Source organism: Gorilla gorilla, chromosome 8 (assembly GCF_029281585.2).
Source record: "Gorilla gorilla gorilla isolate KB3781 chromosome 8, NHGRI_mGorGor1-v2.1_pri, whole genome shotgun sequence".
In the NCBI taxonomy this organism is placed as follows: domain Eukaryota; kingdom Metazoa; phylum Chordata; class Mammalia; order Primates; family Hominidae; genus Gorilla; species Gorilla gorilla.
The window spans coordinates 33,089,803-33,666,518 of NC_073232.2; the positions used below are offsets into that span (position 1 = coordinate 33,089,803).

General features: G+C 41.4%; 2 protein-coding genes, 1 non-coding gene and 2 pseudogenes across 26 annotated transcripts in view; 2 read left to right on the forward strand and 3 right to left on the reverse strand.

The window, feature by feature from the left end:
• The first annotated feature begins 64,244 nt into the window (after positions 1-64,244).
• LOC109028617 (nucleoporin NUP35-like) lies at positions 64,245-65,195 on the forward strand (annotated as a pseudogene).
• Positions 65,196-115,230: 50,035 nt separating this feature from the next.
• Positions 115,231-457,358, forward strand: KIAA1217 (KIAA1217 ortholog). Of its 21 annotated transcripts, none has more exons than XM_004049166.5 (21): positions 115,231-115,717; positions 126,070-126,353; positions 290,382-290,580; positions 342,462-342,660; positions 347,837-347,930; positions 382,793-383,625; positions 404,068-404,172; positions 404,715-404,764; positions 410,738-410,904; positions 422,650-422,825; positions 429,542-429,672; positions 431,188-431,335; positions 433,729-434,170; positions 437,392-437,575; positions 441,301-441,464; positions 442,535-442,702; positions 446,234-446,353; positions 452,205-452,282; positions 452,395-453,993; positions 454,495-454,617; positions 455,341-457,358. In XM_004049166.5, the coding sequence occupies exons 1-21, from the start codon at positions 115,648-115,650 to the stop codon at positions 455,836-455,838; spliced, it is 5,832 nt and encodes a 1,943-aa protein (XP_004049214.2). In that variant the 5' UTR covers positions 115,231-115,647; the 3' UTR covers positions 455,839-457,358. The 21 variants fall into 21 exon arrangements, with proteins under 21 accessions (XP_004049214.2, XP_055207969.1, XP_055207971.1 ...); XM_055351994.2 differs by having other exon boundaries at positions 115,249-115,717; positions 441,304-441,464; XM_055351996.2 differs by lacking the exon at positions 446,234-446,353 and having other exon boundaries at positions 115,249-115,717.
• Positions 457,359-493,135: 35,777 nt separating this feature from the next.
• ARHGAP21 (Rho GTPase activating protein 21) overlaps positions 493,136-576,716 on the reverse strand; it is a 135,522-nt gene continuing 51,941 nt past the window's right edge. For 2 of the 4 annotated variants that reach the window (XM_031015314.2, XM_055352014.2), the window contains 24 exons: position 576,716; positions 573,481-573,505; positions 544,246-544,338; positions 542,649-542,727; positions 539,240-539,294; positions 532,163-532,192; positions 528,932-530,828; positions 517,184-517,342; positions 516,938-517,040; positions 513,737-513,773; positions 511,400-511,525; positions 510,072-510,356; positions 507,372-507,436; positions 506,874-507,010; positions 506,166-506,308; positions 505,324-505,479; positions 505,155-505,233; positions 504,537-504,610; positions 504,370-504,459; positions 501,309-501,434; positions 501,064-501,105; positions 500,643-500,748; positions 498,707-498,738; positions 493,136-495,629 (listed from right to left, as the gene is read on the reverse strand). The exon at position 576,716 is cut by the window's right edge and continues 179 nt beyond it. In XM_031015314.2, coding sequence (XP_030871174.2) covers positions 493,935-495,629; positions 498,707-498,738; positions 500,643-500,748; positions 501,064-501,105; positions 501,309-501,434; positions 504,370-504,459; positions 504,537-504,610; positions 505,155-505,233; positions 505,324-505,479; positions 506,166-506,308; positions 506,874-507,010; positions 507,372-507,436; positions 510,072-510,356; positions 511,400-511,525; positions 513,737-513,773; positions 516,938-517,040; positions 517,184-517,342; positions 528,932-530,828; positions 532,163-532,192; positions 539,240-539,294; positions 542,649-542,727; positions 544,246-544,338; positions 573,481-573,505; position 576,716 — 5,635 coding nt within the window. In that variant the 3' untranslated portion in view covers positions 493,136-493,934. Of the gene's footprint in view, positions 495,630-498,706; positions 498,739-499,640; positions 499,915-500,642; positions 500,749-501,063; positions 501,106-501,308; positions 501,435-504,369; positions 504,460-504,536; positions 504,611-505,154; positions 505,234-505,323; positions 505,480-506,165; positions 506,309-506,873; positions 507,011-507,371; positions 507,437-510,071; positions 510,357-511,399; positions 511,526-513,736; positions 513,774-516,937; positions 517,041-517,183; positions 517,343-528,931; positions 530,829-532,162; positions 532,193-539,239; positions 539,295-542,648; positions 542,728-544,245; positions 544,339-573,480; positions 573,506-576,715 lie in introns of all 4 variants that reach the window. The other 2 variants (XR_008668750.2, XM_055352013.1) reach the window with 2 other exon arrangements.
• Positions 544,347-570,578, reverse strand: LOC109028437 (coenzyme Q-binding protein COQ10 homolog B, mitochondrial-like; annotated as a pseudogene).
• Positions 556,628-556,747, reverse strand: LOC115936173 (U5 spliceosomal RNA). Its single transcript, XR_004071735.2, has one exon. It is a non-coding gene; the product is annotated as a U5 spliceosomal RNA (small nuclear RNA).

Here is a 576,716-nt window from a genome sequence, read left to right on the forward strand (position 1 = left end):
CTGTGTCCATGTGTTCTCATTGTTCAATTCCCACCTATGACTGAGAATATGCGGTGTTTGGTTTTTTGTTCTTGCAATAGTTTACTGAGAATGATGATTTCCAATGTCATCCATGTGCCTACAAAGGACATGAACTCATCATTTTTTATGGCTGCATAGTATTCCATGGTGTATATGTGCCACATTTTCTTAATCCAGTCTATCATTGTTGGACATTTGGGTTGGTTCCAAGTCTTTGTTATTGTGAATAGTGCCGCAATAAACATACGTGTGCATGTGTCTTTATAGCAGCATGATTTATAGTCCTTTGGGTATATACCCAGTAATGGGATGGCTGGGTCAAATGGTATTTCTAGTTCAAGATCCCTGAGGAATCACCACACTGACTTCCACAATGGTTGAACTAGTTTACAGTCCCACCAACAGTGTAAAAGTGTTCCTATTTCTCCACATCCTCTCCAGCACCTGTTGTTTCCTGACAGTTTTTCTGCTCTGTTTTTTCTCCATCTTTGTGGTTTTATCTACTTTTGGTCTTTGATGATGGTGATGTACAGATGGGTTTTTGGTGTGGATGTCCTTTCTGTTTGTTAGTTTTCCTTCTAACAGACAGGACCCTCGGCTGCAGGTCTGTTGGAGTTTGCTAGAGGTCCACTCCAGACCCTGTTTGCCTGGGTACCAGCAGCAGTGGCTGCAGAACAGCGGATTTTCGTGAACCGCGAATGCTGCTGTCTGATCGTTCCTCTGGAAGTTTTGTCTCAGAGGAGTACCCAGCCGTGTGAGGTGTCAGTCTGCCCCTACTGGGGGATGCCTCCCAGTTAGGCTGCTCGGGGGTCAGGGGTCGGGGACCCACTTGAGGAGGCAGTCTGCTGGTTCTCAGATCTCCAGCTGCGTGCTGGGAGAACCACTCACTGCTCTCTTCAAAGCTGTCAGACGGGGACATTTAAGTCTGCAGAGGTTACTGCTGTCTTTTTGTTTGTCTGTGCCCTGCCCCCAGAGGTGGAGCCTACGGAGGCAGGCAGGCCTTCTTGAGCTGTGGTGGGCTCCACCCAGTTCCATCTTCCCCCTGCTTTGTTTACCTAAGCAAGCCTGGGCAATGGCGGGCGCCCCTCCCCCAGCCTCGCTGCCGCCTTGCAGTTTGATCTCAGACTGCTGTGCTAGCAATCAGCGAGACTCGGTGGGCGTAGGACCCTCCGAGCCAGGTGTGGGATATATTCTTCTGAAGCGCCATTTCCTAAGCCCGTCGGAAAAGCGCAGTATTCACGTGGGAGTGGCCCGATTTTCCAGGTGCCGTCTGTCACCCCTTTCCTTGACCAGGAAAGGGAACTCCCTGACCCCTTGCGCTTCCCGAGTGAGGCAATGCCTCGCCCTGCTTCGGCTGGCGCACGGGTGCGCTGCACCCACTGTCCTGCGCCCACTGTCTGGCACTCCCTAGTGAGATGAACCTGGTACCTCAGATGGAAATGCAGAGATCACCCGTCTTCTGCGTCGCTCACGCTGGGAGCCATAGACCGGAGCTGTTCCTATTGGGCCGTCATGGCTTCAGCCCTCTAATGGTATTAATGGCCTCTATAGCTTCATGAGGACTTAATAGTCCATAGCTTACTGCATCCAATACTGTGACACCCCACTCCACTGAACACACCTTCTTCTCTTAATTTCCAGAAACCACCCTCTCCAGCCTTCCTCCCACTGCATTGGCTTCATTTTCTCAGACCCAAGTTCTTTCTTCTCTACTCAACCTTTCCATGATGCTGTTCTTTGATTCTCAGACCCAGGCCACTCTCTCTTCTCTCTCTACAAGTTATCCCTAGACAAACTCTATCACTCTTGTGGTCTCAACTACCAAATATGCCAGTACTCACAAATTTACCTCTCACACTGGCTCCTCTTCTGAACTCCAGACTGACCTATGTTTCTATTATACCTTTTAGATACCTCTTAGAGGTATCCAATGTGGACTAGATTGTCCAAAACTAAACTTGCACCTGGCATGGTGGTTCAAGCCAATAATCCCAGCACTTTGGGAGGCCAAGATGGTAGGATCGCTTGAGGTCAGGAATTTGAGGCCAGCCTGAAAAACATAATGAGACCTGTCTCCGAAAAACAAAAAGTTTTCATTAGCTCGGCATGGTGGTATGCACCTGTAGTCCCAGCTACTTAGAGGCTGAGACAGAAAGATCGCTTGAGACCAGGAATTCAAGCCTGCAGTCAGCTGTGATTGCACCACTGTATTCCAGCCTGGGTGACAGAGTGAGATCCTGTCTTGAAAACAAAATGAAACTAAACTATTCTAAACTCAGCATCAACCTCCACACCCATGCCTGCTTCTTTTTCTGGGTTCCCAACTCCTTAAAGATGACCATGGTTGTCTGTTGTTTGTGCTAAAAGCTTAGACATTATCCTTAATCTCCCTCTTTGTCACTTCCCTCCAGTCCGGATCCCCCACGGCTGATCACTCTCATTCTCTCTTGAATCCATGTATTTTCTCCTTTTCTACTAACTTCAGTGGCACTACCCTGGTCCAGGGTGCCACCACCTCTTATCTGCACTCCTCCTCCTATTTAGTCACCCGGTAGGCTCTTATGCAAACCTCCTTCACGCTGCAGCTGGGATAATCTTTTTGAAACACAATAAATTGTTGCATTCCTCTGCTTTAGGCCTGCCGCGATTTCCCATTGCTTTTATAATAAAGTCAAATTCCTGAGCACATCTTACCAGGCTCTGCAGGGTCTGGCCCCTGGTGACCTCCCCACCTTTATCCTCTGTGTACTTCCCCATCTCCCTCTGTCTCCTTCCAGACCTGCAGCAAATTTTTTTTACCGCAGGCCCTTTGCATGTGCTGTGTCCCTCACCTGCCCTTCAGTAATTCATCATTATTCACCCTCAGGCCTCCGCTGAAATGTCACTTCTGCCTCCCGTGACTCCAGATACTAGATTTGCTTCCCTCATTACATGCTTTCATAGTTTCTCTTTCTGAGCATTTATTTTTTCCTATCAACCCCTCTTCTCTAAAAGGCAAGAAAGAAGTGGGTCAGGCTTATTCACTGCTTTCTAGAGCCAAGGATGATGTATATACTCAATAAATATCTGCAGGTGCTCCATAAATATCTATTGGATGGAAATACAAGTTAAGGTAATCAGCTGAGTAACACACAGTACAATACATTGTATATAGGTAACGGTGGGCCACTGAAGGCATTCGTGCATGGAAAGACAGTGGGGATTGTGTTAAAAGCATTAACATGGCAATCATGTGCAAGAAAGATTGGGGAAACCAACAACGCTATTATAATGTAATAGTCCAGGCATGGAGGAATATAGCCTGGATTAGAATGGTTACAATAGGAAGAGGAAAAATTTATAGGATCTGATGACTAGTTGTACTTCAAAGGAATAAGGGAAAAAGTAGATTCAGAGATTAGCATCTGGCTGGACTCAGTGGTTCATGCCTATAATCCCAGTTACTCAGCAGGCTGAGGCAGGAAGATCCCTTGAGGCTGGGAGTTTAAGACTAGCCTGAACAACATAGCAAGATCCTATCTCTAAAAACACAAAAAAAATTAGCCAAGTGTGGTGGCTTATGCCTGTAGTCCCAGCTACTCAGGAGGCTGAGGAGGGAGGATCACTTGAGCCTAGGAGGTGGAGGCTGTAGTCACATCACTGCACTCCAGCCTGGGCAACAGGATGAGACCCCATCTCTAGAAAGAAAAAGAGAGAGAGAGAGAGGAAGGGGAAAAGAAAAGTAAAGAAGAGTCTGGAAATTTTTTAAATAGTAAGAAATTAAGAAGAAAAGAACTGGGTTTCAGAGGCAGCTAATGATTCCAGGCCAATAAATTGTCACGGTGATGGAGAGACTTGTGAAGAATTCCAAGTGGCCTAAAAAACAGAAGTCATATTTCAAAGACTGTCTGCATACCTCTTCCAAATCAGGACCATCTGCAAGGAAAGCTGAAGTGAAATCATTATTTATGCAGATAATTTTCTCGGCAGGTGGTCTCCTTTTCTTCAGGCAGAATTGTGCCAAGGCCAGGCCACATTTCATAGGCAGGAACAGCCACAGCACCAATGGGGAGGTACCTGCATTCCTCTAGGGAAACTGCCTGGAACTACAGGCCACGGATCTCTGTGTTCCAGGGGCAACACGCCTCCTCTTCTGCTTGCATGCCCTGGAGCTGCCGCTGATCTTTGGCAGAGGTGACCCAGAAAAAAGGCCAGTTAACCCACAGAACGTAAAGCAGTGCTTGTGAGCATGTGGGTTATGGACCTGATGACCTTTGGTTTTCTGAGGCAAAGGAGGAAAAGCAGCTCTCAGTAAAGCATATGGGATCTTATGGAAACAGAGAAGCTGCAAGGGCCCTAGGAGGTGTGGGACACGAGGAGAAATTCCAGAGACCTGCTGCTACTTTCACAGTTAGGTGTGAGCTGAGATTTGCACCTAACTGTGGAGGAGATACAACTGTTTTGCCCATCGTACACTTAGAGGAAAAATAAAGAATGGCTTTAGACTACAAAGTATAGAGAAAGCAGAGTGTCTGAAATATGGAACTGAAGTTTGCAAAACCCCAAATAGAAAAGAAACCAGGACTTTGGGGACACTAAAAGCTCACTGAGGCTCTGGATGGATTGCTTTGTTCTGTGATTGGAGAAGGGTCTACTCAGCTATATCTAGAGACCAAAGGCCAAAAGCTATAGCCTTGATACCCTCTGTGGGGCAGGGTCCATGCAAGCCACTTTCTGGCAGCTCAGGGACTAGACAAATTTCTCTGAGCTCTGTGGGGAGTTGGGGAATGGATTTAAGGTAAATTTCATAGGCTGTTAGTCTGCTCAGACTATCTGACTATCTCAAAGAGAGCAGCCTGTAACCCTTCCCTCTGAAGGGGAGCGTGTGTGTGTGTCTATGTGTGTGTGTGTGTGTGTGTGTTAGAGGAGAGACAGACACACAGGGAAAGAATGTGTATTGGAAGACCCTGTCTCTGAAAAAAAAAAGTTTTCATTAGCTAGGCATGGTGGTATGCACCTGTAGTCCCAGCTACTTGAGAGGCTGAGACAGAAAGATCGCTTGAAACCAGGAGTTCAAGGCTGCAGTGAGCTGTGATTGCACCTCTATATTCCAGCCTGGGTGACAGAGGGTTCAAGTTCAAGACCAGACTGCACCCACTTCAGTCCACTCACTAAACCACTGTAGAAAAAAACAACAGCAAGAAAAGCCATCAGGCTCCCTCTCTAATCTTGCCCAGGAGTCCCCACCCTTGTTTGGGCAAATCCATTTCCCAGCTCCCAGGAAGAAGATGGGAAGCCCCTTTTCTTTTTTTTTTCTTTTTCTTTTTATTTTTTTCTCCTGCAAAAACTTTTGTTGTTTTTTTTTTAAATACTTTAAGTTCTAGGGTACATGTGCACAACGTGCAGGTTTGTTACATACGTATACATGTGCCATGTTGGTTTGCTGCACCCATTAACTCGTCATTTACATTAGTTATTTCTCTTAATGCTATCCCTCCCCCATTCCCCTACCCCATGGCAGGTCCCAGTGAGTGATGTTCCCCTTCCTATGTCCAAGTGTTCTCATTGTTCAATTCCCACCTATGAGTGAGAACATGCAGTATTTGGTTTTCTGTCCTTGCGATAGTTTGCTCAGAATGATGGTTTCCGGCTTCATCTTTGTGGCTATGAAGGACATTAACTCATCCTTTTTTATGGCTGCATAGTATTCCATGGTGTATATGTGCCACATTTTCTTTATATATATATATATTTTATTATACTTTAAGTTCTAGGGTACAGGTGCACAATGTGCAGGTTTGTTACACATGTATACATGTGCCATGTTGGTGTGCTGCACCCATTAACTCGTCATTTACATTAGGTATATCTCCTAATGCTATCCCTCCCCCCTCCCCCCATCCCACAACAGTCCCTGGTGTGTGATGTTCCCCTTCCTGTGTCCAAGTGTTCTCATTGTTCAATTCCCACCTATGAGTGAGAACATGCAGTATTTGGTTTTCTGTCCTTGTGATAGTTTGCTGAGAATGATGGTTTCCAGCTTCATCCATGTGGCTATGAAGGACATTAACTCATCCTTTTTTATGGCTGCATAGTATTCCATGGTGTATATGTGCCACATTTTCTTTTATATATATATATATTTTTTTATTATTATACTTTAAGTTCTAGGGTACATGTGCACAACGTGCATGTTTGTTACATATGTATACATGTGCCATGTTGGTGTGCTGCACCCATTAACTCGTCATTTACATTAGGTGTATCTCCTAATGCTATCTCTCCCCCCTCCCCCCATCCCACAACAGTCCCCGGTGTGTGATGTTCCCCTTCCTGTGTCCAAGTGTTCTCATTGTTCAATTCCCACCTATGAGTGAGAACATGCGGTGTTTGGTTTTTTTGTCCTTGTGACACTGCAGGGGTAGATAGGTTACTAGTTTTGCCACTGCAGAGATGATTCCTACCTCAAATGCTGCCTCATTTCGCCTGCCTTGAAAGGAGACTTGATATGACTTCCTTGTCTTTTATTTGCCTGCCGATAATATTCCACCTGATAAGAAGTGGCTGCAGTTGCATTACTGGGACAGCCCTTTTCTTTATTTGTCTTCCTTCTCTCCTCCCTCTCCTGTCTTCACTATAGTAAAATAAGTCTTTGTGTCTCATTTCATTGGTCTTCGATCCTTTTAGAGTTTTTTGTTTGTTTGTTTTCATCACTCCACCAAGAAACAAGGGTCTGAGGCTACTATTATGTTAGTTAGGTTGGTAACAAGCTTGAAGTTGTTACTCTACTAGGTCAATAAAGTCTGAGCCCAGCAGGTTGCACATCTGTTTCATTAAGAATAAAAGGTTTCCGTGCAGACAGCGACCCACTGGGTGTATGCAGCTCCCAGAGAGGACACTCTGTGACTCGGTGTGAAGCCCAGGAGATAGCAATAGTGCACTTGTAACATACATTTAAATACATTAATTACTTTGGGTGTGAAAATTATCACAAAAGAGTGACAGTAAAATCAACATAACTAACCATCACCCTATCATAATAGGCCCTTTTTCAAGTCTGTCTGCTGATCCGCAAGGTTGACTGTAAATAGGGTGCTTTCTCACTCTGTGTCTTATGTAAGACAAGCACTTAATACTTAAAGTGAATGTTGCTTTTAGGAAGGCTGTCATTTAGTTTGTGTCCTGGCCCAGTTTAGACAGTTGCCTTCAAGGCAAGAAATATTATTAACTTTTCCCTTTTCTAACTATTTTACAAGGAAATCAATTCTCATACTATAGAATATATTTCTAGTATGACTGCAGTTTTTATTATTTAGATCTTAATTATCTTAGGTATTTTGCTTCTCTGTTTTCTTCCTTTTCATGTCAGCTTTAGAGAAATTGGATTTTGTTTGTTTGTTTTATATTTTCCTCATAAAATGAATTAGGAAAATAAAAATTCAGCAATATACTCCTATTATTAAATGCCCTAAAAATATATAGAAAAAATATGCCCAAGGGATCTGGAATAAATGTTTTGTATCAGAAATTTTGTGGCCACTTTGTGGCCCTGCTAACAAACATCCTTTAAGCTGCTTTTTATGGCGTTTCTTTTTCTCAACAAAACAAAACAAAACAAAAACAAACCAAAAAACAGTATTCCACATGTTACTATTGCTAAAAAGAACTAAAACAACAAACTGCAATTTTTGGAGTCAAATCACAAAAAGAGTCAAGGTCAAAATATAGCCACGGCTTGATGAAAAACGCACTCCTGTGTTAACAGCATACATTACTGCAGAAACCCGGCTGATGGGACATCTGAGAAGATCATTAGCAGTGGGCACACGATATTGGCACAAGTTTCATTTTTTTCCCTAATGGTTATTAGTGGAGTTTTATGATTCTAAATTATTCATAAAAATATCTAAGACATTTAAATAATGTAAAAAAAGTTTTAAAATTTGTTTTTAAGTATTTGGATTCCCTTTCTACGCATGCTTGGGAACCAGCAAGGACATCCATTCCTGTGAGGGTATGACAGCCCTGGTGGACGCTTAAATCAAGGATTTGAAAATGATTTTTTAATGTTTGCAGTTTTCATTTATTCATATTCTGTTTGCACATTATTATTGTTATACTTGGGAGCTAATAATGAATTACATTGAAAGCTATACTCGTCAAGGTATTCTGAAGAAATTCAATGATTTCGATATACTGATGCAAATATTAGATTGGACTATATGAAATTGACATCGTTACGTCGTTTTTGCCTGTAAAAATGATAATTTCATAATGTTTAGCCTAGTATTTTCATTTGAAAATTAGTCATCTTGTGCTTTTCATTGTGTTTTGGTTCTGGTTTTGCTTTTTGCTTTTTATACTTTTAAATTGTCTAAACAGTAGTTTATTGATCTTGGATGTTGGATTTTTAGTGTAAAATGTGACATATCCAGTGAGTGGAAGGGTGAAAAATAATTAATGGATATGGGATTTCTTTGGGAGGTTATGAAAATAGGCCAGAATTAGATAGTGGTGATAGTTGCAGAATTCTGTGACTATACCAAAAGCCACTAAATTGTACATTTTTAGAGGCTCAGCTTTATGGCACATGAATTATATCCCAATTTTAAAAAACCCAAAGGTGTAAAAATTGGGAAGGAAGAAATAAAACTGTCTTTGGTCACAGATGACATGATTATCTATGTAGAAAATCTGAAAGAACCAAAAAAAATGTCCTGGAATGAAGAAGCAATTATAGCAAGGTTGTAGGATAAAATGTTAATATACAAAAGTCAGTTGCTTTCCTATATACCAGCAATAAACAATTGAGACTTGAAATTAAAAACACAATGTCATTTACATTAGCACCAAAATTTGAAATATTTAAGTATAAAACTAACAAAATATGTATAAGATCTATATGAAGAAAACTCAAAACTCTGATGAAAGAAATCAAAGAACTACTAAATAAATAGAAATATATTACATGTTTGTGGATAGAAAGATTGAATATTGTTAAGATGTCAGTTCTTCCCAACTTGATCTGTAGATTCAATGAAATCCTAATCAAAATCCCTGAAAGTTATTTCATGAATATCAATAAACTGATTCTAACATTTATATGAAGAGGCAAATGACCCAGAATAGCCAACACCATATTGAAGGAGAAGAACAAAGTCGAAGGACTGACATTCCCCAACTTCAAGACTTACTTTAAAGCAACAGTAATCAAGATAATGTGGTATTAGTGAATGAATAGATAAATAGTTCAGCCAAAAGAATAAATTCCCTTCCCCTCAAGAAATAGACCAACACAAACATATTCAACTGATCTTTGAGGAAGGAGCAAAAGCAATACAATGGGTGATATGTTTGGCTGTGTCCCTACCCAAGTCTCATCCTGAATTTTAGTTCCCATAATCCCCATGTGTTGTGGGAAGGTCCTAGTGGGAGGTAATTGAATCATGGGAGCGGGTTTTTCCCGTACTGTGCTCAGGGCAGTGATTAAGTCTCATGAGATCTGATGGTTTTATAAATGGGAGATCCCCTGCACAAGCTCTCTCGCCTGCTGCCATGTGAGATGTGACTTTGCCCCTCATTCACCTTCCACCATGATTGTGAGTTCTCCCCAGCCGTGTGGAACTGTGAATCAATGAAGCCTCTTTCCTTTATAAATTTCCCAGTCTTGAGTATGTCTTTATTAGCAGTGTGAGAACAGACTCATACAATGGGGAAGATAGTCTTTTTAAAATAGGGTACTGGAACAACTAGACAACACATACAATAAAAAAAGAAAAGAATCTAGACACAGACTCACATCCTTCACAAAAACTAACTCAAAATGGATATAAATGCAAAACAATAAAGCTCCTGAAAGATGACACAGAAGAAAACCTAGATGACCTTAGATGTGGTAATGACTTATTAGATACAAGAAAAAAGCCACAATCCATGAAAGAAATAATTGATAAGCCAGCCTACATCAAAAATTTCTGCTCTCTGAAAGACAATGTCAAGAGAATGAGAAGGCAAGCCAATAACTGGGAGAATATATTTATATTTGGAAAAGACACATCTGAAAAAGGACTATTATATAAATTATGCAACGAACTCTTAAAACCCAACAATAATAAGACAACCCAATTTAAAAGTGGGCCAAAGGACTTAGCAGATATGTCCCCAAAGAATATATACAGATAGCAAAAAAGCATATGAAAAGATGTTCTACATTTCATTAGAGAAATGCGAATTAAAATGATGAGATACCACCACACACCTGTTAGAATGGACAAAATCCAGAACACTGACAACACCAGATGCTGACAAGGAAATGGAATAGCCAACACCATATTGAAGAAGAACAAAGTCAAGACATTCCCCAACTTCAAGACTTACTTTCAAGCAACAGTAATCAGGATAACATGGTATTGGTGAATGAATAGATAAATAGTTCAGCCAAAAGAATGAATTCTCTGTCCCCCAAAAATAGACCAACACAAACATATTCAACTGATCTTTGAGGAAGGAGCAAAGCCAATATAATGGGTGATATTTTTGGCTGTGTCCCCACCCAAATCTCATCTTGAATTGTAGTTCCCATGATCCCCACACATTGTGGGGATTCATTCATTACTGGTGGGAATGCAAAATGCTATAGCCACTTTGGAAGGCAGTTTGGCAGTTTCTTACAAAACTAAGCAGAAGTTTACCATGTGATCCAACAATCATGCTCCTTGGTATTTACCCAAAGAGAAGTTGAAAACTTCTATCCACATAAAACCTTTACACAGTTGTTTGTAGAAGTTTTATTCATGATTGTCCCATGATTGCTGCCAAAACTTGGGAGCAACAATGATGTCCTCCAGTAAGTGAATAGATAAATAAACCATGGTATATCCAGACAATGAACCATCACTCAGCACTAAAAAGAAATGAGCTATCAAGCCTTGAAAAGATATGAAAGAATCTTAAATGCATACTACTAAGAGAAACAAGCCACCAATTTGATTCCAAATATATGACACAGGTCTCTATACAACATTCTTGAAAAGGCAACTAGGGAGAAAGTAAAAAAAAAGATCAGTGGTTGTCAGGTTCTGGGAGGAAGGAGGGATGAATAGGGGGAGCACAGAGGATTTTCAGGGCAGTGAAAATACTTTGCATGATACTATAATGGTGAGTACAGGTAATGATACATTTGTCAAAACCTACAGCATGTGCCATGCCAAGAGAGCATCCTATGGACTTTGGGTGAAAATGAAGTGCCAATGTAAACTCGTTGATTGTAATAAATGTACCACTGTGATTCAGATATTGACAGTAGAGGAGGCTGTGCACATGTAGGGACAAAAAGTAGATGGTGACTTTCTGGATTTTCTGCTCACTTTTGCTATGAACCTAAAACTACTCTAAAAAGTAAAGTGTGATTTAAAAATGTTATCTGTACTTAGAAAAATGATGAAGGATGTTTTCTAAAGTTGGCAAAGCCACATTTTATTAAGGATGCTCTTCATCTGGTTTTACCTGGAATAATCAAAGTGGTTTCCCTCAAACACATTTCCTGTCTGTTTAGATTCTGTAATTTTCTACTTGGAATTTGGTGAAGATACCAAAGAAAATGTTCAAAATGATGAAACTTCCCACTGCAAGATGATGATGATGATGATGATGATGATGCATACTTAATAGTTATGTAACTGTAGAGATGCATGCCAACTAACTAGAATATAAGTATGGAGTCCTAGGTTTGGGTCCAGGTTGAAATTCTAGCGACTCACAGAGGCAAAAAAAGTAAGGAGCAAGAGAAAATTCAAGCATCCCAGAAAAACTGACTCAGGGAACACCTGAATAGCACAAAGCATCAAGTTGCAAAAATCTCAAGTCTGGTAGACAGCAAAAATATAAAGACTCAGCCATCAGGTTCAGCCAGACGGAGTGGGTGCAGGAGAAGGAAGAGCAGGTGGAAGCCAGGATGTACTGGGAGATATTCATGTATCAAAGGTAGTTAATGTCCCTCATTCAGCCCATCTCACAGGCGAGGATGAAATGCCCCTAACAGCAGTGAGCTGGGCCAGGCATAAATAAGCTTCTAGTTCTTCCTGCTCAAGAAACCAGTAGTATCTGTTCTCATCTAGAACTGAGATTCTTTTTATTCCTGGTCCACTGATCTCCATGGCCTGCAGGGGCTGCAGTTCTGCTGTCTCCCTTGGAGCTTAGTGGGTCATCTGTGAGGTTGCATTCCTTCTGAGCAGAATAGTTGCATCATTTCTCAGCAAATCTTTATTGAGTATCTACTATGTTGCAGCATTCTTCTAGGATGCAATGGTGAAGAAACAAATGAAAAGACCAGGTTACTGCCTTCATGGGGCTTTCGGCTTAGAATGGAAGCTATGGCAACCATCAATCCACAAGGCATGCATGCATGTGGAAACTTCCCCTGAGTGGAGCCTTGGGGGAGGAAAGTACTTGGGCTGTGCATTGTGGAAAGAGGGCCTTGATCAAGGCAGGGAAGGCCTTCCCAGGGAGTGGGGAGTCAGTGAGGCCTAAAAGAAGAGTAGAAGTTATTAGGAAGTTGGAGACCAATTCTAAGCACCGGGAACCTTGTGATGGAATGGGATTTTGTGCAGCTGGGATTTTGACAATGGGATTTTGACAATACCGCACCACGTATCAGATGGTGGCAGTGTATGTGATATGTTCTGTGTAATCATTTCCAGGACACAAGGGTGGCAGGGGCAGCTAGTTGTCTGCCATTGCCTCCTTGGTAACAGGACCCTGATGCTTGGCTGGGACAATGGCATCTAGAAAAGGATTGCATTTCTCAACTTCCCTTGCAATTAGGTGTAGCCATGTAATTATCTGGAGACTAACCAATGAGATATAAGTGATCAGTTGTACAGGACTTCAGGAAAATATCTTTAAAAAGAGAGGGTAAGAACATCTTCTTCCTGTTCTCTTTCCTCCTGCCTAGAATGTAGAGTAAATGGATGGTGCTGCAGCAGCCATTTTGAACCATAAGGTGACTTGGAGGCTGGAAGTTCACTCTAGCCTACTAGATTATAAAGCCTGTAGGGGACTTGGTCCCTGATTATATGAATTTCCCATTCAAGCTCTAACTGCCTAAGTTGACTTCATTTACATGACAGAAAAAAAACCCTTGTGTGTTTATGCCTCAGTGATGGGAGTTGGAATCTCAGTTACCTACAGCTGAATGACATGCCAGGAATCAGGAGGTCATTGAGTATCCCAGCTTATCCCACCTTACTGTTGTCAAGCATTCTATACCAGATGTACAGCAGAATGCATCTCAACTGTCTCATCCATTTTCATAATTTTTCTGCCTAAATATAAAAGACAGGACCAGATGCCTGTCCTTTGGAAAATCCCCGCCAGTTATTTCATCACCAATTCTTTTTTGTTGTTGTGTTGTTTGGTTGGTTGGTTGGTTGGTTGGTTTTGTTTTTTCTTTCCAACTTTTAGGTTCAGGGGTACATGTGCAGGTTTTTTACATGGCTAAATTGCATGTCATGGGGGTTTGGTGTACAGATTATTTTGTCATCCAGGTAATGACCATAGTACCCAATAAGTAGTTTTTCAATCCTCACCCTCCTCCCAGCCTCCACCCTCAAGTAAATCCCAATGTCTGTTGTTCCCTTGATTTTGTCCATGTGCACTCAGTGTTTAGCTCCCACTTATAAATGAGAACATGCAGTATTTGGTTTTCTGTTGCTGCGTTAATTCACTTAGGATAATGGCCTCTAGCTGCATCCATGTTGCTCCAAAGGACATTACCTCATTCTTTTTTATGGCTGCATAGTATTCCATGGTGTATCTGTACTGCATTTCTTTATCCAGTTCACTATTTATGGGCACCTAGATTGATTCCATGTCTTCACTATTGTGAGTAGTGCTGTGATGAACATAGGTGTGCATGTGTCTTTATGGTAGAATGATTTATACTCCTTTGAGTATGTGCCCAGTAATGGGGTTGCTGGGACAAATGGTAGATCTGTTGTGAATTCTTTGAGAAATCTGAAAACTGCTTTCCACAGTGCCTAAACTAGTTTACACTCCCACCAGCCGTGTTTAAGCATTCCCTTTTCTCTGCAATCTCACCAGCATCTGTTACTTTTTGACTTTCTAATCATAGCCATTCTGACTGGTGTCAGATGGTATCTCATTGTGGTTTTGATTTGCATTTCTCTAATGATTAGTGATTTTGAGCATTTTTTCATATGCTTGTTGGCCACACATATGTCTTCTTTTGAGAACATCACCGAGTCTAAAATTATCCATCTTGGAAGTGAATGTCTGGCTAAATCAAATCTTCTAACAATTTTTAACAACACTATCAGAATCTTTTAACAGACCCTTGTATTCACTCAAGGGATGAAGGTGTTGCTTAGTGCTGCAAAGGGGAAGAACAGTACTAACAAAATACTGTTTAGGTTATCAGCTTTAAGTCACTTTTATAGTTATAGAACTAGCAAGTGAAGCAGAAAAAAAATAAATGAAATATTAATGGTTTGATCACATTACTCTGTGACATTGTAGGTGGCAGGATGGGGTTGTCCAGCTAAAGGTAGGTCTGGGGGTTCATCTGAAGAGTCTACAGGCACACAACAAGCATCAGAGGTCAAAGCAAGGAAGAGGGAAGAAGTAGCCAAGAAGGTTCCAGAAGCCTGCACTTGTTAGATTTGACTTCTCATCCTAAGGAAGGCTATTTTATTTTATATACTAGGTGTGAGCAACTGTGTAACCATAGGAATTGTTTATAATGGAAAGAAATCACACATCTTCAGAAAAATGCTAACCTCCACTGAGGCAGAGGCAGAAACTCTAGGATTACTTCACAGCCAAAAATATTTCGGTAGCAAAAACAGATAAGAATGCCTGGTGACCATGTTATTAACTAGAATTCAATGATTGGGGGTTTCTTAAGATTGAAAAGACTTTTGAGGTTGGATAGTAAATAAGAGCTGGAGGGAAAATTTTTAAATGTGGTACTTGCAGTTTTAAAACATATTCACAAAATATATCTTGGAATTTACCGCCCAGAAAGTGTGGCTTGAGTCCTTTGTATAATAGTTAAATGAATAGCAAGACAAAAGAAACCTTGAAGTCAACTAAAGATTAGAAAAATGAGGATCAGGAGTCATCTTTTACTAACTCAATGGCTTTTTTATGGAATGATAAAATTAATGGATGAGGAGAATGCAATCGATGTAATATATCTGAACTTTCAAGAAGCAGCTATTATTGTCATGTCACAGAATGTTACTTGATAAGTCTATTCAAACATGCCAAGATCTAAATATGACCCCTCAATTGGAAAGTAGATGGGAATCTAGGCAACATAATAAATAATGAATGACTGGGGAGACAAGAGGAATCAACATGTTCTCAAAACTGTGTTTTGTTTTGTTTTGTTTTGAGACTATGTTTCACTCTGTTGCCCAGGCTGGAGTGCAATGGCTCAATATCGGCTCACTGCAACCTCCGCCTCCCAGGATCAAGCGATTCCCCTGCCTCAGCCTCCCAAGTAGCTGGGATTACAGGCATGTGGCACCACACCCAGCTGTTTTTTGTATTTTTAGTAGAGACGGGGTTTCCCCATGTTGGCCAGGCTGGTCTCAAACTCCTGACCTCAAGTGATCCAATGCCTCAGGCTCCCAAAGTGTTGGGATTACAGGCATGAGCTACCGTGCCTGGCCAAGACTGGGTATATTTGAATTTCACTTTATTTGTCACTCCTTTCACTAATGATCAGAGAGATGGATCAACACCATGAGTAACAACAAAACAAACAAACGATGCCACTACGGGTGCTTACATTATTTAATGTCACAGATGGAAAGACACTAACTCTTTTGTCTGTGTTCCCAGTTGCCTTTTTTTAAATTGGGATAACTATCTTGTTTTATATAGTTAATTGAGTTCATTAACTTTTTGGTTGAACTGTGGTCTCTTTTTTTTTGATTAACATGTTTGCAAGATAGATTACTGAGCAATGTTTACATTGAGCTATAGATTTATGATCTTTGTATGGCTCCTATCTTCTGTCAATTATTCTCTATGTGGATTAACTGCACTGGAGAAAACCAGGGGAAAATTGAACAGATGGAAACTGGAGGGTGGAGTAGGAAGTAAGTTCATGGGGATCTGAAATCAACAGAAATCCAGATGGACATTCAAGGGAAATTGAAGAGTGTTAAAAAAGAGGAAAAAAGTGCTTGAAAGTGAGAGGAAGAATGGTGAAAGGAAAGATAAGTCCAGGAATAAATGTAAAAAGAACCAGCAATAAGAAGTCAATGTTTGGGGGATATAAAAAATATATGAAGAATTCAGTAGCTGTCAACATGACAGTCATAAAGGATTTGGTTTGAGATGGATTTGGAATCGATCAAAACGGAAATAAAAATTCTATTAGATTGTTGTTGATGTCATGGTTTGTTTGTTGTTGTTTGAGACAACGTCTAGCTCTGTTGCCCAGGCAAGAGTGCAGTGGCACGATCACTGCTCACTGCAGCCTTGACCTGCTGGGTTCAAGGGTTTCTCCCAACTCAGCCTCCCAAGTAGTTGGGACTACAGGCACACCACTATGCGTAACTGATGTTGTTTTTGGTTAATAATTGTTTACAAACCTATCAAGTGCAAAGTGGCTCTGGTATAACTATAGATGAGAATGGACTTTGAGACAGTCTTAATTACTTGAGTTTGTATAAGAAAATGGTGGTTCCTAATTCACTTTCCGTGTTGGTAAATTAGTTCATCTCTGTCTTCATCCGAAGACAAACTAGTTGTACATTTGTATCCATTATAGCAAAGTAAAGTATCAGCACAGATCTTCAGAGTTCTCTCTTATCCATATGAGAGAAGTATTATTAAAATTAGTCTATTCTGTCACTTTATTCAGTGCTCGTGGGGAGCCAAAAATAGTAAAAAAATGAGGATTCATTTTTCAAAGGAGGCTGTGTGTACTATTATATGCATTATTAATGATTGTTATGATTAAACAATAAAAACATACAAATTTAAAGTATTTGGCATCCCTTGAGTGGTGAAATGAAATGTTGCAGTTATGTGGCTACAGAAGAAAAATGTATTCAGATTAAGGCACATTTATGCAAAATCCTGCCCAGTAATTTCTTTCCTGTCTTCCTGGCCTTGATTCCTTCTGTGGGCCTTAAAAAAAAAAAAAAAAAAAAAAAACTCAAAATGTATTTGTCTTAATTTCTCTACCTAAAACAAATGGATTAGAAACCTTTGTTGAACAGCCCTATGAGAAATAACTCATTAATAAATGTGAAATATTGCCCAATGGCAAAACGGCATAAGTTTTAGGTGCTCATTATGCCAGTAAATGTTTCTGCATTGTAAATTTGGATTTTAAGTTATATGGAGAAAAAATACTCAGGTTAGAGCAGAGCAGGTTTTAGTTTCCTCAAAGTGCATATTAAAACTGAGATAATTTGATAGCCAACCACCAAAATCTATTTTTAAGTTATTTTTTTCAGATATGACATATTTTTAGTAATTTTTTTCTTTATGCATTCTTATAACTTAAATATTCAGATTTTAGCTACAGAGGGCATTGTATTAATATTTTCAGTGACACATTAATGTACGCCAAGAATGATTGTATTGTGTGGTTTGTTTATACCAGTAGTTATATTTGATGTTAGCTATTTGGTACAAAATACAATTCTTATACATTATGGGAACATAAACTTTATTGCTGTCTCATTACCATGCAGAAGCCAAATATGAGCAAAAGAATAATATCCTGTATTAATCTTCCAAAGGTTGGCTATGGATAACCCAACTGATTGTGTTACAGTTTAATTAATGGAATAAAAAGGGAATAAATAGCTTCAATGCTGCCTAATAAAGGTAATTCTCCCATGGCAAGATATGTACACTGAAACATGATAAAAGAATTCTGATGGAATGGCTTTTTGTCTAGCTGAATACTGCAATATTCTCTTCTGTGCCCATAAAAAAAGATATCTCCGTCCTAAGGCTACATTTTGTAATGTCATTTTAGATATTCATTTTGGGGGAAAAAAATCCTTGCTTATTCAGCTTTAAGGAATTAGATCTCATTGAACTAGAAAAAACTATCTAAAATAGCTTAAATTGTTTTTTGATTTGTGAAATATAAAAAGTCCTCACTGTGGATAAGTGAAGCCACATTCATTTGAGCAACTTCACTGACCTTTTTCTCCTCTGCATAAACGCTTGTCCATTGCTGATGGTTCTGTGGAAATGTCTGCAGGCAGAAAAAAAAATCAGAGGGGTGTATTTTTGCAGCAAAAATTTCAGATGAAGGGGTTTGTATTTTTAGATGGCTTAGTTTTTTTGAGTTTTGTTTTTTTGCGACAGGGTCTTGCCCGTCGTTCAGGCTGGAATGCAGTGGTGTGAACACAGTTCACTGCAGCCTCGACCTCCTGGACTTAAAAGATCCTCCTTCTTCAGCCTCTCATGTAGCTGGCACCACAGGCACACACCACCATACTCAGCTAATTTGTTTTTGTTGTTGTTGTTGTTGTTTGTTTTGTTTTTGGTTTTTTGTAGAGACAGGGTCTCACTATGTTGCACGGGCTGGTTTTAGACTCCTGGGCTCACACGATCCTCCTGCCTTGGACTCCCAAAGTACTGAGATTAGAGGCGTGAGCCACTGCACCCCATCAAGATGCTTGATTTGAGTTAATTACAGACATTTTCCTGTAATTTTAAGATTTTCTGCCAACAAAAGCATTGGAAGAAAGTAAAACGTCACTACATATGTTGAGGTATCCTGAAGAGTAGGGCATATTTAAAGACAAAAGAAAATGCAACTAGCTTTACTTTCTTCCACAAAATTAAGGTTACCTCTAAGTCTTTCTAACTTCACACATCTGTAGCCAGTTGGTTCAACCACCCAGGAACAGACGGTCATGAGGCCAAGATGTTTTATTTCTGTGCAAACAGGATGGCTTTGTTTTATTCCATAGGCTCAAGTATATAGCCTGGTGTCATGGACTGAATAGTGTTCTGAAAAATTTATGTCCACCCAGGACTTCAGAATGTGATCTTATTTGGAAATTGAGCCTTGCAGATGTAAATTGGTTAAAATGAGATCATACTAAATTAGGGTTGGCCCTAACTCCAATGACTAGTGTTCTTTTTTTTTTTTTTTTTTTTTATTTATTTTTTTTGAGACAGAGTCTCGCTCTGTCACCCAGGCTGGAGTGCGGTGGCACAATCTCGGCTCACTGCAAGCTCCGACTCCTGGGTTCACGCCATTCTCCTGCCTCAGCCTCCCAAGTAGCTGGGACTACAGGCACTCGCCACCATGCCCGGCCAATTTTTTTTTTGTTTTTTTTAGTAGAGACGGGGTTTCACCGTGTTAGCCAGGACGGTCTCGATCTCCTGACCTCGTGATCCTCCCGCCTCAGGCTCCCAAAGTGCTGGGATTACAGGCGTAAGCCACCACACCTGGCCATGACTGGTGTTCTTATAAGAAGAAGGGCCACACAGAGACACAGGAGAATGCCATGTGAAAATAGAGGAGGCAGGGATTGGAGTGAGAAACCAAGGCCTGCTGGTAACCCCCAGAAGCAAGAGAGGAGCACAGAACAGATTCTCTCTCCAGCCTCCAGGAGGAACCTACCATGACACACCCTGATTCCAGGGTGAGAGAGTAAATTCTTACTGCTTTAAGCCACTCAGTTTGTGACAACTTGTTACAGTAGCCAGGGATAACCCCTAGACCTGGACATACAGCTTGATCATATTCTACTGGTCACACAGGCATTCAACGGAGACTGTAGACATCTAGGTCCACCAGTGGGAAATAATAGCTATTTTCTAAAAATAATACCTATTTTTAGAAAAGCATCTTCACAATTTAAGGTTATAACTAATGTGCCCAAGTCCATTCCTGGTAAGCAACAGCTCAGGCTCTTTACTTAACAAGGAGCATGTCCAGAACATGGAATCTCCAAAGTGCTACTAAATTCTGCCACCTCAACAACACCAAATCTGATGACAAAGCAGTAGAAAAGCTTTTTAAGGAAGCCGGTTTGTTCCTGCAAGAGTGTCTTTAATTAGGGATGAGTATTGTAGAAGATGACAGCATCCACTCTATTTTAAACAGAAAAGGAATTTTGCTCGCAAAATCACTGGAAAGGCTAGAAGATCAGGATCTAGGCTGGGATTCCAAAAGTGGCTTCCTAAAATGACACCACTGAGCAGAGCTGGCTCCTGGGGAACTGTGCCCTCTGTCAAGACCGGGAAGACGAGGACCGGGAAGCTGCTGTCCCAGATGACCACTCTTGTAACACCACCTGGTGCATTATCCAGGGAACTGGGAGCCCCTGCCATGCCTCCCGGCTTTTGGGAACACATCGCTTCAACTCTCTTCAGAATGAAAAAGCTGATAGCAGAACCGTTAGCAGAACCGTTAGCAGAACCAGCTACATATTCATGTGGCCAGTGCAAAATGAAAATGCAGACCCCCATGTTCACAATTATTAAGACCCAAGACAGCAGCAACAGAGCATTAAGCCAAGCATGGGGCCCTTCTAATCATGGGAGTCCTGTGTGACTGCTCTGGTCACCTCCCATAAAGCTGGCCCCAGCTGTTGGCTTCAGAGCCATGGTGGCCTGATAATCTACATCGGCAAAAGGGATCAACATGGATGCATCCTGTACTATAACTCTTCCTCACTTGAGTCAGCAGAAAGTTTAAGACTTTGAGACTCTGGAAGACTGGGAGGCAGGGCCCTGGCTGCAAGGGAGTCTGAGGAATGTCCTTGTTAGCTGTCCAGGCTCTACGGTGAAAGAAGAACTCCAGAAGGAGCTGCAAAAATGCTGACTGATGGGTGCAGCACACCAGCATGGCACATGTATACATATGTAACTAACCTGCACTTTGTGCACATGTACCCTAAAACTTAAAGTATAATAATAATAATAATAAAAAGAAACAGTTCCAAAAAAAAAATGCTGACTGAGTCTATCTACTGTATCCACCCAAGTGATAACTTTTTGCAGAGCAATTGATTCTCTTCTCACTTACAGACCCACCCTGTTGCAGCCAGCTAAGTGCTTTCTATACACAGCACTCAACAGACAGCTGACAGAATCATGTGTGTATCTTCTCTGCACCAGGTGTGTGTTAGAAGATCAGAATACAGTGCTGACCCAGGAAGACAAGGTCCCTGCCCTTTGATTTCCCTCAAGTGAACAGACACGAGAAATTAACAAGTGAACATTCTCACTCAGTCCCACCTTTCTTCCCTTCAATCCATTCTCAGCAGCACATCTGGAGAAATCCTTTGAAAAACACAAATCAGTTCACACACATTCCCCTGCTTAGATTATTTCCATAGTTTTGCCTTGCCCTTGGAAAAAAGCCAGACCTCCTCATCAATCCTGACAAGAGCCTCGCACCATCTGGTGCCTGCCTATCTCTGATGCTTCCCCACTTGCTAACTACGCCACATCAGTGTCCTCTCTGCTTTTTGGAGCATACCAAGTTCCATCCTATCTCTGTCTTTGATTTTGAGCTTTCCCAGCTCACTGCTCAACTGGTTCCTTCTCAGCTTCTGGCATGTGGCTAAAATGCTACCTTTTCAGGAAGGTTCTCTCTAATCCTAAGATAAAATCCCCACCTCAGCCCAGTTTTTCTACATCGTATCGCTTTGCTTATTTATCCCCACATCACAATCTGAAGTTAGCCTGTGTATACATTTGTGTGTTTCTCTTTCCTGTCCATGAGACCAGAGGCCTTGCCTACCTGGCTCAGTGCTTTACCCCAAACTCAGCACAGCACCTGCGTATAGCAGGAGCTCAAGAAATATTTGTTGAGGAGCTGTTACTGAGAGATTGGTACATTTTTTAAAAATAGCTACATTCATGGAAAGTCAGGTTTGCATTCATTATTTAGATGAAAGAAATTGAACCTAAAAATGAAGCATTATTTGGGATAGCTATGGAGTTTGGGAAAATTAAAGCAGAGAGTTCAAGGCAACTGGCAGTCATCAAATCATACAGGTCAGCTATTCTGGGAAAAAAATGTGGGCTGGCGTTGGGGTAAAAAGACCAGGCCAAAAACTGTCCAGTAATACACATGATCTCACACTTGTTTACAGGTTATTTTGAGGCTCTTCTCTTCCTGTTCCCAGTGAGTGATCTTCCTGCTCACAGTGAGATCACTTACTGAGAGCAGAGACCTCTGTCTTTCTGCAGTGGCCCCCAGTGCCCCCAGTAGCTCTAAGAGCAGCTTCCTGCTCCTTGTTTAAGTTCTCTAAGGATGGAAGATGCTAAGCACTGGGAAAGCTTGACTTTCATGCTTTTGCATGGCGCCACCAGGTAGGATGGCCAACCATCTGGATTCCTTGGAACTGGGGAGGTTCCTGGATACGGGGCCTTCAGTTTTGAAACTGGAACAGCCCAGGGAACAAATCAGGGTACAGTCATCTTTCCATGGGGGCACTAGAAAGAAGGTGGCCTCATTCTTATTTTTGCTGATGGTCTTAGTCCGACCAGCTTGCTTCAGCCCATGTCATACTCCATTTACTCACTTGTAACTAATCTTTGTTATTTTGCCCTCCCCTTGTGGCTTCATTGTGCTTCCCAATCCTCACTCTCAGCCCTGCTTCTCTGACTTCCCTCGTTGACAGTGTCTGGATTCTTTCTCTGATTGTGTCATCCTGCAACACTCTTACATCACCTGATCCATCTTGCCCCCTGGGATCTTGGGGGTTCTACCCCCACCCCAGGCCTCCAAGAAGCCCCGTTGTCACACTTGGCCCCATGAGTAGTGGTAGGACATTGAGTGATGAGAATTATCTATGAATACAATTATGGTGCTACACCTCTGACTGCACAGCTCAGAGAAAAAAGGCCAAAATATTCAGGAGTTATCATCTGGTGACCCTCTATCATACAGAGGAGGAGTCTGAAAACTTTCTCTGTAAAGGGACAGATGGCAAATAATTTGGGCTCTGCAGACCATGCAGTCTCTGTCATAAGTGTGCAACTCTGCCGTTGTGGCAGGAAAGCAGCTATAGACAATACGGCAACAGAGACTGCATGGCCTGCAAAGCCTAAAATATTTGCTATCTGTTCCTTTACAGAGGAATTTCTCAATTTTTATGTGTTCCAATAAAACTTTATTTACAAATATAGGCAATGGGCCTAATTTGTCCCATGGGCCATAGTTTGTGGATCCCTGATGTAGAACATCCTTCTAGATGATTTTTAAATTTTTTATTGGGTCTATAAAAGTTTTTTTTGTCCTCACCACTCATATGGATCAGCCATAGCTCCGCACACACAATTTACACATCTTCTTCCTAATAACCCTCCTTACCTCTCTTAATTTTTCATAGTCATTTTCCTATGCTTATGGAAACTTTTACTTCACAAAAATTAACTCTTTCACCAAGACACACGGAAAGAAAAACTGTGTGGTACTTATTTCTAGAAGGATGTTTAACACACATTTGTAATATGAAAGATAGTTAGGGAGTTAGAGTGAACTGTTAGGATAACTGAAATTAATACACGGTTACTGCTTTGTTAGATTAATAGGGCTCTGATGAGCAGGAGTATCCTTACTCTTGGAGATAAGGAAGGAAATAACTCCAAATAGTGCTTTTTTTTTTTTTTTTTTTTTTTTTTTGAGATGGAGTTTTGCTCTTGTTGCCCAGGCTGGAGTGCAGTGGCTCAATCTCGGCTCACCGCAACCTCCACCTCCCAGGTTCGAGCAATTCTCCTGCCTCAGCCTCCCTAGTAGCTGGGATTACAGGCATGCACCACCATGCCCGGCTAATTTTGTATTTTCAGTAGAGACAGGGTTTCTACATGTTGGTCAGGCTGGTCTCAATCTCCTGACCTCAGGTGATCCGCCCGCCTTGGCCTCCCAAAGTGCTGGAATTACAGCACTGTGCTCGGCCCTAATAATGCTTTTAAAGGTGAGTTTTGGGGCTGAGCATGGTGGCTCATGCCTGTAATCCCAGCACTTTGGAGAGTCAGTGTGGGAGGATTGCTTGAGCCCAGGAAGTCGAGACCAGCCTCGGCAACATGGTGATGCCCCATCTCTACAAAAATTAGTTGGGTGTGGTGAGTGTGCCTGTAGTCCCAGCTACTTGGGAGGTTGAGGTGAGGTGGGAAGATCACTTGAGCCCAGGAGGTTGAGGCTGCAGTGAGCTGAGATCATGCCACTGCACTCCAGCCTGGGCAACGGAGTGAGATCCTGTCTCAAAAATAAAAATTAAAAAAGTGAGTTTTGGGCTATTCACTATTTCTGGTTTTGTTTTTGTTTTAAAGTTAAAGAGTCTCAATCTGTGGTCAGGGCTCTGCAGTCGTGAGCAGCTTATGCAGAGTCCTGCTTTCTTCATATGTGTAATTTAATGTTCCTGAGCAAAGCAGTATCTTCATCACATATTTTGAAATGTGCTTTGCTGAAGTGTACTTTCATACGGAAAAGGGGTGGTAGGAGAAAGAAAATGCTGATAACATTTTAAATTAATCTTTGGGAATGCACTCACAAAATGCATGGAACTGGAAACTGCTTATATCAGATAAGAAACCTGGGAAATGAATGTGAAAAGCCAAGAAAGGGGAGGAGGGTGGGAGAAACGAGAGGAAGGAAAAATAACTATCAAGTACTTTGCTTAGTACCTGGGGTGACAAAATCATCTGTGTACCAAACCCTGACGTGAATTTACCTCTATAACAAACCTGCACATGTACCCCTGAGCCTCAAATAACGGTTAAAAAAAAAAAGAACGAAAGTCATGGGAAAGAAGACTGAATCTAGCAAAACGTCCTTACGTGCATTTCTCTGGTCCTGAGGTAAGATGTGGTTGCAATAGGGATGATGACAAACAGGGCCCTATAATGTTGTTGATCCGCCTCCGCCACTTGCTTTTGGTGGAGTTATTGCAGGATGACAGAGTTCTCTGTAGCGCAGAGACAGCATATATGGGCTCATTGCTGAGCTGATTCTGCTGAGCCTAGAAAACCGAGCGCCTTAGCAAGTCAATTCCACACCCCCTCGAATTTGTGCCTCGGTAGGGAGTCCTCAGCAGGAAATCCTCCATCTGTTTTCCTTTACTACAAGGGACTTCAGAGAATGAGTTCATTTCTCTTCAAACATCCTCACGTTGCTGTAAAACAGCACTGGGCTGAGTGATGAGAAATGTCACCAGGAATACAAGAGGACGCCTTCAAACGGAGATAGCGGAGACAGTTACACTCTGAATTAGAGTCTAGCTTTGGAGAGGATTTATTTTTCTTTTGTTACTTACATCCTGGATTTGCTTTTTTTTTTTTTAAAGGCAGCTTTGTTTTTTACTGTTTCTAGTAAAGCATGGACATTTGAAGAAATAAATATAAAAGGAAGATTTCTCAAAGATTTGTCCTGTTGAGTAACGAAGCATACCCTGAGGACCGAGGGATTAGGACTAGATCAGTCTTTCTTTTTGAGCAAAAAAGCCTAATTTGAAATTCAGGATTACTTTTAAAATATCACTCAAAGTAAGTACTTTGTCTTTGTTTTTTTTTTTCTCTTTTCTTCCTTCCTAACCCCCTAGTCAGCCTTTTTTGCATATTATAATCTCAATGAAGTTATCAGCTGTACTATAAATATGAGTAAAATGCTTTGCCAACTCATAAATTACTTACAAGATGAGATACTGAGTTTTCTGCTCTGAACACTGTTCAGTACTAGCAGGTAGCAGGCAATATTTATAGTAATGTTTATGTTTTTATGTCGAGACTCATTTGATTTCATTAACATTTCACGTGAATATCTTTTGCCTCATTTCCTCCAATAATATAAACGATATTTTAAATTGGAAAATGAGCAAGCAAAAGTCTCTTCTGAAAACAGCATTGTTGCCCTAGCAAGCAAACCAATTTATTTCAACTTTTGTCGACTTCTCTGGAATATTTAGGTACATTTGCCGAAAGATCTGTAAATCTAGAGAGTAAACTTAGCTAAAACAATAACTCTTGTGAACCCCTTTTGAAACTGCCATGAAATCATATTGCAAATGTGTAAAAAATTTTTTAAAAAAACAACTCTATAGCAAAAGGGTGTTGAAACATAAAAATATGTCAAACTGCTAATATCTTGGGTTGCACTATTAAGCTGAGCTACAGCTGTGTGTGTCTTGAAGCCTCCTCAGAACTCCAGGAATCCAGAGCTGTGAGGCTGATCTAGCTGTATGTGGTTAAAGGATATACAGGTAATCAGAGAGGTTATCTAGAAGGGCCCAGAATGTCCTGTTCCGTTAGGGGCTCCTAACATCTACCACCCATCCCTCTACCCTCTCGTCCTTATATAGTAGCTGTAAATCCTTAAAGTTTGCTATTGGAGGGGTCATGCTACCTCTCCCAGCAGTTATTTTGGGGAAGAGATGGCTGCTTCAATGTGCTGTCTGGCCAATGTCTGGGCAAGAAGGAACATTAAAATGATCTGTGCTTCCCACACATCCCAGGTCCCCTAAGTCACAAAAGCCATCACCTGTACCAAGGCTCTCTACGGACCAGCATGTCTGCAGGAGAAAGACAATGGGTGAAACCCACTTCCGTGGAAGTAGGGTGCTGCATTCTTCCTCCAGCTTTCCCTATTCTTTAGATGCTGTCTGCCTCGACCTCCAAGAAACATGATTCCTATGCGTCATCCGTTGCCATAGCCAAGTGCTCCCAGAACCGGCCTTGTTACTGTTTAGCCCTTCAGTTAAAGATCATTATCTGCCAGGCCATCTGTTATTTTCACTTAGGAGAGTGTATTATTTCAGATCTATAGATGTCCTTTAAATTTCCCCTACATGTTGTGTAGTAACTAGATGTAGTCCAAGGGTAAAGTCCCACTGTGAACAACAGGAATCAGAGTCCCACTTTTGAGAGCATTTGTGACAATGGTATAATCTTGGATGGCCATGAACCCACCCTTGGGAGAGGGGAAGGGGAATCTGAGAACAGTGAAAAATGAAATAAAATGAGAGTCTGGTTCTTGCCGTACAGAACAGTGGTTGCTTTCAGAGGGATTACTTGCTTTCTGGGGTAGCTATGCTTAAGAATTCGTGCTTCTTGCTATGGGGCATAATGTTGCCCCTATAGCCTCTTTTATGAGTGCTGGCTAGCTCCCATCAACTATGGTGATCTTGGCACGCCACCTTTACAAAAGGGAGCCATGAAGACTAGGAGTTTTCCTACCTCGCACATTCCTCCTTAACCAGTTAAGAAAATGCTCAGTAGACTTTGCCTTCTTTAACTGGCCTGTTTTCCACCTGCTAAATGAGAATGTGCCTTATGACTTCTTTTCCCCCAATGGAAATTGTATTGCTGAATTTCTAAAGGCATCAGGTCATCTCTGCAACCCTGGGGCAGCTGTCATTTGTAAAGAGAATGGTTTGCATTGAGTGGCTTTTTTATGAACCTATATTCCAGTCATATCTGAACTGCCACATCCTGTGGTACAAGGAGATGATGATGAGGAAGATGATGATGACATCTAGCAAGTATTGACTGACATCCTTTGCTAGGTGTGATATTAAATATTCTGTGACACTTATCACATTAAATCCTCCTTACTTTACCTGTGTAATGCAGGTAATAGAGGCAGCTCATTCACGTATTTCAATGGACAGGGGAGGAAAAAGATCCGAGAATGATCCTGTCAACTGGCATCCTGTATTCTTTTTGTTTGCTGTTGTTGTTTCTTTCATTTCGCTGTCTAGCTCCCAAGGCTGTGGGTTGTCCAGACTCCCTTCTCTATTACCTTCATTCATGGATAGTATTTCTAGGAGAAAACAGGTAGCCTAGCATAGGTAGCAGCCTAGGGTGGGGGTAAAGTGGAAACAGACATTGAGACTTCAGCAGTGAGTTTTTGCTACATGTGTTGGTAATTGATTTCAGTTGTCTCTCCCCTGTGTTAACCTCTATGTAAAGTATAACTTCACCCATGTCATGCTTTTCTGGGCTTCAGTTTCTGCAGGGTTATGGGAATAATTAAGCCCTTTTAGCTTAAAGCATGGACATTCTTGGGAGAAAATCACATGTTAGTGAACAAATGTGTTTTAGTTGTTTGTGTTGAACTAGATTTTCACTGGGAGCAAATAAGACACTTAGAAGACAGAATGAAGTCTTTCAAATTGCCAGAAATGAGGAGGGAGATGTTAAATTTTTTGCTCTCATAAAACATGTTTTAAGTAAAATTTACTATAACATCTACTGTCATGAAAATTTTATTAGTATACAACAAATAGTGGTTAGCTGATTTGTGGATGATTTTTTAGCAAAATGCCTTTTTCAACAAAAGGCATGTTAAATAATCAATGAACAAGTGAATAAAGAAGTAAGTTTGTAAATATGGGAAGGGAAGTCACTGGAGGTTAGTAACACTTTTCTTTGTTTTTATATTGTTTCTAACCTTGGTTATTGGGGCATTTTTAGGCTAATTTGCCACCTTTATTACATATTCAATGATTATTTACTGAATATCTCTTGGGGCATCACTAATGGGTATGGGGGTGGGTGTGTTAGATACAGACATACATGTAACTACATAACGTGTGGTTATCTTGATGCTTTGTTTTCAATTTTTAAAATTATTTTTTAATTTCAATTTTTATTTTAGATTGAGAGGGTACATGTGCATGTTTGTTACATAGGTATATTATGTGATACTCAGGTTTAGGCTTCTATTGATCCCATCACCCAGGTGTGAACATAGTACCCAATAGGAAGTTTTCAGCCCTTCCCCCCACCCTTTTGGAGTCCTTAGTGTCTCTTTTTCCTGTCTTTATGTCCATGTGTACCCAAGATTTAGCTCCTGCTTACAAGTGAGAACATGTAATATTTGGTTTTCTGTTTCTGCATTAATTCACTTAGGATAATGGCCTCCAGCTGCATCCATGTTGCTGCAAAGGACATGCTTTCATTCTTTTTTATGGTTGTATAGTATTCCCGGGTGTATATGTACCACATTTTCTTTATCCAGTCCACCATTAATGGGCATCTAGGTTGATTCCATGTCCTTGCTACTGTGAATAGTGCTGTGATGATATGTTCAAATATTAAACATATCAGAATAGTCCATGATTATATTGGAGAACAAATGTACTGCTACCAGGTGATTATGTGCTTGAAGATGGTATCCAACGAGACAGAAAAACCAAATTCAGAAATACTATCCTCTCACAATTTTAGATTTACACACATTGAAACTAGAATGGATTTGGGATCATCTTATCTGACTCCTCTTTATGAATAAGAAAACCAAGGCCAGCATAACAAAATGATCTACGAAACTCCACTAATTAGCTGCAGAGCTAGAATGAGAATTCTAGCCTCTGGCCTCCAAATATAATGCTTTTTTTGTTTACTTTTTAGTTTTTATGTTTTAAAAATACTATTTGTTTACAATAATTAAAAAATAATGAAGCTATGCCCCCATGGTCATGCCAATTTCATTGCTCTTTTGACTTTTAAATATTTTAATATAAAAATAATATAAAACATAATATAAAAATAGTATAATAGTCATCTGCAAACCCACCACCAGAAATATGTTATTTTGCATATATTAGTTCAGAAAACTTGTAAAATAAAATTGAGCCCATTATAAATACAGTGAAAGTACAATTCTTTTCTCTCCCCCTTCCTTTCCAAGATAATTATCGTCCTAAAATTGCTACATAACTTTCCCATGTGTATTTTGGTATCTTGGCATTTTTACTGTGTGTTTGTGTGTGTGTGTGTGTGTGTGGTGTGTGTGTGTGTGTGTGTGTGTGTGATAACAGGCATATTCATGTCTGTATGTTGTTGTTATCTATTTGTGGTTATACTACTGTTTATTTTAAAATTTTAAAATACATAAAGCATTGTCCATATTCTTTTGTAACTTTGTTTACATTCAACATTATTTTGGGCATGTATTTATATTGATACCTATATATAGGTCCATTTATTGTAATTGCAGGATAGTATCATGTTGCATAAATAATCCAGGGTTGATTTATCCATTTTTCTACTGAGGGAAGTGTAGGTTGTCCCTGCAGTTTTGCCATTACAACCATGCTGCAGTGTTCCTTGTACATGTCTTTTATGTATGTGCTAGAATTTCTTGAGGGAAATTTTCTAGAAGTTGATCATGGGGGACACATATCTTTGTTTTACTAGATGTTGTTAAATTGCTCTACAAACTATACTGCTTTATTTGATTATGGAGCAGTAGTTCTGAACTCTAGCTGCCGATGACAGTCACCTAAGGAGCTTTTAAAAATTACCAATGCTTAAGTCCCACCCCAGACCAATTAAATCAGAATCTGTGGAGACTCGAAAATGGTATTTGTGTAAAGCTCCCCAGGTGACTGTAACATACAATTAGGGTTAAGATCCACTGGTTTTGTATTTGTTTCCCCATATCTTTTCCAATACTTGGAATTATCAGATATTCTTCTTTGCTAATCTCTTAGATGTAAGGACTTTCTGATTACTGGTGAAGTTGAGTATATGTGTCTAACATTACTGAGCCTTGCATTGAGAACTGTGTTATATATTAGTATTCTGGGCAGTAATTTTGAAGGGGGTAATATATGATTTGCAAATATCAACCCCCAGTCAATGACTTTTTCCTTACTTTATTTAGGCTATCTTTTATCATATAGAAGTTAAAAGTTTTAATATAATTAAATGTCAGTATTTTATTTTATGGATAAAAAATACTTTGTACTTTGGAGAATCTTAAGAAACATTTCTCCACATAATTTAATGAAGTTCTTTTTCTATGCTTTATTTTAAATGTTTTACTTTTTCTAAATGAGATCTTTATCTAGGGTTTGTATTTCTATATGATGGCATGTATTGTCCTGATTTTTATCTCTTTAGGTATGAATAAGCAATTGCCCCAGTACAATTTATTAGTTTATCATGTCTCCAACCATGCTGGACAGCTTACTTGTTTTAGAAGTTTGTAAATTATTTTTGATTTTTAAATTAATCATTATATGTGCAAATAATGGCAGTTCTGCTCATTCTTTAGTAATATTTATATATTTTTATTATTTCTTTTTCTCTTATTGATATCATGATTAGGAACTCTTGTCCAATGTTGAATAGAAATGTTGATAACAGGCATCCTGTCTTGTTCCAGATTTAATATGAGACGCCTCTGACTTTAACCATTAAGTATGGTATTCTCTTAGCATATGGTATATTTTATCAGGTTAATAAATAGCTTCCCTCTATTCCTTGCTTGCTCAAAGTTCTTATCAAGAAAGTGTTTTTCATGTTATCAAATATTTTCTGTATTTATTGAGATGAACTTGTTTTTTCTCTTTTAATGCATTAACTGGTAAATTATACTAATAAATTTCCTAAAATTAAATCATTCTGCTATTCTGGGAAAAACTCTACTTGATCCCAGTTTTATAAAATATCCGTTCTAAATTTAGTTTGCTAACATTTCTTAGAATTTTTATATTCATAAATGAGACTTACTCATTTTATATTAACTTTATTCTGCCTCATAGGATGAGTTAGGAAAGATTATCTGGTTTGTTCTATTCTATGAGACTGTTTTTACAGCATTAGATTTACCTCCCGTTAGAAAGCTAGTAGATTTGTTGGCCGGGTGCAGTGGCTCATGTTTGTAATCCCAGCACTTTGCGAGGCTGAGGCAGGCGGATCACGAGGTCAGGAGTTTGAGACAAGCCTGGCCAATACGGCAAAACTCCGTCTCCACTAAAAATACAAAAATTAGCTGGATGTGGTGGCACACACCTGTAGTCCAAGCTACTTGGGAGGCTAAGGCAGGAGAATTGCTTGAACCCGGGAGATGGAGGTTACAGTGAGCTGAGATCGTGCCACTGCACTCCAGCCTGGGTGACAGAGCGAGACTCTGTCAAAAAGAAAAGAAAAGAAAAGAAAGTTAGCTGGTAAAGATTTGTCTGAAAGAATCCTATGCTGTGTGTGTGTGTGTGTGTGTGTGTGTGTGTGTGTGTGTGTGTGTGTGTGTGTGTGAGAATAGGCTTTAACTATAAATTCACTTCCTCTTATTATTGGTTAATTCAGACTTTGTATTGCTTCTCGTGTAATTGTAAGCTACATTTATAATGAATTGACCATTTTTGGCTAGATCTTCAAATGTATTGATATAAAGTTGTTTTTGATATTTTTTCTTTTTAAAAATCTCTACCTTCTCTGTGGTCATGTCACTTTTTTTACAGCTTTGTAATCAAATTCTGAGTATCAAAGTAGTCCAAGATTTTCACAATGCACTCCAGTTTTTCTTTCTACTACTCACCATAGGACCCCAGCAGCTAATATTAATGGTCATTTCTGGTTTCCCTTTCTCTCTATTTCTAATAGTGAAAATTGAGTCCATTAGGCTTATTTTTTCCAAAGAAACAGTTTTCAGTTTTCAAGGATATTAGTAACAAATACCCTCCATAGTCAGACATTAATTTAGTTGGACATATTCTTCTATATTGGCAGTTATTTTCCTTTATCCTTTTGGAGATATTTCGCTGATTTCTGTCATTTATTTTTGCTTTTGCAGAATCTGCTATTGTCTACTTGTTACCGCTTGGTAGCTAACTTATGTTTTCTCTCTGCCTGCTTTTAAGAACTCTTTTGTCTTTGTTTTGTTCTGCAGTTTCTGCTACAATGTAGCTCATTGTGGATCTATACTAATCTTCATTCCTCCTTATCTCAAAGTAACCATATATTTAATGAATTCTTGGTAATGTATAGGCATATATCATTAAATATTGCCAATTTATAATTCTATTCTCTTTCAGAAATTTATATTAAATGTGTTGAACTTTTTGTTTGTTTTATGCTTTCTGTTTCTTAACTTTATGCCTATCCTCTTATACAATTGCATTCTAAATTGTTTCCTTAAACCTGTCTTTCAGATCATTGATTATGCTTCAACTTTGTCTGAACAGCTGTTTCACCTATCCATGGAGTTTTTGGTTCAATTGTTATAGTTTTCATTTCTAGATAATGTATTGTTTTAATACCATATTTTTCTTTTCATATAGTATTTATGCCCTTTAGTCTTAGTCACTTAAAACATGTTAGATAATCTGTTCTTTTGTTCATTTATCCAAACTTCTTAGGATCCAAAGTCCCATATTTATTGTTTCTGGTGATGCAGTTCTTCTCATGACAGATTGTTTCTGCATGAAATTTGTAATTTGGGATTATGAGCTCATCTTCAATGGGGAATACTGTATACAAATATGTAGCCAGTGTGGATATAGCTAGCCCTTCAGAGACATTTTGAATTTGCTTTTAATTCATGTCCTAAGTGAATCCTTAGGCTAATTTCTTAATTCAGTTATTCCTGAACCACCCACATAGCCCTGGTTATAAATTCTGAGTGATACTGTCTCTTCCCTTCACTTGGCATCTAGATAGAAACAGATAGGCATCATTATGGTGCCCATTTATTTGGACACTTCACTGTCCTCTTATGTCCACTACATAAGAATCTAAACCTAAGCTTCTAGGTCACTGAGACCCATTAAGTCCCCTTAATGCAGATCAATATCAGTTTGTATTTTACCACACTGCTCTTAGATCTCTGTACCTTACACCTGGGTCTCTCTTTTTGTTTGCTCTCTCTCTTTCTCTTTTTGCAAGTCCAATAAAACACTTGAAAAAATGTCTTTTTGTCAGTTATTTCTAAGTGGTTATAGTAGGAAAGTTATCAGGTTCTTTAAGGAAAAGAAAAAGCAGAACAAGATGTTCTACTTTGACCTTTTGACCTAAAACAAATCATATTCTCCATGCAAAACTTTCCTGCTAGCTTCTGTCCAAATGTAGACTGTCCAAAAACCAGCTTGAAAAGTATTAAACTAATGTAACCCTGAATGCCTTACAATATAACCTTTGGGGATTTGTGTTCCTTTGGACTTTTAAAATAAATGCAGCCACAGCCTGATGTGTTGAGAAAAGATAGGGTGGGGTTAAGGAGGGTTTATATCCTACCTTGAAAAAATTTTCAGGGAGTATATTGCAGAGAAACAGAATATTTTCTGAAATCGTGCAAATGTCTTTTGCTTTTCCTTATTGAGAGACTAGAAGAGACTTTTTAAAAGTTGTAATAAAAATCCAAAGCCCTTTCTATCCCTGGAATCCTATGATTTTTCTACTGCCTTGAGACATGTTCCTGACAAATCCTTTTACAGCCGGTGTACAGCTTTGTAATCAAATTCTGAGTATCAAAGTAGTCCAAGATTTTCACAATGCGCTCCAGTTTTTCTTTCTGCTACCCACCATAGGACCCCAGCAGCTTTACAGATATGAAGGGGACTCTATTCTCTGCTGTTAATACTTCTCAGATCTCATTGTCCACATAATTTTTATGACATGTCAAAGAGTACATTAGCAAACAAAATAATTAGTTGATTAAAAAGAATGTAAGTTATCGAATATTGTATAACATGACATATTTCACAATACCCACCATTGGAAACTTTTATTACTTCCTTGGAACATCCTGTAATTTTGAGATGTTTTGCCCTAAAATTCTCTTTGGAAGCAACAAGTTAGTAATAAGTCAGCAATAAGACACAATTGGAATAAAAACAAAGAACTCACACACATACAAAAAGAACAATATTGCAAATATTCTTCTCATACTCAATACCCAAAGTTATTTCTGAAGCCTCACCAAATTATTTTAGATTAAGTATCTACAACAAATTATTTTTTAAAATCCATCCTTTGCTGAATTTTATTCTGTGTTTGGATTGAGGCGGAGTCTGTTGTTAGCTGCATGATGAGAGCGGAGACGCTGAATCTTTTTATTTTCTTAATTAAGAATTACCATCTCAGGCCCTGGTCAGTGGTTTACAATGGCAATAATCTCTTCCAAAACAGTTGTTAGTCTGGATCCTAAGGGATTTGCCAGAACATTAACCTCAGTTCGACCCCTCATGGTTGCAGGAGGAGGATGCAAGGGTCAATAATCATTTTTAGAAAATTATCAAGCCTGGGTTGCACCCTAGATTATGTAACTTGCTTTAAAAATAATGATAATGTGTTTGTCATTTTAAATAACCGGGATCAGCAAAGCTAATGAAAATGTTTAAATCCTTATCAGTTGGAATGAATAGGGCTGGCTCCAGAAAGTGCTGACTTCAACATTTTTGCGCTGCTTTTGTTGATCCTGTCTGCTGATGCACACGACCTATTGATGTGCAGCTTCGCATGCCATGGGGACTCATTCATCCATGTTAGAAGTGAAAGGGGCTTCCGGGCCTCTACATGTGCTGTGGCACATTCCTCTGGTTCTCTAACAAAGCTTTTAATTGGCGTCTGTGACTAATGAGCATGAAGTCCCAGGAGAAATGGAGCACAGTCTTCTACCACCCATTAAGACGAGCTGCAAGTTCATAGTTTATCAAGCTTGAACCGGGAGCAGGCAGGGCCAAAGACTTGAGATAAATAAGAATGAATAGTTTCATTTTCTACTTTCATAAACTGGCATTAATGATTCTTAGCTAAAGTACATTGCATTTTTAGTGTTATTACCTAAGCTCTCGTAGCCAAGGCCCTCAATGGCCCTGTTAAAGGCTGCATACCTCTTTTCAAGAGAATCAGAATTAACCCTACTTCAGCTAAAGTTTAGTCGGAGTGCATTTCCCTAACAAAGAAATATTTTCCCTCTTTGTATAGGGTAGTAATCCTTTCTCACCTGGAGTCATATGGGATGAAGTAAATGCTGGAAGTGGGCCATATTGAGCTAGGCAGAAAGGTACTAACCTCCTACTATGTACAGAAAATGCTGATGCAGATAGTTCTACCCGAAGGTTTTTGTTATCTTTGTCTTTTAATTTATACTTTCAATTATGTGCCTTACTGCAGTGTAATAGAGTCATTATGTGGATTAGAGGAGAGCCAGGATGAAAAACTTATAGTCATTACCTGTTATTTATTGTATCTACTCAAGGGCGTCAAAGAAATAACATCATTAGAATTAGTAAATTGCTAAAATCAGGGGTAGGAGTTATACTTACTCCCTAAGATCTTAGCATTAATGTTTGAAAGGGCACTTGTAGGTCTCATTTGGTCATTGGTATATTATAGACTTCATACTTCTAAGTGGCATAAGTAAGTATAAATATATATTCAATAAATAATTCAAATGTCTTTAAAGTATATAATCATTAATTTTTAACTCTAGAACAGTTATACTTCATAATCAATAGGACTCCTGCCACTCTTATGATTAATCTTGATTTTAAACAGCCTACCGAATGACTCTGCTACTGTATGACACCTCCCTACCATATGACTCTGTTATCTCTTGTCCTGTATCTCTGTATCTGATCATTTCAACTAATCTATTTCAGTTACTTTATAATTGCCTCTTACCCATTCCTAGAAACTTGATGTGAATTCCCTTTCCTCCCGTCCAGTGGACCATCCACTTCTCAGTTTTTCACAGAGTTCTTTTTTCTTTACTCTTTTTATGCCATTCCATTGGCTTATTATTATTTTGATTAAGATTCATGATCTTAGGCCTCATGTGTCTCTCATGATCAAGGGCCAGATTCATGATCATAGGCTGCATGTGTCTCTGCCCACATCCCCTGTCCCACATAACCTTTGACTTCCTGTGCCCCCTTCCTCCTTTCCTAATAAGACCTTCATCCTTAGTATATGCATATTCTTCAGAAACTTGTTCATCATTTGCTTCTGCCATCTCTCACAGAAAAACCTTTTTACTCACATCCTTTCCTCCTTCAGTGTACAAGTTATAACTCAACCTTTCAATGAAAACTTCCTAGATTGGGCTATTGGGTTATTATTATTATTATTAATTTAGAGACAGAGTTTCACTCTGTCTCCCAGGCTGGAGCGCAATGGCGCAATCATAGTTCACTGCAACCTCAAGCTCCTGGGCTGCTGGGTTATTTGAAGTGCTACTAGCTTCAAATGTATTATATAACTCGAGCATCACGATTTCCTATGTAAAAACATGTGTGATTGGCATGCATTGGGCATGCCATGTTTTATTATTTTCCTGGAACCAGATTATAGGCTATTTTAAGGCAGTTATGAAGTTTCATGTCCTGTAGCATCTTGTGTGCATCAATGAATCCTTACTTTGCATAATCCATATCAAAGCAGTTAATGATGATGGTAGTATCCAACTCCATATGTAAAATGAACTAGCAAATGTATGCCTGGAATATAGAGTTGATAGAGTACTATGGAGTTCCTGCATTCTTAATTGAAAAAATGTCAAGAAGTAAATATCCAGGAACTATCCCAAACAGATGTATTATTCAGCTGCTCATAAAAATCAGAATAATGCCGATTGGAATTACCTTTTCATGCACCTCATGACTCCCATATAGTAAGTTCTCAATAACTATCAAATTTACTGTGATTGGAATATGTGTTCAGTACCATATAATTCGTCACCATCATTAACTTTTCCAGCAACTTCTTTATAAAATCTCTGGCTATCTTATGGTTACCTCTAGATTTCAAAGGCCAATTGGTAGACATGACTTTAAACTGACGCCTTTTAATCTATGGGCACAAGCCTCTAACTTTCCTTGGTATACTTAAAAGATAAAAATTTAAAGTTTGTCAAGATTGGTGAGATAGTGATTACAGTTCTTCCTCCAGGGGGAATAAAAATACATATCTTTAGATTTCTACATAAATGATTTAGTTAAAACAAAGAATTATTACAGCTCAGCGTTATTGAATATTGAAACATACTTGTTGAAGATATGAAATCACTTTCCTTCTATTTTATTAAAAATAGCATTAACATACTGAGATCCAAGGTGGATTTGAAGACTATTTTAAACTCTTCAGACCTAGGATTTTACATTCATCCGTAATAGCTCTGCTGTTCTTCGATTACGTGGTGTTTCTTTCGAGGTATTTTTAACCTGGGAACACTGAAGCAAAGATGTTCAAATTCAACCTTGGAGCTTCATCTCTTTCACCAACAACATTTACCCATCCTGTGTTATTTAAAGGCCAAATGGAACCGTTATGTTGAAAATCTGAAAAGAATGTCAGAATGAACACAATATGGAGAAAACATTTCACAAAAATAGTGATTCCAAGTCTTGTAATTTAATACGCATGGTTGAATGAACTTATCTTTCTCCTACTCCACAAATACAGCCTACCATATCCTGAACTGCAGCCCTTTGGAAAAGAGACAAGTCTGTAAGTTAGCGTCCCATAATTATGCCTGCTGTACATCTTTATATCCCATAACAATTTTCTAATTAAAAATGAATTATTTGCCTACAGGCCCGAGAAAATGATAAAAAGAAGGAAATAATTGTTCTAAGTTTCTTTGAACTAAAAATGAAATCATTTAATCCAAAAAGAATGATGAAATGCATTTTAGTGGGGGCATGGAAACTATCATAGAAAGGAATAGATTGTGTACCTGGAAGCTGAGGAAATAAACTTTTGGCGTGTTCTCTGGGGAGTTAATAAAAAGTTCCTCGAAGAATTTCCTTAGCTTGATTTTAGAAGTGTATCGTTAGAATCTAGCCCTCTGTGTTAGTAGACATAATCACCATAAACAATCTCCACGTTTCAGTGACTTCTCACTATAAAAGTGTGGTTATTACACACAGCATGTGAACACACAGTTCAATGATGGTCAGATGAATACAGCATGAGGTTCTGCTCCATGCACTCATTCAGGGACCCAAGCTACTTATAACATATGGCTTTGCTATTTTGAGGGCCCCCACCTTCTCTGCCTGCAGTCCACCCATGGTAGAAAATCACGAAGGACTGCCTAGGAGGTCTTCTGGGTCTGGACTTGACAGTGATGTACCTCACTTCTGCCTTCATCCCATTGGCTGGAACTCAGTCACACAGTCCCACCTAACTGCAATGGAGGCTGAAAAATGTAACCCAGCTGGCTGAAAGACGAAAAGAAAATAGGATTTGATGAACACAGAGCAGTCTGTCACATCATCAATAATTTTGAGTTGGAGTTAATAAGGTGTGTGAAAAAATAGCCCTGTGGTTGGTCCTGAATGCCAGTCGCTGTAAGAAAATACAAAACCAAGTGTGTCCATTTCAGAGAGCTATAGCTACATATTGCCTATGAGAGAACATGCTCAATTTTAGAGGCTACGAGGAATATAAGATGAATCGGACATTGTCTCTGCCCTCCGGCAGGACCCAGTCTTCTAAAGGAGCAGTTTCTCTGTAAACTGTTTTCTAGCTGTGCACCGGGATGTTAAATTGAAAATTTCTACTGAGGCTCCCAGTTCTAATAGATAGGAAATTCCAAAGTGAGGTACCAGACCAAGGTGCCAATTTCCAGCGGAATATCAAGAATGGGTTCTATACATGAAACATTTGTCAGCATAAAGAGGATATGTGGCCCCCAAGAGTGAAGGTTAAGAGAGGATTTCGTGAGGATAATTTCTATTTTTAAAAAGACACCGGATGAGGCTGGGGGGCTGTCTGCCGCCTCACCTAAATGCTAAGAAGACTGACTTCAACAGTACCATTTTGAGAACTTGACACATACCTCCTGGAGCTGGAAGAGGGTAGATGTGGATTGATGACTCAAACATGAGAAATCTGGAGGAAGTTACACCCTAACTGGCTAGTTATTCAGATGGCAAGAGCAAAGGAAAGTTGTTGCTGGTTGAAATCAGCCAGCAGGAGCTTGTTTCTTAGAAGAATGAGGATGTATCTAATATGGCCACTGAGAGAAAAAAAAATGGAACTTCAGGAGAGAAAACCTTTAAGTGGAGCCTAGATCCCTAGGGGCTGAGAAAGAAGCAACCAGCTGAATTCAGACTGCTTGCTTAACAAGAATGAAAAGAGTAGGAGAATCTCTGAGGAACCCACACAAAGTAGTCTTAGAGAGAGGATCAGTGTTAAATATTGGTTAAGCTGTCATGATTCTATTAGTCAAAAAAGATCTTGGCTAGGCACGGTGTCTCATGCTATAATCCCAGCATTTTGGGAGGCCAAGACGGGTGGATCATTTGAGGTCAAGAGTTGGAGACCAACTTGGACAACATGGTGACACCCTGTTTCTATTAAAAATACAAAAATTAGCCAAGCAGAGTTGAGTGCACCTGTAATCCCAGCTACTGGGGAGGGCGAGGCAGAAGAATCACTTGAGCCCAGGAGGCAGAGGTTGCAGTGAGCCAAGACTGCACTATTACACTCCAGCCTGGGCGACAGAGCGAGACTCTGTCTCAAAAAAAAAAAAAAAAAAAAAAAAAAAAAAAAGTCTTGCCTATTCCTCTTATCTCTCTTCTTTACTTCAACCCTGGGGATGGAAGCTGATCAGAACAGCAACTAGTGAGTGAAGGAGAATGGACATAGACAGAAAGAGACAGCCAAACATATTCTTTATATTGAAGACACCCATTTGCCTGTGGGCAGCCATGGCTGTAAAATGATGAAATGTTAGCTTTCAGTGATGATTCAGGTGCTAATGAATATTGGGCTGGACATCCATCCTAATTTCTGAAATCAGACTGTGTTTTGTAACCTACTGTGAAAATAGAACTTTTTCTTAACTAGGAGTGGTCAGAAAATAGTAGTTTTCATCAGAGGCAGGAGAAAGAGCTAACCAACCCCTTGGATCAGGCTTAGAGGAACAATGACAGGCAAAAGCAACATTCTTTTATGACTCTTGCTGACACAGCTGATTTGTACAATATGATGTTTGCCTTTGAATTCTGGGAAAGTGCTCCAGGAGAAGTACAAATAAAGTACTCTGGGAGGTGAAATAGACGTCATTTGCTTCTAGCTAGAGTACGAGTGTGTTTAAGGAAGGGCTTCATGGAGATGAAGGTATATGCACCAGACCTTAAAGATAAAGGGAGTTAGATGTGCAGAGATTTGGGATGGGCTAGTGGAGGAGAGGTGGCTGATGGTGCATTGTTAAGGGCATTTTAGCAGAGCAAACATAAAAAGGTAAGGAGACAGAAAAACATAGCAGATGCAGGTAGGAGAGCAATTAGTTCCATTTGGTTGAAGCCAAGCATGGGGCAATAATTAAAATTAAGGTAGAAAGTGTTGGCTTCCAGCTTGGGCAAAAGCATAAGATATGCTTGAAACCTCAGCAGGTTGTCTGCACAAAAGGCAAGGTATCTGGGACTAGGTAATAAGGGCAAAAGGAGAACCTTGTAGTTGGGCTGACCTTCACAGTAGGTAGTCAGATGTCTAGTTTACAGTATCCACAGTGTCCATGGAGGTATTGGGTATTAATTAATTTATTTTTTAGAGGCAAAATCTCACTCTGTTCTCCAAGCTGGAGTGCAGTAGCATGATCAGAGCTCACTGCAGCCTCGAACCCCTGGGCTCAAGCGATCCTCCTATCTTAGCCTCCCAAGTAGCTGGGACTATAGGCACAAGCCACCACACCTAGCTAATCTTTTTTTATATATTTTGTAGAGACAGGGTCTCACTGTGTTGCCCAAGCTGATCTCGAACTCCTAACCTCAACCGATCCTCTGGCTTCAGCTTCCCAAAGCTCTGGGGTTACAGGTGTGAGCTACCATACCCAGCTGAGGCATTAATTTTTATCTAGTTGATATCCAAGCAGGCTGATGTGATAGGTTAGGTGTGAAAACAAGGAAGTGTAAAAGCAGTGGGATGATAAATTCAGTAAGTTGTGCTTGAAGGTAGTACCCTCAGCTTGGAGTAAGTTTGGGAGTCAAATTTCTATAGATAGGAGAAGTTCCTTTTCTGACAGGCAGCTCCTACATTCTGTGACTTCCAACAAGTAATTTGACTTCCCTGAACTCCTGTTTCTTCATCTGTAAAGTGGTAATAATAACATATAATAAAACAATCCACACACTCCCTTCTCTTTCCTCCAAGAGGAGAAGGAGGATGGAGATTCCAAGCAGCGGACTGCCACACAAGTGATGGTCCCCGTCTCAGCAAGGGATCTGGAGGAAAAATCAGGAAGATGAGACAGATGTTCTGTTTCATGAACAGAATGAGTGGAAGTTGGGGGAAGACTTTAAGTCAGTGAGTTTTAGCTCCCGTAAATACCAAGCTTACATCAAGAAGCACCCACCCTCTGCCAGTTCCGTCTCTGCTTGCCTCCGCTGGGATTGGCGTGGGGACTGGGCGGGGCTGAGTTTGCAGGTTCCCAGTCCTCTGTGTCTAAAGTGCTCAGGGAGGCAGAAATAAAATGGATAATGGGGAGGAGACATGCCAGCCAAAAGGGCTTGAATGTTATTCCGGTGTGATCACAGGTTTTTAAGGAGGACAGAGCTAGAGGAGGGGAGAGAGCTGACACCTGACATATCGGTCCATGCAGCGTGGAGAGGAGATGGCAAGGTGAGCAAGGGGTGGGACATTCAAGTTAGAGGAAACAGCACAGACCTAGGCCTGAAGGCAGAAAGGATTGGCAAGACGCAGGAGACAGGGACTGTAGTCCCAGCTCTGCTGCGAAGCTTTCTGAGTTGTGGTTTCTCCGTGTATCAAATAGGTTCTAAGTGACACCTCACTTATTTAGAGGCTGCAATTTGAAATCTCATCTATCCAAAATTCAGGCAGACATATAAGTAAGTAAAAACTGTCTCTGGGCATTCTGTATAGGTATTACAACTTTCATGCTGAAAACAGGAGACAGAACTTCTCTCCAGCTTCTTCTTCAATAGCTACATACCTAGTTTGGAGACAATTTTAACATTTGACATTCTAATTACTCTTCCCAGAGAAGTGAAGATTTTGCAAAGAAAGAGGGGTATTAGAGTATGAGATTCAGGCATGAGAGTAGGAACAAGCCAGAGTGAAGGGCCCACTCTAAGGAGGAGATAAAAGGAAGCAAAGGAATTCTTTTCAAAATAGCAATATAGATCCATTCGGCATCGGGACAAAGAAAATCCACATCTCTGTATGCTCTGGAGGTCTATGCATATTTGTGCTATAGTTTCTGGCATCTTCAAACATAATGAGTAATTGATGCTTGCAAAGATACTTCTGAGTCATCAAAAAATGGATAAATTATGTCCAGAAGTCTTGATTTCTAAAGAGGAAGGGGAGGGGAGTGGAATTTTTTAAGTTCTAGTTGAGATTATTAGATTTTTTAAACTAGGGATTTTTGAGAGGATAAATTTTCATTAAGTGAACATTTATTTATTCAGTGCTTATCTTTTATAAGTAATGTTATTCTTACTATGATAATAGGACTATAAAATATGAAGGCTACTTTAAAAGAGAGAGAGAGAGAGAGAGAGAGATACACCGGAACGCGGTCAAATGACTAGTCATCTTCGAGGGTAGAGACTTACACTGATGATCCCACCTTTGCTGAAAATATTTTTATGATTTGTATTGACTGTCTACATAACCTTTTTTGTGAGTTTATAGTCATGCAAAGCAACAGCCTCCTGACTTTAGAATCTCACCTGGATATTTACAAGGAAAACCTCCATCTCCAATAACAACATATTTTGAGTCTGGTTCTTCAGGGAAACACTGAGTGAGCATTTAACTAGCCCTTTGCAGTAAGAGGGAGGTTCTGCGTGGTCCTTGAAATTCACTCAGAGTGTAGCTGAATTGTCCACGTTATTCACAAGGCTTGTTCTTTTTAGCTGTTTGCAAAAGCATTAAGCCTACCCTAAAGGTCAAGATGTTGCTAACATTGAGAAGATTTTTGTTTAATATACAATATACTCTGCCGTCAGGGTCCAAAGTAGAGAATCGAAGGTGGCTTGAAAGACGACGGTGTCATTAAAATAAGGTAACTCTTTTGAAGGGATAGCACTCATTTAATATGTAAATTCTGACATATTCATGTAAAAACATGCATCATGTGGAATCACATTTGAGAGGACGTTGGCAACTATTAATCCCTGTACAAAAGTAAAAGAATTGTTGACATCATCATCATATTGGAGACTACCTACATGTCAAAAGGCTGCAGAAAGGCAGGTTTGCCTTCACTGCTGTTGGCAAGACCCATAGTTCCCCCTGCCCCAGGCAGCCACGTGTGGTGATGACTGAATCCTGCAGAGACCCAATGACTGCAAGTAGGCATGCTCTCACCTGCTCCAAGCCAAATGCCAGTTTTGCAGCACGGCATCCCTAGGCCCCCAGGAGATTGCTGTCTTTGTGGTGATCAGAGCAGAGATTGACACTTCGCAGGCATTTTCTGCTGCTGCACCAACACTCTTTGGAAGTTCTCACATTTGAGCAAAACTGCTATTCTTGAGATGTCTAGCACCACTAATGTGGGCCAAGAATCAAAACGTTTGCCCAGACTTTGTTTTAAATTGTTGACCTGAGTTCAATTTTTAAGCAAGGAGTTTTTAAAATAGAGTAGAATCATATTATTACATAAAATATGACATGCCATTTATAACTCTGCTAGGGTATATACCAAGCCTGAACTTGAAAACAATAAAGACACTGTGTTTTATTTGGAAGGTTTTATTATCAAAAATATCCTATTCATTCTAAAAAGTATGACGCGCTAATGCTTAGGTATCTGTTTATTCCCTTATTAAGCTGATGTCATGACATCTTAGTAAAAGCACTTCTTTTCTATGCATGCTCTTAAAAAACAGGGGTTTAGGTGGACATGTGAGTTCATATTTAATTCTTCCAAATGCACAAAAGAATTTTGTTGGGATATTTTTTGTTGCAAAGGATGGTTGTTTTTCTTTAACTTATTTTAAAATATAAAAATAATGTATTTTTAATGCAGATTTGAAAAATGCAGAAAAATAGAAATTAAGAAAAATGAAAGATAAACACTATGAACATATAGTAGCGTAAGGTTCTTTCCAACCTTAGTATTATGCGTAGTTTTCTTCTGGACTTTTGGTTTACAGTATTTGGTTGAATTTGGGAGGTTTTTGCTTTTTGGTTTTGTTTTAGAGACAGGGTCTTTCTCTGTCACTCAGGCTGGAGTGCCATGGTGCAGTCATGGCTAACTGCAACCTCGAACTGCCAGGCTCAAGCGATCCCCCTTATCTCAGCCTCCCAAGTAACTGGGACTACAGGTGCACACCACCACACCTGGGTGGTTTATGTTTTAGAGATGGAGTCTGACTGTGTTTCCCAGGCTGGTCTTGAACTCCTGGACTCAGCAATCCTCCTGTTTCAGCCTCCCAGGGTGCTGTGATTACAGGCGTGAGCCACTGAGCTGGCCTGTATATATTTTTTCACGTACTTGCAATTATTATGTATATGATTAGACTTTTTCCATTAGATTATATGTTTTTATGTTATTGTAAGCTATTTGTAGACACAGTTTTATTGATGATACAGTTTTCTATAAAATGGATATTATATAATCGACTTAGCTAATTTCCTGTGGTTTTAAATTTAGATTTCTTCCATTCATTAACCAAAAAAAAAACCACTCCAATGAACATTTATATATCACCACTTCCCCCTATCTGGAATTAATTTTTTGACATACAGTCTCAGAAATGTTATTGATCAAAATTGTAATTACACTTTTAAGAATCTTCACACACATCCTGAACCCAGTGTCTAAAATGTTTTTTGTTTTGTTTTTTAACCATTTTACAGTTTTATATCAAAGACTTCAGTGTCGTGAGATTTTATCACTTTTTAAAGCTCATGTGACATCATGGTGTAGCTTCAATGTGCTTTTTAAAATGTTGAATTTTTGTGTCTAATTTTTTAATAAGGAAAGAAGTATATGTATGTCTTTTACATAGGCTCTGAATGTTTTCTTAAAATTGATGTGATCACTGTATTAATAATAGTAAACCTTTGTCATATTTGGGTGTACATTTTTCCCAAAAGATTTTGGCTTTTTCATTTTATTTTAGTTTTCTGTATAATTATTTGTATCTTTTAAAGAGCAAAATGTATTGATTGCTGTTATCACTTTTAAGCTTAGGAAATCCTTTAGAGGTTTAATATTTACTTCTACTTCTCTAGTTTATTGAATGTTCCCATTTTTAATATATATATTTGGAATTTGGTTTAGGTTATAGCATATACCTAACTAGCTATACATACTCTAACTAGCTAAATAATTATTCCAAAACAATTTACTTTTGTCCATATTGGTGTGTGGTACTTTTTTTGAGTATATATTGATTTCTCGTATATTGTAGATTCTGTTTTGAAATTATCTATGTTGTCTCGATCATCTATATGTCTTTCTGTATCAGTGCCAAAATATTCTAGTTATTATACCTTTCTATTATATCTCAATATTTGTTAGAGTTTGCCTGCTTCATTCTTACTCTTTTCAATCATGTTTCCAATTGATCATCTTTGAGTAAGGGCACAAGTTTGACAGTCTACCCAGTCTAAGATACTGGGTCTTCCACAAATTGACTATGTGATATTGAACAACTTACATAATTTATTTTGGCCTTAATTTTCCTATCTGTGAAATGGAGATGGTCATAATAATATCCATTTTATAGGTTTATTATGAAGATCATCTGATTTAATATATACAGTAGTCCCCATTTATCCATGGGGAATACATTCTAAGACCCCCAGTGAATGCCTGAAACTACAGATAGTACCAAGTCCTATATATACTATGTTTTTTCCTATACTATGTTTTTATACCTATGATAAAGTTTAATTTTTAAATTTGGCACAGTAAGTGATTGATAACAATAACTAGTAGTAAAGTCAAGCAAATATAACAATATACTGTTCACAATTTTATGAATAGATTTGTTCTTCCCATAGATCTTGGCAACCTCAGCATACTTTTTTTTTTTTCCTTATCAAATTGAGAACTCTCGCCTTTTCACCTAAAGAAATCACTTTATGGCAATGGGCCGGGCACAGTGGCTCACACCTGTAATCCCAGCACTTTGGGAGGCCGAGGCGGGTGGATCACGAGGTCAGGAGATCGAGACCATCCTGGCTAACACAGTGAAACCCTGTCTCTAGTAAAAATACAAAAAAATTAGCTGGGCAAGGTGGCAGGCGCCTGTAGTCCCAGCTACTCAGGAGGCTGAGGCAGGAGAATGGCATGAACCCGGGAGGCGGAGGTTGCAGTGAGCCGAAATCATGCCACTGTACTCCAGCCTGGGTGACAGAGGAAGACTCCATCTCAAAAAAAAAAAAAAAAAAAGAAATCACTTTATGGCTTCTTTTTGGCATATCCAAATTGTCAGCAACACTTTTCCTGCCCTTTAGGGCCAGTATGAAGTAAAATAAGCTTGAACCCAAGCACTATGGTACCTATACCATGACAGTCGATCTGATAACCCAGACAGCTCCTAAGTGACTATGGGTGGGTAACTTAGGGTAGATCCTCTGGACAAAGGGATGATTCTTGTCCTGGGTGGAATGAAGCAGGACTGCATGAGATTTCATCACACCACTCAGAATGGCATGCACTTTAAAACTTAGGAATTGTTTATTTCTAGAATTTTCCATTTAATATTTTTGAACTGAGGTTAATTGAAACATCGGAAAGCAAAATTGCAGATAAGGAGGGGCTGCTGTATATAAATTATCTAAAGGCCATGCTTGACATACCTTTAGTAGTTGCGAACATTACCTCTTATTAGAATTTGCAAATAGTGATCCTATTGTCTCCTTTCCAATCATTATATCTCACTTCTGTGTCATGTCTTATTGCATTGTCAACAGTGTCTAAAACAATATTAAATAATAATTATGGTGCAAGTCCTGTTCTGGATAAGAGTAAAGGCACCGTGTCTCTCCCATTGAATGCAACTGAAAAGCCTGGACAGAATGCATGAAACAACTCTTTGAAGACTGAAAAGTCTTTTGGGGTAGAAGACTACAATTCAAACTACCATTGAAATGGCAATGAGTTTACTTTCTTTCCTCCAGCATCTCCCAGACTCAGCTCAAAAGGGCACTGGTGCCAATAGAGACACCCTAAGGAGAATCCCCTTATTTCTGGCTCAAGGAGCAAAAAGGAGTCTCTTAATGCTCAGAGAAAGAATAAAACCCCCCCATTTCTCTCTTCTTTCCTTTTCTCTGTTCTTTGAAGAAGGAGAACATTCCCCTCCAATCCTTCCATCAAAGGAACTGTGCTTCTAAGAACCTGGGGCAAGTGCCTGATGGTTTCATTTTCTTTCTCTCTCTCCATTTTCCTACCACTTGGACCCAGACACAGTGTAATCACAAGAAATATGCCATAGCAGCAGAATAAATAAAGTCTCAGATTCTTTGAAAGGCTCAGGGAACGAAAAAGGACTATGTTGCAGAGATATTGCAGAAAAGGAGGAGCTTAGGAAGGCAATCACTTAAAGTTGTGTATGAACTCCTGGGCCCACCCCTAAATTGTGTGTGCTTGGTTCTGACCCTAAGCAGCATGCATCAGTCCTTGAGAACTGAACTATGAGAATGGCCACCGGACGAAGGCCATTCCTGTGTCACACTGGACACAGGAAGGTGCAAACACAGGACAGACGCAAACAGCACTCCAAAGGCTTTGAAATCATAAACAATTAAATTCACATTGGAATCACAACCCGTAGATAAGGCTGGTCAGAACCAGCAGCCTGAACCCAACCAGGTCATATGTGAACACCTGCTGGCACCTTGATCTTGGACTTCCCAACCTCCAGAACTGTGAGACATAAATTTCTATTGTTTTTTTTTTTTAGTGTTTTTTATGTGTTTTGTGTTCTAAATTTTATTTTTCAGCCTCAATATATGACATTTTAAATTTTTGTTGTTTATAAGCTACTCAGTCTATGGAATTTGGTTATAGCAGCCCAAACAGGTAAAGACACCAATATATCCAAAATATTAGTTCATCATATAATCAATATTTTTAAATGTTAATGAGATTTTTTTGTTTTTTTTTCTTTCTATTAAGTCTTCAAAATCCAGTGTGCATTTTATACTTACAGCACAGTTCAATTCAGGCATTAGATTTTCATCAGGAATACCTGATATGTATTTAGATTTCATAAAATTTACAATTGAAAAAAAGTGGATTCCCATACTCAAGTTGTTCCAAACATACCTACGAGTTTTCCAGTTAGTGAATTGAGTATCAATTTAAGTTTATAAACTGAGGGGCCTACGTGATGTGTTCCTGATCTAATCATTTGTGGCTCTACTTTTTGTTAAATTATATTATTCATTGTTCTTAAGCATTATCTTCCTATAGGTAAGATAGTGCCAAGGCAGTGTCTTGGTGTAGATAAGATGGTTTCCTTGTGTCTAGAAAGATGAGAAGAGAATAGCTGGAGAAAGAAGGAAGATGGACCTGTTGGGTCCAATCCACACTATTCGAGTGATGAGTGCACTAAAATCCCAGACTTCATCACTACGCAATACATCCATGTAACAAAACTGTACTTATACCCCTTGAATCTATAAAAAAAATAAATAAACTTTTAATTTAAAAAAGGATAAAAATAGAAGATGCTGGGAGCTATTTTTAGAAAGACAGATGAAAGGAAAGAGAGTTGCTGTCAACCTTGAACATTGTCAAGAATTTGAGAAGGATAAACCAGCCTGGGCTCCCTTGGAGTCATGTGACCAAGAGCTGTTACTGAGAAACATCACTGTTGTCCCTGTAGGTTTAATACAAAAAGTGACTGAAAGACAAAATCTGAGTACTGTTCTTGATAATAAAAGACAGGCAGATATATCAGGAAGAGGAAAGGAATTTATTACCACTGTCAAAGACCAAGACTGCAATAATCCACAGCAGGGGGAAAAACATTAATCCATACCATGCTGAAATTGTTTTCGTATACCCTTAAAAAGCAGAAGGGCGGAGAGGACAAATAGCAGTGAGCAATTTACTGGTTGTCTCAGGTAGATTCTTTAAGGTTACAAGGAGCAGAGAGATGTGTAGTTTACCTTAGTTGAAAGTTAAAAGTGAAATAGAGAAAAGAGGAGGGACATGTCTCCATTTCTGCATAGAAATCTCATGGAACAGGAAAGCCATTCGGGTTGCAGCTGTAATTCCAGAGACCCTCTGGACACCACAGCTGCAGTGATCCACTCAAGTTGTTATCCCTTCAGCAAGCAATATCCATTTCTTCTTTTTTTTTTTTTTTTTTTTTTGAGATGGAGTCTCACTCCGTTGTCCAGGCTGGAGTCTGGAGTGGCACGATCTCAACTCACTGTAACCTCTGCCTCCCAGGTTCAAGCGATTCTCCTGCCTCAGCCTCCCGAGTAGCTAGGATTACAGGCATGTGCCACCACACCCAGCTAATTTTTGTGTATTTAGTAGAGACGGGGTTTCACCATGTTGGCCAGGCTTTGAACTCCTGACCTCAGGTGATCCACCCACCTCGGCCTCCCAAAGTGCTGGGATTACAGGCATGAGCCACCAGGCCTGACCTAGTATCCACTTTTTCTAAACCTATGCCCCACCATTTTGGGGCTAAGCTACATTCTGCTTCTGCTTCTACTTATTTGTGCTGCTATAACTTATTATCTAGCTAATCTGCCCACAGTCTCACTGAGAACCAGGGTGTGATTGGTTTTACTGGTCACCACTGAGACAGGGCAGCCTTATTGACATATCTGGCCTCCCCCTAGGCTAGCAGCAAATCTTTTGACTGGGGCTCATTCCTGATTAAAAAACAAAAACAAAAACAAAAAACCAGTTCTGACCAGGACAGCAGGATCATATGGTGCCAGGCATCTGACCTAGAGATCCATCAGTTTTATCAGAAGATAGTTGTGGGCATGGCAGACACTCAATGAATCATGGACTTCTCAGCGGATTTAGGGTTAAGTCTGTAACCCAATTCTGTAAAAATGAATGTGCATGTTTATCATCTGCAGTATTAGACTGGACTTAAATCTACAGAATCTAGATAGAAAAGTGAGAGGAAAAAGAATCCCAGTAATAAATAGGATAAATAGAATTAAGTTGATCAAAAAGTTTTATTACAAGAATGATTCTGTGTTTATTCATATGTTCATTCCAATCTTCAAAGCATTTTTCAATATTCAACGAGGGGCTACCTTCTCCATGTTTGAATCTCATTTAAAATTATCTAAGACACATTAGCAATTCGGAAGCTTTTCATTGATTAACATTTGGAAACTGAGCAAAAGAATATTTGCATGTCATCTTGTAGAGCAAAGGGCAGAGGGAAATAGAAGAGCAGATATTGAGCAAAAATTAGTGTAGAGTGAACTCTGCTAAGGAAAGAAGGGATGCATGTTTTAAAATGTGTTTATAAGGCACACACATCTGCTTTGCCCTCATGCTTTCATGGTTGATTGCAAAGACAAGAGGGGTAACTATTATTGACTTAATTTTGTGATTCCTGCAAATTCCCAAAGGGAAAGTAATCTAACATGACTAATTTTTTAAAGTAAGAAATTAGGGAATGCTGCTATAAGGACCACCGGCTTGAAGCAGGATGCGCAATCAGTACCTTTGCTGAACAGATAGGAAGGAGATGATACGTGTCTAAAACATGCCTTTTTATAGATCTGAACTTGAAATGGCAGGATCTGGAGTACAATGGCAGATCAAATATCTTTAGGTCAATTTCCTATGCTTCTGCTATTTTTAGGCGTTCTACCCTGGCTTCTTCCTTAAGTCCCCCTAGCCTGCCTTTTATTGTTCTCCAAGTTACTCAGTATCTCTGCTTTTCTCTTGTTAGCCCCACCTTTCTCCCTCCCCTCACATTCTTGATAATTTGTATATCCTGCTTCTCTGTCCAGTTTTCCAATCCTAGACAAAGAGTTATTTACAACTGCCAAATGGTCACAATGGTTTTGTAAACAGGGCATTTATTTGAGTTAATGATTATCATCTTATTTGGGTTTTCATTGTAGATCAAAGAATACTTTGGAATTTGATTTAGGATGAGATTGAAATTCTTAAAGGTCCTGTTTCAGGGTTGCATAGAGAGAAGAATGCAAACAAAGTCTTCCTTGGCAGGGGCCAGCTCTTATAAGACACCTTCTCTGTGGTTCATACTTGTTATTCCTCTGACCCATTTCCCGCGGTCACACAAACAGGTCTTGAATTGCTCAAAAATCGGGATAACAATTTTAAGCAATCTGGTCAAGGACAACTTGTTCTGTTCCTTATTGTCTGTTTCACTCTGACTTGGAGGCTTTGCTCACAAACACATCCAGGTGTTGATTATTGGAGATTAGTCAGAAGCTTAAATTATGACTAAGTATTGTACACACCTGTGCATATGGACCTCTTACAAGAGCTAGTCTGGCAGTTAATTGTTGTCAAAGAATCATATAAATCAAACTTCAAGAAAGGCAAAGCCAGAAAATAAGTGTTTACTGAGCGTATCAGTCAGGGTTCTCTAGAGGGACAGAACTAATAGGATAGATGTATATATGAAGGGGAGTTTATTACGGAGTATTGACTCACATGATCACAAGGTGAAGTCCCATAACAGGCCATCTCCAAGCTGAGGAGCAGAGAAGCCAGTCTGAGTCCCAAAACCTCAAAAGTAGGGAAGCCAACAGTGCAGCCTTCAGTCTGTGGCCGAAGGCCCGAGAGCCCCTGGCAAACCACTGGTGTTAAGTCCAAGAGTCCAAAAGCTGAAAAACTTGGAGTCTGATGTTTGAGGGCAGGAAGCATTGAGCACGGAAGAAAGATGAAGGCCAGAAGACTCAACAATCAAGTCCTTCTAGTCTCTTCTGCCTGCTTTATTCTAGCCATGCTGCCAGCTGATTAGATGTGCCCATCCAGATTGAGGGTGGTTCTGCCTCTCCCAAGTCCATTGACTCAACTGTTAATCTCCTTTGGCAACACTCACAGACACACTCAGGAACAGTACTTTGCATCCTTCAATCCAATCAAGTTGACACTCAATATTAACCATCACGCTGAGTAACCAGCCAAATAATTTCTTTTTTGGCTTTGTAAGAAACTTTAGGTGTACCTGATAAAAGGGAAAAAAGAACCTACTTGTAGTAAGGATCAACCGTTTCATACTGAATTAATCACATTTGCTCAGAAAGATACAAAAGGGTTACATAAATAATCTCCCTGCATGTTTTTCTTCGTATTTTTTTAGTTTCCCTCAAAGCATTTGGTCACCTGAAGAAACTTCAGAAGTTGCCCATTCTAAGTTTTTAAGTTATATGAAGCATATGAAGAAATATTCTCTTGATAAAGTTATTTTTACTATTTAATATCTGGAAGAGAATCCAGGCACCAGAGCCATCAATTTGATCTGCAGAGAAACTGAGTCCTTAACTGGACACAATTTAATTATCATCAAGCATTTGTTAAGACCCTGATTGAAATGTCCAGCAAGCCAGCCTGGGCAACATGACGAAACCCCAGCTCTACAAAAAATACAAAAGTTAGCCAGGTATGGTGGAACACACCTGCAGTCCCAGCTCAGGAGAAGGAGGTGGGAGGATCACTTGAGCCCAGAAGGTCAAGGCTGCAGTGAGCGGTGGTCGCACCACTGCACACCAGCCGAAACGACACAGAGAGACCCTGTCTCAAAAAGAAAAAAAAAAAAGAAAAAAGAAATGTCCAAGGAGAATGCAATAGGCCCAGCCTTTGTCTGCTGTGCTGATGGAAGGAGACAGGATAGGATAATCCACCTTTCCACCTCCCAAATATCCCTCTACCCCATCTCCCAAAGATGGAGAGATAAAGCAGTCACAAAACAGGAGAGGAAGAGAAAGTCAAAGAGAAAGTGTCTTGGAAAATATTTGGTCCTTCCAGAGAGGTTTGAGCATTGCTCATATCTTCAACATCATGCTCTGTTACTCGCACATTTCCGTGTTCCTAAGAATCACTTAAGGAACATGTTTTTGTTTTTGTTTTTGTTAAAAAAAAAAAAAAAGTTCCCAGAGATTCTGATTCCAGTTCAAAATTCAAATGATTTGGTGAGGCCCCAGGATTTGCAGTTTTAATTACCCTTTCTCTGTGAATCTAGAATGGTTTGGGTAATAGCTTCTGCTGGTTGATAAATACAGAACACATTGCTCTTTTCTACCATGTTTTCATTGCAGACATCAAAGAAGTCTTCTTATTTTCTTTTGACAGTTTGAAAATGTAATATTTTTATTTGCAGTTCAGTGGGGACAAGGGAGAGTGAAGAGTAGATTGTCTTTATTTCCCTAAACACATTTTGTTTCATAGGAAAGAAAACCTCTTTTAAAGTGATCTATATTGTCAGTGTTTAGAGAGCCTTTCCTAACCTTGAACGCACCACTTTGAGAATTCTTTGAAGAGGCCAGTTAATATATCTGAGTTTTAGAGAGTAGATTGTCCAACAGATGTGCTATGTCTAAATTGTGGTAAAATAGCCACAATGTCAGAAATGTGTGCTGAGTAAAATCATTAGTTATTTGAAAAATGAACTTTTGGCCAGGCACGGTGGCTCATGCCTCCCAACACTTTGGGAGGCCGAGGCGGGCGGATCATCTGAGGTCAGGGGTTTGAGACCAGCCTGGCCAACATGACAAAACCCAGTCTCCACTAAATTAGCCAGGTGTGGTGGCACGTGCCTGTAATCCCAACTACTCAGGAGGCTGATGCAGGAGAATGGCTTGAACCTGGGAGGCAGAGGTTGCAGTGACCCAAGACCATGTCACTGCACTCCAGCCTGGGCAACAAAGTGATACTCTGTCTCAAAAAAAAAAAAAAAAAAAAAAAAAGAGAAAAGAAAAGAAAAATGAACTTTCTACTCTGTATCTAGATTCACATTTTCAATTATGTACTTTGCAAGATTCAAAATAAAAGCTATTACACTTAGTGCATGTATTACCAAACCACTGCTTTTTAAAATATAAGGTTAGAATATTGTTTTAAGTATGGTCACTTTTGAGCATATAAGTCCAAAAGAGGCAAAAGGTTTTTTCTCCTGTTTTCTAAAAATAAGTTGCCTTTGAATAAAAGCCATATATGGATATTTATCCCTAAAGGAGACTTTTTTTCTTGGTTTTAAATTACTGAAACTATTTTGCATTCTTAACTACTGCATTCATTACTATGAATAGATTTAAAATTTTTCTTGCACAAATCAAACCGAGTTTTATAGAACACTTATGTAGAATTATGTAGAAGAATTGCTACTTCTGATGCTCATCTTTTACATGTAAATAGAAAGATACAGTTTTGTAAAGCTAAAAAAAAAAACCTAAAGTTAAGCTTAGTGTTTTTTTTTCCATTTACTTATTGATACTCTTTGAATGTTTGTTCCCTCCAAATCTCATGTTGAAATGTAATTCCCAGGGTTGGAGGTGGGGCCTGGTGGGAGGTGACTGGGTCGTGGGAGTGGATCCCTCATGAATAGTTTGGCGCTATTCCCATGGTAATGATTGATTGAGTTCTCGCTGTAAGTTCCCGCAAGAGTTGGTTGTTTAAGGGAGCTTGACACTGCCTCCTCACTCTCTTCTTGCTCCCTCTCTCATCATGTGATATGCCGGCTTCCCCTGTGCCTTCCGCCTTGATTGTAAGCTTCCTGAGGCCTCACCAGAAGCCTCACAGATGCTGGTGCCATGCTTGTACAGCTTGCAGAACTATGACCCAAATAAGCCCTCTGTTTTTTTACAAATTACCCAGTCTCAAGTATTCCTTTATAGCAATGCAAAATGGACTAACACACATCATTAATTGTTTTGGGGAAAGATAGATGTATATTATTTTTTAATCTGAATATATGTTTCTGTTTCTATACAATATTGATTCCTGATCCTCAGATCTTAATCCATGTTACATATCTTAAAATGATATGGAAACTTCTGTGAGTTTTTTACTTTTTGTTGACAACAGATAAGCTCATTCTGTGTTGAGGTGAGAATCTTGGTGTTGGCCTGACCTCTGCTTACTGCCTGACATCCCATTCCCTATGGAATCACAGTTAAAGTTTCCTGAATTTTACAGAAATATATGAATTATTTGATAGAACTGACAGTTTATAGAAGAGTATAATATAAACAACAATTTTTTTCCTTCTCAAGAATGGTTTTTTGTTTTTTGTTTTTTTAAAGACAGAGTCTCACTCTGTCACCCAGGCTGGAATGCAGTCACACAATCTCTGCTAACTGCAACCTCTGCCTCCTGGGTTTAAGCAATTCTCCTGCCTCAGCCTCCCAAGTAGCTGGGATTACAGGTGTTTGCCACCATGCCCGACTAATTTTTTTTTTTGTACTTTTAGTAGAGACGAGTTTCACCCATGTTGACCAGGCTGGTCTCGAACTCCTGACCTCGAGGGATCTGCCCACCTCGGCCTCCCAAAGTGTTGGGATTACAGTCATGAGCCTCCATGCCTGGCCCTATTTTTTTAATGTAAGAAAATAGAGGCAGCTTGTTCATAAACAGGCATCAGATGTTGTGTGTGTGCATCTGAAGTGGCTAGAAATAAGAAAAAAAAAATAGACAAATTTTTATTTTAAATAAAACTAAAAATGGGAGAAGGATGAAGGGAAGTTAAGGAGTACACAAATACAGTTAGCTAGAAGGAATATGATCTAGTACTCAATAGTACAGAAGAGAAGTTATAGCAAATAATTTATATTTCAAAATAGCTACAAGAAATATTTGTGATGTTCTCAACACAAAAGAGAGAAATATTTGAGGTGATGCATATCCCAGTTACCCTGATTTAATCATTACACATTGTATACATATATCAAAATGTCACAATACCCCCAAAATAAGAGCAACTATTATATAGCAAGTTTTTTTAAAAAACAAAAGGAGCAATAAGAACCAGAAGACAATAAAATGATGTAAAATTGAGCCAGATGTGAAAGGAAAAAAAATAAAGCTTAAAACAGAACTAAGAGATATTCTGTATTTTTCTTTTTTCTTTTTCTTTTTTTTGAGATGGAGTTAAACTTTTGTTGCCCAGCCTGGAGTGCAATGGTGCGATCTCAGCTCACTGCAACCTCTGTCTCCTGGGTTCAAGTGATTCTCCTGCCTCAGCCTTCTGAGTAGCTGGAAATACAGGCGCACGCCACCATGCCCGGATAATTTTGTATTTTTAGTAGAGATGAGGTTTCACCATGTTGGCCAGGCTGGTCTTGAACTCCTGACTTCATGATCCACCCACCTCAGCCTCCCAAAGCGCTGGGATTACAGGCATGAGCCACTGTGCCTAGCTTGTTAGAAGGCAGTAAGACCTTGTCAACCAGTGTGACCATATTTAAAAAGAGAACCATCATTGAGAATCCGTTTAGGAGAATGATCATCTTACCTTCATACCTCCAGAGACTAGTGTGATTCTGTCTCACTGTGGAGTATGGGCCAGACCAAAGAAGGTCTGCAGGAGCAGAAGGGTTTGTTTTGAAGCCATCCTGGAGGAGTCCTGATTTCCAAGCCTACCATTCCCTCCCTCCCTTCTTCTATTCTTTCAATTGTCCTGATAGAGTTTAAGTATTAGAGCTCTCACTTGTCAGGACAGAAATCAAAATAAATTGGCTTGGGGTAGGAGTTTATAGGTAATCAACTGGATATGCAGTAAAATAGCCAAGGACACATCAGCATCAGGCATGGCTGCATCTGGGATCCCTGAAGTCCTCATTAGGAATCTCCCCTCCTCCCACCATCTCTAGCTTCTGTGTGGCTTCCTTCTCAGTAGCTGAATTATCTGATAGAGCTGAAGTTCATTAAAGAGCATAATTTTCCCATGACAGTCTTGATCACTGGAACTGAAGAGGGTTAGTTATCTTTCCCCAGGGGGTACTGAGGCAGCATGCTCCTGGCTGTCATTCTTGAAAATTCCAGTTCACACCTGAAATGGATGGGAATGTTATCCTAAGTGGCCAGGAGTAGGATATGCCTGAGAGTGAGACTTAGGGGGCTAGAGAAGCTGAAATCTGACTCCCGTTCTGGGAGACAAAGCTGGAGGAACAGAGGCCAGGTGTGCTAGGAGCTGAGCAGGGAAGGATAGTAGAGTCAGGGGCAGGAGGCGCATCTGAGCCAATTGCTGCAAGTAAGTATAGGAATGTGCGCTTCTCCTGTCGTTCATTTACTTTTTGGTTGTAGAGGGTGGGGGAAGAACATATTAAAGCCAGACATCACATGCTTCATTTCACAATAGTCGGGCTGCTTGGACTGAATTTCACATATTTTATCTCATTGAATCTTTATTTTAAAAATTTAGAGTTAGCAACCGTCATGATTAAGGATAAGGAGACTGAGGATTTAAGAGACTAAGAAACTAACCCATGGGCACTTATGCTGGGCAGGTATAGAATCTGACCAGAGGAGAGATTTTCCTGGAGTTCATTCACTGAGTATCTAGTATGCATCGGGCATGGTTCAAGGTTCTGTGACAGGCGCTGGAGGAAGGATGTTCCAGCCACATCATACACGGCGTTGTAGGAATTAATGTACTCTAGGTGTGTGTGTGCTTCAGAGTTGATGCGTAAGAATTCAGAAGGACTTGAGGTCTCTCTGGAGAGAGAATGCTCTCTTAGCTCCAGAAAGAGTATGGCCGCCTTCTTCCCTGCTGAAATCCCTCCCTGAATTTTGCTGAGTGGTAACACGGAAGGCCCCTTGCTAGATGCACCACTGGCTCTTTGTGTTACTTTATTAGAGAATCATAGCCTTTTACAGCTACATAGACTTAGGGGGAGGATTTAACCAATCCTCTCATTTTACAGGTTAGAGAACTGAGGGCCAGATGGGATGAGTGGTTTACCCAAGATCACACAGCTGGTTAGTGGCAAAGCTATGATATGAATCTCATCTAATTCCAAATCCTTTCTGTGCTCTATCTGTACTCTTCCCAACCATTTAAGTTTCATGTTTGAATATCCAAAGGTAAGTTTCTTGTTGTTAACCAGAGTAGTTAAGTTTTGTGACCATAGGTCAGACCTAACATTCTAGTTTTCCTTCCTCCCTTGCCCCCTCCCTCCCTCCCTGCATGGCTCTCTCCTTCTTTTTAGCCTCCACTATCTTAAGAATGCTTTGGTTCTTAGATATGGGCAATAACCTCTCTCTTTTTCTGTAGCTCAGCATTTAGTATTCATGCAGCGAGCGTATGATTTTTTCCTGATGTAGTTTTATGTATTTTAAACTCTGGTTTGACTAGTCTACATTTGCTGTAAATGCCCAGATTGCAAATGGTAGCAATGTGCTATAAAAATAAAATGTTCTTATTGTAGTAAATATCCACAGATACGGAATGAGCGCCTGTTTTATCTCCATTTCCTTTCCTTCTCATTTACTGGCTAAGTACTTAGCCTTTTAAAAACCTTTCCATGTGAATCAGTATGTAAAATATTTGTCATGTGTCCAAACTGAAAGTTAATGAATTACAAAATATTCTTATTTTGTGAAATAGCATTTTATCTCTTTGTGCATGAAGTACACAGAAAGAGGCAGTGGCTTTAAGTGTGATGATGGTCTTCACAATGCAGAGATTATGTTACTTCTGTGAGATTTCTAAATCTCCCTCTGTATCCAGTAATTCTCTCTTTGGACTAAATAGGGCAGAACATATTACATCTTTTCTATCCATTGTCTAACACGTAAATAAACTTTACTATCTTGTACTTTCTATTCCCTTAAAAAAAAAAAACTCTTTGTAAAGAAAGATTGTGCTGATTTATTTTAAAAACAACACTAAATCTTTCACTATAAAGGGAAAATTCTAAGGTTGATTTTTTTTCTTACTAAAAACAATCTGCTCCTAGATATGGGGGAATTCTTGCTTTAATCAGGAATACATAAGTCTTAAATGACTAATATAGAAGAGCAACAAAATCCACTCATTCTGAAGTTAAGAATAAATGTAATAACCGTCTTGTATGCAACAAAATCCTAGAAAGTCTACAAGAAGAACCTATTCAGAACAGTGCCTGCTGGGTGCAAATCCTCTGTTCTCCAGCTTTAGAGCCTACTGTCAAATTCATGAACTGCTAGCCTTAGGTCAGTTTGCCCATCACAGAACTTCACTCCTTTTTACCATGAAGTCTGACTGTGGTGCTGTCTGTTTCGCTCCTGGGTTGATTGGCTACAGCTGGTCTTGGAAGCAAATAACTCTTCATATAACATTAAGGGTTGCAAATTCCTACACCCTAGGATTCACCAACAGCTGAGACAGCAGCCGGGAAGGGTTAGTTTATACTTTTGAGGGTAAGAACACCACTTGTGGTTATGTCTGTCTGGAATCTTATTCTGTGTTTTCGAGAGACATTTAACTCTAAACATTGGAAGTAATAAAAACATGTTCTGTGGTTACATGGTACCATATGTCTTTCAGAAGGCACTTGGAGCTTTACACATTTGATCTAACTCATTTTTATTTCACCTTAGTTTTAAGAAGGTACCTTGTGTAACTTCGTTCTTACTAATGTACACATACACATAATTTATAGAGAGCCGGAGACCGAGCTACTAAGGTTTTAAGCAGCCTATTATAATCCAGTCAAGGCTGAGAGTTGAATGAATTCCACTGACCTGTATATTGTTCTCAAACTTTTGTTATCTCTTTGCTAGATCACTGCTTTCTCATTAAATGCATTGTTATTGAATTACAGTAATGGAAGTTTCAGGGCTTTGGAAGCAGTTAACCCATGTGTCACTCCTGGGCCAGTGACTCTTAGTTGCATGATATACAGCTTCCCATCAAAGCCTTAGTTTGTTCATCTTTTTGGTATTTTTTAAAAAGATAATTCCCCCGGGCTTATGCCTGTAATCTCAGCACTTTGGGAGGGTGAGGCAGGAGGATCACTTGAGCCCAGGAGTTCAAGACCAACCTGGGCAACAGAGTAAGACTGTGTCTCTACAAAAAATAATTTTTTAAAAAAAGTAGCCAGACGTGGTGACACACGCCTGTGTCCCAGCTTCTCAGGAGGGTGAGGTATGAGGATTGCTTGAGCCTAGGATGTTGAGGCTGCAGTGAGCTGTGATCACGCCACTGCACTCCAGCCTGGCTGACAGAATGAGACTCTATCTACAAGAAAATAAAAATAAAAATAAAAATAATAATGAAGAGGATAATTCCTACTTCCTGACTTGTTGGAAGGATTAAATAAGATAATATAAAAGCACTTAGTGCATTGTGTGATGCTGCATACATGAAGCACCTGGAGTAGCCAAATTCATAGAGATAGAAAGTAGAGAGGAGAGGCCGAGCACAGTGACTCACACCTATAATCCCAGCACTTTGGGAGGCTGAGGCAAGTGGATCACCTTAGGTCAGGAGTTCGAGACCTTCCTGGCCAACATGGTGAAATTCTGTCTCTACTAAAAAATACAAAAATTAGCTGGGCATGATTGTGTGTGCCTGTAGTCCCAGCTACTTGGGGAATATTTTATTTCCCAGTCTCTGAAGTTGTCTAATCAGAATAGAGAATACTCCTTGAGGCAGGAGAATTGCTTTCACCTGGGAGGCAAAGGTTGCAGTGAGCCAAGATTGTGCCACTGCACTCCAGCCTGGGCAACAGAGTGAGACTCCATGTCAAAAAAAAAAAAAAAAAAAAAAGCAAAGTAGAGGAATGGTAGCCAGGTGTCTGGGGAAAAGGGAATGGGGAGTTAGTGTTTAATGCATACAGAGTTCCAGTGTTGCAAGATAAAAAGAGTTCTGGAGATAGGTGATGGCGATGGTTGCAAATGAGTGTGAAAGAACTTAAGGCACTGCACTGTACACTTAAAAATGATTACGATGATAAATGTTATGGTATATGTATTTTACCACAATAATTTTTTTTAAACACTTAGTGCACTCCCAAACAACTCCTGTTAACCTGCTCCTGCCTCCTTTCCTAGTCTTCCTTTTTGCCCTTGACAAATGGCTGTCCGTAACTGGAGATAGGATCAGGGGTTATCTGAAACTCTCTGAGCTGGGCAACTTGGATAGATCCACAGAACCCTAGTTAGTGGTGCTGGATCCACAGTTGAGAAATGACAAGTACTTAGAGAACATCTAAGTTCCACATATTCATATTATACACAAGAAAACTGAGGTCTGGAGGAATTGAATGATTTGCCTAAAATGACACAGCAAATCAATGGCATAGCTGGAACCAAAACCCAAGATTACTAATTTTTAGTCCAATTTGCTGCTCAAAAAATGTCGGGGGCCGGGTGCAGTGGCTCATGCCTATAATCCCAGCACTTTAGGAGGCCGAGGTGGGCGGATCACCTGAGGTCAGGAGTTCAAGACCAGCCTGGCCAACATGATGAAACCCTGTCTCTACTAAAAAACAAAAATGAGCTGGGCTCAGTGGCGGGCACCTGTAATCCCAGCTACTCAGGAGGCTGAGGCAGGGAGAATTGCTTGAACATGGGAGGTGGAAGTTGCAGTGAGCCAAGATCAAGCCACTGCACTCTAGCCTGGTGACACAGCGAGACTCTGACTTGGAATTAAAAAAAAAAAAAAATGTTAGGTTTGCAACTGTCTCTGGGGATCATTTGGGCCACTCTGTGACCTGAAGTTGAGCTAAGAGTTTTCTCTCTTCTGATTAGATAACTTCAGAGACTGGGAAATAAAATATTCCCTTGACAAGAAGTTGTTTTAAATAGCTTATTTGAAGTATAAATGCACACATTTATACCTTTAGTAACTGCACACATTTAAATTTTCCCGTTTGATAAACCTCTACATATGTATATACCATGAAACTATCACCACAATCAAAATAATGACAAGTCCATCACCCATTTTTAATGTTTTTCTCCATCATACCTCATCACCAGGCCATCAACTGATCTGTGTTCTGTCACTAGAAATTAGCTTGCATTTTCTAGAGTAAATGGTATCACACATACTCCGTTTTTGTCTCCCTTTTTCAACCAGCATAATTATTTTGAGATTCATCTACATTTTTGTGTGTATCAATAATTCATTTCTTTTTACTGTTGAGTAGTAGCCTATTGTTTGGATATGCCATGATCTGTTTATCCATTTAACTGTTGACATATATTTGGTTTGTTTCCAGTTTGGGGCTATTGCAGATAAAGCCAATATGAACATTCACATAGAGTTTCTATATAGAGATAGAATTCTGTATTAACCATGTGTTTCTGATATTTTGACATTTGAAACCTTGCTGATCTTAGAGACATTGCCTCTCCCAAGGTAAGCCAGTTCCTAAAGGTAACAAGACTCACCTGCCAACATCACTTTTATACGTGAACTAACCAGTCCAGAGCCTGGAATCCACCACTGCCTCTTTGATCAGACTCTTACACTCTGGGCCACTATCCACCTTCCCTAATCACCCCACGACTGAGTACCAGAAAACTAGGGGCAATCTCTACACCCTAGAGCCGGCTGAAACTATTCAAACTAGCCAGTCCTAAGCTCATTTATTCTTCTTATCCTGCCTCACACATTCCTTCCTGCAGAAACCACATAAAGGCTCATGTTTTCCCCTGGCTCTTCTTACTCAGGACTGACCTGGTGCTTGCTCATGTGGCCTCTTTGAGTGTCATGCCTCCCATTTCTAGGGAACTGTGAGTAAAACAACTTCCTTCACAACAGTCATTTCTGTGTCTGCATGTCTTAACATACCTGATTAAAGCACATCTCAAGTACACTTTTAAACACTCATTTTTCTTGAATAAATCCTAGGAGTGGAATTGCTGGATTATATAGTAAGTACGCGTTTCAGTTTTTAATAAACTACAAAACTGTTGCCCAAAGTGCTTGTCCATTTCACATTCTTAGCGATAGCATATGAAAGTACCAGTTATTCCACTTCCTTACCAGACTTTGGTATGATTAGTCTTTTTAATTTTAGCCATTCTAAGAACTACAGTCTCATTAATTTGCATGCCCTTAATGAACAATTTTGTTGAATATTTTTTGTGTGCGAATTTGCCATCCTTTTATCTTTCAGATGTATCCATAGAAATCCCTTGCATACTTCTTCTTTATTGGGTTGTTTATTTTCTTACTGTTGAAATTTGAAAGCTCTTTCTATATTCTAGATACAAGTCCTTTATCAGATGTGTGTTTTGCAAAGAATTTCCCCCAGTCTCTGGCTTGTCTTCTTGTTCTCTTAACAGTGTCTTTTAGAGAGCAGAAGTTTTACATTTTGATGAAGTCAATTTGTTCTTTTATGGATTTTGGTTTTGGCATCATATCTAGGAAATCTTTCCTTGACCCAAGGTCACAAAGATTTTCTCCCCTGTTTTCTTCTAGTATACCTGGGATTTGTAAAGATATATCTGAGAGAAGATACAAGGATGGCAAATTAGCACACGAAAAAAATTTTCAACATAATTGTTTAGTAAGGGAATGCAAATTAATGAGATTATAACTCTCAGTATAGCTAAAATTAAAAAGACTGATTATACCAAGTGTTGGTGATGAAGTAGAGCAACTGGTACTCTCATATGCTATTTCTAAGGATATAAAATAGAAGTTCCTGACGCAGTGGCAGCCTTTGCCATGGAACTCCAGGTGCCTGCGTTAGGATCTGAACCAATGATGCTGGCTTCATCTCCAAAGCCAGGAGTTAATGCCCAGTTCTTACCTGGATTTTGAATGTGGAATTTGCCAGCCCTGGTGACTCCACAATCTTGATCAATTAGTGGCCCTTCAGTAGGAGTAGTGGAAATGAGATCACCTTTACTTGCAGGTGGGTCACCACCACAACCAGTTGTACTAGCTCATAAAGATAAAAGTGGCGCTCCACAAGTTAGAAGTATATATGATGACATTTCTAGCCTGGGATTTGGATCAACACCTTTAACTTCAAGAAGACAGCCAAACATTTCATGATGCAGAGTCCTCTTACTGGAGTTACATCTACTCCTGGAACAGGGCAAAGTATGTTTAGTCCAGCAAATGTCGGTCAGTCATGAAAGATGACGTTTTCTCCTTCCCAGTTGGATCCTTTTTATACTCAAGGAGATTCTTTGACTTCAGAAGATCACCTTGATGACACTTGGGTGACTGTGTTTGGGTTTTCTCAAGCCTCTGCTTCCTACATATTATTACAATTTGCACAGTATGGGAATATCTTAAAACACATGATGTCTAACACAGGAAATTGAATGTATATTCATTATCAGTCTAAACCGCAGGCTCAGAAAGCCTTAACCAAAGATGGGAGGATTTTTAGAGAATTCATCATGATTGGTGTAAAACCCTGTATTGACTAAAGTGTAATGGGAAGCACTGACAGACGTGCTTTATCATCTCCATCTTTCGCCTTTACACCACCAATCAAAACTTTAGGTACACTAGCACAACCTGAAAGTACTCCTAGGACTTCTGCCATGAGACCTCTTGCTACAGCATACAAAGATTCTACTAGTGATTATCAGGTTATTTCTGACAGATGAAAATCTTGTATCCAAAGCAATGGAGTACATGTCTGGCTGGTAGTAGAAGACCAAGGAGGAGGTTGTTACACTAAAACAGAGTTAGCAGAGTGCTGCTGGTTCCTTCGGTTAGTTATATAACTGTTCCTGCAGTATTGGATAGTTATCTCATACTTCTTTTAGGAAGAAGCCTTTTTCATTAAGGATACAGCCTATTTGTAGCTCGCACTTTAAAAGATGCTTGAGATACATTTTAAAGAAAACTAAAAATCCCTGTAAATAGAATTTTGTGCTTTCTGTAACAGTGCATGCTTCAACACAGAAAACTCAGCATTGATTATTGTAAATTAAGTAACTGAAATTCTGGTGAGACTTCATAGTCTTCATGAGAAGGTGGGGGTGAATTTCATGAAAGGGGAGTATAGTTATTTCTACCAAGACACAAAGGTTATAATTAGCAATTTGAATTATGGTGTTTTAATTTAGATAGTATTTAATATTTTAATTATCGTTGTTTGTATATGTCCTGTCACAGAGTGTCCTCTTGGTGTATTCAAAAATCAACATTCTTTTAAAAAAACCTAGTACTGCAGTTTCTTCATAATAAACATTGTCAATGATTTAAAAAAGAATATAAAATGGGACACTTTGCACAACAGTTTGGTAGTTTCTTAAACACATAGGATCCAGCAATTCCACTCCTAGGATTCACTTAAGAAAAATAAGTGTATAAAAATATACCTAGGATTTGTTTTAACAGTTTTGAAGGCTTGGGGCGGTGACTCATGCCTGTAATCCCAGCACTTTGGTAGGCCGAGGCGGGCGGATCACGAGGTCAGGAGATCAAGACCATCCTGGCTAACACGGTGAAACCCCGTCTCAAAAAAAAAATGCAAAAAAATTAGCTGGGCGTGGTGGCAGGCCCCTGTAGTCCCAGCTGCTCAGGAGGCTGAAGCAGGAGAATGGTGTGAATCCGGGAGGCAGAGCTTGCAGTGAGCTGCGATCACACCACTGCACTCCAGCCTGGGCGACAGAGCTAGACTCCGTCTCAAAAAAAACAAAAAAATAGTTTTGAAGTTTTAGGTTTTACATTTAGTTCTATGATATATACAGTGTCTATGATACATATTTAGGTCTATGATATATATAGAGTTTTTATCTGGTGCAAGATACCCATTGAAGTTTGTTTCCTTCTTTGATATCTAATTGTTCTAGAACCACTTGTTGAAAAGCTTATTTTTTCCCCATAGAATTGCCTTTGTACCTTTGTCAAAAATCAGTTGTCTATATAATATTAGTGTGGGTATGTTTCTGGATTCTCTAGTCTGTCCCATTGATCTATTTGCCCATCTTTTCTCTGTTAATTCCATGCTGTCTGGATTACGATAAATGCATAAGGCATGACATCAGTTAGTGTTAGTTCTCTAACTTTGCTCTTCTTTTTCAAAATCGTTGTGGCTATTCTAGGTTCTCTCCAATTAATGAGCATTTTGATATCATTTAACAAGCATTTAATAATATCTTGTCAATTTCTACCAAAAAGCCTTCTGGAATGTTTATAGGAATACATCAATTTAGGCAAAAATGATATTTTAGCAATATTAATTTTTCCAACCTAAGAATGTGGCATATATCTCTCCATTTATTTAGGACTTCTTTAACTTTTTAAGCCATGTTTTATACTCTCGGTGTACATATAATACACATCTTTTGTGAAATTTATCCTTAAGTATTTCAAGTTTTGGATGCTATATGAATGGTATTTTTTTCTTAATTTCAATTTTCAATTGGAAAAAAACCTTGTTACTTCAAACTTGAATGCTGTGTTTCCATAGAGAACAGTAAAACAATAGTTTCCCTATTCTGTTTTGGCTCCTATCTCTCTAAAGAAGTTCTACAAATGGATTTTCCTCTCGGCCTTTCAAACTAAATGCCAAGAGTCCTATAATGAGGCTGAAAATGTGACCATATTGCCCAGAAGGAGCTAACTGTGCCGTCCTCTTTTGCAAAAGCAGCTGAATAAATTGAGTATATTAGAGACACAAATTTCTGGGACTTGTAAGGATTCTGTCAAAAATGTGTAACAGGGATGAATTACTCTTGCCCTGAGAACTTCAACTTTTGCACTTCCTGACTTTGCTATGGCTAAAATTGAAATACCAAAGTGGTATTCCCCAAAGTGTTTGAATTTAATAGCATTAATGACTAGGCCCCTACAAGTCTATAAATTCTTATTTGAAAATTCAGCTATTCTATTTGTACTTTCTGTGAGTGCTTGACTTTTAGTTTCCTACCTGTAAACTTTTCAAAAAGCAAATAACCTCACCTCAGACATCAAGTCCTTGTAAGGAGTGAGTGAGCAGCCCTACCTCCCTAAAGAAACAGCTATACTCAGGAGAAGTCTTGTGGTTTAAATTTAGCTGGGTCTTATCTCCTTCTATTCCATTTAACTATTATGCTCTCAGAGCCTTGGGGAAACATGTTCTGGGAAACTCCTTCGCCATAAAATGTTAAGAACAGAGAGCAAGTTAACACTTCTAAGACCATCCGCATTTCAAAAGACAGTAATTCTAATGTACAGGCATTCATGGCAATGGTGGGTTTCAGGCATTGTGGGAAGGAGAGACAGAACAGCAAGAGAGCCTTTCAGCATCCCCTGTGATGTCATCATTAGTCTTGCCTTTTAGATGATCTGGTCCAACCTTCACCTCTGACTTTGTGAATGCTGGGCTCTACCTCCTGAAATACACTATTAACACACACAAGACTTTTCTGTCCCTGTGTCTCCAACTATGTGACAATGGATCATGGATTTTGTTTTGTTTTGTTTTGTTTTACTTTCCACACAGGAAAGTTGAGAAGGTATAAAGATATAAAGTTATAAAGATATAAGTTGAGAACACAATACTCAAAGTCGCAATAAAGAAAGTTCAAGTCTAGGTTGAGTTGACGTTGTTACCATTATTCAACCCCTTCCTTACCACACCAGCCTCTCAGGCACTGGCATTATTTGGTGACATTGATTAAGCCTCCACTGTTAAAGCTTTGAATGTCCGTTATCTTTGAGATTCAATGTTGGGAGCCAGGAAGGACACCCATAGAGACAAGAGGAATGTAGAACCAAGCTCAGCTCTTCTCCTGAATGAGGCATAATGGTTCAAAGTAGATGGATAAGAAATGATACGATCTAGATAGAATCACTTTAGAAAAGCTTTATGAATCTGATGAGCTCAAACTTAACAGTGAAGAAGGAAACAGATGCAGTCTAGCAGAAAAGCAAAGGAGGTATATCTGAGGTGCTCAGTGATGCTTTCTAGACCCAAAGCACACACCAGCACAAATAAATCCCACTCCCTAAACTGCAAGTATTTTGAAGTGTCCACAGCCCTGGAACTGGTTAAGAAAATATCAAATTTGGGTTCAAAGGTACTTTCAAAAATCCTTTCTACAGAATCCAGAATAAACTTGTAACAGGGCAGGGAAAGAACAGCCTCTGGAAATTTCCAGTCCTCCGAAAGCATAAGACAGCAGCAGGAGACTGTGCATGTTTAAAGGAAGTCTGCCTAAAGCCATGCTTTGTATTCACTCCTCTCTGTGAACATCAAACTGCTGCCATGCCTTTGTTGCAGTTTTGCCAAGGGAAGTTGAGCACAGGCTAACAGCCTCCATGAATCGTCCTTGAGGAGGCGTTGTTGGCATTTGGCAGAAACATTCTCCAACCTCTTCATCCCTGTGGCAGAGCCTGAGCTCAGGCAGGCCCTGGAGCAAGCAGGTGCCTGTCTCTCCTCTGTGCAAGGAGTGAGAAGGTAGCATTGTCACTAAGTAATGCAGCCCATCACATGGTACCTAGGATGATTTCAAGGAATTAAAGCACAATGCCTATATTAGTTATCTGTTCTGCACAAAAAATTGCCCACCAGAATAGCAACATGAATCATAAATTTTTATTATCTCACAGTTTCTGGATGTTAGGAATCTGGGAGCAGCCTAGCTGGGTGGTTCAAGCTCAGGATCTCTTGTGAGATTGCAGTCAAGCTTTTGGCTAGGGCTATAGGTGTGTGAGGCTAAAAGATCTGTTTCCAAGCTCTCTTATGTGATTGTGGGCAAGACCCAGTTTCTTGCTGGCTGTTGGCTGAGTGTCTCACTTCCTTGCTATGTGGGCCTTTCCAAAGGCTGCCTGAGCAATTTCATGACATAGCAGCTAGCTTTCCCCTGAGGACATGATCCAAGAGAAAAAGACCAATATGGCAGCCACGGTCTTTTACAATCCATCTTGGAAATGACATGGAAAAAAATCACTTCTGTTATATTCTATTGGTCATACAGACCAACTCTGGAACAATGTAGAAGGGGAGTGTCAGGAAGCAGGCATCACTGGGGACCCTCTTGGAGGCTGCCTACCACACCTCTCATCTAACAGTGCTAAGAACACAGTTGGCCCCAGCCTTCGATATAATGTATATCAGGTAACACTTTTTAGAGGTACTGCAATGCAGTGGCAAGACTAGTAGACTGCTAGTAAAGAGATTTGGATTCAAGTTCAATTCTGACAATCAAAAATGCTCTGTGTCTTTGGAATGCTGCTTAACCTTTTTGCCCATCTGTTATCTCATCTGTAAAATGAGACTATTGTCATTAATGGCCTCAAGGTTGTCTCTCAACTCTCAAATTCCACCTCTTCATTCATATATCTTAATTGCCATTAAGAAATATGGCATTTCAGGCATGAAAGTTATGAAGGTGATTTTGTTTTACAAAATGGACAATTTTCCAATGAGTTTCCCTTGTTTTAAAGTAATAAACCAACTGGAGAAATGGCACCCTAGAGTTTTCTTGAAGCTTATTTCTTTTCCGTTCATTATTCAAACTTTAGTAAGTACGCCTCACAATAACATACTGTTATTTGCATGATGCTTTAAAGTGTAGTACACATATTTTACATATGCAAGTGAATTCATCTGTAAACCACATTAGGAAGGTATTAGGCTTGGAAAGCCTTCCAGCTTCATTCTCCCATTACCTAGTGGCTGATGTTTGCATGGGTGGCAATTTGGCCAGAACTACAATAGCCTTCTAATAAAGACACTCCAAGGCACATGGCCCAAATAGATGGGTGAAAAAGGCTTCCTCCTGTCTAAAATCTCTAAGTCTAAGTGAGGCACAGTGACACATACCTGTAGTCCCAGCTACTTGGGAGCCTGAGCTGGAAGGATCACTCACTATGTTGCCCAGAAGTTTGAGTCCAGCCGGGGCAACATAGTGAGACCCTGTCTCTAAAATTAATTAGTTTAATTAAATAAAAAATAAATTTCTAAGTCTAAAGAGACAGCTGCAGTGGCCTACCATATATAGAGTAGACTAGCAATGGAATGAACAGTGAACTCTTCATCTCCTGTACTAGCCTAGAGTGAGCTAAGGACAGGGGACAACCTCTTGGGAGACTGAACTTCTAAGATGAGAATAGGAAAGCCACCCAGTTGCTTATCGTTTAATTACTTGAACAAGATGAACAGGCTTCCGCCCCAGGACATTTGTACTTGCCCTGCCTGGGAATCACTTAGGTTCAGTTCAAGGGTCACATTTTCAGATTAGCCTTCTCTAGCCACTAATCTTAAGTGACATCCTCTCCCCTACAGGCATTCTCTACCACACCCTATTTTACTATCTTGGTAGCCCTATCTAAAATCATCTTACTGGTGTACCTGTTTCAAGAGTTCACCTCCAATAGAGTGTAAGCTGTCTGAGAGAGGTAACCCCATCTATCCTGGTTACTGCCAGATCTCCAGTCTGGAATAGTTCTTGGTGTAGAGTGGGCACACAATAAATATTTGTTAAATGGATGAATGGATAGGTCAGTCTGAAAAAGCTTGTAGTCTGATGGATGTGAGTTTCAGGAGACACTTAGATAGTAGTGGAAAAGAATATTAAATGGACCTATTTTCTGTTCCCTTGGAATGGGCAAGTAGGGGTGAAATCTGAGAACAAAGAGACTTGTGTATCCCACGTAATTAAGATAGCCCCCAACAATTGGGAGCAGACACCCCCCTCAGGGATTCTAGGTGGAAAGGCCCTGCTATCAGAACCAGTTGTGCCCCAGGAAGAAAAGAAGAAGAGAGAATAATATTTCTGAACTATTTGGGACCACTCAATGGATGCCATGCTCATTGTGACAGGGGATACTCTCCCCTGGGGACAGGAAGAGTACCTTCCCCTTCTTGAAGCCAAGGGAAGATTGCATTGAAGAGAAGAGTGCTGGCAAAAGTGGAAGACTGGTACCTCTTTGGCTGGGCAGATGTCTGCTTAGGGAGCAAACAAACAGTTCAGTTCCTCAGCTTTGTTAACCTGGGGAAAAGCGAATAAGAGAAAAATGGCAGAGTAAAGCAAAGAGAAGTGGCCAGGAAGCCAACTGTACTTACACTGCATGGAATGGCAAGGATGGCGGTGATTCCCACATAGACCATAGACAGGCTGGTGCCATCTTGAGAGTTCTCCACCAGCCCACAAGGCTCCCAAGTTTCTCAGAGGATCCACTGGTATGTGTAAGGGTGGAAGAGTATTGCTGGGAAAGGAAGAAGTTGAATAGGAGCCTGACCTCTCACCTCCAGGAACTGTCCGCACCCTGGTCTGGCACCCAAGATCCACATGTGGATGCCTGTCACACAAGAGATGCTAGGAATGTGTCAGTGTTAGTGCAAGATGCAAAAAACAGAAAACGAAAACCACGCAGAGAGGATTCGCCTAATCCCTCTCCGCTAACCCAGACCCACCAATGAGCAAGATTTTGAATGGAGGTGGAGGTGGAGGACCCAGAAGCAGAACATTTTCTGTACCCATGGGGTATACCCTGAGCCATTGCCCAGCCTGCACCAGAGAAAAAGAGATTCGATTTGAGGTGGATACAAAATTCGAGTTTTAAACTGGCCCAGACTTTTTGTAACTCCAAGTGACCAGAAGTTTATAGGATCTTGCTCAGGTATCATTAAGGAACAGGAAAATGGTATTTGACAGGGCATGGTTGAAGGCTGTAACTGGAAAAATTAAACAAATGAAACCATTTCATGTTTTCAACACTGAGTTCAAACTATCCAATCTCCTAACTAGAGCAGAAAAAAAGCAGTTTGCTGAACCTTTAGCAAGAGAGTTCTTCTGGCATTTGATTTATCTTTGGGTGAACTTTGCTGGCTTTTATCAGAGGCCGAGGTGACAAGACAGTTTATAAAAAGCAAGACTCAAGACACACCCTTGGTGCTGTAGACTCAGTTGCCTTTCTTCTTCCACGCTCCATCCTCCTCCCCACCTCCAATTTTTTAAGAGTCAAGAGAGAAAAGGATTAAAAACTTATTTTTTGAAAGTCATTTTTCTGCAGCTTCAAAGGACTTTTTAGACCTTTGGACAAATCGTTTTTAAAATTTCAAGGATACTTTTTAATAAAACTGAGTGACTGAAAAAAAAAAACACCACCCTCATTTCCTCCTTCCTTGATAAATAAATCACCTTAATAAAGAAATCACCTGTGAGATTGTTTCTGAGTGGGCGTACAACCTAGGAAGGCATTTCCTGTGGCTGTTGAAAACTAGATTAAAAGAAAATGCACTGAAATTCATGTTAAGAATAGTCTCAGTTGTTGATTAACGGGTACAAATATACACTTAGATTAAAAAAATAAGATCTGGTGTTCAATAGATCAGTAGGGTGACAATAGTCAACATTATCAATTGTATATTTCAAAATAGGGGCCAGTCGTGGTGGCTCACTCCTGTAATCCCAGCACTTTGGCAGGTCAAGGTGGGTGGATCACTTGAGGTAAGGAGTTCAAGACGAGCCTGACCAACAAAGTGAAACCCCATCTCTACTAAAAATACAACAATTAACTAGGCGTAATGGGGCATACCTGTAATTCCAGTTACTTGGGAGGCTGAGGCACAAGAATCACTTGAGCCTGGGAAGTGGAGGTTGCAGTGAACTGAGATCATGCCACTTCACTTCCAGCCTGACTCAGTCTCAAATTAAAAAATTAAAAAGTTTTAAAAAGCTAGAAGGGCATAATTCAGATGTTCCTAGCATATAGAAAACATAAATATTTAAGGTAATGGTCATCCCAATTACCCTGATTTGATTATATGGACGTATCAGATTATCACATGTGCTATAAAACTATGTACAGCTATTATGTATCAACAACAAAAAAATTAATCATTTTTTTAAAAAAGAATAATTTTGATCAGAAGAAACATATTTCAGGTGCTGATAGCTGGAGAAGAAAGCTGCTTTGGAAAGGGATGGCAGTGAATAAGTTAAAAATTAAGCATACAGCTTTAGGTTTCACATAATCTCTTTTTAAAAGGAAAATACATTTCCTGAATGATTAAAAAACAGGAAACACACTTACTTTTTTAAAAAATACATTGAATGACAGTCAACTGGTAAGATTCCTTTCTGCTTGGACTTCTCTAGTCTTTGTTTTAGGTTCTCTCCTTTTGCAAATTCCTTTCATCTTTCTGATAAAAAGCACTGAATAACAAAATAACACTTACTTAGAAATATTAGAAAGGTTTGGTGTGTATGTGCGTGTGTGTGTGTGTGTGTGTGTTACTTTAGATGTTACAAAAATATGAAGCAAACCAATGCCCTATATTTGTCCTCTCACAATATTGTAGGATTCAAAGGTGTCATAGCATTGGTGAAGTCATTTTTTGGTAACAGCGCAAACTCAGGATGTCTTTATCTTTCCTGTAGTTCTCTACAACATGTGCAAACTAGAGCCCAAGATGTAAAGGCCTCCTGTCCCTTTCTAGCAGCCAAGGGGTGATTATCTTGTAGAGGGACAGACCCAGGCCCTCTCGCTTCTGAGAGCTAAGTGTTTTTCCACCTTTACCCAACTTGGACAACTGTGAAGAACTCAGTAGCCTTCCATTATTATGTTTATATTCATGAACAAAACTCTTTCCTCACTGACACTACTCCCCTCCCTCACACAAACTCAGTGTTTTCTATTGATCATTTAGAACAATACAGGCATGTCTTAGTCTGTTTTGTGCTGCTGTAATGGTATGCCACAGAGAAATTTATTGGCTCATAATTCTAGAGGCTGGGAAGTCCAAGATCAAGGGGTTGGCATCTGGCAAAGTCCTTCATGTTATGTCATCCAGTGGTGGAAGGAGCAAGTGAGTGCAAGAAACCTCAAGATGGGAGCCAAACTCACTTTTATAACAAACCCAATCCTGAGATAATGTTACCCATCCATGAGAGCAGAGCCGTCACGAAAACATCTCTCATGAGGCCCCACCACCCAACAGTATTGCACTGGGGGGTTAGGTTTCCAACATATGAACCATGACCTCTGTTAATGGATAGAACATAAGGATTCTAATTCTGGCAGATTCTTCACTCTCCAGATATTACTGAACTTGAATCCTGGGGATTGCTAGGGGTATGTGACACAACGACCTAAAATTATAATATTTGAATTATTCATCACAATGATAAAAATTATGACCGTCAATTAAGTGCCTCTAGATGTCAGGTCATAGAGGTATAGGTGTATAATTTTTAATCCTAAAGCTTACTTATAAGGAGGGAATATTTTTTCAGACAAGAAAAACTGAGGCTCCATGAAAGTAGTAACTTGTCTAAGCATGCACAATTAGAAAACAGATGAACTGAGATTCAGTCCTGAGTTTGACTACAGCATGGCGTCTGTCCAAAGAAAACTCTTAAGCAGAAGCTGAAATCCAGCAGAACATTTCCTCTGTGCTATGGAGACCTTTGTGAAACAGTGGGGGTGTGGACCATTCTCTCCCTACATGGGACACCTACATTTTTCTTAAAAGAAACGTGACCAGCTGAATGGCTGATTATTTAAAAATTGGGTCCTTTTCTGTATGATAAAGTGAGGTGGGAAGAACGAGCAGACTGGCCAGTATATCAAAGGATTTCCTGACACTCCCCAGAAGCAGAAGACAGGCTGTCCCTGTTTCCTCTGTTCACTGAAGCCAGCCTCGGTTCTCTCCGGCCACTGTCTGACATTATCAGTGTTCACACACATTAGCCTCAAAGGCTGTCCTACATAGCAGAGCACTTTACCTCTCACTTCCTGGAGAAATTATTTTTCTTTTCTTAAGCAAAGGAAACTCCATAATCTAAAGAGGCCATTTTTCATCTGAATCATCAAGCAGTGGCTCTGAAGGTGTGCTTAAGTTCACTCTTAGGTGTGCTTGCCAAGCACACGATCTGGGTGCTGGCAGAGCACAGGGTCATTCAAGTTCATAATTCACAAGACTCTAGCTGCCAGCCAGTGGGACCTGGAGAACCAGGCAGGAAGCATAGTTGATATAATGAGCATAGTTAACCCTTCAGAAACATGAGATACAATAACATTTTCAAAAGTCTTCAACATGTCAAATGTTTGTGCTGTGCCCAATGTTGATCTTCATTTATTATTTATCTGCTATCTTTAAATTGCCTGGAGCATTAAAGCTCAGAACTTTAAGGATGCCAGTAAATGTACCATTGCTTCTCATCAAACTTGACATAAAAGTTTATGAGGCCTCAACGATTTGGCCCATGCCCGTTCTTCCTGACCCATGCTCCATTGCTCAATTCTCATTCTCTCCATTCTAGTCCCAATGGCTTTCTTACCCCCAATCACCCTCCCACCCACCCTCTGAATAAGATCGCCATCAGTCTCTAGCATATATTCTGCTTTATCTTTCTTCACTGCATTGACCACTCATTGTTTACCATTGTCTTCACCACCAGAAGGCTATCTCTGTGAGGATAGGGAATTCGTTTTGTTCCCTGCCATAACTGAATACCTAATAGTTATCCAATAAATTAAAAATTCATGATGAATTAATGAATGAAGTGTAGATCTGGAAAAGATGGTTGTATTCAATCGGCAAGTCCATCAAATTCTGCAGAGTATTTAACTTGTCCAATGTTTGCTGTGCCAGGGTCTGCACAGCCCTCAGGCATCCTAGGTTACCAGGACCCTTCCAAGGAAAAAGGTGCTTCTCTTAGACAAAGATGAGCTCCTCTCCCAGTCTGGGTCATCATCTGCTTTCCATGGCAACCCATATAAAGTGCCTCTGACCCTGAGCAATTTATAGGACATAAAGTATTCCACACTTATAAAACAGTAAACAACAACAAAAAGAAAATTTAAAAAACAGAAAAAACACCTAAGCTCCCTAAGTTACTATTTTGGAAGATAATTTATTAGTATTCAAAAAGCTTTAAGGGATACTTTTCATAAACAGGCTATATCTGATAGCAGTGGTTGATTGTGTTATGTAAGTGCAGCTCTCTGCTAGCCATGGAAAATGTAGATTTTATGCTAGTAAAGAGACTATTGGTTGTGATTATCTACATACATCCATGCTTTATACAAAAACCCATATTAAATTAAGGATAACATTTTCCAATGCTAGTTTCTGTCCTAAATACAGCAGTGTTGAAAAGACTTTATTCTACATTCAATATTTTGCAGCACTGGTTGCTTTTTGCCGGGTGGTAAGTTGGGGCTTCAGAACAAGGAAATAGACTCGCTCCTGAAAGGAGGAGAGGAAGGTGGGACTCCCAGGGGAAGCTGGCCTTTGTGTTTGATGAATGAGTCTTTTTCAAGTATCTCCGTTGTTCGGTTTTTCAAAGAAAACAGAGACACTCTCCAATCTGTTCCCAAGCTCATTGTGTGAAATTTGCCTCGTTTGGGAACTTCATTATTTTCCTGGCTGTGAAATATTGAGTCAGTGGGTTTCGCAGGAATGCACTGTCTGAGGGGAGGCTCTTTGACAACATCCCCACTACGAAGGCCAAGGATGGGTGCACAGTAAATAAGTCCAAAGTCAGTGATATAGAGAGGACAAAGGCAGTAGTGAATGAACATGATGGTCAAAAGACCCTCACTGCTTCTGACTCTATATAAATAATCTCCACTACCTCTGCTGCTTATAGAGCAAAAGATTTAAGTTGCTGCCATTCATTTCTATTCCGAGTTGACTAGAAGTTCCCAAATCCAAATAAGTGCCCTATAAACTTGAAGAAAAGTCTGCATGGATTGAAATTTAGAAACCTACAAAATAGTAGTGTGTAGCTGTGAGATATCCTCCCTGGAACTGTCTTATGAGTGAAGGGGGCCCACATCCTGTGGGTGCTCTGGCTGTGACATACCCTTGAACGCATGCCCAGTTGGGCCTGTTCTGTTCAGAGATGTGTTCTGCCTAATAATGCTGAGTAGAAAAGCAAATTCCAATGTTGTTTTCTAAACACTCTATTTTCTCTAAATGGCATCAGCAAAACTAAGACTTACTAACCCATTGGGGACCCCTAAAAGCTTAGATTGGTAGGATCAATCTGCCAAGAGCAAAGAAGGCATCAAGCACTTCATTCACTCAAAGACATAATCAGAATTATCTTCAGCCAAATTAGGTACTCCCAGAATGTGAGTGCTCAGAGCGAATGGGTTTGTGATGACATTGTTATCATGATCATCATCTTCTTCATCATCAGCTTACAACGAATTTATAACACCAAAATACATGGCTCTGATAAGAAAAGCAACAGGAAACATTTTTATTGAAAAACTCTCATAAATAGGGAATATAGCATGGCTAGAAGGGACTCCATTAGTCTAGATATTTACAAAGTCTTCATGAAATATTTTAAAATAAATGATCCTAATAAGAAGCATTGGAAGCACATAAAATTTTAAAAATTGAAAATGTTTAATTTCCAAATTACAATAAATGTTTTTAAAAGTTAATATTGTTTTTCCTTCAATAATAATGATGATCGGCTGGGCACGGTGGTTCACGCCTGTAATCCCAGCACTTTGGGAGGCTGAGGCGGATGGATCACCTGAGGCTGGGAGTTTGAGACCAGCCTGACTGACATGGAGAAACCCCGTCTCTACTAAAAACACAAAATTAGCCAGGTGTGGTGGTGCATACCAGGAGGATGAGGCAGGAGAATCACTTGAACCTGGGAGGCGGAGGTTGCAGTAAGCTAAGATTGCCCCATTGCACTCCAGACTGGACAACAAGAGCAAAACTCCATCTCAAAAAAGTAAATAAATAAATAAGCAAATAAATAAATGAATAAATAAATAAAAATAATGATGATCAACACCATAATCAAAAATCATAGCAAAAAGCTAGAAGTTATTGAAACCTTCCTGCAAGCTAGGAACCGTAGGGAGGAGTTTACACACATTGTCTTAATTTCATCCTCACAACATCCTCTGAGGTTGGGGCTATTATTATCCCCATTTAAACAGAGAAGAAACTGAGGCTTAGACATGGCAAATGGCTTGACAGAGATCATACAGTTGATATGTGATGAAACCAAAAATTAAGCCCCAAACTTTGGCTATTATACTGAGAGTATAATTCACACAGGGTAGTACAGAAAAGAAGAAAATAAATTTGAAATTCTTGGTTTCTATTGAGACAGCAACCATTTAAATGGGAACTATGGGCTTTTTCTGTCTTGCCCCATCATGGTGGAAAAAGAGAAGAGATTTACAGGAAACGCTGTCAAATAATTTGTCACTCCTGGAGGAACCATTTTCCTATGACCACTATGCCAAGAGGATATTCTTGCATGTCCAAACTCATAGAGACAAGATAGACTGCTCTGGGATTCTGAAGGGAGAAAGTATCTCAGTAACAATTTTGAGAAGCAGTTTGTGTAATCCCTAAGAGCACAAAAACCAGAGCCAAATTCTCTGGGTTCAGGTCTTGACCGCAGTGCATCCTAGCTGAGTTACCTTAGAAAAGTTGCTTAGCCTCTCTGTGACTCCATTTTCTAATCTGCAGAACAGAGACAATAACAGTACCTATTTTACTGAGCCATTGTAAGATTAAATGAGTTAACATCTGTCCAATGGTTAAACATGCTTAGCACATAATAAGACTGTAAAGGTGTTGGCCATCACCAGTACCAACATTGAAATAACCTGTTGAAGATCTGAAGGACACAGTTGACCAGAGACATTAACATTGTTCACAATTCCCTACCTGTGCACAAGTTCAAACTCAGGCACTCCATATATTTTGTTTTTACAGGTACTTGGAATCTGCTTTTCACTTCTGTTTTCTCTATTTGATGTGATACTTCAGACCTGCTCTTGACTGTCTGGCTCATTCCTAAGTGAACTGTGGACTGTTCCTTTGTTTTGTACCCAGAATTATAAGTTTCAATGAAGTTATTAACAAGACAATTCCCATAAGCATAGTACCCTAAGCAGGGGTCCCCAACCCCCAGGCCATGGACTGGTACTGGTTTGTGGCCTGTTAGGAACCAAGCTGCACAGCAGGGGTGAGTGGCAGGCCAGCAAGTGAAGTTTCATCTGTATTTGCAGCGGCTCCCTATCACTCGCATTACCTCCTGAGCTCCACCTCCTGTCAGATCACTGGTGATATTAGATTCTCATAGGAGCGTGAATCTGATTGTGAACTGAGCATGTGAGGGATGTAGGTTGCATGCCCCTTATGAGAATCTAATGCCTGATGATCTGTCACCGTCCCCTGTCACCCCCAAATGGGACTGTCTAGTTTCAGTAAAACAAGCTCATGGCTCCCACTGATTCTACATGACAGTGAGTTGTATAATTTTTCATTATATATTACAATGTAATAATAATAGAAATAAAGTGTAAAAATAATAGAAATAGAAATAATAGAAATAAAATAATAGAAATAAAGTGCATAATGCACTTAAATCATCCTCAAAACCACCCCCTGACCCTCGTCTGTGTAAAAATTGTCTCCCACAAAGCTGATCTCTGGTGCCAAAAAGGTTGGGGACCTCTGCTCTAAAGTTACCAAGACTACTTAGATGATATCATAATAGTTACAGAATCTAAGACTTCCAGTTCTAAAGAGATCATCTGGTTCAATACTCTACCTAAAAGATGGTTCAACTTTATATATTAAAATATTTCATAGACACTCAAAGTAGAAACTGATTCTAGAACTGGAATTGTTCCTCGATAATTCTAGAACTTCAAAAGCTTAAAATACTGCCTGATCCATAGGAAATGCTTAACAGTTATCAACTACCTTTTTAATAAGAGTGTTAGTATTAGTTTGAGTAACCCAAATCTTCTTCCTCCAAAGACTGTGACTTCAAAAGAAGTCACGTTGCCTTTTAAATGTCCAAATTGCAAAGTCCAAGCTGCATCTCTTTGCCATAAGTTTATCAATTTCCATGTGCCCCTCAGGCGTTTATGAATGTCCTATGGGGCTGTCTTGTACCCTCAGGAACATGTGCCTTGTGGCACCTGCCATGTTCTCTTCCATCATGGAAATGCACCATTCTAATTCTGGTTGATCTCTGTGATGACACTGTCAAGTCTACTGCCTCCTGACTTCCAGAGAAGGGTCTCAAGTCTCAGCAGGGGTAAGACAAGGGCTTCACTGTGCATGGAGACAAGCTTTTCTGGAAGTTTTATGGAACGGCAATAGGACATGGAGTATGAGTTATCATTATTACCCCTGCCCAGTATGACTCAGAGACCACAAGTGCAGGCCCTTCTATGTCTGTCTAGCTCTTGGCTTGCTGCCTTGCCACCTGGGCAGCTTGTCCTTCACCAAAAGGTGTGTCCCAGGTATCTCTGCACATCTCAGCATCCACACCAACCACACCAGACCCTAGGGGAGAGAAGAGTATTTTTCCCATCCAAACTATGTGCACATATGTGCATGCTTGTGGACACACACACACGAGTCTAAAGCTATACCTTGAAACCCCATTTCCTATCACAGAAGAGGATTAACCAAGAAAGGCTTTGGGCTACCAAAAACTGAAAGTGGCAAGGAAGGATCCCCACCTAGAGGCTTCAGAGGGAGCATGACCCTCTCAACAACTTACTTTCAGACTTCTAGCCTCCAGAACTATGAGAAAATAAATGTCTCTTGTTTTAAGCAACTCAGTTTATGGTATTTTGTTATGGCAGTCCTCAGGAAACTCATCGAGGAACTACAGACATTTTTTAAATTTTATTTATTCATTTCAATAGGTTGTGGGGGAGCAGGTGGTGTTTGGTTACATGAATAAGTTCTTTAGTGGTGATTTGTGATATTTTGGTGCACCCATCACTGGAACAGTGTATAATATACCCAACATGTAGTGTTTTTGTTGTTGTTGTTGTTGTTTTTGGAGATGAAGTCTCCCTCTGTCACCCAGGCTGGAGTGCAGGGGCATGAGCTCACCTCACTGCAACCTCTGCCTCCCGGGTTCAACTGATTCTCTTGCCTCAGCCTTCCAAGCAGATGGATTACAGGTGTGCACCACCATGCCTGCCTAATTTTTTTTTTTTATTTTCAGTAGAGACAGGGTCTCACTATGTTGGCCAGCGTGGTCTCAAACTCCTGACCTCAGGTGATTTGCCCACCTTGGCCTCCCGAAGTGCTGGGATTACAGGCGTGAGCCACCACACCGAGCCCAGTGTGTAGTCTTTTATCCTTCATGCCCCTTCCATCCTTTTCCCGAGTCTTCAAAGTCCATTGTATCATTCATATGCCTTTGCATCCCTACAGTTTAACTCCTTATAGTTTAGCATCCTTATAGCTTAGCTCCCACTTATTAGTGAGAACATACAATGTTCGGTTTTCCATTCCTGAGTTACTTCACTTAGAATAATGATCTCCAATTCCATCCAGGTAGCTGTGAATGCCATTATTTCACTCCTTTTTATGGCTGAATGGTATTCCATGGTGTATATATATATGTGTGTGTGTGTGTGTGTGTGTATGGTTTTTCATTCCTGAGTTACTTCAATTAGAATTATAGTCTTCAATCTTATCCAGGTTGCTGCAAATGCCATTAATTCATTCTTTTATTGAGTAATATTCCATTGTGTATGGAATTGGTGGGTTCTTGGTCTCACTGACTTCAAGAATGAAGCCATGGACCCTCGCGGTGAGCGTTACAGTCCTTAAAGATGGTGTGTCCAGAGTTTGTTCCTTCTGATATTCAGATGTGTTTGGAGTTTCTTCCTTCTGGTGGGTTCATGGTCTTGCTAGCTTCAGGAGTGAGGCTGCAGACCTTCACGGTGAGTGTTACAGTTCTTAAGGTGGCGCATCTGGAGTTGTTCGTTCCTCTTGTCCAGACTTGTTCATGCCTCCCAGTGGGTTCATTGCCTTGCTGGCCTCAGGAGTGAAGCCACAGACCTTCACAGTGAGTGTTACAGCTCATAAAGGCAGTGCGGACCCAAAGAGTGAGCAGCAGCAACATTTATTACAAAGAGAGAAAGAACAAAACTTCCACACTGGGGAAGGGGACCCAAGCAGGTTGCTGCTGCCAGCTCAGGCAACCTGCTTTTATTCCCTTATCTGGCCCCACCCACATGCTCCTGATTGGTCCATTTTACAGAGAGCTGATTGGTCCATTTCTCAGAAAGCTGATTGGTCTGTTTTGACAGGGTGTTGATTGGTGCTTTTACAATCTCTGAGCTAGACACAGAGTGCTGATTGGTGCATTTACAATCCTCTAGCTTAGATATAAAAGTTCTCCAAGTCTCCACTAGATTAGCTAGACACAAAGCACTGATTGGTGCGTTTACAAATCTTTAGCTAGACACAGAGTGCTGATTGGTGCATTTACAATCCTCTAGCTAGACATGAAAGTTCTCCAAGTCCCCACTAGATTAGCTAGGCACAGAGCACTGGTTGGTGCATTTACAAACCCTTGGCTAGACATAGAGTGCTGATTGGTGCATCCACGAACCACGAGCTAGACACAGAGTGCTGATTGGTGCATTTACAATCCTCCAGCTAGACATAAAAGTTCTCCAAGTCCCCACCCGACTCAGGAGCCCAGCTGGCTTTACCTAGTGGGTCCTACACCAGAGCTACGGGCAGAGCTGCCCGCCAGTCCTGTGCCGCGCACCCACACTCCTTGGCCTTTGGGTGATTGATAGGACTGGGCACCGCGGAGCGGGGGTGGTGCCCATTGGGGAGGCTGAAGCCATGCGGGAGCCCACAGGGCAGGGAGGCTCAGGCATGGCGAGCTGCAGGTCCTGAGCCCTGCCCCACGGGGAGGCAGCTGAGGCCTGGCAAGAATTTGAACACAGCACAGGTGGGCTGGCAGTGCTGGGTGACCCAGCACACCCTCCGCAGTTGCTGGCCTGGGTGCTAAGTCCCTCACTGCCCGGGGCCGGTGGTGCCAGCTGGCTGCTCCAAGTGCAGGGCCCGCTGAGCCTGTGCCCACCATGCACAGCCCCGATTCCCACCCGTGCCTCTCCCTCCACACCTCCCCACAAGCACAGGGAGCCAGCTTAGGCCTTGGCCAGCCCAGAGAGGGGCTCCCACAGTGCAGCGGTGGGCTAAAGGGCTCCTCAAGCATGGCCAGAGTGGACGCCAAGCCTGAGGAGGCACCGAAAGCGAGCGAGGGCTGCTAGCATGTTGTCACCTCTCACCATCATATATATATATATATATATATATATATATAACAATTTCTTTGTCATATATATCACATATATCTTTGTATCATATATATCTTTATCATATATATATATATATATATATATATATATGTCTCACAATTTCTTTATCCACTCATTGATCAGTGGGCATTTAGGCTGGTTCCATATTTTTGCAATTGTGAATTGTGTTGCTGTAAACATGCACACGCAAGTATCTTTTTCATATAATGACTTCTTTTCCCCTGGATACCCAGTAATGGGATTGCTGGATCAAATGATAGAACTACAGACATTTTTTGACCTGTGATATATGTAAATCTGTATAATAAAGATATTCTACTACTTTTACAAACGTCTACAAAGATGACAGTTTAAAAATCTCAACTCAGAAAAAAAGTACACAAAATTCCAATCAATGCCTATATTTATTTTTCCCCAAGCAATTAGACAAATTGAAGGTGGTGGGGGAGGCTAGCTTCACTTGATTTCCAGTGAATAGTGCTGATGAGTCAGGACCATTACATCTCTCAGAAAATGCCCTGTGAAAAGCAAAATCTGAGTGTTGTGTTTACTAAAGTGATACCATATGTTGGTTGATTAACAAGTTGTCAGAATATTAGAAGTTCTTGGCTGATTGCAAGAAGGAGCATCTGTTTGCTGGATCCTTTATCTAATGTGTGTACAGATAGCACCAGGTCTGGTGCTTTTCCTAAATATCAAATATAAATTCCTGTAGTATTTAGCTTTTAGAGAGTAACACCGATGTACAGCTAGAGTTGAAGATGTTTATTCTGAGGAGAGCAAATTAAGGCCAGACAAAAAGATAAGTGTGCATATAAGAGTATGTCATTTAGCATTGTTTTACCATTATCCCTGCATTGTGTACCACAGTGAATGTTTACATTAATGTCACTTGCATAGGGATTTAGGAAAAAGGAAAAGAAGAAAAATCTCTTTTAGAGCTGTTTATTGTATTATGTGTTGATGGAATTTAATAATACTTTATATGTATAAAGTGACTTACAGTTTAAAAATACGTTCACATTGAATTCTCACAACATTGTAAAAGATGGCAAGGAATCCTATCCCCATTTCACGGATGAAGAATCTGCAGTTGAGTTGGGATACATCCATCTGGCTTAAACATGGTGAAACCAGGACATAAAGCCAGGTCTTCTGAGGTGATATAATGGGATTTACTCAGGGTGAAATTCTGGACTTTTCCTTTGTAACTTCCTGCATCTGTTCTCCACCACCTTTGATAACAGCCAGCTACCATATATTAGATTGTACCATTTTAATTTCAGCCAGTAGATTCCTTTTCACTGCCCATCAAAGCAGACATAAAATAAGTAAAGGGAGGAAAAGGGACTCTTCTTATGTTAACTGAGTTCAAAGTTAGAATTAGATTTCAGTTGTTCCATTTCCTTTGAAGTTTCTCAGCACCCATGGTCTTAGAACTAAGTGGCTCTGTGATATGACGTACATTTCACCTTTTTCTTTAGCCTGAGTTTTTTTGTTCTATATTTTTACAACATACAGGAAGACTATGTTATGGAGAATTTTTTTAATGTTTCAGGGAAATGGGACATATGAGGAAAAACAGAGTAGTTTCTTTTAAGTATCCCAAATTTTAGTTATTTATTTAAATCATAAGTCAGATGTCACTTTTGAGCATTTCTTCCTATTATTCATTTGCTTAATGTAGTGGAGGAAAAAAATAACTGTTTCTTTACCCTCTTAGATTCAGTGGCTGGGGTCTGTGAATTAAACTGACGAAGGATAATTAACACGAGAAAGTGTTTATCTCCCATGTACACAGAGTGCCTCACAGAAAAGAAGTAAAAACCTTCAAAAAGTACTTAGGCATTGATGCTTATATACCATTTTAACAAAGAGCAATACATTGTGGATAAGTGACAAGACAAAGTAAAAGGCTTTTGGGCTTCTGATATGATTTGGATCTGTGTCCCCACCCAAATCTTGTCTTCAATTTTAATCCCTAATATTGGAGGTAGGGCCTGGTGGGAGGTGATTGGATCATGGGGGTGGTTTCTAATGATTTAGCACCGTCCCCCCAGTCCTGTCTCATGATAGACTTCTCATGAGATCTGTTTATTTAAAAGTGTGTGGTACCTCCCCCCTCACTTCCTCCTGCTCTGGCTATGTGAAGATGTGCCTGCTTCCCCTCCACCTTTTGCTATGATTGTAAGTTTCCTGAGGCCTCCCCAGCCATGCTTCCTGTATAGCCTGCAAAACCAGGAGCCAATTAAACCTCTTTTCCCTTTAAATTGCCCAGTTTCAGGAATTTCTTTCTTTCTTTTCTTTTTTTTTCTGAGATGGAGTCTCACTCTGTCACCCAGGCTGAGGTGCAGTAGTTGCATCTCAGCTCACTGCAACCTCCACCTCCCGGGTTCAAGTGATTCTTGTCCCTCAGCCACCCAAGTAGCTGGGACTACAGGCATGTGCCACCACATCCGGCTAATTTTTTGTATTTTTAGTGGATGGGGTTTTGCCATGTTGGCCAGGCTGGTCTTGAACTCCTGACCTCAAGTGATCCGCCTGTGTCAGCTTCCCAAAGTGCTGCGATTGCAGGCATGAGCCACCATGCCTGGTCTAGGAATTTCTTTATAGTAGTGCAAGAACAGACTAATACAGCTTCTATGTGCAACAAATTGTAGGAAAGTAAGTATATGGAGGAAACTAGTGGAAGATGTGGATTATTTAATTAGTTTTATTATGCAGACTCAAGTTATTACAATCTTCAGTGATAAGAGTTATCTCCTTTTCCTGGTATGAAATTTATCCCCTGCTTTTAGGCAAAAATAGGGGTGGCAGAGAGTTCCTTCTGTATCTGCTGTTTCTCTATTGCCTTTGACTCAGAAAAATCCTTATGCCAAAGTGGCCTCTTTTAAGGTGGCTTATTCTGCTCACCTTCATTAACTTTGAGGACCTCTACAGTCAGGTCCTTCCCTATCTTTCCAGCTATATCCTCAACTCCTCAACCTTCTTTTTTTTTTTTTTTTTTTTTTTTTTTGAGACAGGGTCTTGCTCTGTCACCCAGGCTAGAGTGCAGTGGCACAATCTCAGCTCACTGCAACCTCCACCTCCTGAGTTCAAGCAATTCTCCTGCCTCAGCCTCCTGAGTAGCTGGGATTAAAGGTGCATGCCACTATACCTGGCTAGTTTTTATATTTTTAATAGAGATGTGGTTTCACCATGTTGGCAAAATTCTGCCTGTCTTGCTCTACGATTTTCCTCCTCTGAACTCATATACTCATACTCATCTCTCTGTAATACCATTTCCTTTCCTCTTCTCCTTCCCAACTTTACCCATCCTTCAACTCAAGTTCAAATTTATTTTCCTATTTCAGTGTCTCCCCAGACCTCCAGCTATATCAAGTGGCTTTTCCTTCCAAATGTTTTGAAGACACATATCATTGTCTGAGGAATTAATTTGACAATCTGTCATTTAGTCCTGTGGTTGTGTTGTTTTAAGTTATGTGAGTCTTCTATTGTTATTTAACTTCTCACATTTTGCTCCCTTTTGTCTCTTTAACCTCAGTCTTGCTTCTCTCTCTTGCTCATGTCTGTAATCCTGGAGTATTGCTTTCCAAAGTGTGAGTCAAGAACAGTCTGAGTCAAAATTCATCCCCTATTGTTGTTGAAAAGGCAGGGTCCTGATACTGATTATGAATCAGCTAAATTGACTTCCCAAATAATTCCTCTGCATAGTGAAGTTTACGAATCATTGATATAGACAGTACATGTTACTCATTCATTTATCCATGCAACAACTATTTGAGCACACGTTAGGAGCTGGTTACCTGGGATACAGTAGTGAGTCTGGCAGACATGGTCCCGTTATCTTGGAATTTCTTATTTAGTTTGGAAGACAGACAATGAACAAGGACTTAAGATATGATGTGGGTTACAAAGGAGAGATGTAGAGACCTGTGGAAATATCTGGGAGGGGAACCTAATCTGGCAAGTGCACGTATCAGGGAATATTTCCCAGAGGATATGGAGTTGAGACCTAAAGAGAAGTAGGACCTGGCTAGATGAAGTGAGAGGGGAAAGGATGAAAGGCCAAAGGAATCACCTGTAGAAAGGCTCTGAGGTGGGAAAGAGCATGCCCTCTTCTTTGGAGGGACAGCGGACAAGATCAACCTAACTTGAGTCTCCAAGTCAAAGGAGAAAAGTAATAGGAAGAAGAGCTAGCAAGGTAATGCATGGCTGGATTATGGGGGGGCTTTGAGGCAGTGATAAGGAGTTTTGAACTTACCAAATGTAGTAGGAAACAACTGATGGAGAACAGCCTGATCAATTTTGTCATTCAGATTATTTCAGTTCTAGAAGGTAACAAGAATGTACCTGGAAAAATAATTAAGGGACATAATGTAATATTCCAGGAGAAAGGAGATGATAGTTTTGTCCAGGTTGGTGGTAGTAGGCTGGATTCAAATGATTCTTAGGAGATAGATTAGATGGAATTTAGTCATTAATTCCTTTTTGGGTGAGAGAAAGGGAAGTGTCAAGGATGTCTCTGATTTTTGTTTTAATAACATTTTGTGGAACCATATAACACTGAGGACCAGGTTTTAAGGACAAAAGTTCAGTTCTGGGTACACAGGTTTTGGAGTACCTACAGAGCATTCAGGTGGAACATGCCTGTTCTTTTTCATATTTCCCATGGAAAGGGGGAATTTTAAGTGGGGCTTTGAGAGAATTGTGGAATTTAGATGAGCACGAGTGGGATCCAGTTAAAGGACCACAAATGTGCTTATCTACCAAAAGGGTCCCTTTGTGTCTTTTTTCTTACTTGATGCTTAGTGATGCACTGAATTCATAGTTCCATATTTTTTAATCCATCTTCAAAAATGACTGTGTTGGCTGGAAGCAGTGGCTTATGCCTGTAATCCCAGCACTTTGGGAGGCTGAGGCAGGCGGATCACTTGAGGCCAGGAGTTTGACACCAGCCTGGCCAACATAGTGAAACTCCGTCTCTACTAAAAATACGAAAATTAGCTGGGCATGGTGGTGTGCACCTGTAGTGCCAGCTACTCGGGAGGCTAAGGCAGGAGTATCGCTTGAACCCGGGGAGGTGGGGGGAGGGCTGCAGTGAGCCAAGATCGCACCACTGCACTCCAACCTGGACGACAGAGCAAGACTCCATCACACACACACACACACACACACACACACACACACACACACACACACACACACACACACACAGAGACTGTGTTCTCCAAGGAGATTATGATGGCTTTGTTTGTTTGTTTGTCTTCATTTTGTTTTGTTATGAAGTGATTTGAGTCAATGAGTCTCTTTGCATGGATTGTATTTATGTTGGTCCTTTGGTTGGGGGTAAGCTAAGGGTAGGGGCATATGTTCTTTAAAGGTAATCTGTAAACACAATTTGTATTTTGCTTAATGTAGTATATTAATCAGTTCTGGGTGAGTTCAGACATACTTGAGGATATGAGAGAACTCCCATGAAGAGAATAAGTGAAAGCAGAACTATAACATTTTATACTAAAATTGTAGTGCTCCTGGTAAACATGTTTGGAGAGGGATTTTAGGAGATTATTTGCAAGAATAAGTTGGTCTTTGATAACAATACACTCTAGTTATGCAAGGGGCTATGGTTTCAACATGATTTGTTTCTCCCCACCAAAATGCATGTTAAAATGTGATCCCCAATGTGGTGGCGTTAGGAGATGGGATATAGTGAGAGGTGTTTAGGTCATAGATGCAGATCCCTTGTGAAAGGCTTAGTGCCATTCTTGTCGTAGTGAATGAATTCTTGTTCTGAAGGGACTGAATTAGTGCCCACAAGAGCGGGTTGCTATAAAGCTGGGACACCCCCCAGGTTTTCTCTTTTCACACATGTCTGCTTCACCTTTGACCTTCTCTACCATGTATGATGCAGCACAAAAGCCCTCGCCGGAAGTCAAGGTGATACCCTTGAACTTCCCAGCCTGCAGAATGATGAGCTAAATAAACCTCTTTTCTCTATAAATTACCCAGTTTCAGGTACTCTTTTATAGCAACACAAAATGGATGAAGACACATTTCATAGAACTATTCAGATATAGCCAAATTTCCAAAAAAGAGGAAATAATGGAAAGCTACAGATTCTCCTTCTACCTCTTTTCTTCTGATTGTCCTTCCCCTCTTTCTGTTAGTCATCTGCTTCTCATTCATCTTCAGAAAAGAGAATAATGAAAAAAAGACAGTGGGGCTAAGTTACTCTGTGTCCTAAAAATAATTCCCCCAAATCATTATTTGCTGCGTTTTGAAAATTATGCAAAAGGCTTTAAAACTAAGCATGAATGATAGAATGTAAAAGTGGGTCCTTTGGTTGTCCTCATGCATTCCAGTATGAGAAATCCTTCCACACAATTCCTGAGCAATCCTCAACTAGCCTCTTCTTGGTTATTCTTAGCAGCGGGGAACTCCCTCTCTATTTTAGGAAACAACCATTTATTCCCACTAAATCGGGTTAGACTGAATAACTTTCCTAAAAATGAATCAAAATTAGTCTACCTCGTGGAATGGTTCTGCACCTCACAGCAACACAGAAGGAATCTATTCTATATTCTATATGACAGCCTTTCAAATATATTAAGACAACCGCCAGGTCTCTTCAAATCTTCTCTTCTGCAAACTAAATATCCCCAATTCCCTCAAATACATTTCTTACAGAACACAGTGTCTGCATTCTTCACCATCTTTACAAAAACATATCTCCCCTGAGCCCTCCCAAAGGACAATCACCCCTTTCTCAGTGACACTCACACTTTAAACAGCACCATCTATAGTAGGACAGCTGCCTCTAGGTTATTCTTGTGTTTACTTTTAATGACAAACACTTTAGCTTTCAACAGAGCCAGTGAGTGAAGACTTAGGGATATGTGCTGTTTTTAAAGCTCAAGCTTTCCAGGGTGGGTGGAATGTGTAGGTATGGTTTAAAACAGAAGTGGTTTTTCATTTGTGGGACTTGAAATGGGCTGAATCCCAGTGGAATCACTGGGTAATAAATGGGAGGGGTTTTAAATTTCATCAGAGTAAAATGGGAAGATATTTCCCCTTTTGCACTTTTTATGTGGCAGTTGTACCTTAATCTGCTTTTAAGAACAGCTGTTGCAACAGATGTTCATTTTAGATAGTATCTATTTTTGAAAGTATACCCAGCCAATCCTTTTCGTAAGGAGATGTTTATGAAAGCCCAAAACTTTTTTCTAATGCAAATAAGCTATCATTTGTCCAGCACCTTCGGACTATCACCCACACAGACTAAGCACCTTCAAAGCGCACAGTCCTCAAGTGTATGTTATGGGAGATTTCCCATGAAGCCAAAGCCCCATTTTGGCCCCAAGAAACTCCCAATGCACTGATTGCTGTCCAGCAGCAGGATTCCAGCCCATGGGGAGGTCACTGGTTAACAGAGCAGGGCTAGGAGAAACAGAAAAGCTGGCTGCAATACTGGCAGTATTCAATTCCAAACCAGAAGCACATGATTGTCCCTTTTCCTAGTTTTCCTTTCCGCCAGATTTTTGGCTCTGGCCCCATAGGTGGTCATTCAAACCAGATGAGGTCTTTATACTTGGAAATCACAGACACACTGGAGAATTCTGCTCTTGGTTGGTACAGGGACAGAAAACTATATTATCTCAGAAAAAAATATGTATTTCTCTCATTACATATAGTATCTAATATAGGTATGTGTGACATTTATAAAATATATGTTTCTGTATGTAAAAAGAGAAAGAGATGCATAGGCTGAAATTTTTTTTAATCAATAAAAGTTCTATCTGAAATAAAACAGGATGCCCTTAAGAAGAGACTGCTCTTACTAGTCTTTATTCTCCACCAATCTCTCATCTAGAAGGGAAAATTCTTTGCTAAAGAGGGAACTCTCAGAGTCACCATTTACCCACCTGTCTCTGTTGTGGGAGTCTTCACACTTCTACTACATAAGTAGTAAAACCCACAGGTAACCTGCAGGATAAGGAATTCCAGTTGGGGTAGGTTACAGTTACATACAAGGACACCACTCAGTTCCACAGTTTGGTTGGTTAAGGCTTAATGAGAATCTCCTCCAAGACATTTGCTTCAGCATCTCCTTGCAAGTCCTCGAACTCTGCCTTTGTTGTAACTATCTGTTATTTTGTTACTTTTAATTTATTTGAATTAATCCATACCCATGATTTTAAAAATCAAAGACTACTAAATCATACTATTACCTAATTTACCAGCTTTAAAGAATCAACTCTTGGCCAGGTATGGTGGCTCATGCCTGTAATCCCAGCACTTTGGGAGGCTGAGGTGGACGGATTACTTGAGGTAAGGAGTGCGAGACCAGCCTGGCCAACATGGTGAAGACCCATCTCTACTAAAATTACAAAAATTAGCCAAGCATGGTGGCTTACACCCCTAATTGCAGCTACTCGGGAGGTTGAGGCAGGAGAATTGCTTGAACCCAAGAGGCAGAGGTTGAAGTGAGCTGAGATGGCGCCACTGCACCCTAGCCTGAGTGACAAGAGCAAAATTCCGTCTCAAAAAAAAAAATTGCAAAACTTAGCGGAATGTGGTGGCAGGTGCCTATAATCCCAGCTACTCAGAGGCTGAGACAGGAGAATCGCTGGAACCTGGGAGACAGAGGTTGCAGTGAGCTGAGATCCCACCACTACACTCCAGCCCTGGTGACAGAGCAAGGCTCTGTATTAAAAAAAAAAAAAAAAGATTCTGCATTTGAAAAATGAGGAAAATCAACATATTTACTCTAATTTCTGTCTTCCCTTCCCTTCCCCTTCCCAACGCATGTTAGCAATATTATTTTTAAATGGTCATTGCTCATAAAATTTAAGTTATGAAATCATCATTCTATGGTTGTCTTATTTTTAGTTTTAGTGCTAAGTGGGTTCGGTCCTAAAAGCAGCCCTTTTGCCCTGACTTTTTCAATTTTCTGTTGGATGACTGGGGTTTGGACTTCCAATATTTCCTCAAAAGGACTCATGGGAACTATTTTCCTGAGCATTTAAATTTGAAAATCCTCTGGCTTTATACTTGGATGACAGTGTTGAGAGTAAAATTCTTGAGTCATACTTTACATCTCTGAAGACTTTGTGTCTATTATCCACTGCCTTCCAGAGTTGACTTTTTTCTCACTTACTATTTGATCTGTACTCATTTTTTCTTAGCCTATATTTCCATGTGTCAACTCATGTCCTTTATTTCAATGAAACTTCTTGAATTATCTTTGGATATAATTATACCTTTTCCTCTTCCAATTACTTGGTTTTCTCCAGTGATAACTGTTACTTAGAAGGGGGATCTTTGTTGTATCTCCCATCTATACATTTTTAATCTGGCCAGGCGCAGTGGCTCACCCCTGTAATCCCACCACTTTGAGAGGCTGAGGCGGGCAGATCACCTGAGGTCAGGAGTTGAAGACCAGCCTGGCCAACATGGTGAAATCCCTTCTTTACTAAAAATGCAAAAATTAGCCAGCATGGTGGTGAGTGCCTGTAATCCCAGCTATCAAGGAGGCTGAAGCATAAGAATCACTTGAACCTGGAAAGCAGAGGCTGCAGTGGGCCAAGATGGTGGCACTGCACTCCAGCCTGGGTGACAGAGTGAGACTCCGTCTAAAAAAAACAAAACGAAAAAATTTTAATCTAGTATTTTTCATTCCCTTTTCTCTTCCCTGGTTCATTTTACTCAGTTTCCTCAAATGTACTCTCTGTGACTCAGGCTATGTTTTTCGGCATCATCTCTTCTGCTCTACTCCTCTTCCAACGGTGCCTCATTTTTACGATGGTTTTGTTGATCTGCCTTTGAGACTCTCCGTACAGCCCTGGTCTGCCAGTCTGACCATTGTCCGACAGATCTGTTCATAAACAATTGCAGAAAACCCTGATTATAGACCCCATCTTTGACTCAATTTTTCCTAACATGAGCTTCCTGTCTTGTCGCTTGTCACAGCATCCTGGGTCCACTGCCTCCCTTTCTCTCATTCTTTTCTCTTTTGTATTTGCTCATATAACCTTTGTAGCTGACTGGGCTAATGGTGATTAATCTGCTCAGAATTTCTCCCTCTTCGCTGCCTCCCAGGTCATTTATTTCCTTTCTCAGTTCAGAGGGTCCAGCTTCCAAAAAATGTCACTGCTCTATACTTCTCCATCTCCCTTCACTCATTAATATGTTCTGCACTTTTAATTCATTTCCACTTGGTTATAAAACATCATAACTATCAGCAGAGAAAGAGAGCCAGTATACTGGAAGATTCATCATGCAGTCCTGAGGGGGTGGGCCTCCTGCATTCAATTTCTTTGAAGTCCAGCATTTTATCTCAGAAAATAAGGCAATGGCCAGGCGCAGTGTCTCACGCCTGTAATCCCAGCACTTTGGGAGGCTGAGGCAGGTGGATCACCTGAGGTCAGGAGTTCGAGACCAGCCTGACCAACATGGAGACACCCCATCTCTACTGAAAAAACAAAATTAGCCAGGCACAGTGGCACATGCCTGTAATCCCAGCTACTCAGGAGGCTGAGGCAGGAGAATCGCTTGAACCTGGGAGGCGGAAGTTGCAGTGAGCCGAGATCGCACCATTGCATTCCAGCCTGGGCAACAAGAGCAAAACTCCATCTCAAAAAAAAAAAAAAGAAAAAAGGCAATAGGCCGGGTGCAGTGGCTGATGCCTGTAATCCCAGCACTTTGGGAGGCCAAGGCAGGCAGATCACTTGAGGTCAGGAGTTCGAGACCAGCTTGGCCAACATGGCAAAACTTCATCTCTACAAAAAATACAAAAATTAGCCAGGCATGGTGGCAGCGCCTGTAATCCAAGCTACTCAGGAGGCTGAGTCAGGAGAATTGCTGAAGCCTGGGAGGCAGAGTTTGCAGTGAGCCAAGAACCCACCACTGCACTCCAGCCCTGGTGACAGAGCAAAAAAAAAGAAAGAAAAGAAGGCAGTAATTTTATCCAACACCATAATATCTGTGTTTGTTTTAAATATGTTTATTTGTAGTGTTTTAAGTGACTTAGCTCTTCAATTAATTAACTCCTTTATTCCACCTCCAAACCTCAAGCAAAAGTGAAGCCTCAAAAACATAAGCCATAATACTAATGAGCTTTCCAATACTTTCTGTCATGCCCCTGGGAATTCTCAGGGGTAGAGGATCACAGCCAGGGATAAATCACATGTAAAAAAGGGTCCCTTATATCCATCTTCGAATCTCTAGCCTGTGGCACAGTACGAGGTACACACCTGATTCAGTGATTATTGTATGTGGAATTGACTGAAATTGAAATTGCAAGCATTCTCTGCAGTATTCAATAGGTTGCTGCCTATTTCAGTTTATTCTTGGTGTTGTTCTAACTAAAATGGAATATCTCTTCTGTAGGGAAAGAAAGATGGAGGTTGGGCCTTAAAGAATCAAGTGTAATGTGTTTGTCCTTTTTCAGGAGTCAGCTATTGAAATCGTCTTTGTTAGTTCATTCCTCCCAACATGGAGGAGACCGGACACTTTTCTCAAGCCTCATGTCCATGGGCTTGATGATTGATGAGTCAAAGCTTCATATTCCTCGGCCGGGTGCAGTGGCTCACGCCTGTAATCCCAGCACTTTGGGAGGCCGAGGCGGGCAGATCGCGGGGTCAAGAGATCGAGACCATCCTGGCTAACATGGGGAAACCCCGTCTCTATTAAAAATACAAGAAAATTAGCCGGGCGTGGTGGCAGGTGCCTGTAGTCCCAGCTACTCTGGTAGCTGAGGCAGGAGAATGGTGTGAACCCGGCAGGTGGAGCTTGCAGTGAGCCGAGATCACGCCACTGCACTCCAGCCTGGGTGACAGAGCGAGATTCTGTCTCAAAAAAAAAAAAAAAAAAGAAAAAGAAAGCTTCATATTCCTCACCTGGAATCTGAGGATGATGACAGTACCAGCCTCATCAGGTCATTGAGAGGAATAAATGATCCTACCATTGAAATCGCTTGACCTGCACCCTGACATAAAGTGTACACTCATTCATAATAGCTGTTGCTACTGTTAAGTGGTTGGCCGAAGGAGCACAGAGATCATAGGATGACCCCAAATCATTTTGGCTAAAAATACTTCGAAAATATGCCTCTGAAACTGAGGAGCAATTCTAGACAATGATTGATCGCCTTGGTATAGAACTCTACAATTCCCACAATTAATATAATAATTTTAAATATTTTTCTATCCCTTATCTTCCCCCCAAACACACATGTGCACACACTTTTACCCATGCAGAGGAGAAAGAGTAATACCTTTTTCTCACCCATCACAAGGGTCATGGCTGACACCCTATAACAAAAGACAGATTAACAAGAGAAAAGCAAACAAATTGATTTAATGTAAGTTTTACATGGCACAGGAGCCTTCAGAAATGGAGATCCAAAGACCTAGGGAAGACTGCGTGTTTTTATGTTTGGTTTGATGAAGAATGGACAGTCTTGTACAAGTATGATTGGAAGCTGAATGCAGTGGCTCACTCCTGTAATCCCAAGGACTTTGGGATGCCAAGGTGAGAGGATTGCTTGAGGCCGGGAGTTTGAGACCAGCCTGGGCAGCCTAGTGAGACCGCATCTCTACAAAACGAAAACTTTAAAAATTAGCTGGGCAGCCTAGTGAGACCGCATCTCTACAAAATGAAAACTTTAAAAATTAGCTGGGCAGCCTAGTGAGACCGCATCTCTACAAAATGAAAACTTTAAAAATTAGCTGGGTATGGTGGTGCATGCCTATAGTCCCAGATACTCAGGAGGCTGTGGCAGGAAGATTGATTGAGCCAAGGAGTTCAAGGCTGCAGTGAGCTGTGATCATACCACTGTGCTCCAGCCTGGGTGACAGAGTGAGACTCTGTCTCTATTTAAAAAAAAAAAAAAAGTATGATTGGACATACAAAGGGTATGATCTAATGATAATAAACCGAGGGGGAACTTAGCAAGGCCTGTTTGTTCAGATTCTTCTTGACCTCTCTTTGTGGCAGGCCTTTCCCCTTGGTATAAGGCAAGATACCTGTCACTTAGGGATCTTATGGCCAATTTTCAGAGGAGGTTGGTCAGAGAATTCCTTTATGGCTGGCTCTTAAACAGAAAGACTGGGGAAAGTCAAAGCTAGTGACCTGCAAGGTACCATATTTTGGGGTAACATGTTTTGCACCCCAATGCCCAGAAATAGTAAAACAGCAAGCAGGAGGAGGTTTTACCTACAGGTCCCATGCGGTAGCCATTTCTTATCCTTACTTCGAAGCCTGAACTTCCCCAAACAGCTTATTCTATGTGAGGGGCTGAACCCAAGCCTTCCTTGACTCAGAGCTCACCGTATGGTAGAATGGTCAGCAGCCCTAAATTCCCGTGGGCTTTAGAAGTTAGGGCTTTCCCACAGCAGGATTGCCCTGGTTGACAAACATAAGGAATCCAGAAGTTTCTCCTACCCACAGATTCCCCCATATTTCCTGGGAGAACCCAGTGCTATCTAGGAGTTCCAGAATTAGGACGAGCCACGGAGGATATCCTGTTTAAGGGAAGGCAGGCTGCTGACCAGTTATTTTCTTAACACCTTTCCATCCTTTGGCACCTACTCCAGGAAATGCCAGCCAGAGCTCTCCAATTAGCTACCATATGGATAGAGTCTATAAGAAGAAAATGTGTAGTCCATATCAGTTAAGTGCTCTGAAGAGCAGATGATTCCATGGAGAGAAAGGGATAACCAGGACATGGGTTTGTCATGCTTTAAAAAAAAAATGATCAGAGGCGGGGCTCGGTGGCTCACACTTGTAATCCCAGCACTTTGGGAGGCCAAGGCTGGCGAATCATTTGAGCCCAGGAGTTCAAGACCAGCCTGGTCAACATGGTGCAACCCCATCTGTATACAAAATACAAAAATTAGCTGGGCAAGGTGGTACACACCTATGGGAAGCTAAGGTAGGAGGATGACTTGAGCCCAGAAGGTTGCGGCTGCAGTGAACTGAGACTGTGGCACTGCACTTCATCCTGGGTGATAGAGTAAGACTCCTCTCAAAAAAAATAATAAAAAAAGATCAGTCACCTGGTACCACATTGTCTAATTTTTTCATAATGTAGTTTTACTCTATTTAATGTGATTTAAAGACCTGCATTCCTGACTATTAATCTGGTCAGGAATAAGAAACATTTAACAGGCACAATAGGAAAGTTCTCCATTCAGGAGAGTTATATAAGGTGTGGAAATACCTGCAAAAATCAGACATACTATTTGATAGTACAATAGGGTGACAATAGTCAGCAATAACTTAATTGTACATTTGTGTAACTGCATTGTTTGTAACACAAAGGATAATTGGTGCCCCCTTCTCCATTATGTGATTATTTCACACTGCATGCCTGTATCAACACATCTCATGTACCCACAAATATATATATATATATATACCTATTCTGTACCCACAAAAATTAAAAATTTAAAAATTTAAAAACAAAATTCTTGCAAAAGCAACCCAGAAGAGGATCAAGCCTGGAGGCAGTGAAACTGTAGTGGGTAACAGATTTCATTGCCAGCTTCATGGTTGAGGCATGTGTAACAAAGGACTTATTAGCAAGAGAAAAGTGTACAAATTTACTTTTTATTTTTTGAGACAGAGTCTCGCTCTGTTGCCCAGGCTGGAGTGCAATGGCACAACCTCAACTCACTGCAACCTCCACCTCCCAGGTTCAAGCAATTCTCATGCCTCAGTCTCCCAAGTAGCTGGGACTACAAGTGTGTGCCACCACACCTGGCTAATTTTTGTATTTTTAGTAGAGACAGAGTTTTGCTGTGTTGGTCTGGAACCCCTGACCTCAAGTGATCCCCCTCCTTGGCCTCCCAAAGTGTTGGGATTACAGGCATGAGCTACTGCTCCCAACCACAGATTTACTTAATGTAAGTTTGGGTTGACACAAGAGCTTTTGGGGGTTAACACAAAAGCCTTTGGAAAGGAAGATCCAAAGAAAGAGGTGAATGTATGTATGTTTGTGCGTACGTCTGGTGAAGAGTGGAACAGTCATGCAGAAGTATGGTTAGAAGATAAAAGGAAGTGATCTAATGGTAATGAACTTAGGGACTCAGCGATGATTCTTTGTTCAGATTCTTCTCTATGTCCCTGTGTCTTCAGAGACAAGGATGCTCCTTTCTTCCAGGTATAGGGAAGGCATCTCTCACATGAGGGTCTTGCCACCTGCTTCAGTGGGAAAGGATAAGGGGAACGTGCAAGAAACCTTCCTGCTTCTGCTGTTTTCTCAATGTCAAGGCATCATATTTGGGGGGTAGTGTGCTCTGGACCCCATCAAAGCAATCATTGTGACCTTATTTTCCAGTGTCATCCTCATAAGGTTAAGTTCATCACATCACATTTGTTCACGGCCCAGGCTTCTAAGAAAAGCACATTTGGGACAGAGGGCATGGGGCCCTGAGATGGCCCTCCAACCTCAGTTAGAGGTCACACCCAGACCAGGACTCTTGAGGTCCCTGAGGGGCTTGGAGAAATGCACAGGACCCAATTCACTCTGCATGTGTGACCAGAGGTGACATTTACAATGTCTGGGGTGGTGCTTACAGCAAGACCTTGGGAAGATTATGTTATTTGGTGTTTCTTTATTTATCTTTTTGAGACAGGATCTCACTCTGTCACCCAGGCTGGAATGCCTGGTAGTGCAATCATAGCTCACTGTGGCCTCAGACTCCTGGGCTCAAGCGATCTTCCTGCCTCAGCCTCCTGAGTAACTGGTACTACAGGCATGTGCCACCACACCCAGTTAATTTTAAATTTCTTTTTGGAGAGATGGAGTCTTGCTATGTTGCGCATGCTGGTCTTAAACTCCTGGGCTTAAGCAATCTTCCCGTCTCAGCCTCCTGAGTAACTGGGACTATGGGCATGTGCCACCATGCCCAGTTAATTAAAAAAATTTTTTTGAGTGACGGGGTCTTGCTATGTTGCCCAGGCTAGTCTTAAATTCCTGGGCTTGAGCGATCTTCCCACCGCGGCCTCCCCCTCCTGAAGTGCTGGGATAACAGGCATGAGCCACCACACCTAACCTAAGCTTACATTATTAATGGCTAAAAAGCTCTAGCTTCTTAAGGTTCCCTCAGTAAAGATACAAATCTTATAACTCTGATTTTATAGGAGTCCTGCGGACTTATCTGGAGAGAAAATTTGCTATGAAGCGACAGTCAGATACAAGATATTATACCAGTGTTCAATTTCAATGGCTGCTTTGGAAGGTGTTCCTCCCTGATCCAAATGTAGCCCTGTGTAGACAATGGGGTCTTTGCTGTCTTATCTCTGGCGATCTGTCCTGCTCAGCTATAAACACAGCGTTAGATGTTTCTTCATCTTCCCCATGGTCAGGTCAGATAATACTTATCTTCCTTTATCTGTGGGGGAGAACTCTCTAAATTGTTGCTATCTAACCTGAACATGAACAATGGCTTAAATTGTTTCTTCTTGAGGAAATAAATGAGCTGCCCCATGCAGAACTGCGCTAATCCAGGTAACTCCATCTGTGTCAACAGTAAATGAGGAAAGTGCTCAGTTCTTAACATTTGACAGTTAGAGCAGATCACAGTACTCAAGGATTTTTTTTTGTATGAACTCCATCTGCAGCGTTTTCTTCACACACACACACACACACACACACACAAAGCAGTCACGTGCATGTTCATGTACTTTGGTTTCTTCATTTGGAGATAATTTAAAATAGGCCAGGTGCGGTGGTTCACACCTGTAACCCCAGCACTTTGGAAGGTCTAGGTGGATGGATCACCTGTGGTCAGAAGTTTGAGACCAGCCTGGCCAACATGGCGAAACCCCATCTCTACTAAAAATACAAAACTTAGCCAGATGTGGTGCACACCTGTAATCCCAGCTACTCAGGAGGCTGAGGCATGAGAATCACTTGAACCCAGCAGGCAGAGGTTGCAGTGAGCTGAGATCACACCCCTGCACTCCAGCCTGGGTGACAGAGTGACACTCTGTCTTAAAAAATAAAAATAAAAAATAATCTCCAAGGAGCCTATAAATACATTGCCAAACCTATGAAACCTTTCCCACCAATCTTGGCCTTCATTTCCCTCCTCTCCCCTCCCCTTCCCTCCCCTCTCCTCCTCTCCTCTCCCCTCCCCTCCTCTCCCCTCCCCTCCTCTCCCCTCTCCTCCCCTCCCCTACCCCACCCCACCACTCCCCTTCCTTCATCCCTTCCTTCCTTCCCCTTGCTATGTTGCCCAGGCAGGCCTCAACCTCCTGGCCTCAAGCCATCCTCCCACCTTAGCCTCCTAAGTCACTGGGACTACGGACACTTGCCACTCCACCTGACCTCTGGCCTTTATTTTCACTCTGCTGAACTCCCGAACCAGGTGTGTCTACTGCTCACTTTGTCCTTAGCACAGGCAGCCTCTTTTCTTTGTTTTGGGGGTTGTTTTTGGAGACAGTCTCGCTCTGTCAACCAGACTGAAGTGGAATGACATGATCACAGCTCATTGCAGCCATGATCTTCCCATCTCATCCAGGCTCAAGCGATCCTCCTGCCTCAGCCTCTGCAGTGGCTGGGACTATAGGCATGCACCACCACACCCAGCCAATTAAATTTTTTTTTTTTTTTTTTTTTTTTTTTAGAGAGAAGAGTCTCAGTATGTTAGTCAGGCTGGTCTCTCAAGCTCCTGACCTCAAGTGATCCTCCAGCCTTGGCCTCCCAAAATACTGGGATTAGAGGCACGAGCCACAGTGTCCAGCCCGTGTCTTTATTTCTATTGTATGTGACTGTTCTTTCTCTGTACGAGGATGACAAGTCCCCAATCTTATCCCTCCATGCTCCTTCCAAGTGCTGGAGGCCAAGAGGAGAATGAGGCTGTCTTCCTCCTCTCCTGGTCCCCTCCCTGCCAGGCCACCCTGGGTGGGCTGTATTCCTCCAGGGAAGGCAGATTCCTCCAGGCAACCCTCCCCTTGACTCTCTCTCTGGGCTGGGGAATGTGCTTTCTCCTCTTGCTCCTTCAGGCCTAGGAGAAGTAAGAGTCCCTGTCCCTGGACTGCAGCATCCCTGGAAGTATGTTCAAAACCCTGTCCAGTCCCATGGAAACTCTGCAGTGCCTTTTATTAAGCTTCCTGTATTTCCAGCTACAAGGTGCCATGTCTTCTTACTCCAGACCCTGACCGAGAAAACCATTAGGAGATGGCTCAGGAGTATTTCTCCTTGTTCCAGCTGAAGCCCAAATCATCCTTCAATGATGGCTCTGACTCTGCAGGTTGCCCAAGACAAGGAACCCAGAAAACAGGGCTTTTGTGGACAAGGCAGCCATGAACCTGCCCTGTCTCGAAGGTTCTTTGGGGATTAATTGTTGGGATTGGGGATAAGCATTTCTGTTTCAGGACTTCTACCTCCAGAAAGAACAGAGGGAGGTTGGAATCAGAGGGCAACAGAGCCACTAAGATAATATGTGAAAATGCTCCCAGGAAAGTCAGAATATGGGAAAATCTGATGACAGCGAGATACTGAATGAGAATTGTTCTTAATCAGTCAGGAAAGGAAGTGACTCCGGGGAGAGCCACTGAGGAGCAAATCTTTTAGGTGAAATGTGCTAAGAAAGGGAACTTAGGAAAGGTTTTGCTTTGGTTTTTGTTAGTTTTTACAAAGAACTAGGGCTTTGCTGATTATATCATTTAAAAAATATGTATTGGCTGGGCGCAGTGGCTCACGCCTGTAATCCCAGCACTGTGGGAGGCTGAGGCAGGAGGATCGCTTGAGGCCGGCAGTTTGAGACTATTCTGGGCAGTGCAGCAAGATTCCATGTCTACAGAAATTTTTTTTTTTACATAATTAGCCAGGTGTGCACCTGTAGTTCCAGCTACTGGGAGGCTGAGGCAGGAGGACTGCTTGAACCCAGAAGTTCAAGGCTGCAGCAAGGTATGATTGCACCACTGCACTCCAGCTGGGGTGACAGAGTGAGACCCTGTCTCAAAACACACACACACACACACACACACACACACACACTGCCCTCACAAGTTGGAGCATACTTACATTAAAGGCTTTATTGTTACCTGAGATTTGAATTAATTAGGCATACTGTATTTTCCCTGGCAACCCCACCCAACGCGCAGTGTCTCTGGTCACAGTGCCTGGAAGGAGCACACTGGGGCCTCACAGCTTCCAGGCAATTGCATAGGAGGCAGCTCAAAACAGTAATCAATCTTGGGAAATTTTCCTGATTTCTGTTTTCATGTTTACATTTTTATTAGAAAACAAAAAGCATTGCCAAAAGTGGATGTTTACAATTGCTTGGGGGTATTATATTACTATGATTCCTGATTCTTGCTGTACCAAGTATCGGGGATGATTAGGGAGAAGAAATCCAAGAATGCTTTCATTGGAAATTCAGGAAAAAGTTTACACCTTGAAGAGGGCAAGGCTGACGTTCATATGCAGCCTTTTGACTCTCTCGCCCCCTAGTGGCCATATGCCTAAACAGGGGTTTGCGTTCCTGCTGGTGACAGTTGCATCCCCTTGGACTTCTCCATTGCACTAACTCTGCAGTAAGTGAAGTAATAACAAAATACATAGGAAGGTGAAGGTCCAGGCATATCTAAGCCCCAAAACCAGTCTGAGCGGTGCGTAGAGACAGGGCCGAGGTGCAGATGCTGCGCTGCTCCCCTGTGGCCTCCAGCTATTTTATGGGGCTCCTGGGCTAATAGGGGAAAATCTAGCTTCACACCCTGGGGATTGAATCTGCCTAGGGTTGGTTGCCTTTATTTACACTCACTTACCCAACAAATACTTCTGGAGTGCCATATGCCAGGCACCGTGCCAGGTGCTAAGCATCATTACACTTCACATCCTTCACTACGATTTGGAGTTAAACGAAAGAGTTTGCACAGAGTTCTAGAAATTGTACCCAAAGCAAACTGAACACACAGCTAGGCGCAGGCAGAAATTTTAGAACTGTGAGGGGATCTATACAACCAATGCCCTTTTAGTTAAACTAATATCCCTGCCACATCCTTTCTTTATAACTCATATATACACAGTTTCAGCATCTTTTTTGGTAAATGGTCATTAGACTTCTCGACAACTATTTATAATTCGGCACCCAGTAATCAATCAGAGTTGCGTATAGTACAAAATTAATGCCATGTGATGTGCCTGGAGCCATTTCTGACTTATGAAAAAAAGATGGTGTTGGCAGAATGTTGAATTTTCATCCCTGTTTCTAGAACGTGCAATGCTGACTTGCTGACATTGAAAGAATGTACCAACAGAAACCTATTAGAGCAGTGAACTTGTTTTGGAAATAGTTGGGTTGGGCCTATTTGTGGTAGCACTGACCAAAGCCAATCAGTGAAAAGAACTGAGGCGGAATGTTGAAACATAACCTGAGTTTGTTCAGCAGTCTGGAGCATCTCCCAACTTCCACTACCCTATGTTCAATTTAATTTCTACATCCTGCCAATTTTACTTCCTGAGTATTTCTCAAAGCTTTGCCTTCTTTTTATCTTTATAATTCCCTTAGTTTCAAATCTCACATATTTTTTCCTGAATTACTGTAACAGAAACTTTATTGTAATCTCTTTTCCTGCTTCTCTCAAATCCATTCTCCACACAGATTTATCTCAAACACAAATCTGGTCATGTCCTTAGTCTGCTATTGTCTTGTTCATGACTCCATGGTGCTTGCAGGACACAGTTCAAGCTTTTTGTGCATGAAATGCATGGACCTGACACCTGTCCTGGTGTGCAGAATGCGTGGGATGGATAGTTGTCCTGCCACATCCACCATCATTCCATCATCTTTCCTATCACATCCCCTCCTGGGGTTTTGCAGGTGCTCTGAATTGGTCTGTGAGCCTATTGAGTGAATATCCAAACATATGCATCCACCTCTGTGCTGTGTTGCTTATGAGTTTTCTCCTTGGTAAACCAGGTAACCCTGACGTGACCGAATGCCATTATTCAAAACATGTTATGAGTCTGTGTTGTTTTAAAGAGTCCCATTATCAGCGGGTAATATTTCTGTCCGATTCCAGAGGCTTACTGCCCTTCTCTTCCCCACTTCTCAGCTACAGAGAATTCTTCAGCTAATTCTCTTTGGTGTTCAGGGTTTCATTAATCGGATTCTGACCTCAACATAGAATGGAAATGTTTGGGATACTGGCTGGGCGTGGTGGCTCATGCCTGTAATCCCAGCATTCTGGGAGGCTGAGGCGAGTGGATCACCTGAGGTCAGGAGTTTGAAACCAGCCTGGCCAACATGGCAAAACTCCATCTGTACTAAAAATACAAAAATTAGCCAGGCGTGGTGGTGCAGGCCTATAATCCCAGCTATTTGGATGGCTGAGGCAGGAGAATTGCTTGAACCCCAGAGGCAGAGGTTGCAGTGAGCCAAGATCGTGCCACTGCACTTATCTCAAAAAAAAAAAAAAAAAAAGCATTTACTCAGGATCCGTGTGTGCCTAGGGCTGTGGTAGGAAATAGGGATTCAGAGACAATAAAGCTAGTCTTACTCCTTGGCGACCTCATAAATCTCATGAAAGAGGCTCACATATAAGCAAAGAAAGTGCGACAAATGTTCAAAAATCTACGGCTTCTCTGATCAATGTCAACATCCTTGGCCTCCACCACTGGCAAACTGGGTCTTAGTAGTTTTTTGAAAAACTGAAGGTGTGAGTGAGTGACGAGATGGATGAATTGATCATCTTTGGCCTAAAGCAGTACTCTCTGAACTACTAGGCCTTAGGAGGCAATGTTCAGTATTACATGAACAAGCCAGGTGTGGTGGCTCACGCCTGCAATCCCAGCACTATGGGAGGCTAAGGTGGAAAGACCAGGTGAGGCAAGGAATTCAAGACCAGTTTGGGCAATATAGTGAGGACCCATTTCTATAAAAAATTTGTAGAAAATTAGCCAGACATGGTGGTGTGCACCTGTAGTCCCAGATACTCAGGAGGCTGAGTTGGGAGGATCACTTGAGCCCAGGAGTTTGGAGGAGTTTGGGGCTGCAGTGAGCTGTGATTGCACCACTGCACCCCAGCCTGGGTGACAGAGAAAGGCCCTTTCTCAAAATAGAAAAGAATTAAAAAACAAAACATTTTACATTTTTAATAGTTATATATTTACTATACAGGATGTAAGAAAATATGTAACTTTTATCAAACCCAGAATCTAACAATAATATAGATGAGAAGAAGCTTAATATTTTAAGCAAGTCAGTATCAGGTTAATACTAATATAAATGGTAAGAATTTGACCCAATTACCTCTTAAAGACCCCACCTTTCCACATTGCCACACATTAGTGATTAAGTTTCAACATGAGCTGTGGCGGGGACAGACATTCAAACTATAGCCGAAGAGAAATTGTTGAAGTTTGGGAAACAAAGTAATTTTCACTGTTTCCTTTTCTTCAGGTTTTATTCTTTCCCCAAATTCAGCCTACAGTTGACTGTTTTATGTGCAACCAATGGCAATTTTTAACTATGGAATTGAAACCTTTGAAAAGATAAGACAAAGCTGTGTGTGTATGTGTCTGTTTTTAAAGATGAATCAAACTGTGTTTATTATTTATTTTATTTCATAAGTGATTCTGTAAACTGACCACGTGAATGTCCTGATTTTCATAGATTATGAATGGCTCAGGTGACAAGAAATAGACATACTAATAACCTAATAACCTTGGGTTATTATTTATATTTGGAAGTAAGGAAAAACAGGAAATGGCTTTCCCAAGCCTCCTGAGCAGCATTTAGGAGACATTTTGTATATTTTTAATTTATATATTTATATATATATTTTAGGATAACATTTAGGATACAGCAGTAGTGGCATCAGGCTGACAGAAACTCTGGGAAACCCACAGTACACTGTCCTTCCCCCCATGCACCCCTGCCCAGCCTTCAATGTCTCCACTCCTGCTTCCTTCTCTACCTCCTGCTGCTACGCGGTCTGCTCTGCTGATCTCTCTCTTTCTCCTTTTCTCTCTTTCTTTGGTTTGTGTTGCCTCATGGCTTTTGCTTGCTGTCACTTTTTTCATTATTTTTTAATTTTTTTTTTTTTTTTAAGAGACGGGGCCTCGCTGTTTCCTAGGCTAGAGTGCAGTGGAGCTATCAGCTCACTGCACTCTCAAACTCCCGGGCTTCCGGCTAATTTTCTGAAAATATTTTTGTAAAGATGAGGTCTCGCTGTGTTGCCTGGGCTGGCCTCAAACTTCTGGGCTGAAGTGATCCTCCCGCCTCAGCCTCCCATGTAGCTAAGACTACAGACACGAGTCACCAAGCCACCATGCCACTGAGCCACCATGCCACTGAGCCACTGTGCCACTGTACCACCTGGCTATGCTTGCTGTCTTTGTGCACCTCAGCTTTCGCCTGCCATACTGCCTGCATCTGGGGTGACCAACTCAACCCAGTTTTCCTGGGACTTTTCCAGTTTTAGCACCAGGCCACACCCAAAGTCATAGGTGAACTGGGATGTTTGGTGACGCCACCTGTATCCCTTCGCTATATATTTCATATTCGAATTCTGTAAAGGAGAAGAGGGGAAATCTGACTGGATCTCTTTGTCCCTTGTCCAGCCCGGGGAGCCTCTGAGCTCTTCCAGCTGAGCCTACTGATTGTACCAGTCAAGCTTGGGGGTGATGAAAGGAAGCATCCCCAGCTGCCTTTCTCAGGAGGGGCCTGTGAGCAGAGTGAGCCTGGGAATATCATCAGGTCCTGTAGTCCATTTTCCACACCAGTTTGTATCAGTGCTGCTGCTGAACATGTTGGGTGAAGGTATGTGCAGATGAGAGGTGGCAGTAGGGGGCAAGCAGAAACAATTTTAAAAATCATTGCAGCAGCTGGGTGCCATGGCTCACACCTGTAATTCTGGCACTTTAGGGGGCTGAGGTGGGTAGATCACCTGAGGTCAGGCGTTCGAGACCAGTCTGGCCAACGTAGTGAAACCCCATCTCTACCAAAAATACAAAAATTAGCCAGACGTGGCGGCACACACCTGTAATCCCAGCTACCATGGAGGATGAGGCAGGAGAATTGCTTGAACCCAGGAGGCGGAGGCTGCAGTGAGCCAAGTTCCCACAACCGTGCTCCAGCTTGGGTGACAGAGCAAAACTCCATCTCAAAAAACAAAAAAATTCGTTGCACCTTTTTTACTTTTATGAACTCAAGTGTTACACAAATTAGGCTCCTAAAATAGTGTTATGGAAACCCTGGCCCAACCAGTCATTAAATATTTTATCCCACTCAATATTGTCCAGTTCAGAGATTGTAAAGTTTGCAAAAGGGGGTGTTTACAAAGCAAAACGATGTCATCTGGGAAATGAAGAATGTTAAGCTCTAGCAGCCCTGGGGAGAAACACAAAATGCACTTTGGCTTAGGGCAGAGAAGCTTAGCCATCAATACTTTGTAAATCCTGGAGGGCTTCCTCTACCTCCTGCATTCCAGCAGCCCCTCTACCCACTTGGCTCCAGAAATTAGTCCTTCTGTATTAAAACTGTTTTTCCATCTGCAAGGAACAGAAGTCCCCACCCTGCCCTACCCCGCCTCCGCTTCCGCCCCACCTTCAATTCTGTGGACTGAGGTGGGGAGAGAAAAATAAAATCACTGTAAAAATACTTAACTTCTGAAGCACGTGACTGGCTTTCAAGAATTCTATAAACTCGAGGGTGAGGCACTTGAAGAAGTTGGAGGCATGGCTCAGGGCAAAGCAGGGGCTACAGTGAGCCCTTTGAGTCTCTGGACACCCCTCTCGAGCGCCCCCAACCTCCTGATCACCCCTGATCCTCCTATCCAGCACCCCATTCCCAATTCTTCCTGGTGTTCTGAGACCCCCGAGGGAGTGCAGGCTGCGCGCAGGCAGGCGGCCCAGCCCCGGGTGCTGGGTGACCCCCTCAGCTCCAGGTGTGGCTGCAGGACTGTCAGCCTCCTGGGGGTGACATGGAAGGGTGAATGCATTTGCACTGCGCCTTTCATTCTGTGACATCTGTGTCTCTGTTTCTCTTAAAGCCTATGGCCATCACTCAACCGGAGGCTGAGAACTGATGAAAAAGTGGAACAAAAACAAAACAAAACTAGCTGCGTTGTTGAAACAAAGTCAATTTCAGTGTTTATTTGGCAGAGAAGCCAGTAGAGGTGATCAAAGTGATCAGGGCAATTCACTTGTTTCGCTGGCCCTGGGAGGGAAGGTGAGGAGCTCTGAATTCCAAAGGTGGGGGGAGAGGAGAGCAAAGCTCAGGGGAGAGAGCGGTCAGGAAACTCCCTGGGCACAGGCAATCCCTGCCAGGACTCCAAGACACCAGTCACAGGCTTCTCCTTCTCCTGCATCAGGGTGACCTCCAGGGCCCTGTTCTCTGAGCCTCCACCCTCCACCCTGGGCTGCACCACGGCCCCCAAGCCTTCATGAGCACCGTTGCCCAAAGGCTATGCTCTGGTTGCACCCTTGCACCCAAGCTCCCCTCACAGGCACTTTCCCCTATCCTAGCAGCTCCACGCCTCCTCTGCTCTGAGGGTAGTTTCCATCTTTGGCCTCATCCTCCTGGAAGCCCTGCCCCCCAGGGAGGTCCCTGGCATCACAGTCTTAGCTTACAGACTAAAGGTCTCAGTGACTAGAGCAGGCGCCCAGCTGCAGGGAGACTTTGATAAATATCTGTGGCCGAACTGCATGATGCCTTAGGGCTCTTACAGCAATGCCCCCCAAATAATACCAGACCCAATTCTATAGTTGAAAGAAGAGGAATTTTAGAAAATAGGTATACCGGGCCAGGTGCAGTGGCTCATGACAGTAATCTCAACACTTTGTGAGGTCAGGGCTGGAGGATTGTTTGAGCCCAGGAGTTCAAGACCAGCCTGGGCAACATAGTGAGACCTAATGTCTACAAAAAAATATAAAATTAGCCAGGCATGGTGGAGTGTGCCTGTAGTCCCAGCTACTTGGGAGGCTGAGGGTAGAGGATTGATTGAGCCCAAGAGGTTGAAGCAGTGAGCTGTGATCATACCACTGCAATCTAGCCTGGGTGGTGGAGTAAAAACTTGTCAAAAAAAAAAAGAAGAAGAAGAAGAGAGATACTTCCCCTTTTATTCTTCATTTCCATCTAGCAAAATAATAAAAATAATATTAATGATTGAGGGGTCACCTTGGACAATTGCCTTGGACTTCAGTAGTGAAAAAAGAGGATAAAAGATCCTAAGGTATTCATCAAGTATAACAGAGCAAAGGCTGAACAGGACCCTGGAGACGAGAAAGATGGGAGAGATGAGAGCCGCACATTCGAGAATGCTCCAGGAGTCAGTTTGTTCAGCAGCAAAGTTGGGGGATGTTGGTGGGGGAAACAGGGAGAAGTGTACTCCATGATCCTAGTTTTGGCAACTTGATTGGTTCCCCTTCCTTCTTGCTCCCCCTACCCCCCAACCCCCACCTCCACAGGTCACTGCAGCTTTGAGAGATGGCAGGGGAGAAGCTCAAGGGCAGAAAATAAGCCAGGAGAGTCTCTTTCCCCCAAATACTCGATTGTGGCACTGTGGGTAAAGCAAGGTAGCAACCCAGGTGCTTGTATCTGTAGAAGCTCTCATATTCTCGTGGATTCCACCCTGGCCCTTCAGGAACTCTGGGAAATATGCCATGGTTTTGCTCCCTCTGGGATAAAAGGGGTGAGCAGATACATGTTACACTTTTCACTTATAAGTTGCCACCTGGAATCCAGACTTTGTCTGCAGTGACCAGAGGGCAGAGCTGAGCGGGGCTTTCAAGACGGTGTGCTGCACAGATGCCAGCTCTGGCCACAGTGCTGTGCACACGGGGTCTTTGCTGCCCAGCATCTATCTTCCAACTTAAAATAGATAAAAGAAACCATAATAAAAACCAACATCAATGGGTTCTCTTAAAAAGAAAGCAAATATGCTTAAAGTATTAACACATTGGATCTATGTGTAGTTTCACATTATATGACCACATGAGGAATTTGTGTGGAGTAGCCCGAGAGTTCCAAGACATTTCATAGGGAGACTTGAAGGTTGGTGGGTGGCGAGGGGCTCCTGGGCACCTCACTTATTGTCTGGCAGGATCTCCTTGGAGCCACTGGAATTTTAAGGACTTTAAGTAAGGGAAGATTGGTTACCCTCTGGAGAGAACGCTGGAGGTTATCTGGTGAAGTTGTTGCTCTTAACACAGAAGGGAAAATTCTGTTTTGATCTATGAGTCATATAGAAATGTATTATACTACGGAATTTGTGAAATTGTTAGTGGGGCTTGTGATACAGCCCGTGTGAGGCTCAAACCTTTGCTCTAATTATTGTTTAAGATTAATTTTTTTAAATTATTGTTTCAGATTCTTTTATAGGGTCTTTGTTGGGAAACTCAAACAGTATCATTATGTTCCCCTCACATTTGGAAACCTAAGGCGCCCAGAGGGCTTATCTTGGGATCACACATAGGTGGCCATCTGTGCTGGTTTGCCAGGGACAGTCGTGGTGTCTTATTGTCCAGTTGTAATTATTAATAGTGTCTACTTTCCCTCTCACAAATGCTGGTTTATACTAAGTATAAGGTCACCCTAACCACCTGACACATTGCTGTCAAGACTAGGATTGGAGATCCCACATTTCACATGCGCCAGATCATCCATTTAAGCAAATGTTATCCCAGTTGTTAAAAATCCTTTATTTCTGACAGGCCTCATACCATAGCAGCCTGTCTTTTAGAAACAGTTAATGTGGAACACATCAAACACGAGGCCTCTGGTTGAAACACTTTTGTTGACTTCTTTGTTTTTCACTTTGTTTTAATTGACTCTCACAGTTATGAATGCCTTTGAAAAGTACATTTTAAGGACTTCAGCAAGCATTAATTATTTCTTTTGTGTCCTGATGTCAAGTCGTTTTCAACTATCTGGTTCTTAATAGGATTTAAAGTGAAAAAATATTAAATATGTATCAGGGCAATTCCACTTACTCTTGGTTCTTGCAATGATTTCTCTGTTGAAAAACTTACATAGGCCAGGCACAGTGGCTCACACCTGTAATCCCAGCGTGATTACTTTGGGAAGCCGAGGTGGGCGAATTACCTGCGGTCAGGAGTTCGAGACCAGCCTGGCCAATGTGGTGAAACCCCGTCTCTACTAAAAATACAAAAAAAAAAAAAAAAGCCAGGCGTGGTGGCACGTGCCTGTAATCCCAGCTACTCAGGATGCTGAAGCGGGACAATTGCTTGAACCCTCGAGGCAGAGGTTGCAGTGAGCCAAGATCGCGCCATTGCACTCCAGCCTGGGCGACAAGAGCAAAACTCCGTCTCAAAAAAAAGGAAAAAATGCCGAGCGCAGTGGCTCACGCTTGTAGTCCCAGCACTTTGGGAGCCCGATGCGGGCAGATCACAATGTCAGGAGATCGAGACCATTCTGACTAACACAGTGAAACCCCATCTCTACTAAAAATACAAAAAATTAGCCGGGCATGGTGGCATGTGCCTGTAGTCCCAGCTACTCGGGAGGCTGAGGCAGGAGAATCACCTGAACCCAGAAGGTGGAGGTTGCAGTGAGCCGAGATCATGCCACTGCACTCCAGCCTGGATGACAGAGCAAGACGCTGTCTCAAAAAAAAAAAAAGAAAAGAAAAGAAAAAAAAGAAAGAAAGAAGGAAAAAAAGAAAAATTTACATGAAGGAAGTTGACATGCTTTCCAAAACCCTATAATTGGCCTGCTGAGAAATCATATGCAATTGTTTACAATTTTTGTGATTAATTCTCTTCATGGTGGATGCCATTTACGTTGCGTTATCAACACCAACAATGGTCCAGTTCTGTAACGGGTTAGCTATGACTGCAAAATCACCATTTGTCTTTACAGCACTCTTTTATCTCATCACTTGTCTTTCCTTTTAAATGACATTTGTTTTATGTGGTAGCTCATTTTGAGTCATGAATTGCAACATATGGAACCACTAACCAAGAAATAGTCTTGCACCTTTCCCTGTTAACAGAAACGGAGTTGAAAACTTAGCCTCCTGGTATTATTATTATTCTAGTTCTTTATATGACTGGAGGAAAATCAGATTTCAAGTTCTTCCCGCTTTCCTCATGCCTTTCACAGCAAATTTCAAAGTATAGCAGTAGGCAGATTGCAATGTAATAGCAATTTTTAAGCCCAGAAATTAAATTAAACCAGAAAGAAATACACCTACTTCTAGTTCAAATAGTATTTCTTCCAGAAAGAAGAACATCTCCACAGTAACAGCAGTGACAATAAGAGTATTTTCATGAAGATCGGAGTTACCAGGTTTATATAGATTGCAGAATACAGCTACTGTTTTCCAGAGACACTGACAATCAGTGCTAAATTGTTAGGAAGGTCTCTGTGCTTTGGAGAAAGATATGGAATAGTCGGTGCAAGGGCAAATAGAGTGCCTTCTCAAATTGTTTTCAGTTCCTCTTCTTAAGGAGGAACAAAAGGCCAGTAAGTAATCCAATAGAAGCTTTTCCCTATAGAATGGTCAGAAAGTTTGATCATTCAAAAGAACATTATTTTACCATAAATACATGTGTAGGTTTCATGATCCTTAATGATTCATGTTAATTCTCTTCCCCCAATGCCTTTTTCTGTTGTGCATATCACAGAGTTTTGTTTCCTGGAATATCAGCAGAGAGGGCAGTGGGCTTGGCCCATATGGGGGAGGGGAGGGTCCTAGCAGCTGGAACGCAAGGTCAGCTGACCAAGGGGGTTCCTTGGGCTGCCTGGAAAATGGTAGTTCAGACCTGGTGGGAGACATTTCCCTATTTTTGTCCATCTAGGGGTCAACAGAGGCCTGAAAGACTGCTCTGACACCTTCCAAACAGCCCCCAGGAAATCTTAATCAGCATCTGCCAATGGATCTTTTCTGCCTGGGTTGAGCTAGCCAGGAGGGCCCTGGGGCAGGGTGCTGTTTGTGGCTGCCAACTGCCGTGGCATCCCTCTGCTGCCTCCTTCATCCTGGGGTTTTTGCCTTTGTGCTACACCAAATGACAGGTAGGAGCTGTTAAGCACAGGCTCTCTGGACACCAGAGCAAGGGGATTGGGGTCACAACCAAAGGCTGCGGGACATGTGATTTGGGCTGCTGCATCTGCTGCTACAGTGTTTCTCTCTCTCTCTCTCTGTCTCACACACACACACACACACACACACACACACACACATACACACATACTTTTCTCCCGCCCTCCTCCCCACTCTTCCTAGCATTAATACTTTAAAGACAAATACACAACAGTATACAAGAATCAGGATGATCTGGAGCTGAAAGGCTGAACACAGCAGGGCCCTCCTTCATGAACATTTTGCACCTAAGGAAATAATAAGGTTAAAACTAGATTCATCTGGCCTTTGCCCAGGGGCCACCAGGACAGAACTGTGTAAGATTAGTTCCTCCTTAAAGCAAGATTGCCAGGTAATTCTGTTGCAAAGTCATAGAGACCTTAAGTTATCTGCCCTGCAAACCCCACTGCCTCTATTCAGGCTGCCGAGGCACTGCTTTAATTTTTTGAAAGATTCACCGCGTCTTCTTGGATTTCAAGAAAAATCCCATTAAGAATTGAGGGGCTCTCTTCTTACCCTCCTGATGTGAATGTAACTCACTTCCTGGTATGTCTCCTTTCCTTTTGGCCTACATCCTTTGTCTGTTAGGTGCTTCCACATCCTTATGTCTTAAATGGGCAAAATACGTCACCCCCACTGCCAAAACACACAGGTCACTCGAGGTCACAATCTGGAACATAGGCTGGCCATTGTTCTGCACACATTCTTGATCTAAATCAATCTCAAACCTTGCTGGAATGCCCTGTAAACTGGGGCAAGGTATGGTCACCAGACTAACCATTGTCCTTTTTTACCCCTCCTGTGACGGGGCTACTACAGGTTACAAAATCGCGCTCTTCCTCCTAGCTACTGTGTTACTCTGAGATATCTGACATCGCAGAGCTAATGTTGCCTAACTTATTTTCCCATCCTCTTTTTTTTTTTTTTTTTTTTTTTTTTTCGGACATCATGCCTCCTATTTTCACTCTCTGGGAACTCTGCCAGCTTTTCAAGGACTGGGTAAAGAACAAAATAAACATTTGTAGGTGGTTTAAAAGGAGAAGTATGTTGGTTGTAACTCTGCCCGTCCAAAGAAATGCATTTTCACTGTCTTTCAGATTTTTGGAGTCGTTAACTGGGAGAGCTTCAGAAGATTGACTTTACTAGTTTACCTTTCAGATTTGTGATTAAGGGCTGGGTGTGTGTGTGTGTGTGTGTGTGTGTGTGTGTGTAAGTGTGTTGGGGGAGGGAGGAGTCTGAGAAAATGAGGCAAGTAAGTAGAAACTTTTTTTTAAAAAAGTCCAGATTAAGTGATTGAAATCGACTGTGTGCAAATGACGCTATACCTCTTCATAGATGTTAATTGGGCCCTAAAAAGTTAGTGCCGGAAAGTGCTTGCTTACAACACCCAGCGTATACTCTTTCTTTCAAATTGTTTGGGATTTTTTTTTTAAGGGAGTTCACTGAAATTTGGGAGGTTCAACAGGTTGCTGTTTCTTAATATGTGGATCACCCGATTTGGGAGGCTCACTCTTCCTCTGAGATTAAAGAGATGAGGGCACTGGCTCCCAGCGAAGGCTCCCGGCCTTAATCATGTGTGAAATGTTTTCCTTCCTCGGCTGCAGAGCCTCGGTGGTTTGCAGCAGTGGAACCAGGCAGGCCCAGTTGTGGGTAGGAGAGGCCGTCACCTGTTGAGGCCTCCCCCCCACACCCCCGCATCGCCCTGCCCTGGCAGAGCCCAGCCCCCAGTCCCCGGAGAGCGCGCCTGCGGACGGACGGACGGACGGACGGACGGACCTAGGGACGGAGGGCCAGGGGCAGGGGAGATCCAAGAGGCCCCGCGCTGGAATGCAGTTTTCTCGGGCGAGGGAGACTTTGCACCGGAGTGGAAAATAGTTTGGGGTGGGGTTTCGCACCGTCCCCTCCTCCCCAGCCCCGGGCCCCCTCCCAGGCGCTTTCTGGGAGCTTTTAGAACTGCGCTCTGAAGTTTCCAGAGAGCGAGGAGCTTTTGGGGCAGGCAGAGACAATGGAAGAAAATGAAAGCCAGAAATGTGAGCCGTGCCTTCCTTACTCAGCAGACAGAAGACAGATGCAGGGTAAGTAACAGACCCATTCAAAGATGGAGTTACAGGGACGCGTGCCCCTTGCCGCTTGCTGCTTTTTATAAACTGCAGCTCTGGGACCCGGCAAAGGAAAAAAAAAAAAAAAGGCAATTTCTTGGGATGGTACATTTTCCAAACTGAGTAGAGCATAGAGAACTGTGATTTCTTAGGCTTGACTTATCTCTGGCACGATTTTCTTAAGCAGCAAAAGAGGTGGTGGGGTGATGTCACATTTGTAGTGCAGTGAGCCATCAGCATGAGCTGTATCTCTAAGCAATGACAAATAAATCACTAAGCAGCTTTTAATCATTTCCCCCTGGGGCTCCAGCCACGGGAGAAAGGAGCTGTTTTTGTGAAACTGTCTCTAGGACGGCAGCTTCCATTCATTGGTTGGGGGATTCCATGTGGCAGATGCATGCTGGCTGCAAAGTTTGTGCAGAATTTTAGAGTTAAATCACAGAAACCAGGCATGTTTTATTTTACAGATCCGAGCAGCAGGGGAGGGCTTGAGCATCTGGGTGATAGATAGAACTCTGGATCTTCTTTTATGTTTTAATTCAAAACTTGGGAGTTGTTGGACAATTTTGGTAAATTTTCTCCAGGCAGTTTTCCTTTAATTGTGTTTATAATAGACTTGTCTTTTCCGTAGGGAATTTCCAGAAGCTTATGTTGTTCCAAAGAAATTTCGCACCGGGTTGGGTGGCCAGAGGAGGTCCCTGCTCTCTGGCATCTGATGCCTGTGATGCCAAGAGCTGATTCTGTGGGATCCTATAGGCAGCATGTTCATAAACCACACAGCCCTGGACCACACGCCCCACCCTCCCTCAGGTTCATGCAGGGGCCAGTACACAACAAAAAGACGTGCGGGAGTGCAGTGCTGTGCGTGGGAGTAGGGATTATGCACAGGGGAAAAGGTGTGTGTTTTATGAAAATGTGAAAGGGAAGTAACACATGACTCATCCACGCTGAAAATGCAAAGCTAAGCCAGTCAGGAGAACTTACAATGACAAGAGATAGAAATCCCCCAGTGAAATGCAGAAAACTTGAAGTTTTGTAATGGCTGGAGAATCCCTGAGTCTGAACAGTCATCTGTCGAAGTGTCTGCCTTCGTGCTGCCAAAGCACAGCACTCTCCTTCAGGCTACTGGGGTCAGTGGCATCCAGTGGAAGATAAGGCTACCTCGTCCCCCTGACCCCCGCAACCCCCCACCCCCATTTTCTAGGACAGGATCCTACTTCAGGAATTCAACCTCTGGGCCTGTCCTGAAAGAGATGACTCAGATTCTAGAGGGGCCATTAGAAAGGGATCCATTTAAGAAATGACTTTCCAACAATCAGGGCAATTCAGAGGCTTCAGAGGCTAGGATGGTCAGGCTGAGACAGTGTGCTCCTTTGCTCACTAATTCATTCATTCAGTGAATATTGAGCATCTGTTATGTAGACGTCACTGTTTTAGCTGCCAGACATCCAGTGGTGAACAAAGCAGACTAAAAATACTTGCCTTCATTTAACTTCCAGTGTAAGGACCAAGTTTCAGGGGGTGGGGAGCTGGTAGAGACAGACAATGAACAAATAAATAAAATATATAGCATGTTAGATGGCACGGTTGCTGGATTTAGCAAATAAAAATACAGGAGGCCCAGCTAAATTTGAATTTCAGGTAAACGGTGAATTTTTTTTTTTTAGTATAAGTATATCCCATGCCATATTTGGGATATACTTATGCTAAAAATACTTCTCCATTATTTATGTAAAGTGCACATTTAACTGAGCAGTCCTGTATTTTATCTGGCAACCCTATTTGATGGAAATAAGGTTATGGAGAAAAATAAAGCAGGAAAAGGAATAAGGAGAGAAACTGTAAATAGGATTATTAGAAAGAGCTTCACTGAAGTGATATTTGAACAAAGACAGGAGAGGTAACAGCAGGAATGTAATGTTTTCAAAGAACAGCAAGAACATGGGAGAAGGATGGGAGGAAAAGAGATTGAGAGGTAATCCCAGGCCAGATCACCTAGGGCCCATGAAACCATTGTGAGGACTAGAGCTTTTATTTTGAAAGAGGTGGGAATCTCCTGGCAGGTGGGACTACTCTTTTACTCTTTTTTTTTTTTTTTTTTTTCATTAGAGAGGGTCTCATTTGTCACCCAGACTGGAGTGCAGTGGTGTGATCATAGCTCACTGCAGCCTTGAACTCTTGGGCTCAAGCAATCCTCTGGCCTTAGCTTCCAAATAGCTGGGACTACTGGGACATGCCACCATGCATGGTTGTATTTTATTTTATTTTATTTTATTTTATTTTATTTTATTTTATTTTATTTTATTTTAGAGAAGGGGTCTTGCTATGTTGCCCAGATGAGTTACAAAGGGATTTGTCTTTTTAAATGGGGTAATACTGGGTGCTGTATTGAGCACAACCCAAGTAGGGTTCAGGGAAGGGCAGGGAGGCCTTTAGGAAGCTTCTGCAGTCAAGGAGGCAAGAACCAGGGCTAGCTTGGACCAGGTGGTGATTAGCAGGCGGTGATAAGCCAGCAGATTCTAGGTGTGTATTGAAGGTAATGCCCAAAGCATTTCCTGTAGCCTGGGCAGCATAGTGAGACCCCATCTCTAGAAAAAAAATGTAGCTAGGCATAGTGCCCTGTAGTCCCAGCTACTTGGGAGGCTGAGGCAGGAGGATCACTTCAGCCAGGAGGTTGAGACTGCAGTTAGCCATGATTACACCACTGCACTCTAGCCTGGGTAACAGTGTAACATTCTGAAAGAAAGAGAGAGAGAAAGACAGAGAGAAAGAGAAGGAAGGGAAAAGAAAAAAGAAAAGAAAAGAAGAGAGGGGAGGGGAGGAGAGGAGAGGAAAAAAGAAAAGACAAACAAGACAAGACAAAAGCAATTGCTAAAGGATTCAACTTGGGATGTAAGAGAAAAAGAGGAGTCAGAGACAACTTCCAAAATTTTGGTGTAAGCTGCTGGGAGAACAGAGTTGCCATTTGCCTAAGTTGGGGAGTATTTACGAAGAACAGATGAGAGGGTGTTTATGGTTTGAGGTTCTGGGTAGCAATCTTTTGATAGATTAGGATTGAGAAGTTTATCAGGTATCCAAGTGGAGATGTTGACTACAATTTGGATATTAATCACTAGAGCTGAAGGAAGACTGAGAACTGAGAGATCCCCTAAGACTGAATCTGTGTGCAGAAGAAAAAGTCCAAAGGATGCCCCCCGAGGCAGTCCAGCATCTAGAGGTCAGGGAGATTGGAAGGAAGGGCTGGAAAAAATAGCAAAAGTGGAATAAAAATCCAAATTAGATTTTTAAAATCCTGTTCAGTTCTGGGTGAATATGATGCTGTAGAGAAGCATGGCTTCATTTTTAGTTCTCCCGGTGAGCACGAGTGCCGCAAGGGAGAGCAACATCTCTGATGCTAACATCACCCATAACGTTCATTTCTATCATTGCATTCTCTCTTGTGTCTGCCTGTGTATCTGTCTTACCCAATGACAATGTGATATTCCACAGCAAGGACCATGTTTTATTTATTCACGTTTGCATTTCCAGCACCTAACAGAGCACTGGGCAACCTAACAGAGCACTGGGCACTGTAGAAGGCACTCAATAATCATTTGTTGAATGAAAGGCTAATTGTACCACTTCGGGACTTTGAGTTTATTATCCTGCTGTAGATAAGGATCCCTAGGGTGATCATGTAACTTATTGTCCAAATGAGATCCTTTTGAAAGTGAAAGGGAACACTCAAATAATTTTACTGGGACAACAGTTGTAACCCAGAGCTGTTTTGGCAAACTGGGGTATATGATCACCCTAAGAATAGCTCTAATCAATGAAGCTTCCACGGCTGAACAGCCCGGCTACCAGGTAAATAACAATGGGGAAGTGTAGCGCATAGTGTGCTTTGCGGAGTAGGCACTCAACAATTATTGGTGGAACATGAATCTAACTGTATCATATTCTCTTTGAAGCCCATGGGCTCTTCATTGTGACCCTGGGGCACAGGCATTCCTTGGGATGACTCTGTCCACAGCAGTCCTGATGTGTGTGCTTTTGCTCTGGTTCCTAAGGTCTTGAAACCTCTATGCAAGTGAAGTGCTATCAGCCCACCTGCTTGCCTTCCCCACTGTCTGATTGGCAGCCTCCCATCGAGTGCAAGCCTGGGGAATCAGATATGCAGAAGCCTCCTCTAAAACAGCCCCCTCAGTCTCTGTACCCTTATCCCGTTTCATTCTTCAAAGCACTTACCGTTACATGACATTTAGAGTCTATATGATTTGTTTGTGGTTGGCCTCTCTATTTCAAATGTGGACTCCTCTATGAGGGCATTAAGTCTGACTTGATCTACTTCACACTGTATCTCCTAACTCCTTTCAGTGTGGGAGCAGGCAGTCAATAAATATTTGTATGAATGAACGAATCAATCAATCAGTGCTTGACACAGAATGCTTTTCTGGGAAGAGGAGCTCCTGTCTCTATTTTGTCTAAGATCTATACCAGAAATCCTCTTCATCACTGGTAAAATTTTAAGGTACTATAGAGGAATATAATGACCTGGTTTCAGCTGTAATTTCTGTGCTGATTTGTATATGTATTATGATAGTAACAAGGGAGCTAACCCCATCACTTTGGGATGCTGAGGCAGGAGGATCACTTGAGGCCAGGAGTTCTAGACCACCCTGGGCAGCATAGTGAGACCCCATCTCTACAAAAAAAATGTTTTTAAAGTAGCCATGCATGGTGGCTATGCACCTGTAGTCCCAGCCACTCCAGATTCTGAGGCAGGAGGATCACTTGAGCCCAGGAATTCGAGGCTGCAGTGAGCCATGATTGCATGACTGCATTCCAGCCTGGGTGACACAGCAAGACCCTGTTTCTAAAAACAAACAAAGAAAAAAAACAAGGGAGCTTGAAAACTGAGGGATGCTGTAGGATTCTGTGGCCTGCTAACCGATTATGTGTATTAATCAGATAGGCTAATTGTTGTGACCACCCTCTAATCTTGGTGGCTTTGCATGATTAAGGTTAATTGTTCACTCAGACACAGCACAGTGTGATTTCTGTGGCCAGGTGGATTTCCTGGGTGGCCGCTGAGGCTCCTCCTGCCTTGTCACTATGCCATCCCCCACGGCCTTGGAGGGTTCTGCTGGATCCTTTGTATTCAACTGGCCAAAGAGTAAAGAGAGAGAGAACATGGAAGGTTATTCGGGAGGTCCAGGGGCCCTAAGAAAAGGTGACCCACATGGCTTCTGCCCACAATACATTGACTGGAATTAGTACAAGGCCCCAGTGAGATGGAGATGGCTGGAAAATGTGGGCTTCCTCTGTGTGCAGCAGAAGAGCATTCTGGTCGAACACATAGGGCTGTCTCTGCCATGGTACACCCAGAGAGGTTGTACAACCAGACCAAACAGCAACTCTCTATGATGCTCCCTATGACAAGAGAGCTTCTCAGCACAATTGAGAAGGAGACAGCTAACCAGAAGCCACTAGAAAGAAGTGAGGGATGCCTTCCCTAAGAGTCTGTGGCCTACCTAATCTTGACCCAGGAATAGGATCTCAGGGAAGCCGTCAGCGCTGTTGCTGGCTCTGGAGCAGGTGTGGAATGCCTGAGTGGTGCAAGGCCCCAAATCCCTTGCTGCAGGTCAGCTGACCCAGCCAGAGTAACCCGAGTGGTGGCAAAGAAGCTGGCCTTGGCAGAGCCTGCAGTTGCCTGCCTGCTGGACTTGCAGTGCGGCTTTCTCCTTGAGGACGCCCCATCTTCCATGAGCCTCTGTGTGTTTGATGTCTGCCCCAGCCCCTACTTTCTATGCTTTCTTTCCAGAATGCCAAATCCTAGCCTGGGAGCCCCTTGGATTCCTGAAGAGTGTCCCTCTAGCATTTCTGCCTGCCTTGTCCTCACTTCTCCAGGGAATGTTCCAGGGATTTTGCTCGGCTTTAAGCTCCTATGTTGCTCTTTGCCCTGCTTGAAGTGAGCTCCCAGGAGGAGTTGCCCTGGGCTCTGCAGAGGCTGGGAGGGGCAGGAAAGGGAAACAGGACTGCCTTTCAGCAAGCCCAAGCCTTGCCTTCATGCTACAGCTTCATTATTTTGTTTGACAAGGATTCCCAGAATAGCGAACAGCTAGACACACCCATATTTAAATGTTAACACCAAAGCGCATTCCAAACAAGAAATCGAATTGTATTTCTGTTTTGATGGCTTGGATAATCCACACTTGAGCTTTTCTCTATTCATGTGGATAATGAGGAGTTGGCCAGGCTCAGACCTCTGACAACATGGCTGTGGAATTGTGACTAAATGTCCTCTGCCTGATCCCTCTCTAGTTTGTAATCATTCTTAGTTTTTCTCCGCTGAAAAGACCACATTCTCCTTAAATGGCTGGAATGGCAGAGTTGTTGCTTCTCCCTCAGGTGTGGGGCTTTACACTTCCAAGAGCTGAGCCTTGTCGAGGAAAAGGCTCAGGTGACAGATGTGGTGAAGTGCCTTTGTGTGGAAAGTGGCGTTAGGTGGCTCTGAGTGCTGGTGACAGGAGAGCAGGTGCCTCGAGGTAGGAGGGGAGGCAGACAGGATGATAGAGCATTGGGCATCGGGTGGAAGGCACAAGGCAGGAAATTGAGACAAAAGGAAGGAGTGAGCTCCAAAGGCAATCCGATGTTTGCCAAGTGGCTGCATTGAGCCTTCTAGCCTTGCTAGTGGTTGATGCTTTTCGTACCTTTCCTCTAAATCGCATCAATCCTTGTTAAGCAACTGGAGATATTTTGGAAAAATCCACAAGAAAGAGAAAAAACAGAAAAGCAACATGAGGTGAAAAGTGCTAGGAAAAAACCAGGGGTCTGATGAGTCTAGTCCAGTAAGTCAGGGCTGCTCAAAGATTAATGTGGACAGAAGATTGGCTCTGACCCCCAAAACTCTCCCCTTCCATCTCCCTTCCCAACTCATTTCAAAGAAGAAAGAGGGTTTATTGTCCCGGCTGTCTAGAACTCTCTTGATGCTCTTTGGATGAAATAGAATAGATCATATGAGCCTGTGCAGCATAGTAAGGCAGGATGTGACTTTCTGCCGTTATTGCCATTGGACATGCATGAATGTTTATCTGTATGGCTGTATGTGTGTATGTAGACAGATGTGTGTTATGCCTGCATAAGAAATCACCTTTCCAGAGGCTCAATCCTGTTAATTCATCTAGCTGTCCTGGATAACTTAAAATATATTTTCTTAATAATGTCAAAACTAATCTTCCAATTCCACTTAAAAGTCAATAGCGTTGCTGGGTGTGATGGCTCATACTTGTAATCCCGGCACTTTGGGAGGCTGAGGCGGGCGGATCACTTGAGGTCAGGGGTTCGAGACCAGCCTGGCCAACATGGTGAAACCCCATCTCTATTAGAAATACAAAAATTAGCCGGGCATGGTTGCACACGGCTGTAATCTCAGCTACTCGGGAGGCTGAGGTACAAGAATTGCTCGAACTCGGGAGGTAGAGGTTGCAGTGAGCTGAGATCGCACCACTGCACTCCAGCCTGAGTGATGAAGTGAGACTCTGTGTCCAAAAAAAATAAATAAATAAAGGTAAAAAATAAAATAAAATACATAAAAATAAAAATAAATAGCCAGATGTGGTGGCACACATCTGTGGTCCCAGCTAGTCAGGAGGCTGAGGCAAGAAGATTGCTTATGCCCAGGAGGTAAAGGCTGCAGTGAGCCATGATCATGCTACTGCATTCCAGCCTGGGTGACAGAGCAAGACCTTGTCTCAAAAAAAAAAAAAAAAAAAAAAAAAAAGGCAAGAGTGTTAGATCAAGTATACAACAATTTTGGCTGATATGAAATACATGCACAGCACTCAAAAGATAAAGCTAAACCTCTTCAGATTGCACAGGTATTTATCAACCTGAGAGATAGCATTTTTGGCATCTAGCTTTGTTCAGTAGATCCTGTTATTTCTCTATTATTAAGGAAGAGATCATTTTAAAGGTAGCCATATGTGAGTCTAAGTGTTGGAAGGGCAACCTAAATAAATGAAACGACAGTTTAGCCCCCAATATCTTTTACACCAATAGTTCCATCTTCTTCTCCTTGTAAACTTACTGCTGAAACTAATGAAAAGTAGAAGAATTGACTAATTTGGCTGTGTTTTTCCTCCGGTTCCCCATCAGTGTCTGATGGAGATGCTATAATTAGCAATGTAATGAGAATTGAAGGATAAACAAGAAGAATTATTCCCAGAACACACATCAAGGGTTAGAAGACTGGAAGAGGAAAAACAGCCTGAGATTAAAATATTTTCTCTGCCCAACCAACGGGCATCTATACCTAGAGTTCTATATACAGATCTTTCTAGGCAAAGACAAGGGAAAGAGTGGTGGTCACATTGCTTTCAGGAAACTGGTTTATGCCTAGACTCTTAACACCTGTTGCTTTGCAAAACTAGTGTGAAGGATTGGTTCTCTGTTTATCTGGGATTCAACTGAGCAGAACTCCCAAATATTAAATCTGTATTTCTCTGCACTTAACTTGTAAAGATAAATAATTGGCAAATATGCTTCTATTGGAAACTTATTTTAAAAAAATTAGAATAGTTTTAAAAGATTTAGAGGTAGAAGGCTCTTTGCATACCTAATGTTAGTTCAATCGTCTTCATTTTATTCATGAAGAGAATGACACTGAGAGAGGTCACATCATTTGTTCTAAATGTCGGATTAAACCCAAGATTCCTGAGATCCAGCCTAGCACTTTTTCCAGGGAATTCAGTGGACAAGGAAACATTATTCTGCCTATATCAGCAATACTGTATGACAAGAACTGTTCTTCGTGAAGAGCCTGACTTCATGAAGAGAGCCTGTCTAACTCCTGAAGTGCTTCTGAATGTTTTACTTTTTCTCCCTAATCTGTTTTTTTTTTTTAAAGTAACTCTCTTTTCTGAGCTAGCTGGAATATTCATACCTGACACCCCATCTCCCAACCATCGAGGATGAATGGAGATTCCCTTTACATGCTCCCCACTCTCAGCATTGACATCATATGGCTTGGTTGATCTGTTCTTAGCAGAAACCAACTTGTCCCTTCAAAGCCAGCTCAGAAGGCAGGATGTCTTAGGTCCAGGCTATCAGGATGTACCATTGCTCTTCCTTTTCACTGTGTTTTAGGTAAAGTCCACCTCCAGTAAAATTTGTCTAAGCCTTTACTTTATAACCCCTTGATTGTTACTTTTTTTTTTTTTTTTTTTTTGAGACGGAGTCTTGCTCTGTCTCCCAGGCTGGAGTGCAGTGGCGTGATCTCGGCTCACTGCAAGCTCCGCCTCCCAGGTTCACGCCATTCTCCCGCCTCAGCCTCCCGAGTAGCTGGGACTACAGGTGCCCACCACCACGCCCGGCTAATTTTTTTGTATTTTCAGTAGAGACGGGGTTTCACTGTGTTAGCCAGGATGGTCTCGATCTCCTGACCTCATGATTCACCCGCCTCGGCCTCCCAAAGTGCTGGGATTACAGGCATGAGCCACCGCGCCCAGCCCTCGATTGTTACTTCTGATGGTATTCTTATGCTTGCTTGGTTTATGCCAATATGAGAAAATAAAATTTTCAAATGGTTCACATGTGTCAATAATTACTTACGTACAGGACGATAGCTATTTTTGTTCTTGGTGATGAAGCAAATGTTTCAGAAACCTGACTGAGCTTATATAAGAATCCTGTTACCAGAATGCAACTGTTATTAAAAATACAGAAATAATCAGAATCACTGGAGTTAACTCTTTCTATAATTACAGACAAGGATAAGGAATAACCCTATTGCCTGCACACAAGTAACCTAACCAAGTGTTCTTGAGGGTTTTCTTGTTTTTGTGTTTTGAGACAGGGTCTCACAACTGTCACCTACCCAGGCTGGGAATGCAGTGGCACGATCATAGCTCACTGCAGCCTTGACCTCTTGGACTCAAGCAGTTGTCTTGCCTCAGCCTCCCAAGAAGCTGGGACCACAGGCGTGCACCACTACGCCTGGCTAATTTTAATTTTTTGTAGAGATAGGGGTCTACCATGTTACCCAGGCTGGTCTCGAACTCTTGGGCTCAAGCGATCCTCCCGCCTTAGCCTCCCAAAGTGCTGGGGTTACAGGCAGGAGTCGCCATGCCCAGTGAACATCTTTATTTCTAAAGTACGATTTTTCATATTTCTTTGATTGTGGATTTTCTCCCCTGACTGCTGCAAAGCAGAAAAAGAAAGAAAAAGAAAAAAGATTTGCGAAGTTAACATTCATACATTAACAACTGCTGCAAACCCTCTTGGTGTTCTGCAAATGAGACTTCTAGTGTGAAATCATTAATTGTGAACCGAATTTTTTTGACTTTCAGAACAAGGCAAAGGCAATCTGCATGTAACATCACCAGAAGATGCAGAATGCCGCAGAACCAAGGAACGCCTTTCTAATGGAAACAGTCGTGGTTCAGTTTCCAAGTCTTCCCGCAATATCCCAAGGAGACACACCCTAGGGGGGCCCCGAAGTTCCAAGGAAATACTGGGAATGCAAACATCTGAGATGGATCGGAAGAGAGAAGCGTTCCTAGAACATCTGAAGCAGAAGTACCCCCACCACGCCTCTGCAATCATGGGTCACCAAGAGAGGCTGAGAGACCAGGTACGAATATGCTCTCATTTCTCCTTGTGTAGCTCGCTCTCTAATGAACATCGAGGAAAGCAAACTTTCTTTGTAAAAGGTAAAGGATAGCTTAGTGGACTGTGCATACTATTTAGTTGTTCTGGATCTCTTTGAGGCCTTGGGAGGAGGAAGCCGGGTGTAGAAAACTTCTGCCTGCAAGCTCAGTCTTCTTTGCCAATACAGCAAGAGAACAGGAGGCCAGGCCAGAGAGGAAGGGCCTAGAGAGTATGCAGTTCCCCAAAAGAGTGTTCCCATGTTCAACCACAAACACATCTAAACACATCTAAAGTGCAGGGAATGAAGGAGTATTATTTACTGAGGAAAGCATGGCACCAACTACTGTGTACCCTGAAAGCACGGAGTGCTTAGCACTGTGAATGAATGAAGTAATGAATGAATGAATACACAAATACATAAATGTATTTTCAGGGTAAAATAGATCTTACAGATACAGACTTGTGGTAACTCCTTTTCCTTAAAAAGCTGACATTAGGGTTTTGTTTCTGCTCTTCTTTTTTTTTTTTTTTTTTTTGAGATGGAATCTTGCTCTGTCGCCCAGGCTGGAGTGCAGTGGTGCGATCTTGGTTCACTGCAAGCTCTGCCTCCCGGGTTCACGCCATTCTCCTGCCTCAGCCTCCTGAGTAGCTGGGACTACAGGCACTGGCCACCATGCCCAGCTAATTTTTTGTATTTTTAGTAGAGACGGTGTTTCATCGTGTTACCCAGGATGGTCTTGATCTCCTGATCTCGTGATCCACCCGCCTCAGCCTCCCAAAGTGCTGGGATTACAGGCGTAAGCCACCGCACCCTGGCCTTTTTTTTTTTTTTTTTTTTTTTTTTTTTTGGAGATGGGTTATTGCTGTATTACCCAGGCTGGAGTGCAGTAGTGCTATCATAGCTCACTGCAGCCTAGAAATCCTGCACTCAAGAGCCTCTCATCTCAGCCTCCTGACTATCTAGGACTACAGACATGCAGCACCATGCCTGGCTCATTTTTTATTTTTGGTAGTAGAGACGGGGTCTTGCTCTATTGACCAGGCTGGTCTTGAACTCCTGGCCTCAAGTGATCCTCCTGCCTCTGCCTCCCAAAGTACTAGAATTACAGGCATGAACCACTGTGCCTGGCATTTTTTTTCTTTTGAATCACAGATGTGCTCCTTCTGCATGCGTTGCTTTGTGCTAGCTTTCTGTCTTCACCTACCTGTTTCCTCTGGTTATTTTGACAGTCATATAGACATTACCCAACTGTGGCTAGGGATGTTTTTGTTTCTTGGCTGTGTGCAATTACTTTTAGCAGATAGAGCAGGTTTGGGGTCACAGGAGATATGAGGCCTCCTCTACCGACCTCACTGGCGAGTTACCAGATTGACCTTTGTGTATGGAGAATGTAGGGAAGGAAGCAGAAAGCACTTAACCATATATGTGATGGGTGGGGGTGGGAAGGAGGGCAGGATGATATTGATTTCCACACAAGGGAGAAAAGCTCAGTGTTTTAAGTCTGCTGTCTTCCCAGTTAGGTGCAAAAATTATATCTAACTCACTCAGCCTTTGATTATCCATGGAAATGGAGATTGGCATCAGCCCGAATAATTGAAATCTATACTTTATTCTCAATCTCATATTCTTCCTTAAATTCAATCTTCTCTTCTAGAAATCATTATCTGAGTGGCTAAAAATATGAAACATGCTTTATGGACTTCATGTTTGCTTTTTGTTCACACTTCCAACAGTCAGTAAACCCAGAAGAGGAGAAAAGAAAAAGAATCCTGGTTGCTATAAGGATGGGCTAATGATTAATTCTTTGATAATTTTAAAAAGAGTCTGGGCACAGTGGTTCATGCCTGTAATCCCAACACTTTGGGAGGCCAAGGCTAGAGGATCAGTTGAGGCCAGGAGCTTGAGACCAGCTGGGTAACATAGCGAGACCCCATCTCAACAAAAAAATTTAAAAAAATTAACTGGGTGTGGTGGCACACACCTGTAGTCCCAGCTTCTCAGGAGACTGAGGTGGGAAGATCACTGAAGCCCCAAAATGAGACCCCGTCTGTAAAACAAAAGTATCAATTTTGCTGAGAAATATAGAAATTGGCCTGTCAAAAATGGTATATTTTTCCATGTCAAAAATAAGGATTATTGTTACTCTTCTTATTTATAGTGTTATAATTATTGTTATTGCTGTAATAATGGTGGCTTTGGTTAAAACAATTACAAGGGAAGCCTAATTATAATTAAGGTTGAAAGGAGTAATGAATATATTTTGGTGTTCTCAAGCTCTGATCTGCTGTTACATACATTGCTAGTTTTGCCATGGCTGGCAAGCTGTCCCTTCTCTGATAATGAGGGATGAACAAGTCACATTCTATCTTTCTGCCTCTTTTGTACTCGAAGCTGACCCTCCAAAAGGAGAGAGTTTTTAATGCATGAATCTATGTATACATTTTTATTCTCTTATTAACAGGAAAGGGGTCCTGATCCAGACCCCAAGAGAGGGTTCTTGGGTCTCGCACAAGAAAGAATTCAGGGTGAGTTCATAAAGTGAAAGCAAGAATTTTGTTTGTTTGTTTTTGTTTTTGTTTTTTGAGATGGAGTCTCGCTCTGTTGCCCAGGCTGGAGTACAGTGGCGTGATCTCGGCTCACTGCAACCTCCACTCACTTCAACCTCCGCCTCTTAGGTTCAAGTAATTCTCTTGCCTCAGCCCCCCAGTAGCTGAGATTACAAGTATGCACCACCACACCCAGCTAATTTTTGTAGTTTTAGTAGAGACAGGGTTTTACCATGTTGGCCAGGCTGGTCTCGAACTCCTGACCTCAGGTGATCCACCTACCTCGGCCTCCCAAAGTGCTGGGATCACAGGTGTGAGCCACCATGCCGACAAAAGGAAGTTTATTAGCAAAGTAAAGAAATAAAAGAATGGCTACTCCATAGAGCAGCCCCGAGGGCTGCTGGTTGCCCATTTTTATGGTTATTTCTTGATGATATGCTAAACAAGGGGTGGATTATTCATGCCTCCCCTTTTTAGACCATATAGGATAATTTCCTGACATTGCCATGGCATTTGTAAACTGTCATGGCAGTGGTGGGAGTGTAGCAGTGAGGACCACCAGAGGTCACTCTTGTGGCCATGTTGGTTTCGTAGGTTTTGGCTGGTGTCTTTACTGTGACCTGTTGTATCAGCAGGGTCTTTATGATCTGTATCTTATGATGACCTCCTATCTCACCCTGTGACTTAGAATGTCTTAACCGTCTGGGAATGCAGCCCAGTAGGTCTCAGCCTCATTTTACCTAGCTCCTATTTAAGATGGAGTTGCTCTGGTTCAAACGCCCCTAACACTGTCATTGCCCTTCTGCAAGCAAACCCCAACTAGCATTGTAAACACCAGAGATCGGTGTAGACATGGCCTATGAAATTGCTGCAGACATCATCTTATATTCTGTCTTTTCCACTCTTTTTCTCCTACCACCCATTTCCCCTTTCCTGTCTTCCTCTCTGCAATGCCATTTGTTCCTCCTGGACCTTCTCAGTATGGACTATCCCAGGCTTCCTTTGCAGGAAGATTACACAGCCAGCTGTGAGAAGGAAGTCAGATAACACACATCTGATGCTCTCCTCCAGATACTGAGGCTCTTAATACCAGATGCTCTTCTGGCAGCTGTTTTTCTGACTTCCTCTCAGAGAAGTATCCTTGATAAGAAGACAGCCAATCAGCAAGATAGAGAATAAGATGTTGAAAGTGATGTATCTGCCGTCTAACATGAAATCTCTTAAAATCTAGGTTCTTTTTTTTTTTTTTTTTTTGGAAGACAGGGTCTTGCTCTGTTGCCCAGGCTAGAGTGCAGTGGCATGATCATGGCTCACTGCAGCCTCAACCTCCGCGGCTCAAGCAATCCTCCCACCCCAGCACCCACCACCCACCCCGCCCACCCCCAGATAACTGGGAGTCCAGGAGTGCTTCATCATACCCGACTGAAAATCTAGGTTCTAATTTCCTGCTATTAAACATAAGAAGAATGAGAGCATGCCTTATGTTTCCAAATCTGACTTCAAACACTGGAAGATTCACGGTTGCAAAACTTCTGTTTGTCTTTAAAAAATATGTTGGTCAAGAGTTTTCTTTAGTCTAAAATTATTGAAAGGCTAAGAGGTCACCTTAACTCCCTTCTACAGTCTTCAAAAAATGCGGGTGGCCCTTATTGCAACATAATGCTGGTCTGCATAATAGTAGCTGTGATCGTTAAGGACTCTTATCAGCATAACCTTAGTTGTGCAGGGCAGTCAGGCTGTATGTACAGCCTCATTGCCTGGCAGCTAAGGGCTTGGTTTGGATGCAGGCGGGACTCATCAGGATCCAGCCTTCACAATATGCTCATTCTATGATTTGGGCTAATAGCTTAATCTTTCTTTCTTTTTTCTTTCTTTTTTTTTGAGACAGAGTCTCACTCTTTCAGTCACCCAGGCTGGAGTGCAGTGGTGCGATATTGGCTCACTGCAACCTCCACCTCCTGGGTTAAGCCATTCTTGTGCCTCAAGCCTCCCGAGTAGCTGGGATTACAGGTGTGCACCACCATACACCATACCCAGCCAATTTTTGTATTTTTAGTAGAGATGGGGCTGGTCTGGAACTCAAGTGATCTGCGCGCCTCAGCCTCCCAAAGTGTTGGGATTACAGGTGTGAGCCACTGCACCCGACCTTAATGGCTTAATCTTTCTCTGTTTCAGTTTCTTCGTTTGTCAAAGGACAATAGTATCTACATCATGGAGCACTGAGAAACACAACGATGGAATCTTTTACTGTTTCACTGGCAGCTTTTAGCGTGATAATATTCTGGTTTTTAGTGTCCCAAAGAAGAGTCTCAGAGGCTCTTATTTTAAAATTAGTACTTAAAATCATTTGACTTTTTTTTTTTTTTTTTTTTTTTTGAGATGGAGTCTCACTCTGTCACCCAGGCTGGAGTGCAGTGGCGCAGTCTCGGCTTACTGCAAGCTCCGCCTCCCAGGTTCACGCCATTCTCCTGCCTCAGCCTCCCGAGTAGCTGGGACTACAGGCGCCCACCACCACGCCTAGCTAATATTTTGTATTTTTAGTAGAGACGGGGTTCACTGTGTTAGCCAGGATGGTCTCGATCTCCTGACATTGTGATCTGCCCGCCTTGGCCTCCCAAAGTGCTGGGATTACAGGAGTGAGCCACCATGCCTGGCCCAATCATTTGACTTTTTTATTTTTTCAAGACAAGATCTCACTCTTATTTAGAGTGCAGCGGCGTGATCACAGCTCACTGCAGCCTTGAACTCCTGGGCTCAAGTGATCCTCTCACCTTAGCCTCCTGAGTAGCAACTACAGGCACATGTCACCACTTCTGGCCAGTTTTAAAAATTATTTGTAGGGACAGGGTCTTGCTGTGTTGCCCAGACTGGTCTTCAAAGCCTGGCCTCAAGCGATCCTCTCGCTTCAACCTCCTAAAGTGCTGGGATCATGAGCCACTGCACCTGGCCTCACTTGACTTTTTTGTCAGCAAATATTTGAGCACCTGAAGAGGTTAATTTTTTCCATTGTTAAAGAATAACTTTATTACATTTCTGAAACTGGTATTTTTCTTTCATTCCGTGCTTAGTATTCATATTTCTTTTATTTATTTATCCCATATATATTTATTTGGCACCTACCATGGTAAAGGTATTTGAGAAGAATGCAAACCATTGGACTTAACCCTGTCTTCAATTCAGTAAAAGAAATAGGCATTCACATATAAAGAATAGTCTTTCAAGATCCAGCCCAGATGTCATGCCTTCTGAGATGGTCATAACATTGCAGTACTGCAGTACTTACATTGTATCATCTAATCAGGTTGCATTACATATATTTTTTACATTTCTTTTTCTCACCTAGAATAATCTTCTGGAGGTAGAAACCTTGTCTTACCACCCATTTCTTCTTTCGCCTCCGTAAACTCAGCATTTAAAGGAATACACAACCTAGATTAGGCTAGATCCAAAATTTCTGTTGCATGAAGGAATGAGCCACTATTTCTAATACAGTTAGAATGTGATAGATGGTACAGATAGAGAGGGGTACAGAGCCACAGAATTCAATGATTGATTGCAGTTTGAGCAGTCAGAAAGAAGAGATTTCTTAACTAAGAAGTTAGGAATGGCTAAGTAATTTTCCCCTAAGTTAAGAAGCCAACATTTGAACCAGGGCCAGAATTTCCTGTCCTCAGAGGAGGTCTTCAGGAAAAAAAAAAAAAGAATTTCCAGTTTATGGTCTTTTCATTCATTATGGGCCTATGGACCTTGGTTTTCTTAAAGGTTTTCTTCCACCTCTAATTTTTCCAAAGTTTGTTGACATCATGTACATCACATTGGGTCAAGCAATAGAGCCATAGACATGACTTCCATTGCCGTTTCTTTAAAAAGGCAAATCTGGCTGGGTGCGGTGGCTCACGCCTGCAGTCCCAACACTTTGGGAGGCTAAGGTGGGCAGATCACGAGGTCAGGAGATCGAGACCATCCTGGCTAACACGGTGAAACCCCGTCTCCACTAAAAAAAAAAAAATACAAAAATACAGAAAATTAGCTGGGCATGGTGGCACATGCCTGTAGTCCCAGCTACTCTGGAGGCTGAGGTGGGAGAATTGCTTGAATCCAGGAGGCAGAGGTTGCAGTGAGCCAAGATCACACCATTGCACTCCAGCCTGGGTGACAGAGCGAGACTCCATCTCAAAAATAATAATAATAATAATAAATAAATAAAGGCAAATCTTACTCCATTCCAGAGCATATTAAATAACCAATAACCATAGAAAATAGATTCCTATCTGTATTTTATATAAAAAGAAGGTTGCTTCTTTTAAAAACTCTGAGTTCAGAAAGATCTGCAGTCCAGCAATCCCTCACAGTTGTGGTCACTGTGTAACTGCACAGTTTGGAAATGCTATTTTTTATGTCTTCACTAATGAATAGATGTTGATGGCTTCTTACTTGCAGAAACCAACTTTCCACTCCTAGTCTCAGAAACCATTCTGAAATTAATTTTTCAATCTTTACTCCCAGTTATTCACAGAATTTCTACCTAACTTATTTGGTATATAGAATCTACTTTGCGGTTTCAGTTAGTCTGTGTGGATTCTTTTATCTGATGTGGTCACATCATAAAGGAAACTAATAATACATTTTAACCTAAAAATCTGACATGTCCAACAAAGAGTAAGAGAGATATAAATGGATTATTATTATTATTATTATTTTGAGGCAGAGTCTCGCTCTGTCACCCAGGCTGGAGTGCAATGGCGTGATCTTCTCTCACTGCAATCTCTGCCTCCTGGGTTCAAGCGATTCTCCTGCCTCAGCCTCCCAAGTAGCTGGGATTACAGGGGTCTGCCACCACACCCAGCTAATTTTTTGTATTTTTAATAGAGACGGGGTTTCACTATGTTGGCCAGGCTGGTCTCGAACTCCTGACCTCAGATGGTCCACCTGCCTCGGCCTCCCAAAATGTTGGGATTACAGGCGTGAGCCACCACACCCGGTTGGGATTATTCTTTAACATGAACATTACAGGGGGCAAAAATAAGGAGATAAGAAAATGAACACAATATGAGCACTTTTTTTTTTCTTTTTTTTGAGACAGAGTCTTGCTCTGTTGCCCAGGCTGGAGTGCAGTGGCGCAATCTTGGCTCACTGCAAGCTCCGCCTCCTGGGTTCAGGCCATTCTCTTGCTTCAGCCTCCCAAGTAGCTGGGACTACAGGTGGCTGCCACCACGCCCGGCTAATTTTTTGTATTTTTAGTAGAGACGGGGTTTCACCGTGTTAGTCAGGATGGTCTCGATCTCCTGGCCTCATGATCCACCCACCTCGGCTTCCCAAAGTGCTGGGATTACAGGCGTGAGCCACCACGCCCGGCCAATATGAGCATTTGAAACAGGGTCAATGAGGCCAAGAGGTCATTCTTCTGGTTTCTCCCATCAGACCAGGGCTTTGCTGCTGTCTGAGTGCCCCTCAGGCTTCCTTAGGGTCCCCTCCTCAACCATCCCCTCCTTTGAATGTGTTTGTATAAAAACTGCTCTGGAGACCAGGAGAGCTGGCTCACACCTATAATCTCAACACCTAGGGAGACTGAGGTGGATCACTTAAGTACAGGAATTTGAGACCAGCCTGGGCAACATGGGAAAGCCCCTATTCTACAAAAATACAAAAATTAGATGGGCATGATGACTCGTGCCAGTTAGGGGGCTGAGGTGGGAGGATCAATTGAGCCCGGGAGGTCGAGGCTACAGTGAGCTGTGATTGTACCACTGCACTTCACCCTGGGCAGCAGAACAAGACCCCTTCTTAAAACAACAACAAAAAATCAAATATAGGTTATCATAAGAAAGCTGCAAAGAGAAGTATGTCTTAAAGCTGAGGTATTAATCAGGAGTGTCTATTAGGTTGGTGCAAAAGTAATTGCGGTTTTTGAAATTACTTTTGCACCAACCTAATAGGTTATGCTACTTAACAAATTAACCCTGTGATTTATTAATATTTGTGGTATTTTCTGATATGACAGAGAAACATTTTATTTCTTACATACACAAATCTTATTCTCACAATGACTTAGGAATTCTGGCTACTTCCCTCTTGCGATCATGCCATCTCAACACATGGATTCCAGGTCACCATGACAGAGAGAGACAGAGCTGATGGGTTGTATACCCGCTCTTAAATATATTGGCCTGGAAGTGGCATATGTCACTTCACTTCATAGTAGCTTCTTGGTTCTAGTACCCACTGGGATATTTGTTGTATTCAGGTTTTGGCTGTGGAATCTAGCTTAAGACTAAAATCTTCCTGCTCTAGTTTGTTTCATCAGCTCTCCCAATGTAATTGATTATTTTATCAATTTTGTTATACCTAGCACTTTATCTGTACAATGACGTCATTGGCATTTATACAGAATATAAACATATTAACAGATATTCCTATCTGTAAGTAATGGCATCTATGTCTTTGTGACTTATTTTTGATGAATTTAATTGTATCAAATCAAATTGCAGAACTCCAGCATGGATTATGCTGTATGCTGTAGATCTCAGGGAGTCAGTTTATACCTCAGGGAATAAACGTACTACCCTCTGTTATGTGTGAAAAACTCCAAATTCATTAGATATGCATCTGTCATATTTGTCTTGGCTCTGATCTATATCTGTCTATTCAAAATTTACGTATATGCATCTATATTTATGAAGGTACCTGCCGGTGAAGGCTGAAAAGTAAGGCTAATTGAAACTAAAGACACATGTATACTATACACTGTTCAGTAAGTCGCAGCCTTTGGCCATGGTGAAGGTCTGGATACAAGGCTAATGTTGTAGAAAGTGTATGTTTTGAAAAACTAGGCATGTTTTGTAAATAAATAAATAAGTAAAAAGTTTAGAAATGGAACTAGACTCAGCTAAGAATTTCCTCTTCAGAGCTATTAATTTATTCTAATCCAATGGCGAAATGATGGGAGAATAGCCATGTGTAGTAGAAGCAGCTACTTAGTTGTGTGAGCTAATGACTGAATATGCGTTTACAGAGCTGTTTCTTTTTTATTTTTATTTTGTTTATTTAATTATTCTTTTGAGATAGAGTCTTGCACTGTCACGCAGGCTGGAGTGCAATGGCACAATCTCGGCTCACTGCAACCTCCGCCTCCCAGGTTCAAGCAAGTCTCCTGCCTCAGCCTCCCGAGTAGCTGGGATTACAGGTGCCCACCACCATGCCTGGCTAATATTTTGTATTTTTAGTAGAGACAAGGTTTCACCATATTGGCCAGGCTGGTCTCAAACTCCTGACCTTGTGATCTACCTGCCTCCCAAAGTGCTGGGATTACAGTCATGAGCCACTGCACCCAGCCTCAGAGCAGTTTTTTACCTAAACTTTTGGGAGGAAAGGACATAAATTTTTTAGCAATTAATAAATCTAGTATACTGTATGCACAGCAAATAATAATAGCACCCAAATCTCACAAATCACCAGTGAAGAACTTACTCATTTAACCAAATACTACCTATTCCTCAAAAATGTATAGCAATAAAAAAAAAAATAAAATATTAATAAGCCACAGTAGGAAGAGGGAAGAAATATCCTTATACAAACTATGAAGAACACAGAGAAAGCCAGTAACATGCTCAGTATTTTTTTTAGCACTGTTTTCTCAACAAATATTTTTAATGGTGGAAAAGACTGTAAGGAGAACGTATTATTTGCCATCAGCTAAAATTGCTGTGCTGTTTCTCTTTACATGTATTACAGGTTGAGTATCCTTTATCTGAAATGCTTGGGACCAGAAATATTTCAGATTTCAATCTTTTTGGGGGGTGGATTTTGAAATATCTGCATTATATACTTACTGGTTGAGCATCTCTAATTTGAAAATCTGAAATCCGAAATGCTCCAACATGGCCTTTGAGTGTCATGTTGGTACGCAAATATCTCAGATTTTGGAGCTTTTCAGATTTTGAATTTCAAGATTAGGGATGCCGAACCTGTAGTATAGTCCATCCTCTCTACAACTCTGTTGGGTAGGCACTACTATTTGTTTTGTTTTTTGTTTTTTTTGAGACAGAGTCTCACTCTTTCATCCAGGCTGGAATGCATCTTGGCAGGTGCAATCTTGGCTCACAGCAATCTCTGCCTCCTGGGTTCAAGCAGTTCTCCTGCCTCAGCCTCCCAAGTACCTGGGATTACAGGTGCCTGCAACCACTCCTGGCTAACTTTTGCATTTTTGGCTAACTTTTGCATTTTTAGTAGAAAGGTGGTTTCACCATGTTGCCCAGGCTGATCTTGAACTCCTGGCCTCAAGTGATCCACCCACCTTGGCCTCCCAAAGTGCTGGGATTACAGGTGTGGGGTAGTCACTACTATTAACTGTAGTTAACAGAATGGTAAACTGAGGCACAAAGCAGTTCAGGCTTGTCTGAGGAGACACAGCAAGTAAGTGGCAGCACCAGTATTTAAATCCAGTTATCTTCCTGTGGGAGCCTTGCTCTTAACTTCTAGATCAGACCACCTCTCTGATGGGGGATGAAACAGAAAGATGTTCTGAAATGCTAAGGAAGAGAAAGACTGGACTGGGGACCAGTCTGCCTCGTGTCAGTAAGTGTGAATGAGATTTAACGCTCATCCTGCAATGGATGAAGTGCCAGCATCCTGGTTGGATTTGCCTTTAATAATTTGAAGAAGAAAAGGAGTTTGGCACCGAAGAAGCAGTAGTGTGCCTGCCTGTAGTCCCAGCTACTTGGGAGGCTGAGCTGGGGGGATCATCCATGCCCAGAGTCAAGGCTGCTGTGAGCTGGGCAGTGATCGTACCACTGCACTCCAGCCTGGGTAACGGAGTGCGACTCTGTCTCAAAAATAAATAAGTAAATAATAAAGAAGCAGTTGCATACATAGTGGTGAGTACGCAGAAAGTGAAAACTGAGAAAAAACCATTTTCAGAGCAACCACTGCACGTGAAAGGAGTATGGTGTCATAACAGAATCACAAGCCATAGCTGGAGAATTTACAATATTGTATGTGTGAGTGTATATTTAATGGAATACTGGAGGCCCGTGAGCAAAGAATATGATAGGATCGAATTAGTAGAAAAACATCTCTTGTCCTCAGAGAAATTCCAGATAATCTTAGATATGTCTAAGGAAAATCAGGATGTGGTCAATGATCAGGAACAATAGTCATTTACATTTGGATATGATGAAAAACAAAAGTAAAAAAGAAAAAAAATGAACACAAAGAAGAGCCTAAGATCTAAGAGAGATGATGTTCCTCAAGGGATGAGATGAAGGAGCTAGCTTGGATGTGATACCTGGAGGACTGATTTATTTTTCACTCTTGGGTTTCTTTTTTTTTTTTTTTTTTGAGATGGAGTCCGGGTCTCTCACCCAGGCTGGAGTGCAGTGGCATGATCTCGGCTCACTGCAACCTCCACCTCCAGGGTTCAGCCTTCTGCCTCAGCCTCCCATATAGCTGGGACTACAGGCATGTGCCACCACGCCTGAGTAATTTTTGTATTCTTAGTAGAGATGGGGTTTCACCACGTTGGCCAAGGTGGTCTCAAACTCCTGACCTCAAGTGAATTCACCTGCCCTGGACTCCCAAAGTGTTGGGATTACAGGCGTGAGCCACTGCACGTGGCCGAGGACTGACACTTTGAGTTGTGACTCAAAGGTCGTTGAAGTACATCTCAGAAGATTTGGACCATTACATAGTAGGACATCTTGCGGCAGAGACTGAACAATTGAAAAGACTAAATTCAGGGGTTGTAGTTTTACTTGCAAAATTGACTTACAGTTGACGTTAATCACCCAGAATGCAGAAAAACAGCAAAGGGATCCTAAATGGGGATCATTCATAACACATCGCTTTTGATCCATGTTTAATTGGGTGCCACCAGCCTCAGCATTAGCTTTCATTTTAATTAGTGATATGGAAGAGCAAGAGAACATATCTTGAGAACAGTGCTATATTAAGGAAAGCTCTGCAAGAAATCAAAATAAGATTCTACTAGAAAACCTGCTAAGGAGTGCCCGGGGGTAGGTGGGGAAGTATGGAAAGGCAAGAACCGAAGTCTAGCTAGGCAGTGTCAGGAGACACCTGGAAAGTGGTAGTCAGCTAGAGGAAATTGCCACAAAATTAGATGGAAATTTTCAGTGTTGAGGGATCTAAAAAAGACCAGTGTGATTCAGTCCAGTGCATAGATGCAGAACTCATACTGCAAATGTCCAAATTGTCCTTCCTGTCTTTTCTTGTCAAACTTGAGCCTTTGCCATTTATTCATTCTTCCTGCAGTTATGTTCTTGGATTAATTCATTCAAATGCTTATTTATTTATTAGGGATCTACATTTTGAGGTTGGCATTGAACATTATATAAAAAGTACAAGGCCGGGCACAGTGGCTCATTAATCCCAGCACTTTGGGAGGCTGAGGCAGGTGGATTGCAGAGCTCAGGAGCAACATGGTAAAACCTTATCTCTACAAAAAAAAAAAAAAAAAAAAAGAATAAAGAAAAATTAGCCAGGCATAGTGGTGTACACCTACAGTCCCAGATACTTAGGAGGCTGAGATGGGAGGATCATTTGAGCCTGGGAAGTCAAGGCTGCAGTGAGTCATGATCATTCCACCATACTCCAGCCTGGGTGACAAAGCAAGACCCTGTCTCAATAAAATAAATAAATAAAAATAAAAAGTACAAAACCCAACATCTGCCCTCTCTTAGTCCATTTGTGATGCTTCCACTCATGACCAAAAGGGGAGCCTCTGTTTGCAGAGATCACATTGTCTGAGAGGATGCAAGAGTGTTGAAGAGGTGCCAGGCTCTTTTTAACAACCAGTTCTCATGGGAACTAATAAAGTGAGAACTCATTCACCCCTAAGGGAGAGCATTCATCCCATTCATGAGGGATCCACCAGCCTCCATAACTCAAACACCTCTCATTAGGCTCCTTCAACTTTGGGGATCAAAATTCAACATGAGATTTGGAGGGGACAAATATCCAAACCATAGCATGCACTGCCAAAGAGATATCTCTTTAGTGGAAACAGTGCAAACCTTTGGGTATGATTTGAGTGTGGGATGATCCAGGAATATTTAATTTAGTATTTAATTTGCAAGTAGTTGAGGCTATCATTATTCATTTATAATTTTGTTAGATGTGATCAGAGAGTGCAATCTCTAAAATTCTTACTTTTAAATTTCGCTTAAAGATTGGTTTACAAAGTTTTTCTTAAAATAAAATACACAATCAGTATTGCGTAGATATTCATGGACAATTATCTATTCTGTATTCTATGCACATACATACACACACATATATATTGGGTTTGTTGATTGTATTACTCATTTCTTCTCAGTCTTTATTTTTTAAGGTTGTTCACTTCTGAGCAAAGTATAACAAAGTCTCCCATATCATTGTATTTTTATCTTTTTCTCCCTGCGTTCCTAAGAATTTGTTTCTCAGGTTTTTAGTTATGATCACACCTTCTCTATAACATTACCAGATGACCTCTTCATTCTGTTTAGTGTCTGTTAACTTTTTAAAAATATTATCTCTCTTGATTTACATTTGTTTGCATCTGTCAGGTATGCCTTATCATTCATTTTCAACATTTTTGTATTAATACAGGTTGAGTATCCCTAATCTGAAAATCTAAAATGAAATGTTCCCAAATCTGAAACTTTTTGAGCACCAACATGATGCTCAAAGGTCATGCTCATGGAAGCATTTCAGATTTTGGATTTTTGGATTAGGGATGCTCAACTGGTAGCTATGTACTGCAAATATTCTAAAATCAAAAAAAAAAAAATCTGAAACCTGAAACACCTCTGGTCCCAAGCATTTTGGATAACAGTTACTCAACCTGTAATGAGCATGTTTATTAGAAACTACATACATATCGGCCGGGTGCGGTGGCTCATGCCTGTAATCCCAACACTTTGGGAGGCCAAGGCAGGCGGATCACCTGAGGTCAGGAGTTCGAGACCAGCCTGGCCAATATGGTGAAACCCTGTCTCTACTAAAAATGCAAAAGTTAGCTGGGTGTGGTGACGCATGCGTATAGTCCCAGCTACTCAGAGCTGAGGCAGGAGAATTGCTTGAACCCAGGAGGCAGAGGTTGCAGTGAGCCGAGATCATGCCGCTGCACTCCAGCCTGGGTGACAGAGCAAGACAGTCTCAAAAAAAAAAAAAAAAAAAGAAACTACATACAAAAAACTTGGCTTTGCTTTTTCAGCGTAATTCGTTAGTCTGTTTTTAATGGGAAATTCCGTCCACTAGCATTTAGTGTAACAACTGATGGACTTAATTATATTCCTCCATCTTAATTTGACAGCAAGTACTGTATGTCTATTCTTCTTCTCTCTTAAATGTGGCTCATGCTATTTAAATGCGAAACAATGGCTTGAGTTTAGGTCTTGACAAGCTGTATCTGAAATTACAGTGGTTGCTCCAAGTGAAAATGACTGTTAGACAATTGGAGATAAAATAGGACTGGACCCTATGCCAGAAAACAAGACTAGACAGATACATGTTGGAGGTATCAGCTGTATTAGTCACAGTTCTTCAGAATATCAGAACCAATAGCAGAATTCCTTTTTCTTCGGGGGACCTCAGTCTTTGCTTTTAAGGTCTTCAACTGATTAAATGAGGTCTACTCACATTATGGTGGGCAATCTGCCTTACTCAAAGTCTACTGATTTAAATGCTAATCACACCTAAAAAATACCTTTACAGCAACATCTACACTGGTGTTTGACCCAACAACTGGGCACCATAACCTGGCCAAGTTGAAACATGAAATTAACCATCCCCCTCTGCACCATAGCAACAGTTGACAGAATGTGAATGGATAATTTCTAAAAACAAGTAACAACTACAATGAAACACAGAGCCAAAGATCAAGGGTTTAGCATTAGAGAATTACCACAGTTGGGATCCATGTTTCATTAAAGAATCCAAGCATTCTTATATTTTGGTGATACTTGTAGTGTGGTCTTGACTTATGAAATGTATATGTGTTGTTTTCTACCTTTTTCATGTTTGACAGTTTTTCTTTAGACCAGAACTTCGGATTGCAGCTATTTCTTAAGAGTTGCTATTTCATTAGCCTTATCAACATCCTAGAGATCTGTTTGCCCTGGGGTTTTGAGGGCTATGCCCTGAGTTGTAATGCATTAACTCTGTTCTGTGCAGTCCTTCTAGGACTAAATACAGCCTGCAGCTAAATACATACTGCTTCTCCAAGGCTGCTGCCGTGCTGATGTTTCTGTCTGAACTACCCCAGACTCCAGTACCGTCTGTTAACTCCGTATCTCGGAGGATCTGCAGAAGGTCCGCGTTGACCCTTTGCAATCCAGTATGCACTTTCAGGCTCATCTACTAAATAAATCCTTTCAGCATGGCTTCATTTAGTTAGGCTCTTAGTATCCCAATTATGAGCAATTTTATTAAACTAGGAGTATCAGTGCCTGGTAGTTAAGTACAGGTGTTTTGGGTTTAAATCTCGGGTCAGCCTGAGTTCAAATCTCAGCTCCAACACTTAATAGCCATGTAAACTTACTGAAATGACCTATCCTCTCTAAAGCTCAGTTTCTCCATTTGTAAAATGGGAATAATGATTGTTCTTACATCATACTATTGCTGTGAGGCTTAAATGAGATAAGGGTTGGTTATTTGAATGATAAAAAAAATTGATATTTTGCTTGAAAGAAAGTATTCCTTTTCTACCTGACAACTTCCAATTCATATTTCTTTTCTCTTTTCTTTTCCATTCTTTTTCTTTTTCTTTTTCTTTTTTTCGGTGGGGTTTTGCTCTTGTTGCCCAGGCTGGAGTGCAATGGGCAGTCTCGGCTCACTGGAATCTCCGCCTCCCAGATTCAAGCAATTGTCCTGCCTCAGCCTCCCAAGTAGTTGGGAATAAAGGCATGTGCCACCACACTCAGCTAATTTTTTTGTATTTAGTAGGTTTCACCATGTTGGTCAGGCTGGTCTCAAACTCCTGGCCTCAGGTGATCCACCCTACTCAGCCTCCCAAAGTGCTTGGATTATAGGCGTGAGCCACTGCACTAGGCTCATGTTTCTTAAGAAACAAAAATTCAGGCCATAAATAGTTAAGTCTAACCTCTTTCACCAGCTGTTTGTGTTCTTTTATCTTTGTGAGCTTTTTCAGTGAGGAGTTTTTTTTGTTTGTTTGTTTTGAGGCATGTTCTTACTCAGTTGCCCAGGCTGGAATTCAGGGGTGCAAACATAGCTCACTGCAGCCTCAACCTTCTGGGCTCAGGCATTCCTCTCACCTCAACCTCCCAAGTAGCTGGGACTAGAGCCACACACCAGCACGCCGGGCTAATTTTTGCACTGTTTGTAGAGACGGGGTATTGCTATGTTGCCCAAGCTGGTCTCAAACTCCTGGGCTCAAAAGATCCTGCTACCTCAGCCTCCCAAAGTGCTAGGATTACAGGCATGAGCCACTGCTCCTGGCCCGTTTTCTACCTCTGCTATAAACAGGTTTGTTGAAGCGAATTCAAGACAGAGAATCTTATTTGCTCTCCAAGTCAATCATAGGTACCCATAATGTTGATAAATTTAGAAAAAATAGCTCATCTACATGCATTTATTGAGCTCTGATTTGATTAGTATGATGCTAAGGTTGCCATCAGGCAAATCACAATGTCATTAAGGCTTAGTGAGATGTTTTTCTCATTCAGGGATGGTAGGAAAAATCGTCACTGGACTGGCCACCTCTAATCAACTCTTGGCATTTCTGCCCAGCCTTCGTGTGTTGTCCTTATTGCTGGGATCCTTGTTGCCAAACACTTTCCCAGCTCTAAGTTGTTCAAGATCTCTCTGTCTTGATCATAATAATGTCAATGCTGGTTACAAATTTTTCTCTTGGGTTTACCTCTGCCTGTCCACTGAGGAAACGGTTAATGGAGTTGCTTTCCCATCTGAATTCTTTCTGGACTCTCTCCATTTGCCTTTACATTCTGACTCTTCTCGCTCTCTTTTCCAAGCCTCAATGCAATAAGCAAAAGCTGAGATACTGTAATTTCCTAAATAACCCAAAGGGAAGATCTGGCATAATTTATAACCACTCTGACTGCTGAATCAACTTGCACTTGCTCTTCTCTCTAATGGAACTTTGAAGAATAACTGTAATTGAATAATGCCTCCACCCCATCTTCAGATTTGACCGAATCAAGCCTAGATCTGGTTATATCTGGTTTTTGTTTGTTTCATGTTGTGTTTGTGCCCCACTGGGTATAAAGCCCAAGTGTGGGCTTCATCTGGATGTATTTTCATCTCACAGAGACATTAATTGAATCTCTGACAATAGTCTTGCCTCCGAGGATTGCTCCAACTCTGGCTGCGGTATTAAACCAGGGTAGTTTTTGGTTCCCTTCAAAGGTAACCTCCCATCTGTTGACCGTGAACTACGGCAATGCAACGCTTACAGAATCATTGGAGGAGAGGATCCAAAGCGTTTACAATTCCCTGCTATGCAAAGAGTCATTCTGAGTTTTGTTAACCTATGATTGCTCTCTGTAAATACCTGGGTGCACCCAGCAAGGTGTAGAGGTTAATGTTTGCTCTCTGACCTTTGAAGACAGATGCACTGAATATGTTGCAGTTTGCAATGGGATCCGTGGCAAGTTAACAGCAGACTGCTCATTCAGCTACTGCTGTTTCCAAAACTCTGCAGTGTCACGTCTTGCTCGCGGCTGCCTTAAAGTGCTTCTCAGCTTCCATTCAGCTCCCTGCTGAGTCCCTCTGAAGAACTTTGTACTGTGGCATATGACAGTGACCTGATAACATTATGATAAACTCCTATGGGTTTGAACTCAATCCTATTCAAATTTTCTGGTGCCTAGTGGTCAGCAGTCTTAGACCTGGGGAGTAAGAGGTGTGTCTGCAGTGAATTTAGAGGTGAGAAGAAAGAGGGCTGGACTCAGATATTGAGTATCTTAGAGCCTATGGACCATTTCCCAAAGCCTAGAATAGATTTCAGCGTAATTCTGGTAATTTACATAAACTGGGATAGACATGCAAAATATCTGGATATGTTAGGAAGGAGTTAAAAAGTTCTCCACACCTTTTCCTACCACCTCTGCAGCCATGGAAGCCGAGGGGAAATGCACACACACACACACACACACACTCTGGCAGGGAACCTGTTTTGCAAGTTTTGCTGGTAAAAAGTTCTAGGAAGGGGGCTGGTGGAGAACAGAGTGGAAAAGAAGTATCAATTGAAGGTTTTTCAAGACCTGAATTTTCAAGGTAACTTTATCCTGCAGAGAGAGACACGCATGGCCGCTGTAGGTTTTTCTTCCACCAATTAAGTGCATTGTTAGACAGGGAGGGGCAGATTAACGAACGCCTATAATTTTGATCATTGTTTTCTGCAAAACAGCTCAGGCTTTGAAAATGAAGCCATCGTTCCCGGCTAAGTTTCTGCCAACAGCACAAATTATACTGTGCAGAGATCCAAAGCCCCTAAAAAGGTTTCATTAATGAACAATTTCAGACGATTGTTTAAGTCTTTGCCTGACAGGTAATGTTGGCATGTCGGCAGGTGGGGTTAGGGTTTCCATGGAGATTTATGATGTCATGCTTGAAAGAGCATGTCAAGACAGCCGATTTAACAAGTAGCTACTCAAAAAGTCCTATAGGCTACAAGTAGGTTTTATGCAAATGACGAGAGTTTCACTGGGAAAAACTGCAAAAGAAAACAGCCCAGACATGGAGGGGGGTTTTACCTGACAGCTCCGAAGGAAGACCCTGGAGTCCATTCCAGACAAAAACTTCCAGAAGAATTAGATTTTCTGCTTTAACTGCCACCTCACCTGTGGAGCTCTGGGTACAGGTAAATATGCGGGGTTTTTTTCTCCCAAGTTTTTGCCAAAAATTATTTGGAAACATTTCGCTCTGTTTCTCGGCATTGTTCTCTTGGCAGGAAGAAGTGAATCAATAAGCCCAGCTTTCCCATAGCAATGTTCGTGCTAAAGGGCTGTTTTTAAGGGCTTTTTTTTTTATTATTGAATGAACTGAGATTTTTGAATAGAGCTGAAAACAAGCGATGCATTGTGCGTTCTGCTGATTGTGCCCAGTGAATACTGCTGTAAAAGTGCCACAGATAAGGGTTAGATGGACAGTCTGAAAATTGAGGTGCTCCATGTATTTCTTATTTATTCCCAGATGTGTGTGTGTGTGTGTGTGTGTGTGTGTGTGTGTTCTTTTACGACAAACCTGAAATTGAGACTATGGGTAGTTTTGTATTTTCACATTGTAAAAATGCCAAAAATAAAATCCATGGAATGTTGCAGAAATAGTCTTTGAATCAGGTTTATGAACATTGCACTTTTTTAAGAGTATGTATCTGATGCTTTTCTCACCGAGGCATTTTTCCCAGACTAGAAAAAAACAGTCCTGATAGAGACATCCAGTTTTTGAGCTTTTAGGGAAGCAGGATTTCTAAATTCCAAGAAGATAGATAAAGACTTCTTGGAGGAAGGTAGGGTGTGGGTGATAAAGGTAGTTTTTAAAGCATGGTTTAAAAGAAAATACTGGTCACTTGGGAGTATGAGGGTTTTTTTTGTTTGCTTCGGCTGCCAGTGAGGATAAGTAAACAGTCTTGCCAGCCATTTGGATGTGATAGCAATCACTGGATGCAGCCGTGGATCTGTGAGGTAGCTGAAAGGGGTTAGTTCAGAGGCATCAGTTGCCCTGTGAGTAGTTAGTTCCACCAAGCTTAAAAAGAACACAAAGAAAGCCTATTGTTTCTTCCACACAGTGCATGGCAGTGTGTGAGGTTAAAGCGCAGAGTTCAGAATCATCGAAAGATACCTGTGAAATGGGAATTTGGACTTTTGAAACTAAAACTACTTAGGAATAAGTGGATAGGCTTTCAAAATGTTTTAAGAACTGCCTCATGTGTGAGAATGAGACCTCCTGAAATTTTGCAGTTAGATAATGTGGATTAATGCCAGAACTCACATTCATATTAAATTGTTACCACAGTTATTGCAAAACAGTGAGTGACAAAGAACTGTGCCTCCAACATCGGAAGGTCTGGGCGTTGAGTTCTGGCTTCACCACTTAGTGGCTGTATAACTAGAGGAAAGTAAATTCATGTCCTTAGGCCTCAGTCATCATGTCCATAAAATGGGATGCCAGTAGCTAGCTGTGTTGTGAGGATTAAATAACAAAACAGACGTAGCACAGTTCTAAGCATTCATGTTCCAAATGTTAATGATTGTTTTTATTGACTGCTGAAATGGCATTGGATGTTTAGAAAGTGTTTTTATATTCTTTACTTCCTCTTATCATTACAAGTAATGACTAGCAGTCAAGTAAGGCTAGTAGTCTTTTTTTAAAAAAAAAAAAAAAAAGACAGGGTCTCACTCTGTCACCTAGGCTGAAATGCAGTGGCGTGATCTTGGCTCACTGCAACCTCTGCCTCCCCAGCTAAAGCAATCCTCCCACCTCAGCCTCCTGACTACTGGCACATGCCACTGTGCCAGGCTAATTTTTTGTATTTTTGGTAGAGATGGGGTTTCACCATGATGCCCAGGCTGGTCTCAAACTCCTGGGCTCAAGTGATCTACCCACCTTGGCGTCCCGAAATGCTGGGATTACAGGCTTGAGCCACTGCACCCGGCCTTGGCTAGCAGTCTATTTCCACTTTACAGATGCAGAAACTGTGGCTCAGAGAGTTACTGGGAAATACGACATAATAAACTAGCCTATACTGCCTGCACTTTTTCTCATTTTAGGCAGCATAGAAAAAAAATGAATGTATTATTGAAATAACTCCCAGCAGCAGCAATGATTCCGTAAAGTAATTAAAATACAAAATGTTAAGTATGTCAAAGGAGCCAGGGTATTTATATTTTTATATTAATTATGCTTTTGCCACTTTTTTCTAGACAGGCTACAGAACTGATATTAATTTACTTTTTACTGCTACCTACTGATAGGAGCTCAAGCACTGCACAGACTTAAAATTTTAAATTCTACCTGCCTGAAATTTTTCTTGGCCATAAAAGTAGAGTCGGATTTTGATGTTACAGGTATTTTCGGAGTGAGAACCCAAGTCACCAAGGGGCTGTGGTTGCTACAGGGTGTAGAAGGAGCCTAGGAGTGGAATGTACTGTCCTTTATTCCTTCTGTATTCTAGACGTTGGCACTTCCTCCCTTGCCTCTATCCCAACAGAAACACAGCCCATAATTATATTCTACATCCATTGCATGTAAGAGACAAATATGTTTTTCATTGTGCTATTTTTAGCCACAGTGTTTCTAGCTGGGGAAAACACTCTTTTCATTCCAGGGTTTTCTTAACAATTTTTCCAGTTTTTCCATGTCAGACTATTCAGAATTATTCAGGTTCCACACTCCTGGGAGAAGGCTCTTAATGAAGTACTGAGTAGGCTCATCGAGGGGGATTCTAGAGGGATTTTGGCATCTGAGCTGCTGAGCCTGAACTCATTCTATGACAGATGATGTCCGTGGTCCCATGAATTAGGCTGCATTGAGGACTCTCATTCCCAGCACTGTTTGGGGGCACTGGGAAGAGGTTGAGTTACCTTATCCCAAGGGTAGATCTATAAGGAGAAAAGCAAATATTTATTTATTTATTTTAAATTTCTGCTTTTATTTTTAGATACAGGAGGTACATGTACAGGATTGTTGCGTGGGTGTACTGGATCCAGATAATGAGCATAGTACCCAATGGGTAGTTTTTTAACCCACATCTCACCTCCATCCCCACTCTAGTAGTCCCCAGTGTATTTTGTTCCCATGTTTACATCCAAGTGTGCTCCATGTTTAGCCCCCACTTATAAGTGAGAACATGTGGTATTTGGTTTTCTATTTCTGCGTTAATTTGCCTAGGAAAATGGTATTCAGCTCCATCCATGTTGCTGCCAAAGAAATGTTTTCATTCTTTTTTATGGCTTTATGGAATTCCATGGTGTACATGTACCACATTTTCTTTATCCAGTCCACCATTGACGGACACCTAGGTTGATTCCATGTCTTTGTGGATAGCACGGTGATGAACATAGAAGTGCATGTGTCTTCTCGGTATAATGATCTATATTCCCTTGGGTATATACCCAATAATGGCATTACTGAGTCAAATGGTAGTTCTGTTTTAAGCTCTTTGAGAAATCTCCACACTGCCTTCCATGGTGGCTGAACTAATTTCACTCCCACCAGCAATGTATAAGCACTCCCTTTCCTCCACAGCCTCACCAGCATGTTATTTTTTGACTTTTTAATAACAACCATTCTGACCGGTGTGAGATGGTATCTCATTGTGGTTTTGATTTGCATATCTCTGATGATTAGTGATGTGGAGCATTTTTTCATATGTCTGTTGGCTTCTTGTATGTCTTCTTTTCAGAAGTGTCTGTTTATGTCTTTTGTCCACTTTTTAATGGGGTTGTTTTTTGCTTGTTGATTTAAGTTCTTTACATATTCTGGATATTAGACCTTTGTTGGATGCATTCTTTGTGAATATTTTTTCCCATTCTGTAGGTTGTTTGCTCTGTTGATGGTTTCTTTTGGTGTACAGAAGCTCTTCAGTTTAATTAGGTCCCACTTGACAATTTTTTTATTGTTGCAATTGAAAGCAAATATTTATTTCATTCAAAGTTTTAGTTTCAAATATGAATCACAAAGCTGCAATTTTAGGGTAGAAAGAGTTTTGAACTCAAACATGGTGCCAAAACTCCAGATAGGTTTTGAGTCACTGATGAAATGTTTCTTAAATTTTATTTTATTTTATTTTAGATTCAGGGGGTACATGTGCATGTTTGTTTCATGGGTATATTGCCTACTGGTGGGGATTGGGCTTCTAGTGTACCCATTATTCAAATAGTGAACATCATACCCCATAGGTAATTTTTCAACCCTCACCCCCTTCCCACCCTCCCTCCTTTTGCAGTCCCCAGGGTCCATTATTTCCATCTTTATGTTCATATATACCAATTGTTTAACTCCCGCTTAATAAGTGAGAATATGCAGTATTTGTTTTTTTTTGTTTCTGAGCTAGTTCACTTACGATAATGGCCTCCAGCTCCAACCTTGTTACTGCAAAAGACGTGTTTCATTCTTTTTTATGGCTGTGTAGAATATTCACATATATACAGGAATATATATATATACACATCTATGAATGTGTAGAATATTCAAATATATGAATACATATGAATGAATATATATGTGTGTTTGTGTGTATATATAGGACTATATATACACATCTATGAATGTATACAATATTCATATATATGAATATATATGAATGAATATATATGAGTTTGTGTATGTATATATACATATAGATCCTGTTTTAGAAGTCCAGTGAAGCTTTTTATTACACTTAATTGTTGTAGTGTTCAGAGATTATCTTTGATCAATAAGTAGTGATCGCATTGAGCAGAGCACTTTACACCTAGTGGGTTTTAGCAAAGGCTTGTTAAATCAGACAGGCAGCGTGCAGTGACTGAAGAAGACTACTGCCTGGATTCGGATCCTACCTTCATTACTTGCTCGTAGCACAGGCTTTCTACTGAAGAGCATATGAAGTTTTGTTCATATTCCAAATAAAATAGAGCACCTGAATTTCCAATGCCTCTTGATAAAGGAATTAGTGGTCTTTAAGTATTATGTTATTGTCTTTTAATGTCATTTTTGGAATTTTCACAGAAATGATTTCTTCAGAAAGAAAGGCACTGAAAATTTAACTGGAAGTTCCTCTCAGCTGGCTACCGGGGAGGTAGAGAGCAGAGAGTTCTCCTGGGTGGGAGGGATTTCTAGAAGCTCTTTACAGCTGAGGCCCTTTTCATCGCTATTTATTAATTTGACTTGATCAGAAGCAATCCAGTTTTGAAGGTGTAGTTTCTAAAATCTCTTTATTTCAAAGAAAGTCATCCTGAAAAATGGTGTCATCCCAGATGACCTTGCTTTTTCTTTTCAGATGTCTTGCCACAGAAGGGATCAGCAGGTAGAATGGGAAGGCTGTTTTCATCCTTGGGCATTAATTGGGCTTCCCTCTTTTCTTTCTTTCTTTTTTTTTTTTTTTTTTTTTTTTTTGAGACAGAGTCTTACTCTGTCACCCAGGTGGGAGTGCAGTGGCGAGATGTCCGCTCATTGCAACCTCCGCCTCCCGGATTCAAGTGATTCTCCTGCCTCAGCCTCCCGAGTAGCTGGGATTATAGGCATGTGCTACCACGCCCCGCTAATTTTTGTATTTTTAGTAGAGACAGGGTTTTGCCATGTTACCCAGGCTGGTCTCGAACTCCTGGCCTCAAGTGATCCGCCTGCCTCATCCTCTCAAAGTGCTGGGATGACAGACATGAGCCAGTGCTTCCGGCCAGCTTATCCTAATGGCAGGAAGCTTTGATACTTTTACTTCCTGACCACAGACTTAGTAGGCAGCAGGAACAGTCTTCAACTCCCTGGTTGTATAATTACGAGAGCCAATATGAAATATTATGCATTTGGAGAAACCGTTCTCTAGAGCTCTTATAGAAAAGGAATGTACAGCCAAGTTTATGGGAAGCATGAGGATGGTGAGTCCAAAGTCAAGGTAGGTGATAGCATTGGTGGCCCCTTGCAGCGCCGGCAGTCTATATGGCGGTGTAACTTCGCACCCCCTATTTGTCACTTCATAGCACTCTTCACTTTCACTCCGTTTCACTTGCTCATGATTAAGCAACAAACGTGGTAATGGTGTTTCCTACTCTGAGTTTCACTAGATTTAGTAAACGCACATGATCATGCTGGTCCCATCGAAGTGATGATAGGAGTCCTCGGAGCTGTGGTCTCCGCCCTGGCTGGTTGCACCTGCTCTGTGCTCTGCTTAGATCATACAAGATGGAGAGAGCAGAGACCCCATCAGAGAGAGGCTTCTGTTGGCTGCAGTGTGACACTGTAGACTTGCCAGAAAGGGCTCTCTTTGGACCTACTACTTGCCACTCAGAAGCAAATGGGCTGCAGCCTCATACGTTTTTGGAGTGAATAAGAGAACTAAGATTCTGATGGACCCTTGGTGATTTTCTCTCTTCAATATTATGAATGTTCATGAATGCCCCTCAGAGGGTCACAGGGATGTCAGATCTCATTTTCTCCCCTTGCCCTTCCCCTTCCCTTTCCTTTCTGAGACAAGGTCTCTCTTTATCACTCAGGCTGGAGTGTAGTGGTACAATCATGTCTCACTGCAGCCTCAACCTCCTGGGCTCAAGCAATCCTCCTGCCTCTGTCTCCCAAGTAGCTGGGACTGCAGGAATGCACCACCACGCCAACTAATTTTTTTTTTTTTTTTTAGGTAGAGCCAGGGTCTCACTTTGTTACTTAGGCTGGTCTCAAACTCCTGGGCTCAAACAATCCTCCCACTTTAGTCTCCCCAAAAGTTTAGATCAAAGGTGTCAACCACTGCACCTGGCCAGGTCTCATTTTCATAGCAGTCACTGGTAGTAAGGTCAATGTGCTGCAGATAATCGTTTGGCCTGTGTTTTGGAGGGACCTTTTTGTTTTTTAATTGTCTCTTTGAATTTTGCACAAAGAAGGGTTGCACAGGCTCCGTTCATCTTTAACTTATTATTTGCATTCTTTTTTATGATAAGTTTTAAGACTACTGAAGAAAGCAGCTCCAGTAAAGAGCCTCACAAAGGCCAATTTTCAATTTCTCCCTTGTGGGCTGTGTGTGTGTTTATGACGGTCAGAAGAAGACAGACTCTCATTTAAAACTATTCTCTCTTCAGAGCAATTATAAAGTGGCCCCATCATAGATGAACTTGACCCCTTTTAATTGCTGGTTAGATTGCTTCTTTTTTCTCTCCCTGTTGTGAACAGGACTGCAGTGACCATCCTTGTATCTGTGCATGTGGGAACGAATCTGAAGGACAAATTTCTAGAATGTCAAGTTGGATTGCTAGTTTTGGAGGGTATTGCCCAAACTTTTTCTCAAAAACACTCAGTTTATTCTGTCGATATGAATGTTGCAGGGGATATTATGGTACATTGAGAGAATACAGTTCACTACAGTGATGCCAATGTGTGAAATACACTTGACATGTGGGTAGGAACACATAACCAAGTTATATTTAGTAAACAATCTACCGAGCAGTATAGTTAATATGATCCCATTTATTATTTTATTTTCTAACAATTACTAGTGATACTTTAGTTTGGTTCTTGCTTTTCTAAACTGTTAACCGTGAACATATAACTATTTAAAACTTACGCTGGGTTTGGTGGGTCATGTCTGTAATCCCATCTTGGAAGCCAAGGCAGGAGGATCACTTGAGGCCAGGAGCTCAAGACCAGCCTGGCCAACATGGCGAAACCCGATCTCTACTAAAAATATAAAAATTAGCTGCACATGGTGGTACACATCTGTAATTCCAGCTACTTAGGAGGCTGAGGCAGGAGAATCACTGGAACCCGATGGCGGAGGCTGCAGTGAACGGAGATCACACCACTGCACTCCAGCCTAGGTGACAGAGCAAGGCTCTGTCTCAAAAAAAAAAAAAACCATATATTATTCACTAAATGCATGTTCATGCTTACTTAACCAACAGTATGGCCCTTTGGCTTAGTCTCATAGTCTCTCTGACCCTTATTTTCTTTTTGTTTTTTTTTTTTCAAATGCCCCTTTCATTATGAAACTCTTTTTTAACTGTTAATTTAAGTTCAGGGGTATGTGTGCAGATTTGTTACATAGGTAAACTTGTGTCATGGGGCTTTGTTGTACAGATTGTTTCATCACCCAGGTATTATTTTATTTCCATTTTAATTTTTTAAATTTCTTTTTAGAGGTGGGGTCTCACTGTGTTTTGCCCAGGCTGGTCTCGAACTCCTGGTCTCAAGCAATCCTCTCGCCTCTGCCTCCCCAGGTGTTGGGATTATAGGCATGAGCTACTGCACTCAGCCCACCATTTGTTTTAAAAAGGGTGGATCCTATTTGTATAAAAAGCCGTGTGCATTTTCTGTGTACTTGTCTACACATTAAAAATTTCCAGGCTGGGCGCGGTGGCTCACGCTTGTAATCCCAGCACTTTGGGAGGCCAAGGGGAGGCAGATCACGAGGTTAGGAGATCGAAACCATCCTGGCTAACAAGGTGAAACCCCGTCTCTACTAAAAATACAAAAACAAAATTAGCAGGGTGTTGTGGCGGGCGCCTGTAGTCCCAGCTACTCAGGAGGCTGAGGCAGGAGAATGGCATGAACCCGGGAGGGGGAGCTTGCAGTGAGGTGAGATTGCGCCACTGCACTCCAGCCTGGACGACAGAATGAGGCTCCGTCTTAAAGGAAAAAAATTTCTGGAATGATGTCCAATAAATCAGAGAGAGGGACTAGAAGACTAATGGGGACAGAAGCTTTTATTCTTAACGCCTATATTTTGCTACCATTTATATTTTCATCATATGCATATAACATTTTAACATTTAAAAACTAGTTTAAACAGAAATGGTGGCCCTGGAATGTGGCCTGTGTTCTTTCAAGGGAGGCCAGCAGTTTCTACAGTGGCTGAGATGGTACCTTCATCTCACACACCTACGCAGGAGTGCATTTGTGCTTTGATGTGGTTGTCCCTTGAAGAAGGAAGCAGTTCTCTTTTTCTTTTTTCCCTTTTCCATTATAGGATCAGTCACTTCTTGGGGCATTAGTAGTCTCATTTCCAGCGGCATCTTCCCTTGGCAAAAGGAATCCCAGATGGGACCTCATCTTTCTAAACAAATGCTGTTTTGGGTCCTAACCATCAGATGTTTGGTTCAAATATGTTTAAGTTGCCTGGAATTATCAACAAAAGAATTAAATTTATTGTAGGTCAGGGCATCTTTTGACTCATTGTATAAAACATTCACTTTAAATGTATACCGAAATGTCCTTTAGGCCGGGCGCAGTGGCTCATGCCTGTAATCCCAGCACTTTGGGAAGCCAAGGCAGGTGGATCACCTGAGGTCAGGAGTTCAAGACCAGCCTGGCCAACATGGTGAAATCCCGTCTCTACTAAAAATATAAAAATTAGCCGGGCATGGTGGCGGGTGCCTGTAATCCCAGCTACTGGAGGGGCTGAGACAGGAGAATCGCTTGAACTTGGGAGGTGGAGGTTGCAGTGAGCTGAGATTGCGCCACTGCCCTCCAGCCTGGGCAACAAAGCAAGACTCCATCTCAAAAAAAAAAAAAAAAAAAAAAAAAAATGTCCTTCATACCTAAATCTTACCTCTTGCTAATTTGCTGAGGGTTCATTTTAGATAAAAGGTGTTTAGGTTTTCATATTAAGTTTGTAACTGTATAGCTATGATTCAGTTTCCTAAATGAAAAAAAAAAAACTGTTTTAATGTACAGACTATTTAGATTTGAAAAGACTGTGAGAGCTTTTTCTTTTATAGCGAGACAAGTCAAGAATAGAAGGCACACTGCGAGAGGGATGTCTTTGGAAAGAAAAGAAACACTACTTTTTATATTCTCAAATCACTGAAGAAAGCTTTAGACATAATTTCAAACACTAGCTCCTGTTTAATTCAGATGCATAGAATGCATTAAAACCACGAGTGTAGTGGACGTGATTTATACATTCTCTTAGCACAAATCAGTACCTATCTTCACTGTAATTAGACTTTTCTTCCTTTCTCCTTCTCAAAAGCTACTTTTGAAACCTTATGTTTTCCCTGGACATATTTTCTGTACTTCATAAAATAGCTCAGTTCTGCAACTAACTGCAAATATTTGCAAAAGGGAACAAATGTAAAATAAACGTCCCCTAATGCAGTGTTTGGTGAAGAAACATATGTCTGACATTAGTTGGTTAACCTGAAAAATAATAAGAAACAACTCTACTTAGAGGAAAGGGGGTAGAATTGAGCCTGTACTGTGCAAATCAAGAGAAAGCTATAATTTACGCAATTTTTATTAAAGAGAATACAATTGCTGTAGGCTTGGGGTGGTGCTAGGTCATATTTAAGCCTAATTGAGCTTTTTCTATATCATTAGAAAAATGGGCCAAGTTTCCTATATTATAGGGTAAATACAACATTTTCTTCCTGCAAATATTAAATACCACTGGCTTTTTAAGACGTAAACATCCAAATCTCAAATGTCTTTATTCATGCCAATGCAATACAATAAAAATATTCCCTGTATACACTTAAATCACTGCAAGTAAGCCTTAGAATCCCCACAAGTATTATTACTTACTATATCTCAGAAACTTTCACACACATTATTTCAAATATAGTTCTCCCAAAAAAACGCTGCGGAGATACCTATAAACCAAGGCTGAGACTAGCCTAGACAGTTGATTCTTTAGACAACAGGAGTGGAGATTTGAACCCAGCTATTGTGACTCAAGCAAGCCTAGGGCATGTTTCTGAGATCTCTAAGGTGTGCGCTGTGAAACCGGTGGCTCATTTTATGGGTTGGATTTCCAAACACGACTATCACAATCATGCCAGGAATCAGTGACTGACTTCTTGCCTCCGTGGCCTGAAGTTCTCCTCTGCACCTCCTACCTTTTTGCCATTTCAGTGATGCCCCAAAGGGTGGAGTTGAAGAACATCAGTTTTGCTGCTTGTTGGCAATACTCTCAAAAAGGCGTGGGGAGGGAGAGGTGTAACTCACCCCTGAAGTCAAGCCTGGAGATTACTTGTCAGGAATGTCAAAAGCATTTGTTAAGCAACCTTCTTCCTGGCATTTTAAGAAGAAAGCCGCATACATAGATCAAATCCCTTCCTTCAGAAACCTGTACTCTCTGAACAGACCCTTGGAATTCAGCCGAGAGAAAGAATACTTGGTGGTTCATAGAACTTGGTTCACAAAAGAGTGCTTGCTGCCCATGCATTTTGCACAATGACTCCCAAACACACACAATGCACATTGGCAACAATTTTACGCGTGTTTCCAAAAGTGCTTACTGGAATTGAAGGGACACATTTGGCACTTTTTTTTTTGAAATGGGGTCTCTCTCTGTCACCCAGGCTGGAGTGCAGTGGCGCAATCTCGGCTCACTGCAACCTCCACCTCCCAGGTTCAAGCGATTCTCCTGCTTCAGCCTCCGGAGTAACTGGGACTACATGTGCCTGCCACCACGCCTGGCTAATTTTTTTTTTTTTTTTTTTTGAGTACAGACAGGGTTTCACCATATTGGTCAGGCTGGTCTTGAACTCCTGACCTCGTGATCTGCCCACCCCCCACCCCCCACCCCTCGGCCTCCAAAAGTGCTGGGATTACAGGCGTGAGCCACTGTGCCTGGCCACATTTGGCAACTTTCATTGGTCAATGATTGATGCAAGCCAGAATAAGAATAGATTGGGCCGGGTGCAGTGGCTCACACCTGTAATCCCAGCACTTAAGGAGGTCGAGAGAGCAGATTGCTTGAGACCAGCAATCTGAGATCAGCCTGAGCAACACAGGAAGACCCTGTCTTCACAAAACAATGAAAAAACTTAGGCCAGGTGCTATGGCTCACACCTGTAATCACAGCACTTTGGGAGGCTGAGGTGGGTGGATCACCTGAGGTCCGGGGTTTGAGACCAGCCTGGGCAACATGAGGAAACCTGTGTCTACTAAAAATACAAAAAATAGCTGGGCATGGTGGTGCACCCCTATAATCCTAGCTACTCAGGAGGCTGAGGCATGAGAATCACTGGAACCCAGGAGGCGGAGGTTGCAGTGAGCCGAGATCACACCACTGCACTCCAGCCTGGGCGACAGAGTGAGACTATGTCTCAAAAAAATTAAATTAAAATTAAAATTGAGCCTGATGTGGTGGCACATGCCTGTAGTTCCAGCTATGCAGGAAGTTAAGATGGGAGGATCCCTTGAGCTTGGGAGATCAAGGCTGCAGTGAGCTGTGATTGTACTACTGCATTCTAGCCTGAGAAACAGAAAGAGACACTGTCTCAAAAAAAGAAAAAAACAAGAAAAAAAAGGAAGAAAAAAAACAGATCAGAGGCCCTGGCCTGGGGTCAGTTTCTCCAGAAAGGCCTGCACAATGGAGTTTTCATGTAAAAAATTTCTTACATCCTGATTTTAAAAAATCAGATGATCAGGAAACATTGAGTTCCGATTCCTTTGTTACAACCTCCACTAAAGCTAAGTAACAGCTGCTGTATTAAGATGGGGCTCCCCCTCTCCATCCCACACCTGCCTCCCTTACATGCCTAACTCCTGTTGTAAATAGGGACCCTAATCTGATGTTTTTGTAGTCCCTTTCCTAGGGGCACTGTGGGGAGGTGGGAGGAATTTCACCTTTGTTGTTGGACAGACTTAGATTTGAGAACTGGTTCTACTACTTACTGTTTGTGTGGTCTGGGACAAGTCACTTGGTCCAAGTAAGCTTCTGCATCTGTTAAAAAAAAAAAAAAAGTGGCGGGGAGCTAAGAATTCCTGCCCAGCAAGGTGGTTTGCAGATCAGAGACAGTGTGTGAGAAGTACTTAACCCAGCACCTGGTATATAGTAGATGTTCAGGACATTGTAGCAACAATAAGGGAGACATCTCACAAAACATTTTGTGAGAAAGGATCAGTTTCTATCTGGTCAATGTCTTAAACATTCATAGGTTGTTCATGGTGGGAGCTGCTCCAGGAATCATCCTAGTTTTATGGAGGAGGAATCTGAAGCTGGAGGAATTGTCTGCTTCAAGATTACTTAGTTAAAGGCAAACAGGTTCATAGCCAGTGGCTCTTCACCAACCCACAAAAAGGCCTCAGATTATAATTTTGAAGATTAAGTATATGAAAGTGCTATTTGAGTGATTAAGTGTAAGCATCAGATCATTTTGAGCTGGTGAGATGGCTCACACCTGGAATTCCAGCACTTTGGGAGGCCCATGAGGGAGGATTGTTTGAGCCCAGGAGTTCAAGACCAACCTGGGCAACATTGTGAGAGCCTGTCCCTACAAAAAATAAAAAAAAATTAGCCAGGCATGCTGGCACACACCTGTGGTCCTAGCTACTCTAGAAGCCGAGGCCAAAGGATTGCTTGAGGCCAGAAGGTTGAGCCTGAAATGAGCTCTGATTGCGCCACTGTGCCACAAGCTGGGCGACAGCAAGAAGCTGTGTCCAAAAAAAAAGAGATAATTTTGATTAGCACAAAGATGGGACAGCTACATGTGATCAGATTTGGAAAAAAAAAAAAATAACCATTCATTCATTCATTCATTTACTCGACACTGATTGAGTCTGGTTTGGACAGGTATTGCCCTAGTCTCTGGGATGACAGCGAGAGGCAAAACACAGACACTCACTGCCTGCATAGAGCTCAGAATGTAATGGTGGGAAGGCAGAGGAGGAAACAGATATACAGATAATTTTAGATGGAGATACCTGCCATGAAGGAAGTAGAGGAAGGCCAGGTGCAGTGGCTCATGCTTGTAATCCCAGCACTTTGGGAGGCTGAGGCAGAAAGATCGATTGAGCCCGGGAGTTTCAGACTAGCCTGGGTAATATAGCCAGACCCCGCCTCTACAAATAATTAAAAAAAAAAAGAAAAAAGAAATAGGATTACATGAAAAGGAGCCAGTCTTGCAAACAGCTGGGCAAAGAGTGAGCAAGAGTTTTTTGGGAAGAGGTGCACACAGCAAGTGCTGAGACCCAGAGGAAGGAAGGGGCTTGTCTGCTGAAGGACCCAGGTGCCCTGGGAGAGGTAGCCAGAGGCGCTTAGTAAGCTTCAATCAGGATTTTAATCTTAATATAGTGCTGAGGGTTTTAAGCAGAAGAGTGATAGAAGAGAGTTAGCTTTTGTGCAAGCACTATTATTCATGGAAGTCCCCTTTCGATGGGGTAGTGGGGACTCCTAACTAAGCTGTCCTTCTATCTCTGTGGCTGTCTCAGAGAAGCACTGTGGAGCTCCAGGGTGCTACGTAGCTCACCACGGTGACCCCCAATCCAGGCCACTTACAGAAGCTTGAAGATCTGTGATTTGCTCACCCAGGCTCCCATGCCGAGTGTTCTTGTCATTAACTCAAAAGCCAAATGCTGGTATTTCTGTTCTTACTTGCTTGATTGTTTGTTTACCAGTTCTCAACATCTTCAGTGTCCACTTGGTTACTAAAATGTTTACTCCTTAGCCCGGTGTGTAGGCATGTGCCTGTAATCCCAGCTACTCAGGAGGCTGAGGCAGAAGAATCTCTTGAACCTGGGAGGTAGAGATTGAAGTGAGCCAAGATTGTGCCACTGCAATCCAGCCTGGGCAACACAGCGGGACTCTGTCTCCAAAAAAAAAAAAGAAAAGAAAAGAAAAGAAAAGAAAAGAAAAGAAAAGAAAAAATTATCCAGGCATAGTGGTACTCACCTGTAGTCCCAGCTGCTCGGGAGGTTGAAGCGGGAGGATCACCTGAGCCCAGGAGATTGAGGCTGCAGTGAGCCATGATCAGGCCACTGCACTCCAGCCTGGGTGACAGAGTGAGACTCTGTCTCAAAAAGAATATAAAAATAATAAAAATAAAATAAAATGTTTCCTCTTGATCACAAAAAAAAAGGATATAGTTCTATGCAATCATGTCTGAAACAGGATACGTGTGTCATGCATCCCTGAGTTCAGGTTACCTCAATGACATGACCATTTACCTAATCTTTGCTTTTTCATCTGCTCTCAATTGAAAAGAAAGAAACCATTAATTATATTGAAAGATGCTGACTTGTAAGCTTCTCCTCTCTCCTGGCTCAGGTCAGTTGCTCAGAATGCACCCAGCAAAGATTGGCTGAACAAAGACAGGGAGATGTTGTGAGTCCCACTGATGCCCTTAACACTGGGCATTGTTCAACTTGGGGTCATTTGTGAAAATGATGGGAATGCAACTTCCTCACTTTACAGATGAGAAAACAGCCTCAGAGAAATGCTGGGATATGGGATATGAGTTGGTCTCATAGCCTGTGAGTGCCAGAGCCAGCTGGAATCCAAGTTTCTGACTCACAGTGACTCTTATCCAGCAGGACGTATTCTTCAGAGGCTATGTGTTGAAAACAGTTAGGTGGGGTGGGGGCTGCAGGCCATACCATTAGGAAATGGGGGGCATGTCCTCTGGGTGGTTCCTAAGCGTTTGGATGTTACAGCCCTGCCTTTCTTTATTCTGTTGTTCTAGAAGCTCCAACCTGGTGTGCTTTTAAGGTAGATATGGCCACAAATGAAGCATATTCACATGACTGCACTGCCTTTCTGGATGAAACAATTTGACCAAACACTGGTGTTGAGACAGTTGGTGATTTGGGCTTTGCCACGTGGTGGGAATGACTTAATAAATATATTTTGATATGAATTAGGTAAAGATCTGTCTCTAATCTTGGGTTGTATGTGAACATTAACTGCCCAGTGGATACTGGGGAACTATAAATGTCTCCGTCCAACTCTGTTCAACTCTAATTTTTTTTTTTTTTTTTTTTTTTGAGACGGAGTCTTACTCTGTCACCCAGGCTGGAGTGCAATGACGTAATCTTGGCTCACAGCAACCTCTGCCTCCTGGGTTCAAGTGATTCTCCTGCCTCAGCCTCCCAAGTAGCTGGGATTACAGGAGCCCGCCACCATGCCCAGCTAATTTTTGTATTTTTTAGTAGAGACGGGGTTTCACCATGTTGGCCAGGCTGGTCTCGAACTCCTGACCTCAAGCCATCCACCTCCCTCGGCTTCCCAGAGTGCTGGGATTACAGGCATGAGCCATGACACCCGGCCTGTAATTTTCTTTAAAGACTGCCACTGGGTGGAACCCACTGGACCCAGTGAGAACTACGGAAAAGAGACCCATTCTTGCCCTCATTGTTAGTGTCCACATCCGGATTTACCTAAACCCCACCCAGGTGGCATTTGCATAGTAATGAAAAACCGGTATTTTCTAGCTGTGAATCACACTTAAAATCCTGAGCGGCTGACAGGGGTGCGTCAGGCCTGCTTGCTGGGAGAATGGACGAGCTGGTTGTGGAGCGGGCGGGTCCCACCACCCGTGGGCTCAGCACTCGACTGCTCCCAGAACATTAAAGGTCTGGCTGATGTTCCATGCCACATCTGGACATGAAGACCCATGTCTGCCCTTCTGTAGAAGGGCCAAAGAAGAAAGGAGGCATCACGTGTTTCTGCTGTGGGGGGCCCTTCCGAGCAGCAGACAGGAGCAAGGTACAGGAGTGGCCTGATTCTGGGGGTTCCCTGCCCCACCTGGGGTCCCTAAACTGCTGTGTGATATGTTTCTAACTATCTGGACAGCTCACCCAAGAGTCAGTTGTTCCCAGTCGCTTCTTGCTGAGGATAAGCCAAAAGAGGGCCGGGGGCCAATCTGGTTTCTTTCAAGTGAAATTATGCTTCTCAAGCAGAGAATGATTGCCCACAGCAGTTAAACCTTGTTTAATGGTAATTAAATTGCTTTTCTTCACTTTGAAAAATCTCTTAATTTTCTGTACAAAGGCAGGAAGCATTTTTCTTTGATTCTACAGGATGTTTCTAAGTATGGTGTAATCAGTTCATCTTACCTTGCCGGACTCTGAAAGAATGAGTGTGTGGGATCAGATTTAGAAATGCCTCAAAGGTTAGAAAGCCGAGTGCTGCCGATTAACTCAAGCTCAGATGACCAAAAAAAAAAAAAAAAAAAAAAAGGCTGCTTTTCCCCTCACTTCTCCCTCTGGTTCTGCCTCAGTACTTTGCTTAGGAGTTTCTTAAAGCAGGCACCAGCCTGCGGGGCTGGTGTGTGTCACCTTTGCAAAGTGCAGATGAGGTCTGGCATGTCCCATCTTGTTCCTGCCTGACTACAACTCTGCACACAGACAGTGTTGATCTGGCTTGGAGCCCACAGTGGCAATCCTTGGAGTGGAGGCAGCAGAGAACTCAGTTCTTCCTAGTGCTTGAGAAGTTAACTAACTGTCTTTCCCATGAGGAAAATGTTTTGAGACTGTAGAAGCAGAGAAGAGACTTCGCCGAAACCCATAGAAAATAAAAAGCAAACCCTCAAGCATGAAAATCCCTGGCCTTAGAATAAGTGCAGGTGATAAGGCTTGCTATCTGATGCCTCATTCCATGTCTCTGGCTTCCCATTGCCTAAATTAAGATGTCCTGAAAGAAACCTTGGGAAAAAAAAAAGCACAGTCCCCACATTTGAAGTAGAAATAGAATGAAGGAGAAAATGTGATTTTCCTGAAGGAACAGAACCAACTCTGGTTTTCAAAAGCCTTAGTTTTACATTTTAGTAGAAACTGTTAGCAGTAGGAGGATTTGCTTTGTGTGTGTGTGTGTCTGTCTGCTTTGCCTTATTTTGGTTCTGACCATACCACTGCTATCTCAATCTTAGAGGCTGATTTTGTGGCCCAGAGTGTTTTGTTCAGATATCTTTGTGTTGAGGTGATATTGAGCCAGCAGCCAAAGAAATGCATGGCCAAGATATGGAATATCTGGTCAACAGAGAATAACAACAAAGTGGGACGCATCATAAGGTCATAGGTCAGTGAAAACAGCTGCTAGCCATTTATATGCAGGAGAGAAAGAAGGCCCAGGGAGTTGGAAAGACTGAAGGTATTTTGGACTGAGCAGAGCAAAGGGATTTGGGGACATATAAATGTATGAAACAAGATGGTCAGGAAAACAATTTTTTTTCAAAGGTAGCATGAATAGAGTGAGGTAAGGAAACCCATGGCCATGGTACTGGTGGCCTAATGGGAAAAGGCAGTGTAATGACTTCTACATGGAGACTTCAGTTCTGCCCCTCGTACTGTTGAAGAATATTCTGTCCAGAGAGGCGCCTCAGTTTCTACCTGGTTTTCTAATGGCTTTAAAAAACTTTGGTGTATTGGGGGAATGGAAACAAAGATATTTACTAGAGAAGTGGTTGGCAAAAAGTGCCAAGCTTATTCCTGAGAAAGGATGGAACGGCGTGGGGGGTGGAGGGAGGGTTGGAACCACACTCCAAATTCCCCTGAGGCCCACACATGTTCACCAGACGTCTGTGGGAGCCCGGATGAGATGTGGGGCCCTTCCCCTTTCTCATTTTCTTTTTTACTTTTAGATCCTGGATCAAAATGAGTCCTTGATTCCCTCATCCCATCCCAAGACCCTTTTTTAGTTGCATTACCACCTAGTGAAGTCTACCAAGTCTTGATTTGAGAATCAAAACAAACTCAGATCAAAGTCAACCTCAGGGAATCAGAGAACACAGAAGCTGAAGGATGTATCCAGCCTTCCCTAAATGGCAGATGAGGACACTGAGGCCAGGAAGCTCAGGTGACTTATCCGGGAGCGTGCCAGTACTTAGCCAAAGATCTGGAACTGGGACTGATGCTTCCTGAAAACAGATTCCTGCCTGGAGTGCATGACCCTGCTTGAGAAAGTGCAGAGGGACAGTGACAAGGCGGGATAACGTAGCAGTCCCAGCAATTTGGGCACCCATCCTGACGCTTCCCCTAGGCCCCAATGTTTTATTTTCTGATAAGGCCAGACCTGAGTCAGGTCCTGCCTCCTAACTCCTTTCTCTTCCTTCAGTGGGCAACAAAGATGGCCACAGAAGCAGAGAGGGGTTCCTCCCACGTACATATTTACCAGTACTTGTACCTTGCTCTTTTAAAAACTCTTTAGCCAGGGATAGTGGTGCATACTTATAATCCCAGCTACTTGGGAGGCTGAGGTGGGAGGATCACTTGAGCTCAAGAGGTCAAGGCTGCCATGAGCCGTGATTATACCATTGCATTCCAGCCTGGGTGGCAGAATGAGACCCTGTCCCCTGAAAAAACCTAACTCTGATGAGGACTATATTACAAGTGTTATATACCAGATTCTGGATGGAGAAGGGAAAGTGATTGTAGACAAGAGAATATTATACTTGGTTGCTGTGTTCTCCAAACCCAAATGCATAGATACACAGAGACCCACAGACACACACACACAGACATGAGTGGGACATATTCAAAATCCTCACTGGCTTTGCAAATCTGAGGCTAATAGTTGGAGGAAGTGAGGGGTGACTGTGAGAGAACAAATGTGTAACAGATACACCCTGAGAATCAGGGCTCATAAATAAGGAGTAGAGTCTATTGCACCTAAGCCTTACTACTAGCCTAAGCCTTCATACTAGAGCAAAACCGTGGGCAGACAGACAGCACACAAAAGCAGCCCCTGTCACTCAGGGGCTTACTTTTTTTTTTTTTTTTCTTTTTTTGAGACGGAGTCTCGCTCTGTCACCCAGGCTGGAGTGCAGTGGCGCGATCTCGGCTCGTTGCAAGCTCCACCTCCCGGGTTCACGCCATTCTCCTGCCTCACCCTCTCAAGTAGCTGGCACTACAGGCGCCCATCACCAAGCCCGCCTAATTTTTTGTATTTTTTAGTAGAGACGGGGTTTCACCGTGTTAGCCAGGATGGTCTCGATCTCCTGACCTCGTAATCCGCCCACCTGGGCCTCCCAAAATGCTGGGATTACAGGCATGAGCCACCGCGCCCGGCCGGCTTACATCTTGATGAGCCCACAGCTGCCTGTTGACCTGGTGTCATCACGAGGGTGATTGCTATTTCCAGCAAGCTCTTTGTCCCTCAAAGCCCAGGGATCAGGGGCAGCCCATGGAAGACGAGCCACTGGTTCCAGTGAGGCACATGGAGAGAGGTTAAGCTGCTTCTACTCTGTTCAACTGTGATGAGATTCCAGCGAAAATCAGCACTGAGGGCCTCAGGTGTTTGCAGGGGGCTCTGGTATGTTAGAAAAACTAGAGGGAGGGGTCTGCCTTTGTGTCTCTTTGTGAGTGTGTCTACTCAAGTAGGAAAGGGGAGCACAGATTTTTACAAAATAGACGTGGGCGGTTTCTTGTAGTCTTGCCTAACTGAAACCACGTTTGCCAGAGATTACTTGGAATTACCCTAATAGGTGCTTTGTCAAAATACTTGGTGCTGGCCAGATGTGGTTCATACCTGTAACTTCAGTGCTTTGGGAGGCTGAGACGGGAGGATTGCTTGTGGCCAGGAGTGCAAAACCAGCCTAGGCAACATAGTGAGACCCTGTCTTTACAAAAACAACAACAAAATTACCTGGCTGTGGTGGTATGTGCTTGTGGTCCCCACTACTCCAGAGGCTAAGGTGGGAGGATTGCTTAAGCCCTGGTGGTTGCAGATGCGATGAGCTATGATTGCATCACTGCAGTCCAGCCAGGGCAACAGAGCAAAATCTTGTGTCTAAAAAAGAAAACAATACTTGACGGTGAAAGTGAGTCCTGCTCAGGGGTCCCTTCTGGAAAGTCCTGGAACCTGGAACTGAACTCCGTGATTCCCCTGTATCTTCCCCCTGGGAGCCTGAGCACCCTTGAAGGTGACAGACACGGGGGAACCTGTGTCCTGTGGGATCACTCCTCTCAGTCCTTCTCTACCACATAGAGAAAGGGATGGATGGGAAAGTAAAGCCAACAAACCTCCACTTCCTTCCTCCTCCCCACTGCCAGAGTGGAGATTCTTCTTTATTCTGTGAAACTGGATTCTGAAATGCCAAACCATTCCATCTGTTGTGTTTTGGCACAAGTGCTCAAAAGAGCTCAGGTGTCTCCCTTTGCAATTTCCCCATGGCTTAAAATTCAGTCCTGGAGATCTGTCTCTTGTAGGAAATGGAGGGGCTTTCCTTATGCTTGTTTTTCTCTGTAAAGAAGCATAAAGGTTTAAGTTTTCATTGGGAGGGCCTAAATTAGGAAGGAAAGATTATTTAAATCAAAGCACTCTCATTGTAGAGTCATAAGGTTGGATTTTGTGTGCATGCCATGCTAGCTCAAAAAACAAAGTTGAGAGTCAGAGCTCTTTGAAGGATGAGGAAGGGGACCCAGGAATGAGTGGCTCTGCTTCAGGAAGCATGTTTTAATGTATGTTCCTAAAAAAGCCTCTGGAAAAGTGGCTTAGGAAGCTTCTGGGCTAGGAGAGACACCATGAAAAACAAAACACAAAGTATGTGAGTCAGTTGTGATCAATTGTGCCATAATCAACATTTCAGTTGTATAGTAGTTACACTATGAAAAGCACAAACATATTTAAAAAGACAATTTTGAGGCCAGGCATGGTGGCTCATGCCTGTAATCCTAGCACTTTGGGAGGCTGAGTCAGAAGGATCAATTGAGTCCAGAAGTTCGAGACCATCCTGGGCAACTTTGTGAAACCTCATCTCTGCCAAAAAAAAAAAAAAAAAAAAAAAAAAAAAGCCAAGTATGCTGGCACATCCCAGCTCCTTGGGAAGCTGAGGTGGGAGGATCACTTGAGCCCAGGAGTTCGAGGCTGCAGTGAGCTATGATTGAGCCACTGCACTCCAGCCTGGGCAACAGAGTGAGATCATCTCTTAAAAAAAAAAAGGAGAAAGATAATTTTGAGATTCAACATAGCCCACTAACAGCTTCATTTAGACATCATACCTTTTGTCTAGACTTGACAGAATTTGTTAAATACTGGAAAGTTGTATTTTTTATCTTGTTTCCCCTGTTTGTCTGTGAATAGAGACATTTGTTCTTTACCTAGTTTATAGGACTGTCATGAGGAAAGGTAACATAATAATGGGTTCACAGTATTGGAAGGGGAAGGACAAAATGCCTGTTTACAAGAGACCCAGTTACAGAGCTATGTGAAGTAAATACTGAATGTCAATTCTAGGTAACGATCCTCAATGTCACAGGTACTTCACGTATTAATACCTCTTTGCCATTATACATATGTCCTTCTCCAAATGATGGCTCTTTGCTGTAAAAGTTTGTCTTCTAAGCTGGTTGTGTGGAATTTGGCCCCTACCTTCCACATTGTCTTATAGGAGTGCATTTAGGCCAGGTGTGGTGGCTCACGACTCTAATTACAGCACTCTGGGAGGCTGAGGCAGGTGGATTACTTGAGGTCAGGCGTTTGAGACCAGCCTGGCCAACATGGTGAAACCCCTTTTCTACAAAAATACAAAAATTAGCTGGACCTAGTGGTGGGCTTCTGTAATCTCAGCTACTCGGGAGGCTGAGGCAGGAGAATCGCTTGAACCTGGGAGGCAGAGGCTACAGTGAGCTGAGATTGCACCACTGCACTCCAGCCTGGGTGGTAGAGCAAGACTCTGTCTCAGACAAAAGAAAAAAAAGCATTTAATCTGGTGCTGAGCTGACCTCTTGTACTCTGATTTTTTCATTGTTTAGATTGGAAATAGGTCCTGAGTTCTAATTCTGTATTTGGGACTTGGTGACTGCTTCTATCCCAGGCTTTGATGGTGTAGACAGTGGAACCCTCCATGGGGCATGTGGGTGATCCTCTTGTCGGGGAAAAAAGAGGGTGAGTGACTAGGGGGTGGGCTACCATAACCAGGACTCTGAGGATAGGTGCAGGGTCACTGATGACTGGGAAGAGTTGCAGGTCCTGCCACCATCTATTTTGCATGGGAAGGACATTTGCCTGAGCTAAGCCATGGGAAAAATCTAAATTTAGATACCTGAGCTCTTCACAGCAACTAAGCCAAGACACAGTAGACAGAATGTTTTGACCTTTCAGAATCAGTATTTTACATACAAGGACTCGATTTCACAGAAAACCCTTCTCAACGCTTATGTGTATATGAAAAGAAAGTTTGACCTGCAGGAATCATTGTAATGTATCAGATCCATATCACAGCTCAATTATTCCCAAGGATTCAGGGAGGAAAAGCCAACAAAAATGAAAAAAGGAATAAAGGAATTGGGTTGTTATGGAAGAGAAAGCTAAAGGGGATTTATCTGAGGTCTGGAAGGCTACGACGGGTTGCATTCAGATGTCATCCACATGTCCACAGAGAACCGCACAAGGACTTCAAGGTGAGATAGTGGCTGATCAAGTCCTAGGAGTCTGAGCAATCAAACATTGGCATGTGTTACCAATTAAGTAGAGAGGTTGCTGCTGTTTTAGAGGCTTGATGATTGTCTGTCTTTAAGGGTCAATATTGGCCGGGCGTGGTGCCTCATGCCTGTAATCCCAGCACTTTGGGAGGCCGAGGTGGGTGGATCACAAGGTCAGGAGATAGAGACCATCCTGGCTAATACGGTGAAACTCCGTCTCTACTAAAAATACAAAAAATTAGCCGGGCGAGGTGGCGGGCGACTGTAATCCCAGCTATTCGGGAGGCTGAAGCAGGAGAATGGCGTGAACCCAGGAAGCTGAGCTTGCAGTGAGCCCAGATCACGCAACTGCACTCCAGCCTGGGTGACAGAGCGAGACTCCGTCTCAAAGAAAAAAAAAAAAGAGTCAATATTTGTGGGAGTCTCAATTTAAGGTGCTAGGTAAATTGGGAGTTCCATCTGAGGTTTCTTTCAAGATAAAATGCCTTATAAAAGTACTGTAAGTCCACCTGGCCAACATGGCGAAACCTCATCTCTGCTAAATATACAAAAAAATTAGCTGGGCACAATGGTGGCTCATACCTGTAATGAATGCCAGCTACTTGGGAGGCTGAGGTGGGAGGATTCTGTGAATCTGGGAGGTGGAGGCTGCAGTGAGCCAGTATCGCACCACTGCACTCCAGTCTGGGTAACAGCAAGACCCTGTCTCAAAAAAAAAAAAAAAAAAGAGAAAAGTATTGTAAGTCACTTCAGTATTAGGGATGGGGGCCAAAGTCCACTCACATATAAAAATATCCCTCAGAGGAAGACTTCTGTGTGTGTCTCATGCACCACTTTATGCTGTCTCTGAGGTTGTTCATTCCAGTTTTCCTGCTTTTCTGTTCCAGACTTGGGCTGATACCAGAGAGTGTGGATTGCCTGCAGGGCTTCATCCCCATTTCTCTGTGTATTTAAATACTCACGGAAGATTAGCAACTATGCATAAACTTTCCAGTTGTACTTCCTTAATAATGATTACTGCTACTCTTTGTTGGTAGCTAAGGGAAGCGTCTGCATGGAGGTGGCTTAGAATTGACAATGTGCAAAATTCTGGGTTGTTTCATGGGGGCTGGGGGAAGGCTTGGAAATAAAGGCTTGGGTCATTCCCTTGTGCTTAGCTCCTGCAGGAAACTCTTGCAACACCATACTGTTGTGTTATCATCTGCCTGGGTTTCATCCCCAGGACAGAACGGCATGAATGATATCTTTAGTGTCTCACAGAAGGAACACTGGGTTCTTGAGTGCCTGCCATCTCTGTCTCATCTTGACTCCAAGGACATTTTAACCTCTCAATGCCTTGTTCTGCAGCCAAAGGTATATTATCTATTTGTCTCCCATATGCATTCTGGGAGATAAACCACTGAGCATTTTGCTTTTCAGGTGTGAGGTGCTGTTTCCTTCTAAGACCGGTATTGTTTCTGACTAACTTTATCCAGTTGAGTGGGGTTGTGTCTCTATTTCATGTTATGAGATGCCTCTAACATTTTTATTATGAAAATAATGTTTATGTCCATTGAAAAGGTTTGGGAGGAGTATTTAAGTTTTGTAGGGTAATTATAGATACTCTATCAGTCATACATTCTATCTTTTTTTATTTTTTTTTGAGACAGAGTCTTGCTCTGTCACCCAGGCTGGAGTGCAGTGGTGCCATCTTGGCTTACTGCAACCTCTGCCTCCCAGGTTCAAGTGATTCCCCTGCCTTAGCCTCCTGAGTAGCTGGGACTACAGGCACGTGCCACCACACCAAGCTATTTTTTGTATTTTTTAGTAGAGATGGGGTTTCGCCATGTTGGCCAGGCTGGTATTGAATTCCTGTCCTCAGGTGATCCGCCCACCTCAGCCTCCCAAAGTGCTGGGATTACAGGTGTGAGCCACCGCTCCCAGCCCATCACACACTCTAAATCCATACAACGAGTACAGCGGGACTTTTCTTTCTGTGTTTTGTGGCAAATAAGTTGGTAGAACATATTATCAAATAAAGGTAAAAACTGTGTTCAGAGAGCTGGAAGTTCATTCTTTTCCTGGTTTTGTTGTATGTCTGAGACATGCAGAGGGACAGACAAGAAGATGCATTTAAAAAAGAGCTGCCAGGGAACACATCCCAAAATGGAAATTTGGGAAGGGGATGGACAAGATGAGACAAAGCAGACAGACACAGATTTTCTCAGGTCAACAAAGTTGTGTAAGCAGATGAAAGGGGAAGTCTATGATAATGTGTCAGACTAGTAAGACCAGCTTTAGAGTTTTAAAAAAAAGAAGAGGAAAAAGAAAAGAAAAAATACACACACAAACAGAGGTGCACAGAACATTCCAGGAAACCATTGAACTGTGAGTGATAACGTGTTTCCTTCTATTCCTTCAAAGATTTGTTTTAGAGGATAGCTGGGATAAGAACTTGTGCTGAAAAAACAATGCAAGGGATTTGTAAAGAAACAGGGAAATGAATGATCTGACAGGCCGTTTGTTACCATCAACATTTTTCTTAATTTAACCTGAACTTACTTGCTCTTGTGGTGGTTGGTCGGTCTTTCTTTCTCTCTCTCTCTCTCTCTCTCTCTCATTCTCTCTCTCCCTTTCTCTCTTTCTCTGTCTCTCTTTCTCTCTTTCTTTCTTGTCTCACTCTGTTGCCCTGGCTAGAGCACAATGGCACAATCCTAGCTCACTGCAGCCTCGACTTCCTGGGCTCAGGTGATCCTCCCACCTCAACCTCCTGAGTAGCTGGGACTACAAGTGTGTGCCACTACCCACCACACCCAGCTAAATTTTCGTTGTTGTTGTTTTGAGGAGACCAGGTTTTACCATGTTACCCAGGCTGGTCTCGAACTCCTGGGCTCAAGCAATCCGCCCACCTTGGCCACCCAAAGTGATGAGTGCTAAGATTACAGGCATGAGCCTCTGTGCGCAGCTTGGATATTTCAAAGACATTAGCCATGGCCTTCATGTTTATCTGGACTTGAGGGCTTCATACCTTCGACCATAGATGATGCTTAAGTTGGTCTTTCACATGGTTTCAGATCCACAAACATTTTAATTAGGTCAAATAACAATCATCTTCATAATGCCACCATGTATGTATGTAGTCCTTTGGAGACTATTTTGACATCCTTTAAAACTGACAGCACTGTGACTTTCATCCTCCTCTTAGCTCACATGCCTTAATCCCACAACAGCATGTACTGCCTGTAGAGAAATATTCCTCCTTCCTCTTGGCTTGCTTTCTTAGCTTTGTCTCTATCCCAAGACAATATCTGAACAAAGGCTCTTCACTCTTGGTGCAACTCAGAGTTGGAAGAGTCAAGGGTGAAGGGGCATTGGGCAGCCGGCCATAGCTGTCTTCTTCCTCTCTTAATGTCTTTGTCTCTCCCATCTTCATGTGGACATTTTCTCTCTCCTTCTTCTCTTTTTCCTCCCCTCGCTGAAAAAAATAGGATAACTGTTTTGAACCGGGCATTATGCTAGATGATAGATGTACAGGGGTCAGCAAGATGGGTAAGGTTTCCACCTTCATGTATATTAAAGTTTGGAGGGAATAAAACATTAAAATAAATAGTTACAAGGGTGGTGAGTAGTAAGAAAAGATAAGGAATGCTTAGCAAGGGGGACTGAAATAGTGTAGAGGTGGGATGAGGAGTCAGCGAAGTCTCAGTAAGTAAATTCAGAGAGAAACAAAAGAACTACACTCTAGATTTCCCTTTAGAGGAAAGGAAGGGGAAAGAAATAAAATTCCAAAGAGAAAAGGGCAGAAAGATACTTTGTTTTATACAGAACACTGGAGGCCCCAGTGTAATCAACATCAAGTTTGTGTATCTGCAAAGGCTGATCTTTTTTTTTTTTTTGAGACGGAGTCTCACCCTGTCGCCCAGGTTGGAGTGCAGTGGCGCAGTCTTAGCTCACTGCAACCTCTGCCTCCCGGGTTCAAGCAATTCTCCTGCCTCAGCCTCCTGAGTAGCTAGGATTACAGACATGCACTACCACACCTGGCTAATTTTTGTATTTTTAGTAGAGACAGGGTTTCACCATGTTGACCAGGCTGGTCTCGAGCTCCTGACCTCAGGTGATCCGCCAGCCTCAGCCTCCCAAAGTTCTGCAACTACAGGCGTGAGCCACCTTGCTCGACCTAAAGACTGATCATTTTTTATCAGTTGTCCAAATACTTCATCTTTTCTCCTTCCCGGATACCATTGCATTCAGCCATGGTGCTGAGAGGTGAAGCCAGCTAGACTTCCTGGGTCGAATGGGGACTTGGAGAGCTTTTCTGTCTTATAAGAGGATTGTAAAACACACCAATCAGCACTCTAGTTAGGAATGTAAAACGCACCAATCAGTGCTCTGTAGCTAGCAAGAGGATGGTAAAATGCACCAATTAGTGGTCTGTAAAACACACCAATCAGCGCTCTGTAAAATGCACTAATCAGCACTCTGTAAAACGCACCAATCAGCAGGAGTCTAAAAGTAGCCAGTTGCGGAGGATTAAAAAAAGGGCATTCTGATAGGACAGAAATCGAATTTGGGAGGGGACAAATAAGGGAATAAATGCTGGCCACCCCAGCCAGTAGTGACAACCCGCTCGGTCCCCTTCCACGATGTGGAAGCTTTGTCCTTTGCTTTTCGCAGTAAATCCTTGCTACCGCTCACGCTTTGGGTCGGTGCCATCTTTAAAAGCTGTAACACTCAGGACCGCGAAGGTCCACAGCTTCATTCTTGAAGTCAGCGAGACCACGAACCCACCAGAAGGAACCAGACACAGTGCCACCTACCCACATCTTCTCCTATGGCTAGATGGCAGGAATCCACAAACACCTGCCAAGATAGTACTGTGATCATGTTACCAGCTATAATTGGAGGTGAGGAGTTTGGAGTAGAAATTTGTCTGTTTTTATAATAACGAGGTTTAATTATTTATAGCTTTGTGTCTTTCCTCTTCTCCATAAGTATAATTAATTTTATTAGGCATCTATTCCTAAGAGCCAGGAATTCACATAGCTGCTGGGAAGATGAAGACTTATAAAGACCACTTGTGGTCTCTCAAGGAGTCTGTTGGCAGAGACTGGCATACATAAAACAAATGGAATAAATATTCTATCAGGAATATGGGTAAGGTCTTACAGAAACCCAGAAGAGGAAAGAGTTCTCCCAAGGTAAGGGAACCTAGAAATAGTTACAAAACAGAAAGAGCTATCCATCTATCTATATCTGTATCTATATCTATGTATCTATATCTATACGTATATCTGTAGAGATGGGATCTTGCCATGTTGCCCACGCTAGTCTTGAACTCCTGGCCTCAAATGATCTTCCTTTCTCAGCCTCCCAAAGAGCTGGGATTACAGGCATGAGCCACCATGCCTGGCCCCAAGAAGGGATATTTGAGTTGATCCTAAGAGAATGATAGACTGCTGATAAAGCTAAATAGACTTTTTTAGAGAGTTCCATTATTTTTGTATTTTGTAGTTAATGCTTAATATGAGTAATCATGCTTTAGAAAGAGAAAGCACCAATCAAAACAAGCCTATTTTCTTTTCACCTAGGCATAGTACTTGGTATGAGTTGGCCTAGAAACAACTTCATATTCTACTCACACTGCTGCATGGTTTGCCTAAGAGTACTCGATAGATGGAATATTGAAATTTGGGTGTGGGTTAAATTTTCATAAATCAAATGTCATTTCCCATTATCTTACACCTAATTAAAGAGATAATGTGCCTTCTGATGAACCTGTAATTGGCAGTGGTAACTGGCCCTTTAACTCTGTTTCCCTGCCCTGCAGCTCCTGTCTCCAGCAGTTAGTTCATCATCTGTACACTAACAGTAAGTTACGCGGGCAGGCACTATTTTAAAAAACACACACAAAGCTGTCTGTGAATGGCAAAGGAATCAGAGCAAGTCATTAGTCTCTAGTTCATTCGGCTAGAAAGGTCAGGTCGCCTATATTGACTTTTCATGAAAACTAGGCAGACTAGTAGTTTTCATGCACAATGTCAGCAACCTGTTATATTTGAAATTCTTTTTAAATTAGGTGGGTGAATGGTGTAAAACTTCACTATATTTTCTCCCTGCCTGTTAATTGACTTGCTAATCTCCTGCCAATATATGTCCATTTTAAAAAGGATTGTGGCCGGGCGCGGTGGTTCACACTTGTAATCTCAACAGTTTGGGAGGCCGAGGTGAGAAGACCACTGGAGGCCAGGAGTTTGAGACCACCCTGGGCAACAGAGCAAGATCCTTTCTCTACAAAAAAGTAAAACATATGAGGCGGCCTGTTGGCACACATTTGTAGTCCTAGCTACTTGGGAGGCTGAGGTGGAAGGATGGCTTGAGCCCTGGAGTTTGAGGCTACTGTGAGCCATGACCGTGCCATTGTACTCCAGCTTGGGCAACAGAGTGATTCCCTGACTTAAAAAACAAAAAGATTGCTTTAAACATTCATCAAAAAACAGAGCAAATTACACTTTGGCAGAAACATGAAGGCTAATACTTGAATCCAAGCACCCACTCCCTCTGGGCTTACCACACTGAAGGCAAAATGAGTGGGGTTGGTTTTTCTCCTCAAGAAATGTTGTTCTGGGACAGTGAGTCATTGGTTTTTGTTCTTGCAACCCTTCATCATAAAACAGGTTTGGTTAGTTCAAGAAGTTCTAGGAAATGTTCAAACACTGCAGATATTTATCAAGCGGCATTTTTAGGAGTAGCAGAGTGTCAAGAACTCAAATTGACATCTAGTGGCACCACTTCTAAAGATTGGGGCCCCGTACTATATACAACGCTAAATTTCCAATGCTGTGATTGGAAAAGACTATGAGAAGGCCTCTAGTCTCTTCCCACTGCCATCATCTGCAGCAGGCCCACACCACCCAAATCAACACAGGTATGGAAGAGTCGCCCCCTGCCACAGAAGTGGGCAGTAAGTGTTAGAACGCAGATTGCTGAGTTCTGGTTCTCAGTCCACCCAAGTCGGGTCTGTTTCCCTAACTGTAGAAGGAAGGTGTTAGAAATGGAAAATCCTTAATATATTCTTTGATTTTTTCAAAACAGAATAATTGATTTTTATCATCTTTCTTAGTATACCTTTCACGTTCTGCACAATTATTCTAGATTCAAACTGAAGATTGTGGTTCATGTCAAGAGTCAGTTTGGTCACTGGACACTGTCTCATCCAGCTGTGGGGCACTCATATGAGCTTGGTCATAGGTGGCTCATCTTCCCCCACTTACTGGGTTTCCATAACGCCATTCTCTTGGGCTGTTAGATAAAATATTTACAACCCATCCCTCCATCATCATCAAAGCAATTTATATGCACAAACTCCACTGTGACTAAATCACATGAATGCATCCATCTTTCTTATTTTCATCCTTTTGAAAATTAGCCAGCATGAAAAATAACGGCAATCGATTAAGCTATTGCATTGTGAAGAGTAGCTTAGATTTCTTTCTTTCTTTTTTTCACCCTGTTGCCCAGGCTGGAGAGCAGTGGTGCGATTTCAGCTCACTGCAACCTCTGCCTCCCAGGTTCAAGAGATTCTCCTGCCTCAGCCGCCTAAGTAACTGAGATTACAGGCGCCTGCCTCCACACCCAGCTAATTTTTGTTTTATTTTTTTAGTAGTGATGGGGTTTCACCATGTTACCCAGGCTGGTCTCGAACTCCTGACCTCAAGTAATCCACCTGCCTTGGCCTCCCAAAGTGATGGGATCATAGGCATGAGCCACTGCACCCAGCCAGATTTCTTTCTTTTGATGATATTTGGGAGTAACTGTGGAATGTGTCCCCCCACCTATATCATACAGCAATATTTTTTTGATCTACAAAGCACACCATATACTTCACTATTTATTCTGCTGAGGGGAAATGGGTGAGACTGCCAGATTTCTATGAGAATTACACGGTTTTCAAGTCATTATGGAGAAAATGATTGAGGTTCAGTGTCATTGGAAAAAGCATATTCTTAATTTGTCTATAATTTTTCCTTTAATTGGTAGTTTGGCTCCATTTTCAAAGTACTTTTGAAGCTTTCTTTTCCAGTTTGGCATCAAAGTTATTTTTCTAAGTGCCATTCAATTTGGGACTTATTTTCTATTTTGATTGACATAAAATATGTCATTCTGAAAGGAAAAATATCAACACAGTTTTTGAGTAAGAAACTCAGTAACATTGAACTTAGTAATCACCTCCCTAGGAGTGAAATTTCATGGTCATATATACTGAAAAAACCTCACAATATAACCAACATGCTATCTGAATCTTGATTGAGATTCCACATCATAAGTGCTAATTTCAGTTCTGACTATAACCAATTCGTTAGTTTATACTTCCTCTTTACTAAAGGAATGAAGAGTAGGAATAGGATGGTGCGGTGGCTCACACCTATAATTCTAGCACTTTGGGAGGCCGAGGTGGGTAGATCACATGAACCCAGGAGTTCAAGACCAGCCTGGGCAATGTGGCAAAACCCCATCTCTGCAAAAAATTATAATAATTAGCCAGGCGTGGTGGCATGTACTTGTAGTCCCAGGTATGGAGAGGCTGAGGTGGAAGGATCACCTGAGCCTGGGGAGGTTGAGGCTGCAGTGTGTCAAGATTGTGCCACTGCACTTCAGCCTGGGTGACAGAGTGAGACCCTGTCTTAAAAAAAAAAAAAAAAAAGAGTGAGAATAACGAAACTGTACACACGCAGGCCTTTTAATAAACTTTCCCCCTGTACACAGCCCATTCTAGCTATATATATTTCTTGGTCCCAGCCTCTTCAAATAAAAATTGTTTTATTCAAAAGTATGACCTAGCTTTATACAAGATAAGATAGCCCTCATTGCCACTTTTATGCATCTCCATTTTAGGTTGGTTACAAGAGGCACAGAGAGACCAAAGCCCATGGGGATGCTCGTGAGAGTGGGAAATTGGGTGGGAAGGGTGGACTCGGGCCACAACCTGACATCTCTCTGCTTGAAGCCTAGCAATAAGGTTCAAAGGTTCCTCATGCCTTCTTTTCCCTTCTCTCTACATGATTAAGATCCCATTCCTGTAACAGATAGCAATGTGTTTACGCAGTAAAATTAGATAAGGGAGATTACTAGGGAAGTCACTACTCAGGGATGTCAGTGGTGCTCACTGCAGATCCAGGTTAGTAATAAGAACTCTGGACTAGTAGCTAGGAGTGCTTGAATCTAGATTAGTTCTACTTTCTAACTCGAGGTGTGACATTTTTTCCACTTAATTTTTTTGGCCTTGGTTATCTTATTGGAAAAAATATTCAAGTTGCACAAATAACTGAATGATGCCTGAGTTTTCATTCAATTCTAAAACTTCTCAACTGAGCAATCTGTTGTTGAAAGGAGAATACGAGTTCCAAAAGCTACTCTAGGGAGCTCTGCATTCACCAAGCCGCTCCATCATTGTTGGGAATAAAATACTAAGGTTGACTCATTGTCAAAGCCACATTCTACTCAAACTGAATGTACATAACTCGAATTCTAGCCACATTCCAGCCAAATTGAGATAGCTGTTCAAATAGTCATGGATTTATTTAATAACTGACTTCAAAATTCTTTACTTCTTTCAAGGTGGCATTAACAAGTATCTCGGAATTTCAACAGAGATCGGTTTTCACGCGCTCTTCAATGATCCCTGTGAAATAAATCATATTCAAGGGTTTTTTTCCCCTTATGAGTTATTCGCCTGAAGGAAGAATTCTTCATTTCTTTTTCTTTTAAATGCATGTTAGAATAAAGTCTTCTTTGAAAAGTCTTAATGAAAAGAGCAAACGTGGAATAGCATCCACCCCAGTTCTTTCTCTGGTCCTTGCACTCTGAGAATGAAGTCTTAGACAGCAGAATGTCAGGGGACTCTCATTGCGTAAAAGTCTGTGCCCTTCTGCGCCTTGGACAGTTATGGACAGAAGCCTTTAAGAAGAAGAAAATTAAAACTAGTTAATTTTTTAGTTAATTTTAGCAACACTACATATATGAGAGAGAGAAAAGATGGCATTTTCTGAATGAAAGAGATGCCTCTGCATTTTGCCTAACTCATTGGAGACTCAGGATAGAGAAAAGGGAGAAATTATGTTTAGAGGCTGATAAATTTCCCTATGGTTACTATCAAGAGATCAGACTCTTATTAACGTTTGCAAAGTGTGAACAGAGAAGAGCATTTGAACAATAAGCGTAGATTAAGTACTCCTCTTTCCTTCATTCCCTTTTCTCTAGTCATATTCTCAGACAGTCCAGGCTAAGTATTAATGATCTTCTTTGAAGTTAAACATACCCTTGCTACTTTCATTACATTATTATTTTTATGTTCTTCCTTTTGGAGTACTCAAGGTAAATGACATGGCAGAATCTGTCCCAGTCCAGTGAGGGTGTCACATAAGAGGCCCTTGGCTTCCCTCTATGCATAACTGGCCCACATCACATCTTTAATTAGAAGTCCAAGTTATTGGCTGGGCACCATGGCTCATGCCTGTAATCCGAGCACTTTGAGAGGCCAAGGTGGGTGGATCACCTGAGGTCAGGAGTTCAAGACCAGCCTGGCCAACATAGTGAAACCCTGTCTCTACTAAAAATGCAAATATCAGCCGGGTGTGATGGCGCAGGCCTGTAATCACAGCTACTTGGGAGGCTTGAGGCTGGAGAATCGCCTGAGCACACGAGGCGGAGGTTGCAGTGAGCTGAGATTGTGCCACTGCGTTCTAGCCTGGGCAACAGAGCAAGACTCTGTCTCAAAAAAAAAAAAAAAAAAAAAGTCCAAGTTACTGTTGCAGGGATTGGGACATCTTGCCTTTCTCAAGTTGAGCAATATTCCCAAATATAAAAATGTAGGATCTTAGTCCAATCAGAGCAGATATTTGGTGTAGGGCATTTTCTGATGTAGTACCAATGAATTAGACGCATACCTCAACCAAAAAACAGCCCATATCCAGTAAGTAATAAGGCAATGATTTACATTTCACATATTACCAGAGTAATGACTAATAGCACACATGTATAAACTGAAAAGTGACTGATGCTTATTTTCAGATGGGTCCAAATTTATTGGATACTTACGGAGAATAATGAATGTTTTCTGAGAGTTGGTAGTAAGAAAATATTGCCATTGCTGGCCAGGCACAATGGGTCACACCTGTAATCCCAGCATTTTGGGAGACTTGAAGTCAGGAGTTCATGACCAGCCACCTCAGCCTCCCAAGTAACTAGAACTACTGGTGCATGCCACCAAGTCCAGCTAATTTTTTTTTTTTTTTTTTTGAGACGGAATATTGCTCTGTCACCCAGATTGGCTATGTTCTCCATTCTAAGTCAAGTGGTTAGAAATTGTCACGTTCTCACATCTGCAAAAAAAGTAAAAGAGATGAACCTGCTACATCTAAATATACTTTGTTGTTTTCCTACAAGTCCTATTTTACATACTTATGGCATTTTTACTGCAGTTTGAAAATACAGTCAATTCTTGTTATTCACAGTATTGATGTTCTATAAACTTGCCCTAAATACTGCGTTATGAGTCCTGAATTTATTAGTTAATACTGAATTTCCTAGGGGAAATACAGGGTTAGGTTCCTGTGAGCCTTTCGTTACCTTTTTATCAACCAATCAACAAAAATCCTTATTTTACCTGTGTTTTTGTTTGAAGACACCTTTTAAAATATATATTATTGATTCATTAGCATTGTACTAAGCTTATCTAATGCACTTATTTTTTGTGTAAGGTGTATCACAGCCTTCTTGAGCCTAGGAATGCCAAACAGTACTTCCACACCATACTTAAGGGCCATTTCATTTTATTTCTTATTTTTAAAATTTATTCTCTTTTCTTATTTAAAGAAAAAATTTGTAGATGCCGGGTCTCACCCTCTTTCCCAGGCTGGAGTGCAGTGACACAATCACAACTCACTGGAGCCTCAAACTCCTGGGCTCGAGTGATCTTCCCACCTCAGCCTCCCAAGTATCTGGGACTACAGGCACACGCCACCATGCCCAGCTAATTTTTTAATTTTATTTTTTTGTAGAGGCAGGGTCTGGCTATGTTTTTGAGGTCTTAATTCCCCAATGAACATGACTGGTATATTCCAGGCTGGTCTTGAACTCCTGTCACAAAGGAATTCTCTTGCCTTGGCCTCCCAAAGTGCTGGGATTTCAGGCATGAGCCACTGCACCTGGCTTGGACCATTTTAAATAGTGAAATCACTCACACACACATACACGCACGCAGGTGCACACACAGACACAAAAAGACACAAAAATGCGAAACTTGTGGCACTAAAAAGACTGTGGAAAGGGTGCTTCCTTACAGTATGAAAACTGAAACAAAAAGGCAGAGTGTTGTTTAGTTAGACGCCACCTGGGAACGTGCTTGTTGGGAAACTCCAGTTGTCCACTGTCCTGCCGTGTCCGTGATGGCTGCCAACATGTGGGAGTATTAATTTGAGGGTCACAAACAGATTTTAGGTGATGGGCATATTTACAAATACAGAATCTGCTAGTAATGAGGATTGACTGTATAATGCTTTAGTAGGCTCAAGTATGTTTCTTTTCTCATTAAGCCTTTGCTTAAGATGCAGGCAAGATTGATGCTGTTGGTTTGGTGCAAAAATAATTGCGGTGCTTCCCATTTAAAAGTAATGGCACACACTGCAATTACTTTTGCTCCAACTTAATACTTGGCTTTATTGACTTTTAGCATCAGTGCAGTTTGGTTAATGATGAAATTTTCCAAAGCAGTGTCTCATCTGCAGGAGCAAACTATAGCAAGGGCCCTGGCCATCAGTTCTCCCTTCTGGTCTTGATATTCCTATTTAAACTGTTTTTCCATACCCCTCCCTCCAGTGGGCTTGGCGATGTTGCATTAAATAGCAAAGAGAAGGAAACTCCTCTCCAGTCCTCACTGACCATTTCTCTTTCCACTCAGTTCTGCTCAGAATGTAGAAGAGAAGTTGAATTTAATTCATAAATTCAGCAGCTTGAGGACTGTCGGTTTTGTCGTTATTTAGTGAAATAGTAATTGAATTGGGCTACAAGGTCATTGGAATCTGCTGTTTCATTTCATATCATTTTACGTGTTATTATTCTAATAAGAATACAAATGGAGTTTGATGCCATTTGCTGATCATCCATCTTATTGATGCCATTGAACAGGACGCAGAAACACAAAGGGATTTATAAGGCATTTCAGTTTTGATGTCCTTTGACAAATGAAAGTCTTTTCAGAAATGCAAAAGACAAAATGACTTAGAATTCCATCTCGTTCTGCCTGGTTTGAGAGCATCCCTTCCTATTCCTTAGATAGCCGTTAATAAGAATCCTGAGGAAATCTGGGTTTGAATTTAAAAACAAAAAATTTTTAAGAGACAGGGTCTCGCTTTGTCACCCAGGCTGGAGTGCAGTGGCACAATCATAGCCCCTGTAACCTTGAAGTCCTAGACTCAAGTGATGCTGCCATCTCAGCCTCCCTAGTAGCTGGAACTACTGGCACATGCCATCAAGTCCAGCTATTTTTTTTTTTTTTTTGAGATGGAATCTCGCTTTGTCACCGAGGCCGTAGTGCAGTGGCGCGATCTCGGCTCACAGCAACCTCTGTCTCTCAAGTTCAAGTGATTCTCCTGCCTCAGCCTCCTGAGTAGCTGGGACTACAAGCATGTGCTACTACGCCCAGCTAATTTTTGTATTTTTAATAGAGGCAGGGTTTCACCATATTGGCCAGGCTGGTCTGGAACTCCTGACCTTGTGATCCGTCCGCCTCAGCCTCTCAAAGTGCTGGGATTACAGGCATGAGCCACCACACCCAGCCAAGTCCAGCTAATTAAAAAAAAAAAATTGTAGAGATGGGGTCTCCCCGTGTTGCCCAAGCTGGTGTCAAATTCCTGACCTCAAGCAATCCTCCCACCTCGGCCTCCCAAAGCTCTATGATTATAGATATGAGCTGCCATGCCTGGCCTTAAATTTTTCAAAAGCTTTTAAACCAATCTTAAAATGTTTTATCCTCTTAGAATCTTGTCCCTAGTTTTATAGCTTGGAAATTCTTGCTCTTTTCAAATTGCTCTTTAACTGTGGCCTGATTGGAAGGTGGCAGCTTTTCAAATACAGGTCATGGCAGCACTCAACCTGGATTCCTCAGTTGCAGAAGACTGCTTTTGCTAGACTGCTGAATTTACTGCCAACTTTTCAGATGTTTCTGAGGTTGACCCTGGTGTGGTTCCCACTCAAAGTGGAGCAAGCAGGTGGGTGGCAGGTCTCTTCTTAGAGGCTTCCTAGAGGGAAGCCTCGTGAGTGGGATGGGGGACAGGTTGCCCTAGGGGAGCCCAGGAATGGGGAGACAGAAGGCCACCTGCTATGCAGATGATATAGTTTGGCTGTGTACCCACCCACATCTCATCTTGAATTGTAGTTCCCATAATCCCCACATGTCGTGGGAGGGACCTGGTGGGAGGTAATTGAATCATGGGGGCAGTTTTCCCCATGCTATTTTCATAATATTGAGTGAGTTCTCATGAAAGCTGATGGTTTTATAAGGGGCTTCCCCTTTCACTGGGCACTCATTCTTCTCCTTGCTACCGCCATGTGAAGAAGGACGTGTTTGCTTCCCCTTCAACCATGATTGTAAGTTTCCTGAGGCCTCCCCAGCCCTGCAGAACTGTGAGTCAATTAAACCTCTTTCCTTTGTAAATTACCCAATCTCAGGTTTGTCCTAATCGCAGTGTGAGAATGGCCTAATACAATAGGTTTTCCTGAGTCCTCTCTCTGACGCACCCTCTGACGGGCAAAAGACAGTGGCAGCACTGCCAGCAATCAGCTGGGAACTTCTCTCCTGTGATAGAAAGCAGTGCTTGCTGGCTTCCCTTTGTGATGCTTTTGGACAGCAGGTCTATGGACTTATGCCTTTTGTCCTTTGAGGACGGACGCACAGTCTGTGCAGCTCGAGGACGCCGTCATGGGTGAGATGCTGTGGAGTGTGATGACGCCACCTCTTAGGCTGTGTGTGAAAGTAGCGAGGAGAGGCAGGGTCTGCATGAGCCACTTTGGAGCCGGCCAAAACACTGTGGAGAAGCACATTACAGCCACAGTGGGGGTATAAAGGGTCAGACTGACCACTGGCTTCTGGAAAGTCTTCATTTCTGAAAGACTGTCAGGTAGAAGATGGATGAGAGTTACTCTGTGAGGCCGGAAACCTAGAACTCGGACCATTGTGTGCAGACCAGGGAGAGGCAGTGTTTGGAGTGAGATAAGCAGGAATTTTGAAGTTACACAGACCCGGTTTTGAATTTACTCATGAGCTGTGTGGCTTAGAGAAAGCTATTTAATCCCACTGACCTTCATCTGTGAAGTGTCCAAAAATAATACAGAGCTTGCAGAGTTGTGTGGATAAGGGATAATCTATCCAAAGCATCTGGCAAGTGGCAGGCACAATGTGGGCACTAGGCAAGTGGCAAGTCCCTTGTATTGAGTCTTATTCGTCTATTCAGTGAATATTTGGATACCAACTCTGCTGTTCTGGGCATGATGTTAGCCACGGGGGAGACAGAAGGAATGAAAGAGACGGGTAACCTGATGTGTGCTGTCTAGTGGGGACTGCAAATAAATAGGTGGTTCACTAAAATAGCTGTGATAAGTTCTGTGATAAAAGAAGATGCTGATGACAAGAGAATACATAGAAGTGCCTCTTAACTCACACTTGTGGGGTCAGAAAACTTTTCCATGAGGAAGAAATATCTACATGGATCCTTGAAAGATGAGTTAGACAGACAAGGAAGTAGGCAAGGACTGGGTTTCCAGGTGTACAGAGGAACACACGCAAAGGCCTTAGGGGAGAAAATAGCATGGGGATCTTTAGTGGAAATCAACAAATTTCATGGCACCTGAGCACAGGTGTAACAGGATGTGTCAGACATCAGGGCATGGTTAGAAGGGAGTGGAGAGAGGACGAGCAGAATCAGGTGGCCATATCAGAGCCTAGAGTTTATGTTAAGGGAAACAGGTGTTAGACGCAGAGAGACATAACAAGAGCTGCTTTTAGAAAGGCTGCTGTCTACAGGGTGGAGATGGGATGGAAATATGGGGTTGGGGAGGCAGTGGTAAGAGAGCCAGGAGGGAAAATTAGTAGAAGATTAATCTGTAGAGATTAAGAGAGCCTGATTTAGGATAGAGGGAGGGACAAGCAGGATGGAGAGAAGCAGATTGGGTCAAGGGGTGTTCAGGATTCCCAGTCCTGGAACCAAACGGAACTTGGTGAATGGAGGAGAGGAAAGAAAAAGAAAGGGGAGGTGACAAAGACATCCGGCTAGATGATGGGATCTTTCACAAAATGAGGAAGCAGTTTGAGAGGTGGAGATAGATAAAGAGTTTGGTGTTGGCTGCTGTACTTGGGGTTATATAGGACACTCGACTGTCATTAGGCAGTTGAACAACATAGGTTACGGTCTAGGAGAGAGAAATAAGCTAGAGGGAGTGATTTGAGACTCACATGCATGTGGATTATTTGAAACCAAAGAGTAGATGAGATGACCAAGAGGAGTAGGCAGAACAAGAAGTTGGGGGCATAGGACAACCTTGTACACAGTGGTGCAGGCCTGAAACGTTGAGTTCATTCTCAGAGATCTCTTTGCATTTTACCAGATTTGATCAGTTATATCCATCAGCAACTAAGAGTAAACAGAAAGGCCAGATAATTGTCTACATTTTTCCACTGGGTAATAGCAAGAACAAAACTATTTTAACACAGCACATTCTAACAAGTTTAGGAAAGTGGCAAGAAGGACTTTAGAGAGACAAAGTATTCTGAGAAAGTGAGGCATTCACGAGAGAAGTTATTGACACAGATCAAGACCCAACAAGACCCTTACGATTAAATGATGTTCCTTAGAGGATTAAGAAATTTCTTGGCCGGGTGCAGTGGCTCACACCTGTAATCCCAGCACTTTGGGAGGCCGAGGCGGGTGCATCGCCTGAGGTCAGGAGTTCGAGATCAGCCTGGGCAACACGGTGAAACCCCGTCTCTACTAAAAATACAAAATTAGCTGGGTGTGGTGGCACATGCCTGTAATCCTAGCTACTTGGGAGACTGAGGCAGGAGAATCGCTTGAACCTGGGAGGTGGAGGATGCAGTGAGCCGAGATCACACCATTGCACTCCAGCCTGGGCAGCAAGAGTAAATGTCTCACCAAAAAAAAAAAAAAATTATCTCTCAGGATGTCCAATTTGAGCCCTTCTAGACATACATCACTTGTACCTTTTACTTTACAAGGAAAATAAAATAGAGTTCTATTCCACAGGTAAATGCAGTTATTTTTAAGTGTGTAACTCAGGGGTGTCCAATATTTTGGCTTCTTTGGGCCACACTGGAAGAAGAAGAATTGTCTTGGTCCACACGTAAAATACAGTGACACTAAGGATAGCTGATGAGCTTAAAATAAATAAATAAATAAAAAACTCTTTTTTTTTTTGATATAGAGTCTCACTCTGTTGCCCAAGCTGGAGTGCAGTGGTGTGATCTCAGCTCCTATAACCTCCACCCCCCAGCTTCAAGTGATTCTCCTGCCTCAGCCTCCCAAGTAGCTGGAGATTAGAGGTGCATGCCACCATGCCTGGCTAGTTTTTGTATTTTTTTAGTAGAGACAGGATTTCACCATGTTGTCCAGACTGGTCTTGAACTCCTGACCTCAGGTAATCTACCCACCTTGGCCTCCCAAAGTGCTGGGATTATAGGCGTGAGCCACTGCGCCTGGCCAAAAATCTCATAACATTTTAAGAAAACTTACAAATTTGTGTTGGGCTACATTCAAAGCTTTCCTGGGCCACATGTGGCCCGTGGGCTGCAGGTTGGACAAACTTGGAACTGTTCTCTTGAATAACATGGAAGATATTGTAATTTAAATATCTGAAGTTCTGTAAGTTAGCAGAAAGCATGTAGCAATCAAAATTAACATTTGGGATGCTTGGTATTTGTGTTCAACTGTCGGTCTTGTTAGGATTTCCTGTACAGTAGCAGTGGGGATAGATTCTCTGCGTTAGAAAGAGGATTTTTTAGCATTCACTGGTGTCTAGTTGGACCAAATTTTTAAAAGTCTGTGCCACAGCCCCTGGATCAAGAAAAGCCACACAAAATGACCTAAAATGCACACTGGGAAACCTTACTCTCATCTTATTTTGAAAAACTTACTCTCATTATCTCTAAATTGCATTTCTATTTGAGACACTTTATTTAAACTAGTATCTGCAGAGGAAATTGGCACAGAGTTAATGATCTAGATCTCACGGAAAGCTAAGAATATAAAATGAGTGCTGTGTCCCGCACACATTTTAATTTCTTAACAAGGTGACTCAGGCTAGAAGGGCCTGCCAGTACCCTGAGCCAAAGTCCCCAACTGTGCCTCAAGTTACAAGTTAATGGCATCATAGCATAAAGGGATTTAAAATATTGCTAATTTATAGTGAGTGCTTTGGTTATGTAATTAGAGACTAATAAGCAGGTTCAAGATGAAGTAGTGCTGCATACCTCATGTGTGTTTGAGTTTCTGTTCATTAGGAGGGACATGCAAACTCTTTCCTGAGCTATAGACATCTTCAGCCTTCCTCCCATGGAAACATAAGTTGTTTCAGCAGCTGCTTGGCCTTCTCCAAGAAATCTATGCTGACGGTCATTTTACACCATAGATGAAAGCAATTCCTGTGTTATGTCTGTTTGGGCAGAATACTGAAATTTCAAAGGTAATTGCTCTAAATCCCAAGATTCATTTTTGTTACGGTACACGTCATTGGGTTTTGGGAAGTGGCATCCATGCAAGTTTTTAACATTTTATTTATTCTGGATTAAAAAGTTGGAAAAGTATGAAAAATAGCCCTTCATAGTTCCATTCCCAAGAAGCAATCCCTGTTACCACTTTTATTTATAATGTTCAGTATTTTATCTATGCATAGATATTTTTAGACAAAAATAGGATCTTTTGGAACACTCTGATCTTTTAAATTTGTCAACATTTCCTGAGCTTGTTCTCAAGTCATCAAGCAATATAAATTTTTAATTTCTTTCATATCCTCTAAAAACTGAAAATTCATCCCACTTCAACTGTCCAATCCCTTTGCAGCTGTTCGGCAAACTCCAAATTGAGAGGCTGTCTTCAAGTGGTAAATGGAATACTACCTTGCCATAACACCTTTGGGAATATTTGTAATTCTTCTATCTATCTCACTTATACCGGAGATGTCAATTTAAACATGAGATGGACAACCAGAATCTATTATTTATCTCATTCCGTTATAGGAAGTCCCAGTTGGATATTCAACACATCATAACTGACACCATCTCCATCAGGAAGCATTAACTAAACATGTGATTTACAAAGTATCCCATAATCAACAGAAAAACTACACTGCTTAATCCCTACCTTCAAGAATTTACCACTGCAGGTGAATGAAGTGTTTTTTTACCCTCTCAAATACACAGTCTGGCACGTCAGGAGTCAAAATTGTTCTTAGCTCCATCACACATAGATGGTGGTCGGCTAATGTAAATCACTGATGCTAGCTCAAGCCATGAGGTATGTTCTAGAAAACAGGATTGAACCAAAGCACAGTGGTTTTTGAGTCTACTAATTCCAACAGCCAGATGCCCCTTGCAGAATGAGTTGGGTGTTACCACTAGCGTGCTCTACAGTGTTATGCTAGACAGAAATTTACTTCCTTTGGCCACCCACTTCCTTGTTTTTAAATAAGAACTGAGTTAAAGTTGCTAACTGTGAAGACTGAGTAGTTTGAATCTGCTGTTGGTGTACTCAGATTACTTTTTTTTTTCCCTTGGAGACAGAGTCTCACTCTGTTGCTCAGGCTGGAGTGCAGCGGCCCAATCTCAGCTCACTGCAACCTCCACCTCCCAGGCTCAAGCGATCCTCATGCCTCAGCCTCCCGAGTAGCTGGGGCCACCACGCCCAGCTAATTTTTGTATTTATAGTAGAGACAGGGTTTGCCAGGCTGGTCTTGAACTCCCAACCTCAGGTGATCCGCGCATCTTGGCCTCCCAAAGTGCTGGGATTGCAGGCGTGAGCCACCACACCCAGCTCAGATTACTTTTTACTCAAATTAATGGGGATGATTGAGGATGAAACAGTGCAGGGATTCCCCATTGTTTTGTTTTCTTCTTTGCATTTCTAGTGTCTGTTTTTTTGTTGTTGGTGGTGGTGGTGGTTTTTTGTTTTTTGTTTTTAAAAAAAAAAAGATCTGCAGAGGCTATTGTATCCTTTGTATAACCCAAGCCCAGTAGCATCCTTGACTTCAAAGTCTGTTGGCATTGATGGCATCTGACTCAGTCATAACTGTCTTTAATACATCATTATAAAATCTACAATATAGCTCAAGTGAAGATATTATCATGTAACTGGGAGATATTACTAATTAATGAGTATGTGGAAAATTTTCCCTAGAAAATGAAGTGTTTGTGAAAGGGACTGAAGGATTTTTGCAGAAGAGTCTATGAGAAAGATATTATAAACCAAAGGGTTATGAATTCTGCATATGAAACATAAATAGCTATTAAATATTTTATTTCAATCAAAAGTGTAATGAAATTAGAGCTTCTCATTAGGAATCTGGGATTTATATGGAAACTTATAAAACTAAAAGGTAATAAATTCAAAATAGAAGCACAGATTTACCAATTAACTGGAGTTAAAACTTTTTACTTCTCTGTACAGTGACAGGAGAAAAATACATCCTAAATATGTTATTATGGTAAAAAAATAATATTGCTAGTGGACAGAAAAAATAGTCGTTAAGAGGGTACAAGTTCATCTGATAGTTGCAACTAACGTTCTAAGGGGATTCTCTAAGTTTAGTGTTTGATTTTCTTAAAAACCGATTTGAAAATTCATGGTGCATGGAACTCAGTGAAGGCTCCTCTGTTGAAGAAATAACTCTCTGAAATAAAATGAACATATAGGCCCTTTATCTTTTTTAATGGGATGGCGTGCTTAGGCCCATGAGGATAGGTTTGGTAGAGGTTGACGTTCTTCCTTTATCCTTAATCATTGATGCCTCTCTAGAAAAGAAATGCTCATGTCTTTTAGGTGGAACCATAGGATATTGGTGATTACGTATGTCAAAAACAGTCAAATATCTGCAGTTTCATGTCATTCATGCTAATGAATTCTAAATTGGATGAAGACCTTGACTCACCAAATTTGGCAAGGAATAGGGGTCCATATTTTAAGGACAAAAGGCTAGAAACCTGTTTGCAAAACTCTAACAAACATTTTTGCTTTTCTAAGATTTCTGAAATAATCTGGAGTACACACAGGTGAATAATGTAAGTGAAGGAAAGTGAAAGGGTGCTATAAAGTAAAATGAAAAGATGCTGAATTTCAGCACTAATTTGAATATGCCTAGATTCTAGATTGAAAATGACCTTTTCCCCACAGGTAAATAAAATGTTTCCATAAAAGAATAAACCTGGCCGGGCGTGGTGACTCATGCCTGTAATCCCAGCACTTTGGGAGGCCGAGGCGGGTGGATTGCGAGGTCAGGAGATCGAGACCATCCTGGCTAACATGGTGAAACCCCATCTCTACTAAAAAACAAAAAATTAGCCAAGCATGGTCACAGGCGCCTGTAGTCCCAGCTACTCAGGAGGCTGAAGCAGGAGAATGCAGTGAACCTGGGAGGCGGAGCTTGCAGTGAGCAGAGATTGCGCCACTGCACTCCAGCCTGGGCAACAGAGCGAGACTCCGTCTCAAAAAAAAAAAAAAAAAAAAGAATAAACCTAATTCTACTTCTTCAACTTAAGATGGACATTTCTCTACCTAAGAATATAAAATTATCAAATACTCTAGAGAAAGTTGGGTTTATATTCAAATAGCACAATATCAACACATGTGAAGGTCAGTATTCCATAGATGGGGATGTTGATAGCTAATTTCAAATCAGTGTGTTTTGTTTATTAAAGCTAGACTGCTGATAGGCAATATTTGCTAGAAAATAATGTAATTTTTAAAACTTTGATGTGTATTTAAAATAAAGTTTTTATTTTAGAACAGTTTGAGATTTACAGAAAAATTGTGAAGATAGCACAGAGCTCCCACATACAACGTATGCAGTCTACCCTAGTATTAGCATCTTACATCAATATGGTACATTTGTTATGATTAATGAACCAATATTAACACAGTTATTATCTAAAGTTCATATTCATTTTTTTGCCATCGTTTTTACCTATGTGTGATGTAAGTAATCATTCCATTTCAGTATACATGAATTACAAGATCAGAATTGTTAACCCATGCCCTGTGGGAAAGAACTTTATCAATTAGGGTACAGTGTGTTTGGACAGTTTCTTTTGGCTTTTGTCTTACAGAAATAGTTTGTTTCCAACATTAATTAGGTCAGCATCTTCTCCCCATCACCTTTCCACATACACTTACCCTCAGTGAGACTGTTTCATATATTTATGATACAGTTAGATTGCTTGGTAAGATCTGTTCCTTAGGCTCTTGGCTATGACACTTTCTCAGACTCTCCTTGTTTTTAATGACCTTGACAATTTGGAGGAGTACTGGTGAGTTATTTTGTAGAATCTCCTTCAATTGAGACTTGTCTGATGATTTTATCATGAGTAGACTAGGGTTAATATGTTTTTGGAAGGAAGATCACAGAAATGAAAAGCCATTCTCATTATATCATTATATCATATCAAGAGTAACAATAATCAGCCAGGCTCGGTGGCTCATGCCTGTAATCCCAGCACTTTGGGAGACCCAGACAGGCAGATCATGAGGTCAGATCGAGACCAGCATGGCTAACACGGTGAAATCCCATCTCTACTAAAAATACAAAAAATTAGCCGGGCGTGGTGGCAGGAGGCTGAGGCAGGTGAATGGCGTGAACCTGGGAGGCGGAGCTTGCAGTGAGAGGAGATCGCACCACTGCACTCCAGCCTGGGCGACAGAGCGAGACTTCATCTCAAAAAAAAAAAAAAAAGTACCAATAATCTGGCCAGGCATGGTGGCTTATGCCTATAATCCCAGTACTTTGGGAGGCTAAGGCAGGAGGAGCTCTTGAAGCCAAGGGTTCGAGGCCAGCCTGGGCAACATAGAGACCTCACTTCTACAAAAAATTTTTTTTTCAAAAAAGAATACTAATAATCAATATGATTTATTGCTATAAATATTAGCTTTGATCACGAGGCTGAGGAGTCTTTTTCAGGTTTCTCCACTGTAAGGTCACACACACCCCCACCTCTTTTCTATATTGTCTTCTTTGGAAAGAAGTCACTACGTGTTATCCACACTTGAGGAGTGTGCTATGTTCCCCCTCCTTCAGGGTGGAGAATCTGCATAAATTATTTGGAATTCTCTGCATGAGAAATTTGTGTTTATTTATCTCCCTGGGTTTATTTATTCAATCATTCATTTATAACAGTATAGACTCATGGATATTTATTTTCACTTTGGGTTTGAATACAGTATTACTTGATTGTTGCTGACATTCATCCAGCTTTGGCCACTGGGAGCCCTTTCACTTGACCCCTGTGTTCCTTTGATATACCCTCTTCCCCTCTTCTTTGTGGTTTGTGGGTTCTTTGTTTTTTGTTGTTGTTTTGTGGCTCTTCTTTATGGCACCGAAAGATACTCCAGGCTCATCTTCTACATTTCCTGCCACAATCCTAAAATCAGCCATCTCTCTAAGGAGTTCTAAACCAAGATGTGTTCTTTGCTACTGAGGTGTTGCTTCTTTTTTTTTTTTTTTTTTCCCAGACGGAGTTTCATTCTTGTTGCCCAGGCTGGAGTGCAATGGCGCAATCTTGGCTCACTGCAACCTCCACCTTCCAGGTTCAAGCAATTCTCCTGCCTTAGCCTCCCGAGTAACTGGGATTACAGACGTGTGCCATGATGCCTGGATAATTTTGTATTTTTAGCAGAGACGGGGTTTCTCCATGTTGGTCTGGCTGGTCTTGAACTCCCAACCTCAGGTGATCTGCCCACCTCGGCCTCCCAAAGTGCTGGGATTACAGGCATGAGCCACCGCAACCAGCCTGAGGTGTTGCTACTTTTAGGGCCTTTCACTGATAGAGCAAAGAAATATATGTGTGGATACTAAACCATGCATAGACACATATCTATATTTCCTTCTTTCTTTTGCCTTTCCCAGAATGTCATATAATTAGAATTGTACAATATGTAGCCTTTTCAGAGTGGCTTCTTCCACTTGGCAATATGCATTTAAGATTCGTCCATGTCTTTTTGTTGCTTAAGAACTTTTCATTGCTTCATAAGAAACTGACAAACTGGCTGGGATGGTGGCTTACGCCTGTAATCCCAGCACTTTGGGAGGCCAAGGCGAGCTGATCACTTGAGGTCAGGAGTTCAGGAACAGCCTGGTCAACATGGCAAAATCCCATGTCTACTAAAAATTCAAAAATTAGCCAGAAGTGGTGGTGTATGCCTCTAGTCCCAGCTACTCAGGAGGCCGAGCATGAGAATCACTTGAACACAGGAGGTGGAGGTTGCAGTGAGCCAATGTTGTGCCACCGCACTTCAGCCTGAGGAACAAAGCGACACTCCACCTCAAAAAAATAATTAAAAAAAGAAAAGAAACTGATGAACTGTCCTCTAAATTTGCTGTACCATTTTTGCATTTCCATTATCAATGAATGAGAGTTCCTGTTGCTCTGCATCCTGGTCAGCATTTGATATTATCATTTTCTGGATTTTAGTCATTGTAGTAGTGTGTAGTAGTATCACATTGTTGTTTTAATTTGCAATTCCTTAATAACAAATGATATTGAGCATCTCTTCTTTTCTTTTCCTTTATTTTTTTTTTTTATGTTTTTGAGACGGAGTCGCACTCTGTCACCCAGGCTGGAGTGCATTGGTGCGATCTCAGCTCACTGCAGCCTCCACCTCCTGGGTTCAAGCAATTCTCCTGCCTCAGCCTCCCGAGTAGCAAGAACTACAGGCACAGGTGACCACACCTGGCTAATTTTTGTATTTTCAATAGAGACAGGGTTTCAGCATGTTGGCCAGGCTGGTCTCCATCTCCTGACTTCGAGATCCACCCACTTTGGCCTCCCAAAGTGCTGGGATTATAGGTGTGAGCTACCGTACCCAGCTGAGCATCTTTTCTTTTTTAAAAGAAATTTTAATTTTAGATTCAAGGGGTACATGTGCAGATTTGTTACAAGGGTATACTGTATGATGCTGAGGTTTGGGCTTCTATAAAACCTGTCACCCAGATAGTGAACACAGCACTCAATAGGAAGTTTTTCCGTCTTTGTTCCTCTCCCTCCGACCCTTCCCCCTTTTGGAGTCCCCAGTGTCTGTTGTTCCCATATTTATGTCCATGTGTTTATTAGCTCCTACTTATAAGTAAGAACATATGATATCTGATTTTATTTCTGTGCTAATTCACTTAGGATAATGGCCTCCAGCTGCATCCATGTTGCTGCAAAGGACACGATTTTGGTTTTTTAAAAATGACTGCATAGTATTCCATGGTGTAAATTTACCACATTTTCTCTATCCATTCCACCACTGATGGGCCCCTAGGTTGATTCCATGTCTTTGCTGAGTTCTGTGTCTTTGTGAATAGTGTTGCAATAAACATACAAGTGCAGGTGTCTTTTTGGTAGAATGATTTATTTTCTTTTGGGTATATACCCAATAATGAGATTGCTAGGTCAAATGGTAATTCTGTTTTTAGTTCTTTGTGAAATCTCTAAACTGCTTTCCACAGGGACTGAACTAATTTCCAATCCGACCAACAGTATATGAGTGTTCCCTTTTTTCCACAGCTTCGCCAACTTGTTATTTTTGCCTTTTTAGTAATAACCATTCTGACTGGTGTGAGATGGTTTCTCATTGTGGTTTTGATTTGCATTTAATGATCAATGATGATTAGCTTTTTTTCATATACTTGTTGGCCTTACGTATGTATTTTGAGAAGTGTCTGTTGACATCTTTTGCTTACTTTTTAATGGGGTGGTTTTATTCTTGTTGAATTGTTTAAGTTTCTTATAGATACTGGATATTAGTTCTTGTTAGAGGCATAGTTTGCAAATATTTTCTCTGATTCTGTAGGTTGTTCAGCCTGTTGATAGTATCCTTTGCTGTGCAGAAGCTCTTCAGTTTAATTAGGTTCTGCTTGTCAATTTTTGCCTTTGTTGCAATTGCTTTTGAAGACTTAATCATAAACTCTTTGCCTAGGCCAATGTCCAAGGGGTATTCCCTCGGTTTTCTTCTAGGATTTTTATAGTGTGAGGTCTTACACTTAAGTCTTTAATCCATCTTGGGGTAATTTTTGTATATGGTGATAAGTAGAGATCCAGTTTCATTCCTCCGCATATGGCTAGCCAGTTTCCCCAGCAGGGAGTCCTTTCCCCATGGCTTATTCTTATTGACTTTGTTGAAGATCAGTTGGTTGTTGCTGTGTGGCTTTATTTGTGGGTTTATTTCTTATTCTGTTGGTCTATGTGTCTATTTTTGTACCAGCACCATGCTATTTTGGTTACTGTAGCCTTGTAGTATAGTTTGAAGTCAGGTAATATGTTTGTTCTTTTTGTTTAAGGTTACTTTGGCTATTCATGCTCTTTTGTGGTTCCAGAATTTTAGAATACTTTTTCTTCTAATTCTATGAAAAATGACATTCACAATTTGATAGGAATAGCGTTGAATCTTTAGATTGCTTTGGGCAGTATGGACATTTTAATAATATTGATTCTTCCAATCCATGAGCATGGAATGTTTTTCCATTTGCTTGTGTTGTCTATGATTTCTTTCAGCAGTGTTTTATAGTTCCCTTACAGAGATCTTTCACCTCCTTGGTTAGATATATTAATATTTCTGGGTATTTTATTATCGTGTGTGTGTGTGGCTATTGTTAATGAAATAGCATTCTTCATTTGGCTCTCAGCTTGAATGTTGTTGCTATATAGAAATGCTACTGATTTTTGTATGTTGATTTCATATCCTGAAGCCTTAGTGAAGTTGTTTATCAGGTCTAGGAGCCTTTTGGCAAAGTCTAGGTTTTTCTAGGTGTAGAATTGCGTATCTTTTCATATGTTTATATGCATCTGTTTGTGTTCCTTGGTGAGGTGGTTGTTCAGATCTTTTGCCCATTTTTTTAATTGTTTTTTTTTAAATTGAATTTTAAGAGTTCTTTGTATAACTTTACTTATTTTTCACAACCAAAATATTCTAAGTATTTCGAGAGACCTTAAATGTGATCATCAACTTCTTAACTTCATAGATTTTAAAAGTTAGTTCAGAATAAAGTTTACCCTTCCTCATTAATACACTTAATAATGCTTAGTTTTAACAAATTATATATATACACACATACATACACACACACACACACATATATATATATATACACACACACACATACACATACACACACACATACACACAATCACTCCTTAAATGTGCAAGACCGGGACTTGACTTTGAGAAATTTCAATTCAGGAAGGAAAATTCAATGGGAGGTATTATTATAGATTTAATTTAATGGGAAACGAGGCAGAAAGTTTCAAGGACATTATCTCCTTTATATTCTCTTCATCCTTTGCTGATTCTGGCTTTAAAAGACTTCAGAAGTCTTCCAGAGACATTTATGCATTTTCTGAAGGAATGGTAAAAATCCTAATTCTGGGTAACTTTGTTTTACTCCAAACTCTTGGTGCTAAGATTCTGTTCTGTAGTTTCTCACCAAAGCATTCTGTCCCCTTCAGATAGTCAAACATATGACAAACAAAAATACCCACACCCTCTTGCCTTTCCTACCTGGTGCTAATTGGAAAGGGCACCTGGTCAGCGCATTTATTTCACTTTCAGTCATGGGGGAGCCTAATTATGTTTGATTTAACCAAATAATACAAAATTCCTCAGTTCTTGCTTATGGATTTGGACTTCAAAGCATCTTGCCTTTACCTCTCAGAAGCTGTTCTCACTTGTTTTTTGTTTTGTTTTGTTTTTGAGATGGAGTCTTGCTCTGTCGCCCAGGCTGGAGTACAGTTGGTGTGATCTGGGCTCACTGCAACCTCCACCTCCTGGGTTGAAGCAATTCTCTTGCCTCAGCCTCCCAAGTAACTGGGATTACAGGCGTGTGCCACACGCCAAGCTAATTTTTTGTATTTCTAGTAGAGACAGGGTTTCACCATGTTGGTCAGGCTGGTCTTGAACTCCTGACCTCAAGTGATCCACCCACCTCGGCCTCCCAAAGTGCTGGGGTTACAGGCGTGAGCCACCGTGCTTGGCCATCTCACTTGTTTTGAATCAGGATGCCTAGGTCAGTGAGAGCCTGTGTGAGCCAAAAACAGCCACGTTCATCTTTGAAAAAACTTAGGCCGACAAATCAAGTTTTTAATTACAGGAAATAATCACCAACTACTGGAGATGCAATTAAAGGCATTTTTCTCTGAGAGTAGCTTGTTTGTCTTTTATATTTTTCCCCAAAGCTCATTATAAAAAATACTATGTTCTTTCATACTTACAGTCTCAACTCTATCACTTCCTGCTGTGAGTATGGAAATGAATTTTGTTGAAATCAAAGAAATTAGTTAATAAGATTTTTTTTAGCCTGTTAGTAGAAGTGGCTTAACATTTGTAAAGAATATTTGCTTTGCTCATAATTTAACTGAACGAGACATCTGACCTCTGCTGTCTATCAAATTCATTACCTCTTTCTGGGACCCATGAACTGCCTTACATTGTGCCAGTTGAGAACTGATGAAATAAAACCATAATTCGATTCATCAGGCTGTTTAGAATTCAAATGTTGAGACATATCTCACTTAATAACATGAGGGTATTTTGTTTTTCTTTTTAAATTGTTCACTCTGGCCTTTAGTAGCCACCAGGGAGACATGTGAGTTTGGAAGGGCATCTCAGGTCAATCCTAAAAGCCTGCTTGAACTGAGCTGGCAGAATATAATCCTGCAGGTTGAAACTTAGCCAGCCTTTGAAATTATTTTCATCGGGAAAGTACTACAGGATTTTTTAAAATGGCATAGTAGACACCCTACTCAGAAGCCTACTCCCTAATTTTTTTTTATAGTTACTCATTTGCCAAGATGACTTGTTTATTTGAAAGTTGTTGTGATGGAAGTTGGATTATGTATATTATGATTGCTTTTCTTCCTGTGTATTATTTTCATTTGAAAATGTCAAAGTATCTCACCATTTTCCTATTTTATAGACTAGTAAACTGAGTTATATGATTTTGGTGAATTTAAGCTTCCAGGGCTAGATCTCCATTTAGCTTTCTCTTCTACTATTTAGTACAGTCCATACAAAGCTAGCTGCACCATAGAACATTTATCTGAATCCAATTCTTGTTCACCATGCCTTCAGCAAATACATTTTACAGAGCACCTACACGCCGGGCAATAGAACTGCAAGTGTGAGCAGTTCCATTAACCTGCCCTCAAGCCTTAGTGGGAGAGATGGCACAGAACTGCTATATAGGATGTGAATGCCCACTCAAGGGACAGAGCATACAAGGAGACCAGAGAAACAGACCATGGGAACACTGGAGGGAACAAAAGGGTAAGAGGCAATTTGGGTCAGGGAAGGCTGAGGCTTGAAGAGTGAGTTGGAGTTTGCCAGACATAGAAGAGACCCTTGGAAGCAAAGAGATCATGGTATGTCCTGTGCAGAGTTTAATGAGCACAGCTTGTGTAGGGGACATGCTTGGACATGAGACAGCTGGGGCTGAATCAATGAAATACCTGGTTAAGATGTTTGGACTTAATCCTGTAGACACTGGGAAGCAACTAAAAGGTAAATAGGGAAGTGACATATCAAATTTGCACTTTAGGCAAGTCCAATGAGAAGGGTTTGAGTTCCATCTTATGAAAAGCTGCTTCTAGATGCCCTGCAATTTATACAGCTGCCATATATTAATCTCCTACTGTGTGCCTGGGCATGCCCATACATGTTTTTCTATACTTTTTACGCTTTTTTCTCTACTGGCTCTTAACCTGCCTCATCCTATGCCAAGTTTATAAACATATTTCAATTTAATATTATAAATAAAATAATAATACAAAGCCATTAAGATGAAGAGATTGCCATTGCTGTTGCATTCAGCAACTGGGAGTCCCTGCAAATTTGGGAAGAGCTGGTTCAGTGGAGGGCACGGGCACTGGGGTGGTGACTGATTGAGAGGTAAGGAAGGGGAAGTGGGAATATAGATGCTCCTTCTGGAAGCTGGACTGTGAAAGGAAGGAGTTAACCAGTGAAGGCTATAAGATGTGTGGGCCCTACAGAAGCCTGAGAGGAGAGACCCTGAAGGCATGGAAAGAGTTGGTGGGTGGATTTGCTTTTAATAGGGGAAAGAGGAAGAGAAGGTGGAGGAGGAGGGATGGAAATATTTTTTCCACTGCCAATGATGGAAGATCGCAGTTGGGGCTGAATTGTCCTCGTGGAGGAGGAGGAGGAGGAGGAAGTTGTAGAAGGTTTACTGCTTGCCTTCGAATTTTCCAACAAAGATCTTCCACTGAAAATGGGAGAAGAGGTTGATGAGGAAGGAGACTGGAAGAGAAGGGACAAGCTTGAGGGAGTTTCCGTGTGGGAAGGAGAGGGGAATGTTGAGAAGGATTGTCACTAGGGCCCTGGCAAGGGTAGGGACCTCTAGTAGGTAGTCTCAGTAATGACCAGCAACACAGTGTGGGAACAGGAAAGGATGCTGGGACCCCCTGGGATTGAGATTGGGCTGTGTGGGGGTGGTAGGAGGGAAGGTAAGTGGTCAGAGGAGCTGAAGGCTTTGAGAAAAGTACGGGCAAGTGCTAGATCATGGCACCCAGTCTTTTTAATAGTAGACTGAAAGAAGATACAGATGGTCAAAGATTTGGGGATTGTGGGAGCCAACAGGTTGTGATCAAAAGCGAAGAGAATAGAGTTGAAGATTTCAGATGCAGAGCAACAGTTCCAAGTGATACTAAGCTCCAAGGTATGGCAGTTCATGTGCAGAGGCCAGGCAAGAGTCCTAGGAGATAAGGAGGCCAAAAAACCTGGAGACCAAAGAACCAGGAGGTCAAAGAACCTGGAGGTGCCAAGCCTTGTCCTAAGGGCCCTGAAACCCTCAGGGTGATGGCAAAAATTGGAGGGAAGAGAGAGTGGAAGTAGAACTCCCAAATCTTCAATGAACAGTGGGCTCATTATCTGCATAAGAGTGAGGATTCATGGGAAATGTGCTCCCCAGAAGAAAGCTTCTTACTTGCATTAAAAATATTAAGAGTAACTCTTAAAACATGATTTTAATCACAATTTCTCTCAATGGATTTTAGGGTTTTGGAAAAGGCCACAAGTGCCCTAAAGTAGAAATCTATTGAGATAATGAAAGTTTACTGAAAATTGTATCTGCAAACATTACCTGTCATTCATCTCTCAGGTGAGGTTGTATGAGTGTAAAAAAAAAAGTTCTTTCTTTTTTGCTAACTTTCACCTTATCACAATAATGCAACAGGAAGAGAGTTTCAACAAAGCATAATATAAACAGATGTCTCTTTTTTTTTTTTTTTTTCAGACAGAGTCTTGCTCTGTCACCCAGGCTAGAGTGTAGTGGTGTGATCTCGGCTCACTGCGACCTCCACCCCCAGATTCAAGCGATTCTCCTGCCTCAGCCTCCCAAGTAGCTGGGGTTACAGGTGCCCACCACCAGGCCTGGCTAATTTTTGTAATTTTAGTAGAGACAGGGTTTCACCATGTTGGCTAGGCTGGTCTCAAACTCCTGACCTCAGGTGCTCCACCTGCCTCGGCCTCCCAAAGTGCTGGGATTACAGGCATGATCCACCGTGCCTGGCCATGAAGTCTCTGTTAAGATCTTTTATTGTGTGTGGCAGGGGGTTGTTTAAAATAAATCCAGTGGGAATGGCAAATTGTGCCCTCTTTTCAAAGTTTGTTTTTCCTCCATCATCTATATTTGAATTGTTCTGTGTGAATAAGTTTTGGAATGCTTCCTCCTTCTTGTTGACCACAGTGTTTGTTGACATACACAGAGGTTGTTGGGATAGGAAGAGATCCCTGAGGTTGTCTTGTGGACAACAAAGACCCACGATAACTTTTCTTCCCATATAAGCATGGGCTGTCCTAGAGCCCAGTCCCCTGTGGGATATGACCAACAATTATCTTAGAAAATTTCACTCAATCAGCTGGGCACGGTGGCTCACGCCTGTAGTCCCAGCACTTTGAGAGGCTGAGGCGGGCGGATCACCTGAGGTCAGGAATTCCAGACCAGCCTGGCCAACATGGTGAAACCCTGTCTCCACTAAAAATACAAAAAAGTAGCCAGGCATGGTGGCAGGTGCCTGAAATCCCAGCTATTAGGGTGGCTGAAGCAAGAGAATCACTTGAACCTGGGAGGCGGAGGTTCTAGTGAGTCAAGATCGCACCATTGCACTACAGCCTGGGCAACAAGAGTGACACTCCATCTCAGAAAAAGAAAACTTCACTCAATCATTTCACTTCTACCTCTCTCAGTCCTCTTTGGAGCGTGAGGACACTTGTAAGGCAGTCTGTGGGGACAGTAACTTATAGGTTGTGTCCTGTCCGGTAGTGGGCTTTCATCAGAAGTATGCTTTTGGTCACACTACACCATTTTTTTATACAACCATAGAGTTGACAAACAGCATTCACCCATTTCATTTTGCTTTACTACTCCGATTTGGAGAAAAAAAAAATCTAAGGATTACATTTCTCTTGCAGATTTTTTAGATCAACAGCTATTATTTAAATACAGGGAATCCTGAAAGTCTAAGACTAAAAAATTTGGGTTCCTTTTGTATATGTTAAATTCTCCCATATACACATGGGTCTGTAAATAAAAATAAATAAGTGGCCCCTACCCTTGCAGTTGCATAGAGAAACTAGACCCTGAAATAAAATGAAACAACATTGGAGGATTTTTGTTTAGTGGATTAAAAATTCAATAATACTTGAAAACTTTGTCCAGCTCTTCAACAGAGATATTTGGATGAGTTTTCTGGCTTTTCTAATCAGGAAAGGCTTGTTGGAGAATTAAAGGAGATATGATTGAGGAAATAAAACACAATACAAGATTTTTCTGGATTAATATGAATAAAAAGGGACCCCAGAGGATTAAGTGGATGTAGTTTGCAGTTGAGGTTAAGTGGTCATGGCAGTTTACTGTGGACATTGTTTAACTGATGGAAAACTCCAAAAGACCGACCAAGGAATTGAAGTAGACCAATTTGGACCAATAACTTGGAGCTCAGAATTAACCACTGTATTTCTCTAGTCCAAATACCCATTCCTCTTCCCTGGAACCTCAGGCTGGCCACACAAACTTTCTTGAAAATTCCTGGGGTTCTGCCTTTACAGGAAGGCCATTTGCCTCACTCATCAGAAGTATTAGGGGTTTATTCTGCACAACCATGAAGAGGTTAAAGAGAAGGGCAGGGAGGCCATGAGGTTTCTTACATTCCATCTTGAGTCAAACATCTCCTGTTACCCTCTGAAAAGCGGCAGAATTTGTCCCAGACTTTTTTTGTTGCACTTCATATCTACTATGGAATTACATTTATAGCTAATGTATTAACTCCAAAAATGGAGAAACCCATTGCTCTGCTGTTTTCATGGTAAGGAAAAACTGCTGAGTCATGATTGACATGGGCTGTTTCAAGAGTTTCCAGGGAGTGAAGGTAAACGCTTAGGATATCGCAGCCTGAGTGAGAGGCACTGCAAAGTGTGGCCGCTACTTGAAGTTCTTCATGGTGAGTGGAGAGGGAATACTGAGCGCATCCTGGATTAGAAAAAAAAAAAAGAAGAAAGGTGGCCTGCAATATGATCTGAGTATATCTGGAAATACGCAGACATCTAGTACTTTAGTTGCAGCACTCTGTGAACCAGAAGGCCAATTGCTACATGCTACAAGCTGCACTTCGAGATGCACCCAAAATGCATGCTCGGGAAGTTGTTTTTTGTTTTTGTTTTGTTTTGTTTCTGAGACAGAGTCTCCCTCTGTCGCCCAGCCAGGAGTACAGTGGCGTAATCTTGGCTGGCTGCAACCTCTGCCTCCTGGGTTCAAGCAGTTCTCTTGCCTCAGCCTCCCGAGTAGCTGGGATTATAGGCATGTGCCACCATGCCCGGCTAATTTTGTTGTTGTTGTTTGTTTTGTTTGTTTTTGTTTTTAGTAGAGACAGGATTTCACCACATTGGCCAGCCTGGTCTTGAACTCCTGACCTCAAGTGATCTGCCAGTGTCGGCCTCCCAAAGTGCTGGGATTACAGGCGTGAGCCACTGCGCCCGGCTGGGAAGTCTTTTTTAATGGCAATAACCAAATGAACTCTCTTGACCTTGCTGCCTCTGCAGGCACTGCCCCGCCCCATCCCTTCCACTCTAGAGGAAAGCACCTGGCATTTAGCATCTTTACACCCAGGAAACAACAGATATGCTCAGGGACTTTTCCTCTAGCTTGTAACCAGGGATGGCTTTTGGGCTTGGCAGCCATCAGGCTGAGAGTGACTCAGCTTAAAAGCTTTCGTTGTTGATATCTGCCCTGAGCATTCCCCTTTGGACTTGGAGTTCCAGGATGTCTTGTGTCTGTGCTTCAGCATCTGAAGCCCCTTGTTACCTGTTCTTAAGGTAGACTGCATTATCAACGGTGTCTTAAATTAATAGCTTCTCTCTACTGACTATTCACTTGTCACAGCTGACATGAAGGTTCTCAATCCTGAGTGCCTATTAATGAAGCTCACAGATAGAGTGCAGAAACCCTTTGCAAGATCTGTTTCGCCAGCTTGCTGGTGTCCTGGCATGAAGGTCTCCGACCGACGTCTTTGAAATAGTTCCTGGCCGGGTGCGGTGGCTCATGCCTGTAATCCCAGCACTTTGGGAGGCCAAGGCGGGCGGATCACGAGGTCAGGAGATGGAGACCATCCTGGCTAAGGCGGTGAAACACCGTCTCTAATAAAAATAGAAAAAATAGCCGGGCGTGGTGGCGGGCGCCTGTAGTCCCAGCTAATGGGGAGGCTGAGGCGAATGGCATGAACCTGGGAGGCGGAGCTTGCAGTGGGCCGAGATAGCGCCACTGCACTCCAGCCTGGGTGACAGAGCGAGACTCCGTCTCAAAAAAAAAAAAAAAGAAAAAGAAATAGTTCCTTTCCACGTGGAGTGGACTGGCCACCTTGGGGCTCTACCTTTGCCTGCTTGGTTCAGGCAGTTCTGTCCCATTTCATGTACATTTCACTCTTTTCCCCTACTAGCTTCTCACAGTTTAAATTATCGATGTGACTGCCTACCCAGACATCTAATTCTTTTAACAGGTAGTGGTTTACAGACTCCAGTTTCTTTATGATCATCAAGACAGGGATTGAACAACTGGCACCTTCCCTGTCTGTCCATTGAGGGGCATGTGTTTCATGTGTGTGGATGCTACTTTCATTAGGCAAGTTAATGGCAGTTAGCTACGTTCACACTGAGGAGGAAATAGACCACCGTGTATGCATTTAGTAAACACCAGTGTAGTCAGTGGATCTGTTTCCTTAACAGAACATGGTTCTGCTGCACTGTACACTTCAACTGCTTCAGAGCAAGCTTTTTCCTTAGAAAAGTTTTCATTTAATTAGGATTTAGAAAGGAACATGGAAACTTTAAGATCTCCATTTAGTCTTCCGCATACTTCAGAGACTTCTCATGTCTCCTACAGGGACAGGAAAGGAGTCAGGGGTCTGAAACTCTAAGACCTGAAAGGCAAGTGCAATTCGGTCACTGTCCACATTGCCAGGGTGTCAAATCACACATACCCTGCCTGAAAGTCTGGGAATCGGAGAATTTAAAATAACAATATTTTCTACTGTGGAATACCTTGCATTCTCCCACTCTGTAAACTACTATTTTGGAGGCGGCCCCTCTCACTGTATTTCAAAACCAGATGCTTTTCTCTGGAAATACTAGAAATGTCTCTCTTCTGGGCTGACCTAAAACCAACATAGTATTGGGCATTGAAGTAAGGAGAAATATGGTCAGTGAGGCTAAGACCTCCTCTTCTGAGAATGAAAAATGACTGAGTATTTTGCGTTAGGGGGGACACTATTTGTTAATAGGGAACTTATATCTTAAGTCTCTTAAAATAATTATAGCATCTCTTAGTTATTTCCAGCATAATCCAGGAGTGAGCATTCCAAGAACATCATCTTACAACTTTTAATTAATATATCTTTCTCTAACCCTTAAAGAAATGCTGGTAACTGCTTGTCAGATGAGGAAAAGATGGATCATTATTCAAGTAAGATCCAATATGGGAAACTCAGATATAAATAGTTCAGCATTTTCGTTTCTTATCAAAGATTTATGACTGTGTCTATTTTAGGATTTATTTCTTCTGGACTATTTCAGGAGCCCCTTCACTGGTCTTTCAGCCTCTATTTCCTTTCCTCCGCCCCTTTGTTTGTTTCTCCCACTGCTCTGAGGACAGTTGTCATAAAGCTCAGTTCTAGACTTCTTGACTTGTGTCCCGGGTGCTTCCCCAGTTGTTCTCAGGCCAATTTCTCAGGCCCCTGTTTCACCATTTTATCCACACCTCCAAAAGGCATTCCCTCCTGGTGGAACTTCTCCCTCTTCATCTGAGGGTGAAGGGTCTCTTTGTTGACGCTGGTCCCTCTGCCGGGCATCCTCTCCCTTCTATACCTCCCTATTGCTACCAATCCTTCTTTCACTAAGAAATCAACCTAAATGCCACCTTCTTCATCCCAGACATGCTACCACTCCTGAGCCAGGAGTAATTAATTCTTTGACCTGTTGTATCACTCTTATGGCACATGGCTCTTCTGTTTGATTTGGAAAAACATATATCTCCTTATGCAAATTGTAAGTTCTTTGAAGGCAGGGTCCATGTTTAATTATTTTATTCTTTAATGTGCCTTAGTACTTAAAATGTCCTCTGCTGGCCAGCAGTAAGGGTGTCACCTGTGAGCTTGCTCAAAAAGCAGACTGTCAGCCCCCATCTCAGATATGTGGGATCAGAATTCACATTTTTTTTCTTTTTTTCTTTTTGGAGACAGGGGCTTGCTCTGTTGCCCAGGCTGGAGTGCAGCGGCACAATCATTGCTCACTGCAGCCTTGACCTCCTGGGCTCAAGCGATCTTCTCCCCTCAGCCTCCTGAATAGTTGGCCTTACAGGTGCACATCATCAAACCCAGTTAATTTTTAAGTTTTTTGTAGAGAGGTGTCTCCATGTTGCCAGGGCTGGTTGGTCTCAAACTCCTGGCCTCTCAAGCAGTCCTCCCGCCTAGGCTTTCCAAAGTGCTGGAATTACAGGAGTGAATCACTATGCCCGGCCAGGATCCACATTTTAACAAAGGGTCTCCAGGTGATTCCAATGCACCTGAGTTGGGAGCTCTGGCTTTGTACATTGCACAGAACCTTGTATAAAGCAGAGACTCCCTGGATAGCTATTGAACAACTAATGAATAAATCACATTAAAAGCTGAGTTTCTTCTCATTGACTTAGAGGGAGGTTACCTCATAATTCCTCAAACATAGAAAACGTAACCCAACATGTACCATTTTCCTATGACCATTTTGACTCTTAAAAACGTGGAAAACGCTTTCTTCTTTTAAAATCTTCGATTTGTTACTTCAGATCACCTATGGTAGTTTTTCTTTCTTTCATTTTTTGTTTACCCTCACTGGGTAGTGTTTGGCCTTCGCGAAGAAGGATAGAGAGAAAGCTTGCTAATTGGGTCTAAATACAGATTATGTGCAAAAAAAGAAATTGCTAGCATCTAAAAATAAGCACTCTACACGTGTATAGTTTTATAATCTTATCAGCTGTGATCTTCAGGACCAAGTAAGTGGCAACTACAGGAGGATGGTCTCTGTCGCTGTCAAAAGCTGAGTATTCCAACTCTCACTTACTTGATACCAACCACAGAAGGACATGAGACTGTAATACACTGGGATTTTCAAAATGCAAAAGAATTTGATATTAAAGGCTTGTTAGCTGTCTAGGAATAAAACAAGAATGGGGAGAAACATATAAAGTAAGGAAGATTATCTCTCTACAGCTAAAACCAGGCAAAAGGACCACCCACTATGGCATATTGTATAAATTTTGGGGGCTACTTTTGTTTGTCACAATAATTGGAGCAGTTGGTTGAAGGGTACAATGCAGCAGGGCCATGTTCTGTTAAGGAAACAGATCCACTGACTACATTTGTGTTTAATAAATGCATACTTAGTGGTCTGTTTCTCCTCAGTGTGACGTAAGTAACTACCATCAATTTGCCTAATGGAAGTAGCATCCACACACATCCAGCACATGCCCCTTGATGGACAGACAGGGAAGGTGCCAGTTGCTCAGTCCCCATCTCAATGATCATAAAGAAACTGGAGTCTTTAGGCTGGGTGCAGTGTCTCATGCCTGTAATCCCAGCACTTTGGGAGGCCAAGGCAGGCGGATCACCTGAGGTCAGGTCAGGAGTTCAAGATCATACTGGCCAAGATGGTAAAACCCCATCTCTACTAAAAATATAAAAATTAGCTGGGTGTATTGGCCCATGCCTGTAATCCCAGCTACTCAGGAGGCTGAGGCAGGAGAATCGCTTGAAGCTGGGAGGTGGAGTTTGCAGTGAGCTGAGATCATGCCACTGCATTCCAGCCTGGGCAACAGAACAAGACTCTGTCTCAAAAAATAAAAAATTTAAAAATTTAAAAAAAATTTTTAAAAAGAAAGAAACTGGAATCTTTAAATGACTGCCTGTTAAAGGAAGCAGATGTCTGAGTAGACAATCACATCAAGGATTTTAACTGAGAGAAGCTAGTAGGGGAACAAAGTGAAAGGTACGTGAAATAGGACAAAGGCCAGGGATACTAGATACCTTGCAAGGCATAGGATAGTCTCATACTGTGAAGAATTGTCACTTGAGGCCGTGACTTTAGAACATCCGGCCTGACATTTTGGTGGTGAAAAAGTGTTTTTATTACTAGACTCTAAAAATATTTTTATATAAACAAAAATTAAATATATGCTAAATTTTTCAGGAATGCAATTACCTTTTCAACTGAGAGGATACTGTTCTTTGTTTTGTTTAGAACTTTACTATACAGTAATGTCTCTGCTCATATCAGCCTCCATGTGTAACTATTGAATTCACACTGATTCTACTTAGAGGTAGCTCCTGATGTCATTGTACCTGAGCATTTGTATATTGAAATGTTCCTTATTTGTTTAGAAATTTTTCTTTTTTTCTCATTTATATAATAGGATATTGTATTGATTTTTTTAAATGTATGTGACTAAGCAAGTTTTAAAATAATTATATCTCAGGATATAAAAAGAGGCCTTGGGTCTGATGGGTTTGAGAATTGCTGGCATGGACAGCCTCATTAGTTCTTGTCTTAAGACAGAGGATAATAAAAGTTAAAGGCTCAGACTTAATCAAAGGGTTAGAAATAGGAGTAGCGAGCCGGGCGCAGTGGCTCACGTCTATCATCCCAGCACTTTGGGAGGCCGAAATGGGCGGATCACCTGAGGTCAGGAGTTTGAGACCAGCCTGGTCAACATGGCGAAACCTCGTCTCTACTAAATATACAAAAATTAGCCGGGCATGGTAGTACCTGCTTATAGTCTCAGCTACTCAGGAGGCTGAGGCAGGAGAATCACTTGAACTTGGAAGGCGGAGGCCATGGTGAGCCAAGATCGCACCACTGCACTCCAGCCTGGGTGACAGAGGAAGACTCCATCTCAAAAATAAAAATAAAATAAAATAAAATAACTAGCAAGAGCATATCCCACAGGAAAAGAAGCTGAGAGAAAATCTTGGAGGGAATTCATGTATGGGGCAACTTGTCAGAATGGACAGAGCTTGGGCTCAGGAATTAATGCACTGAGTTTGGTGCTCTTCTCTTCAACTTTCAGAATTCAACTATCCTGAATTCTGGCTTCTGGGGGTCCCGGCAGGGTCAGAATGAATATTAGAGATAATGACCTTAAAACACCTAGCACAGAGTTGCAAAAAATGTTACAAATTGTAAATACTATATATAATGACGCTAATGTCATCTGGCTCTTCAAAATGGAAAATGATGAAGCTATCTTACTGGCTTTTAGAGAAGTTGACCGAGTTTTCTACAATTGCCCATGGCTGGATTTTGGGTCCAGGCTCTAAAATCCAGGTTCTTTAGATTATTTTGAGCCTAACAACCAACTGTAGGTTTGACCTGACTTGAATCACTCTCTTCCTCTAAAATTCCCTGTACTCTTGCTTTGTCCATACAGAACCTTTCCGTCAAATTACACCAAATATCACAATCCTGTAGCTTCCTCATGGCAACATAAGTGCCTTTGATATGTGAGTTTTTTCCTTTTTTTCTGGAAACAGGGTCTTGCTCTGTTGCCCAGGCTCTGATCGTAGCTCACTGCAGCCTTGACCTCCCTGGCTCAAACAATCCTCCCACCTCAGCCTCCCAAGTAGCTGAGACCATAGGTGTGCACCACCATGCCTGGCTAATTTTTTAATTTTTTTGTAGAGACAGAATCTCCCTATGTTGCTCAGGCTGGTTTCAAACTCCTGAGTTAATGCGATCTTCTCACCTTGGCCTCCCAAAGCACTGGGATTACAGGCATGAGCCACTGACTCAGTCTAGTTTTTTCCTTTTCAGTAGTCACTTTACGCTTATCAGTAAACTACAATTTTATGAAGCCTGTGGATGCTGGAGTGATACTTACAGCCCTGGTGCGTCCTCTGTGGGTTCAGCCTGCCCTGTGAACTAATGAAATTTAACCAGTGTGGTGCCTCCCTCCCATTTAGACTTCTCTCTCTGACCAAACTGCCTCTGTTTTCCTTCCCTTTAGACCCCGAGAAGCTGTGCAAGCTCCACGTCCAGCAATAACTTTTCTCCTAGATTCTTTACTGCTTGTTCGATTCTAGATGCAAGAGATATAGCTTCACCCATGCTTCCTATCTTCCTATGATCTCTCTGTTGCCGCAGAGGGTAGTCACCAACCTTTAGCTCAAACACTGATGCCGAGGCTACGTACAGAGAGATGCTTTACCAGTTACTCACCTTCCTCACTGGGCATCTGCAGAGACTCCTAGAGAAATGTTTGTAAGACAACATGAGTCATAAATTTTGCATTCAAAATCTTTTAAATTGGTAACAAAATGAATCCCTGTCCCACAGTGCGAAGAGATCACTGCTTGGTCAGTTTCCTTTTGGGAGAATTATTTCCAATTTTTTTTTAAGTTAAATGCTAGTTATTAGAAAAGTGACCACATGGCCACCTGAGTCTGTTCAGATCTTTTGGTCCGTTTTCCTTCTCCTCTTCTGCACCCCTCGATTTGCTTGTCACATGTGTTCCAGAGATTCCTTCTGTTCTTGTCTTTGGCAGGATCATCTTGAATTGAGTAGTATAAATATATCCTGCCTCTGTTTCTACTATGAAAGCCCCTCTCTCTGCATTTCCTGCATGGTTTCCTTAGGCTGTTCTGTGCATTTTGGGTGGCGTCTGCATTCTTTTATTATTTTTTTGAGATGGAGCCTCCTTGTATCACCCAAGCTGGAGTGCAGTGGCACGATCTCGACTCACTGCAGCCTCCACCTCCTGGGCTCAAGCAATTCTCCTGCCTCAGCCTCCTGAGTAGCTGGGACTAGAGGCATGCACCACCACACCTGGCTAATTTTGTATTTTTAGTAGAGATGGGGTTTCACCATGTTGGCCAGGCTGGTCTCAAACCCCTCACCTGAAGTGAATTCGCCTGTTTGTTTGTTTATTGAGACAGAGTCTCACTCTGTTGCCCAGGCTGGAGTGCAGTGGTGTTATCTCGGCTCACTGCAACCTCTGCCTTCCGGGTTCAAGCAATTCTCATGCCTCAGCCTTCCGAATAGCTGGGATTACAGGCACCAGCCACCATGCCCGGCTAATTTTTGTATTTTTAGTAGGCACAGGGTTTCACCGTGTTGGCCAAGCCTGTGTTGAACTCCTGACCTCAAGTGATCCACCCGCCTCAGCCTCCCAAAGTGCTGGGATTACAGGTGTGAGCCTCCGCAACTGGCCAGGTCTGCATTCCTAATGCTACTTTTGAGCCTGGCAATCTCAGACAATAAAATTCAGTGCAGCTGGGGCAGATAAGCGCCCCCTGCTCTCACATTTCTCTTTAGTCTTGGCATCTTCAAGTTAGAACCAGGTCATTATTTTTGTATCAATGACATTTCATTATGCCATAAGTACTGAGGTGTTAAAAACACCAAAAAAGCCCTAAAAATGCCTAGAAAATTATCCGAAGCATTTACTATTAAGGATGATAAACTCTCTCTTCTCTTTTCAAATATAAATTGATTATAAAGCATATTGAGTGACTTCAAGCCTAAGGTTTTCAGTATCTGGAAAACTGAAATGTAATTGCAGCCTTCATGTCACCACAGTGCCATGTGCAGCATAGTGCTCAGGGCCCCACGCACCTTCTAACTTCCATTCCCAAACAGGTCTTCCCTCCTCTCCATTCCCCAAACCCCAACCGTCTCCACCTGCTGACACTGTAGCTTCATCCCCAGATGACTTCAGCTGAAAGTGGTTTTCCCTTTTCTGGATTCCAAGAAGGACTTTGCTTGCAAAAATGTTTATTTACTTATTTTTTTTTTAAGGCAACAGAAGTTCCACAATTAATCTTTTCTTGTAAGTAGACTTTATTTTTTAGAACGGGTTGGCCAGGTGCAGTGGCTCATGCCTAAAATCCCAGCACTTTGGGAGGCTGAGGCAGGCAGATCACCTGAGGTCAGGAGTTCGAGACCAGCCTGGTCAACGTGGTGAAACCCTGTATCTACGAAAAATACAAAAATTAGCTGAGCATGGTGGCGCCCGCCTGTAATCCCAGCTACTTGGGAGGCTGAGGCAGGAGAATCACTTGAACCAGGGAGGCGGAGGCTGCAGTGAGCCGAGATCATGCCACTGCACTCCAGCCTGGGCTACAGATTAAGACTCCACCTCAAAGAAAAGAAAAGACCTAGAGACAGCAAACGAGACATAGGGTTTATCAGGGGAACTTACATACAGGGATGGTCCAGTGGTGGCAGGTTGGACAGGAGAACCACTACCATTTGTAAAAAGCCTACAGTTTATATAGCATTTTCACTTAGCACCCTCCACCTAGCAACCTCCATTTAACCCAAAACAAAGGGACTTGATCCCCTGTATGACCTGCATTTCAAGAGACAGGCCAGGGGTTTGGATGTCCATCATGGGTAAGGAGTGAATCCCTGGGTTGGCCACTCCTGGATTCCTTAGCTCAGAACTCTGAATGCACATTCTTCTTGATCATAGTGTCATTCTCAGGGCATGCCTAGGTTAAGTTATTGCTGTCAGGTGCGTCTCTATACACTTCCTAATGTGTTGCTCTTTTATGAGTGAATTACCTTTAATTTGGCCTTACATTTTCTATGTCTATGTTGTGCTTCTCTTTTATTCTTATTTATTCAGTGTATATTTCTTAAGGGCATATTAGGCACTGCTGTGTAGGTCTGGAAAAACAGGGAACACACAAAGTACCTGCCTTATTAGTGCCAGGATTTCAGAGAAAAGAGGCAGGTGACAGACAAACCAATAGATGGCATGCGGTATAAGTGCTATGAAAAAAAAATAAGACAGTGTAAGGGAAATTGACACAGGAGACCTTAAAGAGAAGACCTTGTGGATGAAAGGACAATTCGAGCAGACACCAGGGAGCAGTGAGGGAGGAGGTGGCCATGTGGATATCTGTCTAGTGGAAGAGCCCAGAAGGCAGAGGAAACAACACAAGTTAGGCAGTTAAGACCAAGGCCTTAGGTGGGGTGGCAGGATGGCTACATGGGACTGAGGGACCATATGGGGGTGGGACATAGTCAAGGTCAAGGTCATGTAGGGTCTTACAGGCTGTAGTAAAGGCTTGAATTTTTACTCTGAGTAAGAGGGAAAGCCATTGGCTTTTTATTTTTCTAGAAATAGGGTCTTGCTCTGTCACCCAGGCTGGAGTGCAGTGGCTCAATCATAGTCCACTGCAGCCTCAAACTCCTGGGCTCCAGCGATCCTCCCATCTCAGCCTTCCTAGTAGCTGGGACTGCAGGTGCACACCACCAAGCCCAGTTAATTTTTAATTTTTTTTTTTAGAGACAGGATCTTGCTGTGATGCCCAGGCTGGTCTCAAACTCCTGGCCTCAAGCGATCTTCCTGCCTCGATCTCCCTAAGTGCTAGGATTACAGGCATGAGCCACCACACCTGGCCTCCATTGGAGGGTTTTAAAGACTTATATACTTAGTTAAAGCAGTCTGCAGGGGGATAAGGCAAGCCTGGAAGCAGGGAGACCCTTGAGGAGGCTCCTGGACAACGTAGGGACAACAGGCCATGACTAGGGTGGTGGCCATGAGAGGTGAGAATTAATCAGATCCCAGTTCACAGAGTTGATGGGATTTACTACTGGTCTGACTGGGAAGGACTGTAAAGAAAAGCAGGGAGTCAAGAATGATGAGAAACAAGGTTTGTGCCCTCAGCAACTGGAGGAGGATTCCTGATGTCATTTACAGAGAACGGGGAGGGGATCTGAGGTGAGATTAAGCTTGAGGAACAAACTCAAGTTGGGTTTTGGACAGACTACATTCGAAGTTCCTGTTGGACATTGAAGGCTGTTGGCTGTGAGTCTGCCTTCCAAATCCCTGAGTCCTTGAATTCAAGGTTGTGTGTTGGCCGTCTTTGTATTAGGACATCTAACTCTTGTGTTTGACTTAATGGGATTCAAATTTGCACGTGTGTGGTTTTCTGAATGTGGCCTACAGTTTCACTTGGATCTTCATATTCTTTTCCATCATAATCTGTAAAAGCAGAAAAAAAGACCATTGGAAAGAAATGCTGTATGAAACTTTCTGAAAATGGATAGAACCAGAAATGATGCTGACAGGAGTTTTAGAAATGAAAAATAGAGAGTATTCAGACCAAATATAAGTAAATTAGCATAAATCAGCATTCTCTGATTTCCACGCCTACTTACCCAAGTTGGTTGACTCAACAGCTGCTAAGACTACAGCTGTGTGAATCCTCCACAGTTTTTTTTTTTTTTTTTTTTGCATGGAAAAGTGTTTCAGTTTGTCATTGCTTCATCATTTCGAATTCCATATTAGGTTACCTTTTTTTTTTTTTTGCCTGACCATAGTACTTAAGAAAAATCTTGCAACTGTCCTTCATTCTGTTGAACCAACTATATCATATGTTTTCACTTGACGTTTTGTTTTAGATCTACTTGGGGCTTTATTTAAATTTTTTTAACATTTAAAAAATTTTTTTTACTTAAATAATGAGACAGTGTCTCATTATTACCCAGGCTGGACTGCATGGGGCATTCATAGCTCCTGGGCTCAAGCAATCTTCCTGTCTCAGCCTCCCAAGTAACTAGGACTAACAGCATGTACCACCACATCCAACTAGTTTTTTTAATTTTTTTATAGGGACGGGGTCTCGTTATGTTGCCCAGGCTGGTCTTGAACTCCTGGCCTCAAGTGCTCCTCCTACCTTTAAGTGCTGAGATTACAGGCATGAGCCAGCAGACCTGACCTTGGGGTTTTATTATTTGCCTTCGAGCCCCTTCAGACAGTTCTTCTTGGAGGTTTGGGGAAGGCTTCTGTAAAGAAAACTTCCTTATACCTGTTTGATGATGGTAAAAGGTCCAGGTGGAGAAAGACTTCCTAGGCAGAAGGAAAAGGAAGTGCAAAGCTATGTAGCCTCTACAAGAGCACATGTGTAGTTTAGGATGGCTGCATAGGACCTGGGAAGAGAGCTGGGTCATGAAGGGCAGATGACTGGCAGGTAATGAAGGTCCTTATGGGCTATGCTAAGGAGTATGGAAAATGGGGAGTATTCAAAATTTAGAGCCCAGGGTACAGTGATGGGATTGCATTTTTTGACAAAGCTACTTTGACTGCCATGTAAAGAACAAATGGGAGGTGAGGGAGCCTGATTAGAAGGTCCTTGATGATGCAGGCAAAAGATGATGAAGGTCTGAAAGTTCTTTGAGCCTTGACTGGAACACATTTAGTGTGACGCGTGTTTATAACATAAAATTAAATACGAAAGCAGAAACATTGGTGATGGAGAGGAGAGCACAAAATTGGGGAGATATTGTAGCCAGGTTGAAAGCTTGTACTGCTCACTGCACAACAGCCAGTAAGTCAAGAGACAAGGAGTTAGAGTAAGGAAGATGACTTTATTTGGAGAGCCAGCAAACCAAGAAGATGGTGGACTGGTGTCCTAAAGAACCATCTTAAAAGACATGAATCTCAGGCTTCTTTTTACGTTTGAGAAAGGGGAACAAGGAGAGGGTTGAGGTGACAGGTGACCACAGACATCTGAGCATTAGCAGGCGTCCGAGGGTGTTACATTGAATATTGCATTGTTACTTGTGTCTATGCCCTTTTTATTTCCTCACTGGTTAGTTTTGGGAAGGGACTATTATCATCCTTGCTTTAAACTGTAAACTGAATCCCCCCCATGGTTATCATGGCTTATGTGTGGGAATGAGCAAAGATAGTCAGCTTGAGCGGTTAGAAGCAAGATGGAGTTAGTTAGCTATGTTATGTTTCTGTAACTCTTACGTCTTACTTGTAGGATTACAATATCTACTTGGATGAATGGTGATGTCATTCTAGCATGAGGAGTAGGTGGGATTAGGTTGAGGTTGAATGGGACCATAGTTCTGTCAGGACGTGTCATCTTTGTGGAGCCCAGGGGTCATCCATTAAGCAGCTGGGAATACAGTTCTGGGGCTCAGCAGAGACCTCAGCCTGGAAGAACATGTTTAGAAGTCATCAACATCTCATTAGGAAAGAGAAAGAGATCGCCCAGGAGAGGAAATAGAGCAAGGAGAGAAAATGGTCAACAAGGGAAACCATGCTGGGACTGAGTCTCTGTGGTACCAATGCTCTTACTGTTGACGTCAGAGTTAAAAAAGAAGAGAGTTATATTCAAATTCTGGTTGAGTTAGTCTCTTATTAACATTTCCTGACTCACCAACTGGTAAATGTCCAAGAAAAATATATCTTTTTGTTTTATCAAAAAATATACATGCTATTTGATCACTCTTCAGGCATTAACAAATGGTGTCTATGAGAACATTTTAACAAAATGTCCTTTCTACTGTTAATACCCACAGCAACCAACTTGGAAATCAGTCATCATAGAAGATGACTGCAGGTTCTGGCTTTCCCAAATCACCAATAATTCACACCTTTGTACATGGTTCTGTACATGATCTGTTCCTAATATTATGCAACACTTGTGGAATCTTTAGGACTTTAAGTAGTTCATCGTTTTGCCCCAAACCTAGACACTACTATAAGAAACCCAACAGGCTACTCTTGCCAGCAATAGGGGTTCCTGAACGATATCACGGAACAATGAGAAATCCTGCACTCGTGAATTCTCTTTACAACCCCAGGTGCTTAAGCATGGTTTTTAAAGGTGACTCCCTGGCCACCTGGTAAGTCTGAGTGACTTGCGGGCAACTATCTTTCTGGAGCGGGAGTTATTCTCTGAAGCCATAGAAAGTGTCAGGGAAGGCTGGATACACATCACGTATGTGCATGAGATGTAATACTTTCAACAGCTGCAGCATCTTCCAAGTGATAAAAATAACTCAGCTTTAGTCAGTAGCCCAGAAGCCAAGTGTCCCCTTTCACTGCTTGTTCTCTGTTGGTATTCTTCAAAGGGACATCGTGTCTTTCACAGTTTGGAATGTGATGTTTCTGTTCTCACTGACATAGCTGTCTTAGTATCTGCTCCTCCTCTTGCCATATATTTGGAAGGTCTTCGCCTCTTGATCACTTGCATTTTACATTCTACTTGTCTATAGTTCATTCATACGGCTACCCGCCAGGCACTAGTTAGCAAAGCTGCTTTTACTCTGATTTCTATTGTTCTCCCAGTTTTTAGACTGTAGCCGTTTAATTACAATGCAGCAACTTTCACGTCAGTATTTCTCCTAAAGGTCTTAGTTTATTTTATTCCTCCATCACAGAAGGTTCCTTGAGGTCCTGTATTCTGAAAATAGATGCATTTCTTCCAAAATACTGGATAGCTTTTAGGTTTTTCAAAGTTCTTGGCAAGTCTCCTTTTGGAAACCTTGACTGACTTGCGAATATGATTTCTCCTTTTTTCTTAGCTCCGGGTTGAGCTCCTTCTCAAGAGCTCTTATGTTATAAAGCTTGTGTTCATGAGCAGAGAAGGACTGATAGTGGGTGTTATTAATCATTGAAAGATGTGGCTGTGACTGCTATTATTTCCTGTGTTAAGCTTCCCACCAGCAAACCTGGCCAAGTGCTTTGGCGCTGTGGAAACAGCCTTTGTGTACACACTGCTTGACCCTTCACTCCCTTCATGCCCTTCTTCCCATCAAGACTTAATGATTGGCTGGGCATGGTGGCTCATGCTTATAATCCCAGCGCTTTGGGAGGTCAAAGTGGAAGGATCACTTGAATCCAGGAGTTTGAGACCAGCCTGGACCACATAATGAGACCCCATCTCTCCAAAAAAAAAAAAAAAAATTAGCCAGGCATAGTGGCACATGCCTGTAGTCCCAGCTACACGAGAGGCTGAGGCTGGAGGATTGCTTGAGCATAAGAGGTCGGGGCTGCATTGAGCCGTGATTGTGCTGCTGCGGTTAGCCTTGGTGACAGAGTGAGACCTTGTCTCAAAAAAAAGAAAAGAAAAGGAAAAGAAAAAAGAATGGTGTTCATCTCCACCCAGAATGCTAGAGCAGGCATGCCATTCATTGTGGAGGCAAAACTCCCGCATAGCTGCCAAAATAACTCCTGAGTGCTTTGCGATGGACAGAAACAAAGGAATGTTGGGTCACTGCCCGAGTCATGGGGTCTCTGCTGAGCCATAGAAAGCTTTTGATTTCTGGAGCCACATTTAATGGACTGATTATGTTTAAAATTATAAAAGAAAAATATAGCCTAAGATAATTGAGTGCGATAAACCAATTTATCTTATTTGTTCTTACATGTAAAAATTGTTGAGTAGGTACCATGGTACCCACTCTATTGCTAAGCTGTGGAAGGAGCCTTGCTTTGGAATTCTCTCAGCTCCTCTTTCCCATCATTTCCTTAGCTGTGTCCCTTTTCAGCCTCCTGTGCTAACTGATAGCACATGCGTTTCAGAATGGAACCTGGAAAAGGAATGTGTGCAGCCCTCGTAAGGATATACCATTCCACATTCCATATGCTGTTAGATAATATGCTGGCTAGACCGTCAACAGTTACCCCAGGAAGGGGGAATTTGGATTGGAAAGGAATCAAAGGAATTGGAGGTAACATAATGGACTGCAGTTAAACAGTAATAGGGTGGTCTGGACAACTGGACGAAGGCCAGGTTCAAAATTGCAGGCAATCCCCTCTGCCCTTTTAGAACAAGGCAAAGTCCACTGAGTGGAGAAGAAGTCAGGCCATCAGCCTTCTTAGGGTTTAATTCAAACACGGGCTCTGAGCTTTGTCTTTTGTTCTCTTTAAAGGAACAAAGCCATTGAATCCAGCTAGAAAAACCTGTGCGTATCCATCATAAACATCCACAAACTCTTCTTTAATCTCCCTTGTTATTCTCCCTAAGAAGTAAGGCTCCAACATAAGTTCTTGGTTGCATCTGACAAGTGTCAGCTGATGTCCATGACCCCTTCGTTTCCTGTGTCCCTTCTACTTGATGCAATGACTGGCATAATGTATTTGTTAGAATGAATGAATGAATGGCATTGGTGGCTGGGCACAGTGGCTCATGCCTCTAATCCCAGCACTTTGGGAGTCCGAGGTGGCTAGATCAATTGAGGTCAGGAGTTTGAGACCAGCCTGGCCAACATGGTGAAATGCTGTCTCTACTAAAATTTCAAAAATTAGCTAGGCATGGTGCCTCATGCCTGTAATCCCAGCTACTTGGGAGGCTGAGGTCGGAGGATCACTTGAACCCAGGAGGCGGAGGTTGCAGTGAGCTGAGATCACACCACTGCACTGCAGCCTGGGTGACAGAGCAAGACTCTGTCAAAAAAAAAAAAAAAAAGGAGGGAAGGAAGGAGGGAGGGAGGGAGGGAAGGAGGGAGGGAGAGAGGAAGGGTGAGCGAGTGGAAGAAAACAATGAAATCCAGTTCTGAGGGTAAGGAGCATGCCATCAGTATGATGGGGGATGTGATATGGTATGAGGATGGGGGTCTTTCAAACTGTATTCTGTAGACCAGTAGACCATGACAAATAGGCGTGCGCACACACACACACACACACACACACACACACGGACTTCCATGTTCTTACAAATGTTGCACACTATATCTGACTGTGGGATCACAGTGTACGTTTGTATACCAAAGTCTCTGTAAAGACCTGCAATGAAGTGAACCTGGTTAACCTTTCTTTTACTCAGTGTTCCCCTATTGTATTTGACTGTGGAACCCTCTGCATCATACCCTTTTACATCCCAGAACCTACCGAACACAGTTTCTTCAACATTGGAAGAAATTTACAAAATCATCGTAGTCTTGAGTCCAGCTGACCTGAGTGTGAATCAAGGTTTACCGCATAGTATGTGATCCTGAGCCAAATTAAGTAACCTCTGGTTCCCTCCTTCCTCATCTATATGATGAGGATAATGTGCATCTCCTAACAGGAGAGAATGAAGGCAGATAATGCAGGTAATCCATCTTGCGTGCACCCAGCCCAGGGTGGCTCTTCCCTGGTTAATTTCCACCCTGATGTGTAGAATTTCTCTGCAACACTCTGCTACCACAAAGAGGGGCTTCTTAGGATATAACCTATTGTCCTTAAACTTTATGAGCAGTGCAATAATTGTTATTTGCACCTGTAAAATGTGAATAACTGGTCTTTCTTTTTAAAATACTTTCCCAAAGGAAAATTATGGCAAAGAGATCATGTCTTAAGTAGTTTCTCACATGTTGGTGCTATCACCTCCTGAGTTTTGGCAACATTATTTCTCTGCTTTTTTTCTTGACTCCCCCCCTAGTTCTTCTAAATTAGATATTAAGCAGGAGAAGTATTTTTAATATCCTGGAAATGTGTTTTATTAATCTACCAAACAAATGGCTGTCCAACAACTCCATGAAACAAGAAGAACGGCCACTAGCATTCATTTTGCTTTTACCAGGCACCAGGTAGCGCTGTAAACTCTTTATGTGTGTAATTCATTTCATCTTCACAAAAACTCGATGAGGTAAGTGCTATTATCTGCAGTTTGCAGAGAAGGAAACCGAAGCTGGTGGAGTAACATGCCTAAGGCCACCCTGCGAGGATAAGATGAATGACCATGACTCTGAGTGACTAAAGCCTTAGGAACAAAGATGAGTTGAAAATGGGAGAGCCACCTGGGGTAGAACCCCAGAGTTTTTATTTTCTTGCAAAGTTTTAGTAAAAATTTCTCAGTTTTCAGGAAACAAAAATTATATATTTTAAAGTTTGAAATCACAAATTACACACCACTCCCCCATCTCTAGCCTCTACATTTTTAAGCAAGATCAACAGAACCCAGTGGAGTTCCATGGAGTTCAGGGACCTTGTTCCAGGTGTGCCTCTAACACTCAGTCCCTTTTCCAAGGCAGGGCACATATAATTGAATATAGGCTGGGTGTGGTGTCTCATGCCTGTAATCCCAGCACTTTAGGTGGCCGAGGCTCGTGGATCACTTGAGCCCAGGAGTTGGAGACCAACCTGGGCAACTTGGTGAAAACCCATCTCTACAAAAAATGCAACAATTAGCCAAGTGTGGTGGTGCACACCTGTAGTCCTAGCTATTTGAGAGGCTGAGGTTGGAGGATCACGTGAGCCTGAAGAGGTTGAGGTTGCAGTGAGCCAAGATTGTACCGCTGCACTCCAACCTGGGCAAGAGAGTGAGACCCTGTCTCAAACAAAACAAAACAAAACAAAAAAATGAAGATTGCCAAATATTTAAATGTCAGTTACTATTAATTTAAATGTCCATCAGGATTCTCCTTGAAGTCAAAACTGCTGTTTTCCCCAATGCCAGAACTCCTAACAGTGGACGCCAGGCCATAGGAGGTGATCTAGAATTGCCCCTGAATTAAAGGCTTTGTGTTCTGCACACGTGATTCAACCTCAGGATCGGACATATGTTAGTTCCCAGACTGTGTCCTGTGACACCTTGGAGAACAATCGAGACTGGTTGATATTTGGAGGGTTAAGCAAAGGACCTTTCTTTTGCCAGCTACTCTGCCGTGGTTGAAGTGTCTTGAGGGTGGTGAACGGGTCCTCGCTGGGCTTGTCTCTGAGCTGCACACCTTGACTTGACACAGGAGTCAAGTAGTGAGTATTGGTTGAAGGAATCAGCGATGTTTGGCTACCCATTGTGTGCTCTCTAATATTTGCTAGGGATATGGTGATAAGGGAGAAAAAAGACCCAAGGAGTAATGACCGAGCAGCTATGTAAGTGAATCAATGATGTGACCACATTGCTTTTTCTTAGCCGATAGTTACATCTCTATGCAACTTTTTCTACTTATTGCTGGAGGTAATCACATTCCAACCCTGACGACTGGTCCCATGCTGGGCGGTACTGCAGTGACCTCTGCATTTGAGCTGGGGTTTCTTGTATCTCACGAGGGTCAGGGGCCTATGGGAACTTTTTGTCATCTGGGGGGACAAAGGCTTTCTTGGGAAAAAAAGTCTCCTTTTTATCCTCTGCGGGTGAAAAAGAAGTGCCATTAGAATAGGAAGGGGCTTCTTGTAGGCTTGAAAAGAGAAGGACTTGGCAGGTGGCACCTGGGCTTTGTTCAGCAGGACTGAGAGGGCAAGAGTATAGCTGGCTTTTTTGTAAGACTCACGAACTCTGTGGCCCATTGATGAGATGCTCTCTGCTCTACAAAGTGGACTTTCCTCAAGGTAGAATTTTATTTTCCTCCCTGTGCTGGTGTTAGATTCTCTGGCTACATAAGGTGACCCGAGGAGAAGCAGGCAATGTCATCACAGTTTATTTGTAGGATCTGGGCTTCCTCCTTCAGAGGAGGTGCCACTCACACCCGAGATGCCTGCTCTCTCCCTGAGCCTTTCAGCACAAGGGCAGGACGGAGAGGAGCCCAGCTAACAAGGGGCCAGCTCAAAGTCATTAAGGAAAAACAGATATACACAGACATGGCCGGAAGCCTCAATGTGTTTTTCTACTGCAGGAAGGTTAAAGTGGAACTTCATGTCATAGATTTAAAAAAAAAAAAAAAAAAAATGCTGGGGCCGGGCGCAGTGGCTCACGCCTATAATCCCAGCACTTTGGGAGGCCGAGGCGGGCGAATCACCTGAGGTCAGGAGTTTGAGATCAGCCTGGGCAAGATGGTAAAACCTCGTCTCTACGAAAAAAAATACAAAAATTAGCTGGGCGTGGTGGCGCATGCCTGTAATCAATCCCAGCTGTTAGGGAGGCTGAGGCAGGAGAATTCCTTGAACCTGGGAAACAGAGGTTGCAGTGAGCCAGGATTGTGCCACTGCACTCCAGCCTGGTGACAGAGTGAGACTCCATCTCAAAAACAAACAAAAAAAGATGGGCATGGTGGCTCATGTCTGTAATCCCAACATTTTGGGAGGATGAGAGGGAGGATTGCTTGAGTCCAGGAGTTCGAGACCAGCCTGGGCAATATAGTGGGACCCCATGTCTACAAAAAAATAAAAATAAAAATTAGCTGGGTGTAATGGTGCAGACCTGTGGTCCCAGCTACTCAGGAGGCTGAGGTGGGAGGATCACTTGAGCCTGAGGAGGTCTGGGCTGCAGGGAGCCTTGATTGTGCCACTGCACTCCAGCCTAGGTGACAGCGCACATCCTTGTCTCAAACAAACAAAACCCTACATATCTTAAGAGGTATTGGAAGGCCTTAATACATGCCAAGCACATAGGACTCAATGAGCAATTCTCTGTCTCAAAAATAAATAAATAATAGATATTTAAGAATATACTACCATTAAGCACCTCAGGTATGGAAGTTCATGAAAGATACTTTTATTTAATAAGACATGAAGGGAAATTTAGCGTCACTGATGGCATCCTTCTCTCTCCTCACCGTGATCTCTTCCAGTTAACTGCTGAATGCAAATCAACAGTAGAGAAGGACGTATTTTGCAGTTCAGTTATTGATTTTTAGGGAGCCTGGGTGGGTACCCTTATCTGTGTCTCTTTGAGGACAATGACAGGAGCCCTCACTGCCAACAGAGATAACGGTGAGATTGTATTTTTATTTGTTCACAAACACTGACGTGACAATGTGCTCTTACTGGTAGGCTTGAGGAGAGGAGCCTGGCGATTAAATGTTCTTATTTCGAGTGAGCAGCCGGGCTGTGTTCAGAAGAGCCCATTAGCAGAGCACAGGACCTATCAACAGTCCAATTAAGAGCAAAGAGATGTGACTGCGGAAATATTAATGGGCTGTGTTGGTAAAGCTGCCCGGGGTTAGCGCCAGATGGAGTTTTTCTGTATACAGTTGGTAGGAAACTCTTGTGTATTTTCACGCGGGATGTCCTTCTGCAGAGGGGGATGGTTTTAGATAATGACTGTTGTGCTTTATGGGGATACCACCTGCAGAGATGTGTTTATTTTGAGTGTTTATAGATTGCGGAAAGCTGGTGAAACCGCCTTGAGAGAGGTGATCCTTTGATTGAATTTTTTTTCATCCAACACCAAAAAATTACAGGCCATGATTGGATTTTGGAGCTGATTCTTGCTTTGTAAGACTGCATGGTTTTGGTGAACATCCATCTTTTTTTTTTTTTTTTTTTTTTTGAGTCTCACTCTATCACCCAGGCTGGAGTGCAGTGGTGCAATCTCGGCTCACTGCAACTTTCGCCTCCCAGGCTCAAGTGATTCTCCTGCCTCAGCCTCCCGAGTAGCTGGGATTACCAGTGCCCACCACCACGCCCAGCTAATTTTTGTATTTTTAGTAGAGATGGGGTTTCTCCATGTTGGTCAGGTTGGTCTTGAACTCCTGACTGAACATCCTTCTTGAATGATAAAGTCAACCTTATTTACCCTTGAAAGATGACTTAATCCTTACCAAGAGAGCTTCAAAAATACCTGTTATTCTGTACCTTCATTTAAAAAATAAGTCCTATTGCCTTGTTAACTCCTGTCCAATGCCTACTGTAGCTCTGTTTACATATTACAAAATAAATAGAACCAACCACATGTCTTTGAAGTACCAGCTCTGTTAGTCCATGGTAAGATTTCTGCCTAAAATTTAAGCATCTTGACAACATGCGGGAGACTTAGGGGCAGAGAAGGACCATTTCTCAGAAGAATAACCCCTCAGCTCAGCACAGTTGTGTCATCTGTCCAAGGTAGCACTTTAGCAGTTTCCTAAATGAGGGAGGGTATTCATGTGTGTATGCATGTATGGTGTCTGTGTGTGCACATGTGTACATGTGCTCACGCATGTTATAACTGTAGAAAACAGGCAGGGGAGCCTGTGATTTGCCTTGTGTTTCTATAAACCCCCCTACAGCTTTAACTAATTTCCGTGGTTGTTGATGGAGGTTCAGATGTGAAATGTAATGGTGTCTGTGATCCGCAAAATATACACATTGGCCGGGCGCAGTGGCTCACGCCTGTAATCCCAGCACTTTGGGAGGCCGAGGCAGGAGGATCATGATTGTCAGGAGATCGAGACCATCCTGGCTAACACAGTGAAACCCCATCTCTACTAAAAATACAAAAAAAAATCAGCCAGGCGTGGTGGCAGGCCCCTGTAGTCCCAGCTACTCAGGAGGCTGAGGCAGGAGAATGGCGTGAACCCAGGAGGCAGAGTTTGCAGTGAGCTGAGATAGCGCCGCTGCACTCCAGCCTGGGCGACAGAGCGAGACTGTCTCGAAAAAATAATAATAATAATAAAATAATAAAATAAACCCATTGTTCATCCAAGAACCTACCTATTTCTTTCGGGGGGCTTTCCATCTTATCTTGTCTTGGTTCAGAGAGTCTTCCATGGGACCCATTGATACCCTGGACCGTCTCTGGAAGGTTGAAGTGGAGGACAGAGGGGTCATGGAAAAGGTGTGGAGTAATACATAGGAAGCTTCCAAAGAGAAGTGGGTGCAAGACAGCACAGAAACATGTTCAGTTGCCTCAGCTGCTGATGTTCAAAATAACTGCAGAAAATCAATGCTGCTACACCCAAAAGAAAAGGAAGGTGGAACTGGGGGCCTAGAGTGAATTTTTTCAAAGGTGAAAAGGAGCCCAAATTTCGCAGAATGATCTCCCGCTTCAGAAAGGGAAACCCTCTAAGTACACTGTACACTTCCCTGCCTGTTTTCTGGAGAGTGATACTGAGTGTTGGCACTGTCTGCAAGGAAGGAAGCAGGACTTTGACTAATTGCACAAACAGCAATTTTGTGTTTTTGAAGTGCAAGGACTCAGTCCTATGTCCACGAAGCCTCCTTCAGGAGGTTACTTCTTGACATAGCCCATCAACCGGACCTCCTGTTGCTAGGTTCTGAGCCTTAGGGTGCTTTCAAATGCAATATCTAGGCCAGGAGTGGTGGCCCACACCTGTAATCCCAGCACTTTGGGAGGCTGAGGCAAGAGGATGGCTTGAGGCAGGAGGATCGAAGTCAAGCCTGCCATGAGCTGTGATCGTGCCACTGCATGCTAGCCTAGGCAACAGAGCAAGACCTTGTTTCAAAACAAAACAAGAAAAAAAAAATACATGCAGAATCCACTGATGGAAGTCATCATAAATTTGTTGCCAGAATGGGAATGTATCAGTTTATACTTCCTACATTTTGTTTTTTGTGATGACTTTAACTTTGGATCATTTTATCAGTGACTGGATGAAAGTTTATTTTATCTAATGGGGGGGAATCCAAGGAGCTTTTTAAAGACAGCCAGTATAATTGATTATAAAGGGTAGTTCCCTGCTAAGCTGAAAATGCTGTCTTCAAACACTTTAGGCATCTGTTTCTACCTAAGAGATGCGTTGTGGAGCCCAGTCTACAGCACCTGCCACTGGTCTTCGATGTGTTCAGTATGTATCCTGATAATATATGAAACACCAGGGTCCGCTCACCTGCTTCAGGTGCTGTGTGTACTCCAACAGGTATTCTACAATCTGAGCTGTTCATCAGTTGTTAAATTACTGTGATTTGAGTCCCTTCAAAGTGAGATCCATTGGCAGCAGGAACTGTTATATAGTATTATGTGTGTGTTTAAGGGCAGAGGGATGGTGTTATCTAACTGTCCGGTCCCAGTTTGCAGGCATGGAAGGAGTTCCTAGGATGTGTGACTTTCAATTTTAAAACTGAGAAAGTCCTGGACAAACCAGGATGAGTTGTCAACCTGCTTGGGGGCAATGGATTTGGCCATGAACTTCATCATTTCAAAGTATTAAGTTGTTGGCATTCTGAATGCCCCTGAACCTATTTTGCATTGTAGAGTGGACTTGTTCCCCAGTAAACCATGTCCACCCCTAGTGGACTCGATCAACTCCTGACACACCCCTACTAGGAACACGAAAATGGTTGTAGAATGTGTTTCATTGTCCTCATCCACAGATACAGACACTTTGGTGACTCTGTGTTCTATCTGAATGGGGGCTGAGACTACAGGATACCCCATCCCATTTCTGTCCCCTGTCCTTCATCCGAGGTGTCACCATTTGTATCTATCAGGAAGGAGGCTTTGCAGCTAAAATTTAAAATAATGATAAGAATATATTTCCGAGCCAGAGATTAGATGCCTACATCTCTTTTGGCCTCAGCATTCTGTGGTCTTCTATGGAGAAAGGCTAATTTTCTGAAGGCTTTGAATGGAATGAAAGCTGCCTGTTCAAATGGTTCTGAGGATACTGAGAGACGCTCAGTGTGTGGTCTTTTTATTTTTAGTAATAGTGTTGGAAAAAATCAGGTTATGTTTACGCTGAGTGTGTGGGGGGCGCTGGTGAGATTGTGTAGTCTAGAAAAGGCTAGAATTATAAATTATTATAAACGTTGGCCATGTGGGGAAATTCTTATACCAAAAATACTGCAATGTATGTCAGCCTATAGATTTTCATGTAGTTTCTTGTCCAAAACTGTATATGAGAGCAGAAATGATTGATTATATTATGTTCAATATATACCTAATATCTAGTGCTGATACATAAATAAACCCATCATTTGTGACAAGGGTCTTTTGTCCACATTTAATTTTATTTTGTTACTTTTTATTTATTTATTTATTTATTTTTCAGCCAGGGTCCTGCTATGTTGCCCAGGCTGCTCTCAAATTTCCGGACTCAAGCGATCCCCCCACCTCAGCCTCCTGAGTAGCTGGGACTGCAGGTGTGCACCACCACACCCAGCTTAATTTTATTTTTATGGCCAAATATGACACAGGTGAAAGCCATTACCCAGACCTTCAAGGGAGTGTCACGATGGGGTTGGCAATGAGGACAAGGGGTGATGAGGAAAATACATTGCCGGAAATCAAGTTGATAATAGGTTTGGTGGAAGATCTAAGAAATGTAGTGTGGAACCTCCGAGGCAGGGAAACTGGGAATTCTTTTCTTTAGAATATACATGTATACTGGCATGCATGTAGAATATGCATGTCTCGAACTCCAGAATACAATCTGGGCTGCAGCCATCAGTGTACAGGTTAAAGGTTCTTAGGCTTTCTCTGTTCATGGCATTCCTGTAGACCAAAAGAAACAGCTAACAGCTCCGTTTATTAAGTAGTAAAGCCCAAACAACTTAGTAATTATTTATGACCTAACAATTTAGTGGCCAATTGAAAATACAATCACATCAATTCAAAAGAAAAGATGTATTTTTTCATTTTTAGGTGATGGCTGGTTTTATGCATCAACGTGGGTAGGGCATGGGGCCTAGATATTTGGTCAAACCCCTGACTGGGTATTGCTGTGAAGGTTTGTTTTTTAGATGAGATTAACATTTAAATAGGTAAGCTTTCTGCGTGCAGTGGTTCATGCCTGCAATCCCAGCACTTTGGGAAGCGGAGGCAGGAAGATCACTTGAGGCTAGGAGTTTGAGACCACCCTGGGCAATATAGCAGAACCTGTCTCTAAATAATTAGATAGATAATTAGATAGAGATAGATTAGATTAGAGAGGTAGGTAGGTAGGTAGATGATAGATAGATGGATAGATAGATGGATAGATGGATGTATAGATAGATGAATAGGTAGGTAGATAGATAGATAGATAGATAGATAGATAGATAGATAGATAGATAGATAGGTAGACAGATAGACAGTCAGACTGATTGAGTAAAGCAGATTATCTTCTATACTGTGGAAGGCCTCATTCAATAAGTTGAAGGCCACAAGAGAAAACAGACTGAAACAGGCTGAGGTTTCCGTGAGGAGGAGGGAATTCTGCCTCTAGACCGTCCTTGAACTTGAGCTGCAGCATCAACTCTACCTTAGGTCTCCATCCTGCTGACCTTCCCAGCAGATTGTGGATTTGCCATCCCCCACAATCATGTCAGCCAGTTCCTTAAAATCATCACTCTCTCTCTTTCTGGTTTTCTCTTGAATACACACGTATACGCACACCTCCCCCTCTCTTATCTGGAGAACTCCGCCTTCTACACTTACCAGTGGGATGTGTGCACCTGTTGGGCACCGCACAACTCCCCTGACCTTGGAATCAGATTGAACAACATTTCCTATTCCTCTTTGATTTTTCTGCAGTACTTGCATTTTAATCCCAGCAACCTCTGAAAAGCTCATGTTGCAAAAATGACATCATCAAGAAGAATGCTGATGATCTAATGTTGAAACTGTGAACTACCTGAAGTGAATCATTAGCCCAGTGTGTAACAAGTATTGCTGTGTTTCCCTCAAAAAGTTAAAATATCCCTCAGTGCCTCTGTGAGTTCGCTGTGGCATCCCATCCAGGACACCTGGGTGCACGGTTTGGGAGCTGCAGGTAGAGTGGCAGCAGTAGTCATGGGAGTGGATGAGTTCAGGTGGAGGGCACAGGAGGTGGAGACAGCAGAGAAGAGCTTCGCAGAGAACATCTAGGAGGGACAGCTGAAGAAGCGCTTTGGGGCCGGGGGTGGTGGCTCACGCCTGTAATCCCAACACTTTGGGAGGCCGAGGCGGGCAGATCACCTGAGGTCAGGAGTTCGAGACCAGTGTGGCCAACATGGCGAAACACCGTCTCTACTAAAAATACAAAAATTAGCTGGGCGTGGTGGTACATGTCTAATCCCAGCTACTCGGGAGGCTGAAGCATGAGAATCCCTTGAACCCAGGAGGCAGAGGTTGCAGTGAGCTGAAATCATGCCACTGCACTCCAGCCTGGGTGACAGAGCGAGACGTTGTCTCAAAAAAAAAAAAAAAAAACAGGCAGGGGATGGCTTTGGAAAGGAGATTCTAAAGGGAGACTAGAGACACAGGGAAAAATTGATGTACTGTCTGTGAACAGCAAGGAAAATATGATTACACCTAAGAAATGAAATTGGCATAGGCGAGAAGTCAGAAAAATAATCTATACAGCTTGCATGGTTGGGGAGTTAGGAGAGGCCAAGGCCACATGCACGTAGAGCAAGAGGTAGAAGAGGCCCGGGGGCTAGAGCGCACCCTGGTGGATAGTGTGAGAATTTCACACTGGCTCAAGCCTTGAAGACCACCCCAGGGGTGCGCCTTAGCAAGGCATTTATGCAAGACCCCAACAACTAGCCCTTGAAAGGAGCTTTCAGTCATGGGGTGTGGCCCTGCTTGTATTCAGAGCCATAGTTTTAACAAGCCAGCATTAAATCCACAAGTCTTTGCCAAAGCACTTTAAGCCTCTTGACATTTATTGGAATTAATTTACCTGCAAGGAAGTTCATATATCTAGCTTTGTTAACCCTACATTCGGGAAAATGTTTCCATGAGATAACTAAAACCCGCATGAATGATACAATACTGTGACAAAACCCAAAGGTGGCATAATTAGCATATAAAACTCCCAAATTTTTTTTGCAGTTACCATCGTCTAGTAACTGGTTGTTTCATTAGGTAAAAGTGGATGGAATCAGTGGAATTATATGTATGATATGAAATGCTCTTTGGCATCTATTAAATTTTTATTTTGAAGAAAAAATAAAGGACAAGGAAAGCATCCTATTCCAAGACTCCAAGAAGGTTATATTTTTAATTCCACACCACAGAAAATGCAAACAAATTTCTAATTACACTTCATGCATGGAGATCTGTAGAGGAAAAATAAATTGGTACCCATCCACCCAAAAGCCACAAATCAGACATAGAATGGCTAATCACAAATATAATTTGTGTGCTTGATGCTGATTACTTTCTCCGCAGTCTGTTGTGAACAATTAAGAATTTAGATCTTGGGCTGGGAGTGCTGTTTTTAAAGTGTGACTCAAAAGCATAAAGTTCATTTAAATTTCTCCTAATCCTGGTTTGCAATTTCTATTCCTTTTTGGTTAGAGTATTATTTATCTTCAGGAGGCCCCTATTAAACTATAAATATTGCCTTGGGGCAGTGTTCATAGCACCACAGCACCTATCTATCCATTTATCAGAATAATCAGCACTTCCTGTTGGCTGAGAAAACACTATCATTTTTACTGTTTAAAAACAGAACAGCTTTCAGTAGCAATTGCCATTAATTGATTTCATGGCAGGAAGACAGAAAATTCTCCATTTTTTCATTCTCATAAGTCACCTAAGAACATCTTAAAAGCTACAGAGAGGCCGGGCTCAGTGGCTTACACTTGTAATCCCAGCACTTTGGGAGGCTGAGGCGGGCAGATCACGAGGTCAGGAGATCGAGACCATCCTATCTAACACAGTGAAAGCCTGTCTCTACTAAAAATACAAAACCAAAATTAGCCGGGTGTGGTGGTGGGTGCCTGTAGTCCCAGCTACTTGGGAAGCTGAGGCAGGAGAATGGCGTGAATCCAGGAGGTGGAGCTTGCAGTGAGCCAAGATCACACCACTGCGCTCCAGCCTGGGCAACAGAGTGAGACTCCATCTCAAAAAAAAAACAAAAAAAATGCTACAGAGAAAGGGGACAGCTGCCATGGAAAACAGTGGGGCGGTTCCTCAGAAAAAAATAAAAATAGAATTATCATATAACCCTGCAATTTCACTTCTCTGTACCCAAAAGAATTGAAAGCAGGAACTTGAGGTATTTGTACATCCACGTCCATAGCAGCATTATTCACAATTGCCAAGGGATAGGCTTGGCACAGTGGCTCACGCCTGTAATCCCAGCACTATGAGAGGCTAAGGTGGGCATAATGGATCACTTGAGGTCAAGAGTTCGAGACCAGCCTGACCAACATACCAAAATCCCATCTCTACTAAAAATACAAAACTTAACTGGGCGTAGTGGTGCATGCCTATAATCCCAGCTACTCAGGAGGTGGGAGAATTGCTTGAACCCAGGAGGCAGAGGTTGCAGTGAGCCAAGATCGCGCCACTGCACTCCGGCCTGGGTAACAGAGAGCAAGGCTTCGTCTCAAAGGAAAAAAAAGGAGCCAAAGGATGGACACAACCCAGGAAGAATGGATAAAATGTGAAGGAAATTCTGACACATGCTACAAAATGGATGAACCTTGAGGACATTATGCTCAGTGAACTAAGCCAGTCACCAAAAAGACAAATAGTATAGGACTCCACTTGTATGAAGTACTTAGGGTAGTCGAATTCAGAGACAGAAAGTAGAATGGTGATTGCCAGGGGCTGGGAGAGGGGAGATGGGGATTTACTGTTCAATGGGTATGCAGTTTCAGTTTTGCAAGGTGAAAAGTGTTCTGGAGATGGGTGGTGGTGATGATCACACAACAACATGAAAATACTTAGTGCCACTGAACCGGACGCTCAAAAATGGCTAGGTTGGTACATTTTGTGGTGTATTTTACTGACATTTTATTTTATTTTATTTTATTTTATGTTATTTTTTGAGACAGGGTCTCGCTCTGTCACCCAGGCTGGAGTACAGTGGCCCGATCTCGGCTCACTGCAGTCTCCACCTCCCAGGTTCATGCGATTCTCCCACCTCAGCCTCCTGAGTAGCTGGGATCACAGGTGCATGCTATCACTACTGACTAATTATTATTATTATCATTTGGCAGAGATGGTGTTTTACCATGTTGGCCAGGCTGGTCTTGAATTCCTGACCTCTAGTGATCCACCCGCCTCAGCCTCCCAAAGTGCTGGGATTACAGGTGTGAGCCACCATGTCTGGCCTGAAATTTATTTTAAAAAAAGCAAATCTACAGAGGAGTGGGCTCCACCATAGAAATTCAGTTCCAGTTAGTCAGCAGCAGCGGCCTGGGCAGCAGCAATTCTGGTCTAAGGTGCGGGGTAATCTCTGAAGTAGTTAAACGCAAGTGGTGTAACCAATGTGTCAGGATGGGAGAACTGGGCACTGGGAAAGAGAAAGACTAGTGTTGGGAGGAGCAGGGAAGCACCGCAAGGAGAAAGACCCTGTACATGAACTTGGCTAAGGAATTGTTTCAGTGATAGAAATACCAGACACTGTAAATGGTTGTGCACATGGGCCAGAGAGGTCTTTAAATTACATTTGAAACATATACACCTACTGTGTACCCATAAAAGTTAAAAACTATTTTAAAAAATAAATTCCGTTTGAGCCAGTCCTTCAAACCACCCAGAGTGGGTAGACGTCTTTCGTGCCTCTAAGAAGCCCCACCTCTGTTCTGCGTCTCACCTTGCAGGGCTGCTCATCTGAATCCTGAAGATGGTGAACACCCATCTGCTAGGACTGAAATGAATAGGACAGAGGGAGGTGCAGAGTGAATGGACCATACTACCTGTCATCTTGGCAACGTGTGATTGAGTAAAACAACTTCTTTAGAAGTTTGATAGAGTGATTTGATGATGTAATTTACAGGTGATCATTTCTTTTTATTTTCATTTTCAGTTGTTTTTTATAGACAAAGTCTCACTCTACCGGCTACCGGCTAGGCTAGAGTGCAGTGCCACACTCGTAGCTCACTACAGCCTCAAGTTCCTGGGCTCAGCAGTCTTCCCGCTTCAGCCTCCTGAGTAGCTGGGACTATAGGCATGAACTACCATGCCCAGCTAATTAAAAAAAAAAAAAAAAGTTTTTATAGAGATGAGTCTTGCTATGTTGCCCAGAATGGTCTTGAACTCCTGGCCTCAAGTGATTCTGTCACCTCAACCTCTCAGTCTTCCTTTTATTTGTGTACCTGGCTTCAGCCCTTTTGTTTCTTCAAGGGCCGGGACTTGTTGTTACTCCTGGCCCAGGAGTATGTTGTTAAACACTGGATTAATGGTGTGACCTATGCATCTATTTAATTTATACGTATGTACAGAGAGATTTTTGCGTGCCGTCAGTGGCTAACCAAATCAGGCAAACCACAGTTCATTTGAGTAAGTCCTCCCATGCCATGAGGCATCCCTGACAGGGATCCATTCTCCTTTTCCAGAGAATTTTCTAGGATCAGTAGCAAGGCCTGGTGTCCCTACTCATGCTCTTTATTGAGTACAATTCATTTTGAGTGACCTTTACTTCTCAGTAATAGTTCTTTATTTGTGAAGCGCAGTTTGCAAACAGCCTGATCGGCTTCTGGCTTCCGGTTACTAGTATTCCACCTGCTTTGTAATGCCATTGTAAAAACCAGCTGGGTAGGAAGGAAAAAGATATTGATTGAATCTTTTTCACTGGAAGAAAAATTTGTGTAGCAATGAGACTGCCCTAGATTCAAATGGAATTTGAAGACAATGCCCATGTTTTCTCTTCGTGTGTGTGTGTGTGTGTGTGTGTGTGTGTGTGTGTGTGTGTGTGTTTGACTAACTTAGGGTGTTTTTTTTTCATATTCTTAGTACCTGAGAGTTAATGTATCCTAGTTAATTAATGATAGTATGTTTCTAAAAATCAAAGGAAGAATAATAAGTATAATAAAATGTTATGAAGTTAAACATAAGATCTTAGGCTAAGGAACCACTGTAAATACACCTGTAATCCCAGCAATTTGGGAGGCCAAGGTGGGAGGATTGCTTGAGGTCATGAGTTTGAGACCAGCCTGGGCAGCATAGCGAGACCTCATCTCTACAAAAAAAAATTTAAATTAGCTAAACATGGTAACATGTGCCTGTAGTCCCAGCTACCACGGAGGCTGAGACAGGAGGATTGCTTGAGCCCAGGAGGTAAAGGCTGCATTAAGCCATGATCACACCACTGCACTCCAGCCTGGACAACAGATTGAGACCCTGTCTCAAAAAACAACAGCAACAGGCCAGGCACTGTGGCTCACGCCTGTAATCCCAGCACTTTGGGAGGCCAAGGTGGGTGGATCGCTTGAGGTCAGGAGTTTAAGACCAGCCTGTCTAACATGGTGAAACCCTGACTCCACTAAAAATACAAAAATTAGCCAGGCATGGTGGCATGCTCCTGTAATCCTAGCTACTGAGGAGGCTAAGGCAGGAGAATTGCTTGAACCCAGGAGGCAGAGGTTGCGGTGAGCCAAGATCCTGTCACTGCGCTCCATCCTGGGCAACAGAGCAAGACTTCATATCAAAACAAACAAACAAACAAAACAAAACCCACAGCAACAAAGAAACTATGGATAAATTGACCCAGGGTGAGAGTATTAGTAAGGACTCTTGGATTTTTCCCCCTAGACTATGGTTCATTAGTTATTTTATAGTCCTGCTTTTTCAGGAATCTTTGTATTATATCTTAGACCCTGTTTTGTTTTGTTTAAAAAAGGTGATGTTAATACTTGTCTGTGGGCTGGTCTTGTCAAGTCTTGCAAACTTGTACTGCTGTTGTGCTGATTTCTTGGATAGGAGCCTGAGGTTATCATGTTTCCCTAACAATGCTCAAACTTGCCCCTATTCAGCAACTGACTGTTTAGAAAAGCCTGGCCTTCTTGGGTTGCCCATGAACTTGACCCCTTTGATACTGGCAGTGAAGAGCTTGAGTTAAAAAAGGAGTTGAAAAAAAGCGTAAGCAGGTGACTCTCAAAGTGCCGGTCAGTTGCCACCTTCTCTACTTGAAATAATCCTAGAAACTCTCACTTCTACTTCTCAAAGAACAATCCATAGTCACCTAGAAACAAGCACTATATATACACAAAAACTCGGGTTTCTGACTTGTCTTCATTCCTTCAACATGTCCTTGTTACAAAAGTGTGGGACAGTGATTTGCAAGTTCTTTGACGGTAGTGGTTATACTGGGGATTTTCTTCTATCTTTCAGGTATGGAACTCAGCTCTTTGATTTCAAGGAGGGAAACTCAAGCAGGCTGCAGCAGTTCAGTGCTCTGCAGGTGTCAGTTCCTGGCATTATGGAGAAATTCAGAATTATTAGGGGGAATTGTGGAAGCAAGATGAAATGAGAAAGAAGGGTGTGTATGGCCCCTGAGCGGGCACCTAAGAGTAAGAGTGAGAAGGTCATCTTGGTTCCAGCCTGTCAACTCACAGATGAGGTCCAGAGAGAGTACAGAGCTTGCAAGCAAGGTCTCAGATAGTTAAGGCAGCTCTGCCACCAGCACCTTTTCAAATGCCTTTTGCACCACCTTCTGAATAGATTGTCTCAAACTTCTCAGACATGACTAATTACAAGTGGCCGGTTGATCCTATAATTCACCGATTTGTCTGGTCTGGCTATAAGATTAGAGAAAATTATGCTCTTAATGCAGAGTGTGGAAAAACAGAATGGTATGTAATGGGGTGGAAGTTTGGCTTTGCATGTGGATCTGTATGGACATGTATGAAATGCACATACATTTCAGAGGGGCAATAAGGGGAAGAAAATAAAGAAATAATTTGCCATTTTCTCTCCTAAGTTCAATTTCAGAATTCAGCAGGAAGCTCCTCTCTCTAAATGAATACTTCAATGACTTTGTAAGAAAAATTAGATAATTTAGAGAGTTACATTATTTTCATATTTATAGTGCTGTGAGTAACACTGAAATGAGCCCCAGCAACGGTCTTAAGTTTTAGGTATACCAGTTAACAGGACCTGCCCCGCTAAGGCCTAGTTGGAGTGATGTTTCCATCACTCCAGGACCGTCTAAAAGAAAGCAACACTATAAAGGCCTTGCATATCTGGGAAAGTAAAAGAACTTTACTTCATTTCCAGTTTTTACTTTGTTGTGTTTTTCATCAAGCTCGTTCATTATTACTACAGTATCTCTATTGATACTGTTAGATAAGTTGTAAAAGTTCCCATAGGCTACCATTTTAATCATCGTCTCTCCTAGAATTGTTTATTTCACGCAAGATGTTGATATTAACACCTTATAGAAAAAAAAGACTTAAATCATAAAACTTCCATTTGCTTCCTTGTCCCCCTCACCCTGGAAGAATGAAAAAAAACTTGCTATTTTTTTTAAAGTCGATGGCAAAATACTTTGGTTTAGCTCATGAAACATAAATATTTGTGGTAGCCTAGTTGGAGAATAAATGACAAAAGCGCTTTTATAAAATAGCTGTTGTAGTTATATAATTCGTTTTTTTCCAGTATGCTTTAACATTTCTTGAATCTAAAGGTGTGAAAGGCATGGTTATCAAAAGCAAATAGATGTGAATACTGCTGTTATTAAATGTCATGCTTTTCAATTTGTCAGTCATATATTATCTGAAAAATAAAATGGATTTTTCTGTTCTTATTTTTTTCTTTTATTTTCTCAACTGGGCTGTCCACAAAAGGTTTGTGGCATTCTTGTTTTTCCAGTGAAAAAATGGAACTTTAATTGCCTTTGGATACTTTCATAATTATATAAATTAATACTGACCCTCAAAACCCTTACATATAGGAAAGGTACAACTGAAAATAGGATGGCATTTTAATGATAATTAGGGAAGCGAATGATATGAAATTACTTATGATTTGTAAATGATGCTTAATAATTTAAGCAGAGAGAGGTGGTAAATTGTTGTCTACATTGAGAGTGTTTTATGCATACCTTTTGGTTATGCATAACTTTTGGTTTTCCTTTTGTTTGATTATTGCTTCTTAGTGTTTTCAAAACACAGCACAAAATATTTGAGTATGATTTGTTTTCTGAAAGATAAGATGTAAAGTGCAAACTCATTAGATTTATATTAGAATGGATGCAAGCTTGCTGCAGTCTTCTAAATTGGTATTGCTTATCCTTTGTTGAGAACTAGTTTGGGTATGGTCAGTGTTTTGGAAAGCCATTTCATGAGCACTGCCTTCACAAGGTAAGATGCCAAATACAGATGTTTCAGAAATATAAGTTCATTGGGTTACCATCGCTATGATACCCAGCCCAATTATGTTATCTAAGTGAAATGTTTAAGAATGTCTCCTAAAACATGGCTACCTATTTGACTTTAATGTGTTTTTGCTGTTTTATTAATTGATGTAAAGTCCCCTATAAGTATAAATTTAAGGGAATTTCTCATTGAGTGCTATGTGCCTGACATGTATTAATGTCTCTTCAATACTCTTTGACATATGTAGTTTTTTGTTTGTTTGTTTTTGAGACAGGGTCTTGTTCTGTTGCCCAGGCTAGAGTGCAGTGGAACAATCATAGCTCACTACAGCCTCAAACTCCTGGGTTGAAGCGATCCTCCCACTTCAGCCTCCCAAGTAGGTGCACACCACCATGCCTGGCTAATTTTTGTATTTGTGTAGAGATGGAGTCTCCCTATGTTGCCCCAGCTGGTCTCAAACTTCTGAACTCAAGGGATCCTCTCACCTTGGCCTCCCAAAGTGCTGGGATTAGAGGTGTGAGCCACTAGTTTTATTTTTATTTCCATTTTACTGACAAGAAAATGGAGACACAGAGGATTTAAGTAGCCTGACTGTGATCACAGCTAACAAATGGCAGAGCCAAGATTCAAACTCTAGTTCTAGAGAGCATTATCATTAACCCATTTTCTCCAGGCCGGGGATTCTGGGTCTGATGTTCTTCACCTCCTATATGCAGTCATGCTTCACCCTATCCCAGAGGCTAAATATTCATGTCATCTCTGTGTCTGACCTTGTAACTCCCTGATTGGGACCCAGGCTGAACTACTCAGCAGTGAAACTGTTATGAAACACCAGGGGTTTGGTCTAGGTCCTGCTGCTTACCTAACAGGAAGCCAATCACTGAGACAACAAGTATTGCCGGGGAAGAAAGCTTTGTTCAGGTGCTGCAGCCAAGGAGATGGGAGATCAGTCTCAAATTCATCTCCCTGTCTGACTAAAATTAGGGGGTTATGTAGCAGGGAAGAAATGTAACTATGTGTGAGAAAACAGGAATTAGGGAGAGGTAAGGGAGGGGAGTTTGTCAACAGGAAGCAGGGGGTCAATGAGGCATCATCATGGGTGAGGGGTCTGACAATTTATTGTTTAGATGCAGTGATCTGGTGAGTTTCAGCTTCTTGATGCTAACTGGGAGGCCTGATGGTTTCCTGAGAAAAGAACTCAGATAAGTCAAATGTAACCATCTCAAGTTTTAAGACTGGGGCGATCAGTTTTTATGTTTTTTTTTTTTTTCAAAAGAAACCATAAACATCGGCTCTATGGAACAAGTGAGTCAGTTGAAAAACAACTTTATTAACAGAGTTGATGATGTATTTTTTATTTACTAGGAATAAATGATCAATTGATATATTGTTTTCAAATTTTCAGGACTGGGTTCTTTCCTCCTCTCCTTTTTATAACCACAAAATATCCTCACAAACAACATAATTAATGTAAATTTTATCTCATACTTTTTGAGATACATTTACTTTTCTCTTTATAGCTTGTCTTAGCTTGATTCTATGCACTGAGCTGAATGCCATACATACTACCATTCTGCTGGAATCCCAGTTTTATTAAGTGAATTTGCAACACGTGATATGGAATCACCATCCTTCAGCATGTGTCTTCCCAATTTTCATAACTGATGACATAACTTTATAGGGTTTGCTAGTAGCATTGTTATGATTTATACCATATCACATTTGTAGTATATTGCATAGTATAAACATATGCTGTTTATATACATAGTATATAAGTAGCACATAGCATATACTATATACATAGTATATAAATAGTGTAAATATATAGTATATAAATAGTATAAATATATACTATGTAATTAGTATATAATTATACTAGAGTGTATATATATACTATAAATATATACATAGTTTATATTTATACATAGTACATAAATGGTGTATATACATAGTATATAAATAGTGTACCTAGTATATAAATAGTATAAATATATGCTATTTATATACATAGTATATAAATAGTACAAATATAAATAAGTTTATAAATATATTTTTTAAACAGAAGTATAAATATGTATACTATATTATACATAGTGTAAATATATACAATATACTTGCTGCTCAGTGGAAAATAAGAATTATTTGCTTATACTTAATTAATACAAAATCTTTTCTATAGTAAAACCATTATAAATTCCCCTTTCTTCAGAGCCAAAGGAGAAAAATAAATTGTCTTCAAATATAAGTGCATCACTCATTGCATGATCCACCCTTTACAGACCTAAAGGGGCAATGTACCCTCTCATGGAGTATGTCAATGGGAAGTTGAGCATGAACAGCCCTGCATTTAGTAAATCAGAAGTTATTTAACTACTCTGAACCTAGATGTTCCTATGTGTTAGATAGGAATGAAAATACCCATCTTTCCAGGTTTACTCACATTTAAATATGATCGTGTAATGTACTTAGCACTGTGCCTGGCTGCCTCCTAGTGTCGGCACTCAATAAGGAGTAGTTATCATTGGTTCTTCGTAGACTGCCATTGGGAACTTGAGCAGGTTTGGAGAAGTGGCCATTAGCAAAGAAATCATAATGGAAAGAGGCTAGGAATATACACAAAGCCAGCACTGTCTTATGGGGTTGCCTAAAATATAGGAAATTATGGAAAATGGAGGCAAGAAAATCTCTATTCTTGACTTAGAACTTGCTTAACTTGTCTAATGCATAATTTACCTAAGGATTCAAAAGTGTGGGTTGCTTAAGAATAAGCAGAAACGGCTGGGCGTGGTGGCTCGCACCTGTAATCCCAGCACTTTGGGAGGCCGAGGCAGGTTGATCACCTGAGGTCAGGAGTTGGAGACCAGCCTGGCCAACATGGTGAAATCCTGTCTCTACTAAAAATACAAAAATTAGCCAGGCGTGGTGGCGTACACCTGTAATCCCAGCTACTCAGAAGGCTGAGGCAGGAGAATCACTTGAACCCAGGAGGCAGAGGTTGCAGTGAGCCAAGACCACACCACTGCACTCCAGCCTAGGTAACTAGAGTGAAACTCCGTCTCAAAAAAAAAAAAAAAGAATACGTAGAAACTTGAAAAGCAAGGCTATGTTACCCTTTGGACATTTTTTGTTTGTTTGTTTGCCATTTAAGAGGACATAAAAGGAGATCATTAGACAGAAAGTTTGTAAGTTTTGGAAGTAAAATTTTAGAGCAAAAGGAACCTTTGCAAGCACTTTTGATATAGATCTGTCATTCCAGAGAATCCATACATAGGCTTCCAGAACATCTAACTAAGCCATAGACCTTGGAGGTATCAGGGGTCTTGCTGCCCTCTTCTGCCTTATAGAATCAAATAAATTCATAGAGAAACAGTAGGGGCATTTTTTATTTTTGAGACAGGGTCTAGCTCTGTCACCCAGGCTACAGCACAGTGGTGTGATCGTGGCTCACTGTAACCTCCTCCTACCAAGCTCAAGCAATCCTCCCACCTCAGCCCCCAAGTAGCTGGGACTACAGGTGCATGCCACCACACCAGACTAATTTTTTAATTTTTTGTAGAGATGGGTTTTTCCATGTTGCTCAGGCTGTTCTTGAACTCTTGGGCTCGAGCAATCTGCCCACCTTGGCCTCCTAAAGTACTGGGATTATATGTGTGAGCCACTGCGCCCAGCCAGAACATTTTATTTTTATTTTATATATATTTTTTATTTTTATTTTTTGAGACAGGGTCTCACTGTGTTGCCCAGGCTGGAGTGCATTGGCATGATCACAGCTCACTGCAGCCTTGAACTTCTGAACCCAAGTAATCCTCCCACCTCGACCTCCCAGGTAGCTGGGACCACAGGCAAGCACCATCACTCCTGGCTAATTTTTTATTTTTTGTAGAGACAAGGTCTCCCTGTGTTGCCTAGGCTGGACTTGAACTCCTGGCCTCCAGCAGTGCTCCCACCTCAGCCTCCCTAAGTACTAAGATTACAGGCATGAGCCACCATGCCCGGCCAGTGAGGACATTTTAAAGAAGGAAGCTGAAGAATCAACTAGACTGATTGCCCTCTCCAAAATTAAATATTGCAAACGCAGGAGTTGGATAAGCATTTGGTCATGAAAGATGTTAGGATGCCTTAGAATCTTCGAAGGCTAAAAAGCAGCAGCATTAATGAAGTTGAATGTATGAAAGCAGATTTCAGGTATTGAAGAGGAAGCAGCTATCAATGCAGAGATTAAATAGACGAAGTCACAAGGATCTAGCAGTAGTAATTATGACTTAATGAAATTCCAGTTAACGAAGCAATGGGGTAGAGAAGGTAGGAGAAAACCCATCAGGATGAACAAAGCGTGGCTTGAAGAGCTGGGTGGCCAATAAGAATGCTGCAATGAAGCGAAGAGCATGGCAGAGGGCCAAGGAGGAGGAGAAAGGACAAACAGCAGCTTCGAGCCAGGAAAGCTCAGGCAGGAAATGAGAAGCAAATTTCAAAACACCTCAAGGGAAACATTCTTTAAATATATCTGAAAGAACAGGACAGGGAAATGTCGTTTCTATTAGGTAGAGGACGGAGTTGGTTTTATTTATTTATTTGGAGAGGGAGTTTTGCTCTTGTTGCCCAGGCTGTAGTGCAATGGCGTGATCTCAGCTCACTGTCACCTCTGCCTCCCGGGTTCAAGCAATTCTCCTACCTCAGCCTCCTGAGTAGCTGGGATTACAGGCGCGTGCCACCATGCCCAGTTGATGTTTTGCATTTTTAGTAGAGACGAGGTTTCACCATGTTGGCCAGGCTGGTCTTGCACTCCTAACCTCAGGTGATCCACCCTCCTTGACCTCCCAAAGTGCTAGGATTACATGTGTGAGTCACGGCGCGTGATATCAGTAGTCAGGTTGTCTGTTTTGTTTTCCATGCAAAGCAAAACTTCTTTGTTTCAAGAGTCTGGTAATATTTACTGGAAGTTGGGAGAGTAAGAAAAGTGATGAGAAGAGCTGACAAAATGCCGTTATAGCAGACTTTAGATTAAAATCTGTAGACACCCATGTCCTGCCTATCAGGGGTACTGAAATATTTCTTTAGAATGATTGCCTCATGGAACACCCAGTGTAGAGAGAATATAGAACTAGAAAAGGTGCGAGATGTCATTTGTATGTAACAGGAGGTGAAGAATGGCCTTGAAATGACAAATCTGAAAGCTTTTATGACCTGGAAGAAAATTTGGGATGGGTTGGGGTAGCAGGTGTCATCACAACATCAATTTGGAAATGGCTTGTAAGCTGGAAGGTAGCAGGTATTAGCAATGTGGTTTTAAAAAGAGCAACTCCTGTCAGACTAATGCATCCTCTCTTGGTGACAGAGTAGATGGAGGAAAAGTGAAAGATGTAACCTAGATTGATTTTAGGAGAGTTGCTAATGCGTATCCATAAGTCACACCTGTGGGACCAGAAAGAAATGATTACTTTTTGCTATACAGCTCTTGGAGAGGCTACCTCATTGGAGCACATGTAAAGTGTGTTTAATTAGGAATTAAATGGTCATAGTGGACTGGGTAAGGAGGGTCATATTAAGAAATGTTCTAAAGTGATCAGTAATAGATCCAGTGCTCATTCAAAATGTTCCATAACCTGCAAGATGGCAGGAAACACAGAAAATGGCCAGGTTGGTGGCAGGGGTAGGAGGGAAGGAGGAATTTAGGATCAGAGGTTAAAATGATTATGATTATTTAGAGGCACAGTCAGAAATAATGTAGTAGAAGGTCACGTGAAAGGCAGAAGGGCAGGGCAGAGTATGTACTGTTTTGTGTGTGTGCTATTTTTTGAGACTAAGTCTTGCTCTGTTGCCCAGGCTGGAGTGGGGTGGTGTGATCTCGGCTCACTGCAACCTCTGCCTCCCAGGTTCAAGCAATTCTCCTGCCTCAGCCTCCTCCCTAGTAGCTGGGATTACAAGCGCCCACCACCACAGCCAGCTAATTTTTGTATTTTTAGTAAAAACGGGGTCTCGCCATATTGGACAGGCTGGTCTTGAACTCCTGACCTCAAGTGATCTGCCCACCTCAGCCTCCCAAAGTGCTGGGATTACAGGCATGAGCCACCACAGGGTACTTACTGTTTTATGGGTAAGGATTATGATGATGAATGGTTGCCTAGAAGGCCTACATGCTGAGTTTATCTGGGAGTGGCATTTATTCCTCAAAGCGTATCTTTTTCATAATTTCAATTTTTATTTGGGATTCAGGGGGTATGTGTGCAGGTTTGTTGCCTGGGCATATTGCATGATGCCAAGATTTGGATATGAGATCCCATCACTCAGGTAGTGAGCTAAAAGCAGTATAAAATGGGTTTCTTTCTTAGCCCTGTAAGTTGGTTCTTTCTTGACCAACTACCCTCTAAGGAGAGTTAAGAGAAGATCTTGTAGGTATAAAGCTAAAAATCAATAGGCTGGCCTACAAGGTCAAGTAACAAAGCACGTTGTTGTAAGCTCAGGGTCTTAGGCTTAGTGGAGCAGGGATCTGGTCTGATCCCTACAAGTAAAAGAATGATTAGAGACATTGAAAAAGCCATAAAGATGGTTAAAAGGTTGGGGAAAATAAGGCTTCCAGGCCAAACAAAACTTGAATTCAGTGTGGAAAAATGTTGAGAGATAAGTTATTAATGTTAAGTATGCAAAGAACTCCTAAAAGCACATGGATGTCAGCTGTTCTATATTTCTTTTGCTGACCAACTAAGAGGGCAAATTCTTAACTGAATGAAGCATTTGCCCTACATCAACTTGGAATAGATTTAAAAGAAGAGAGTATGACTATTACTAAACATGGAGATAAGTTAGTGGGGGAGGGTATGTGTCTCCTTCTAAGAGATCTTTAAAATTATGAGCAATTGTGGCTGGAGGATACATACATGTTATACATTTATAAAATATTTGAGTTTAGACTCAAAGTAGAAAATGAAGATGAGCCCTTTTGTCTCTTTCAACTATGCATCAAGATTAGTATTAGTTTTGGATGACTTAGTCTATTGCAAGAAAGTTCTCACTAGGGGTTGGGCATGGCGGAGCATGCCTATAGTTCCAGCTACTTGGGAAGCCAAGGCAGGAGGATTGCTTAAGCCCAGGATTTCAGATCTAACCTGGGCAACATAGTGAGACCCTGTGTCTTAGAAAAGAAAAAAAGATGAAGGAAGGAAGGAAAGATGGAGGGGTGGAGGAGGGAGGGAAGGATGGAAGGAAGGAAGGAAGGAAGGAAGGAAGGAAGGAAGGAAGGAAGGAAGGAACTTACTTGAATTGGCATTTTCCTTTTCCTATCACAACTATGCCTTCAGCTTTCTTCTAATTACCATCTAAGTCCTTATAATAAGGACTTATAAATCCTTACATCTAAGTGCCTTACAGTAGTGTTTATAAATTCTTACTGTATTTGCTCACCTAACAGTCTTCTTGGTGCCTCTCAGCTCTGTGAATGAACCATGTCTACCCTGCTCACTCACCATTGTAACTCTACTTCCAACAGTGTTTGGCACATAGTCATAATATCTGCAAAATGAATGATGGATGTTGGAAGAAGTACAGCACAGAAGGTTGCAGGCTTAGAAGGTTGTCATTTATAGAATGATTTGTGGAGGCTGGAATATCACTAAGAGGTATTTCCCGATCTTTTTCATATTGTTGAAGTTGTACTCCTGGAAACATGTGTCATTTGAATTAAAGAACTTCCTCTGTAAGCATCTTCTTTTTAAATGCAAATGGAATCCACACAAAAACTCATACATGAATGTTTACAGCATCACTATTAATAGTTGCCAAAAAGTAGAAACAACCCAAGTGTCCATCAACTGATGAGCTAATACATACAATGTGATCTATCTAAACAATGATACTAATACATGCTACAACATGGAGTAATCCTAAAAACATTATGCTATGGGAAAGAAGCCAGCCAGAGGACCACCTGTTACATGATTCCATGTATATGAAATGTCCCAAATAGGCAAACCCATAAAGATAGAGAAACTACACTAGTGGTTTCTTAGAGCTGGGGAGGTTAGGAGGAGATGGGGAATAACTGCTAATGGGCATGGAGGGTTTTTTTTTTTTTTTTTTTTTTTTGAGATGGAGTCTTGCTCTGTCACCCAGGCTGGGAGTGCAGTGGCACAATCTCAGCTCACTGCAACGTCCGTCTCCCTGGCTCAAGCAGTTCTCCTGCCTTAGCCTCCCTAGTAGCCGAGATTACAGGCAGGTACCACCACACCCGGCTAATGGGTATGGAGTTTTATTATGGGATGAAAAAGATGGTCTAAAATTATCTGCCATGATGGCACGAGACTGTGAATATGCTAAAAACCACTGGATTGTGTACTTTATTTTATTTATTTATTTATTTATTTATTTATTTATTTATTTGAGATGGATTCTCATTCTGTCGCCCAGGCTGGAGTGCAGTGGCAAAATCATAGCTCACTGCAGCCTCTGACTCCTGGGCTCAAGCAATCCTCCTGCTTCAGCCTCTCACGCAGCTGGGACTACAGGCATGTGCCACCACACCCAGCCACTGTAAAAAAATTTTGTAGACATAAGAGGTCTCCTAATGTCTAGGCTAGTCTCAAACTCCTGGGCTCAAGCAGTCCTCCCACCTGGACCTTCCAAGGTACTGGGATTATAGGCGTCAGCCACTGCACTCAGTTGAATTGTGCACTTTAAATGGGTACATTTGGCTGGGCGCAGTGGCTCAGGCCAGGCGCAGTGGCTCAGGCCAGGCGCAGTGGCTCACGCCTGTAATCCCAGCACTTTGGGAAGCCAAGGCAGGCAAATCACCTGAGGTCAGGTGTTCGAGACCAGCCTGGCCAACATGGTGAAACCCTGTCTCTACTAAAAATACAAACAATTAGCTGGGTGTAGTGGCAGGTGCCTGTAATCCCAGCTACTCAGGAGGGTGAGGCAGGAGAATCTCTTGAACATGGGAGGTGGAAGTTGCATGACCTGAGACCGGGCCATTGCACTCCAGCCTGGGCAACAAGAGCAAAACTCCATCTCTAATTAATTACTTAATTAATTAATTAATTTATGGGGCACTTGGCATCAAGGAGATTTCTCTAGCAAGAAAAAGAGCACAAAGAACATGTATGGTAGACAACACAAAATTCAAAATTTTTCCTACTTTTTAGTTTTGCCTTTTGCTAAGTGTGCTTAACAATTACACTTGAGAAATACCTTTTCTACAACATAAGCACTGTAGAGTGTTGCTGTTTTCCCTTAGAATGTGTGCAAACTCCTCATCTTGCACTCAGTATGTTGGGTCTGAAGTGTGGATGTCTGTGTGTGTCCTGCCCTTCACGATGTGAACCTAAGCACTATGATGCCATTCTGTTCAGCATTGTGTCTGTGTTTATTATCCCAGAACCCACGGTAGGAGGACCACAGATATTTGCTGAGCTATCTATACTTTGATATAAAGGATATAAAGACCTGGGGAGATTTTCTTTCAAGAAAGAGTGCAGACTCTATTATGAGCTTAACAGAGTTGCCTGCTTAGAATATAGTTTTTAAGAAAGTTAATACTCAAATTATTTTCAACAACAATGCCAAGATCATTCCATTGGGAAAGGAAAATCTTTTCAACAATTGCTGTTGGGAAAACCAGATATCCACATGCAAAAAAATAAATCTGAACGCTTACCTTATGCCGTATACAAAAATTAATTCAAAATGGATCAAACATCTAAATATAAGAGCTAAAACTATAAAATGCTTGGAAGAAAATGCAGGGTAAAAGTTTCATGACATTGAATTTGGCATTGATTTTATAGATATGACAACAAAACACAGGCGACAAAAGAAAAAATAAATTGGACCTCATCAAAATTTAAAACTTTTATGCGTCAAAGGACACTAACAACAGTGTGAAAAGGCAACTCACAGTGTGAGATTAAATATTTGCAAATCATACACCTGATAAGGGATTTACATTCAGAAGGTATTTTTAAAACTCTTTTAATTCAACTGTAACAAGTTTTTAAAACCCAATTTAAAAATTTGGTCTAGGACTTGAATAGATATTTCTCCAAAGATGTACAAATGTCCATTAAGCACTTGAAAAGACGGTTAATATCACTAGCCATTAGAGAAATGCAAATGCAAACTACGGTTAGATACATATCACACCCCATCTTAATGAGTATGAAGGAGTATCTCATTGTAGCCCTGAAAGGGGTGTGGGAAGTTGATGCTGTGCCCACATTATGTCTTCTGTGAGCTATGGCTTATATTGGGTTGGTCTGCCCATGCACATCACACTTCATGAGAATATGACAGATCGCATTTTCTTAATCTGCAGACTTAAATGTTTTTTTGCTTGCTTTGTTTTTGTTTTGTGTGGTTTTTTTCTTTTCTTTTTTTTTTTTTTTTTTTTTGAGACGAGTCTCATACTGTCGCCCAGGCTGGAGTACAGTGGCGCAATCTCCAATCACTGCAAACTCTGCCTCCTGGGTTCAAGTGATTTTCCTGCCTCAGCCTCCTGAGTAGCTGGGATTACAGGTGCCTGCCACCATGCCCAGCTAATTTTTTGTATTTTTTGTAGAGACAAGGTTTCACTATGTTGGCCAGGCAGGTCTTGAACTCCTGACCGCGTGATCTACCCGCCTTGGCCTCCCAAAGTGCTGGGATTCCAGGCATGAGCCACCGCGCCCAGCCCGTAAACATTTTTATGTTTGCCTTTCTCCTAGTCATTTTGCCAGTTTCAGCAGTACATGGGACATTGTAATCTCTCAAAGTGTTTTCTAAATTTAACTTGAATCTGTAATCTAGAAAGCAACCAACAAATGGCCAATGCAGCATGAGTCTCAATGTCCCACCAGCCTCACTCAATTCCCATTGAATCTTTTTGTCATCAGAAGTTCTGAGTAGTTTATGTCCCAATGTGAATGATTTTCTAGGTTCTGCCAATGCAGAGGATTATTCTAGGTTATTCAGGTTATTCTAAAGAGGCCCGAGACAGCTATCCTTTTCTGAGTCCTAAGGTTGAACCCATACATATATCTATGCAGGTGCATCCTTTGGTGTCTGAAGTGCAGCTTCTTAACATCCCATTATGGGGGATCAGAATCTTAAGCAATCTTCTTAGCCCTAGACCCCCAGTCCTGGAGGTTGATATGCAAGTGGCCTGAAAAAAAATGACATTGGCTGCCCCTTGCTTCTGAAGGACTTACAGATACTCTCTAAGTCCTATAGCATGTGCACAAGTCAGAAAGCACCTCATGAAATCATTCATGCATTCAAGCTGGACTGAATTTAATCCTTCAAAGAGAGACAGCTGTCAACTTCTTAAGAAGCTGAGCATGTTTTACAATTTTGACCTTGATACTCAAGAAATGTCTGTGTCTGACCTAAAACTTGTTTGAAATAGGTTTTCTTTTCACATAATGTAAACGTATTTGCTTTTTCCTCGTTCTAGAAGCAATACATGTTCCTTTTCAAATATTGTCAATTTGAGGCATTTTAAGGTTATTTCCTTTATTTATTTTTTTGTGGGCTAGGAAATCTAGACAGAATTGATTATTATTATATGGATAATTTTTAAGAAAGAATAATTTCATCTTAACAGAATCATGTTGAAACTATCTTATAGAAGGATATATAGAAAAATATAAACCAAGATTCATTTCAGAAATAAATTCCATTTACATGGAGAAGGAAAATTTCGAGTCAAAGTGACTTACATTGAAATCCTGGTTTATGCATGAACTAGCAAGTTTTTGAAGCTTGATTTCCTGATCTGTAAAACTGAAGATTCCATATTTTTCTCAGTGTTACTATGTGGATTGAATAAAATATTACATGTGAAAGAACCTGATAGGTATCTGGTATACATAGTAGCTCCCCCAAAAATGATCTCCCCCATTCTCACACTATTTTCCTTATCTCTGATTAACCTCGTTTTGTTTTTTAAATATCCCTTTTTGGATGTCTCTTTAGTAGCACAGAAAATATGTTTCTATTGGCTTGTAATCATTACAATTCAGTCATTGAGTATATACATATATTTCCCTTTTGGGCATTGTCACCCAATTTTTGGCTATTCAAATAGATCTTCATTAATAGTTCATTAGTTATTAATTTCAATATAAAGAAAAGTATACTTCTGAGTGGAAGGAAATCCCATGTCACCTCTTGTAAAGAATTTACTTTCTTAGTATCAAAGTAACATGTTTGAAGCTCAGAATCAATATTACATGGACCTATTGAATTACTAGGTTCAGAAGCCAGTAACTTCAAGGGTGAGGTGATAATCAGGAATTTTGGTGTTTGTCAAATATCCACTGTGAGCCAGGAACTAGAGCAGGTGTTGTACGTATGTTTCCACACCTAATTTCACAACTCTCTATTAGGTATCATTATCACTATTTTACAAGAGAGGAAATAAGGGCTGCAGAGGTTGGTTAACTCGATGAGGATAGCACATTAAGAAAGTTCTGGGCCAGTGTTGCACCCAGGTCTCTCTGAGACTTTTATTATTATCCACCATTTAATTGCATTTAGGGACCATGATTATGAGGAGACATATTTTACAATGAAGAACTTTAGTGTTCCCCCCAAAGCCAATGTTAGTCTGTCTCCCAAAACAGATTCTCCCCTTTTCTTTGACTCTGTCTTCTCTCCTACTCTTCCTTGCTTGTCAGAATAACAGGTTCATTGTCGAGAGTGAGTTAGTAAATACAGCGAATTCCAAGGATTTAGAGTGTTGCGATGTCAGGAAAGAAGATCTGCTGCAGGCTGTGTGGTTCTGTGGGGAAGGAAAAGGGTGTCTAACCATCCAACTGGGACCTGATCTCTTGGCCATTTGGGATTGGGTAGGAGAATGGCTAGACTGACAGCCCTGTGATTTGGCCCTTTTCCTTCGGAGGGGTGTGAATCTGATGCTGTAACAATTTCTGCCTTCTGTTGGTGGTACGGCTTGGCCGTGTCCCCACCAAAATCTCATTTTGAATTGTAGCTCCCACAGTTCCCATGTGTTGTGGGAAGAACCCGGTGTGAGATAATTGAATCATGGGGGCAGCTTCTCCCATACAGTTCTCCTAGTAGTGAATAGGTCTCATGAGATCTGATGGTCTGATAAAGGGTTAACCCTTTCACTTGCCTCTCATTCTCTCTTGCCTGCTGCCATGTAAGACATGCCTTTCACCTTCCACCATGATTGTGAGGCCTCCCCAACCACTTGGAACTATGAGTCCATTAAGCCTTTTTTTCTTTATAAATTACCCAGTCTTGGTATGTCTTTGTCAGCAGTGTGAAAACAAACTAATACAGCCGGTTAATATCCCTGCAGTTCCCTCCACCCGCATCTCTTCCCTCCACCCGCATCTCTTCCCTCCCTCCTCTGTAGCATCCATCACAGGACTAAAGCCAGACAAGGCTCCCCTGGCACAAGCAGAGCAATTCATTGTGAAGTTTACTCCTGAGAGTTTTCTTCTGCTTTAAATTGCCACAGAAAGAACCGTCTAGACAGCTACCTCATGTAATTGACTGCCCCACGTTTAATAGAATGATCTTTTCTTCTGAGATGTCAACCTCATAAGGAATCATAAAGTTCACTTGGAAATTATTTTCAAGTGAGCAGAAATGCCTCAGCATTTGATCCAGTTTTCTAGTGGATGGGAATATTCTTTGAATGTGTGTGAGCACGTGCACGCTTGTAAATGTGTCTGACACATGTTATGCGCCGATAGTTCTCCGTCATGTAATCCTGAGAAATGCGAATTTTTCCTCTCTGATTGCTTTGCTTTCCTTCCCTATAGATACTGTGTTGTACTCAGTAGGCTGCCAAGTCCATATGGATTAGATCTGCTTGTTATCCTTTTACTTCTCCTGTCAAAATAACCATCACAGTGCAAAAGGAAAACCAAGAAATGCATTCTCCCCGGGCTGAATGCAGTGCCCAGCTTGCAAATGAACTCTTCTTATTTTCTTTCTTTCTAGAGGCATTCCACAGTGGTATATGATAGGATTCCCTTTTCCATGTCTTCTATGTATAGGCAAAGTCGTGATTAAATCCTTCATTGGGATGGAAATCAGGAGGTCAGTTGGAAGATTGTCAAGCCAAGATGATTCTTTCTCTTCCAGTCCTAAAAAAAAAAAAAAAGACCTCATGAATTGTTTTTATTTAAATTGGATGTTTTGTTAATCTCTATCTGGAGTTGAATTCTCCTTTTGCCTTTCTTTTCATTGGAGACTTGATGTTCATTTCATTATTTCTACTTGTAGATACGTATAGTATCTCCTCTATCTGAGCCCAACATTCCTTGGAAAATTTTATGAAGGTGAATCAGGGAAACGAAGTGTGTTTCCTTTTATACTCTGCGTCATAGCCAAAGACTCCTTTAATACTTACTTTAATGAACTGAGGTTGTAATTTAGATTTCTTCAGTGTAGCTTTTAGAGCAAAGAGCATGAAACTGGTTTTCAGGAGATCTAGAATTTCCCACTGGCTTTCCAACTGCTAACTAATAGCCTTAGACAAGCCATTGAACTTTTATTAGTTCCAATCTCTTAAATGTAGGAGTTGAACTGGGTGGTTTCAAAGATTCCTTTCAGCTTCCAAATTCTGGAACTCTGAAAAACAAAAAAAAAGATAGCCACATAGACTTGGAATATCGTCATGTGTTCCTAAAGTATCATCTCTTATAATAATTGATGTTGTTTGAAAAGAGTGTTGATATACAGATCTTGGACAAATAATTAAAATTTAAGGAAGTCTACCACACTGTCCTTGCTAGCATGAAATTATGCTTGAAGACATGGCACTGTGGCCTTTGCAGCCAGAAGGCTTGTTTTAGAAGCACAGTACACTGTACACGTCCTAGTCACTGGGGAGCTCTGTGTACAAATACACACAAGGCCATGGTCACAGAGAGCAACAGCCACAAACATAAATTCAGATGTGGGAACAAGACAATTGAGAAGCAAATCATTGTCCTTTAAGCCTAAACTTTTAAATCAGAGAGACCTACCTCACATACTTGTCCAATTTAGTAGAAGACTGTGACAACAGAGAAAATGGCAGCTGACAGCAGAAACAGGACTGATTTTTTTAATTAAAAATTTCGAATTAAATGTAATATATGTACATGGAAAAACTTCATACGTTAAGCTGTGCACACAATCACAAAGTTAAAAGCTTCTACCTTCAATTCTCAATCCTCCTTTCTAAAATTAACCATTGTTATTCACTTTTTGTTAGATCCTTTCCTCAAATGGCATATGCATATCCCAGTAGATAGATGCATGGCTTATGTGAACATTTATAAAAATTATAATAATCTACAGTTACTCTGTACGTTGCTTCTCCACTTAGTGATGCATCTTCAAGGTACTTCACATTAGCTCATGCAGATACAACTCAATTTTTTTTTTTTTTTTTTGAAACAGAGTCTCACTCTGTCGCCCAGGCTGGAGTACAGTGGCGCAATCTCGGCTCACTGCAACCTCCACCTCCCAGGTTCAACCGATCCTCCTGCCTCAGCTTCCAGAGTAGCTGGGACTACAGGTGCATGCCACTACATCCGGCTGATTTTTTATTTTTAGTAGAGACAGGGTTTCACCATCTTGGCCAGGCTGGTCTCGAACTCCTAACCTCAGGGATCCGCCGACCTCTGCCTCCAAAAGTGCTGGGATTACAGGCGTGAGCCACTGCATCCGGCCGACTCAGTTTTTAATGATTACATTGTTTACCATCATATGAATTATCATTTACTAAATCAGTTCCCTATGCTAATTTAAATGATTATTTTTCTAGTTTCTGTCTTTCTCTAACTGCAACTCCTGCATTTCCATCTTTATCCAATTTCTTACGAAGGCAAAGCTGCGCTGGATGGTCTGTTCATATATCTGGGTATTTTTTTCCTCAGGATAACTTTCTAAAGGTAGAATTGATTGTTCAAAATGTTTACAAATCTTACCAGAAATCTTAGACCCATTTGGATATATATAATATTCTGCAACATATAAGAATGCTAGTTGATAGTTGCTATCCTGTATATTAACTTTTTAAAAGTTTTGCTAACCCAATGAGTAAAAAAAGCTCATTGTTTTGATTTGTATTTTTATAATCATTGATGTTAGAGTATATTTTCCTATATTAGTTAGTCAATTTTGTGTTTGTGCAAAGCTCCAGTTTGTGTTTTTACCCATTTTTAATTGGATGATAAGGTTTTTGGGGAGTATTTTTAGACCACTTCACAAATTAAGGAATTAACTTTCACACTTTATGCAAATATTTCTCCAGTTGTTAAAGTTTGCATGTATTTTTCCCATAGAAATTTAACATTTTCATGCAATCAACCTCAGAAATCTTTCCTCTCATATTTCCGCCTCTGGAATTGTATTTTTAGAAAGAACTTCCCTGTCCTAATATTACATATTAAACATTGTTTGTGTTTTATACTAGTGCTGTTAGAGTTTAGCTTCCTTAGGTTGTAATATTTGATCCTTCTAAAGTTTATTTTGAGGCAAGGAGTTTGATAGAGATCTAGCTTTCTTTCTTTTGCCAAGTGGCTAGTCAACAGTACCACTACCACGAACTGAATAATTAATCTTTTCCCTTGTTGATTTGAAATGCCACTTTGTGAGATCCAAATTTCTGCTTGTGTTTGGGTCTGTTTCTGAACTCTATGTTTCATTCCATTGAGCTGTTTTTCCGTCTCCAATTCTACGATGTTTGAGTGACTATATTTTTAGTTATGGGCCATGCAGTGGGAAGATTTGCAAAATTGGTTGCTCAGTTCACTGTTTTGAGACTGCTTAATGAAGAGGCCTCTTTGTTTCCATTTTCTCTATTAACACCAGAATTAGTGTTCACGATGACATTGTATCATCCAAAAAGAATTAATTTTGCCCTTTTATAATAAGCTTAACAAGATTGAATAGAAACAAAATTTAAAATAAATAAGATAATGTTAAAAATAGCATCTAGAAGGATATTTTTAAATGTCTTATCTGGAAATCTCACTTCTGGGACAGCGTTCAATAAATCTACTGTACCTACTCACACACACATTTGTAGACAATCAGACAGAAAACTGTTCGTATTTCTTGCGCTTTGTCTTTTAGAATGTGGCACATCGAATAGAGTTACCAGTTGCCCTGATCTGACTGATTTCATATAAATGTCTTTGCTTTGGCAACAGTTGAGACCTATTCCTTCTCTGAGGTAAATCTTCTTGCAGAGCAGGAAGTTGAGGTTTTGGGGTAGAGTCCAAGAGTCAGTTCTGACCTTATTATTGGGGAATGTGGAAACCTAAAGCCTTCCATGAGTTAATAATGTGCACAGTGAAGGATTTTTTTCCCTCCTGAACTGATTGGGTATTTTCTAAAAGAGGATGAGCTTTTAATAACAGGAATGTGACTTTTAATTTTAAACAGATCTGTGCTTAAACATGGTCAGGGAATAGCCCCTGCTCAAAAATCTCCTTATTTGTACATGTTACTGTTCAAGGGAGAGACCTTCCTATTTATATGGCGAGAAAATAAATGAGATTTCTTTCTATCTGTCTTCCATATGTTTAATGGTAGGAATGTGTCTTGGATCTTGAGTTAAAACAGACTGTGGATTCAGTTAGTTGATACAATTAAGAACTGTTCTTATCTCAGAATCAACTCTGCAGACTATCTCAGAGAATCCAATATCAACCATCCAGGTGGCTAATCCATCATCAACTGAATGGGCAATTTGGTTGCTTCTGTTCAATTGAACAAAGAGGCATAGGCACTCGTTAGTTCCACACGCCAGTCAGAGAAGCAATATGGGTGTGTGACAAAAGGGGTATATAGTCTGTTCTTTGGCTTCAGATATGAAAAAGCTTTTTTCAATCCAACTAATTCAAGACACCAAGCATACTGATTTCTTCACTGACAATTAGCATTGAAAATGAACTTCATTTTCCTCCTAACACACACAAAAAAGGGGCTGGTAGAAGCCATGGCAGATCATGGCAGATGGCACTTAGGGACAGCTGTAGTGCTTGGCTTGAGTTCCCCTCCGCATGGAGCACAGAGCTGCCCACTTCGTAGGAATACGGCAATATTTATCTACGCATAGGAGTCATTCCAAATAAAAAGGGTAACAGAAAGAAATTGCAGCCTACTGCTGTGAGCCTATCCAAAGGGTATCCATACATAGCCCAACATTTGAGGTAAGGGCATGGTTTAAGATCTCAAGGAATCAAAACATTATGGAAACACTAATGGGACCATTAGAATAAATGAATGAACCTAAGATCTTCAGTCCGACTTGATTGAGTGCAGATCCAGTCCCCTTTGGAGAGAGTTGTTAAGATAAGACTTAACTGTGACTAAATATAAAGGCAAGGAATTGTCTCTGCAACACAAATCAGAGGCTTAGAATAATTTGCCATTTGAACTTTCCTTATATAGTTAGATACTTTGTAGAGAAACCTAGGCTAGGTGTTGGTGATTTTTTTTTGGGGGGGGGGGTCGCTTTTTTCCCCGTTTCTCATTTTATTCATTTGACTATCGGCAACTTTACGATTTTTTAAATTGTAGTAAAATACACATAACGTAAAATTACCATCTTAACCATTTTAAAGCGTACAGTTCCGTGGTGTTAGGTATATTCACATTGTTATGCAACTAATCTTCAGAACTTTTTCATCTTGTAAAAGTGAAACTCTATCCATTCAACAACACCTCTCCATCCCCGCCGTCCTCCCAGCCCCTGGCAACCACCATTCTACTTTCTGTCTCTGTGAGTTTGACTATTCTAGACAACTCGTTTAGGTAAAATCATAAACCTACTGAAAGTGTTTGGGTTTTTCTATGTGACTGGTTTATTTCACTTAGCACAATGTCCTCAAGGTTCACGTATGTGGCAGCATGTGTCAGAATTTCCTTTTTAAGGCTTAATAATATTCTGGCTGGGCACCATGGCTCACACCTGTAATCCCAGCACTTTGGGAGGCTGAGGTGGGCGGATCACCAGGTCAGGAGATTGAGACCATCCTGGCTAACACAGTGAAACACTGTCTCTACTAAAAAACAAAATACAAAAAAATTTGCTGGGCATGGTGCCGGGCACCTGCAGTCCCAGCTACTTGGGAGGCTGAGGCAGGAGAATGGCATGAACCCAGGAGGCGGAGCTTGCAGTGAGCCGAGATCGTGCCACTGCACTCCAGCCTGGGGGACAGAGCGAGACTCCGTCTCAAAAAATAATAATAATCATATTTCTTTGTATGTCTATACATTTTGTTTATTCATTCATCTGTCAATGGACATTTGGTATTTTGGGTTTTGTTGGCCCTTTTTTTTTTTTTTTTTTTGAGACAGAGTCTTGCTCTGTCACCAGGCTGAAGTGCAGTGGTGTGATCTCAGCTCACTGCAACCTCCGCCTCCTGCATTCAAGCGATTCTTGTGCCTCAGCCTCCCAAGTAGCTGGGACCACCAGGTGTGCACCACCACACCCGGCTAATTTTTGTATTTTAGTGGAGTTGGGGTTTTGCAATGTTGGCCAGGCTGGTCTCGAACTCCTGGCCTCAAGTGATCCTCCCACCTTGGCCTCCCAAAGTGCTGGGACAACAGGCATGAGCCACTGCAACCAGCCAGGTTTAGTTGGCTTTTAATCAAGATAATATGCAAACACTACTTTTGTCCATCTGATGATGTCTCAACAAAGCCATTTTAGAATCTGAAGATACTTCCTCATTAAATTGTTACTATTGTTAATAACCGAGTGTTGGCTTAGCGAGTGTTAAGGTATATAAGAATAGTCCAAATAAATGGCATAGAAATAAATAACAGTGATCAATCACTCACTAGTCTGATACCTCATAGCTTCCTTACTTCAAGTTTAGGCAGGTGCAGGGGTCATGAAAAAAAGCCAAAAGATAAAGGTCGCAACCACTTGGTGAGGAATGTTTGCTTTCTTGAAATGATAGCCCTCTACCCAGCACCATGAAAAGTGTGTTTTTCATGGTCATTTTCAGGCCTCTAAGCTTGAGGTGTGGGTTTATATTCTGAGGGATGCAGTGCGTGATCTTTCTCAACAAACTCTCTCAAATACTCCACTGGATAAACACTCAAAGGACTGGAAAGTGGGACTGGAAGGAGCCATTGAGATTTTTTTTACATCCTCTTGTCCTGGAGTACTTTCCTTCCTCCACACTTTCCTCACACATTTCTCAGAGAAAAAAAGAAAAACTTGGTCATTTTTGTATTACAAACGTGCCAGCTTTGACTACCCTTGGCACTAGGTAAGTGGGAGATTAATTGTTGGGATTATACCCATGGAAAAAGCCATAAGGCTTACATCACAAGTTTTATTTTTTTAAATATTTTGTTTTCATAGCTGGGGATTACTCTGTTGGCATTCAGGGAGAGAGAATGAAAAAATATACTAGGATAAAAGAGGGAGTACTAATTAAAACCACAAAAGTAATGCAAACATACATTAAAAGATGCAACAAATTCCATGCCAGTTTCATGAAGAAATGCTTTGAGGTTCCCCCCCGCCCCCCCAGCTTTATTGAGTATAATTGACAAATAAAAACTGCATATATTTAAGGTGTATGACCTGACAATTTCATATACAAATATATTGTGAAATGGTTACCACAACCAAATCCATGAATATATCCATCACCACACATGGTTACCATCCTTTGAGTTTTAAGGTGAATTAATGGAATGCATGTCATTCATATGCATATTCATATGCATGTCATTTGCATACCATTCCTTGACTCAAGAAAGTTGCTATATAAGTGAAAGATAATTATTGATCATATGAACTTAAGATACAATTATTCTCATCTGGCCAGGTGCAGTGGCTCACGCCTGTAATCCCAGCACTTTGGGAGGCAGAGGCAGGTAGATCACTTGAGGTCAGAAGTTTGAGACCAGCCTGGCCAACTTGGTGAAACCCCATTACTGAAAATACAAAATTAGCCGGGCATGGTGGCACGTGCTTACTTGGGAGGCTGAGGCAGAATCGCTTGAACCTGGGAGGCAGAAGTTGCAGTGAGCCAAGATCACACCACTGCATTCTAGCCTGGGTGACAGAGTGAGACCCTGTCACAAAAATAAAATAAAATAAATAAAATAAAATAAAATAAAATAATTATCCTACAAGAATTACCAGTAAGAATACTTCTAAAATAGATCTTACTCTAGTTCATTCCAATACTCACATAATACAACTATACATTAAATGGTGAAAATATCATTGCAGATAAATTCTAAATGAAAATAAATCCTAATATGTAATCCATTAGGAAATAAAATTCTAAATTTAATTCTACAAATTACTTTGTGATTTTGATAAAATTTACCTAAAGATACAGGGAAGATTTTAAATTTGTTTAAAAATGGGAAGTTAGTAAAATCTTGAGGATGAAGAAGAAATGTATACATATCAGGCAAGCCCACCACTGCATGTTCCATAGAATCTTACAGATAATGGATCTCAAGAATAAGCAGGCCAAATTTTCACAGCCATCCCCCAAGTAGCTGAATCATTGGGGATTTTCTTTTGGAGAAATTTAGGGCCCTAGCAAAGAGTGGATAGTGTTCTGAGCAAGTTACTACTCCCAAGGGTTGGCCCAAGCATTCAAAAACAGCTGGGGGCTGGGCACAGTGGCTCCTGACTATAATCCCAGAGTTTTGGGAAGCCAAGGTAGGAAGATCATTTGAGACCAGGAGTTCAAGATTAGCCTGGGCAACATAGTGAGAATCCCATTTTTCTACAAAGAAATTTAAAAATTTGCCTATAGTTTCAGCTAGTTGGGAGGCTGAAGTGGGATCACTTGAGCCCAGGAAGTCAAGGCTGCAATGAGCCATGATCATGTCATGCCTCTGCACCCCAGCCAGGGCAACAGAATAAGACCCTGTCTCAAAAAAAAAAAAAAAAAAAGAGAGAGAGAGATTGAGATCTGAGATCTCATATTTTTGTAGAAGGTTACACTGAGTGTTAATGGATGCATGTTAACTTACTGATTTTGTTTGTGAAGAACATATAACCTGGTTATTTGAAAGAAAAAACCATGACTACCAGAATGAACCAATGTGTAATATAGAAACAATCCCTCTGGCTTTGATCCCCTAACATCTGTGTGTCCTCTGGCAGGATTTTTGAGTACAGGTTGGAGAATGAGCAAAGCAAAGGTATTTGTTGGACACCAACTAGGCATCAGACACCGAAGTTATTTTAGTTACTACTGACCACAACTCTGCATAAGCTACAGGGTGGTTTTCCCATTTTACAGACAGGAAGACTGAGCCTCAATCAGGCTGTTATTTGGCAGACAGTACATCTAGGACAGCCTGTTTCCAAGCCTGTGTCCTTTGCAAAACACCTTCTTTTGCCTGGCCAGCTTGATGGAGGCTCTTATAACCTGAGGCTATGGTGTGCTGGTGGGATTGTAAACATTAGAAAGTACATGCCAAGAACCGAAAGCCATTAAGGAAAATGAGTCACTTTCTGGATGCATTGAACATCTTTAGATTATGAGAGCTTCGTGAAGAAATAAAGTACAGAAATGATTTTTCTTCTTAAAAAGAAAGGAATATCTCTCTGGAGTAGAGATTGTTGGCAAGTTCATGTATAATCATGGTCAGCAGAAAAGAAATCTAAGCAGTAATGAAAAGCTTGTGTACTCAGAATGCCTTTAACCCAGTGAGCTGAAGAGCAGGCCTTTGGGGGAATGACGTTGGATGGAGGTGGAGTTGGGGCAGGAATAGAATCCTGGTCCTGGAGGGAAAGACAGGTAAAAGAAAGTGAGACCATTAAAAGGAGGCATGATGCATGGTTACTCTTCATCCCTGGGTAAGGTGGTATAAATTGCTTTTGTTTTGCCCCCGTCCCCCAAATCATTTTTTTAAAGAAAGAGAAGAAAATATTTTTGAGGGAACTCATTACCTTTTGGTTTGAGGCATAGAAGCCTCAGAAGCTGAAAGCAATGTTATATTTTTATATGCTGCAGATGCTTCCTGGTTTTAAAACAGTGACCTGGCTCCCCGACAATTACAGCATCAACATTGAAGGAGAACATTCTTGTGTATCGTGTAATTCCAGGAGCAGATGTGGGGTAGCCTTTACGAAATTAGGAGGAGGGGAGGCAGTCTGGTTTAGATCGTGAACTACCCACAGGAAAGTTACTTGGCATGACTTCGATTGTGTGTTAAGATAATTTTTATTGTGTTCTAGTTCTCAGACAATATCATAGATAACCTCTTTTGCCTGGGTGCATTTTGAAAGGTCTTTGTGTTGATTATCTGCTTTTGATGTGTTTTCATGATCCGTTCAGACTACCCAAGCCATAAAACATCAGTAATTAAGAAAAACTCTCCCTGTGGAGAAGAATCAAGAAGATTCTACTTCTTTTATTTAATTTTTAACATATCTAAAGGAATGCAGTAAACTCTTTTTACCCATTAGTAATTGACTTTGAAACAGGATATGCCTTTCCTCTGGAGTCTACAAGTAAGTCTCGAGAGAAACTTCATAAAACAGATTGATCCTAAACTTCCCTCCTGCATTCATGGGAGTTAGCTGACAGGAAATACACAGTGCGAGGAAGTGGTGAGTGAGAGAAAAAAAACAACAGCTAACTGATAAGATCTTAATTGCAAGGGTCATTTTCCTGGTGGATCATACCTAATAGGTCATGTATTTCAACGGTTTTTTTGGAAAAGTGATTATGCATCTTTTTTTTTTTTTTTTTTTTTTTTTTTTTTTTCTGAGACAGAGTCTCATTCCGTCACCAAGGTTGGAGTGCAAGTAGTGTGATCTCGGCTCACTGCAACCTCCGCCTCCTGGGTTCAAGCAATTCTCATGCCTCAGCCTCCCAAGTAGCTGGAATTACAGGCATGCGACCATACGCAGAGCTAATTTTTGTATTTTTAGTAGAGTTGGGGTTTCCCCATGTTGGCCAGGCTGGTCTAAAACTCCAGACCTCAAGTGATCCGCCCACCTCGGCCTCCCAAAGTGCTGGGATTACAGGTGCAAGCCACCATGCCTGGCCAGTGATTGTGCGTCTTGTAAACAAATTTTTGGGATCTAACTTTTCCAAAATTTCTATCTGGTTTTCTTTCTTCCCTTCTAAGAGTCTGTATCTTCTTCCCTGCCCTGGGCTTTATTCTTTGCTAGAGATCCTGGCAGTCATTATGACCATGCCCTTTATGGCACATCCGAGGTCAGTGTTCATGCGTGTCCTCCTTCGTTCATTCCCTAGTGTGGGTGGATATAGCCGTGTTACGTGCTGAATCCTGCTACCCACTGTGCAATGGAGGGGTCAGAGTCTTGTGGAAGAAGGAGAGCTGGAGAGCCAGGGAGAATACAGGACTTTTCTTCACCTTGGGTTGAGGCAGAACTCATGAAAAACAATGAAGCAAGGAATAATTTCGTTTTGCACCCATTTTTTCATTTATGGACCCCATTTCCTGCATCTTAGCAAAATCTCTCCTCAAAAAATGTTCTAGATTAGTAGTAGTAAATTGACCTATCTGATGGGGCTGCTGTTGGATCTCTCTGAGCCATGTTTGAACTTTTAATAATGAAGTCCACAGTCCCTGCATAGCTTACCAAGCAACTGTGGATTTGCAGGGTGCGGCCAGCAGGTTGCTGGAGCGAGATGGGCTCCCAGTTCCCCTAACATCACTCTCCACCCTCCACAGTCTATCCACAAGCCACCACCCTGCTGCTCACAGGTCTGACCCTCCCCTGTGGTTGATGGGCAGGACAGGACTCTACATATGCCGGTGTCTGTTAACACAACGGGGAACCCACCAGAGATCCCTCACACAGGATCACACAGGATCACTTTTCTGGCTGGGCTGTTTTTCCTCATCTTTCATCAGTGAGTGTTGGCCGTCAGCGTGGCGCTCTTCACACCCAAGTGAAGCCTGCCTTTCCCTTCTGCCACATTGCAGGCTCTGCTGTGGTGGAAAAGAGGTCAGCAAATGAACTCACAATAGTGCTAAGCATTGGATTAAGCTTTCACCATTAGTCTTTTCAGCTGACCCAAGAATTGCATTGTGAGTGGGGAGGTGGGGTGACTCACTGAGTAATCCTTTAAAGAGTCCATTGGAAGCCAATCTTCTTTCAAATGTTTCACATGGAATAATCGTGAATATTTTTGCATGGATGTACAATTAATTGCAAAGTATGTATGTATACTTTAGGTGGAAACTTAAAAACCTTCCTTTGCCCTTCTCATAAGTGGGCTTGCTGATCTGCCTATTATAGATTATGGTGGCCAAAGCACCACCCTTCTATTAAAAAGTATAATCTTTTTTGTTGTTGTTGTTGTTAACCAATCAAATGTTCCATCTGTTCAGACTCCGCTGTCTGCTCTGGATTTTAAAACAATGCAGTCAAGGTTATTCTTGCTCAGTAATCTTGCCTTGAAAGAGTGAGTTACTGTTCCCAGAGGCAAAGGCACTGCTTCTTGATGACAGGCAAGTGGGATTTATTAGCTTTGTGAAGGAGGTGGGAGGGCATCGTGATACTTGGTAAATTATGAGAGGGGCTGGGGAGACCATGTCAAAAAAGAAAGGGATTCCTTGCCAGATGTTCCTAAGAGTTGAATTACCATGGAGAAAATAATCTGAAAATCTGAGTGACCTTCTCGTCTTTGTCCTAAACCCCCATGGCTTAAAGTGCAAGCGAAAGGAGGGAATGTGGCTTTATAGGGGCTTGCAGGTAGATGGAGGGTGGGTGGGGGTGGTGTCAGGTCAGTTCCTTATGGGCTTCCCTAAGGCAGTGCTGGAGAGCAAAAAGAGTGTTGAGGCCTCCCGAGAACGCTAGAATGACCCCACATCCCTCTCCATCAGCTTCAGACCCACAGCAGCCTCCTGGGTCTTCTAGGTGGAGGCTGAGATAGAGATGTTCTATCCTGAATATGTTCAGACAAGCCAGGGGCACTCATAGGTGGTGCGGTTTCCTCTTTTGCAAAGGACAGGAGATAGAGCCACCCAAGCAGATGTCCCAGATGAAAATGGCTGTGAAACGACAGTGTCACCTGAATATCCATTTGGACCTCATTTATGGGAAAAGCCACCTTTCCCACACCACTGTATTTTGTTTGTTACAATCTCTGTTTTTCCTTCTCTTTGAAACATATTTCTCATTAGATTTATTCCATCGCATATTTTCAGCTTGTTTCTGTGAAGTTCCGACAGGAGGGGTGTTCCAGGAAGCTCCGCAGTACCTTTTATTTTATTTTACTTTATTTTTGCCCTTCTCCTGGAAGAGCACTTGGTAATCTTCTTAAATGCTTTTTGAAAGCCTTTTAATGAACCACTCAGTGCCCCGCTGATCATTCATGAACTGCAGTTGTACACCAGCTCCAAAAGTTCCATATTTATGATGATAAACAAGAGCTGTAAGATTTTTAATTTTGCTGAGGGGCTATTTTCTCTCTCTCTCTTGATGTGACTCAGTTTTTCAGTGTAGGGCCAGAGGCTGTTTGTGTACTCAGAGACGATGTTTTCAACTTTTTGCTCTTGATTTTTCCAGGCAATTAGCAAAGTCTGTTTAGAGTGGAATTGTTATGAGCATACATTCTATTTTAATTCATTGTAATTAGATGGATGAGCATTACACTACTTCAAGAACTCCTAGAAGTCAATGTTCTGATTTCCAAAGATCAAAATCTTATTTTATGAGCAAAAAATGTGACTAGATATGAAAAATGACAACCAGTATTATTCCTCCAGCTGGCAGAGTGTATGAACTCCACTTGTGATTTCAAAATCATGCTGCAGAGCTGTAGCTGGGTTTTCTGATTGTTTCTCCATGGATTATCTTTCTCAAATACAACGTTAAAAATAATAACTTGTCACTGTGGCCCTCAGTTTGGTTGTGTTTATTATAATGAAGATTGAACATATGAACTGCCAATGGATGATGGCCCATGTTCCTGGTCTGTTTAAGTAACATCAAGTCATCTTTGAATTTAAGAAATGGTAGCATTCTCTTATTTGATTGCTATTAGCCCTGAAATAGAACTGTCCAGAATAGTATTTGTGAAATGGCAGAGTTCCCGGACCCCCCTCACAGGATGTGAGACAGGGGTGTGGCTAGTCTATCTGGCCACCTAGCGAGCACTCAAACCCCTTACAGGAGGGGGAGCATGCAGATGGGCAGGTGCAGGAGCCGGGGCAAGTGCTTTTGGACTCTGGCCCCACAGTAGCATCTAGGGGTGGGTGCCTGCAACTCAAAGCTGCAGTGGGCATGTTACCATGCTCTTTTAGCTCTGCCATCTGCACACAGCTTAAGTGTTAACCAGCTCAGTGCCCTCTTGGTATCCAAGTCCTTGTCCTGCATCCAGGAAGAATCGGGTCACACAGACAAACTGAAGGATGGTAAATGCGGGGGATTTTATTGCCTCATCGAGGTGGCTCTCAGCAGGATGGAGTGGGAAGATGATCTTCCCCTGGAGTTCAGCCATCCTGAAGCCAATCTCCTCTCTCACCATTCCTAGCCAAACTCCTCTCAGCATTCAGATGTTCCTTCTCTTCTCTCCTCTGCTCCTCTGCTCTTCTGCTCATGGAGCCTGGGGCTTGGGGTTTATATGGGTACAGGATAGGGAGGCATGGCAGACCAAAAGGCAACATTTGGGCACAAAAACAGGAATGCCTGTTCCCATTTAGGGCCATGGGTTTCCAGACTTGAGGGTGGGGCTTTTGCCAAGGAACCACCTTCTTCTACCCAGTATTTCCCTGCCTCCTGTCCATGTCATTTGTACAAGAAAACATTTTTCTCCCAGTAAAGCTTATCAGTTTTCACAGAATAATTGTCAGCCCCTAAAGTATTTTTGGCTGTCTCCAGAGGTTAGTAGGTAAGAAGCTTGAAGATGAGGCCAGAGTTCAGCATTGAGCTGTCCCAGGTGACACAGACTGGTGAGGGCAGGCAGGTTGGCTGAGCTCAGTCCCTGGAGCTTGGGGCCAGAGGAGGTTGCAGCTGCATAGGCAGGTGGGCTTCAGCCCCTCAGGATAGCAAGTCTCACAGCCAGGGATGCAGATGCTAACATCTGTCACATTGTCTTCAGTGGTTTATTATCTTAGTTTCAGCTGCTGCAACCAATACCATCGACTTGGGGGCTTAAATGACAGGGATTTATTTCTCAAAGCTCTGGAGGCTAGAAGTCCAAGAGCAGGGTGCCAGCATGGTCAGGTTCTGGTGACAACCCTCTTTCTAGTTGGTAGACCTCTGTCTTCTTGCTGTGTCCTCACATGGCAGAAAGAAAACATCTGTCTCATGTCTCTTTTTAGAAGGACACTAATCCCATCACAAGGGTTCTACTCTTGTGACCAAATCACACCCCAAAGGCCTCACTTCCAAATACTATCACATTGGAGATTAGGGCTTCAACATGTAAATTTGGGGTTGAGGGGCACTCACATTCAGTTCATGGCACTTGTGAACTGAAGCCAAGTGTTGTAGGTCTTCTGTCGCCACAGCTGAGCAGGCTGAGATGAGCATAGCAAGTCCTCACTCTTTCTTTCTTTTTTTTTTTTTTTTTTTTTTGAGACAGAGTCTCACTCTGTCTCCCAGGCTGGAGTACAGTGGCCCGATCTCGGCTCACTGCAACCTCCACCTCCCGGGTTCAAGCCATTCTCCTGCTTCAGCCTCCCCACTAGCTGGGACTACAGGCGTCTGCCACCACGCCCGGCTAATTTTTATATTTTTAGTAGAGATGGGATTTCACTATATTGGTCAGGCTGGTCTCGAACTCCTGACTTTGTGATCCGCCCGCCTCGGCCTCCCAAAGTGCTGGGATTACAGGCTTGAGCCACCACACCTGGCCAGCAAGTCCTCATTCTTTAGTAGCAAGACATTTTAGGGTCTCTTCTCTTTCTTTTGTGCATAACTTAAGTTTCTTCTCCTTAATGATAACATCATTGCTTTATTATTTTTAGAGCTTTATAGTTAACAGTGCTTTCAACCAGTTTGCTTCATTTGTGCTTCCTGGAGACCATTGTGAGGTAGGTGGGATGATTATTGCCATTCTGCAGATGCAGAAATTGAGGGTCATGGTTTAGTTGCCCCAGTACAAAGCCTGATGCTGGGTTAAGTAATTTATTCAAAGTAAAACAGCATCGAATGCTGAATCTACGTCTTGAACCCAGGTCCTTCTGACCGCAGGTCCTTCCCATGGGTATTTAGAGATTTGCAAAAAGCACTTAGAGCTCCTGCCCATTAGTCTAGGCCTTCCTTGATAATAACCTTGTGGGGGAGACCTCTAGTGTGGCCAAGGATATTAGGAGGTTGCCGTGGTTTCAGTGTGTCCCCCAAAGTTCATGTGTTGGAAACTTAATCCCGAATGCAACAGTGTTGAGAGTTGGGACCTGTAAGAGGTGACTAGGTCATGAGGCACAGCCCACAGGAATGAATTAATTCTGTTATCTTGGAAGCACGTTCCTAAGAAAAGAATAAGTTTGGGCCCCCTCCTCTGTCACTCACACACATGCTCCCTTGCCCTTCCGCAATTCCACCATGGGATGACACAGCAAGAAGGCCCTCGCCAGATGCTGGCATCTTGATATTGGACTTCCAGCATCCAGAACCATGAGGAATGAATTTATTTTCTTTATAAATTACCCAGACTGTGGTATTCTGTTATAGCAACACGATACTGACTAAAACAGAGGCCATCTGTGTCTAAAGCAACTTAAAGCTAAAATTTGCCAAAAAGGTTTAATCCAAGTCTTCATTTTAATGCATAAGGAAATAAAGGGCCAGATAAATGCCTAAGTTACAATGAGTTTGAGGCAGGGCCTGGGCTAAGAATTGGTCTCAGACTCTCAGCCCAGTGCTCTCTAGATCATTGAGCCTTACCTCTCCCTCATAGAGTGGCAAGATAAGATGCCCCACTCGTACCACAGCCAGCCATTATGGAAACTTTCAGGGTAGACCTTGTATGAAGGCCAGCCCCTGCCCACTGTAGGTAGAGGAAGACAAGACACTCAGAAGCATCCCTCAGCTGGCTGCCTGGGCCTGGAGTAGTACGAATCACCCTGCTTTGGATGCAAGCTGGTCAGAATCTGTGAGTTTCTACACTCTGGGCCTGTTTCCTATGGAAGAAAAGGGAGAATCAGAAGTGCATTCTGGACTAGCTTCAATAAATCATCCTATGTCTTATCCCACCTCTTTTCCCTATTAAAATTCTTACCTTTGGCCCGGCCCAAGCTTGAGAAGGCCACTCCTAAAGCAAGGCCCCTTTGGACTAGGGCCTGGGCAAGAGTTAACTGGCACCTGCTATCCCAGCACAAAGCTGAATTCCTCTGCAGCAGCACACCCACAGGCAGCTATTGAAGCAAGGATGGAATGTCTTACAATACAAAGCCTTTGTAATAATGAGAGGGAAATAGAAACCAGAGGTTTGCAAGCTCTTTTTTTCTTGGGGGGTTCTGAGTATTTTTGTTTAACTTAAGTTTCGTGTTCCAAGGAAGGGGCGTTTTAGTGAAAACTGTGAAGGGAAACCCTGCCAAACAGAAATTCCTTATAGGATGAGTATTTTCCTCCTTTCAAGGTGTGAGAGCGGCCAAAAAGCAATAACGCATAGGGGAGTCGGGGTGATAGATTGGAATGCTCTTGGCTGGAGTGTGATTGGTGTCTGGAAGTGAGTCCCAGCAGGTTGGCTGGTGAGGCCATGTGAGCATTGGGCCTGTTCCAGGGCTGTGAAGTGTGCAGGCTTGCTTGAGGCTATAGGCACCACTGCCTGGGCCATGCACCTAAACTCCCCAGACCCTAAGAGTAGTTTACTGTCAGGGGGTAAGCCCCCAAATCAAGCAAGCTGCACAGAGCCAAGACTCCCAAGAACCAATGCCTTCTTCCAGCCTTTCATTCATTCATTCTGTAAGTGAAAACTCAGCGTGGATGTAGATGAAGATATTCATGCCTTTGTGATCATTACATTTCAGTGTGTGGGTGCAAGGGGAAGGAGACAGATAAGAAGTGAGCAAATAAGTAAAGTATCTAGTGTGTCTAGGGGTTTTAAATGTTATGGAGGCAAAAATAAGCAGAGTTCTCAAGGAACTGGTCATCCCGATGTCCATGGGCTGCACTTGGTTGGGGCAGTTCTAAGAGTATCTGTCACACTTGCAGAGACGACCTGGGTCAACTCTTCCCAGGCACTTTGTAGAACACCGGGCAGGGATACTTCAATTTCCCTCTTTGTTAACTGGGAATGTGGAGGCTTAGGAAAGAACTCTGAGATTTGTGAATGTGATACCAGTCCTCCTATAGTTAACCAATGTGTTTGTTCATTCTCATACAGTCTTGCATTTGTATGAGAATATTAACTATTTTAAAGCTCTCATAAATCTATTGCATCATTTTAGTCTTATATCAAAGTAGGAAGGGTGGATATTGAGACACAAAATTGAAGATCAGTGATTGTGCTGTGGCATGGGTTGTCCAGTCAGGACAGTGGCCATACACAGTGGTTGGCCATAGTGAAAACTGGCTGAATAGTCACCCTGTATATGACAGGTTTGCTTTGCAATTTGTTTTTTGTTTGTTTATTTTTTGCATTGCAATGGCAAGGTCATAGAAATAATCTTGTCACCCTTCAAACTCACTACTTTGAAAGCCAGCACTCCATTGTATGCATATATATACACATATACACACAAAGTGTACTTGTTTTGTTTTTTTAAAAATCAGTCTCCTTACTTTGACCCATGAGAACAGGAGCACACAGGAGTTCAGACATATCCATTGGCCACATAGTACCTGAGATCTGTGAATGAGATCACAGTCGTCCTATAAAGAGTTAACCAATGTGTTTGTTCATTCTAATACTATCTTTCTTTCTTTCCTTTTTTTTTCTTTTCTTTCTTTCTTTTTTTTTTTTTTTTTTTTGTTTTTTTGAGATAGAGTCTCACTCTATCACCCAGGCTGGAGTGCAGTGATGCTATCTTGGCTCAATGCAACCTCCACCTCCTAAGCTCAAGTGATTCTCGTGCCTCAGCCTCCCAAGTAGCTGGGACTACAGGAGTATGCCACAAAACCCAATTAATTTTTTGTGTGTTTTTTGTAAATACGGAGTCTCAGCATGTTGGCCAGGCTGGTCTCCAACTCCTGGCCTCAAGTGATCTGCCCGCCTCGGCCTCCCAAAGTGTCGGGATTACAGGCATGAGCCACCATGCCTGACTTACCTTTCATTTGATGAGAATATTAATTATTTCAAATTGCTCATAAATCTGCATTACTGTATGTCAGATGTTGGCTTTAGCATTTTTCTCAAGTTATTTCATACAACAAAGTATAATATAAACATCATTATTACTATGTCATGAATGAGGAAACTACATGAAACATGCCTAAGGTGATATGCCCAAAGTCTCACAGATAGTAAGTGTTGAAAATGAAGCTTACGCCCAGTTCTTTCTCTTTCCAGAAATTATGCTTTCAACCACTATCCTATATTCACTATAGGATTACTTTAGATTCTAGGATTTCTTAGGAAATTAGAAATTCTTAGAATTAGAAGCTGTTGGGATATCACCCTGAACTCTTTTTTGTTAAATGTTGCTGCTTTTTAGTTTATTTACCCTTGAAGGTCTTTGAGACTTTATATTTTATTATTGTTATATCAACTATAATTCTTAGTGTGACTTATAAAGTCTCACAAGGCTACGTAATTTTATTCCGTCTTTAAGTATTTTAAACAGTTAGAAAAGGAATTATATTACAATTAGATTTCTCAATTTAGTAACTCTTTTTTTTAACCCAAATAATCAGAAATTACTTTGCTCCCCCAGTTACTGATAGACTGTATATCTTTAGGATATAATTACTTCTTTTTTTTTTTTTTTTTTTTTTTTTTTTTTTTTGAGACAAACTCTTACTCTGTCGCCCAGGCCGGAGTACAGTGGCACAATCTGGGATCACTGCAACCTCTACCTCCCAGGTTCAAGCAATTCTTGTGCCTCAGCTTCCCGAGTAGCTGGGATTACAGGCACACGCCACCATACCCGGCTAATTCTTTGTGCTTTTAGTAGAGATGGGGTTTCACCATGTTGGCCAGGCTGGTCTTGAACTCCTGACCTCAAGTGATCCACCCACCTTTGCCTCCCAAAGTGCTGGGATCCCGTCACGCCCGGCCAAGATAGAATTACTTTCAAGACTATTTCCCAACATTTGGTCTTGTTATATTCTTTAGTTTTGTGTCATGAGGCTACTAATTTTTTATTCCTCAGTGGTAACTTTATGAAATCTCTTAGACTTGCAGCAATCAAGCCTCTCCCTTCTATCATGGGCTTTAACTATGCAAGCAGTCAGCCCATTACAGTTTTTTCACAGACTGGTTACATTCAGCCCGAGTTTGAACCAAGGCCATTTGGGGGCATTTGGAGAGGATGAAGATGGACCAAAAGCAATCAGTTGACCTGTGTCTTGTTTCCTCTTGAATTTGGGATTTCAGCTGCCTCCTTTGATTATGCTGGAGACTGTATCATACTCGCTAGGTTCAGGGCACCCCCTTGTGGTGCAACTCGAAACGTAATCAACGTGAGGAAACAGAATGATGGCCAAATGACGAGGAATGAAGAGGCCACGCATGTAGATATGATTTTATTGTTCTTCCCATTTTTAAAACTCTCAAATCAAATCTCCTGTTTTTCTCCTGTTGTTTCAAATTTATCAGTAGTTATTTCAATGCTAAGTGGTTTTTTTTTGGAGGTAGAAACAAATCAGAAAAGCAAGCACAAATAATTTAATGCTACATCTCAGGGGAGTTTTTTAAAAAATTTTATTACAAAAGTAACCATGGGTATTCTAGGAATGTTAGAAATAATAGACTAAGAGTAGGAGAATTATTTACAATCCCATGACCCACATAGAATACCTGTGTTAATATTTTGGTGTATATCCTTCTCCTATTTTTTTCTAGGCACATAGACTCAAAGGAAAGAAACCACATGCCACAGGCACATGCCATTTTTTTTCTTATTTATGTTATTTTATTTTTTGAGACAGGGTCTAACACTGTCACCCCGGGCTGGAGTGTAGTGGCGCAATCACAGGTCACTGAAGCCTCAACCTACCCAGGCTCAGGTAATCCTCCCACCTCAGCCTCCCAAGTAGTTGGTACTGCAGGCAGACGCCACCATGCCTGGTGAATTTTTGTATTATTTGTAGAGATGAGGTTGCAACATGTTGTGCAGGCTGGTCTTGAGCTCCTAGGCTCAAGCGATCCTCCCACCTTGGCCTCCCAAAGTGCTGAATTTACAGATGTGAGCCACAGCGCCCAGCCCATTTTTTTCTAATATGATTTTATCCACTTAATTATATGTGTGAACTTCTTTCCCTCCTGTTACATGATAGCTACTTCATCATTGCATGTGGTTGCCTGGTTTTGTTGGTTCCACTGTGTGTGGGCAAATACCATATCATGCAGGGCCTCCTTGTAGATAACTGTAGATTATTTTCTTGGGTTCTTTATTAGAAATAGAATGGCTGGGCCAGGGGCGGTGGCTCACGCCTGTAATCCCAGCCCTTTGGGAGGCCGAGGCGGGCAGATCACGAGGTCAGGAGATCGAGACCATCCCGGCTAACATGGTAAAACCCCGTCTCTACTAAAAATACAAAAAATTAGCCAGGCGTGGTGGCGGGCGCCTATAGTCCCAGCTACTCAGGAGGCTGAGGCAGGAGAATGGCGTGAACCTGGGAGGCGGAGCTTGCAGGTTCGGGCCACTGCAAGATCGGGCCACTGCACTCCAGCCTGGGCAACACAGCGAGACTCTGTCTCAAAAAAAAAAAAAAGAAAAAGAAAAAGAAACAGAATGGCTGTATCAAAAAGATATGCAAAATTGTCTTCTTGTTCATTTGTTAAAATAGAGCATCTTTTTGAGAATGCAATTTTTTTTAAATCTGCAAGTTCCTAACATTTGCATCCTTAGTCTGTGTTAGGAATTGTGTACAGTGTTTCACATGCCTGGATCTCACTTCATCCTCCCAGCAACCTATTATGATCCATTGCCACACCAACTTGCTGATGAGGAAAGTGGAGCTTAAGGAAATTAAAGAGCTGTTGTGGGACTTCCAAAGCAGAAGACAGTAGGCTTTCAGAAATTTGATAAAAATAGCACTTTGCATTTCTTGAATCTTGAGCTAAGTGGAAATTAATACTAAACATTCTCCACTGGTAGAATAGAGAATAAGGATGTTAACAGTAAAAGAAAAGAAGAAGAAAAGGAAATGTGCTTCCATAGATTTAGAAACATAAATAACAATCTAAGTTAAGGCTTTGGCGATTAGATCTTCATGTTGGAAGATATACTGGATGGCTCAGTGATTTGCTGTGCAATTACAAACCCGAGACAATTTGTAATACAAAGATCTTTTCATGAGATCTTACATTTTTTTATGAATATATTTTCGTTTACCACGGTTAGTCTCCTAACTGGTTAAATTGCTTCCAGAGAGTCAAAATTTGACTCTATGTAAAGTGACATCAGAAAGTCTCTAAGTTCTGGGCCGGGCACGGTGGCTCATGCCTATAATCCCAGCACTTTGAGAGGCCAAGGTAGGCAGATCACTTGAGGCCAGGAGTTCGATACCAGCTTGGCCAGCATGGCAAAACCTTATCTCTACTAAAAATACAAAAATTAGCCAGGCAGAGGTTGCAGTGAGCTGAGATCATGCCACTGCACTCCAGCCTGAGTGACAGAGTGAAACTGTCTCAAATTTAATTAAAAAAAAAAAAAGAAGAAAAGAAAGTCTTTAATTTGTGAACAAAAGTGGAACTTTGGGTGAGTGCTTAAATTTTAGCAGCCTCCAGAGTTTCCTGATGTTGCTCCCTAGAGATCAACAATTCACTTTTTCCCTCCTTTATTGATGCTTTTCTTTGTGCCTTGTTATAGAATTATATTTATTATAGAAAACCCTGAAATAGACATAGCAAAAGAAATAAAATAAATATCGCTTGTCATTCAGACCATTTGAAGTACTGTACGTGTGTCATTCATTTCTGGTTCTCTCCACTACATCTGCGCATTGTGTGTTTACCCAATATTTATTATTCTTGAGCAATTCTTCTCAGACTCATCAGCATTAGGAAAGAAACTCTGAACCCCTTTCCCTTCCTGCCACATTTAGCCTTTCAAAGAGATCTCAAGTGCCATTTAGTACAACAGCAATGTCTGAAGTTTCTTTTTGCCATTTTCTTATGATAGCTGATGAATCTATTAGGAGTCTCTGAAATAATAAATGCTCTTCTGTTTAATTTTTACAGTATTATTATTTTTGCCATTCCTTGAGGTAGTTGAGTCTTCCTGTTTTCTCAGTAACATTCCTTTAGTTTTTTGTGGGTTTTTTTGTTTGTTTGTTTTTTGTTTTTTGAAACAGGGTCTTACTCTGTTGACCAAGCTGGAGTTCAGTGTGCAGTGGCACAATCTCAGTTCACTGCAACCTCCATCTCCTGGGCTCAAGCAGTCCTCCCACCTTAGCCTCCCAAGTAGCTGAGACTTCAGGCGTGTGCCACTATGCCCAGCTAATTTTTGTATTTTTTGTAGAGATGGAGTCTCATTGTGTTGCCCAAGCTGGTTTTGCACTCCTGACCTCAAGCACTCAGCCCACCTTAGCCTCCCAAAATGCTAGGATTACAGGCATAGGCCACCGCACCAGGCCCATTCTTTTAATCTTGATCTAACCTCTTTATATGTGATAAACTACTGATTATCATTAGCATAGGTAATCCAGAAGTTCACTGAAAACACTCAACTCTGGTCTCACTCACTTTTTTTTTTTTTTTGAGACAGTGTTTTGCTCTTGTTGCCCAGGCTAGGGTGCAATGGCGCAGTCTTGGCTCACCGCAACCTCCGCCTCCCAGGTTCAAGTCATTCTTCTGCCTCAGCCTCCTGAGTAGCTGGGATTACAGGCGCCCACCACCATGCCCAGCTAATTTTTGTATTTTTAGTAAAGATGGGGTTTTGCCATGTTGGCCAGGCTGGTCTCGAGCTCCTGAGCTCAGGTGATGCACCCGCCTCAGCCTCCCAAAGTGCTGGGATTACAGGTGTGAGCCACCGCACCCAGCCACCCACTCTTATTTTTTAAGAACAATTTCCTATCGTATAGTCAAAGCCATAAATCAAGCTTGTAAATGCTACACGTTGATTTAGCAGGTATATGTGAGAGGCCTAATAAAATCCAGTTTTCTTTTTTATTGCTTATTGTTGGGCTCAAAACTTGTAGGGCTCCAAACTTTCCACACAGATGGAACCTACTGAGAAGCGAAAAAAGATTCTCAGTGAGGTTCATTTTGTAATCCTGAGAAAACTTATCTGTGATTATAGGATCCTGAGGCCTAAAGTTCGTGAGCTTATTCCATTGCATCTTCTGAGAAGGGCTTCCTACGTCTCCAGCATCCCGGGGCCTTCCCTGCTCTGATGCTGGGAGATTCTTCCAGCTTCTAGGTTTCCGTGACCTCAGTTAGCAAAGGCAGGAAAAGATGTAACGGGTAGACTTGGGGTTTGCTCCACAGTTTGGAGGCTTTGAGCAATTGTGTGTTTCTCTTGCCTGCCTGCCTTCCTTCCTTTCTTTCTTTTTTCTTCCTTTCTTTTTTTTTCTTTTTGTTTTGACAGTGTTTCTCTCTGTTGCCCAAGCTGGAGTACATTGGTGTGATCATAGCTCACTGTACTCACTGCACCCTCGACCTCCTGAGGTCAAGCAATCCTCCCCCCTCAGCCCCCTCAGTAGCTAGGACTACAGGCACTTGTCACCACATCCAGCTAAATTTTTTCTTTCATTTTTTGTGGTAATGGGAGTCTCCCTATGTTGGCCAGGCTGGTCTTGAACTCCTGGCCTCAAGCGATCCTCCTGTCTCAGCCTCCCAAAGTGCTGGGGTTACAGGAGTGAGCCACCTCACCCATCCTCCCCTACTTTCTTGACTTTCAGATGATATTTGTCTAAAGCAATGGCTGTAGCAACTTTCCTTGCCCCCGTTTCTCCATATTTCATTTTCTTTGTTGTAAGTTCCTCTGATGAGGGTCACCTAGCAGAGAGTGGTTGAGGTCTTTTTGTCCCTCCTGGCAGACTCACTGGGACTCTGGTCTCTTCCATTACCCCCTTCCATTCCTGGTCCTCTCTGAGGGGCTGTGGTTGTCCTGGTTCTCCTCCCGCAGCCGGTGTTACTTATCATCACTCTGTGATTTTCTGTGCTTTTTTTTCCCCCCTTTTCCCTGTCCATAGCAGCTCTTCAAATCTATCATCCTGTTTTTATCTTACACTTTTATTTACCATGTACCTGCAGGGCTTTATTATTTGTGGTCTAGGATATTTCTTTCACAGTTGATGAAGCCTGTAAACTTCAGAGCAGAGAATCAGAGGGCCCTAAGCAACCCTCACCTTTCTGGTGAGAATATATTCACCTAGAAAAGGGCTTTTATGAGGTCACTTTAGCTAATTGTTTTTCTAATAGTGTCGCTCCCTTTTTCTCTTAAAGGTCTCTTCAAGTTCTTTTATTTATTTATTTATATTTTTAACCCCTATGTGCATCTTGGGTAGAATATTTTAGTACAGTTTTTGTCTGGAGACCTGTTGTTTGGCTTTTTGGCTTTTGAGTGTAGCCATCTGTGTTCAAGTGTTCTTTTTCTTCTAGTGGAAATTTGTGTCTGATGTGTGGGACTAAGTTCTAAGTAATATACACACACGTATATAATCTATACACAATGGTGATATGGATCATGGATATTGTATAATTCAATCACGATGGTACTTAGAGGCTCCTATGTGTTAATAGTCCTTATGGATATGTGTATATGCGTGTGCAGTAAGATATGCAGCTATGGCACCCCACTGGCTGATATTGGGCACAAGAGGAAGTCACTCTTCTTGCATGAGGATTATAGAAATTTTCATTTTTTAAGCCCCAAAAAATATTTCACTGCCATGTTTTTTTTTAAAAGTTAAGTTGCTCAAAAATGAGTCGGATGCAGTGGCTCACAAATGTAATTCCAGCACTTTGGGAGGCCGAAGCAGGCAGATCACTTGAGGTTAGGAGTTTGAGACCAGCCTGGCCAACATGGTTAAACCCCATCTCTACTAAATATACAAAAATTAGCCAGCTGTGGTGGTGGGCGCCTGTAATCCCAGCTACTCCGGAGGCTGAGGCAGGAGAATTGCTTTAACTCGGGAAGCAGAGGGTGCAGTGAGCTGAGATCACGCCACTGCACTCCAGCCTGGGCGACAAAGTGAGATTCTGTGTCAAAAATAAAAATAAAAATAAAGTCAGTGGCATCAATGAGAATTAAAATATTTAAATACTTGCACAGTAAGCATTGTAAACCAAAGGCACACTCCAGGGTCCACCAGGTTCAAATATTAGAATTTGTGCCCTGAATTACAGTGTGGATCTTCTGTTCCTGTATGTATTCACCTTAGGTGTGCCCTCACTCATGGCAAAGCATGGGCAGAGAGCACTGCACTCACAGGCCTGCTTTCGTGGAGCAATCTAGTGGCCAGTGAGCCCGGGGCCAGTGACAATCAAGAAGGCAGCCTCAGACTGCATTCTGGCTAAGAAAGCTATTTCATTTGGGTTGTTGGGCAGGCTCTAGTAAGTCCCCTGCAGCTCTGGGACAACCTCAGGGACAGTGGGTCAATATGACACATTCTCCAATGATACAAGGTGAATTCAGAAGCGCCTATGGCAGGGTATTTTGGGGCAAACCCATTGCTAGTTAAGGCTTCAACATGTCTTTCTAAAATATAAGGATGGAACTGTCATCATTTTTCTTTCTTTTAGGGGAAGAGGAGTTAACCGTGCTACATTTTCATCATGAATAAATAGGTGGTCCATTTGGTCAACCTGTTCTTTTTCTCTTCATGTTTTCACCCCTTTTCTTTCCTATTTTTTTCTTGTTTTCTCCTGGTCCACAGGCTTTGAAGGGCATGCTGATCTCTCTTCAGGCAGAACTTGACATTCAAAGGTACTTGATGAAAATTGAATCGTCTCAGCGAGTTAGTACTCTACCTGTTCTTTTTCTGCATCGAGTTGCACCCTCATCCTGCACCTTTCCCTCACCTGCAAGTGCCATTCTAATCAGTGTCAGCGACTAATGCCTGCACTTTTCGCTGTTTACCCCAATCCCTGATTCAAAACTATCAGAGCCAAGTGCTTGTAGCATTCTGAAATATGTGCATTTCTAAAAATTATGAGAGTCAGTATTAAAATGAACACTAATTGCATGCTTGCTTCAAAATATTTAATTTGCTTTCCACAGATTGGATTGTGGAATCAGCAGTAATGCAACCGCAAGCTGGAGATCCTTGAAAAATTGTTTGAAAAGTGGGCATCTCTAAGCCGAGATCCTATCCTTGCCAGCTTGCTCCGGCAGAATACTCATGGCAGTAAAACAGAAGCCTGAATCATTCTGACAATCCCAAAGCTATGTCATTCTGCTTTGCTCAGTTCCAACGTGTCCAATGTTGGGTCCAGATCATTTTACTTATATACATTTTAATAATGATCATAATGAAAATAAACACATTTCTTTAGAACTTATATACACCAGGCACTGTTCTAAGTGCCTTACAAGTATTAACTTCTCACAGCAACCCTGTGGGGGAGGTATACTATGATCCCCATTTTACAAATGAGGTGATTGAGGCACAGAGAAGTTAAGTAACTTGCCCAAGGTCACACAGCTAGGTAATGGTTGTGCTTGGGAAATGTTCAGCCGTCTGGCTTTTGTACAAAAGTGACCTCCTTCCCATTGGTCAGTCTTCAGTGACCATGCTTATCTCTTTACCTTCCCCTTCTTAATAATCATTCTCATTGATCTCTTTTTAGGGTAACAAGCTCAATTTAGAAAGTTCCTGCCCAGAGAAATAAACATTAAAGTTCAAGTTTAGACACTAAAGAGAATTTTCATGTCACACATCATCCCAATTCTGATGGGTGTTTATCCTTAATTTTATTCTTAATCATTTTCACATTCCTAAAATTCATGCAAAATAGAGGCATCTTTATTATTTCCGTGTGCATGTATTGTGCACTAAGTTAAAATGCAGAAAGGGAAAAGAAGGGCATAGTGAGCTCTTCCCTACAACTTCACACCCTGCCATTAACCTTTATTCCTACTTTCAGAATAGAGATTTGACATTGCCCAGTGGGATTTTCCCATCATAAGTAATACTGAGTTTAGGATTCCCTCCCGCTATTCTTTTTTTCTTCTGCTTGAAACAAATAAATCTTCAGTACTGACTTTCCTTTTCTTTCTTTTTTTTTCCATATCAGCAAATAATTGGATACCTGAAATTTTTCTTGAAGTGCTTTTTTGGCATTTACAAGCATTTTAAATTATAATGCTGTTTTTCAGAGATGGAATAGGATGAAGGTTAAGGTTGGAAATCGAAGGTGATCTTCCCCCTTTAGTGAATGAGTAACTCTCAGATCCTCTCCAGATGTCAAATTCTGTTTTGAAATTGGATGTAACTATTTACCTGTCTCACAAGACCAAGATGAAGGCATGGTGGATCCATTAAAGGTTTGTTTGTACCCTTCTCCTCTCACATAGGATCCCAGAAGCTACGGGACTTCCCAAGAACAGTAGGAAGCTGAGCCATCTAGAATCACCCTACTGAGAGTAATACCAGCTTACTACCTAAGGAAAGCGAAATGGTTGGCATCTTTTATAATTTACCGATTGCTGTCCCATGCAACATTTTTCCAATTACTTCTTACTTTATCAAGTAGATATTCTGATTATTTTATAAAAGTGAGAACTGAGGTTCAGAAAGGTTTCATATGGAGTTGCACCGTGAGTTCATGGCAGGATTGGAGTCTGCTTTTCATAAAATAACCTGATAAAAACAGTAAGTTCTCTCATTATAAATTTTGTCTTCTGTCCATCTCTTCAAACACTGGTATACTTTCCTAGAGCAGGACTAGAGGAAAATCAGAATCTTTGGTGCAGAAAGCTGGTTAGAACTTTCACTATGTGTGTGTATGTGTGTGTGTGTGTGTGTTTTCATTTGAAAATCATTCCAGTTAAATTGGGCAGGTGGTAGTGGTGGTTGTTTTGGACTGGCGGGAGGGGGAAAGTGTTTGAAATTAATAGTGAACGCTATTCCCAGGATGTATGGGGAGGGTCTGGCCATAAGCTCTGAGCCTTGGTGACCCCAGAAACCCACAAGAGTCCCTCTTGCCCAGTTCCCTGTGGCCTTCTCCACTGTGGGGTGATGAGGACATCATAAGCTCTCCCATGGCACAGCCCATACCCTCACTGAGGGTGAGGGCCTTTGCTAGCAAGGAAAGCCTCTTTGGTTTGGCAACAATGCAATTAAGTTTTAGGGGTATGATTCCGTGGCTTGGGATCCCACATCGTCTCCATAAAGCACTGAAGCCTAGGTTGCAGAGATGAGCTTAAAAATGGCTTTTGTTCAGAAGGCCTTCTAAGATGTGTACTTAGCACCATGTTTTGCTGGTTGTATTTTACTTGAGATTTCAAAGGCTACAAGCAGGTTTCTTTCCTTTTATCAGTATAATAACAGCAATCCTCACACAGACACCTTTTATCCTATAGCCTTTTAAAGTGCATTCCTGACTTTCTGAATTACAAAAGCATCTGCAGTCTTGCTCAGACTTCAACCAATGAGGATTTTGGCAGCCAAAGCCTGTTCAACATTTTGCTTGTTGATAAGGCATTACTTTTCTTGTTTCAGAAAGAGAGGAGAGAAAGAATAAATTAATTGTTGTATTCAAGGCAACTTGCAATAAAAAGACATCTACCTGGCTGGCCAAGGTGGCTCACGCCTGTAATCCCAGCACTTTGGGAGGCCGAGGCGGGTAGATCACAAGGTCAGGAAATCGAGACCATCCTGGCTAACACGGTGAAACCCCATCTCTACTAAAAATATAAAAACTTAGCCAGGCGTGATGGCGGGCGCCTGTAGTCCCAGCTACTCGGGAGGCTGAGGCAGGAGAATGGTGTGAACCCAGGAGGCAGAGCTTGCAGTGAGCCAAGATCACGCCACTGCACTCCAGCCTGGGCAACAGAGCGAGACTGTCTCAAAAAAAAAAAAAAAAAAAAAAAAAGACATCTACCCTAAGGTAGATACACTGAAAATCAAAAGGCAAAATCTCGTAAGAAGAGGAAGCAAATTTTAAAATATAGGTACTATGATTAGCTTGGACATTAAATTTACTTTCAAGCTTCCTGACATACATGATATTTTACATATGACAAGGTAATACTTATTAATCCTTCAGGAAGCAAAATCATATTCTTTGTTTCAAATTCTAAAAGAAACATTGTTCATGCCTTTATAAAAGGTACACTGATCAGCATAGTAGGCAGGACCAACAAGTAAACAGCAGTATTCTTCATGTGGCTTTTGTTTTTTTTAGAGACAGGATCTTGCTGTGTGACGCAGGCTGGAGTACAGTGGCATGATCACTGCATAGCTCACTGCAGCCTTGAACTGCCAGGTTCAAGGGATCCTCCCACCTCAGCCTCACGAGTAGCTGGGACTACAGGTGTGCACCACGACTCCTGGCTAATTTTTATGTTTGTTTTTTGTAGAGATGGGATGTTGCCGAGGTTGGTCTCAAACTCCTGGCTTCATTTATCCTCCTGCCTCAGCCTCTCAGAGTGCTGCAATTATAGGTGTAAGCCACCACACCTAGTCCAGGCTTTTAATTTTGTATTGGCAAAACGAAAAGAAGAAAACACATCACTGAATAAAAATTGCATGAACGTATTTCTGAAAGGGGTGAAAGTCTGAGTTAATGAGATCCAGACTTGGAACTTACCGATGATCTAATTTTCTAACTTGGTAGAAGGATGCTAAATGGAGATCATAGTTGAGCTAGGCTTTATTTTCTTTAAATAGCTTTTGTCTCATTCTGGCTTTGGGGAGGAGTCAGAGAGCAGTCAATCTGAGGTGGTATTTCAGTAGAGTTTATGTCATGTTACAGGTAGGCCACAAGGCAGACAGGTGGCAGGTTGATGTCTAATCCTGGAGTTAAAAAGGCCACCCTGCCTTCTGATCTGATAAGAAACCCTGTCTCCTCTGCAAGGCAACAGATTTAGCAGCTCCTCTAGGTGGAACCAAACCTCTTCAAGGGGAAAAAAAAAGAATACTGTATCATCTACAAACTATGAAGGGTTGAAAGGTAGAAAATATCTCTGGGATCATAGAAAATTGCTAAAATTCCAAATTTACCTAGAATCAAATTTTAAGAGCCTTTAAATTAAATTACTATAATGGTATCAGAACTACAGATGTGGAAGTCTGTCTCTTTAAAAGGTGGAATGCAATCTGCATGTCTGAAATTGATTTGATGGCCTTGGCGCTTTTCTTAACTGTATCGTTTTGTAGAATTGGAAGTTCTTACAATTCTGGATTCTTGCCAAATATTGCATGGCATGAAAATGAAAACGCGTTTCCCTTCCCGTGTTTTCCCCGTGCATTTGTGTTGTCGTTTCAGGGGCCATCTCTAATGACAAGTTCTCAAACCTAGAATCCAATCATACAGAATACACAAGAGAAGACAGGAATGGGCATGAATACATTCAGGTCACCATAGACAGGAATCCTTCTGGATTCTAAATGTTTTATGGGAAAGTTCCCTTCCTCTGATCTATTCTTTAAAAATATCATGCCTATTTAGTAATTCTCTGATTTGTAAAAACAACATATTCTTATTTTGGAGAAATAAAGAAAGTGTGTCACTCTTATCCTAAGCAAACTAATGCAGAACAGAAAACCCAATGCAGCATGTTCTCGCTTAATAAGTGAGAGCTAAACCTTGGGTACACATGGGTATAAAGATGGCAACAATAGACACTGGGGACTCCTGGAGCGGGGAGGCAGGAGGAGAGCAAGGGTTGAAAACCCATTGGATACTACGCTTGTTACAAAAACACCGGGGGTTTGGTCTAGGTTCTGCTGCTCACCAAACAGAGAACCAATCACTGAGACAAGTATTGCCAAGGAAGAAGGCTTTGGTCGGGTGCTGCAGCCAAGGAGACAGAAGCTCAGTCTCACCTCCATCTCCTTGACTGACTAGAACTAGGGGTTTATATAGCAGGAAAGAAACGTTAAGAACACATAAGAAAACAACAACTGAGAAGGCGCAAGGAAACAATCATGATGAATGAGGGGTGTGGCATCTGGTGTGGTGATCTGGTGAGTTTCAGTTCTTTGATACTTTTTTGAGAGGCCTAAAGGTGTTTCCTGAGGAAGGAACTCAGATAAAACAAATACTAGTTTCCAGCTTTGAGACTAGAACAGTTTCTTTTTCAGTTTATCAAAAAAAAATAATCTATGGGACTGTTGGGTCAGTTTCATGCTCACTGCCTGGGTGACGGGATCAATTGTACCCCAGACCTCAGCATTTTGCAATATACCCATGTAACAAACCTGCACGCTAAAATAAATCTAAATCTAAAATAAAAGGTGAAATTATTTAAAAAGAATGTTTTATCAAAAGAAAACTAATGCTCGTATTTGGCTCTATTGTGTCCAATTACTAAATTATACCCCAAAATTCCATTAAAACACCTTTACTATGATTGTGTAGTACTCTAGAGTACACAGACATCGTAATTTGTTAACCAGACTTCCAAATTGTTTCAAGATTTACTTATTCTATTAAAGATGTAATATGTACAGATTTGCTTCCTGACACTCCAGTACAAGAACTACCACTTTTCTTAATTTTCCCAAATCAAGCTGATCTATCCCGGCTTCAGCAATTATTGAGAAATTCATCCTCATCATATTAAGGGGAAGCATTTTCCCCTCACTTGGAGTCATAAGGAAATCTTGAGGAGCTTGTCCAATCCAATAAAACCAGGCCAGGGCCTCTGAGTCTCCTGGGACTCATAGCGAATTGCTTTCCGTGCAGCCTGTTTGCATCCAGGTTTATGGGGACCTTTGCCAAGTATCCTAAGTGTGAGCACCTGATTCCACCCACTCTAAGCATGTCACACATCCATCCTCCCAGTTGTGGGTCACTTCTTGCAAATGGAATACAGGTCTTCCCAATTTGAAGAGCACCATCGCCACCACTGACACCAAAACTGCCACCCTCTTCTTGGCTCTGGGAAGTCATCCACTCCCCTCTTCCTGCGCAATTAGGAACTTCCTCCTTTCCCCTTCTGGAGGCAAGTCCAGACTTCTTTTCCAGATACCTTTACCTTCTAACCCCAATTTAGGGAGGGAGTCTTCAGAGTGGCCTCTGTAGCGTGGGGATACCATTAACAACCCTTCCCTGTGGGAAGACCTTGGAACTTAAAGGCTTGGAAGTTTCCCAGGAGGCGATGGCTAGCAATAGAAGTTCCATAAATTTTTTGTTGTTTCTGACAACCACAAGGACAAGGTAAATTAACAATACCTCAGAAGATGAATCTGACACACAGATAATACTCTATGGAGAGTATTTGCATAGTGTGGTGCTTCTTTAAACAATGAGGAAGAGCCCTTTTCTGCACAGAGGTGTCCTTGTCATTTGTTTGTTTGCAGCTGTAGGAGGGCAGGGGGCTTTGCATGGTGACAGTGGGTTGGCAGAGGGGTCCTGCCTGGCTCACTTCGCTCCACACAGTGGATGCCTCAGTGCAGGGATGACTGTGGCTGGCTCCATATGAGCTGCCCGTGGGCAGCGGGTAGTGGGTATCACTGCCCTTTCATCTTTCCAATCTGATAATGAAATAATACACACAGAGAAGGAAAATGTGGAAACAAAAGATGCAGTTGTACTTTGCCCAACTGCTGAATCGTCTGATTTCCATCCAGAACAAATGCCATTCTGTTTTCACAGGTGAAAATCATGAATAATGTCTGGGTACTCTTTGGATGGAAAAGGGAGAAAAGTGTTGAAATATTAGCGTTGAAGAAACAGGATATAAACTGAGTGTATCAAGGATATTTCATCAAAATAAATCCTAGAGAAATGCTTCCCCTTTGTCCAAGTCAGGGAAGAGAAATACTAATTATCAGACCTCAACTTAAGCTAGGAGAAACATGAGAATCTCAGATATGCACCGTTGGAAGTTGGCATTAAAATGTGGTTAGTGAATATAGATCTATCTTATTGTAAGGCCCAGAAGTTCCTGGTTACTAGTCATCCTGGCATGTATCCACAGACTGCTCACATCCAGCATCCAGATGTCCACTAAACACTCGATTTTGTGTGTGTGTATATTGTACTGTAGATTAACAGCAGGACCCTCTAGTGCCTGCACCCAAGGTTTCTGTTAAAAACAAAAGCTGCTGATTTATTCTCCTCTACCACCATTTCTCTGAGTCTTTAAATTCAGACCCACCCCAAAATTGCAAGATCATAATAAAACTAACTACAGTTCTCTTCTCCATTTGTGTTGCAGTTCTCACATCCACCCGTCGTATTTTAGAATCATGGGTGTCTCAGTCTATTACCCAGAGTGATCATAGTTGCAAGAATGGCACTGGGGAGATATCACTCAGATTTTGCTTTTCTGTCCATAAGCCACAGAAGCCGTGGGAAGTTGCCAAGAAGACATGCATAGCTAAGCCTTGCTGTTCTTTTTTTAAATTTTGTATTCTTCTGTTATTTTTTAGAGATGGGAGTCTTGTTCTTTCTCCCAGGCTGATGTGCAGTGGTGTCACCCTAGCTCACTGCAGCTTCAGCCTCGGGCTCAAGCCATCCTCCTGCCTCAGCCTCCCCAGTAGCTGGAACTACACGTGTGCAGCACCACACCTGGCTAATTTTTTAATTTTTTGTAGAGACAGAGTCTCACGAGGTTGCCCATGCTGGTCTCGAACTCCTGGGCTCAAGCAATCCACCTGCCTAGGCCTCCCAAAGTTCTGGGATTACAGGTGTGAGCCACTGTACCTGACCCCAGGGCTCGCTGTTCGAAATATACACCTGGCTGTTGGTCACAGGACTCACCAGAGAATGGCAGGTGGCCAACTGAAGGAAGAAGACCTCAGCTGATGCTGTCACCAGGGATGGGTTTATGTAAGGATGGGAGGTAAGATAGAAGCCAGGTGTGCCCGATGGAGCTCCCTGTCTTCCTTCCCACCGTTAGTCCTCAACCCAGCATGGACATTAAAGACAGGAAACTAGAAGGAGAGCAGAAAATGGGAAAAAGGCAACTGCACTGTGGCTTGTAAAAAGGACTCTGTAAGCAAATTTAGAAGCGTAGAGCTTCCATAGTGAGAGTTTATTAATTTTCCTTTGGAGTACCGTGAAGCAGGAATGGTAGAGAAAACCTAAATTCTGTGGATGATTTATTTGTTAATTTAATATTTTGTTCCTGGAATTTTTAAGAAGAGTACCTAGCAACTAGAATGTTCTCTTCAACTGAAATCAGAATTTTGACTGGGTTTGAGTTGAAAGTTTCACAAGTGAAAGAAATGGGGCTAAAGTGTCTGAATGTCATGATTAAATTAACCATGTCCTTTAATGAGTGCTAGGAATGAGTCATTCCAAATACATTTGCATGTGGAAAACTTCATTGTATTTTCAAATACCCTGTGGCAAATTGGGCATTAATTAGGATGAAGTAAAACTTCATCACGGCAATGTTGATTTTTCTTTTCACGATAGAACGTAATCTGAAGCAAAGTGAATGCCTTGGCTAGCCAGACACCCCACTGTTCCTGGCAATTAACATATTATGTAAAGCTACATTTGCAGGTTCGTTTTCTGGACCTCGGCATTTCAATTTAGGGTTTAAGGGTCTGAAAACGGGAATGAAAAATACATCATCAATACCTCTAGCTCTAACTTTCTTTTATCTTTCTTGTTATCTCCAAATCCAATAGCATTGCAAAGAATATGAATAAATCTGATCTCCCTCGCAGAACAGTGCACTTGGTGAACATTTCAGCAAATATTTGTTCATGATGTTAAAATGAAATCATGACCGTCTTTTAAAAATTAATGCTGTTCAACTATGTTGCATACACTTGAGGACATAAATGCGGAAAGCCAGATCTTAGCACTACCTAGCTACATATATCTATGGAGCAGGTGCTATAGGATAAATAATTCGAAGGAAATCTCAGTAAACTGTTTTTCTGGGTGACATGATCTTTTCTTCTTATATGATGTGTACTTAGAGTTAGAAAGTTTTGGTCCTGCAAGGGATCTGAGACACCAACTAGCTCAACCTCTGGCCTTACAGATGAGATAGCTGTGACTCAACGAGGTTATATGTGGACCAGTTTTTGGCAGGAGCTGAACTAGAACTAGCATTCCCAGACTCCTGGTTAAATAAAAATTTTAGGCAGGGTGCAGTGGCTCACACCTGTAATCCTAGCACTTTGGGAGACTGAGATGAAAGGATCGCTTAAGCTTAGGAGTTTGAGACCAGCCTGGTCAACAAAGTGAAACCTCGTCTGCTGCAAATTAAAACAATTAGCTGGGCACGATGGTACACACCTGTAGTCCCAGCTACTCAGGAGGCTGAGGTGGGAGGATCGCTTGAGCCTGGGAGATCAAGGCTGCAGTGAGCCATAATCTTACCACTGCACTCCAGCCTGGGCAATAGAGACCCTGTCTGACTGACTGAATGAATGAATGAATGACCAACCAACCAATCTTACCACTGGTGTCAACTCTGGAGTGTGCCACACGTGATCTTTCCTCCTTTCATTTGGTAGAGTTTCAGGGCAAGCTGCTTTTTCTATTTTCTCAGTGGTAATCAGTAGTGTGAGGTTACAGGGAAGATTAAATAAGATTACCACATGACAGTTACTTGATACAGAGCAGCAGGCACCTGATATGTTGCATCCTTTATTTCTTCCCTCATCCTTTCATTAGGAAGAGAATATTTCTATAGGGTCAATCACAGATGCAGAAGAGGAGAGAGCTGCATTGAGCCAATGACACCAGCATGTCTTGGTGACAGAGAGACCCCTTTGAAGAAGAGTAGAAAGGACAAGTGGGGTTCAGGTGGCCTGACTATACAGACCACCCCCTTCATGCATGACCCCAAAGGGCTTACCACTTGGGTTTGCGGGTTTGGGGTTGCCTAATGATTTGGGGAAGTCTTTACAAGGTTGTGATGGAAACAGAGGGAGATTGGTGTCATGGATCTCCATGGAGCAAGGAGGAAAATCCAGTCTTACAGACCCTTCAGTCCTGCTCACGTGGCTCAGAGAATATTCCCACCATCTCCTGCTTCCTCCTCAGTTAGGCATAGCTCTCCACTCAGCAGCTTAGGGTAGCAGCTTCAAACACCAAGCTGTAGGCCATGCATGACTGAGAAAAGTTTTCACCAGAGGCAAAATGAGAACACTAACTCCAACATAAAGAATTTTTCACTAGATCAAACCTGAAATTGTGTTTGCTTCCCCTTTTTTTGGTATTAAAGTATCTTTCCTTTCTTATGGTAAAAAAAATGATACCACAGAGAGTAAGATTTCTTTAATGCCTCTTACTTTGCAAAATAAAATCAACATCCTTGTATTGTAACCCCTTATAAATTTGGGGGGAATATTTTTTTAGAAATTTTCATCTATGAAATATAAAATAATGGGAACTATGATTATGGAAATAAGCTCCAGAGAGTTTAGCTTTCTCCATGGTTCTTACTAATATGAATATGTGAGCATCCTAGCAGCTTAGCCAGGAGGAACCATTAGAATTGGTGTTGGTCAGTGGTGGTTTGCTTGCAAGGCACAGTTATCCCAAACTAGTGCAAGAACAAAAATTGAATTAATTGAAGGAATTCATTGGAAGGACCCCACAGTGTACTGGAAACAGAAAGTGGGAAGCCCAGGAGACCCCAGATGGCTGCTGTCTTATCTTTTGTGCTCTCTGAAGATCGTGGGGGTCTCACATCTCTGGTTTTTAATACAGATCCGGGCTTTATTTTTTTTCTCTGCACTTTTTTCTGTTTCACTTTTCCTGCCCACGTTAACCACAGCTTCAAGTTGAAAACTAAGTTGTTTCAAGTTCTCCGTAGACATTGACTAATAGATCCTCTGTCCCAGATCTAAATTTACAATTGAGAGAATTTAATTGGACCAGCTAAGTTCAGGTAGCTACTTCTTGACCCAATCAGGAAAGACATTTCCAGGGGTGAGAATTTGATTGATCCAGCTAAGATCAGGTGACTACTGTTCAGTCCAATCAGGAAAGACCAGGCTGGGAGTGGGTGGCCCTGCACTTTATTGCCCAGTTCAGAGCAACCCTCCCACCTCCCTCACCTACACTCTTCCTCCTACCCCGATGCCCCTTTAAACTCAGCAGTTACTGCCCCAAACTCCTTCTGCACCCAGGGTGATGTGCCTCTTCATTCTTCCTGTCCATCTATTGCATATATATTATCTTTTGCCCCCATGTAGACCTTACATGCTTGACGAGCTCAAGAACTTTTATCTCTGGTCCACTTTTACCCATGGTGCCTAGCACTGTTCCAAAATGCTATTTTGACTTTTTTTTTTTTCTAGCATATCAGATCACAGGGTATCTGGCACAAGTGTCAGCGATTTCCATTGTCTTTTCTCTGAACTAAATGATGTCTCAGCAGCAAGCTGGCATCAGAGGGGAGGGTACTGTGTGTGAGGAGACTGCTAATATGTAGTGATCGTTTTCAGTGAGAACGTGAATAACAACAGAAAGAGGAGTTTACATTTGGAGCTAAATAGCTATGTTTAGGAAGTGAGGGGAGAAAAAATATATAGCCCTGCATCTCTGATCTTTCTACTTACCTGCCACTACGATGACCCTGAACAAGAAACAGAGATTTGATTTTGATTTTCTTCAAGGATTATTACCTTCTGCAATGGAAAATGACAACTCATCAAATGTATGGTTTCTGCCATGAGCTATAAAGATGACCAAACCGCAGAGGTTATAAATGTAGCCATGTTGCTTAAAGCAATATTATTTCTTGGCTATCTTGCTAAACTGAATCTACCTTCTTTAAAAAAAAATGTCAGGAATGAGGACAGCATACCTTGATATTCTGCTGAGCACAGTAAGGAGGAAGCTACTTCACTGAGGACCACGTGAATTTGTCTAAATCTTGGTGAACTGGGCAGTGATTTAGGGATAATTTTCCTGGTCAAATACTTGTAATGTGTGTCAAAGCCAGATCCCTATAACAGAAGCAGACTTTGTAAAAAATAAATCTAGGAATGCACCACTTTGGGGACTTGCACAGAAAAATTAACCAAAGGAGACAATTTCACTGTTAATGCATGTCCTTTCTGGTCATGATATTGGCATGTAATCTTTGCTGAGTTTCCTGTAGAACACCCAGTCATCTCCTTGAAGCCACATCCCTTAAGAAACACAGGGCGGAAGGTACTGACCTTATCCCTGCTTTCCTCTATGGGAAGGTCCTGAGAGGCATGTAGGAAGGTGTGATTGTCTGGATAATGCAATTGGTTCTGTTGAGAGGGGTCGTCTTGTACTTTTAGCAAGAAGCTGCTCGTCCCATTCTCAAAGGGTACCGCTAGAGTATCAGGCACAACTTGGGCATCCTTGAAACAAATCTGTAGCCCAAACCTCAAGGCAGGACTGGCTAAAGAATTGTCAGGGTACCTTGTTCAAAAATCATTAATAAGGCCAGGCATGGTAGCTCGCACCTTGGAATCCCAGCACTTTGGGAGGCTGAGGCAGGTGCATCACCTGAAGTCAGGAGTTTGAGACCACCCTAGCCAACGTGGCAAAACCCCATCTCTACTAAAAATACAAAAATTAGCTGGGCATGGTGGCACATGCCTGTAATCCCAGCTACTCGGGAGGTTGAGGCAGGAGAATTGCTTGAACCCAGGAGGCAGAGGTTGCAGTGAGCCAAGATGGCGCCATTGCACTCCAGTCTGAGCAACAAGAATGAAACGCCACCTCAGAAAAAATAAAATAAAATAAAAATCTCCCTTGCAATGTGAGTTTACTGATTGTGGAAACAGACTTGGTATGAGACTCTGAAGGACCAGTTGTGTTCAATTTACTCTGGTATGAGTAGCTCATCCATCTAGGGTGCGTAGAAGAGTATACAGTCCCATCTGTTGTGAAAGCACTGTTAGAATTTGTCGGGCAAAAGGAATTGTTTTGCTATCACTTTCTTATAATGTGGCTTGTCCTCAACTCCCTGTTCAAAATGCACCACATAAGTCAAACAATAAAAATCTTAATGGAGACCAGGTGCAGCGGGTCACGCCTATAATCCTAGCACTTTGGGACGCCGAGGCAGGCGGATCACCTGAGGTCAGGAGTTCAAGAGTACTCAAAGTACTCAAAGCCTGGTCATCATGGTGAAACCCCATCTCTGCTAAAAAATACAAAAACTAGCCGGGCATGTTGGGGCACACCTGTAGTCCCAGTTATTCAGGAGGCTGAGGCACAAGAATTGCTTGAACACCGGAGGTGGAGGTTGTAGTGAGCCGAGATCATGCCACTGCACTCTGGCAATAAATAAATAAATAAATAAATACAATGGAACACTTAAGGGCAATGTTATTTTCCGGTAATTTTCACAACTGATACTTTGACCCACTGGGTCGTTAGTTTTCTCTATCTAACCCTTGTGATGGACTGTTCCCCCTTGCCATATTATTTTTCCAGATTAATAGAAATGGCATTGGACATATTTTCCACATGATTAATAATAGTCTATTTTCCCACTTTCTTTAAAATGCATTTTGCAGACAAGGAGCCCCAAACTGTCTCACAGTCCTCAACCACCCAGTCTGGGTGACCCGGTCGAGCATTTATCAGAGGCGTCCGCTGATTCTTTGGAAGCCATGTCTGAGGGGGATGCTCCAACCCCTTTTTCCAGAGGCAGCCGGACTCGCGCGAGCCTTCCCGTGGTGAGGTCAACCAACCAGACGAAAGAAAGATCTCTGGGTAAGCTTTAGAAGGCAGTTTCTGATGCCCCTTTCTTACTGAATGCGTTTCTTGTTATACTACTGAACCTATACCCTTTCATTCAACATTAATTTGATCTTGATTTGCAAATATTCTAGTACTGGGAAACTTCATTGATTTAATATCAAGCATTGAGGATTTGCCTGCTGGGTAATCAGGTCAAGTGCAAGCTGATTTTGAGGCTGGGCACATTCAGAAGTGGTTGGGATTAGCAATTCAAGCCAAGAGGCTAGTAGTATTTTACCTATGTTCCTGCTACTATACAGCAGGAGTCCCCAGTCCCCAGGCTATGGACCAGTGCCAGTCTGTGGCCTGTTAGGAACCAGACCACACAGCAAGAGGTGAGCAGAGGATGAGCGAGCATTACCGCCTGAGCTCCGCCTCCTGTCAGATCAGCTGTGGCATCAGCTTCTCATAGGAGCTGAACCCTATTGTGAACTGCATGAGGGAGGGATCTAGGTTGCATGCTCCTTATGAGAATCTAACTAATGCATGATGATCTGAGATGGAGCAGTTTCATTCCGAAACCATCTGCCATCCATGGAAAAACTGTCTTTCATGAAACCAGTCCCTGGTGCCAAAAAAAATTGGGGACCAGTGCTCTATAGGAAATTGTGAGGAACTGACCGTAGAATGATCCTCTTCTCACCTTGCAACCCTCCTCTCCAGTCCCAGAAGCCAGGACAGTTGGCATTTTTACCCAGTGGTGTGGGTTTCCACCAGCCCTGCTGCACCTGTCTGGTAGTCCAGTGGAGGAGATGACAAAAAGGGACAATGTGGCTAACATCTGCATGACTGTTCACAAGAACCATAAACACGAGGCTGTTCCCACTACTGCGTGAAAGGATAGAGGGGCTTGGTGTGTGTAGGGCACAGCTTTTCTGAAAGGCAGAAGGATTCTTTTTATGATTTTACCACGTATCATTTCCTTTTTTTTTTTTTTGTATTGGAAGTTCACTTTCTATCTTGCTTTGCTTTTTTAATTGCTTTTTTTTTGGCGCTTTAACAAAATGGACAAGTCGTGGGGATTTGGACCTCTCTGTCAAGGGGGCAGATGTTTCTTATGCTTCATTGCCATGTTAAGGTTCTGATTTGGGTACTTGTGTTTGCAAACAGATGGGCTTGGGGATAAGAGGGGACAGGAAAAGAGTCAACATGCAAAAGCCTTCAGAGTCTAGCACGTGCAAAAGACAGCTGAACTCTGCCATGTAAAATTGAGCAAATGCCTTGCTGGGAGAAGAAAGAAAAAGATTGATGTGAGAGAAGGTACCCTGATTTTATTTCCTTTGCTGCAGATAATGACCCGAGCAGACTGAATTCAGACATTGTCCTAGCTGTCCTAAAAAAAAAAACCCTACAACTTTGTTATTATTTGTATTATCAATATTAATATTTAACATTAAATTTTGTGTCAAATTAAATTTTGATCAAATTAAGATCAAATTAAAATTTGATCTTAGGTTAGTAATCTAGGATCCTCATTGTATAAATGAGAGAAGACCACAGAAAATGTGCTTTTTGTTTATGTGTGTGTTTGCTTGTTTGAGCTCACACAGTTAATTAAATGGCAGCAGTGGGAAGTCCAGGGCTCCAGTTCCCATTAACATGATCTTACAAATGAAGGGACAAGGACACACAGGGGAGGGACACACCCAAGAAGCATCATGGGCCAAGACAGTGTCAAGATGACACAGGCTTCCACACCGTCACCAGGCTGGGGCTTTCTTTGTGGATTCAAGGAATTTGTGGTTTTTCTTTCTTTTTTTTTTTTTTTTTTCTTGAGACAGAGTTTTGCTCTGTCACCCAGGCTGGAGTGCAATGGCATGATCATGATTCACTACAGCCTCGACTTCCCAGGTTCAAGGGATCCTCCCATCTCAGCCTTCAGAGTAGATGGGACTACAGGCACGCACCCAGGCGCCTGGCTAATTTTTTATTTTTTGTAGAGATGGGGTCTCACTATGTTGCCCAGGCTGGTCTGGAATTCCTGGACTCAAGTAATCCTCCCACCTTAACCTTACAAAATGCTGGGATTATAGGCATAAGCCAGCATGTCTGGCCTGAAACTTGTGCTTTCTGAACTCCACTCACACTTAGGAGCCAGGCAAGGAATGGGATTTCTCCTTTGTGCTTGGAGGAAATGAGCTCAGGTCTCTGTAAAGATAACCTCAGCTCTGCAAACCAAAACGAAGATAAGAATAAATGCCTGTCCGCCTTCCCCCATACCTGGGGGAACTTTGACTGTCGCATAATGGATCTTTTGTCTTAAAGGAAGGAATTTCCTCTGCAGCCAAGAATGGTTGGCAGTGCAGGTTGAGACTTGCTGGGTTCAGGAACCAAACCTTGGGGCAGAGAGGCTGCAGGAGCTGGGGCCGGCTTGCCCAAGGAATGGCTGAGGGTGGCGGGTGTTTTCGCATGGTGTGGCCACGCTTCTGCAAATTGCTCCATTTTACTCAGCATCCTTTGCTGTAGAGTGCCGGTGTGCTGTCACAGCAGGCTGAAAAATGCATCTGACCTGTTTATTCTGCCCTCCCTGTGAGGGGCTTTTTGGCCTGCCATTTTTCACTACTCCTGGATAGAAACAAAGGGACACAGTAAGAGGAGAGGAGAGAAATGAGAAGTTTCTTGGCAAAGCCAAGGGAAGCTCTGGTTCCAGAAAATGAGGCTGGCACTGGGCCAGCTGGGTTGATGTTGCCCTTGACCGCCTCTTTGTGGCCGATTGGGGAATGTCCCCCCAGCCGCACCTGGCCCTTATGGCGTAATCCAGTTGAGCCTGGACGGGAAATAAAAAGGAAAATGTGACTCACAGCAAGTGCAAATGCAGTCTCCCTCCCAGGGGCCTTGCTCAGCTTAGTCTTTGGGAAACTCCCCGCCTGCCTGGCCTTATTTAACACACAGACGCACGGGTTCCTGGGATAAACAGTGCTCCTCAGAGAGCCCCGGCCATGAGCAGGGTGTCTACCAGCACCTGGGTGTCCCAGAAGCACAGCTGCAACTCCATGGGGCCTCAGATATGCCGACTGGATACTTTGAGCTGTAACCGCCCTGGAAACCCGCTGTTGATGCCATCTGGAAGCCCTGGGTGTCCTTTGGCATCTGTATGTTGTCACTTTATCTCAATCCACAGAGTTTTAAGTTCTCTCATGACGCTCTGTTGATCTTGCCTTTATTTAAAATTTTGATGGTTTATCATGAATTTTTTTTATCATTTTATTTTTTAAGAGCAATGTTTTAGGTTTGTAACAAGATCGAGCAGAAAGTACAGACAGTTCCCATACACCCTTGGCCTCCATGCATGAACAGCCTCCCCCATGATCAGCATACCCTACTAGAGTGGTACGTTTGTTACGATCAATGAAATGAGACCGACACATTGATATCACCCAGAGTCCATAGTTTACACTGGGGTTCACTCTTGGTGTTGTACGTTCCATGGATTTGGACAAAGAGGCTGTCAAGGGCAACATCAACCCAGCTGGCCCAGTGTCGCCCAGGCTGGAGTGCAGTGGAACGATCTCGGCTCACTGCAATCTCCGCCTCCCGGGTTCACGCCATTCTCCTGCCTCAGCCTCCTGAGTAGCTGGGACTGCAGGCACCTGCCACCAGGCCTGGCTAATTTTTTAGTATTTTTAGTAGAGACCAGGTTTCACCGTGTTAGCCAGGATGGTCTCGATCTCCTGACCTCGTGATCCGCCCGCCTCGGCCTCCCAAAGTGCTGGGATTACTGGCGTGAGCCACCACACCCACCTGCTTTTTAAAAGTATTGCACAAAGACATTATTTATCATGATCACTGAGCTTTTGGGAGACCCTTAAATTTTGCACTGGAGGTATGTGTCTTGTTGACCTCACCCCAGTGCTGGCCCCTCATGTAACCCCAGGAGCATCAGATACTGTTACTGCCAGCCCCCAGCCACGGGGCCTGGAGTAAGGAGAGTGAGGAAAGCCCAGTTCCTGCCCTGTACACTGGCACGTGGTGCCACAGTTTGTCACTGGAGTCCTTCCCCAGCTCAGGCAGCACAGAAAGGGGAGGGCTAGGCAACTTGAGGGTGGAGCCAGGACAAGATGGAATCCTCACACCACTCCGGCTCCTGAGAGGGGAGGAAACCTTCCCTCACTTCAGTCTGCCTGTGCCTGGAGATAAACCTGCCTGCCTCTTAGTTTCTCCACTTGAATAAGTCCTCATTTCTATTGCTTCAGTGTATTTGGGGGCTGGGAGAAATGCAGGAAGGCTGAGCATGGTGCATTTCACAAATGGTGTTAAAAGACATGCAAGAGAAAGTGTGGGGAACAGTAGCTGTGTTTTGGACCCGTCTTAGACATCACTGGTGTCTGTGTAATGGTCTCCCTCGGGTGCTGTCCTGGGATGGAAGGTGTCTACTTCTCATTTGGGAGAAGCATTTTGACATTCAGACAGAGCCAAGTGACAGCAACCCACAAGTCCTTTCTGAGGCTTAGAGCCTAGAAATTTACAAAGAAGAAAGGTAAAGAAAGAAATTGATGGGTTCAGCAGCACTGACTTATCCCAACGCCAGGTTCCAACAACCTATCGTGTCTAAATCTGTACTTCCACAGAGTGGTGGGTTCCCTGCCCTTTCCTCTCATCCAGAGCCCAGCTGAAATTCTTTTCAGTGGAATTTATGCCATTTCTCCTTTACTCTCTCTTCAGTGAAAATAGAGAAGACCAGGAGAAAGGAAGACTAAAAAGTAAAGTGAAAACCGCCTTCCAATAGAATTTGGTTGCAGAAATAATTTCCATGAAAAATGGTCCTGCTGATATTAGGTCTGGAGTCTTAATGATGGAGCAGTTTCCTTTTAATCATGGTGCTGTCTTAGAAATGCCTGTCTGGAATGTGACCATGGGCGGGGGTTGGTGTCTGGCCACTGCATAGTCGGCCTTCGGGGAAAGGGTAGCCACAAGATGTTCCCACTCTTCTGTGAGCCCTCAGGAATTTGAAAATAAGACTCATGTGAAAACAGGAACAACAGCAGCAACTTCTTGATGCAGGCAGATTCCTTTGTTGACCATATTCTGAATTCATAGCTTTGGAAAAGAGACCTCACTGACCAGCCCGGCAGCCAGAGGAGTTCCCATTTCTGCAACAAACTGCCTCTGAAACACTCAGACTGAAAAAGCAAAAATGATCTTAAGTGGCATAGGAGGATTTTACACTGGTTAGGGGGGGAAGTTCCTCAGGGGGACGAATTATTGAATATCTATGTGGCTGTTCTTTTATTCCAACATGATTAACTTTGATGCTTATCATTCCCTATGGGAATTTAAGGAAAAGAAGGCTCATAATTGCCAGAATCTTCCATCCTGTGTACATGCAAGGCTGAGTAGGAAATCAGGGCAAAGGGATTGAGGAATTGTCTATCTCTAAAGATGAAAACAAAGAGGGGGCAACAACTGTAAGACTAATGTGAGACTGTCTGAATGTGAACAGTTATTTCTTGAATATTCAAAAATAAATCTATTTTATTTATTTATTTATTTATTTATTTATTTATTTATTTAGAGACAGGGTCTTTCTCTGTTGCCCAGGCTGGAGTGCAGTGGCACAAACATAGCTCACTGCAGCCTTGAAGTCCCTGACTCAAGCAATCCTCCCACCTCATCCTCCTGAGTAGCTGGGACTACAGGTGCACACCACCATGCCCAGCTAATTTGCCTGTTTTTATTTTTTTTTAGAAATGGGGTCTTGCTGTGTTTTCTGCTGGTCTCAAACTCCTGGCCTCAAGTGATCCTCCCACATTGGCCTCTTAAAATGTTGGGATTACAAGCATGGGCCACTGCACCTGGCCCAAAAGATAAAAGAATTTTAAACAAATGAAAAGAAGTATTGCTCTGTAGAGTAAGTGAAACATTTATGAAATTTGTTTTTTCTAAGACCTTGTAGTTGTTGAAAAGTAATACTGTAAAAACAAAAATTCACAGAAGAGAGTTTCATAGCAGGTCAATAAGTTCATGGTCAGGCTCTCAGGCTGCTAGCATAGAAAATGTCAGAGCAGGCAGCCACACAACAAAAAAAGAGAATTTTAGACCAATATCCCTGATGAACATTGATGCAAAAGTTCTCAGTAAAATACTGGCAAACTGAATCCAGTAGCACATCAAAAGGCTTATCCACCAAAATCAAGTTGGCTTCATCCCTGGGATGCAAGGCTGGTTCAACTTACGCAAATCAATAAACATAATCCATCATATAAACAGAACCAAAGACAAAAACCACATGATTATCTCAATAGATGCAGAAAAGGCCTTTGACAAGATTCAACAGCCTTCATGCTAAAAACTTTCAATAAACTAGGTATTGATGGGACATATCTCAAAATAATAAGAGCTATTTATGACAAACCCACAGCCAATATCATACTGAATGGGCAAAAACTGGAAGCATTCCCTTTGAAAACAGGTAGAAGACAGGGATGCCCTTTCTCACTACTCCTATTCAACATAGTGTTGGAAGTTCTGGCCAGGGCAATCAGGCAAGAGAAAGAAATAAAGGGTATTCAATTAGGAAAAGAGGAAGTCAAATTCTCCTTGTTTGCAGGTGACATGACTGTATATTTAGAAACTCCTGTTGTCTCAGCCCAAAATCTCCTTAAGCTGATAAGCAACTTCAGCGAAGTCTCAGGATACAGAATCAATATGCAAAAATCACAAGCATTCCTATACACCAATAACAGACAAACAGAGAGCCAAATCCCATTCATAATTGCTTCAAAGAGAATAAAATACCTAGGAATCCAACTTACAAGGGATGTGAAGGACCTCTTCAAGGAGAACTACAAACCACTGCTCAACGAAATAAAAGAGGACACAAACAAATGGACTAACATTCCATGCTCATGGATAGGAAGAGTCAATATTGTGAAAATGGCCATACTGCCCAAGGTAATTTATAGATTCAATGCCATCCCCATCAAGCTACCATGACTTTCTTCACAGAATTGGAAAAAACTACTTTAAAGTTCATATGGAACCAAAAAAGAGGCTGTATAGCCAAGACAATCCTAAGCCAAAAGAACAAAGCTGGAGGCATCACACTACCTGACTTCAAACTATACTACAAGGCTACAGTAACCAGAACAGCATGGTACTGGTACCAAAACAGAGATACAGACCAATGGAACAGAACAGAGCCCTCAGAAATAATACCACACATCTACAACTGTCTGATCTTTGACAAACCTGACAAAAACAAGCAATGGGGAAAGGATTCCCTATTTAATAAATAGTGCTGGGAAAACTGGCTAGCCATATGTAGAAAGCTGAAACTGGATCCCTTCCTTACAGCTTATACAAAAATTAATTCAAGATGAATTAAAGACTTAAACGTTAGACCTAAAACTGCAAAAACCCTAGAAGAAAACCTAGGCAATACCATTCAGGACAGAGGCATGGGCAAGGACTTCATGACTAAAACACCAAAAGCAATGGCAACAAAAGCCAAAATTGACAAATGGGATCTAACTCAACTAAAGAGCTTCTGTACAGCAAAAGAAACTACCATCAGAGTGAACAGGCAACCTACAGAATGGGAGAAAATTTTTACAATCTGCCCACCTGACAAAGGGCTAATATCCAGAATCTACAAAGAACTTAAACAAATTTACAAGAAAAAATCAAACTCATCAACAAGTGGGCGAAGGATATGAACAGACACTTCTCAAAAGAAGACATTTATGCAGCCAACAGACACATGAAAAAATGCTCATCATCACTGGCCATCAGAGAAATGCAAATCAAAACCACAATGAGATACCATCTCACACCATTTAGAATGGCGATCATTAAAAAGTCAGGAAACGACATGTGCTGGAGAGGATGTGGAGAAATAGGAACACTTTTACACTGTTGGTGGGACTGTAAACTAGTTCAACCATTGTGGAAGACAGTGTGGTGATTCCTCAAAGATCTAGAACTAGAAATACCATTTGACCCAACCATCCCATTACTGGGCATATATCCAAAGGATTATAAATCATGCTGCTATAAACACACACACGTATGTTTATTGCAGCACTATTCACAATAGCAAAGACTTGGAACCAGCCCAGACGTCCATCAATGATAGACTGGATTAAGAAAATGTGGCACATATACACCATGTAATACTATGTAGCCATAAAAAAGGATGAGTTCATGTCCTTTGTAGGGACATGGATGAAGCTGAAACCATCATTCTGAGCAAACTATCGCAAGGACAGAAAACCAAACACCACATGTTCTCACTCATAGGTGGGAATTGAACAATGAGAACACTTGGACACAGGGTGGGGAATATCACACACTGGGGCCTGTGGTGGGGTGGGGGAATGGGGGAGGGATAGCATTAGGAGATATACCTAATGTAAATGATGAGTTAATGGGTGTAGCACACCAACATGGCACATGTATACATATGTAACAAATCTGCACGTTGTGTACATGTACCCTAGAACTTAAAGTATAATAAAAAAAAAAAAAAGAAAGAAAATACAACAACAACCACAACAGCAAAATGTCAGAGCATTCTCTCTAGCATCAGAACCAGCCCCCTGGCCTAAGTAGCTGGGAATGGGTGGTTAGGGTGTCTGGCTGGAATCACCCATACCAGTCTCTTCCTAGTGCACCTGCTGCTACCACTGAGGCTGGAAAGCAGAATCTTTCTGCAATGTCCAATTTGCTGGGTTCTGGAAGGTGAGAAGCAAGGCAGTTGTGGAGGCTGGGGTTTTTTGTTTTGTTTTTTTCAGCATCATTTGCCAAGCTCCCAGGGCACAGCCACCAGCTTGATCGGGTTGAGACTGCTGGGGCAGGCATCCATCTCTCTAGTACTGAAGTGAAGGTGAGGCCCAACTCTGCATCAGTGCTGGCAGCTTCCAATCAAGGCAGCATGGCTTTGGAATCACACCTGACCAGAGTTTAAGGAAGCTTCCTCTTTACCAAACAAGGTCTATAGTCACCCAGTTTTACTGTGAAGACTCAGCCCAGTGATTCTGCAAGCCATTTAATAAATCCATTTTTTTTAACTGGCTGAACCAGTTCAGTTCTCTGCAACTGATCTCTGACTGCACAGGGGCCTAACTTATTATATTTGTAGATATTGTAGTGCTGCCTGTTCTGTGTGTTTCAGGAAATAGGACAAGTGCTGGAGGGTATATAGGTTGATGACTTCTGGAGGCTTGGCAGGGAGCTGTAAGTGTGGTTTTCAAACTATGTTCTAGAGAACATGGAAGTTCTATATTATAAATACTGCAATTTCATGTAAGATCTCATTTGAAAAATGAGCTGATGCTAAACTGGTAAAAGATACAATAAAATAAAACCCATACACACAATAAAAATTAAATAGGCCAGTAGTATGGGGGAAAAAGGAGGGAGGGAGGGAGGGAGGGAAGGAAGGAAGGAAGGAAGGAAGGAAGGAAGGAAGGAAGGAAGGAAGGAAGGAAAATTATAAGGAAATTTCAAAAGAAAGAGAGGGAGAAAGAGAGAGAGGGAGAGAGGGAGAGAGGGAGGGAAGGAAATGAATAAATGTCCTTTATACTCAGCAGGAGTCTTTAAATACTTTAATTTGCCAAAACATTATGTCTTAGTTTTCTCGCACTTGATGTAATGAATGTCCTGAGAGGTAGTTTTTTAAAAACCGAGTCAATCTTTAAGTAAAACATTTCAGGCTAAGAATTAACCGTTGTAAGGAATATGTCAAAAATTTATTCAGTATAGTGAAACATGCTTTTCTGATACAAGCATCCCCCCAGTTTGTCCTTTATCAACTAGGATTTTCATATATGAGGCTTGCTGAAAAAAGGCAGCGTTGTCCAGGTTTCCTCACTTGGCTCCCAATTCACCCATAAGAAAGAATGTTCTTGTAAAAGATCATGTGGATTCATGATGCATTTGTGCTTACTTTAAAAAACAAAGTTGGTCAGATATCCTTAGGAATCTCTTGTGATTAAAATTCCTGGGTTGAAACTCTAGAAGAGATTTCTCAAACTTTGAAGCAATTGTTTAGTTAATATGGACCTGAGAGATTCTATGCCTTTTACCAAAAAAAAAATATATCTTCTAGGATTACTTTGCAGATGGGACATAGGTAAAAAAGCATGGCCTGAAGTGAGGAGAAGATGTGATGAATGACAAGGGTGTGAACCCTCAGGCACCATTATTTTAGAGGGACTTTCAGTGATCAGGGACTGTGAGGAGGAAACAGTCTTAGCAGTGAGAGAGGTCTTAGAGAAGATTTAGGTTCTCCTGTTTCTTTCTTTCTTTCTTTTTTTTTTTTTGTGAGACGGAGTTTTGCTCTTGTCACCCAGGTTGGAGTGCAGTGGCGTGATCTTGACTCACTGCAACCTCCACCTCTGGGGTTCAGTGATTCTTGTGCTTCAGCCTCCTAAGTAGCTGGGATTACAGGCAACCGCCAACACACCTAGTTAATTTTTGTATTTTTAATAAAGACAAGGTTTCACTATGTTGGCCAATCTGGTCTCGAACTCCTGACCTCAGGTGATCCACCCACCTCGGCCTCCCAAAGTGATGGGATTACAGGTGTGAGCCACCACACTCGGCCTAGGTTCTCCTGTTTCTCTTTCTTCCTTTGCAGCCAGGCTGTTGTTAAACCTGGAGTATAAGTCACCTTTTTATAAAGTTAACCTAAGACTTTTCAGTGCTGAAGATGGAGCTATAGGGTTAAGTAACTGGAAAGGTAACATATTTCCAAAGCCATTTCAGAAAATCAGTCTTGGCATAAGTTAGAGTGAACTATTCCATTCTCTCTCTGCTATACCCATTGATACCCCATCCTAACCCAGACACCTAGCTGATTTTGTTTTCCTGATGTGAAAAATACTCTAATTCAAAAATGAACCCTCCATCAAGTTTCAAAGACAACATAGAAGAAAGTAGGCAAGTTTTATCTATTATTTATACCTTTCTAAATCCAAATTAGATTTGATCTGGCTTCATCAAAACCAATAAAAATATCAAAAAACCATTAAAATAAGAATTAGTACAAGTAGCTGTTGGGTAAAATATGTGTTCCAGAAAAATTAAGATAAAGATGATGGCTGTAATTGCAATTAATATTAGAATATAAGACAAAAGGAGAAATGTAAGGCATTATTATGTGGATTGCATTGTTTAAGACGAGGTTTATACCAGCTCATTAGAAAAAAAAAAAGTTTTAAGGCACTATCTTCCAACAACTCTTGTATCTTAATGTTTTTGACATCTGATTATCTACTAAGCAGTTATATATCACAGTTGTTTTATGAAATATTTTCCATATGGCTATATCTTTACCATAAAACTTCAAAATCCAACAACACAGTATTAAGTCGTGCAGTGAGAAGGCCATAACTTAGAATCTATAGATTTCCAGGGATCTAATTTAATACATGGAAAAAGTTGATGTAGTCTTGATAATTACTTTAGCCCTCAGATGGTTGGTCCTTGGCTATTAGTTGTCTTAGCAGGTTGGGTAACTTCAGCTGAAGAGGAATATTTGAGAGGCAAGGTCATTGTTGAAGACTTGAATGGCAAAAGAGAGTTAGAAAAGTCATTTCTCCCACAGTGATAAAATTCCAAAATTTTTAATATGTTCCAATAATACCAGCTACTACTCTACACTTTCCCCGGGAATGACATTGGAAATTTATGGATTCAGATGCTGTACTTTTAGATGTTCTGCAATGGTTTGGTTGGAACAAGAGATGAGACATTAGGAAATGTTACCTGAACTGTGTATGAGGGAAAAGATTTTGTTTATCAGTCTCTTTTGTTTCCCTTTGCCATGAAAACTCTATCTAAAATCTGTTCACCATGCCTTACTGTTTTCATAAATGCATAATATATTACACACATTATTTTTTTTTAATTAAAAGTTTCTGGCTGAGTCAATTTTTTTTGAAAGCTAATTTTCAGATATGATCCTTTAGGTTTATTTAACTCGATACAAGTTCCCCACATTTTTAGCACCGGCTTTTAAAGAACAGTCTAAAAAATGTTAGAAATAAAATTAAGACGCAAGCCAGTTTTATGGCATACACCCAAGTAGAACTTCATCCTTGGTGTTCTCATCCTAGCAGTGGCCTCCAGAAGGCTGCCCGCTGATGTCCAGAAACTGAGATTTAGGGCAGTTTCTCATATTTCTGGCTCAGTCGAGGAACATGGGAAGGTACACGTTCTGCATTGCTGGAGGGTAGATTATGTCTTCTTAGGCAGAGGAGTTAGTGAAAGGTCCTGGTCTACTGGCATCCAGATTTCACAAGTTAGCTCTGTGGTATGGATTTGAAACTAAACAGGCCCCTGTCTGGAGATGAGGTTCTGTCTGGAGCAGGGAGGAGCCGGACTTTCCATCCAGGAAAGCTGCTTTCATGCAGGACAGCAGGCGAGAGCCCCCAGGCACCACCATGACGCTCTTCGGTTTCTTGTGATTCTGAGTCACTCTCTTAGGGGCTGTTAAGGGAGGAATTGTGCCTACCCTCTCCCAAATTCATATGTTGAAGTCCTAACTCCTAATACTTCAGCATGTGGCTGTATTTGGAGGTAGGAACTTTGGAGAGGTGATTTTGTTAAAATGAGGTCATAAGTGTAGGTCTTAATCCGATATGACTGGTGTCCTTACAAGAAGAACAGATTTGGATATAGACGTGTACAGAGAGAAGACCATGTGAAGACATAAGAAAAAGACAGCTATCTACAAGCCAGGGAGAGAGGCTTCAGAAGGAACCCACACAGCTGACACCTTGATCAAAATAACTCTGTTGTTTAAGCCCCTTAGCACAGCCCCACGTACTTAATTGTGGCAGCCTGAACAAATGAGTACAGGGACTCCTGTCTTCTTCTTTCGTCCTGTCTCCTTTGAGGGGAATGTCAGGCTTATGACAGTTGTCACAAACATATTGTGTGTCTTTCTTCAAGACATTAAAATTGTGTTTGTCAAGCTTTCCATTCACTTTAATTTGTTTTTATTTCAGCACATCCACTTGGTTTCTTAGCATTCCAAGGGGAAAATTTAAAACCTTTTTGCATGTAGACTCCATTTGCACGGCTACTTTTCTTTTCGGCGATTCTCAAGCCCCATCCTCAAATTCAGCACGTGGAAGTTGTTTGACATCTAACTGAGTTAACTGCATCCTATCAAGCGAAGCTCGTATTTTCAGCCTGCTGAGTTTGGCTACTCAAAAGTTGGTTAATGTCATTAAAAATGATATTCCCACCAACTTTTCATTTGCAGAATTTGCTAAGGTGTTAATTGGCTTTCAGACATCCCTGGCTAAACATCTCCCTGTAATATAAAGCTAAACATGATAAAAATAAATTACTTGTTTTCCCCTCTCTTTCTGCCCCAAGTTTTGCCCACTCTCGGGTTTTGTTTTGTTTTTTTCTAATCTCCATTCATGTGTTTATTAAGAATCGATCTGGTTTCTGGCACTGCTAAAGGTGCCATGATGAGTTATTTTAAAAACATATACAATCTGGTTCTTGTATTTAAGGAATTTTCAGTATAACTAAAGACACATGGTAACTATGTAAGGACTGACTTTAAAATAGCCATAAATCAAAGACTTCCCGGATGAAGCTCTGATTACACCCAGCCACCCCGGACTCCTGGCTGTTCCAGCAGTCTCGCCCAGCACCTACATCCCTGCCGCTCTCTGCTTTGATTCACCCCACAAACGCCAGTTTCCCATACCCACATCTAGACCTCTGCCCATCAGAGAGCCCTCCGCTGGGTAAAATATTAATAGCACCCCTGCTGCCAGTCTCTGTCTCCTTACCTGCTGCATTCTAGTTTCATGATGCTTCTTTAACAGAACAGTGATTCTCAGACTTTAGCAGGAGACTTGTTAAAGCACAGGTTTCTAGCCCTCCCTCCTGAGTTTCTGATTCAGTAGGTCTAGGGTGGGACCTCATAATTTGCATTTCTCACAAGTTCCCAGGTGACATGGATGCTGCAGGTCAGGGGACCACTGATTGAGGGTGAGACATGCCCTCAGAAAGAATGAAATGGTTATTTCAGTGACCACCATCACCACATAAGGGCATGTGAATCAGTCCCCAGTGGAGAATAGAAAGTTGTCATTTTACATTGGCAGGAAAATATAGAGGCCCTTGCAGGGAGGACCTCTCCCCCATTCTTTGCTGTTCTTATTTTTGATCCCTACTTGATCTCTGAATCACCTCATCTGCCACCTCTTTCCCCCGCTGGACACCCTTAGACTCAACATCTCACCTCCGCCCTGTTGCTCCGGTCTTGGAGGGTAATCTTTTCTTATGCCTTTGTGCCACTCTGCACATACTTCATTCAAGGATTTCCCACACCAGTGTCCTGCCCTTCTCCTGCCCCAGGGACACTCTGGCTCCAACCATGGTCAGTTTAGCAACCAGATGTTGATATCATTCATGGTGTGGACGAGGCAAAGGACCAGTGCTTAAGGCCAGTGCACCTGAGAATGTCCCTGGAAAAGAAAGTTCCCTTGGAACAAGATGCTCTATGCTTTGATTCAGTAATTGGCCTTTCTTGATTCTAGGGCTAGGCACGTTCTTGTGCTTTCATTTGGTTCATAAAAGGAACCACATAATGTAGGAGCCTTTTTTTAAGAGACAGAGTCCTGCTCTGTCACCCAGGCTGGAGTTCAGTGGTGCAGTCATAGTTCTACAGCCTCAATCTCCTGGGCTCAAGCAAGCCTCCCACCTCAGCCTCTCGAGTAGCTAGGACTACAGGTGTGTACTATCAATTACACTTGGCTATTTTGTTGTTGTTAATTTTGTAGGGACGGGGGTCTCACTATGTAGCCCAGGCTGGTCTCAAGCTTCAGGTAGTCATCTACCTCAGCCTCCAAAACTGCTGGAATTACAGGCATGAACCACCAAGCCCAGCCTATAGGAGTCTTCTTAAGAGTAAAAACTCAATTAGAACTACATACCAATGCCAGCAATGATTCTTTTAAGAAACGCTCACCGGCCAGGCATGGTGGCTCACGCCTGTAATCACAGCACTTTGGGAGACTGAGGTGGGTGGATCACCTGAGGTCAGGAGTTCGAGACCAGCCTGGCCAACATGGTGAACCCCTCTCTCTACTAAAAATACAAAAATTAGCCAGGTGTTGTGGCAGGCACCTGTAATCCCAACTAGTCGGGAGGCTGTGGCAGGAGAATCACTTGAGCCCGGGAAGCAGAAGTTGCAGTGAGCAGAGATTGCGCCATTGCACTCCAGCCTGGGTGACAGAGCGAGACTCTGTCTCAAAAAAAAGAGAAAAAAGAAAAAAAATGCTCACCAAGTATCTACCAGGCACTCTTAATAAAGGAGCCACAAACCTCTGGCTTCTGGAGCTTCTGTTCTGTTGGAGGAGGCAGCTGATAAAGAAATAAAATATATAATAGATGGTATAAGTGCTATGGAGAAAAATAAAGCAGGAGAAGGGATACAGAGAACACTGAAGACATGAAGATGGGAGAGTTGTAATTTTATGAAAGATGGACGGGGGAGCCTCACTGAGAAGGCAGCCTTCGAGCCATGACCTGGAGCATGTGAAGATGTAAGCCATGCAGATATCTGGGGGAAGAGAGTTCCAGGCAGAGGAACAGTCAATGCAAAAGCCCGAGAAAGAGCATGCCTGGAGCATTCAAGGAACAGCAAAAAGGCCACTGTGATCGGAATGATGTCAGAAAGGTAACAGGCCAAATATTGGATGGCTTTTGCAAAACAAACACTCTGGCTCCAATGGCAACATTGGAAAGAGAATGTCTGCTTCATTGCAGAGGTAGGATCAGTGGCGCCACTTCAGATTTAAAGACTATTCTGGCTACTGGGTTTGGAACAGACTAAAGGCAGTGTGGACAGGAGCTGGGAGACCAGTTAGGAGTCTTGAAATAATCCAGGAAGATGGGAGTGTTAGCAGAGTGAGCAGGGAAAAGAATCTGGGTTCTGTAGATGCTTTGAAATGAGACTAAGGTTGGTTTCTGCCATCCAGGAGTTTGTGTTCTAATGGAGAAGGCATAGATGTAAGAAACTCTTTTTTTTTTTTTTTTTGAGACGGAGTCTCACTCTGTCACCCAGGCTGGAGTGCAATGGTGCCATCTTGGCTCACTGCAACCTCATACCTCCTGGGTTCAAGCAGTTCTCCTGCCTACAGGCATGCACCACCACACCCGGCTAATTTTTGTATTTTTAGTAGAGACAGGATTTCACTATGTTGGCCAGGCTGGTCTCGAACTCCTGACCTCGCGATCCACCCGGCTTGGCCTCCCAAAGTACTGGGATTACAGGTGTGAACCACTGTGCCTGGCTGATGTAAGAAACTCTTAACCCAGGATATGATGCAAACATCACCATAGTAGCTAACATTTGCCAAGCACTCACTCTATGCTAGGCGGTATCTAACACACCAACCAGCAAAGCCAAGACTGGAACCCAAGCAGCCTTGTCTGTAGAACCTACATACTTAACCACTACAATGTACGAAAAAGTAAAAACGACAAAGATCTTATTTGGATAACTGGGAGAGTTTTTAATGAAAAGTAGCATTTGATTTGGGTTTTGAAGGATGACTAGAAATTGACAGTTTGAAAAGGGGGAAGGTCTCTTATGAGAGCAGTGACTATAATAAGATTCCACTAATAACCATGTAGTGATCACTTGAACATTCCAGCAATGAAGCTGGAGCCACAGAGGCGTATTTCTCTCTACAGCAGTTATTCCATCCTATCCTGTGCCATTCCTACCTGTAGCTACAGCTGCTCCCACAACCCCACCCCCAATAAAGAGGGCACTGAGTGTACCCGGAAGCAGCCAGTAGAGTAATCAGGATCATCTCTTCTGGGTTCCATTACTTACCTTGTTTGTGACATTGGGCAAGTTAATCAATCTCTGAGCCATTTCTGTAAATATCTACCTCATAGAGTACAGTTGACCCTTGAACAACACAGGGATTAGGGGCGCTGACTCCCCATGCAGTTGGAAATTCACATATAGCTTTTGACTCCCCCAAAACTTAACTACGAATAGCCTACCATTGAGCAGAAGGCTTGCCAATAACATAAGTAGTCAATTAACACATATTCGTATGTTCTAGGTATTCTATACTGTATTTTTACCATAAAGTAAGCTATAGAAAAGAAAATCTTCTTAAGACAGTCATTAAGAGAAACTACTATTTATTTAGTGGAAGTGGGTCATCATTAAGCTCTTCATCCCCACCATCTTCACATTGAATGAAGCTGAAGAAGAGGAGGAGGGGTTGGTCTTGCTGTCTGAGGGGTAGCAGAAGCAAAAGGAAATCCACATACTGTTAAGAATGGCAAATATCCGACTTATTGGTGGCAAATATGTACAGGTCTGCAGCAATCTCAATTCTTGCCTCCTCAGAAGAAACAATTTGACTGAGGGGCCTAAGGCAGAAAAAGAAACCAAGGCAAGTTTCAGGGCAGGAGTGGAAGTTTGTCAGAAAGCTTTAGAACAGGAAAGAAAGGAAAGTACACTTGGAAGAGACCCAAGCAGGCACCTTGGAGGTCAAGTGTGGCATTTTTATATATCGACATATTTCAGGGGTCTTGTGTCCCTTTTCCCATGATTCTCTCCTCTGGGTGGGCCGCCCGCATGCACAGTGACCTGCTAACACTTAAGAGTTGAGCGTGCACAGTGTGTTTACTGCAGTTGTACACAGGCTCACCTGAGGCATTCTTCCCTTTTCCAGTGGCATGCCCCCAGAAGATCATGCTTTGCCATTTTGTCTCTAAATGTGCAAACCAAAGTCTAGTGGCCCAATTTCTGAGCTGCCAATTCCCAATTTCAAGTGTTTTTATTTATAGGGAAACTGCCTTTCCCTGGTACTGGCTGCGACCAATTATTATTTTAGAGAGACCATTAACAACTACCTGACCATCACCTGATGGTTGCCTGACATTCCTGGTGGGGTTGGAGGGAGCCCTCTCCTGCCCCACTCATGCCTGACTAGCTGCCTACCATAATAATAGAAGTGGACCCACACAGCTCAAACTGTACTGTTCACGGGTCAACTGTAGTTGTACATAGCCAGCGAGATCATATAGGTTGTGTTCTTAATACACTGCCCGATATATAGTAAGTACTCTGTAAATTAGCTGATGGTCATAGCGATGAACTGAGGTTTTTTTTCTTAATGTCTAGTACATTCTAAGGTAGGACATTACAAATTTCATTTAGAAATATTTACATCATAATGCTTAAAATTAAGACATTTCTCATTTGTGACGTAGTCACTTTTAACTTATTCTTTTTACCGATGATGTTAACTCAAACCTCATCTCTTTCCCAATTCAAAAAAATGCTCTATCATTGTCCTTTCACATCGTGTTTCATTTGCTAAGTTCATGAGTTATTTTATAATAATTAACATTTTAGATCGGTCGGCTAAATTCTGATGGTCTTTATTCTCATTGGTAACATGTCATTGAGTTATATTTTAGGTTATCTTAGATCCCATCTCTAAATTCTGATGGCCACTCTATGTTGCACTGTTCTTTTCAATTCTGTCTTTCAGTTCCTGGGTCCATCAGATCTAAGAATGTGACTGAGGTATTCCAGCATGGAGAGAGTTAATGTGAGGTTGAATGTGGATAATGCTTCAGAAAGAGTCCAAAAAATATAGAAATTATGCTAATAGGAAAGAATGAGTATCAGAAGATTTCTAGCAATATAGCAGCATGAGGGATCTTAGATGCTAACTGTACCCTTTGTCACCACAAACACGTAGCGACCCAGGATGAAATATAATAATAACAAAAAAAAAATACATGGCAAGTTTGAAAGCAATGAAAGGAAATCTCCAGATTCCAAAAGTGAAGAAGAATATCAAAGTGGAAATAACCATGGACATGGATATTTCAGAGATGGGTACCATGTCTTTGAACTAGGACTTTGCTACTTAACATAGCAACAGGAAAATGAACAGATAGATGGACTAATCGCCCCTGCGTAAATAGCCTAGAGGTTCAAATAACTGATCATTTATTTTTTAAAAATAGGTAGATAGAACTCTAATCACATCCCAGGAAAGCAGCAAAGAGGTTTGCCTCTGACCTGAGAATTGGGGCAGAAAAAAAAATTATCTGGGAGAAACAAAAACCCTAGACAGGAACCGTGCACAGGGATGAAGCCTGGACTTATACTACCTGACCTGCATTTTGGGGACTTCCCACAGTATATCAGTCAGGATAGGCTAGTTAATGCTGCAGTAACAATTCCCAAATCTCAACAGCGCTTATCACAACCACTGTTTTATTTCTTGCTTAAGTTGCTTGCCCAGTGCAGCTTGGCAAGAGGTCCTGCCTGTCATAGCCACCCAAGGTCCCCATGCTTATGGAAGCCCCATCTCAACATGTCACAGAAGCAGGATAAAGGGAGCATAACAAATCTTGGCTCTTAAAGCTTCTGCAAGAAGTGATGCTTTGGTTAAAAGAAGTCACAGATCCATGCTTACCTCCAAAGGGGACAAGGAAGTGCAGTCCAACAATGGGCCTGGAATATTTGTGAACAATACTAGAGACAATCACACCAAGCCTATACATTAACATAAAAATAATCAGGATCATTGAAATCCCTAGTCCAGAGTATTCAGCTGAAGAGAGAAATAGTCAACCAGAATATAAATATGAGGAAACCTCACAATCTGAGGAGAGAAAACATGAAAGACCAACTTAGAGACAGGATCAAGCAACCAGGGCCACCTATGTCTGAGAGGAATTCTGGAAGATAAGGCTAGAAAAAAATTGGGGAAAGACAATAGTGGATGAGAGAATAGATGAGAATTTTTCTAGAATTGAAGACAAACCTGAGGCTTAAGATTGAAAAATAACACAAAATTCCAAGCAAGAAACATACACACACACACACACACACACACACACACACACACACACACACACACACACACACACACAGGCCCACTTTGGAGAAACTGCAAAACATCAAAGATCAAAAGAAAATTTTAAAAGCAGCTGGAGAGAAATGACAGGTTACTTACAAAGAAAAGAAAACTTAATACCAGCATGCTTTTATAAGCCAAGAAGTCAGAAAGCAAGAGTAACAGCTTCAAAATCCAAGGGAAAAAAGTTACCATCAACCAATATATATATATATATTTTTTTTTTATCCAGCAAAATTCTTTATTTGAGAGTGAGGGCAAAAAGAGCCTACTTTAAGATAAACAAGATTAGGAGTATTTACCATTCACAGACTCACTGAAAGTACTATTACCATATGTATTTCACACAAAAATCCTTAATACATTATAAGCAAATCAGATTCATCAAGGCGTAAAAGCAATAATACATCACAACCAAGTGAGGTTTATTCCAGGTATGCACGGCTGGTTCAATATTTGAAAATTTATAAAGTAATCCACCATATGAACAGGGAGAATCATATGATCATGTTAATTGACAGTTAAAAATATTTGATAAAATCTAACAACAATTCATGATTAAAAAAACACAAAACTCCCAGCAAACTAGGAATAGAGGTGAACTTTCTCACTTCATAAAGAGCATCTACCAGAAACCTACAGCCAACATCATACTTTCCCTCTAAGATAGGGAACAGCCAGGAGTGTCTGATCTTACCACTCTTAACATAATTCTGGACATGGTAGCCACTGCAATAGGCAGGAAAAAGAAAAGGCATGTAGTTTGGAAAGTAAGAAATAAAACTGTCTCTGTTTGCAGATGACATTATCTACATAGGAAATCCAATGAATGCACCAAAACAAAACTCTCCTAGAAGTAATGAGTGAGTTCAAGATCAACATACAAAATCTATTGCATTTCTATATACTAAGAATGAGCAAATGGAAGCCAAAATAAAAAACACAGTACCATTTACAGTTGCTCCAGAGAACATGAAATACTTAGGTATACATAAAACAAAACATGTATATGATCTGTATGTTGAAAATTACAATATGCTGTTGAAAGAAGTCAAAGACCTAATAACTGAAGAGACTATTTTCATAGATAGGAAGATTCAGCCAAATGAAGATGTCACTCCTCTCCCAAAAGATCTATAGGTTTAAAAATATTCCTATAAAAACCACAGCAAGTTTTTTTTGTAAACATAAACAAGCTTGTTCTAAAATGTATATAAAAAGGCAAAGGAGTGGTCAGGCGCAGTGACTCACGCCTGTAATCCCAGCATTTTGGGAGGCCAAGGCGGGCGGATCACGAGGTCAGGAGATCGAGACCAACCTGGCTAACACGGCGAAACCCTGTCTCTACTAAAACATACACAAAAAATTAGCCGGGCGTGTTGGCGGGCGCCTGTAGTCCCAGCTACTCAGGAGGCTGAGGCAGTAGAATGGCGAGAACCCAGGAGGCGGAGCTTGCAGTGAGCCGAGATCGCGCCACTGCACTCCAGCCTGGGTGACAAGGCAAGACTCCCTCTCAAAAAAAAAAAAAAAAAAAAAAAGGCAAAGGAGTTTGGATAGCTAAAACTATTTTGACAAAGAGAAATGAAGCGGGAGGAATTATTCCACCAGATTTTTAGGCTGCTTATAGAGCTACAACAATCAGGACTGTGTAGTATTGGCAGACACATAGGTCAATGAAACAGAATAAAGGACCCAAAATAGAACCACCCAAATACGCCCACCTGATCTTTTACAAAATTTAAGAGTTCTTTATATATTCTAGATACTGGTCCTTCCTCAAATGTGGTTTACAAATATTTCCTTTCAGTCTGTAGCTTGTCTTTTCATCCTCTTAAGGAGATCCAGTCTGGGCATGATAGCTCATGCCTGTAATCCCAGCACTTTGGGAGGCTGATGTGGGAGGATCACTTGAGGTCAGGAGTTCGAGACCAGCCTGGCCAAGTGAAAAAGCAATTCAATGGAGGAACGATAGCTTTTTTAGCATATGGTACTGAAGAAATGGGATCTCCCCCCAAAAACTTCAACCTGAGTCTCACACTTAATACAAAAAAAAACTCAAAATAGATCATAAACTTGAATGTAAAATGGAAAACCATACAACTTTTAGATAAAAAGCAGAAGGTATTATTCAGGAACTGTAGCATTGTGAAGATTTCTTAGACATGACAACAGAAACACGTTCCATAAAAGGAAAAGTTGATAATTGGATCTTATTCTATTTATTTATTATTATTATTATTTTGTTTTGACACGAAGTTTTGCTCTTGTTGCCCAGGCTGGAGTGCAATGGTGCAATCTCAGCTCACTGCAAACTCCGCCTCCCGGGTTCAAGTAATTCTCCTGCCTCAGCCTCCTGAATAGTTGGGATTACAGACATGTGCCACCACACCTTGCTAATTTTTGTATTTTTAGTAGAGACGGGGTTTCACCATCTTGGCCAGGCTGTTCTCGAACTCCTGACCTCAAGTGATCCTCCCGCCTCAGCCTCCCAAAGTGCAGGGATTACAGGCATGAGCCATCTTGCTCAGCCTGGATCTCCTTAACAGGATGGAAAGACAAGCTACAGACTGAGAGGAAATATTTGTAAACCACATCTGATGAAGGACCAGTATCTAGAATATATAAAGAACTCTTAAAACTCAATAGTGAAAAATCAAGCAATCCAATTAGAAATTGGATGAACTACAGAAAGAGACATTTCACTAAAGAGGATGTACAGATGGTAAATAAGCACATGAAAAGATGTTCAACATCATTAGCCTTTAGAAAAATGCAAATTAAAACCACAATGAGGTAGCACTACACATGCATCAGTATAGTTCAATTTAAAAAAATAGAGATAACACCCAATGCGGGCAGAGATTCAGAGAAACTGGATCACTTATACATTGCTGGTGGAAATGTAAAATGGAATAGCCACACTAGAAAGTAGTTTTGCAGTTCCTTTTATTCATTTTTTATTTTTTGAGACAGGGTCTCCCTCTGTTGCCCAGGTTGGAGTACAGTGGTGTAATCACAGTTCTACCGCTGTCTCGATCTCCCAGGCTCAGGTGATCCTCCCACCTCAGCTTCCTGACTAGCTGGGACTAAAGGTGCACGCCACCATGCCCAGCTAATTTTTTGTGTTTATTTTAGACACAGGGTTTCACCATGCTACGCAGGCTGGTCTCGAACTCTGAGGTCAAGCGAGGAGCCTCCCGCTTTGGCCTCCCAAAGTGCTGAGATTAAGGCGTGAGCCACTGAGCCCACCCCTACAGTTCCTTTTAAAACTAAAAGTGGGCCAGGTGCGGTGGCTTATGCCTGTAATCTCAGCACTTTGGGAGGCCAAGGTGGGCACATCACAAGGTCGGGAGATGGAGACCATCCTGGCCAACATGTTGAAACCCTGTCTCTACTAAAAATACAAAAATTAGCCAGGCATGGTGGTGTGTGCCTATAATCCCAGCTACTCGGGAGGCTGAGACAGGAGAATCTCTTGAACCCGGGAGGCAGAGGTTGCAGTGAGCTGAGATCACACCACTGCACTCCAGGGTGGGCAACAGAATGAGACTCTGTCTCAAAAAAAAAAAAAAAACAAAAAAAAACTGAAAATGGACTTGCCATGGGACCCAGCAATTGCAGTCTTTTGCATTTATCTCAGACAAATGGAAACTGTTTTCACCCAGAAACTTGTACATGAATATTACTAGCAGCTTTGTTTGTAAGAGCCAAAAGCTAGAAACTACCCACATGTCTGTCCTTCAGTGGGTGAATAAACTATGATACATGCCTACCATGGAATACTACTCTGCAACAAGGGACAAACTGTCGATACACAATGACTTGGATTTATGCTCAGTGAGGAAAAAAAAAAAAGCCAGTCTCTAAAGTTTACATACTGTACCATTCCACTGATACAAGACATTGTTGAGATAAAATTATAGAGATGCAGAACAGATTAGTAGATGCCAGGGACTGGGGATATAGGTGGGAGAGAGGAGTTTGAATACAGAGGGGTAGCACTTGGGGGCCTGGTTATGATGGTACAATTATCTTAATTGTGTTAGTAGTTACACACAGCTATACATGTGATAAAATCGTATAGAGCAACATAAAATTAATAACAAATACATACACACGTACAAATACATGTGTATGTGTATCAACCTGAATAAGCTCTGTGGGTTGCAGCAATGCCAGTGACCCAGTTTTGTTATTGCCCTATAGTTATATAATTGAGGGAGGGAGGGTAAAGAGTGCCTGCGACCTCCCTGTGCATTTCTTTGCAACTTTCTTATTATAATTTTTTTCAAAATAAAAATACATATACTTCTCTAAGAAGGATAATAAACCTAGAAGGAAAAACTGAAATGTGAGAAGTAGTGGTGAGAAAATAAATTAGTAAACATGTTTTTGGAAAACCTAAATGAGCATAAATCCTAATAAATCATGTAAGGAGGTTAAAAGTAAGACAAAATAAAAATACCTGGCAGAAACAATAAAAGACCAGAGAGAGTGATCAGAATGAAATCATCCTAAAAGTCCTCCTATTTTCTAGAAGGAGACTGATGGCCATATACTTGAAATATTTTTATGATTAAAAGGCAGAATGGTATCTAAACCTACAATGCTGTTTTGATATGAGGTGTCATTTACTGAGCATCTGCCCTGTGTCTGGAAACCTGCTAACATCACAGTCTCTATTATAATTCTGAAAGGAAGTAGCTTTTTCCTCTTTTTATTGAAGAGAAACAAATGCCAAACAGGGGGTGAATAAAGTACAAGTTAGAGCAGTAAGTGGTAAAGTCAGTATTTGAACCCAGGGCTCTCTATCTCCTAAACATATGTGCTTTTAACCTCCCTGTCCCCCCCTGAGCATAATGAATATGGAAATAATGCATTTTCTAAAAGGAATGCTGCAGTGTTTTGAAGGTGAAGTAGTCTTACCTTTTATAGAATGAAATATGAAATCATCTCCAAACTATGGGCACAACAGAAAGCTTTCCTGTCTTCCCTTTTCATTTGATTTCATTGACCAAAGTGTGGACAAAACTGATTACAAAATAGAAGGCTTTCACATCTTCCCTTTCCTTTCCTATCAGCTCCAAACAGTCATTGTGAAGCCATGTGTCCCAGGAACCCATCATTCAATGCGTTGTGCTACTTGGAAGAATGACGAGCAACAATTCACATTCAGATTTGGTGTTTTCTTCATCAAGCTATAAGCATAGAAATGAAATTTTTGACATTGTCCCATATGGGTGAGAAAAGAAAAAGTGGTATTTTGAAGATCAAAGAAAACCACAGATCTATGGATGTCCTATATGTAAATCTTGTTTCTGTTTCTCCTGATGCTAAAATGTTGAATTCTAAATATGCAAAGGTACATTCACACACAAACACACACATACACACACACACACACACACCATACAGGAAGAACACACACATTGCTAATGGGTCCTAGAAAAAGGTGCTAGGGCTTAGTTGCACATGTTTGTTGACAGGTTAAAATAAAAGAAACCTGAACACTCCCCTCTGGGTCTATCAGTCTTTTTCTCCTTTTAGCTAAAGCTCTCCAGTTTATACAATTGAAAAGAGGGAGTACTTTTATCTTACCTGAAACATTATGCAGCCAAAGCTTCTATTTACTGACTCATAAAGGATTTTATGCCTCATCTGTTGTACTTAAGATGACTATAGAGAATATACCAGAAAAAAGATTTGAAATGTGTTACCTTCTGAAGTTAGAATTATAATCAGGTGTATTATTGAACAATCCTACTTTCCTTAATGTGTACAGATTTCAGCACTGGCAGGAAGTATTGAAGTAAACCCAAACACAGCATTAAGCAAAATGTAGCCTCAAACTCTAAAAATATGTACGATTGCCACTCCTCTGTGTGAAGCCTTCAGAATGATTTTGCCCAACTCTTTCATAATAGTTTCATCTGATGAAACAACAAAAGCACCTGTCACTGGGTGAGCTCAGAGCCTTCTATAAAAACATCAGGAACATTCTGATCCCAGAACTACCATTGCAGCTTTGTCGTGGAATAAGCCAGAGAGACCCTGGGCAAATCTCTTCTCCTTTCTAGACCTTAATTTTCTCCATCTATAAAATCCTGACACATTTCCCAAGAAGTTTGAGAGGAAGATTGGCTTTATAGAAATGGTTCTGAACAGCAGGATGTCTCGTAGCAATGTTTAATCATTAGTGATGATAACATGGGAGACTATTTACTTTGTGCCCTTGATGAAGATAGCTGTGTGTGTGCGTGTGTGCGTGTGTGTGTGTGTGTGTGCGCGCGTGTGCATGTGATGAAGTCTCACTCTGTTGCCCCGGCTGGAGTACAATAGTACCATCATAGCTCACTGAAGCTTCAAACTCCTGGGCTCAAGCAATCCTCCTGCCTCAGCCTCCCAAGTAGCTGGGACCAGAGATTCACACCATCAAGCTCAACTGATTGTTTAATTTCTGTTTTTATTTTTTGTAGAGATGGGTTCTGATTTTGTCGCCCAGGCTGGTTTCAAACTCCTGGCCTCAAGTGATCCCCCCACCTCAGCCTCCTAAAATCTTAGAATGATAGGGTGTGAGCCCCCACGCCCAGCCAACAGCTATTCTTTCACCAAGATAAAACCAAAGGCAAAGTATCAGAAAGAAGAAACTCATCAAAACGAAGGCAGACATGGCCATAATATTCTAAAGTGTTCATGTCCAATTCCATTTTAGAGTCAGTGTTTTCGAAAGCGTGACCTTGATGGCAGTCCTTAACTGCCATTCCTATGGCCATAGTCATGAAGGGTGGCCTGGTAGCCCTACCTTATCCAGGCGGACCCATGAAAAGCGTCCACTTGTATATTGGTTTGTCGTGTTCTTAACAAAAAAATAAAGAGGTTTCTGAATTTTTTGGTTTAAGACCCTAAGTTTTAAATGAATGGCCAATATAACATATTTCTCAATTTTGTTATTGGTCTAGGTTCATCTTGAGCAAAATATTATTTATATATTAATTTTGAGAGGTCATATAGCATGTGGTTAACAGCATAGACTCTGAAGCCAGACTGCCTGGGATCATGTCCCAGCTCCATCATCTGCCATTGTGTGATGCTGGTCAAATCATCCAACTACTCTTCACTCCAGTTTCCTCATCAGTAAATGGATATAAAAATAGGACCTACTTCATAGTATTGCTGTGAGGATTACATTAGTTAATTGTTCAGTATAGTGCCTGAACCATAACAAACACTTCATAAGTTGGGGGTATTTTTGTTTTTAAGCATTTCATAAAACCAATGTGGGAAAATAAATCATGAGCTCTCAACCCACCCTCCGAATGTTTATAGACCCTGACCACTTCTTACATCCCCTACTCCTAATCCACCACCACCTCTTGCTGGGACTTGTGCAGTAGCCACCTAACTGGTTCCCCTCTTATCATGAGCAGTCTCCACAGGGCAACCCAAGTAGTTGTTCCAAATCCTAAGTCACATCACACCTTTCGTCTATTCAATATACTGCGTGGCCCATCATTTCATTCAGAATAAAAGAGTACAAGCCTCGGCTCATCCCCTGCCACCCTCCTCTCACCTCTCTGCTCCAATTCCTGGCATCTTGACAGCTTCTTTAATAGCCTAGTTTATTGGCAACAACCTCAAGGCCTTTGTACTTTCTGTTCTTTTTTGCCTAATATGTTCTTCTCCTAGATGTCTGTGGGAGAGTGGCTTCTCCCTCATTCAATCTTTATTCAAACTCCATCTTATCTGAAGAAGGGCTCTCTGGCCACAATCTCTGAAATATCCTTTCCTTCCCTGTTAAATTTATCTCTAACCTGCCTTATTTCCCTATAGAGGACTAATAGCCACCTGATATAGTATATGCTCATTCTTAAACTGACATATGACCTGTCTCTTGCTAACCAGCATCGGTGGTCCATGACAGCAACTATCTTGTTTTGTTCACTGCTGTTTTACAAGCCCCTAGTATGGTGCCTGCACATAGTAGATGCTCAATAAATATGTGTTGCATTAGTTAATGAACTGGCGTGGATGATACAGTAGTTTATATTGGACTTTCGAAGCACTTTTACATATACAGTCTTATTTGATCCTTGGAAATAAGAATCACAGGGGGACAGATTTTTTTTCTTGCCCCTACACCTACAAAGATTGGCTCAGATCCCAAAGGGGCTTCCACTTTTTCCAAAACCAAGTACCCTGACACCACTTTACTTTCGTACTTATGTCAAGTATTACTATTTTATTTGACTGAGTTTAAGTTGCATCATTTAATGTACTCTTGAGATAAGCAACAGCATGGATATATCTCAAGATAATGATGCAGAATGAAAGAAACCAGACCAAAAGAGTATATACTGTCTGATTTCATTTCTTCAAAATTCTAGGAAATGCAAATTAATTTATAGTGACAGAAAGCAGATCAGTAATTGCTCAGGGGCTGGAGGAAGGGATTACAAATGGCCCAAAGGAACATTTTAGGGTGATGCAGATGTTCATTATCTTCATTTTGGTGATCGTTTCATAAGTATATCCATATATCAAAACTTACCAAATTGTACACCTTAGATGTATGCAGTTTTTAAAAATTTTTTATTTCCATAGGTTTCTGGGGAACAGGTAGTATTTGGTTACATGAGTAAGTTCTTTAATGGTGACTTGTGAGATTTTCGTGCACCCATCACCTGAGCCATTTCACTGAACCCAATTTGTAGTCTTTTATTCCCTCACCCCTCTCCCACCCTTTCCCCTGAGTCCCCAGAGTCCACTGTATCATTCTTATGCCTTTAAGTCCTCATAGCTCAGCTCCCATTTATGAGTGAGAGCATACGATGTTTGGTTTTCCATTCCTGAGTTACTTCACTTAGAATAATAGTATCCAGTGCCATCCAGGTTGCTGCAAATGTCATTAATTTCTTCCTTTTTATATGATATTCCATCATATATATATCACAATTTCTTTTCTTTTCTTTTTTCTTTTTTTTTTTTTTTTTTTTTTTTTTTTGAGACAGGGTCTCATTCTGTTGCCCAGGCGGGAGTACAGTGGTGTGATCTTGACTCACTGCAACCTCCGCCTCCCGGGTTCAAGTGATTCTCCTGCCTCAGCCTCCTGAGTAGCTGGGATTACAGGCACCCGCCACCACGCCCAGCTAATTCTGTATTTTTAGTAGAGACAGGGTTTCACCATTTTGGCCAGGCTGGTCTTGAACTCCCAACCTCAGGCAATCCGCCCACCTTGGCCTCCCAAAGTGCTGGGATTACAGGTGTGAGTCACCATGCCCGGCCTATACCACAGTTTCTTTATCCATTCATTGATTGATGGGCATTTATGTAATTTATTGTACATTATTTTGCTTAATAAAAGTGTTTTGAAAACAAAGAGATACCTTGCCCAAGGTCACACACATTTTTCTGCAAATCTTGACTGCAGTCCATGTCTGTGGATTCCTGGTATGTCCTTCTGCTTCCTGTGTTGCTTACCAGATTGGTAATGAGGCTCAGGGTTTTAACAGTAATGATACCCATTTGCAATAACATTTATTTTTGTATTGCTCTGTGCTGAAAGGAGAACTTTGATTTTACAGTTTGAAGGTGTTCTCTATCACTTTTATAAGGCTCTATCCCTTAAATTTAGTGAAAATCAAGTAGCCAACATTGATTGGATAGTATTTGAGGAACTGCAGGTTAATAGCACTTTTATATGAACAAATTGAGAGAATTAAATGATTTGACCAAGGTCATCAAGAACAGCAGCTTTGGCACAGGAATTAGAAACCGGATCGCCCTTGCATTTTGTTTTTCAGCATAAAAGCTACATTTCTGTTCTCTCCATTCTTTATGGGCAAATTGTAACTCTTTTTTCCCCCAAAGTACCTAAAATAATCTGTTTCTCACAGTCCTTCGTGCGTGTCTTCTTTTTCTCGCTTGTGAATAAGGTGTACTAAATGCCTCCCAGCACACACAGGACTCAGTGTTATGTTCTTTTTTTCCTCTCAATTCACCGTGTGAGAGAGGCACCACCTATTAAAAACAATATCCACAGACCTGAAGTCAGCTAAGATATCAGAATGTACTGTGCATGTCAGATTAGGGCTGAAATTCCAACTATAGTGTTTAAATGGGGACTCATTTTAATTAATAAATTTGGTCCTGACATGCAATTGCTCTTCACTTGATCAATATTTTGCTATTCAGATGGACAGTTTTTTTTTTTAATTTACTGCTGTGTGTGACTGAGTCCCTACTTAATACTCATTGACACAAAAGGATTCAAAGAGAAGTCAGCCTAACTCTCAAGTAGACAGAATAGAACAGATATACATGTGTTTTGCAATTGTAAGGAAGCTATACTAATTTTGAGATACTTGACATTTGGGGCTTTAAAAATAATTAATGGATCTTTATAGTTCAGCTTTACGTTTATTGGTTTATCCCTTTTATTGTACTTACATTCCCAAGACCCTTGGCTGATTATTTTACAATTGTGATTTTAAATGCATTTTGATACTAACTGCTACTTACAGGATATACTTGGTGAATTCTTTCACATATTAACATTACTCTCTGGTTTATCTATTATGAGAAAGTGTGTGTTTGTGTATGCAAGTGTGTGTGTGTACATATACACACAGATATATAAATTTTCTTAAATTGAGACATCCTTTTCTATTATATTTGCAAGTATCACTAAAGAATCTGAGTCACACCTATTCTGGCAGAGAGAAAGAAAACAATGGAAAATTAAAGCTCCAACGTGACTTTTTTTTTTTTTCATTCGTGTCATGCCTCTCATCTAAGTGAGCACTAGTATGTTTCCTTGGGTCTTGCTGTAAACATTGAAAACTTTTAGTTTTCTTTGGATTTTGGAGACTAGATACGATCAGTAGGAAATCGCTAATGGGAATTGATGCTTTTGATTCCAGCCAAGCATACCACCGAGGTCACAGAGGTAACATCCAACTCGTACACAAAACATGCCTTATAAAACTAGAGCATCGCCGAGGGTGGGTTAGTAATGTCTGCAGAGGAACAGCCCTACCTGTGCTGCCAGAATCATCAGTGTAACCAAAAGTTGTTGTGTTTGCAGAATTCTAAAAGAAAGATCCTGTGTGATTTTTATGTCTGTTATAATTTTCCATTAAGATTGTGAGAATACCACAAAAATGTTTGGTCCAAAAAAAAAAGAAAAGAAAAGAGAAGAAATCTGAATCTTCTAAAAATATTTCTATTATTACTGGTGGCATTCGAGCCATGTCTCATCTGACTTGCTTGTCAGTCTTCAGCAATCATTTGGGACTATTTCGAGATTGGACGACCTCATGTTTCAGCTTTAATGCCACATTCCCCCTCAAGCTACTGGCCTATGTTGACAAAATGACTAGATGACTAGAAAGGGATTATCTAAAAACACTGTTTCCAGTTCTTCTCCTGTCATTTCTCTTGGACCCATCCATTGATGCCTTCAATCCCTCCACTCCACAGAACTCAAGTCCAGGTCACAGATGACTCCATGGGTTAACCAGTGCTTGCTTCTCTTGACTGCCAACACATCACATGGTAGACCATGTCCCATCCTTAAGACACACCCTTCTCTTGGCTTCCTGGACATCTCTTCCCTCTCAGCTTTCTTATGACCTCACTGGCTGGTCCTCCTGGGTCTCCTTTGTTGGTTGCATCTCATTTTCTCATCCGTAGACATTGGCTTCTGCCCTAGACCTCATTGCTTCTCTATATTCATGCCATCGGTGTGAATGGATCCTGCCGCATGGTGCCAAATATCAGCTATAGGATGATGACCACTGTAGCCTGGATGTGTCCTCTGAAATACAGATTAATAGTTCAGATCATCTACTTGACATCTCAACCTCAACAAGTCCAAAAAATGAACTTTTTATTTCCTCCAATAAAACTATCTCCTCCCACAGTTTTCCCCATCTCAATAAATTGTAACCCTGTTATGCTAGTTGCTCACAACAAAACCCTTTGCATCTTTACTCATCTTTCGATCTCATTTCATATCTAATCTGATGAGAAATCTCATTCACTCTTCTTCCAAAATCTATGCACAAATCCAGCCACTTCTCACCATCTCTATCTAACCCTGCACTCAGGTCCAACCCACCATAATCACTTTCCTGGATTATTGCCTTAACTCCTGGTGGTCTCTTGATTTTAGTCCTTGCCCCTTGTAGTTAATTCTTTCTGAGATGGACTCTTGCTCTGTCACCCAGGCTGGAGTGCAGTGGCATGATCTCAGCTCACTGCAACCTCCACCTCCTGGGTTTAAGTGATTCTCCTGTCTCAGCCTCCCGAGTAGCTGGGACTACAGGCCCAGCTAATTTTTGTATTTTTAGTAGAGACAGGGTTTCACCATATTGGTCAGGCTGGTCTCATACTCCTGACCTCAGGTGATCCACCTGCCTTGGCTTCCCAAAGTGCTGGGATTACAGGCATGAGCCACCACGCCCAGCCCTGTAGTTAATTTTTAACAGAGCAGCCCTAGCCATTGACCTCATCTTGTCACACCTCTGCTCATAATCCTCTGTTGCCTTGCAGCTCAATCAAGAGCACAAGGGCCTCCACCATGTGATCACCTACCACCTTTCTAACCTCTTCTTATTCCATTTGTCATCTCACTCATTTCCCTCCAAACACAGTAGCTCTCTGCTGTTTCTGGAACACATCCAGCATACTTTTGTCTCAAGAAAACTTGCTTTTCCCTTTGCCTCCTTCCCCCAGATATCTACAAGTCTCGCTTCCACACTTCTTCCAAATATCTTCACATCAGCAGGATGTGCAACTACTATGAATAAAATAGCAATCCGCCCACTTCCACCCCACTGCTCTCTAGTCCCCACACCCTGTTTTGTCTTTTTCCCTGTGTCTTGGCACACTCTACACTTACTTGTTTATGAGTTTAGTGTCTATCTACATCAATAGAAGCTATGATCTCTGAGCTTACCATCGTATCCCCTCCTTTTAGAAGACTGAGGTACATGGTGGTATTCAAAAAATATTTCTAGAGTAAATGAAATCCATCTTTTACCATACCCATTTTGTTTAAGTGTGAAGTTTAATGCAATACTGTTTCTCTGTAAATCTAAAACAGTCCTAAGTTTCATCAACAGTTCTCTATTCCTAAAGAATTTATTTAAGGATCAAGATAATAGTTCAGTCTGCTTTGCTTTAGTTGTTCCTCCTTGCATAAGTATGCCACATAGGTTGAATTATCTTGTCCTGTGGAAAGGGGACACAGACTATTATTCTCCCTTTTGTTATGCTTGTTATATAAGCATAATGTTTACATATGAGCTGAATTGCTATTATAGAAGGTAAAGCTGACAGAATGCACAGATGCTGGTAAGGGAAGCAGATTCCTTCCACCTGGGGTAGGTGCTCAACTTGTTTAATGCATGTTATGATTGGGGGTAGCTCAGTATGATGACTTTGCTTGATAAGTTCCTCAGGTAACAAAGCAGATGGGAGGGGGTACTTATAGGGTTGATTGCTTTTTTTTCCAGTGCCTTGAGTTGGAAAGCCAACAATTGTCGTTTTGATCATGAGGCATTTAGGGGGACTTCTACCTCTGTACGTAATGGGGAGAGAAAGGTGATTTATGGTGAATCTGGAAGCAGGAGTTGTATTTTACAGGTGGTGATGGGAAGATCTGGGGACATGGACCCATCGGAGGATGGGCACCTTGTCCTTGCGGACTCGCCCCACCCACCACTCTCAGAGCTGTTCAAATGGGGCCCTGCATGTTTTCGCCACCCTCAGACATTTGTTCTTTATTGTGTGATCTTGTGGTTGAGAACAGAAGTGACTCTTAAAAGGCAGTGCCAGAACTTCAAAAGGAAATGGCGAGGAGGAAGTAGCCATGTGTGATGCCTCTTAAATGCCTCTTTAGAAGGTATCAGAGGAGAACAAAAGATAAAGGTACAACCAAAAAGTCTTCTGGAGTTTTTTAAGGGCGGATTGGAAAGTTAGGTTCGTGAAGCCCAGCCTTGGAGATTTAAGTCATGGGAATGACTGCCCCCAAGATGGCTGCTCTTAAAGTCCCTGCATGGTTGGAGGCCCGGCAGTTTGGGGCAGCATGGTAGCCTGATCTCTCTCTCTTTTTTTTTTTTTTGAGATAGAGTCTCTCTGTTGTCACCCAGGTTGGAGCACAGTGGAGTGATCTCGGCTCACTACAACCTCCACCTCCCAGGTTCAAGCGATTCTCCTGCCTCAGCCTCCTGAATAGCTGGGATTATAGGCACCTGCCACCATGCCCGGTTAATTTTTGTAGTTTTAGCAGAGACAGGATTTCACCTTGTTGGCCAGGCTGGTCTCGAACTCCTGACCTCAGGTAATCCACCCACCTTGGTCTCCCAAAGTGCTGGGATTACAGTCATGAGCCACCACACCCAGCCACTTGATCTCTTGTTACCCCCCTTGCACCTGCACTTCCACTAGCAGTGACTCTTCTTTCCCACTTGCTCTTGGGGGAAAAAAAAAAAAGCATGTAAAGATACACTTTACAAACTTTACAAACATTAGATAAGCCTTACAAACACATTGTAAAAACCCCCTTCCCTACCAGAACACAAGCCACCAAATGACCTAGATCTGAACATGAGGCCAACAGATCGGTCTCAACCCCTTTCCGCCTTTGCTTGAGACTCACACACTCTTGCACACTCGCACACAAGACTGTGATCTGAGCACCCATCCCCAGCCTTAGAGAATTGGGCCCTTTTCAGTGCCATCTCTCTGGACCCTCAAAAGCAGTAACTCCCTCAGGAACCCCTTTATTGCTCTGGCCAGGGCTGAGAGAAGGACATTCCAGTTCTCCCACAGGGGCAGGGTGTGTAAAGGCAGAAGACACAGACAAGGCTGCCAGCAGATCCACACCCTGTGGCGTGGGCCTGAGGACGTGGGAGGAGCTGTGCTGGGAACAGCAGGGAGACCCAGGGAGGGGAGTGGGCAGAGAGCCAGGGACTAGCCTAGGAAGGGATGATCTGGCTGGCTGCTGGCTTCAGGCTGCAGTCAGGCTGGATTTGCCTGAGAGTGTCCCCAGGGCAGCTGTACCCTGTCACAGGGGAGGAAACTTTTCTAACAGCCCTAGGAAAGCCTATTGAAAGCTTTCAGTAGTGAACCAGAGACTGAACAAATAACGACGTAATTATTACATAACAGTAACAGGAAAACTTTAGAGCGTAAATGGTAACAAAAGTTGTTCCCCAATATATAAACCTTGGATACCCTAAAAGCAGCTCAGCGTGACTCAGTTTTTGCTACTAGCATAAAATCAAAAATAATCAGATCCCTGCAGAAGTAGAGGGTACTCAGGTATCCACCTCCATAGCACTACTTAAGAAATAAAAATAAAATAACCTGTTCATAGAGTGGACAGCACAACTTGAATGCCAAAAGGCAGAGAAGGTTCTGTTCCTGGCTTTGATGCTGATGCTTGGGAAACACCCCTTGTCTTTCTGCATCACACACAAGCCTGCCTGGGGCAAGAATCCAGAGGCTTGTATATGCCCATGTCTAAATATTTTTAAAGGTATAAATCAAGCTAACAAACTATTAGATAAAATGTGTTCTATCCTCATACTTTGACAAATTTACCTTCATGATGACCGAGGATGCCAGATTTGATTTTAAACTTCTCTGAGCCCTCACAGTTGTGGGCTGGATCATGTGATCAGGAAGGGTCCCCCCACATCCCAGCCTGCAGCAAGCCACCTTCCCTCCTCTTCATCCTCCCTCCAGCTCCCTTCCACTTTGCAAGGAGGCTCAGGCACACGTGAGTGATTTTCCTCAACTACATGGGCAGGTTCCCTCCATGTGCCCTGCAAACAGCATTCTTTGGTCACCCCTCAGTATGAGGGGTGCATATACCAATGTCAGGCAAGGACTGGGGGACAAGGACTCCCTTCCCAGACTCCTCCTCCATTCCACAGTTTGACCCTTACTCCTTCAGGACTTATACCCCTAATCCCTGTACTTCCATCAAGTCAGTCACAAGGATTTAGGGAAGCTGATCATTTCTATGAGAGCTGGCGATGGATGGATTAGGTTCCTTTATGTCTTCAGGTCACGTAAGAGATACAGCGAGTCTTTTGTTTTTTTTAAGAGCTCCAAGATGAAGGCCAGCGTGATATGAATTTCCTCAAACTGCCCACACAGTCTTTCTCCCCACCCTCTGGGGAAAAAAATCTGAGCTTCCCCCTCAGATACCTAAGAAGAAGCTGAGAAAAATCTGCCCAGAAGAGGAACAGCTGCTGAGAGCCTGCCTCACCCTCCCTGGCTGGCCGTATTTCCAACTTTGTTGCCTTCTTCAGTAGATCTGGGGAACAAAAAAGCAAGGCATGAAATTTGAGTGTTCCCAAGTCTCTCTCCATAGCTGCCCGTGAGCAGTGTTACCTTTTGCTTGAGGCTCTCACGCTTGAGGGCCACATGAATAAATGCACGCCTAAGTGTGAGGGTGGCAAAGACCAATCATTCACAGACTGATGGGAATTGTTTCCCTAAAATATTCCCCTGAGCTGCTAGAGAGGGTGATTGCCACGAGAGCATAGACTGATGCGGACTAGAATTGCTAGGACAGGGAACACCCGTGGACGGCTGGCCATTGAGACACAGTGGAGAGGAAGGAGACCATGGTGCGAAGTCTACGAATGAGAGTGAGGAAAAGGAAGAGGTGGGAAAAAGTGGTACCCAAGGATAAGGCTTTATGGAATCTAAGCATCCCACATTTACTGTTTTTAAAAATGAGCTTGAAAAAGTAGGGTGTCCGTCCTGTGAAATGGAATCCCACAGCCACAGGTCTGCTAACATTTGCTTATATTTGTTGTCAAAGAATAGCTTGATTTTTTTTTTTTTTTGGTTATTAACATAACTTAAATGGAATAAAAGTATAAAGGAGCACCATGGTTTTCTGTCATCTCCTCTCCTCTTTTCTTTTTTCTTTTCTGAGACAGAGTGTTGCTCTGTCACCCAGGCTGGAGTGCAGTGTTACAATCATAGCTCACTGCAGCCTTGATCTCCTGGGCTCCAGGGTCCTCCTGCCTCAGCCTCTGTAGTAGCTGGGACTACAGGCATCTGCCACCACACGCTGCTATTTTTTTTATTTTTTGTAGAGATGATCTCATCATATTATTCAGGCCGGTCTTAAACTCCTAGCTTCAAACGATCCTCCTCCCTTCTTGGCCTCCCAAAGTGCTGGGAATACTGGTGTGAGCCATTGCGCCCAGCCAACACTGTTTCCTTTTCACTTGGAAAGCAGTTTATCCTGGAAATTCCTGGGATCCCGACTTTCGTTTACCAGAGTGGAAAAGCTAATCAAGTTGATACTTCCCCAGTATCTTTCTCCCCCAACTTGAGGACCAAACAGGTTGTACCTTTTCAAAAAGAATAATTTTTTCCCAATAGTAGAAAATATATCTTGAACAATAAAATTTATACACTTCACATTGATGCTTTTTAAATCTACATGCAAATTACATAAAAAATAGTATTTCATGCTGAAAACTTTCTAAAGATACATTCACTCCTCTGTAGTAACTACTGGTTATCACTACGTAAAATACCAATACTTTAGCACACAAGAAAAATTTTAGATTAACTCAGGCAGTTTCTCACTAAAGTCCATAATCTCTGCGCCTAAATCTGCTAATCACTGTAATTGAAGAAAATGCAGGAAGTATAAATCTCCTAGGGGGCGGTGTTTGTAACCTTTTTTAAAAAGAAATTACACCCAGAGTCTTTTTGATAGTTTGAAAACATGCACTGGAAACTGTTGCATATCCCTAAAAGGCCAACTTTTTTTTTTTCCTGGGGCCATGATTATTTAACTTTTACATTTTTGTTCTTATCTTTAAGAAAATCTCTGCTGGGTGCGGTGGCTCACGCCTGTAATCCCAGCAATTTGGGAGGCCGAGGCAGGCGGATTACCTAAGGTCAGGAGTTTGAGACCATCCTGGCCAACATGGTGAAACCCTGTCTCTACTAAAAATACAAAAATCAGCTGAGTGTGGTGGCAAGTGCCTGTAATCCCAGTTACTCGGGTAGCTGAGGTGAGAGAATCGCTTGAACCCAGGAGGCAGAGGTTGCAGTGATCACACCACTGCTCTCCAGGCTGGGTGGCAACAGAGCAAGACTCATCTCCAAAAAAAAAAAAAAAAAAAAAAAAAGAAAGAAAATCTCATTCTTTATGACCTTTGCTCTTTGCTTTCTATAACCACTCATCACAAGCTAAGGGCCATAACTACATCCAGATTTGGCCTCCTGAGTCAGATCTGAGTGCTCTGTGGGAGAGGAACTATTAAGACAGTTCTCTTTTGTCACTTTTAAAATGATTTTTCTTTAATTTTTTGAATGGAAAAAATACAGAAAACATAATATAATAATACCATAAACAGATGTTAGTGTCTGTTTAATGTCTGAGAGGCAGAATGGTACAGTGGTGAAGACAATTAGCTAGGTAAGTCACACAACTTACTTCTCTCTGCCTCAGTGGTCCTCATCTGTGAGATGGGGATAATAGTAGTGACCTCATACAGAAGATTAAATGAATTAATATGTGGAAGAGTTTGGATCAGTGCCTGGCACATAGCAAATGCTATATAGGTTTTTGTCAGATTTTAAAGAGAAAAACATGTTTCCATAATTGCTTGAGCCCTCTTACACTTTTAAAGTAAAATATTGTAAAACCCCTGTACTTTCTTTCCCCATCCTTTCCCAGAGCTAACCACGTGCTGGAGTTGGAGAGTGTAACTGCCATGCAAATTTTGGGCTTCCACTATGCTCACAACGTATATTATTGTTTTGTGTGTTATAAAGCTTTACTTAAATAGGATCATACTGCACGTATCCTTTTATAAGTTTCGGTGTTCACTCAGCATTATGTTTTTGAGATTCATCCATATTGACAGAGATGGTTCTAGTTCATAATTTGTTACTGCTGTTAACTGTTCCAATGTATCAATAACCCACTGAGAACAAGCAGATGACAAACGGTGCTACAATGAGCTCCATGGAACAAGTGTCCACATGTGAGATTTTCTCCGTGATGGTCAGCTTAAAAGACGTAGCTAGGTATGGGAGGCACCTCTTCAACTTCATGGATAGGGTTCGATAGTGATTATGCAAATTTACACTCTCACCAGCAGTAAATAACAGGCTCTATTTTCCCACGTCCTCACCAGTACTTGAGGCTATTATATTTTCTGACTTTTGCCTATGTGATGAGAATAAAATAGTATGTGACATTTTTCATTTTTATGTCCATAATTACTAATTTATTGGCCACTGGAGTTTCCCTCTCATTGAATTGCCTATTTATATCCACCTTTGGATATACATTATTGTCTATTTTCTTATTGCTTTATAAATGTTCTTTAATTATTCTGAATGCAAATCCTTGGTAGAGCATGTGAGTTGTAAATATCTTCTCTCTGTGGTTTGTCTTCACTACTTTGTTTGCAATGTCTTTTGTAGTTCAAAATCCTCATTTCAATGCAGTTTAATTAGGTAATATTTTCCAGTATAGTTTATGATCTTTGTTTCTTTTTAAAGTCTTCCCTGTACCAATACACTGGGAGACAACACCATGTGGTGTTTTTAGTTTTTTGTTTATGCGAAGTTTTAGAGTTGAGCTTCTCACATGTATGTCTTTGGTCCATCAGGAATTGATTTTACTTATGGTGTAAGAAAGGGATGTATTTTTTACTTTTTCCATATGGAAAACCAATTTTCCCAACACTATTTATTGAATAGTCATTTCTCTATGGGTTTGTATGACCTCTTCCGTCATATATCAAGCTCTCACAAAGTCTGTGTCTTTGTCTAGGCTCTCTGTTTCGTTGCGTAGTCCTGTTTGTCCTATCTGTGTGCCAAGCCACACTGTCTTAATAGTGCTGATACCTGGTGGAGCAAGTACCCCCTCTTATTATTATTCCTCAAAATTGCCAGATTGATGTTATAAGTGGTTTTGTTTGTTTGTTTGCTTTGTTTTGTTTTGAGGTGGAGTCTTGCTCTGTCACCCAGGCTGGAGTGCAATGGCGTGATCTTGGCTCATTGCCGCCTCATGCCTCCTGGGTTTAAGCAATTCTCCTGCCTCAGCCTCCCAAGTAGCTGAGACTACAGGCCTATGCCACCACACCCAGCTAATTTTTGTGTTTTTAGTAGAGACAGGGTTTTACCATGTTGGTCAGGCTGGTTTCAAGCTACTGACCTCAGGTAATCCACCCACCTCAGCCTTCCAGAGTGCTGGGATTACAGACGTGAACCATCATGCCTGGCTGTAAGTGGTATATTTTTATTAAACTGTATTTTCTATTTTTTCTAGTATTTCAGGTTGCTGTCGATCCTATATATTGATCCTGTATCATTCAGTTATATTAAATAGTTCTAATAGTGTATCTGCAGGTTTCCTTACATTATTATATCGTCTATGAACAAGTACTATTTTGGCTATCTCTTTTTAATCCATATTGCCTTTATTTCTTTTTCTTATATTAACCATGCTAGTGAGTTTTTAGGATGCAGTGACAGCAAAAATTCCAAATTTTAAAACAATCCTTCTAACATTTCATCACTGAGCCTGATACTTGTTTGAGGTTTTTGCTAAACATAAGAACATTCTTTTTAATTTTTAAATTACTGGTTTTTAAAAAAGTTATGAATGTGTGTTGGATTTTTCTTAACATTTAGCTGACTCTGTTAAGATGAGTGTATAGTTCTTTTATTTATATTGCAGAAAATTTTAGGGCTGGACTGTCTAATATTAAACCAGCCTTACATTCCTGAGATAAATTATTTTGGATCATGATGTGTTTGTTCATATATTGCTATATTTGCTTTACTAATATTTTATTTAGGGCTTTGCATTTGAATGTAAAATCCCCTCTTATTCTATGTCTTCGTCTGTTCTCATGCTGCTAATAAAGACATACCTGAGACTGGGTAATTGATCAAGAAAAGAAGTTTAATGGACTCACAGTTCCACATGGCTGGGGAGGCCTCATAATCATGGCAGAAGGCAAATGAGGAGTAAAGTCACATCTTACATGGTGGCAGGCAAAGAGAGAGCTTGTGTAGGGGAACTCCCTTTTATAAAACCATCACCTCATGAGACTTATTCACTATCACAAGAACAGCATGGGAAAGACCCACCCCCATGATTCAGTTACCTCCCACCAGGTCCCTCCCATGATATGTGGGAATTATGGGAGCTACAATTCAAGATAAGATTTGGGTGGGGACATAGCCAAACCATATCATTCTCTCTTTCTAATATCAAGGTTTATACTAGCCTTATAACATTAATTGATATTATAATATTTGATTTAAACCACAGCTCATCTTAAGTGTTAGAATTCAGATACAGTTGTAGCATATTCGTAATTAGAATAGTGTTCCTCACAGCATTTTCTTATAATATTTTCTCCCTTAATTGTTGAGTAACCTTTGAGATGAAAACGAGGACTCAACTGATGTTGCTACAAGTTCTCTTATGACTTTACATTATAGCTTCTTCATGGACAAGTTTCTAAATATCCATGCAAAGGGACAAGAAGACCTATTTGGAAGGACCAGGAGGATCACAGCACTGGAAATCAGCATCTTTCACTCTGTCTGAATTCCAGAAATCATCAATCGATTCTTTCAGCCATTGTTTAGAGAAATGCCTTGGGATGCTCCTTTCAATGATATTAACATTTTACTTGACTCCCAATTGCACCAATTTGTCTGAAACAAAACAAAGTTAAAGGGGTAAGCCCCAGGGCTTTCTGTGGAGAATGAGTGCCTCCAAGCAGAACTCTGCCCAGTGACTGCCCTCTGTCAGGCAGTTATGGGGAGCAAGACTCTCTCTCATATTATTACTTCCTATAGATTTAACTTTTTTTTTTTTTTTTTGAGACAGAGTCTCGCTCTATCACCCAGGCTGGAGTGCAGTGGCACCATCTTGGCTCACTGCAAGTTCTGCCTCCTGGGTTCACACCATTCTCCCGCCTAAGCCTCCAGAGTAGTTGGGACTACAGGCACCCGCCACCATGCCCAGCTAATTTTGTTTTTGTGTTTTCAGTAGAGATGGGAGAGATGGGGTTTCACTGTGTTAGTCAGGATGGTCTCGATCTCCTGACCTCGTGATCCGCCCGCCGTGGCCTCCCAAAGTGCTGGGATTACAGTTGTGAGCCACTGTGCCCGGCCTAGATTTAGCTTTTAACATGTTCTTTCAGGGTGCTAACATAGGTTTCCTCACACTTATGAGTCTTTAAAGCACTTTTTTTTTTTTTGAGTCAGAGACTCAGTTTGTCACCCAGGCTGGAGTGCAGTGGCACAATCTCGGCTCATTGCAGCCACTGCCTTCTGAGTTCAAGTGATTCTCCTGCCTCAAATTCCCAAGTAGCTGGAATTACAGGCGCACACCACCATGCCCAGATAATTTTTGTTTTTTTGTTTTGTTTTTTTGAGAGGGAGTCTTGCTCTGTCGCCCAGGCTGAAGTGCAGTGGCACCATCTTGGCTCACTGCAACCTCTGCCTCCCAGGTTCACGTGATTCTCCTGCCTCAGCCTCCCAAGTAGCTGGGACTACAGGCATGCACCACCACACCCAGGTAATTTTTGTATTTTTAGTAGAGTCGAGGTTTCACCATGTTGGCCAGAATGGTCTCAATCTCTTGACCTAGTGATCTGCCCACCTCAGTTTTAGTAGAAATAGGGTTTCACCGTGTTGCCCAGGTTGGTCTCAAATTCCTAACCTCAAGTGATCCACCCACCTTGGCCTCCGAAAGTTCTGGGATTACAGGCATGAGCCACAGCACCCAGCCAAGGGCACATTCAAAATTGGAATTTAGCTTAAAATTATTATTGCCTGGAATTTCTCAGTCCTTCATAAAGATTTGTCTAGAGACTCTCAAAGTCTTACATTGTCCTCAAGTATCAGGTCACTAAGTGAAATAAAAAAATAATTGACAGATAGATCCTTCTTGAATACAGCAAAAATTTGGTGTGGCTACCCAATTCAAGATAAAAACAGTGAAATCCGAGAGTAAAGTTATTCCAAATTTTTTTTTTTTAAAATCCAGACTTTCTGCAGAGAATGAATTTTCTATTATCTTTTTCTTCTTTGCAAGGCAATTGTCATCATTCTGCTTTGTCACCTACTTTAAAAGCTATCCTATAGGAAGGGACTTAACAGCGGGAGAGTTCTCTCTGGGATTTGAGAAGTTACTGACATCAGAAGGTATCCTAGAGCCACTTGAGGAACACACACACCCTTGTTCAAATCGCTGCTGTGTTTGAAACAAAACGTCAGCTGGTGTTAGGTAAGAATTGCTAACTTCTAAAGAATAGTGTCATTTTATAGAACCACTGCAGGGGTTAGAACACAGAGGGTGACCAGAAAACACCTCCAAGAAGAAAGAGATTGAGACTTTTTTGATTGCTTTTGTACTCCCGAGTTCCTGGCACAGGCCTGGCACAAGATGGGAACTTGTCTAGTGAATTAATGAAGCCATTTCTACCGGTGCCTCTAGGGTACCTCTAAGTACATTATATTCTTTTTGGGTGTTGTTTTTCTGTTTTGTTTTTTGTTTTTGTTTTTGCTTTTTTTGAGACGGAGTCTCACTCTGTCGCCAGGCTGGAGTGCAGTGGCATGATCTTGGCTCACTGCAACCTCCGCCTGTCAGGTTCAAGCGATTCTCATGCCTCAGACTCCCAAGTAGCTGGGATTAGAGGCACATGCCACCATGCCCAGCTAATTTTTGTATTTTTAGTAGAGACGGGGTTTCACCATGTTGCCCAGGATGATCTCGATCTCCTGACCTTGTGATCTGCCCGCCTCGGCCTCCCACAGTGCTGGGATTATAGGTGTGAGCCACCGCACCCGGCCTCTTTGTAGTTTTAAATCATAAGACTCTTGAATACAGTCTCTTAAAGATATGCTACTGTGTTAACTGTACTGGAATCTTTTGCTTACCTTAAATGTCAATGTCTTTCCCATTTCAGATGCCAATGTACGTTCTACCAACTCCACTGAAAGCTTTTATTTGAGCAGCCCTTGGCTTATTTCCTCTGGCTTCAAAAATTACCCAGTTAACTGAGTAGGATTCCTAACTGGCCAGTCCGTTTAGCGATTTTTTAGATGAAAGTTCTAGATTTTAGTGCAGAAGTTGTCTTTGAAGATTATCAAATCAAAACATCCTTATTTTAGAAAGATGATACAGAAAATCCTAAGGAAATCTGAGTGAACCCTTCACATTTTGGTGTATAGTCATCAGGTATTTCAGGAGACTTAACTTGAACCTAACGAAACCAAGTTTCAGGCCCCTGTAAATATAGATGTTCACTTTCATACCTAAGTTTCTGTTTCAAATGTTGTATTCTTGTTCTTAAAGAGGCCACTCAAAATTGTGTAAGCTTCAGGGCTCACAAAATGTGGGGTCCATCACTGTCATCAAGGTGATTAACTGATTTGTATAAATCTAGTTCCTTTCTGTTTTATGATATGCTTTGTCATTTAATAAAATACAGTTTTTTCACATTGCCATATTCTCTTACAATTGCTTTTCATAACTGTTTAGTGTTCCAGTGAACAGATTTATTAAATGAACTACTTATTAAATCAATCCCCTATTGTTGGAGATTCTCCCTCACCTTATATTATTCCTACAATTGATACTTCACTGAGCATCTTGGTAAGGATGTCATTGTGCCTAAATGTGTAAAAGTTGAATTAGTGCTTCAAACCACATGTGTATTTTGGGGGCTTTTAATACATTGACAAATAACCCTTCAGAGAAATGGTATCAACTAACTTTCCCAACAGTGATATGTGGGAGTATCCATTTTCCCATCCCTTGTCAGCACTATTTATTGTCCTATCAACCTTTGCCAATGTTGTAGGTGTAAAAACTTACCTTGTTATTTTAATTTTAATATTTTTCATAAGTTGAAAACTTATTTCCCATCAGAAAATGCTGTAAGAATCCTTTATATATTTAAGGCATTAGCCATTTGCCACTGGTATTGCAGATGGTGATCTGCATAGTCCTAAAATGGATTTGGAGAAACTGAGGTATTTAGTTTATTTGGAATTGTCACCATCAGCTGCCTGCAGAAGACGCCCTTCAGGGAAAATGGTATTGCTATTCCAAAAGGCAAGCATACATCATATTCACTTGGCCACATTACAGGGATAATTTAATGTGTTTCAGCTAAAGGTATCTGAGCGTCTACTAGGTACCTAACTCTGTACTCTATCTTACCATCTGGTGAGGGAAACTGTATACAACAAACCATAATGCAGGATTAAAAGCCATGCTTGCAGCCAGGTGTGGTGGCTCCACCTGTAATCCTAGCACTGTGGGAGATCAAGGTGGGTGAATCACCTGAGGTCAGGAGTTTGAGAACAGCCTGGCCAACATACCAAAACCCCGTCTCTACTAAAAAAATACAAAAATTAGCCGGACATGGGGGCATATACCTGTAGTCCCAGCTACTCAGGAGGCTGAAGCAAGAGAATCACTTGAACCCAGGAGGTGTGAGGTTGCAGTGAGCCGAGATTGCACCATTGCACTCCAGCTTGGGCAACAGAGCGAGACTCTGTCTGAAAAAAAAAAAAAGTCATGCTTGCAGTCTCAACAAAATACAATATGAGCACATCGGTGAGGTAAATTAATTCCTTCATTCCTGAAGAGGAAATGATGGAGTAGTAATGGGGGAAGATTGTTCAGAGGATTTGATGTATATGTGAAGCAAAGAAGTGGTGAGAAGTGCGTGGCGCAGCGTGTGGGATGAATGTGCACCGTAAGAGGTCCAGTCCCACTGCGGTGCCCTAGCAAAGTGGGACGCTTCGGGAAAATAAGGCAGGAAGAGGAGTTGAGGTCACATGGTGAATATCCTTGGATACCATGTTAAGATAAAGATATTTTAGAAGATGTCCCACATTCTGGAACTGATTCTGAGACGCAAAAGACAATGAAGATGTGTGGGCACAAGTGTGACCTGCCAACTGCACCCTGCTTTTTGTAAAATGTGAGTAAGAGATCTTGGTTAAAATCCACGTTGCCTTTGCAAAGCCATGGAGGTGAAAGAACCCTTCAGTGTTCAGGCTTCTCAGGGGGACACTGAGCATTGCCAGGTTCATATCGACACTCACTCTGGCACAGGTTTCAGAGCTCAGCACCTCCCCCTCCCACCCCACACCCCCATCCAGCATGTGGATCCATTCTAACCCTGTGATGGCATTCCCTTCGGTTGAGGTAAAGACGGGAATCTTTTTTCTGAGCTGCACCCAGCACGCTTCAACATCTTCAAGCAGATGGTCAGCCTAAAAGTGTGAGGATAGCTCAGGTCACCCTGAGAGGATGCTTGCAGGAGATGGACAGAGCTAAATGCAGGATTTCAGGAGAAATATGCTTCAAGAAAGAGAGCATGGCATCTATGAATTTGGCAGAAGTGGACATATAGCTCCTGCCAAATGATGAGTTGTAACTTTTAGGCAAATTGCTTGGACTTTCTGAGCTTTCATTTCCTTATCTGTGAAATGGGGTCATAGTATCCATCTGACAAGAGATACTGTGCTGATGAGATGAAATACATACACATGGTTTCTGACATACGGCAGGCATCCTATAAATGCATTTCTCTCATCCTCATCCCTTCTTCATAAAAAGGGAGTTTGGGAGGCAGAGTCCCCTGGACAACCTCTGGGAATCTGGAGCAGCCAGCACTAACTTGGAGCAAGGGAGCCTGTGCCAAAGCATGCAGAATCTCTAGAGACCATGTGGGCTTTTGTTCATCATCGTGCCAATAAAACGCCATCGGATATTAAGAGAATTCCTTCTGAGTCTAAGCATTTCTAAATACCTTTCCTGAATTGAGAAAGCAAACCGTGTAAAAGCCAAGCGTGAAAAGACTATTCTGTTTGCAAAGGCATTTTTCCCATCCTGCCTGGCTTGTCACGTTCTGTGACTGGACTCATGCACCCAGCTGGCAGCTGCACCAGCCAGACCCTGAGGTAACTATAGTTTAGGCCCATTTTTTTCCTACTCCAGAGACTACAAATTCTATTTCAAGCACACGCATGTACAGAATGCAGATGTGGGGATGAAAATCAGACCATCTCTGGGAGCGAGGCTGTGATACTTAACTGTAGGGACGCCATTAGTGGCCTTTCTGCAGTGGCCTCGCCCAGGCGCGGCTGGGGCATGGACCTCAAGAGTGGTTTTGGCCTTTTAATGTACCATAGCAATCCCATGGGACAATCACCACACATCCCACGTGGGGCCAAGACATTGCGTGATCTGTGATCAGACAGGCTTAAAAGGTATTCTCCACATTCTGAGGAATTTGTAACAGCATGGAGATTCTGGAAAACTAGTTCCCTGAAAAAGCTGAGGGTCAACACAGGGATGAGTGGAGAGGGGACATGGAGCCCTTATGCCTGACATGAAGGGACTGCTCTAGTCAAGGAAACAGCCACTTCAGAATGTGTCTCTACTGTGGATACAAACCAAGGGCGAGGTTACTAGGCTGGTTACATCATCTAGCAAAAGCTCTTATAGCTCAGATAGACCCACAAATGAGACATTCCTTTTCAATGACTAATAAATCATTCGTTTATTCATTCAACAAATATTTATTGAGAAACTACTATGTAACAGGTAGTCTCATAGGTACTAAGGATACAGTAGAAAACAACAAAAAACTTAAAAAAAAAATCCCTTGGCCCCAGTTACTTGAGAAGATTGCTTGAAGCCAGTAGTTTGAGGCTGCAGTGAGCTATGATCATACCACTGCACTCCAGCCTGGGTGACAGAGCAAGACCCCATCTCTTTAAAGATAAAAAAAATAAAAATAAAAAAAAAATCTCTGAGCTCATGAAACTTACATGTTAGCAAGAGAAACTGATCATAAGCAATATCACTAATTAAAATATGAATAACATAGAGTAGAAAATGCTAAGAAAACAGACATAAAGCAAGTATAAGAGTAAGAAACAGTATGGAGAATGGCTACTAAAATTCTAGCTGAGGAGGCTAGGGAAGGCTTCACTGAGAAACCAACTTTATAGAGACCTGATGGTTTGGATAGGTATAGACCTAGATCGAAAATATTTCCCTCCAGGTTTTCAAAGGCATTGCTCCATTATCTTTTGGTTTCTTAAGTTCCTGCTGAGAAAGCTATTGCCTTTCTGATACCTGATCCTTCCTATGTGACTTTTTACCTGTTCTGGGGGCTTTTAGGATTTTCTGTTTTCCCCGTCTTCTGGAATGTCTCAGTGACAAACCTGTGTGTTGAGTATTTCATGAACTTTTACAATCTGCGATCTCATGTCCTTCAGTTTACAAGGAAAAAAGAACATTCTTATAATATTGTTTTGGAAAACTCTGTTTTTTCTGATCTCTTTTACCCAAATCTCCATTACTGGGGATCTGGGTGCTCTGACATGATTCTATGTTTCATATTGCTCTTCTCTCTTTTCCCATCTCTCAGTCTCTTTTTTTCGGAGGGGAGGTGGCCTCCACTTTCTGAGATTGCGTCAATTTTTTCTTCTTCACTGAATTTTAAAATTCTGCTCTCATGGTTCCCAGAGACTGATCTTATCCTCCAAATGCTCCCCCTTTTTCTGGACTGTTTGTTCTCTTCCGAGTTTCTTTTTCCTATTTCTTTGGGTGTTTTCGTTTGTGTTAGAAGATTTTATAAAAATGTTTGTGACATCTTGGGAGTCAGTTAATGTAAGAGGGAGGCACGGTTGTAATTTTGGGAAGTTTTATATGTGGGTCTGGCTGCTTCGCTATGGGGTGACCAGACAGAATCTGAATATGACCCTCAAAAATCTGTTTGTCAGGCCAGACATGGTAGCTCATGCCTGTCATCCCAGCACTTTGGGAGTCCGAGGTGGTCAGATCACTTGAGCTCAGGAGTTTAAAACCAGCCTAGGCAACATGGCAAAACCCCATCACTAAAAAAAAATATACAAAAAATTAGCTGGGTGTAGTGGTTCTCTCCTATGGTCCCAGGTACTCAGGGGGCTGAGGTGGGAGGATAGCTTGAATTCATGAGGTTGGGGCTGCAGTGAGCCCTGATCATGTCACTGCACTCCAGCCTAGGCAACAGAGCAAGGCAAGACTCAGTCTCTCACATACACACAAAAGTTTGTCTCTTCTCATGGGTCATTCAGCATTCCTAGAGGGGACCCTCCAGTGTCCTGACTAAGGGGCTGGCCCCTTTGCCAGCATTCGGTCGAGGGCATATCAGCCCCTTCCCCTATGCTTGGTCAGCCAGAATCCAGTGTGTTTGATGTGGACTCTTCCATCTTCTGTGGATGTGATGGGTGGCTACCTGGCTGAGTGGGGTGGGAAGAGAGATGGACATTTGCTACATCAGTGGTCCCTAGCCTTTTTGGCACCAGGGACCGGTTTTGTGGAAGACAATTTTTCCATGGACAGGGTTAGGGGGAGATGGTTTCGGGATGATTCAAACGCATTACATTTAGCATGCACTTTATTTCTATTATTATTGCATTGTAATATATAATGAAATAATTATACAACTCACCATAATGTAGAATCAGTGGAAGCCCTGAGCTTGTTTTCCTGTAACTAGTCAGTCCAATCTGGAGGTGATGAGTGACAGTGACAGATCATCAGGCATGGGATTCTCTTAAGGCGCATGCAACCTAGTTCCCTCACCATGCGCAGTTCACAGTAGGGTTCACGCTCCTATGAGAATCTTATGCTGCCGCTGATCTGACAGGAGGTGGAGCTCAGACAGTGATTCGAGCAATGGGGAGCAGCTGTAAATACAGATGAAGATTCCCTCGCTCAGCCATGGCTCACTTCCTGCTATGTGGCCCAGTTCCTAACAAGCCAAGGACTGGTACTGGTTTGTGGCCTGAAGGCTGGGGACCTTTGTGCTACACCATTTTAAAATCAAGTTCAGTCAGGCATCATGCATTCAACTCACTCTGCATTTCTACCTTCAGAAGGGTTGGGAGCCTCATTTCCTGAGTTTCCCTGGCTCTGCATGTTTTATGTTGAATTATTCCCTTGAAGGTTTAGGTATCAGCTTGCTCTTGTCTACTGTTAGTTCCTCTCTCATTCCCTTACTTCTTTGATGTATGCTTTTGTATCCCTTATTGTCAGTTTAATGGAATTTCTGGAGGAAGCAGAGACAAATGTATTACATGGGCTGCCATATTGAACCGGAATTCATTCTTTTCTCTTTTGAGTCTCCCTTTCCAAAGCTTACTCCAGTGGTAGTAGTTCACCCCCAGTAGATTCTCACAAAAAGCAAGACTCAAATTCAGTGTCAGGATTGTGGATATCCTGTTTCAGTTATCTGTTTCTGAATAACAAATCACCCTAAGCATAGTGACTTCACATGACAGTCATTTATTTGCTTATGATTCTGCAATTTGGACAGTGCTTGGAGGGGCCATCTCATTTCTGCTGGCATCAGCTGGGGTAGCTCACCTGGGGCTGGGGAGACCACTCCCAAGATGGCTCATCCACATAACCTCAGTGGTTCCAGCTGTAAAATGGGCACTTAGATGGGGTGGTTCTTCAGCATGTGACCTCCCGTGTGGCTGGGTTAGACTCCTCAGAAGCTGAGTTCTGAAAGGAAACATCCCCAAACCAAGCTCACCAAGAGGACAAACTCCAGGTGCAAACACATATCAAGCTTTCCTTTTGCATCACACTTGCTAATATCCCATTGGCCAAAGCAAGTCACACAGCCAAGCCCAGAATCAACGTGGAACAGAACTGCTCTCCACAGGTGGGTGAGTGCTAGGAGACAGGGTGAACTGGGGCCCACATACCCCCTGGGAACTCTGGGATCCTGTGCTTTTTCCATTTTATTTCTGAAACATTGAGGTGCCGGATTCTAGCACGATATGAACATTCAAATAAATATGTATTAGAACCACAGAAATCTTGTTGCATTTCCACTGAAAATGTTTCTGAATGGACTAGACAGATTTAAGCTATGTAGCTTACCCATGGCTATAATGATTGTGTTCCTAGTTAATGAAAGACATGAAAAAAAAATCACTCTATGAGGTCAGATTTCTAAATATACCTTTCCAAGAAATTAAGTATCGTCCTTTTTTTTTTTTTTTTTTAAGATGGAGTCTTACTCTGTCGCCCAGGCTAGAGTGCAGTGGCGTGATCTCAGCTCACTGCAACCTCCCAGGTTCAAGCAATTCTCTTGCCTCAGCCTCCTGAGTAGCTGGGATTACAGGCATGTGCCACCACACCCAGCTAATTTTTGTATTTTTAGTAGAGATGGGGTTTCACCATGTTGGCCAGACTGGTCTGAAACTCTTGACCTTAAGTGATTCGCCTGCCTCAGCCTCCCAAAGTGCTGGGATTACAGGCGTGAGTCACCACGCCTGGCCAAGTATTGTCTTTTGCTTTAGGCTACCAGAGGTTTGCTTCTTGCATGTTTGTTTTTGAGTCAGGGTCTCACTCTATTACTTAGGCTGGAGTGCAGTGGCGCAATCATAGCTCACTGCAGACTCCAACTCTGAGCCTCAAGTGATCTTCCCACCACAGCCTCCTGAGTAGCTGAGACTACAGTCATGTGCCACCACACCCAGCTAATTTTTTTTTTCCAAAGAGATGGGATCTTGCTACATTGCCCAGGCGGGTCTCGAACTCCTGGCCTCAAGCAATCCTCTTGTCATGGCCTCCCAAAGCACTGGGATTACAGGCATAAGCCATTGCACCCAGCCCTTGAATTTTTGAAAATTAGGCTCTTTAACACCTGCTTGGACTTCAAAGAATGTAGGTGAGTACTTACACAATAACCAAACAGTGCATTCCTTGGAAATTCCAAACCTAGATCTCTTGTTACATGCTTGCCAAGCTTGTCCTGAACGTTCCTAAGTGCAGCAGGAAAGAAGTGGCTCAGCTTGTGCTGTGTGTGCCCTGAGTCTTGACCTGTGACTAATAACTGTTTCCTTTGTGTGCAGGGGTTCTCTATCTCCAGTATGGAGATGAAACCAAGCAGCTCAGGATGCCGAATGAAATCACAAGTGCAGACACAATCCGTGCTCTCTTCGTAAGTGCCTTTCCACAGCAGCTCACCATGAAAATGCTGGAATCGCCCGGTGTCGCCATTTACATCAAAGATGAAAGCAGAAATGTCTATTATGAATTAAATGATGTAAGGTAAGTTGTGACATCATTTTTTGCCTGCCATTTTGCATTAGAGTTTTTTGTTTGTTTGTTTTTGTTTTTGAGGGGTTTTTTTTTACCCACTATATTGCATTTAGAGTGTTTTTTTGTTTTTTGTTTTTTTGGTTTTTTTTGGTCCATCATATCCCTTTCATAGAGTTTATACCAAATTCTAATTTCTTTATATCCTAGTGAAGAAAGCAGATTCATTATCCTGATTGGTTGGGCTTATTTCACCCAGTCAGATGATTTCACTATCTGGTTTTCTACAATTCATTTACAGGGTATAGCTTATAAAAATGAGGACAAATTTCTCCCCCACAGATTTTTGAATGCTACATCTGAAAAGAACATTAGAAATGATTCAGTCCACCATTTTATCTAAGGGTTAGGGAAACTAAGGCCCAAAAAGGTAGCGGAGAGACCTGATCAAGGTCATAAGAGTTGTAGGCAGTACTTCATTCATATTGGAACTTTCCCAATTCCCTCTCAAGTGTTCTTTCCTCCATAGAAAGACCCTGTGGACATTTTAGGTAATGATCCCACTGGGTCGTTATTTACACATAACAAGTTAGAATGAAAGCAGTGGGCTCTGTATTATTTTCCATAAGAAAAGAGACTGAGAAGCATCTTCACTTTCCATTCATTTCTTAAAGAGTTGTCCTTTACCCAAAGATCTTACTTTCCAGGTGGCCTTTCCCCAGGGCCCCCAGTTGAATATCCTCCAAAATTAAGCTAAATGGACTCCTGCTATTGATGGGATTGAGAGTCGGTTAGAAACAAAAGCATCTCTCTCTCCCTCTCTCTCTTTTTTTTTTTTAAATGAGACAGTCTTGCTCTTTTGCCCAGGCTGGAGTACAATGGCGCGATCTCCGTTTACTGTAACCTCCACCTCCTGGGTTCAAGCGATTCTCCTGCCTCAGCCTCCCAAGTAGCTGGGATTACAGGCACCCACGACCAGGCCCAGCTAATTTTTTTCTATTTTTAGTAGGTACGGGGTTTTACCACGTGGGTCAGGCTGGTCTCAAACTCCTGACCTCAGGTGATCTACCTGCCTCGGCCTCCCAAAGTGCTAGGATTACAGGTGTTAGCCACCGTGCCTGGCCTCATCTCTCTTTTTTTGAAGACAGGGTCTTGCTCTGTCACCCAGGCTGGACCTCAGTGGCATGATCATGTCTCAGTGCAGCCTCGACCTTCTGGGCTCAAATGATCCTCCCACCTCTGCCTTCCAAGTAGCTGGGACTACCGGCACATGCCATCACATCTGGCTAATTTTTAATCTTTTGTAGAGACAGAACCTCCCTATGTTGCCCAGGCTGGTCTGAAACTCCTGAGGCAAGCAATCCTCTAGTCTCCGACTCCCAAATGGTTGGGATTATAGGCGTGGGCCACCACACCCGGCTCAAAAGCATCTTTATTGTCATTTTGGTGTCATGTATACAGTAGAAAGAACTCATTTGATCTGTTCCAACCAAACAACCTGGAAAACAGGACTTAGATCAACACAAGCAATCAGTTGCTAGTATGGTCTCTAAACATTTTAGAACTCCACAGATTATTTAGTGACTAATCCAGCCATTTCATTTTATGGAACCAGAAACTCAGACGCATAAAATTTGAGGGACTTATTCAAAAGCACACAGCCAGCTAAGTACCAAGCTCTGCCCCAAACATGGCTGTTCACACTTCTTGGTCAAGAACTTTTTGATTCCTTCGAATGTTCCCTCACCAAATCACTGGAGGCAGAACTTGGGGTTTCTGAGTCCACACCCTGGGGGGATAGCAGGTTGCCCTGTTTCTTCATCATGGAATTAATGGGTACCACTTTTAAAAAATATGCCTCTAGTGCATAATAAATGTAAACTGATCTGTATCTACCAGTGATCACAAATGACATATTTAGGCATGTGCCCAGGTGTATGAGTAATTTAGAACTTTCAAAGTTTGACACATGCCTCAAGGTATAGATACTACATCTGTTTCACAACCTTACAGCTTTTCAAAAATGTGTTTAAATATTCATGGGTACCCAAAAACTCATGTTTGTTTTTAAACTAAATTATTAATCAAGCTGTCACCGAAAGAAATTTTTTGCATTCACAAAGCGTAAACTTGAAACATGAAATAATCACGTTATATTTAAAGACAATGTTTGTAGTAATATAATCCCACGTAGTGTTTTTACATGGAGCTGCCAGTTACAACAATCATCTTACATTTCTGCCTTTGCAATTAGAGGAATTGAAGGACACAGTAATAGCAAGTAAACATGCAACTTAGGGAAGCCACACTTGATTATGGAGCTCAAGGCTGATGAGGTTATTATGAGTAATTGGGCCTCACTGTCTTGCAGCCTATGCAAGGATTTTTATATTACAATGAGTCACCATTTTCTAGAGCTTTTCTCAAGCTTCAAAGTATGGCTACTTTGCCTTCTTTTTTACATTGTTTGGGAAAGTCGAGAAGTAGTCACAAAATAAAAGAAATAAGAGGGAGGCAAAAGAAGAAAAGGTCATGATTCTCCTTAATGGAAATCTAGTTGACAAAATAAGTGAACCCATCAGTCAATATGTTGATATTTGTGAAAATGATGATCTTGTTGATCCATAAGTTGTAGTACGGATAGCCTAACTTTTTTTTTTTTTTTTGAGACAGAATTTCACTCTGTCGCCCAGGTTGGAGTGCAGTGGCATGATCTCAGTTCACTGCAGCCACCACCTCCTGGGTTCAAGCAATTCTCATGCCTCAGCCTCCCGAGTAGCTGGGACTACAGGTGTGCGCCACCATGCCAGGCTAATTTTTGTATTTTTAGTAGAGATGGGGTTTCACCATGTTGGCCAGGTTTGTCTCGAACTCCTGACCTCAAGTGATCTGCTCACCTCGGCCTCCCAAAGTGCTGGGATTATAAGCGTGACCCACTGCTCCCAGCTTGATAGCCTAAAGTTATTTTTAAAAAACTCTCATTTAAAATATTTAAGTGGAAAGATCACCGATTTATAAATTTGTCTGTAATTTTACTTTTCAGTTACTTTGATTTAAATAAAAAAAAAGAACCTAAAAATGTTCAAATGAAGACAATGTTTTATTTGGTGATGACAGTAATGTTTATGCTATGTGAGCACATGCGTGTCGCTTCCAAAGAATTATTCTATTTCTTGATTTTATGCATTAAATGCCTTGATTATATTTTATTTGAATGGTAGAAGAAATTTTCACCACCAGCATTATATAAGACAAAAAAAAAAAAGGCTGGGCGCTGTGGCTCACGCCTGTAATCCCAGCACTTTGGGAGGCCGAGGTGGGCGGATCACGAGGTCAGGAGATCGAGACCATCCTGGCTAACACAGTGAAAACCCGTCTCTACTGAAAATACAAAAAATTAGCCAGGCATGGTGGCGGGCACCTGTAGTCCCAGCTGCTGGGGAGGCTAAGGCAGGAGAATGCTGTGAACCCGGGAAGCGGAACTCACAGTGAGCCGAGACGGTGCCACTGCACTCCAGCCTGGGCGACAGAGTGAGACTCCGTCACAAAAAAAAAAAAAAAAGAAAAAGAAAAAGACAAAAGAAAAGTATCATGTAGATTTCAACTGGAGACAGTGACTTTAATCTTCTAAATTCAGAGACAAATTTCATTGCACTTCCTTCAGTGTTTCTGAAGTGTGAGCATATTTGCTAAACAGTTGCCTATCTCATCATTGTGTTAGGCTCCTCATATTTTCCTTAGGGAAATGCTAACGAGAGCTCAGGTCAGAATATTTTGTTGTAAATGTTGCCACAGTAAATGCAACCCCGGCCTTTACTGTTGGTTCATCTCAGATGAATATGTTTCTAAAGTCATGATAAACCAACCTCATGCATTTTAAATACTTCCAGAATCACAGTTAGTCTTTTTCATGGCTCCCGTGAGGTTTTCTAGTTTTTCACGTCCTCGCCTATGACTCCTTCCTCTGGCCAAATGGGGAGCTCCTTTAGTGAAACCCCACATCCTTACCTCTGTGAGTCTCCCCTTCATATTCACCCAGCCCCCTTTAATAACAGGGCTGCTGGTTCCTTCTCAAGCCGACTTCTAACAAGCTACTGGAGCAACCGTGCAAGCTTGGGCTAGTCATTGCTTCAAAGCAATTACTGGCGGATATTTAAAGGAGAGAGAGAAGACTAGTCCAAGAATCCTCCACTTCAGTTAAAACAGAAACACAAGCCAGTAATCCCAGTGGTTGGGTCAGCCCACTAAATGAGGCTGCACCTGGAAGAGAGGAATTCTTCCTCCTGCAGGCATTTCTCTGAGCTAGCCCAGCCGGCATTGGAAGGGATCGCAGTGTAGACAGAGCCAAAAGGGCCTTGGGTGGCCCTTCTGCTGATGAAAGCTGAACATGGAGGGAGAGAGACTTCATAGATATTCATGTGCTCTTCGATAATTTTAAGGTAGGCTCTGATCCTGTCTTTGGCTACGTTATGACACCTTGGCTCTAAGAGCTGGGTTCAGAGAAAAAAGAAGAATTTATCTGCTGCTATTTCTTCACATCCAGCAATTCGATTTGTATATAGAAAAACTAATTTTCTAACCCACTATGGAAGGAAAAAAGGCATGGTAAAGATATTAGATCTTTGTGGTACTGTTTTTTTTTTGTTTTTTTTTTTTTCTGGACTCCAGATACCTTTTCTTTCAGTTGCCGAAAGTGTTTGAAGGCAAAAAAAAAAAAAAAAGAAAAGAAAAAGAAAAAAATCTTCTTTCATGTACATTCATTAGATAAGCAGCAAACCAGGTGTTTGGGAAAAGTAAACAATTAAATATTTAAATATTAACCAAATCTCTTTGAATGTATTGTAAATATTGGAACTTTATTGTTTTTTTTTAAAGCCTTAGCTTTCCATACTCGGAATCTTGAAAGAAAGTTCATGCTACCCAACGTTTATGGGTGGGGAGCTATACTGGAGGAATAATACTTTCTTGGGGAACAAGAAAAGGAGAGAAAAGCTGAAGTCATTTTTCTTCTTCTTTTCCGTATTTATAATTGCCTATTTTATGGTCACATAGCTTTTGACTGGCGTACTGTAGATAGCCTTTGGATTGTCTGTTCATGTTTTTTACCTGATCTTTAAGGGCAGGCTAAGGAAATGGCCAAAGTCAGGCTTCTTTCATCTGCCATAGTTATCGATGTTTTTGATTCCAGGAACATTCAAGACAGATCACTCCTCAAAGTGTACAACAAGGATCCTGCACATGCATTTAATCACACACCAAAAACTATGAATGGAGACATGAGGGTAAGTGTTTCTGTCCTATTTTTAATTATCTTCAGTGGGTCAAAGCGTCCCTCCTCTTGCTTGTACTCCTGATGTAATCATACTCTACAACTGAGTTTTGGAGGGTTCTCCGCACTCATCTCACCTAGTGGATCATTATTTGTTCTTGGTAGAGAAGTAAGATTTCCTGGTTATTTAGGGCAAAGGGATTAAAATAAGGCTGGACACATCCTAATTTATCTTTAAGCAAGGAGTTATGTCCTTACTTTAAATGAATTCTGAAAATCTTCCTATAAAAGGGTCCCTGGTCCACAATATATTAACTGACTCAGAAGATCTCTTGCATTTCTTTCCTCCAATTAAAGCAAACCTAACATACAAAAAGGCAAACAGCAAGGTGCACAATTGCATGGAAAATCTATTCATATTCTTACATTAGCTCTTCCAAGTTCTAACATTCTAATTCAATTTCTCACCTTCTAATTCAGGAGCTACCCTGGAAGAATTTTGTTGTTGTACTGTCTTAAATATTACCATATCCTCTCTGAACCATGCTGAGGTCATAATACAAAAATCTGCATGATTTGGGAACTAAAATTCTCTAGCTTTAGATTGTCTCAGGAGATTATCCAGACATTCAAAGCACACAGGGATGTTTTGAAGAAAAAAAAAGGAGAAACTGAAAAAGCAGATTTTAAGATCACATTAATGCAGGTCCACTAGAAAGGGATTGAGTTTCTAAAAATAAGGCTACATTCCTCTGTAGCAAAACTGGGAGGTAAAAAGAAGATTAGCTTCTCAGCTGTACACCCCCTACACACACACACACACATTTGGAAGACACTGTGCCATTTTTTCTCATCTTTTCTACAGATTAGCACTTGGCTGGATGCTCAAGTTTAACTAGAAAAATAAATAAATAAATGATTACCTTTTATTGCCAAAGAAACCCAGGCACTGTTCTGTCTTGGAGCTGCAGTTTTGTTCCTGAGCGAGGCTGTCTCTGCTTCCTGATAGTACATATTAGTTTCCTGTTGCTGCTGTAATAAATTAGGACAAATTCAGTGACTTAAAACAACACAGATTTACTCTCTTAAATTTTAGAGTCTGTAGACTGAAAGTCTCTCTGGTCTGACATAAGGGGTCACCAGCAGGTATGCATTCTTTTCTGGAGGCCCTAGGGAGAATCTTTCCTTTTTTTTTTTTTCCCAACTTCTAGAGGTCATCAACATTTCTTGGTTTGCTGTCCTCTTCCTCCATCCTCAAACCCAGCAAGATAGCTTCCCTTTGACCGTGCTTCCATGCTCACATCCCTAACCCTCCCACGTCCACTTTTAAGGACACTTTAAGGACATTGAGCCTCCCTGATCCTCCAGAAAAATCTCCCTATTTCAAGGTCAGCTGACTGGCAATCTTGACTCCCCCTTTTCCATGTAACCTGATGTAGTCACAGGTTGAGGGGACTAGGATGCAGACATTTTTCAGGGACCCGCATTCTGCTTTCCATATGGGGTAAGTTTAGAACCATAAAAGAAGCCAGCAGATCTAGCTGAAAGTGCTGGGAGAAGTCTGTCCTTCTGGACTGGAATATGAATGACGACATTGTGGGATCAGAGCCTACACTTCTGGAGGGAAAGGCCTCTCACGTACTCAACTGCTGTTATTTTTGTGTCAGAAATGATGTGTGACTTGAATTGAAAGCTGTGTCGCTACTTCAGAAATTCTAGGATTTTCAGCCTTATTTTGCCAGTTATACTTTATGAGTAAACCAGAGCCACATGGAGACAGATTGAGTCATGCCAATCGTGAAGCGTGGACTAAATATTACAGCACCATTTGCCTTTTATTACTCTGTTATTCTCTTTCTCAGAGACATTAATCAATGTCTTTGCTCCTTGAATATCTTTATTTTTTGCTATGTCTAGGCTTCACCCTGGAGTTCCATGGTGCTGAGAGTTCTGTTCCTATCACATAGAGCCATTTCCACACAGGTACCCCAGAATCGCCTCTGAGAATCTTGTTTGTGGCTGGAAAGACACCTGTTTTAACCCTCCAGCAGCTCTGGTACCTACGTAAGGACCAGCAGTGAGGACTGAGAGAATCGAATATTGACCGTATGAACAAAGCTGATCAGGATATGCAGAACATGTGCTGTGGGTTTCTGCAGAGTGGTTCTGTTCTTACTTGAAGATGAAACCCTGCTGATCACTTTTTCTGGGTTACCCGGAGCCTACTTTAAGCCCTCATTTTGTGTGTGTGAGAAACTCAATCATTGTCCCCAAATGAAGGGACAGTAAATGTTCACCATCTAACCAGCAGAAAAGCTTTTGTGTGTCAATGCAGATTACTTAGAAATGAGAAATAGAAAGCGGTTTCAAAGCCAGCTAGGTGTGATCATGCCTGCAGTTTGCAACTTGGTTCCTGTTCACAGATTATAGACACTAAAAGGCATGGAATTCAGCTGCCCTCACCTTTTGGCTCTGCAGGTTGGAATTCTTTTTCCTTTCTTGATGAATGTGGCTGCATTGCCATTAAAGGGCAGGAAGCTTTGTTGAGCCCTGCCTCTGGAGCCCAGCTGCACAACCCACTGCCCATGGTGGAGAACAGAAACAGAGAACAGAGCAAGCATCAATTGTTGTAGACTAAACCACGCTGCAGGGTGGGGTTAGGGAACTCCGTCCTCCCTTATGTTTGCAATGTGAGCGTGGCCATGAAGGAATTCGATGCTAACTACTCACATGAGTCAGTCACTGCAGTCCTGCCCCTGATGTCATTAGACCTCACTCCCCAGCCTCCAGAGACAGCCTGGCACAGACCTCCCAGCTGCCTGCTTATGACCAGTAAACATGCATATCATGAAAAACATCAGTTGGAATAAGCAGAGGGGCAACAAAAGTCACACCAGAACTCCTCAGGGGCTTCTGAGACTTTCCTTAACCAATGAATGTAATATCTTGCCTTTGAAAGAAAAGAAAATATAAAACTCTCCATCTAAAACAGTCTTCCCAGAGCGGTTTTATGATTGGAAATGTGTTACTCAGGAGGCGTGCTAGACTAGGCCTCAGAGTGTGCGTGGAATGCATGCTTGGTGGGGAAAACGTGTACTAAATTTTCATCTAGCATCTAGCTGAGCATTTTTGAGGCTAGTCTGTCTAAGGAGACTTGTGGTTCTCGGCTGGAACTCAGCATACCTGGCTCCTGTTTCTCTACCCACCACCCTGATCTAATTTAATTGCATGGCTTTTGTTTCCTTACATCAGATAGGAGCTTTGATAATTCAGTTCCCAAGGGACTGAGCTCACCATATGGAACAGGCCCTTTTGCAAAATTTATATATGTACTCACAGGGTTTTAAATTCACAAATGTACAACTTGAAGATGGAACCATTCCATTTCATGACTCTCAAAAAGTACACGTTTTTCCATACCAGCAGTTTGTTGAAGGAACTGGACAATTCTGCTTTGAGGGTGACTTGCTAGTCACCAAACCTGGTGGCTTTTTCATAGTGTGGGGGCTTCTCCACCTTCTTGTGTGCTTTAAGACAACTTTCCAAGACTCTCTGCTCTCATCATTTAATACTCTCCCTCTTCTCTGCTTCCTTTAATTTCTCTTGCATGTCTTTGATTTTTACTTGTATATAGACAATTACCAGATTGGCCCTACCTCTTAAATTCTTCCCTAATACCCAAGGTAATTGCTGCCTCCCACCCCTCTTCTACTGATCTGTGTATTTGACACCAGTGAATGTTCTCCTTATAAATCATTGGTCTCCATGGCACTTTTGTGTCTAAATACCTTGTCTGCATTCACAGACACCTCGGCTTCCTTCATTCCCTAACTCTTCTTCCTCTTGCCTGTGTTTAAGCAGGCTTCTCTAGTTTGGAGTTTATTTGTTTTGTTTTTTTAAATTTACTCTTTTTTATCTGAACCTTTGCACTTGTGATTTTTATCTTACCACTTGTTTGACTATTACATCAGTGTGGTTGACCCTTGAAGCCATATCCCTAGCTCTGCCATCTCTAGAATTCAAGACCCAAATGTTCAGCTTCTAAGTGTCTTCATATGGAGATCATTTCCGTGGTTTCCAATGCATTCTGTTGAAGAAAAAATTCCTAATCTTTTTTCCACTCAAGTCTTTATCCTTCTTGATTACCTTTTGAAGAATGGAGGGGCTATGATGGGGTATGTGTGTATGTGTGTGCACATGCATGTGTGCCTGTGTGTGTATGCATGCATATTTTGGGGAATGTGGGAGGAGGGATGTAAAACATCGAGTTATCAATGATTCTTCTCTTGCCTGACCTTTATTCTTTCATGCATCCAGCTGGTCACCAGAGTTCATCCACTCCACTCTGCAAGGCCTCTAACAGATGACCCTTCTGCCACTGCCTGTACCAGTATTCTTACAATAGCTAACTTATTTGAGCATTTATTAAGCACTTTTGTGGGAATTTTTTTTTTTTTTTTTTTTTTTTTTTTTGAGAGAGAGTCTCGCTGTGCCATCCAGGCTGGAGTGCAGTGCTGCAATCTCGGCTCATTGCAACCTCTGCCTCCCAGGTTCAAGCGATTCTCCCACCTCAGCCTACTGAGTAGTTGGGATTACAGGCATGCACCACTATACCTGGCTAATTTTTGTATTTTTAGAAGAAATGGGATTTTGCCATGTTGGTCAGCTGGTCTCAAACTCCCGACCTCAGGTGATCCACCTGCCTCAGCCTCCCAAATTACAGGCGTGGGCTACTGCGCCTGGACAGTAATGTTAATTATTTAATCCTCAAGATAAACTTTTGAGCCAGGTCTTGGTATAAGCCCCCCTGTTTACAGATGATGAGACAGCTCCTTATGTTAAGAGATTTCCCCAAGGCCACACAGCCAGAGAGTAGCAGAACAGGGATTTAAACCCAGGCACCGTGGCTGCTGAAATTATAGCCTTCATTATCTCTCTACTGAATCACCTAACAGTTCTTACTTCCCACATCTCATTCTCCTGTTCTCTTTTTCCAAGTGTCTCAAATTCACTCTCCCTCTCTACATATCTGCCTTTCAAAATTCTACTCATCTAACATATTCCAGGACAATTGTCTAATTCCTGCAGCAAATTGCAGGCATGAAAAAAAAGTGTGGGAGGGAGCACAGTTAAGTTTCTCGGGGGCCTTCTGTACCGTAATAACAAAATGTGGCCTGTGCACCATCTTCAGATTTTGAGAAGAACAAAGCAACTGTAAAAGACATCTTTAAAACTATTGGGGAAATTTGAACATGTGTTAGGAATCAGGAGATATGAAGGGATAGCTGGTAATTCTGTTAGGCATAATAATAGGTTAGTGGTTATGTTTTAAAAGATGGAACATACTAAAGTGTATACAGGTTAAATGACATGAAAAATGGGACTTGCTTTAAAATACTGCAGCAAACCAAGAAAACAAAAAGGTGGAAGTAGATGAAACAAAATTGGTAAAATGTTGAAAAATGTCAAAGCTGGATGATGGGGGTACCTTTTATTGTTTTCTCTACTTTTTTGTGTTTGAAAATTTTCATAATAAAATCTGTTTGTTTTCTTTTCTTTTTTTCTTTTTTTTTTTTTTCTGAGACAGAGTCTCACTCTGTCACCAGGCTGGAGTGCAGTGGTGCGATCTCACCTCACTGCAACCTCTGCCTCCCGTGTTCAAGCAGTTCTCCTCCCTTAGCCTCTCAAGTAGCCGGGAATACAGGTGCACACCACCACTCTTGGCACATTTTTGTATTTTTTACTAGAGATGGGATTTCACCACGTTGGCCAGGCTGGTCTCGAACTCCTGACCTCAGGTGATCCACCCGCCTCAGCCTCCTAAAGTGCTGGATTTACAGGCGTGAGCCACCATGCCCAGCCCATAATAAAATCTTTTACAAAATAATAAAAACTTGTTTTTAGAGCCCAGATAAAAGCCTTCCTACTCCAGGAAGCTTTCGCTAATGCTCTGTCAGAATTCATCTTTCCCTTTTGGGGGCCTGTTGCACATTTGCATTGTGTTATAATCATTTAGCTGTGTGTTCATCTCATGCAAAAGACTGTACACTCTTCAAAGCCACAAGCCATATGATGTGATGGTTCATCTTCACGTCCCTCCAAAAACCAGTCATGGCATCTTAACCCCTGGTGAGTGCAGAGTAAACACACTTGTTAAACAGGATGCGCTGAGTGTCCTACTGATGGTCCTACAAATGCCATATTATTCATTTTCTATCATTAATGAGGACCCACTGTAAAAATATCTCTCTGTTCTCATCACCAGAAATAGTTATGCTTCTCCTGGTTTATTTTGATCATATGGACACTTTGAGTCTTGTAAGTGATCATTTTCCCTCTTTGTGTTGCTACTCTAAAGCTTAGAATTAAATTTGTGGCCCACCCACAGCAAGGGTACAGGCATTTGTGGCGTGTGTTTTGTGTGTTGGCTTCATTCCTGGACTCTCTTTTTAATTTTCCTACTTTCATCTTCCTTTGGTTGCACATTCTACTTTGACTTCTTTTTTCTGTAAAACTGTAAAAATGTATAGGAACTCTATTAATTTCTTGGTGCAATCTATCAGGATATAAATAGTATTCATTCTCTACCATCGTTGTTCTAGATAGAAGATAGCAAACCTTTTTGTGTCTGCAGAGTAGGCAGTGTGTTAAGTACTTTACATATTATTTAAATTAGTCAGTAACTCTGGCAAAGTGGGTATACTGACTTCATTTTCACAGGTGATAAAACTGAAGCCAAAGAGGTCTTTCCCAAGCTCACACATCTGATCAATGTCAGACACTGGATTTGAACTTGTTTCTGCTTGTTTATACACAGCCCACAGCCTCCCTTCCTTGATATTTCCGTTTAAGTTTTGCAATTTTGAAGTGATGTTCCTACTAAGACTTTAGAACACACAAAATATCCTTTATTAAACATTTGTTTCATTTCTTTTTTTAATTATTATTATACTTTAAGTTTTAGGGTACATGTGCACAACAGGTTTGTTACATATGTATACATGTGCCATGTTGGTGTGCTGCACCCATTAACTCATCATTTAGCATTAGGTATATCCTAATGCTATCCCTGCCCCCTCCCCCCACCCACAACAGTCCTTGGTGTGTGATGTTCCCCTTCCTGTGTCCATGTGTTCTCATTCTTCAATTCCTACCTATGAGTGAGAACATGCGGTGTTTGGTTTTTTGTCCTTGCGATAGTTTGCTGAGAATGATGGTTTCCAGCTTCATCCATGTGCCTACAAAGGACATGAACTCATCATTTTTTATGGCTGCATAGTATTCCATGGTGTATATGTGCCACATTTTCTTAATCCAGTCTGTCATTGTTGGACATTTGGGTTGGTTCCAAGTCTTTGCTATTGTGAATAGTGCCACAATAAACATATCTGTGCATGTATCTTTATAGCAGCATGATTTATAGTCCTTTGGGTATATACCCAGTAATGGGATGGCTGGGTCAAATGGTATTTCTAGTTCTAGATCCCTGAGGAATCGCCACACCAACTTCCACAATGGTTGAACTAGTTTACAGTCCCACCAACAGTGTAAAAGTGTTCCTATTTCTCCACATCCTCTCCAGCACCTGTTGTTTCCTGACTTTTTAATGATTGCCATTCTAACTGGTGTGAGATGGTATCTCATTGTGGTTTTGATTTGCATTTCTCTGATGGCCAGTGATGGTGAGCATTTTTTCATGTGTTTTTTGGCTGCATAAATGTCTTCTTTTGAGAAGTGTCTGTTCATATCCTTTGCCCACTTGTTGATGGGGTTGTTTGTTTTTTTCTTGTAAATTTGTTTGAGTTCATTGTAGATTCTGGATATTAGCCCTTTGTCAGATGAGTAGGTTGCTTAATTTCATTATACATCTCTTTCATGGTATCTTTTTATATTTAATTTTGCTTCATTCTCTTCTCTTCTGAGCACACTAAAAATATATCCATTAAAAAAAGAAAAGAAAAGAAAAAGAGTGAGTTGCCCATTTAGCATGTGTGTCTGCAGTGGCCACTGAACTCAGAGCACTTTTTCTCACAGGGCAGTGTTCTGGTTGAGAAGAGGGGTTTGGGATTCAGGGAGTATCAAGTCATCCCATAGTAACAAAAGAATCCCACAGAAATGGAAGTTTCAGAAAACACTCCTAGCTGATTATCTATTTAGAGATCGTTTTTGACCCACCTGTAATATCCCCTTCACTCATGCAATGACAATGGTATCAATACCAGTAATACTGACGTGCTTACTCTGTGCCAGTCACCATACTGAGCAATTTGCTTGTATTTACTGCCATTTGATTTTCACACCTATACAATGTGAGAGAAGTTCTTATTATTCTCCTGTTTCAGAAGTGGAAGCTGAGGCTTAAGAGAGGTCAGTGTGCTTGCTGAAAGCTACCCAGCTAAAGAGGAGTGGAGCTGAATTTAGAGCCAGGCAGGCCAACTCTAGAATTGGCCTTTGTAATCATGCCTGTGGTCACTACCATCCGTCCTTTCCCACCACTGTCTTCATCAGCGTGTCCATGAGTCATCGCCACATGTCCATGGGCCGCTCATTTCTGAAGACCTAACCCAGAAGCCACTCTCTTCATCAAGCCTCTCTCACTCTTCTCTTTCCAAACCTCACCACTCACTGTCCCTTCTCGAAACTTCCATAGAACTTCACCTCCCTGCCCCGCTCTCTTTGTGCACTCCCCTTTTCCTGCCTGCACTGAGTTATTGATGCACGCATCTTTTTCTTTTCCTTTCACCATTTTATTCTTTTTTTAATGAACGATTTATATATTTATTTATTTATCTATTTATTTTATACTTTAAGTTCTGGGGTACATATGAACAATGTGTTATATATGTGTACATGTGCACAATGTGTTATATATGTATACATGTGCCATGTTGGTGTGCTGCACCCATTAACTCATCATTACATTAGGTATATCTCCTAATGCTATGCCCCCCCACTCCTCCCACCCCACGACAGGCCCCAGTGTGTGATGTTCCCCACCCTGTGTCCAAGTGTTCTCATTGTTCAATTCCCACCTATGAGTGAGAACATGTGGTGTTTGGTTTTCTGTCCACACGTCTTAAGTGTCTTTCAGCTCTAAGCTTCTCGGGGACAGGGTCTCCATTTCATTCATCTTCACGCTCCCTGTGGCTCTCTCGGACAATGCCCTGCCCTGAGTAGATTCTCATTAAATACCTGGATAGAAAAAGATACTTACTTCAGCCCTTTTCTATCACCAACTTTCAGTTAGTTAGTGCCTTATCTACTAAGAGCAATACAGTGATTTGTAAAGGTACGTGTTTGAGGCTTATAGCACATTACCTAATGTATCCCGCTATTGGCCACTGACCCAAATGAGAAATAAGAATGTCTGCCTTTCCTCAGTCTATCAGTATAATTTGATAGAAGTTAATTACCCTGGGCTGAGCGCGGTGGCTCACACCTGTAATCCCAGCACTTTGGGAGGCTGAGGCGGGCAGATCACGAGGTCAAGAGATCAAGACCACCCTGGCCAAGATGGTGAAACCCTATCTCTACTAAAAATACAAAAATTAGCCGGGTGTGGTGGCGCGTGCCTATAGTCCCAGCTGCTCAGGAGGCTGAGGCAGGAGAATCACTTGAACCCCGCAGGCAGAGATTGCAGTGAGCCGAGATCACACCACTGTACTCCAGCCTGGTGACAGAGTGAGACTCCACCTCAAAAAAAAAAGAAGTTAATAACCCTGAAGTTTAAGAATAACAATAAAGAAAAAATCTACTTTGTCAGATTAAAATAAGTGTTCATCAGAAATACACAGTTATCTAACCTTTTTGTGTGTGGCGGGGGGGCTGAAGTTTTCAGGAGTTGAATTCACCTGTGGTAGAACGTAAACTAACTCCCTACATAACAAATCTAAATAAGATAGATCTGATTTTGCTGTGTTTATAATTCACTAGGACAAATCTTGCTTTTATTTTGCTTTATTTTTATTTTATTTTGAAGGCAGGGTCTTGCTCTGTCACCCAGGTTGGAATGCAGTGGCACAATCATGGCTCACTGCAGCCTCAGCCTCCCTGGCTCAAGTGATCCTCTGCCTCAGCCTCCTGATTAGCTGGAACTACTGGCACACACCACAATACTTGGCTAATTTTCTGAATTCTTTGTAGAGACACAGTCTCCCTATGTTGCCCAGGCTGGCTTTGAACTCCTAGGCTCCAGGGATCCTCCCTCCATGCCTTCCAAAGTGCTGGGATTACAGGCATGAGTCACTGTGCCTGGCCCCTTGCTTTTAGATTGAGTTGATAGTCAGTATTTCAAATATCTCTAAACTTACAACGTAAGGGTGATGATTTTAGAACAGTTAACCTAACTTCATTACTGTAAGCATTTACTGATTCACTCAATCAGCCATAGTGAGTCAGATTCTTCCTCTGGTCTCAGCTCTCATGCAAGATCCTAAAGATATATTGGCAAAAAGCAATAATGATACAGACAATAATCAATTAACTCAATAATCAATAATGATACAGACATCTATAATTTTTCACATAAGTTCAGGCTCATGAAATCCTTGCCTGTGTTCTATAATTTGCTGGAGTTAACACTATGGAACTCATTTATTAGTGATATACATAATGATATATTTTTTATATTGTGCTTTTCTGGGAGGCAAAAAGATGTTTCTGTTATGATTGATAAGGAAGGACTCTTACAGAAATGATTAGCTAGGCAAACACATTTGAATACAGTGGCTATCCAGAACATGGGAGATATTTTCTTGTTCTTTCTCTGCTTCCAGTTATAAAGTCTTATTTTTTAGAAGCAAGTAAAGGTAATATATGCACATCTGATATGCAACTTCCAAGTGATACAAATCTCATCTTTCCTGCTGCATGGCTGCTTGCTTTTCCTTGTACTCTTTTTTTTTATTTTTTGTCATTGAGAGGTTATGACAACATGAGCCATATTGTATTTATAAACATCACGTGTTTCCTTGATATGGCTTGCAGTTTCTGCCAGACAGAACACATGGAAGAAACATTTCTCGTTAGTTCAGCATTGGTTTTAGTTATGCTGATTTCCGGGACAGGAAAAATGCCTTCCTACTCAGAATTAACTTTCATAGAGTAGAAACAAAACCTCTGAATGTCCGTGAAATAGTTTTAACAAGAGTGGATACTGCTCCTTTAAACCACATATTTTGACTAAAAGCTTCCTTCTGTAAAAAACCCAAGGCTTGCATTTAGTCACCATGAAGACAGGCAAAGCTGAAAGCTTTGGAGAGAGGGGTTGTTTCGAGGTCTCTGCAAGTCTAGAAAGTTTCTTCTAGAAAAGAAAGGCTCACGGAAAATGTAAGGTAAGAACTGTGCCTTTATGATAGGATATTATCTTTAGAATCTTTTTTCATGCTCTGGCACGTTTATCTTTCATTAACTTGTCTTCTGTATTCAAGTTCAATGCAATAGGCGATTGCAATTTTAGGTTTTATTTTAACTTCTTGCACACTGCCTAGAAGAAAACCTCTCTTTGTTATTGACATTATTCTGTTTTTTTGAAATCCACTTAAATTAAACTGGGCTGGTCTTCAATCTATAAATCTTGTGGTCTAGTTTCTGGCTAACCTTATAATTTGGAATGGGATTTAAAGTGCCAACATAGTTTGCTTTTACAGGTCTTGTTGATTTATGTGCTCTGTGACAATTTTCAGTGTTTTCATGAAGATGTTGACATACATTCAGTGTCTGAGGCAAAGTGGATTATTTGAAGGCATGGTACAAACAAGGAGGGAAATTCATATGTGTCCTTTAACATTCCAGGGAAAAATTATTTGGTGTTTTGTTCGTGTGAAAATCACTTTAAATTTTAAAATAAAAATAGCCTTTATCCTGGTCTTGTAAAAATTTTAAAGAAATAGCAGTTTAATCTGTATGAAATCACATTAAAAACTTCTACAGTTTTAAATGACAAGCTTGATATAACAAATCTCTTATAGCAGGTTTAGTGATTGCCTGAAAAAGTCTTTGACAGAAATCTTGTTTACTTGAGATAACTATTCTGTCAACTCTTGCAGTAATTCACTCACAATATTTTTGCATTGATTTCCTTTAAAGGAATTTAATAAGAGCAATGTCCTTTTAAATCAGTCTGTTTCCTTTCAAAAGTACATGTGTTCATGAATTTGCTTGTTCATATTTCTGTGGATATCTTTATCCCAGTTTATAGATGAGTTAATATACCTGAGAAGTTGTTATCCAATGTGGTTTACGTAATATCTATTATTTTATTTAGTCATCATGATAACCCTATGGAATAGGTACTATTACACCCATTTTAAGTTTGGAAAACCAAGGCTCAGAGAGGAACAAGATCAAGATCACACACTTGTAAGTAACAGAGCTGGGATTTAAATCCAGGCTGACTGTCTTCCTTGTTTTTAAGTCCTGGACAGCACAGCCTCAATAGTAGCTGAGAGCTTCAGGTCTGTAATCAAATATAGATGACTTATCTTGAAAATAATAATAATATATAAGTAATGTTTACGTGGCTTCAGGATAAACTATTTTTTACTTTTCTGGAATTTTATTTTATTTTAGATCTGTAGCCTCCAAAACCTAGTATCACACTGGTTGTTTATCCAGGGACCTGGTTACAACTTACTCAGAGCATAATGAAAACAGTGAACATCAGATAGTGTAGAGATAGAGGAAAGCACTTTGGATAAACGACTCTTCCTTCTTTACTACACAGACCTTTCCTGCTCTCTTCTTTGCTTCATGTGCCGTGTTGCTCATAAAAAATGTTTCCATAGGACAGAGCAGGGAGCTTGTTTGTGAGCTTGATTTGGGAGCGAGAAAGTATCTTTGAATGGAGACTGGCTAACTGTGCCTGCCCACTGCCCTTCAGGCTGCTGGCAGAGCTCTCAGGAGGAGGACAGGAAGAATGTTAAGGCTGAAGATGGAGGGTTCTGAAGTTAGGGCAGCTGGCTCAGCTGCCTGAGAGCCCGAACTTCACCTTCAACAGTGCTCTTCCCACCTCCTCCTGAAGATTGAGACATCAACACAGCAGCAAAAATATCCTGGTGATTTGTGATGCAAAGTAATTACTGCTAACAGCATCAACGGGGGATGCAGCTGCTCACAACACAGGCTTCAGGATCAAGGCTTCCAGCCCCAGTTCAGCATAAAATCCAGGATTGGTTACACAACCAACACAACTCAAAGTTGATTGGAGCAGAACCTTCCTTCTCCCCAGCAGGTCCTAGGGTTAGCTCCCGAAGAGTTCTGAGCCGTGGCTGGCTGGAGTGCACATGAGAGGTTTTTGTCACATCCCTCTGCCCTTTGATATCCAAACCACATCCCTTTTCTTTGCTCTTATAAGTATAGGTGTTGGCGGAAATTGCTTTTGACTGGGGACGTATGTCCTTTCATTTTCAAGTTGCATCCCTTGTACCTGCATGTTGTTCACTTGCTGAGGTTTTGCTTTTCTGTGTTCTTTGTGGGTGCCCAGCAAGGCATCCCAGACCATACTAGGCTGTTCTCTACCACATCAGCCTAGGCGCCCCGAGTCCCAGACCCTACTCCATAGAGGGCTTCCAGGGGACCATTTTTCTCTTGATGCTGTTTCTAACATTTCTCAAATGAGCAGGTGTTACTTTTATATAAATTTGGGGGTAGGGAGAGAACACGTTAATCTTTTAAAAAGAAAAAAGTGTTTTTAAGATACATTTTGCCTACTGGTAACACATGTTCTTCTGTTCCAGTTTTTCTTGTGGAGCAGGTGACCTCTGCTTGCATGTGGTTTGCAGAAGTCATAGATACTCTGTCCGCTTTTGAGGAACTAGAGCTGGCTACTGCAGACTTGTAATTGAGAAGACAAACCTGACCTGCATCACCGGTGCTCCCTCAAGAAACAGCCCTGAAACTAATAATAATTTTTTAAAAGACGGTTAATGGGTACAGAAAAATCATTTAGAAGGAATGAATGAGACGGCCGGGCACGGTGGCTCACGCCTGTATTTCCAGCACTTTGGGAGGCCGAGGCAGGCGGATCATGAGGTCAGGAGATCAAGACCATCCTGGCTAACACAGTGAAACCCCGTCTCTACTTAAAATACAAAAAAAAAAAAATTAGCTGGGCATGGTGGCAGGCGCCTGTAGTCGCAGCTAGTCGGGAGGCTGAGGCAGGAGAATGGGGTGAACCCGGGAGTTTGAGCTTGCAGTGAGCCGAGATCGCACCACTGCACTCCAGCCTGAGTGACAAAGCAAGACTGTCTCAAAAAAAAAAAAAAAAAAAAAAAGAATGAATGAGACCTAGTATTTGCTAGCACAACAGAATGCCTATAGTCAAAAATAATTTAATTGTACATCTTAAAATAACTAAAAGAGTATAGCTGAAATGTTTGTAACACAAAGGATAAATGCTTGAGGTGACAGACACCCCATTTACCCTGATGCGATTATTACGCGTTGCATGCTGTATCAAAATATCTCATGTAACCCATAAATATATACACCTACTCTGTTGGCACAAAAATTAAAAATGAAAAAAAGAAAGAAAGAGGCCTGACTTATTTGGAGTCGTAGGATTTTTGAAATAGAAAGAAGGTCTTAGACATCATCTTTTGTAACCCATTGCCCTGTAACTTGAGACGCAGGAGTTCCAGAGTGGTTGGAGTGAGATGGTCAAGATCACAAAATAAAGAAGGGACAAAAATAGGGCTGGATCTCAAGTCACCGTTCCCAAGACCAGACCCTTGTCTCTATGCAGTGCCATTTCAGCCTGTTCTCTGCTTTTGTTCTCACCCCTCTGGATCTTATGAGGTTTGTCTTCTTGATTGATTTAGAAAAACACTATCTATTTGACTTCTCTTAGCCATCTTTTGTGGTACCTGAGTCCCGCCAGCTTTCGCTAATCCTCTAGAAAGCAGGACAACTCTCTCTCTTTTCTGGATTATCTTACTAAAAGAGAACCAGAAATCCTGTAGTTAGGCCAGAGCTGATTAATTGGAAATGCATGAGCCTGGACTAAAAATAAGTGGATTTTAAACTAACCAGATTTAGATTATCCAGTATTTTTTATGGAAGAAGAATAGGCCATCATGTCAACTGAAAAATAGCAGCTGTTTCAAATTATGAGATACTTTGAATAAAGCAATATTGGCTCAGCAAGGTTGTACAGTGTTATGGCATTATTTTAAAAAACAGCCTCTTTGCTGTGGCAAATAGCCCCTGCAGTTATGCTGTTTGAAATGTTAATGTATGACTCCTCACATTACTTTCAAAGTTGTTCATTGCTTGGAACCAGTGATTTTAGGTGGCAACTAGAAAAACAGTTTGTAAATGGTAATAATTATATGATGTTGTTTTGAATGAATGTTGGAAAGACTGGTAGCACAAAGAATGTGAGAGTTAATATTCATTAACTCCTTAAGTCACAACTATAATTCTTAGTCACGACTAAGGAGAAAAAAAGTCAATTTAAAACTGACTTAAAGAAAATGATTAAATGAGTACTAGGACAGCTGATACAAAGATATAGCCAAAGTGGTGATAGTATCTTGTTAATGTATGAAGTATAAAAACCAAGGCTTTAAGATGAAGCCCAAATTGAGGGTTCAAGGAAGGAACAGGGTAAAACTGTTCCTTTTTTTATGCTTTTAAATTGCATACAATTGGCAAAAAAAAAAAAAAGAAAAACGAAAAAAACCATTTTGATGTCCAAATGAATTCTAATTCCTCTCCAAGAGTTCTCAAGATGATCAGCATCGTACTGTTCGGCAGAAAAGACAAACTACTCATTAAATAGTTTTTTGAGCAGATTTATTTATTTAAGGTCTCTCCAGATAAAAGGTGTGACTACCTAGCTTTTCATTTAAGCTAGAGGACCTCTTTCCATTGTGCAGGCAGCACTAACTCACTCCATATTCCTGAAACAGAAAATATGTTTGACTCAGTTGATCGACACATGTATTTGATTTCTTTCCTTTTCTTCTTTTCTTGTGACATCAAAGGTCGTGCTTTGCCTTGTTCTGATTCCACTCTTTGAACCTGTTCCTTTTCACGCACCCTTGATAGAGTAGGAAGAGTTACCAAAGAAAAACACAAACAACAATAAGGAATCATACCAATGCCAATGATGGGGCAATTCAGAAATAGCAGGGGCCTGATCTGTAGGGTGCTTAAACTTCCATGCATGATTTTCATGAAATGCAGCACCTCTAAAGCATAGGATTGGTGGTCAGGGTCTGATAGCTTCGTCTAGAATGAGCATCTAGTGCCAGTTCTTGCAGTCACTTGCAAGGAAGGAGGGCACGGAATAGAACATGTTGTAGATGGTTGACCCCTTGCAGTAGGGACTGAGGGATCATGATGGATACATCATGGATGGAAATCCACAAAGTGGAAACCGTTTTTGCTTGCCTTTAAAAGCAAATCTAAAAATATGTTTTCTAGCAGCTGTGTAACTGCAAGGAAAAAAAAAATCTGCTCCACTGCAGCACAACTCACTCACCAGATATCTGCAGGGTTCAGATCTTAATGCTTCAGAAATTTATTGCAGATTTTACTGTATATATTTAGACCAAGGAGCCTATTAGCTTGCAATCTGAGAGAACCTCTGCATTTTCATGAAAATGAGAAATGTGGCACTGTTGGCAACCTCGGGCTATAATTATGTTAATCTGACCATTTTAAGACTGAAATATGTTGTTTTAAAATGTTTCTGTATTTTTATTATTCGTAACAATGATCTGAAGAAATTTACTGAAATGCTAATAAGTTTCTATTCAGTATCACTTTGAGACTAGAGCACAAAAAATGAGTCAGATGTGGAATTTTGATATTTTTAATTTTGGCACAGAATTTTTATCGACAGATATGTACTCATATACATAGAGTATCTTAATATAAAAACTACCCAAATATAATTTTATATTTTAAATATAGATACAGTGAGTATATGTGCAAAGCTGTCTTGGCAGATATGTGCAATAACAAAACATCTCTACATTTGCATTAAATTCCCAATCTTTGCTCTGCCAAAAATTAATTTTGCGCATTATTACAAGATAAATGTTTTTCTATCAAGAACCATGCTAAAGCACCCAGTTCCCTGTTTTTGATATAAATGTAGGACAGGACTAGAATGGATAATGTAGTTGAAATTCTGAGAGCCCCTAAACACATATCTTGAGCTAATTAATTCAGCTTCCTCTTCACCAGCCAAAGCTTGCATTCTGGCCACAGACAAGTAATGACACGGGTGCTCTTTTCATTCACAAAAGAGATGTTCTCCCAGGTGGTAAGATGGGAAGGAAAAGAGAATGATCCAATGCCAAGAGGTGGGTAATCACCCATCTCACAGTGATTATAGATAATTGCAATTTGAGTCTATTTGTTGTTGTAACACTACGAAATGAATTGGGAGTCTTTTACATATAGCCTGATCTGGGTTCAGAATGATCAATTAATTTGGGAATAGGAATGAGGAAAAGTACTTTTTGTTTTTTTCTGAGACAAGAGTTTCCCTCTGTTGCCCAGGCTGGAGTGCAGTGGTGCAGTGGTTCACCGCAACCTCTGCCTCCCAGGCTCAAGAGATCCTCCCACCTTAGTCCCCCAAGTTGCTGGGACTAAAGGCGTATGCCACCCCACCAGGCTAATTTTTCTATTTTTTGTAGAGATAGGGTTTCACCATGTTGCCCAGGCTTGTTGCAAACTCCTGAGCTCAAGTGATCCGCCAGCCTCGGCCTCCCAAAGTGCTGGGACTACAGGCGTGAGCCACCATGTCCAGCCTGGACCATTTTCTCAAATATGATGTCTTTGAAATATAATACAGTATGATGTTCTTACATTGGCTGCATCCAGAGTCCTCGTTTTTTGCCAGTTCTTGTATCTCCAAAACGAATGTGTCATTCGTTTCATCCTCCTGTGAATATATTGAAGTGAGTATTTTCCGTTTTATTCATTTTCTTCTGCCTCACAGCTCACTGAGTGGGCCCGTGAATGTTTGCTCATGATATTAATAATCATGCATGCTCAGTGACACAACAGTGATGGAACTCATTAGGTATTCACAGCACCAGAAGAGAAAGTGCAAGAAGGTTTTACTGAAGCAAGTAAGCAGCTGAATCAGGGGCTCAGAGTTCAGTGTCAGGACTACAGTCACAGTTATGAGACCACAGCCAAGAAGAGATTCCCAGCAGGGAAAAACCAAGCCTTTTGAGTCATAATCCAGTGCTCGATCCACCACACCCCACTGCCTTCCTTGAGATGATGGTGTGGAGGAGTACTGATTGATGAGGAGGATTAAACCTTTTTTTTTTCTTTGAGACAGAGTCTGGCTCTGTCGCCCAGGCTGGAGTGCAATGGTGTGATCTCAGCTCACTGCAACCTCCGCCTCCCAGGTTCAAGTGATTCTCCTGCCTCAGCCTCCCGAGTAGCTGGGATTACAGGCACCTGCCACCAAACCCGGCTAATTTTTGTGTTTTTAGTAGAGTCAGGTTTCACCACGTTGGCCAGGCTGCTCTCGAATTCCTAACCTCAAATGATCCACCTGCCTGGGCCTCCCGAAGTGCTGGGATTACAGGTGTGAGCCACTGTGCCCGGCCAATTAAACCCTTTTTAATTAAAAAAAAAAAAATTGGAAAGTAATTTGTGTACTTCAGTGTGTTGGAGGAAACGTCATCGAAATGGCACCAGTGTCTTGCTGCCCTAATTTTAAGAAATCCCCTTTATTTATTGTCACTTATCTTCCTGTCCTCTCTGGGAGAAGTGTTGCTCTGACGTTGCTTTTCAGAAAAGTAAAGATAATGCAAAGATAAAAAGAGTTGGGGAGGTTGGGTTGGGCATTGAGGGAAGATAAGCTACCTTTGGTTCAGCCTGCAGCTTGATTCTTTTTGAAGTGACTTGAAAGCTCTTGGTGCTAATCAAGAACTTTTTGTTTGTTTTTTGTTTTGTGTGTGTGTATGTGTGTGTGGGTGGCGGGGTGGGGTGGGGGTGAACAGGATCGTATTCTGTCACCCAGGCTGGAGTGCAGTGGTATAATCATAGCTGGAGTGCAGTGGTATAATCATAGCTCACTGCAGCCTTGAACTCCTGGGCTCAAGCCATCCTTCCACCTCAGCCTTCAAGTAGCCAGGGTACAGGCATGCACCACCATGCCTGGCTAATTTTTTAAATTTTAATTTTGCAGAGACAGGGTCTTGCTATGTTGCCCAGGCTGGTCTCAAACTCCTGGCTTCTAGCCATTCTCCCGCCTTGGCCTCCCAAAGTGCTAGGTTTATAGGTGTGAGAGCCACTGTGCTCAGCCCTAATCATGAACTTTGAAAAGTGCTCCATAGATTACAAAGCATTTTCTTCACTTGCCTTACATCCTGTGTGGCAAGGAAGTCTTTCCTTCCTGGAGGCAACGGGTAAGAAGAGCAACTAGACAGCGTGTAGCTCCTTACTCTCGGTAGGCATTTCGTCATATGGAGCATGACTTATTGACTTGCTTCTGTTCTTTCTCATGAGCTACTCAGTGTCAGGAATACAGGGCTTGACTTAAACGTAGGGATACTCAAAGGCCCACCTGGCAGTTTGTTGTTGGGACACAGGGAAGCAGATTGTGTCTCTGAAGAGTAGGCTTCTGTCGGTGTCAGAACCTGGTGGGGAAGAAGGGATTGGTCGATATTTGGCTAAACTCCTTCAGCTGTTGGTGCAGCAAAAGGCATGGCAGGGCGTGGGCAGAGATGCCTGCCAAGCCCGGCCTCAGGGCATGTACAGCTCCCAAACTGGTTGTCTTTGAGGCTGTTATTTATCCAAATAAGGAGAAGCAGTAGTTTTGCTGACCATCTCAGATTTCCAAGCCATGCTCCCTAGCTGGCTGACTGACTTGCTATTTGAACTGAAAACACGAAGGTATTCCTTTGAAATGGAGCAGTCTTGTGGGGCTTGTGAGTACCCTAGAGTCATTACTTGGAAGAAGATTTTTTTTGCTCCCCACATTTGTAGATAACATGAACATGGCTTGGTCTATTTGACCCTTCTCTTGTGACTCTGGCAACACTCAATACAGATGGACCTGATCTGGGACAGAAATAGTACTCATTTTCAGAGGTTCTTGAACCACTGCCCTCCTTTGAAGAGGATTCAAAGGTCAGACCTCCACACTGATTTCTTAACACTAGAATGTAAGATTATTCTAGCACTTCATAGATCCTGGCCCTGTTATCTGACTTCAGGTAAGATATTTAAAGTCTCTGAGCCCCAGTTTGTTCATCTGTGAAATGGGAATTACAATGTATCTAATGGGAATGAGATGAGAATTAAATGAGGTAATTTTGGAAAGCATTGGTAAATAGGAAGTCACCCAAAATATTCATTTTCTTCCCTATTTCCATCTTCTCTTGGCAGATTTAATTGACAATATTTATAACAGAGAAATTCTAGATAATTATGATTGCTGTCCAAAGGATTTAACCAAGCTCACAGTAGAATGGAGATTGTGATGTGAACGTTCAGTGACCGTGCATTACTATGTCCCTCTACTCACTAAAGCAGTGGTTCTCAAAGAGTATTCCCTGAACCAGCAGGTCAGTATCACCTGGGGACTTGTTAGAAATACAGATTCCTCGGCACCACCCAAGACCTACTGAATCAGACACGGTGGATGTTAGACCCAGTAATCTGATTTACTAAACTCTCCAGGTGATTCTGAAGCCCACCATCTGAGAGTTGGAGAACGACTGTCCGAGAGTAACTCACTGGTTGGGTCGGTAGTCTAGCCATTCCCCCAGGGCACCTGGACTTTCCTATCCCTTGTCCTTGACCATGCCTTAGTTCCTGCCTGGAATACCTAAGAAAGGGACCTCTTTCTTACCTGCTGAAATTCTATTCATCATTCATGAACCCACTCTCACCTCTTCAGAAAAGTGTTCCTCAATCATCCCCACCATAAGAACCTCATTATTCTATGAACTACGACAGTATTTGTCCGTTGCACTCATTTGACACTTAGCAAAGTTATTCTTGCTTTCTCATATTTTAATGTTCATGTACGTGCCTTATTTTTCCTACTAGAATGTAAGTTCTTCAGAGGTAGAAATCATGTCTTACAGATCCCTTTTCCCTCATCAGCCTTAATCCTGGGCTTTGTATATAGGTAGCTACTCCATAAATATATGGATCCACAGAATCTCACCATTGGAATGGGCCTTAGATAAAGTCTACATGAGATTTCTTATTTACAGATAAAGAAAGGGATGTTGGCCAGGCGTGATGGTTGACGCTTGTAATCCTAGCACTCTGGGAGGCCTAGGCAGGAAGATTTCTTGAGGCAAGGAGTTTGAAGCCAGCCTGGGCAATGTAGTGAGCTCTTAGCTCTACAAAAAAAAAATGTTTTTTAATTAGCTGGGCATGTTAGTGTGCACCTGTAATCCTACCTATTCAGGAGGCTGAGGTGGGAGGATCACTTGAACCAAGAAGTTCAAGGCTTCAGTGAGCTATGATCACACCACTGCACTACAACCTGAGCAACAGAATGAGACCCTGTCTCTTTAAAACTAAAAAAAGTGAAAATAAAGAAAACAATGTTAACACCTGGACCAAAATGCTAGTTCTGGGATTCCCCATTTGGTGTTCTTCCCCCATCACCCTGCTGTGCCGACTGCGGAGAAACATACCTGGGGGCTTTCAGAGCCACTGGCCTGGCCCCAAAACTAGCAGGTGTTCTCATGTTCTCTGCCACAGACTCCAACTAAACCCAAGGAAAGCAGATGGGTTTTCAAAGCTATACTCATTTAATTTATAAACCTGGAACCTCTTAGATTTTTTCATAACTAATGAAAACTGGGAAAGTACAAAATTTTCATTCATAAGCCTATAAAATTGTATAACAAATGGCATCAATTCCTAGCCTTACACGTGAGAATTTCCCCAGCTCACACACTCCGTATACTTAGGATACCCATGGAACTTCTTTTATTTTTGAATAAAAGTTCACAGTGAAGATCATTCACAGTGGAGCAGGCGGCTCTTCTGAACCCAGGAAGAATCGGCATGAGGGCTTTTTTAATCTGGGTCCCCATCATTGTTTTTTTCATGTTTATTTTGAGGAAAAATTGAACCTGGCAGATCTGTGAATTACTGTCTTTCGGTGTTACCCTCTGGGACTATTCCCTCAGACAATCCTTTCTTCTCTTGACACATGGGCTGATGTTGTTTGGCTGAGGATCAAAATAACGGCACAACTAAAACACCTTTCATCAGAAGTCATCCATAACATACCCTTTAAAATTTGCTCCACAGACACAGCTCACCTTATGCTGTATGTTTTTTCTTTTGCTTGGTAATAGAACCTACACATATCCTACTGAGATCAATATGAACACAGCAGAATGCAGGCAATGGAATGTGTTTCCTGTAGAAGGGCTAAGACGGTAACCCAGGTCCACAGAGTTGGTTTCAGAAAACCTATAATCAAAGAAGGAGGAACAGTGAAGGGAGACATGAGACAGGCCTGAAGGGGTTAAACCTACTAGGGAGCAATTGGTAGTAAGAAGCTGAGACCACATGAGGCTGTGAGAAAGGAGTTATTACAGAAACAGACATCCTGGGATTTGAGTAGCTCCATTGTGAGAAGACATTGACAGACCACGAATAAATGGCCATATGGTTTCCAAGTTGACATCTGCCATTCCCCAATGTGTTTACCACCATTTTCTCTCATGGGCTCTGAAAACCATCTATCCTTTACACTGCAATTGTATAGTGTGAAATTCTACATAGATCAACATCAATTCATTGTTTCAGTTTAGGTATATCATATCATCAAACTAAAATATATATACATTTTAATTTTCATGCTGTAATCATCCTAAAGTTACATAACACTCCATCTAGCTGTTTTCATATCTATCCTTTAAACTGCAGTTGTAGAGCATAACATTCTTTTTTTGTTTTTGTTTTTGTTTTTGTTTTTGTTTTGTTTTGGTGGTGGGGAGACAGAGTCTTGCTCTGTTGCCCAGGCTGGAGTACAGCTGCGTAATCTTGGCTCACTGCAGCCTCCATCTCCCAGGTTCCAGCAATTCTCCTGCCTCGGCCTCCCAAGTAGCTGGGATTACAGGTGTGTGCTACCATGACTGGCTAGTTTTTGTACTTTTAGTAGAGATGGGGTTTCACCATGTTGTCCAGGCTGGTCTCAAACTCCTGGCCTCAGGTGATCCGCCCACCTCGGCCTCCCACAGTGCTGGGATTACAGGTGTGAGCCACTGCACCTGGCTGTATAGCATAAAATTCTACACAGATCAACATCACCTCATTGTGTAAATTTAGGTATGTTATATCATCAAACTAAAATATATATATACATTTTAATTCTCACGTTGTTGTAATCATCCTAAAGTTACATAATGCTCTACCTAGCTATTTTTGCTCACGATATAATCAATTTGGTCAGTTTCTCCAGTGAAAAGAAAGAAGAGCATAGAGTGCAGCAATGGAGACCCTGTGCCTCTGTGGGTGGTGCATGCATCTCTGAGGGGCATGGTCCTGAGAATGTCACCCCATAATAGAATTAGGTTTATAGTGGTAAGGGATTTTAATCAGCTAAGGCTCAGATATTTTATTTCATAAGTAATCCGGTGCCTGTGACTGATGATGACTTTGTGCATGTTTCTGTGTGTACATATGTGTATATGTATACATATGTATAATTTGTGATATGGTGATATCCATATAGTACTGAGTGATGTATAATATCGATAGGTATATATAAGTATAATATATATAAGCATATATACTGATATATCTATTAAATATAACTAATATATAACTAATTATATAACTTACTCATTTTGAGGCAAGTAGATAAAACCTAATTGTAAGTCAAGAGAGGCTCTAAATCATTAGAGCCGAAGCCCAGTGAGATGCCCCAGTGATTCTTTTCCTTTGCTGTGAAAATCTGGACCTGTGAATGGAGTGAGGTACTTCTCAACAGACTTGTTCATGTTTCACACCATGGCCAGAAATCGAATAAGGAATCCATCAGTGATCACGCGTGGGCAGGCATGAGGAGCATCGTTCTTTGCAGAATAGCTTGCAGTGTCCTGAAGTGCACAGCAGGTCACACGCAAACAACCGAGGAAGCTGGGGTTCTTGCTGCTTCACTGCTTAGCAGCTATGGGAAGCTGGGTGAGGTTCTTAACTCCCTGCACTTCTGTTTCCCAACTATTCAAAAAGACACAGGACACCTGTTCTATGTCTTTCACTGAGTTCTGGAGCCCATGAAATGTCACAATTGAGAGCCCTTTGTAAACTGCAAACTGCTATGTGATTATTGGAGTGTTTATGGGTGGGGTATGGTGAGCACGGGGATTTAAAATCTCTTGTTAGAATATGAAGTGTCACAAGCAAATAAAGCAGTATATCCTATATGGCAACATGTGGTTGACGAGTTACATAGTAGTTTCAAGAACTGTCATAAAGAGAAAAATAAAGTCTAAGGTGCTAAAAAGTTGTAGTTGGGTGCCGTAGATAACTTACTAGCATCCAATCTAGAAAACATTAAAAGGGAGCTGTGCATAAAAGAACAAGGTTCGTCCAGGAAATGGGTGGATGTGCAGAGATGGAGATAAGAGAAGGAATTATTTGTACCATCTGTTGCAAGTGGCATAAAAAAGGTATCATTTTACAAACTGTAACTATTTTTGGTACAAAAGGAGGTTGTCCTTGGCCTGGAGAACATGGGAGTAGCCCAGCAGAAGATTGAGTGTCAGGGAGAAGGACATTTTTCTTTTATCCATCCTACAGCACTGCACAGTTATTGATTGTGGCTTGGAAGCGAAATGATTTATTTAACATTACTTCTTTATTCTGCTCCAGATTGAGATCTTTAATCACTGTTGGACCCAGGACTGGTCAGCCAGGTCTGGCCACTGGAGGGCTCAGTAGAGTTCCTCTGTCAAAAGATTTATAGAAATAACGCTCATCTTAAATATAGCCATAAGCTAACCGCTGACTGGACCATCTCTTTCCTGGGAATTAAATAATTTTGGCAGCAGTCTGTCTGTCTGTCTGTCTCATGTCTGGGAGACATTCCGTTTACAATCAAATGAAACGCTAGGCTAACTAAAATCTTACAAATGGCAATCTTCCCAATTTTACCAATGCAAACAAGATGAATTTGAAATTTTTTCAACGTAATAATCCCTTCCCTTCCTAATATCATCTTCATATCTATAGGCACAGTTTAGATTTTCTTTGAGCAAATGTAATTTTTTTAAAGCCAATGAAGAAATGAATATGAAAGGGAAAATAGGAATGAATATGTGTAATGAATATGTGTCACAATACTATTGGCCTTGCCAGAGCATAAAAATTACTTCCTGTTGAGGTAATCCTGAATATTTCCTAGCATGTCCATTCTTAACACTGACTCAGAAAGAATACATTGCTTCCACTTTGCTTTTAGGCCTAGTCAATGAAAGGAAGAGGGAAAATGAAGAGTAGGACACTTTATACACTGCTGGGAAGAGTAACGTAGTAATGGCTGTAATGTCCCAAGGTAGAGAAGGCAGAGAAGGATCTGGTGAAGTAATCAAACCAAAGCGTGGGGGTGTTAGTGGTTGCACACACTCATACTGAACCAAACTTTGTGGTGAGTTAGCCTGAAAGAGCCCTTCTCTGGAGAATGTGCCTTCCACTGAGATAAAGCCACTGGGTCCTAGATGGCACCAGGATATTGTTTAGGAAATTGGCTTGTCTGGTTCATTAGCAGGTACTCTGGGGCCTTTGGAGATTGAACTCCACCTCTCTTGGGTGAGCTTGGCGCTTGCTAAAGAGCATTTAACTCATCCTGATTCACCGCAGGATTGGGCTGGCTTTCAAACTCCTGACAGTGAATTACTGCTCTTGTAATGACGAATCCATGTGTGCATGCTACAGACAGTGCCCTGGAGCATTTTGAAAGTGAAAGGAAATTGCTGTGAACCTGGCAGGAAGGAAGGGAAGGGAGAGGTAAACTAGACTTCTTCTCGCATTGAAGCGACCGACTCTCATTGTAACAGGGTCAACAGAAGCCACCTCTCTCTAGCGTAATGGACATGGTTTCTTGTGGTTTTACGCTTTGTTGCTTTTTTTTGTTTGTTTTTTTGGAGCCAGGGTCTCACTCTGTCACCCAGGCTGGAGCGCAATGGTGTGATCTTGGCTCACTGTAGCCTCTCAACCTCTCAGGCTCAAGTGATCCTCCCACCTCAGCCTCCCAAGTAGCTGGGAACACAGGCATGCACAAGCATGCCCAGCTAAGTTTTTACTTTTTGTACAGGCTGGGCCTCCTTATGTTGCCCAAGCTGGTCTCAAACTCCTGGGCTCAGGGGATCCTCCTGCTTCCACATCCCAAAGTGCTAGGATTACAGGCGTGAGCCATATAGCACTTCGCCCATAGCAGATATGGGATAACATGTCGAACATGGCATGGCTTGCTTAGCCAAGCAGCAGAGAGACAGAGAGTTCACTGTTTGTTTCCTGGGGGACAGCCTGGCCCCAGACCCTTCACATACAGTCACTGGGACAAGCAACCCTGCCCATAATAAGCAGGTAAAGAAGAATTATAAGAGCCATGTCTGTTAGCACACCTCACGCCGTAAGACAGGGTCTTTGGAGGATGTGATAGGGGCAGCATCATGGCCTAATCAGACAAGGGGGACCACCCCTCCATCCCCCTTCCTGGAAAGTACGTGCTTGACTGAAGACACAAAACAAAACCTGCCTAATGTATACCAGATTCATCAGAAGCTGATAGTGTGTGCCTCCCATACTCTGGTGAGAAATAACAAACCCTTGCTGATTAGATTAAAAATCAAAACAAGAGCTTCCACATTCCTTCTACTGTTTTCTGACCTCTTAGGTAGCATCTGTTACAACCACTTCATCCAAATATTTTTCCTAGTGAGACATCTTAGGAGGGTGGCAATGTCACGTGCTCCATTTGCCCCCTTCTTTAATAACCACAAAGTGATTTGATGGCAGTAAACAGTTTTTTTAGAAAGCCTGCAAAGGACTGGATTTGAACTTGAAAGACGTCATGGAATTCTTTTGGTCAGCAAGAATAACCTCTAAAAGCCTTAAAATGTTTTAAAAATGCACAGGCTGCCCAGAGCGTGGTAGTTGGGTGTGGCGTGAAGCCAGTGGGGCTTCCAGCCCAGTGAGTGGAGTTCCTTGTCACCGTATTCCCACTTGGATAGCTTTCGGTTCCACCCAGTCCCCAAGGGCTCAGAAAACATGATGGTAATCAGAGCCTGCCTGGGAGCGCAGGAGATGCTTCCTTTCTCCCCCACCTTTTGCTAGCAATGCATTAATGCCAGTCCTCCGCTGAGAGCTGCACAAGTCACTTCGTGTTGTGGACACGCACCTTCTTGTACCTGTTCCCCGGAAGATACCAGCTGTGCTGACAGCGGTTGTAGCCAGAGGTCTCTGGGGATCGCCTACCTTCTCGTCCTTCATCTTGTTTAGGGTGGGGCAGAAGGGCTCTGGTTTCCTTTCCAGAGTCCCCTCTGCACAGCCATGGTTTGCCCTCTCTATCTTTCCTTCTTGTTTCAGGTGTATTTTCCAGGGTAATTGCAGTTCCTTGCCCGGCGCTATGTAGGACTGATTAATGGCTGCTACCCAAAGTTCAGCGTGGTAAAACAGGGCTGGTTAATTAATAGACAGCCTCCTTATCTCCCTCATGTTTTCCCTCTGGTGTTAAACCAGGAGAAGAGGCTTACGTTTCCTTCAGCTGCCAGTTCCCAGACTTCAAAAGTCTGGCAGCAAAGTGGGTTATTGGGTGCCGGTCTAGGTTTTTGCAGTAGCACCTTTAAGTCAACAGAAAACTGATCTGAAAGTTGGCTCCTCTGGATTGAGTATGTTGGGTTTTTTGACAGTTTCATTTCTCGGTGGCTGGTTGTTTGCCCTTTCTAATGATCCTGTTTGCCTTCAGCGAAATATATTTTGTAATATTTCCTTTGCTGTTAACCCATTTACCTAGGCCGTTTAAAGTTCCTTCATTGGTGTTTTCCCTGTAAGCAGTTGTTGAAGGACTGAGTCACCCGTGAGGTAGCCTGTGGTTGGATGTGGGCTGAGGTTATTCAGTGACTAATTTCCAAGGGGAGGAGAAATTGACTTATCACGGGGAAGGTTACTTTTTATCCATGCCAGTGTCAGCTTCTCTCCGAAAACTGGGTAATACAAAATGGTCTTTATTGGTTGTGAACACTCGAGCTGAGAAACATTTTAGGATCTTTGTGTCTTTTGTGATGATTTTGTTTCTGAAGAGGAAGCTGTCTAAAATATTCAAGTGTGCAACCAAGGATTTAGATGAAGCCAGCAAACAAAGGAATCATGTAATCAGGACCTGAGCGAATGTGCTTACTCACGGCGTTAGTTACACAGGTGATTTCCTTAAGAAAAAGTAAGTGGCTTTAATTCTTTGAGGGTGAAAGAATGTCTTAAGATTCCTTTTCAGTTTTCTCTGCTTACTTCATTGTGTGGTCTGATTGAGTGGTATGTTTACAAATTCTAGACTTGGAAGGGTGGAGTTTGAAATACAACAAACTGTACATAATATTCCTTTTCCATAAGCAATATATATATATATATATATATAAATGCTCCACAGACATGATTACATGAGGCAGTTTCCCAAGATGATTTTAAACAAATATTTTTTATACTAGGTTTTTTTTTTCTGGAAACAATTTTAATATGTTGTTTCTTATCTTACGTTCAAGAAACTTCTGAATGAGTGATATTCGATTTGACTTATGGTTCCTTTGGGAAATAATATATAGCTACATGTAAGAATTTCTAACCCAGACTTCAGATCTTAATTTGAAATGGCCCCAGATATTTTCTGGTGTTTCAGAAGTATGGTGTAAACAGCATTTTGATCCATGTGCAGTCTGTGGGCAGGGACACCTGCCTGTCAGCCTGCTATTATGATGAGGCTCTTGAAGAAACTACCCTCTTTCTAAGAACTGGAAGAACTCAAATAATGAAGAGACAATAGAGGTTTGGGCAGTAATGGAAAGAAGAAAAGACAGTGCCTAGCCAAGCAGATGAATGAGGTAGAACAGTCTTGTTCATACATTGCCATTATATCTAGTGCAGTTGAATGAACATTTTCTATGTCTGGGCTTAGGTGCAGGCAAATAGTTATCTGTGTTGTATTCAGATAAGGGGTTAGAAGAACCTTTATTTTTCTGTGTCGGTCATCTCTTTCTTGCTGTAAAATGAAATTGTTTAAAGCTTACATTATGACATTAGTGTTGAAATTCTGTGGGGAAAAAGTGTCAATGGTACAACATAGCTAGTTACTTAAACTCACTAAGGGAAAAGAGATGATAAGATTAGTAGCATCAGAGAGATCAGTGGTAGAATAAGGGACTGGGATATATTAATGTGAATGGCAACTCGTATGTGTGTATGTGTATGTGTGTGTGTGTGTGTGTGTGTGTGTGTGTGTGTGTGTGTTGCTTATTTATTTTCTTTGTAAGTTCAGTATAATTTTCTCCCACAAGGTCTGACTTTGAGTACCAGCGCAGGAAAAACCCAGTATGTATTTAATGCCATGTCTTTACTCATTAGCCAAATAACAGTTAAAAACCAAAACAAAATAAATCTGTGTTGGTGACAGATTCTAGGAAGATCTCTCCTTAGTAAGAATACCCGCAGCAAAGGCTGGGTTTGTTTTAAATTGTGAATTATACAATCTTAACCATCATGCTGCTTCCATCTATCAGATTCTGGAGTCTCTAAATTCTACTTTTTATTGCAAGTGTGACCTTGGAAATCACACTGAAGACTTGAAAACATCCCTCCAGTGATGTCCCCTTACCTTCCCCCACATCCTAAGAGCGAGTTGCCTTAGGTTGGTCCCTGTCTTTTATGGTAGGATTCCCAAGTTGTCTGATCGTAAGGGTTCATTCTAGTTGTGGTTTTAAAACAAATGTTTCCCACTCTATATTGGGATCATTGTGTCATTTTTCTTCTTGGGCTCTATTTAGAGCCAAGGATGAAATACATGATCCTGGTTCTTTTTAAAACTCCGTCTTGGAAAGTCAGTCACAGCTTGGCAAACCAACATAAGAATTCTGCCAAGACTTCCAACATCTAAGTCACCTGTGTTGATAGAGACATTCAACCTCAGATTACCAATTCTGTCATAACCGAATGTTTGTATTCAGCGCCACTGTGGATAACTCAGATTGATGGTGACTCTTTCGGTGACCCTTTTGGATGATGGCAAGATTATTTTGAAGTGGACAGGGCAGGGAAGACACACAGGATTAGCTCCAGATCCAGGCTGCTGACTGTTCATGGCAAGCAGCCGTCCTCATTGGCTGAGGTCCCATTCTGGTTGATTGGTGTCCATGCCATACTGGATATTAGCTGTAAAATATTTCAACTATCACTGGTGTTTCCCACATGGATGCTCAATACAATGTATCAGAATTACTTTTAGTTAATTGTTATATTTCTTTCTAATCTCATCTATACATACCACTGGAAAATCTATTGAGATATTCTAGTTAGATCTTTAAATGTTCCATTATAAAGGTTATTTATATATCTCCTAACCATTTTTTGCATGTCACCAAGCATGTTTTTAAAATACCTATGTAAATACCTTTGCTGTTTTCAAAGAAATGTACTCAACTTTTTATGAATTTAAATAAATTTTACATTTTCTTTTTACTAATATTATTTATCCTTCTGGACAGTTCTGTACTCTCTAGAATATTTTATTTTATTTTATTTTATTTTATTTTATTTTATTTTATTTTATTTTACTTTATTTTATTTGAGACAGAGAGTCTTGCCGTGTCGCCCAGGTTGGAGTACTGTGGTGTATTCTTGGCTCACTGCAACCTCCGCCTCCCAGGCTCAAGCAATTCTTGTGCCTCAGCCTCCTGAGTAGCTGGATTACAGGCGCATGCACCGCGCCTGGCTAATTTTTGTATTTTTTTATAGAGACAGGGTTTTGCCATGTTGCCCAAGCTGGTCTCAAACTCCCGGCCTCAAGTGATCCGCCCACCTCAGCCTCCCAAAATGTTGGGATTATAGGCATGAACCACTGCACCCAGCCCCTAGAATCTTAATATCCCTTTTTACACTCCTGCCAAAAAGAGGAAAGCTTCTGCTGGTTAATGGGGATCACAGTCCCCCAGATCAAGATGTACTCTGAAGGTGGCTAAGGAAGGAAAAGAGAACAGGGAATAGTGGCTGACCTAGTTAGGACTGTTGTTCATACCAAGAGGGTTCTAGATATTATACTGATTGACTGATTGATTGAGACAGAGTCTCACTTTGTCACCCAGGCTGGAGTGCAGTGGTATTATCTCTGCTCACTGCAACCTCCACCTCCTGGGTTCAAGCAATTCTCCTGCCTCAGCCTCCCAAGTAGCTAGGACTACAGGCGCATGCCACCACGCCCAGCTAATTTTTGTATTATTAGTAGAGAGGGGGTTTTGCCATGTTGGCCAGGCTGGTCTCAAACTCCTGACCTCAAGTGATCCGCCTGCCTCGGCCTCCCAAAGTGCTGGGATTACAGGCCTGAGCCACTGTGCCCAGGCAGTTCTACATATTTTAAATATTTTTCTGGAATTAATAACAATAATGACAACAGTACCTACCATTTGTTGTATGTGATTTGCCTTGGACACTGTGTAATGCTTTATAAACAGTGGCATATTTGAGTCGATATGATGAATTTATCTCGATGTTTGTTTTGGTTGGTTATTGCATTGTGTAATCTGATTATGTGGAGAATTTGCCCACATATCCCCTGCTCGCTGAGCCAGTCCCTCCTGTATTTTATGACCTGTGAAGCCCTGTGCTGCTTCCTGCTGAGCCATACTTTGCTTTTTATTGAGCCCTGAATTGTGAAGGCAGAGTGAAAGAGGTATTTATAGAGGATCTGTGTTGCTCTCCTGCAAAACCTGTGTCACACGGTTGCCCAGCCTCCCTGGAATGAGCATCAATCAGGTGTATTATCATGCAATGACCTTGGGACTGTCCCTTCTGGTCTAAAGCACTGAGCACCTGAGTCATGAGGGTGTCCAATGAGCAGGGAGGTCCTCACGGGCTGGAGCATCAGGGCAGGGGCCATGCAGAGCAGACGCACCTGGAGCCTGACCTCGAACCTTCATATGGATCCCCAAGAACTAGCACATGGGGAGAGAGACCCTGGAGTGAGGACAGCATCAGGATATCACAAGTTAGGTTTAGAGAAGGGAGAACAGATTAGCCTATCATAGTGGGAGCTCTGTGTGTGTTTTGGGAGGGGAGTAGCGAGGAAGTGGAGATAAAATTGTAATTGTGAGGGAGGAGCCTGCATACTCCAGGGGGCCCAGAAATAGCCCCTATAGGAACCAAGAGGCCAATTCCATGGTGCCCAGGTCATGTATTCAAAAAGGGCTCCATTTTGTTGCTACATATTCACACCTTATTTGCACTTCTCATTGGTCACTTTCATTATGAAATCCACTTGTCTATGTAAAACTTGCAGGGCAGGGATTCTACACCGCTGGATCCTTCCAGGAGCAAGATAAGGAAGCCGTGGGAGTCCCACTGGTTGTTCCTGCATTCTTATCTACGAAGTTTAAGAAAGAAGGTGCCCTCTCCATGGCGCTTGGGAGTTTCCATGGAACTTGGGGGCTTGTTTAGAACTGTATCCTAGAATAACCCCAGGCACTTACCAAGTGCTTGGTAAATACTCTTTACTACATGCAGTGAATTTTTGTGATAAAGAAGCAGTTAGTTTGTATCCTGTGCATTAGGCTCTGTTTCATTTTCAACCTTCTCCTGGTGCCTCTACTATCCCTACTGTCTTCCACATCATCCACATCATGGGGTCTCTTGGCTGCTCATCTTGGTTCTTGCCATTCAAGCCCCCACCTCTTTCCTCGGGTCCCTCCCTCATCCACCCTCCAACCATTTATACCCTTCTTCTCTGTCACATCTCCTGGAAGTCAGGATAGGGACTGTGGGCTCCTGTGACCTCACCAATAGAACTTGAAGAATGGATGGAGCCTGTCTCTCCTTCCCTCAGTTATTTGGAGAATCTCAGTGGTCATTTCCCCACTGCACCTTGACCAAAGCAAAAATATATGAAATCATCATATCCTGAGTTAGTTTTTTTTTTATTCTACTCCCTTGCGAAACACAGTAGCATAGTTGCAAATTACAGTTGACCATTGAACAAGGTGGGAGTTAGGGATGCTAACTCCCCCACACACAGTAAAAAAAAAAAAATCTGTGTAGAAGCCAGGTGCAGTGGCTCATGCCTATAATCCCAGCACTGTGGGAGGCCGAGGCAGGCAGATCATCTGAGGTCAGGAGTTCGAGACTAGCCGGGCCAACATGGAGAAACCCTGTCTCTACTAAAAATGCAAAAATTAGCTGGGCGTGGTGGCACATGCCTGTAATCCCAGCTATTTGGGAGGCTGAGGTAGGAGAATCACTTGAACCCAGGAAGCGGAGATTGCAGTGACTGAGCTGAGATTGCGCCACTGCACTCCAGCCTGGGAGACAGAGCGAGACTCCATCTCAAAAAAAAAAAAAAAAAAAATCTGTGTAGAACTTTTACCTCCCCGCAAACTTAACTACTCACAGCCTACTGTTGACCAGAACACTTACAGATGACGTGAATAGTCGATTAACACATAGCTTGAATGTTATATATATTATATACTGTATTCACATAATCAAGTAAGCTAGAGAAAAGCAAATGTTCTTAAGTAAACCATAAGGAAGAAAAAAATGTGTTTCCTATTTATTAAGTGGAAGTGGATCATCATAAAGGTCTTCATCCTCGTCAACTTCATGTTGAATAGGTGAGAAGGAGGAAGAGAAGGGCTTGGCCTTGCTCTCTCAGGAGTGGCAGGGGAGGAAGGATATCTGTGTATAAGTCAACCTGCACAGTTCAAAGCTGTGTTCTTCAGGGGTCCACTGCCATTGTACTCTTATTGCTTAATTATTTCCTTCCAGCCTCTCCATGCTGATTTCTCGTAGGCTCAAGTGAAGAGTTGGTGAATGAATGAAACTTCCCTTCCAGGTTTTCCCCCATGCATCTCCTTTCCCCCTGCTCATCTCCCTAGATTGTATCCACTTTGAAAGATGGGAAACATGGTTACTATTTCCCAGGGCTAACAGTAGAAAAATGTGCTCAGGACAAGTTTTAGAAGACTCAGCGTTAGCACTATTGATACACTAGACCTGCATTTATTAAGCAGCGTCTCTAAGAAGCTGTGACATTAAAATTTAAGCCACCACACTATTTTTTCCTGAAATCCCACAAAATTGCACTCTCCATCAGGTGTATTCATTTCTTGTGGTTGCTGTAACAAGTTACCATAAATTTAGTGGCTTAAAACGTCATAATTTTTTAAACACCATAGGTGTATCGTTTTACTTTTATGGAGATCAGAAGTCCTTAATGGATTTTGCACATCAATATCAATGTGTCGGCAGGGTCATCCTCCCTCTGGAGGCTCCAGAGTGGGATCCATTTCCTCACCTTTTCCAGCTTCTAGCAGCTGCCCACATTCCTTGGCTCATGGCCCCTTCTCATAGCACCTTCCAAACTCTTCTAACCCTACTTCCATCACCATAGATCTCCCCTGGGGCTGATTTCCCTGCCTCCTTCCTCCGCATATAAAGACCCTTGTGATTGCCTTGAGTTCACCAGGATAAAGATCTCCCATCTCACCATCCTTAACTTCACCCCATCTGCAAAGTCTCTTTTGCCATGTAAGGAAACATGTTCACAGATTCCAGGATGAGGGTGTATACATCTTGCAGGGGAAGTCACACGGTTACACACTGAGACTTCTCTTGAAACACAAATATCAAAGTCAACTTTCTGATCCCTTGTTTTCTTTTCAGATGCAGAGAGAACTTGTTTATGCAAGAGGAGATGGCCCTGGGGCCCCTCGCCCCGGATCTACTGCTCATCCACCCCATGCGATTCCAAATTCCCCACCGTCTACTCCGGTGCCCCATTCCATGCCCCCCTCCCCGTCCAGAATTCCTTATGGGGGCACCCGCTCCATGGTTGTTCCTGGCAATGCCACCATCCCCAGGGACAGAATCTCCAGCCTGCCAGTCTCCAGACCCATCTCTCCAAGCCCAAGCGCCATTTTAGAAAGAAGAGATGTCAAGCCTGATGAAGACATGAGTGGCAAAAACATTGCAATGTACAGAAATGAGGGTTTCTATGCTGATCCTTACCTTTATCACGAGGGACGGATGAGCATAGCGTCATCCCATGGTGGACACCCACTGGATGTCCCTGACCACATCATTGCATATCACCGCACTGCCATCCGGTCAGCGAGTGCTTATTGTAACCCCTCAATGCAAGCGGAAATGCATATGGAACAATCACTGTACAGACAGAAATCAAGGAAATATCCGGATAGCCATTTGCCTACACTGGGCTCCAAAACACCCCCTGCCTCTCCCCACAGAGTCAGTGACCTGAGGATGATAGACATGCACGCTCACTATAATGCCCACGGCCCCCCTCACACCATGCAGCCAGACCGGGCCTCTCCAAGCCGCCAGACCTTTAAAAAGGAGCCAGGCACCTTGGTGTATATAGAAAAGCCACGGAGCGCTGCAGGATTATCCAGCCTTGTAGACCTCGGCCCTCCTCTAATGGAGAAGCAAGTTTTTGCCTACAGCACGGCGACAATACCCAAAGACAGAGAGACCAGGTAAGGTGCAGTGAGGGTGACCGAGGGTGGTACCTGGGCCCATGTGTCACTGTGGGCAGCTCTACAGGGGTCAAACCAACAGAATAAATGTCTGAGCACCCATCTCTGCAGCGTGTCCTGTGGATGCTGCAGGAGTCACAGAGTGGTGTCAAAGCCACCATTGTCTGCAAATAGTTTCTAAATTGGCAGGGGTTACAGCCATTAAGCCATGTTCAAGAAGACAGGTGCAGCAACAATAGTAATCAGTCCCTTGTGCCTCTGGAGCACGGATCTAAGAGCATTATCATTTGTATAAATCTGAATAATCTGGAAGAAAATTGTCATTAGCAGAAGCCAGATGAAAAGATCAAAAGGTCATAATAATTGATCTGCTACTGCTGAAAATAAGGAGTGAGTGTTTTCAGTTTTAACTGTTGGAAATGGCAGTTTGTGTTTTTCCTTGTGGAATACAATTTTGTTTTCTCATCTGGTTGTGGGAAGTGGAAATAATGTGTCTGTTTTCTAGGAGGATAAAAATCTGAATTTGCATGAAAATAGAATGGCTTAGATTTAATATTTATCTAGGAGTGGTGCTGAAATCAGCAAAATTTTTCCAGGGAAAAACTCTCTGGGGACTTGAATTTCTTTTTAAATAGACATATTTTATAATTTACCAATTCAGAAGCTTCCTACTCTATCTTGAAAACCTTCCAAAGTTCATATAGTAATAGAAAAGCTAATTTAGATAAAGGGAATTTCTCTAGCCTGAATTGGTTGAAACAAGTCAACATAATAATCATAAAAATCTAGCCAAAGAAATTGAGTCCAAAGAAGGTTTAAGCATGCTGCTACCTATTGTTATATATGAGTCAAGGGGTATGAAAAGTAAGATGTCCAGGCCAAGTGCGGTGGCTTACGCCTGTAATCCCAGCACTTTGGGAGGCTGAGGCAGGTGGATCACCTGAGCTCAGGAGTTCTAGACAAGCCTGGCCAACATGGTGAAAATCCATCTCTATTAAAAATACAAAAATTAGTCGGGTGTGGTGGCAGGTGCCTGTAATCTCAGCTACTCGGGAGGCTGAGGCAGGAGAATCACTTGAACCTGGGAGGTGGAGGTTGCCGTGAGCCAAGATTGCACCATCACACTCCAGCCTGGGGGACAAGAGTGAGACTTCGTCTCAAAAGAAAAAAGAAAAATAAGGTGTCTAGATATTCAGTTATTCAATACCTTATTAGAACCACTGCTTCTCACTAAAAAGTGTTAATATCACTTACTATTATATACCATATAAAAAGAAAGCCAAAATTGTGAATGGAATGTGACCTGTCTACCTTACTATTTTCACACACAAGTCAGAAAGCCCTGAAGTCCTCTTTAGCACGGTTTTATTATGAAAGGGCAATCCCTTCTTACTTGTTCAGTTACAGGGAATATCATAGCAGAAAGATTTTAGGAGACAGAAAGAGAAAGAACATGAAAGTTTTGGGATCATTAATGAAACAAAAGTTCTAACTCTCTCATGTAGCTAGAATAACAACAACAGTGAATGGCTTGATGATGCAGGACTAAGAAAAAATAAGGATTGGAAAATAGTATTCATTCTCTCCTTTCCAAAGTCCTCATGAAGTGAAATTCTAAGCATCAAAGAAAGGGACTCTTCCCATCACTGCAGACAGCTAAGTGGTATAGGATAAACACTCATAGTGGTTCATGGGAACAGACCAATGTGACACCTGGAGAGGAATCTACCAAGATGTGCGATAAGTCTTGGAAGCCTGTGTTGCATACTTCACAGAAAGGATAACACACCCTTCCCCTTTGGCAGGCTTTGAGGTGCTGGTTGGGAAATGGTATGTCGCTGAGGGGATGGAACTTACGGGAGCAAGAATTTAGACCAGAAAACAATAAAGATAATTTGTCTCCTGCATATAATGTTGAGAGCCAGAATCCATCTTCCCCATCATCTCCCTACCTCCCACACTGACCTATCCTAGATAAAAGAGCATCAGGAGCTTGATTTTGCCATGACCATATTGAACTGTTTCCACCCCGGTTCTTGGATGATAAAAACCTGAATTTGCATGAAAACAGATTAGTTTAGATGTAATATTCTTTTGGGAATAGTGCTGAAATTATCAAAATTTTTGGCCAACCAAAGATGGTGTCTGCCTTCTTTCCAGAACCTAGCTCAGTGTCATCCGTGTAATTACCACGCACACACAACTTAATGTACATCCTTGAGTCTCACTTTTCAAGACGTTTAGTTATGGAGAGAATAAGACAAACCCTCTGCTGACCTGTGGAGTCATCTCTGTATGGGATCAAAATCTTGAAAGATTTTAGCTTTTGGTACTATGGGTATTCTTTGAGGGCCTCCACTCCCTTTTTTAAAAAAGATCTGCCAACCCTAGAGACTTCCATTTTGTAAAATTTCAGAAAATTCTATGGACTTCAGTTTTACATGTTAGAAAACCTTTTTAGAAAATCCAAATTATTCTATTTCCAGGTTAACAATATAAGAAAAACTGACTAAACAGATGAATATTCACCTAAAATACAGTTGTTATCACCAGTGTATTCTGACATATGATTGTCATTATGAATGTAATTTTACATGTTCACATTTTTCATTCCCCATAATGTAAAATAGCACAGGAAAAATTTTATCTAATACATCTTGCCAAGCTGACTCCCCACCTGTAATCAGCTTATCTCCAGAGGGTGGAATTGGAATGCTTGGGTATATGTGGGCCGGTTAGATTCTCTTTTCCTAGAGACCTGCACATAGACACACAGACACACTGAGACACACACATACCACATGGACACACAAAGACACAGACACAGACAGACACACCTACACATACACTCTCTCTCTACATTTAGACTCATTATTGCTGAAAGACCTAAACACTCCCCGCTAACTCCCCTCAGTCACATGTCAAAGGTGAAGAATAATTCTCTGGTCAAAAGAACTTGAGTCTGGAACTTTTGCCCTCAGCACTCCTACATGCTTCCCCCATTGTTTCTTACATGGGACAAAGTGACAAGGGTGGAGCTCATGCCATACTTCCTCCTCCAAGGACAGCTCAGAATCTGGCCCTGAACTCTTTTAGATATCTTGGTAACTAGGCTGACATGCAGCATTCCTGGGGAATGTATAGGAAGGAGGTGAATGGCACCTATCATTTATTGAGAGCCTTTTATGAGCCAAGCACTATGTGAAGTGGTTTCTATACATTATATGATGTAATCATCATGACAACCCAGTGAGATATGTACTATCATCTTCTCCATTTTACAGATGGAGAAACTGAGGCTCAGAAAGGTTAAGTAACTTGCCCAAGGCCACAAAGCCAGTAGGTGGCATAAAATGTCCAGGACTATTAAAGAATTCTACATATTCCATGCTGTTTACCACTGTGCAGTATTCTGCCTTGCAAATGAGAACTATAAGCCCCACCTCCACACAACAGAGAAGTTAATTCAGGAGTGAATTCTAAACATTTCAACCAGAATTCTTCAAAAATTGTTTCAGGACTAGATGCTAAGTAACTGCTCCTAAAGGATATTTACAATCATAAACACAGTAGAATTTGCATAATTATGCTGCTAAATATACACATGCCATTTTAAATATAACTGCCCTAGCTAGTATATTAGCACAATTATGCAGAAATAGGGGAAGAAAGAGGACAGCATTCTTGGTAGACTTCATTTTTTTAAATGCATCTGAGTACTATGTCAAAGAAAAATGTTAAAAACAGGAACATCAGAAACAATTACTGAAGCACAAAATTATAGTCCATTGTCTCATCTATACCATGATGTTATTTAGAAATGCTTAATCTGTGTAAGTATTGTTAAAGAGTTTTCAACCCCTTAAAGCTTAACTTCATGAGAACAGGGTCGTATAAAGAACCAATCCAATTTCTGTGCAATTTCATAATATTAAAAAGCAAATAAATATGAGAGTGTTTTTCATATGAGAGTCTCAAGTGACATTTTACATCGAAGATGTGAAGCTGCAAAAACGCCAGTGGGAGGCAGAGAAATCGGTGGCTGTGCTTTCTGTTGGCACTGCTGGGTTCTTATGCTGTTCTGAAGAGCACTTCAATATAATAGCCCAAATAACTGTGGGATGTTAGAAATCAGAGGGAAAAATTCTTCCTTCCACATGCATACTTTGAAGACATCCAGTGGTAGCTTTTTTGAAGGACCATGATTTGGTAACAGCTCTGTTGACTTGAAAATAGCTCGCTCAAGACTAAGTAATTGAGTCTTCAGTCTTATATTTAGTCACATACCTTGTGCTAATGAATTTGGCATTTCTTTCTTTCTAAAGATGCTTCAATGAGCATCTAGTAATAATAAATTGCATGTAGAATATCTGGAGAACACGGTATCTATGGTATAACATTCTTGTGATGGTAGGGGTCTCCTCCCAGGAATACCAGGGACTTTGGGGTACAGTGACAGATCATAGCTGCTTTGACTTTCAGAACAGCCATTCTAGTGTCTGAGCTTCTAGAAAAGAAAGCAATCTTGAGTGATGAAGTGGTTTTATCCAAGTGACTTCCATTCAGCTAGGACTCCAAGTAGAGAATAGTCCTAGTGACCAGGAGAGACTGCCCAAGGAGACCGTGTGTGACAAATGGCTTAGTGCCTGAGGCTCTGTCTTCTCTAGGTTGTAAAATTACTTCATTAAACAGCATCATTATTTCTATTCATGGCACATAAAACAGCTCTTAAGAATTGTAAAATTCTGGGACATTTATGTTTTGCTATTTTCTATTTGTAGTTTGGATCATATACTGTAATGTAAAATACCTTTAGTGAAATAACACTCAAAATTCAAGAGTGCTTATCGCAAAGTGACTACCTTGCCTTCGAAATATGTAACAGATTCCTCCAAATTGATTTTTCAGGACCCAGTAAACTTGAACTGAGATTGTATTTTTACACTATTCTATACCTAGAGCAGCTACATTCAACAAATTAGCATAGAGTTACACTAGGAAGAAAAATTTTGCCCATTCCGAGCACCTATATCTACAGAAAAGCAAGCAACTTGAGTTTCTATTGTGATTTTTGAGGCATGGTAGACTTAGCAGAACCTTCTGTGTACAGGAGGTAGCCCACATGGCAACTGGCAGCTTGTGTCTGCTGTTAATCATTTCACATCACTTTCTCATTTTATGAGGATTCAATGTTACTATGTTGGTAACTTTTAGGGGTGAGATGGATCCTTGGTTAAACAGTTGATCAAATGAAAGTCTAAATTCAGATTTATGTCATTGAAAAATGTTCACTGCGACTGGAAGACCTTTGAAGATTTCCTAAACCATGCTTTATCCTCCTAGAGGACAGTCAGTTTGGATGATGGGAAAAGAAGGATTACTTGCTTTCCTTTCTTGCTGGTATAGTAAAAAGTGAGCCACATCAGCGATATCCTAAGTAGTTACAGTTAGCATCTCAGTAAAGCAGAGTTTCTTAACCTCTGCAGTGTTGTCAGTTTGGGCCTGATAATTTGCTGTAGGGGGCTGTCCTGTGCATTGTAGGATGTTGTCTTAGTCCATTCTGTGTTGCTATAAAAAATACCTGAGACTGGGTACTTTGTAAAGAGAAGAGGTTTATTTAGCTCATGGTTCTAGAGGCTGAGAAGTTCTAGGGCATGGCCCTAGCTTCTGGGAAGGCCTTTTGTGCTGCATCATAGCATGGCAGAGAAGGTCAAGGGAGAAGTGAACCCAGGCAAAGAGGGAGAAATCTGAGGGGGGTCTGGTTTCCTAACAACTCACTCTCATGGGAACAAATTCATTACTGATAGAATGAATCCAATCTCTTAAAAGCGAGAGCAAGAAATCACTCACTACATTGAGAACAGCATGAGGCCCTTCATGAGGGATCTGCCCCCATAACCCAAACACCTTCCACTAGGCCCCACCTCCCAGCACTGCCACGTGGGGGATCACATTTCAACATGAGTTTTAGTGGGGACAAACCATATCCAAACCATAGCAGATGTTTAGCAGCATCTCTGGCCTCTACCCACTGGAAGCCAGTAGCAAATACCAACCACCAATCCTGACCTAGCCAGGATAATCAAAGACATCTCTAGATATTGTAATGCCCTGCCCAGGGGGGCAAAATGCCCCAGCTTAGAAACGTTGCTCTAAAGGAAATTTGAACTTTTTCTACTTTTAATAAAATAGAGAAATGAAAGAATACCCCATGTTCAAGCAATGTAAATTGTGACATTCATAAGGCAAGGACCAGGACAGTTATTACCTCCATTCTGCCCTCCTCCTCTTGATAAAGCAACTCATTATTGATAGAGCTTGCTATGACTACCTTCGGGTCAGTCAATCTGCTCATCAACAAGTTGTTCAGAGGCAGTAACTTGTAATGGACTTCCAAGCCAGAGTGCCTGTTCTAACACTTGCCAGCAGCTGGGACCTTTGACAAAGTACCGAATCTTGCCCTGCCTCCATTTGCTCAACTGTGACATAGAGATAATAATAGTATCTACCCCATAGGATGCAACAACTTATTACAGTTCAGTGTGTTATGGCAGCCTGGGATATACTAAGTGGCTGAGAGTTTCTAGTTTGAGCAAAGCACTCTACTAAGTGCTACTAAAGAGGAATGTAAATACACAGAGTTGGCAAGGATGAGGAACTCCCCGAAGAAGCAGGGAGAGACATTTCTGAATATAATATCAGAAAACACGTAAGGCGAGCAAGGGTGAGAGAATTAAACTAAATGTGAACACAGAATAGAATGAGCTGGGCTTACAGATCCAAATTAGAATGTTTAGAGTATCAAAACTGCTTTTAAGTTCATTTCAGGAAAGTAGCCAGGGTTGCACATCTGCTTAGGTCCAGGGGCAAAAAGACAAGCTAGGTTCAGGGCATCCTTTTAAAACTGCATCTGAGCCATAAGACTGAAGATAAGACAGCTAAGCCAGGTATGCGTGAAATCATTAGGTTATCTGTTTTGATGCCTAATAGTGCTTGACTGATTCAGCTCTTGTCTGAATTGCTTTTTCATGTAGCTGTAATTATGGATCAATAAATGTTTATTGAGCCGCTCTTATGTGCTTAGCTGTGGACTGGATGATTTGCTGCATACAAAGAAACTGAGATATGGTTCCCATACACCAGGAACATAAACCATGAAGACAGTCATAAAATATTAAAAGCTTAATATAAACATATAAGCTTTGTCACAGTTTAAGTACAGGAAGCTTCGGAGTTACAAATGCCTACTGAATACCTGTTTTTGAGAAACAACCACAATCATTGAATTTCACACTTGATATTTCTTTTGGCTTTGGTGATGCCCAGGGATGCTCTTCTTGTCAATCCTGAGAGTGACAATGTCTCCTTGTGAGTCAGAGAGGAGAGAAGGGGACATGCCAAGTCACATGGCACCCCCAGAGGCTTGAGCTCCAGAGAAAGATCTCTTCCCAGCTTCCCAAAGTCCAGCTTGGAAGTCAGGACACGTTTTCCTTGAAAACAATGAGGAACAACGACAGGACTAATAATACATTGTAGGGTAAAGAGGCTTCCATGGGCCAGCTGGAAATCCAACCACCATTTATTTCAAGTTCTAAACAATGAAAGTACAAGTAAACTTTTCAGTGACAAGCCTGCCATAATTTGGGGTCTGCTTGTACATAATTAATTCCAAAGAAGTGATACAGACGGTAATTGCTATGAATTCAGAAAAGGGAACATTTTCCAAAAGTTATGTGGGTCTCAGAGCCTTCTTGAGAACATTGAGATGGTCTAGAATTGAGGGCATGTACGTAATGAAAAGATGTCATTTGGAAAAGACCAACTAGTCTCTATCCAAAATTTGCTATACTTTTACCATCATGGTACCTATAAAAATGACACCTCGATATGATGTTTTGCCAGTCTCAGAAATCAAGTGCTGACCAACTGAATTGTTATTTCATTCACAGGAATGGAATTTCATGGTTAAGTCATATTTGCTAGTTATTCCTTAGACTCCTGAGTTCAGGCAACAGATATTTGATAAACATACTAGACCAACTAACAAATTTATGCAGCTAGCTCTATTCTTACACCAGGGATACTCTGTCAGAAATGCCAATGGAATAGCAGCCACAAGGTCTGTGTGCTACTTTAAACAAATCAATATCTCAAAAGGAAAAGGCATCGTCTGTCACTAATTAGATCAAATTAAAATGTGCTGCTGTATCTCCTTTGAATATTCATGAGGTGCTGTCAATCAGAAGCCCTAAGTCTGAGACCAGAAACTTAAGCCAGAAAAAACTAAATACTGTGAGATTCAGATAACTCCGTCCTTTGCCAACTAGAACTTCTTCAAAGAGAAGAGGAATAGCTTAGGTGCAGAGTAAGCCTCCTGAAAAGATGACAAAATCAGCTTAATGCAGAATCGTGGGGTTCCCACCCAACCTAAAGATGGATCGTCAAAATAGCCCAGGAGCTGATAATCCTAGACTCTGTTGACACACAGGACACATAGTTTAGCCTCTCTTGTGATTTACTTGTCCTTCTGTCTGGCGGAAACCATGGAGATTACACTTGTCCTTATTTGAATTCTGGACTTCATTTTTCATGAATGAAGTGATTCAAAAAATACAGCTGGGTCTAAGCATGAATTCCAACTTTCAAAAATCACAGATCTTAAAAAGTCTGTATTGAACTGGGTGCAGTAACTCATGCCTGTAATTCCAGCATGTTAGGAGGCTGAGGCAGGAGGGCCACTTGAGCCCTGGAGTTCAAGACCAGCCTGGGCAACATAGTGAGATCCCATCTCTACCAAAGACTTTTTGAAAAATTAGGTGTGGTGGCACATGCTTGTAGTCCTAGGTGCTCAGGAGGCTAAGGTGGAACGATCACTTGAGCCCAGGAGTTGGAGGCTGCAGTGAGCTATGATTGCGCTACTGCACTCCAGCCTGGGCAACAGAGCAAGATCCTGTCTCAAAAAAAAAAAAAAAAAAGTCTGTATATACTCATGCAGGGCCAACTTGTATCACCAGTAAATACTTCCTCTGTCTCCTTGTCCATCCTCGAAGCTAAAGAGACCTTAGAGAATACTGGGTCCTAATAGCTGACTTTACAGCAGGAGAAACAGCAAGGAGACTTCCTAAAGGTCCAAGGATGGGAGCTACTCTAGTTAAATGACATTTCACTATCCTGCTGCCTTAAGGGTGGCTCCAGCCATTGCTCTTGACCTCACAGCCACCCACTGGGCCACTCCACCTCCATCTCTCACCTGACTTGCTACAGTGGTCTCCCAAAAGGTCTCCCCACTCAGTCCCTGCCCACCTTCCACCTGTTCTCATTGGGGAGGCCAGAGTGACCCCGTTAAAACGTGAGACCTTTCATGTCGAGCCTCGGCTCAGGACTCGCCGTGGCTCCCCTCACATTTTGTCTTTGCAAGCACAAGTAACTAAGACAAAACAAAAAGGAAATGCACTAGAGAGACCAAATATAGCAAATGTTTTTTTCTTTTCCCTAAGAGTCATTGTTTTATTTCTTTTGAGTCCACCCTAAGATTTACAGCTCTAAAGCAGGCGAGAGTGGGGAGTTCATTTCCACAGTCACCATGAGGTCCACTCAAGAGACCATCTCTCCTGACACCGTCTCTCATTTGAAGGTAAATTAGCTGGCCGTGTTCAGCTGGCCCATAACATGAAGCAACTGCTATTCCTACCTGTTTGTACCTGTGCAAAAAATGAGATGTCAATTCCAGAACACAAATGTTCCAGATTAGCCTCAGGGAAGAGAAAGAAAATGCAAAATAGGTGATTTCATAAAGCAGGGTGTAGGCTTGCCCTGGGGAGTGGCGGCTCTAGGCACCCAGCAGAGAGCCAACAGGAAGTGAAGTGCCTCACCCTAGATGTGAGTCACTAAGGGAGGCAGCTCAGTGCCACAGAGAGCCCTGGATCCGAGAGAGCCTGCAAGCTAATTGATCTGTTTCCCTAAGAAAAGCCCTGCCTGGCTAAGCCTCAGTGTCTTTTGTCCTAATAAGGGGATGATAATCTACTCAAGAGTTCTGTGCAATTTTTATTTTTATTTTTATTTTTATTATATTTATGTGTATATATATGTATATATATGTGTATATATGTGTGTGTGTGTGTGTGTATATATATATATATATATTTTTTTTTTTTTTTTGAGACAGTCTCACTCTGTTGCCCAGGCTGGAGTGCAGTGGCATGATCTCGGCTCACTGCAACCTCCGCCTCCCGGGTTCAAACAATTCTCCTGCCTCAGCCTCCCAAGTAGCTGGGATTACAGAAGCCCACCACAGTAGCCCAGCTAATTTTTTGTGTTTTTAGTAGAGACAAGGTTTCACCATGTTGGCCAGGCTGGTTTTGAACTCCTGACTTCAAGGGATCCGCCCACCTCGGCCTCCCAAAGTGCTGGGATTACAGGTGTGAGCCACCGTGTACGGCCTATTTTTATTTTTCAATGTATTATTATTTTAGAGATGTGGTCTTGCTCTGTCACCCAGGCTGGAACGCAGTGGTGCAATTATAGCTCACTGCAGCCTCGAACTCCTGGGCTTAAGCAAGCCTCCCCCACCTCAGCCTCCCAAAATTTGGGGATTACAAGTGTGAGCCACTGTGCCTGGCAAAGGGACAAGTTCTGTGCAATTTAAATGAAAATAGCTATTAGATCACTTTGTGTACTGGAAAGTTTTCTATGAATAAATTTTCATTGACATAAAACCATGAAGCCATAGAGTTGTGCCAGCCCTTCGGATCTGAGGGGGATTGTGTCCTTATTCCTGACTTGGGGCTGTTTCCTGGTCCCAACCAGAACAGCCTACACAGAAAGTGAACTGTGAAATAGATTAAAGGCTGCCTGGAGCCTTCCCTAAGTGCATTTGCTTTGCTGGGCAGAGCACTGCTAGAACCTGGGAAGCCAATTGTGCATGCAGGGAACACCAGGCCTGGGTGGGACTGAGCTTGGACCTCCTGGTTGGACCTGCCCGCCTTTTTTCATGTTGTTTTTTTTTAATAGCTTCAGTCAAGATCACAGACCCAGAATGGGAAGAGCTATGGGATTTATGTAAATCCCTTCCAAGCAGAAACTTATGTAATTCCAGGATTCTAAGTGAGGCTGGATTTCTGTGGGTAGTGGGTGTGAGAGAATGGGTACCCCTGTTTAACAAGGGGTAGGGGCCTTCTGAGACTCTTTCCTCTACAGAGTAAGGGTTCGTTCAGCCTTTTCCGTGGCCTGCCAAGAACTCAACTCCATGTTCCCTCACTTCCTGTAATTGACCTTGTCCAGGACTTTTTGACCTTGGAGAATTCACCTTTGCTCTTTCTGCTGCTTCGTGCATTCTTCCACCAAATGTCTAACTGACTGGCTCCTCTCCAAACTCAAGGCTTTGCCAAATGCCACCAGCTCAGGGAGGCCTTTCCTGGCCATGACACTTGAAGTTGCAACACTCCCCTGCCGTCTCCTGTGCCCCAAATGTAAGTTCCATGAGGGCAAGCCCTGTGCTTTTACCACCATATCCCCAGCATCTTGAGCTGTGCCTGGCCCAAGAAATATTTGTTGAATGAATGAATTTAAAGGGATATCATGAAGGCTTACACATCCTCAATGGTTTACAGGTTATAATGTGCTTCGCTACACATTTTTCTCATTTGCCCTCATTTTGATGTCTCTGTAGGGTAACAGCCTTTGGGACAGGTAAGGCAATTGTTTTCCCAATTCGATGGTTAAGGAGCGGAGACCCAGAGACGTTAAGTGACTTCTGAGTGGAGATTTGTATCTCCCCGTGGATGTCTGTTAATGAACTTGAATGCAGCATGCCCAAAAATAAAGTCCTATCTTCCCCACATCAGGTAACAACAGCTTCATTCATCTAGTCACTCAGGCCAAAAGCCTTGGTGTCATCTTGATTGCTGTCTCCCCAACCCTGCGTTTGGACACCCAGACCCAGAGAACAGTAAGATCTGTACTCAGAGGTTTCCTGGCTCCAGCCATTGCTCTCAGCCTCACAGCTACCCATTGGGCCAAGCCACCTCCAGCTCTCACCTGACTTGCTGCAGTGGTCTCCCAAGAGGTCTCTCCACTCAGTCCCTGCCACCTTCAGCCTGTTCTCAGTGGAGGGGGCCAGAGTGACCCTGTTAAAACATGAGACCTTTCACGTCCAACCTCAGCTCAGACTTCCCCATGGTTCCTATCACACTCAGGGTCAAAGTGAGAGTCCCTAAGATGACACACAAGTAGGGAGAATGCCCTTCTCGGCTGGACTGGGACAGCTCCAGGGTATCCCTATTGTCCTTGTACAATACTTGCAATGACCAATGGCTCCCCTGTCCACTTTCTGAAGTATCCTGGTGTGGAGAATAAATGATTTGATTCCCCTTGCCACAAGCCCTGGACAGGTCAACCGTCTGCCCCTCTGACATCATTTCAATCACCCTCCCCTTCCTTCCTTCACTGCAGGCACACTGGCCTCCCCAGCTCTCCTCAGTACTGCCAGGCATGCTCCTGCCTTGGGCAGAGGGTATATGTGTGAGTGCACCTGCCCTTCCCACAGCCTAGAAGGTTCCTACTCCAGACAGCACACATGGCCTGCTCTCTCACTTCCTTAAGGTCTTTATTCAAAAGTGACTTTCTCAGTGAAGCCCTGTGTGCTCACCCTGCATAAAATTTCAGCTCTTCTTTCTACTCTCTTCCCAGATTTTTTTTCTCCTTCATGTTCGTTGGTGTGTAAGGTTTATCATCTATTTCGCTAATGGTCAGTAGAATGTAACCTCCATGTAAGCAAGGAGTTTTGTCTGTTTTGTTCATGTCTATGTCCTTAGTGCCTGGAGCATTCCCTAGTATGCAGTAGGTGCTCAATAAATGTCAGTTGGATTAATGGCTGAAAGAAAGGTCACCGCTGTAAGGATGGAGTCAGAGAACAAACACAGTTAATTCCTGGTCCACTGTTTTTGCTTCCACTAAATTGTATTTGGTCTACGGCTTCTCTGCTTGCCCTGGAACCCTGCTCAGAACACTGCTCCCTTCTCCTTCTTCTTCTCCCTCCGGATAAATTCTGCCATTCTTTTCAGCATCATTCACATCTCACCTATTATAAGAACTTGTTCTTCCCCAGCCTATTGCTCCGTCTCCACCATCCAGGAGTACCTTATTGATAGCACTGAGCACAGAGGAACCCCACAGAATTCTGGCTGGGCTGTAGCCACCATGCCCACCCAAGCCAAGTCATCCGAAGCCTAGGATCAGAAAGAAAGACATCAGCATCAGTGACTCTCAGCGCCCGTCATGGTGCTCACGTGCAAAGTGATGGTGGAAGTGAACTGAAATTGACATGATAATCAATCGTCTCCCGAGGCCGTGAAGAAAATAAACAGCATCCCTAGGAGTATATGAATAACTATTTATTAGAGAGAATACCATCATCGCCACAGCATTCCCTTTCCACATCTCATTGCCAGTTTTCATTCTGTCAACACCTCAGTGAATTTATGAAGAAAGATTAGAAATAGCTTTTTCCTCCAGATCCTTGTAAATGGAGCTTCATTTTTGCCTGTTTTTTACAGGTGTCCTTAAATGTGTCTATCTTCATGCATTGTAAGTGAAATGCAGAACATTTTAGATGAGCCCCTTTGTTAGGTTACAGACTCTTTCCTGACTTGGGAAAAGTGCCTAATGAGAATTTCCCCCAACTCTGTCTCCTTGAAGATTACCAGAAGGAGAGGACATAGGAAGAAATAGAAGGGGCACAAGGGGCCTTTTCTTCTCATTTATTACCCTCCTCTGTCATTCAGAAAGCAACGTCAGTATAGCATGGAACAGCAAGGTTGAAAAATAGCCCAGATGCAATGGGGTTCAGTTGGGATAATGTTGAAAGTATTCAGGGTCCAACCTGGGTAAGAGGCAGGAGAAATGACCAGAGACTGTTCAGACAGTATCGAAGGTGGAGAAAGTAAGGCCAGGCTACAGATAAAGAAATAGTTTGTATGAATAAGAGAAATGAAGACAACAAAAAATCGCCATACTTAGAGGGGGTCTTGGAGTTTCAGATCTAGACAGTAACACCATTCTGAGTTAGAATTCAAGGTCAGAGGATGGCTGTAAAGATTTTGAGGCTGTATAGTGCCAAATTTCTGTAGGGGTTGTAAGTATGGATGTTGAAGCTACAAAGGATGGCAGCTGGGGTATGGTGGATGGGAGCACCAGGGATGGGAGGGGATTTCCTGGGTAGTGGCAGGGAACTTAGGGATGAGATAGTCAAGAATTCCAAAGCAGGGGAGATACTGAGACATTAGACGAAACAAAAGATTGAAGTGCTTTTTAGGGGAGACAGAACATAGCCAGTCTTCTTGCTCATGCCATAAGCACAGGGCCCGGGGAGAAGAAATGGCAGCCCTGACCGCCAACTACACCAGTGTCTCCCAAATAGATCTAAATGTGTTAATGAGAAGTTAAATGTATTGGGAGTTTGGGGAACAATGTCTTTAGTTACACAGCTTTTCCACCAATAGGTTAACTTCTGGCAGAAATAGAAAGGTCATTGCTTAGAGTCACATTTGAAGCTTTACCACAAATTCAGACAATTTAAATTCCTTTGTTTTGTTGAACTCATCTGAAAACAAGAGTCTTTACTTACTTTGGGGTTTGTTTTCCTCATACCAGAGTCAGGGCATGAACAAACAAGGGCATAGCCTCGCTTTAAACCTGTTCACTATTGCATCCTGGAAAAATGCCTTCGGCACTGCCAAGATCAAAGAGTTTTAGTTCAGATAGACTGCTCCTAGAGAAAAAGAAATTGACATTGTCAAAGAAAGGCATGCCTGGGAAAGGGGGTGCAGTGCCTCTGCTGGGTCCACGGCAGCTAGCACGTTACCTAGCACGTATTAAGGGCTCAAAAATATTTGTTGATTGACTCATTGGCCATGTAACACTTTCTGGGTGGGGGAGAGAGATGACAGGGAATGAGCAGGAATACAAAGAAAAAAATTGCAAAATTTAGAACTAGAAGCAAATGGAGGAACCATCTAGTAGGGACTCTCAGAAGGCCAGAATACTGCAGTTGTTACTGACTACAGTGGGTTGAGGCTGCAGTGAGCTATGATCATGCGTGCTGTACTCCAGCCTGGGAACAGAGTGAGACCTTGTCTCAAAAAAAAAAAAAAGTTCTATAAATGGAGTCACTGGATGAAAATCATCCCCTAACTGGTTAGGAAGGTTGATGCTTCAGACTAGGGGCTAATCACATCAGCTCGGCTAGCTGGTTTCAGCCATCTTCTGTAATATGTCTTCTGGATACTTAAGAACAAATCCTTTGGGATTCTTAATAGGGGAATCGCCAGCTTCATATGCTACTGACTTGTTTCTTAATAGCCATTCATTTACTTAGATATATAATAAGGACTTAATTCAGGCTTAGTGACACTTTGGTCAGTACAAAGTCTCTAGTCAAAAAAAAAAATCAAGGTGAAACTTGAATCAAAAAGTTATATAAGTGGGCCAGGCGTGGTGGCTTATGCCTGTAATTCCAACACATTGGGAGGCCGATGTCGCTTGAGTCCAGGAGATCAAGACCAGCCTGGGCAACATGGTGAAACCCCATCTCTACTAAAAATACAAAAGAATTAGCCAGGCGTGGTGGTGCGTGCCTGTGGTGCCAGCTACTTGGGGGGCTGAGGTGAAAGGATCTCTTGAGCTCAGTGAGTTGAGGCTGCAGTGAGCTATGATCATGCCACTGTACTCCAGCCTGGGAATAGAGTGAGACCCTGTCAAAAAAAAAAAAAAAAAAAAAAGTTCTATAAATGGAGTCATTGGCTAAAAATCATCCCCTAAACACAGATTCTTTTTTTTCCTTTTCTGTGTTCCAAAGACAGAACAGACCACCAACAGTATGAATTTTGCTTCGTCTTCACAGACAGACATGGAGCTTGCAGGAAAGTTGTTTAGAGTAATCGGACTTTTAACACTGGAAACAGCATTTCCCTGAATTTGACTTGAGTTTTTTTATTAATATTATGTTTGGATCATGAGAAGACTCATTCAGCCAGGCTGACTTAAGACATTAAATGACTAGTTAACCATATACACTAATCACATAAATATGGTTTGTGGAATGATATAAAATGGTTTATGAAATCATTTTTAAGCCATCTTTTCAACAGTAATTGTATCAGTCCTGTCATATTTTAAACCAAGCGATATTGGCAAGAATGAGCCTAAATGTCTTTCATATTCTGATGATGAGCATGAAAAATTGCCACTGCAATAAAATGACAGGGTTGTGTTCATTTCTCTTCTTCCATGACACTTTGCTTTCTTCCCTTTCAACTTTAAAACACACTTCCTAACATTTCATCATGGGAGAAGGCTGCATAAGTTTCCAGTTGCTGTAATTTACTTAAACCATAAAATTGTTTCCAGATTACCAACCATAAAATGGAAAGACAATCTTATTTATGAATGTATAAATCAGATAATGTCCCCGAAATGAATCCTGAAACCAGACACACTTTGACGATTAAATAGGAGGGAAAATGTTTTCTCATTACCATATGTCAAAAGAATTGTATTTTTGTGAAGTGGCTTAGGTCAAGACAGTAGAGCATACACTTGTATTCGGTGCTCTGTGTGCTCCCACCCAGGAGAGAATGGCTTCCCCTCTACTGTCAAGCATCTGAACTCTCCAGGGGGGATGTCAGATGAGAAGCCACCTGACTCAGTATCTCTGATGCAGCGTGTCTCTTTCCTGGTGGCCTTGCAGGTGACATACCCTGAACGAGGCCATCCAGGGAGCTTTCACTCCTTTCCTCACAGATACAAAAAGGCAAGCCAAGCATGTGGGTACCTGGAGTGCATATAGCCTTTTGTTCTAAAAGCACCCAGACTCATCCCAGACTGTTCTGCAACTCTGTCAATATCAGCCTTAAAGAAGAATAGGATGTTGTTTGGGAGTTGTCTCTCTCTGCACCCTAAAACTATTATCTGGTGGGAGCTCAGGGTAGAAGCTGAGTACTCACTGAGCCAAGGAACATGCCGAAGGTGTGTCTGCAGCTCCCCAGACTTCCATGTGTAGATGACGTGGTCTGTGTTGTGACATTCTATAGTTCTAACCTCGAGGATGAATCAGTAGAGGAGCAGCAATATTGTTTATCCAGAATGATTCAGGTGCTTTGTTTCTTTTTTTTTTTTCCTTTTTTTTTTTTTGGAGACAGAGTCTCGCTCTGTCGCCCAGGCTGGAGTGCAGTGGTGCAATCTCTGCTCACTGCAACTTCTGCCTCTGGGGTTCAAGTGATTCTCCTGCCTCAGTCTCCTGAGTAGCTGGGATTACAGTCATGTGCCACCACACCCAGCTAATTTTTGTATTTTTAGTAGAGACGGGATTTCACCATGTTGGCCAGGCTGGTCTCAAACTCCTGACCTCAAGTGATCCACCTGCCTTGGCCTCCCAAAGTACTGGGATTACAGATGTGAGCCACTGTGCCCAGCCTGTTTTGAATTTTAATGCTGATGCTCTCCTTTGTTGGACGATGTAATGAAACCTGTTGACCAGACTGGAAGCAGAAAGAAGGCTGGTCTAGCCCTAACCAGCATTGTTCTTGTGGCCAGCGATGGAATCCCAGGACTCCCCTCTGCCATTTCCCTCTTAGCAGAGTCTCATTTAGTCTCTACATAAATGAGACCTACCTATTTCTTGCATTTCTTAATATTACTGTCTTCTGCATGTACTAAGGTTGTCATCATGCCTTCCTATCCCACACTCCAGCTGTACAGAACCCTTTAAGCAACTTCCTTACCAAAGCTGTCTAGACTCTAAAAATGCCACGTTACCTTTTTTTTTTCTTAAAGGAATATCCTTTGCATTTGCCTAGGATTGAAGAAAAGCAGTAAAGTGGTACATCTCAAGGTAGCCCTGAATGCACCTCTGCTCTTAGTGTCATTCATTTTACTCCAGCACCACTGCGGATAGAGTCCCTGTGGGACGAATGAGGACACTGGGCAACTTCCACCTGGGGCTGAGCATTCTTCCGAGGAAGTCATTCATTTCCCAAGAGTGTGTGCAAGTGTGTGCCCCCCCCCCATGTGGCAGGAAGAGTGACCAACCACCACTCCCATTTTTTCTGAGATGCTACTGTGACTTGGATCAATAAGCTTGACATTGCCGATGGATATTCACTAACCTGCTTTCCTTATTTGAATTTCTTACCATTGTTTCTCTTTGATATGTGGACTATTTTATGGCAAAGAGGGAGCCAAGGTATGACTGAAATGCTATATGGCTGAGAGGTTTAGCATCAACTGGTGTACCTGGAAACATTTGCAAATCACTCCGTGGAGATATATTTCCACACTCACCGTTTGAGATTTTTTATTTCCATTCTATTACAGCAGAGAGACCATACTATTAATACTTAAAATTGCTTGGTGTTTTTTTTCCTCCTTGGTGGATTTGCAACCTTTAACTATCCAGACTGCACGACTTATATACAAGAAACTCAATATTGTGACAGACCTTCAATTTTAAACTAAAGAAAACGCATGGAGTTCTGATATCAGAAGCTTGCAATTACAAAATTAAGATCAGTGTTACATATGGCACTGAGAGTTACATTCCAAAGGCAAAACTCAAGGCCGCAATGCTTGAGTTGGACAAAATTACCCTTGAATATCATCTTGATTGTAATAAAATTCAGGATGCAGATGCACCATCTCTCAAAAAGAGCACACCTTAATCAGTCGGCTTTTTCTAGTAGAAGAACAGGCCATCATTACTTTTTTTTTTTTTTTGAGACAGTCTTGCACTGTCGCCCAGGTTGGAGTGCAGTGGCGCGATCTCAGCTCACTGTAGCCTCCACCTCCCAGGTTCCCGTGATTCTCCTGCCTCAGCCTCCCGAGTAGCTGGGATTACAGGCACGCACAACCACACCCAGCTAATTTTTGTATTTATAGTAGAGACAGGGTTTCACCATGTTGGCCAGGCTGGTCTCGAAGTTCTGACCTCAGGTGATCTGCCCACCTGGGCCTCCCAAAGTGCTGGAATTACAGGCAGGAGCCACCGTGCCCGGCCAGACCATCATTACTTTTTCCACTGACAATCAGATAAATTAGCCAGCTTGTATTTAATAGTGTAAGAATATACTGTTTGCAGCACGGGAATCCCCACCACTCACAAACCCAGAGGCCTGTGGGACTGAGATCCGCAGTGAGGAGTGAGGTCCCCTCTCTTATCTCAGGCTCATGCAAGGACACTCACTCATGGGAGATAACAGCACAGGCAATGCCCATGCCATATACATTGTTCTCCTCTCTCTCCTTTTCCTGTTTTGAACTAACAAATATGCATAATTGAATTCACACGAGGTGACATGTGAAGCCTCTATTCACTTACTCGTATTGTTGTTTTTAACAATGTGTTGAAAACATGGCAATAGTTCTGCGAAACGTCCATTGTCTGAGCTCTAGAAATGTGAGCCTATTTCAAATGCCAGCTAAACTGTAATGAAGTATCAAAGAGCCCTGGAGAGAGAGGAACAGTATCTGTATATGGACATCATTGGGAAATTTTTCATTAACATCTTGAGACGGCCAAGCTGTTAGGGATATTCGTGTTCCTGCGTGATTCTATAAAAACCTCCAGGCTAAAGTTCCTATGACATTAGATCTAACATCATCTACCTTCAAATACATGGGTTTTTTTGTTTTGTTTTGTTTTGTTTTGTTTTGAGACAGAGTCTCACTCTTTTGCCCAGTCTGTAGTTCACTGGTGCAATCTTGGTAGTAGAGACAGGGTTTCACCATGTTGGCCAAGCTGGTCTCAAACTCCTGACCTCAGGTGATCTTCCCACCTCGGCCTCCCAAAGTGCTAGGATTACAGGTGTGAGCCACCGTGCCCGGCCGGGTTTCCGTCATATTTCTCTATGGTCTAAAGAAGAGACATGTTTGTGTTGCCCCTAAGCTGTGACACAAGTGTTACTACCCACACAGCAAACATCTCCATCATTTACACCAAAACCACTCAGCAGCCTCCCAGCTGAGGTGTACGGCATAGAAATGTGTGCAGCTAGGTGAGATCTGGCCTGGGACACTGCGAATGCTAGGGAACAGCCCTTTTGTGCAAGGTGAAAGAAAGAAAGCAGGGCAGAAAGACTCAAAAACATAGGATGTGCCAACAGGAGTGTTTCCGAGGGAGATGTTTTTCAGTTGGTCCGTGCTGTGTCTTTTTTTAGCCAGTCAGGTCACTGGCTTGATACTGAACACCAATCACGAATCTTGACCTGAGCTAAGGATGTGCGGCTCTTCATGTTCCTGAGCCAGGTTGCTCTTCATGTTCCTGAGCCAGGTTGGGTGAACTTCCACGGCCTTCTAGGTGGTACCTTTTATAACCCTCAGGTGGTGCATTCACCCGGACAAACCGGTCTGAAAGTCAATAAAGCTTTAACAAACAATTCTCTTGTTTTACAGAGAGAGGATGCAAGCCATGGAGAAACAGATTGCCAGTTTAACTGGCCTTGTTCAGTCTGCGCTTTTTAAAGGGCCTATTACAAGTTATAGCAAAGATGCGTCTAGGTAAAAAAGAAGAAAGCCAATGAAAAAAATAATTCAATCTGTTTCTCTTTTAATCATTAAGATACTTCATTCATTCAAATCTGTTTTCTTGTAATCATTTCAAGGCTGAAAATATTCACATCTCTATGGATCATGGGCGTTATTTTTTTGTTTTGGGGGGTTTGGTTGTTTTTTTTTTCTTTCCTCCTTCTGGTAATTCTTGGTCGAAAGTAACACTTTGGCCCAAGAAGGTAAATGGGCTTCCCAGTGCATGTGGCTTCATGGACCACTCACCGTGCAGTGCCTGCAACCACCACCCTTGCGTGTCCACGTCGCCATCATCTGAAAGTCACAAGTGAGCCTGGCTGCATTCCACCCCCAGTGTCAGGTGCACACCTGGGAAGCCTTTTCCATCCTGGCCAATTGTGATGCTGATGCTAAAATACCTTCATTGCTTAATCCCATCACTGCCAATTGCTTCAAATAGTGGATGGAATGGGCTTTAAAAAAAAAAAAAGGCATTTTGGAAACTGCATAGCTGACTCTCTTTTTCTTTTATTCAGCGAGAAAATGATGAAAACCACAGCCAACAGGAACCACACAGATAGTGCAGGTAAGTAAGTGTTTTTGGAGCTGTAGGAGGCCTGTGGGCTGCCTGGGATGAGCCCTGGCTGGTCTCAGAAATGTTTAACATTTCCCTAAGTCACGTATTTGGTATGATGTCAGAGGATTCCTAGATATTCCTGCCAATACTGAAATGCCACATTTATTCATTAATTCAGGGGCAAAGCACTGTATTCTCCCTTCGGTTTTCATTCATTTGCTCATTCATTTGTTCATCGATATGGCCACACAGTGGTCATCTTGCAGACACGGGGCTGCCTGCCTAGAACTTAGAATTCAGTGGGGAAGATGGAAATGGGACAAGTAATTTTATGTGTGTCAAGTGTTTAAAAGTGCAGGATAAATGTTTCACCAATAGGACTAGCCTATACCAAGGGCAGTCCCCAGACAAAGTGACACAAACTAAGCCCAGAAAGATGAAGAGGACTTAGGGGGAAGAAGGATTGTCCAGTCAAGGGAATTTAAAATTGTTCTAAGTGCAAAGTGAAGCCATCGGAAGGTTGTACACTGGGGAAGGACATCAGCCCAGCTGCAATATGGGGATGGATGAGAAGGGACAGTAGCCAATAAGGAATGACCAGTGTCCAGATGGGAGAAAAAGGAGTACTTGGCCTAGGGCCTACTTTTTATTTTATCTTTTTAATCTCATGACAGATGACAGGGCCTGCTTTTTAAATGCCAGCATTCCCCAGAAAGACAGCCCAGTTCTGTTAGTAGTGGCGTTCACTAGTATCCAGGTCTTTGCAATGAATGTCTCATCCAGCAGTCTCAAGCCAGGCCTCTGCAAGAAGATGAGGTCTTCCCTCTCATCGGGTTAGAAATAGAAATCCTTAGCAGGAACACATTCAGATACTAAATTACACAGAAAGCATATGGCAAGTTGGGTGAAACCCCAAATTTAGGGAAGCCACGTGTACTAGTTTTGTGCAGCACGGTAGAGTAGACAGAATTGGGGACTTCAGTTTAGGGCTCTGTTGGTCGTGGTTCTTCTCTGGCTGAGCACAATTTAGCTACAAAGCCAACAGGGCCGCTCTGCCATCATTCCTGATCCTGACGGGATTTGTTGTTTTGCTTAGAAATCAATCAGTGGCCTTGGCCAAAGCCAGAGAATTATTTCACGGAAATTGCTAAACTTGTCTTCAGAGCAATTGCCAGTTTGTTTCGGAGATACTTAATTCATTCATTTTTTAAAATGGATTGTAAACTTAGGGAGAAGAAAGGAAACTACTAATTACTAAAAGCTCCCATCCTTCTATAATCCATTCTAGAAATGATTCATATCTGAAAGCACTGCTCTAAGCAATATGTACGTGCTGTTTTGTATTCTCCTTTTATTTCTTTTTGCTTTATAGAGAAGAAGAATAATAATAAATATGTAGTGAGTGCTTCCTATGCACTTTTCATGCATTCACTCATGAACTCCTTACCGCAGCATCCAGGGAGAGGTACAGTTTTTATTCTCATGTTCCAGAGAAGAAAACTGAATGCACATCCACACACGTGACACACATCATCATAGTCCAAATGCCTCCCATTTTAACTCCTTTTATGTTAAGATGCCCCAGTCCCTTTAAAGATATATAGGTTGTTTCATTTCTTTGTTCTAAAAACTCTTGTCAATTTCTTTTCAAATGTGGGGAAAGGAGCCAGTGTCATTTCCTCAGATATATTTCCCAAAGTGGAATCGGTGGGTCCAAAGGGACAGTTCAGTGCCACTGGTGACATGCTGTTAGTTTTCTCTTCTGAATGGCTGAGTTGATTTGCAACGCCACTGGCAATGAGCACGTGGACTCACTCCCCACGTCTCTGCTAGGTTTGGACTTTCTCACTCTAACGTATCAGGGCGAGATATCGTCCACAGGGGCTTCGTTGCCATAGCAGCCTTGTATAGTGCACAAAATATAATAATTCTTACAGAATGCTAGGAAGTAAGCTACAAGACAAGTATTATCCCTGTTCTGTAGACAAGTAAATGGAATTATATAGAAGTCAAGGAACTCATCTGGCCAAGAGTAAAGGAAAACCCAGACTTCCTGGCTACTTATGGAATGTGTAGTTTACTGTGGAAAGAGAACAGATGGAACCTCCCATCTCAAAGGTTTTTATACTGCGCATTAGATCATTTAACACGCAAAACCCTATAAGGAAGATGTCATTACCCATATTTTACATGAAAAGAAACAGAAGCTCAGGGAGGTTAGGTTAGTTTTCCAAAGCGACACAGCTATTAAGAGTGACAGCCAGGCTGGGCATGGTGGCTCATGCCTGTAATCTCAGGACCTTGGAAGGCTGAAGTGGGAGGACTGCTTGAGGCTAGGAGTTTGAGACCAGCCTGGGCAATATTGCAAGACCCTGTCTCCACAAAAGATGAGCGTGGTGGTACATGTTTGTAGTCCCACATGCTTGGGAGGCTGAGGTGGGAAGACTGCTTGAGCCGGAGAGGTCAAGGCTGCAGTGAGCCGAGATCAAGCCACTGCACTTCAGCCTGAGTGACAGAGCAAGACCTTGTCTCAAAAAGAAAAAAAAGTGACAGCCTGACTGGCTGATAATTGAGTAGATAGTGGTGCCACTGGCTACAATTAGGCCCGTATTATAATGGACATTGGAGACTCAGAAGTGGGCAGGGTGGGAGGGGATGAGGGATAAAAAAAACTACAAATTGGGTACAAAGTACACCATTCAGGTGATGGGTGTGCTAAAATCTCAGACTTCTCCACTATACAATTCATCCATGTATCCAAAAACTACTTGTTCCTCAAAAGTTATTGAAATTATATATATAATCCAATTAGGCCCACAGAGACAGAAAGAGCTTTGTGGAAGACGAGTGGAAATAATGAATTTGACTTGTTTATGGAAAAGTTCAGTAGTGGCGTGAAGGCGTTGGTATGTGGATCTGAAGATAATGGTGTGCTGCTGATGAGGGTGCGGGAGACCTTGGTGGGTGGTGGTAGCAGAAGTGGCCTCCCTAGAAAGTATGTCCAGCAAGAAGAGAAGTGGACCCAGGGACACAACATATCAGGATTTAAAAGGTTGGCTGAGGAAGGAGTTAGAAAACAGATTGACCAAGACGGAGCAGCAGAAAGGGAAGAAGATCATAGAAAGTTTCAAAGTGACTAAAAGGAAAAGAAGTGGCTGACAAAGCTCAGTGTCACATTGAAGCAAAGGAGAGAGTCCACAGGGGTGACAACTAGAAGATCGCCGAAATGAACATAAAGAGCCATTTCAGAGAATGATGGAGCTATGACATGTACCAAATATAGGAGATTAAGAGGATATAGATGAAGATTTTTTTAAAAGAGTATAGATTCCATTAAGAAATTTGGTTGTGGCTTGGCGTGGTGACCCACGCCTATAATCCCAGCACTTTGGCCGAGGCAGGAGGATCGCTTGAGGCCAGGAGTTCAAGACCACCCTGGGCAACATGGTAAAACCCCATCTCTACAAAAAAATACAAAAACATTAGCCAGATGTGGTGGCACATACGCATAGTCCCAGCTTTGGAAGGCTGATGTGGGAGGATCACCTGAGACCAGGAAGGTTGAGGCTCAGGGAATTGCACCACTGCACTCAAGCCTGAGTGACAGAGCGAAACCATGTTAAAACAAAAAAATTTCGCTGGGTAAGTTATCATCTTAAACCAGTTATCAGCATTCAACTGTAACAACTAGTACCTAGTCTTCAGCCTTTTCCTCCATGGAATAAAAGATCAAGGGGAGGGAGGTACCTTGGTGGCCTCAGAATGTGTAAGGAGAAAGAGGTGTAGAAAGAATGTGTGATTTCCTTTGGCTGAGGAATTAGCAGAATGGTTCTTAGTAGCAAACAGAAGGTAGCACAGTGTCATCTTTGTTGGAGAAATACCTTGTTATCAGAAATGATATGGCATGTTGTGAGTGTGTGTGCGCCTATCCCTCAAAGAGTGCCTATCCCTCTCTGTCTGGGGAGTGATGATAAAGTAATTTGACTGATTCTGTAAGGAAAACTTCCAATGGATTGTGGTCAGAATCACTGACATTGGAAGGCACTGTTAACTTTAACATGCAGCTGTCATTGGAAATGTTATCAGATATGTTTTACTTGGTACTTTCATAGTTGGGGAATATCCTTTTGAACAATAGCAGAGATGACAAATCTTGCTCTTTTGAGGATGATTTTGATTTGAGGGGTGGAGGAACCACCAGAAATTGGTCAGAGCCATGACTGGTGATGTGAGTGACCATTTAGGCTTAGAAACATAACGTGGCTGGGCGCCGTGGCTCATGCCTGTAATCCCAGCACTTTGGGAGGCCGAGGCAGGTGGATCACCTGAGGTCAGGAGTCCGAGACTAGCCTGGATAACATGGTGAAACCTCGTCTCTACTAAAAATACAAAATTAACTGGGTGTTGTGGTGTGCACCTGTAGTCCCAGCTACTCGGGAGGCTGAGACAGGAGAATCGCTTGAACCCAGGAGGCAGAGGCTGCAGTAAGCCAAGATCATGCCACTGCACTCCAGCCTGGACAAGACAGAGCGAGACTCTGTCTCAAAAAAAAAAAGAAAGAAAGAAACATAACAAAAAGCTCGCTATCGGGTCTCCTGGAACTCCATTGTCAGTCCTTTAAAATGCCTTCTGGCCTGCTCCCCTGCTGCCTCCCCAAGAGGGCCATTAGAGGGGCTGGGAGACTGGACCTATTTGGATGGTCAGTCATGGATGAAGACCATGGGGTGCCAGCAGCATCCGCATCGCCAAGGCCAAGCAAGAAAGAGGATAGTTTCAGGGAGCTCCCTGGCTCATGAGCCACTTTGAGCTCCACTGGGGCCTGGCTGAGTTGTGTGTGCTGGAGCGGGAAAGGTTCCCGAAATGACTGAGCCAGGATGGAAAGACAGGGTACCACCACACTATAGCCACTCCAGGGTCTGCAAGTGGCCAGCAGTGCTCTGTCCTGCAAGGCCAGCCTGGCCTGTGACAAAGCTTTACAGGAAAGAGAACTGAACAGAAGTGTGTGTGTGCGTGTGTGTGTCTTTATTAGTAACACGGATCCAGCCTCTCCTCCAGGTACCTGTATCAGTAGAATTGCATTGTCCTTTTTAGAGTCCCCTCCTGAAGAATTTTTGCATCTTGCCTTATTTTCTTACTAAAGGAGTTGTGTGCAGACGCCCTCTTTCTTTTCATTTTGGAAATCTGAAGGGATTCAGGACAGTACCCAGTTCTTACTAATCTCCCCTTGGCGATTGGCTGAATCTCTGCCCAGAAATAAGTTGCATGTCCTTAGGTTACATTTGCCGTGCAGAAAATAGGCACATAAGCACTCTATATTAGGTCTCAGAATTTTAAAATTAGTTTTCTCTATTATAAAATTGCAGATATTCAGTATGCAGATTTTAGAAATACAAAAAATTGGCCGAGTGCGGTGGTTCACGCCTGTAATCCTAGCTCTTAGGGAGGCAGAGGCAGGAAGATAGCTTGAGCCCAGGTGTTCGAGACCTGCCTGGGCAATACGGTGAGACCCTGTTCTCAAAAATAAAAAATAAAAAATAGTAAACAAACAAACAAAAAACCTTATATTGGAAAAGCACAGCTGGAGATACCGTTAACACCTTGTTTTATACACTTCTAAGCTTTTCTCTATGCAAAGCTGTGTGTTTAAAAAAGCTCTACTTCCAGAGGTTAAGAAAAGAAAAAAAATTAAAATTAAAAAAAATAAACAAAATTGATCAATTGATAGATCAATCAGTGGATAGATAGATGGGAGCATAGGCAGCTCTGTGGCCTGTCTTCCTATGGCACCTTCTTACTAAACTTCTAGAATGTGATCATTGCACACTGCATACCATAACACTGTGTGATTCATATATATGCATATTTTTTGTAATGAGAGAATTAGGCCTTTTTAGAAATACCAGTCATCTGCATTGGGATGGGAGGAATAGCTTCGACTTTCCTTTGTGGCCTTCTGAGTTCTCTGATGTACTTTTCTCATAGGAACGCCCCATGTGTCTGGTGGGAAGATGCTCAGTGCTCTGGAGTCCACGGTGCCTCCCAGCCAGCCTCCACCTGTAGGCACCTCGGCCATCCACATGAGCCTGCTTGAGATGAGGCGGAGCGTGGCGGAACTCAGGCTCCAGCTCCAGCAGATGCGGCAGCTCCAGGTATTCCTCATGCACGGCGGCCTCCGTCTCGGTTGCCCTGAGCTCTTCCTACCTTCCTTTTCCTAGGGGCTCCGGGAAGACCTAGAGAATGCAGAACCATAGAAACAGCATGGCTTCCTCTCTCACACACACAATCCAGGTCTAGAGCCTTCCACTGCAACTATAGTCAATCTATAACCACTTCTTTTTTTTTTTTTTTTTTTTTTTGAGACGTAGTCTCGCTTTGTCCCCCAGGCTGGAGTGCAGTGGCGCGATCTCGGCTCACTGCAAGCTCCGCCTCCCAGGTTCACGCCATTCTCCTGCCTCAGCCTCCCGAGTAGCTGGAACTACAGGCGCCCGCCACCACGCCCGGCTAATTTTTTCTATTTTTTAGTAGAGACGGGGTTTCACTGTGTTAGCCAGGATGGTCTCGATCTCCTGACCTCGTGATCCACCTGCCTCGGCCTCCCAAAGTGCTAGGATTACAGTCTTGAGCCACCGCGTCCGGCCTACAACCACTTCTTTAAGCTGTGCGTACTTTTACGCAGGAAGAGACTCTAGGGCATTTGTTTTTGGAGAAGAGCGGAAAGGAGAGGGGCCCCGGGGAGCATGCCGACAGCCAGTGAAGGCTGACTTCTGACAGCTTGGAGTCTCCATCCTCCTCCACACTGAACGGGGACAAAGGTGGATAGTCAGCCAAGCTTTTTTTTTTTCATTTTTTTGCAAGGATCTGTGATGTATTTAGAACTATGAGTTTAGAATTGAAGATGAATTCATAAGGAAAAAAAGCCACCATGGTGATTTGTTACGAAAAACATCTGCATTTCATTCAGATACTGTGATCCATCCGTTCCTTGCTCTTTTCCATTGTTAAGGAATATATAAACTCTACGGGAATCAGGGTAAGTGACCCTTCAGGTCACGAATCTTGGTCAACAAATCCCATAAATCTGCCAAAGCAGAATAAGCTGTCTCCTGGGTAATAAGGAGGTAGAGATGTGCATCTCTGCATGAGACCACATATTTGCTCTGTGCACCTTCTCCCACCTCCCTGCCCTGGCTGGTAGGTTGGTCGTTGAGGATACAGTGCTGGCCTAGGCTCTATACAGATACCCTCCCTGACTTCCAGAAGTTCATAATCCAAATATTGCTAGAAGATAGGGCCAGGTGTCATGGCTCATGCCTGTAATCCCAGCACTTTGGGAGGACGAGGCAGGTGGATGACGAGGTCAGGACTTCGAGACCAGCCTGGCCAATATGGTGAAACCCCATTTATACTGAAAAAAATTAGCCGGGCATGGTGGGGTATGCCTGTAGTCCCAGCTACTAGGGAGGCTGAGACATGAGAATCACTTGAATGTGGAAGGCAGAGGTTGCAATGAGCCAGGATAGCACCACTGCACTCCAGCCTGGGCAATAGACCAAGACTATGTCTCAAAAAAAAAAAAAAAAAAAGATAAATGTATCCAGGATCCTGGAGCAGCCATGCGGATGCAACCTCCTGAGCCCTTTCCTCTAATAGGAAAAAGGCTTCCAATCGGTTCTGCTTCTTCAGCACAGCGACAGCACAAGCCCTATGTTGTTTAACCACCTAATGAAAGCTAAGAAAACAATTTCCCCTTGCCCTCTGCCTACCAGAAAACACACAGAAAGGCAGCTGGTTTGAGAGACCTGCCCCAAGGCCCCAGCATGGATCATGAGGGTTGCTAGAAGAGTGAGGGCTCTGATCTCCAAAGGCTACTCTGTCTCTTAGGCAACATCCCAGATACCTTGAACATCTGATGCAAATTCATTTAAATCTCCTAGTGAATCTCATCATCTGTGATGGCCCCATCCTTTGCATTAGCTTCCTCTCGCTTTGCAATTTTAAAGACACATTGCAATGAAATGAAGTGTACGGGTTGGGCTGGGTTGTGTCAGGGGGTGACAAAGTCACATGTCTTCAGTATCCGGGCAGTAACAGCAAGTGAAATGGAGGCGAGATCACAGTAAATTGGCCCCTTTAAAGGATAGTAGCCACTCAGTTCCAACTGGCTCTTAACCTGATAGAATAAGTATCCAGTGTTTCTAGATGTTTCAATATTTCAAGCCAATCTGGAGACACAGGTTTTATATGAATTACCGCCATTTAAAAATGTTGGAAAGTAATTGAAAACTAATTACTGAGTACTCTGCAGGCCAAAGGACACAATTGCAGTTCAGAGGGGGCCTGTTGGCTCCCAAGTTCGTTCTTACCTGGGGCTCCTGGAGGTTAAGCCCCTCCTTTCACTGCTCCTGCCTTTTGGCACCATCTGCTGGCCATTTGGAAATTGTTACCTCCTCATTGCGCCCTTTAAGAAAAACATACATATCATTTGTATGGAAGTACCTAACTGCTCTCAAAAGTGAGCATTTGTTGGTTTGGGGACAGGGATGGAATTGCTTTAGCATAAATGCCGCACTTCCCCTGGGAATTTCACAGGCGTTAGAGGTGAATTTGATACCAAGGCTCTCTTGATGTCTGTAGCTACAGCGTCACCCCATCAGTGGCTGGCGTAGTTTGGTCCTCTGGCCGGCTGGGAGGGATCTCTCACACTTGTCTCACCTTGCAACCCTTGAACTGTGCAGCTTTGTGAAAAAGAGCAGTTTTCTTTAACAAAGAAGGTCTTTGGTCAAGGTCTAGGAATGCTGTGTTAACCACACAAGTTTCTTTATTGTTCCAGAACTACTCAACTTTTCTGGCTTTCTGGGAATAAAGAACAGTGAGCAAATGTGCTTTTGAGCCTGGGAAGTTGGGCAGTTCTAAAGCGCAGACTCGCAGGGAAAAATAAGCACGGCGTTTCCTAACCTGGCTGTTACTGTTTCTACCTCTGTATTTGTATTCCCTGGGTCCCATTCAGCTTTCCTCCCCATCAAACTTCTGTCTTTTCAATCGAGGGAGTCTACTTAAGACAAAAACAGTTTAGAATAATTAAGCTATCTTGGCACCGTTCTCCTTCAACATGTGCAGTATTATATACCAAAAATGAACTGCAGCCCCACAGTGGTTATAAGTCCAATAATGGAGCTATCATTAGAGATATACGAAACACTAGACTAGTCTCAAAAGTACAAAAATTGAATTAGAAATTCAAATGTTCTTTGAACTGTGTTATAAAATAGTGAAACTGAATAAAACCATTTGTGCTTGGCAGCCAGCTCCAGTAATTAGATAATTAAATCATTGGAAAATCCTTGACTGTAGAGCTTATCCTATTTGAGCATTTCATTTTCAAAACTGATGGATTATTCTCAGGAATAGAAATTTGTTGCAGACACAATGGGGTGGGTAGATTTCAATGGGACAAAGGGAACCTAAGCAGAAGATCAAGGAAACCACTAAAAGCTTGTTCGTGTTATCTTCTGCTCTCCAATTTCACAGGAGTTATCAGTCTAAGAGTGGTTCTCAATCCTGGCTACTCATTAGAATTACTTGAAACCCTTAACAAAAATACCAGTGCTCAGGCACCATGGCCAGAGTCTGACTTCACTGGCACGGACTGGAGGCTAGGCACTGGTGACTCTAGAACATTCCAGGGTAAAAACTACTGTTTTTACCTCTTGGCTACAGGTAATATGAATGCTTAGTCCATGAAGACACCTCCTGGAAATGTTGAGATAGCCAACTATTACCAATGACTTAAAGCCTTGACTTCAAACAATGCACCTCATTCCCAGTGGCTAATCTAGTATGTTCTCTGCTAGCTACAATTGGTATGAGAGCTATATGGAACCTTTATAGTGTGATATTCCCATTCCCAAATAACAGTTGGGTCTGTAATTAGCTAGCAACAATGGGAAAGGGTTTTGTCAAGGTTTTGTACCTAACAGATGCTCTCCTCCAATGATGATTATGTTTGCCTGTTACCTTTCCTGATATCATTTTGAAAAAAAGCCCACTTTTTCTAAATAATGAACATCTTTTTCCCAAAATGCCACAGTACTTGGATTTTACCAAAGTCATCCCATATCTACAGAAGTGACTGCACTTCTTCCCCTCCTTGTGGGTGGCTGAGAAGAGAGAGAGAAGCTTCTGGAAGAGATGGTACAGGTTCTGTGGAGGCCAGATAGACTTGGCATAAAGAGAGGATGGCGACCTCCTACTTCTTTCATCCCCAATCTCTTTATTCTGCTTCCTGATTGGGTCCTTGGACCCAATCTCTTTATTCTGCTTCCTGATAAATAAAAAATTGGGTTGTTCATTACATTTGTAGGACTCCTGAGAATTTACTGTCCCTTCCCAAGAGAAGGAGGAGGTAAAATATCAACATAAAAAATAAGCATAGTAGTGCATAGAGCCCTATGTATTTGAAATGATACAATTCAATACAATTTCCTTAACGTGTCTTTTTATGAGATAGCGCCTCGTGGAAATGTGCCAGGGTCTCATTTATCTTCTGACATGCATAACAATGGTCATGGGAATGCGGATCCCTGAGAACAGCATATTGGAGTTTCCCATGTGCAACAGACCCGTGTCCCCTGCCAAGCAGAAATAATAAACGGAACTAGTACAGGGCTTGACGATTAGGCTGCTTACAATGTACCAAGCTCTAGTCAGATCTTCAGACAACAAGAAGCTTTCTAAGATGGGGAGACAGCACCCCAATAACATGGGTTATATAGCTGTGACCAGGCATCCCTAGTCTTGTTCCCTGAAGCCTGCAGGAACAGATCCAGGTGGGATCAGGAGTCGTTCTGAGGTCTGGCTTTCCTCCTGAATCTTTCTGATTTGTGGTATAACCACTGTTCCATGTCACTGCTAGACAGCAAAATCAGTCCAATTACATTATCCATTGTTGGCAAGACTGATAGTCTTAGATTTTACCTAAGAAATCAAAATTGAGTTTGTGAGATATAGGTCCATTTTCAGGTGGGGGGAATTAGGTTTAGGCATTTGCTAGTTTCTCCATGAAGTGATTTGGATAACTTATTTGGTCCAATTAAAATTTTAATGGACAAGAGCATTATTTCTGTCTCTTATTTTGCAAGAGTGCTTATAAAAATGGCAAAGCATTTTCAATAAATTATCTTTCTAGCTATGAGGAATAACTGCAACTCTACTTGCCCTCCCACTGTGGGCAACTAGAAAACTGAAAAATAAGCAAATGTATGAAACAAATGTTTTCAGAAATTAGACAACACAGGACCGTAATCCTTAGGAGAATGGGGCGGGGGGGAAAACCTACAGTTGACCCAGCTTTCTGTCTGGAGGCACTTTTCAGATCTTGGTGCAGGAAGGAAAAACCCAAGCATGGCACTGACAGTGAGTTGAGGAGATAAGACCAAAGTTTAGAGAGAGCTGAAACAGCTAGAACTGGTGGACTGGAGAACCAAACACAAGAAAGCTCTGCAGAGAAAGAAGTACATCAATAAATGGGTCTGTTATTAAATATTAAGCCAAGCATGTACAGTGTGAAAGCAACCGCTAAGCCAGGCAGAAACTAAGTCGGGTGCTGTAAGCCAAAAAGTTCCCGAAGTTCACACAGGCCTGGGAGATGTTCACGTTTTGAAAAGCAAAAAGCGAAGAGGCCTTGTTGAGCACCTGGGCATTTTGTAGAGATCGGAGAAGGACTGTGCCTCAGTCTTAGGACTAAACTAGCCCGAGAGGAAAGACTACCCTAGATTTAACCTAACTGCTTAAAAATAAGCCTTTAAAGGACAAAGTTGATCCACAAGTAACTGGACTGTCTGCCAGAGAAAGTCCAAAATCTGTAAAGAAAAACAACAAAATTCAGAGCTCCATGCCCAATATCCACTCAAAAATTACTAGACATGTGATGATGCTGACAAACGTGACCTATAACATTAAGAAAAATTTGTCAAGAGAAACCAACCAGACATGGCAGGGATAATGAAATCAGCAGCAAGGACTTCAAAACAGCTATTATAATTATTCTCAAGGATTTAAAGGAAGACATGAACATAATGAGGAAAGAAATGGAAGATACAAAAAATATCCAAGTGGAGCTTTCAGGAGCTGAAAAACAATATCCAAATGTGCTTAACAGAAGATTAATCACTGCCCAAAATGTCAGTCACCCTAAAAACAGCAATGGAAACTGTTCAAACTGAAGTATAGAGAGACAAAAGACTAAAGAAAATGAATTAAAATGTAGTGACCAGTGAGACAATATTAATAAAAGATGAAGTGGAAAGAGAAAAATATTCAAAAAGGTAATGACTGAATTTTTTCCAAATTTGATGAAAGCTGTAAATCCACAGACCAAAGAAGCTCAGTGAACCCCTAGAATGGTAAGCACAGTGGAAATTGCACCAAAGCACATGGTAGTCAAATTGCTAAAAACCAGAGATAAATGGAAAAATCTTCAAAGCAGCTGGGGGTGGAGAGAAAACCCATTACATACAGGAATCATAATTAAGAATTAATGCCAACTACTCATCAGAAACAAAAGGCAAGTCAGGACACAGTGGAATGACGTCTTTAAAGTACTGAAAGGAAGAAAAGTCTTTCAGAAAACAGAGAATACTTCCTAACTCATTTTATGAAGCCTGCACTACCCTAAGAGCAAAACCAGACAAAGATATTATAAGGAAAGAAAACCACAAACCAATATCCCTCACGAAAATATATGTAACAAATCCTTAACAAAACATTAGTAACTGAATCCAGCAATATATAAAAAGGATAATACATTATCCTGGGGTTTTATTCCAGGAATGCAAGATTGTTTTAATATGAAAAAAATCAATGTATTTGACCTTATTAACAGAAAAATCGTATTTCAATAAATGCAGAAAAAGCATGTAACACAATTTAGCATCAATGATAAAAACAGTGCTCTAGAAGTAGAAGGAAGCTTCCTTACCTTGATAAACAATGTTTGTGAATGACCTACAGAAAACATAGTTAATGGTGAAACACTAAACACATTCCCCATAAAATCAGGAGCAAGGCCAAGAAACCTACTCTCACATCTGTTTAACACTGTACTGAAGATTGTAGCAAGTTCAGTATGGCTAGAGAAAGAAATAGAGGCATGCAAATCAAAATGTAAAATGTCTAATTGTCTTTACTCACAAATGACATGATTGTATATGTGTAACATTAAATGGAATCTACAAAACATGCTACTAGAAATAAGTGACTTGAGCAAGATTACAAGAATCAAGTCAATGTACACAAATATTAAAATTTTGTTATATCCATTTGTACAATGAAATGCCACTTAGCAATAAAAGAATGAATCACTGAAAAACTCAGCAACAGGGCTGGATCTCAGAAAAACATATTCTGAACAAAATAAGCTGGACACAAAGGAGCACATGTTATATAATTCCATTTTTATAACATTCTAGAACACAAAGAACTCATCTATAATGACAGAAAGCAGACTGGTGGTTTCTTTGGGCTGGGGCTTGGGGATTGATTGTAAAAGGTCTCAAAGGAATTTTTTAGGATGATAAAATATTTAGCTGTCTTTCAGCAGTGGTTACATCAGTGTATACATTTGTCAAAATTCATCGAACTGTGCACTTAAGATGGGTATGTTTTATTGTTTGTAAACTTTGTGCCTCAAGACAGTTGATTTTAACTATTGAAATGTAGGTATCACCTCTTAAGCAAAAACCAACTTAACAATTTGAGCTTCCAAAAAGTAATTTACTTGAAGCATTTAGAGAAAGATGGTGATCCACATCGTATCTTTAGCACTTTTTTACACTGTGCTCAGATAAGCAGGAACTGTCCTGCAGCCTGGAGACAGTGGCAAGAACACCAGACAGGGAGGGCAGGGGGACTGGGAAAGCAGACAGAGAACCTATGTAGACCTTGTTCATTCATGATCCACTCCTCATTGCCCACGTGCCAGCCGGTGAGCTATGACAGCTTCCCTCTTTAGTACCCTCAGCAGGATCCTGTAAGGCCCCGCTTTCTAGACAGGAGGATAATAAAGCCTAGGATTGAAACAGAGCCTCTCCCTCTCCTCCCCTTCTAGTGGAGTAAGTCTAGTTGCATTTGAACATTCTGCCCAGTTGTATTTTCCAATATGTTCTTATCCTTCTCAGAAACGTTATATTGCGATTCATTCATACAGCAAATACAGTTGCCCCTTGAACAACATGGGGGTTGGGGTGCTGACTCCTCATGCAGTAAGAAATCCATAACTTTTGGCTCCCCCAAACTTAACTACTAATAGCCTACTGTTGAGTGGAAGCCTTACCAATAATATAAACAGTTGATTAACACATATTTTGTATGTTGTACATATTATATACTATATTTGTTTTTTTCACATGCCTGCTGTGTCAAATATATACTGTATTCTGACAATAAAGTAAGTTGAAGAAAAGAAAATGTTATTAAGAAAATCATGAGGAAGGGAAAATCATAATATTCATTAAGTGGAAGTGGATCATTATAAAGGTCTTCATCCTCATCGTCTTCTCATTGAATAGATTGAGGAAGAGAAGGGGTTGGTCTTGCTGTCTCGGGGATGGCAGAAGAGGAAGGAAATCTACATATAAGTGGACCCATGCATGCAGTTCTAACCTGTGTTGTTCAAGTGTCAACTGTATATGTTGGGTACCTACCATGTGCCACACACTGCTTGTAGCTGTGAACAAAATGGCATGCTCCCTGCCTTGATAGAAGAACAACTTGGGGTGGTGGGGAAATTGATGAGTTGAATTCAGAAGACCTGGTTCTAATCCTAACTGTGCTCTCTAATTGCCGAGCAGACCCTGAACATGTCCTTTGACTTCTCAGGGCCTCACTTTTCCCACCTTTCAATTTTATGAATTTTAAATATTCCACCAATAATTTCTAGCATGGTATCCATTGTTAATATCCACTATCTAACCAGACCCCAGATTTATGTAAGCTTGTTTTAAAATTTGGGCAGGAGGGTTAGGTGCCCTGCTGTGCCCCATAGCCCATGGCACAGTGACATCATCTGTCTATTCAAAAGCCCTTTTCTTAGTCCATGAAATCATCCTTGGTGGCAAATCGAATCATCTGAGGAGTTTTAGAAATTCCCAACAACCAGACAGTACCTCAGACCAGTAAAATGAGAATCTCTCAGTTGAGACCCAGGCATTGGTCACTCTTAGACCCATTTAATTATCTACTCATTTTCCCCTCACATCCCTGTCATCACTCATTCCCCCCCGCCCCTTCAAAGGCAGGAGCTCTGTGGGATTGGACACAGGGACTGAAGTTGAGCAAATCATCTTCATAGCACGTGGCTTTGTTGTGTGTGGTTAATTGACCGATATGAACAGGCTGACCTGTAGCCCTGCCACATCCCTGCAGTGAGAGCAAGACAAGGCACAGGAGAGCTGATCCCAAACATATCTAAGCCCATGGGTCACAGCAGGTTTCAACCATTTAGAGAAGAATTTTGGATTCTTCATTGTTGCCTGTTCTTATCAATGTTACTGATTCATTCAGTTCATTCATTCAACAGATGTATTTTGAGTTTTCTGCTAATATGCCAGACACAGTGTACCAGAGACTCTGTGGAGGACAGAAATTAACCAGGTGGAGGGAAGAGCATTCTGGGAGATGGGAATAGCAGGTGCAAAGGCCTGGCAAATAGGAGTCTGGCGGAGGTTGCGGTGAGCTGCGATCACACCTCTGCACTCCACCCTGGGCGACAGAGTGAAACTCTGTCTCAAAAAAAAAAAAAAAAGAGGAGCCTGGCCCCTATGAAGAACTGAAATGATGTATGGCTTGAGCAGAGTGCCAGGTGCATGCAGGGAGGGAGATTAGCCACAAGGGAAGGGACCAGATTGCCCAGCGCCTGGAGAATGGGCTGTAGCCAGAGAGAGCATAGGAGGATGTGCATAGGAGGATGTTGTTCTCTGTACACTGTCTCTAAAAATGGTGCTTTTTGGCTGGGTACCGTGGCTCATGCCTGTAATCCCAGCACTTTGGAAGGCTGCGGCGGGCAGATCACTTGCGGTCAGGAGTTCGAGACCTGCCTGACCATCATGGAGAAACCCCATCTCTACTAAAAATTCAAAATTAGCCAGGTGTGGTGGTGTGGTGGGCACCTGTAATCCCAGCTACTTGGGAGGCTGAGGCAGAAGAATCGTTTGAACCCAGGAGGCAGAGGTTGCAGTGAACTGAGATCGTGCCATTGCACTCCAGCCTGGGCAACAAGAGTGAAACTCCATCTCAAAAACACAAACAAGCAAAAAAATGATGCCTTTTAGCAAAATAGTGACTGACTGGCTTTTAAGACCACAATAAAAAGACATTAGCAAAAGTGGTGTGAGAGCATGATCATGAGTCCTGTAGAGAAAGTAACCAAAAGTGATACATTTCTATGTGGTTCCCTCCCAGACAAAATGCCAGGCTCCACCCACTAGTTCACCCTCCCTGTTAGCAATGGCTGGTACGTGTTCAGGTTTAGATTGGTGCCAGACACTTTATTGTCTCACTGAGTCTCCATGACCAACATACGAGCTATGAGATATTACTACCCCTTTTTTGGATAGACACAGAGGTGAATAGCTTGCCCATGGACACACATCTACTAAGTGGTAAAACTGGAAATCGAACCCAGGCAGTCTTTCCCCAGAGGCCAGTTCATCACCATGCAGTGCTGATGTTGGGACCTAATGGTGGTTCTGCTTGTGGCCTGTGTTGAAATGTTTTATCTTTATTCAGAGAAAACAGAAGGCATGATGTGGCTTTAAGCAGGTGGTGACATGGTCAGATTGCATTTCCCCTCAATTTACATGGATAATGGACAGCTGACAAAGACATCGTCACCCCCATGAGATGATAAACCAGTCCATGAAACCGGAAAACAGGAAACCATTGAAATTTGTTAAATGATATTTCAGTGGAACTTTGGGGATAATATACTAGGCATAATATCATTATTGTGATGGAGGCTGATTGAGTGAATTCACTCGATGGATGTGCTGTTAGAAAATTGTCCTGCTCCAGGGACTCAAGTGCTCAACCAGACTCCTGCAAAGCCTGAATAAAGCTCCCACCTCCTATATTCTCTGGGATGAGAAACAAGAATGTTCTGGGAACCATTTGGAAATTGTGAGTTCTGTATACAGGTAGCCTACCTCCAATCTAGAGAAATTCATAAATTGCCAAAAGCCCTGGACTCATCTAGAATCATTATCATTGCCAACATTAAAGTCCTATGTTTTAAGCATCTGTGATTTCATGGTACTTGGTACATGGAACCATGTGAATGAAAAGGACACAGATCCTCTTTGAACTGATACTGACATATTTCATAGCCAAATCACCACGTGTTGAGTTCCCATTCTATACCATGCGGTATTTCATGTAACCCTCAAGAATGGCCAAGGAAAGTGGATTCCCCGTCCTTAGAGGTAAGGAAATGAAGACCAAGGGAGTCTAAATAATGGGCCCAAAGTCTCACAGGGGGCTAGGGAGAGAGTATGGGATTAGACCCAAAGTCTTCTTGGCTCCAAAGCAGGTGCCCTGTGCTGCTCCCTCTAAAGATACATCAATGAGAGTTTACGCCTGTTGTCCGTGATGCATTGACCAGAGTAGCAAAAGGATCCTTTGTCTTGCAGGCAGTCTGGTTGCCAGTTGGCTGCCAAAATTCAGATGTTGGTGGAAGAAGCCACATTATGTACAGTCTTTGCTCCCTTTCCTTTCTCATTGAAATAAGTAAAGATTCAGCCACAGGGCTGTCTACCCAAAGTGCTCCGAAGACTTCAAGGCATTCACTCGCCTCCATTTCAGGCAGGCAGAGCCCACTGAGGTTGATTTTTTTGTGTTCACAGCTGCAGAACCAGGAGCTGCTGAGGGCGATGATGAAGAAGGCAGAGCTGGAAATCAGTGGCAAAGTGATGGAAACAATGAAGAGACTGGAGGATCCCGTGCAGCGACAGCGCGTCCTAGTGGAGCAAGAGAGACAAAAATATCTTCATGAGGAAGAGAAGATCGTCAAGAAGTTGTGGTGAGTGCCAGTCACTTGCATGTTGAGCTGTTTCACCTGCAAAGGAAAATTATCATTGCTAAGAAGGAGGTCCTTCCCAGTTGGTGGTCTTGCCCTCTCTTTATTGAGCACCTACTGTGTAAAAGTTAGAGTTCTGCTGATGCTGGTATATGTGGACACTTCAGCACCTGTCCATGGAGGCCCAGGAAATTCAGTGGTCCTCAGGTGACTGAATTTCTTTAAAAGTTGCGGCATTGCTGGGCATGGTAGTTCACACCTGTAGTCCCAGTTACTCATGAGGCTGAGGCGGGAGGATTGCTTGAGTCCAGGAGTTCGAGACCAGCCTGGGTAACACAGGGAGATCCTGTCTCTTAAAAAAAAAAAAAAACAGAGAGAGTTGCAACTTCATACTGTCCTCCAGGGCTCAGCAACACACAAAATTAAAAGGAGTAAATGGTAAAACCCAATGACAAATAGGAAGCCTATATTTCATCTCAATAAATTAAAACTAATGGCCAAAATAACACAGCTCTAAAATTATCTTCCTATTATTCAACTGTAGTTAAAATTGCAAAAGAAGAATTTAAATGTAAAATGTATCTGATCCAGAATGAAAAATGCTTCCTTAGCTGTTATGAATGTTATTTAAGGTTCTTATTGAAAGCATCTATCAAGTCCTACTATTGAAATGAGCAGAATTTTATTACTCCCCCGTCACCAGGCAGGCACATCTTTTATGGTAGTTGTATGTTTTGGTATGCAATGAAGATTTATCATAGAACTATCTCACCTTTTAGTATAATGAATAGTAATTTTGAGGGGTTTCTCCAGTGTTGATAATTCTCTTGTTTCTTGGAAAACTTAAATCTTTCAAATGGGGATTGTAAGGGAGCAGTTTGCAAACTCTTCTCATGGCCATAATGAGAAGAGGTTTCCATGATGGAAAGCATTGTGCTCAGTCACCTATCTCCTATTGGAGCTGTGGCTCATGTCGCCCTGGATGCCAACCTAATGTGTTTGATTAAAATTAGAGTGTCCCTCTCAGCAGTCTAGAGGGAAAAAAACATCAATTTGAGTTATTCTTTTCCTAATAAATTAAATTAGGCTGCTGTTCATCCATATCTCAAAATAGCTTCCAAAATTCTACTTAGTTCACACATTTATAGACAGAGTTAATCACCCACCATGAGTTGGTAAGGCTGTTATTTGTCTGAAATGTCTTTGTGACAGCCCAATTATCTAAAACTAGGTCTCCAGTTTCTTCTTTAAAACTTCTTTTAAAATGCATATCCTGGCTGGGCACGGAGGCTCATACCTGTAATCCCAGCACTTTGGGAGGCCGAGGCAGCCAGATCACCTGAGGTCAGGAGTTCGAGACCAGCCTGGCCAACATGGCAAAACCCCATCTCTACTAAAAATACAAAAAAAATAGCTGGCCATTGTGGTGTGTGCCTGTAGTCCCAGCTACTCAGGAGGTTGAGGCAAGAGAATTGCTTGAACCTGGGAGGGGAAGGTTGCAGTGAGCCGAGATTGCACCACTGCACTCCAGCCTGGGCAACAGAGCACAACTCCGTCTCAAAAAATAATAGTAAAAATAAAAATAAAAATATATATCCTTTTAATAACATTTATATAAATTTTCCAATAAAATTATGAAAAAAAATTTTTTTGAGATGGAGTCTTGCTCTGTTGCCCAGGCTGGTGTACAGTGGCATGATCTCGGCTCACTGCAACCTCCGACTCCTGGGTTCAAGCCAATTCTCCTATGTCAGCCTCCCGAGTAGCTGGGATTACAGGTGCACACCATGACGCCCGGCTAATTTTTGTATTTTTAGTAAAGACGGGGTTTCACCATATTGGTCAGGCTGGTCTCAAACTCCTGACCTCAGGTGATCCATCTGCCTCAGCCTCCCAAAGTGTTGGGATTACAGGCATGAGCCACCACGCATGGCCAGTAAATTTCTTTTTTAAAAAAATTGTGTTTATTGGTTAGCTGAGATAATTCTCACTTCTGGCCTAGAAAAGCCATCTTTAATCTCAATAATACTCTGAGATTACAGCCTAGCATAGGAATGAGACAGAAAAGGTAATGGAACGAACATACCATAAGAGGGCTTTATCTGGTTGGATTTGTGGGAAGGCCACAGATGAGTAAAATAGGCAAAGAGCCCTTGAGGATCTTCAGTCTAGCAAAGCCAACCTGATAAATAGGAGTATAGCCCCGAACAGGGGATTTACAGGTACCAGTTGTACCCACACAAAAGAGAGACTAACCCAGGGATCAGGAAGACTTAACCTGAATGAAGTCATTCTTTGTATGACCCACAGGCCACAAACAGTATCTTGCACATAGTAGTTTCAGAAATGGTTTGTTAGGCTGGGCACAATGATTCACGCCTATAGTCCCAGCAGTTTGGGAGGCTGAGGTGGGAGAATCACTTGGGACCAGGAATTCAAGAACAGGCTGGGCAATATAGCAGGACCCTGTCTCTACTAAAAATAAAAAATTAGCCAGGTGTGGTAGCATGCCTCTGTAGTCTCAGCTACTCAGGAGGCTGAAGCAGGAGGATCGCTTGAGCCCAGGAGTTCAAGGCTGCAGTGAGCTATGACTGCGCCGCTGCATTCCAGCATGGATATCAGAGCAAGACCCAATCTCTAAAACAAGAAAGAAGAAAGAAAGAAATGGTTTGTTAAACTCAACTGAGGTGGCCTTGAAGATGGGGAGATTGCATCAGCAGAGGCTAGAGATGGAAGGACTTCCAGGCAGTAGAACCCTGCAAACCAACAAGTTTCTGGCCTGGAAAATGCAAGATGTCTTTAGAGAACTGGGGAGCAGTCCAGTTAGGCAGCAGAGTTGGGTGCAAGATACTAATAACATCCCATATTTGGGGAGTGTCATTCCCATTTGCACACGGACTTCCTGTATCTTAGACCATACTCAGGCCTCACATACCTGCTTGATGCCTGTCTGGGCTGTGCCTACAGAGATTGGAAGATTCTGTAAGAGAAACCTGGATTTCTGGCTTTTCTTGAAAGTTCCGGGGTTCAACCCCAGATTCACAATTTCTGTGGATGAAGCTTAGGAATCTGCAGTTTACAAACAAAGCTGGTGATTCTGAAGCACTTTCACATTTGAGAGTTACTGCCTAGAATGATGAGGAAGACACTGAGTGTTTGGGTTTGTTTGGTTTTTGTTTTTGATCAAGGAAGTAGCAAAGCTAGAGCTGTATTGGAGAGAGGTCCCTCTGGTGATCATGTGCGGGACTGACTGAGAGGAAAATAGATCAGTGACTAGGAGACCATATGGGAAGCTACTGTATCCGTCAGGCAAAAGGCAGTGAGGCCTGAACCACATAGTAGAAGTAAGAATGAAGTGAAATGCAAAACGTCCTATGGTATTCACCATCTAAGACTAGCTCTCAAAATTCTTCTTTAAAACACGTTTTGAAATATATATCCTTTTGGCTGGGTGCAGTGGCTCATGCCTGTAACCCCAGCACTTTGGGAGGCTGAGGTGGGAAGATCGCTTGAGCCCAGGAATTCAAGACCAGCCTGGGCAACGCAGGAACACAAGGACACCCAATGTCTACAAAATAAAAATAAAAATTAAAAATAAACCCTAGCCGATCATGGTGGCACACACCTGTGGTCCCAGCTACTCAGGAGGCTGAGGTAGGAGCATGGCTTGAGCCTGGCAGGTCAAGGCTGCACAATCACACCACTGCACCCCAGCCTGGGTAACAGAGCAAAACCCTGTTAAAAAAAAAAAAAACTAAAAATATCTATATACATATATATCCTTTTAATAATGGTAGTGTAAATTTTCCTTCCATAAGGTATAAAGTAGGTTAACTGATTGGATGGCTAGATCTGAATGGCAAGACAGCAGGTTATAAAAGACAGCTGGAAATAGCTAGAAGAGAAGAACCAGAATGTTTCTAGCATGAAGAAAAGACAAATATTTAAGGTGACGGATATCCCAAGTACACTGATTTGATCTGTACAAATTATATGTACTAAATTATCACATGTACCCCAAAACTCACATCTTTTATGCGTCGATTTTTAAAAAGAGCTTATTTTTTAAAAGCCAGAAATTTCAACTCTGGAATATCAGAACAGTGATATCCCTCTTTCCTTCCCCTCTCCCTCCTCGTTCTCCTTTTCCTTCTTCTCCTTCTCCTTTTCCTTCTTCTCCTTCTTCTTCTTCCAAGTACTAGAATATAAGTCTCCTTGTGGAGCATGTTAGGTTGAATTACTGGTGAGCCATTCAGAAGGCAGAGAGAAGAAACTTGGGTGTAAAACTATGAAGAGATGGGCCAGGCACAGTGACTCACACCTATAATCCCAGCACTTTGGGAGGCCAAGGTGGGTAGATCACTTGAGGTCAGGAGTTAGAGACCAGTCTGGCCAACATGGCGAATCCCTATCTCTACTGAAAATACAAAAATTAGCTGGGCATGGTGGCGGGCACCTGTAATCCCAGCTACTCAGCAGGCTGAGGCAAGAGAATCACTTGAACCCGGGAGACGGAGGTTGCAGTAAGCTAAGATCAGGCCACTGCACTCCAGCCTGGGTGACAGAGAGAGACTGTCTAAAAATAAAAAAATAAAACTATGAAAATAAATTGGGTCTAGATAATTTCTACATGAAAATAGTAATTGGTCTTCTAATAACAGTCAAGTGAAATACATTCCAACAAACTGCATGCTTCTTTTTAACAAAGCTAGGATGAAAAGCAACTTAAACAAATAGAATGCTGTAAACTGTGACATCTATGAATATCTGACATTCTGTGGAGCAAAGCTGATATTTTAAAAGTCATATTGATTACCATGTCAAAAATTGATTTCCAGCATTCATTTTAGCCCCATGTCTCTTACATTTTTGAATGAACAAATTTGATTTTTAATGTTTTATCCAAAGTAGGTATCATAAACATTTGCACAGAAGTGACATTGTTGTGTACAATTGTATCAATATACATTTCTGTATATTCCATAAAGCTGTGAAGTTTAAGCGTCTCTGTATGCAAGGTTGTGAAATCCAAGAGGCATATTGTATAGAAGAGATCAAAACAGAATTCTAGGCAGACTGACTTTGAGTCAGATGACAGCTCCTTGAAGTATTAATTACGCACTGACAGACATGTTGGTTGTTCACGGAACCAGGAAAATATTTGGTCCTTAGCTCTTCCAGCAAAGCTTTGCAGGACTGGACCCTGTGTCCAGTCAATACAGGGAAGTCATTCTGTTTGGTTGTGCAATAGAAAAGAACTTTTCCACACGAAGTTACCATATTTATTTAGAGCCCTTCAGTGAGGTGGCACAATCTCTTCGTGTCAAGAATCCAATAGCTGTAGGAAGTTTCCCGCGGGTGCGTTCACAGAACACTGGGCCCCTTTCCATAGTTCACAGACGTGGACAATGAGCAGATGAGGCTTTCTCCCTCTGGTCCTGAAGTAGCATCATTTCATCTGAAATGGCCACAAGCAATTTTGGTTTATTTTTCATAACAGAATCAAAGACATCACCAAAAACTCCATCCCACTTCTTGCAGGGGAGGAATTTGTTATTTTCCCTTGGATCCTGTTGAACACATGTGGCATCCTGCCTGAACCCCTCCCGCAGCTGCCATGCGATCCAGAGCTCCATCCACTTGCCCACCTAAGTGGAAAGGGCCTTCGAGGGCCATCAGTTTGCAGATGACACTGTGCATTCCTTTTTCTCTTTCGGACGCTGGCTTCGGACGCTGGCTCCACACTCCGGGCTCCAGGAGGTGGAATCGCTGTTCACTTACTGCCCCCTAGTGGTCCGCATTTCTGAAAGTTCTTTATCCCTGTTTCCTTTGAGATTTTTCTTCGTAGATTTATAGGTGTTTAGGATGGGGTTAGTAATGTGCCCAAGGAGGTGGTTGTTTTCTCAAGGGTGAGACCTCGTCTCCGATCTCCGTCTCTTGGAGCTAGCATTCCCCTCTATCCACAGACACCACGTCTGTCGTCATTTTTATTTTCTGCAATCATTTCTTCTCTTGGTAGCTTGGAGAAGAGTCCATCCTTGTTGATGAGACAATCAGTATAAACCAGAGGTTCTCATTTAGGGGCAATTTTGCTCCCCCTTCCCCAGGGACATTGGACAATGTCTGGGTCTGGAGACATTCTGGTTTGTCACAAGCTGGGGTAGGCAAGGTTTCTACTGGCATCCAGTAGATGAAGGCCAGGGGCGCTGCTAAGCATCGTACCATGCAGTTTCCCCACACCACAGCGAAGAATTACACAGCCCAAAATGTCAAACGCTGAAGTTGAAAAGCCTCATATTAACCAATGTGGGCTTCTTGTTTTACTGCACCGCAGGTCGGTCTCCCTCTCTCTCTCTTTCTCTCTTTCTCCCTCTCTCTCCTACCCCACCCTCCCACCTATCCCTCCCTCTGTCCCTCTGTTGGCATCAGCACCACTGAATAAAAAGACTGGATCCTCTGTTAGCCAGGCACAATCGTCCCTTTGGCCAATGTGGAACATTCCCTGGAAAACCCTCCTTGTACCTGCCTCACACCACTGCAAAATGTTCCCGGCCACTGTTAAAGATGAGCGACCCCCCTCCACCACCACCACACGAAAGGCAGGGGGGAGGAGCTGGGGCTCTACACAAAATCAGAGGCTGAGACGGGCACTCGGCCCCTCCTCTTCCTCTGTGAGGCCTCGTGTTCAGCTCTATGTGCTGGTGTCCTTGCTCCCGCAGCGAGTTGGAAGACTTTGTTGAAGACTTGAAGAAGGACTCCACGGCAGCCAGCCGATTGGTTACTCTGAAAGACGTGGAAGACGGGGCTTTCCTCCTGCGTCAAGTGGGAGAGGCTGTAGCTACCCTGAAAGGTAAACTTTCTGCTGGGTGGGGGGAGGAGTCTGAGCTGTCTTTCCTGCGGTGTTTAAAAATCTGCCACATAGAGGATTCATTCATGTCTGCAAGTATTTATTAAACGTCTACATGTGTCAGGCATTGTTCTGGACACTTGGGATACCCCACAGCACAAAGTAGGTGCACATCCCCCTCCTCTTGGAGCTGGTATTAGAGTGGGTGCTGTAAGATTTCACACTAAATGATTCCAGTAACACTTTCTATTTGCTAGGCTCTTACAGTGCACCGGGATGCATGTGCCAAACCCGTTAAAAACACAAGGTGGGAGGATCACTTGATCCCAGGAGTTCAAGACCAGCCTGGGCAATATAAAGAGACTCACATCTCTACCAAAAAAAAAAAAAAAAAAAAAAATATATATATATATATATATATATATACACACACAAAAATTAGCCAGGCGTGGTGGTGCATGCCTGTGGTACCAGCTACTTAGGAGGCTGAGGTGGTAGGATCTCTTGAGCCTGTGAGGTCAAGGCTATGGTGAACCACCATTGCACCACTGCACTCCAGCCTGGCAGCCTGGGTGGCAGAGTGAGACCCTGTCTCCAAAAAAAAAATAAATAAAAACTTAAAAATTAAATTAAATTAAAAATCTGTAACCAGGCATGGTGGCTCACGCCTGCAATCCTAGCACTTTGGGAGGCCAAGGCAGGAGAGTTGTCTGAGGCCAGGAGTTCAAGACCAGCCTAGGAAACATAACAAAACCCCATCTCTAAAAAAAAAAAAAAGTTTTTGGTTGTTTTTTTTTTTCTGGCCAGGCGTAGCGGCTCATGCAACTTTGGGAGGCTGAGGCGGGCAGATCACCTGAACTCAGGAGTTCGAAACCAGCCTAGCCAACAGAGTAAAACCCTGTCTGTACTAAAAATACAAAAATTAGCTGGGCATGGTGGCACAAACCTGTAGTCCCAGCTACTCAGCTGAGGCAGGAGAATTACTTGAACCCAGGAGGCAAAGGTTACAGTAAGCCAAGATCATGCCACTGCACTCCAGCCTGGGTGACAGAGCGAGACTCCATCTCAAAAAAAGAAAAAAAATTTTAATTAGCTGGGCATGGTGGTGTGCAGCACCTAAATAGTCCCAGCTATCCAGGAGGCTGAGGCAGGAGGATCGCTTGAGCCCAGGTGTTTGAGGCTCCAGTGAGCTCTGATCATGCCACTGCACTCCAGCCTGGATGACAGAGTGAGACCCTGTCAATCAGTCAAATTAAAAAGTAATAATAATAACCCTAATGGTCAATTGGCTTTATCCCAAATACACAGACAGGAAACAGGCCTAGAGGAGCTTTACCCTTGCCCAAGGTGAGTTTCTCCAATGCTCCTCTGTGCTGTTAACCCACTGCCACCTGAAGATGTGTGAGCTGCACTGTGGCTTGTGAACTCTGCACTTCTCTGTCCAGTATCGGAGTGCGGGATGAGGGTTGTCGTTCTGGCTTTTTCTCCTCCAATTCACCTGCTGGTTTGGGCCTGCAGGAGAATTTCCAACCTTACAAAACAAGATGCGAGCCATCCTGCGCATAGAAGTTGAGGCCGTGCGGTTTCTGAAGGAGGAGCCACACAAGCTGGACAGTCTCCTGAAGCGTGTGCGCAGCATGACAGACGTCCTGACCATGCTGCGGAGGTGACCGGGCCCTCATCGTGCTGGGGGTGGCCTGCGGAGGGGTGCACTGGGAAACCAAGAGTGGACGTTTGGGACTTCAGGCTTCCACCATGCTCCCAGGACATATCCAGTGTCCTGAGGAAAAGCCCCAAGTCCTTCTCACCCTTGAACTTTTATTGCAATATGGCTTGAGGTTCTAATTCTTCAACACAGGATTGCTAGGTGGAGCCCATCCTAGGGTTTAAAATTAATAGACACAGTAAACATTGTTTTAAAATCATCTGAAAGGCCAGGTGTGGTGGCCACTCAGGAGGTACAGGCGGAAGGATCCCTTGAGCCCAGGAGTGTGAGGCTGCGGTGAGCTATGACTGAGCCACTGCACTCCAGCCTGGCAACAGAGAAAGACTCCATTTCTTTTAAAAAAATCATCGGAAGGTGGGTTTTTTAAAATAACATTTTGAAGTTGAAAAATTGATTGAAATAGTTTATTAACCTCCTTCACTTCAGGGGCATAGATGAATTCAGTTCAAAGAAATGTAATAGAAGTAAACAAAGTCTTTCTTAAATGAACTCCTGAAGGAGTATCTGTGAGACTCTTGGTCCCGCCTAGAAAAGAGGAACAAAGCATTTTGAGTGGCCTGGGCCAGGCTTCCTTACCAAAGGTAAACCTGCTCATCGAAGAGGTCACAGTGGAGTAAAGACCAAAAGACATTCAGGAATTTCACTGCAAAGAAAATTCCAGAACTCCACACTCACTGAAAACACATATGCATGCAAAATTTGTGTTGCCAGAAGTACCTTCACTGGCCAGGCACAGTGGCTCACACCTGTCATCCCCACACTTTGGGAGCTGAGGTGGGTGGATCACTTGAGGTCAGGAGTTGGAGACCAGCCTGGCCAACATAGTGAATTCCCATAGGAATTACAGGCGGTGGCGCGCCTGTAATCCCAGCTACTTGGGAGGCTGAGGGAGGAGAATTACTTGAACCCAGGAGGTGGAGGCTACAGTGAGCCGAGGTTGTGCCACTGCACTCCAGCCTGGGAGACAGAGCATGAAGTCAGCTTCATGGAGATGATTATTGAAAATGGGAAAGATCACTGGGTGCAGTGGCACGTGCTTGTAATCCCAGCTACTCAGGAGGCTGAGATGGGAGGATCACTTAGGCCAGGAGTTCAAGGCTGCAGTGAGCTATGATCACACCACTGCACTCCAGCCTGTGTGACAGAGCAAGACCCCATCTCTACAAAAAATTATTTTAAAAATTAGCCAGGAAGGGTGGTGTACACCTGTAGTCCCAGCTACTTAGGAGGCTGAGGCAGGAAGATCTCTTGAACGTAAGAGTTTGAGGCTGCAGTGGGCTATGATTGAGCCACTGCACTCCAGCCTGGGCAACAGAGCGAGGCCCTGTTTCTTAAAAGAAAAGATAATGGAAGAGATGGTTGAGGCAGAATGATAGGGAAAGGAGAGAACAAATCCTTGGGGATCTCTAAGAATCTAAGGGATTGGGGTAAAAAAAGAAACAGCAAAAGAAAGAGCACTGAGTAGCAGAAGAGTTATAGAATGCAATGTCTTTTTTCAAATGAAAAAAAAGCAATGTAATAAAAAGGGGATGAGGGACTAACTAAAAATTAGAGGTCAAGTACCATGTTTGACATTGCCTCACACATAACTTTACAATGTTAATGTTAGTCCTAACAACAGGCCCTGAGGAAGTCATTATCATCACCATCGTCATCCCCATCTTCATCATTCCATTTTATGAAAAGCACCTGAGGCTTAAAGAGGCTAAGTTCTCAACGTTATATAAAACATGAAATAACTGATATTCAAACACAGATCTGACACCAGACACTCTGTCTTTTCCACTACATCATGGGCGGGGAGGGACATATAGCTTCAAATGACTCCAAACACCAGAGGAAGTTGAGGAGTAAACACGACCGTTAGATTTCGAGTCACTGTGTCCCTTGTGGCAAGACTTAGTTGACTCCAGGTGGGGAAGCCAGTGAGCGACAGGCTGAGAAACAGAAGAGCAAACAGAAGGAATTAGAATGTGGGCGGCCCACCCAAGATGCTTGGCAGCGAAAGGAGGAGGGAATAAGCAAACTTTTGGCTTAGAACTAAGCATATTTGAGGGCTGCATAGGCCAGAATCGGGTGGAGGAGTTAGAGAGGCTGCTGTTAGACTCATGATTCATTTTCTTCTACCCACCCCGCCAAACAATGATGGAGTTGCAAGGGTCTGAGCACAACTGCACCAGCAGAAAGGGATATGTCCATACATGTCCCTAAGCGGCTACTCTGAGCTTTGGGATGTGTGACTCTCACCTGGCTTTGGGATGACATAGCCTGCAAGTATACCACCATGAGAAAGTGACATGAGGGTTAATGCCGCTGTGCATGGTTTCTCCTAGACATGTCACTGATGGGCTCCTGAAAGGCACGGACGCAGCCCAAGCCGCACAGTACATGGCTATGGAAAAGGCCACGGCCGCAGAAGTCCTGAAGAGTCAGGAGGAGGCAGCCCACACCTCCGGCCAGCCCTTCCACAGCACAGGGGCCCCTGGCGATGCGAAGTCGGAAGTGGTGCCTTTGTCCGGCATGACGGTTCACCACGCGCAGAGCTCCCCTGTGGTCATCCAGCCCTCCCAGCACTCCGTGGCCCTGCTGAACCCTGCTCAGAACTTGCCTCACGTGGCCAGCTCCCCAGCCGTCCCCCAGGAAGCAACCTCCACTCTGCAGATGTCGCAGGCTCCGCAGTCCCCACAGATACCCATGAATGGGTCTGCCATGCAGAGCTTGTTCATTGAAGAAATACACGGTGTGAGTGCCAAGAACAGGGCAGTGTCTATCGAGGTAGAGTCCTATTTCCGTTTCTCATAACCCCATAAAGGAGTCTGATACATGGACCTTTCCCTTAAAGCATTTGTAGGCCAGATGATGACATAATTGTGTATGGATCAGAGACAGGGTTTTGGAAGTGGAAGTGGGATTCAGTGGCCAGGTTAAGAGATAGGTCATGTGGTTTCAGAGAAGGGTGAGACACCTAGCCTGTAGGAAGGTGAGACACCTAGCCTGTAGGAAGGTGAGACACCTGGCCTGTAGGAAGGTGAGACACCTGGCCTGTAGGAAGGTGAGACACCTGGCCTGTAGGAAGGTGAGACAGCGGTGTGCTGGTAAATGTTTAGCAACCAGCTCTCTGGTAGCTGTTGTGGCGGCGGGGTGGGGGGGCAGGGGGGGGGTGCGTGCAGATCTATGTGTGGCATTTGCCAATTTCCATGGTGTAAATATCGCAACCATGGCTGATTTCAAGTTATGACATGACACCACTGCTGCTGAAGTTGGGAGAAATGTGACAATCAGCTCTCCTGGGCCAGGACAAGCTAGCTTCAAGCACTCCACTGAGGTGAAGGCAGCCTGGGGAGGGTCTGCCACTCATCTAGATGATAAGTGGAACCTGGTTAGCAGGGGAGGGTGGTGAGGGCATCCTAGGATGCTAAAATGCTGGATCAAAATCTGGGACCATGACTAAGCCTGTCTAAGTGGAACAAGAACGAGGACCTAAGACTGGGGAGATGGGCTGGAAACTGACTTGAGAGCTTGAAAAACAGTCCATGATGTTTGGAGTTTATTTGGAAGGTATCAGAGAAATGCTGCAGCTCTAATTCGTGATTTTTTTTTAAATGGCATCTTCTGGAAATTAATCTAGAAACAACATACAGAATTGATTGAGGTGGTGGGTCTAGAATTAAGAGAGCTGGATGAGAAATTACTATAGTCATCTAAGAATGAACGGTAGAGCAGTCAGAATGAAAAGAGAAAACTAGATCTTAAGACCAAATGACATGAGGCCATGTGTGGTGGCTCACGCCTGTAATACCAGCACTTTGGGAGGCCGAGGCGGGTCGATCGCTGGAACACGAATGCAAGACTAGCCTGGGCAACATGACAAAATCCCAACTCTACCAAAAAAATATACAAAAATTAGCTGGGCGTGGTGGCGCGTGCCTGTAGCCCCAGCTACTCAGGGGGTTGAGGTGGATGGATCACCCAGGCCCAGGGAGGTCAAGGCTTCAGTGAGCCAAGATCACGCCACTGCACTCTAGCCTGGGCGACAGAGTGAGACCCTGTCTTAAAAATCATAAGATCAAGTGACATATTATGTTTTTAAATATTCTTTTTATCAAGGGCTGGTAGCAGTGCTCCGATAACACATTTGTCTTTTCTACTTCTCTTTTTCTTCTTGCCTCGTAGCTTTTCCTCCACTCATTTGCTTTATCACCCAACAATCTTGTCGTAACCCTCCTGCCTCTACTGAAAGTCACCAGTGGAGAGCTCAGGTTGGGTATATTGAGACGACCTGGCAAAAGTGCCACAGCCACGGTCACAGCCTCGGGGCCTCTGAACACTAGGTGGTTTCTGTGTGTCGCAAGGGCCCTGGCTTGCCCCTAATCAGAGCCAGCTATTTTAAAAACGCATATCACAAGGGTATGGAAATGTGATTGACAGAGTGTCATTCTATTCCCAGTACCTAGTAGGGCAGGGGAGGGAAAGACATTTCCTCTTAAGAATTGGCAGATCCGTCACTTAAGACGTCTTGCCACTTTAAACATCTCAACATTTAAAGGATGTCAGTATGATGGCACTCTTATTTAACAAATCTCTGTTGAGAACCTAGTGGGCATAGTTATGATTGTGATGTGTGTATTTTACGCTTTGAGAGGAGACACGAGTCATCTCTGAAAATGCCCTGATCCACAGGTATGGAGGCCTGGGTTTTTCTGCCAGCTCTGCCACTGACAAATGGGGTGAGCTTTATTCATTCAACAGAGATTACTGAGCCTGCTATGTACCAGGCCCTCGTAGGCTCGGGGGAAAGCCAGTGAACAGAAGAGACAAAGTCTCTGCCCTCAAGACACTTACCTACTTGTAGGAAGAGAGAAAAAAAGTATATGCCAGGTGGTAATAAATGCTAGGAAGAAAAAATAAAGGAGGGTTAGAATGGTGAAGGTGGTGGCTATTACTTATATGTAATGAAACTTGGGCAAATTCTTCATCTCACCGGACCTCACAGTTCCCATATGTTGATTCAATGATCTTTGCCAATTCTTAGGTTATGGGGTTCCACTAATCTTGGTGTGGATTTCCACTCTGCCCCCTTAGAATTATTAATGTGCTGGTTCAAAAGTCACAGAAAACATTCTTTTAAAAAGTATGCAGATGTTTTAAAATGCATTTTATGTATAACTCTCTGTTGTGGAACTTAAAGGAGTTTACAGGTCATCTAAATAATACCTCCTCCCTCATTTTATAAGTAGGACAATGTGACCCAGAGGGCATATAGCAATTCTTTGATAGAAGTGGTACTGAGACACAGGATTTTTGTTCTTAGTGTTGTGGGTTTTGTTTGTTTGCTTGGACATCTCTTCTACAATGAAAACTCAATTTTAAAAAAATTTAGGCTGGGCATGGTGGCTCATGCCTGTAATCCCAGCACTTTGGATTATAGGCATGAGCCACCATGCCCAGCCTAATTTTTTTTTTAATTGAGTGAGACTCATGTCTCACTCAGGGCAGAAGGATTCCTTGAGGCAGGTTGTTTAAGACCAGCCTGGGCAACATAACAGAACCCATTGCTACTTAAAAAAAAAAAAAATTAGCCATGTGTGGTGGCTGACATGTGTAATCCTAGTTACTCAGGAGGCTGAGGCAGGAGGATTGCTTAAGCCCAGATGTTGGAGGCTGCAGTGAGCTATAATGACACCACTGCACTGCAGCTTGGATGACAGATTGAGACCCTGCCTCTAAAAACATACATCTTGGTAGTAGAAAAAATACTTTTAAAAGCATCTTTTTTTAAGTTCAGGGGTGCAATTGCAGGTTTGTTGCGTAAGTAAACATGTCATACGGGTTTGTTGTGCAGATTATTTCATCACCCAGGTCTTAAGCCCAGTACCCATCAGTTATTTTTCCTGATCCTCTCCTTCCTCCCACCCTCCACCCTCTGAGAGGCCCCAGTGTCCGTTGTTCTCCTCTATGTGTCCATGTAACTTTCTTTATGTGCTACATTCCTCCAGAAAGCAGAAAAGAAATGGGAGGAAAAAAGGCAAAATCTGGACCACTATAATGGGAAAGAGTTTGAGAAGCTCCTAGAAGAAGCTCAGGCCAATATCATGAAGTCAATACCAAATCTGGAGATGCCGCCAGCCGCAGGCCCACTGCCAAGGGGAGATGCCCCAATGGACAAGGTGGAACTTTCAGGTAAGGTCCGGTCCCACAGCAGGAATATATGGAGGTACATGGCTTTGGGCAAATACAGTGCCATCCACGACAGCATGTACTCATCAACAGAACCAATGTCTCAGTTCTTACAAATCTTAAAAATGTAAAATCTGGAAGAGCAAATCCTCTGGTGTTCCTTAGATCTTTACTATTATCTCTCTCTTTTTGTTTTTTGTTTTTTTTTTTTTTTTGAAATGGGGTCTTGCTCTGCCACCCAGGCTGGAGTGTAGTGGTATGATCTTAGCTCACTGTAACTTCCAACTACTGGGCTCAAGCAATCCTCCCACCTCAGCCTCCCAAGAAGTAGCTAGGGCTGTAGATGTGTACACCACTGCACATGTCTAATTTTTTTTAATTTTTTTAGAGACAGGTTTCTTCCTCTGTTGCCTTGGCTGGTCTCGAACTTCTGGCCTCAAGCAATCCTCCTGCCTTAGCTTCCAGAGGAGCTAGAATTACAGGCTTGAGCCACACTTGATTTCACTACTACTATTTTATGCTAACCACAGTAGAGAAGCTGAGTTCTGTGTTAGGATTCTAGAATAATGGCCAATAAAGGAAAATTTAAATTCATAGTGTTTGCGTTTTCTATGCATTTGTGATACTTCACAGCGAGAGCTGGGAAAATATTAGGCCTGCATTTAAGACAAGAGCTTTTTGTATGCTTGCAGAAAGAAAATGGTAGCTTTTATGAGCTCTCAGGGGATATTAGATCATAAGGCAAAATTGCATTTTTTAATCAAAATTATTAGAATATGTATTTAACCAACTCAACTATGGAAGTTAAATGCCAACATGTGAATAATAATATAACTTCTAAGAATCTCAACCTATTAAATATCCTATCAGTTACAAGCCACGCGTCTTATTCTGATCTTAAAATTATGGACCCGGATGTTATTTTACTTGCAGTCTAATGTCTCTGCAGTGTCACATTCCACAGTGCCTTATCCAGCAACTAAAATTAATTTGGAAAGGAATCCCCATCTTGACTTGCATGTTGAGAAACATTAAAGCAGATTCCATTTATAACCACCGTATGGTCATCCCTTGGTATCCATGGGAGATTAGTTCCAGGACTCCCATCAGATACCAAAATCTGAGGACGTTCCAGTTCCTGGTATAAAACGGCATGGTATTTGCATGTAACCTACTCACATCCTCCCATATGCTTTATGGGGCCAGAACACTTCAGCTGTGTGACTCTGCTGCCTGCCTCCATATACTTTAAATCATCTCTACATTACTTACGATACCTAATACAGTGCCTACACATTACTTCATTTGTGTGGATTCAACATAGTACTTGGCGCAAGGCAAATTCAAGTTTTATTTTTTGGAATGTGGAGGGAATTTATATATATATATATATATTTTTTTTTCCATCTGCAGCTGGTTGAATCCACAGATGTGGAACCCATGGATGCAGAGGACCAACTGCACTTGTCTCCTCCCCAGTTTTCATCCATTTCATCCCCTAAAGTTCCACTCACTGCATCCCTCCCCCTCAGTCTGTGCTAAGAGGCTTTTCTTACGCCTTTCCCCACCATCCAGCTGTGTCAGGTCTGTCTAGGGTCCTGGGCGGGGCGGCTCTTCTCACACAAAGTGACTTTCCTCTCACAGTCCCCGTGGAGAATTTCTGATGGAGAAAATGCCCTAGCTCATCACATTTTTTTTTTTTTTTTTTTGAGACTGAGTCTCACTCTGTCACCCAGGCTGGAGTTCAGTGGCATGATCTTGGCTCCCTGCAACCTCCGCCTCCTGGGTTCAAGCAATTCTCCTCCCTCAGCCTCCCAAATAGCTAGCATTACAGGCACCCACCACCACGCCTAGCTAATTTTTGTATTTTTAGTAGAGATGGGGTTTCACCGTGTTGGCCAGGCTGATCTCGAACTCCTGACCTCAGATGATCCACCTGCCTCGGTCTCCCATAGTGCTGGGATTTCAGGCCTGAGTCACCGGCCAGCTCATCACATTTTTATCTTGTCTAATTCTGTTCTCTCTGCCCCATTATTAATTTTGTCATAGAGTCCTTTGATGTTTTATATAGGTCTCATAACTGTTCCTTCTCATGATTGAACAACAAAAACATATTACATTTTGTTCACTTACCTCATTTTGGCTCTTGATTCTATCTGATTTTTTAAATTTGCCTAAATCACTTTTAAATTACTCCCCAAGGTATTTTGACTTAGTTAAAATGCTCTTGTTTTTTCTTTTTTAATGCATCTCTGACCTGGTCCCAGAAACAGTACAGTGATGGACAGGCTACCAGAGATGTGTAAAGGTAGCGTCCGTGACCTGTAAACATTAGTTTCTGTCATTTTAATTTATTTGTCATGGAGTTATCATTTTTAATGTATTTTTGTTTATTAAGGAGGCAAATTTCTAAGTGTAGAGTTTTAAATACCATTTGTATTTCCCCTTGTGTGAATTTTCTGACTACTTGGATAATGGAGGAATATGGGTAGTGATCAAAAATTGATAAAGGCTGGCGTGGTGGCTCATGCCTATAATCCCAGTGCTTTTGGAGGCCAACACAGGAGGAATCACTTGAAGCCAGGACTTCAAGAGCAGCCTGGGCAGCATAGTGAGACCCCCCTCTTTACAAAAATTAAAAAATCCGCTGGGCATGGTGGCACACACCTGCAGTTCCAGCTACTCTGGGCTGAGGCGGGAAGATTGCTTGAGCCCAGGAGTTTGAGGCTGAGGTGAGCCGTGATGGCACCACTGCACTTCAGCCTGAGTGAAAGAGCAATACCCTGTCTCAAAAATAAAACAAAAAAGGCCTGGTGCAGTGGCTCACACCTGTAATCCCAGCACTTTGGGAGGCTGAGGCAGACAGATTGCTTGATCCCAGGAGTTCAAGACCAGCCTGTGCAACATGGCAGAAACCCCACCTGTTTAAAAAAAAAAAAAAGAAAAGAAAAGAAATTAGCCAGGTGTTGTGACACACACCTGTAATGCCAACTATTAGGGAGGCTAAGGTGGGAGGATCACCTGAGCCCGGGAGGCTGAGGCCTCAGTGAGCCTTGATCACACCACTGCATTCCAGAGTGGGTGACGGTGAGACCCTATCTACAAAATAAAAAAAATTAAAAAATTTGTTTAATTTAAAAAATCAAATCCACTTCCTCTCCAACTTTGTTCTTTGTTCTCATTTGCATCCCATTTTTTCTCTGGCCCTCCCTAGGCCAGATTCTACTCTGACATTGACCTTCAGCAGAAACCCCTCTTGCTGATGCTGTTTTTTCAGACTGAGGGATGAAGGCTTTGGAGGCCAAGCCAGGGGCTATGGATTTGCCTTTGGGCTTCAATTTTTTTTTTTATCTATCCAAGTAATACTCAGCTTTTTTCATAACAAGAATGTTATTTAATAATAATAGGTAATACTTTACATAGCATTTACACTATGCCAAGCTCAGCGTATAAGTCATTCAATCCTTATGACACCCCAGAGGAAAGTATATTATACTACCCATTTAACAGATGAGAAAACTGAGACTGAGAGAGATTTAGCAACTTGTGCAGGGTCTCTTTGGGATTTAAATCCAGTCACTCTTTAGGGTCTATACACTTAATCCTTGCTCTATGGAGAGAACAGAAAATTTTTAAATCAGATTGCATTGGGTTTGTAGCAATATACCAGACTTTCTGGATGTTTTCTTGAAAAAAGATTACTCTTGTAATGGTGCACTGTTTTCCAGAAGATTCTCCAAATTCAGAACAGGACTTGGAAAAGCTGGGGGGAAAGTCGCCACCTCCTCCTCCGCCACCTCCTCGTCGAAGCTACCTGCCAGGATCGGGACTCACCACCACGAGGTCAGGCGATGTGGTCTACACCGGCAGAAAGGAGAACATCACCGCTAAGGTCTGATAGGCTAAGCCCTGGTAAACTGGCCTCTGGGTTCAGATGATACCCTTAGACAAGGTTCTGTCTGTTGGAACATAAAAGGTAGTGAGGCAGAGAAGTAGTAACTCGACCACACAAGATCCCCAGGAAGCACCACAGAAGGAACAATGGCAGCCAGTATGATTGGACTAGACCCAGACCATGAGTTTTATCCTTATTTGACTTTTAGCTGCAACAATATGAAATGCAAATCACAAGCTATTTCCCATGTGGGCATCATAAGATTGAAAATGAGGGTAGGAGGGGGAAACAAAAGAAAGATTATCTTCCAAAGGTAACTGAGGTGAGCTGACACCGTTGTGGGAGTCTATACAGAAAGATGTTCAATGAGCTTTAGATTCCACTTAACTAACCAAGTGTTAGCTTTCATGTTAAATGTAAAGCACAATTTCCAAAGAGATGCAGTATGGGAGGGCCTTTCATGAGGACTGTATTGGTCTGTTCTCAGGGTGCTGATAGAGACATGCCTGAGACTGGGTGATAAAGGGAAGAGATTTAATGGACTCACAGTTCCATGTGGCTGGGGAGGCCTCACAATTATGGCAGAAGATGAAGGAAGAGCAAAGGCACTTCTCACATGGTGGCAGGCAAGAAAGAGATTGTGCAGGGGAACTCCCATTTATAAAACCATCAGATCTCGTGAGACTTATTCACTACCTCGAGAACAGCATGGGAAAGACCTGCCCCCATGAGTCAATTACCTCCCACCAGATCCCTCCAATGACACGTGGGAATTACGGGAGCTACAATTCAAGATGAGATTTGGGTGGGGTCACAGCCAAACCATATCAAAGACACTGAATGTTGAGGAGTTCCAATTATATTATAATTATTTAATCCATTCACCAAAATGACAACTTATGCAAACACAAACTAAATGCAAAGGAATAAAATAGCCTTTCAGCTATTTTCTCAGCTAAGATCTAGGAAGCAAGTGTTCTAGACAGTGAGGGACCATACGATCTGTCCCTTTTTTGCTAGCACCTAGGAGATGTTAAACCACTATCTGTGGTTTCAATCTCCCACAGGCAAGCAGTGAAGATGCTGGACCAAGCCCACAGACCAGAGCTACAAAATATCCAGCAGAGGAGCCTGCTTCAGCCTGGACCCCATCCCCACCGCCTGTCACCACCACCTCCTCAAAGGATGAGGAGGAAGAAGAAGAAGAAGGAGACAAAATAATGGCAGAACTCCAGGTATGTGGATGAGGTGACTGACATTGGCTCCTTGCCTCCCGCCTGGGTCTCTGCAGCCATGGCACTCACAGATTTGTTAGCGAGAAGGCCAGGGAAGCTCATGGACCGGGACCATAGAAGCTGTGTCTTCTGGCCTTAGCCTTTGCTTTCCCAAGATGGCGCTGAACAAGGCTCTCAGGATTCCTATAAGATGTGCAAGGAATGACCATTTCACAAAACAACTCACGCCTTCCTACCTCTGGCTGTAAAATTGACTTTCCTTTCTTTCCATCTTAAGAGACTCTGCTTCATTTCAAAAGCAAGTAAGATAAGGATTAGAAATACCAGCCATTGTCCTGTCTTGATAAGGACAGACTGAAGCACACGTTATGTGGGTTCCCGTTCCTTGGCTTTACCACTTAGAGCCACTGACCTTGGATCATGGACTCAAGGCCAATGACTGGCCTCCTGTGGTCCATACCAGGTCCCTGTTCAATATCAATGTCATCTTTTCAGATGTTCTGAAAAGCTGAATTATTTTGTTTTCCATTTTCCTTGGTCTATTTGAGAAATGATACTGTATCAGTTTTAGATATTTATTTTTTAACTATGACATAGTCCACTCATAGGATGAAGGATGGCGTGCCAAGGCTGTGCCCAAAACTGATCCCACATTCCCATCACTGATGTGATTCTACCCCAGGTCTATGTCCTGAGAACTTGTCTTATCAGAGACATGTACACAATTCCCAGAACAAACTTTGTGTAGAGTATTTCATTTGCCTCATGCTTCTCATAGGATTTTTCTGTCAGTCAGATCGTTGGAACACCAGCACCTTGGGGCTCAAAAACATGTTAGTTTTTTTCCGACGTACCAATGGCTTTGTACCAACCCATAAATTTTCCTCTTTTCTTAGGAGTAGGCAGAACTTTCAATCCACATTGTTTTCACTGCGCTTGTTCTACTCTGGTTTCCTTGGTAATAACTGCCAAAATTGAGCTGCCTGGATTTTGCAGGGAAAACAGAACTGCTGGTTGATTTGTCACATGCGTGAACCCTTTCACGCTTCACTAAAACTCACAGACTAGCCTGGGACATCCCCGCAACCAATCAGGCTATTTGCAGGTTTTTAGAAGGCTTGGATAATTGTTTTCATAGGAACTACAGATTTATAAAGCTGGTATCTTTCAGGCTTGTGGATAATTTTTTACACCTCTCTAAGAGAAATACTAAATTTGTTGCAGCCACTTACAGCCCACCACTGAGGGACACTTTTCTCCATTGAAGTCTAAATATTTGATGCCCTCTTTGACCACTGTACAGACATTGGCATATCTGGCTTCATGTCATATTCTTGGTGGTTACATAATAAGAGTGGTGGCCAGGCATGGTGGCTCATGTCTGTAATCCCAGCACTTTGGGAGGCCGAGGCGGGCAGATCACCTGAGGTCAGGAGTTCGAGACCAACCTGGCCAACATAACGAAACCCCATCTCTACTAAAAACTACAGAAATTAGCTGGGCATGGTGGTGGGTGCCTGTAATCCCAGCTACTCGGAAGGCTGAGACAGGAGAATCACTTGAACCCAGGAGGTGGAAGTTGCAGTGAGCCAGGATCACACCACTGCACTTCAGCCTGGGTGACAAGAGTGAAACTCTGTCTCAAAAAAAAAAAAAAAAAAAGCGTGGTGAATGAAGTGCTCTAACCTTAACTTAACCAAACCCTGTTAGCCCTCTGGCTGGGATAGAAACCCAGCCTGCTAAATCCGCAACTCGGTCAATGGCCAGTGGCCATAATGATTCTCTTGTTTCTGCACCTTCTCAAGGCAGGACAAGGAGCAGCTGTGGCCCCTTCTAAGGACAGCTGTGGAACCACTTTCTGTGCTCCACATCTCCAGGCATCAGAAGAAAAAACAGGCTCTGAAATCGAGGGTCTAATAGCTCAAAGGAGATGGCAATTGGCATTTGTAAGCAGCTTTCTAAGTAAGCGGATAATCCAAACACATCCGGGGCAAGCTAGGACTGGTGTGACTAAGGAACAGCAAGGAGGCCAGGTACAGCAGAGACAGGGGAGCAAACAGTCATGGAAGAAAAGGCCAGAGAAAGTCCCTCATCAGCCACCTTCAGATTTTAGGACGAGTGTTGGAATGTTTACTGAAGGAGGACATACACTATTCTTTCTGCCGGCAGAGATATCTCCAAATGACAACATTTGACATAAAGAAAACACTAGGCAATTATTTAGGCTGATTCATTTAAATAAGTGGTCTTTTGCCAGGCACAGTGGCTTATACCTGCAATCCCAGCACTTTGGGAGGCTGAGGTGGGCAGATTGCTTGAGGTCAGCAGTTTGAGACCAGCCTGGCCAACATGATGAAACCCCATCTCTACTAAAACTACAAAAAAATCAGCCAGGCATGGTGGCGGGTGCCTGTCATCCCAGCTACCTGGGAGGCTGAGGCAGGAGAATTGCTTGAACCCGGGAAGCAGAGGTTGCAGTGAGCTGAGATCTCACCACTGCACTCCAGCCTGGGCGACAGGGAGAGACTCTGCCTCGAATAAATAAACAAACAAACAAACAAATAAAAATAGTTTTTAATCCTAGCTGCACATTAGAATTACTTTGGGAGTTAAAAAAAAAATCCTACAGCTCAGAGATTCTGATTTGTGTATTCTCTGAGTGGGGTCTCAAGAGTATTTGAGAACAACAGTATTTTTTTTTTAACCTGGGTGGTATATAGCCTGGTTGAGAACCACTATTGTCCATAAACTTGGGTCCCTGAGTTACCAGTCTCTCCTTCTCTCATGATCATATTATCTGGGCATTGCCCACATGCCCGCTTCCTTTTTAGCCCTGTAGACACAGTCTATGTCTATACTTTCTCCCTTTGTCTGAGAACTGGCCTTCCTGACTGAAGTTCACAAGAGCCAACCGTTGGCTCTTATAGTTTTCAGAGACAAATCTCCAGGGTTCAGGCAGCTCCTAGGCCACTCGGAATGACATCGTTGCTTAAAAGCATCACTTTACTCCAAAAGCCTCAGAACACGTCGGAGCGCAATAGTACCTGTTACTATTTCAGAGAAGGATTGCTAAGAGTACTTTTATTGTAAGACTTAAAGGTTTAAAACGTCTTGTGAGCTTTTGCTGTATAATTTCAATAAAGCTCATAAAAAAAGAGGAATAAAAAAGAAAGATAGTTTTTTGTTTTAATTTATTTACATATTGAGCATTTTTTAAATGTCAAAGCAAGAAGCCCTCCTAAGTACCAATTTATGTTCACCCCAGACAGGCAGAAAAGGTAGTAATGTCTATTTTATCTTGGCATTCCCCAAGAAAGGAAGGCAGCCTTTGCCTCGGACTCAGCCTCCAAGCCAGCTTTGTCAACATGAGAGCACGCGAGGAGCAGGATTTCAGGGTGCTGCCTCCCTGGCCTAAACCTGCGTGCAGGACCCGGGCTGGGGTCCACAAGCGTCTGGTTGTTCCTGCCTGTTTCCCTCCATTCTCCTCAGTACCCTTGGATCCCTGTTAACCTCAGTATTTTAATTCCTTAGGCATTCCAGAAGTGTTCCTTTATGGATGTAAATTCAAACAGTCATGCTGAGCCATCCCGGGCTGACAGTCACGTTAAAGACACTAGGTCGGGCGCCACAGTGCCACCCAAGGAGAAGAAGGTAACGTGGCAACTGCACATTTGCCACATGGTTGGGAGTCCTTCCTTCCTTGCTCTGACACTAACACGGCTCTTATACTTGACCTTTGTCCCCTCTGTCTTTTTTCTCTCTTTTTTTTTTAACTAATGGAGACACAGGCATAGGTTAAAATCAGAGATATCTTGCTCAGGTTTTCAGAGCAAACACTGTGTTCCAGCCTACAGCATACAATAGTATATGCAGAATTTAGACACTATCTTCCCAAACTAAAGAGTGTACACCTTTCAGTACTTTCTAGAACAACTCTGGAAAGAAATATATAGAAACAGCAACCAAGTATTTAGCAGTTTTTCTAATTTGTAACATCCTTTGGGAAAAAAAGAAAAACAACTATATATGTTAAAAAAAAAAATAGGTAAAAATCGGCCGGGTGCAGTGGCTCACGCCTGTAATCCCACCACTTTGGGAGGCTGAGGCAGGTGGATCACCTGAGGTCAGGAGTTCGAGACCAGCCTGGCCAACATGGTGAAACCCCATCTCTACTTAAAATACAAAAAATTAGCTGGGTGTGGAGGTGGACACCTCTATTCTCAGCTACTCGGGAGGCTGAGGCAGGAGAATCGCTTGAACCCAGGAGGCGGAGGTTACAGTGAGCCAAGATTGCACCACTGCACTCCAGCCTGGGCAACAAGAGCAAAACTCTGTCTCAAAAAAAAAAAAAGGTAAAAACCTTTGATTTGGGGAAGAAAATGCATGGTAGAAAGCATCTACCACCACACACTGGTGTAACCTCATGGAAACATACAAATGTGTATTTGCACAAACGTCCAAGGATGCCAAACAGAATTTTTGCTAAGTATTATCCATTTATAAAGTGTACCTTCCAAGATAGTAAGTTCAGTATAGTTTTAGTGTTAACATACATGTGTGATGTCAAAAATAGAATCCAGGCTCTGAAACAAAGTCTGCTGTCATTGTATAAGTAAGCACTCTAGAGAAACGACCATAGCCTGAATGTTTGAAATGCAACTTTAAGTTGCACCTAGAGCATCTCTGATTTTCAGATATAAAGACATCTTACTTGAATTAAGCTTCCATCTGAACTTCAGGATAAAAAGCTTGCAATGACCAATTCAAGGCCTAACATTTTTCTCCAGGGACTTATCTTTCAGAATTCAAAGATTCTAACTTTCCTAGAATCAAACTAATCAGATGCAAGAGAGCCCAATGGCTACTACAGATGGGTACCTCAGTCCATGTATGACAGCTCAAGGAGGTAGATGTAGTATCACAAAACTGAAAGGCTATTCTAACACAACCGTTCAAGAGACACAGTTTTGGGCTCCCAGCTCCCAGCCGAGAGGCCTTGCCAAGGAGGCCAGCTTGCTTCCCCCTGGCTCATAACCACCACGGCACCCTTGTGTAAACTCTCTGCCACATAAATTGACATGTGACACTGTTAATGGGGGGAGGGAATCTCGCTATATCCAAGGGGGGTTATTGTTGATAAATGTTTCTCATGAAGAAAACCTGGCCTGGCATGGTGGCTCACACCTGTAATCCCAGCATTTTAGGAGGCCAAGACGGGAGAATCACTTGAGGCCAGGAGTTCAAGACCAGCCTGGGCAACACAGTGAGATGAAAGAAAGAAAGAGAGAGAGAAAGAAAGAGAGAGAGATATGGAGGGAGAGAGGGTAGAAGGGACAGAGGGAGGGAGGAGGGAAGGAAGGAAGGAAAGAAGGAAGGAAAAAGAGAGGAAGGGAGGGAAAAGAAAGAAAACCTACTAATTTGAACTGAGTGGAAGGAAGGAAGGGGAAAGGAAAAGAAAAGAAAGAAAACCTGCTAATTTGAACTGAACCCATGAAACCATGTTGGAAATATATTGATTTTTATTGTTTGTTTGTTTGTTTGTTTGTTTGTTTCTTTTTTGTGAGACCAAGTCTCGCTCTGTCACCCAGGCTGGAATGCTGTGACGTGGTCTCGGCTCACTGCAACTTCCGCCTCCCGGGTTCAAGCAGTTCTCTGTTTCAGCCTCCCTAGTAGCTGGGTTTACAGGCGCCTGCCACCATGCCTAGCTAATTTTTGTATTTTTAGTAGAGGTGGGGTTTCACCATCTTGGCCAGGTTGGTCTTGAACTCCTGACCTCGTGATCCACCCGCCTCGGCCTCTCAAAATGCTGGGATTACAGGCGTGAGCCACCGCACACAGCCGGAAATATATTGGTTTTTTCAGTATGTGGAATTTCCTTATGAGGGCTTATTAAAACTAACTCATGGAAGGCCTGGTATAGCATGTTATACTTGGGCTAATGTGACCATTTCTGTCTAGAACACTGACTGGGAATTTGGACTTTCTCAAAGATCCCTCTGGAGACCATTATTGTCTCATTGTAGAATTTTTCTTTTCTTTTCTTTTCTTTTAATTTAAATGGAGTCTCGCTCTATCACCCAAGCTGGAGTGCAGTGGTGCCATCTCAGCTCACTGCAACCTCCCCCTCCCCAGTTCAAGCGATTCTCGTGCCTCAGCCTCCCAAGTAGCTGGGACTACAGGCGTGCACCACCACGCCTGGCTAATTTTTTTGCATTTTTATTAGAGATGGGGTTTCACCTTGTTGGCCAGGCTGGTCTTCAACTACTGACCTCAGGTGATCCACCCGCCTCAGACTCCCAAAATGCTGGGATCACAAGCGTGAGCCACCGTGCATTTCTAATTGGCTAGAAAGTGGCATGAGATTTCTTGCCCCATAATTAGAAATCCATATCCCATTGGTCTCATTTATCTCAGTTGAGGATCCATTGGCTAATAAGCAGGTCTTTACTGAGTGCCCAACACTGAGTTTAGTCACAGGTGCTTATTCTGGATAATTAATCTCAGTAGATTAACCTTCTTCAGAATGACCATGTATATCAGACTTCTCTTATCCCCAGTTCTGGGTCCTTATTAACCTCTTCCAGGGCTAAGTATTTACCCTTCCATAAGTCGGATGTTTTCTTAAGCATTTTTTCTCCTGTTATCACTGAAACTCCAGCCTAGTTCTTCACTTGTATGCAATTTTCTTGTAACCCTGTCTCTCGTTTTGGTTTATTGTCCATATGCCTATTGAGTGCTTTTCCAATTGTCTTCATAATCCAAATCTCAGGGCCTATAAATACATATTAAAGAGGCATAATTACCTTTCACCCAGAGTCTTGACCATCTAAGACTAAGAAATCACTGTGAGTTTGCACGACAATTATGACCAAGCTCCTGCACTTGCTTTGATACATTCATTCATTTTTTTCTAGCCCAGTGATAAAAAGTATAGGTCGTGTGAAAACCAAACTTCACATTTTTATCCTAGTGACTTTCCATTAGAGCATTTATGCTACTACTCAGTTTTAAAATACATATATTACAGGGGGGATTTTTGAAATTTATTTATTTATTTTTGAGACCGAGTCTCGCTCTCTCGCCCAGGCTGGAGTGCAGTGGTGCAATCTCAACTCACTGCAATCTCCGCCTCCTGAGTTCAAGCAATTCTCCGACCTCGGCCTCCTGAGTAGCTGGGATTATAGGTGTGTGCCACCACGCCTAGCTAATTTTTGTATTTTTAGTAGAGACAGGGTTTCACCATGTTGGTCAGGCTGGTCTCGAACTCCTGACCTCATGATCCACCCACCTCCGCCTCCCAAAGTGCTGGGATTACAGGCGTGAGCCACCATGCCTGGCCTGAAACGTTTAATGATGGGAATGGCACAGGCCAGGACCAACCAACAGACACCAGCCCTAACCTCGAGTAAATAGACCCCCAGAACATCTGCCACGTATGTGTCTTTAGATCACATGCCAATTCCATCCACAATTCAGGGGGCAAATTCTCATTTGGGTCCTAGCATGATATGCTGACTCCATATTTGGAGTTGTAACCTTAGGCTGAAACCTTTTTTTTTAATTCATTTACATATATATATATACATATATTTTGAGACAGAACCTTGCTCTGTCGCCCTGGAGGCTGGAGGGCAGTGGCACGATCTCAGCTCATTGCAACTTCTGCCTCCCAGGTTCAAGCGATTCTCCTGCCTCAGCCTCCCACGTAGCTGATATTACAGGCACCCGCCACCGTGCCCAGCTAATTTTTATATTTTCAGTAGAGATGGGATTTCACCGTGATGACCAGGTTGATCTCAAATTTCTGACCTCAAGTGATCCACCCACCTTGGCCTGCCAAAGTTCTGGGATTACAGGCATGAGCCACTGCACATAGCCTATTTTTATTTTTTATTTTTGTGTATATGTGATGGAGTCTTTGCCATGTTGCCCAGGCTGTTCTCGAACTCCTGGACTCAAGCAATCCTCCCGCCTCAGCCTCCCGAGTAGCTGGGATTACAGGAAGCTCAATTATTTTTCTTCTTTAAAACCTTTTACTTGACGTATTCATTGTTTCATATTTTAAATTTAAAATCCCACAAAAGAAGCCATGTGGCTCCGCTGCAGCAGCCGAATCATGGCACTTGTTTGGGGGCCTCCTGGGGAGCAAGCAGAAGTGAAACAGGAGGTATTTGGTGGCTCGTGTACCTTGTACTTTGCACAGTATTTGCGTGTGATTAATTCTGACTGCGTTGTTTGTGTGTCATTCCTCAGGCGTGTATGAACAGTCTTTCCATTCTTAACTAAGGTCATAGGGGTTGCTCTGGGTTGACTTTGGCTGGGCCCGGGTGTTTGTGCTTTGTGTTGTCATTGCTTTAACCAAGCAGCCTACATGGGAACTGTGCTCCATCCTGCTATAATCAACCACCTCAGCAAGAAGAAAGGGCATCAGTGCCTTGGAACCGACAAGGCATCACTAGTGTTAGTGTTATGTCAGGGCCTGAGGCTACTGATACACCTTGGGAAAGGCCAGGCCTCCAGGTGAAGCGCCTTGAATACCTGGGTCCTCACCACTGGATCCTTCACTCCTGAATCTTGGTGAGACCCTAAGACATGTATCTTCACTCTACACTGGAAAATATAGAAAATGAAAGCTGAGTCGTGATGTCACCGTCACCAATGTAACCTCAAATATCTGCTTTGTGAATGTTTAGGTTCTATTGTAACAGCATGATGGATATGAACCAAGGTTCTATTGTAACAGCATGATGGATATGAATTGAGGTTATATTGTAACAGCATGATCACTGTGAATTCGGATTTGGTCATCTTGGCTATGAGGAGTGTGAAGGTTATTTTGGCACTTTGACACCTGCAGTACAAACTGCATTTCAATCTGTCATTTGATCAGGGGAAAATAATGTTTTTTCATCCCCAAATGCCAAACCCAACCAAGGCAGATGTCTTTATAGGATAATCTCCATAACAGAAGCAGAGAGAGGACTGAAATAATGAGCTGTAAGGGGAAATAAAATTCCCCTGGGCTGGTTCCTAAGTTTATAGGCAAGAAAACTGAGGCCAAAGAAGTAAAGTGACTTATCTAAAGTAACACAGTTTAGTGGCAGATCTTGATTAGGATCAAAACTTTCTGTCAGCCCATACATTGTGCTTTTCACAATTCTTCAGGTTTTAAATTCTGCTAAGCTCACAATCTGATGTTGAAAAGAGGACATGTTAGTAATGACTCTGTCCCTTTATTCTCTTCACTGCTCCCCTACAAAATTTTAAATTCTTGAAATCTTTTGCTAATTGAGATTTTCATCTTGTGCAAACACAGGGCATTTTTGGCAGTTGGAGAACAAAGCAATCCAAGGTAAACAGCTGTAGGCTTTGGATTGGCGTGTAACAAATATGCGTGGCCCGCATGTCTTAGAAATGTAATTAAAGGAACGATTTAGTTATAGTCCACTTTTTTGGGGGGATGTGGTTTTGTGGAGTAACATGTCCTACACTGTTCTACCAGAATTTGGAATTTTTCCATGAAGATGTACGGAAATCTGATGTTGAATATGAAAATGGCCCCCAAATGGAATTCCAAAAGGTGAGTTCACCACATCTGGGTTCCAACCAATACCATGCACATTAATTACCTGCCTCTGCAGATCCATTGCTGATTAACGTGTGTGGTTTCCCTCCTCCGTTCTCCCTCTCAGGTTACCACAGGGGCTCTAAGACCTAGTGACCCTCCTAAGTGGGAAAGAGGAATGGAGAATAGTATTTCTGATGCATCAAGAACATCAGAATATAAAACTGAGATCATAATGAAGGAAAATTCCATATCCAATATGAGTTTACTCAGAGACAGTAGAAACTATTCCCAGAAAACTGTGCCTAAGGCCAATTTCAGTTTCTCTGGCATTAGTCCATTAGAAGATGAAATCAACACAGGGTCTAAAATCTCAGGCCTGCAATACTCTATACCTGACACCGAGAACCAGACGCTGAATTACGGAAAGACAAAGGAGACGGAAAAGCAAAATACGGATAAGTGTCACGTTTCCTCTCACACTAGACTAACAGAATCAAGCGTGCATGATTTTAAAACAGAAGATCAAGAGGTTATCACGACAGATTTTGGCCAAGTTGTTCTAAGACCCAAGGGGGCAAGGCATGCTAACGTGAACCCTAATGAGGATGGAGAATCAAGTTCAAGTTCTCCCACTGAAGAAAATGCAGCCACTGACAATATTGCCTTCATGATTACTGAAACCACTGTCCAGGTTCTTTCCAGTGGGGAGGTGCATGATATTGTTAGCCAAAAGGGAGAAGACATACAGACGGTTAATATCGATGCCAGAAAAGAGATGACCCCCCGACAAGAAGGGACTGACAATGAGGAGCCAGTCGTGTGCCTGGACAAGAAACCAGTGATCATCATTTTCGACGAGCCCATGGACATCCGGTCTGCCTATAAGAGACTTTCAACTATCTTTGAGGAATGTGATGAGGAATTAGAGAGAATGATGATGGAGGAAAAGATAGAGGAGGAGGAAGAGGAGGAAAATGGAGATTCTGTAGTCCAGAATAATAACACTTCCCAGATGTCTCAGAAGAAGGTGGCCCCAGGCAATCTTAGAACCGGACAACAGGTGGAAACAAAGTCACAGCCACACTCCCTGGCCACAGAGACCAGAATCCCAGGAGGACAGGAAATGAACAGAACGGAGCTGAACAAGTTCAGCCACGTGGATTCTCCAAATTCGGAATGCAAGGGTGACGACGTGACCGATGACCAGTTTGAAAGCCCCAAGAAAAAGTTTAAATTCAAATTCCCTAAGAAGCAACTCGCCGCTCTCACTCAAGCCATTCGCACCGGAACTAAAACAGGGAAGAAGACTTTGCAGGTGGTAGTCTATGAAGAAGAGGAAGAGGATGGCACCCTGAAACAGCACAAAGAAGCCAAGCGCTTCGAAATCGCTAGGTCTCAATCTGAAGACACCCCTGAAAACATGGTGAGGAGGCAAGAGCAGCCCAGCATCGAGAGTACATCTCCGATTTCAAGAACTGATGAAATTAGAAAAAACACCTACAGAACATTGGATAGCCTGGAGCAGACCATTAAACAGCTCGAAAATACAATCAGTGAAATGAGTCCCAAAGCCCTAGTTGATACCTCATGTTCTTCCAACAGAGATTCTGTTGCAAGTTCATCCCACATAGCCCAAGAGGCCTCTCCCCGACCCTTGCTAGTTCCGGATGAAGGCCCCACTGCCCTAGAGCCCCCTACGTCGATACCTTCAGCTTCACGTAAGGTATCTTGGTCTGCTGGAAAATGAAAAGACCCAGCTGCTTTCCTAAATCTGCCATAATCACCATTAGCGAAAGGTGTCTTGTAACTTAATTGCTTTCTTTCAGGTGGCTTTTTTTTTTTTTTGTCTGTTCGCCATGAAACCGTTCTTTCATACTTTCTCCCTCACCTTCAAAACAACAACAACTAGGTATCTAACAGCTAATCAATTCTGTTTTTGCCTCTGTTGCTGACTGGTGTTGGGTAAACACGAGGCTGCTGGGTCAGCCATGTGCTGTTGAAATGGTTGCTCTGATACTCACATTAAAATCCGTTTGATCAGTAGTGAGCAGTTGATTCTGTTTGATTCTTCTGATTAACCCCAGTTGGTGTCTCCTAGATCTGTCCTGCATGTAGGGCTGTGGCTTCTCACCTTGAGCTTCTCTGCACATCGTGGGGCAGCCTCACAGATGACCTACTCATGCGCTTCTCCTTCTCTTCCCCCTCTCACTGGTCCTTCCCACAGGGCTCCAGCGGGGCCCCACAGACGAGCAGGATGCCTGTCCCCATGAGTGCCAAGAACAGACCCGGAACCCTGGACAAACCCGGCAAGCAGTCCAAACTGCAGGATCCCCGCCAATATCGTCAGGTAGTTTTACCTTAAACCCAATTTTGGATGGACGCTATTTCAGTTAAGCAAGTCACTGACTTAGTTTATACCAAATATTGTGCTTTCTTTGTAAGATAACGGTTTACATAGACATCCTGGATCTGGGGGCATGAAGAAAGTCTAAAAAAACCTTTGTTAAACTTTTTTACCACGCTTTTGCATGCTTGCAATAAAACATCTTTTACTTTGTGACTCCAAACTCCAAATTTTAACTGTTAACACAAGGTGCCAGACCAGGTGGCTTTTCTTTGGTGAATGTAGTGTTTCATCTGAACACCTCGGGAAGCAGAGACAAACCAACCTGTGGTTGAACTGCCCTTAACGTCACCACTACTAACGTCTGTGTTGACTGTATTGCGTTAGAAGCATATTAACGCTCCGTCACAATGCCCGACCCCCACCCCAGTAATTATCCAGACGCATGGCCCACCTGGCACACAGGAAATGGTAGAGCTGGAATGATGGGACTCCTCTCACAAATGTATTCTTCCTTTCCTCCTTTCCTGTCCATCCTTTGCTATGTACATGGGGGGTTTCTACCAGGTCCAGTAGAGCACAACAAGACTTAGCTCAGGCCTTGAACTGTGTTTGGTTGGTTTTCTTTGATTGAATTATTCTCAGAAGGGCTGTGTTGCCAGGCCCTGTGGGTTGATCATGTGACCACCTTTCTGACAAAATGTCTCCCGCCATCTTTATTTGCAGGCTAATGGAAGTGCTAAGAAATCTGGTGGGGACTTTAAGCCTACTTCCCCCTCCTTACCTGCTTCTAAGATTCCAGCCCTTTCTCCCAGCTCTGGGAAAAGCAGTTCTCTGCCCTCTTCTAGTGGTGACAGCTCTAACCTCCCTAATCCACCTGCTACTAAACCATCGATTGCTTCTAACCCTCTCAGCCCCCAAACAGGACCACCTGCTCACTCTGCCTCCCTCATCCCTTCTGTCTCTAATGGCTCTTTGAAGTTTCAGAGCCTCACTCATACAGGTAAAGGTCACCATCTTTCATTCTCACCGCAGAGTCAAAATGGCCGAGCACCCCCTCCTTTGTCATTTTCCTCCTCCCCTCCTTCTCCTGCCTCCTCCGTCTCACTGAATCAAGGTGCCAAGGGCACCAGGACCATCCATACTCCCAGCCTCACCAGCTACAAGGCACAGAATGGAAGTTCAAGCAAAGCCACCCCATCCACAGCAAAAGAAACCTCTTAAAGGTCAAATCCTATTAGGCACAAGTCGGAGTTACATTTAAAAAAAAATTAACAGTCTACAACAACTGTTTTCACAAGAGAATGTAACATATTGCTGTATCGTTTGAGGCTTAATGCTAAATGTGTGCTGAATACTGGATTAATAGATTTCAGTAAAGCTCGTTCGTTTTGTTTGGTTTTCTTTTCACCTAGTTGCTATAGTGTCTACAGTCTATACTCAATACCTATAAAATGCAGTAAGCGTGTGTTACAGAAAGAGGTTCTGGTGGGAGAGAAAGGTGCGTGTGAGACAGGAGAATTGTCTTAAGCATATAAAACATGTATGATTCCAGAATTTTAGTATGTTTTGTATAAAACTATTTTTCATTACGGAGACTAGAAGTGAACAGAGAATTACACCAGTGTGACTATACAAATTGTAAAACAGATACTATAATATTTCCTTTTATTTTAGTGTTATTTAGCTTTATTACAGATTTCTATTTTTGTCAAAACTTCATGGTTCCTTTCAAGATCTTTTTTGCCAAAACATTTTGATACTATAGCATTGTACATTTGAAAGTAGTGTGCTAGACTATAAAACCAATGAACTTCTACATGAGCCCTACAGACAGGCATGTGTAGAAGGCAATTTATCAAACCTATTGCACTGCCATGAAAAGTGTGTATAATAATTTGCTAGCCCAAGCAAGCTAGTTTTCTTTGCTTGCTTCTTTTCTTTCTTTTTTCCTTCCTTTTTTTCTTTTTTTTCTTTTTTAACATGTTGAGATTCTCTAGTTGTTTTCTTTGGCGTATCTAACCCCTTCTTTTGTTTTCTGAGACCTGGTAACCCACGCTCTTGCATTGTGGATTTTAAAATGTACACTCTGTACGGTTCTGTAAACCGAAAAACTTTTGTAAATATATAAATATACATAGACATTAAAATACTGTATGTGACAGCACATAGAGTAGTTTTCCCACACCAAAGTTAATTTTTATGCATGCTTTAAAAGTATATATCGGGACCGGCAGAAATGGAAGTATCCATACATTTTTAAAAAGCAACAAGTTTGCACAGCTAGAGTGTTTTTGTAAATAAATGTATTTGTATAACACAGTCATGTAATATACAGAACTATAAGCAGAGACTTTGCAAAACTAAATAAAGGGCTGCATGCTTATTATTTTTTGTACCTTGTCACTATAACTACTTCCTAGTCAAAGAACAAAATGTAACTGTTACCGAGTTAAATGTTTTTCCGCTTTGACGGATGTAACCACATCCACTCAGAGGACACTTCTTTTCTGAAAGCTCTGGGGTGACTAATGATGAGTTCCTAATAAATTAATTGCAAGTGTGGTGCCTTGGATGTGGCCTGTTGGCTCGCTCTCTTCTCTGTGACTTATCAAGGTGTGGATGACAGAAAGCAAACCTGGATACAGAGTTTCCACCCTCAGTTCCTGGAGGGGCTCTTATTATTTTCTCTCTTTTTAAAAAACTTCCAGTAGAAGTAAAGTGGAAATAAAATGTCTTTATCACTTGGCTTTTTTTCTTTTGAGTCCTCAACTTAAAAAATTATTGTTGGCCTAGAGGGAAATACGCTTACACCATATGTTTTCATTTTTTAAAATGGGAAGAAGCCAGGCACGGTGGCTTATGCTTTGTAATCTCAGCATTTTGGGAGGCTGAGGCAGGAGGATCACTTGAGGCCAGGAGTTCCAGACCAGCCTGCGCAATATAATGAGACCCCATCTCTACCAAAAATACATAAATAAATTTAAGTTAGGTGGGCATGGTGGTGTGTGCCTGTAGTCCCAGCTACTCAGGAGGCTGAGGTAGGAGGATGGCTTGAGCCTGGGAGGTGGAGGCTGCAGTGAGCTATGATCACACCACTGCACTCCATCCCAGATGACAGAGCAAGACCCTGTCTCAAAAAAAAAAAAAAACAAAAAAAGGTGTGGAGGAAGAAAGTTAGTGAAAACAACACCAGGATTATGAATTAACCACAGGAACAATCTCAGGAAACTACTTAGATTTTTCACCTCAGAATGTTTCATTTGGTGATTTCATGTAAAAAGCAAATATTCCTGGAACTCAGTTGTTCAGTGTTTCTGAGTTTCAGGCTTACGTACTTCAGGATGCCTCCGCCAGAAATATTCATATCTCTGCTCATTATGTTAATGGCAGTCCCGTGTTTCAGGTGGCACTTACGAGAGTATTTAGGGTCCAACATTTCAATCATGCCCCATAATCACCTTAATGACATTATATTCATTTATATATAAATATATCTCATAGCTAATTCATGCCAATTTATTTGCTTCTGTTTATGGACAAGCTGAAAATTCTTTATAAGCAGCAAAACAGCAGATGGTGGGCTCACTTTTTCAGTTTAGCTTCAGACTTCCCAGAGAGCTCTGGCAAGGTCACAGAGGTGATGGTAGTTTCAGCCAATGTCGTGAAGGATGGGACATGTTCACCAGGTAAGGGAAAACTCCACACAGTCCCATCCACTGCCCTGAGATCTGACCCAGTGCTGCCTGCCTCTTCAGGAAACTGGAGGAGAAACTACCATGATTGGAGAAACCGGAGTCAGATGTTGCAAAGACTTCCTATCACAGCGCAGACCCAGGAGGTGCCTGTCTAAATTAGTGCAATATAGCTCCTGCCTTGGTACCCATTTTTAGGCCTGACCTAAGTTTTTATTGAGATGGAGTCTCGCTCTGTCACCCAGGCTGGAGTGCAGTGGCACGATCAAGGCTCACTGCAACCTCTGCCTCCTGGGTTCAAGCAATTCTCCTGCCTCAGCCTCCTGAGTAGCTGGGATTACAGGCGCCCGCTACCACACCCGGCTAATTTTTTGTATTTTTAGTAGAGACGGGGTTTCACCATGTTAGCCAGGATGGTCTCAATCTCCTGACCTCGTGATCCACCTGCCTCGGCCTCCCAAAGTGCTAGGATTACAGGCATGAGCCACCGCGCCCAGCCAACCTAGTTGTTTGAAACCTTGTTGTACCCTGCCCTCGATGGCCTCATTAAAACTTCGCCTCCCAGTGTGGTTGTTTGAAAAATACAGCCCAGGCTCCTTCCTCATCCCACCAACTGAAAACCCAACATGCCCCACACCTGCGGGCCCGTGGTAAAACCTGATGATTAACACCAGAGTCGTGTCAATAAGTTTCCCCTGCGCACGTGTTTTCTTGAAACTAACCAATCCACGACCCCCATGGGAAAGCCTAAGGGGTAACGCCCCTGGACCCTGATAGAAGCACAGCCCCTCAGGCTTGCTCACTCTCACTCTCTCTCCACCTCTTGGTTGAGCTCTGCTGTCACTGCCTCCAGACCTCTCATGAAGGCCCCGCCACCACCCTCTCTGGAATCTGTAAGTAAGATATTTCCTCTGTTTGGTGCATTTTTGGTTTCACCTCCTCATTGTGCCTTAGCTGACCGACACAACCAAACCTAACTGCACCCCACCCCATCAGGGCTTCCCTAAAGAGGGGCTATCTCGGCTTATGGCCACTCTCGACAGGGAAACCTCAAGACCAAGTTAGAAACTGTAACAATAAAAACTCACGACAGCACCTCGGTTCTTTGAATATCTATAGTAAATGATGTTGGGCAGGATGAGCTGAGCTCTTGGGTTTTCAGATTTTGCTAAACTACACTTAACAGACACTCAGTTAAGACAGACTCTCACTTTTAAGAGACAAGGTCTTGCTCTGTCCCCCCGCCCCAGGCTGGAGTGCAGTGGTACAATCATACCTCGCTGCAGCCTCAAACTTCGGGGCTCAAGTGATTCCCTTGCCTCGGCCTCTGGAGTAGCTGGGATTATAAGCATGCACCACCACACCTGCCTGTCTTTTAAGTTCACCATTCAGTTATTCACTGTATCTAAAAAGATTCTTAGAAATAAACCATGTGGCTTCTCAGGTTTATTCAACAATCAGTCCATCCAGCCCTCACCGAGCATCTGCTGCACATAGGATGGGATGAGGAAGGCATCTGGCCCACGGCATCAGTGCTGCTTTCTGGTTGTGCCACCTTGGGCGTGTTTTGGCTTCTTCACCTGTTCATGGAGAATAATAGCGCCTACTAAAAAGGATCATTGGGAGGGTTAAATACGATGTATACAAAATTCTGAAGACTGAGTCAAACATACGGAGCACTCAAAAGTTAATGAGGGCCGGGCGAGTGACTCACGCCTATAATCCCAGCACTTTGGGAGGCCGAGGCGGGTGGATCACCTGAGGTCAGGAGTTCAAGACTAGCCTGGCCAACATGGTGAAACCCCTTCTCTATTAAAATACAAAAAAAGTAACTGAGCTTGGAATACCCAGCTATTCAGGAGGCTGAGGCAGGAGAATCGCTTGAACCCGGGAGGCTGAGGTTACAGTGAGCCGAGGTTGTGCCACTGCACTCCAGCCTGGGCAACAAGTAAGACTTTGTCTAAAAAACAAAAAAAGTTAATGATGATGATTATTACTGCTGTGGTGACAGCTGGGACACAGTTCTGCCCTTGAGAGGCATCAGTCTAGTTGGGGAAAGCGTGGCACATACCGGGGAGATGAAGTCACAGTTGATGCAGGTGGGGGAGTGCGAGCAGTCCTGGCAGTTGGCTACAGGAGTGCAGAGCAACGGGCTTGTCTGGTGCTTCACAGAGGTGGTGGCACCTGGCACTGACAGGTATAATACAGAACTTATAATAGCGTTGCAGCATTTTAAAAGAAGCTGGTTTTCTTTTAATGCTACTTGTGACTGGATTTTTTTCCAAAATAAAATAGACATTTACACAGATGGAGAAAAGCCAAGGCCCTGGGAATCATGGCTCAGAATTGTGGTTCTTTTGTGAAGTCACATTTGCAGGCTTGGGAGAAGGTGCTCCCGGGTCACCCCAACCCATATTCCCCAGATGATGCTCATTCCTGGGCTTGAGTGCAAGGGGCCAGACCCATGGGGTAAGAGGGACACATCCACTGGGTGCTGAGAGCAGGTCTGGCCACTCCCCTCCCCGCAGGCCACATGTAAAACATAAACCTGGGCCTCTTCCTGAATGCCCCACCTTGTAATTCTAGCTAAGGTCCTCCCCACCTCCAAGGCTCAGTAAATGCAAAGGCATTTCAGAGCAAGCAGGAAATTTTTTGGAGGAAGTAGAGGAATGACAGCTGCTTCAACTGAAAATTCAAAAGGAAATTTTGCAAAAGAGGCCAGGTGACATTGTCCAGGAAAACATACCCCTGGCATTGGGCAACCACTCATTCCTTGATCTATGCTCCTAAGAAGGTAATGTCCGAAAGAATAACCCGAAAAGCACCTCTGAGAAGAGAGTCCCAGGCCCTCCCAAGGTGCATGTCCATCTAGCTCCAAGTCAGGTGCCCACCTTAGAAGCAAATGTTCGCCCTGATGGAACGAGGAAGGTTAAGTTATGCTCACCACTCTCTGCCAAGAAGGCAGGAGAGCTTACAGTGCATGCCTTCAATTTGCACAAAATGCTTAATATTTTAATTGCCCAACGTATTGGGTGGTCCTTAATCCTTGTGTCTGTGAACACATCAGCAATAACTGCCATCTGTTGCCTATTATGGGCCACGTAGAATGCTAAGGTGTTTTGAATCTATTGTCTTTTAATCCTCACAAACACTGAAAAAGTTCCTGTCATTTATCCCTCGCCACTTCACTGCAGGACACTGAGAACAGGCAAGAGGTGACAAGTGCAGTATGCACCTCTGGGCACTCGCCATCCTGCTTGCGGTGGGGGCTGCTCAGGTTGCCCCTTTGAAAGAAGGTGGCTTTAAGGGGAGGTTTTTCATTCCTGGATCAGACGAATGAGCACAATGCAGAAAATTATCCATTTGTGGGATTATTAGATGGCAAATTTTGGTTGCCTCACCTTCAAAAGATGCGTAGGTAGAGACCCCTTCCACTTAAAGGGCTAATGTTCTCATCTAGTAGTATTGTTGGAAAGGCGGTGAATCTGGATTGGAACCTGGGATAGGGACTCCTCTTCCCCTAAGCCCCAGGTGGTCAACTACAACTCTAGGGCCCTGAGCTGGGACTGCAGGGAAGGCTTCACCTGCCAGAAAGACCACACCCCAGACAAGTCAAGCCCAGCCTAGGTCCTACCCGTACCAGGCCCCACCTCCTCCTGGCCTTGCCACACCCCTCCAGGTACTGCCTCATCCTGCCTCAGCTAAGCCACGCCCCACCTTTCTGGTCACACCCCTCGAGGCCTCACCACGCCCCTCCTGCTGGTGCCTTCGGGAACTTCAGCTGCTGGAGACCAGGGTAAGCGGCCCCCAAGTGCCTCCTAAAAGGGTTTTCTCAAAGTTCGGCTTCTCGGCAGGGACTTGTGAGTAGGCACTTCAGCCTCTCAGAGTGATCCTTTGAAATTCAAGGATAAGTCTCAATTCCAATGGATCCAAGCCCCCTTTTAGTTACAAATGTTTTGTACGAGATGAAATTCCTTATGACATCTCCTACCTACTCGCCTTGTTTCAAAAATAAAATACAATGTCCTAGTGGCACTATAACAAAGGTATAATTATTTCCGTGCCATGCACGCACGCATCAGCAGAATTCACATTCAGAGACAAGTCGTACCGGGGACTCGAACGCTGTGAATGGCTGGTAATGTGACTTTTCCCAAATAGCGAATGACTTGGTTGAAAGCTTTGAACAAAGCAGAATACGACTCTCCCTCACTTTACACGTTCCTGAAAAATTTTATTGCACATTTTGAGGCTGCAAAAGTGTTTAAATATAAAATAAAATTGGTCTCTACACTCGGATCATTATAAGCAGGGTTTTTCCTTACGCATATGTCCAGTGGGACGTGACCAGGTCGTGCTGGGGGTGGGGGACAGTTTTTCCTGGGCAGCTGACTGTAGGACATCCCGATTCAGCATCCCTGACCCCTACACCCTAAATGCCAGTTTTGCCTCTAACATTGGGACAACCAGAAAACTCTCCACAAATACCCAAAACTGCCTTTCAAGGGTGGCATTGCTGTGACTCAGAACCACTGGCACAGAGTAATGAACAGGGGCCTCATTGTTGAGTCGGGACAAACCCTGAGGGCATAAGGACCCAACAGGGAATCTCCAAAGTACCCAGCCCAGTGACCCCTCCCTGTGTAAGAACAGCCCTTAGGTACACATGGAGAGCCGGGGGTGCCTCAGTGACCTGCCACTCCCGGGGGATTTTCAGGAAGCCCATACTGGTATTAGCATTTCTGTTCTTTTCCTTCATGCCTGGAAGACCAAATGGTTAACCAGGAAAGGGCCAGGCGAGGTGGCTCACGCCTGTAATCCCAGCACTTTGGGCGGCTGAGGCAGGTGGATCACCTGAGGTCAGGAGTTCGAGACCAGGCTGCCCAACATGGCAAAGCCCCATCTCTACTGAAAATACAAAAATTATCTGGGTGTGGTGCTGCATTCCTGTAGTCCCAACTACTTGGGAGGCTGAGGTAGGAGACTCACTTGAACCAGGGAGGTGGGGGTTACAGTGAGCCAAGATCATGCCACTGCATTACAGCCTGGGTGATAGAGAAAGACTCTGTCTCAATTAAAAACAAACAAAAAACAACATGAAAGGAATCCAATCTCTAAGCAATTGGCAGGAGGGAAAGAAGAGAACATCTTGGAACGATGAGTGGGAATGGATGTCTTAGGGTAGAGTGCTGGAGCCCTGGGCTTAGCAAGATGGAACTTGGTAGCAGGAACTTAGAACCAGGGCCCTAGCCTGCCACAGACACCATCTCCTTTCTGACTTAAACATGAACACCTTGGGAACAGGTGATCAGTGGGGGACACCCCTGCAGGGGAGGAACCCAAGAAAGCTGGACCCTGTACTGGGGATAGGCTCGGCTGCTGTTCCAGCTTCTCAAACCCGTCTGCACAATGCAATCCTTGAAAAAGCTTTCAAAATGCTGCCGCCTGGGCCCTGCCCACAGATTCGCATTCAAGTGCTCAGAGGTGCTGCCTCAACAAACGGAGGCTTTTAAAATACCCCCAGGTGATTCTAATGGGAAGCCAAGGCTGAGAACCGCAGTGTCAATCTAGAAAGGTGGAGGCCCAGGCGTAGTGAGAAGATGCTGTTCCTTAAAAATAAAGGTGACTGTTACCAACTACAGGAGATCCGTGCCTGAAAAAGTACAGCTCAGCCACCACTTCTGGATTTTTTTTAAAAACTTTCCAACTGTTTTTAAAATAAATAGTTGAAATGTATGGACTTAATTTTTGTCCTCTAGGTAGTGTCAGTTGGGGCATTTTAGAGTTTGGCTTTGCGTTTTGATACTTCCAAACTGCAGGGACCTTCCAGTGTTGGCTAAGTCTGGAGCTTGTTTTATTTGCCAGGAGCTAATGTGTATACGAGTGCCCTTGAACTTGGAGTAATTTAGGGATTAGATTTCAGGAAAGTACAGACATAGCCCTTTCCTTAGCCTCTGGAAATTCTAGTAGTCCCAAAAATGGTTCTTAATACTTGGCTGAATGAGACATTTCATGCACATTTGTTACAGAGGTTCTATTAATAATGCATATCGTTTTAGTGATGTATTTCAAATGTTCCTCCAGGCTTCTATTGGACGTAGTGTCAATAGGTAAAGCCAAAAATTAGAAGTGCAGAGCCACTCCTTGAAGGAGAGAGATGCCGGGAGGGTGGCTCATGCAGCTGTGATTTGGGATCTGAGGATAGGGCAGGAGAGTGAGGAAACGGATACTCGTGGTCCCAGCAGAGGAACCCTGGGCAGGAGAGAGCCCATCCCAGACTTCAGCCTTGTGAGGCAAGACCCCGGAGGGTGGCATGGAGGTTCCCTGCCCATCAGGTTAAAAACATAAGCAGCACCAGGCCCAAAACAACAGGTCCCCTCTCCTCTCCAATTGCCCTCAGTGTGTCCCTCACGGCTCAGAGGTTTTGCACGTTCAGTGAGACCCTCCCCAAAACCACCAACATCCACCCCGCGCGTAATCCTGCCCATCAGCATGTAGACAGGTTGCTTCTGCTGCTTCACCACCCTCAGCCCTTCCTCAGTTTCTCTATGTTGTATGCATGCCTGGTCTTTACCCCCTGCTTCTCCCACTTCTCCTGGTTCTTGAATCACCGTGAAACGATTACCTCTAGTGTTACTTACATCTCCGTATCTCCATACCTAGGACACACTTTTATTCCTTGTCTTTGGCTTTATTTAAAGCCTTTACCTACAAGTATTCTATGTGAAACAAATGAGATGAAAGCCGCTTTCTATGGATGAAGGACAGTAGGGACCAACCTTGTGTCACTACCAGTCAACACCTCTGCCAGGCAACAGGAACACAGATGATCCCCAACGTTGGGAAGCGACAGTTGAGCCGTCCTGTCTGCAGAAGACATTAAGTCCTTCTCTGCAGCATGTTGATTGGATCACACTTTGTTTGAGCCAGCATTAAAAGTGGTATCCAGGACTGCTCCTTAAAGAGATTGGATCTAAGATAGTACATTAGACCGATTTAGGATTGCAGATGGATTAGAGACTGTATTAGTCCATTCTGGAATTGCTAAAGAACTACCTGAGACTGGGTAGTTTACAAAGAAAAGGTTTCACTGACTCGCAGTTCCACAGGCTGTACAGGAGGCATGGCTAGGGAGGCCTCAGGAAACTTACAATTATGGCAGAAGGCGAAGGGGAAGCAGGCACGTCATATGTGGCGGGAGCAGGAAGAAGAGAAAGCAAAGGGAGAAGTGCTACACACTTTTAAGCAACTAAATCTTGTGAGAATCCTATCATGAGACAGCACTGGGGGGTGGCACTAAACGATTAGAAACCACCCCTGTGATCCAATCACCTCCCACAAGGCCCACCTCTGACATTGGGGATTACAATTCAACATGAGATTTGGGTGGGGACACAGAGCCAAACCATATCGGAGACCTAAGATTTCTTAGATCTGTAAGGAAGCCAGAATTTGTCTTTGACCTGTTTGGTCTCCTCCCTTGAGTGTTATCCCCTTTGTGGTTTTGCGCTCATCTGACCACACACACCAGGGTCTGAGTCTGGGGCCTCAGCCGCCTCCTTCCTCATATCCCTGGTGTCCTCTGGGCTGGAAAAGGAGGTCTCTACTCCTTTCTGAGAAGTGCTTTTTTTCACCTGACATCAACTCTAGGAAGCTAAGCCAAGAAGGCTTAGCTGTTTGATTCTCAAACAGTTGGCTAACTTACTTGGAAATGGAGTCAGGGAAGAAGATGTTCAGGAATAACTAGATCATTGTACAGTGATTGCAGCTGCACATTCTTCAGTCTCACAAAAGAATAGAATCCATTGCACAGCAGAAGTTGCCCTGCCAGGCCTAGCACACTTTCCCCCTCCTGCAAAAAGAATGTCCGCTCACCGAGTGACTCCAGAGAAAGGGGCCCTGACCTCCTCCTGCCCCTTCTGTCTAAAATCCCTCAAAGCAGACACTCCCAAGGCCAAGCGCGGCATCCCTGCCCCATGGAATCTGGCGTCTCCCTATCTTTCAGTGGGTGTCTCGCCCACCTACCCGCGGCTCCCTCTGGCCCAGCCAGCCTGTTCTTTGGTCTGCTCCTCCTCAAGCCCCAGCCACAAGCTGCTTCCTGTGCCTGGAATGTTCACCCCACCTCCTCCTCATCCTGATCTCAGCTCACACGCTGCTCACTCCAGGAAACCTGGATCTCACCCTCTATGAGTTCACCCTCCTTCACAGCACTTAGTGGAAACTAAAGCAGACAGTGGGGGTGAGTGGTGGTCAGTAAATTATTAAGTGCAGGAATCAATGTCTGTATTACACACAGAGGACCCCAAGGCAGGACCTGCCAAAAATCAGGTAGGTTCATATTCTTCTGTGGGGTGCAGGCTGGAGGACGAGGTATGAGGGGCACGTAGTTCCTACTGTTCACGCCATCCACATTTAACACTCTTGAAGACTTGAGATTGAAGACTCCTTTAAGAGGCTACATCTCAGGAAAATACTGTTCACCTGCTGCCATCTGGTGGTCATCTGGAACTTGTGCACCTCGTTGAATTTCTCAACTTTATCTCAGTTTTTGCTGCAGCTATATTATATAGTTTCAAATAGCTAGAAGGAGGATTCTTTTTTTCCTGAGATGGAGTCTTGCTCTGTCGCCCAGGCTGGAGTGCGCTGGCATGATCTCAGCTCACTGCAACCTATGCCGTCCGAGTTCAAGTGATTCTCCTGCCTCAGCCTCCCGAATAGCTGGGATTACAGGCGCCCACCACCACGCCAGGCTAATTTTTGTATTTTTAGTAAAGAGGGTGTTTCACCATGTTGGCCAGGCTGGTCTGGAACTTCTGACCTCGTGATCCGCCCACCTCGGCCTCCCAAAGTGCTGGGATTACAGGCGTGAGCCACCGCGCCTGGCCAGAAGGAGGATATTGAACGTTCCTAACACAAACGAGAAATGTTGAAGATGATGGATATGTTAATTACCTGGATCTGATCATTATACCATATATATATATATATATATATATATATATATATATATATATATATACACACACACATAGGGATGGTTTATATATATATACATAAGGATGGTATACCATATACCATATATATACATATATACATATATACACATATATACATATATACACATATATACATATATATACATGGTATACCATATACCACATATATACATAGGGATGGTATACCATATACCATATATGTATACACACACACATAGGGATGGTTTGATATATATATGTATATATCAAACCATCCCTATGTACCCCATGAGTATATATAATTATTTACCAATTAAAAGTTTTTAAATGTAAATGTACCAGCCATATGCAGCTGTAGCCCCGAATGAAAACGTGAGGCAGTTGGCATTTGTCCTCAGCTTGGGGCTTCTTTTCAGAACTCCTCTGTGCCTTCCATCGTTTCTGTCTTTGGGGGAAGTGATAAACTGAGATACCAGAAAACTGATGTTCCTTTCCAAGCATGTTAGGGCAATAGGAAGACGGCAACAATTTAATCAAAGGATCAAGTGTCCAGTGGTGGAATGCCAAGTGTGAGAGGGCAGATCCAAAGTAGAATTTTCTGGGAATTCAAACTCCATGGGGCAGGAATGGGAATCCCCGGGAGGCGGTCTGCTGACCATGAGTTTGCTGTTCTTTCATTTCCACATTTTGAAATTTCTGGAGGAAGTCTTGCTGTCCACCACAGGGCTGAAGGAGCTAGAAGCTGTAAGCGTGTGGATTAAAAAGTATGTGGATTAAAAAGCACTATTTGGGAGGCCAAGGCAGGAGGATCACTTGAGCACAGGAATACGAGACCAGCCTGAACAACGTAGCGAGACATTGTCTCTATAAAAAAAAAAAAATGGTGGTGTGTGCCTGCAGTCCCAATTACTCAGGAGGCTGAGGCTGGAGGATCACTTGAGCCCAGAAAGTGGAGGCTGTGGTGAGCCCTGATCGCACCATTGCACGCCAGCCTGGGCAACAGAGTGAGACCCTGTCTCTAAAGGAAAAAAATGTATGAACTGGGGAAGGTCCTTACTCAGGTAAGCTAACCAAAGCAATGGTTCAATTCAGAAAAGGTAGTTAGGAGCAGATGATGGTGTATTTTATCAAAATCTGAACAAACATCGGCAGGCAGAACCTACTGGGCGTGTTCCATCTCTTAGCTTGCACATTATGTTTCTAGTTGAGCACCTATGACTGCATTAAATTCTGAGCAGCAGCTGCCCATGGTTCACTTGATAAAGGCTGTCATCAAAAGCCCCTGAGCCTCTTCCACCTGTGCAAAAGCTAAGCCATGTAGCCACTGTTCTATACTTGTGCAATTGCTATTTTGGACTCAGACAAATTTATGTACATATCCCTGTCCCTGTCACATTTCCACCTGTTTGATTCAACCAACTATTCCATGTGCATTTAAATAAAATCCAAAATTTTTCTAGGGCCTGCAGGCTCTGTCAACATCTCCAACTTCACCTGCTATTCCACAGTAACGTTTTGCCTGATGAATAAGCAAAGACATTACCTGTGGATCAGTAACTCTCAGCTTGTGGGTAACCCTTATTCTCTCCCAACGCCATAGGACGGTTGGGGGAGCTATGTAGAATTTTCTTTCATCTCTTTTTTTTTAGAGACAGGGTCTTGTTCTATCACCCAGGCTGGAGTGCAGTAGAATGACCATAGCTTACTGCAGCCTCAAACTCCTGGACTCAAGTGATCTTCTTTCCTCAGCCTCCCAAGTAGCTGGGACTATACAGGCACACTAAGTTTGATTATTATTGTTTGTAGAGACAGGGTCTCACTGTATTTCCCAGGCTGGTCTTGGATTCCTGGGGTCAAGGAGTCTTCCCTCCTCAGCCTCCCAAAGTGCTGGGATTACAGATATGAGCCAACTCATGCAGCCCTGGAATTTTCATCTCTAACAGAGAGTCACATGCTACCAAAGAAGGTAGCTCTGCTTGGGGGTCTGTTTGAATTTCTACTGTCAGTTCTTCCCAAGTCCAGGCTCTCAGACATTGGCACTATGTGAAGGCCTGGGCCTGGGGTGGTGGCATTTTGGATGGGCTCTGAGTTCTCTGCGGCCTCTGTTGATTTCCCCTGGCAGAACTGATGCCTTAAACTTCTGGAGACCACAGCTCTACCTTGGAGGTTCTTAACCTGATGTGATTTTGCACCCCCCACCAACCCCCAGGGGACATTTTGACAGTGTCTGAGATGTTTTTGGTTCTCGCAGCTAGGGTGATGATGTGCTACCAGTATCTAGTCCGTAGAGCCAGAGGTGCTGCAAGGCAGCCCCCCACGCCTACAATAGGGAATGATCTGGCTCAATGTATCAGGTGTGCCCAGGCTGAACAGCTCTGCCTTAATTCCACACCTTATTTGTTGGGTGTTTATATCTCTTTCACTCAGATCCCTGTGAGGACAGGGATGGGGTTTGACCACTTCTGTTCTTGGCCCATGGAAGATGCCAGTGAGTGAGTAGGTGGTGTCATGTTTTATACTCAAAAGCCATTCTCTTTTAAATAAATCCTACACAGGCAGCTGACTCTGACATAGGGTGACCTCAGTTGGGGAAAAAGGAAATGGAGCATCCCATTCCTCATTTGCAAGTGGCCACCTTTCTCTCTTTTCCCTCCCTCTTTTCCTCCCTCTTTTCCCTTCCTCTTTTCCGCTCCCGTGTTTCGCCTCTGCAAACTTTTGCCCTTCCATGTTTGTTTTAATATAAGTTGCCCTGTCACAAGCAGGGTCAAAATTTCAGCCATCACAGGGTGCAGAGTCCTGTGCTCACATCTCAGTACTCAGAATGGGAATAGGAGGCAAACCCATGGCTCTTCACTGTAGCCACTATGAGAATTAACTGTGGGCTTTAAAAGCTCATCAGCCCGTGGTTAGAAGTTGCCCAGGATTCTGAAGCTCAGCTGGGATGGGGAGCTGTTGGGGTGACAAGGGGCTGCTCTGCACACCTCTGCCTGGCTTTGCTGTGGGACAACAGCATCAGGCTGGAACAAGTGGCCCGAGGAAAGAGGTCTCAAACCTACCAGTATCATGGCCCCTTGGAGAATCAACTGAAAGCAATGGGCCCTTTCCTGAGGCCTGTTCACAGTTTTGACCATATTCCAGCTCCCTGAGCTAAGAATCCCTGATTTTTGTTTTTAAGTTGCCCCCCAAATTTGTGAGTAGATGGCATCAGGGGAGACAGTGGAGAACCAGTAGCTTGCCTCCTCCTGCATCCCCAGAAGAGCTCCTGCCTGCTGTGTGCTCATGTCTCTTCCTTCCCACCACCTATTAGTGTGCACTGATCTTGGAAGAAAATCAGGGCAGCCCTCAGCCTCCCCACTGGTTGCTTTATCTTAGCAGGATCAGGATTACTAGTTCCAAGACGACCCAGATGATAAGTTACTGTGAAGACAGACTTCCATATGACTGACTTAGTTGTATTTTTTTATTTTTTTTTAAATACTCCATGGTTACTTTGATTAGAAGGAATATCTTCTGTGTATCCTAGGTCCCAAACATGCATAAGTCAGTTTTCTCATGTGCAAATATATCTTTCAGGTTATTTACCTGTTTTTAAAGAATGACAGTTGCTGTGGACAAAATGTTTGTCTCCCTCAACTTCTTAGGTTGAAATCCAAACTCTCAATGTGATGGTATTAGGAGATGGGGCCTTTAGGGGTAATTAGGTCATGAGGGAGGAGCTCTCAGGTGTGGGATTAGCCTTTATGAACATGATAATGAGCATTCCCTTGCCACCTCTACCATGTGAGGACACAGTGAGAAGACAAACATGTATGAACCAGGAAGTAGGCCCCCACCAGACAAGAAATCTGCCAGCACAAGCCTCAGTGTCTTGATTCTGGATTTTTAGTTTCCAGAACGGTGAGAAATAAATCTTTCTGTTGTTTATGAGCCACCCAGGTATTATGTTACAGCAGCCCCAACAGACTAAGACAACATTGCATGGATGCCAAGTGCTTTGTAAATTCCAGAATCCCACAAGGTACATTGTTGTTTTTAATTAACATGAATCAGTTCCGTAGTCCAGTTTCTATAAAGTATAACATACATAAAAGTACACAAACTAGAAGTTTACAACTCAGTTTTTACAAAGTATACATATCCGGTGTACCTCCCACACGACATCAAGAAATAGAAAGTTACCAAAACCCTCAGGCCTCCTCTGAGATGCTTCACAAAGTAACTGTGATTTCCTTGTTACTGAGTCTATAACCATATATTAGTTTGACTTGTTTTCTACCATAATTAAGTGCATTCTTGTGTTTTGCTTATTTCATCTAATTGCGATTCTGAGATCAACATCCAAGGTGTTGGTTGTATCGATAGTTTGTTACTTCTCATTGTTGTACAGCATTTCATTGTATGAAGATACCATCATTAATCTATTTTATTGCTAATAAGACCTTGGTTTGCTTCTAGTTTGGCACTATTACTAACTTCTTTGAACAGTATTGTATATATTTTTGGTGCACATATGGTTGCATTTTTGCTGGGCCTATCATTAGGAGAGGAATTGCCAGACCATAGAATTTCCCAAAAAAGCAGCACCAATTTTTACTCCAGTATATGAGAGTTCAAATTGCTCCACTTCCAAGCATTCAGTATCATCAGTATTTAATTTTAGCTACTCGGGTAGCTGTGTGAGTACTACTCATTGTAGGTTTTTGGTTTGTTTGCTTCCTTGTTTACTTTTAAAAAAATTACTTTGGTTATCTGTTGCTGTGAAACAAATTACTGCAAACTTAGTGGCTTAAAACAACACAGTTTATGTGGGTTAGGAATCCAGATAAGTTTAGCAGGGTTATCTGCTTTAAAAATCTGCCAAAAAAGGTTTTAGTTGGGACTGGGGTCTCTCCTGGAATCTAGACTGGGGTACGATCTGCTTCCAAGCTCAAGTGGTTGATAGCAGGGGTTCTGTTCGTTGTAGGCTGTTGGCCAGAGACCATCTTCAGTTCCTTTCCCCATGGGTCTCCCCAGTATAGCACTTGGCATCATCAAAGCCAGCAGGGCATAGAGTGAGCTAGCAAGAGGGAACTTACAAACTTGGAACTGAGATCCCCTTAACATCAAGGTAGTGTGTTGATTAGAAACAAGTTTCTCAAGAAGAGAGGGTTACTCGAGGCTGCCATTGCCAGTAGGCAGGATCACTGCAGGGACATCTTAAACTTTGCTCACTACATTGAATAAAATCAATATACAACAAACTGCACACATTTATAGGGTATGATTTCCTAAGTTTTGATACCCGCAAAAGTATCATGACAATAAAGGTGGCAAACATATTCCTCACTCCCAAAATTTCTCTCATGTTCCTTTCTAATCCCTCCTCCCCACCCTTCTCCATCCCCCCTTTCCCAAACACTGATCTGCTTTTTGTAACTATGCACCAGTTTGAGTGTTCCAGAATTTTAAATGAATGGAATATTAGACCCTGTATTTATTTGTTGGCTTCTTTCGCTTTATTTTGAAATTCATCCGTGTTATATAAATAGTTCATTTCTTTTTATGACTAAGTAGTAGTTCATGGCAGAGACATACCATAATTTGTCTATCCATTTACTTGTTGATAAACGTGGATTATTTCAGGGTTTTGGTTATGACAAAAGTACTATGAACATTCGTGGAGTAGTCTTTGCATGGACGTATGCTTTCATTCCTCTTGGGCAAATATTTAGGAATGACATGCCTGGATCGTAAGGGAACTCTGTTTAGTATTTTGAGGAGCTACCGGATTACTTTCCAAAGTTGTTGTATTAAATACATTTTACATTCCCATCATCAGTCTGGGAGTTCCTATTTCTCTGCAACCTCATCAACACTTGATATGGTCAGTCTTCGAATCTTAGCCATTCTAGAGTGAGTGATTAGTGATTCAATCTCACTTTGATATTCATATTTCCTAAATTACTAGTGATTAGAGCCTCTCTCTGGTGCTTATTTGCCACCCGTATATTTTCCTTGCTAAGATGTCTGTTAAAATCACTGATGTTCTTTTATTGAGTTTTTCATTTTATTATTGAGCTTTAAATTTTATTTATATATGTTCATTTATTTGTATCAGATATAAGCTTTGAAAATATTTTCTCCCAGTTTTCCGTCATTTTATTGTTATTATTATTTTTTAGACACAGTCTCACTCTGTTGCCCAGGCTGGAGTACAGTGGCACAATCTCAACTCACTGCAACCTTCACCTCCTGGGTTCAAGCAATTCTTGTGCCTCAGCCTCCTGAGTAGCTGGGACTACAGGCACGCACCACCACGCCCAGCTAATTTTTGTATGTTTAGTAGAGACGGAGTTTCGCCATGTTGGCCAGGCTGGTCTTGAACTCCTGGCCTCAAATGATCCTCCTGCCTCAGCCTCCCAAAGTGCTGGGATTACAGGCATGAGTCACCATACCCAGCACTCCATTCTTTTAATATTGTCTTTTGAAGGATAGGAGTTCTAATTTTTAATCAAGTTCAATTTATCAATTCTTTTATACATTGTGTTTTTGATGTCAGAAGAAATGATTAATTCCTAATCAAAATTAATTATGCCTATATTTTCTTCTGTGAGATTTGTAGTTTTAGGTTTTACATTTATGTCTATGATCAATTCTGCATTTTTTTAATACAGTGTGAGGTATGAATGAAAGTCCATTTTTTGCACGTGGATATCCAATTGTTTCAGGATTGTTTGTTGAAAAGGCTGTCTTTTCTCCATAGAATTGCCTTTGGTCTTTGTCACATCAATTGAAGATAGATCTGTGGTTCTATCCTGGATTTCTTTCTGTCTCATTGCTCTATTTGTCTATCTTTACATCAGTGCCACACTCTTGTTTCCTGTAGCTTTGTAATAAAAGTTGTTTTGGCAATTCTAGGTCTTTTGAATCTCAATATGAATTTTTAGAATTTGTCAGTTTATCTGATAGTCTGCTGGGATTTTTATCAGGATTATGTTGAATCTATAGATGAGTTTGGGGTGAGTTGACATCTTAACCTCTTAGGTCTCTTGACTCATAAACGAGATGTGTATCTCTCCATTTATTTAGATGCTCTTTAATTTCTCTTAGCAATGTTTTCCTAGTTTTTAGTGTACAAGACTTTCATAGTTTCCATCAGATTTATCCCTAAGTATTTAATATGTACTGATGCTGTTGTAAATGATATTTCTAAAAGTTCAGCTAATTTTTAATTGTATTTAGAAATACAATCTATGGCTGGGCACAGTGGCTCACGCCTGTAATCCCAGCACTTTGGGAGGCTGAAGTGGGCAGACCATTTGAGGTCAGGAGTTCAAGACCAGCCTGGCAAACATGGTGACACCCCGTCTCTACTAAAAATACAGAAATTAGCCAGGTGTGGTGGCGCCTGCCTGTAATCCTAGCTACTCGGGAGGCTGAGGCAGGAGAATCATTTGAACCTGGGAGGCGGAGTTTGCAGTTAGCCGAGATCGCACCACTGCACTCCAGCTTGGCGACAGAGCAAGACTCCATTTCAAAATAAATAAATAAAATAAAATAAATACAATCTATGTTTGTATATCAACTTTTTATCCTGCAACCGTGCTAATTACATTTATTAGTTCTAATAGCAAATTGTAGATCCGTTAGATTTTCTATATAGTCAAGTATGTTTTCAAATAAAGGCTCTTTTTACCTCTTCCTTTCCAACCCAGATGGTGTTTTTCCTCTTATCTCATTGCAATAACTAGAGCCCTAAACACATTGGAAAGTAGAAGTGGTACAAGTGAGCATTCCTCTCTTGTTCCTGATCTAAGGGAGAAGGTATTCAGTGTTTCATCATTAAATATGATGTTGGCTGTAAGTTTTTTCATAATGTTCTTTATCAGGTTGAAGATATTCCCTTATATTTCTAGTTTGCTGAAATATTCTACAGGAATGGATGCTGAATTCTTCCAAATAACTTTTTAATATCTCTTGAAATGATCATATGGTTTTTCTCTTCTAATTTAATACAGTTAATTATATATATATTTTTAACGTTAAACCAACCTTGCATTTTTGGGATAAACCTCACTTGAACATAGCATATAATTCTTTACATATATATTGCTTGATTCAATTTGCTATTATTTTGTTGGACACTTGGTGGTATAAGTTCATGAGGAATGGTCTATAGTTTTCTTATTATATTTTTTTCTGGTTTTGGTATCATTTCAGGGTAATAGTGGCCTCTAGAATGCACTGGGAAGTATCCCTACTTTTTCTACTTTCTGGAAACTCTGGAAAGAATTTGGATCAAATGGTTTTATTATTTTCTTAAATGTTTGGTAGAATTCATCAGTGAAACTATCTGAACCTAGACTTTTGTTTGTGTAATGGTTTTAAACTACAGCTGCAATTTCTGTATAGATCCAGGGCTATTCATATTATCCATTTCTTGAGCAATCTTTTTTTATTTTATGTTATTTTTTTTTTTATTATTTTTCTTTGAGATGGAGTCTCACTCTGTCTCCCAGGTTGGAGTGCAGTGGCATGATCTCGGCTCACTACAACCTCTGCCTCCTGGGTTCAAGTAATCCTCCTGCCTCAGCCTCCCAGGTAGCTGGGATTGCAGGTGCCCACCACTGCGCCCAGCTAAATTTTGTATTTTTAGTATAGATGGGATTTCACCATGTTGGCCAGTCTGGTCTCGAACTCCTGACCTCAAGTGATCTACCTGCCTTGAGCTCCCAAAGTGCTGGGATTACAGGCGTGAGCCACTGTGCCTGGCCTCTCGAGTAATCTTTAGTTGATTGTTTTCCAAGGAATTTTTTCATTTCCCTTAATTTGTCAAATTTATTGGCATGAAGTTGCTCATAATATTCCCTGATTTCCTTTTATACCTGTGGAATATGTAGCAATATCAACTCTCTCATTCCTGATATTGATAATTTGTATTTTCTCTCTTTTTTCCTAGGTAGAATTGGCATTAGCAGTTACCCCTTTTTTGTTCCTGCTCTCAGGGCTTTACAGCTTTCAATAGCTTTCAAGAATTTAGATTCTTCCAAATAACTTTTCAATAGATATCTCTTGAAATGATCTTATGGTTTATCTCTTTTCAATTTGTTAATACAGTAAATTATATATATATATTTTAATGTTCAATCCATCTTGCATTTTTGGGATAAACCTCACTAGATCCTGGCATATAATTACTTTTTTAATATATGCTTAATTTAATTTGTATTATTTTGTTGGAAACTTGGGGGTATAAGTTCATGAGGAATGGTCTGTAGTTTTCTTACTTCTTTTTCTGGTTTGGGTATCATTTCAGGTAATGGTGGTATTACCATTATCTTTATACTTAATTTATAGCATTAAGTATAAAGTTTGGTATAGATTCTATGGTAAAATAATCTTCATAAGATTATATTCTTTTATCAGATTATATTCTGTTCCAAATTTGCTCAGTTTTTTCTTCCACCTTATGAAGGAATATGAAATCTTATTAAATACTTTTTCCACATCTATTGAGATGACCACCTGATTTTTTTCCCCTTTATTCTGTTAATGTGATTAATGACATTGATTAGGTATAGTTATTAATATGGTACACTGACAAAGCAGTATATATGATAGTGGTTAAGAACAGAGCTCCAGTGACAGGCTGCCTGGATATTAACACGGTTCACCACCTACCAGCTTCGAAGCTTGAGTACTGTCTTAAACTCTCTGTTCCTCAGTTCCCCCCTCTCTAGAAGGGATATAAATCATAGTCCATCTCATGAAATTGTTGTGAGAATAAATCGGGTCACATGTGCAAAGAGCTTAAAACATCTGCAACTTAGTGCTCAATAATGTTTGCTATTTTTATTATTAGATCCTGGCCTAGATTATTAAAACCCGACAGCAAAAAGAACTGTCCTGAGATCTGAGCAAGAAGGACCCAGGCCTCTACTTTAGAGGGCTCCATGGTGGCCCTGCTCAGGTGACACTGTCCCTGCAGAGGAGGCATCTTCAGGGCCTGATGCCTGCAAGAGGGTCTCCGCACTTGGAACATGGCCAGTGTAAGCAGACATGCTCCAAGTGCGAGGACAGACACCTGGTCCAGACACCTGTCCACTTACACTGGCCATGCTCCAAGTGCAGGGACCCTGGAACTCTGCCCAAATGCCCCAAGCCTGCCCTCTGGGACTCAAGAACTTCTACCCTAGGTCCAATGTCCAGATGGTAGAGAGCGTTCGGGTACAGACTTCTATGCCGGAGAGGTTTCCAAGAGATGGCTGTTTACGGCAGGATGTTGATGGAATTTATGAAAATAGGCTTACGCAGTCAGAAGCATAAAATAGATTTTATTTAGCAGTTCATCAGCTTGATGTATAACTTTTCTATATGTAGACGTATGGTATGTATACATCCAGTTGTACCATTGTCCTGAGCCTTGCCAATGTCGGGTTCTCAGCCACACTGGCATACCAGGTCATCTTAATTTGGAGAGGCAAACCTGCAGCCTTCTCTTGGCCTGGGAGTGTGAAGCACACGTGCTTATCTCCAGGCCAAAGCCCTGATGCCCCCAGATGTGTTGATTCATTGTTCGGGAAGCAGGAGGAGAGGGTTGAGAGTAGTTCTGGGAAAGGGGTCTTCCTGGAGACAGCTGTGAGGGCCCTTTGAAGAGCAGGGCTGCCAGGGAGACTTTGATTGGCTCTGCAACAGAGAAGAAGCCACTCTGCTGGCCAGAGATGCAGCCTGCAGCCCTCTTGCAGGCATGGGGGTCAGGGCATCAGCAGGAAGTAGACCGCACCCTCCGAGGATCAACATAGGCCAGATTAAGAAAAGGAGCTTTGGCAGGGTACGGTGGCTCACACCTGTAATCCCAGCACTTTGGGAAGCTGAGGTGGATGAATCACCTGAGGTCAGGAGTTCAAGACCAGCCTGGTTAACATGGCAAAACCCCATCTCTACTAAAAATACAAAAATTAGCCAGATGTGGCGGTGGGCAACTGTAATCCCAGCTACTTGGAAGGCTAAGGCAGGAGAATCGCTTGAACCTGGGAGGCAGAAGTTGCAGTGGGCCAAGATTTGTCTCAAAAAAAAAAACAAAAACAAAAACAAAAAAAAACTAAAAAAAAAAAAGATTGAAGGATTATCTTTAAGGAGTACAAGGCCCAAAGGGATCAGGGTAACAGCATCACGGAGATCCTCCATGGCCACCCTCACCAACTCGGGGCCTGTGACCCACCCTTCTGAGTTCTGTATGGCTGAGGGCTGAGGGGCAGCTGACCTAAGAATACTCCCTCAGGCCGGGCGCGGTGGCTCACGCCTGTATAATCCCAGCACTTTGGGAGGCCGAGGCGGGCAGATCACGAGGTCAGGAGATCGAGACCATCCTGGCTAACACGGTGAAACCCCGTCCCTACTAAAAATACAAAAAAATTAGCCGGGCGTGGTAACAGGCGCCTGTGGTCCCAGCTACTCGGGAGGTTGAGGCAGGAGAATGGCGTGAACCCGGGAGGCAGAGCTTGCAGTGAGCCGAGATCGCACCACTGCACTCCAGCCTGGGCGACAGAGTGAGATTCCGTCTCAAAAAAAAAAAAGAAAGAAAAAAAAAACCTCTCAGCAGAAGGGTAGAAGCTGAAAGCAGCATTGAGAAACGGCAGTGCAGGGAGTGCTTCTAATTTTATGCGGCCTCAGCATCCAGTTTTTAATATAAGTTTACCTTTCACATACCAGGAGCAGGGCTTAGTTCCCCTGATGGGGTTTCCAGTAAGTACCCCGCCCCACCCAAATTGCTCCAGCCGGTGGCCAGAGATAAGAACTTGGAAGTGCCTCTCCTGCCTAGCAGGCGGGACACCCTGCTTGTGAGGTGGCAGCGTGGCCTCCTGGGACTCTTGCTTGCTTGCCTGAAATCCAACAAGTAAAAGTCCCTGTGGGAAACCGGTTTGGATAATGCCCTGGACCCAATAAAGGCCCTGCTCAGATAAGGGGGTCTCTTCTCTTTCCCTGTCTGGACCCCCCAACTTCCGTGTGTATGCATGTGCGTGTGTGTGTGTGTATGCGTGTTCCTGCAACCTCCAGGTGTGCCAAGTACTCCTCCAGGGTCTGTAAGTACTAAAAACTCTTAAATTTTTGCATCGTGGTTGTGCCATTGTAGCCCTGCCGACAAGTCAACCGCTGATGGTGAGGCTGCCCCTAAGGGACCCACACAGGTGGATCTCCAGCTGTGCTCTTCTGTCCTGGCCTCTGTTGGCTACTGGGGACAGAGGCTGCCAGCTAAGTTGATAAACTCAGTTTCATTCAAACCTGGCAGTTAGGCCCCTAGTTGGCCTGGAGCCAGCTGCAGTTAGGAAGGGACCAGAAGGAAGGGAGAGGAAGAAGGCAGGTATGCCCAGAGAAGCTCAAGAACCCGGGGGTTAGGGGTTGGTGGGGCAGGAGAGAGGGAGAGAGATACAGATATATCTGGCGCTGCTCCGTCTCTGGTAGCTTTGAGGCCCAGGGCCAGGTCTGAGGCACCCTCAGCTTTGTTCTCGAGAGAATCCAGAGCTCTTGCTTCTGAAAAGAACACGCCACATCCCAGTGCTCTAAAGGCCCCGTCGGAGATCTTTTCTCATGTGCTCATGACCTCAGAGATCCTGTTCCTGGAAAAGCAAGACTGTCACCTAGAAGGAGTGACATAGGGTCTTGAAATGACTCCTCTTCCAAGCAGAAAGGGCATGAGAAACGTTGGAACCTCGAGGTAGAGAAGCTGTGCTCTGGGCAGAAAGGAAGGCCTCCCAGAGGAGCTGTCACTGAGCAGAAGCTTGACGGGCAGGGAGAAGAGGAAAGGAGTGGGCAGGCAGAGGCTGGATGTCAGAGAAGGATACTGAGCCATCTGGTCACCAGGACTCTTGGGAGCTGCCAGTGGGGTGCAGGAGGAGCAGGCCCACCGTGTGGTGGAGGAGTTTTGCTAAAGGTTTGCTCCACCTCAACCAGGCCCTGGTCACTCCGGCCCTCTTCCCTGGAGAGGCGCTGGCCCTGCATGCCTTAGAGAGTGTGGTCTCCCCCACTGCTCTCCTGCCTTGATGGCACAAAACCTGCAATGGCACCAGGTCTCCTGTGTGCCTCCTTAGCCAGCAATGTGGGTAACACTCCACCCCTGTCCTCAAGGATCTCAATATCCGGCAGGAAAGGCAGAAATGGACACACAGTCACGGTGCTGCCAGTGTGAAGGTTCAGGGTAGGTGCAAGTGTAGCGAAGAGAGGGCCCACTTTAAGGCAAGCCAAGGACACACGTCATCAGGCTGGAGGCCAGAGTGCCTTGGCGTAGGAGTACTTAGAACTAAAATAAGGGCTTCCCATGCTAGGCAACCAAGTTAGTCACTTGCTTTGTAGGCAAAAGCAAAGTATTTGTGGATTTTAAGCAGAAAAATGTGTTTTGAACGCAGTGAGGGGAATGATGAAAGGGAGTTGGAGGCTCAGAAAGAGCTGAGGGGGCTGGGCATAGTGGCTCACGCCTGTAACTCCAGCACTTTGGGAGGCCCAGGCAGGAGGACTGCTGGAACCCAGGAGCTTGAGACCAGACTGGACAACATAGTGAGACCCTGTCTTTAAAAAAAAATTAATGGCTAGGCGTGGTGGTGTGTACCTGTAGTTCCAGTTACTTGGGAGGCTGAGGTGGGAGGATTGCTTGAGACTGGGAGGTCGAGGCTGTAGTGAGCCATGATCATGCCACTGCACTCCAGCCTGGGAGACAGAGCAAGACCCTGTCTCTAAATAAAGAAGGAAAGAAAGTAGAAAAAGAAAAAGCTGAGGGGGTTCCTGAGTCTGATTTGTGGCTGTGCAGAAGCTCAGGGGACAGGTGGCAGAGGCTGACAAAGTGGGTGACCCCACCCGATGCCTGTCGAGCTGAGTGGGGTGACTTGCTTACAGTTGGTCTGAGGCCGCACTTCTCCACCCCTTCCTTCCACCTCCACCTTCTGCAGCGTTAAAATACACTGCTTGCCCATGGGCGACACTGGGGGGACATCTCTGGATTCCATCACGTCAGTCACTGTCCAGGCAGTCAGGCACATTTCCCATATTCTTTAGCTATGGCAATGTCAGGTGCTTCTGGCAAGGTGGAGGCATTGAGAAAAATGAACAAGATCTTTACATTTTTGGTTTTTTAACTGGAGACCAAGGATTTGAAAAATTAGCTCAGTTGCTGTCTCAAGGTCAGTCACACCATAGTCTAAAGGGCTGACCTCCCAAAAAATGCTTCCCCAAAACACCCCCATCCTGTGTGCAGCCATACCATCTACCACCCCTGGGCTTTAACGGCTCCCTTTGCTGCCAGAGAAAATGCCACCCCACTTCTGGTACCCCCTGAGGTGGTGACAGCAGCTTGATCTGGGAAGAGCACAGTCCCTCAGATGGACCTCAGTGGCACATGGCCCAGCTGAGAGAGTTCCACACTCGGGAGTCAGCTCCAGGTCTGCCTGAGGTTCTGGCTACCTTCCACACCTCAGTGCCAGCCTCTGGTGCCCCAGGAAAGAAAAATGGCTTTCTGCTAGGCTGTCTTCCTGCCGCAGAATTAGAAAAGACTCGAGCATGGCTTTGAGGAAGTGAAGTCACCCAATCAGCTTCTTTCTCCCGAGACCTCTACTCATGGCTTCCCCAGTGAGAAACAGGGCTGGAAAATGGCACCTGATTGGAGGTAGCAATTGTTGCCTGGAACAAAGGACAGAAGGAGGGAGAGAAGATCATCAGGGATAGGAGAAGGTGGCTGAGGAGACAGTGACGTTGTAAGTGATGTGATGGTGACAAGTGTGGCTCTGAAGTCAGGGAGAGTGGCCACGATGTGTCAGCGGCTTCCAGAAGCCAAGAACCTTCAAAAAGGCAACAGAGGTTGAGTCAAGGAGGAATCCAGGCAACGTCTGCAAAGCCATTGTTGTCAGTGGGAAAGCTCTGGGGAACCAAATGAGGGCAGTCATCCTAGAATGTGGCAACGGAATCTTTGCAGACCTGATATATTTTGTTTTGCTTTTAAGAATTTATGTGCACAAAGCTGTTATTTGAATTTCAAGTAGGAATTGAGTGTGTAGTAGGTTCAGCTTGACTCATTGCAAATAAGTATTTTACCTGTCTCTGAAATGACTTTTGGTAGCAGAAAATGAAATTACTTCAAAGAAATCAAAGCATCTTTCCTTGAGGGAGTTTTATTTCTCACAGCTCTTACTCTGAGCTTCAATTTCCTGTGAAAAACTGAGATTGCTTATGAAAATGGCTGAGTTAGCAACTAAAAGCATGTTTAAATTACATATGTAAGAGAAGTTAAATGCATTTAAACAAACTTCTGGGTTCTATGTGTTCTGTTTTTTATATACTTCGCCCAGTAAATTCTATTGTTTCAGAAAAGCCTTGTTTCTTGTTATAACTTTGGGGCATGGAAAAAAAGAAAAACCTCGTTTCTAAGTGGCATAAATAATACATCATCACCTAAAATTCTCAAGTGGGCCAGGTGGGATGGCTTATGCCTGTAATCCCAGCACTTTGGGAGGCTGAGGTGGGCGGATCACTTGAGGCCAGGAGTTTGAGACCAGCCTGGTCAACACAGTGAAACCCCATCTCTACTAAATGTAGAAAAAATTAGCCGGGCATGGTGGCACACACCTGTAATCCCAGCTACTCAGGAGGCTGAAGCATGAGAATCGCTTGAACCCAGGAGGCGGAGGTTGCAGTGAGCTGAGATCCCGCCACTGCACTCCAGTCTGGGTGACAGAGTGAGACTCTGTCTCAAAAACAAAGTAAAATCATCAGGTGGGCTAGATTTTATTCAAATACACAATACTAACCTGATGTTTCCATTCACTTTTGTGTTCTTAGTATATTGCAAAGGGGTAGAAATCTCTCAAATTTTTGTAAATTCTGGAATTCTATGTTATCAAAATGAAAACTGGAACCACTGGAGTCAATCTGACAGATTAACACCATCACTAGCCATTAGAACATGTGGGGGGATGGGGGCATCTGATCCTACACCATCACTAACCATTAGAACATGTGGGGGATGGGGAGGGATCTGATCCTATACCGTCACTAACCATTAGAACATGCAGGGGGGTGTGGGGATCTGATCCTACACCATCACTAACCGTTAGTACATCCTGGGGGTGGGGGGATCTGATCTAGGTGGAGATCTCAGATTTTCCTTTCCTAAGATTGTCCTGAGCTAACCTTGGACAAATGGCTGAATCTCTCTGTGCCTGAGTTTCTTCATCATAAGACAGGGATATTATACTTCTGTATCATCCGGGGCTAGGTTCAGCTGCACATGACAGAAAACCCGAAGTAATAATGGTTGAAACGAGACAAGTTGATTTCTCATATCCAAGCAGCCCAGAGGTAGGCGGTCCACAGTGTCATCTATTTGGGATCCACTGTGCAAGGCTCTTGTTTAGAGATTCCCGCGTGTTTCAAGGGGATGCGGAAGCCGGGCTGTGTCCAGTCTGTGGTAAGAGGAAAGCATATAGAAGCCCGTGCCCCGCTGCGTGTGCACGCAGTGGCTGGAGTTTGCGTTAAACCACTTCATCTAGTCCCATGGCCACACCTAGCTGCGAAGGAGGCTGAGAAGTGTGGTCTCTAAGAAGCAGTACTGGGAAATAACCGGGACTCTGCGTCACAATCTGTTTACTGCGCAGTTGTGAGACCTGTGTATTGATGCATATCAAATACTTGGGACAGGACCTGGCACACAGTATGTGCTCAGTGAATGCTGGCTGTTATACACAAAGTGGTGGAGGCAGGGAATTTGGCAGTACGGAAATGCGTATGTCCAAAGGAGAACTGCTTCTCAATTGTCCTTTCCTATTCTTTCTTATCCTAGATGAATTGCTGGGATTGGGTAGAGATGTAGAGTCAATTGGGTAGAATGTATTGGCACTGGCTGGAGAGGCCAAAGGGTTGTTGTATTTCTAATTCAAGGACATCTCATTCATGCCAGGAGTGAGGGTAGTAATTTGGGGTTTACAGCAGTGATTGCAGTACTGTTGTGCAGCGGGTCCAGGCAGGTAGGGGAAGCAGCCTGGTGGGGCTGAGAAAACTGGGGAGCACACGTGCACTCTCTAAGGGGTGACTGCAACCTGCCACTACCCTGTAGGTGGACTAGCGCTGCTAGACCTTCCAGTTTTTAAAAAGTCTGGATTTTTATGTGACATCTTTTTGTTCGCCTTGAACACTGTCTTCTTATGGCCACAGGCAAGCAATCAGTTCAGTAAGACCACATGAGATGAAAATAATTAGGTGAGGGACAGGCTGGAAAAAGCTATCAGGAGCTGCAGCTGGAGGGCATGATCATGACAAATTCTGGGACAAGGTTACATAAGAAAGGACATCAGGGGTGGAGCTTCAGTTTTCAGCCCCTTCTCAGCTGGGTAAGAAACCCAAGGAAGGAAGAAATGCTGAAGCTACAGTTCTATGACTTTTGTTTGCAGGATTTCTGCTAAAATAGGCTGGAGGAATGGGATGATGACTATGCTCTAACATTTAAAATGCTGTCAATACTAGAACTGTAATACCGCACTCCTTTAAACAAGAAAAAGCCACATTTCTGTTTTTGTGGTTGACTACATGATTTAAGTTTTTGTTCTGTTTTCTCCAACCCCTCCATGAGAAATCTCCAAGCATAAGATTATTTTGCTCATTTCTTGAGGATCAATCTGTTTGAATGATATTTTCTCAGGGCAGGGATGGGAAGTGTCTGCTAATCAATAATGAACCCCTGGGAACCAAGAGGGTCTGTAAACAAAGCTCTGGTTCCCCTCGTTATCCCACGGCTCAAGCATCCTGTGGGGCCATATGTAGCTTTGCAGAAGAGGTCACGCCAATGGAAAGGGAATAATTGGATATTTCTCCTTCTAAGAATTCATGAGAAGGAAAAAATGTGGAATGTTATAAGAAAGTCAACATGGCCTAAGGGAAACTTTAATAGGCTTTTCAAGTCAGTCACGTGAGCCAAAACGGAGAGAGAATGATAAAGATGCAAGGCTCTCTGACTGCTCAAAACATGAAATAAAGGAGACTTTTTTTGGGGGGGGGGGGTTGTCAACAGTATAGTCTAAAAATGTCAAGGCTTATTGCGCAGGTTAACGGTTTTTGATTTCTTGGTATCTGAGGTTAGCCACAGGGGAGTGTATTATTATAAAGTCACCTGGCTTCACGGTGGCTCTCGGTGGTTTTACTTACCGATAGACTTTTATTCTCAGATTCTTAAGATAAGGAATCCTCTAAGAAAACCTTCCTGAGACTCCTGAGTCTGAGCTACTAGGAATCTTACGCTGTCTTCCAAAGTCACTGTGTAAATGTGCATTTATCAATATGGTTTATGATTTCTCCTGCCCATTAGTCTTTAAAAAGCACTCTTTGGGTATTCTCAAAGATTAAAAAAAAAGATGAAGTATCATTTGGGTATACTGAACTATGTACACCATGACAAACATTTACTTTTCTGGCTCAAAGATAATGATAAAATAAGTTTACTACCCTGATTCGTATAAACTGTGAACACATGCTTTACCATATGAGAAAGCAGATCACCATAGGCACGAGTCAGTAGAAATATCAAAGAATCAAACCTGCTAAAACTGAAGGTATGATAGCTATTGGATCCAGATATAAAATAACAGAAAACACAATAACCGAGACAAGGATTATTATTTCTCTCATTTTACATATGAGGAAAACTAATATCTAAGTTGGGTAGCCTGTCCAAACACATCCACTTTGTAAATGGTAAGGTCTAGATTTGAAGTCAGGCAGTTTGGTCCTATAATTCTTATACAATTTGTTTTATATTTTACAGAAATAAAAGGGGATAAAATGTGACGCAAGCAAGAGAGATCTCAAAACTGACTAGGCTGTTTTAAAAACAGCTAAAGAGAACTTTCTGAAGTGAGAGAAGTGAAATTTAAAACTCACTGAACAGATTAATTAGACATGGCTGAAAGCAAAATAATAAATTGGAATATAATTCTGAAGAACTTACCCAGAATGCAGCACAGAGAGAAAATGAGAAGTAAAATATAAACAATAAGGTAAAAAATACAGAGAATAGAGTAAGTTCATTCGACATACATTTAACAGGAGGAGTTCCTAAAGGAGATAACAGAGCAAAGGGGGAAGAGCCAATATTAAAAGTGACTGAGACATTTTACAGAATTGACAAAAGATACCAATCCTCAGTTTCAGCAAGCCAAACAAATCCTAGGCAGAATAATAAAAATAAACCCACATCTAAACACATTGCGGCAAAGCCTCAGAACACCCAGGACAAAGAAACGATCTTAAAACAGTCTGAGAATAAAAATACACAGACCCAGACCGAAAAATGATTCATAGCAGCAACACCAGAAGCCAAGAAAAGGGACTAATATCTCCAAAATGTTGAGGGAAAAGATTGCTGTGTACCTATTTGTGTATCCAGCATAATGATCTTTCAAGTGTGAAAGCAAAATAATTACATTTAAAGATAAACCAAAGCTGAGAATGTTTATCCCTAATGACTCTCACTAAAACTTCTGAAAGACACAATTTAGGTAGAAGGAAAATTATCCTAGAAGGTAGGTCTGCAGCTCAAGAAGGAACAGTGATTATTGAAAATCGTAAAAATATAAGAATCTAACCATTGGCATTGATTGTATAAAACAACAATGATAGTATGTAAGTTGGGAGAGGATGACTGGACTTAAATTAGGCTTAGATTTTTGTGTTGTTTGTGAGAAATGTACAGCTATTGATTAAATTTGTTTCGTATGCATATTAAATTTCCTAGGGTGTGCACTAAAAGGATAGAAATTAGGGAGGAAATGAAAAGTGAAGGAAAAAATCCATCTAAATTAAGAATGAAAAACATGTCACCAAAAAGGGGTCATATGAAAAAACCCCAAAACGCAATTCAACAGATGATGAAAACAGATCAGTAAGTACTATCAATGGAAAATGACTAACTGGGAAAATTAAATGGTACGGTTTGTAACATTGATTTAAAAACAAGGGAAAGGAAAGGAAATGTAGCTATGTGGCATTTAATATATAAAGACAAAAGATATTAAAGATTAAAGACATATACTCAATAGTGTGTGTGCCTTTCAACTGGAGAGTACATATCTTTGTCAAACACACCTACACCATTAGTTAGAACTGATTGAAATGGAATGGAAAAAATACACTAAGAATGAAAAACACACAAACCAAAACAAAGCTAGTGTAACTAAATTAATATATGGCAAAATACAAAATAGACTTTAAGTAGAAATGAATCACTAGAAAATAATAAAAATTTAATTATTACGTAATCACAAGTGAAGAAACAGGAAGTTATAGCCATTCTAAATGTGCAAAACAACAACAAATAACAAAAAGAAAAACCGACAATGAGAAAGTGACAAATTCATTATCCACCCCAGGGGGCAGCCATGCTCAGTAACTGATAGACCTCCCAAAATCACATGAATTTTGATCCATCAGATCAGGTATGGATTTGAAATCACAATAGACATACACTCAATGATGTGTGCCTTTCAACTGGAGAGTACAGATCTTTCTCAAATGCACATACATTAGTTAGGACTGATTGTATAGTAGCCTCAACAAATTTCAAAGAACTAGGATCACACAGACCACATATTCTGCCACAACGCAGTTTAGAAAACTACAAAAACTAGAAAAATCCCATCTCTTTGGAAAATTTAAAACATATTTCTGAGCAACCCAAGTGTCAAGACAAAATCGTAATAGGAAATACAAAAATACTTAGCATTAAATCTTGTTTGACACAGCTTATACTATTTACAAGGAAATGTATAATCTTAAATAACTGATACTCAGCCTGAGCATTCAACTTCAGAAATTAAAGAGAACAGAAGCATCTTCTCAATAAAAAGTAAAGACAACATCATATTGAGTTATAAAATAAATTCATGTGGAAGCTCATAGGACCCAGAATGGCCTGGATAAGAAGAAACAGGCAGGGAAGATTTCCTATCAAGGTTTATAAGGTATGTATTAGGACCAATGGACTAGAACTGGCCAATGGAACAGTGAGCCCCACACAGTCCAACACATATATGGGAAGTGACATGGCAGAGCTGGCATTGCACCCCAGAGGGGAAGCGGGGTACTTTCAGTACATGGTATTGGGACCACAGGATAAAAAATATAGATCCCCACTTCCCATCATACACAACAATCAATGCCACATAGATCAAGGTCCTTTATTTTCAAGTGTCCAGTGTTAGACAAATTATACAATGGCCCTGCTCCTAACCATGTAATTGTTTTTCTCAGTCTAGGCTCTGAACAAAATCCCTCTTCATCCAACAAATATTTTCTGTGTGCCAGCTATCTTCCTGCCAATTGTTCTAGGCATGGAATACACCAGTAAACCAAAGACCTCTACCCTTGTGGGGCTTACAGTCTTGTGGATAATTGACATATATGGCAGTTATTATGTATCAGGCACTTTATCAGCCCTGACATACTCATTACATCCTTGATAGACACTACTGTCTCTAAGTGCCAGAGCTAGGATCTGAAGTTAGCCTGCCAACTCTCAGAATCCCAGCTAACTACTGTATTACATCTACGGCCTTCCTTATTGCCTTAGTGAAGAATGTGCCATGAAATGTTTTTGCTTAAACATGTATGTGATGATCCTAAGACATTGTTATGTGTAATGAATTGACTTTTCTTCTACGGATCTAACGTACTGGATAGGTACCATCCATCCTTGGAAGAATTTTGAGAATAGCTACTCAAATCATTTTCTGTGTTGTGTGGTCAGATGAGAAAGGCTGAGTGGGCAGAGATGGTACCACTGTGCTCTAGCTTGGGTGACAGAGTGAGACCCTGTCTCAAACAAAAAAGTAACAAAAACTGAGGTACAGTGATTCCACCTTCTGGGGAAGCTTAACCATACCTTAAAATCTAATGCTGACTAGGTGAAATTCAGACAACGTCATACATGAGCACCTAGTTTTTTGCTTTGTTTTGTTGGTAGATTTTTACAACTGCCATCTTCATTCTACTCTCAGAAAGTAAAGGTTTCAAGACATGTTTTGTGTCTGTAAGAAAGCATCTTCAGGACCCCATGGTCAACAAATTTGACAATCGATAAATCTTTATGTCCAATTCCCAATATTTTCCTTTTGTAACTGCTTCATTGGAAGGTTTGAGCATATATTATACTGTCTAAACCTTCTCCTTGGCTGGACAAAACTAAGCTTCCTTCTGCTTTATTTCCTTCTACTGTCCTAAGATGCTGTTCCAGCTCTTGTGGTATTTAGCTTTCATAGCAGGGATGCTGGGAGGTCTGTGTAACAGATGCTCTTCCCCTAATACAACTCCCCTCCTTCCTTCCTTCCTGGGCAGCCAGCTGAGATGCCTGTGTTACAATTGGCTCCTACTGTTCTCTGTTGCACAAATCAGTCAGCTAAAGCAGCCCTGCTGGTGTCGTACGGTTTAACCTTGCTACAGTGAAATGGCAAGTAGGGACATTTGATTGTCTTGCATACGAATCCAGGGATCTGACATTTTGTAGCAAAAAGCTCATCAAAAACGACCAGAGGAAAAGATAATCCTGCCATTCTACCTAATATCAGTCACAAAATAAACTCCAGCACATGAAAACGAACTTTAAGCCTACTAGAAAACAAATATATACCATATGTCTGTGGATAGGGAAGTATTTTTTAGTGGTTCTCAAAATACACATATAAAAGCCAACAAATCGGGATAAATAAAATTTAAAACTATGCAAAGAAACACCTGAAACAAAGTTTAAAAACTATAGACTGAAAGAGGGGATTTGAAATTAAGATTAGTATCCAGATCTTGTAAAGATCTGTGAGAAAAAAAACAACAGAAATATGGTCAAAGGTTCACATAGCTGGACGCAATGGCTCATGCCTGTAATCTCAGCACGTTGGGAGGCTGAGGCGGGAGGACTCCCTGAGCTCAGGAGTTCAAGACCAGCCTGTCCAACATGGTGAAACCCCGTCTCTACTAAAAATACAAAAAATTAGCCAGGTGTGATGGCGCGTGGCTGTAATCTCAGTTACGCGGAAGACTGAGGCAGGAGAATCGCTTGAATCTGGGAGGTGGAGGTTGCAGTGAGCTGAGATCACGCCACTTCACTCCAGCCTGGTGACAGAGCGAGACTGTGTCGTCTCCAAAAAAATAAAAAATAAAAAATAAACTTAATTCAGTTGGAAACCAGAATAGCCAATGAACATCTGAAACGTGGTCTCTGCCCTAGTAATGCAGGAAATGTAAACCAGTGAGAGATCTCGCACTCATCAACTTTGTTTTAAAAACAAAATTTTTAAACACTGACAGTACCTACTGTCCTTGAGGAAGTGAAGAGATGAGAATCCTCGTACACTGCCGGCGAACTCTGGAGATTAATTTGACAAAACCTAGTAAAGCTGCAATGTGCCAGGTCGGTGCAGTGGCTCACACCTGTAATCGCAGCACTTTGGGAGACCAAGATAGGCAAATCGCTTGAGCCCAGGCATTTGAGACCAGCCTGGGCAACATGACGAAACCTGGTCTCTACAAAAAAATACACAAAGTAGAATCCAATTTAAATTATATTCAGTTAAGGATGTCCATGAAAAGAACATATAAATATGCTAATAGAAGGAGGAAATGGTATAATAAAAATATTAATCAAAAAGAGGCAAGAAACAAGAGAAAAGGGTAGGCAAAATGCCCTGGTCATGGAGAAAACGAATGGTTCAGATGTAGATGTGAATCCAAACACATAAATAATCATATTAAATGTAACTGGGTTACGTATTCCAACTAAGAGACTATGTTTAAAGAAAATCTATATGCTGTTATGAGAAAAATACAAAAGGATTAATACGGATGAAAATGATGTATTATGCAAATACTAACCAAAAGTAACTAATATAGCTACATTAATATATAAAATAAGGCAATAAAGCTTTGGTTGAGACTGATTATGAAGGACATGTCATAATAGAAGGGTCAATCTACCACAAAGACGTAACAATTCTAAATTTATGTTCACTTAGTAAACTAACTTCAAAATAAAAGATTAACACAAAAGATATGCAAATCTACATTCATATCATAATAGTCTATCACTTCTCAGGAACTGGTAAGAGCCAGGTAAGAAATCTATAATGATATAGATCTGTAAAACATGATTAAATTTGACCTAATACACCAAACAAAAAGCATACAGTAAGGATAGAAACATATTCAAGTAGACATGTATTATTTCTCAAAATTGACCATATAGTGGGTCAAAATGGATGTCTCCATTTCAAATGTATGTTTAATGATAATGTAACATTATGCTGGAGTCAACGTAACTAGAAAGTTTTCAAATGTTTGGAAATTGAGCAATACATTGCTAAATAACTCACAGGTTAAAGAAAAAAATCAGAATGCAAACTAGAAAGCATTTTGAAGTGAATGATAATAAAAATACAGCATATAGCCTTAAAATGAAGATATTAGAAAACAACTAAAAATCAATTTTCCAAGCAATCGTCTCAAGAAATTAAAAAGTCCAGCAAATTATAGCCAAAGAAAGGCTGGGCGTGGTGACTCATGCCGGTAATCCCAGTACTTTGGGAGGCCAAGGCGGGCGGATCGCTTGAGCCTGGGAGTTTGAGATGAGCCTGGGCAACATGGAGAAAGCCCATCTCTACAAAAAAATACAAAAAAAAAAAAGTTAGCTGGGCATGGTGGCACGTGCCTGTCAGTCGCAGCTCTGCAGTGAACTGTGATGATCATACCACTGTACTCCAGCCTGGGCAACAGACTGAGAGTGAGACTCTTTCTCAAAAGAAAAAAAAATAAAGAAAAAATTAGGAGCAAGAACAAATAATATAAAACTATTTGAGCCTCGAAAGTAACTTTTAAAACATATAAGTAAAAAGTGTTTTTGACACTTTTAATAATACACTGCAAGAACTCCCCCTCACGTAAACTAAGGGCAGTGTGTGCTTTGTTTTGTTCAAAACTTTAAAAGCAGGGCATGACTCCTAGTAAAATCTCATCGCCAGCAGCAAACTATTCATGGTACCATCTCCATGTGTAGTTAGCATTGTTAGTGACTCTATATATTGGAGCAAACATCTGACTATTCCATTATATTATTTTCATGATGTAGTTGTACCTGAGCATTTGCATATTGAAAAATTTATTTTATTACAAATCACTTTCATTTTTCTTTTATAATAGGGGATTATGGTCTGTATCATAACATACTGAATATAAAGTTATATTTAGATATATTATGAATTTCATTTCATGATGGTAAAGGGGAAATCTCAAAATACTTTTAAGAAAGTATCATGTTTGACAGTTGACAATCTCTGGATTTGATGACTGTTAAGGTCCTTCTCAGCCTTAACAGTCTGAGATTTTTTTGTAACCATTACTTCCAACAATAGCTTTGTTCCATTTTGAAACTAGTGTGTGGCAGGCACTGTAAGTGGAACAGTATCTCATTTAAATCTAATCACCCTTATAATAGGTAGTGTTACTGTAACTAACTGTTTATATGAGAAAACAAATTCAGAGAAGTTAAATAATGTGTTCAAGTTCACATACCTAGGTAGAGCTAGACTGACTCCAAACTCATGTTCGTTTCACTCACAAAAAGAACATTAACATACATTACTTTACCTAGAAGAGTTAAACACTATCGGTCGACAAGTGAGGTTAGGCTAATGTAAGCATCTGGAAGAGTCTCTACCCACCACAGCAAGAAAGAGGAGAAGATGGAATGTATAAATATAGTAGGCACCTTTTTAAAGTCAGGACCAATTAATCATGTAAGGTAGTTATAAATGGATGATATCTAAAAATATATCAGAATAAGTTTCAAGCCACGCAAAATTCACCAAAACAATTTTTATTTCCAGTGTTTAATTGGGTATGCACACAGGCATGACACAGGTTTGGATTCATTAAGTCCTCATGCAGAATTATATTCTTCTCGATAAAGAAGCCAGTTCCATCCAGGATCCACTATCTACACACCTATGTTACAACATTTATATCAAATCTGGTATCTGAAGAAAAGATACACATTTAATATGTTCATTTAAGTTACGTATTTTACAGAAAGATTAAAAATTCAAGTCACACAAAACTCAAAAACTGTATTAAAAGTTTGAATATAAAACTCAGATCCACCTGGAATGACTAAAGAATGGAAGTTCTGTATCCACCTGTGTTAAAACTGGTAAATGTAATGAAATCTGTTACCAATAAAACGCATTCGTTTATTCAATGTAAGGTATCTAATTTTAACAATATGGCACCCTAAAAACCAACTGTATTTTTATGATGAGGCACTTTTGTTAGTGATGAAACCAAAAGAACAAATTTGCTGCACACTGATGCCAGCGATTTTCTTCAGTGATTTTGGGTATATGCTATGTAGTAAGTTGCAACAAATACCTTGCTCATTTGTATACAACTATCCGATATATTTTTAAATATATATATATATATATATATATGTTCTTCTGGCTGTAGTAATGCACTGTAAAGCTATTTCACAGTGCAAAATGATGAAACCAGCCCAAATGAAGGCTGCATAATAACAATTCTGATACAAGAAAATATTGACAGAGTTACTGGAACGTGTAACAGTAGTTTTTTTACTTGCTAGAGTGGACATACCCCAAGTTTAAAGACAGGGATGAAACTCTGCTTTACTGCCTGGGGTTTCAGACAGTTTATGAGGTTGGGCATTCGCTGCAGAACTAGCATTTTTGCTCACATTCTGGAAGCTTTCTCCGTTTATTTGGTCAGGTGACTGTGGTGGTATGGAAAGAAGGGGCCTGTTTGTTGAAGCCAAGGTGCTGGAAGAACTGCCTGTGTTGCAATGAAGAGACAAAGGTGTGTCGGTCGTGGCTATTTCTCGTGTGCTTGGGTTCTCTGTCTGGGGATCTCCGATTTCTCCTCTGCTAAGGTCAGAGGTACTGGTGCGTAGGCGTTCCCTGGCCAGCCAGTCTGAGATGGAAAGGTCCTGGGCTGAGCATTTGGGTTTTAACCGGTTTACAGCTGAAAGTTCAGATTCTCTCTCCCCGCTCTGCTCATGCACTTTCCAAAAATTCAAAACGCTGATTTCAGTAGCATCTCTGTGCCCTCCTAGTGTATGTCTGCGCCGGATGCTTTTCCTTTTAGCAGTCTCGGCATTCACTTTGTGATTCCCTACTCCAAACATGTCATCCGCAGGGGCTCTGGGTCTCAGTTTTAACCGATCTGCTATTTTCGTTTTCCATGTGGGTTCCTGTTTTTCGGATTCGCCTCTGGTGGGTGTCAGTAAACTCCCAGTTGACTTTCCTTTTTTCATAACATCGAACACTTTAGTTAACGAAGGTGCTTCTTTCTCATTCTTGGCATCTCCTAGACTTCCACTATCTGACTTGAATCTAGCTGATTTTTTCCTGGAAAGAGTATCACATTCGATGAGTTTATGGGAACTGAAGAGCTGTCTCCGGCTATCTAAACTTGATGTTAAACTTCCCTCGGTGCAACTTAATTCACTTCCTTCAGAATTTCTCCGGCTGCTCTTAGTCACTTCTTGCAGTTTTCCTCGGAAAAGCCTCTCTGAAGTCAAGGCTGTGGGGAACATGGGAAACTCGCTCTCGCTGTCGGTTTCCACAGGCCGCCCTTCGCTGATGAGTTCGCTTCTCTCGTCATCTGCCTCGTCCCCCTTGCTCTCTGCCACGGATTGCACCTCAGGGCTCAGTCGACTGGAGTCCAGGCTAGTCAAGTATGTAGCAGACGATGTGGTGGAATAATCTGAGGTGATGGTGCTGACGTTGGCCAAAAACTCGCTATGTTTCATTTCTGGACTGGTTGATTTCTTCATGGAAAACCTTGTCAGGGAGGCCTGGGAAGACGTGCTGAGCAAAGTGCCAGAGTCAGAGCCTGTCTCTTCAAGGTGGGAGGACTTCTGTGCCAGAAGTGACCTGGGGCTCTCTTTCAGGATGGCAAAGCGACAGCTGAGAGTTGGTGACTTGTTGTGTTTTGAGTTGCGTGGTGGTGAGGGTTCTTCGGAAGGCGTGCTCTCTTTTCCTAGTGATATCTTTTCATCTTTTGTCGTGCTGGGGTCTTTCCTAGTGCTGTTTTCTTTGGCAATGATGATCTTCTGTTTTCTGCCCAGTGTCTCACTTTCTTTTTTGGACTCCTCTTTAGTATCATTGTGACACTGTTCCACATTTTCTTTCTTAAAAAATACATTGTCCAGTTCATCTTCTGAGCTGCTAGGCTGTGCTTTTTCTTTCGGCTTCTTCCTCTTGCGACTAGCAGCTGCAAAGATGGAGGACACAAGCAGTTCCCTGCTATACTGATCCTTTCCAGATCCCCAAGAACCCTGGGAAGCAAGAGAGAAGAAAGACTCTGAGCATAAGAATGCAGCTGAGTTCATTTTCTGACAAGCTTGTCTCCCAAATATTTCTTATCAAATTATATCTACTAAAACTCTGGAAGCATTAACAGTGCAATTAGCTTTTTTTTTTAATACCTCTTTTTACCTTGAACCAAAGTCAAATTTTTATTTAATGAGTCCAATTTCTTGCCTCGTGGTATTTAACTGCCAAGCCACAGCTCATACACATCTGCCTTTCAGGAAAATAGTCTGTGCTTAGTGCTGATTCCTATCAAAATCCCCCAAACACCTGACCTTCCCTCCTTCCACAGTGCCCAGGCATTCTTCACTTCCTTCATTTGGAATAGAGGCATGGGATAGGTAAAACAATATTGTGACACAGTCAAACATCATATTCTGATATAGGTTATTAAATGGTTATGACTGACTTTGATTTTTCTAATTACAGGTACCACATGATATAGATACTGTATCAGATAAGCTCATTGAGATAAGGGAACTCTGGTCTTCCATTAGTTCATTCAGGCGGGATCTTCAAGGATCTGCCTTAAGTAAATCAGGTTGGTAATGTCTTCATTTATCTCAAGGTAACAACAGAATTAGAATATTCAAAAAACAGGCCAGGTGTGGTGGCTCATGCCTGTAATCCCAGCACTTTGGGAGGCTGAGGCGGGCAGATTGCTCGAGCCCAGAAGTTCGAGATCAGCCGAGGGAACATGGTGAAGGCCTGTCTCTACAAAAAATTAAGTGGGCATGGTGGCACGCACCTGTGGTCCTGGCTATTTGGGAGGCTGAGGTCAGAGGATCACCTGAGCCTGGGGAAGTCAAGGCTGCAGTGAGGCATGAGGGTACCATTGCACTCCAGCCTGAGTGACAGAGTGAGAACCCATCCCAGGAAGGTAGAAAGGAAAGATCAATTAACGTAAGTACAATTAAATCCTTACCACAGAAACACTGTAGTGCAGTGTTATTGGGAAAGTTATTTGCTATGTATAACAAGTTCTTTTAAAAAAATTTTTTTTAAGATGGAGTTTCACCATGTTGCCCAGGCTGGTCTAGAAGCCTTTGTCTCAAGCTATCCTCCCACCTCAGCCTCCCAAAGTGCCAGGATTTACAGGCATGAGCCACTGCATCTAGATATAATAGGTTCTTGATTGCAACTATTAGTTTCTTCGTAAATATCTGCTGGTTTACCACACACTTTTTAAGACAAGCAGGTAGGCAGGAGGTATGCTGAGTAATAGAAACAGACAGTATATTTCTCTATTGCCTGCAAATCTTAGACAAGTTAAAACTGCCCTATTTAAAGTCTTAAAGTAAAAATTTAGGCTGTTCTATCAAAGAATTCGCTAAGATGAAATCACAGATGAACAGAACTTTGTTTTTACAAGTTATAAAGACTTTCATAATTATCCAGCACATTTCTAATGGTTATTTACATTTCCCCACATTGTGCTGAAGACTGTAGGGGATAATGGTTGTGACTGGGCTCTCAATTGGGAGACCTTGATGTCCATCCTCTCTAGCTTGCTGGGTACGAGCAAGGGATTCACTTTTAAACATCTCAATTCCGTGGCGAGAAGGAATTAGATTATACTGTCTTTCAGATTTCCTTAAGGTTCTCTTTACAATTCTATGATCATATATGTGTTGAGGCAAATTACTCTACTTTCCTACAGAGACTGTTTGTTAGAAGTGGTTAATCATGTCATTGGGATATCCACTATATTACAGGCATGGCATAACACCACTATGGATAAGATGAAAAGGCTACTGTAATAACAGGTTAAGAAAAATGCATCTAGAGAAGGGAAAAGCAGGGATTTCAAACAGGTCTCTCTGGTTTAAAATCTCATCTGCTGGCAATAGAGTTAAGGAAACTGTTCTAGATTAAAGAAGTCTAAAGAGATTTGACAAAGAAATGCAAGGAATGATCCTTGACTGCATTCTGTATAAGGAAGTAAAGAATATTACTGGGACAATCTGTATAAAAACTGCACATTAGATAATAATGTGTTGTACTTACCTCAGTTTCCTGAGTATGAAAATTACACTGTAATTATATAGGAGAATGCCCCAGTTCTCTGGTGATACATGCTGAAGTATTTAGGAGTAGTGTTATCTCTACAAGTAACTATCAAATGATTCAGAACAAAAGTGTGAATTTACAATTGATGAATCTAGGGTAAAGGATTTGGGTGCTATTATTTTAGCAGCTTTTCTGTAGGTTTAACATTTTTCAAGATAAAAAGCTGGGCAAAAAGATAAACATCACAAGCAATAGAGACATGATAAAACATTTTTGTAAAAATTATAATTTAATCATATGGAGTCCTGTTATGATATTTAAACATGATATGTAAAATTCATGTCTCATTACAAAACATAATGTTTTAAGAAGTCTGACAATTCCAGTTGCTACTGCCTCAACAGCAAAATTTAGATCCACTGACTTGACAAAAAACTTTCTAAGAACTATAAACGTCCCACAAACTACTCAAAAAGTTGTGTAATTGAGGGAACACAGATTGTGTAAAAATATTATTAAAAAAAATTAGTGATTTCACTGAAAAGGCAAGACTATACTGTCTGTAAAAACGCCTAACAAAAAATTGGTATTTCTGAAATATTTACAGATGATATGATGTTTGGGATTTGTGTAAAGATGGTCCTAGAGGGAGGGAAGCAGGTGGCGTACAGAGCAAACGGAGTTGGCCGAGTGCTGATAATTATTGGAGATGAAGATGGATGCAGGGAGGCTTCTCATTTTATTATTCACTTCTGTGTATGTTAGGACCTAATTTTCACATTAAAGAATGGCCTAGTTCTTTGTATTATGCTAAAACTGCACAATGAGAAGAATATGAACTTTTGAGTTCTTATTCCAACTCAAAATCTAGTATTCTTCTTATCATATATTGTTTTAGGAATTAATTTTTTGATTATACTTTGTTGCTCTGTCTCATTAGACATAGAGAGGAATGCATTTGTATATCAACCATAACAATCAGCCAAAAAACAACCCCCCCCCAAAATATTTCAAATTGTATGAAACAATTTACCTTAGATTTTGTTGAGTCACTAGTAGCTGAATCTGTGAAAAATTAAATAAAACATGGTCAGTATTAGCCAATCTTTACTGCTTTCCACAAACAATGCAAAACTTATGGAAAGACAGGCACAGAACAAAATGTGAAAGCAAAACTCAAAACAATAGAACACAGTGGATAGTCAGAGCTCACAAAGATGCAAGCTGCACCACAGAAAGCCACCGCCATGAAAGGATGCTGTGAATTGTAGGCAGAACCAGCTCAATGATAGAAATGGCAAAGGAGCCCTGTGCTAAACAAAAACAGAAATACTTGTGTTTATTAGATTTTCTAAATATTAAATCTAGCAATAAAGAAGCTTCAGGACAGTGTAATAATTTTTTTTTTAATGTACCACATCCTGTATCTGAGACTGATACACAATGTAGAACTTTTAAGAGTGTTGGCCGCCCTAGCTACAATTGAGACACTCATACTGGCATGTTTATGTTGATTTTTGTCAGACTTAAATTTTCTGAGCATTATGCTGTATGCGTACGGATGCAAAAGAGGCATTAAGATAATATTGCTTCCAGGTCACTTTGGTTTTACATTAAATAATGTTTATCTTTGTGCTTCAGACCCCAGTTCCATAGCAGTGCAGTTGAGGGATCCTTTTGACTAGTTTGGTTAAATTGCTACCAGTTTTGCAATTACCTATTAACAAATGCTATTATGGAAATGGAAAAATGGAGACCATAATTTTACTGTCTGGCAAAAACTCAGATTATACAATTATAAAGAGGGTAGGAAGGGGCTAGCAATATTCAGGATAATACCAATTTTGAAGTTTCATCTTTCAACATTAGGGAAATTGGTTTTCAGAATTAATGAGCTGAGCCCCATGCCACGCCCCTTTTAACACATGGCTAAATGCTTTATGACTTTAAGAACTGGTAGACCATACCATGCTATTTCTCCTCAGGGTCTGCTTCAGAAATAACAAGAAACAGCAGAAAAACTTTTAAGAAAGTAGTATTGATCTGTTTACAATAATCTTATGAGAAACTTTACACCACAGATCAACTATGTTTGCATTTACAAGAATCGGGGGTTTCTGCAGACAAGGCAGCTACAGTGTGGACAACAGTCCTCCTTCTTCCTACAGTTCCAGCTGTCCATCAGGGACATCACAGAATCCACTAGTGACATTACCGTGTGATAGACTCCTCCCACTTCGCCTGTTCAACATCAGTATAGATTTGCCTGTGTCAGTAAGAGCTGAAAAAACCCTTTAGGACTAAAACAAGAACTAGAGACAAAGGGAGAACATTGTGTAAAACAACATGCTAGATTAGTGCAACAGTTTGGCAGGAGAAAGTTTTCATCAAAAGAGCCTAGAAGAACTAATACTTAACCAAGCATTAGGGTGGCAACAGGAAACAGAAGAAAATAAATGTCAAATAGGCTGGCTTTTTACTGTGACAAATAATACACTGTATTTATGAAAATGGTGCCCATTACCAGTTCAACAGATTTAATTTGCTGCTTTTAAACAGAACTCCTGGCTCAAGAATAAGAACTACTTATACAGCCCAGATCATACTTTCTGCCATCACAGCAACCACATACTCAGTAGCATATATCTGTTTTACCTTGTGATGACTATTACATGGAAACTGTGAATTAAAAAAAAAAAAAAAAAGAACAAAACAGTGGTTTGCATGCTCATTTCCCTCATAGTTCCATTCTGACAAACATTACAACTGCATGCACTGCCAATGGCATTAGAGTCACTGGAAGATAATTCAGATCAATTGGAAAAGGAAGATTAGGTTTTTTATTAGTAGAAAGGAAGAGAAAAAGAAAAAAAATCATAAGTAACAATTCACTATGATTGATTTGCTCTTTCATATTGTAAGAATGTAGCTTTCAGCCTAGAGGTCAAGACTGCCCAGGCAAGAGTTACCTGATACATCTCCTGGGGAGACTCCTGTCCTTCCAATGTTGGTGAGTAAATGATCTATGTTTGGCACTGGCTGGGAGTCTACTGTGCTTTCCTCCTGCACTGTTGTCTATGGTTAATAAACAAAGATCTCTTCATCATCTCTTCAAAGATACTTTCTTTAAAATTTAAACAACATTTAGTAAAAGACACATTACTAAGTAAAGCACCTGTGCTTAATGTGTTTACATTGTTTACGCATAATTAACTGCAAAATAAGCACCGTACTTGTATATTCATTAGATCAGAAACTGAGCTAGAGACCTGCTTCCGGGGCGCAAAGCGGACAATAGCATACAAAGCAGGAAGTTGACATTGTTGGCGCGCCAGGATCTTGTGTCCCAAATGAAACTACTGAGTACAAGTGCTGACAGACAATACTTACAAGAGGCTCTTCAGCACCTTCTTCTGTGAAAAACCAGTCATGCTAAAATTTAAAAAAGGTGAGAAGAGAAATTAAACAAGCCTTTAAATATACTGAGATCTTGGAGGATAGTATAGAGAAAGGGTAATTTTCTTAGGGAAAAATATTACAACCAACCTCTGTCTGACCAAATGGCGGCTGCCCGTGAAAATGAATTTTCTTGCAGAGATGAAGCATGAACTTACAGAGATGAAGCATGAACTTACGTGCTGGATGAGCGTTTCTACAATCTTGTACTGGTCAGGCATGTGGGTGACCATGTGGGTCATGTTGTCTTCTGATGTTCGAACAAGGGTGGGACCAAACACTATTGCTAGGTTTCTTGGTTCCATCTGAAAGAAAGGATGATACTTTCTTAAGGAAGTAGGCTGAAATTGCCATTGTAGGATTTTTGATGAAAAAGAATAAACAGAAAAATAGCTTTGATGTAGATTAAAAAAATAATGCTTTCTAGCAAGATTTTTTTTTTTCTGAGACAGGGTCTCATGTTCACCCAGGCTGCAGTGCAGTGGCATGATCACAGCTTACTGCACTCTCGATAGAATCTTATTATGTTGCCAAGGCAGATCTCGAAATCGTGGCCTCAAGCAGTTCTCCAGCCTCAGCTTCCCAAAGTGCTGTGATTCCAAGTGTCAGCCACCACAAGTGGCCTAGTTAGGATTTTCAAAGCAAATGTGTACAAAACGTTTTTTCTGCATTAATGATAATGTGCAATGCATAATTAGCATTCATTTTTTTCCAAGAAGTCTTTGATTGAAAACAACTGATTTGGTTCGAAACGACGGTTACCAAAGCTGGATTAACTGATAAAAATGTTAAAATCAAAGGAAAAAAAACTTGCACAAGATTACAGGCACACCTGTAGTCCCAGCACTTTGGGGGACCGAGTCAGGTGGATTGCTTGAGCCCAGGAGTTCAAGACCTCATCTCTACTAAAAATAAATTAGCCAGGCACGATGGTGTGTGCATGCAGTCCCAGCTACTCCGGAGGCTGAGGTGGGAGGAGGAGGCTGAGGTGGGAGGAGGTTGAGGTTGCAGCCTGGGCGACAGAGTAAGATCCTGTTTGAAGAAGAAAAGAAAAAAAAAACCAAACTCCCTCCCCTTCAGAAATGAAAAGTGGAAGAAGTGCTGAAAAATACATGAAAGGTTACAGATTTTCCCTCTAGTATATCAAAATCACTAATGTGTAAACACCCAGTGTTTGGAAATATTACTTGAAACCAATCTTCTGAAGCTACATTAATTTCCATATGTGATATTCCTTGTTTAATTATCAGATTGTCAAAGGTATGGATCTTTTGTTTTCCTTCATTAAATCTTATAGTATCTGATATATTTTGAATTCAGTATTTGATTAAAATAACTTTAATCAACCCTAATAACATCCCAGGGGGGTAAAAATCACTGCCAAACTCAAAAAGCCAAAATGGGAAAAAAAAGAAAAGCAACTGCTGCACACCTAACATGTTAACTAGTAGTGTAGCACACACATAACGACACCATCAGTGCAGAGGAAGAAGAAGAAATTGTGTTGAAGTCAGGATTCTTCTAGAGAGTTGGCTTGGTAGAAAGAAACTATGTGTGGGAAAGGTGTACTTGAAACTGGGCACCCAGAAATGTTTCTGGTCTCCCTCTAGAATATGTACTCATCCTACTCTTAAATCTGTGCTGGTGCTGGTGGCTCAAAAAACAGAAGTCTACCATCTCAAATGCCTTATGTAAAATTTTTACTAGACTCTTGACTATGATTTATGTTTTTAGACTAATGATAACAAACATTAATATTTATAAGTATACACCGTAATATTTTATCTGGGTAAACAGTTTCAGCTGGTTCCTACATAAAACTCGTAAAATAGTTTACAGTTTATTCATAAATTTAAAAATTGTATTTTTCTTGAAAGATATTCCATAAAATACCATACCCCATCTTCAAGATTCAGTGTAATTATATTAAAGACACAAAAAATTCTTCAGTAAAGACCTGTGCTAAAGATTAATTCAGTACTTTCTAAATTAACTAGACCAACAGTACTCCTAACATTCAGCAAAACGATGAATGATGTAATAGATTTCAGGAAATACTGAAATTAATTACAGACTATTTCAGCTATAATTATATTGAAAACTCTTTGGCTCCTACAGCATGAATTTCTGGCAACAGTCTAGGCTTTCACTTCCTTTCTCTCTTTTTTTTTTTTTCTAACCATTTTGTAGCCCTATCACTATGGAGGAAATTGAGCACCTAAAGGAAGTAAGCTTCTTGATTTGCAGGTAATAGAGGTTGACACTCTTCTCATTATCAATCCTTACAACTTCCAGAACATGCACAGTCACTAAACTGATCTATCTTTCTTAAACTATGATCTATCTTTCTCTACCTTAAGGAAAAATCACTCAGAAAAGACTGTCATCAATATTCCTGAGCTTGTGGTATTCTTTTATTTTCTTCTCCAGAAATTAAAACGACTGCTTCAGTACTTTAAGAAGTAATGCCCTTGAGTTAGAAAATCATCATTTTAAAATCTCTGATGATATAATGGATTTAGGCAATAATCATCAAAAAACTAAGTTAAGACTACAACCTGTCAACCAAATACCATGTGTAGACCTTGTTTGGATATTGACTTAAGCAAATAACCCTACAAAGACACTTTTACAATCAAGAAAAACTGAATGGGGCTGGGCATGGTGGCTCATGCCTATAATCCCAGCACTTTGGGAGGCAGGTGAATTGCTTGAGCCCGGAAGTTTGAGACTAGCCTGGGCAACATGGTGAGACCCTGTCTCTAATATAATTTAAAAAAAAGAAAAACTGAATGTGAACTGAATATTAGACAATATAAAGAATATATTTTGTTGTGTTTGACAAAGAAAATGTGGTGGTGTTAAAAGGAATGAAAATGACTTGTCTGTTTTCCCTGTATTCTATTTGGCCTTTTGACTGTTGTAGCGTATGCATATGTTACCTCTTCAAAATACTGATATACAGCTAAAAAGCAGAGAAATAAAATTTCTGACTTTTTCATTTTTCTTACTGAATAACCATAAAAGAAATCTTTTAAAATATCCTTTTAAAATGGTGACAACTGGTATTTTGGGATCTATTTTGGGATCTTTTGCTTTTAAAAACAATTTTAAGAAGGACTTACCCAGTTTGATGTTGAATTACAAACCTTTTATTGACTATTTGGCATGAAGTAATGAAGCATATCTTTTAAACTAAAGCCACTAAAAGTACATTTCTTCAATAAGCATTTTACATACCTTATTTTTTTCTGAATTTTCTGCCACTGTCTTCAGATGAGCTGAAAGGAACTTAAGTGTTTCATAATGATGTTCAGGCAAATCGTGAATCTGAAACAGATTATTTTCACGATGGATTCAGAGGCTGAATTTTAGTTGTATCCCCCAAAATATAAAATAATACCTACTAGTCTTTTTAATGTTTTCAGACGATCTAGAGGATCTTCTTTACGATTGGCTTCAATAAAATCAGCATATTTATCTGACGACAAGAACAATAAAACAAGTTTATCTTAAATTGCCTAGGTGAATTGTAATCTAGTTTCCCTTTAAGGATCAATTTTAAACCACAACATAGGAAAGAGTTCTAATAGTTTTGAAATGTAAATCTCTAAAATGTAAGTTCCCTGCAGGAACCATCCTATATTTACACAGCCTGTCCATTCCTCCCCCACCCTCCAACAACATCTAGTAAAGTGTCTTACATGGCACTTAAATACTTGGCTTGACTGAAAAAACATTTTTCTACTCATTGTACCTTATGATGTCAGAAGCCATTTGACTGGAAACAATAATATTAATTTGGCTGCAAACATGTATGAACAAGATAATACATATTTCACTGAACCTAAATGACTTTTATGTTTTTAATGACTTTTATGTTTTTAATATATGAGGGAGAACTAAACAAAGCCTCCTGCTTCCTTTGACCAAGACATTTTGTCCTTGTTCAATTTAATATTCTATGGTTTTCCAATTGTAACTTGAACCATTTCATCTGGTATCTTTCACGGGAGTTAACTCACCATTTGTGAAGAGAGGCTCAGGGAGTTTTCTGAAGAAGGATTTTAGTAAACTGCTTATCACATTCAAATCTCGCCATTTCTAGGTGTACAAAATAGAAATATAGTATTTTCACATCCAGTTCCACCAAAGGGGAAAAAAAGGATCAGTTATTCAAATAAGCAAACTTACATCATCTTGTATATCAATATCAGCCATTCCCTTGTTGAGTTCTTCTTGCATACTTGAGATGGCTGCATTATTTCCAGGAACTCTATAAATACCTGTATATTCAAGACCTCTTTCTTCAACTAATTTGCAACATATGTCAACTATTAATGGAATATACTGCAAAACAAGAAATAAACATTTTATTTAATGCAGCACAAATGTTTAGTAGTTGTATATCACAGCTAAAATGCCCCTTTCATCCAAAAGGAAACATAAATTGCTGTTATGTAACATAAAGAATACAGACATTATAGATCTGGGAATAGATAAAACCTGCAAGAGATATTTGAGACAGTAAGAAGAGAACAAAGAGACCGAGAGAAAGAGAGGGACCCCCAGAGAGATAACATTCTAAAAAGTAACAACAGGTAAAGAGAATGTGGAAACCGTTCCACTGAATAAAGAGTCAAGAAAAGAGGAGGAGGAGAGAGTAATATCAATTCATGATACGAATCCTAGCATGGGTGTTTTAAATATATGCACATACATTTACATGTATTATACTTTCTTAATCAGGTCCTTGTTCTCATCCTTGTTTTAAGATGCTAAAAGCAGAAACACACGATTTGAAGATGTTCAGACAAATTCCTAATGGTTGAATAATTATTCAATTTTGGAGTCAATACATTAGAAAAAAAGCATTACAGGTCAGAAATACTTAGGGAAACTAAGGTCTAAGGTCTGCTATGAAGAGGAAAACAGATTGACAGTCTCTGTTGTCTGAAAGGCTATATACTCAGATCCCATTATAATCAAAACTGAATTAATGACTTGAGGAAATCCGGTGGGCTGGTGTCTCCTACCCGATTAGTATGAGCTGGTGGGCAGTCATCTAGTCGGACGCCGAAAGTTCCCGTAGCAGTTGGCTTTTTCTCAAATGTCTTTCTCATGATACTTGGAATGCCTTTTCTCCATGTGCTTTTGTCTTTTGGGGGACTGGTATCATCTTTTGATTGCCAGTCAAAATAAAACAACATAATAAAATGGAAATGAGTGTCTAAATCATGACTTTAAAAACACTTTATCAATGTTTACATAAATCCAAGTCCTGTAATATAAATAATACATCCTATATTTAACAAAAATATGTTCTCTTCCATATAACTTTTACTTCATTCTTTTATAATGTGTGCTATAATTTTCTTTAAAACAGCAAAAAAAAAAAAATACATAGAATCAGTGTGTCATCTTTATAGTGAGACTTCAACAAAGGGAAAAGTAATAGTTTTATTTCAAAATGATAGGACCTGAATCCTCGGAGTCATTTAAATTTGTAATGTCTCTGATTTAAGTATTGTTTGTATTTTCCCTCACTTTCTCTTTATAATGAAGCTGGTGTCTTGGGCCTCACAAAGGGAAAGGCCCAATGAGCCCAGACCAAGCCTACTATGAATTTTGAGCTAGTTGACATGGGGCCTGGTCAGTAGAAATGGTACAGAAAACATAAACGTACCTCTACGATGCCAATTTTAAATCATCATATTTATTTGTTAGAAAGCTAACATCAATACCTTTACTGACAAGTTTCCTTTCTGACTCTTCCTTCGGAGAGTGTGGGCTTTGAGTCTTTGGCTCTGATTTAGCACCAAGCAAAGTTTGCCTGATGCTGAGACTCTGGCGAGGTGTTTTTGGCAACTGTTCTGCTTTGCTGTTGAAGGAAATGACATTCGTTAACAATTACAGTAATCCCCCTCTATCTATGGTTTCAGTTACCCGTGGTGAGCCATGGTCTGAAAATATTAACTGGAAAATTCTTGGAATAAACAATTCATAAGCTTTCAATTTTGTAGTCCTGCCCAGAATAAGAATCATCCTTTCATCCCGAGTAGCCACACTGTATACACTACCCGCCCATTACTATATGGGAAAAAATATAGTGTAGAGAGGATTTGGTACTATCCGCGGTTTCAAGCATCCACTGGGGGTCTTGGAATGTATCCTTGCAAATAAGGGGGATGACTGTACTGATTTTATATCCAAATTAACTGCAGGCAAGGTGGGATTCTCACCTCATCAGATTGTTGTATTCTTTTATTCTTCGACTAATTAGATCCCTGTTAGTGACTCCAGTGTCCTACAGAATGAAGTAAAATTAGAAAATCAATTCTAAACATAAATAAGTGATCCTTACTTTTTTGAGGCTTTCTATTGTACTGCTTTGCTTATTTAACACAAACACTACTATCATCTGTTCTCAGTCATCTGTTCTCAGTGGGGCTGTTTCAAAGCTTCTATTCAACATCACTGTGTGACAGATTTTCCAAGTGCCTCCCAACATTGCCAAAGGGTTTTGCTTCTTTTCTGTATCCATGCGATACCTAGGATAGTACCAGCAAGTAACACGTGTTCAATACTTATTGAATTGATCCGTCCATTTAAAATAAATGACTAGGAAGCAGCCAGTGTTTTCTCTAATACCAGAAAAAATGATCAGCATTTAAGAAATATACGTGTAAGTGATTTTTCTTCAAAAAGAAAAACAAATAATATAGGGGGATAAAAGATGAAAACAGACTGCCAGAATTTGTTAGTGACTAATTTTTAAGGACAGTGAAACCAAGGATCAACTAGTATCACAAGCGGCAGTTACATTATCAGAAGATAAGAGAAAAGCTCAAAATTTGCATGATTTTTTTTTAACCTCTGTGAGTTAACTTGTATGAAATGCTATATGGTAAACCCAGAGTTGACCATAAAGTGATCCTTTTTTTCCTATTCATTCCAATTATACATTGATATTGACTGGGGTTCTCAATTTTTTTTAACTTGCCTCATTTTGATGATAGTGAATGATGATACAGTTTACAAAGAATACAGTCTTTAAATACGGGAGTAAGTTATCTTGAATTTAAATAGACTCTTCCAACTTATCAGCTGAGAGATCATATGATTAAGATCTAGAATAAGACTGCCTGGATTTAAATCCTACCCCTGATGCTTAAGTCACTGTGTGACCTTAGGGAAATTATTTAGCCTCTCTTTGCCACTGTTTCCTTATTTTTAGAATGGTGGTGATGATAATAGGACACATTCATATGGTTGCTGAGATTAATGCATGTAAAATGTTTAAAATAGTATCTGCCATATGGTATGTGCTCAGTGAATTATTGTTTTCTCATCTATAAAACTGGGGAAAATACTTGTGTACCTGTGTCTTAAGATTAGATGGTGATGATAATAGCTCACATTAAGTAAATGTTTATTACTTGGCAGGCATTCTTCACATGCATTATCTCATTCAATCCTCCAAACAGCCACTATGTGTCACAGAACAAGTCATCTGAAGGAGTTTTAACAATGACAGTCTACTGCCTGAGAGAATGCCTGACACATAGTAGGTGCCTGTTACACAGAACTCCTCTGAACTATTACTTAAAGCTGAAATCCACATCTAAGTTCTTATTCTCCCTGTTTATTTTGCAAAAATTCAGGTCTGATGCCCTCTGTATAGCAGGTAGTTGTACAACATAGGTTGCACTGATAAAGATCTGGTGTTATTTTTAACCACAAACAAGGCAGAGTGTAAACTACCAAAGGAAAAAAGCACACTTTTCCTATGGTGTAACGTTTTAATACTTTGAATTGGATATAATGGAAATGACTAAATTAGAACATAATTTGCCTAAGTTTACATTTAATGTAGGCATTCCTGAGTATTAAAAGAGAACTTTGTGCCCCTTTTTTGGTTATAATAAATAGGCATGAAAAGTGAGAATACAGTGAAGAAAAAACTGTGTTAATGATAAGAAAATACTTAAGCAACTGCTACTTCATCATTGCTAGATTTGCTTGATAAAGTTTATAGTTATACATACTTTAAAAACTATCTTTACTATTGAAATTCCTACTGTGAAAATACCTTGATGATCATAAGCTGTAAATTCTCAAATCCCTAAACACTGTTCTGCATGAAAAAGAAATGCTGGGCCGGGCGCGGTGGCTCACGCCTGTAATGCCAGCACTTTGGGAGGCCGAGGCGGGCGGATCACAAGGTCAGGAGATAGAGACCATCCTGGCTAACACGGTGAAACCCCATCACTACTAAAAATACAAAAAATTAGCCGGGCATGGTGACGGCTGCCTGTCGTCCCAGCTACTGGGGAAGCTAAGGCAGGAGAATGGTGTGAACCCGGGAGGCAGGGCTTGCAGTAAGCCAAGATCGCGCCACTGCACTCCAGCCTGGGCAACAGAGCAGGACTTCATTTCAAAAAAAAAAAGCTGACTTATGATTTTTGAAAATGCAAGTTTTCTTAGAAACTAATTAATTATTGTGTGACAGTAGGCTATTCCATATTCTTGACTGTATAGTTCTATTAACAAAAATCATCAGTATCACTCTGCATTTATATAGTTATTTATACTGGTAAGTATTTTTACTGTAACTTAAGCCCTACAACAATCCTGTCTTTGAAAGATGGAAATGGATCTGGAATAACTTGGTCACAAACAACCAGGACTAGGAATGTAGTTCATTGCTTCTGAGAAGGTATACAGCATATATAAATAACCTATTTTTCTAGTTCAGTGATGGTGATTTTCCAATGTGTGAAAATAATATAAAACAGGTATGTTTGAGTTTTCATCAACTGTTTTACATGAAAATAGCATATTATAATTTTTTATAAAAATGATATATCATATTCCTTAGATCTTTGTAAGAAAGTGTTGTGAAAGGGTCAGATTTCTCCAGCATTCCTTTGAACACCCACCTCTTCGTTTAGGTTGCTGCTCTCCTGGATCGTCTTGATCCAAGCTAACATATCATCTCTGTCTTCAGCCTGAAACAGGCATTCACAGTCGGACGTGGTGAGTCGAAACACATTTTTCCTCTTGGTCTCACTGTAAGAGATGTCTATCAAGCAAGCATTAACACTGATGGGCTGCTCTTCCTCAGACGGAGTCGTCTGCTCTCTTTTATCTTTGTACAGGTAAAGTGAATGACCCCGAAGGACAACGTACATCTGTTTCCATGGCCGAATACTTCCACCAACTCGCTAGAAAACATGCGACAGTTCATTAATAGTCAATATTTGGCTAAATCTTTGTGACAGGATAAGCACATTAAGCAACACCTTTCCTCTGCATTTACATATAACTAGTGTAGCAGGTGGCAGATTTAGCTCACTACATTATTTGTGAGGAGAGGAAGGATAAAAACTGTGGAGCATAAACTGAGTTAGGCAGTGTATTCATATCAAAGTCAAGGACTGTGAAATCCCAACTTTAGTTGGGAAGGCAATATGAACAAAGCTAATCAAATAAAATAAATGTAGCAAAATATATCAAAAACAGTAACGGAATAGAAAATTTAAAAATCGGTCCAAAAAACCTGTTGAGTGAAAGACTTACGTCTTAGAGCACACAAATGACAGATACTGCAGGAGTTCTCCAACAATTGTATACATAACTAATTAACAGAGCTCATCAACTTTATATGGCTAAGCAACTCTATCCACATCCAAAGTGAGCTTTCTTAAAATTTTTTAACTCTTCTGACAGCATTAAAATGTTCTTATACATAAGCTGTCCAAATATTATAGAAAAATTTTATGGTAAAGTCTTTTTCTGTTGAAATCTACTGGATGCATATATTGATATTTTTATATTTGTTTAACTTAATATTTTTAAAATAAAATGAAACAAAGTTATAAAGGTAATTTAAAATAAACTAAGAAAAGAGACATAAAAATTTAAAACTGAATTGCCACTTCCTAAAGGACAACGGAATAACCCATTGCTAATAAACTAATAAGAAAAGCAGAGTTCCTTTTTAAATACTTAGATTTCCTTTTTACATTGCCAAAACGTAAGACAATATATTCTACATGTAGCTGATACACAGGACAAAAAGTACCAAATTAATGCAATAATTTAGAATTTTTTTAAGGAATACTTTTTTTAATGTAGAAAAATCTATTTATAAATGGTTTTTTTTTAACTCTTTAATCTGGATATCACGTCATTTTATGTATACAGGCTTTATGGTTTGTCAGGGTCTGCATTTCTGACACTCAGGGTGGCTTAGAAAACACACTACCTTGCCCTTATCGGTGACAAGGGGTCGGAAATGGAGCCACCCTTCCTTGGCAGCATCACTGAAGACCTCTGAGGAAGAATCTTTTCTGGACCCAGAGTCTTCTGATGACTTTTGGCTGTCTGCGATCTATAGAAAAGACCAAGAAAACAGTAAAATGTCAGCATTTTCCTTTATAAATATTTGCACATGGAAACTGCTTTGTGGAAAACTTGTATTTAATGTTTCAAGTGAAGGGCTATTTTTGAAAAATCCTAACTTTATATTTTTAAAAATTTCTAGTCTCGTTTAAAAAATGTGAATTATCATCTTTTAACCATTAAAAATAACAAATGACGTAATTTTCCTGTTCTTATTAGTTCACATTTTAGTGAAAAATGAGAAAATGATCCGTTTGTGATTTATGTTACTTGAAGAATGAAAACGGCAAGATGCAATAACGAATGGCTGAGAAGCAGCTAGAAACTGGTGATGAGGTGGCAGGGCTTCTCTGAAGAAATAATATTTTGTTGAAATTTGGAGGAAAAATAAGGAGCCAGCCATAAAAGGTCAGAGGGAAGAGAGTTTGATGAGAATGTACAGCTACTGACTGTATATCAACATTATCACTTTAAATGTTCGCTGATTAATGTGATCAATAAACAGCCAGCTAACTCTAGATCATTAAGGGTCTTTTAGGCCATGGTAGGAAGTGTGAAAGAAGCATTAATTGATGAATTGGGGGAGTAACTGATCACCCAGTTCAAAGCTCACTCTGAGTACTCTGTCAAGAGTGGATTCTAAAGGGACACGCGTGAAAAGAGCTGTGACTATAGGAATCCAGGTGAGAGATGACGGCAGCTTGGATTTAAGTAGTATAGGTGAAGACGGGAAGATTCAGGGTAGTCTGGAATTGATATGGGGGAAAGTAAAAAAGAAGAAACAAGGCTAGTTCTGAAATATTTGGCTTCATCAAGAAGGTGAATGGAAGTGAACTTAATGAGATGGGGAAAACTAAGGGATAAGGAGGTCTGGGGGTAACTGGGGTCTAATCATCACGTAAACCTTGAGTTGCTGATTAAACATCCAAGTGACGGCAGCTGACACGAGCTGCAGTTCAGGAAGGAGGTCAAGGATAGCCATGTAAACTTTGGGAGACCTCTGCATAAGATCACTGAGGAAATCGGGGTAGATAAAGAAGGGTCAGAACAACTCTAGGCATTCCAACATTTAAATATTAGGTGGAGCAAAAGAGCCTGCAGAGGGGATGGAGAAGTAGTCTTTCAGTTAGAAGGAAGAGCAAGAAAGTGTGGCAAGATGGAAGCCAGCAGAAGAAAGTGTTTCAGGAAGGGAGCCAGAAATTGTGTTGAATACCAGTGAGGGCTCTAGGAAGTTAAAAACCAAGGTTAACCATTAGTTTTGGAACCTGAATGTCAGTGTTGTTCTGATGTGTGTGGGCTGAGAAGAAGTAGAAACTATAGTTTTTTCAAGGGGTTCTGCTGTGAAAAGGAGTAGTGAATAAAGCAGGATGTGGATACCAGGAAGGTTTCTATTTTAATGTAGGAAATAGAACATGGGTGCAGACAACAGTGAGTGAATGAGTCACTGGAAAAATGGTGACTGTGCAGAAGGGCACCAAGGAAGTGAGAGGCAAGAGAATCCAAAGAAGTGTGAGGGTTGGTTTTTAATAGGATAATGGTACAAGCACAGCAATATTTATGGTAAGAATAAGGAAGGCAGCAAGTGTGGGTATAAAGGCAGGGGACTGGCTGGGGATAGTGGCTCACGCCTGTAATCCCAGCACTTTGGGAGGCCAAGGCGGGCAGATCACCTGAGGTCAGGAGTTCGAGACCAGCCTGGCCAACATGGCAAAACCCCATCTCTACTAAAAATACAAAAATTAGCCAGGCATGGCAGGCGCCTGTAATCTCAGCTACTTGGGAGGCTGAGGCAGGAGAATCGCTTGAACCCAGGAGGTGGAGGTTGAAAAAGGCAGGAAACTGATATTTTTGGAGATGATAAATAAGGAAATTCCTGTCTAATAGTTTCTATGTTTTCAGGGAAGTATGAGGGGAGGGAGAAGAAAGAGAACGGGGTGGGGTGGGGGGTGTTGGGGGGAAGCCACGAAATAATTTCCAGGATAGAAAAGCATACAACAAAATACAAAAAGGACTGCTGGGCAGTTAGGACTGCTGGGCCTTGAACTGATAAAGTCAGAAAAATCAGCACAATGTGTATCAAGTATTACATACTTACAGAATAAAATATTATAATATTTAAATATTAAATGTCTACTGGGTAAAAGAAGTACTTCTCTATGAAGAGATAAACTAAGGTAAGCAGAAACACTCTAATACCAACCTTGATTCCCTTCAGACTAGATACGTGCTTAAAGGACCTGTTGGGGAAAAAATATATAAATATTTTCAATTAGTGCAAAAAAAATCTTAAAGATGTAAGAATAATTTGAATATTACAATTAATCTTTCAATAATAATCTGACATTTCATCATTATCATGTTAAATGTCCACTATTCAATGGAAGAGAAAAAAAAGCTAATTTATAAAAAAAAAAGTTCCACCTAATAATTAAAGCTTTCTTAATTGATCTGGTAAATTAAAATTGTTTCTGCTTGAAGTGTGGGATTTTCTTTTTTTTATCAAAGAAAAAGCTACTCAGGCTGAACACTGGGTTTTATGTTATTAGTTAACTGTAGCTGCAATGCTATATTAAGGATTTCCATGATGTTAATTATGATCAGTACGCAGTTGCCATTAGCAGCCAGCTTCAGGGAGATGCTCCCTGTCATCTCCACTCATCCTGCTGGTGGATACCCTGAACTGGAAATGTGGCAGGGAGGGCACAGTTACAGACAGTCCTGGCCCTTCACTCTTCTACTCTAACCACATTATGACTGCTTTCAAAAAGAAGGACAACTGTTGCCACTGAACAGGCTTAGAGCTTCAGGAGACAGGTTCATGTTAAAGTAATCGAAAATAATTTAACTTTTATTAAGAGACAATAAACTTTTTTTAAACTCAAAATTCATTTAAGAAACTTAAGAGTTTTAAGATGTTACTAAAGGTGTCACTGTTTTCTCCTCTCAGAAACCTCCCCCTCAAACAACAATGTAATCAGAAACAGATATGCAAACTCAATCTTCAGCCATATCAGAAGACACTGGAACTCTGAACTATACCATACAAAGAAGGGTGGCTAACTGCAGTGAAGTAAACAATGGATACAGGAAGAAAGAACAGGGCACCGATCACTTGCAGATCTCAAAACTGCACTACATTGATTTCTGAGAGATTGAAACCAACCATCCCTTGTTTGGAACAATGGAAAATAGTGTGCTGAAGCTGGTGACAGGAGCCTCATTTGTTACCATGGAGTATCAGAGGAGAATGAGGAAACATACAGTCCTGCCATCTTTGCAGGAAACAGTGTGTAGTTGGTGTAGGGTGCGGTAGACTCTGAAATAACGGCAGTTTTTGATACCTTATAATGAGGAAGAAATAAAGGCTAAAATAGCTCACAAATCCAACCCTGTATCTTTAGGAAAATTCCTGCTACCCTGGAAGCAAGCCCTGCTAGCCTCACACAAACCTCCCTCAAGTAGCTGCTCCAGAAAGAACTACTTTTATTGGAATATAAAGAATAACCAAATGGAACCCTCAGAGGACTGTATGCAAAGATAACAAAAAAGACAAATAGTTCTTTAACATAAGGTTCAGTATCATAAAGATGTGAGTATTCCCCAAGTTAATTTATAAATTAATCATTGTATCAATGAAAATGTACATAAGAATTCAAGAACTAGAAAATCTGATTTTAAGGTTCAAATACTAAAATAAAAATAGCCAGGAGAATTCTGAAAAAACATAAAATAATAGCCTTACCAGGTAAGACAGCCATTATAAAACTACCATAATTAATAGAACCTCGTGTACATTAATACACAGATAAATCAACTGAATAGAATAGAGCCCCACAATAAAATTAAATACATATGACTTAGTATATAATAAAGATGGTGTATCATCAGTGGGAAAAGGATGACATTCAACAGGTACTTTTGGGACAATAGAGATATTAGAAAATGTAAAGTTGTCTCTTTATCTAATTTGAATAAATTAATTCCAGATGAGTCAAAGTTGTAAGTTTACAAAAAAATAAAAAGTAAACACAAATTTTGTTATAATTCTGGAGTAGTGACAGAATTTTTTGATACAATATGACTCAAAATTCAAAGTCCACAAATACTTCCTAAATTTAGCCACAGAAAAAATTTTAAATATTTTTGCATGGTTTAAAAAAAATGAAAAATATTGAATTAGGAAAGACTTGCAACACATCACAGAAAAATGTTAGCTTTCTTTATATAAAAAGGATGCAGAAGTCAGAAGAATCCATAGAAAATAGTCAAAAAATATAAAAAATCAGTTCACAGAAAAATATAAATATCTTAAATATACGAAATGGTGTTCAACCGCTAAGTGTCAAATTAAATCTGCAATATGCCATTATAATAATTAAAAATATATGTATCAAACAATACACTGTGTTAGAGTGTAACAGCAGAGGCTTTTCTATATTGTTGGTGGGAATGTGGTTTGGTATAATTTTTATGGACAGCAATTAACAATAGATATTAAAATTAAAAATATGGCAGGCCGAGGTGGGTGGATCACCTGAGATCAAGAGTTTGAGACCAGCCTGACCAACATGGTGAAACCCGGTCTCTACTAAAATACAAACTTAGGTGGCGCATGTCTGTAATCCCAGCTACTTGGGAGGCTGACGCAGGAGAATCGCTTGAACCCAGGAGGTGGAGGTTGCAGTGAGCCGAGATCGCACCATTGCACTCCAGCCTGGGCAACAAGAGCAAAATGTCTCAAAAATAAATAAATTTTTAAAATAAATAAAAATACACATACCCTTTGATGTAAGAATCCTGTTTTCAATTATATTTATTCACACATGTGCTAACTGAACTATGTACAATATAGTCAATGAAGTATTTGTGATAGCATAAGATTTGAACAATATAAATGTCTATTAATATAGAGTATTGGTTAAGTATATTATGGTATAAACTATTCAATGGAAAATTAAAAAATCATGAAACAGCATGAGCCAGGACTATATGCATTTAAGGATCTCTAAGATCAGTGTCTATACCATGCGTCATTTGTTTGTAAAAATAATTAGAATACAATACACACACACATATGCATATTTAGGTAGTGTACATATGATTTTATGTATAGAATAGCTCTAGAATTACACAAAAGAAAACAGTAACATATTATGTCTGAATAGTACTGAATGGCTGCAGTTTCTAGGATGAGAGTATCTAACACATTTTTCTACCATGTTTGTGTGTTACTGACTTTTAAAATTCAATTTAATGTTACCATTAACAACTTTATTTATTTGCATTTCTAATGTCAAAGTTAGAAAACATAAGACATCATTAAATTCTGAACTTATGTGTCAAGGTCATGCTGCACACCCACCCACATACAAATATTTAAAATAATACACCTGAGACTTACAATTTTGCATCTTCTCTGTAATCATCCAGACCCTCATCATATGATTTTGATCTTTCTGTCTTTGAGTTGGGCTGAGCATCCAGGCTAGGAGGGCCAACAGATTCTGTAATTAATTAAAATCCAATATTTAGACATTCACAAGTGGTTCCCAGATTCTTTTAACGGTGGAAACATCAGTTTATCATACTATTCTAAGTGGAAAACAGAGCATGAGATACGGTTTACAAAACCACCCTTTAGACGTACCGTGGTCATGTGAGAGCTGACGGCGAATTAATGGAGCTGAAGTTGTGAGGCTAGGAGGAACTGTTGCTATGGAGGGGACCTGAGAGGTAGAGGCTGATATAACAGCAGAAGCAGGGATATGTGCAATATCATGATCAATGCTAGGGCTAGTTGGTTCATCTGTAAGAAAAAAGGAAAATCAGAATGTTCAATGACCTAATTGTTATCAATAATAAAACTCAGTCAATAATCATTATTAAGGGGGTCAGATAAAGATTTTAACACTTCACCACCAAAGCACATCACTAAATGACCTATTCAGTCTGCTAAAAATTGATTTACAGTTATTACTCTAGTAATTCTAAATAATTCTGAGAATATGGTATAAGAAATTAAATGAGCTGCTCTACCAACCAATTAATGCCTTCACTAACTGATTGTCAAGGTACTAAAGTTTATAGGTACCTCGAACCTAAACCCATCAAACCAGAGCAATAATCATATACCACCCTGAAAGAATTACTTTTCAAATTTTAAATGTACCACAGATTATCACTTCAGGAAATTAAGGTGATTGGCTGAGGCTCAGTTTTCAAAGCATTAATTCCTAAAACCGTATCCCCGCCTCATCCCTACACAAGTGTATCTCAATTTTGGAAAAGACAAAGTCCAGTCTCTAGCTTCCAAAATAAGTTTCCAGGGCCATTTGCACAAAATTCTTACTCTTATAAAAATATCAGTGATTTAAATTCTAATACTTGAGGCCAAGAAATGTAATTTAATAGGATGCTGGAACTATAATCCTTAAAATTAAATGCCCCAGAATAAAACCTGCTAAAGAATATACTACAATGATAAACCAGGATTTTGATGCCTGGATTTAAAAGGTCCAGCTATTTTAATTTTGACTAAATTCTAAGGATGCTGTACCATATTATCAGGATTTTAATCAAGAGGACTGATAATGTTACAAAAATATAACATTTCCATTTTATGGCCAAAATCATTAAATTCTAACTGTGTTTAGCTTATTTTCTGTCTTTACAACTTTCTTTAAAAGCAGCTCTTTACATTTTAGGAAGAGAAGACATTTTGAAAATTTCTCTATGCACCACTTTTTACTAAGTATTTATGACAGTTTACTATTATGTCAGTAAGAATGCAGTAATTCTTTTTCCAAAAGCAAGAAGATAACTGAAGTTTTAAAAATTCAATGAGGATAACAATTTAATTTCACTAAAACTTGTAGTATTTAAAACTGATTTTGATATTTAAATTGCACATGTTTAACAAAGTTTCTTCAAATGATACATGATATAAAGCAGCCTGGTTTTATAGAGTCTGCTGATCCATAATTCTGTTACAGATTAATGAATACTGATGTGAAGAGGAATACACTGTATTCTTCAAAAAGTATATGACTCATGCAGTATGAATACATCTTTAATTATACTGGGATAAATCTTCGAGGAGAATGATTTTATACCTTGCAAAAGTAACAAGAGTGAAATTCAAATTGTGCATGGATTAAGCATTATTGCAAAGCATTAAATACAATTTTCAAATTTTGTGTCCCTGGATTTCCTGATGGTATTCATTCAATCTCTTCCAACTTACTATATTTTGGAGAACATTTCTGAAACACACTGGATTAAAATAATCAGTTTTAGATATGTCTGCAAAAACAGGTGGGAGGATAGATACTCACCTGTTCTAAAGGAGGACTGAATGGAGAAGGCGTGGGAGAAGAGACTAACATTGGGCTTACTCATTTCAGTATTGTTGCATTCTTTATAATAAATTCCTTTTACTGGTATGTTAAAAGGAGAAAAGGAAAAGCTAAACATACTTTTAAAGTAAACACAATTATATTACCTCACATTTACAGACTATACTAATCCAATTCTTGATTCCCTTTGAAAATATAAAAACTTTTCTACTGGTTTCAAAATACTGTGTTTTGTTAGGAATAATCCAAATTCAAAAACTCTACTTTTCACATACACTTTAATTATTACCAATGTGCATATTATGTAAAAACAAGAATAATTCCAATTTATCTTATTTTCCAATGTAGAAAAATACATATTATTTAGTTGACCAAACGGAAAACAAAAATCTTTCATCTCATATACAAATATATTCAAAAGCATCATGCTGTCACAATTTCAAATGACTTCTAAATTTTTAAATAAAATATTCTGTTAGATGAAAATCAATCTTTATCCTAGGCATATCACATACTACATTAAGACATTAAATAATGCATTCAAAACATATTTATGAACTACCGGGGTTACAGATTTGTTATTAAGTGGCATAAACATTCGTGTTCAACTACGTAATCAAAGAACTGACTTAAGAAATGAGGTCTTGGACAGGCGTGGTGCCCACGCCTGTGATCTCAGCACTTTGGGAGGCCAAGACGGGTGGATCACCTGAGGTCAGGAGTTCGAGACCAGCCTGGCCAACATGGCAAAACCGTGTCTCTACCAAAAATACAAAAATTAGCTGGGCATGGTGGTGCGCGCCTGTAGTCCCAGCTACTCGGGAAGCTGAGGCAGGAGAATCTCTTGAACCCGGGAGGTGGAGCTGCAGTAAGCTGAGATCATGCCACTGCACTCCAGCCTGGACAACAGAGGACTCTGTCACAAAAAAAAAAAAAAAAAAAAAAAAAGTCTTCATTTACTTTCTTCACTAAAAGACCCAGAGCTCTTTATAATAAAAAGAACGGTGAAGGACACCTAAGTTGCTACACATCAAAATTCAATGTGGCTACTGTTTCTTAACATGTAAAAAAAATACAGGCCTATATATCCAAAAATTTTGCTTTGGAAAACAATGTTTTCCAAAAGTAAATAATCCTCACAGATAAAATCTACTCCATTATTCAATTTGGATTTTTTCCAAATGGAGAGTATTTCAAATTATGTTTCTATTTATTATTCGTATCTGAATAGGAAACTTTCACTGTTTATTGATTATCAATTAATATTTTAGAAAAACATCTTAAAGATTTCATATTGTGAAAATTCATACATAACTGTTACATAATAATTTTTCAGATATCAAAGCATGAAAGAAAGGAAGCCCTCCTATATGAAGAGTTCTTATAAGTAAGGACCACTAAAATCACAGTAGAAAGAGTGAAACACATGAAAAGACAACTCATGGAAGAAATACAAAAGCCTAATAAAAATGTAAAAAATACTGGTAAAAACCTATTACTGAAATGATCAAATAAAAGCAAGATGAAACAGTGATTTATAACTGTTTTTTCATCTCATAAACTGACAAATATTTTCACTTTAAGATGTTCTCATCCTATTTGTTCCTCTTCGTGTTCTGCAAGATAACTACAGAGAGTGTCTATGCTTGTCTATCCCAGAGGTTCAATGGGATTCACAGGAGCGGCTGGCCCTCCTGTGGGCAGGCATGATCTAGGCCTGACCAACCATAGGGCCTATCCCTCTCAATCCACAGAGACTGGCCAAGGGGCAAGAACCACGCAGTCAGGGCCCCTTATATTAATAGTATCTCTAGGATTCAATACATGGACAGTGAGAAAACTATGGACTTTCTCTTCTTATCCTTGGAGAACAAAAACTGTAGAAATCAGTAAACTGTTGAGTTGTCACCAACGGCCACCTTTTCTACTATGTGGAGAAAAAGAATCTGAGAATGAAGAAAGCAAAACGAAAAAAGACTCACAGGCCAAGCGTGGTGGCTTATGCCTGTAATCCTAGCACTTCGGGAGGCCAAGGTGGGAGGATCACTTGAAGTCAGGAGTTCGAGACCAGCCTGGCCAACATGGTGAAGCTCCATCTCTACTAAAAATACAAAAATTAGCTGGGCATGGTGGCACACACTGGTAATCCCAGCTACTCAGGAGGTTGAGGCAGGAGAATGGCTTGAACCTGGGAGGTGGAGGCTGCAGTGAAGCGAGATTGCGCCACTGCCCGACTCCAGCCTGGGCAACAGAGCGAGACTCTATGTCAAAAAAGAAAAAAGAAGGGAAAAAAAAAAGGAAAAAGAAAAACTCACTCTTGATGTCATTACTTGGGTATTTGGATCCAGGCATGCATGGAACCAGGTCTACCACAGAAGTTCTTCCCTGTGAGCTAACATTATTTCTTGGCATGAGGTAATTTGAAATAATTGCCCTGTCCTTGTAACCAAGAGAATTATGATGAACATAAATGTGGAGGGCAATGCATTTCTAGCACCCTGACAAATGTGCATGTCTTCTCATAACACCCAATGTCCACTGTTACAGGTTAGGGCACAGAGCAAAAAAAAAGTCCCTTCTAAGGTGAGCTGAGTTATGAGGCACGTTTCTCACAGCTGACCATAATTACAAAGAAGCATATAATTAATGTACTTTATATTTTATGATTATAGTTGACAATAATTTTATGTAACTCAGTGAAATTATCAGAATTTTCAGCATAGACCATGACAGAATAATCAGTTCCCTGACATAATTCTGCTTTTTATTTCACCTCTGCTACGAAGTAGTATTCCTAACCCCTCCCCAAATTACAGCATAATAATTGAAGGAATATTAACACTATTACTTATTTCAATGACAGAGTAAACTATATATTGCAAAAAGAGGGGTAAATTTGTATAAGTTGAAAGAAATGGCAACTAACCTAAAATTATATATATGGTTCCAAAACAGCAACAGCATGTATATATCTTTTTACCAAAATATGGAAATTGAATAAGCTGTTTCTGTTCCAACTCCTACCAGAAGCGACATACCTCAAGCAAAATACGCTTAAAATCTTGATTTTTCCTCATCCTTACGGAAAAGGAGAGGAAATATTGCTAATGGATTCTGTGTCTTAAAAATAAATTCAGCCCAGGTGCGGGGGCTCACGCCTGTAATCCCAGAACTTTGGGAGGCCGAGGCAGGCGGATCACGAGGTCAGGAGATCAAGACTATCCTGGTTAATACGGTGAAACCCCGTCTCTACTAAAAATACAAAAAATTAGCCAGGTGTGGTGGCAGACGCCTGTAGTCCCAGCTACTCGGGAGGCTGAGGCAGGAGAATGGCGTGAACCCGGGAGGCAGAGATTGCAGTGAGCCGAGATCAAGCTGCTGCACTCCAGCCTGGGCGACAGAGCAAGACTCTGTTTCAAAAATAAATAAATAAATAAACAAATAAATTCAAATGTGACAAATATCCTTTCTTTTTATTTGCCTTCTGAGATATACACTCAATTTAAATCAAAGGAGGTGAACGGCTAAAGTTAAATGATCTTATTAATAGTCAAGCATAAGCTCCTTCTTTCAAGTAACAATGTATTAATCTTTGGCAATGCCACTTTTTTTTTTTTAATCAGAGTTAAGCCCAATGAAATAAAGACATCCTAAAAAATTGAACTCCCTAGGCAAATTTAAATGAGCCCCATTAATACCAATTACTGAACATCAGGTACAAGAGCTGATAAAAATGGCATGCTGGAGCAACTCCATTTACATTATATTTAAAAGGCCTGGAGAAAGAATGTTTAAAAATGATGCTAATATATTCACATGGCCTTCTCATCTTTGACCCAGCAACAGACCTTGAGTAGGCTTACTAAACATTTTTCACTAATTATAAATAAAAATTTTGAAGCAATAAGTCCTGTTTCATATGAACTGGTGATGGGTGCCCATCACCTAGTTCAAATATTCCCAATTTTTACAATAATTAAGCTAATTATCGTAACTGGAATTCAATTTTCTAATTAAGACCAAGTTTCTTTAATGGTCAGTTCTGTGAACATGGATTTAAATTAACATTCAGCTTCTTCAAAGTCATCTGGAGATTTGGTTATCTTAATAACCAAAAGGTCAATGCTGTATCTCCCTATTAGATAGAAATGGTTTTACAGTGGTTAGGAAGGGGAGAGTATTTTGAATAAATTCCCTATTCATGTTTGCCATGGCAAGATGGCAGTCAGTGCTGACGATGAGGGAGTGGAGTTGTAAATCCAAGAGGAACTACTGTGAAGTAGGTATTTGAAAGGGAGGTGACAAAATCAGAGCAAAAGCAGGGATGTGCACAATATCATGGTCAGCTCATCTACAAGAAAGCATGCACCAGTTCAGCACAGCAAGGGCTCTAATTTTACAAAGGGCAAGTGGAAGGATCACTTCTAGATTTGCCACAGTTAACAGGTTACAATTACTTGGCTGAATTTTTGCAGTCCCATAGATCAAACAAGTTAACTAAACTCTTAAGATCTGGGGGTGAGGGTGTGTGTCCATGGGCCGGTGTACAAGCGTGTGTGTATGAAAAATGATCCAGCTTGCCAGTTGATATGCTGTAACAATTTCAACAAATTCAACATTTACTTAGAAATTTAATAAATAGCAGCTCACCAATTTCACTAATCTATCTTGAAAATTATTAATTCTCAATTCTAGTACACAGAAAAGCAGCAAGGGAGTAGAAATGTGGATGACTGAGTAGGGAGGTCAAGAGACCTGGTGTGTTCGATTTTGCAAAAGCCACTTAACTTTTCTGGATATTACATTCACTACCTATAAAATAAAGAAGTTGGACTTGGGTAGTGAGAAGGGCCAATTCTAGTTCAAAAGGCCTAGAATTACAAATCCACTAAAGGGGTGGAATTATCTATTTAATTTATGTAAACATATAAAACATTTTTAGGTTTTTATAAACCAGGCATTTGTTAGGGGGCTTTTGAGATTTGGGTCTATTTTCAACATTAAAGGAACTAGGTGAAAAGGCTCCAAAGTCTACTTTAGTGAAACAATTTCATAGTTTATAAGAGCTAGGTTTTGGGAGGGCACAGTGGCTCATGCCTGTAATTCCAGCACTTTGGGCGGTTGAGGCAGGCGGATCAGGAGTTTGAGACCAGCTTGGCCAATGTGGTGAAACCCCATTTCTACTAAAAATACAAAAATTAGCCGGGTGTGGTGGCACACGCCTGTAATCCCAGCTACTTGGGAGACTGAGGTGGGAGAATCGCTTGAACCTGGAAGGCAGTGGTTGCAGTGAGCCGAGATCATGCCACTGTACTCTAGGCTGGGTGACAGAGTGAGACTCCATCTCAAAAAAAAAAAAAAAAAAAAAAAGTGGCTAGGTTTTAAAAAAACGTATTTCCCTAAATAAATAAGCATAGCAATCTATAAAGTGTGCTACAAAGAAATTTAAAGTGTTTCAGAATAAAAGTTAATGTGGCCAGGTGCGGTGGCTCATACCTGTAATCCCAGCACTTTGGGAGGCTGAGGGGGATGGATCACCTGAGGTCAGGAGTTTGTGAGATTAGTCTGGCTAACATGGTGAAACCTCGTTTCTACTAAAAATACAAAAAATTAGCTGGGCATGGTGGCGCACACCTGTAATCCCAGCTACTCGGGAGGCTGAGGCAGGAGAATCACTTGAACCCAGGAGGCGGAGGTTGCAGTGAGCTGAGATCGTGTCATTGCACTCCAGTTTAGGCAATGAAAGTGAAATTCCGTCCCAAAAACAAACAAAAAAAACTAATGCTACTATCAAAGAAAAGATAAAAGAGCATCTAAAATTATTTACTGGTGGAACATTTTTGTTAACGAACTCAACACTTCTAAACCATCTGGATATCGCAGTGCCGTTAAGGCTATGACCATCAAATTCAATTTAGCTTAGGCTAACCCTCACTGAGCACACATACAGCCAACGTTGGCGTAAGAGGGAGGAGAAGTCTTAGAGATATGACAAAAGCATGGGGAAAAGATGCCAATTCAAACTTGGGTGATCTGAGCTAATAATAGCATAAAACTTAGAATGATTTTTCAAGCTAAGATTTAAAAAAGTAAAATCCAAGATTTAAATTTTTGCTCATTTTGAGGCACTGTCCAAAGAATATGAAATTTGGAGCCAACAGGCAATCGGCTCTGTCAGTTCTCTGAGAGAGCTTCAGCAAAGTACTTAACTTTCCTTATCCATAAAACGGGTTATTAATTCTGCCATAAATTCCCCACTGGGTTATGGTAAGGACTGGTACATTATAAAGTATGTGGTAGATTATAAAGCACTGCAGAAGTTTTTGTTATTTTATTATTTTATTTTATTTTTTGAGTGGAGTCTCACTATTCTGTCGCCCAGGCTGGAGTGCAGTGGTACGATCTCAGCTCTTTGCAACCTCCGCTTCCCAGGTTCAAGCAATTCTCCTGCCTCTGCCTCCCAAGTAGCTGGGCTCACAGGCACCCCACCACACCCAGCTAATATTTTTGTATTTTTTTTTAGTAGAGATGGAGTTTCACTGTGTTGGCCAGGCTGGTCTTGAACTCCCAACCTCAAGTGATCTAACCACCTCAGCCTCCCAAAGTGCTGGGATTACGGGCGCAAGCCACTGCACCAGGACTATTTTATTATTTTTTAAATTACCTCACATCGTTACTCAAATAGTGGAAGCAAAAATCTCTAAGCTTAAGTACCAATGGCATCACATTTTTGGGAAAAGCCGATATATGAAAAAGACATATAAAGATGATAAGTACATGATTTCTCTTTATAAAAGATGTAAGATGATAAAGTATATGATTCCTCTTTATAAACAGACTATTTGCTAAGACTCAGCCTGAATTAGTATTAAAGAAGGGCTGGGTGCTCATTGCATCGTCCTGTGACATCACCACTGGCACTGAGCCCAGAGCTCCCAAATGGAGAAACTGGGTATAGGGAATAGTCACCTCTTCCCTTTGGGTAAATTTCAGGGAGCTAAGTTCCCCTGTATGGACAATGTAATGCAGCTATATCTTACCAAATCTAACACTTCTAAATCATCTTGATATGGCAGTGCCAATAAGGCTGTGACCATCAAATTCAATTTAACTTAGGGCTAACCCTCACTGAGCACACACGCAGCCAATGTTGGGGTAAGATGGAGGAGGAGGAGTCTTAGAGATATGACAAAAGCATGGAGAAAGAAAGTTAAGATGAAACCCTGGGTGTAGGTAACAGTCATAGCATTTTTGTATTACTAGTAATGAGTGGTATAAATTAGAGAAGTGTAGGAAGTCAGGATTTTAGAACACATTGTAATATCTGCTATTCACCGTGAGATTACTCAAGAACAGCTCACATTGTTGAGGTTTGTGTTTACTTATAAAAGAAGTTGAAATTTATTTTCAGGACTTACTATGCAGCTTTATAAAGTGGGGGGTGGGAACAGTAAACAAAATACTGTTAATGAGTAATATTCCAAATTTAAAAACAAAATGTATTCATTTTGTTTTGTATGCCTGTATGCCTCCTGCAACCTTAGTATATAGCAGGGGTCCTCAACTCCTGCGCTGCAGACTGGTACTGGTCCATGGCCGGTTAGGAACTGGGCCGCACAGCAGAAGGTGAGCAGCAGGGGAAGGAGGGCGAAAGTCAAATAAGATAGGAACTAATTAGAGAGTACTTTTATTCTTAGTAAATAAAATGATTTATTTACATCAATCTATATGTATATAGAATTATACAGATCTTTATTTTCTATTTTAGCCAAAGTCTTCTCTTTAATAACATAATTAACTGTTTTATTTCTATACTTCATAACTAGGAAGAAATATTAACAGATATATCCAGCACAGTTTTTTACTACTCCAATGTAATCTGATTATATTGTTGTTATTATGTAGGAAGAAAATATGATGCCACTGTTCTGATAAGATCGAATGGGCCTGTGAAACAGCCACAGGTTGTAAGATTTTTTTACATTTTAAAACCTCATAAAACAATCATTCGTCATCAGTTACCTTCTATAAAATATCTATTCTAGATGATGTATAAGATTCCATCTACAACAGGAGTCTACTATTTGCTGAGCTTGGCCTTAGGGGTATAGATATGAATATGGGTACAATTCAGGTTGAGATTCCCCACAATGTTGACAACTTGAATATATCCTATTTATAAAAAAAACATAAGCTGTGTGGAACTTTTTAAAAAAGCTTTTAGTGTCACCTATCCAATTAAGTGTTTTCTCAAGAAACATTTTTAAAGCTATCAATAGCTTTACAATTGATAGCTTTAAAAATGTTTCCGTAGAAAAGAAACAACAGTCCTCAACAGCTTTAAAAATGTTCCCGTAGAAAAGAAAAACTCAACTAGTACTCAAAGAGAAGCATATTATATTGTAAAATGATGGAGAACTCTTTTCATAAACCCATGGGACACCAGGGGGACTACAAGTATGGCCTTGGTTGGTGGCAAAAAGAGAAGGAAAAAAGCCCCTGCATCGCATGCCTCCGGGGGCGCTCTTCACAGGCATTCCATATAAATGGCGTGCTCCCTGGAGCTGTTCTCTGGGACGAGGCTGAATGAGGCAAACCTAGAGACCCTGTCTCTTATCACTTACTATGCGATTTTAGAGATGTTATTTAGCCTCTCTATACCTTAAATTTCTCACTTATAAAATGAAGATAATATTAAGGACATAAGTCATCACCTGTTAGCAGATGATGTTTTAGAGCTGCACAGTCGTGATGAGAACTGTATTGTTGTTGTGCTATACATTTAACCAGCATTTCAAAATTGTCTTTCAGCCATTATCTCAACAAATACTTATTGAGTGAATTCTTTATGTGCCACGCAGTGTTCTAGGCATTAGGGACACAAAAGTGAACCAAAGATTTAAAATCTCTGCTCTCATGTAGTTTATGTTTTAGTTCTACTGAGAAACATGTAACAAAAAAACAAAACATGTCAAGTGGAAACAGTAATACGAATATAAATAAAAAAGCTTAAGGGAAGAGAATGTCCGTTTCTGTGTCTGTGCGTGGGATACCTGTTTTAGATAGGTGAGTCACAAAGCCTGCTTGGATAAGATCTTTGAGCAGAGACCCAAATGTCATGAGGAAGACATAGGCTTGTTAACTATCTGTGGAATGTATTCCAGGGTTAGAAACCAGCTGTACCTGTCCCTGTAGCAAGGCACGCCTGACAGCAAGGAGGCTGGTGAGGCTGCAGATGGGATGCACATGGAAGACTGTGATAGGAGATCACGAGGTAGGATCTCTCTGACACCATCAGAGAGGGAGTTGTGAGGCAGACCATGGAGGGCCTTTCAGATCACGGGAGGATTTTGCATGCTATTTTGGGTGAGATGGATGGGAAGGAAACAGAGGGTTCTGCACAGAGGAGTGGTGTGATCTAATTGACATTTTTAAAAACATCACACTGGCTGCTGTATGGAGAACAGATCTGGGGTGGGAGGGAGCAGACAGAAGACTCAACAGGACAGGTGCCAGCAACTGTGGCACACGCTTATAATTTAAGTAACTTCTCTAAATCTGTTCCAGGATTTATAGTATGGCAAACTAACTTGACAATGAAGAGGTCTTTTCTCTCAGTACACGTTAAATTTACAAACAAATATGTTTTAGAAGGTAAAAGCACTGTTTAAATGAAAGGTTGGTAACTAATTATCAAAACTGTTCCACTTGGTTTTTCATTCACCTGAATCAACAATTAGGTACAATTTGCTTCGCTCATTTCCTTAATCTCAGGAATTTGTTTCATCAAAATAAAAATTTGAAATGGGTACTAGGTACATGAAGTTTTTTTTTTTTTTAAAAAAAGGAAAATTGGTACTAGAAATAACTTTTAAAGAGGTTTGTAAAAGCTCTGGTTGAAGCACAGCTTATGAGATTCACTACAAACACTTTAAAATCACAGTGTAAGACTTCTATGCCTATTGAACTAGAAATAATACTTTTCTGGAAAGATTTCTTATACATTTGGCATATTAGCCAATGACTCTAAATGAGCTCACCTATAAATGGGATGGAAGCCAAAGAATCGCCAGGCGGACTGGTACTCGAGGCTTTTCTTTCCTCCATTCTTTTTATGTGGACCTCTCGACGTGCATCATTGGGCAGCCAGCAGGTAGTGTCTGACCCGGTCTCCTGGTCATTTACTGCCAAGATGTAAGACTGATGCCTTAAAGGCTGCGGTGTCTGGCGTCCAGATGGAGGTTTTTCCCTTAGGATGACAGCTTCTTTATTATCTAAAGTATCTGATTGCTCAATTTCAGCCTCTTGTAAACTTAAATCTTCATTCCTTTGACTGACAGGTAGTTCTAAATCTGAAGTGCCAGCGTTTTCACTCGACTGAGGGGCAGGCTTGGCAGAGACTCCAGATAAAGAGGGGGATTTCCCAGTCTCCACTTGCTGATCGGGGGCACTGTCAGTCCTTACCCATGTCTGCTGATTCAACAGACTGTTCTGATGCAAGTGATTTACTGGTCTTTGGTCTTTGATAGAAACCAATGATTTCTGGCTAAATGATGGTTTTGTGACATGCGTGGAAGGAGCTTTCAGAGAATTACTTCGGACTTTCACAAGAGGTGACCTGTCCTGTGAAATACCCCGAGGCAGTGACATTCCACAAGTAGTCTGAAAATTTCTGTTTGACTGCAGTGTTTTTAGATCTGGTGGAATTTTTTTAAACTGCGACACAGATCCCACTCCTCTACCACTCATTCGCCTGTTATCAGAATTAGCAATGCTTGGAGCCACAGTAAAATTGGAACCTCGAAAAGATTTATGAATTTCTTGCTGCCTAGGTCTTTCATAAATACCTCGTCTATCATCCTGTTCAGTAAACCCACTCCACTTGTAAGTCTGTTTTTTCTCTCCATTGGAATCAGGTATTGGAGTTCCAGAATTGACATTTTCTAAGGTTTCATCCTGTCCCTCAATATAATCCCATGAACGAGTTCTATGATTACTAAAACTAACAGATGGAGACGTCAGTGCTCCTTGAGACGCACTTCTTGGACAATACTTCATTAGCACAGAATCTTCCAGTCTTTCTTGGGACACACTGCGTTGCCGTATCTGGACAGACTGGGGCACTCGATCATGAGAGGTGCTTCGACGTCGTCCCTGCAAAGTAGTGCGGTTGGGGACGACCTGGTTATAATCTGTTGTGCTTTGAGATGCTGCTCTTAAACTATCTAATCTTTCTTGTATTGTCCGACAACCTATGTGCAATCGTCTGTTATCAATATACTCTTTGTAAGTTTTATAGTTTTTCCAGTCTATGTGCTGATGGGAATTTGGCGAATAGTGATTAACAGATACAGAGGGAGCCTCCACAGCTTGAGATCTGCTGCTTGAGATTCCATCAGAATGTCCACTGTAATTTCCAGATTTAAGTAAAATTCCAGAAGGTTCCAATGATCTGGAGCCTGCAGGCTGATGAATTAGATGAGTGGTGGGAATTGATAATGGTGGTGATGTGGTTCTTGACACTGTTTTTAAAGAGGTCTGCTCATTCACGCCATACCTCACTTCTTCAGTTCTATGTGAAGGACCTGTATGGTTGTTTCTATTGGATAACAAATCTACAACCTTCTCAGAAGGCACAATGACAGTCCTTACACTTTCATTGCAAACACACACTGCTGTGTTTGATTTTGCAACATCTGTTGGTGATGGAGGCACTTGTATTTCCATTCTATAGGCCCTACCAGGTTGTGTCAGTACTGGTGTACTAGTTTGCTGTTTGCTCAATGATGAGTCAGGAGGAGATATTTCAATTGGCTGTGCCATGGCTGATGGGGCAGATGGCAGCCAGGGATAGCAGATTGGTGGAGGTTCAGGTATATTGCGGGCATTGCCGCTATAAGCTTCGTTGCCTTTCAGGTAGGCATCTTGAGAATATGCCTGTATAGAAATGAGAGAAAGGTGTCACTGGAAATTCATAAAAAGAATAATAATTTCCATTTTTACAGTGCACTATTTTATCTATGTCCTACCTCGTTCCTGAGTGACATTCACTATAGCATGCATGCAAACACAACATAAGGGTACTCTACAAATCTAGAAAGAGCTAGTCTCTCAGAAATCAAATAAATTGTAGAATCTGCAACACATACAAATTACAATCACCTCTTTGCTCAAAACATGTGAAACTCATCAAATTTCTACCCAACCAATTAGATGTACCCACATTACTTCTAAAATTCTCCCCATTCAAGCCTTCTGATTTTCAGCAGTTGACAGGTTAAATGGCTGCCAAATAAATCCCAGCAAAGGAAGATTCATGTATTTTGCCAGAGAAAAGGTGAAAATATTAAAAATCTTAAATGCATTTTAAGTACTACTACTATAATAAATTAAATCTAATTTATTTGAAGCATCTTGTCAATTAACCATTACAGAGTCCCTAAGAATAATCCATTTTGACAAATTAAGACCTTCAGCAGTCATGCTAAGTATTTTAATATTTAAAGTAAGATAATATGCAAGTTTAAGAAATAAAGCACATATAATAAAGGCACAAAAATATGAAAAAAGGTAACTCATCGTTCTGTATATAATTTATATTTTTATTTTAAGCTAATGCAAAAGTATATCATACAAATTTATTTGGTCTCTTTTACTTATTATAAGGAGACATTTCTCTATTACTAACAGGCAGGCATGCAGCCTAAATCGTTTTTTATCAACTATTTGTAAAATTATTCAGCAATATTTTTAAAGCCTTAAGAATAACAGAAATCAACTATAGAGACTTTACAAAACAGAGCTCATCAGTGCAACACAGGGACTATGTTCAGCATCTGAGACAGATGTGGTAACACATCTTCCCCTAATCAAAACAAGCTTAACTCAAGACTATCATCACATCCTGTTCTTTGCATTCGACAGCTTGCAAAGCTCAAGTGCAGCCACAAACATAACAGCAAAGTAGTAGTGACAGGAAGAGGGTGAGATACTTAAAAAACATATATATATATATATATATATATATACTGATGCAGATAAATATTACACTGTAGCATCAGTTATGTACAGGATACAAAAGAAAACCAAACATAAAAACAAAAAATAAGGATGGCAAACCATCTATCACAAACATATTCTGCAAATTAGTAAGATTAACACGATAGAGGGATTTCTCTAAGCAAAGTGAACAGTTTTTAATAGATTGGCTTATTACAAATCTCTACAAAACATGACTAAAAGCAAGGAAATGGCTACTGTGCATTTCTTACCAGTGCTGTGACATCCTTTGTAAACTGTAGCTAGCAGAAAATAGGAAAACATAGTAGAAGCTGCTTACTGATATAAAGACAAAATCATGTTGTCATATTGATGCTGGAAACGGCAAGCTAAAAATACATCTATATTTGTTTCTCTGGAAGGTACCAAGAGAGGTAAAGGGCAGTGAAGCATAAAGAATAACTCCAGTATTCTTCTGAACATCTTTTTCTCAGGCTTTTATCTGATTCTTGTTTGATGTGTCTACCATTCTTGAAAGCAAAATACATCTGGTGACATGCATTCCTAACAGATATTTTCTTCAATATGCACTGCTGTCTGATAACGTGCTACAAAGCTTCCCTCCACGAAAGCAACAGTGATGTCTCTCATTTCCCCCGAGCTTCTTCCATCTCTGCTTCCAGATGACGAAACGAATGCTCTATTATGCATTTAAAATAGTACAACCTCCTCCTTCCCCAGTAAATCAGAGCATAACCACAAGCTGTCAGCAGACTGCAGCTGCCTTTACACTAAGATTCAGGGGGGAAAATGACTTCTTTTAAGTAAGTTTCACTCAAAAATTAAGATCTTTCAACACTGTGCCTTTCATACTATTGTATTAGTTTGCAAAAATAACTACTGGATAGACATAAAAATATTACTTCCAGAGTAATTCTTGTTAACCTATAATAAATATCATAGAACACAGACTAGAATGCAGTGACAAATTAAAGCTAGCCATATAAAAGAAAATATGTCTACATAGTATTTTTATGGCATGAATACAGTTAATCCAAACATGCATCTTGGGTGTGTGCATTGACACATCAAGTCTATCTTTTCCATGCTGATTAGAATCATACCAATACTTTTCTGCAATAGGAAAATTGTGTCTGGATGAGAGAATACTGCACTGTCTGGTACAGCATTTCCCACAACATCCTTGTGTAGTTTTATTATATACCACCTGAAAAGGAGGATGGGGGAGAGGAGGTCCCTATGGTCAATGATGTAGGGTCACTTGGCAAGCTTTTTGATTTCTCAAAACCACGACGACACTAATGTACATTGTGAAATTCGAAAGGAAAATATAAACTTATTCACCATGGAGGCCATTTTTTTTCCAGAGGTTTTAACATAATTAGAATATCTACTTGGGTAATGCTATTCTAGAACTAATATTTTAAAGATGACTCCTTTATTCAAATTTGGGAAGAAATATTACTGTTTAGTAATAGAAGTATACGGCTGGAACTATTAAAACTTGAGAATATTTTACATACTTCAGACATCTCTAATATTCCTGTATGGCAATTCTAAATGCTAAATAGTCTACATTACAGTCATAGGTCCCCACTTCTGAGTTGAGTTATCGCAAGGGGCCCTGAAATCCATACAAATGCAGGCATTAACAGTGAACATCTCACACACGCAGTACTATTATCTAATGTAAGCAGATATGGTTGAGATAAAATATGAATTCATTCAAGAACATTTTTCACAAAATGTACATTGTGAAACTCAAAAGTACAAACTTACTCGCCAGGGAACCCATTTTTTCCCCCAGAGATTTTAAAATAATTAGAATATCTGCCTGGGAAATGCTGTTCTAGAACTTTTTTTTTTTTTTTTTTTTTTTTTTTTTGAGACCGAGTCTCACTCTGTTACCCAGGCTGGAGTGCAGTGGCGCAATCTTGGCTCACTGCAACCTGTGCCTCCCAGGTTCAAGCAATTCTCCTGCCTCAGCCTCCTGAGTAGCTGGGATTACAGGCATGAGCCACCATGCTCAGCTAATTTTTGTATTTTTAATGGAGGTGGGGTTTCATTATGTTCGCCAGGTTGGTCTCGAACTCCTGACCTCAAGTGATCGACCTGCCTCGGACTCCCAAAGTGCCAGGATTACAGGTGTGAACCACCGAGCCCGGGTAGAACTAATATTTTAAAGCTATCTCCTTTATTCAAATTTGGGGAGGAATATTATTTTTGAAACCAATGTCATAAGAATTACATATTCAGTATTAACAATTTTGAATTTTAGTTAGGTTTTAAGCCCAAATGGATACTTTACAACATATGAAGGTGTTTTGATAGAATCAGACAACATTTAAATTTTTCCCAATTTACTAGCTCTTGTGAATTCAACAGAATATGACAAAACATTTTTAGCCATTTTTTCCACTCAGCCTTTTTGTATACCACTTCACATTCCTTCTTGAGCTTTCTTTACCCTTGTACTTAAGTATTACACCTTTTGGAGTTTAACAGCTTGTATTTTAAAAACTGAAGCCTTCCCTAACAGCCCTGTTTTGCCTATTAGATACAAAAAGCTCTAAAAAGTGGGGGGGTGGAGGGAGGAGGAGGAGGAGGAGGAAAATAAGAAAGATGACCCAAAGAATTCTTTCTTTGTAATTAGAACTCCAAACAGTATGTTAAATACAACTTAATATTAACAGCCTGGATCTTGATTATATGTACAATGCCTAATAGTAACTAAATAACCCTAAAATAATCTTCTAGTTCATTTTTTATACAGTCACATCAAAATCACCATGACCATACCTATGATAAATGGTAAACAAAACGAAACAGAGCAAAAAAAAAAAAAAAAAAACCCTGAAGAATAAATAAGGTGGTAAGATTAAAATTCCTGCCTTTCAGTTCACCTTTAACAGGTTATTAATTTAATGCCATTACCTATGATAAAAGCAAGAATAACTTCATGTTTGTTGGTAGATGCCAACCATGCCAGCGTAGGGAATGGGAGAAGGGGATGGTGTAGATGGAGAAGGACTTTCTTTTTATTATACCTTTCTGCATTATTTCAAATATTTTCAACCAGCACATACTATTCTTGTAATTATTTAAAAATAGATTTTAAAAAATTACAAAGTAAACTGCTGCTAACCTGCAAAATATGAAAGAACCCTCCAGAATTCATACTCTTGCTTCCCTCACTCTAGGCCGGACCACCTACATGTACACTTGACAAATGGCTACTTAATCTTAAATAGGATATTGTACTGATAATAGAACACATGAAATGCTTATTTTAAAAGTAATTCTAATAAACTTCAAGAAAAACTTAGTTTAAATTACATTTTTCAAATTATCACATATCCATAGAGCAGCAAAAAAGAACACTGGACTCAGAACCCAGAGGTTCACGTTGTAATAACAGCTCCAACACCAACTGGCAGGGTGACTTATGGTAAGCCACCTAAATAGTTCATCTCCACTCAACAGCAGTATAGGACTGTGGTTTAGAGTACAGGCTTTCATCTCAGACCCGCCCGAGTTCAAATCCTTATACCATTTGCTTTCTTCCTTATTATACCAGACATGCTGTTTAACTTTGCTGTGTTTAACATAGAACAGCACAAAGTAGGTTTAAAATGTCCTGGCCAAATATTAGTTATACCCAAGAATCTCCAGAGTTATAAAAACCGATTAACTTAAAATTTAATTTTTGAGTCAATGGAGCCAAATGCTTAACATTAAGTATCTTGGGTGATGAACCAAGAAGTATGCCCCGATCTAGTTCTCCTACCACTATCTCACTCAGGGAAGTATTCCCTTTGGTCGGTGCTATGGTCTGAATGTTTGTGTGTTCCCCTCCCCCAGTTCGTATGTTGACACCTAATCACCAGCGTGAATGAGTTAGGAGATGGGGCCTCTGGGAGATGATTAGGTCATGAGGGTAGACCTCATGTATGAAATTAGTGTCCTTATAAAAGAAGCCACAGAGAGCTGCGTCAGCTCTTCCACCAAGTGAAGACACAGTGAAAAGGTACTATCTATGAGAAAATGGGCCCTCACCAGACACCAAATCTACCTGAGCCTTGACCTTGGGATTCCCAGCCTCCAGAATATGAGAAATAAATTTCTTTGTTTATAGGCCATCCAGTCTAAGGTATTTTGTTACAGCAGCCCAAATAGACTAAGAGAGTCAGCATCATTGTTTAGGTGACCAGATTGGTGTGGCTATTTCACTCATGCATAGATAACATTTAATGGGGAAACAAAATCATTTTGGTTTTTGGAAATACAATAATAAACCTTTTTATTTTGCAATAAATACGAACCTGTCTAAGATACCAGAGTCTAAAATATTACAACAAAATACTGTTAAAATGATTAAAATGAATGTAATACTATTTATATTGTTAACCTAGAAAATATATGCTGGTTTAAAAAATGAGGCTGCCAAGCACAGGACTCCTATTACTAGCACTAGTTTAAAAACATAAATGAATTATTCTTAACTTTACTTCATGGTTTTAAACATTCTATCATTGTCATCCATGAATTATGAAACCTATAATCATATACCTGTCCTTACACGAGTCAAGTTTTAAGCCAAATTAAATTTTCTAGGCCACCTCTCAAAGGTGAGCAGAGCACTTCTAAAATAATTTGGTCTGTATATTACTTCAGGAAAAGAAAAAAAACCTCCATGCACTACCCAATCCTGCTGCCCAGGCAAACATATACAACCCACAAGTGTTTCCATGGGTAAATGATTTTTACAGTGGCTGTAAAAATGTTCACATTACCCATTGCTTTTCTTTACAATAAATATTCAACCTCATGGGAACAAATACATCTTTAAAAGCATATATTTTGAATAACAGATTTAAGATCTGCATAAGTACTTCTGAAGTGCATTAAAGAACATTTTAACTCTGTAATATATGTTAGAGACAAAATTATATATTCCTTTGATTTCTTAATGAATTACACTACATTCAAATGTGAATTAAGGATAGGTTAAAAAGTAGAGTTTTCTTTTATGATTAAAGGCATGTACTTTTATTTCTTAATGATTAAAGTAATTCAAATACCATGTTTTAAAAATAAATTTTATGTTACAGTATACCAGAACTCTTTACTGCTGAGCCTTGAAGATCTGTATGCTCATGTTATTTACTGAACTGGTTTTTCTCTGTCTCTGGGATACTTTGTATTTTACTTTTACTTTAGATTTACTTAAATAAAATATAACAAGACAGACTATTCTAGAATATGAATGAGTAACAGAACAAAACTAATTTTTCTTTAAGTGACCTGTTTTTCCATTAATCATATCATTACAAAATTACTCCTTCCATTGCATGAAGTGGTTTGCTGCTCTTCATCAATCACACTGCAGGATATTATGGCGATTCTGCATTTAATTGCTTCCATGCCAGCCATTCTGTGAAATGAGCACTGTTCCAAGAGCATCCAACCAGTGCCTTCACCTCGGCAAGGAAAGGGTCTACTGAAGATCGGAAAACAGTTCAGTTTCATAAGCTGATTCTGTCTTCAAGCCTTCAGATTGCAAGGAGGAAGCCAGGTAAATCCTTCGCTACCATATACATCATCTTCTGTATAAGAAGAGCACTAGAGAAGAATTCCCTATTTATTTCTAGTCTAGTTATTTTCATAGCCATTGGTGTCTGTGATTATGTCTGCTACATGATCACTATGCTGAATTGTCAGGGTAGCAACTCTACAACCACTTTTGCATGTCTAGGAAAATTACTGCAACTAACTGTATCTTCCTTCCTGAGCCTCCCAACTCCAGTTGAACTGCGTACTTCAGAAGGGTAATTGTTATCGGTACTAAGCCATTCCTAAGTAAAATCTACATGCCTTGAAAACATGGGGTTAATCCCCATGAGTTTCACTTAATTATAGTTTACATGTCAGTGAATGACTCTTTAGGATCAGCTTTAGTGATTTTTTTTATAAAACATGTTTACAGATTATTTAGGGCCTTTGATGAGCTAAGTTCAAACTACTGCCTTACAAACGAAGAACATTACTACACCATTTCCATTACCACGACAAAGAGTCCATACGCTCCCTGCTTTTCTTGAATTTAGCTATAGGTAATAAGAAAAAAACCCAATTGTTCACCAAAAAGAATTAAAAATAAATACTTCAGCGGCCACTGCCATTTCCTAGATCTAACTGTTAGTTGTAAGTATGTTACTTAAAGAGTTTTTCTATTTTATTCTACAGAACTGCAAAATCAATTGAAGGAAAGTGTTATTTTCTTGAATGAAATATGTGTGTGTATGTGTGTGTGCATATATATATATATATATTTTTTTTTTTTTTTGAGATGAAGTTTTGCTGTTTCACCCAGGCTGGAGTGCAGTGGCGCGATCTTGGCTCACTGCAACCTCTGCCTTCCGGTTACAAGCGATTCTCCTGCCTCAGCCTCCCAAGTAGCTGGGATTACAGGTACCCACCACAATGCCCAGCTAATTTTTGTATTTAGTAGAGATAGGGTAGAGATAGGGTTTCACCATGTTGGCCAGGCTAGTCTCTAACTCCTGACCTCATGATCCGCCCGCCTCGGCCTCCCAAAGTGCTGGGATTACAGGCGTGAGCCACCGTGCCCAGATGAAATTTATATTTTTATCATCAGAAGTATTTAAGCTTAGTAAAGGAGTTAAGTATTCCATTCAATTTCTTTCTTTATAAGAATCAGAAAAATATTTTAGACTAAATACTAAAGTTTTCAGGTTTCATTTCAAGACCATAACATATTTTCCCCTTAAGTTGTAGACTCCGTTCATTGTGAACATTTTAGGAACGAATTGATACTACTAACAATACTGCTTGGTGAATTTACAAACAGTAATATTTATTGGAAAATTAGAAAATGGCAATCATAAAGTTTGTCCTCGTATTAAAAAAATAAGATTCTATTTTTTTTTTCTCTGTACATAGTGAGAAGGACAAAGAAAAAAAGATTCTAATTCCTGGGGATATGCACTTGCACTCTGAACTCTTCCTTTGGTCCAAGGATGAACTAGAAGGCAACAATAGGACAAACTCTTTAGGAATCTCATTCTAAATGACAGCATTAAGAGTTCACTGTAGAATCAACATAACATTTCCATGTCACTTAATTGCAAAAACTTGGCAATGGTATTTTTGTAAAATGTAGAGAATTCCAGATTCTGTAAAAGGAACCAGAGGGTTTTTAAATTCTAGAATTTTTTTTAATTCCATCTTTAATACTTCCATCTCAAAAATATTTTCCGAACATTCATGACTGTAAAACAACTCATATATGAATAAATAAAACTTACCACTTGGAGAATGTCTTCATCTTTTGGCATAACACTAAGTTCCAATGTTGTATCACTGAAATTGAATTATATACTATTTTAGGAGAGGAAGAAGTGTATAAAAAAAGACAATGTAAAAACAGTTAACTCAGAAGTATTTTTTAAATTGTTTAAGAGTTTATTCTGGTTTTCTTATATCTTTATTTTTAAAATCAAATCATTAGAATGAAAAGAAGTCACTTTTGTATACGTAAGTTAACTATATACAAAAGAGGGACGGACCCCTGCCATGTTTGTGCTATTCATAATCAGTAAAGTCTTCTTTATAACATGTTTCTAATTTAGAAATATAAAGTATGTTGCTTATATTAAATAGTCCCAGGACAAACTCTTAACAATATCAGTATACAATTATTTATTGTTTTATTCAAGTCACAAAACAAATTATAGATTGTCATCATATATTCTGTTCAAATTAAAATTCATTAACATCGAAGAACCCTCAAATTTAATATTTTAAGTAATTTTTTTTTTTAGACTGAGTCTCACACTGTCACCCAGGCTGGAGTGCAGTGGCGCAATCTTGGCTCACTGCAACCTCTGCCTCCTGGGTCTAAGCCATTCTCATGCCTCAGCTTCCCAAGTAGCTGGGACTACAGGGCACGTGCCACCATACCCAGCTAATTTTTCTATTTTTAGTAGAGAGGAGGGCTCACCACATTGGCCATGCTGATCTGGAATTCCTGACCTCAAGCGACCTGCCCACTTCAGCCTCCCAAAGTGCAGGGATTACAGGCGTGAGCCACTGTGCCCAGCCAAGTAATATTAAACATCTTAATTTTGCAATATTCCCTCCTGGCCTCAGAAGTGAAGGAAATCGCTTTACTGTCACAACTACTGAGCTGACTCATTTTTAATAACCATATAACATTTCAACTATTTGCTTTTTTCCCTATGATTTACTTTTAGTGCCTTTACAGGGACAGCTCAAAGTCTAATTTTATTTTGGTTCTGTAAATTTCCTGTTGAAAATGATAGAGAAATTTCCCTAAGTTTAGAAAGTTCAAAGGGGTAAACAAAACTGAATCCTGTGATCTGGAGGTACATACAGATACGGCAAAGGTGCCGGGCGAAGTGGCTTTACGTTCCCAGGCCAAGGTGGGTGGATCACTTGAGGTCAGGAGTTCGAGACCAGCCTGGCCAACATGGTGAAAACTCGTCTCTACTAAAAATACAAAAATTAGCTGGATGTGGTGGCAGGTGCCTGTAATCCCAGCTTCTCAGGAGGCTGAGGCAGGAGAATTGCTTGAACCTGGGAGGCGGACATTGCAGTGAGCTGAGATCGTGCCATTGCATTCCAGCCTGGGCAACAAGAGTGAAACTCCCTCTCAAAAAAGAAATAATAAAATAAAATAAAATAAAAGTTATGGCAAAGGCAGTGCTACTATATCCACCAAATGCTTCAACAGCTAATCTAACAATATCAGACAGATTATCCCCCAATACAGTCAAGAGATTAAGAAACAACAACAAAAAACAAAATAATCTACTGGTGTCTCTTCTTGACAGATTTGAATCATTATGTTTAGTTTCATAAATGCTCAGATTATACTAAACCCATGAGAACCACAGGTTCAAATAAATTTAACTAGTAAAATATGTAGGTACTTTCATTTCAACCTTTAGAGTTGGTAGAAACTGATGTTTAGATAAACTCCTGTGCAAGGACACATCTGTTTGTTTGTTGTTTTTGTTTTGAGACAGGGTCTCACTCTGACACCCAGGCTAGAGTGCAGTGGCTCTATCAAGGTTCACTTGATTAACCTCACTTGACTGACCTCCTGGACTCAGGTGATCCTCCCACCTCAGCCTCCCAAGTATCTGGGACAACAGACACATACCAGCACGCCCAGCTAATTTTTTGTAGAGACAGGGTTTCACCATGTTGCCCAGGCTGGTATCAAATTCCTAGGCTCAAGTGATCGGCCCACCTCAGCCTCCCAAAGTGCTGGGATTACAGGCATGAGCCACTGCACCCAGCCCGCAAGGACACGTTATATTAATCCACTGCAGAATCTCAAGGGCTTTGTGATGCATTACCCATTTGCTACCAACTGCAGACAGAAGAAAAACAACACTTTTAATGGAAATAAGATTATGAAAAAATATTTCTCTAATATTCAAATTGATTTTAGTGGTTGAAGTGTTATTATTCTGAAAGATGAACTGTACCAGTAACAGAAGAATCAATGTAGATTTTGAAGAAAACAATGATTAAGTTGGTTTTTAAAGAAGAGATATTAACAAATACACTAAGTCTTTTAAGTTATGGGCTGACAAAACATATCGTTGTATTTATGATGATCTAAATTATTTTGAGGAAAAAAATTCTGGCAAATCTGTTTTCCCTTGGAGAGGCTTTAAATTCATTATCAACATTAGAGGCAATATTCAAGAGTTGTTTTCTGTTAGACTCCCATTAAATATTAAAACATTAAAGAAAACACTCTGAGATCAATTAATCATGACCATGTCATTTAATTGTAAGAAATGGCAATGTATTAGGGCATTAGTGTAAATAATTTAGATTACAGCATGAGCCACTCTAGACATACTTAGGAGAGCTTGATAAAAATCTTCAGAAAACGAACTGCACTTGAATTACAGACAGGTGAGTTTGGCCAACAGAAAGCATTAGATAATCCAAAAGTTCCTGTATTTGAATCTGAGAAGAACCTCTTACAACAGAGTGATGATCTGACTAGGCTCAGATCCATGGCCTAGCCTTGACAGAAATTCAATATGGTAACTCTTTGGTTTCTAACTTATTTGTAATTTGGAAAAATTTTCTAGTTGTGTGGGTGAAACAGAGTAGGACTAAATGATCTTCGAGGTCTCATAGACAGTCACTCTATAAATATGTGTGTATCTAACTTTAGAGCTCAAAATCCTACTATTCTGTAAAATGCAGGCAGACAAATGGATTAAAAGGGAATGTCTTGTTGTCTTGGTTAGAACAAATGAGTTCATTGAGGCTAGGAAGATTATTCAAAAAGATACTTAAAAGTAACATACCCCCGTTAAGAGGTTTTAAAATAAACTATATATGCATTTATTTATATATTAAAAACAAATTATACATTTGTCACTTCAAATAAAAGGGGTAAACACAGTAAATCTAAAGTGTGTGCTTTACAGCCTCTATGGGATTTTAATCATAAATCTGATAGATCTGTCAAACCAAAGCCACCAACTAAACTATCCTCAGATAGCTGGTCCTTGGCAACTCTCGAATGCATTATATCTAAGGGAAAGTTCCACGTCTCCTTGTCACCACAATTCCTTGTAAGAATAGAAGATTGTATTAAATCTATGTGCTTTATTGATCTATAAAACCCATCTTTGGGTTTTAATGTTTTAAGACTCTTACCTGTTTTGAATTAAAGCAATTACTTGGGAATAGGTTTTGCCAATAACACTTTCTCCATTGACTTTTATAATTCGGTCACCTTCAAAGAGAAGTTAAAAAACACATGAGAAATCCTGCAGAAAGTCACTTTTGAACACTTTTGAAATATTTCTTAAATAATGTCCTTATTTTTAATGTCATATATATTAAAATAATAAAATACAGAATTGTGAGAAAATTATTATCATAATTATAAAACAATTATATGAATATCCTAGCTTATTACTTTTAAAGTTTTTACAAAAGTAAATACATTTTAATATATCCAGCTTTTTGTGAAACTAGCCATGTTCTAAGTAAGAGTTCCAGTCATTACTGAATTTAGAAATTTCAAAAGGTCTAGTTACCAGGGGACCAGAGCTATACTACTTACGCTCCTATCAGTTGTTTCCTGAGTTGCAGAACTAATTATCTCTCCATGTACCCTGTCTTTTTTTCTTTTTCTTTTTTTTTTTTTTTTTTTTGAGACAGAGTCTCACTCTTGTCTCCCAGGCTGGAGTACAGTGGTGCAATCTCGGCTCACTGCAACCTCTGCCTCCCAGGTTCAAGCGATTCTCTTTCTACTCTGAGTAGAGTAGGAAAGGAAAAGACAGAAACAAAGAACAGAGGAAAGAAGAAAATAGGCAAAAATGTACTTTTTGTGTGCTTATCACAGCATATCTCCACTTCATCTTCCCAATCATGTGGGGCTTAAAATACGACAGATGATACATTCTAAAGAAATCCCACATGCACACTAATATACATATTATACATATTAATGATATTTAAATCAGGCTTACTTTAAGTATAATAAAAAAACTAAGGTGGGTAATACATTAACAGTACATCCTTATAAATCTTAGCAATGATGTCCACTACTTTCTAATATTTGTAGGTGAAAATATAGCATTGTATTTAAAAGGCAGTGAAATATAGCTTTTCAATAATTCCCATTTTAAATTGTCTAATGTTTAAAAAACAAAAGAAAAGAGTATTTTAGAGTGTGCATTAATATAAATGAAATCTCTACTTAGGGTTTATTAAAATCACAAATCACAAAACATTTTAGAACACACAGCTACTATATCCAGCCAATTAAGCCACATATACTGACACCTTCAGATGAAGCCAGGCTTATGTTCCGCATTGGAGACTTAAGCCACTTTGTGCTGCAAATTAATTAACTCAACTCTGTCAGATCAGGCACTTCCAGAACTTGAAAATCCAAGATTATTTCACTTAAATAAATACCTTCATCATTTTGCTACTTTGTAATCCTTTGTCAAAATTCAATGCATTCAAAATTTGTTCCTTAAAAGAGCCTCTAAGAGTCTATTATCTGTGTGGTAATTAAAAGTGCTCACAGTGTATCAATTTATATTGTTATTTCTGTTCAAACCCATTCATATGGGCACCAAGAAACATAATTAGTTCTCAAAATTAGTAACAACAGATGTGAAGGAAAAGGAAGAAGCATACAGAAAGATACAAAAGGAAAAAATATCAAATATGAAATATGGAAGAAATAAAGTGAAAAAGAAATTAAAACATATTGTTTAAAGAAGAATATCAGCACCTGTACATAATCCAGCTTCAAAAGCAGGTCCTCCTTCTTTAACTTGCTTAACAAATATGGTATCCATTGGTTCCAAGCGGTTTCTTTGTTTTCCTGTTACAGAGAAGCCCAAAGCATGATTTTACTTCACAATACTTTACTAAAATACCTAAATATAAAATAGTATTTGAGAGAATTAAGCAAAGATTTTTAATGAAATATTAAATACATATCCTGAATTTGGATGCTAAAATTATAATGTAGGGGTTTTCATTTAATTCAAACATTTATTTTGCTTCTTCCATAACATAATGACAACCACAACACTGTAATGCTTTCCATTCACTGGCTACATTCCGTATGTCAGTTGCCACACTAAATACTGTATCTCAGAGCTAATTTCCACAGCAAGTAAGTACTACTACTACCATTCATAAAAGAGGAAACTGAAGCTTAGAGGGATTAAATAAAGTCTCCAAGGTCAAACAGCTAACAAGTGCCAAAGATGATTACACAGGCGGTACTCACTCCATGGCTTTTGTTTTTTGTTTTGTTTTGTTTTGTTTTTTTGAGATGGAGTCTCACTCTGTCACCCAGGCTGGAGTGCAGTGGTGCAATCTTGGCTCACTGCAACCTCCACATCCCGGGTTCGAGTGATTCTCCTGCCTCAGCCTCCTGAGTAGCTGGGACTACAGGTGTACACCACCCCGCCTGCTAATTTTTGTATGTTTTAGTAGAGACGGGGTTTCACCATATTGGCCAGGCTGGTCTCGAACTCCTGACCCCGTGATTCACCCGCCCTGGCCTCCCAAAGTGCTGGGATTACAGGCGTGAGCCACCGCGCCCGGCCTCTACTGCTTCTTAATATTGCATTGTGCTAAGCATTAAAATGTAACAATGAACAAGACATATTCCTTTCCCTTCAGGGAGTCTGGTAGGAGGAGAAAGACATACAAACAAATAACAGTATAGTATAAAAAACAATCAGAGACAAATACAAAATACAGTCATGGCAATGAGGAGAGCATGATCAACCCTGTAAGTCAGAATTTCACAAGCTGTTTTCCATGGATCATTGGCATTAACATCTAAGGTGTCTGCTAAAAATGGATGTTTTGGAGTCTGACCAGAAATCTGCTTTGTCAACAAGTTTCCCAGATGATCCTAATACACATTAAATTTTGAGAACAACTAGTTGTTTCAGTGAAATAGAAGTCAAGGAAAAATTCGCAGATGAGAGGCCATTTAAGCTAAGTGACAAATAGCATAAGTATTGTGGGGGAAGAAGGAGGTACGCGGTAGTTCTAAAGGTGTGGTCCCAGGACCAGCAGCATCAGTATCACCTGGGAATATGTTAGGAATGCAAATTTGTGGACCCTACCCTAGATCTCCTGAATCAGAAACTCTGAGGTGATTGTGATGCACACTTAAGTTTGAGAATCACTGAAGTAGAAGACACAGTCCTGACCCTTAAAGAAGAATGTAACTGAGAAAATAAGGCATATACATGTGTTGAGTAACATGATACTACTTGTTAAACAGCAATACTGGGCAAAAAATGATTGAGTGTCAAATACAAAGAGTTCATAATTATTGCCATATAAAACTGAATTGTTACCATAGTGTATGCACCAAGATGGCTTAAAGGAAGTTACTTAATAAAGGAATATCTATCACTAGCTCCCCTTAAATACTTAGCTATTTATTCTGAAAGACGCCCTCCAAAGCAATGAATGGCTAGATTTCAAAGGCAATGGGGCATAGTAGAAATTGCTTGTTTTAGAAGCGAGTAGACATCGGTCCAAACCCCTTCCTTTGCCACTTGAAATTTTCTGTGTGCTACACTTTATTTTTCTTCATTAAACTTACAACCCACTACCTAAAATTACATTTTTATTTGCTTACATGTTTGTTGTATATCTCTCTAACATAAAGATCAGGAATTTTTGCAATGCTCACTAATATCCATAGCATAGAGCAGGCATTCAATAAATATTCAATGAATTAATACATTTATTATTTAGTTTAAATTCACACAAGCCCTCAAGATGGGCATTATGATCCTAAAATTGCCATTTGAGTGAAGAGGAAAAAGAGACTCAGTAACTTGCTAAGAGGCAGCATAGGGATTTGAACCCTCAGGCCTGAATTCAAGTGTGGCAATTCCATGCTGCCTCAAAAGTAACTGAATGTGATTTATTTCTCAAGCTCTACTGTATTCAAGTAGACAGTCCATTTGCAATTAATTTAAAAGGAAAAATACTTTCCTATCAATTCAAGTTGCTTAAAATGCAAACGCTGAATTCCTATCAAGTTGGTGATCAGGTTAGGTCAGTCTGTGGTCAATCTAATATTTACAATAGTTGGCATTAAAGAAAAAACATCTATCTTCTTGGCTAGATATCTAAAGGCTTAGTAAGTCTTGTTGCATCAAGTCACTGCTTTCATGGAAAGATTTATATAATAAAAGAGAAGAGACATTTTTCCTATTAATGTCTTCTAGTCCACTGTGTCTCAAAGGTGATTATTTCATACTTAAAAATACAAAATGTAAATGACCATTAATGAATTCTACAAAATAATAAAACGTTGGTTGGGTAGCAATGCGGTGACTTCTGAAAATTCTGATAGAAAATTTCACTTACACAGAACAGAGGTGGTCCAAAATAATGTGGTGTTAATTCTATAAAAGAAATACTAATTTTGAAATGACTACCATTGTAAAGTCAGACATACTTTGCCACTGACAAATCTTTCAATACACTATGCCTGAAAACATACGAAGATGGAATAGATTAAAATAGAGTCCAATCCTATAGCAAGCACTGTTACATCTGCTGAGAGTTGCACTTTTAATTCTTGCTCACTTTTTTTTTTTTTTTTTTTGAGACAGAGTCTTGCACTGTTGCCTGGGCTGGAGTGCAGTGGTGTGATCTTGGCTCACTGTAACCCCCGCCTCCCAGGTTCAAGCAATTCTCCTGCCTCAGCCTCCCGAGTAGCTGGGATAACTGGTGCCCGCCACCATGCCTGGCTAATTTTTTTGTATTTTTAGTAGAGATGGGGTTTCACTATGTTGGCCAGGCCGGTCTCAAACTCCTGACCTTGTGATCCACCCTCCTCGGCTTCCCAAAGTGCTGGGATTACAGGTGTGAGCCACCGAGCCCGGCCTCTTGCTCACTTTCCTTTCTGAACTTTCTCCAAAAATCTGACTTGCTACCTAGATATCATCCAATTCCTCCTAGAGGGAGAAAAACATTTCCTGTAAATATCCCTTAAATATAAGCAGATTTCACTATGAAATATACTTTTCTTCAATTTCTATACACCTTGGCTCTATGTCTTGAGTTAAACACTTGACTCATGAATTTTAAGAGTGTCTTCTTTTTAAGATATGTGCTCCGCAATTTTGCCAGAACTGGAAATCAGAAATATCATATTTAACACGTGTGTCATTCACAAGCTCTCTCAGGTCTTTAGTTTTTGTAAGTACATTTCTAGATATGCAGAACTAAAAGCCTGATCCCGAATTGTGGTAATTCACCAGGAAAAATGACTCCTTACTTCCCTGTATGATTACTTAGCAGACCCAGATGGCTTCCCTGGCAATTCTTAGTAAAAGCCTCTTTCAATTCCACATCTGTATTTTATAACTTCTCAATTTTTTGAGAACACATGGGACATGTTTCAAAGAACTGTTAAATACCTTATTCAAATATCATTTCCTAACCTTACCAAAAGAGAGTGTGCCTTTTTGGCACATACATGCAGTTAAATCTTCCTATATTTGTAGAAAAGAAGGTAAAAAGACAATTATCTTACATGGATGAGAATGGCTAAAGTAACCAGGTTCAAAAAAAGTCCCATTTTATGCTATAAGATATAATTAGTACTGACTTAAAAAGACATAAAAAGCACATGTAAATTTACCTGAACTTGAATAGTACACTTGAAATCAGAAAGAATACACATACGTCTACAATGAAGTAAATATGGTCAGTTGGGGGAAAAATAACTTGAGTAAAAAAATTAATTATATATAGGTAGTAGCTGCCATCTAAATACTGAATGTTCAGGTGGATGTGATTCTTATTCTCTATATTCATTATAATGCAACAGTTAAGACCTTGGGCCCTATAACCATATTACATGGTTTAAAATCCCACCTCTGTCATTCATCTTCCAACTGGGGTCATCAGATTTTGCAATATTTGATACATATTTAAACTAAAAAATAGTAGTAGTCTATCTGAAATTCAAGTTTAATTGAGCATTCTGTATTTCATATGACAACCCTATATCCAAGTGATTTTAGATGAATGATTTGTATGTGCCCCCAGTTTACTGATCTGAAAAATGGGGATGATAATAATTATTCCTATCTCGCAAGGTCGTTGTGAGGATTTAAAAAAGATAATCCAGTAAAGCATTTATATAATATCTAGTACATGCAGGTATTTGTTAAATATTACTTATTATTATGATAGACCTGATTATAAACTTTTCAGGTTTACAAACAGATCAGAGATGATCCTGGGTACACAGAGCCTGTCACATCGCAAGTGAGCAATAAATACTGGTTGACAAGACACTCATCAAACTCAACTGTCATATTATAGGGAAGTCAAGGAATACTGCCGGGGGAGAGGATAGGATGAGAAACATGAAAGAAAAGAAAGTAAAAAGGTAAAAAGAGATTATACTAAAAAAATTTCCAATAACTCTGACACAAACTATACACCTGTCTTCAAAGAGATTGTGTCTAAAACCAAAGTGCTACATCTATAGGCCTGGGGGCTTTGTCAGTCAAAAAGGATGAGTTAAATCGCTAGTGACCTCCTTCTTTGGAGAAAGCCTAAGACAAAATCATTTGCAACATCTAAATTATTTGAAATTTTTAAATATTATTTGAAATTTTTAAATATTAAGTATACAAAAAAACAGACTAAAGCTAATAGATTACTTTTAAGAAGCAACAAAATTTGAACTATGACAGTTACAAAAAGGACTCTGTAATGAAGATCACAGAGAAACAGATCATGATAGTAAGAAAATCCTACAGTTCTGAGGACAAGAGAAACCTATTTCTTAACAGACTGGAAAAATATATAGTTTATACAAAGAAAAACTATCCCATATTTTAATCAAGAGCAAAGCAATAGAAAATAATGGCTCTTGTCTATGGCCATACCACCTTAAATGTGCCCAATCTTGTCTGATGTCAGAAGTTTAGCAGGACTGGGGCTGGTTAATACTTGGATGGGAGACTGCCTGGGAATATCAGGTGCTATAGGCTTAAAAATATATATATATATAAAAGAAAGAAAGAAAATAATGGTTATAACTGAGATTGAGCTTTTGTTTCTTCTCTCTCAGAGTTCCCAGACTTGCTATTGGAGAATTTTTTTAATTAAACCAAATCTCTGCTTTTATGAGACTTATTTCAAAAAATGGTATTTTTTCCATTGGTTTCTTTGTTGCCAAAGAAAAATCTCTATCTTTATACAACAAAAGGCTGTTGAAATGAGACTGTGCTCCAATCTGAAAGTCAGATAAGCCTCGCAAGAAGTATACCCTCCAGAAAGGTGGAAAGCTAAAGAGGTTTATCACATCATGGAATATGAAGGCACCAAGCATCAGTTATTTAAGGGAAATAAATAGCATATTGAAATTAATATCTATTTTTCAGATAAAAAATAACTGAAACCCCAACACAGACTGAAATACATAGCAAAGTTATGTCTGAGTGATGAAAAGGGATCTTTATTTCTCTTTGATGGAAAATAGACTGCCACAGAAAAAAAACAGCATGTAGAAGAATTTATTGAGCAATAGGAATGTGGATCTATTAAGGAAAAAAACAAAAATAAGGAGTAATATACACCAAATTCAGGCTAGTAATTACCTCTGGAGGAAGGGAATAGGAAAAGAGTGGCATAAAAGGGCCTTATTATATTTGCAGTCATTTATGTCTTCAGGAGAGAGAAAGAGAGAAGGAAAAAGAAAGGTTATGAGGGGGTGGAGGTGAAGCTGAAATGTTAAGATGACAAAGATGGGTGGCAAGCATTTAGAAGTAACATTTTTGTTTGCCTAAAATATTTCATAACTAGTATTTCTTATTGTTGACAACAGGCTTCTAACTTATTTTGGGGATATGGTTTACTGGTATCTTAAGAGTCTAACAGAGACACAATGTCCAACATTAAAAATCCATATGTATCATATGATAAATATATCCTATATAAGTCATTAAGCAGAATCCAATTTAAGAAGACTGCTATGGCAGATTATTAGTCCTTCCTTTGTTTGTTTGTTTTTTGGTAAGGAGAGAAGCACTAAGAAAGATGTGCCAACTTATTAAATTTAGGTGTTCCCCAAATTCTCACTCAAAATGCTCTCACTTGCAGGTGATAGCTAGCACTTTAAAATTATATCTCCAAGTCTCCAATCTGCAGATCCAGCAATTACCATGAGCTCCCAAACCCAAATTCCAATAATCTCTGGATACTGTCAGTAGAATGTCACCTGTCAGGTCTCAATCACATTATATCTATTATTAGTAAAAACATACTATCTTTCTACTCAACCTGATCTTCAAGTAGTAACAAATAGAACAAAATGAAATAAGAAAGTTTGTTTAATATAAAAAAGCAAACCATGTTCTAACTGAATCATGCTAACCTTTCTTTCAACCCACACCTCTCTAGTTTTTACAAGGTTTTACTGGCCGGGCACGGTGGCTCACGCCTGTAATCCCAACACTTTGGGAGGCAGAGGCCGGTGGATCACGAGGTCAGGAGTTCAAGACCAGCCTGGCTAAGATGGTGAAACCCTGTCTCTACTAAAAACACACAAAAAATTAGCCGGGCATTGTGGCACATGCTTGTAATCCCAGCTACTTGGGAGGCTGAGGCAGATAACTGCTTAAACACGGGAGGCGGAGGTTGCAGTGAGCCTAGACTGAGCCACTGCACTCCAGCCTGGGTGACAGAGCAAGACTCCATCTCGGAAAAAAAAAAAAAAAAAAAAGTTTTACCGTGGAAATGTCCAGCATACACAAAAGTAGAGAGGACAATAAAGCCCATGAATGCAGCTTAAATAATTATAAAAACATTTTCAATCTTGTCTTGCTTCATTGAAACCCACCCACTTTAAAACATTTTAATGCAAATCCCAGATATCATGTCATTCATAGGTACTTTAAATATATCCATACACAACACTAACAGATAAGAACTGTACATTTTCTTAAAAGCAAGAAACAAAATCCTTCAACAGTTCTTCACAGTATGTAGCATTCTGCACTATGTGATTGGTACTGCAAGCTGACAAACAAACCTACTCTATTTTCATCTTCCTAAATACCTACTTAACATTAATAAAAAGCAGTATATCATGATAGAAATGATAGCCCCAAAGGCTATGAAATAAATTTAGAAAGGTTTCACATGTAAAAATCATAAGAGAATCCTAAATTAAGTGCCTTAACAAGTAGCCCAGTGCAACTGCTCTACGTATGTATTCAAGTTCAGTGAGTTCATATATGCACGAGAATATATAGTACATGAAAATCTCCAGCACACAGAACAGTGCCTGGCACATAGTAGATGCTCAATAAATGTTTGCTAATTAAAACTAGAGCCCTGGAAAATGCCAATAGTAAAAATTCCCAAAACCAACTTGGAGAGTTGTTTCAGGGACAAAGCAATAGTGCTACGACTAATCTATACTATTTCCCTCAAATAGTATAAGGAAAATGCTGCCACTCAACAGCACTTTAAGTACAGTACCACTAGGTGTCAGACATGAATCAAAATTTTCTGGCATTATGAACTATCTAGGCAAGAAAGACTGTGGATGGGTGTTATTCATTCAACAAATATTTACCAAGCTCTTACAAATGTGCCAGGCATTGATTATCCTACAATGAACAAAGAATCCTGGCATCTGCCTTCTAAAGTATTTAAAGTTCATGTAGCATTGTACATTTCACATGTAACATTTCACACACAATATTATCATATCTAGATTCATAGCCCTATTATTTCTGTTACGCTAGAATTTAATTTCTCTGCAAACTCAGAAAAATTTGTTATGGTGCTCTAACCAACTATCTTTCTATCTGACTTTATCACCTCTCAATCCTTTAACCAATTAAACTTGCTTGACTTTATCAAGACCTTCCATTCCCTTTAGCCTTCTCCATTCTTCTAAACTATCAGTCTCCCTCCAGAAATTACTTTCATGCTCACTTCGGCAACACATATACTAAAACTGGAACAGAAGTTACTTTCTTTCTTACTAAGATTACCCGTGGATCAGTATTTCAACAAAATTGACCAGTACCCTCAACTTCCTTTCCCCTTAACCTTTCAAAGCATTCAATTTGCCAATCTCTAACTACGGAGAATTCCAAAATACACCTGCTCTGTTCTTGTTCTTGGCCTGCTACTACAGCTGAATAAAACTGCATAACAAGCATTGATTTACAATTTCCCAGTTCAGCTAAGTTCTTGACACTACTCAGAAAAGTCTCTTGCTTGCATTTTAATTCCTGTGCCCTCAAGGTTGCTGTTTCAAACTTCTAGTAACCTTCTTTTTCATTTATTTATTTTTATAGAGACAAGGTCTTGCTACATTGACCAGGTTGATCTCGAACTGACTTCAAGCGATCCTCCTGCCTCGGCCTCCCACCCAAAGTGCTGGGATTACAGGCATGAGTCACCACACCCGGCCGTCATAACCCTCTTTAACTTGCTGTTCCATGCTGATTTCCTCACACTAGTTCAATAACCTTGTCTCCCAGTTCACTCAATTGCTATATCCTCAACTTTTTTTTTCTTTGCCTGTCCGCATCTTCTTCGTCCTATTTCAGGTGGGGATTTAGTCATCAGTCCTCTTCAGGACCTTGCCACCATAATTATCTCTTCTCACATGTAAAACTTCATGTGAGAAAATCCCTAGTCTTCTCTCCAAATCTCATGGATATATAAACGCTTCCCAAACAACAAAAGTTCTCTCCACCTTTCCATATAGCTACCCTCTCCATCCCTTTGTTTTTCAAACTACTTACAAATGTAGTGTACGTATCACTTACCTTCGGTTACCTCTAATTCAGGGTTTCTCAGAAATTAACAAATACCTCCTGGGGGGCAAAACTGCCAACTACCCCACCCTGACCTTGTCACGGTTTGCTGCTCTAATTTTTATGTTCCAACCCACTTCTATCTGTCTTCCTCCTCCCTTCCGTCCACTGCACTGAAACTGTTCTCAGTAACTTTACCAAACTGCCATTTGTCAGGTCTAGTCCAACTGTATCTCTTTAGTCCAAATCCTAATGAATTCTCTATGACAAAGGACAAATTTTCACTCCCCTTGCCCCACTTAAAATTATCACCTCCTAATAAGCAAATTACCAACTCCTCCTGGTTGTCCTCAGACCTTTCCACTACTTACTCTCAAATTTCCTTTCTGATTCTTCTTTCTCTGACCATCTCTTAGAGTCCTGTCTTTATTCTACATGTCTTTATCCTCTCTGTGTATGGTTTCACTTACGCTTAAGACTTAATTATAACATATAAAATGACTGTCAAATCTATTTTCAACCCCTAACCTCTTTCTTGAGAACTCTAGAAACAAATTTTCAGCTAGATACTGAACTCTCTACAGGCATCAGAAATGCAACTTATCCCAAACTAAACTCATTTCTCCAGAGGAAGGAGAGATATATTTCACTTCAATATCCTTCAATCCTTCATTTAATGACACCTCCATCTATCCAGTCACTCAAGTCAGAAAAGCATAATACTCCAAAAGGCAACTTTAACTGGAAACACACACTCCATCCTAAAATCTTTCCACCAAATCTGGGCAAACGTAACTTCTAAATGTCTCTAAAATCTGTTCTGGAATGCCATTTTTCCTTCCTCCTGATAAACTCCTATTCATCTGTTAACAACCCAAGGGACACCCCATCTGAGATCCCCTCACCTGGTGGTTAAAACTGACTTCAAAAAGTTCCAGCCAGTTGTGGTGGCTCATATCTGTAATCCCAGCATTTTGGGAGGCGGAGATGGGTTGATCACCTGCAGTCAGGAGATCGAGACCAGCCTGGCCAACATGGTGAAACCCCATCTCTACTAAAAAAAATACAAAAATTAGCAGGGTGTGGTGATGAGTGCCTGTAGTCCCAGCTACTAGAGAGGCTAAGGCAGGATAATCGCTTGAACCCAGAAAGCATAGGATCCAGTGAGCCAAGATTGTGCTGCTATACTCCAGACTGAGCAATAGAGTGAGGCTCTGTCTCAGAAAAAAAAAAAAAAAAAAAGTAGTTTCTAGTTTGGTGGAGGATATAAGTATAAAATAATTACCTAAGTACAAAAATAAAGGTATATGAAGTTGTTGTAGGATCATGGTACAAGGAATCAGAGCCTGTATTCTACATATATTCATTAGATGTATACATGCCAGGAACTGTTCTGGGCTTTAAGAGATAAAGTAAGAAAATAAAGTTTCTGCTCTACATTCCAACTGAGAGAGAAAAATGCTCAGGAAGAAATAAGTAATATGAGAAATGGTGACAACTGCAATGGAGAACAATAAGCAGAGTGAGAAGGAAAGGAAGAGGGAAAGGCAGGGCTGTTTTTCTGAAGTGGTCAGGGAAGGCCTCTCTAACAGGTGACATGTGCACAGCTATCTGAAGGAAGTGAGGTTAGAGGCCACATCACTTCCTTCCCAGTAATTAGTTTAGTGAGTGGCTCACAGGACTGACTCAACAGATGTTTGCTAAAGGAACAAATAAACAAAAATTATATTTCTGATTTAATGTGTTTGGCATTTACATGTAAATATTTCTATTCTGTTTTTATAGCAAAGATGAAAAATTATCTGTTAAACATCAAAAACAGGGACTGTAACTATTATAATTAAATCGTTACTACATGGATTTATGAATCACGTACTTTCAACGTAGGCTAACTAGCTGGAGAGCAATCAGGAAGCAAAATGGGACTACTCAACTAGGGGGTGTCTATGATTAAGGTCTTAAGTTATGGAGCAGCTGAAAAAAAAACACAGCTCAACCTCTATGAAATCAACTCGGCCAGGTGTGGTGGCTCATACCTGTAATCCTAGCACTTTGGGAGGCAGAGCCAGGAGCCTAGTACGAGACCAGCCTAGGCAACATGGCAAAACCTTGTCGCTACAAAAAATACAAAAATCAGTCAAGCACGGTGGTGCAAGCCTGTGGTCCCAGCTATTCCAGAGGCTGAGGTGGAGGCTGCAGTGAGCTGAGATTGTGCCACTGCACTCCAGCCTGGGAGACAGAATGAGACCCTGTATTTAAGGGGGAAAAAATGGCTCAGCATGGTAGCTTGGTCTTGTAATCCTAGCACTTTGGGAGGCCAAGGTGGGAGGATCACTTGAGCTCAGGAGTTCAAGATCAGCCTGAGCAACATAGTGAGAACTTGTCTCTAAAAAAATTTTAATAATAAAAAGAAACCATTATACAATGATTTGATCATTATACAATGTATATATGCATTAAAATATCACACTGTATCTCATAAATATGTATAACTGTCAATTATAAATTTAAAAATTAATTTAGAAAAAAAAGCTCAAAATTACCTAATTACAGAGTTACCTCTAGAGTAACATTTCTATAAAGAAGTTCTTTCCAGAGGAGAAATTAATATTCTGCAGAACATTAATACTCCGCCATGCACTTTTCTTCTTTTTCACCTGTATCGTCCTATCTGTTCAGTGTCTCCAATTAGTTCTCTGCAATCCTAAATTTCATGTTAAGTGTTTTAGAACCCTTGAAGAGATTTTTTAAATTTCATTTATTTTCTTGGCTGCCAAATTAACTTCATGCACTGTTTTTCAAACTCTTAAAATCTACCCCTAGAAATGGAATTTCTGACAATGCTACTTGAATCCAGTTGAATTCCTTGCATTTTAGATCACTATAAACAAGGTTTCCTGGGACTTGAAGTAAAATATTTTTTTTTAACCTTTCATCTAACTTGACCACCTTACTTTACCAGTTTATTTTACAAAGAGGAAGTTCAAGTTGTTATGTAAATCCAGGATTACCATGTTTTTGTTATTACTGTTCTAGCTTATACACATAGCAGCTATGGGAAACTGATTTCTAAATCAAAAGAGTGTCACTGGCACTTTGTGTTAGAGAGGTTGATGGGAAAAGACAAAAGAAAAGTAGGAGGGCAGTCAGAAATCTGCTTTTCTTCTTCAACAGCAGAGGTTAGATACTAACATAGTAAATTTTGCAGCTTTGAGAGCAGTCATTTTAGAAGCTTGTGCCAATTCAAGATGGTGGTCATCATTAGAAATACCCCAGTGCACCTCCCTTTATTCAACACATTTACTCAGCAAACATCTGAGCTCCTACTATATGTACCAGGTACTGACTAGGCACTGAAAACTCAGCAATAAAAGACAATTTCCATGGAAATCTTTAGTAAAAGGCGAAAGATTTATTCGTTATGAAGAGAAACCAGAGACTAATAAAAGACAATTTCTATCCTTAATGATCTTTGCTCTGAAAGTAATACATAAAAAAAAATTATTTTCCATAAAAATACTGAAAAGTCAAAGTATGTAAGAAAAGTTTATTTTGTATATTCTTTTTTCTTTTTTCCCCAGTCTCACTCTGTTCCCCAGGCTGGAGTGCAGTGACATGATCTTGGCTCACTGCAACCTCTGCCTCTTGGGTTCAAGTGATTCTCCTGCCTCAGCCTCCCAAGTAGATGGGATTTACAGGCATGTGCCACCACACCAGGCTAATTTTTCTATTTTTAGTAGAGACGAGGATTTCACTGTGTTGGCCAGACTGGTCTCAACTCCTGACCTCAGGTGATCCACCCACCCCGGTCTCCCATAGTGCTGGGATTACAGGTGTGAGCCACCGTGCCTAGCCTGCATATTCTAATGCTCAGTCTTTGCCTCTCATTTCTCTATTTGCCTTCATTAGGTTCGTGCTGCTGCCACCACCTCCCTCGAACAGGTACGTCAGGAGGAAGAAATTCCCTACTTGTTTACCACATAGCATGAACAATCACTCAGATTGTCTCCAAAATATGAGCAGAATTTTCCAGTAGAGAATTAGGGAAAAGGTCTATAGCAGCTTTCAAAAATTGTGAAACACCAATCTACTTCATCTTATACAAAATATCCCTTCAAACATCTGAAAGCAGCTATCACTTTTTCCCTAAGCAATTCTCTTTCAAGCAAAGTTCCAAGTTTTCTCCATCTTCTTTTTAAAAATACGTATCATAGGTCAGCCGGGTGCAGTGGCTCACGCCTGTAATCCCAGCACTTTGGGAGGCCGAGGTGGGTGGATCACCTTGAGGTCAGGAGTTCAAGACAGCGTGGCCAACACGGTGAAACCCTGTCTCCACTAAAAATACAAAAATTAGCCAGGCGTGGTGGTAGGTGCCTGTAATCCCAGCTACTCGGGAGGCTGAGGCAGGAGAATTGCTTGAACCCAGAGGCGGAGGCTGCAGTGAGCCGAGATGGCGCCATCGCACTCCAGCCTGAGCAATAAGAGCAAAACTCTGTCTCAAAAAAAAAAAAAAAAAAAATCATAGGTCAAAATGTATATACATTCTTACCATCACAGCCCCTTTATATCTGAGGCTCCCAAGTGTTTTAATCATGTCCTAGTTAGTCAGAAGACAACCCTGGAGACCTCCTTTCCCATATTTTCCCACCTGTCCACTAGAGAAAAACAAAATAAATATTTTGAAATTAACTTGTTACTAGCAACATATAGAATCACTTTTATTACCTTTGTGTGTTTATGTATGCATATCTGTACGTGTGTATATGTGTATATAAGTGAGTTTATACAGTTTACATGAGGATATATTACCCATAATAGCAAACTACAGATAACTTGGTAATTTTATTATAACTACATCTTAATAGGACAAATACATGGGTAGCAAATTATCTAATGACTTATCCATGTACTAGCTAATTGGGCTAATATAGAGAGATGGGTAATTTATATCTGAACCATGGTGTATATACATGTAAAACCTAGCTGCTAGAAAATTACATCCCAAAATACTATTGATACCAGTGAAACAATATATGCCCAGGCCACTGAACATGAGCATCCATTTTAAGGACTTTTCTACCCAGCAAATAGAAGAAAAAGCCCAAGTCCAGTTAGGAATCTATCAGGAGACTCTCCCACACTTAAGAGGAAGGGTAACTACAAATAATGCCCCCACCAACCCAGAGGCTACTTTGGAGCTAAACAAAGTAGGAAAAAGAAAAAAAGGAAGGGGAAAGATAACTCTAAGAAGTGGCCATGGGCTAAACTGCACATGGACATGGATTTTTAGGCTAACTCAGGTAACAGCCTGTCCCTGGACAAAAGCAAACACCAATCAACTTGGAGAAGAGATTTTTCATCTTAGATTTCAAAGAATCCCCAAGTAATAATTTTTGAAGGTCAAAAAACACAAAGCAGTTAAAAAAAAAAAAAAACCATGGAAAACAACAATATTCTAAGCTAAAGCTATCAGAGAAAACAAACAAGAGAAACAGATTCAAAGACTTCTGATAAAGGAATCACCAGGCACAGATTATAAAAAAATTCTGCTTACCATGTCTGAAGAAATAAAAAGATAAAACTAAAAGTAGTCCAGGTGAAGAAACTATAAGAAGTGATCAAGCATATTTGCTGCAGAACCCTAAAAAACTTCTCATAATCAAACTTTAAAACTTAACTAAAAAGAAATTTACTGAACATATATTGGAAGAAATTAACTAGAATGCAGACCAGAAAGACAAAAAAGAAGAAGAAAAAGAAAAACTAGAGAATTTAGTAGCCATGGGAGATGGAGTAAGAATGAAATAATATCTTCAATATTACTGAATAATTGTGTACCCAGCAAAAATACCTTCCAAAAATAAGGGCAGAACACAAAAGATATTTCACGGAAAAAAGGAGAGAGAATTACATCACATATAAGTAACATGTTGGAGCCAGGCGCAGTGGCTCATGCCTATAATCCCAACTACTCAGGAGGCTGAGGCTCTGAGTAGTGCCTGAGGGGGACTGCCTGAGGCCAGGAGTTCAAGATCAGCATGGGTAACACAGTGAGACCCCATCTCTTTAAAAAAAAAAAAAAAAAAAAAAGCAACATGTAGATAGGAAGGAGATAATGGAGTTAAAATGTTCTAAGGTCCTTATATTTTGTAAGAGTAGAAGAGAATTTTAAGTAGCATCAGACTTTGATGTGCTTGCATATTGTTTCTAGGATAACCACTGAAAGAAGGGTAATAATGTTCTTTAACCTTTCAAGTAGAAAGTATAAAAGAGAAATTATTTTTTAATCTCAGAAAAGAGAAAAATATAAGAATGAACCAAGACAAAGTTCAAAATAAAAGATTAAACAATAAATACATAATTAATTACGTTAAATACATATGTGAAAATTTCTAAATCTACCTACAGTGAACTAGCTGGTTACAGAATCAACTCTTCCACCCATGAATAACAGCCAGAAAAGCTAGACGATGTATAACCACATTTGTGTGAAGGCACCAGAAAGCTACCAAGGCAGAGATGGCTTAATGGGACAAGCTTCCAAATAGATGGAAATCCAGAGAGGTGAGTCCAGTGCTTTGCACAACTGTTCACCTTGAGGCGTTTCCTGTTTGCAAAGTAATGGCTGAGAGACTGACCAGCTGCACAGAGCTTCCATCAATCTCAAAAGGCTGAGGAGACAAAAAAAAAAAAAAAAAAAAAAGGAACTTCAAGGCCAGCCAAGGAAAAGAGCTCTAGAAAACACCATGTTTTCACTTGGGGTCCCCAAAAGAATACAACCTGTGAGCAGGGATGAAAAGAAAAAGGCCAACCATGTCAAGCATGGACGTGGGCTGTTCCTCTGCACACCTCCTTCTGAAGAACTTGCCGCAGGGAAGACTGTGACTGACAGCCCCAGCTGCCGCCCTTTGGATCCATCACCATGTTCACACAGAGGCCACATTTCCCCATTCCTGCCCAAAGCAGGATTCTTCTAAAAGACAAGTGTTTGCCTGGGGACTCTTCACTGGCCTAGCAGAGGCGTTCTCAGATCTGTGCTGCAGGCTGGGGCCCTTCCTACCAATTCTTTCCTTTCCTCTCTTCTTTCACAGGGGTCAGGCCTGTCTCATGGTCTCAGGTTTTCCCCTGTCCTCTCTTGCTTTCTTCTTTATCCTTTACAAGCATTGCCCCCAATAAGCCTTCTGCATATCTCATCCTGGTTTAGTTTCTGCTTCCATCTTGATGTCTGCTACTCAACACCAATTATCAGATCAAGGCCTGACTTTAGGTGAAGGCAATCCTTGAGCAGAGATGCAAAAATTCTAAATAAAACAGAAAACGAAATCTGGTGATATATAAAAAGCATCACACATTGTGAACAAGTTTGGTTTAGTCCAGTAATGCAGGGCTGGCTTCATATTTGAAAACTTTATCAACATGATCTACTACATTAAGTGATTAAGGAAGAAAAATCCAAGGATTATCCCAAAAGATGCAGACCATTTTAACACTCATTCATGAGAGAGATACACCAGATTCATAGATCAAAAGATTCCATATTTCGAATATTCCAGTATTATAAACAATATAAAACCAATCAAAATTCCAACAGAATTTTTTCATGTGGGTATAGAAACTGAAAATTTGATTCTAAGAAGACTTATTCTACCCAAAAGCAGCATTTATTATAAAGCCACATTAATTAAAATAGTGTTGTTTTGGTGCAAAGAAAGTGATCAATGGAATAGAACAAAGGTTGGCAAACTTTTTCTGTAAAGAGCCAGACAGTAAATATTTTAGGTTTTCTGGGACACATGCAATCTCCGTCGCATATTCTTCTTTTTTTAACAACCCTATAAAAATACAGATCTATTCTTAGCTTGGAGGCTGTACAAAAATGAGCCATGGGTCAATCCCTGGAACAGAAGCAAGTCTAGAAACAGATCTACACACATACAATTTATGATCAAGGTGGTATTACAGAGCTCTAGAGAAAGTATGGACTTTCCACAAAATAGTGTGGGGCCAAATAAATATCTACATGGGAAAAAAATTCATCTTGACCTCACATCATATGCAAAAATAATCAATTTCAGGTGGACTTTAGGCTTAATTGTGAATAACGCATCTTGAAGATGACACAGGAGGATATCTGCATGACCATGGAGTAGAAAAAAATTCTTACCTAGAACTCATGAACTATTAACCACAAAAGGAAAGACTGATCATTCAGAGGACATTAAAATTAGAAACTTCCCTTTATAGAAATTACTAATAAGAAACTGAAAGGCAAGTCACAGGTTGAATTACCTGCTAATCATATATCACTAACAAAGTTCTCATCCACAATATTTAAAGAATGCCTACAAGTTAATAATAAAAAAAGAACTGACAGGTAAAATCCAAATAAAAGGTAATCAACCTCATTAGTCTTCAGGAAATCCAAATTAAAGCCATAGTCCACACCACTGTACATCCACTAGAATGATTAAAATTACAAAGACTGACAACAGCAAGTGTCAGTGAGGATACAGAGCAAGAGGAACGCTCATACACTGTTGCTGAGTGTGTAAATGGGTACGGTCCCCTCAGAAAACTGTTTAGCAGCATCTACTAAATGTAATCATATGCATACCCATGACCCAGCAATGCCTAGATATACATACCCTCTAGAAATGAGTACAAACGTGTACAAAAGTACACATACGAGAATACTCATAGCTGCACTGTTTGAAGTAGCTAAACGCTGAAAAAAATTCAATGTCAATTAACAGTAGATTGGATAAGTTGTACATATTCTTTTTAAAAACATCAGCTTTATTGAGGTATAACATACATAAGATAAAAAATACCCATTTTAAGTGCAGGGTTCAATAAGTTTAGACAACTGCATACACCCATGTAACCACTACCATAACCATGATATGGAACATTTCTATTATGCTAACAAGTTCCCTGGTACCCTTTCTCAGTCAATTCAGGCAACCACAGACCTGTTTAGAAGAGGATTTTGTTTTGTTTTGTTTAAGAGACAAGGTCTTGGCCGGGCGCAGTGACTCACGCCTGTAATCCCAGCACTTTGGGAGGCCAAGGCGGGCGGATCATGAGGTCAGGAAATCGAGACCATCCTGGCTAACACGGTGAAACCCCGTCTCTACTGAAAATACAAAAAAATTAGCCAGGCGTGGTGGCGGGCGCCTATAGTCCCAGCTACTTGGGAGGCTGAGGCAGGAGAATGGTGTGAACCCGGGAAGCGAAGCTTGCAGTGAGCTGAGATCGCGCCACTGCACTCCAGCCTGGGCGACAGAGAGAGACTCCATCTCAAAAAAAAATAAAAAATAAAAAAAAAAAGAGACAAGGTCTCACTATTTGCTATGCTGCCCAAGATGGCCTTGAATTCCTGGGTTCAAGCAATCTTTCTGTCCTCAGCCTTCCCAGTAACCAGGTCTACAGGTGCAAAACCACCATGCCAACTCACAGACCTGTTTAGATTAGTCTTTCCTAGGATTTCATATAAATGGAATCAGAAAATACTCTTTTGTGCTTGGTTTCTTCCACTCATCAAAATGTTTTTAACAACAAGAGCATGAGCTAAATAATAAAAAGTAGATAAATTATATTTTATCAAAATTAAAAACTTTTGTGCAGCAAAGGACATTACTAAGAAAGTGAAAAAAAAGGTGAAAAGACGACCTACATAATGGAGGAAAATATATGCAAATCATATATCTGATAAGGACTTGGTAACCAGAATATATAAATACAACCAAAGACAAAAACCACATGATTATCTCAATAGATGCAGAAAAGGCCTTCGACAAGATTCAACAGCACTTCATGCTAAAAACTCTCAATAAATTAGGTACTGATGGAACATATCTCAAAATAATAAGAGCTATTTATGACAAACCCACAGCCAATATCATACTGAATGGGCAAAAACTGAAAGCATTCCCTTTGAAAACTGGCACACAACAGGGATGCCCTCTCTCACCACTCCTATTCAACATAGTGTTGGACGTTCTGGCCAGGGCAATCAGGCAAGAGAGAGAAATAAAGCATATTCAATTAGGAAAAGAGGAAGTCAAATTGTCCCTGTTTGCAGATGACAAGATTGTATATTTAGAAAACCCTATCGTCTCAGCCCAAAATATCCTTAGGCTGATAAGCAACTTCAGCAAAGTCTTAGGATACAAAATCAATGTGCAAAAATCACAAGCATTCCTATACACCAATAACAGACAGCCAAATCATGAGTGAACTCCCATTCACAATTGCTTCAAAGAGAGTAAAATACCTGGGAATCCAACTTACAAGGGATGTGAAGGACCTCTTCAAGGAGAACTACAAACCACTGCTCAACGAAATAAAAGAGGACACAAACAAATGGAAGAACATTCCATGCTCTTGGATAGGAAGAATCAATATTGTGAAAATGGCCATACTGCCCAAGGTAATTTATAGATTCAATGCCATCCCCATCAAACTAACAATGACTTTCTTCACAGAACTGGAAAAAACTACTTTAAAATCCATATGGAACCAAAAAAGAGCCTGCATTGCCAAGACAATCCTAAGCCAAAAGAACAAGGCTGGAGGCATCACACTACCTGACTTCAAACTATACTACAAGGATACAGTAAACAAAACAGCATGGTACTGGTACCAAAACAGAGATATAGACCAGTGGAACAGAATAGAGCCCTCAGAAATAATATCATACATCTACTAGCATCTGATCTTTGACAAACCTGACAAAAACAAGAAATGGGGAAAGGATTCCCTACTTAATAAATGGTGCTAGGAAAACTGGCTAGCCATATGTAGAAAGCTGAAAATGGATCCCTTCCTTACACCTTATACAAAAATTAATTCAAGATGGATTAAAGACTTAAGTGTTAGACCTAAAACCATAAAAACCCTAGAAGAAAACCTAGGCAATACCATTCAGGACATAGGCATGGGCAAGGACTTCATGTCTAAAACACCAAAAGCAATGGCAACAAAAGGCAAAATTGACAAATGGGATCTAATTAAACTAAAGAGCTTCTGTACATCGAAACAAACTACCATCAGAGTGAACAGACAACCTACAGAATGGGAGGAAATTTTTACAATCTACCCATCTGACAAAGGGCTAACATCCAGAATCTACAAAGAACTTAAACAAATTTACAAGAAAAAAACAAACAATCCCATCAAAAAGTGGGCAAAAGATATGAACAGACACTTCTCAAAAGAAGACATTTATGCAGCCAACAGACACATGAAAAAATGCTCATCATCACTGACCATCAAGAGAAATGCAAATCAAAACCACAATGAGATACCATCTCACACCAGTTAGAATGGCGATCTTTAAAAAGTCAGGAAACAACAGGTACTGGAGAGGATGTAGAGAAATAGGAAAGCTTTTATACTGTTGGTGGGATTGTAAACTAGTTCCACCATTGTGGAAGACAGTGTGGCGATTCCTTAAGGATCTAGAACTAGAAATACCATTTGATCCAGCCATCCCGTTACTGGGCATATACTCAAAGGATTATAAATCATGCTGCTATAAAGACACATGCACACACACATATGTTTACTGCGGCACTATTCACAATAGCAAAGACTTGGAACCAACCCAACTGTCCATCAATGATAGACTGGATTAAGAAAATGTGGCACATATACACCATGGAATACTATGCAGCCATAAAAAAGGATGAGTTCATGTCCTTTGTAGGGACGTCGATGAAGCTAGAAACCATCATCTGAGCAAACTAACACAAGGACAGAAAACCAAACACTGCATGTTCTCACTCATAGGTGGGAATTGAACAATGAGAACACCTGTACACAGGGTGGGAAACTTCACACACTGGGGCCTGTCGTGGGGTGGGGGGAGAGAGGAGGCATAGCATTAGGAGATATACCTAATGTAAATGACGAGTTAACGGGTGCAGCACACCAACATGGCACATGTATACATATGTAAAAAACCTGCACGTTGTGCACATGTACCCTAGAACTTAAAGTATTAAAAAAAAATACTTATAGCTCAACAACAAAAAACAACCCAATTTAAAAACAGGCAATGGATTTGAACAGACATTTCTCCACACAACATACACAAATGGCGACAAGCACACAAAAAGATGCCCAAAGTCATTAGGCATTAAGGAAATACAAGTGAAAACCACAGTGAGATACCACTTCACACCCACTGGGTTGGCTATAATACAAAAATGGAAAACAACACATGTTGGAGAGGATGTACAGAAATTAGAACCCTCATTCATTGCTGGTGGAGACATAGAAATGGTGTAGCCACTGTGGAAAACGGTTTGGCAGTTCCTCAAAATATGAAACATAGGATTACCATATGACCCAGCAACTCTACTCCTAGGTATAACCTCGAAAAATTGAAAACAAGAATTCAAACACTTGTGCCTGCATGTTCACAGCAGCACTATTGTCCAAAGAAGATATACAAATGGATCTTTTATTGTTATCTACCTTTCAAGGGAACAGAATCCTCTTTCTATTTTTTGAGATGGAATTTCACTCTTGTTACCCAAGATGGAGTGTGATGGCGGATCTCGGCTCACTGCAATCTCCGCCTCCTGGGTTCAAGCGATTCTCCTGCCTCAGCCTTGCGAGTAGCTGGGATTACAGGCATGTGCCACCACACCCGGCTAATTTTGGATTTTTAGTAGAGATGGGGTTTCTCCATGTTGGTCAGGCTGGTCTCGAACTCCCAACCTCAGGTGATCTGCCCACCTCAGCCTCCCAAAGTGCTGGAATTACAGGCGTAAGCCACTGCACCCGGCCCAGAATCCTCTTTCTTACGTATTTTCAAGAATGAATTATGTGAGAGTAAAGAACTTTCTTTTTTTGTTTTGTAGATAGAGATGTTGCTATGTTACCCAGGCTGTTGTCAACCTCCTGGCCTCAAGCTGTTCTCCTGCCTTGGCCTCCCAAAGTGCTGGGATTACAGGCATGGGCCACTATACCCATCCAAGAGTAAAGAACTTTATTGAGAGGCTGTGGTAGAAACTTAGAGACTTCCTGAGTTGTAGTCCAGTTCTGCCACCTGCTAGTAACTTAAACACTCTGCACCTTAGTTTCATCATCTGAAATATGGCGGTGACAATAATACCCACCTTAGAAAGCTGTTGAGAGGGTTAAATGAGTTAATCCATGCAAAGTCTTAGAATGCAGCCAGTACACTGTTAAATTAGCTGCCACCACCACCACTACCATCATCATTATCATCTTCATCATCATAATCATTATTCTTCCTACTTCCTAAAATATCCTCAAGAATATTTAAGACACCTATGATTGTACTAATAACCAGCATTAAAAGTTCATAAAAAACATACCTAATTAGTATGTTTCCCTAACTATCAGAGAAACTCAAATAGTTTAAATGGTCAGTATAGTTAAAAATGACTCTGGGAGGCAGTGGGGCACAACTGTAGTCCCAGCTACTTAGGAAGCTGAGGCAGGAGGATCACTTGAGCTCATGAATTTGAGGCTGCAGTGAGCTATCATCATGCCACTACACTCCAGCCTGGGCACAGAGCAACACCCTCTCTCTCTTAAAAAAAAAAAAAAAAAAAAAAAAAAAAAAAAAAAAAAGATGCTGAAGGGTTCAGTGAATGTTCCCTCCCAAAGACTTCAGAAAAGAGATCCATGTAACACTGCTACATTTTGAAAGCAATTTTAAACATGCTTCTGATACCCCACCCAAAGCCTTCGATCATGGACCATGCTTGAAAAGTCTCCCATCAGTACAGGATACCTTTACCAAATGAGGTTTCACCAAGGTTACTGCTGAATATCACTCCAACACTGGTGGAAACTCAATTTCTAATTATGTTTTGTAATACCCAGATCTCTCTGATATTATATCTGATTTTTTGCACCAAAGAATGAAATGCTTATAATCCTCCATTCCCAATACAACATCATACATTTCCTGCATTAAATAGCCTAAAATCCTCCTCTCTGAATATTTCTTTATTAATGGTGCAGCGATTGTGAAGAAAGTTATTGCACATATCTCCTTAATCAAAATTGACATATGTAGCGGAAGAGCTCCACTCATCAGTATACCACAGGAAGCTAAATATCGGATGTTCTGCTCAGGCCCCTATGCTGAGCCAGGGCTCCAACCACTGTCATCAACTTTGGATGGCATCCCGAGACCACCCTTCTCTCAAGGCCATCTGACCAGTCCGAGCTGCCGAAAGACTCACTGAAGCTGGCTGCCACCATCCCACTATTCTTATTTTGATTATTTATATTCATAAATTCTTTAAAATATTATTTATATAATTATATTACATTAGAACATGTTATACTATATTGTTATATATTTATATTATAAATTATTATTTATATTCTCCAGAGATTTAAGGGAATACAGGATGTCAGCAAGGTATTAATTATCCACAAGCAACTATTACCACCAAAAATATTATTTTACTTAACCTTTTTCTTACAAAAAATCTGCATCATAGTACAGAAAACTAACCAACAAGAAGAAAAAATACTTTTAAAATATAAAAGAGTGCATACATAAAGGATATGAGAAACAAAGCAAAATGCAAACACTGGGTAAGTAAAATAATCAGAAAATTAAATGGCTTGGTATTTCTTGGTTGATAAGAAAGAAAAAAGAAAATTAAGTGGCAAAAGAGATTTCACTAAACTGCCAAAAGGAAAGAAGACCAAAACAAAATCGTTCAACTGTTTAACAGAATTTTGGCATTTTAACAGCATCTCTTAGGAGTTTGAATAAAATCCTGGCAATTATTTTCTCTCCAGTGATTCTAGGCTTTGACTCTGATCATTACACTGGAGGCTCCGATTCCATTAAACTAACACAAAATTCTACATAAAAAGGATTTCATGATCTCAATATGCTTGAAAATAAGTTTTCAAAGGAAATGAGACAGTAAGATAAAAATCATAACATTCTGTTGAATTAAAATACTAAATTATACATAGTTTGTTTCTGAATAGGTTGCATTCTAAAAACTGACTTGTAAATAATTGTCTAGAAGTTAGAAGAAATTTTTTTCACATACAATATGGTGTAATTGTTGATCAGGCTATTTGCAATGGTATCATGACTATTATACTTAGGGCTAAACAGGCCTTTGTGAAATAGCCTGTGACCCCAGCTATCAATTGGGATGCCAACAGCAAACTCACACTTGGAAAGCAAAGGTGCGATCAAGGTAGGTGGAGCACTAGGACTCCATAACCTCATTAAGCTTTGCAGGTCCACTGCTAGCCAAGTACTGAAACCGAGTAACAAGTGATGGTTGCTCCTGCAGTGTTCACAGCCTCTAAACCTGGGATCTCCTTGACCTTTCTCCATGCAGGATTCACAGAATTAATTTCATAACACACTAAACATACCCTATATTTATCTTCTAATTCTTAACACTACATAAGTCATACCCTTTTTTAAGACATTATTTTTAAAATAAAATTAAAGAAATGAGGAAGGGACTTAAAAAGATGTTAACAGAAGTAAGAGGGCAGAATTATAAGATGGACCTAAGAGTTAGACACAACTGATTTGGAAATCCAGTTACTACCACTTACTAGCAGTGTGACTGTGGGCAAGCTATTTCTCAGCCTCAGTTCCCTCATCTACAAAATAGGAATATTATCTCATACCTTACAGGGTTAGAGTGAGGATTAAAGACGATAAAAATATGTATTATGATGCCTGAAATAGATTAAGTTCTCAGTCATGTGCTAATTTCCACCACTCTCCCAACCCACTCCCCAAAATCAAGCAGTTCTTCCAAATATATTACAATTATATTATAAATCACTTTCTCCAAATACTCTCATACCTTTCCATATTCTTCTTTGCTTAGGAAGAAAACTACAGATCTTCTGGACTTAATAAATATCCAACCTTGTTGAACTTTGATTCAGAAGAGGTAAGGTACTTGAATTTCTATTTCTCTCATTTTAAAGCCTTAGTTTTCTGATTTTCAAAATTATCTTATTAGTCTTTTAACTAACTTATTGATTTACCTTTTTGTTAACCTCACTTACAATTATTTTCTCCCTCAATCTGTTAGACCCCTGATGGTAAACTTTTACTACATTTCAATTACAGTTGTCCCTTGAACAGTGGGTTTGAACTCTGCAGATCTGCGGATTTTTTTTTTTTTTTCAGTAAAAATATGGTATTCATAGTAACACAAGGATGCAAAAGCTGTGTTTCCAATACATGGGTTCCACAGGGTCTATTACAGGACATGAGTGTGTGCAGATTAGCATATATGTGGGCGGTCCTGGAAGCAATCCCCTGGGTATATCAAGGGATGACTGTATTTACATTCTTTATGGACTTTTTCTTTTAGCCATCTTATCTTCTAGTTATTATATTGACTCTATATTTTCTTACAATGTAACTTTTCTTACTTAGGATTATCCCTTAATCAACATCGCACAATGCCAGTAAAGCAACCAGATAATTGAACCTCAAACTATAGCAGTAACTCGATTCAGATCTCAAGTTCAGTTGTAAGGGATAATAATCATAAAAGATCACCAGATATGCAGCCTTGAATATCCATTCTTCTAAACGGTTTGAATGTTTTCACTGGATCAAGCCAGACTCATGGCCTATACACTTGGACCACAATGCTTTGGTGCCCATCACTTTAAACCAGGGTTTCTTGTCCTTGCACTATTAATATTCGGGACCAGGTAATGGTAATAACTATTATTATTATTTTGAGACAGAGTCTTGCTCTGTCATCCACGTTGGAGTGCAGTGGTGCGATCTTGGCTCACTGCAACCTACACCTTCCAGGTTCAAGCGATTCTCCTGCTTCAGCCTCCTGAGTAGCTGGGATTAGAAGCGTGCACCCCCACCCCTGGCTAATTTTTTTATTTTTAGTAGAGAAGAGGTTTCACCATGTTGGCCAGGCTGGTCTCAAACTCCTGACCTCAAGTGATCTGCCCGCCTCAGCCTTCCAAAGTGCTGGGTTACAGGCGTGAGCCACTGTGCCCAACCCAGATAATTCTTTGTTGTGGGGGAGCTGCCCTGTGCACTGTTTCAACAGCACCTCTGGCCTCTATCCACCAGATGCCAATATATACTCCCCCTCTCCCAATTGTGATAAAGATGTGTATAAAGAGGGTACATTACCATATACCTCCAGGGAGCAATATCATCCCCAGCTGAGAAGCGCTTTAAGCTGAATGAGACCTTGGGGTTTGCAGTCAGCTTACATTGAGGAACCACTTTAAAAACAGCCATAGGAAGAAGCAGTGTTGAAAATATCATCTACTATATCACTCTTTGTTTTCCAAGGGAGAAACCCGTCTCAGACCTCAGTGCAAAATGTTGTTTTCTTAGAATAATGTGTATCCTTAACTGATCAGATTCTCATCTTTTCGACGGCCACTGGCAAGCTCAAAAGCAAAGTTACAGCCCACCATCAATAACAGTATAGGACCGGCCAGGTGCAGTGGTTCATGCCTGTAATCCCAGCATTTTGGGAGGCCGAGGCGGGCGGATCATGAGGTCAAGAGACAGAGACCATCCTGGCCAACATGGTGAAACCCCATTTCTACTAAAAATACAAAAATTAGCTGGGCGTGGTGGTGTGTGCTTTTAGTCCCAGCTACTCAGGGTGGGTGAGGCAGGAGAATCGCTTGAACCCAGGAGGAGGAGGTGGCATTGAGCCGAGATCATGCCACTGCACTCCAGCCTGTCAACAGAGTGAGATTCCGTCTCAAAAAAATAATAATAATAATAACAGTATAGATCCTAAACCATGAATTTATGTGTACTAAATCTTCTGAATGTCAATTTAATTTTTTACCATAATTGACCTTATATTTTATCTTGCTATAAATAAGGTGTTTCTTCATGTGGCCATAAACCCTTTTTTGAGTGAAATTAAGCATAAATTAATAATTAAAATAGGCAAACTGTTATCTTCTCCAGCAGATTATACCCTTTAGGCTCACTCTATTATTCCTCTTCAAATCTCCTTCTGCTGAATCTATAACAGATCTTCTAGTTTTCCCTTATAAATATTCAAGTTTATTCTCCCTAGCCAAAGCACAAAACTAAATCCATTCTCTTCAGCGAACTACGTCAGACACATAATGATCTGCGTGAAGTTTTATAACAATGTCTTTCTATATTTATTAGAAATATATTCCCCCCCATAAGAGGCATGAATTCTAGATGCTGTGTGTCCAGTAGGTTGTCCAGGTATCAGCACATCAGCCTTTAGGATGATGGGAAGATGGAGTACCTACATCCTCCTTTCTCTTGCTGATGCCAGCTTCGTGAGTTTTCCCTTTCCCCACTAAGGCTTATTTCTAACCCATGCCAAGTAGCATTTGGAATTCATCCTAACCCTGGTGCATGACAGATGGTAATGCAGGAGTGGCTCATCTTGTACCAGTGACAACTATGAAGAGTCCTGCCTGGCCTTACACCCTCAGATTACTTTTGATAGTGCAAAAAAAAAAAAAGGCCATTTCCTTCTCATTTTAACTCATAACCTTTTCAAGACCTCAAATGGTTATTACAAAGCTCCATCAACAGGTTGAGTGGTTAAACAAATTGTGGTATATTCATACAAATGAAAAAACAGTAGTACTATCAGTACCCATACATATAATACAGTGAAGGTCAAAAATATTACGCCTGACAAAAGAGTACGTGCTGTATTATTTCATTTATAAAAAAAACCTAGAAGAGGCAAAAATTAACCTATACAGTGATAAAAATCAGATCAGTGATTGTCTAAAGACAGCAGAATAAAAAGGAGCACAAGGGAACTTTATGGAATGATGGAAAGGTTGTTTTGATATCACATCTTAATTGGGATAGTGATTTCACAGGTTATACAGTCATCAAAACTTACCAAACTATACACTTACAATAGATGCAAATGTGGTATTCTTGCTAAACACGTATGACCTTGAACTAGGGAGAAAACATCAGATAAACTGAAAATGAAGGACATTCTAAAAAATAACTGATCAGTACTAGTAATAAAATACAAGGAAAGACTAAAGAGACACAACAAGTGAATACAACGTGGGATTCCAGAAGAGAACAAGGATACTAGCGGAAAAACTGGTGACATCCAAATAAAGTCTGTAGTTTACATAGTAGTATTGTACCAATGCTAATTGCTTAGTATTGTTGATTGTACCATGATATTGTAAGTTTGTTTTGTTTTGTTTTGTTTTGTTTTTTGAGACGGAGTCTCGCCCTGTCCCCCAGGCTGGAGCGCAGTGGAGTGATCTCGGCTCACTGCAAGCTCTGCCTCCCGGGTTCACCCCATTCTCCTGCCTCAGCCTCCTGAGTAGCTGGGATTACAGGCGCCCGCCACCACACCCGGCTAATATTTTGTATTTTTAGTAGAGACAGGATTTTCGCTGTGTTAGCCAGGATGGTCTCGATCTCCTGACCTTGTGATCCACCCGCCTCAGCCTCCCGAAGTGCTGGGATTACAGGCGTGAGCCACTGCGCCTGCCCCCGCCATGGTATTGTAAGTTTTTAACACTAGGGAAAGTAAAATAAAGGATACATGAAAATTCTCTGTACTATTTTTGCAACTTTGTTGTCTAAAATTATCTAGAAATAAAAGTTTTTAATGGGTGCATTTTGTTGAGTGTGAATTTTAACTCATTCAAGTTGATTTAAAATCAGTTATTAAGAAATAATTTTATCTCCAGCCTGATTGTCCTTTTACGTTCATTAATGTTTAAATCAACAGTAACATTAACTACAAGAATAACCCAAACCCTCTTCTTTTCAATATTTGACTCAATAAACCCAATTGATAAAACACACAGCATTTCTTACCTAAACTAATCACCTCATCTAGAAAGATTACTAATTGAAATAAAAATCTTAAGTGCTCTCCTTGGAATTATAATGATATATTCCTCCACAAAAACACATACAATTAACAACAAAACCATTACATGTTCAAATTAAGATGAGACAATGGAATTCATAAAACTCTGAAGTCCACAGTAAAAAACATTTAATTCTATGACTCTCACACCTAAGAACTATTATATATTTGAACACCAAAAATTATATCATCTCATTTAGTATCACTTAAAGAACAGAAAGAAATGGGTAGAAAAACATTCAGAGACAAATTAAAATGTTTATAGCATACCTCCTCTGTTTCCATTTTCTTCATCCTACAAATGAAAATATATATATACATATATGAGTACATATTTATAAACTCTTGTTAATCACAGCAAGGCTCAATTTAATTCAAATTGACCTCCCCAGATTGTGCCAATTACAATCTCACTAACAATATTCTTAATGATCACATTCTCTTCTTTTCTATAGCCACTGGCAAGCTCAAAAGCAAACGTATAGCTCATCTTCAATAACAGTATAGGAAGTACCTTTTACTGGAAAGATAGAGTTTTCACAAATAGAGACAAGCAGGCTGTGGGTGAACCCAATTTAGGGGTAAGACATCAGGAGTTCAGTTTTTGGCATTTGAGTGCGAGATTTCTAATGGAGATATCCAAGTGAAGTTGTCAAGTAGGCAGTTGGACAGATGGAAAGGTCAGGTCATCACTTACTGTACTATACTTAAATGTGCCTTTAAGGGATATTACAGGACCCAGAGCTGTCTATATAAATGGATTGGTCCCAAATTGCTACATATTTAAGTTCTTGTATTCAATTTTGAAGTTTATCTACTTGGTCTCTTTCATTGTTACCAAGCTGTCTTGCTGCCATGTTATCTACCTCTAGCTGGAAAATTAGAAAAGAAACCTTTAAAAACTAGTCTAAAAATACATTTTCAAATATTTGCTGAGCCTCTACCATACTGGAGCTACCATGTACCTTAGAAAGAAAAACAGACATTCGGTGAAGGGCTGATAATTTATTACATAATTTTTTGACCTTTATTTTGGCTGCCCAATGTTTTTTTTTCTTCTTCTGATTGTAAGATCTGGTCTGAGACTGAGGTTGCCAGTTAAGTGACAAAATAAGGACACTGTTATATTAATTACACATTTTCTAAAAGCTATACAATATTAAAATTTTTAATTTGTTTGAAGTGAATTTATAAAATTTCATAATTAAAATGGAAAAGATTCCAATATATATTTTCCATGTAAAATTTACAAGACAGAGCCCTATTTACAAGAACATCTGTATTAAATAATAGCATTAATAGCTGAAATTTATTGAGCAATTACAGTGTCAATTTCTCTGTTGTGTTACAAGTATTGTATCATTTAATCATCACACAGCCTGTGAAGAAGGTACTACTATTGTGTTAGTTGACTTATCCAAGGTCACAGATCTAACAGGAGGCAGAAATGGAACTCAAACCCAGGCTCTTTTGATGCCAATGACCATGCTGTTAACAAGCGTAAGCATGTCCTGGAATAGCATCATTTCATTCACAGTTGTTTTGGTGTAACGTTCACGAGAAAAATTAATTCCCCACTGGGGCCCCGTCTGTGTGAAGTTTGCACATTCTCCCCACGTCTGTGTGAGTTCTCTCCAGGTCCTATGGTTCCCTCCCACATGCCAAAACTGTGCCTGTTCGATTCACAGGTGTGCCCACGTTGTCCCAGTAGTCTGAACAAGCGTGGCTGTGTGTGTGCTCTGCAATGGGATGGACAGCATCCTGTCCAGGGTTAGGCCCCATCTCATGCCCTGAGCTGCATGAGCTGCCGGGATAGGCTCCAGCCACCCTCAACTCTGGACTTTTTATAACGCTTTCTTAAGTGTATGAACACCACACATTTACTTCAATGTTTAATACTGGAAGTGTTTTGGTCTTTATTTACAAGTTTGGTGATTTTTTTTTTTTGACCAGAAATATGCCAAGTAAACTCCAGCCAACATAAGATCAGTTATCACTTAAATACGTTTCACATAAAGTTGCAGTTTCCAAAAATCTACTGACAATGTTAAGTGAGGGTTTATTGTACTGTGCTACTAAAATTTCTAGAAATATTTTCCAATAATAATAATACATGTTTACATAAGTTTGGTAAAATTATCTTATAAAAAAATTGTACTACCTTTATGTTCATCATGACCCAAAGCTCTTATTCAAAACAAAACAAAAACAAAAAGACAAAAAATACACAATCCTAATGTAATTATCAAGTGCTCTCATATGTGACCTAATGTGTAAGTAACACTGTTTGAGACTTTTTACTATCAGCTAGATTCTTAAGAGATCTAGTCCAGTTGTTTTATACACATTTGAGAAAACCCAAACAGATAAATTTCATTCTAAAGGTAGCAATTATTTACAATCCTTAAAAGATATTCAGTTGTTTCCTGTTATCTCAGTGTTAAAGTAACCAAATATAAAAAATTTTAAAAAAGAAAAGAAAAAAAAGAGCTATTCAGTACTTCAAAAAAGCATATCCTGTAGGACATTACTAGAAAGACATATTTAACAAAAATATAATTTAAAACTGTGGTCTCTAGATACAAATACGGACACTACTTTTTAAAAGACAGTTTTGGATTCATAGATATTTAGAATTAGAAAAGACTTTCTAATACTCTAGTTCAATTCCTACAAATGAAAATGGAAATCTAGAGGTCAAAAGAAGTGGCCTGGCCAGGGTCTCATAACTCTTCTGAATATCATCATTTCCATTATACTATTGTGTAATAGTTCAGCATCAAGCATGTATATTTGTCAAATTCAAATCCTAGATCAACTCCTTATCTGTTTTATGACCCAGATCAGTTTCCGCATCTGTTATATGGGGCTAATAACACCACCTGCTCCACAGGATTCTGGCGTGGATAAAGTAAGATAACGCTCATAACGAATGGTAAGGAACACAGAGCAAGTACCCAGTGTGTCAACTGCACTTATAATTATCTCAGGCTGTCCTTTTCAGGCTGTGTTACTGTCCACTGAAGCCTGTCGATGTAATTCATTCTGATGAGAAGCTGTGTTTTTCAATTCTAACATGCCATCATATTACATATCTGAAAGTTAAGTATTGTTCTAATTCTACTAATTTTCTATAACTGCTAGAATATTTTAGTGAACCACTTCCTTTGCATAGTCTGCCCAGAAAACTCACTACCTTTCTAGATAATAAACAGTTACATATTAGAAAAAGTAGAAAGAAGTCTGGAATTAGAAGTCCTTAAAAAATGTAGATTTGGAGTTTAGAATCACTATGATCTTTCAGAGAAGACTAAAGTTTCTGTTTTGTTCTTGAAGGTGGGAAAATACCTAAAAGGAGAAAAATAATATAACAAAAATTCAAATGTAATGCTTGATTCTTTTAAGACAGAAAAAAGGCCAGAGGGAAGGGTAAGAGGAAGACTAGAAGGGGATAGGAATGGCCTTGTGGTTTTTTTTTTCAAGTTGCTGTAACTATTTCTCTTACC

Coding starts and splice junctions, on each gene's coding strand:
- KIAA1217 (XM_004049166.5), top strand. CDS start 115,648: ATGGAAGAAAATGAAAGCCAGAAATGTGAGCCGTGCCTTCCTTACTCA. Junction 347,931..382,792: donor CTATGAATGGAGACATGAGG/GTAAGTGTTTCT, acceptor TTTTCTTTTCAG/ATGCAGAGAGAACTTGTTTA. Junction 434,171..437,391: donor ACAGGGCAGTGTCTATCGAG/GTAGAGTCCTAT, acceptor ACATTCCTCCAG/AAAGCAGAAAAGAAATGGGA.